The sequence below is a fragment of the Bombus pascuorum genome, chromosome 13 (assembly GCF_905332965.1).
Source record: "Bombus pascuorum chromosome 13, iyBomPasc1.1, whole genome shotgun sequence".
In the NCBI taxonomy this organism is placed as follows: domain Eukaryota; kingdom Metazoa; phylum Arthropoda; class Insecta; order Hymenoptera; family Apidae; genus Bombus; species Bombus pascuorum.
This window is the reverse complement of record NC_083500.1, coordinates 11,399,834-11,836,036: the sequence shown is the minus strand read 5'-3', so window position 1 is coordinate 11,836,036 and position 436,203 is coordinate 11,399,834. Positions and strand designations below refer to the sequence as shown.

The window sequence follows — 436,203 nt, the reverse complement described above, 5'->3', positions numbered from 1 at the left end:
ATAAAATTGTACGCGATTATTAATACATAATATCTAATAACGCAATTTAAAATAATATTAATAACGTTAACGATGTAACGATTTTAAAATCAGCTCTACTTCGAACAATATTGCTGGTATTAATAATACTAGTGAAATAATAATAAAGCAGCGAAATAATAGAAAAAGGATAGAATAACGAAATACATTAACTCAACGTAAGAATATTTATATCATTCCAAGATTATTCTATTATTACATCTCGCAATTTTCTCAAATGTATTTTTAATTCAACTTGCTTCTGGTTTCCACTATATTTGCTGCAGGAAGGAACGATCGACGGGAAGTAAAGGAAATCATTGAACATATCTGTTATATTACCTTTTGGATCTTTTATCTTCCGTTTGCGAACATTTATTTGAAATAATTCCAGCCGAATAAATCTAAACTAACTGCTAGTAGCTTTGCGAATGGCAAAGTGAGCATTGTTGCTTGTGGCATGTCGCGTGCTCTCCATTGTCTTCTCGTCTCTATAATCCGTGTGTCTGCAGCCTTCCGACAGCGTTGCTTTTCATTTCTAGTCTTGCAACAGGAAAATGGAAACGTCATTACAGTTCTATAGATGATAAACGCTTTGCGCAGAGGGAATTTTCAAAAGGAACGTAACTTTAAAATCGGATTACTAGAAATAAAAGTTAATTCGTTTACATGCCTCTACGTAGCTATTTAGGTGCGTTAAAAAAGTTAGGGTATTCCACGGCGAAACAAGTGAGCGAAGATCTTCGGAACGTCGAAGCTGTCGAGCTTCGCGAGAGTTATACATTAAAAAATATTTTAATATATAACAAAGATCGTAAGAAAAAGAAAGCTGTTTGATTTATCCTATTGATTCTGAATGATGCTTGGAGCGCATCGTGATAACTAAAGAATCCGCTATAAAAAAAAAACAATATAAAAAATACGGTATTCTTAAATATTGAAATAAACTGACAATTTTCTTGATTTTCATTTCGATACGAGCAACTCAACGTGAAAAAGGTAATGTTCGCTTTGTTATTCTTAATCCTGAAATTCTGTCGATCGAGCATTTTTGTCTTTCCATTAGCTCGGACATGGGCCGTGCCGTACTTCAAATTTCACGCCAAAAGTTTGGCGGATCAGAGAAAGGAACGAGTTCTAGGAAATTTCTATGGAAATTTTACTGCGATCGACTTCGATGTAACTATCCTATCGTCAGAATGGCGAAACGAGGATGTCTAATACTTTGAGACGGAAAAAAAAAAGGAAAAGAACTAGGGAGCTGTGACGTTACCTCTTCGACGATCGAAAGAATAACGTGGAAAGTCGACTTACGGCGACGAACACCGGCGTTTATCGAGCAAGCAGAAATTTCTTCCAAAGGAACCACTTACCGTGCAACGTGCCACTGTGGAATTCCAGCGCTGTCAAGCTTTCGTCTGTTTGGAAATTCTAAATTACTTTGGAAATTCTTAACCACCTATTTCCGTCCAGTTTGTCGCCAATTTTGAGATACATTATGCACCGGCCTTGCTTCTAAAACCGTTTTGTACAACTAAACTGATATTATTAGACAAGTTTTAGGTACAAGTCGCGAGTTAGAAGCTAGCGTCATCGATAAAGTCAACAAGTAATAAAACAAATGAAGTTTCACGAGAAAATTGTATAAATCGTACGTTATCTGATTATTCTATTCGTGAGCGAAATTTATAATTTGTAATTTGTCGGTTTGTTATTATTAGTCAGCGACCAAATACGACGACTCGAAAGTCGCTCGTATCGCTGGAATCGTCGAACAAGATGGATATCGAGAACATCGCGTTCGTTAAATTGCATATATTCAATATATATATATATATTTTGTCTTTCCATTAGCTCGGACATGGGCCGTGCCGTACTTCAAATTTCACGCCAAAAGTTTGGCGGATCAGAGAAAGGAACGAGTTCTAGGAAATTTCTATGGAAATTTTACTGCGATCGACTTCGATGTAACTATCCTATCGTCAGAATATATATATATATATATATCCAATATATAGTTATCGAAAATTCTACGAAAATAAAATTAGTCTTCTTCGTCGACGACGAAGCGTTCAAGCGTTTCGCGTCTGACTTGAAACGGAACATACTACTTTTACGCATCTAGTCTGCATCGTAGGTGTGCGTGACTCGTTTGTATTCCGCACTCCACTTAGTATATTCTTTTTGCGCTTAGATACCTGTACCGTTTTTCGTCAATTTTTCTTCGTCGCTTACCTTCGCCATACGAGTCTTCCTGTTCATCAGGTTGGTAACACCAATACAGACACGATACGATGTACATAGCAAAAGAGCTTAAGCTCTCGGCGAAGGAAGTCCAACTCGAAGAGGAAACGACCTTTAGAATTTTCCTTTGTTTGCATCTTTACTTTCGCGAAAAAAATCTAATGCATTTCGATTAATTAAATAAAGTTGCTTGCAGAGAGGACACGAGCGAACTACATAACCGAAGAGCCTGAAGCTTTACGTTTTCTTATATTCTCCTTTAATAAATTGCCGGACAATTATCTTGCAGATGTAAATTTAATAAAATTAAAACTTTTCTCTTTCAATTCTACTTTCCACTCGGATTCGATCCAGAGAAGGGCTTTTAATAGTTTAACATAAAGTTGAAACGGGAAATTACCTGTAGTGGTTCATCAAGATATTCCAACACTTACCGTAGAACATTTTTACCTACGCGATAAATATATCGCGTTGCGCTAGGCTTTTTGAAATTGCCTCTGTACGACTATAGCGACTGTATTGGCAAACTTTGAAATAGAATCCATGATGTGCACAGAAACTACAAGGTATTTAGCGCAGGTATACGATATTAGAGATGACAAGAAATTTGACAGCTTACCAAAAACGTTTAGAATAAACGCCAATTGTATGTTTAAGACCATTATTCATACCGTGTACTCATCTTCTATCCGATATACGTCTATAGCAAGAATTTTGTAGCTTCTACACGCGTACGTGTGTACGTTTTTACATCGATTTCACGTTTTACCGATCAAGTGGTGTCTGATCAAAGCGCTGATATCGCAGGACGTTCGAAGTAACACGTATAACAAATAGATCAAAATTCCGTACGGTATGCGTCGCGTGACACTGTTGTCGGTCACTGTGTACGAATAACTGGAAGAATTTTCTTTCACGAGAGAAAGAAAGATATGAAAGAAGAAGAAGAACACACGGTAATTTCACGCAGGTGTCAATAGATAGATAATATTCAGCGGTACGTCTTGCGGTTCTTCGTTTTCGAACATCTCGATAAACGAGAAGGTTAGGAGAAAGTCGGAACGTCGGACGCTGCGAAGAAAAGTTTCTTACCGTAATTACGAGCAGGCTGCCGCATCTGAGAATCGTATCTCAGCCGATGACGTTCCACTGGCGGTAATCGAGAGGTTGCGTCTAAAAGTCGGATTGGCAGACAGCCGAAAGGTATCGCGGCGGTGGTCGGAGAACCGATCGATCCGAGTGCGGTTTTTCAGGAGCACAGGTGCGCGAGTAAGAAGACCGGTCGACATTTTATAATTCAGGATGCTGGGAGAAATGGAAGAAATTATGGAAGACGGCGAACGATCGCGAAGGTTTCGCAAACCTTCGAGAGTACATGGTCGATTCTCGCGGCTGATTCAACCTGGCCTTTGCACCTGCGAAAACGTACCGCGTTGCCGTCTCGTACTTGGCATGGATAAAAAAAGCGACGAGCAGATAAACGACACGCTGAAAGGAATAATTGAGATTTATGTCGTCGCAGGGGAAAGACAGCGTGGAAACGCGGAGGCGCGCCGGAACAAAACGAAAAAGAGAAGAACGGAGTCTGCTCCGGCGAAGAAGTTAATTAAAGGCAAGGCAAGACAGGAGGACCACGAGAGCGGAATATCGATCAACTCGAGATTCAATTTCGATCGAAACGAAGAATCTATCGGGGTGCTCGCGCGAGATTATAATAATTTTAATAAAAGTCTCTGTGTCCAAGAAACGTTGGACGTCGATCGCTGGCTTGCTCGGGTAACTAGCCGCTAACCGTTCTTTCGTGCTCGGTCGAGTACGAGGAATCGTGGAGCCAGTTCGTTTTAAGGTCGGGTCAGTGGAATACTTTAAAAAAGGATCTCGCGGACGACTTAAGAGATCGCGACCCCGTTTCCCGGTCATTGGCCCCAACTACGTAATACCGAGAGATATCGACTTTATTTCTCCTCCTCCCACTCCCTGTTACGCGTCATACGTGTATTTTTGGTGTATCGTGACGAACAAAAAGTCAATGATCCGTCCGAGAGATGTAAATTGAAAGAGCGAGAATGGATATTCGAAGAATGGAACGAGGAAGAGAGAGGAGAGAGAGAGAGAGAGAGAGAGAGAGAGGAGAAAGGAAGGAGAAGGGACAACGACGCGGTTATAATTGCCGCGCATCGATTCCCTGGTCTCCTCGATGCCAAACTCGTCTCCCGTTTCGCCAATTCGACTCGTCGACGAACGTCCAACACACTCGCTCGCTTACAAATCGAGCAAATTCGAGCCGGCGCCGAATGCTAACCGCTCGTAATCGGATTCGATGGCTGGCACTCTCGTCGCCTCCTCGTTTGGACCGTTGCGTCGTCGCGAGAATCGCGAGGTATCGCGAGCGCTCCGATACACGAAGGCGAGTGCACGAAGAAGCCTCCGTCGTCGTTGTTTGCGTCGAAAGGTGAAAATAGAAAGGCGAAACGACGAAAGACGAAGGGAGAGCACGCGTCGATACATATTCAAAGGACGAGGCACAGGCCGTCTGGTCTGGCACGGGCCATTAGCATCGATCGTCTTCCGGGAGACTCGCGTCGGTTCGCGTCGACCAACCGTTTATCCTCTCGAGAATTTCCTTCTGGTATCGAGTTAAGGGGCGCCCCTTGCACGATCCCCGCGCGTCCTCTGCCCCGTATTGTCCCGTGGCACGAACGACCATTAATTCTTTCTCGACCACTGGAACAGCCGGAGATCCTCCACGTCCGACGGCGAAAGCCGATCGAGCCACCGGAACACGCCGAGATCTTCTAATCGCGCTCGTCTGTTTCGCGTACACGTAAATGGGCAGGAGATAATGGGCCGTGGGTACACGCCCGGCCAGAGGCAACCGACACCAACCACCTATCGTATAGTAGCATATACCAGGATCGAGGTTTCCAGTGGATCACGGCTCAGGTGATATTATTATTTAGCCCGAGGAGTACCAACCCACTGTGTATTCGGCGGGACGTGTCGGGTTTGAGAATCGCTTTTGTAATGAAATACGATTTATTTACTAAATATGCGAAATATATATATATGTATGTATATATATATATATATATTATGTATACGTATATACATTAGGCCATACACACAAGTACGTAATCTCTGTCCGATTTTCGATAGTTTCGGGGGAGTTGTTCGACTGCGCATCCCCGATCGTAGCTCGTTTCGAAACGAGCGACGGATCCGTTCTTTTTTTTTTTTTTTTCTTTTGGGAAAACGCCGCGCCACGTTGTCTACGTTTCTACGGAAAGCACGAATAAAGTTCGCGATCCAACGTTTTCTCTTCTCTATCGTAACGTTCGACGAGATGTACCTAGTTTTCGTAGATAACGGCAGATGTACGCGCGTGCAGGCGTCGCAGCTATGTACAAAGTATACAGACACAAAGAGAGAAGTCGCGGGCGCGAAGGGAAGCGCAAGTCCGTCGGCTTCTCGTTCGTTCGTTCGTTCGTTCGTTCTTGGTTGGAGAGCGAGAACCGCGCGACCGATCTCGTCCCGACTTTTCGGAATTACAACGGGAGTTAAAAGCTTCGAAGCCGTATAACGAGTACACGTAGGTATCGTTGCGTGCTACGCGGATGCGCGTCATGCGAGAGAAACACGGATATGCGCGGGGTGGATCGTCGAGACGCCTCGCTCGGCCGCGGCTCTCGCTCGTCGCGGATTTCTATCGGAAACGCCGCGAAAGAATCGCCGACTCGCTTCCCTACGCGCTCCAGACAAATATTTACGCTATCCCGTGCACGTCGAATCGTCCAAATTAATCCGCTTACAGGCTCGTAAATCGTATTTTCGAGTCGCGTGCCGTCCAACGGGATGATAATCCGCGCGCGCGTTCTCCCGGGCCCGTGACTGCCCCGCGACTGCCCCGCGATTGCCTCACGGCGACCCCGGTGCCCCGATCGATCACCCATCGGCCAAGTAGCCAAGCGATACTCGTCCCTCGCCAATTCCCGGAACCAGAATTTTTTCGGCTCCGACCCGCCTTCCAATTCCGCGTTTCTTCCATCGTTGCGGTCTTTTCATTCGACGTCCCAACGATATTTCCCTGTTATTTCGCATTTGATCGCTACGTATGATCGTCCATTTGTCTCTTTCTTCCATCGTTGTGTTTCTCGTCCTCTCTTCCTTCCTACTCGACGGAGTCCAGTCGCGCGTGTGGCAATTGCGTCTCGTGGACGCGAACGCGGCCGGCCGCGCGCGGTTCGCACGCTCTTATTCCTAAACCAAGGTTGGCAGTAGTCGGAGAAGTAGCGCGCTGACCACCGTCAGACACACGGAAGGCGTTGCAAGGCTGCCGTGTCCTTCCACTGAAACATGTAGCAGAAGACGCGTTTCGTTTTCGTCGTCGAAAGTCTCGACGGTCTTTGTAAATACGTATAACATCTTTTAACGTGCTGATCCATTTGCTAATTAATACCGACTGTCCCGCTAAACCCCGATCCCTGAAAGTATCTTCGAATCGTCTACTTTTCGATACACGCGCTATTCGATCCACCTTGGCATCCGCTGTTTAGGCGGAAAAAGTTGCTGGCGGATAATTTGGCTGTTGATTTTTGAGATCTGTCGCGCGATAGCCAAGCAAAGACGCAACTTTTGTATTTAGCGAATTTAACGAGTTCGATCTACGGAACATCGGTATTAAGAAGAAAGTGTCAAAGTGTTTCGCATCACGTGGTAAAGTATGCATGCCAATTAGCCGAAGGAAACCTAGACTCGAAGAAGCAAGCGAGAAGAGAACAACGTTTACGACCGAGGTTCGTCAAAGCGGAAATTTCAAGTTTTTAAGCCGACGCGATTGGAACTTTGTTCTTGGACGTTTAGCCTCGATCTTCTCGAAAAGTTTCGGCCTAGGAGAATTTGGTAGGTAGCGGAGTCGCGAGGATGCAAAGGGTGGAGAGGAACGAGAGCGAGAGCGAGAGCGGCGAATGCGGCAACGCGACGTACGTCGCTTCCAAGAACGACTCGGTCTAACGAGAAAATCGAAGATCGTTAAGAGCAATTTCGTCGAGACGTTCGCCGTTCTCTCTCTTTCTCTTTTCCCTTTGCACGAAGCTCTCTCGCTTGCGCCACCGTCCCCTTTGGCGATTTCGGCCGACGTTTACCCTTCACGGACGTCCCGTCCGAGAGGCGGCGACCAAATTTCCCATTCCCTTTGCGATCGATCGTTCTCTACAAACGCTACTTCCACTCGATTATGTTTTATTTCCACCTCTTTTAATTTTCATTCCGAATCGCGTGGCGACCCACGCGATTTCGTTCGTCAGCGTAGAATTCGTGCGACGTGATCGAGCATAACTAAGGCCACGATTCTGATTACGGTGAATTTTCCGACCGACCAATGTTCCCAGGCACTGCCAAAAATAATCAAGCGCGGCACAACTTCCATTTGAAAGAGGAATATCTGGGATTATTGCTGAAAATATCACTGTACCAAATAACCGTAGCTTTAATATAGATTTTCAAGTTTGTTCGAAACTCTAACGTTGTATCCACGATACTCGCAACTCGTTACAACGGCGATGAAATTTGAAATACTGTGCGTAATACACAACGTATTTGTAAAAGGTTTCCATAAGTTTCTGAAACTTGGAAACGTTTCCTACGATATATACGCCAAAGTTCGCAGAAATATTCGAGTATTTTCGCGAGCCACCGCGTATACGCGTAACGAGTTTCATGGAATTAATCCGCGCGAAGGTAAAATTTCAAATATCGAGGCTTCGTTAACCGAACGAACTTTTTATTCTATTTGCTTGATCCGCCCCGAATCAACTACATCGATCGTAATCGTAACCTAATGTATGGAATTGATCGCCTCCGTTGAACAAGAAAGAAAGGAGAAACCGAGGCGAAAGGTAAACGAGCGTAAATTATTGTTTTAATTTTGGTAGTTGGGGCGAGCGCGCGCCTCTCGAGGGAAGCCCGGGCCGACTTTGCGGCCGGTGCAGGCCCGTTCCACGGACACCGACGATCGTAAAGCATCCTTAATTCGTTAGAGCGCGCGAACGATGCTTAATTTCCTGCGAAAGTGACTCCTCGCGTCCTCCCCTTCCCCTTCTCCTTCTCGCTTTCTACGGGGTTGCGCCTCTTTCGCTCGGAAATAACGAGGTAATCGTTTCTCGCGCCGTCAGGCACGCGTTAATTAACGCGTCCGTCGTTTCGACGGTTCTCGCTTCTCCTTCGTTCGTCCATTTTTCGAAAGAGGACGCGGCCGACGGAGAAGCGAACGAGAGGCGCGTTCTGGGACACGAGAAAGGGAAACCGAAAGGCTAGTTTCGCACGAAGATACGCGCGTACAAGACGTATTCAGCGCTAAAATATACGTAGCAGTCGCCCAAGACTGTGATTTTCGAGCTTCTTCGTCTCGTCGAAAAATATATTTTGAGCACTCGGTTCCGGACTCTTAATTCCGAGACCAAAGGATACGAAGACGGAGGATATCTCGTCCAGATATTTCTACAAAGTCCGACGATTACGAACGTCGGTTTTTACCGTTAGATCGTCCGAGAAGTTTCTTTCGTTTTGTAAGGAAATAATGGATTTGCATTTTCTTCTATCTAAATAAAGATCACGGCGTTCGACAGTTGAGGTTTCGCGTTTGTACAAAGATGCGTCGTTGTAAAAGACACTTTTCGGACAACCTAATGCTACATATTGCCTCTAAATGCCGTCGGAACGTGCTACCATACGTAGCTATAATCGTTATAAACAGGATAAAACGATTACAGTTCGATATACCCGTGATTAAAATATACAAGGTGGAATCGATAATTACGATAGCGCAGTAATGAACTCTGTTTCGATAAAAATAGACGAGTTGCATTAATATCGAGTTTATTTACACCTCCGGTAAAAATCGTTGCCGTTCGAGTAACGAACTACGCACACGCAATTTAGTCATTAAATATGCGTTACCAAATGCGTCTATACGATATGTGTACATGTTGGAAAATAAAATGTACGTGTATAGCCGTTGTACGCGTCGATGCGGTGCTTGTCGCATATATGTGTGCGCGTATCGCGACAGCCGTATTTTCGCGTGCAACTAGCCGAACGGAGAATTCTCGTGGAGATCGTAACGAGGCAGAGCTTACCGAAAACTTCCGTTGTGCGCGTCTCGAAGCGCGGCTTGTCCGACATCGAGTCCAATACCACGGTCGCCTCGCATCTTCGACAAAATTTATAGAGACGTATTAATCGTCGGGTCTGGACGAGTCGGGCTGTTGATGATGATAGCGATGGCAGTGATGGCAGAGTGACGGTGATATGAGTATTGGCGAGTGTTGGTGGTGGTGGTGATGGGTAGGGGAGGAGATTGTCCAGGGCGGAATTACCTGACGTTTATTTTGTCGCCGGCGATGTGATCCGGTTCCAATTGCAGTCGTAAACTGGATATCACCGAATAAAGTCCGTGCTGCTCGAACACCATTTCCGTGTCTGGTTTCACCTGAAACAAACGCGACGGGACGTGTTCCACGAGTTGCAGCGTGTGGGAGATCGTCAGGGCGATCGGCCTCGAGGATCCAGTCGAACTTGCTTTTTATCGTCGTGCGACAGTGTCGAATTCTCGCGACCGAACATCGACGAGTTACGGAAACCGAGCGAAGGGAGCGAAGAACGAAACGTCGCGACGTCTCGCGATTGGCGATCGAGATCAACCGAAGAGTTTTAGGCCCCGAACCATGTTCGAAAGTGATTCGAACGTTTGATCGCGCGTCAGGATACGCGTTCGAGAATCCGATCCGAAATGTTTTAGACGCCGTCGGTACCGGCGATGGAAGGCGAGTAGTGGAAGCGCCGCGTTTCGAATGGAAACGCCGAGTCGAAAGGCCGCGGCGGTACGTCGCGGCGACGAGATTTCCTCCGAGAGCAAACGAGATTCGCAGCCGCGGGCTACCCGAGCAAAGAACTTCGTCTTGCTTTCGCGAAATGAAAGGCCGGCGCGCGGCAGCTACGTTTGCCGAGAAAATCTGCTCGTTGAACGTTCGCGCGCGAATCCTAAGAATTCCGTAGCACGGGACCGACACTGCGCACGCTGTCCTCGTTTCATCGAAACTATATTGCCTCTCCTTTTTCATCCTCATCTTCATTTTCATCCGCTTCTTCCGTGAATCTGTTCGCGAAAGGGGGAGCGGACCGGAGACCGAGAGATAAACGAGCCTCGAAATTAAATCATTTTTAAGCCGTATTCTCCTCAGCTCGCGCTGCTTCCCTCGATCCCTTTGATCGCGCCTCCGTCCTATTTTCGTTCCTCCTTCGCCAAACTTCGTCGAGCCTCCTAATCTCTCGTTTCTTTCGCGCGTACCATCTCGATTCAACGACGTTCCTCCCTCTTTCTTCCCTCTTTGTTTTCCGTTTTCTTGTTTTCTTGTTTCCGATCGAACGCATCGATCGATCCGCCGAACACGTCGGCGCGTTTCCAGTAAATTCCAAAGTCGACGGCGGACGGAGAGAGAGAGAGAGAGAGAGAGAGAGGAAAGCAGGCGCAGCCTTAGAAAGGATTGTTCGCTCGACCGCCCGAAGCCGGGTAATTGAAAGAGAATCGAAGATTAAGTGCAGCCGGAGGCGGAACGCGAGCGATCGAGGGCCGCGGGCCGTGGAAAGTCGAAGGCCTCTTGCGGCCATCCCCGTCGGCTTTGTCGCCGAATCTTTCGAGAGTCGTCACGACGAGAACGTTTTCGAAACGATATTACACTCGCGTTAAGTGGCGCGCTAAACTCGCTCAACTCCTAATGGACATCGTCGAGAAGGTTGGCAAGTTTTCCTCGAGCAACGCGGAGGTGGGAGACGACGAGCGGGATAATAGGAAACTTTTCGAGCCGTCGCGGCGCGCGCGATTCGCTGCGAAGCCCTAAAGGGGCACCGACGTTCATCGACGTAATCTTTAAACGCGCGCAACTTGCGAAGCTCGTGTCTACTCGCTTCAACTGCCTGCGCTTTGCGGATTATATTTTTAAATCCTCGGAGTGACGAGACCTCGCGACCCGGCGATGTAACGCGAGAGGCGGACGATCGAAAACGCGAGATTCGATCGCGGTGTTCCTTTGTTCGACCGGTTCGACTCGGCCGACTTTTCTCGCAGACAAATTAGATTCCCTTCGACTACGTGACGCGGATTAATTAGCAGTTAACCGAGTTGCCCGAATTTCCTTCTTCCGCCGACCGTCTCTCGTCTTTCCCACCTCCTCGCCGTTTCTTTCTTTCCAGCAATCTCTTCTTGCCTCTGTTTCTCGAATTATTCTTCGTTGGCTCTCGTTTCTTTGAAAAGAGAAGAGAGAGAGAGAGAGAGAGAGAGAGAGAGTCGAAAAGTCGTCGAGTTGCAGAGAGTAGCCGAGGCAAAAGAGGACGTTCCCGGAAAGCGGTGGTTGGCGGTGGCACGTTGGTGCAGCGAAGCGGATGTAGAGTCGACTGGCGCCCTACTACGCGCGCGTTCTCCCACAGCTCGTTAATTGGAGCTTTGGCTCATCAAGCATCGTCGTCGTTGCCGGTATCGTTGCCTCTGCCATCGTCATTTCTGAGCGCCTCTCTCCTCGTCTTCCCTCGCTCGCTCATCCGTTTAACGATCTCTAGGTCTTGCTCCGTCGTCACGGTTCGCCTATCCGCACGGTTTCGGACTCTCTCTCTCTCTCTCTCTCTGTCTCTAAAGTCTAAATCTATAACTTTCCTTATAGCCGTGTTAAAATATATAACTCTCGACGTATCGACCATTACACCGGCGAGCACGCAAAAGCCTATTCGACGATTCCGTTTCTCAAAGTTGCGGCGAGGCGAACGGAACGCTCGCGTTTCTCTCACCTGCTCCCTATTGATGAACCATTTGAGCGTCGCGGCGGGATGGGACTTGCCGCTGGTGCAATTCAGCCCGAGGACGTCGCCGGTCGCGTAAACCTTCTCCTCGCCCGTTATCGACGGCCCGTCTTGCGGCAGAACTGCAATCACATCGAGAACATTTACGCGCGGTCGCTCATTCTTCTCGCTGCCATCCACGCTCCGCTCTACTCCCTGTCTCGCTTCGTCTCGTGGTTTTTTTAAATTTAAAGACTCTTTTTGTAACGCGATAAGGACCACCTCGTTAACGACCAAAATTCAACGACGCTTTCCACGCTCATCTCCTACAAAGGAAGAACTCATCTGTTGCGTCTACGTGTAGCATTCGATCGGGAACGAGCCACGATTCTGCTTATTTTTTATTATTGGCTGTCCAATTTAGCCAGTTTTAACCGTCCCATTAATTTCGTCGCGACAAAAAATAATTAACCAGTCCACACGTTTCGTGATCCTTATATTTTCCTTCGACCATGATCAAATCCACTTCTCGTCGTACGTACGTGTATCTTTCATTCGTAGACATATGCGGTTGAAAATTGTTGGAACACAACGATGTTACGCGCACAGACACGATACTCTTACAAAGACACCCGCACAGGCATTTTTTTTTTTTTTATTTTGGTTATTTTACAATTTGTCCTTATGGACATTTGGTAAAGTGTTATATCTTGTTAGTGAAGAAAAAAAAAAAAAATAAAAATAAAAAATAAATATAGCATGTGGGCGGCTACCCCCAGCGGGGTGCCAGCTTCGTTTTTTCTAAGTTATATCTTTTGTCAGGCATTTGAACAGGACACTTACGCAGGTCATACTCGTTACCGTATAGAGAGTGGGGTTCAAAATATTTAAGGGACCATGGGTCACTACCTGCGTCTAGTCCGAGAGTAACTGGCCAACGATCAATTATATCACTCGCTTATATACATTTGGTTCCGTAGTTCTGCTTAACAAATATCACCGAATATCATTTTAACATAAACATTGTGTCTTCCACAGATTATTAATCTTGACTTTAAGATTAAATTCTAACACAAATCGATTACGTTCGACCGCTGCCAGAAGTCGAAACGCTTTATCGTAAAACTTGGATACAGATTTTCATCTGCAAGATCCGTCACGCGTCAAATAAATCACTGGAAACGTCATCTCTCGCGAGAAACAGCGTCGATTAAACGATGTTCCTTAAGACGATTGAGACCGCTTTGTTTGTACTCGCTACGGCATTCCAATATCGAGTCGTTCCAAGATATACACACGCCGTGACGTTTCCAAGATCGAGAAAGAATCATTTGTTATTCCTCCGTGAGGCAGTTGAATGCCGAATTCTCTTAAATGCGGTAATTACGGGAAAAAATCGAGGAATATCGGAGAGGAAAGATGATTCCGAACGACAAAGGGAGAAGCTTGTGTACCGTTGAATATAAATTCAATCGAAGCATTCGATTCCATTGCGCTATAAATAGCGAAACGTTACCGCGAAAGAAGCTTCCGCAAAGACACGTTATCCGTGAATATCTCCTCTTCGTTATGAATTTTCCCAACGACCTAATTTACACGTATTTTGGATTCGATCGTTGCACGTACCGATACCGACGACTTTTTCGTATTTAGACCGTCGTTTCGAAATACTGCGAATCGTCTCCTGTCTCTTTCGCTTGCTCTTAGTTTCCTCGATCGATGCAATTTAACGGAAAATCCGACGTAAGTATCGTACATGGGAGGAATCACTCGCGAATTCGAACGGTCGATGGTGGCGTTTGCATTGCGCGAGCACGCGTACCGTCGCGTAGATCGATCGACAGGCGATCGAAGCTCTTCCTATTTCTCGAATATCTTAGCAAGATTGCCAGCGTTCGCGACTCGAGATTTAATCTGGACCAGTTGGAGGAAACGTTCCGCCGTCGGATCGTTTTCGAGAGCACGATCGCGATAAAAGTTCATCCCCTCGATAAGCCTTCGAAGCTGTCACGACACCCCGCTTAGAATATTCAACGAAGCCATTCGCGACTGCTGCCGGATTGATCCTTTCGCGCGTCGCGTTCAACCTTACGCGCAAAGATACACGATTCGGCTTACAACGGGACCTTGCTTCTCCTCTCTCCTTCTTTTTTCCTTTTTTGCATCTAGTTATCGAGAGACAGAGAGAGACTTTATCCGCTCGCTTGCCCTTCCCTATACCGCGAACAAGTTTGCGTATTCGAAGCGAGGCGTACGCGATATTCCTCGTCGGAGCGAGAATGAGCAACAAATTGAAATTTACGAGGAACGCGAAAATCTTTGGTTACGGGTCTTTAGACCGGGCGGAGTGAACGTTCGCGAAGAGAGGCTCGAAGAACCGTGGCATGCGGTTTCTTGTTAGCTTTTCGTTTGCGTCGACACTTGCGGTTTGAACGAAGGGATGCGTTTAGCCTCGCGGAAGGAGGGAAGAAAGGAAGGAGGGAAAGAGGGAAGGAAGCGGAGGAGGCTGGAAGGAGGAGAGGAAGAGCGAAAGGAAGAAAAGGGCGGAAAAGGAGAAAGATCGGAAGAAGGAGGAATTCGGCGGAGGCACGAACGATGGCCGCGGGTTATTTGCCGTGTACCAAATTTTCCACGAGGTCGGTAAAGGTACGGTAATGGCGGGTACGTGGTGGGTTATCGATCGTGCATGGGTCGGAGAGCGCGGCCGGACTACGAGAAGAGGAACACGACGCAGGAAGGAAATTTCATCGTTTTCGAAGACGCCACGGGAAAGCTTTCGAAGGCGGTGCGCGGCCCTTTAGTCTGCCGCGTCGCGACTCCTTTTCCCGAGAACCGAGCCGACGATGCTTTTACGGTCGAGAAGCCTTTCCTTTTCGTTTATAGTTTCCCGTCTCTTCCTTCTCTGTTCCGCGCCGCTGCCATCCATCCACGCGTCTGCGGCTTCGCGTTACGATCCCCGTAATATTCGTCGGACTTTGCCTCGTCTTTACGCGATCCTAAAATTTAACGCTCCAAAGAAAGATCGAAGTTTTCTGTTGTCGTAGGTCTAGAGCGCAGGTTGATGGAAGCGCGAGCCAGCTAAAGCCGAAGCCACACGACGGCTATTCACGGTAATGGGTCGCCAGGTATCCTCGTTTTGTCCCAGTACACAGGTGTACACCTTGATCGTCCCTGTGATCGATTTTAAACCGGAGCAAAAGCCCACAGTCTGTTTTTGGCTCGATCGATTCCACTTTGGACCGTCGTTGACATCCGTCCGTCCGACTTGCGGAACGACGCTGTGGAAATATTTGACCGATGATTCTCTTCCTTCTATCCGTTTACGTTCCCCTCGAACACCAGAGAAGACCGAAACTCGGAAATGGCGAACGCTCGACGCAAATTATGGCGGTTCGATAGCGGTGATCAAAGGATTATTAACTAGCGGAGCAACCCGGGGACGGATTCAAAGTGAGACGGAAAGAGATCAGAGTAAGAGAGACGGATGACGCAGACTGGTTCGCTCACCTGCGACTTCCATACTGGCTTCTGCGCTGACCGAGTTGAAGCTGGGAGCCTCCGCGCTCACTTCGCACTTGTACCGTCCGCTACTGTGCAGGCTCACGTCCTGCAGTAGCACCTCCTTGTCGTTGGATTTTCGATGCTGTAACAAACAGAGACGTTGTTCGATGAATCTTCCGTGTTAATCGTTGACGCTCGTGGTTACGAAGCATCGATCGGATAGAAACCTTTCTCGAAGAGGGACCAACCTCTCGGCGAGCCACAAGGACTACTTTATCCCGAACTCGATGCATAGACTACGCGTAAACTAACTGTGTGATACGGAGGATGTTTGAAACCTTGAAAACATCGTGCGAGACCTCTTTGCCAACTAAGGGAGGAGCAACCTCTACGAATCGTTGCCGAAGAAGACCCGAATGTTCAGACTCGCTCGTCCCTTGCTCGAATACCGAACGACCGAATATAGGTGTTTACACGATCGGCGAACCCCGATCGAACGCTAATTGTCCGATTCGAGCGTGTTTTCTCTGTGGGCCATCCGCGACAGGAAGCAACCCGGGCCAACGATCGCTTTATCTTTCAAAGGGGATCTCGTGGCCGCGGCAGGCGAGATCGATGCCAGGCTCCGTGTGTCGACGCACTTCTCTGACGACCTGGAAAAAACCCTTTGCCTCTGTCGACCCGCGTTCCATCGACGAGAGCGAGTCTTTCCCTCTCCGTAGCAAAGTTTACCGATACAAATGGAACGAGATGGAGCTTCTCGTTTGATCGAGCGAGCAAACAGCCACCGTTACATTTTCGCACCAATTTTTCCGAAGCTTTGCCACTCTTCGACGCGTCCAAGTCCACCGGCCAGCTCTTCGCGTGGCTCGCTGCTGCGTTTTCCACACGCCGTTTGAAATTATTCTTCATAGACAGAATATTACGCTATTAGGTAGGTAAGAGGCTTACGCGCTTATATCGATTTATTGCCATAGTCGCCGCCGGTACCGGCTCTACGTACTGAAAGTTATTTCGGCGAGATAGATGGGTACAGCGGACTTGTTCCACCGGTAAGTAGAAAAGGTACGTCGCTGAGCCGACGTTGCTCAGAGGTGCGTCTGTCTCCCGTCCCTTGCGTCTCGGCTGCACACGTTCGATGTTTCGCTAACAATTTCGATACCGTTGCCAAGCAATCGCGAAAGCGGCTGAACGCGTTCCGTACGAGTTTTACGCCACGATTTTAGAGATCTTCGTGGCCAACGTCGACCGACATTTTCCATCCTACTCTTTGCGTAACAAATGCGTTTCCATCGTGACTCGTTCGACGCCCGACGAGACCAAGCGAACGTTAGCGAGACATCGTCGCGTCGAAGCGTAACGCAGAGTATAACGGCGTCAAGTATCCGTGTATAGCTAATTATTTCGAGAAGTTCGATCGGAAAAGGTATCTTGTCGCGATGCGATCGAGCAGGCATCCGATCGCGATTCGTCCGATCGTTGGAAGCTCGCACGGAAAGGGAAGACCCGCAATAGATGGAATCGCGACGTCGTTAATCCGTTTACCCTACGCGCGGGTCTTTCCGCTCCAACGTTACGAATATTCCCCTTTCGTCGTTCCCGTTTGCACGCGGTCGGTCCGCGTCGCGACGATCCGATCGTCCGAAGAAATCCAACGGAATCTGGACGAGGCGCGGGCAGATCGAGTTGCCGACAAGTTTTTTAGCGATCGCGGGGAAACGTCGACGTTTATTCCGCCGCGGTGAGACTCGGTCGAACGCAAACTTTCTTCATCGACAAATCGATTTACGTTGGAGAACGGGGAGAAAAGTTGCGGGAAAACAAGGGAGCAGGGTGAAGGAAAGTCGAAACGTTGGAGAGAATCGCATTACCTTCGGGGTTATTTCGTCCGGCGAACGCGACTCTTCGGCCGAACGATTTAGGTCGCTCGGGGAGCAGAGGGAAAAAGAGATAGAGAGACACGCGTGTCTGCGATTCAGCGAGAAACGCGGCACGTCGCTACATCGTCGGATGCGTTCCGATAAAACGTGACTCGTTCTTCTCCGCTGTTTCGCGTGTGCTACATTTCTTGAAAACGCGTCGTGACACGGAACGAGAGGATCGCTGTCTCGGAAGGCCAAACTTTCGCACGAAGCGCACGAAAGAGCAAGACAGAGGGAAAAAGTTTCGCGAAAGCATTGGCGAGAGAGTTCGAGGTTTGAGACTTCGATTCCTAGCCGATGAAAAGTTTCGCTGCGATACGAAACACGATACGATTTTAAAGGGAACCGCGGCACATTCTTCGTCTTTAGCGAACAGGGAATTAACGAACGTGGGGGATTACCGTGGGACGTTTCGAGACGGTTGACGTTGGGAAAACGGCGCGAAAGCGTCGCGTCGACGGGAAAACGATCTCTGGTCGATAAAGCGTTTAATCGCATCCGCTAGTCGTCGATTAGTCTGCCACGATACCCTGCGCTTTCGCGGGGTAATCGCAGCTTGTCCTGCCATTTGGTTTCCTTCTATTCTCTCCAAAGTCGACCTTTAACCGGACGAGCGCGGCAGGAGCGAAGGGAGAGTTAAATAAACGCGGGGAATCGGGGACACGATTTAAAATTTTCAGATAGTGAAATTAAGTGTGGTGTTACGTAACGGAGCAAAAGAGGGAAGGGGGAATGAGAGGGAAAATTAAAAGTCGAGAGCCCGAGCAAAAATATACGAGTCCGCCCGCTAAATCCACTTAATTCCTGCTACTCCAATAAGTGTCACGTGAGCGTATCCAAGTGGAGGAATGGTCCGGATGGGGAGGGGGGGGTGAAAAGACACGCTCGCTTTTGTCCACGGAGAAATTTCTTTGTCGATATCGGAGAGCCATTGGACCGAGTCAGATTAATAGCTGTTCTCTCTTTCTCTTCCTTTTCTCTTCTCGATCTCGAGAACGGAGCAAAAGGATGAGCCGATTCGACTCACGTAATGCTCGTTACGCGTCGGCTGATATTAACGAGCGTCGAGGAAAACGGAACTTTCGTGCCTTCCAAAACGCGAATCGGAAGCGGACGTATCGTACCGAGAATAGACGAGTCTCGTGCGATCCGTTTCTGCCTTCCACGGCCTCCGGGACCACATCGCGCGATCCGAGAAATCGATCGGTTAGCCAACGGTTGCTCCTATCCTTCACCCAGCTCTTTCTTCCTCTTAACCTCCGAGCTTTTCCTTCGCCTTTCCGACTTTAAACCGCGTGGCTCTTCCTTCAGTCACGATAGATGGCGGCGATCTCGCTCCTTCTCTCTCTCTCTCTCTCTCTCTCTTCCGTTCTTCCTAGTCTCGTCCCGATTCGTCAAACATTTATTCGGCACGATAAAGGCGACCTCGTTCCACCTGTACGGGGACAACGCGCATCCACCTCGTCGACGTATATCGAAACGTATCGCGAACTTTATGCTTTTCCACCCCGTCGTTCCTTCGCCCTTTTTACTCCGTCCATTCCAACCGGTTCGATGAAATACTTTTATAGACGACGTGGAATAACATTCGGAAAGGGAAATTGAATAGAGGCTTCTTACCGTCTTGGCCGTGGACGAGCCATCTCTTCAACGAACAAGCGCGCCACTCGCTTTTACATTCCGCATGGTGATCGGCCGCGGTCGAATTCCGGGTCTCTATTCTTGGTCGCGAGTTCTAGAACACGTGCCGGTATCGTACGTAGCCTGACATTTTGTCCGAGGATCGAGTAAGCTTCGGGAGACAACGATTAATCGACTAAAGTTTTATGTTCGCGGAACATCGCTTGGTCGAGCTTGCTCTAAACGCCGTAATTAGAGGTCGCCGTAATTGATATGGATAAAAAAATTTGAACATAAAGCGTACATAAACGGAAGACAGAGAAACCGAAGAAATTTTGCAACTCAGAAGCGAGCGAAAAAAGGCAGGACATCTAAAGAACCGATGGTTACACGAGGAACCGGTAATGGCTGACTTTTACGTTTATCGCGTGACACGAGACGCTTCAATATTCGAACACTCTCCTAGTTTATCGTCACCTGGTCGCATTTGTATGCGTACGTGAATGTTCTACCTTTTCTCCTTTGAATGGGACTCGCAAAAACGCAAATTCTCCGCACTGCCGGTGATATTGGTTTCGTTGTTCGTTCAGTACCAGAGTAAACGAACGTCTTTACGATCAGCCAGCCAATTTCTCGTCAACTTGCAGCCACTTGTTACGACTCTGTATGCACATAAACGACGCTTACGATCTCCCGGTCGTTATCCTCGCGTGACTCGCAGAAGAATCGAGGAATTATTTGGCTGCAACTTTAAATATATTATATGTTGGCTCGCTGTTGCGACAAATCGTTTCAAACGGATTTCACAAACACGTGATACCGATCGAGCAATTTTTCCCTCGCGGATCGATTATTACGCGTTACACGAGACTGGTAGACGTTCCGACACACGGCTCAGCTTCTCGGTAGAAAAATCAGCGAACTCTACTTTTCGTTAATTTCTCGGTTTCGTTACGCGAGCACGACGCTATTGTCACGGATCGAATTTTTGTCTGGCACGTGCTACGCCAGATGCGATGGTCCTTGCGAGGTTCCCCATGGTCCTGGCGCCAAGACCTAAACATCGTTACACCGACCCGCCACAAGGCTAAGGAGATACCCTAAACCGAATCTGTTCGGTTTCGTTTCTCTTCGCATAAACATTTTCGGTTTACGGAGAAAGCGGGTGTCTGGCGAGATAACAGGCTTTTCTCACGAACAACGATGCCCACAAGCCGCGTCGGCTCCTCTTTGTCTTTACAGTTTCATTTATTAACCAACGGGCATTTTCTACCGAAAAGCGTGGACGACGAATCCGCGTTCCAAGTTCAAAAGGGCACATCCACACCGAGCTTTCCTCCTCGATGCTACGAGACGGGTGCGAACAGTTCTTCTTGTGATTTCTTGTAATGAAAAACATAACTATTACCGATAAACCCAATTTTTTACTGAATCTTGGATTATCGTTTGAAATTACGTGACACTATCGTCGACGTTCGCTTTCGAAACACGTCTGTTTTCCACGAGTTGATTCGTTACAAGTGGATGATACGCAAATAACAGCGAGCCTGGAGACAAGTGAAAAAAATAGAGTTTGTAAGGTCGTCGCTTCTTTATGCTTTTCATTACATTTCCGAGTGGTTCGCTCGTAAACGGCAGTGCACGTGACGTAAAAATTTCCAGCTAAAAACATAATCCAAAAGTAAACTTGTTAAATAAAACAATAACATCGTAGCGAGTCGCGTCATTTTCGTATCCAGCAAACCTTCGTTACTTTCCCACCGACTGAACTCAATTTCGCGATACGTCGGCAACCGTGAGAGAAAAAAGAGAAGCATTCGCGAAATGTTTACCTTAGATCGGACCACCGACGCATATTCGCAAAGGTAATTGCGCGCGTTTCAGCGCATTGCGTAATGCAAAAATACGTCTACACGCGTGTAGAGATACGCTGGATATTGAAGTCGGATACGAGATAAAAGAGCCGAGTAACTGCTTGCTCTTTCCTTCTGTACTTTTACCAGTCGCTCGTAAATGGAATTTCCGTCGATGTCGCTCGCTTTGTTAGTTCTCTCGTAACGGGGGCATCGCCATACGCGAATCGCTGCTTCTCTTCCTTCTGGATCTCCCTGATTCGTCTTCGTCCAGTCTTCCAGAGGAGTGAGAATAAAAGAGAGAGAGAGAGAGAGATCACGGGAAGGTTAATCGCGCTCCGATCGAGCATGAGCGTCGAGCGGAATTGCACAGAGAGTCGACGTACAAAGATAATCCCCGTAAAGTAGAAGGCGGAGAAGACGCGGACAGCGGATGTCGCGCGCGCGGTACGTGGCAATACGATGATCAGATACCAAAGTCGGAACAAGAGTGCGCGACGTTGCGGGACACAGGAGAGCTTTCAACTCACGTCAACTTTAACGCCCTCGACGCGATAGCTGTGCTTCGTAGGTTCCCCTCTAGGCACGTATCTGTAGAATTCCTCGTGATCCTTGTACCACGTGATGGAGTAAAGCTTGTCCGCTTCTAGGTCGTATCTGAAACAAGAGAGCAAACGATGCGTGACTTATCGTTAAGAGAAAGCGCCGGTTCGATGGTTTCTCGACGATTTGTTTATCTATTTGCTCGCGCTGGGATGTCGCGCGCGTGGCAGACAATACGAAAGCGTAAAAAATTTCTTTCTGATAGAGAACGGCGCAAACTTATTGCACGAGGTAGAATATTCAGGCTCGTTCGGGACGCTCGATCGCCAAGAATTCACACGTTTAACGCTGTAATAGGAATGCGTTTAATGGAAACGCGTTTCGCGAACGACAGCTTGCATATTACAGATACGTTCGATTCCACGAATCTTTACTCTCTGCAAATGCAAGCTTCCGATCGACTAATCGCTTCCTCGTATCGATTCTCGAATTTTCTGAGAAACGTTCGATACGCCGATGCTTACGAACGGCGCTACACGTACGTGTACATGACACTGTGTGTCTCTGTACATAAAAGAGGTTCTTCTTGCGTGTATAGTTGTGTCATTGCATGCTGTTTCAATTATTTCTATCAAGATCACTGGATATGAAAACAGAATGGCCATTAAACAAATAAATAAATATTTCGTTTTCTCTCTCTCTCTCTCTCTCTCCTTGTCTATCCTCGGCGCGTTTCTCTTGGTTAATATCGATTAGCGGAGACCGAGGACGAAAGCAGATGAAACGGTATAGTCGTGACGCGTACGAACCGCGGAATCGTTTCTCGATTAGTCGCAGAGTAGACCGTTTCGATGGTCGGGCCGTGCGAGTAATGGAAACTGTTACCGGTTTCCGGCAACGTATTTGAAGTATCGAGCTCGCGTTTGATGTATTTTTTGCTTTACATATCGGAGATTTCGTTCGTTTATCCGATATTCCATGGAATCGTCTCATCTGGTCTCGGTGTCTCGTTTTGTTTCGTTATCCCGGCCGTTCGGTCTTTTGCGGTTCGCGAACGTTATATAACCGAACGTTGTTGCGTTTTGGGAAAGGGCGGTGAACGTTTTTCCATCCGCAAAGGGGAAGAAGCAACAGGAAAAGGAAGAGACGGACCGGTAATACGAAGGGTGGGAACGGCCAAGTAAGAACGATTCGGGTTCTCGCGTCGCAGGATAAACGGGACAACGGTTGCCGAGAATCGTGCGAGCTACGTGTTCGTCCGTAGGTATGCGCTTTAACGTGATTACAATGATGCCCGGGCACGAAGGAAGGAACGGGCCACTGTCGCGTGACAAGCTTCCAACCTGGCGAACAACAATTACGGTAATTGATCAACATCCGCGATCCAAGCGTAGCGTCGCGAATCGCATCAATTTGCTAATCGAGTGCTTTCCTCTCGTTCGTCGTTCTCCCGTCGGGGAATTAAAAAAAGGTCCCTCGGAGGATTCTCCGTTAGCGTCCCATCTTCGGAAACCGGAAATCCTTTAGCTCGGATAATTCCACGGAATCGAACGTCCGGAGGATTTTACAAGTAAACGTGGTTTCTCCGTCCCTTCCGCCCTCCTCTCTCTCTCTCTGTCTTTCCTCGGATAGAGTCTCCTTCGGCGTAACGAAATCGAATCGACCTTCCGCTCCGCTGTCCTTCTTCGGCGATCGTCGTTCGTCAACACCAATGCCGTTCGTGTTCCGCTATCGGAATCGCCGATAAAATCGCGAAGCGCAACAGGCTATTCCGCTGGAGCGCGAGAGCTGGAGTGCAACACGATAATTAATATTTGTAAAGTAATTAAACTAGCGCGTTTGTGTTGGAGCGGAGCGGCGATGTCTGGAGTCACCGTGGCGCGATACGTCCTGCTTTTCGGATTCGCTGCCTGTCTCTCGCGTAATAGCATCGACCGTATCCGACGGAACGATCGCGGATAACGCGCGACGGCGAAGCTCGCTCGTTGGAAAACTCGTCGACTAATACGCGGTGCTCTCGTCCTCGAATTGGACCGTATCTATTATACACGCTCTGCTCGCGGCGATCGTCTCGATAACAAAGCAACGAGAAGACCAGCCAGCTTATGTTTACCAGCGATTAAATTTTATCCGCGTCGTATTTTATTCCTGCTCCTCCGCCGTTCCTGGACGGCTGGATGCGTCGTCGTTTCTCTTATTGTCGTCCGCGTCTAGCCTCGCGTCTCGATCGTAATCGTCTTTCGGAATTTACCCCGTCGGCTTCACCCCTTTCCTCTCTGCCATTCTCTCGACTCGTTAAATTGCGTTGCAACGGAGAGTCGCTCGATTACGTTTCAACGTAGACGTTCTATATCGTGGAGGCAACGACGAGAAGAGTACGATAAGGTAGTTGCACGCCGCGTTACCGTTAGATACCGTGCACCGTCGTATGGAATACGTCGATGCTCCGCCGTACGATGTTGTATCGCGACGTCGTTTGTACAGTCTGTCGGCCAACTAGCCGGTTACTCGGTTGCTCGGTTGCTCGGTTGCTCGATCGTTGCACCATTGCGGAGCGGCACGGTCGCACGGTGACATCGTTGCATAGCCGACGTACCCAAGGGGGGCATCCGGTGGTAGGGAGGGGTTGCTCCGCTTCCGCTTGCATTGGCACCGGTGCTGCTGTCGCCATCGCCGTCACCGTCGCCGCCGTGGAGGTAGCTCCCTAGTTGCCAGCTGCAGAGCTACCGGAAAAGGGATTGCCGCATTCGAGCGTAGGTGCACAATTTGGAGGGCTGCGTCGTGGGATTGATTTGCATCCTCCGGCTCATTTGCCGGGTCGTGTCCTGCGGGAACTCCCCCTTCACCTCCCCTCGCAGCTTCCAAGCTCGCGCGCTCTCACGCTCCGCCTTTCCATTTTCTTTTCTCTTTGTGGCGGCTTTCCCGGTTTTCCCTCCTTTCTATATAGATCCTACCAATTTTCTCTTCCGTCGCTTCTTTCCCTTCTTTCCACCCCTCCTGCCCTCCGTCCCTCTATCCTTTGCTTTCCCTTTCTCCGAGACCTTCCGTCGTAGACGGCAAAGCGGAAATCTTTTGTTTCGACTCGATTCCATCCGATTCGATTCGATTCGTCGAGTATGCACGTGCGCTCACGGTATCCGCTCGTCAACGAGCTACAGCGACGGTGTAGAGGACCGCGCGCCAGGCAAATTTCTCTGTTCTTTGATCAAATTATCGCGTGTCGGATTTGCGAGTCGCGGTAGAACGCGCAAGAGGGAAGCTGCTTTATATCCACCGGGCACCCCATTGTTCGCAGCGGAGAGAGTTTCGGTGCAGCGGCGGCGGGTCTGAAGCTTCGACGTATCGCGACTGTACGTCGTATCCGGTATGCGCATAAAAGCGGTCTTGACGTTGGAAAATCGCCCGACTATCTTCGTTCCGACGTCGCTCTATCATCTCGTTCGACGGAGCTCCCAGACGGAGCTCGGAGAAAGCGTTTTTCCGCCTTCGACTACCATTCGCCAGCCATTCGCCGGCCATTCCAACAAGTTGCGCAAACTTGGAAGATTTGTAACGAAGAGAAGTCGATCGTTCTTCTGTTCGAAAAGTTAGGAGAAAGGAGTGCGTCTGGGCGTAGAACGGCGTAGAACGTGGCAGACGATCGTCTATCGCACACTCCGTCTCTGGACTTTGCTTCCGATTCGAAGATTCCGTTGAACGGTTGCGAAGCGTTAGTCGCGCTCGGAAGAATCCGGTCGCGATCTTCGTGGCGGTGAAATTCCCCGGAATTTCGACGGGTGCGAGCAAGAAGGCGAAGAGGGACGGTTGCTCGCGCGCCGAAATCACCAAGGAACTTGGTCGTTGGTCGCCGCGCCCCGTTAAAGCCGCTCGGAATGCCGTTTGGAACGGGACGAAACAGGCGAACCGGAATTGAACAGGACGGAGAACGGAACGGAGAATGAAACGAGGTGAGCTGAAACGGGTTGCCGGAACGAGACAGGACGGAGCGAGGTTAGGAGCGGGATACGGAGAAGAGAAGAGGCGACGCGCCGGATAAACCAACAACCGAGCGCTCGCTGGGGACGGTAAACTAATTTGCAATTTATACCTACGTCGGAAAACGATCCCCGTCTCTTTGCTACGTCATGCTGCCGTCCTGGCGCTCGACTGGCACCCAATATCAAAGAACTCGGTGTACACGCTCGTCGTCCAACTCTTTCCTTTTTCCGCGAGAGAATGTCGCTTCTGTCGAGAAAAACGGTACGTCGACCCGGATAATCGAGGATACCGAGCCAAACAAACGACGCGTTCTACACCCGAACAGCCTTCCCTCACCCTACGCTTTCATCCTCTCGCCCGTTTCCACGCCTATTGCTCGACCAAGCGACGATCGTTTCCATCGAATACGACTCTGCCAATGGACACGACACCGTACCGACTCCTAGCTTCCTTTGAATAAATCACATCGATTTTACGAGTGTACCAGAAGATGCTGAGTACCGCGCGACACTCCCAGCGGAATGTCAATTTAGCTTCGAACCTCGTTAATTACGCAAATCGTCACGTTGCCGTTCTCGCCTCGCCGCTCCACCTTCCTTTTCCTTCGATTTTTCGAACGACTTTCGCTAGGTCCTATCCTCCACGCGCCTCCCAAGACGTCCGAGAATAAACAGGACGTCGACCGTATTTATCGTCGAGAATGTCGCGCCAGCCTCGCTTTGTAAAACTCGACGGCGATCGTCGTACCGTGACTGCGTGAAAATCGAGAAACGACGGACGAGAGGAGAACGATACCGTCGCTGTTTCGTTCGCTCTTCTATGGTTTATGAACCAGCTATCGCGAGCCTTATTCCAGAAGAGTAGGAGAATGAGATTAGAATACGAATGACTTGGTGGTTGTTTTGACAGGAGCACGAGGAACGAGAAAAAGAGCCGGACGAACGTGTCACGTTCCACCGCTTGAAAGAAACCGAGCGGAAGGAGACGACGACTAAACGTAAGAACGAAGAGTCGAGAAGAGTACGTTCGTTTGGCTGGTAAACACCTGGGAAGAACGGAAAGTTGCGAGACTCTGGACTCTCGGTCGCAGAGCGGAAAGACCTACCGCGCCAAGGTTCTTTCACACCTTTTCCTCGTTCCTAATGTCTCGACGTATCGCGGAGCTCGCACTCCGATTACACGGATCTCACGTGCTTTTTGCTATTTCGTCGCCACGTCCGTACGATAACCAAGATAATAACGTTCGATCGTCTATCGGTGTGCCACTTACGTATCGGTGTTGCCCACTTACAAAATTAAAATCTAAAAAAAGCAACGGCGAATCTCGTACAGCGTACAACGCGTTTCTGGCAACTGGGTCGAGTTATAATTTTAAAGCGGTAGAAAATAGATGAATATTTTATATTGGATAAGCTTAAATTGTTTCGAGGGGCGCGTCGCTCGGTATACACGCGTCTTCTTCGCCAGCGAAATCGCTTCGAGATCCCAACGCCCGAGGATAATCCGTACCTCGATGTCAAAAGCAACGAGGCGATATTTTTAATCTCTGGGGGAGGCGGGCTAAATCGATCGATCAAAATACAAGAATAGCGAAAAAGTTTCAATTCAATATCGCAACGTTACGCCGGTTCGCTGTTCTCAAGTTATTGAGTTTCAAAACGTAATAGTTCGATAGAGTCTGTTGGAGGATACGTGCCGGCGGCGCGCAGGATATGCCACTCTAACTGACGAATTTTGCTTCTCAACTTTATAATTCGATAACGCACGACCGATTCGCGAATTCGAGCAACGCCATTCGACAACTCGCGTTACGACTTTTTTCTCCGTTTCTCGTCCTTTTCTTCTTCCTCGCGATTTCGCGACGCTTAAATAGATTTTCTGACGCGTCCGAGATACAATCGATAACGCGTACATATTATACGACGCGAGCATTGGTCCGAAGTAAAATAACGCTTAAGACGCGAGAGAAGCGTGGAAAATTGAAAAAAGCTCTATCTCGCGCACGGCTTCGCGTTCTGTGAATTAATCTTGGGATTTTGCTCGGCAGCTGGCTGGCTACGCGGGTGGGATCAACGCGTTGATTCGATCGATCGGTTTTCCGCCGATCAACGGGTGCAATTTGGTTCGACGCGTCCGTCTCGTTGGATATTATCGAGCGATCTCGCGGTCTAGGTCGACGACACGTTCGCGAAAATCGATTTTCCCCTCGAAATCAAAGTCAACTCGGCAATTGCTCGCTGTTTCTTACATTGCTCGTGAAAACAAGTACCCACTAGAAATGCAGGCGCGCGCGATACCCAACGGTCGACCTTATTTTCTTCGTGAAAAGTCGTTGAGTCCGCGCCACTAATTAGAATGCATATTCCGACTAGCCGTAATTGTAGGACGCGCAACGCTGGCACCATAATTTCATTACGTCTTAATTAACATGGTGGCACGCGCGCGCAGCTTAAGGATCCACGAAATATCATCGAGGACACGTTACACGGTTAATCCACGACCACGGTCGTTGGTTCCATCTTTTTCAAAGTGTATTTCGATGTTCGCTATGACTTTTAACGATTATTTAACTCGCGTTACGACAAAGGGTTCGGCGATACGATCGAGAAGGAGACGGATGTACGCACTTGTCTGTGAGTCACGAGACACTCGCTAGTTTCCACAGCACAAGCCCTAACGAGACAACTTTTGTGCAAAATATGTGTAATAAATCTTGAAAACTTTCAAAATATTCTCAGATAATTGGTACGCGGTTAACGAGCGTTAGCTTCGTTTTGCGACAACGTACATCGAAAGATCGAATCGAAGCTATAGAATTTTTTCTTTTTTTTTTTTTTTCGTACGAAAACTCGTCTCCGAGTAAGTCGATGTTCGAGATTCGTCGGTTACACGCACGCTGCACTCGAGATACAACGTAGACTAATTTTTCTTGCATATTCGATTCAGACCTTCAGCATCTGTCATTTTGTCAATGCGCAGAGCAAAAAAAGTAGGCGGAAAAGTAAATCATTTTCCACGATTTTAAATACTAATAAATAAAATTATCGTGTAATATATACGTTTGTATCTCGTTTCTCGTTACTCGGTATTCGATAAATACAAACGGTATTTCAAGCATGCGTTACATCGACACGCGTCGTTATGTACGCGGGCATAACGCGCCGGATCACGTGTAAATGTACTTGTACTCGACAGATTTTTATTATCGATTTATTCCAAAATAACGCTACGATAAAACGTCACTCCACATTTTCGATTTATTTTTTCATGTAGATTTATACCACTCTTTCGTGTTTTAGTACGGGTCCGAAAACAATCCGTATAAATCAACAGAGAAATTAATACGAATGATCGATATTTCTACCGTATTCTCTATCTATCGTATCGAAAACAAGCCAGGTATCATGCTAATTTACATGTAGCACATTACCGTTCAAGTTAAAAGTATTTACCAGTACTATCGCGCAACATTAATTCGCAAGTAATGGAATAATGTATTTCGTTACGATACGCGTATTTTCAAGCTTGCGGATAACGTATTAAAGTGGCCGAAACTTTGTACGATTATTATTCCAAAGTTCTTCGTATCTTCGCTATGGTAATAAGCTCGCGGGAAACGGGAAACTCTCTTCTTTAAAACGATTTCAGTTTTATACTGTTACGACTTTCCATTCCTGAGATATCATCGTTTAAAGCGGAGCATAATGTTTAACGTTTTAATATCGTCTTCCTATTTCCGCGATCGAATCTCGCACGCGCACCTACAGTTACCGACCTACCTCACAGGCTTCAACGTCTTACGGGATGGTCAGCGGGACCTTGTTTTTACTATTACGATCGGTCGCACGCGTTTTCCGCGATAAAACAGATACCAGATCGCTGTTTCTCGTAATTTAGAGCTTCGAGGTTTCACATCTCGAGAATCGATCGAGCTTTTAATCCAACCCGATTACAAATACGAAATCACACCGCGAAATTTATCTATTCGGCTTCTCTCTCGTCGCATGTTCCTCGATACTCTCGCGTTATACCGTGTGTTCTGCTACTCTGTATGATTTTGTCAAAGCGGCGAAGACAACGCTGTTCGAAACTCTGTCCTATCGACGACCCTATGATGTTTGAAACTCCCGTGGAAAGTTTATGCCTCTTAGGGTCTTAAAGCCTCGTGCCCTGCCTCGCGTCGCTCCTTCAGCGCGTTCTGTCTCTGGAAGGGGAATAGATGTCGTCTGGTATGGGAATGAACGGCAGTTTGGTCAACTCTGCGGAAGTTTCACAGGGTTTAGTTGGCTGTAGTAACCGTTAAGGCGCGTACTCGCCAGTAAACATGTTTGCAAACATTTTACGACCATTCTACGATTTTCTCACAAACGCTTCTCGTATTAACCGACTCTCGACCAGTTCTAAAATCTATAGCCGGCGTTCGGCTAACGATTCGTTAGGCGCTATTTACGCGACTGCTGTTGTCTACCGTTATCCGAATCTCTGATCGATCACGTACTAAAAATACGGTCGTTCGGCAAAGGTCGGAAGACATCGATTATATCCGTTTCGAGTATTCGTTTACGCGTCTGAAGCTTCGAGCTGGATTTTAATAAACGACGAAATAAAGATAAAGAGGAAGAAAGGATGGAGCAACGCCGGTAGCCAAGCACTCGGATGCCTCGCATCGTCTTCGCCTATGAATCGTGGTCAATCGAGATTCGTTAACAGAGATTCGCCGAGACCCGTCGTTTCCTAGAAACGGAAGAAACTTTGATTCCGCGCTAACTACCGGACTCGCGCAATTATCGGCCATACGACAACCCCGACGAAGACGGGGAGAACGGACCGCTACGATGATCGACGCAGTTGACGCTACTACGGGCTGCGCGTTCCAACTCGCGTTCACCGGAGAGCGAAACGATCGTTCGAGTTAGGCGTTCGAATTGGTGTTCCAGGCAATAGACAACGGAACGAAACTTCCCTATAGTTGGAAGCGACTCGGCCCTTATTCAACCAGAAACCCTCGTGGCTGTTCGTGAAATCCGCAAGATCGCAGCGTAACCGGAAGAGGAGAAGGCACAGGGACGCCACGAAGCGGACGCGCAAGGCAGAGGGGCCAGGGTTCCGCGAACGAATTCGAAAGAGATCTCGCGAGAGTCGAAGATTGTACGCGCGCGGATGCCTCGGGAAGCATCTTTTTCAGGCGAGAACCCCAACAGAGAAGGTAAGAGGAAGCTTTCCGGCTCGGATTGCGGTCTACGATATTGCGAGTATAAATAAATAAAGCGCGAGGAGAGAGCGGAAAGATATCGAGATTCCTAGCTCCAAGGGATTACCGATCCATCCTCTTCTTCTCGTCTTATTTTTAATCTTATTTACCGTCTCGCTCGGACGCTAAGCGTAAACTCGATACGTTATTGGCTGGCATCTTATCGATGTCTTTACGAGTTCTTCTCGTCTGGTTTCCCTTGCTGTAAATAAGAGAGAAAAATCGCCCGACCCGTCTTCGCGTTTCTTCGTTGCGGTTCCCACTCGTATCGGACCACTCGATCGCTCGCGTCCGACTCCAACGGCTTTGTCGTTTTCCAGGGATTTATTCGCTGGATGACCGCGAATCGATTTATCTCGCGTGCATTGAAAGCGTCGCCAGCAAAGTAGAATCGTTATGGGAGACTGGCGCGTGACGACGCGACGTCGAGTCGGACGAGAAATGCCAACGGTTCCTACGCCATCGTTCGCAAGCGTTGCGACACCTGTCAGCATCGCGCGGATCGTCGTAGCGAACGCGACGCTACGCGAGAAGCGATATCTTCCAATTAGCAACGTCAATTAATAACTTTCTCGTTGATCGTCTTTGCGTGTCAGCCGTTTTTGTCTCCGCGCGATTGCTTCGGCGGGTACACAGCCGAACGTACGACGTCTGTACGATCGATCGTCGTCGGTCGATCGATCGAAAAAAGAGACGCGGAAGGACCAGCGAGAATCTCTTTGAAAACGACACCGCTCGACGACGACGACGTTGCACCACGTCCGAGTACTCTTACCTGCACTCGAGAAGCGCACTCTGGCCCCTAAAGGAGTACGGCGGGACGCTTATGTAAAGCAGCTTCAGCCCAGTCACTGTAACAGAAAGAGGAAACAAATTTTTTTTTTCTTTTTTTTTTCCAGACACCGGCGGAAGCCATATTTGCCCCTTTGGTCTTCTAACTTTGGAAAGATGGGATTGATGCAAGGACTAGCCGAAAGTTAAAGAAGCGGGAGATCTAGCGCATGCTCGCTAGCCGGCGACGGCATCTTTGCGACCGTTGGTGAGGATCTCTTTCGATTGAAATGCCGGCGAACGCTTGACCTACTGAGAAGCGCACAATGAAAGCATTAAAAAACCGGCACTCTGAACGCCACTCTGTCCCGAATGACATTCCTATGATAAAATCTCGCGGCGACCTTCGAGTCGACCCGTGTTCGACTTGACTCCAGCCACCGACTATTACTTAGTGCAACGAAGAAAAGCTTGGAAAGTTGTGGCTCGATCGAATGACCAAGAGAGGCGGGGCACGGAGGACGCGAGTGGATTGTACTAGATGTTCAAACAATGCTCCGCAAACTCCATTGTACTGTCCTTTGTGGCCGCTTTCCTTTCTTTCTTTCTTCTTCGCTTTCCCATGGTCCTCCCTGCTAGAGAGGTACCCGGAAGAAATTCCATCGGATACGGTTGCCGCGAACAAACTATAAACGACACGTAACGATAAATATAAATAAGTAGGTAAATAGAAAGAAGGAACGTGGTACGTTTGGCGAATCCGATTGGTGGAGTGGCCAGTACGGCGGAGTCGCTGAGCTACCGAGCAGAACCGAGAGAACGAGACTCTGTCTAGCGCTCGGTGCTCGGTTCAAAGGGGTTTGCGTTTAATTAAGCTCGTGCGATATTTTACGACGGTGACGGTACGCGTGGCTATTCCACGGAGGGCCGGCCTTTCTCTGGATCGTAAAATATACCGTCCGTAATGTATCGTTACGCGAGCAGTGCACAGAGACCGGCAGGTGAGTTTGCTTGAATTATTTCCTTCGGAGAGACGCAATTTTTCGTACGTCCTAACGTGATTTCGAGGCGAGCCTCAACCGAGTACGATTCTCTGTTTCGTCCCATCGCGTTTCCTTTTTTTCTTTTCCTTTTCCTTTTTTCTTTTTCTCTTTCTCTCTTTTTTTTTTGCTTCTTTCCTTCTTTTTCTTTTCTTTCGTAAGCGGAATTTCTACACAACGTAACTTCGGCCCGCGAGCCCAGGACGTTTCGCGTACGTGGCTGGCTTATAAGTTACCGTGCTGGAAAGAACCGTTCCCAGTGGTTAATCTCTTCCACGGTTGTACCGCTTAATCCACCACTCACGAACCAAGATACATTGTCCTTCTAATTACCCGGACTATGATCTTAATGGACTTGGAAATGCCAAGCGCGTCAGTTCCGTGTGCAAATTACGTAAACGTGGAAGGACTCTTTAATCGCGATGGTACGCGTTACGACGCGCGACTGGCCAACACGAAAAAGCCGACACACGGCCGTGTTTTAAATGCGAATTGCAAATTATCGCCGTTGGGCTGCACAGGGACTCGACCGCCATTCGGTCCTCGCGCTTCAAAGGTACATAGCAAGCGGCGTACTCGTTTGGGACTGGCAGCGTGGCTGTATCGATTTGCATCTCGCCGTTTGTTTTATCCTTCCAGTTATACTTCGATCAGCAGTTTCGTCGATGAAAACTTCGACTTAAGCTTCTACGCGATACCGTGTCTCGCGTGCTCGTACGTTCCCTTCAAAGCGATACTTTTTAACGCATAGACGGCTTTCGATTACGTATCGTTATCTCGAGTTAACGCGACTACGTTGCTCGTGTATACGCGTTTCCAATGGTTCATCGAGCGTGATTCCATCGATGAAAAATCGATCGACGAGAACCGTGAGAAAGGCAACGATGACGTTTGCCCGAAGAAATTTGATTAGGCGCAAATTTGATATCCGTGCATTAACGAACGTTAAATTAGTTTTCGAATGAATCGCGACTCGCTACGAATCGATAACTCCGCGCACAGAATCGCCAGGTTTGACGTCTCGTTTTGGCTTTGCGGGGTCCGGTTTGGAGAGGTTCGTAGCCACGACAATAACGTCGCTTACGGTGTACGTAACGGAATCGTCCATTGAATTAGAGTGCCCGCGGCGTTTCGAGACAAGCGAGTTCGGGTCCGGACTACTCAGCTTTTGGCCGAACGATCGTGACGCGGGTCACAAGTGCACCCTATCGGCCGCCTCGATTCGCTTTCTCCGCGTTCAGGAATTAATTGCACGCCGGTTCGACTTTGAATAGCCACTCCAAGTCGGCTCTCCACCAAACTCGCCGCTTTCTCTACGCGATCGCGTCCTGTGCCTTCTGTTCCTCTACGTCAGGCACTTCGTCATCAACGATGCTATCCGCACGATGGTATGCACGGCCGAACAGCGTATACGAACGGCCATAAGGCGATTATTTGTGGAAAAAATAAAAACTAAACGTAGAGGATACGTCTTTGTCGTACGAGCGTTTCTCTTGGTTGTCGCGGAAAAAAACGAGGACGATCGACGTTAAAATTCGTTAGGACCGATTCTTCGTTAATTTTGCGCAAATTAATCTAACGAGCTTTCTTCACAGCGTTGATTCGGTATCGGCCAGGATTCCAATTAAAGCCGCAGAGAACCGCCAGTTTCGACGTACCCTTCTCCAATTCTTCGGACCAAATCCGCCAAAGTGAAATTAACGAAGAGCTGTTTAGCTAGCGTTTACCGCGGTACTTCCTAACGTCCGCAAATGCTATCCGCGATGAAACGTCCGAGGCGAAATTCCAGCAACGCGATACGATCGTTGCTACCAGAAGCGATACCATGAAAATATCAGAATTTTCATTATCACCGTCGTGTCCTTTTATTCTCTGTTTGTTTTATCGCTTGCGCGATAGGCGATCGACCTTTCAAAACTTGTCTATCTGACCACCGATAATTCTCTAGCCGTGTAACGAATATAAGACGGATTCTCAGCTAGTCTTAACTCGAATTTCTATGGTCCAGCGTAGTCCAATTTTCAAACAATCACCGACGTTTCATGGCATGTTGAACGTTCCATCAAAGTTCTCTTTGGTAGATTTCCTATAACCCACGTATAGCTGGTTTCGATAGTCGAACCAGAAAAATGTTTCAAACACAAGTCCGCTGGTATCAAACGGAGAATGTACTCGTGTTAAAAAAGCTTTCAACAGTAGTGTTTTCTCACAAAAAAAAAAAACAGTCTTTTGTATTTTTCAAATCATATTCTTAAATTACAAAAAAAGAGCAATCTTTTGACGCGAAATTTATGAAAATTTATCAACTACAAATAAATGAAAAAACGTAGAGAACGATAGAGTCGGAACAGGATTAAATGAAGAATTAGCCTAGTACGGTATACGAGTACTTGCAAAAAATTCCAAAAATAATTTCCTGCGGAACGAAGCGCCACGTGAAAAAGTTTCGTTCTATATTTTCGATTTGTTTTTTCACGTCGTATCGGTCCCTCGTCGATTACTCGAGCGCGCTCTGTGCGCATATATTCGAGTGCAAGAATGCGAATTTCAAATAGCCGGTTTATCCCAAAAGAACAAAAGACTTTGCATTTTATCTATGAACTATACGTTCATCGTCGTCTCGTCAAAACGGGACAACGTCGCCTCGTTTTGACGACGTGCGTCACGATTTCCCGTTGGATGCGCTAAACGCGCACCACTAGCTTCCTTTTCTTCTTTTTCAAACATCGGACCAGCGTGTGCAGCGATACGATCGTATCCCGCGTCTATGTACGAGATGCTTTGTCCGTCTCTAGTGCTCCGGTTAGAGAAGCTCCGTCCTCGAATTCCGCCTCGATTCGTCGAAATCGTAAAAGCCAATTTACCTGTGATTCAAGGCAAGCAAGATTAATTGGCACGGTAACGAGAGAGCGATACTCATTGAGTTCCGTTTTTCGTCCGGAAACGCACCGGGCTCTATTCCGATTTCCGTCGTCGCACAATATCGTCACGAGCTGAAAAATTCGCGGTCGGCGGAGAATGGTGAAACGCAGCAACCGCGATACAAAGATAGTTCTCCCTTAGACGTTTTTTACTCTGCTTCCGAATGCTTCGCCGCGAAAAGGCTTACCGTTTAAAAGCGTTTTATTCGCATAGACGCGCGTAATTCGCTCTCCCCTCTCGGTCAATTCGTAACGAGCGACGATTCACGAGCCATTTTTTATACGTCGAGCGTGTAATTATATGCGCCGGTTGGTGAATCATTTTCTTTTTCTTTTCTTTTCCTTCTTCTTCTTCTTCTTTTCCCTTCTCTGTTGTTTTTTTTCTTTTTCTTTTTTTTTTTAAACAAACGAAGAAACACAAGGAATTCAGAGATAACCTAGGGGTTGAAACCTAGGGGTTGAAAGCTAGAGGTCAGTTTCGTAACATCGTATATATAAACTGTATCGTGGCATCGTCGATGTAGAATCCCGTCGAACAATCTCTCTTTTTCAACTATAACGGCAAATTGTAAATAATAAATTTTCTTTGGTCGGTGGAATTATTATTCGATACATAATCGCTCGTGTATACCGCAATTAATTAATTACCATGGGATATTACATCAGCCAGATTCGTTTCACAGAGTTCATTTCGCCGAAGAACATCCAAACCAGGCAATTCATCCGAAACTTGAATGAAAATGTTTAAAGCTAGCTTAAATCACTTGTGCATTCACTTTTAATCACAGCACGAACCGATTCGAATTTAATCTTTTCAGAAAGCCAAGAAGTGAAATAATGCTCTAGTAAATCGTACAACGTAGATCTAAAATAAACGCTGTGAAAATTGTACGTACGAACTTTAAATAACGAACCGAACGAATTCGTAGCCGCGAAACTGCATGGAAAACGGATAAGAGTTTCGTCGGATAAAATTAAGTGGAAAACACGAATGCCACCGAGTATCGCCACTTTGGATGATTCGATTACCGGGAACTGTAATTACGAAGGTAGCAACAAGCGTGGTATACGATTGTATCCTGTCACACACCTTCGCGCATATTTCTCCCATGGTTGGCTCGCAACGATTCCAGGAATTCTTTGACAGAATCGTTCGATCGGAGGCGATCGGAGCGCGGGAACGCGAGAATAAAAGAATTCCTCGTGTTCCGGATCACAAACGCGCGACCGATTGGCCGAGCGAAATTGTTGCCCGATAGAGAGAACGTTGGCCGGACGGACGTCCGAGAAGTCGTTATCTTATCCTATATAGTGGTTGTTCGGCCAGGTAGGCAGTTAACTCGTATCTGGTCACGCCACCAGTTAAATTCCCCCTTACGTACTTATCGCGAATTAAAGCGCTCCTTCAAAGGGGGCCGGAGACACGGAAAGCTAAAGGCCGTCCTTGTATTATCGCGTTCGGATGAGTTTCACGCGACCGCGCTACCGTCAGTCGACATTAACGTTTTCATTATGCGATTACGATTAACCATCCTGCGAATCTGTTATTTTCTTCTCGCGAGGAACGTAGAGCCTCCTTCTCCGTTTATCCACGTTACGCTATCCGTAACGTACGAACGTGGCTGGTACGTCTGCGACGACCATCGATGATATTTGCCATACCGATTTCGAGTTTGTTCCGCGCGTTTCCTCCTCCGTACGTTCCGCCAACGATCGCGGACTAGGTTAACGATCGCGAGTGTTGTGCCTCGAAAGCACAGGCGATCGTAACAGGTGTAAAACAACGATAAAACAGACTCGATAAAGTCGGACGTCGTGTCGTACGATTGTAATATTGCGACAAAGTGGCGTTGGAATCGGCGGATGTCCATTTGGAAATCGAGCGAATATTCGGCAACGTCATCTCGTCCGTGCATCTTTACCTTTCAAGCGATCGAAGCCGTCGCGTGCTTTATTCGCAAATAAAGCGTCGAACAACTTTCTTTCCAGCTTTTTATCTCTTTACAGTAGTAAGATCAACGCCGGATAATACGTGTTGGCAATTGGCGCAGATCGCTGCTGTACAACGAGTTGCCGTAATTTCAGCGAGCTATTTAATTTTTCTGAAACGGATCGATCGTTTCGTTCGAGGCCCGAGGTCGAACTTCGAGGGACGTCGAAGCGCAGGTGACCGCTTCTATACTCCTATTTTATCATGTATTTGCCGCCAGCGTATATTCGGCTGAACTTTTCCCAAAGAATTAATACGTATTTCGTCGTTCGGCGATTTATTCTCGAGTACACCATCGGACCGCAACGACGGCAATTTACTAAAGCGCGAGCAGCGTATCGTGCGTGCGTGCGTGCGTGCGTGCGTACAGGTAGGGGTGCGTGTAGGTTAGGCGAAGGAGAACCGTCGAGAAATAAGTGGCGAACACGGAATGTGTGCCGTTGCCCGAGGCCGGACAATCCAGGCGGCGATATAGAAGCGCCTTCCCCTCGACTCGTATCTTTGGTTTCGGTGGCTCGTGTTCCCTCCTACCGTGTAGCTAAAGGTTGGCGTAGTCGTGACGATAAATTTATCCAACGATAAGAGAGCCGATTTTTGTCTTTACGAGCCTCGGTGGGCCCTTCTTTCTGCGAGCAAGCAGAAGAGAAACAGAAAGACAAGTAGAAAAAGAGAGAGAGAGCGGCTTCCGGGTTATGGCGTGACCGCGTCACCACGAGCGCGTGTCCCCCGGCACACAGCTATTGTAAGCAAAAGGAAAAAGAGGAGCGAAAAAGGAAGGGAAGGAACGACGCGGGCGAACAAAAGAGACGGTTCGCCTAAACCGTGGCTTGTATGTACGTTCACGGCCCTCGCGTAATGCTATCGAGGCACATTTTCCCCTCGAACGCCTGCTGGGCGGCGAAGGGCGCCGACGATGCCGGTCAGGCGCGTAAAAACCGCGTACAGATCGCACGCCGTCCGTTTCCGTCGTTGTTTTCAAGAGAGAGAGAAGGACGTAGCTTTGCTCGAGGGTAGAGAGAAAAGAAAGAAGACGGTCGTCGTGTCCAATGGACAGTGGAGTAGCTACTGGTTTTTCGCGTGCTTCGCGAGTTCATCGATTCCATTGGCCTCGCGGCAACGCGAAATGGGCGAAGAGGAGAGGAGAGAAAACTAAAAGAGGAGCGCAACGCGCGCGCGATGTACGTGCACGGTTGGCTGACTCGGCTGAAACGCATGCCACATTAATATTAATTATCACGTAGACGGGGCGCGTGTCGTGTCGTGCGCTACTTTTTTCGGCTGAAAACGTTCGGCGTCGACGACGGGCCACTCGAGAGACAGAGAGACAGAGAGAGAGAGAGGACGAGAGCGAGATCGACACGGAGAACGAGGATCGGCTAGACGAGCGTACCATCTCCTTTCGTTCGACCGCGATCTTTTTTCCTTTAATATTCGTTCACGCGACAAGGGGGAACAAAGTGGCCAGCTTTGCGATTAATTATTACCGTGCGCAACCAGAGAACCGCTCGGGGGGAGAAATTTTGCCACGAACACAATTTTTCGAAATGTCTGGCGGGAGGGTCGAGAAGGATCCCGGAGAATGACAAAGGTCGATGGATATCCGGGTTTGCCGGAGTACGCCCATATATCGCGAGAGTCGAAAAGATCCATTAAGGACATTTGTTTGACCTATGAATCCAGTGGAGCTGATGTGACAGAAGGTACGGTTAGTTATTGAGAGTCGACCGTACAATGCGCGGCCGTTTTACCTACGCCACGAACGTTGGTGTACGAAATTAAGGAAACAGCGGAAAAGGCTACCGTCCGACACTTTGCATCTCTACGACAAACTCAAACGATGATTATCCAGCGATCGTGAGATTTCCAACTTAATATCAACGGATTTGAATCGATTCCGATCGCTGGAAAATGCTACAAACCGTATAAACGTACAAGGCGATAAAATCTTTGCTTCCTCTCTCTCTCTCTAGCCGATTACCGATCTCGCGAAAACGAAAAAGTACGCGGAAATTTCGATGGCAACAGCCAACGATCGGGCAATTCTTTCGTGCGTATCAGGGATAAAGATACGAGCGATGTAGAGGATGAACGAACGCGCGGACTCGATAGCGGCGGAGGGAAAGTTTTCTCATTGCGTCGAACGAGATAGGTATCGGAAGTTTAGATACGAGGTTGGAACTCGTTCTCGCGGTGATTTCCAAGATAACGCTCTCTCGCAATCTCGGCGAATGGACGCGAAGAAAGCCACGCGAGGAGAGATAGCTGGACCCAATTAAAATCAATCATTCGATATTTATGGAGAGCTCATAGTGGAGCGGGTCGCTTCGGTCGAGTTCCATGCGGCTCGATGTTCCCCGAGGGGTGCTACGGCTGGTTCGGTACACATAACCCTTCCATCTGCCATGATACGATAATGGCGGAACCTACGTGTAGCCCGATACACGGAGACAAACGACCGTGTGTGTGAATTGGGACACGCGCGCGCCACGGTTTGTCGTCGCCTCGCCAAAAACTCAACTCGTCGACGACTAAAACGAGCCAAGGGAAGAAAAGGGAGCGAGAAACGTAACTGGAGCAAAATACAGCCGGGTAAACATCTGTTTGCACAGTCGGAGAAACCGGTTCGACCGACAGCGATAACGAAATTGCAAGAGAATTTTTCTGTTCGCGATCCTCCTTCGGATGTAACGCTGACAGAGTATAGTCGTCACTTACGAACCGCTTTGTATACTAAGCGAATCTCTACGCGAAAAGGCGAAATGCCCGTGAACGACGATAACAAGAGCAACGATCGCTGTGACGAAAAACCGGGACTGTGCTGCCTTCGGATTTTCCATCCAGGGTAATTGTTCGAAATAGGCCACTTACGTCTTACCGATTTCGATGATCTCGAGGCGTTCCATCGAGCGATTTCTTCCTGTGCTTCGTCGCTCGATTCTACGTTTCAAGATACGGAGGAATTTACGTTTAATGCTATACAAGATACCCGAGGTCATAAAAAATGCTGCATTAAAATAGGCCATTGAAAGGTTTTATTGGGAAGTTATAATAAAAATACACGGAATACAAAGGAAGAATAACGAAGCATATTGACCGAAAGAAAAGCAAAACAAACGGAAAATAAAATGTTTCGTTTTCACTGTTTTTCATCTCAATGTACCAATCTAACATTTGCTTGATATATCTGTATCTTTTGTAAAGTTTCGCACGTATGAATGTACAATAGCGTAAAATCGAAGGCGATACTAGAGACCAACGTATTATTCCCTTTCTCTATGTTGTATTTTTTCCATAACTTTTTAACGAAGCTCCAGCTGACCCATGTGTATAAATCATTCTTCCTCTCATTATACCCATAGAAATTTACCGACAATGTTCGGTTGTCAAAAATCCCGGGATGTATACGCGTACGTGTATTTAGCAGTGGATGCGTATTTTTGTAGCAATTGAATTGGATTTAGGCTTTTCAACGACACAACAACAAAGCTCGTTACGTTTTTCACCGACTAAAGGATCGCGATTTATTGGCATATTCCATACGAAAACCTGACAGCTGTACAACCTGTTCGAAATAATTGGCCGAACGATAATTCGCCCGGGCGGAGAATTCGCGATCAACGTTGCAGGGAATTTCGTTCTTTGTCAGCTTGCCGTGTGCGATTATTCTTGGGACGCGTGGGTCGCGACAAGTGGAGAGAAGGGTCGTAGAAGGTGCGAGCGAACGACCGACTAGCGATGTTCGGCCACCCGACGCATTTGAATGTTTAATGAGAGCCGACGATGGGTAGCCACGCTGCTAGTTGTCGATTTCGTCCGTCGCACAGAAATTTCCATCTAGGATCGTGCACGGCTCGAGCTACGGCGTTTTCCAGTGTACCGTGTGCGAAGCTATTTTCGTCGGTTCCGCGATATTCCAGTGACGCGTCTGAAAATCGTATCGCTTGGATGAATAGTAGAACGCCGGATATCTGCGCCGAGGGTTTAATTGTCGTCGACCCGTGTAAACCGCGGCTACCAGTAGACCGCTACTACCAATGTAGTTTCGCAGTAGTATTTACCCAGTTTCGTGCAGGCATTCGTGCCGCCGCGTCGATCGAATCGAAAGACACGTTTCGGCGGCGCGTCGGCCAACCCAGGCGTGGATCGAATTCGACGTTTCGACCGCTGTGCCGGTGTACAAACTGAAACGAAACCGACCGATTGCGAGCAAACGAGAGAAGAAAACGGTATCGAACGAATTACGACGGAAGCGTGTTCGACGTACGGTTCGATCTCCGATGGACGCGAACTCGGACGAGTTCGACGCGGAATTCGAAATCGCTTTGGACAGCAGCCAGAAACGGCTCTGTCGTTCGATAGGAAGTTCGGAGGAGAGTAGGCGGTCGCCCGCGCGACGCGACGCGACGTCCCATTGTTCCGTCGACGATGCGTCTTTTCAAAGTTTAAAGACGTTCGATGACGAACGAGCCGACGGAAACGATTCGTAACGCGAGTGGAATTTTCGCGAGGCGCGCGATGAAGCAGAGAATAAAAAGAAATAAAAAAAGAAAGAAAGAAAGAAAAGAAAAAGTAGAAACGGGGTCGGTAAAGTCAGAGAGACGTCAAAGTTGCGGGATAATTTGAATTTCGCTGCAACTTTGAATAGGAAAAAATGTAAGGGCGCGATGTTACCGAAGTTTGACGAATGAATTTTTCCTATCCCTTTTGGCCGTAAAATGGAGAGTAATCAAAGTTCGTTGGGCCCCTGCGCTTACGCATTTTGGTAAACGTTCGCGGTGAAATAACCAGCGGACTCGCTCGCGTAACCAACTTTTTACGCGCGTGTGTTAATATAACCGGCGCGAAGGGAAAAAGGGAGAATCACGGTTGCTCTCCGGACACGGAGAAACAAGAGCGAGACAAGTTCGAGTTAATACGGGACCCGGCTTTATGCCCTTTCTCTCGTTACCGTGTCGCGGTTACTTTTGCGCGTGCTTCGTCGCCGCGGTGAGCGATGAAAGTATTATTTCTAATTATCCCGGAATATAGAAATACTAACTCGCCATTTTCAGCTTCGTCTCGCGGTATCGCGCTACGCGTACGAGCGTTACGACTTTGTTTTCTCGCCACGACTACCATCTTCCTACCGTATCATAAGCTTCACCGGCAACGAAAGCCAAATCTTCGTCGGACGAAGATCTGTCTTGATTTCGCGACGACCGAGATGACGGAGAGACCGGGACGAGCTCGCTGGAAATCGCTTAACGAGACGAGAGCGCGTCGACCAGACCAACCAGACCGATGGAAAAAGGGTTCGAAGAGGAATCGATCGGAAGCAGAGCGAGCCGGGGCGAGCGTTAACGATTCGACGCGGCGGCACCAATCGTTTTATCGACGAATTAAGCCGAATTAAGGCTGGCCCTACGGGACGACCACGCGCGATTTCACACGCGAACGTTTTTCCATTGAATTTCGAAAAATTGTTTTATCATCGTTTCACCTCGTCCTCGCGATATCTGTTGCGCCAAAATGCTTCAACAGGGACGACCCATTCGGGAAAATTCGATATTCCTTCGGCTTGGCCGATGCAACACGGCCAACAGCGTTTCGGATACGTATTTTTGCCGGAGCAAGTAGGTTCGCGACATTCGGCGTAAAAGTGGAAGCTTCTCGACCCAAAATGGAAACGGAACGAGAATTCGAAGGTACCGTTGCTCGCGGGGAGATAACATTTTTCCAATTTCCCACCTAATGTAAATGCCTTCGAGGATGGAACGGAAATAATTCGTCCGACTAATTTCTCCTCTTTTAGCTCCTTTTTCTTCAGACGTTTCACGGATGGAAGAAAAAACAGAGAGAAAAGAGAAGAAAAGAAAAAAATAAAAAAAAAAAAAAAAAAATGAGAACGCGCAGCGCACAGAGGCGCGCCGCTACGGAAAATAAAACAGAACGAATTAATTAGAAATGTACAGCGCACCGTGTACACCGTGGAAAATACGAAGCGGTTACGATTTAATGAGTTTGCGTTAGGTTCTAAATTGCGGGACAAAATTACGCTGATCTCTGACGGAAGTCGACGAGGCGCGGTACTCTACACGCTCGCACCTACGTGTATCGAACAACAAAATCGAAGCGGCGGAGAACGCTCGTGTGTCACCTGTCGGAATACGCAGGTGAAGTTGTCGGAGTTGGCGCGCTTTGCGTCGCGTCGAAATTAAAGAAATTAACGGTGTACGACTCTTGGGATAACCTGCGCGTCGGCGTTGCGCGAAATCGGCCGTAGGCGTTCGATTCCTCGTTCGTTTTCTTGCTCCGTCTGCCGAATATATTTCCGCCAGCGCGCACGGAAATGGGTTCGTTACGACGCGCGACGCGTCAACGTCCGTTCGAATTTTATCGACCGGCGGATAAATCGATTTTATCGAAGGACCCGAGAAATTTCAGCGACGCGACGCGACGCGGTTCGGTCGTGGAAAATATCGAGCCGCGCTCTTTTCCTTCTCGCCGCTCCGCGCTGTTTCCCACTTCGCTCTCGCTTCCTTTTTTCCAGAGGTAGCTGTACGCGCGCGGAAAATTAGAGGATCCGAGCAACGGGAGGAACTGGCCGGGGAACTCGATTTACATACCTCGACGGGCCTGGATCGCGTCGGATCAAGTTAGCAGGGGCGACGAGTGAACTTAATTAAGCGCGTGCGCGAATCGTGGTTCGCGGCGTACACGTGCCATACACTTCGTTAAATTTTATTCGCTGTAATTGTGCGACTGCGTCATGTCGAGGCTGGCCCTCGGTTCGACTCGAACCTCGAGTCGAGTCGACGCTGGGCTTCATCCAGCCCTTCTCTCTTTAATTACATCCTCGTCGGAGCTTAAGACCGACTCACCGAACCGACCCTCCTCCTCCTCCTCCACCCTCTCTTCCTACGTTTTTGCTGCCGCGCCGTATACCGGAACTCGACGCGACCGTTTCGAATCGCGACCGTGCGAGACTAAGCCACCGAGAAAGAGACACCCTCTTGTCAACGGATCTTTTACCGCCGTTGCCTCGTTAGTCGAATGTTAATGAGAAAAATCTTCGTTATCCGACATTCGAGCTGAAACGTTTCCTCTGAACGGGCTCTATCGCCCGACTATCGCGCGCGCGTGTCGTTCCAGCTTCCCCTCGCCGGTTCTTCCGCTACGAATAATAATTCGTCGGCGCTGTGCCGCGCGAACAAGACAGTCCCGAACGAAGAGAACGCGCCTTTCGTCTCCGTTCGGACGGAATTCGTCTCATTGGGAGATGGGATTGTTTGCCGATTAGAAAAAGATAGGGCGATTCGTAACGACCGCGATAAAATACGAGGAGATGTTCGTGAAAAGCGCGGTTCGATCTTAAACGAGGCTGCTGTGTACGAAGCGTGGTACGGTGCAGTGACGCGTTCCAACGAATCCCAACGGTTCTCCTAACGACGTCGCATTCCATTACACCGCTTTAAATTCGTCACTTTAACTCGCGTTAACGTCGTTTCGTTACGCGACAACGCTACGATATTTCGTTTAGTCTGGAATTGAAAATTACTACCGCACGAACGCGTCCCAAAACGGCGCGGCGATTGCAACGTGAATATTTAATGCAACGGCAATCATTGGAATTCGGTTGGTAAATTAGCACCATATCGATTTCGCGTGTATGCAAAGGCACGGCCGGCCCATCGTCATACGTATAGCTAATTACGTATTTCCGGGACAATGGACGTAAAAATAATGGAGATAACGCGACGCGCGAAAGCGTAGACACTATCGAGGGACGATGGAAACCGAACGATTCGACAAGTATTCTCCCTACCCCGGTGCTCTTCGAATGGAAGATGGAAAATTTTCCCGTTTTCCGATTTATCCTTTCACCTGGAAACGGTTTATTGGCGAGCGATGCGTTCGAGTGGAAAGGAACGGGCTGAATTACGGAAGCGATAAAAAACTAACGGCGGCTAGGTGTCGGACTAAGTAATCGTGGACATAAAACATGCGACGGATTCCACTAACGAAAACCCGGCTCTTTCTCCGTCGTAATTAACGAGTCGGGCGGTAATCTACGACAACGGTGGAATTAACGGCAACCGTGAACGGACAGTAGGACGCATCGCGCGACCATACAGTTTGCATTCGGTACAGCGGGCCTGCACCTTATCGACCAACCTTCGCGGATGTATCGATGACGCGTGATCGCGAAAATACCAGAAGCAGGGGGTAAAGCTGGAACGTGTGGCGAATCGGTGATTAGTCGTTATCGTAAAGAGGAGAATAAAATCTTGCAGCGACTTTACCGCAACCCACTGCGGATATTTCGTTTCCGGCTCGAGGAGGTCCAAATAGTCGGCGAATCGAAGTTGAAAAGCGCTGAAATCGCACTTTCTCGAGTACCTTTCCAGGAACGCGAGCGAGGAAAACGAGCGAGGCAGGCTACAAAAGCAAAAGGGAGGACAGAATGGGAAGAAGGAGGGAAGGAGGGAGAAAGGCGGTAAAAATGATTAGAGCTTATTGCCGTGCGTGTGGCCAACGAGAGTTGGCGGTTGCCAGTACAGTTACAAAGCTGTAAAACGGTAAACCAGAGATCAACTGGAAATAATTAGACCGTGGCGAACGTTAGACGCGTTCGCGTCTCTTTGGTCGTTGTCCGGTGAACGCGGTAAGCGAGCACAATGCACGGGACGACTCTGTCGGCTGCTCGAACGTCGAACGCAACGACGCGACATTTGGAGGAATTGCGAGAAGCGAGAAGAGACGGAATCGAAGACGGTCAATTACGATACTCTTGGGAAATAACGATCCGTCGATAAGCGTCTTCGTCTCCGATGGAAAATGAGACGAGCACTCGAAGACGATATCGGCGTGCATTTATCAAAGAAGAATACGGTTCGTACGATGCTAGAGGACGAAGAGGCTGTGCGGCTACGGTTGCAGAGAAGGCGAAACAGAAACCGCAAGAGGGCAAGTTACACGGAGTGTGGAGGAAACGAGGAGGAAAAATGATGAGCCAGAAATAATTAGCGAGGTTGCAGAGCGCAGCCGACCGAACGCAGATGTGCCAAGTCTGTATGAAAAATTAATGACATCCCGTTCTCGGCAGTCTCTTTCCCCTCGCCGCCCCTAACCCTTTTTTACTTCCCTAGCGCCAAGTTTATTCCCTCTTCGCTATTTTTTTCTCTCCTTTTTACTTAAGCCCGGTTTCCCTTTATTGCCAACCCTCTTTTGACGATCTCGCGTGTCTCGACGAAATTTAGCCGCGCCACGATCCCCGATAGGCTCTATAATTATCCCGTTTTATCTTCATCAGGTAGGGTGGGTCTGGGGGAACAACTCGCGACCAAGGAAGCGATATAACCTTCGTTCAACCGTTTACTCCCAAGAACGTTTTCCATTCGAGGTCCGGCACACTCGAACCGCGGTTATTTATTCTTTCTATGCTCCAACGCGTGGTGCTACCTTCTTCGTTTTAATCGCCGATTACCCTTTCTACCTGTTCCATTCGCCGCTTTCTACTTACCCAATCTGTCACCTTTTTTTCTTTCTTTTTTTATTTGTCTCCATTACGCGCGTCCATCATTTTTCCGTTTTCCTATTCTACGCCATCGCCTCGTCTCGTCTCGTCTCGTCTCGCCTCGTCTCGTCTCGTCTCGTCTCGTCTCGTCGCGTCTCGTCTCGCCATGTCAAAACTGCGACGTCGTTTTTCACATGTTTGCGCTGCACAACGATCGATAGGTTACATACGCGACGCGACGATGACTCGATCTGCTGCTTCGCAACAACAGAACCAACGATCGACGACCGTAAAGGCAGAATCGCCGACGCGTTTAAAACGATCGCTCGCTCAGTTATCGCTTCTATATATATATATCGGAATGCGTTGCACGTTCTCCCTTCTTTGTCTTTGCCTACGTCGGAACAAACATTCGGGGCGAAACGTTTGCCCCTGCCCTACCCTCGTAAACCGAACTTGTTTGGTAAACTAGAAAGACCCAAGAGGAATCGTGGCGCACCGACACGAAAATCAAAATTGTAGGTTTCCCGCGGACCGGATGCTTCGTTTAACGAGGCATGTATGCGCGATTTCCGAACGCCACCGCAAATGGACCGATGGAGAAATATTTACAGTTAATATTATCCCATTATAAAAGCAGCGACCATCCTGTCGCGTTCGACGGCCGACGTTATAACGTAGATATTGATAAACGAGAGAACTGACGCGTCTGTTCGGCATAATACGGATAATTTATGATCGCGAGAGCGCGACCGAGTTCCTCTTCTACTCGACAATTAACTCGTCGATTTCGATCCCCCGCGGATATCTTCCAAAAGCTCCAAAGGGCTTTTGATATATCTCGGCTAGGTGCATCTTTTATTTATTTATGCTAATCCATTCTCTTCGGCGGATCGTCTTACCGTCGAGTTTACCATCTCTGAAAATTTCATGTGTAATTCTTGCAGTACGCTCCTGTACGTACGTCTTCGTTGGCGAGTATGAGAACGTTCGCGCGGAACGAGGTACGCTTTTGTTATTTTGGAAAAAAGTTGTACGAATCGCCAACGACTGTCGATGAATTAGCTACTGCCAGGAAGCATAATCTTGCGTCGAGGTGGATATCGATCGCCTCGATCAATTCTGACATTCAGAGGTTATAGGTTTACGCTGCCGTGTCGGCGATGAACGCGATATTCCGATCGATCGTTCGTTTCCTTGACAGTTTGGGCCAATTATCGCAGGACGAAGTGGAACAGAGTCGCATACGCGATTTCCTTGACCTCGGTTGCACGAGACCAACCGCCACGCAAATTCCTCTTTTACTTTTACCATCCTCGAATAGCAGCGATTAGCCGATGATGGGACTTAATTCCGGCATCGTCATCAGGATCGTGGCGCTCGGTAAATTTCACGAGTTGACCGGCGATCTCGGAATTCGTCCGTTTAATTATTATCTTTGCACCATTCGTGCTCCTTGACGCGAGATTTTTATTTTTCCGCTTTCTAACGACTTTTCGTCTTTCCCTTCCGTTGTTTCCCTTCCCCCCGCCTCTCTTTTTCCCTCCTTGGTCGCAGACTCGCGTACCGGAACGCCATAAATTCTAGCCATCCTACTCTCTTGCTCACCACCCTTTTCCTCTTCCTCTTCCTCTTCCTTTTCCTCTTCCTTTTCCTTTTCCCCCTCGTTCCCTTCTTTGTACCTTTGCTTCTCCTCTTGCGTACCCCTTTTAGAGTTGTGCTCCTCGTTCTATCGCATTCACGTACGAGAAAAACCGCGACAATGCCGAAGAAACGGCAGAACGTAATTAGAAAAAGTGTCGTTGCTAAACCGTTCCTTTATATTCCTCGCTTCGTCCATCGCAAAGCGAAAGTCAGCGTTCACGCGTTTCCACGTTTCTCTCCCTTTCGCGGGAAGATTATTTTCAGCCGGAGGTGTCGGCAAGGGCGCGAAGGTAGAGAGCAAGAGGATTTGCCGTTATCTGCGTGTGTTCGCGGCGCGGATCGCAGATACTTTGGAAGCTGGAATCGACGCGAGACGAGGGTCGCGTGTCTATAACTGTGGAAGCTAGATAGATATCGAGGATATCGCGGTTCTCAAAGCGGAAAGTAGTCGCAACTCCGTGATTTCGACACACTCTTCTCCGTTTTCTTGCAAGCGAATTTCGGACGAAAGAATTGAGTTAAAATCGTGTGAAGCTACTCACCCTTCTGCCCGAGGAGCACGGCGATTAAGAACAGCGTAAAATCCATCGTCGGATACGTTCCTCGGTCGATCGGATCTCGAGATCGTGGACAACCTTCGCTTTCACCTGTCCAGTGTCAGCGTTCGATTCTTCGATTTTCCTTTATTCCGTGTACTCAGTCCTCGACCCACATTCAATTCCTCCTCCTCCTCAGCGGGCAACGACAATCGCTGACGATCTACCGCAAACACACACGTACGTACGTTCACAACACCGTGCAAACGATATTATCATATTACCGAATAGGAAACGAGTTTTCCAACGAGTCCGTCGCGCTACGATATCGCGAGATTATCACAGCGAGTAAAAGGGGCAGAATCGTCGGCGGCGGCGGCGGCTGTACACCATTCTCGTCTTTGTTTCGGCCTACTTTTATCTGGCGACTTTTTAAACGACGGTTGAAGCCGACCTTACCCAAGAACGGTCGCTAACACCTCTTTTCACGCTGCTAATTCTTGCTTCGACGCCTGGCCGCGAGAAACAGTCTCGACCCCTGTGTCTCGGAATCATCTCTGACATAAAAAGCGTGCCGGGGTAACAGAAAGCAAGGAATTTCGCGTTTTCTTGGTCCGCGGCACGAACGAACGACGCTGTAAATGCGATGAGAGACGCGTCGTCGCGCCCCGACCCTTCGTGCTATTGCACCTCGCACCCTCGTCGAGAGGGTTCCTCCTCGACTTCGTTTAAAAGTCGTCTCGAGCCGTTAAATACTTGTGGCCGGGATTTTGAAGTTTCCGCGATTTCCGAGTAGCGCCGCGTCATCCGATCTCTCGTTCGATAGCATCGCCGACGATAGTTTGGCACCGAGACAGGTCCGTTAAGAGGGTGGGTAATTTCCAGCGGAATCTCGTACGACGATCGCTACGTCGACGAAAAGTAACAACGGTCGAGGATATTTCGGTTCGTTCGGACCCGCTCGCGAGCAACCAAGGAACTTTCTCGACTATCTCGGAGAGAAACGTTCGAGTCTCGAATTTCGCACGGTTATCGTATATCTCGTCGCGACCTTCTCGTTTTTAAACAATCGATCTCAGCGGCCGTGCAGCTGGAAACTAATCGACAGAATTAACGGAACAGTCGCGGGAATAACGCGGGACGTCGGTACGGAAAATCTGGCTAGCTATTTTCGTTTCGAGGAACACCGAACGAGTAAGAGAGAAAGAGGGAGGGAAGGTGCGAGAGACGACTGGTGAAGGAAAGGGGCCGGTGTGGTGGAAAGAGAAAAACGAAAGTATGCCGGCGTACGGAAGGTACGGGTTTTAAATGCAACTTGTTGCAATCTCGCCCAAAGCTTCGAGCTCCTTCGACTAGGAACGCGCACGTGTGTCCTTCCCTCGGCGAGCACGCGTGTTCCAACACGGCGAATCGACTGTTAAGTAACGTCCGAGGATTGATCTCTGGCGAATTCGTCGACGAAATTTACGCGTGCATCGGCGAGTTCTTCTCGCGCACGAATCACACCGCCACGACACGTATAACCGTGTTCGATGTTTGATTTTCGCCGAGATCGTCGGCCAAACTGTCGTGGAAACTGCCACCGAAAGAGAAAACAGATGCAGATTGTCTGCCGCGGACAGAATGAAATCTCGAGGTCGGCCGATACCTCGTGTAGACAAACAACGGCCAAATTATTAACCGAGGTAGGCGGATGTTTGCTCGACGATACCGGATCGCTTGGAATCGCTCGGAATCGCTCGGCCGATCCTATGTTTTTCTCTCGTGACACGTGCACGAGAGCGGCCGTGAGCTGGACACATGCACACGCCGATTCGATTCTCTTTCGCTCTCCTCTCTTTATCTCTCTCTCTCTCTCTCTTCGAACCTCCTCCCGTTTCCGACCGTGTGACGCGAATGCGTATTGATTTGACCGAGACTATTCCCTTTCGGATCCATTGAAAGAAGGGGTGGAGCGTAGTGGGTGTACCTTGGTTCGTTTATTTGTTGACATAATTGCAGCGACACGATCAATTCTTCACAGTCGACTCCCTTTTACGTGACCAACCGCGCGATCGTTAGATCGATAATACACCGTCCACGTCCGCCTCGTCGCGACCGCCCGGTTCCGTATCTACGCGAACCACGTTCGATTTGCTCGCACGTACTCCGTGATCCTTCGATCGCACGAGATTTCCCCCACCGCCGTGCTTAATCGAATTTCAAAGTTCTCACAGGGACTAAACGTTGATCTTCGATTGGGATTAAGAGCGGCTTACCGCAACGCCGTCGATAGCCGCCACTTCTGCCAAGGCTACTTCCGATTCATCGGCTACACACGACCTTGTTGTCCTTTCGTAAGCCAGCGCGATCCGGACAAGACGAGATCGATCGGTGGCAGATCGATGCGCGAAAAAGCAAGAAGGTGGAGAAAGAACAAGTTGCGAACGTAGAATCTGGATCGCAACGACAGACAGACGGACAGACAGACAGACAGAGTATCAGGTACGAGACAATGTCAACGATCGATCGTCAAAGTTTCAGCGACGCGAGCACGATCGAGAGTCCGTTCTAACGGCAGAGATCAGGAACCCGCGAGATTCGAATTTGCAAACGACGGTGCGAGGCGGACGATCGATGTCGTCCGTTCTCTGTATCCGAGTTTCCTGTTCGACGAGAGACAGGGGCGAGTGCGATTCGCATCAGCGAAGACGCGACGTGACGCGGCGCGACGCGGCGCGGCGTGACGGACCGATTCGAGGACCGTCTCGGAGGGAAAGTTCGCGTCGCGGATGGCCGATGCCGACTACGAAAGCTCGACGTCGCGCCAGTTCAGGACTGTGCGCCGGTAGGTCGCATACCTGGGCGCGTGCGCGTTGCGAGCCGAGCAGGTGCGAAATGCACGCGGCTGTCTATACTCGAAAGGTCTGACACGCGCGTGCAACGACACCGATCTGAACTTTGCTTTTCGACGTTCGATCGAATCTTTGTCGGTACGCCGATCGTACGACGAAACCGCCATAACGTAAGCTGCGCGAAACGGATGGTCTCGGAATATTTTCGCAAAGCATCGAAAGACAGCGACGTCGAGTCGATACGAGTTTGAGTATTTTTGCGACATTTTCGCGATATTTTTGCGATATTTTTGTTCGATCGAGTGGCGCGAAACGACGATCAACTTTAACTTCGTTTCTCGTTCGGCCGTTCGCGATATGTTTTTTAAACGATAATAGATATAACAGCGCGTTTCGTAATTATCAATATCCAGTTGCGTTCGCTAACCAGTCCTCGTACAACACCGGTCGATACGAAACAACAATTAATTCCACTCTGATTGTTATTAGTATTCACGGCTTTGGCAACGTGTTCCATTTCCGATCGGGTTGGTCGAGGTTTTTCGCACGGCAAATTGAAAGTAATACGAAACGTTACGGAATTTCGGATCGATGCGACTTACCGAAGGTGCGCTGATAAAAACACGACGATAAGCGTTCCGCGTAAATTTCGACTTTCGACCCCGAAATCCCGGACACGTACGCGTACTTTTGCGTGGCGAGTAATTCTATGCATTCGCTATTCGTGATCCTGTAAATGTAGCAGATCGGAGAGAAGTAACGACCTGAATCGTGCATTCGATTAATTGTTGGCAAGATCGAAGAGAAACGTAGAGGCCGATAGGCGAAACAATTATTCCGTTGTTCCGCTATGCCGGGAAAAGCCGATGCGCACGAATGGATTCGAGGGGTACTTTAAAGGCGATAATAAGCTCGGTCGTTCGTAAACGCGTGCCGCGGGGAAATCTTCGTAAATGGAAAAAAGAGGGGAAATTAACTTTCTACCGTTTTCTTCCCTCGACGATCCGTCCACGGAGCGAGATCTCCGCTTTCTGCTGCTCGGCAAAAGGAGCGCGTTTGCCGGCACCGTTGCGGAATCTCACGGCCCGGCCGTTACAGCTACGAATGCAGTAGATCCAGCCGACATAAAAATTTCTTTCCAACGGGATAATCGTTTCTTTCCCTGCTTCTCTAGGCTTCGCTCTCCTCCACTTTGCTTCGCTTTGTTCCGCAAACTCAAACTGACGCAACACAGCCAATTTCGTTCGTTACGGTAACGATAACGGTAATTGTTAACCGTGCGCGTTCTACATGCGGTGTGAGTAGTGGACGACGAAGGGCAGGGTACTTCCTCGTTCTCGGGATCGAAGTTGCTCTTTCTCTCGATGACTCGCGATCGCTTTGCATCGTTGCTCGCCGGTGTCGTTCTTCCGTCGAACTCGCGGGCCAACATCGAAAAGCCTGAACCCGAACGTCGACGTCCAGAAGAAAACGAAGAGAGCACAAATTTTGTTTATCCCTACGTGTCGGCGATCATAATTTTCTCACAATTTTCTCATAATTTTTTCCCCATCTTCCCCTGGAGGATACAACTTTTACTCGTTAGAAGGGAGGGTTAATATTCTCAGTTTCACAACGATTATCGCAATTCGACGGACGCGCGTTATTTTATCGTTTCTTGCGTGATGCTTGGCTCAAATAACCGACTCGAATAACGCCGGGCGTGTCACTTTCTCTCGATGCGGCTAAAGTACGCGATACTTTTTCGCTCTCGCGTTATTACATCAATGGCCGATGGTGTCGCGTAATTAGACCGCGGATTTTTGTGCAATTGCCTGCCCTTTATAAGGGGAACGGAAGAAAGGACGAACACGCGTAGCGGATATGTACGCGGCGGATGAAAATAATTTGTTTCGCTTAGAAAAGATCGTCACGAGTAGACCGCGCTTTGAAAATACTTGATACATCGTGGCAGGAAAAAAAGGTACACGGCGGCAAGTTTGATGGTTGCGTGCAAAGTTCAAGATCGAGTTTTAAGACGTCGAAGGGTGAAACGGTGACTCGAAGAAGCCGGGTTACTCTATGCGATAATACGTTTGTCGCACAATCAACAGATACCCGGGTAAAATCGTTATATCTAGGCATTGAAGAGGGAAGGTTGGCAGGAACGCGAAGAAACACAGTGAAACACGTCGAAATCCTGTTCCCTTTATGCTCGTTGCGGTGCTCCTTTGAAAACAGTTGCGGTACAAATCCCAGTTCGTAGGTATAGACGATAAATTCCATTGTGGTTTGCAACGGATTGAGAAGACAGCGAAATTGTTTTCGCTGAAAACCGCGCATATGGTCGAGCCAACGATTTGCGGTTACGCCATCAAAGACGTTGTACTTTGGCCAGCAGCTTCTACGAAATTGGCGTAAATCGATTATCCGTTCATTAATCGACCCACGCGCGCACGATAAACGATCGAGTCCGCGAGCCGGGGAAATGGCAGGACGGACGCTCGGAAATTACGTCGAAATACCAGTTCGAGAGAGACGGACGCAAAATCGTATACGTCTTTCTTATTGGCGGTTCGTCCGAATATCGACGCGTTCCACCTCTCCCTCTCGCTCCGTTTTCGTTTTCCTTTTCGTTCTCGTTCTGGTTCTCGGCGGTGCGGCCGTCGTTGCATCTACCGAGATATTGCTCGCCACCGTAGCCTCCTACTCCAACCAGACGTTTGGTTAGCCAACGGCAGACTGTGATCGTTCTTTGTTAAAATCCTGCTTATCTTCGAATGAATAATTCATCGTCCCGTTTATCTTCTCGCGGCGGTGGCGCTCCGCGAAACGGTCAACGTTAAAAATAAAATTAACATAAAACGAGGCCAGAAATGTGATTTAAGATGCGTAAAAAACTCCTTTGCCGGCTAGATCTCAGTTGAGAAACGGGACGCTAAAGTTCACTAGTTCACCGGTTCGCCCGCTCGCTCGCTGTTGCGATCGATCTCCTCCAGAGTCGCTCTCGACTATAATATACGAACGTAAATAAGCCAGTCGAAAGTATAAATAAACAAATGTAACGTAAATAAAGAAATAAAGGAAAATGTAAATAAATAAATAAATCGATATGCCATAACCCATATGCGATATCACGTCGCGTTTTTTTTTTTTTTTTTTTTTTTCAAATTCTCACGATGGATCGCGATCGAACGCGCGTCGATACAAATTCGAATCTCGTGGCACGCGCATATCGATTTCAACGACCATCTGGCGTAATTAGCGAATTACAGCAGCGGCCAGGTGCGCGTTAAATGGCGCGAAACGGTAACACGACATGCTGGCAGTGTAGCAAGAACGAGGCACGGGCCTGGACCCGTGCGTTGCTTTCTCTCAGACAGATTGCAACGCAGCCTGAAAGCGTTCGATCGACGTTTCGAACGAATCGCGAAGCAATTTCTTCTCGCCGACAAACTTCCGTAAGTGTAACGCGCGTTCGTACGTAGCAGCAGCTCGCGCGCTACTTAACCCGAATAAATAGGAATGTTCCGCGTCTGCTGGAAGATAGTATCGACCATCCTTTCCAGCTCGTCGCACTGGCAAACTCCCTCCTCTTACACCTTCCCCGACTTCTGGCCTTCTCTCTCGTTGCTAGGTTTCTCTCGCTTTCTCGTTGGATGCTCGCTCGCGCCCTCCGTCTCAAGCCCTGTTGCACCACCTCGAGCAACCTGACCGTCTGAAACGTAACCTGGCGGGCGGAAGGGGCGCGAAGGGACGGACGACCGGAGACCGAACTCGAGGGTGTAGCTTTCACGACCTTTCCAGGCTACGGAGTTAATATTTATCGAGGCTGCCTGTAATTTTCTTGGGAGCCGGCAGCGTACCCCTCTCGCCGATGTTGCCCGGGATGGAACCAGAGGGAAGAGAAAATAATTAAGGTAACTCCGACCAATCCTCGTGTATTCGGCGCCACGATATTTCTTTTTCCAGCTCTTGGTCGACCGAGAGACGCTTTCCATTCAACGAGCAGGCCCGATGGATCGTTCCGGCGAGATCGTTCAAATTATTGACTTTGCCTCGTACCTTTCTTTTCTACTCGAGCCGAGTAATCGAGAGACTGGTTCGCGAATTTTACGACTTCGCGTACGTTCAGCACGCGCTCGTGCCCCGTCTTCTCTCCCTCGGAATCGATTCCTGTTTGCACAGGTATCGGAACATTGTTTTCTTTTTTCTCGCTCTTTCGCTCTTTCGCTCGTTCATCGACGTACGTTGCCGCGGGATACCAAACGCCGCGGTTCCGTTCCATCCATCGGCGTTCGCTTCGAGCACGAATCTAAGCTCTTCTCCGATAGAAAGATCGACGCGCTGTCGCTCCATCGTAAAACATACCCACGATCGTGATACGCGACCATGCTACCTAACTACGATACACGGGCCGAGTACGAGAACGATCCCTCGCCTTTCATTACACGCACCATGTACTAGCCGGCTGCAACACGGCCAGAAAAGTGAAAACTAGTTACGAGGCACGAGGTGTAGCCCGGCGAGAGGGTATCAACAAGTTCGCTCGTTTCGACGGCGAACAATGACAGGCTGAAGGAAGGCGGGAGGCACGAGGCTCGAGGCACGAGGCACGAGGCACGAGGCACGAGGCACATGGTACGAGGCACGAGGAACGGCATTCGAGACTACTAGAGAGTCAGTCGCTACCTACGGTTCTCGTTGTATTCCTGCTCGCTGCCTGCTGCTTGATTTACAACGTAACGCGACCGCGTTTGCTATCGGCCACGATATTCCCACCTGCCTCTCTCGATTAATCGGTCCACCCTGTCGCGGCGTTAATTTATAGGCGTGCCGATCGGTCGGCGCGAATTGTCAACAAGTGGCCGATCCCCTACGAGCAGAACGCAAGGTGAAAACCGACGGGGCAACGCGAATTTCGATTTCATCTTTTTCTCTCGAATCGGCCGCGCCGTTCAGAAATCCTCGCTCCTGGCTTCGGTTCACCTAGTTACACTGACATCGATCGTGCCACGGGGTCGAAATAAAGCGAACAAGAAAAGAAGAAAGGAAAAAAAGAAAGCCAGAGCGGCAGCAGCGGGAAGGGAAAAAGCGAAAAAGGGAATAAAAATTAACGGTGAAACGAAGGTTCTTGGAATGGAGCGATGTTGGGCTGGCGATCCTCTGGGAGGCCGAAAATGCACTTTTTATCGCGCTACATCTCGTATGCGCCGCAGTATCAGGCCCGCGCATACATATTTCCTAGCACGTTTCCCGCACGTAGCTCGTTCTACGGCCACGTCCCTCGTTCTCGATCGTCTCCTACGGCTAGGTAAACGTGCAAGGTCGACCGTGCTCCCGCCTTCACGAAGTATCGAAGAATCGACGAACCGTTCCACGTGAAGACAGAAGCGACCGACCGGCCCTGTCCTGGTAACCGTTCGAGCCCACGACTCGACACGCTCCCCTAAAATTCTCCGTGGATCTCGCAAGCGACGCTGCCGTTCGCGCAAAAAAGACCTCGAGCGGCGACGTCCGCTTGGGACAAGTTTTTCTTCGGGAAACACGTACACCGGAGTATATTAATCTAGCCAGCGGGCAAGAAAGTACGAGAAGCAAAGTCTTTTTGCGGTGCTCGTTCGGAGGGGAGTAAGCAGTGCCATCGGATCTTCCGGTGGCGCGCCCGGCATTCCCAGCGTACGGCGACAAGAAGATTAAGCGGCCTCTCTTCGCCGAGCCGTCCCTTCCGGCATTTAGTCGCTGTCGAAAGAACACGAGAAACGGAGGGCACCTCGACGCCACACCGGAGACGTACATATTTCCAAGCTGATAGGCTGGATCCATTTATCTTCACCAATTTTTAAGCAACAAGCCCGTTGTCCTACGTCTACGAGATTCTGGCAGGACCAGGCAAACGAACGCGGTTTCGATTGGTTAATTCCGACGGGAGATTTCACGATTCGTACGATCCTAAAAAGATCTACGCATCTCTGTGCCAAAGTCTACTGCGCATTTTCAGATCGCTAGTTCGTGGTGCCGGAGTCTGACAGTGCGAATCGATGGGATCCGAGGAGATTAAAGCGACTCGCGAGGAATTCGGGCTAACGCAACGGAGAAGAAGGGTAGAAACGGGGTAAAAAAATTAGCTCGTAGTCGATAAAGTAAAAAAATAAATCGTTCGACCCGTCCAACGTTCTCTCCGGTTCTCGAAAAAAGATTCATGGAATCCGTTGTAAACTCGATTAAAAATCAAGACGTCGCACCTTTGACTCGGTAACGCATGCTGTTCTTAATGACTTATACGCGACGCAATTTCCAGCTCGAGTCGGTGGAACGCATACCGCACCAGCACCAGTCTTTAATCAATTATGCAAATGATTTGCGGACTGCCGCTGTACTTCCTTCCCCTTGCGTCACGAGGACGCGCAATCCAGAGTTCCCTTTCCCTTTGTAGCCGACATCCCCCGTGAACCATACCTCCTGGCCGAATACTCGTCTCGTTCCCGTCCCATAGCAACATCGCGTGCTTTCCGCCGCTTCTTTCCTTTTACTCCTCGCCAAAACTCGCGACTTGTTTATTAAAACTTTCGAATTAACTCGTTTTAGACACGTTCGTTTTCTACTTTGGTCGGCCGCGATATATTATTTAGCGGTTCTCTCTCTCTCTCTCTCTTCCCCGTGGAATTTCCAGGTAAAATACACGGACCGTTTTCTCCCTTTTCTCTCTCGCCTAGTCAGTGACCGACCGTGACTCTCGTATACAAACCGCCTAACCACCGTCATCATCCGCCGACACTGCCAACGCAGTTTTGCTTTACACGCGTATAACCTTTTCGTATCTCCGGTCCCTCTTCCGCATCGCATCCGTTCTCGTTTCCACCTTTCCTTCTAGTTGCTGGTTGCTTGCTCGCTGAGCCGCCCCAGCCTCGTTCGCCCGCCACGTTCCACTCTCTAACGAGTTATGTTTCGCGCCCTCGTCGCGAAAGTTCGGATACGAGATTACCGTGCTGGTCGGCTCTCGAGCTTCGTTGCCGATATTATGGAAAACGGAGAGAGGCAAAGTCGCGAGAGCTCGATGCCAGAAAACGAAGGAGAGGGAAACGAGTCCGGGAATACCCTCGATTCTCTCTCTCTCTCTCTTTTTCTCTTTGTTTCTCTCTGTTTCTCTGTCGGAGACGAACATCCCCTTTTTCGAAGGAACGAGATTTAATACACGCTCGATGCTGCTGCTGTTGCTGCTATCGTTACGGGGAAGCATCGGTGTTTCGATAAGAAACAAGATGCGCGTATTTATATTGGCAATGCCGGAGAGCTGGCTCGTAGTTTCCGTTAACAATGGCGATATCCTCCGAAAGCAAAAGTGCATAGATATCGAAATATGCGGGCGAACTGGAGTGTATCGATAACAAACTAGCGTCGACGATGCTGCCACGAATATGCTTGCCCGGGAAAGACGTTGCAAAGACGTCGCGGAGAAAATCCTGAAACGGCCTCTCGAGAGTATCGAACGAGAGCGTGGAAAAATGTCATCGCGTTTTGCAGCGTTTCGACGAGACGCGAGTCATCCGATTAATCGCATTCACCGACGAGCATTTTCTCGACGAGTTTCACGCAGCGAAGAACGGCGGATGTTGCTAAGTTTGGAGAAAAAGCGCGGCCGAGATGTCGCGAAAGTACGAAGACGGGTTCGAGGTGTATTTCTCGGGTTAAAACGCGCGGCGTATGCACGTCGCATTTCGTGCTTCTCCGGCTTTACCTCTTGCTACCTTTGGGACTCGGTTGCAGGGATAACTAGACGAGGATCGTCGGCAAAGCAAGGACGAACGCGTTACGTCGACTGCCATCATTTTTTAAACGTTACACGATAAACAGTTACGCCGCCCTTTCGTAAGTTACGGGCGTTATGTGCGCACGTACAATGGCCAGAATATCAAACGAGCAAACGTAACGATTCGAGCTTTTTATAGAACTGGTTGAACGGCGTATTCGTCTAGTATTTTAGTCGACCGCCGAGCCATCGAGAACGCTGCAAATAGATCTTTGTTAGGGCAGAAGACGGTTGATCGGTATGCCACGTAATGTCACGGGTCAATGTTGTATTATTCAAGGCATCCTTTTCTCTCGCACTATCGCTCCTACGTTAGCTTTCCGCTCGAGAAATTTAGGCGTCCAACCGTTCCAGTTTCGCTTATTTCGCAATTACCGGATATTTATGGAAATCGGAAACTCGAGAGACGCGCGTACAATCTGTACACACGCTAGACAGACGGATAGATAGATGGATGGATTCAAGTAGGATGAAGTTTGGAAAGTAGGATCGCGTGGCAAAGTGTGAGCAACGAGGGTGGGCAGAGGGAGACGTTTGCTACGAAAACGAGAGCAGAATAATCGTTATCAAAGTTTCGCGCCGATTCGAGAATGAATCGGGAACTGGCTGACCAAGATCCGACAAACTGCAGCGGAAGTCGAGCCGGTGAGTCGGTCCGAAGGAACTTCCCATCGAATTAGAGAAAAGTGTTCTCGTGGCGTCCTGTGCACACTCGCTACGACAAAGTTCTCCGTTAATCTGCTGGAAACCCCTACGGGTCTCGATTTATCGACGATATCCGATACGCGGAGCTTCTTCCTCCGATTTATTCTACTCCTCCTACTTCTGTATCCACTTCGCTCTCCCTTGTCCGACCAACTACCCTTCCCGCTTTTCCCTATCCTCTCTCCTTCATAATACACCTCGATCAGACGTTTTACAAGGAATTCGTTGTCCGTTTCGGTAAATCGTACCGCTCTCTCGTCTCTGGAATACACGGAATATCAACGTTTTCACCGTGGAACAATGCGACGTTCCGCAAACCGATGCATCGTGTCCGCGTTGGCGGAACGAGAAAAATGAATCGTCGAGGGACGGGCAGAGATTCGATCGAAACGATGAGATCGACGATCGTGCCGCCAACATCCTGCAACGATCGTATCGCTTTAAATCTAGATACGACACACGAGAAACTTGAAGTTTATTAATTCTTCTTGTTACGAGAAAGAAGATTCGGTCGAGTATCGGTGAAGGGAAGACGGGAACGAGCAAAGTCGACAATGTCGGTCGATGTGACGATGAGGAAACGAGGAATTGGAAAAACCGCTCGAATCGGGTCCGCTCTCGACTCATTACTTTGAATTATTCGAATAATATTTTCCTGTCTGGCTGAGAAATCAATGCGTCTACCCAGGCGATGCATAATTCATGGCATAGTATCGGACAGATGGAAGATTAATAGGCCTGATCAGACGCTCTCTAATCGAACGCTTACCGCCTACTTTCTTCCTTTCTCTCTTGCGCCTTGCTTCCGTTTCCTACTTCTCTTTCCCTTTTCGTTTATCTCTTTCGGAAGCTGTCTCGCATCCTGCGATAAAATCGATGGATAGCCTCGGGAGGGGACGAATTCCAATGATCTCGAGATTTTCCCATTCGTTCCTCGCAACTATTACGAACCTCTTAATAATTCGAATCTCCGACGTTATACCTTAGTTTCTTGTACGAAAAGCTTTGTCCCACGGATGAACGAGCAACTTTTCCTCGGCACGAGACCATCGTTTCTCCTCTTCTCGACGCAGCTCGGTTCCTCGGTTTGTCTCGCCGTCGAAATTCGTCCTCGCCCTCGCCAATTAAAGAACGGTACGACGCGCATTAAACGATCAAAAGTCGTGTACAGTGGTTCGTTCGATTTATAGCGCGACCCAGGCAACGCGACGCGTGTTCGTAAATGTCGCTCGACCTCGATATTCGTCTCGCATCGAACATAAAGTTGCGCGAAGACGAACGAAAGCGTAACGCGAAGACCGCCGTACGGATAAAAAGTTAGCAGCGTTTGCTGGAGAAAGTTTGCCACGCGATTGCTGAATAGTCGGAGGGTCGCAAGTCGACCGGCGTTGCTCGATGGACCGTTGTGTTGTTCGGCGCGGATCATCCGATTAAAGGCGAGACGACGATCCTTAAAATCGCTTCGCGGTAATGGTTAACGAGCAAAACTGTTTTTAAGCGGGAACGACGCACCAAAGGGGCCGGCGTCGAGCCTGTCTCGAACGGAAAGCAACAACTTTTCCTCGGATAACTAGGAGCCCGGCCAATAAAAGTTTGTCCTCGCATAATGCGAGAAGAAACAATTTTGGATCGCGTCTCCCGTGCGAAGACCTAATTGAGACGAGCACGTACCACCCAATAACTTTCGAGTTCGACTCCGGAAATTAAATGACGTGACGCAAAAGCCAAACGCGCTCTCGGCGCTCGGGGAAAAAATAGCCGAGGACAGAGTTTAAAAGGAACTGCAGGCCAAGAAGACGGAATGCCGCGCGTTTAGTTCGAGTTAACCGAACTCGGGCTAAGACGAGTCGAGAATACATTTCGACGACACGATGGAAAAACTTTTACATCGACGCGACGCGAGAGAACGTGCGCGTTTTGGCTTTCGTTGCGAGGCCGTTACAACGCGTGGTAATTATTCGGAATAAGTCCATCGAAATCGCCGAGTCGCGCTGCCTGTTCCGAATAATCGATTACGGAGGAAAGTAGCTCGACGACGCGTTCTCCTATTATCGATTTGACGATCTTTTAAAGTTGGATTTTTACGAGGGCAGCGACTCCTGCCTACAGCCGATGGTACGCGATAACGAAGAAAAACGGAAAACGCGATACCTACTACTCGGATCGATCGGCGATGCTGTTCGTCTTGCTTCTTTTCCCTCCAACGAACAACGTATCTGTGTACCTAACAAACGAGAAACTTTCTCGAGACGTTGTCGGTATTTCCGCGAAGATGGAATCGCGCTATTCCGTGGCGCATCGAGACGCGCTGACTCGGACGAAATCGCGAGCAATTCGCCCATTATCGCCAACGAGATGCTCGGAACGCCTTAAAACGCTTAAGAACGTTAAAAGTGCCGTTAACGGGGGAAATCGACGACGATTACGATTCGCGTTTCCCGATTTCGAACGGCACGGTGCAAGAGGCGTTTCAAAGCGGACAGAATTAAAATTCGCTCGTGCGAGGCGGCACATTGTCGATTGGTCAGTGCCTCCAGATGTCGGCTATACGTCATGCCGGTGCATTGTACGAAGAGAGAACGTTACGCGCAGCGGTTATATCAATTTTCAGTCAGCGGATTTCACCGCCCTTCGCAGCCCGACACGGTGCATACAAATTGCCATCGCGGCTGCTAACTAACCGTGCGAGTTTGATGAACGAAAAACGACCGGCCATAAATAATGTCGCGTAACAACGCTACGAAACGATCGATGCGATTGTCCATCGTGGGAAGGACACGACGATCGCGAAGGAGCGACCGCGATCGGACTTGCGCTCTGTTACGGTTACCTTCGAGACGTTGCCCTCGTGCAAGATGCAGCGAGTTCCGTATGGGGATTTGCCGGAGAGAGGAAACGAGAGGGGAAGGACGAGAGAGGCGGGTGGGAAACGTAGAGACGCGTAACGCGGAGAAAAGTGCCGGTAGGAGGCATATAATGGCGAGTATTACGGGCACTTAGTCACTTTTGTGCTTCGGCCGGCATTGTGCTAAGACAAAAGATGGCGAATCCCCGGGAGCGATTCAACTGTCCCACACGAGCCAGTCGGCGGCACTCGAATAACTACGAGGGGCTCAGGGCAAAATTAAGCCGGGCGGTATGGCGCGGCAATTCGCGAGCGTTCACAAACACTCGCTCCTCTTATTCCTTCTCGTTTGTTACGGTCACGATACGCTTGCATATTCGCGGAGCGTACCTACTACTTGCAAATGGAAGCATGCTACTACCTCCTTCGTGTTCGAGTCGGCCGCGTACCCGTGTCCGGGCATCTGCTCGCCTCTGCTCGCCTCTGCTCGCCTCTGCTCGCCTCTGAAAGCTCCGATACGCATTGTACCATTCCCCCTTTGTTATCTTTTTCTGTCGCGAGTTTACGCGGCGCGCCGCCCAGCTCGCTGCTAGTTTCGACTCTGACAATAGCCGGGCTTCTTCCACTCTTTCCTGCCTTTATTTCCTCCTTCGTTTCTCTCTCTCTCTCTCTCGTCCCCGCGGCCAACGCGAATTCGTTACGCTTCGAGCTACAGACTAGTTAGTTACCCTTTCCTGATTATTTTTCAGCTTCGTCGTCGCGCACGCCTGTCCTTTGACGAACGTACCGTCGAGTTCTTTGCCGCCCTCTCCACCGGTCACGATCAATTTCCTCGCGAGGTTCTCAAAGTTGGCTAAATTTCCAGCTAAATTTCCAGCTAAATTTCCAAAAACCGAACAATATCTGCGGGAATGTGGAGAGGCTTGGCCCGTCGCGGTCGTCTCTGACGTCCTGGTTGGCAATTTCAAATCCGAGAACGCCGAAGAATCGAGGGAAAAGGAAGACGAACTAAACTTATAGAGAAATAGGCGGAACGATTCGGAAGACCACTCGGTCGCGGGCTCTTTCATCTCCAACATCAAAAGGCAATTCCTGAAATTATGGAGATTTTTCCGAAGAATTTCGCGAAATCGACGGTATTCTACGTAGGACCGCGCCCTCGTGCTCTTTGTCGGAATAAACGGGTCGGGGGTTGAGAAGAAGGACGACGAGAGCGAAGACGGAAACGAGGCCGACGAAGGGGAAGAAAGACGACGAGAGAAGAGGGAAGAAGTCAGGCTCGGAACAAATGAGAGGTTATTTCAGGCGGCAGACGTATGTACGTATATTCGGTACCAACGTCTCAACCATCGCATCGGCCCGAGTTCCCGACTTTGCATTTTTACCGTGAAACCTGCGGTTTGCCGTTAAACCTCTTGATCGTCTCCCTCTCTCTCTCTCTCTCTTCTCTCTCCTTCGTTGAGTAGCTCCGTTGAGAGAAGCGCCGGAATAAACGATCAACGTGGATAATTCGAAAACATAGCGCAGCGATGACGCGAAATCGGTCGACGAGCGCGTCCGACCAGCGATCGTCCTTATCTACTCGCATCTCTCGTCGACTGTTAACGCGTCCAACTCTCTGCAGAAGCGTGGCAAGATCGTTCGACTTTCACGCTGCTTGCACGATGTATCTCCGTCCAGGTCACGCGTCTCACATTTGAAATTCTTCTCCGACAACCAGATCGAAGTTATCCTCGTCCATTTTGAATTCACATAACATGGTTAATTGATCGCAAACAGACTCTGTACGATCGTGGAAAGGTAGGGTATCGTAATTTTAGACGGCTATAATCTTCGACGAAACGATATCGTACTTTCAAGCGATTTTTTTTCACCGGCACAGAATGTTATCATACCAGCGTCCGATATCTCGTCGCGTATATGTAGTTGATTAGTTTCGTCGTTGCCTCTAGAACAAAGAGCGGAGAGGATCGGGCTCGCGGGAAGATAACGCGGAAATATCCCAGTACGTATCAGGAAAATGGGACAAGCAGCGCGTATAATACGGTTTATTGTGTACGAGATGAAGATCTCGGGTTCGTGTGCGTTTTCAGCTTCTTCGGTGCTTCTCCGTTGCTTCGTCCCGTACGAAAATACGTGGAAACGATACAGGATCGTCAAAGTGCCGGAAAGCGATAAGAAAAGCAAGAACCGAAAGACGTAGACAGAGGAAGACGGCGAAGCGAATAAGCGTCGTTGTTCGTCGTTCGCTATCGAATTTTAATTCCTCGGAAACGAACAATTCTGTTTCGCGAGTGACGCAACGTTGAACGACGCTGCAAACGTTAGATTCGAAACGATCACGCATCGCAGCCATTAACGTTCGACTCGTCGATATACCGAGCGATTCCAAGGTTAAGGAACAGCGAGCACGGGATTGATATTCCTCGATGTCTGTCACGTTGTAGTTTCGGGATCGATCGGATCAGCGCGAGAATTACACGGCAGATCGGAAAACGCCGCCAAGCGTCGATCGGACATCGATCGAGTCGGAAATCGCGAGACACCATCGTATCCCTCGGGGAGAAGGTACGATTAAGGAAGATGCCGAATTGATTCGGCCGTAACGAGGGGAGAATTGTCGGGTGAAGGGTAGGAGAAGTGCCTCCTCGTTTCGGTAAAGCCAGCGATACGACTCGTGGGACGCGATTTGAATAATCACGATGGCTGTTGAATCGGAAAAAGAGTGTCAATCTGCACGCTCGGTGCATGGAACTTTCTCGAACGAACGCGCGTGGAAAGCAGCGGGAATGCAGGAATACAGGAAGAGCGAGAAGCGAAAGAGAAACGCGCGGACCGCTGCCATTAGCGAGCGCGACTGTCGCGTCGTAGCGACAACGAGAACGAGAACGAGGACGAGCACAACCCAACGGCGGCTGCCCAATTAGCGTTAATCCTTGTTAATCCGCGTCTCTCCAATCTGCATTCCTTTGTTCTTCGTTCGGGCCGCTTCGCGGCTCGACTATCGCGACAGTTTACGACGAGAATATTTCGAGTTGGTAGCGAAGGTTTGAGCCGAGGGGATAGAGGAGATGCGGGACAGGAGGATGGAAACTAAACGCGGAAGCGGGGAAAGCGCCGATACCGAGGGAAAAGTAAGCCGGAACGACGACGGGATTCCTAGCTCTCGGTGAGCTTCCACGGCAATTTTATTCACGACCGTCGATCCTTCCGGTGGAACGTCGACGAGAAGGAAAGGGAGCGACGCGTCGACGAACTCGAGAAAATATCGCGTAACGAGCGTGGCTCGAAACGGGCCACCGGCCTCGTCGCCATCAGGCCGCTGAAAACACCTTCTCCCGTCTTGAGAGTCAAAATCACGCGAAAACGTCAACGCGCGTAGTGGACGTAACGACGACGAGAACAACGACGATAACAGCGAAACAACGAGGTTTCGACGAATGGAAGCCGCGATACCGAAAGAAAGCATGCTGCCGATCGAGGAACGGCCCCCGATTGGCACAGGCCGCTAGCCAAAAAGTCGACTGCGATCCTCTCTCCGCTACATCGACCGGTGGAACGTTGGCCGGAGAACGAACGCGCGAGACGAAAAGTCGGAACGCTGTGCACGGTGTGCATGCGAGTTGCAGAGATTCGCGAAATCGGCCGTATCGGGAGAGATTGTTTCCGATATACGGCGCGAACAAAGAGAAACGACGCGCTTAGAAATATTTGTCTCTTCGGAGCGACGAGGCATTGTCCTCCCATCGACGATTCCTCTTCTCTGTGTGGACGCCTGCGACCGAACGACGAGACAAAACTCTGGGACACGCGCACAAAATCAAAAGTACGATGACACGAAGGACGGCGACCAACGGTCGTTCGACCAACGGATACAGAGAGATAGACGGCTGGACAAAGGGGCGGAGAGACAAGGAGAGCGATCAATGAGAGATGACGGACGCGGCCACGAGACCACGGACCACGAGCCACGAGACCGACGAAGAAGGGAACGCGCGTTTGAGCGGCTCGACGTACCGGGTCGAGGAAGAGGGAAGAACGAGGACCGGCGTCAGCGGTCGCTCCACTCACATTGTTACCATAATCGGCCTCGGTTGGGCCCATTGTTTGTCATTCAATTTTCCCGCTGGATTTCCACCGCGGACAATGGCAGGAACGCTTTATAAGTCGCGGGAATTACACGGGCGAACAAAGCTCGTAAATATATCCGTTGAATCGTGAAAAACGTCCTGCTACTACTACTACTACTACTACTACTGCTGCTGCTACTACTCTCCTTCTCTCTCTCTCTCTCTCTCGCTGTTGCACGCAGAATGAAACTCGGCTCTCTGTGCTCCTGCACCGCGACATCACGTTCCACCCTTCCCATTCTAGCTGATCCTCTCACGTCACCCTATTCGTCCCACACATCGTATCGTTCTTTCTGTTTCTAGGTTGCGTGTAAAACGCAGGGCGGCTGTGTTCTTTCGCGCGGACGCGCGCTTATATCGGGCACCCGACTGTCCTCGGCTGGTACGTACCGGAGGCAACGTACCAACCAGCCGACAAACTGGCCAGCGGCTGGAAACGCAACGGATACCGAGGCCGGCGTGGAGTGTACGCGCCAACGGACCAACGGCAACCATTCTCGTAAATCAGTGGAACTCCGGCTCCGTTCCGGGACAATTTTATGATTTAATCCGGTGAATGCGCGAAGGCTGTGGTCGCGGTAGCTTCGAAACCCGAGTTCGCGATATACCGGCTGCACTTGCCGAGATGAATTTCACACGGCGCCAAATGGTGACCGCGTGTAAAAATGGTTTGCGGCGGCCGATGGGTGGGACGGCGGATGGCCGGAGGGTGGTACAGCGGACGTCGCGTCCGAATACATAGGACGGAGAACGGAGGACGGAGGACGGAGGACGGAGGACGAAGGACGGAGTACGGGGTTAGCGGGTTGAACGCGAGGAGACCAGGCGACGCAACACGACGCAACCGTTCGACGCTCAACCAGCGTGAAATTTCAGGACGCTGACCGACGTGCGTCGCAATTTCTCCGAATTTTCGATCGGTTTGAGAGCGTTATTTGGTTAAACCGATAACAAAACGAACCCTCGATTACGAGATTGACAGCGCGCATCCAATCGATTGCCGGCCGAACCTGCACCCTCGTAATTTCCCTCTGACGAGTCTCTCGACTGCCTGCGAATTTTTCCGACGCTAACACGACTCGACGATCCGCCGGTTGCTCGTCGATGCGAGAACACTCTATTACGCGTTACTCCGATCGTCTGGCTCCGTTTCCGAAACGTCGCCTTGATCGGAGATTAAGAATCGTCGCGAAAGGGCATCGCGTCACGAAGGATAGATACCGTGGAGATCGGTTCGCGTGACCGCCTAGACTCAGCCGAACAAAAGGTTTCTCGTATTCGTAAATCGCAAATCGAATTAAACTCTCAAGCGGCACGCCATTCCCGATCGCGATTCGTCGCGCGTATAAAAGGAACGGATGGCGATCAACCGAGTCAAGTGAGTTGCGGGACGTATTCACAACCACCTCTCTGCCGCGTCTCACTTCAAGCCGTGTGCATTACACCTTGTTCCTTTCTCAACGCCGGTTATCACCGCTTTTTATTCTTTCCCGATATTGTCTTTCGTATCCACACACACACACACACATACACACACACACACAGCTTTCGCGTTCAACGATCGATCCAATCGGAGAAGGAGATAATATTCGTCTGTCCGTTCCGTTTGCGATCATCGAGCCATCGCGATCTGTGTCCGTCGCGAAAACGTCGTTAAACGAGTCCCGTGTACCGAGCGTCGAGCTGTGCGAGTCGTGCCGGGATGTTATCGCATAATGAGACTGTCGTTAACGGTCCATTGGCTTTCATCGGCGAAGATACTGGGTGTGTACACGTAATTCATCGACCTTCTAAATCCTTGCGAGACGATCGAAAAATACGCGACTACGTAGTACTTTGTTCCATAAATGAGAAAAGTTTACCGACACGAGTACTCGTGATCGAACAACGATCCTTCGAGACAAAGCGCTACGACGCAGCAGGATATTTACGATCTCTTCGATCGCGCGTCGATTAATATCATCCGTCTCTGCAAGCGATCTTTACGAAAACGTGTACGACGATTAACTATCGTTGGCATTTGTTCGTCATTCAGGTATGTTCCGTCGATGCGAGAAAGATTCCTGGGATGGAACGTACCGCCGGAGCATTCGGATCTCGTGCATCCCCACTGGAGAGGGTTCATAGCACCGGGAAAATATTGGCACATTGGATTCGCGCTCATGTATTCGATGCTGCTCGTAATGTCTCTCGTAGGAAATTGTTGCGTCATATGGATATTTAGCACGTAAGTTTGACGTTACTTCGGAGGGTTGGTGGTGCCATCCCTCGAGAAACGGCGGAATACTCGTCCGCCTGCGGATCGATCGTTCGCCGTTTCTCCAAACTATACACCTTGCCCTATACCGACTACCGTCATACGTCGTCAGAATCTGGCGTCGTACCGATCGAACCGCGGATACTCGAGTTCGGCCTGTGTGTTTGCAGATCGAAACCTCTGAGGACAGCTTCCAACATGTTTATAGTCAGCCTGGCGATATTCGACATAATAATGTCCTTCGAAATGCCGATGTTCGTGATAAGCAGTTTTATGGAACGTATGATCGGCTGGGAAATCGGATGCGACGTTTACGCAGTCTTCGGTTCCATCTCTGGCATGGGACAATCCATTACGAACGCTGCCATTGCCTTTGATCGATACAGGTTACGATTATTCCTTTTGATTACGATCTGGTTACGGTCGACATAAACCCTGCCGAAGATACTAAACGCGCTTCGCTTCTTTCCGCAGAACCATTTCCTGCCCGATCGATGGACGGCTCAACTCGAAACAAGCCGCGATAATCATCGCTTTCACGTGGTTCTGGGTGACACCGTTCACTGTTTTACCGCTACTAAAAATCTGGGGTCGATTCACTACCGGTAACAAATTCACGGAAATTTAACTTCCCCTCGTTCCTTTTCTTTTCTTCTTTCCACCCCACCACCCATCCCTCTCGCGCGTGTTATTTCAATCGAATTATTCCAGAGGGATTGCTCACCACTTGTTCGTTCGATTTCCTCACGGAGGATCAAGACACCAAGGTCTTCGTCATGAGTATCTTCACCTGGTCTTACGTCATCCCTCTAACCTTTATCGTATACTTCTACTCTCAGTTGCTCCAATCTATTCGCAATCACGAGAGAATGTTACGAGAACAGGTAGGTGTCTACAAATTTCTTTTCTCCTTCTTCTCCTTTTTCTTTTTTTCGCCTTTTTTTTTTTTTTTAATATCGTCTCCAACGATCCAGCTCTAACGGACTTTCTTCGTTTCTGCTCCATAGGCAAAGAAGATGAACGTAAAGTCGTTAGTCTCGAATCAGGACAAGGAAAGGAGCGTGGAACTGAGAATCGCCAAAGTGGCATTTACGATATTTTTCCTCTTCCTTTTAGCTTGGACACCGTATGCAACCGTGGCTATGATAGGAGCATTTGGCAATCGGTAATCTCTACGTTTCTTCAAACTTTTCCACATTCTTTTCTTTTTTCTTTTTTTTTTCTTTCTTTTTCCTTTTTTTTTTCTATAAGGTAGTTACGATGACAAATCTAATCGTCTTTGTAGCGAGCTTTTAACGCCTATATCTACGATGTTACCCTCCTTGTTTGCCAAAACGGTATCTTGTATCGACCCGTGGATTTATGCGATCAATCATCCGAGGTAACTAATCACTCGTGATACTCTCCACGATATCGTGGACGTGAATACAAACGAAACGATTATCGCTCTCCATCTCTGCGCAGATACCGACAAGAATTGCAAAAGCGTTGCAAATGGATGGGCGTTCACGAGCCGGAAACAACTCACGACTCCGCGTCTGTCCAGACCGAGAAGATTAAATCGGACGATGCATAAATCGAGGGTCTCGAACTGTCTACATTGACGCGCTTATGGGGCACGATCGGTTTTCCAGTACAAGATCGAGACACGCTAAAAAGAAAACCACCACTAGTGTGATCTCGATCTCCGTACAAATACGTAGAATCTCAGATTCCACGTAATTACGAGAAATTGTAAAATTGTAAGATATTATACGATCGTAGCGATACGTACACCGATATCAACAATCTTACCACTATTGTTAAAGCATTATTAAAGTAAATTCCACGGCAAACCGTTTCATTGAAATTTGCCTTTCGATCCACGTTATGTTTACGTCGATCATACGTCATATTGAAACATCTGTACCGTTTCATCTTTGGTCGAGCTTTGCTCGTGAATGCGTACGAGAGGTTGCGCGCTGTAACATGCGCTGCACCTTGCGCGGTAAGTTGCGCGGGTCGATCGACTCGAATTCAAAGCCATCGAAGTCGATTACGCTTATCGGAATCTTAATGCGAGTAACAAACAGTTTCGCGAGATCTCTTTCGGCGAAGAAAACGGCTAGCCTTTCGTCTAGACGAAATAAACCGTGTTGAAAATTCTCGGAATATAATTAACTCGTTGTTCCGAAATTCTCAACGCACTACTTGTCGAAAAAAATGTGCGCGATGAATTTCCCTTTGATAACGAGCCTCTCGTGACACGTAAGCTTCTTTTTCTCTCATTCGGCGCGCAGAAGAGAGGAAAGAAAAGCGTAGTTTCTGCCTTTTAGCGCTTTTTACGGAAAATTGAGAGGGTCTTGTTACATTCTCGTTATCCCGATCCCCTTAACACTCCTGCAACTTTTCTTCCTAAGATTCGCAGAAAGCGATGATATTTTTACGCGAGGCGCGTCCAGAAAGAAACTATTTCGTTACACAGATTCGCAAATATAACGCTACGCGAGGTATAGCGTTTCTTTGGTAAAGCGAGAGAAGACATTTTAATACGGCGCATATTTTTCAACAGAAACGTAAACCGACCGTATGGTTTGTATAAACCGAAAGTATATTATTGCCACGTCTCTTAACGCGTAATTTCAATTTACGGTAATTCCATGAAAGGCTGCTAACTTCTAATTATCGATTCGTCGTTCGTTTACATATCGCGTATACGTTCGGTTCGATGGTAGTAGAGTGGCGTTGCTAGAAATCCATCGAAATTTCCGGATACTTGCGAACGACAGCGTATAATGAGAAACGCGAGAGGATATCGATGAAGTAACGAACGATAGTTTTTATGGTAGAAAGATTTCGGTTCATCGAGAAAGGCTAAAGACGATTACCGTGGACGTGGGAGACAGAACGGTGAAAGTTTAGTCCCGATGGCTGCAACGTTACGAGTTGGTGGATCGTGTAGTAGGTACGTGTAGATAGTACACTCGCGTGGCTCCCCGGACAGTAGGCGGAGTCAACGGATAGCCCGGCAGTTCAGTTAATATGCAGTTAGTACGTCATTTGTTTCTCGCCGCTGGGAGGGCTTATCGTAATCTCTAACGTCATGGCTCCCCACGATCTCTCGCGTTAGCAACGCTTGCCTCACGGATCAACGAATTCGCGGATTCTGTGCATACAGCGCGTTAAACGCGATCGCGGCCGACTCGGCCGATCGGACGAGAACGCCTCTCCGGTATCGAAAAGCAGCGCAGACGAAGCTGACTTACTTTCTTCCACCCTTCCCCTGTATCCTACGATTTTTATTCCGAATCGATTTACGCGGTAACTCTGCTGATTCGTCTGGTACAGTGTACACGCGACTCTTGCATCGATAGAATTTCCAATCAACCGAAATTCTATCGTATTTGCCGCCGTCGAAGAACCGTTTTCCCCGGTAGTCCGTTTCGCGCACGCGACTCTCGCGCAATCAAAGTTTTCCATGGTTCTCGTCCCGCTATGGATAAGCCGAGAAAGGAACGACAAGGGCTGGAGAAAGGCGCGGAGAACAGAGAAGAGAAAGGGAGAGACAAGTTGGTAAGGCGGGAAGAGGGAGAGAAGGAGAGAAGGAAGAAAGGAAGCGAGTACAGTTTGACAGGGCGAGAGTCCTGGTTTCGAAGAAATCCTTGATTAGATGTTCCCGTCAAAGGAACCCTTCGTTCTCCGAGGATCGAAGAAAAAAAGACGGGTGATGAAAGGGGCCGAGTAACGAAGACAGATAAAACGCAAGCGGGGTAAGAGCGAGCGACAGCGAGCGTGGAAGCATGGAAAGCGAGGAATCGGTTTGGGGAGCGAATTAAAAATTGTTCCAGTCGGCGAACATCGAGGAATCGAGGAAACCAGAAAAAGAAGAAGGGGAGAAATAAAGAGGCGTTTTAATCGAAGAGGTCTTGGAAGGGATTGCGCCGTTCCGAGAGTAAAAAGGAACGATCCCACTCGGTTTAAGATACATCCCATCCTATTTCCTGAGGTCGTACCGGCGACGACCAGTTATGGATGTTGAAAATTCAATTACGCGGGATTTATGGCTGCCGACGCTGGGCATATTTATTGTCGTGGCATCTCGTTCTGAGGTGGCTGGCCCAGTCCTCCATTTTCGCATCGAGGGAACGTCCAGTATCAAAATATTGCCTGCAAATAGGTACGCGTTCCGTCGTATTCGAGGGTTACGTTCGATGGTTTCCTCTCTTTTATTTAAGCTAGCTCGATTTCATTCGAGTAACCACCGACCACGTTTCTTTCCTTTAGCGGTTTTCGCGTCGTGTCGTACGGTTCACGCGAAAAATGGCAAAATGGCAAAATGGCAAAATGGCGAAATGCAGGAAACGCGTCGAACGATCGAATAAACGAGAATCCGTTTTCGAGTCGCCTATGTTGTTACACGCGTCTAACATTAAGATAGCGCAGACAATGTTTTATAGCGTTTAGGTGCCTCGCTTTACGGGGCCGTCCTTTTTAAAGCTGTCTTAATCCCCGTTAAGCGCAGGGTAATAAACTCCACAGTGCTCATTAAGGTAGACTGTACAGTCTTTTTGTTCGTGGCACGAGATGTATATTAACGCGGGCAATAAATATCATCCTTATCGGCGGCGTTTCGCCACCTTGTTATCGCGTATTGATTTTCCACCGCCAAAGTCGCACGGTGAAGTCGCGACCACGGCTTTTCGAATTTTCGAGGACCATCGGACGAGCCGGCAAAGGGAACGACGGAGTCGTTAGGGGGACGATGCGTTGCCACGACCGTGGTTCGTCGAGGCGACGAGCAAGATCGGCTCGTCATGGGCCCGAGATGGCAGAGCAAATCGCAACTTGGCGTTCCTGTTCGATCGCGTATTTCATTCGAAACGTCAGACAGAATTCGGCTGTAAAACTTCCGTTCGAATAGAATTTGCTTACCCCGCGAACTCCATCTTCGACGAACTTATCGGCGCGGCGCAACGATTTATCTCTCGCGCCACAAATCTCTGATACGCTTTATCGATATCGTTGGATTCGAGCAGATGTTTGCGGTGAACGAGAAACACGTGCTCTCCTTAGTAACTGTGCAGTTCGTGCGCCAGTGTATCGCAACGTTACGCGTTTCCCTGCTCGTTCCTGTTAATCAACCGATTCAAGACGCTATTTAGTTAAATTCGCCGTGCGTCAGGACGGAACGAAAGACGCGAAGACGAAGGAGAAGCGCGTACAGGAGGCGGGGAACGTCTGATAGCAGGGAATTACGCGAGAGAGAAGTTCGAGGGTGGAAAGAAAACGGCGAAACTAATTTCAAAGCTGTTAAGAGCATTACGAAAGTATGTCCTCGACGGGCGTAGACGAGCGTAGACGAGCGTAGACGAGCGTAGACGAGCGAGGACGGGCGTAGTTAGGCGTGGACTGGTGTAAAAGTATATCCGGAGACGCGGGTATTTACGGATACGTGGAATATTGGACGCGAGAACAAGTACCGCGTAGTACGGCAGAAGATAAAACGAAGGTGCAGCTTTAGCAACGAAGTCGATGAGAGAGACTGGCGTTTCGCAGCGATTAGAGATGCTCGGGTTAAATCCTTTCGAAACGGGAGGCCAGGGATTTCGAGACGAAACTGCACGCCGAGAAGGTGGAAGAGAGAAGAGTAAAGGGAAAACAGGTGAACGAGTTAAATCAGAAGGACAGAGAAGAGAAGGAGAGACTGATTAAAGTGGAAAGAGCAAGTTGGCCCAGTGTGATGCAACGTGGACAATAGTTGGCCGTCGCGTCGTCGAGGGATTGGCCGGAGGAAAGGTTGGAAGAGGAGTCAGCTGAGAGAGACCGGCATGGGGGAACCTGTGAACCCTCTCCTACGGACCGAAATACTAAAGCGAGCTTAAGTGCGTTGCCATAGGGACCAGCTGGAGTCGAGGGGGCGAGAGAACGGTGGATGGGGTTGCCGCGAGAGAGAAGGTCGTGCCACGTCCCGTCTATGCCGCGTAGTTTCCGAAACGCGCTAAACCGCTCGGAAGTAGCCAACGTCGAGATTTCCTCGCTTTTCTTCGCTTTCTCAATTTCTCGCCGATTCTCAACCTTAGATGCGCATTTACTTCGGATTCTTAGACTCGCGCCAACGAACGCGTTCGACGCAAGGATCAACAGCCTGTTTCCCGCTACTGCTATTGTTCGCCACCTATGTACTCGCTAAACGTTTCCTTCTTCTCCACTTTGACGTTTCTCGCTTTGCTCGGTTTGGCGGAATCACGACTTAACGCCATTTCGAAGAAACATCGCATCTCCGGCTCGATCCTTGTATGTACATCGCTACCAACCAAATAGGGCATAGTATTGCTCGCTTTATTATTTGCAGCGCATGCTGTCGCACGTCCGTAACAATACTTCCGTAAGTCTGTAATTTGCATCTCGTTGCTGATGTATTCCGTGTCGTTGGTGTATCAGCTCGCTGGCACGGTCGTTAAACGAATTTCCTCTTTCCTTGATTCTCCTTTTCTCTTATCCGATGCAGAACGCTGCTACAGCATTCCTTTTCTCGTCCCTGCGAACGATTCAAGAATTCCTCTCGGTAGTTGACACGGCAGTCGCGCGAGAAAAATGAAAACTTGATTATTCGCTTCACGACTTGCTCGATCATAATTGCGACTGGCTACGATCGACGCGAAACTGTTCGTGGCCTGGAATAAGAAAACTTGCTCAACGGGAAAACCGAGCGTCTCAGGCCTCTCGCGGGCCACGTTTTTAAAAGTTGTGTTTAAAATTTCCGATTTTACGTTTACGGCTGTTGAACCCGTGTGAAACGCGTTAATGGCGCACTGTTCCACAGTCGAACGGATGTACGCGCCTCTTACGATTTAACCGCTAGACCGTATTAACATGCCTTCTGCAAGAAACCTATGCCAAACGAAGGTCGACGAATCGGCCGAACAAACAACGAGATTTTTAGCCACGCCGTTTCTCCACCACTTTCGAGGGTCTTTCGGAGAGCACCGCAGGAGGCAGGAAAGATGTGAGACGTTTCCCCCCGAGTCGATACTTAGCCCCCGTCGTCTTCTTTCTTTCGACCGTAATTCCACATTCGTCTTTTCTTCTCGGATGATCGTTCTCTGCGCGCGTACCTTCGCCTTCTCTTCCCGATCGTTCAGCCGTTTCGCAGCTCTTTACTCGGATCGTTGTCCCGTGGAGCTCTATAACGGAGCGGAAGCTTAGACTACGTGGAAAGCGGGAAAATACCAGCGGCGGAAGAGATCATCGGACGGAAACTAGGCGAGCTCGGCCAGCTGCAATACCGCGATACACAAACTTACTGGCGAAGCTCGCGAAACTTCCGCGAGGTTTCGAGAATTTCAAGATGGCGAACATCCGCATTCCGGATTAGAAGAAAGGAAGAACAAAGGTCTCTGGAAGCTGCTTTATCGGTGGAAAATTTCCTCCTTTCTGCGATCAGAAATTCGTTTTGCCTCGCAACAAAGTATCCCGTCTAACCGTTCCATGTTCCATGTTCCATGTTCGAACACGTCGCAACTCGCGTTCAGTTGACTCTATCGAAGTAATCACGACTCGTGCCCATTTCTGATTGGCGCGATAAAATTAACAGGGATTCGTTTGGCGCGCAACTCCAATTGTAAATGGCACTGGTTAATTGGGTCGACCATCTGACGATTCGATGTGAGGAAATTCGAGCTTGGTCACGATAATGAGCCGTATTAATTATAAACACGTTGCACTGCCGTTAATTACTCAAGTTGGAAGTGCGATAGCACGTTTGCATTCCCAGCATCTCTTCGATCTGTACGATTCGCGTTGTCGCCGAGCGAACGAGCAGTTTTTTAACGCGATGGCCTCGTTCGAACGACACGAACATTCGTCGTTTGTTACCTCTTTACCTCTTCGTATCTATCTGTTCCGGATCAACGTGTTCGCAAGGCACGCCTGCTAAAATTTTTATCAACCTTCTCCCCGATTAAATTTCCCCTCTTTCGCCTTGCAGAGGCAGACGAAGGATATTGTAACGCCACACCTTTTCCGTTCATGGCGTGTCGATAGTTCGTTTCTCTTCTGTCGTATTTCCAGATACCAGATTATTATTTCACATTTTCTTATCTGCTTTTCTGCATCGAGTTTAACTCTCCACCGGAAATTCGCTTATTTTTACCCAAAATCGAGTCGTAAGTCGTCGTTCCTCGTTTAACGACGCTTCGCTTCGATTAAAAGCTCTTTATGCTGTTAAACATACCACGGAAAACAATGAAGTTTAAACTGTTCTTTCGAGCGGTAGCGAATTACAGATTTTACGAACGCTCGTAAGATCTGTGGATCAAATTGAAGGAGCGAGCGTACCGTACTACTCGGTCGATGTAAATTGTTCGTAAAAAGGGAAAGCGGAATGTGATAAATAGGATAACGTGGAGCTATCGATCGCTAGAGAACGAGAAGAAGGCGAAAACAAAGAAAACTGTCGATACTCTCATTGGTCCTTGCTAAACCGAAAGTCGCTAGAGAAAAGGTAAAAATAAGAGTGAGCGTGGGATGTAAGCGCAAATCGTCCAGCGAATCGATTCCATTATTCGTAATAACAAGTAAACGACCGCTGTAAGCTACGCGCTTGCTAATATAGAAAAGAACAAGAATAGAAAGAAAGCAAGGCGGAAATACGAATGTCGCAGGCCGAGCAGGTTACAGCTGAATAATGACTGCTGCAAGAGAAAAAGTATTAGTTCGCGAGCACGAAGCTTTCTCTGTAAAGCACGTTCTCTACATCACTCGCCTTTTGTCGATGCCATCCGCTAACGAGAAGTGATAACAAAACCATCTTGCGAAACCTCAACTATTTTTCCCGATGTAGCTCGTTCCAAGAGCAAAAGAAATTCTTCGACGAATTCGCAACGCCGTACGATCGGTACTTTGGACATTTTTTTCATTTTTTCCCACTCGAAACGTGCTACGAGCAAGTTAAAACAGTCGGATCTCTATCTCACTGACAACACTGCGACCAGATACGTATCTTTCGCGTCCGTATATCAGGTTGTCCGAAAAGTGTCTTTCCTTTACGGACGCGTGTTTTACAACGGCGCATCTTTATGGAAACACGAAACCTGATCTCTTGTGATCTTTATTTTGATAGAACAAAATGGATCGTACGTAATTCGATAAAATGATACAAAATGGAAATCCATTGTTTCCTTATAAAACGAAAGAAACTTTTCGGACGACCTAACATATATCACGCATGTTGGCAACGACACATCTTCGAGACTCGTAGCAGGCAATCAGCTTTCGAACGATTCGTGGCAAGCGCTTGGACTACGTGTGAACGATGAAAACGCAGACGAGATCGCGCAACTGTCTATCGATAGCTAACGAATGGAAATCGCGTAGTTAACCGCTGTCAGAGGTTTTGATCGACGCGAGCGAGTTTAAGGTTTCAAGTTGCAGCGTTTTAACGCTGATTACGATACGGATTCGATTCAGACTCGAGTCGGTTTTAGATCATTGTACATTCACGATCTGACCATCTATCACTTGCTCGCGGCTGTTTAAGAAAAGCTGTGCAACGTTGCGCTGCTTCAAGGAATAAGAATATCATTCCTAGAAGAATCAATGGGAGAATGAGAAAACTGGGCTGCCTTCCAGTAAGACGACTACCACGAACAGCGCTGTACTTACGGAGAACATCGAACAGAAATTACGTAGCGAATGATTCGACCATGCGGTGATCTCTCTGATTAATAGAAATTTCTAACAATAGACTCACAAAGTAAGTGATTACCTCGCTGGCTACAACCGAGAATTCGTTTCCTTTGTCTGGATTTCCGCGACTGACGCTCGAATCACGTTATTGAAAATCATTCGATAGCAACCAACGACGCGGAAAGTTTCGCCGTAGAAATTGTTGCGCGTAACTGCTCGATGACGGGGAAGACGAGAAAAATCATGGAAAATGGGCGAGCGTTGTACGATCTTCCAAAAGAAGCGATAAAATCGCGTGAACGCGCGAAAATTAGAAACTGTTTTTTGCAACGCGGTACGTTCGGCAGTTGCACGGTCGAGGCCATAAAAGTTAACGAGCTGTTGGCGAGAAATCGTTAAAAGTTAGCGTTGAAAATTCGTGAAACCGGATGCAGGGTGTCCTGCAACGGGCGTAATTAAATGTACGGACACAATTTGTTCTGATTTTGGTTGCAACGCCTTCCAGTAGGCGCGACTTTTCTCTCCTCTTCTTCGCCGTGCCGACTGTACGTCGAGGAATACGTATAGAGGACGCGCGTATCGTCTGATAAACCTAGCTAAAGTGCACTCGTATTTGAAGTGGTGAATTCGCGCGGCGAGATCACGCGAATCAGCGTCGCGTTATATTTTCCAGGATATTTTCAAGAGACGTCGTGTTTTTCAAGGATCTCGTATTTGAGGACGCGATTCCGCCCGATGATGATGTCGTCGCTCTGATCATATGGCGCATACTTGAAACGCTTTCGTTGAGATTCGCGCGTGAAAATATCGCTCGACGAGATGCTACTAAATAACACGATCTGCCGGCTTATTCGACGCGACGAAATTTAAATACGCGCGACCAACTTTTTTCGTTTCCATTTTTGTCCTCGTTTCTTTGACTCGTTCTCTTAAAAAGAGAAAAAAGGGACAGAAACGAAAAATAGGTTAAAAAAAGAAAAAGAGAAGAAAAATATGAATGGCAGTGTACTGGTCGTGGAAAAACCGATTCGATTATTCCGCGATAGGAAACTGACGCGGATGTATAAAGAGAAATGGAAAACGAGAAGGAAAAATGCAAGTGGCGATATTTACAAAGAGTTAGGAGACAAGCGATACGGTTTTCCACATTTCCATGGTTTGCCCGTTCGAAATCGAGTTAGAGTAGCGAAAGGACTCGGAGGGCCTTCGATGGCCCAACCCCGCTTCTTCGATGGGATTTTGATTCCGCGAGAATTTTCTTGACCACCCTTTATAGGTGCGACACAGGCCAACTATGTGCCGCAGCACCTACACAGACGAGAATAAGCGAGGAAAGCCAGAGCATGCGCTCGGGTATCGCAAATGTACGAGCTTCGGTTCTCGCTTTAGTCGAACCCCGGTAACGGTAGGGGTAGAACGCGCTCGGACGACTATTCGACAACGTGCTCGCCACAGGACAAGGGGTATTTTGTCGATGAAAAAGGAAACCGAGTATCTACCACTTCGACGTGATTCTCAGATTTGAACGTAATGTCGCGGACTCGTAAGAGTTTCCATGCCAATTAGTTTCTAGCTATTGGCGAAGCAGGTCGTCCGCAAGCCCGACGAAACGCGAGGGATATAGCGTGAAGAGAAGGACAAAACGGTTTTCCAAATGCATTCGCGCCGATCGTCTAGAGGCAAGTTTTTCTGGTAATTGCGACATCGGTGGCAGTGGCGATATCTATACTGGTGATAGTGATAGTGGTGAAAGTGGTGTTGGTGCTGGTGGTAGTGATATTAGTGTCAGTGATATCGACGACGGTAGTGGCGGCACGTGAACCTTTGGCGAACACGTTACAAAGATGCGGTAAATTTTTCCACCGTCCTTCGAGCACGCCGAACCTCCCCGAACATCGACTACCCTAAACAGGTGAGAGAACAAATATTCTGCGCGTTAATGCACCAGCCGTGCAAGATATACGTGGTCAAAGCAGGTAACTGGATTTTTAAAACTTTGGAAACTTTGCTGCCAAAGTATTTTTTTAATACAGTAAAAACGCGTGAAACGTAATTCCATCGATTCTCCCTATCTCTTTGTTTCCTGGCGTTGATCGATTTGACGAATAAACGGCCCATAATCTTGCGCGTTATCTTAGGGTTCGTTCAGCGTCGTACGGTAGATTATAGTGGAAAAAACGTACCCTGTATGAAATTTGTCGAACGTCGATGCACGATCAGGGCTGTGAAAGAGAAACGAAGTCGATAAACACGGTAATACGAAGCGACTACACGTTCGTTTAGAGTGCAATGGTACGACCACGCGTACAATCGTTGCAACTCGTTAACGAGTCCAAGAACTCTTAACAACGTTACGTCGTTTCGTCGCAAACTTCACAATATACAGGATGAATTTTCAATTCGCGTTCCCGGCGACTTCGAAATAATCGACTTTCAATGAAAATTTGCAAATCCAACAGGATAGGCGCGTGTAGCTTTAGAACGTTTTTCCATGCTGGAAGAAAACAAGCGTTCGCTGCACAGATTCTAGGTTGCCAATTAACCAGCATGAAACGATAGATATCGCTTGTTTGGACTACACATATTGCCGATAGTTTCCGCTTTCGGGAGAAATTTAATAGAATTTTAAATTGAGAGGATATTCATACGTGATCCATGTTAATAGTTCAAAGAGGAAATCGGATTTACGATTACGATACGCACGAAGATCACAGGGAAGATACACGCGATAAGTACGTCTTTGTTGATTTTTTTTACACAGCTGCCATAATTATATCGGCAAATTCTAGAAGCGATCCGAGGTTACAAGGCATTTACCGCACGCATAAATGTATTCAGTAGGAAATTAGTATACAGCACGAACGGCAATTTTAAGCATATAATAACCTGAGATTACCAAGTAAGAAATGTTTCAATACCTTCGATATTTTGTTGTTGTTGTTGTTGTTGTTGTTGTTATTATTATTATGACAAGCGACGATATTTTGTAATACACATTTTTGGCTACGAAATCAAATAAAAAAAAAAAAATCATTTCGGTGTTTGGTAACGTAAGATCGATCGACAAGGTATTTCATCTTAAAATTACTTTCCTACAAAGTACAGAAAATGTAACATCGTATTCCTCCCCTGTAGTCTGCACATGACAAATATTGATTAAAGGTGATCATTGCGAATGTAGGATTTCCACGTTCGTTCAACGTTTCGGATCGAAAGCTTGTCATCGACGACGCTTCGATCGATCACGTAGGACGAGCTTCTGTGACCTTTCGGTATTCGGTATTCAGTTCCAGCACGAGATAAGTAAAGGGCCGATGTTAATTACCAACGAACGCTTCGATTCCCCCGACGTGCGAGTATCGTTTCGAATGAGATATTCCCCGGTTACCTTCGGCTTATTTAGCTTCTAGGCTTTCAGGCCAGTTCCTGAGAGATTTTCCAAACGTTTGGTTTTTTAACGTCAAAGCGTGGAACCGATTTTAACGCCGACCAAACCGACCAATTCGGAGATGGCAATTTTGGCGATTCGACGATATACTCGTTCGCAAGTAAGCGAACCAACGATTCGACGATTACGTAAGGACGATTTAATGAGATTTCGTAAGGTTCTGGAATTTTCGTGTCTTATTCGTACACCTATTCGACGAAATACATTTGTCAAATCAATCAAACGATATGAAAATCTCCGTCGAAGCATTTTCCTTTTGCAATATATCTTCCACCTTTTTCGGATGCTCTACAAACTTTTTTGACTTTTCAATCTTTCCATCCCTTTCACGTTCATCGCTTTCCTCGATTGTTTGCTTCTCTTGTAATTTTTGTTGTACATTCTCTTTCTTTTTTTTTAAATTTTGTACACGCATTCTGGATATTATTAAATATCGCGAAACCATTCTACGTGCACATCGAACTTAGTAACTCAGTAATTTCTCAATCTAAATAGCTTCTTCGAGCTCTTGTATTTCGAAGATCCGACTGTCTTGCTAGAGTTACGCTTATATAACGCTGTATTATCGATCGTACATCGAAATCGAGATTTTAAGGTATTTTTGAGATAACAAAGCTTTGAAGAGCAGCTACTTAACCTACATTGATGAAAAACTTGGGAAATAATTTTATGTTAAAGCGCGGAACATGGGAGGAGAGATTTTGCTAGAGCTGATTTTAGAAGAAATTAGAACCATCGACGGAATATTTCATCGGAACAGTGCAAATTGGAAAAAGTTCAGTTGGCTCGTTTAAGGGTATTTTTTTCAATTTGTTGAAAGAAAAGATAGAGAAGAGAGAAATAGAGGAAACGAGATTTCAATTATTGAAAAAGAATTAACACGATTAGTTCCCTGAATAATTTTGGTATTGACGTTCCAAGTGAAAAATCCAATAGAAATCCTATCGAGAGAATCGCGAGAACTTGAGACCCTTAGATTAGCAATTGCTAGACACTCTAATCTCTTCTCTAAGACGTCTCTTATACTCTCTTATACGGTCTCGTTCGTGCAGTTACTTAACAACGACGGATGTAAAAACTTTCTATATAAAGCACGTTTTCTCTTTAGGCTAATAAACTTCTGTATTATAGCCGTGTAAGAGTAGTTTTCTCTTTTTCTTTCTTTCGCGAAATTGAAAATAATTAATATCGTACGATGGAGGATTTTAACTTAACATGTATCAATAGTCGTCCCGTATTCGTTATACGAAGTAATAATTCTCTTCCGGATCAATTTATTAACTCGTAACAAAGTATTTTATCAGCGACAGATAATTATACGCGAGATTATCGCTTAAGAATTTCCTCTTAACGATCACGGCTTATTGCAAGGCCATAACTAATTAAATCGATAATTTTCATAATTTTTTAGTAGCGAGAAATTTCCATTAGGTTCGTAGAATATTTACGAAATGTTTCGAGAGCGAGTTTCATCTCAGGTTTCGTTTAATACGTTCTAACGTAATATCCGCGCGTTCGATGTTCCCAACTTTCGACAACATTAATCTCATTGGCGATAACCTACGTAATGATTACGGGAACAACGAGCATATTCGACTATACTAGAAATTGTTCCTCGGTACGTCCACTTCGCTCGATCGGTTGTATAATCGTGCACCGGGTATCCTTTCTTCGGCTTTTTTCACGCCGAAGGAATTCAGCGATAACGAGTTCGATATCAAACAGCTGGATTGGATCAAAAGCGAGAGAAATGAAATTTCATCGAGGCCCGTTCGAACAGCAAGGACGGTAACAAGGGGCTGATATTAATCTCATCGACGAGATGCCGAGGATGATTATGGCAGTGGATCGACTTGGTCGGTGTGTTCCTCGGGCACGGCTGGGCAACGCTGGTTCATGTTGAACCACGATGGACCGTGGAGGGTAACTGCTGGAAACGTTTTGTATCGCCGGAGGGAGAGATCGAGAGAGAGAGAGAGAGAGAGAGAGAGAGAGAGAGAGAGAGAGCGTAGACCGAAGAGCATGCGAACGAAGGGGAGAGACGAGCAAGAGAGCAAGCACACGACTATTCGTATGTCGGGGCGCGTGTGTTAGGCGCGCGAAACCAGGTTGGTCGTTGGTAGTAGGCGACAGCAAACAGTTTCAGGAATGCGTGGCGTGTGTTTCGAGCGCGCTGATATGATTTAGGAATCGCTTCCTACGGTCCCGACTATCCAGCGGTTTGGTCGGTCTAGCTATGGCACCAGCGTTGCGGGATTTGCGTGCATCGCCGCTAAATGTTTCGCTCCTCTGAAACGCTGCTCCGATGCCACTGGCCAAGATTTACCGAGCTTACGTGACCTTTCGGCCGCGAAATTAGGCCGATTCATCATAGGCTAGCTGAATGCTTACGCAGGGATGCCGCCAACCTCTATTCATCGTCCTCTGATCGACGATACACGCCGTTCGCGTCTCACACCGCCAGCATCCGAACCCTCTCCCAAGTACCGATCGATCGATCCTTCCCGCCGAATATCGATTACGCGATTCCTCCTATCCAACATAGGGTTCGACGATGCTCGAAATCGCTTTACCGCTCCGGTTCCTAGGAATTCCTACTTAGCTCGCTCGGATCTTTCCGCGATATATATTAGCTTCGCAGCAATTCCGACGCCGCGGGCGTGTTTAAATTATAAATATGCAAGGGTCGAGAGCTAGCCCCGTCTTTCGTAAATGGCTCACGCTAATTACGTAACATAAACGCAAGTGCACTCGTATAATTGCGCGCTCGGATCTGGCATGCCTTGATAATTCGCCGCCGTTTCCCTATTTTTCGCCTCTCGCCCAACTTTTTACTCCAACGAAAAGATTTTTTTTAAAAGGATAATTACATTACGACAGGTTGTCCGTCGTCGTCCGAATCGTACACGCGCGTCGCTGGTCAGTTTCGTTCGCCGCTGAGAACGCTCGTCGTCGATCGAAGGCGAACGAAGATCATGCTTGAACGCATTCGAATTGAACGTACGAATAGAACGAAAGTTCGGCAATTTGGTTAATTCGTTGCTTTTAATACCGTAGATTGTTGCACTCTACAAGCAGCGAGCGGGGTCGTAATAAGGGTGGTGATCGCACGGAGAACCGTGTCGGCCAGGTCGCTCGATATCGGTGAACACGGGACGATATTCGAGCGAACAAGCCTGGTTTTGCTGCATTAATTTTATTATCAATGTTTCCCGTTAAACTTTTGTAATTCTCCTGTAATCGCTGTACCGCTTGTTGCGTGGCTCGTTTCGCTCCGTGTTTTACGTCGTTTCGATCACGGTAGTCCATCGTAGCCAAACGATGTTACGGAAATTTTCCAAATACGATTCGTTTTATCGCGAGACAGAATTCCCACGTACAGGCGGACATTTATCGCGTTATTCATATCGATAACGAAGTAATCGACGATCGATTCGTTCGAGCGAAGATGATTCCTTATCTTCTTCAAACGTGAAATCAATCGATCGTTCGTTCGTTCGTTCTCGTGCTGGGTGAACTCGGTCCTTTGAGTAGATTCGCGAACGGTACACGCTCTACCGGTGACGAGCGTCGCTTCTTGCTTTCGTTTTCCTTTCGGCAGACGCACCGATACCGTGAAATCTCCTTTACCTGTGCATTTCGCGCTTCCCTCATTTTCTGTCCTGCCCTCACGGATCGGCACGAAACTCGGTCCTCTCTTCCGGTTCCCCTTTGCTCTTTGCTCTTTACTCTTCGACCTTCGCCGCTTTAACGCTCGGTGAATTTTTCACCGTGCAGCTGGTGGCTGGTCGAGTACGAGTTGGTCGGATTCTCTCTCCGGGGATACGCGAACAGCCTGCAGGCTTTGCACAGTCTCGAGTCTCGTTTCTTCGGCTTTCGAGAACGCTCTCTTCTCCGCCACGAAAACTTCTGATCGCTACTCTTTTCTTCCCCGGTCGATCCGATGCCACCGTTTACACCGATATCACGATACACAAACTTTTTCTTTCCATAATTTTATCAAAACCGCGCGGCTCGACGCTTCGATCGTTCGGAGGAAATTCCAGTTTTGCGTTAATCTAGTAGCAGCCAGAGAGTCCTTAAGAGCGTGACAATTTCGACCCCGTTCGTGATTTTATTTCCCTCACGTTCGCCACTAGCACCGCCTTTGCTCCGGATGCGGATTCTCGATGTTTCATCGAGCTCTGACCGTGGATCGACTGGAAATCGAAACCGATGTATCGTGAAAACAGCTTCGACGCTTTCAACGATCGAGCTCCTGCGCGTATACACCGGCGTCGTTTATATCCGAATTCATTCGACGAATTCGCGAATCAACGACGATGGATCGGTAATTCTCGTTGCGAGTAATGACTCAAACTAACGAACGAAGAGTCAATAATTACGAGTAATATCCATCACCCTCGACAATATCGTGTAATCCACTTTTACGAGTATCAACTTTCATGCCGAATAATTAGAGCGGTGTAAAACCAAGTACGAAAGTCATTTTATAGGGCGAGTTCGTCCGTCTTTCCTCGATATTCGATTTCCACGTCTTCGCTATGAGGAACGTTAGTAGAACTAAGTTTGCGTCACGGTAGAATTTATGGAGAATGATGTTTAAACAGTCGTCGTAAGTAGTAAATATTTGAACGATACTCTCCTCAAACTGCTGAATTTCTGCTACCCTTTATGCCTAATTATATCGTTTCTGCCTTCGTGGCAGGTACTCATCTAGCTTCGTTTATTTATCCTGCTATCTCTCACTTTTATTTCCGACCCGAGACATCGATCAGTTTTTCCAAATGAAACTTCGACCTGGCCCTTGTTCGCTCGAGTCGATTTCAAGGTACATGAACATCGTCGTTCGATAAACGTGGGTGTTAGTAAACATGGGAAACCTACAAACTGGTTCTCCGCTAGGAACTCCTACGACGTTAGTGTCCACGTATGAATATGTAATAGCTGGAAACACGGTGTACAGAGGCACGCGAGTCCTCGCCCTTGTACGTCGTTTTCTCTTAAATCGCGCTGCGAGCACGTAAGCCGAAACAAACATGTCGCGCGTTTCGTTGCTAAACGCGAGAGGAAATAACCACCTCCTACCTCTGCCGTTCGCTAGACAGAGAAAAGAATACCGTAAAGTGGGGAAAAAATGGCTCCTTTGTTTCTCTAAAAGCAAATATCTGCGGATTAATATTTCTTTCTCGTTCGTTAGCAACGTCACATACGCTTTCGCGTGTGCGACGCTAGGGGTTTGTTCGGAGCATAGATCGAGACAAAGAACCGTGTAAGCAAAGAACGGAAACGGGTGAGGAGAAAGTGGTTGCCGCGAAGTAGGGTGATAGAGTGTACGCGAGATCGAGTGCAAGGGACACGAGAGCGAAGCAAGAAGCAGAAGGACCCGTACGGATGGACGAATAAATATAGACGGATAGGTAGACGGATGGGGCAAAGGCAGAGAAACGGGAAAGAAAGGGTGTGCGAGGAAGGAGAGTAGGGACGGTGGAAAGACCGACAGAGACTCTCGACCCTCCTTTGCGGTCCTTCGCGTACGATGCACCAGTCAGGCCACTATTGTTTGAGTCGTCACAATGGTGGAACAAAACCTCAACCGGAGGATCGAACTGCACTCCAAAGCCCAACTCCCCGCCGCTGTCGGTCTTTTCCCTCGGCGAATCAGCCCCACTAGCGAACTCGTTCTCCGTACGGTTCACGAACAGCAACGAGGCTACCCCTTCGGAAGCGGCTGTGCGGCGCTGCTCGCCGCGCGTCTCCTACTTTCCCACCGTTTCGTTCGCTGGCACTCGCGCCTATTCGCGACAGAAGCTATCGCTTTTCGAATGACAACAACCAGCCAGAACAAAGGGGAAAGGTTGACGGTGCAAGATGAATCCATTGTACCGCTGCATGCACCGCTACCGTTCCGGTGTGTCGATGGTTTTCGACTCGTCGACCGTGCAACGTCTTCTCTGCTTTTCGCCTCGTCGTCTGGCCGAACGAACGGCTCGCGGCCTACTTTCACCTTCCTTTTTCCGACTAGTCGTCCGTGTTCGTCGATTCTTTTATTCCGAAAGATGCGCTTTTTAACGCACTCGCCAGCAACGACGAATCGTTCCGACGAATGAAACCCGTGCATCGTACAACGTCGCTCAATGCCACAACGTGCGCGACGAACGTAGTTTGATGCCAAGTTGAAACAATTCGAGTTTCCGGAGTCGAACGTCGAACGATTTCGGAGAACCACGGTTTTGCGGTATCTCCTACTGGATTCCTGAAACCGATACGATTCCGAGATTACGCTGCTGTATACTCCGAAAGCCACTTGCACTTGACTGATAGCGAACCGAGTTCTCGCGGTTTTAAGGCTTCGTTCCGAACCAGGCAGAGGGGAAACCCCTCTCCGCTCTGTCAATACTCAGCAGCCATAATCCCTCGAATAAAGTTATCACTCGGAAGGAATTCGGATTTAAGTACGACTCTGCGATTCCATTTATCTCCTTCTCGACAAAGCACTCGTGATCTCGATTCCGTATTTGACCATCTTTCGAAGAAACGGCCGAGAAATTTATTACAGTTGTTGCACGATCCAACAGCGTGTAAGATTCAATGTTATCGTTTGGAAACGTAAGCGAAACGTGGCAGCGAATTCGACGTAGAATTATCGGTGTATTCGTTATTTCCGTCAATTCGGATGGTTCGTCGAGGAACGTTAGTTGGTACACGCGTGCGAATCTCTTCGCAGCCCGAACGATCGGCCAGTGACGATCAATCACTGGCCGTAAGAACGCGAACGTAGAAAATCGTGGTAAAGGGTTGCGCGAAAGAGGCGAAGGGAAGGGAAAGATGATGATAAAATGGAATCGTCGGTCAAGTTTCGGCGAAAACATGTCGGCTCCCGAGTTCGAATCTCCTCGTAAATCTCTAGAGTGGTCCGACGAGAAAGAATATTTTTTCGAGAGTGCCGCTTCCATTGGCACTCGAGAGAACGCTTATCCAGCCGTAGGAAACGCTCGAGCGCTGCTTCGCCCGCTTTCGTGGCAAGGCTCGCAGCAACTGAACGATGATTGGATTAGTCAACGTCGTTTCTCAGAATTTCAACGAAGACGAGTGCAACAACTGTATGGAGTTTCGTGAAAATCTTCCACAGGAGAAAAGAACTCGCCGAATCTCCGGAGAGATCGGTCGATTCGATGATCCGTAAAGATGATTCAGCGCGATGCAGCCACGCGAAACTGTTCGAAAATATTCAACATAATAAATTCTCGAACAGGATAATCAGATAGTTCGCAGTTTCGTAGAATTCGCCTGAAACATATCTGTTGTTTTATTGCCAAACTCGCGGATATGTTACGCGAGGATATTCGCGCGTGTTATGGCGAGGTTAATACCGGTATCTCGCAATTTGTAACTCGAAAAATATTAGTCCGGAGTTAGAAATTCGTGGGGGGAGAAAGATTCGTTTCGTCGAGATTCGATCTTATCGCGATGATAAATTGGCAAGGACGGTAAGTAGGAAGATGAACGAACGGGAATGCTGCGAGGGCATGCAGACGTATACCGCATCGTTGATCGAACTACATGCGCGTAAAAAACCATTTCTATTGTCACGGGAGAGGTTGATTTTACGGGATAACGACCGTAGCTATTGCGGTCCACGATGTTTTACTCGGTCGCCTAAAGTGACTTCGTAAATCACTGGGGAGCGAGTTGTGCTCCTCGGTCATTATACCAAATTTACGCGTTCTATACAAGCTCTGCGGAGTTCGGGTTGCACGAATCGTTGGAAATTCTGCCGGTTCGCCCACCTCCGGTCCTTCTCTTTAATCGAAACAAAAACTCGCTCGCGGCAGATATTGGTTTCGAACGTTGCGCACCGACCGGACTCTCGATGACGCAGAGATATCGCGAAAGTTTCGAGCTAGCCCCGATTAATTCGAGCGATTATACGGCGTTAAATCGCAATGCACCGTATAATACCGACCGCTCGGCTCGCGCTATAATACGTTAAGTCTGGCCAACGAGTTCGACGGTGCGAACGAACACGTTTGCCACGCGTACCAAATGTCACCGAGAACGCCGCTGTTGAAATCCTGCAACATTGTACCGATGATTCTCGTTTTCGCCTCTCTCGTCCTCTCTCGTCCACTCTCGTCCTCTCTCATCTTTTCCTCTGTCGCCGTTTCTCTCTCTGCTCCTCTGTTCTCTGTTGTGCTCCGCGAACAGAGTCCAGTCGAGTGCCGTGTGTGTACAGTTAACGCTATTTTCCAACAGCGTTTCCATTCCTACTCTTTCTCTGTTCATCGGGATACTCGGCCGCGATACGAAACAACGTTTCAGATGCAACGCGAAAAATCGTTTTCGATGGAGATTCGAACAAACAGCCGGCAAAAACACGACAAATTAATGGAGCGCCGATTGGCTCGTGCGAGGGCGCGGGCAAGAGGCAGCCTTAATTATATTATAAATTTAACGAGCAAGTTGCGCGACGTGATACGAGACGAGCCACCGCGACAAGGAATGGCGCATCTTAGGGAAAAACTGCTGGAATATTATTATACTGCATCATAGTCACTCGCAAGGCGCAGAGAAAAATGTTTTGCATCTGCAGCTGACTAGGGTATGATATAAGTAATGGTTGCGCAAATTTCCTTTGGGGCAATGCGTTGCTATCGCGCTTCCCACCGCGCGCCCAGTGACATGCGGCTTTCTTATCAGGTGAAACCGCTGTTTCTCCCTCTGTGCCACAAACCGACGATCATATCGAAAGAGCGTAACGGCCAAAGGCAACGACCGTTAATAGCCGCGAAACGAAATCGCCGTCCTTCCAATTATTTCTCCCCGTCTCTGTCTTTAGCGGCGATATTATTTAATAAAAATGGCAAGCGTAACGGCAAAGCACTGGCAGGTAGCCAAGAAGAATCAGCCCCGTGCATTCTACTGGAAGATAACGCGATCGCAATTAGAGTGAAACGCGATAAACGGAAGCTCGGTGAGAATGTACATTTCGGAGGCGAGTGGCGAGCAAGAGCAGCGAACAGCGCCAATTCCTGGCAATTCTTTGCAGCGCGTGCAAATCGTCCTTGGACCGTGCGAAACACCGGTGTTACGCGTTACTCAAAATCTTGCTCCGTCGTTGCCCGTGGTAGAATGGGCTGCGGGATAACGCGTGCAGGCCCGAACGAAGATTCGCAGAAGCAGCAGCGGCGGCGTTCCACTCGTCGAGGGTAAGGTCCGCTCCATTACCATCCTCTAAATCACGCCGGTAACGTTTTTGGGACGGTCGTAACTTCGGGCTCCGATGTTTTTGGCCTCATTAGTAGCCGTCTCTCGGCTTGATGTGGTACACGGAAAAGGGTCCTGAGAGGGCAAGAGAGAAGCCTCGCAGGGAGGCGGTAAGAGGAGCGAGAAGAGGTCGAGAAGAGAAGTCGTTGCCGCGAGAGACGAAGGGAGACGGGGTGGCGAAACGCCGCCGGAGCAAAGGAGAATGCGGAGGAGGTACGAGGCTTGGCTGTAGCAGAGGATACCGACAGTGGCTGCGATTAATATTCCCCGGTTCTAGCAGGAGTTCCGTCGTATCTACGTCGTACGGCAACCTTCTCTGCCGTACGTTTGCACTTTGAGTCGTAGCCGCAATCCCCTGGCTTTCCAGTCACCGCTGGCCCTTTCGAGATCCGCATTACGCTCGATAGCGTCTCCTGCTCTTCGCTTGGAACAAAGAGAAACGACAAACGATACGTCTCCCGCTGTTCCAACGCTGCCGCTGTGCACTCCTCTCTACCTATTCGCCGTCATCTTTTTCGCGTATACCTTACCGTTCTCGCGCGAAATCTCACAATTACGGTACAACCTCCATCGACCGACTACTCTTAATATCCCAACGTTCCGTTATCCCGGCGGAATATTTACATTTACCGGTAATCGTTGTGCATACGCGTGACGTGCTTCTTGTTAAAATACGATTACAGTGACACGGTAAATTGTAACGGTTACGCGTCTATCTGTCTTATGTCATGTACCAAGTACATACGCGCGACGCGTTTCCACGCTATTGTCTGTTTCGTCATTCGTTGCTGTGGTTTAGATTTCCACGACGAATTATTTACAAAAAGGAGCGGCAGTCTGAGAAATTTACGACCGAGCGACTCTCGAGGTTACACGAACGACGACGTTGCATCGACATGAAAAATGCCGAAAGACCGAAATAAAAGACGCAAACGCTTCATATTCCGTCGCTGTAATAGCAACGATTCAACGCTACTCTCTTCGAGCAAGAGGAAAACGTTGGGTGAAATTTTCTCGAGCAAGTGCTGGGGAAACGTGGGTGTATACGTGTGACGTTAAAGGGGAAGGCCGAGCATGAAGAGCGGGGCGCAAGTGGGACTAGACTTTACGGTGCTAGAATCATCAAAGGGAAAGGACCGATACGGAAGGTGGAAAAAAGATGAGACGCGGTTGGTGGTCGAAATGTCAAAAGGAGCCTAATTCGATCGAGCGAACCGGTTCTCGCGTGTACCGGCATGTCGAGCCTATCGAATCCAACGCCAAAGGGTTACGCGGGTGTAAAAGGGACGTGGGATGAAGTCGGACAAGATCGTGGAGAATGCGCGAGAGTAGCGGGGATCAACCAACGGCGAGAGGGGATAGATATCTAGCGTGTATTCCATAGATTCGAGTGGGCCGTACGGCACGGCGCACCCATTTTCCGATAGCTAATTACCGTGGATATGCAAGCGCATCCGTTGCAAACGCGTGCGCTATCGCGTATACGCGCGATACGCTTATCCACGATGGTTCGATACGCGCCACGAACGACCAACGTTCGGTGAACGCTGCGCCAAAAAGTCTCCAAGGTACACGGTCGAGACGAGTAGGAAGAAAGAAAGGACTTTTGCGCCGCGTCGCGTCAGTCGCTCGACTAAAGCGTCGCGCAGTAGCTTGTTCGCTCGACTCGATGACTACACGTAGTCGCTTAATTTAATGACAACGCGGCGGTAGCGCGGTGGTTCCCCCGATGACGCCGTAAGACGCGAATTAACAGGAATTTGGCGCGATAAAGCGTAGACGCAATTGCAGCGCGACTCGCTTTAACCTCAAAGCGATCGCACCGGTTATAAGTAATTAAAGTCGATAGCGTTATCTATCGCGTTATCCCGAGCGTTCCGAGAGAATTTCCAATACGATCGTTCGGTAGACCGCGGGGTTATTATCAGCGAAATAGTTACGACATTTGACGTCTGAGCTGTGCTATTCGTACGCTCGGTCGTAAAAGAGACGAAACTGCATTTGGTAAGCGTGAGAGTAAGAATTTAATTACGTCTGGTGGTGGATGTTGCATTAAATTCGATTAAAAATCTTACCGTGTTCATCGCGTGAACAGCGCGTTTCGTAACCAGAGGGGCGGCGCACTGCGAATCGATAGACGCGTCAATTTGAAACCAGTTTCCAAAATGATCGACACGCGGAGGGTCGCTGGAGGCATCGAAATGCCACGATTGTGAACGGCGCTTAAGCCGACGCGTTATCGACACGCTTGGGAATTGGAGCTGCTAGGACAGCTGCTGCTAAAGTATGCATGAACAGGGACTGTTTTGTATCCGTATACTCGGTGTGCAACTATTCCTCGTACACGTTGTTGCTCGTTGATCGAACTGCTACATTTGTCGCGCTATAGTTACGACCTGTCCGATCAAGTTAGATAGAGACGCAATTTCGGCTACTGCCTGCCTCCCTCCCCCCTCTCTTTTCCGACTTAATTCGCGGTGAACTGATATCAGGTGGTAAATCGAACGACGAAACAACGCTGCCAACAATCGCTTAACTTTACGTTCGGCGAGTCGATTCAACGGCACGGGAACTTCGTTTTCTGGCATGTATCAACCGAAACAAATCCCCGGCAGCTAAGCCGCGATAATCGGATCGCGTTATTCACCATCGCGTCTCGACCTATTTCAATTACGTACCTGGCCGTTTCATTGCCAGCGGATAAAACACGTTTAAATTCCTGGCATCGAGCTTGCCGCTTCCGAGATACCACCATACGTACAATTTCTCCTATGCGGAAACCGACGGCGGAGGAGGTACCCTTCCGACGGCGTTGTTACTTCGTCGACGGCCGACGCCGTTGTTTCGACGAAATTTCTACAGGCGTGGAAAAGTGTGCGTATCGATCGTCTTGGAAACGAGACAAAGCGAATTGTTCGGGCGAGAGCGTCGTGCTGCGCGAAGAAATTTTCGGCGACGTTCGTTCGTGCTTCGATACGATCGTAAAGCCGTGGTCGTTGGAATAAACAGAACGCGAGCACGAGTATTTTTCTTGGCGAAAATGCGAAGGGACAGAATCGAGGAACGTTCTCAATCGTCTACGCTAGGCAAAGAGGTTTCGACGATTACGTCTATAACCGGTGGTGCGAGAGACCGGATCGATTTCGTCGGTGCGGCTTTCGACTTTTGGCACGAGTAAGTTCCGTTTCGTGGTGGCTACCAGTTCTCTCTCGGTGTTAAAGTCCTCGACTTCCCTCAACTGCCCCCTTCCTTCGAAACCCGTCTTTCCGACAAGGAGCTAACCTTTAATGTACGAGTCGTGTTCAAACCGAAACCTATTTGGTGTAGTTAGGAGTCGTACGAACAGCTCGGTCCGATACCTTCTCTCTAGAGGCGGTTTGCACGTACGCGACTGGAAGAGATCACCGACCTCGTGGTTCGATGCCACGGAGAATTATACGATCCAGCCGTCCAACCAAGGATAGTCCAACTCGGAATACTCGCAAGATACTGGGCGTAAGCGACGTTACGAAGATAATTGTGTTTCGCAACACCGAAGGCGGTACGACCGCATTCGATAAAACTTTTTCGACCATCCGTTCGTACTTTCCTCCCTCTCCGCCCCTTCCACGGCTACCCCTTCTTTCCTTCCCTCTTCTTTCTTTCTCTCTCTCTCTCTCCCTCTCTCTTTCTCTCTCGATTGCCCAGAATTCTCGTTTCGCCTCGTTCTATGCCCGTCGCCCGCAAACACGTTACAAGCGGAACGAACCTGGCATCGGTGCTACCGTGCAACGACGCAACGATGCAACTCCGTGAAAACTCCAAGTGGTTTCGTATCGTGGTGCATTGCAATGCATTGCACATTGCAGACAGCACCCTGCACAACCCCACCTCCGCCAGAGTCGACGCTGTCCGCCACCACCACTATCCCACCACCGCTACCACTCTGCCATTCCGTTCTCTCCCTCCCTCTCTCTCTCTCTCTCCTTCTCTGTTGCAGCGTTCGCGTAAATAACGCACACCTAGATTCGAAGGAGTGGCCCGCCAAATTACCGCGTCAACTTTATTGCCCAGTCCATCGCTCGTTTTTCTTCTCGCTGCGATGCGCTAAGGATGGATTCTCTTCGCTTCGGCCGACTCGTCCCGTGCTTTTCGTTGGAATCGTGTTTTTTTAGGTTGGAGGACGCGCGAGAGATACGCATAGATGGTTGGGGAATTTTTTTTTCACGCAAAGGAGCTCGTTAAAACGATTCGCGCGAAATAATCGCGATAGCTTTGGCATTGTGGCTCATTCCGAGGTTTGCCGCGCGAGTATTCCCAGACATTCGGGAACTCCACGCTCGTTCAGCCTGATAACGCCACGAAATACGCGACACCGGAAGGAAGAGAGGAAACTCGGTTGGGCGTTATTAAGGGAGGAAATTTTATCGGTTATTTCTATGCTTTGCCACCGAGTGAGCAGACGGGCGACGATACATCGCGGTGATAAACAGTGCAATGGTGGTTCGAGCCGCGGTTTACAAGCAAAGTCGGATATGCGAATGTGCGGCTGTATATCGCGGCTGCAACGAGAGATCCCTATAAAGCTTACTTTGCTATTTTACTTTCGCGCGGAGTCAGTTTTATGTACCTATATCCCGGTACTCCAAGTTTGGCTATGAAGCTAGTCCTCCAGAGATTATTTCGCCTGGGCATTGAGAAAGCACACCGGTCGAGCGACCGCACGTTGCATAGAAATAAGGTTCGCGCCAACGACGAACGGAACAAGGTATCGCGTAGTAATCGCATCCGTTTCAGGGCGTTAGTCGTGCAGCTTGCGAGCCACAGTGACGCCCTATCAGACTGCCTCGTTTCTTAGATCGCGTCGTAGATCGTTGCCTCGTCGTCAACGTCTAACGATTATTAACGACCGGCAGTTGCGTTCCTCTGGTTTGACGGGTATCGCGCGCAAAACGAAAACCAAGCGAAACACGAGCGTGAATCGAAGTCGTAAAATGGCGAGAAGCGACGCGTGCACGAGTCGTTAATCGAAACGTTCGCGCGAATCCGCAGAAACAACAAACGAAATTATATTTTCCTGTTGGGAAAAACAAACATATTTAACAACCATTATATTTTAATATCTTTCAAGTCATGGAATAATTTATGTGGCGCAATTTGCGCGGCAATTTCGTCTTCGAAACAGTTCGTGCATTAAATCGTGTACGTATTTGTTTTCTGTGTTCTGTGTATAGGAATGGGGCGAGGGAGGAAGCTGCATTAAAATTTATGCACGCAACAATGCATTCGTTGAACCAGGCATTCGCCTGGTAGAGAGAAGCGGAACGTGATCGATTTCATCATTGAAAATATTCCAGTCGTGGTTTAGCGATTCTCTTAACCTTACGGAGAACGCGGACCTAAAAATTCCATCGGTACAAGTATATCTGAGAAATTCCGAGAATTTAGCCTCTCGATAGTACGATAAAATGACGAAGAATTTGGAATTGGAATTGGAACGATTTAAGAAATAATTATTTCTTCGTCTTCGAGATTTCCTGCATAGCGATGGAAAGAAAGACTCGAATGTATCGTACAATTACGAGAAGCGTATTTGTATCGTGAATGTAGGTATTTGTCAAATGAACCGCTGTCTTCGCGGGATTTAATTAGAATACAAACTTGCTCGAGTGTCCTATTTTTGACGAGAACAGCCGAAATACCAGCGTTTCGTATTTCTCGTATCAAAATATCCCAATTACTCGGATATATGATATTTCTCTTCGTTCTTGTTTCTGTTTGTCCCTTCTTCGTCGGTTTGCTGTGGCGATGCGTCGGTTCATCGAGTCGCGAAGTACGTCGATGCAAATCAAGTTTCTACAACAGTTCGTTCGCTTGCAACGAATCGAAGCCGGGAGATCTCGAGCGTACGGAAAGGCTTTCAACCGAAATGGACTCCCGAACGGACGGTCGCTCTTCTCCAAACAGTATTTCTAAGAAACTTTACCTACACGGTTTATTGTATTTTTCGAGAATATAAGCGAGGAAGAAATAACGATTCGTACGGTACATCGTTCGACGGCCACGCTTAATGTTTATCGTATAAAGTTTCGTGGATTTTTCGGCCAACAATACCGGAAAGCTGTGAAATAAATGCGAAACGAACGAGCTAGCAGAATGAAAGATGAAACAAAAATAAAGCTTGAAAAATCGTTCAATAATGGAATATGTCAAATACGTAGATCCTCGTGCACTCGGAAATTCGTGTTACCTAACGAATGACCATGTCAATTTACGCAAAATGAATGTAACGCGCTCGTAAAATACTTGCCAACCATACTCGTGCGTATACGCGTAATGTCGTTTGTTTGTTCAACAACAGCGTTCATACCAGATAGATATTATTGCGCGCAGACGATATTTTTCTATATGGTAACAAAATTCGGCGTTTGATTTTACTTTGCGCGTGAGAAATATTTTCACACAGATTTTGTGGTAGGAAGCTCCAGATAATCGGAGAAAAATATGTCCCTTTCTGAATCAACCGACAATGATGTTCACAGTCGACACCGATTCGCTAGAAATCTCGGTATCGCGAGGTTAACCTTTCACGATGCATTCGAGACTACTCGAAGCGGTAATTCAAATTTGCTTTGACGTCGTTATCGTCAACAAGAGTACTCGGAGCAGCTGTACCGTTTCATCGACATCTTAGATATTACGAATAGCCGTACGAAATTAGCGAAATCCCCGCGAGATGATACCGATGTTTGTTTCCTCGGAATCTATCGGATCGACGAGGCTTAAATTTAAGATACCGACGATCCGAAGTTTAAAATCGTCAATATTCCATATTGTCGGTTGTAAATAGGTAAATAATAATATTTATGAAACAGCCATGTATATCCCGATGGATTACAACTCTGAATATTCAACGTGCTAACAATTACTCGATAATTGTCGCTTCGTACGATCATCGGTTCACTTGCATTTCTCTTGACGCTAAACGAAACGAAGCTACGACGATAATCCTTACGCTGGAATAAACGAAAAGCGAAGAATAAAGCAAGCTTTTTCGACCGAGGAAAAGGATAAACGGCGAAAGTAACGATGAGTCAGTAGGATCGAGTATCGAGACGAGGCGAAACGAGGATGGGTCATTGCGCGGTCTAAGCCGGAAAACGTCAAGAGGAAAGAAGCTATGGCATTATATCGGGAATATTTCACGGCGACTCCATCGACTACCATAGCCGTCTCCTTCTATTGTTACGCTCCTACGAGTTTCCCGATACTTGACATTATATTAAATTATTATAGCGCACACGGGTCGGCGCTGCTGCTCGAGAATGTAGTCGAGCGGCCGCGTAATACCCTCGCACGATCTACGCAGGAGACTGTGAAACGTTGCTTTAGGAAACTTCGAAATCGATAATTACGAATCGGTTATCGGTGTTTGTCGTAAACCACATCAATCGCGCGCATTAACACGGTCGTTCAAATCGAATGCTATGGATGAACGTTGCTTCTAATTAGCTATGCTACGAAGCATGAAAAGGATCCAAAAATCGATTAGATTCGTTGTTAGGGAAGAGATATAATAAAATGCCAGATACGAACACGACGAAAAATTAAATAGACGCATCTTTCGACGAACAAAGTTGATACGATCAGATGTTCCATTTGTCCGTACATTTATGTTTAACGCGACAGAAAGAAACTACTTAGGCGGCTGTGATATAAATTCAGAGAGAATAATTCAACGACGACCGCGTACCATGTAATATCCAAAATGATTCTTTTATTATTTAACGTCCGAAAGTAAGTTGAAGATCCGTATTGCCTCGGAGAAATCCGCAAAGAAGGTGAAATTTTCTGAATATTTAAATCCTGCCAGGACTTTAAGGGACGGACGTCTGGAGGAGCAGAACTTTCGCGAGTGAGCAATTTCGGCATCCAAACTTCGGCGAAAGTGGGAAAGGTTTCTGTTAAGAAGGTAATTGGGACGTTCTAATCACCGAGAGAGATTGCGTTTACTTGCTTCTCCGTCGACCAAGTAGGTACGTTAATTCGAGCCGATTATCATCCCTATAGCCGGACAATAATTAAGCGGGCCCAGGTTGGTCTGTGAAGTGGTGCGGTTTTGCTCGCATACTAACCTAAATTCATGGGATGTATTTACACCCGCATACTCGCGTGCACGTCTCTAGGTCGTTCTAGCGACCGCCTCGCTGTTTCTCTCCTATTGAACGTACCTCTCGGCTTCGATTCTCCTATTTATCATAGTCGTCCCTGCAGCCTCCGACAACGTTATTTTTGTACCATCGAACGACCTCCTTCGACGAACGAAACCTAACCCAAACTCGATCGATCGTGGATCGTGTTTTCATTTTATACTTTGCGCATCGATCGATCGACATTTTTTTCAACCATGCCGTGCTCATCGTGTAAGCGATAATTCTATGCAACAACAGGTTAGTCGACAACGTCCAGCGTCGTCGAATATTTATATCGAAATCTTGAAAGGACGAGACGCGACATTTATTTTTCACGGTAATCGATCCTCCGCCGAGACGCTCGTCGATATTTCCATATGAAGATTCCGCTACCTTTCGCGAAAGCCTTTGAGCCAAAAGAATCTCCATCCGCGGTGAAAGACGTTTCCTACTTCAACGACATACTCTTATAGAGCAAATTCGAGCAGGCAAACGATCAATGTACGAACATTTTTATACTACGAACATCTTTCGCTTTCCAATCTGTCAACGCTTTGACATTAATAAAACGCTGAAATAGACAGTCGTTTCGTAATTATTACGCTAATACGTTCCAACGTTTGGAACTGTGCATGTTTTGTAAGGCGTTCTTGAACTAATAGTAGAATTCGAATGGAGACGAAGCTACACGAAGAAATACGCGAAAGACGTAGAGCGACACTTTTGCGTGGAAAACATCGTTCGCGAATAAATCGACGATGATTCACCGAGTACACATACACTTCGTTATACCGAAATATAGACGGACTGCTATACAATTCGATTTAAAGAGATAACGAGTAACCTTTGACTTGTTTCGAAATCATTAATTTTTCCTATTTCCAGTACCAAGTATATATATATAGTTAAAAAGCACGTCTCTATTGCAATTATGACGAGCTAACGGTTACTTAGTTGATAGTTGAACATTAGGCATCTGGCTCATTACCAAGAAATCGATTATCCGATGAGATCGGAATATCAAACGGTGGAATGGCATCCGGGACAGAAGAACGACCATCTCGAGGAGCCGGCTTTTAATTTAAAAGATCAAATTAGAAAGGAACGCGACTCTGCAGCGGTATGCTTTTGAAAAGGAGCGCGTAAAGGCTATTTAAAAATGTACATAAAATACACGAAAACGTAGCAAGATACGTAAAGATTCGTAATACGTCGAGTATATTCGTCGAGCATTCGCTAGACGAGAGGAATATCCGTTTAGGAACCAATTTATCATCCATTTGGCAAAGTTAATGGAGATACAAATTTTTTAGGTTGGCAACTAAGCGAATTTTGCCAATAACGACTAATGACGAAAGCCGCGTTCCTTAATCGCGAAACCATTAACCAGAGCAGACAGTTCAGTCGATTCTTAGCGGGATCAGTTAACGGTCTATTCGTAATACGTCACGAATAAGATGCTTCGGGAGAATCGTATCATACAGCTACCATCGAATCGTTACGACATGCGCACGTTGCATATTCATCGAGCAATGGCCGTGTACGTCTTGTAATTAGGCGATATACGCGGATAATGCGATTGGGTAAAAATATTTTACGTACGATCGATGGCCATGGAATCAGGACCACGCAAGGAAACGTCGCTTTTCCAACTACACGCGACGTTACGTTATACATGGATTCGATCAAAATTATCCGTAAACGCGTAAAACTGTTTCTAGTCGTCTGACAAAGCCAAAAAGAAGATAACAAACTGGAAAAGAATTTCGATGAGTACGACGACAGAGACCCCAACGGAGTTGTAAGAAGCGCACTAGAAAATTTTCCTCGATAATCTCGACGAACCGTGAAGCTCGTTCCCAAGCTTCGAAGATCGATAATCGGCGAGAGTATTTTCTCTTTAACAGCAACGAGTGCTACTCGAGGGAGAGAGTTCACTTTTCAGCTTTACCGACCTTCGTACTCCATCGAGAAGAGAGTGCGAAAAATGTTATTGGTTTCGCGTGTGAAAGAGCCTCTTCGTAGATCTTTTCGAATAGAAATAAGGATCGTTTGGAAGGAAAGGTTCTTCGAAAAAGGTCGACTATTCGATTACGTAAAACGAAAGGAAAGCGGACAAACCTCAAGCGCGACGGTTTGATTCTTCAACGTTGAGCGATGTTCTTCGACGTGTCGAGTACGCGAAACGCGTTGAAATTTCCTCGGCAGGTGAAAAAGCTCGATCGACGAGACGTAATTTCTGGAAACGCGTGTTGCGCTAACGAATTTAACGATAAAGTTTTGCGAAAAGTTGCGAACGTTTCGAGTGGTTTAACGCTGGCCGCGATTATCAGAGAAAGTATCGTTAAACATTCATGGAGTAAGAAGAGAAAACAATGAGGAGGCGATAGCGCGGTGTGAAAGACGGCAAAGGGTGGGAAAATCGTGATCGCGTCATGTTCGAAGAACATGTCCAAAGAACGAGTTGGAAAACATGGGCGAAGGATAAAAGAGCGAAGGAAGAAGAGAAGAGGGTATTACCGTAGCTTGCACTACGTTGGAAGTTAGATCGATGGCACGGCCGAGCAGCGAAGACGAGAACTGGATCCAGGTGATCCGTCTTCGGTCTACGGTTTAGTATCGGCCAGTTGCCGTTAATCCGACATTACATCGCTGGCCTAACCCTGCTACTGTCGATCGAGCGAATCCTGGGCGACAACATAGTGCACGCGTATATAGTTCGATATTCCGGAGTATCTGGTGGCCATACGGTGAAACGATACCGTGCCGGAGGACGATAGGAGTTTGCCGGGGCTCGAGCGCTAAGCCGAAGAGCAACGTCTTGGTGAAGGAACGGTGCTGGAGAAGGACAGGTAGCGATGCTGTCGGGAGGCGGTCTAATGTTACCGCATCCAGAAGCGCCGCGATTTCTCACCCTTATCTTATCTGCCAACCGCCGCTTTCCTCTCGGTTCCCTTACTCCTTCTTCCGATGCCGTTTCACGCGGCATCCCCGCGTCCTACTTCTCGCGACCACGCACCCTCTACTCCATCCCCTTCAACTTTTCAACCGTGCAGTCTACGACCGAGTCGAGAACTGGATTTCTTTACCCCCTCTCGATTCCGTTCCAGGCTCCACTTTCTTTTTTCGACTGGATCGGTTCAACCGTTAGCTGGCTCTGTTCGACCAACGTCAACTTAAATTCGTTCGACGAGCTTTTAATTCCACGGGATTGACGCGGAATTTCGCACGAAAGGGTCTTTGCCGTTCGTCCAGCACGGGACAAAGCTCCCAAGCCAAGTCCCTGTCTCCCGTTTCGTGCGAGCGCCCCGAGCAAACGGAGCGAACGGAGCAAACGAAGTAAACGGAGCGAACGGACCGAACGGACCGAGCGAAGCTTGAAAATCTGCCGTATCGATCGGCACCGTTCGCGACTCGTCGGAATTATGGGTATCGATCGAACGGGACGAAAACGACCATCGTGACGATCAGGAAGCTCCGTACGTCCGTACCACGGCTTTCTATCCTCCTTTCCGGCATCTCGCTCTGCCCCCGACGTCCTATCTTCTTTCCCTTCGACCGTTCCGCGGGACGAACGACCGTCTCATTTCCGCTGTCCGCTCAAACGATCCGCGTTCGCCGGCATCGCGCCGCGCGAGCTCGCGTCCTATCTCGTACCGCTTACCGTCATCTTCCGTCTCCTCAGCCAAGTATACGCCGTTAATCCGGCAAGGCCGAACGGTCCGAACATCCGCCGCTCATGCGAATGTTTTCTCTTCTCGGGTTCGGCAATTCTCTATCGACGCTCGTACTCGGAGGAAAAATTACTCTGACGGAAAATCGACTGGCTCTTCGGTTTTCGATCGGTGGTTGCTTAATCCAAGTATCGGACAGATTAGACGGTGTTACGTAACGTTCAAAGAGCATGAACGGGTTTGTAGAACGTCAGCGAGAATTTCGTACGCTTCGAGTCGTCAACACGATCCAAAGAGATCTTTTTGCTCGCCTCATGCGTAAACAAAATTTCCTAGTCTATCGAACTTTTCCGTGGCGAGAATGCTTTAACCTGAATTGTGTCGTACGATGATTTCAGCGCATCGACGCGACTAAAGTTAGAACGGGATTTGATGAAAGCGAATTAAATATTTCTTTTTTTTTTTTTTTTGCTTTTTTTTGGAGACAGGGAAAAACGGCGGAGAGCGATGAACGATGTGTAACCCGTTGAATCAATTGGCTTAAAAACTTTTCGTTTCGATCAATTTACGCGACACGCCAGCTGTTTTGATTCCTTCTTTTCCTCTTTCTATCCGATATCCTGGTACTCGGTATCGTTCGACGCGAACCAGCGATTTATCAATTTCAACCTATCGCCGATAGCGTTCTACGCAACCGGGCAAATGTCGATTAAAAAATACTGTCGTTAGTATCGACGAATCGTTCGTTGTGCGTCATTTCTTCCCGTTGACATTTACACGACCAAGTGGCAACCTGCACCGTGATCGCCTAATTATACGTTCGAACGAACAAACGATGAACACAGTTTACACGAACAAACGCGTTGACACGGCATAGCTAGCCTTGTAAAATTATGCAAAAATTTATAAAAAAAAGATTTTAAAAAAATATGATTCTCTAGCGAGCTCTCTCTCGTTAACTGCAACTTTTAAGAATTGAAAAGAAGCACGATATCGATTTTAGTTTGCAAAAGCGGTAGTTTTATGACAGACAGAATTTGACAGCTTTTTATAGCAAAGTTCGTTCCGCGTTTGACATTATTTTATTCTATACGGACGTACAAGCAATTTTTCCCCAAGTATGTAACACCCCACACGATACGATGGTTATCGTTAAGTTGATGAGAATCGATTCTAAAACAGACAGTTAATTGTTTCATCGTTCGTGCCAAAGTGTTTCGCGCTCGCGTTATAAAGTATTTAAAATAACCTAGTTGCGCGCTGGTCGCCAACCGTCGTGTCGCGATTTCAGCGAGAGATTGTCTTAATCGTGGTAGTGCCCAGCCACAAACGATCTCGCTTCGAACACGAGATTTAAAGGTACGCTACGCGAATCGATCGCATCGCCGATCCGTACTGTGATTCCTCGTTTCGAGGAAAATGGAACGTGCCTTTTCGAACGGGCGATCTCCTCTCTTTTGGTCGATGTCGGCCGAACCGGTGCAAACTGTCTATGCTCTATCCTTTTCTTATTCGGTGACAATGCTGGTTCGCGCATGCACGCGAACCTGCCTCGCGAACAAGGGGGTCTCGTGAAGGAGCAGCTACGGGTGAAGCAGGTAGGAGAAGTAGGTTTTGTAGACATATACAATTTGTCAAACTGCCGCGCCGCACAATGAACCGTGTATTTTCCCAGCAGATTTTCCACGACAGAATTCGGGTCATCGTTCTCGTCTCTTAGCTCGTCTCTCCTTGTTGTTCGTTGTCTTCGCCGGGCGTCTTAGCGGCAGGCTCGTCGTTTTGTTTCACCGTTCTGTATCTGTCGGTGTGCTTGTAGCGTAGCAACGTTGTCGGACGGTTCGTTTGTACAGAGAAGCGCATTCGGAAATCACGATCGAGGGCGAACGTTTCCCTCGTTCGTTGTAGTTTGTTCGCACGCCCGTATATTCTCGTTCGTGGTCGTACGTGAGTCAGAATACGCGTATAGACACTCGAGAACGACCTTCGTTGTGTACAATGCGTTCCACGTTCCCACCCTCGCCTCGTATTTACTTACCCCTCTTACGCCACTGCTTCGTTTACTCTTTCCGTAAATCGTGATTCGTGATTCGTGACTAGCCGATCGCCGCTCGATCTCGATCAATTTTCCCTACGCCGCGTCTCTCGCTCGTCCCTATTCTTCGTTTCAGCCGTTTCTTATTCGCGTCGATAACGAACCACTCGATTCGCAACGAACTGCGAATGGATGAAAGTCGAAATGTTTCACGCGCTTCGCCTCGTATCGACCGAGTAGCGTCCGTGAATAGAGATTGCGAATAACAACGAAGGAGCACGTATGGCGACAAATAACGACGCATGTAGCGACCAACGACAGATAACGACGAAGAAAGGCCGATCGCAATCGATTAGAAGCAATTAGAACGAATTGTCACGAATAAGGCCCGGTGCAAATGAGCGACGCGATACGTTGCCACTATAATACCGTCGTTGTAACGCTGACGTTGTTCGATTCGACGGGATTAGGTTTTAACGACGCGATTCGCACGATCGTAGCAATTGAAAGCGCGCTAATCGCGTAGAATATAAGGAAACCGCGAAGCATCGTCGCAAGTAAATCGCAACGACGCGTCGACGCTAATCTGACACTAGCGATCGCGCCGAATTAACTTGTAATTAAGAGATCGATATAAGAAAATTAACTATCTCGTTGCTGTGCTTCTTGACCTTTATCCAAACTCTCGAGCTTTTCCTTATTCGATACTTTAAAATAGCGAAATAAAGCCGGAATAGCACGAGCTATTTTCTGCCCAGATTCGTACTTTAACGAAATATCGGTCTCCTTCGTGGAACGATTAATACGAACGAGACAAGTTGCATGGAAAATTGTGCAAGGCCGATAATAATTAACAAGAAAATGAAATGGAAGAGCAACTGGCTTTTGCAAAAGCGACGGTATCGGGAAAGGCGTTTGAAAGGGTTGGCGAATGTCGAAAGAATAAAGATACGCAAGAAATTGCGAGCGATGGGAAGCGAGAGGGAGGAAATGAAAAAGAAGGGAAAGAGTCGAAGGAGAGTGATTTCAGCATCCGGTGCTTTCGAAATAGAAGGTAAGAGGAGCGAAGCTTAGCGCAATGGCGTGTACGTGATCTGAAAATGAAGCCTAGGTCGGTGAACGACATCAGGTGGAATCGGTAGCTCTCGTGGCAAGCCGTACTCGGAACTCGAATCCTTGACGTTTCTTGCTCGAGCGCGCGACGTACCCTTCGCCAAGAATGCAAGTGCCTTCGACATTCGACTTTTGATTCGCCGCAGAAAAGACTTTCTCTGTCGGCGGTTCTCCGTCACCTATCTCAAAAGGAAACCGTCCGTCGCTCTTTGCCGAGAGACTATCGAACCACGTTCCGTCCTTTCGATCTTTTCATCCATAACCTGGATCCTTGCCTCCTCTTCTTTTCCCTGTCTTCCCGTGTCTTTGCCTCAGCCAGAGTTGACGTATAGTACGTCTTCCCCTGTCTTTTTCGCTTCACTCGCCGCGTCAAATGACTCGAATCGATCGATTTTCTCGCGGCTACGAGAACGGATATCGCGGAATGCAAAACGAATCGTAGATCTTACGATCGTTCTTACGACACCTCGACCATATTCCCTGCTTGCTTGGAAACCCTTAAGAGGAAAGTCCGCCTTTCGAAGACGAGTTCCGAGCGAAGTTTTACGGGCCAAGTTAGAATCTCGACAGAGAAAGAGAGAAAGGGGGGGTGGTCGAGAGGTGAAGGGGAAAGGGAAAGATTTTGCGGGCGCTGCACATAACTTTGCTCGTAAATTCGATATTCAAAACAGGAAGTGAACAATGCCCTTATATACTTGCTTTAGCGATGGCAGTCCACTTGTACCGGTGCATGAGCTGTAGCTTCGTAAAAAATTTCACGATTAAGCGGTCTACGCCCCTTTTACAACGCTTGACAACCATCTTTACGATTTCTTCACGCTTTTCGATAAAATCCCGCCTATTCTAACGTTTAGCGTAACATGCTTATACGGCGGAAACGTCATAGTCGCGTGAAGCTCGATTTTATCGATCACAGGCGAGCAACAACGATCGCACGAGCTTGCTCGCTCGCTCGCTCGCTCGTTCGTTCGTTCGCCTTGTAGCCGTGGCAGCAAATTTCATTTTTTATTTCAACGAATTAAAATTCAAACGATTGCACGATTGACTTTATTTGCATACTGCTGCTATTTATTAACCGAGGCGCGGACCAACCCAACCTCCGCGCTTCCACCTCGTGCATGCACTTCCTTTTCTATCCGTTTACTCCGACTCTCTTGCCTTCTCTTTCCATTCACCGTTTTATCTCTTGTTTTTATGTTGCCTCGATCGACGAACCGTAGTTGTTCCCAAGTACGGTTACCGATACGAAGACCGAAATACGTTTTGCGCTTAAAATAACAAATAAATTTGAAACGGACAGAGCACAAACATTTTGAGCAAGTATTTTCACTAGCTAGCGTGCTGTAAAAAGATGCGCGCGCGGAGCTTTGTAGATGCAAAAATAAATAGCCGTTTGTTATTTACAACGGCGATCTGGCTCGATTCCAGCGTTCGTCGTTGCACCAATTTTTTGATCGATGAAATCGGCGGCCGCTCGTTCCCGTGCAAACTCGACGAAACCCGTGTCCGTGAGAAATCCAAGCGAGTCCAAGAATTTAGGTTGCCCTGTTTTACTGCTAGTCAAACGTCGTTTTACGATCCTCTCGTAAATAGGAAAACGAAGAACGCGCGAAACTACGGTTCCTTTCGTTCTAAGGATATGAAACCGACGCGAAGCATCGAGTTTGATACGGCCGAAGAATATGCGAGAACGTATCACGCGCTCCTTCTATGCTTCCTCCTATGTTTCCTTCGAAACCAACGCCGACGACGATAGATCATAAATCTGGTGCAGAAACTAACGCAATTAAGATCGAAGTCGTTTCGTTACGGTTCTCGTGGTTTTCCTGTAGCATCGTTCGAGTAGCCTGATTACGTTCTTCGTGAATCGTCTTCTTCGCTGCTCCAACGTCCATGCGATTGTCGTTCGTAGTGTTAATTCGGTCTACGGTTAAGCGCTGATGATAAACGAATTACTGGCTGGCAGAACGTCGGTTAGAGAGAATAAGAGGAGGGGACCGCTTAAACGACGGAGAAGAAAATGAGACGGGAAGACGAGTGGCGTGGAATAGTAGGAAATACTAAAGGAAACGAAGGGAGGGGTGAAGAATTGACAAGCGAAAAGGGACGGAGGAACAAGGGGAAGAGGAGTCGTTCAATTAGAGGACCCGAGCTGGCACGATCGAATGCGAGAATTCAATTTCTTCGGTCTTTCAATCATTTCGAGTGCGCCAGGTCTCTCTCGAGTCTTCTTCTCTTTCCTCCATTCGCTTTTATCTCGTTCCATATTCTCCCCTCGGTTCTAGCCTATGACTCGCTTCGTTATCTTCTCGCGTTTGCTTTTTCTTCCGCTCAGTCCACTCAGAACACGGCGAGCAGCTTAACACGCGAAAGAATAAATTTAAAAAATAATCTCCCGTTCCTTCGTTCACGGTCCACGCTGAATTTGGAATTTTCTAAATCCTCGGCGACTCGTTTGCCAGTTTTTCACGTTTCCCGAGCGCAGATAGTTAAAGGCAGGAATTACGTTTCAAGTTTTTCGCGCTAAATCGTTTCCTCTCTTCGCTGCTGTACAAAATCGGACCATAAATCCGACTTCTCTCGCGCAAAGTCACTGCTCTATCGAAACGCACGGATTATTACGAATTTTCCCAAATCGTCCAAGCTGTAGAGAAATCCTCGACGCGTTACGTAACAACAGAAAACGAATTCGCCGTCGATTAATACGATCATATCCGTTGGTTGATCGCGGTCAGCGGCGAACGATGTCCAACGTCAAGTTGCTCGTCGATGCAACCTTACTTTTGTAATCTTGAAAAGTGCGAGAAGAAGGAAAAATGTCTGTTTCTCCGTTGGCTCTTCCCATCCCTCTGTCGAACCACGCTCTCCGCTTCGTACTTCTTTACGCTCGCTTTGACCGAGACGCTTTGGCAAACGCATTAAAATCCCCTCGTTTCGCGACTGCTTTGATCTCGATGACAACCGTGTGTGCGCTCGTGCACAGACGATCCAACCGCAAGAACATTTTCGAAGGAATCAAAGAGAGAAGCGAAGATACCTGCAAAACTATTGGATGAAACTTGCAAGCGTTTCCACGTCTCTATTTTTCTTTTTTCTCTCTCTCTCTCTCTCTTTTTCTCTTTTTCCTTGCACGGAAACTATTAAAAACTAGCGGAATCTGCAAGAACGACGAGCGATATTGGAAATAAGGCGAGTCCCGTTTATCTGCCATTAACGAACGCAGCGTGTGCGTCAGGCGATCGAACGTGTCGGAATCGTTATGACACTGGTTAATCGAAAAACATTACTAGCGCGCGGTAGAGAGGTTCGTCGTACGCTTACGTATCCGACAGTGACGAAGAGACACGGAAAAGCATCGGAAAGAGGAACGTGCGAGCTTTCAGGGAGGTTTCGAGCAGCAAGGAGCAAATCGTTTCGAGGTAAAGAGAGAAAGTAAGAGATGGAAAGGAAAAGAGGAACGGAAAGAGACACAGAGAGTGCGAGTGCACACTATTTCCACTAGCTACAGCCGGCTCATCAATCATCAGAGTTTAGAGTCGGACACGTAATTTCCGGGACGTGGGATTCGTTCGACGTGCACGTCCGTTCGACCGAGGCTCCGATTGGCTGTTCGTACCTAACAGGGCTATTCGATTGGTTGGTCCCTGCGTTGGCATGATTTATGAGCCCTAGTGCGTTCGTTAATATGCCCGGTGATCGTTTCGAACGAGCCAACCAACCGACCAACCGGTCGACCGGCCAACCAACGAGCTAGCCCAGTGAGACAGTTCGACTGCGACGTGAGTTATATTCGACGATGGCTCCCCTATATTCCCTCAATCACCGGCTATTCTCCTTCGCTCCCTGATCGTTCGCATACCGTCGTTCGACGTTGTTGCTAGATACCACGGACCATTCGACGCAATCCAATCGCAAAATCTATTCCTCCGTCGTTAATCCAACGTGCGAAATTTTACTTCTCGTGATTTCTGTCTTCACCGACATACCCGGAACGTCTCGATCGAATTTGAATAACGATCGCCTCGAGGAAACTGGTTAAGTGGATCGAGCGAGAACGAACTACAAACTTTTCAATCCACCTTTCGAAATTCTTATTCGTCCGGACTCTAGCGAATAATATCAGCGAGTGATTATTAATCGATCAAACAGATGTTACCTCCCAAGAGATTTCAATTTTTCCAGCCACTTATTCAGCCGAATCGGTAAACGTTGGTTACGTTAATTGTAAAACGTTATGATTATTTGAGAACGTTTATCCATACTACCGACAGGTAATGGTCGTTGCGATTTACATTTATCGACCTTTTACCGGGATAGTCGCTGACGCGAAGCTGGAAATTACGTAAACGCCAAGTTTCGTTCGGTCCACTGCATCGTATTCGACCCGTGATTTTCATCGAGAATTTTGGATCACACCCAACTCCGCCGTCCAAATATTATAATTCCAATGTCTCTCCAACTTTTAATCGCATAAAACGAATCCCGTGGTCGTTGCTAAACGATAAGACACGCGGCAAGACGTGTTTCCGTGTATTTCTTTCAAACGATTCGCGATATTTTCCAAATAATTATCGTCAAGCGATTGAACGAACATTTTCCAACTTTTCAACGTTCTCAAGAATAATTTTTAAAACGTGGATAGGCTTCGATTTCGAAGTTACACGGTCCCGAATTCCAATTCCCTTCGTGGTAGACGTTTAATCTAAACGGTATTAGAATCGAGCTCGACAAGAATTAGTCAGCTGTAGGAAACAACGTTCACGTCGTCTAATTGTTCGTAACGAAGCTACGTTATCCGAACGATCTGGATTATTTACGATCACGGAAGTAATTGTGTCCTCTCTTTAGTACAAAATCACGATTAACCAAGCTAATAGCTATGATTTGGCAGGATTTGCGCCAACGATTTTCGAATGGGAAAAAGTGTCGGACTCGAAATAGGGAATGCAAATATGGAGAGTTATATCGTTGGCGAAAAATTCGAAAAGAGGGAAAAAATGAGATATCGATAGAAAAAAAAAAAAAAAAAAAGATAAATGGACGGGTGGTAAAAATTTATAACACGATTTTTATTCCAAGTATGATAAAAAATTTCTTTTGTTCCGAAATGGAATCGCGACTGTACTACGCGTTGATCGAAAGTTAGGGGCATAGAAACGTAGCTGGAGTAAAGCGCGAAGTGGGGTTGGTTACTACTAGATCTCCCTCGTTACGACGGAAAATGATTATTCACCCTCTTACGCTCCGCCCTGACACCGGTGCTCTGGTACGTGCCTCGTCTGACGTTGAACGAACGTTTCCACTTAAAGACGGGACCGGCTTTATCGTGCGTCCCAAGTAGAACGCTCGTCCAGGCCGGATTATCGCTCGATTCCTTAGACCTAATCCTGCCGTCTGCGTCGTTAGCCGGTCGTGAGGAAAATTAAATACGAGTTCAAACTGGAACGATTCTCGGTTGCGAAGAACGCTGAAAATCGTAACGTACCGGCTGAGTTATTTATGGGATACGGTGTAGTAATTTCATTAAAAAGTCTCGCGAACTTTGTTTTCTTGAAAGGAGAGGAAAAAAGAAAGGTGTTACGAAATATCCACGTACGACTCGAGTAAGGTCTCCTAGGCAGTGCAACGGAACTACCCGGAAACTTTACTCCCGGGTTCGTCTACGGCGTAGGTAGATTCCAAGACTCGAGGGATCTTGCCTTTATTATTTATTGCATAGTCTTGCCGGCGTACAATCGTCCGTCTTTCTCGTTCCACTTTCTCGACGTTTACTTATTCTATTTGCTTCTGAAACCATCTCCTTCACTATGATAGTGAGACTTTAGTAATTTCACGAATCAACATTTCCTGTCATTATTCTTATACGGTAGCAGCCTCCGCAATATTGCGAGCTCGTAAAATTAGGTAAAATACAAGGCGTCTCGAGAAATAAATTAACAGGTACGTGAAATGGTGAGAGTCTAAAAGCTCGGTCAGAGCCGCGTAAAATATAGCGTAGCAGTGATTTAATTGCTATGAGAAAAATAGAATGCTGCAGGCGAGGATATATACAATATATATACATATACATATGTACGTTGTTGCGTTAATCGGGATCGTTATTTGATGCTTCGATGTAAAACTTGATTATATCGTATCATAGAAGAGAGTACTACTCGTCTACTCTTACTGCTCGTACCATTTTTACTGCTGCCATATCCACGCATTACACCAATACTATACGAGTTGCAGTATCGCACGACAGATTTAATACTGGACGATTAGACTGCTGAAACGAATAAATATCGTACCAAAGAAGTCGAAACGAATGGTGGCTCATCGTTGCACCCAGCGATCGTACGAAATAATATACAACGCGAGGACAGAAACAAGCTGTATACATTGCCATATATTATCTATGCAATAGCGACGGTAAGTATAGTTCAGCCGTAACGTGTAATCGATGTACACGGCGATAGAAGATAGCTGTTAAGAGATTCAGAGAAACAATGATATTCTGTGTAATTGGCGAACGAAGAAAGTTTCTCGCGTTTGTGACAATAATCCTAACTGCGGAACAAGAGGCTGTTAGCACCCTGCTATAACCCTGTCGTCAATGACGCAACGTGCTTCTCCTTTGTATTATAGCAAAACGAGCATAGTGCATTGTTTTCCTCAAGTGTCTTCTTATCGTCAACCTCCTCCTATTCTCTACGACCATAGTCGTTTATTTTTTGCAGTTTCAACAACAACATTTTATACAGATAAAGAACATTTATCTTCTCAGTTTTCCTCTTATTTTCTCGATTGATAAGAAACGACCAAGTATCTCTAGAGTCTATGAAGTTGAAGGAAAATGGTTGAACCGTTTCTTGTCAAATATGTAACTAACACGAAGTATCTTCGTAATTATGGCTGACAAATGGAAGCATCTCGTGAAGTGGTAACTGGCGTTGTCAGATTGCAAATGCTTGCCTAGATGCTTCACGAGCTTCAAAACAATGCGGTGATAGACTGGCATGCTGGATAACTGACGAGTGGGCATTTAGAGGGAATTTGAACATTCAGAGAGTTGCTTTTCCTAGAAATGGATTCCCTGGCGGATGGGAAGCTCCAAGCGATACGAAAGAAACTAGGGGCAAAAATCCACCATTTTTCACTGCGATTCGCATCAAAATTGAAATTCCACGAACCAGTTGCTTCGTTTAATTTTGAACGATTTAATGGGATTGGATAGGAAGAGGAAATTCGAGATTTTAAGCTAATATATTAATAGATCGTTGAGATATATCCAAATCTATCCTGACAGCAACTACATTAATAGAACTACAGAAATAGAATCTAAGTAAAGATCAATTTCATGTTCCAAGTATTATATAATACAGCGTAGTACGTTTTATGTATTTTTGCCTATTACACAGGCCCTGCGCATTTTTGGTTATCTAAATTTCCTCTAATTGTTTAAATATCCACGGACTATACGTATTCTCGTTGAAGTACTCAGAATACGGAATAGCAAAGTGAAAGAAGACAAAAAGGAAACAAAGAATTAATTGGAAAAAAAAAAAATGCAAAGATCTTCATTTCGCGCTGTTTACTTTCTCGAGAAAATGGCGACGCTGAAGGAAATCCTACTGAATTTTTACAATGGCCGTTTCTGATACTTACCCAGCCACCCCTTTCTCTCTTCCATCTCGAATGTTCAAAATATACGGATGCCGAGCGGTTACCTCTGACGCACCGATAAACCTTCGGAGTGTGCCGCTTTATCGTTTCGTCTCATTACTGGAACAACGAAAGAGATTGCGTTTTGCTAACTAAGCTGGAAGTAAACGTCCGAAGGAGAAGCTGAGGTGGAAAAAGATAGAGATAGATAGATAGATGGATAGATAGATAGAGAGAGAGAGAGAGGGAAATACTTTCGCCTCGGCGTGGCGTCAGAACCTACAGAAGTTCTTTCCACTTTCCCCGCCCGACGACAAGACGGATAGAAGCCATAGTAGCGCTGGAAAACGTATACATTGGTAAAAAGCTCGCCGGCTACTTTTTCCATTTTCAGATTAATCCTTCACACCATTTTCATTTAGAGTTGCGCCAGTTTTCGCGAACTCGAGTTCCATTTAACCGGAGTAGTACTGCGCCGAGTAATCACGTTTCTGAGACAACGTTTCATTTAAGAAAGAGAAACATTCTACGAATCTTATAAATTAATCGCGTCTACGATGAAATCTGACTTATACGGTATAACGGTGACCTAGAAAAGGCTGGATCGAAGCTCTCTGTTGGTAGCAAGTAAGCCAATGTCGGAAGACAAGACCGCGTCTAAGAAAGTCGGAACGTTAGTACGGATTAGCGGTCACGAAGGATCCGGCCCTGTTTGTCGCGGTTGGCCACCGAAAATCCCGTCAACTCTAAAGTCGACCCTCGTTTCGGCGATGACACATTCAATCTTTCATTTCTCTAACAAGGCTTTCAAAGTTTTCCGAGGGGAAAGGGACGCGCGAAACTCGTAACGATCTCGGAAACCATCGCAAATTATATTTACCTTGGAAAATTCGTAACGGTGGCAAAGTCGTAAGAAAAATGCGATTCCACCGGCGACTCCGATTCTTTTACATATATATCAAACTAAAATATCAATATAATTTACTAAAAACCGATTTACCCAAATGATACGTTCAGTGCGCAAAGTGCATGAATGATTGTGTTTTCTATAAAATGAGACGAGTCTTAGTTCGTTAAACCAAGATTCCAGGATTACGCCAGTGTGGCGTGCTGGTAGCAGTTAGCGTGACTTCCGGCAGAGGCGCCGAGCCCCGGAAACCAATCGTACTCTCCGCCAGACCGAATCATCCGCACTTCTATAGTCAAGCGAATCCGTAGTCGTATAGCCTTCGTTGGTATTTGCTAGTAATCCCGTGAGAGAAACACAGCGCTATAATATTTCCCGCTTGAATTTTAATAAAGAAATTCAGCTAGTTAGAGGCTCGCGTATACGAAACACACACGAGACCGAGTACATCTGGCTCGCACAATAGACACAACGTGTCTTTTTATATTTAAATGACATTCTTTATACTTTATACTGAATAACGCGATATCCCTTCTGAAATCGCGTCTTGGAAAAGTGGCGATACGTAAATAAATCTGCGAATATAAATAGTTCTGACGAGAAAGAAAGAAGATAATAGGGTAATATTTTCTAAGGTAGGCGGATAAAGACGAAGCCACGGCAGTGCGAAAGAAACAGAAACAAAGACATCGAAATTCCAAGGGTGGATTATCGGCTTTGTTTGTCCGGAAGGCCGCCATCGAGTATCGATATTTGCAATTTCGCGAACCTAGGCTTCGACCTCATGCAAAAATCAATGAACCAATAACCGAGCTTGGTACTCGTCTAGTTCCTAGTTGTCTATAGATAGTATCACGAGTACATGCGCACGTATTTTCGTTTGTACTGCTCGTTAATCTCTATGCTTGAAAATCTCTTTCCAGACCAACAACTTGGAAAGAGATACGTAGTTACGGAGGGAAACTCGCCATTAAAAATGTGTTATTTCTTTCTTTTTCATATTTTCCTCGACAAATAGAGAACTATCGGTCGAACCTTCAACGAAGAAACGTTATTTCGCGAGTCAGGATTTCGTGGCTCAAAGTTAATACGCGATCGATACGAAGATAATGTTGCGAAGCTTTAGAACATTGCGAGATCAGTCGAGTAGAAATAGTCGAATCGAACCAAGGAATTTACCTTGTAATTCGCCAAATTTGCCTCTCAACAATTTTCGAACGATCCGTATCTCGTAATTCGAACAAACAGAAATTACGTTAAATAATGTGAATATGCGTTTAATCGCGTAAGCGAACTTCTTCTCGAAATGGATTTCACCCAATGGATTATTATCGTGTAAATAAATATTGGACGTTCCGAATGTAAACTTGATTTAATAATTATAGGACGGGTAAAGGCAGCGAGTAAATCTAAACAGAATTGCGGAATAAAAGAGAAATGAAGTAAAACGATGAAAATGGTATTACGGCAGGAGGAGGTGGTTTTCTGGCGCAGCCAGTCGGCGAGAGACACGGCGGACTCGTCATAAAGCGATAAGCATTTTTCCAGCGGACGAAGCACCGATAAAAGCACGGGAATTAAAATTCAAAGGTATCCGGCACTTGAGATCGCTTAAAATTTACCAAGTTTCGCGCTGGCCTCAACTTTTAAGCGATAGATACCTTTTGGCGAAGGCGGTGAAATAGATTCAAGAGAGTGACGTTTGAAGCGATAGCTGGGCTCAAGTCGTCGAAAAGAGTTGGAAGCTTCGCGAAACTCTGTCGAACGAATACGAAAACATTGACGGATAAAATTTTATCAAACACGAAACTTTAATCGATTTTCCCACAGAAATAATTAAAAACCTTGTGTAGAACTTTGTTCAATAGATCTCGAAAAAAAAAAAAAGGAAAAAGGAAAAGGAAAAAAAAGATTGGAATGCAAAAAATAAGTAAAAGCTAACGGAAAATTGTCGCGTGTTCCTTGCATTTCTCGTTTCTCGAGTCTGGAAAACTGGCTGATGAACGTCTGCCTAGAAAAGACGCGTCGGTAAAGTTCTTCTTCGTCCACTGGTAAAAACTACTCGGCTCCACGTTCTCTCTCGATTTGCTTTCGCGTCCGAGAAACCAATTTTCCACGAGCCGTCGTCGTTCTTGTCGTTCTTTTGCGGTGAAAGAAGACAGAGGAGGTACAAAAGGAAGGCAACGAGTGGCAAGCTGGAAAACGAATGCTACGTCGAAAACCAAACGGAAAACTTTACTTTAGAGCGGGCTGAACAAATCTTCGGAAGGCTTATTAATAATAATTATTACACAGCGGTTAAAGTTTTATAAAGTCGCTTAAAAATGATCAAATGAGGTAAGTTAAGTTAGCCGAGAAACTTTCACGAAATAATTGGATAAATTTACAAAGAACATTAGTCTGATAAATTCTTCGTTGAAATTTGAATGATAAAGTAAATCAATTTCGAAGTAAAAGATTCGAGAAAAGTTAAGCATCTATCGAGCCGTTCAAAATGCAATTTTCTGGTAACGCGTGCGTGTATCGCGCTCGCCGAAGCAAGGTTCGGCGAGAAAATAATTTACGCTAGAAAAAAAAAAAAAAAAAAAAAAAAAAGAAAATTTCACTTAGTCAAGATATAACAGCCGATCGATATCAGTATCGCTTCCGACGGATATTCTAACTTCGTTTCAGCAGCAATATTATTTCCGACGAGATAGGATGAGAAGAAAGTTAGCGTGGCGCGGACTCGCTTACAGCGTGTCGAAAGAATTTGATTACCAGACCGTCTTAAACGATGTCCCTTTCGTAAACCCGAAAGGCCGCGAACCTCCGGACTGTGTTCGCGTCTTTTTAAAAGTCGAGGGACGTTGTTACGATTCGATCGATGTAACGCGTGCGTGGCAAAAAGTCCAACATAAAATGATTCCGCATAGTTCGTCGTATTAGCCGTGTAGTTTTTCGATACGAGTTAACGTCAACGTTCCTCGCAACGTCGAGCCAATTGTCAATGGTTTTGTATCAGTTACTCGCACTGTTGCACCGTTCTATTCTTCTACGTAGAACAGACACATCTGTCGTAATCGTTTAACAAGCAGAACATGGATATTTTAGCGTTGGCCCACGAAATCATTCTCGTACCAGGTTTACGTTTTGTCGATACGTTTGCTCGCGGTTCGTGCTACTCTTTTTTTCCGCGCCTCTTTCTCGTCGATGCATCCGCATCCCGTTTTCATTTCGGAATCCGATATCTGGTCGTTGCCCCGTTTTTCCATGGATTTCGGCCGCGCCCAACCTCCTCATTTCTCGTCTCCTTCTTTCCCACTCTTTCCTCTTTCCCGGCCTCGCGAATCCACGCTATCGGTCTTTCCAACCGAACACGGCCAATCTTTTTTCTACTCCTTTCGTTTCAACGAAACCACAGCCAAAGGAGGAGAAGAGGATCGAGGTTAAAGCAAAAAGACCGCGGCAATTAGTTCTTTAATGGTCAGTGTTCACACGCATCGAACACGTGTTGTCCTCGATGAATCGACATTGCCAATTTCGTGCCATTTCCACGTTATTTAGCGATCGATCGAAAGATAGGCAGGTAAAGAATATTATTTCTTCTAAATTTCAATTCGTATGCCGAGTTCCTCGAAATCCCTCTTCTTTCATAACGCTGACACTCGAAATACTCTATCGCGCTCCGACCTATTTTATAACATTTGTTTATTTTTCATCGAAGAATAACTGAAAAATCCAATCGTACGTTATCAATCACGCATTGCTGAAGCCGTCTTTTCTCTTAATTTTGGTTATGACGTTGTCTCTTTCAACGATATTTACGTGAAAAATATTAATTTTAGTCGAGAGTATGATATATACTTCGACGTTAAGTATACCAAAAGGTTTAACCGGCAAATAAATAGATAAATAAATTAAACGGAATCGAGGAAGAAGGTCCGATGGGATAAACGGTATTAACGAGGCGGAAGGAAGTCTGTATCCAATCTTCTAACCTACCGAAATTTTAAAAAAGCACGAAGATACCTCTGGCAGCTACTTTTCACCTAACTCGAGGGATGGGTGGTGGTGGCGGAGAAAGGAAAGCGGCTCCGTTCGCCGCTTGGCACCGGAATTCCGGTGGAATTCGCAAAGAAATTCGCGCTCGCGGCCTCTGCTTGCCCGTTTGTCTCGAAACGGTGCGCTCGGACTAGCCATAAGGAGGGTCGTAATTCAGGCGACATTCCGCGTTAAGGGTGTCTCGCCGAACCGACTCTCTTCCCTCTCTTCTCGTAGCTTGTCCTTCCTTACGAACGCTTCGAAGCTAGTTTTATTCTTTGTCCTTCGATCTTCTTTCCCGTGGTTCAACGGTGAAAGCAAGGACGGAGAGAAAAAGAAAGGAAAGAAGGAACCAAGGATCTTGCAATTATCGACAGCGCGGACTTTCCACTGCTGCAGATTAACGGAAACTTTGGCCTGCCTAAAGTTTAATCGCGCTGAAATGGCTACGCGATAGTTATCAAGATAATTTCATCGAATTACTTCGATAACTGTCCTCGCTCTGTCTTCTTATTCCATACTCGTGTTCGCGGCTTCGAGGAAAACACGGCGAGAAGGTTCTCCTCGCGCGTCGCATTTAATGACTTTAGTTCAATCAATCAGGAGGAAATTTCGAAGCGTTTGGTGCTTTCAAATTTAACCACACCGCGAGTAAGTTTGATTTGCGATACAGCGCCTGCACGGCTCCCGTTAATTACGAAGACAAGATCCTGGTTGTCGGGCGTTTGTACCATCTAGCGAACAGCGCACCGTCGTTGTCATCGATAAGCATGTTCGTGTCTGGTGATTAGAAAAAGATATGCAGGCGAAATTTATTGTCTGGTGGAAAAAGGAGGCTGTTGACTGAAACAGCAAAGATCAGCGTGGAAGTGAAATGCTCCGCCGCAAAATAAAGCGATGCTCGTTAACGAGCCCTTTGAGTCGTTAAACCAAATATGAGCATAGCTACTACCGCTCGTTAATTACCTACGGCACGGTAACGAGATAACTTTTTAATTTGAAGTTTCGCTTCCGGAAACTCGCGATTCTCGACACGGTCTAAAGGATCTACATGCACTTCGATTTAGTTGATTTTCGATCTGCGGAGGAAAAACGCGACGCTCGTAACTGTACGTAGCGACGATATCTCGGCGCGTTAGAACGTTAGCGCGTAGCCGCCGGCAATTTCATCAAACGTTTCATCTCTAAACACTAAACGGCAGAACCTCGGAGCGAGCAGGTTGCAGAAGGTGAAACGGAGAAGAGCCTAAGAGAAGTTGGGTGAAAAAGAAGGAAAGTTACGCGAAGGGTAGGTACATAACGTAAAAATTTAAGACTATTGGGTCAGCCATATCTGCTAGCTTAACAATGCTGACACAGGCATTTAGCCTCAGGCTGGAACGTATCTTTCCTCCAATACGTAGAACTGGTCGAGAGAAAGAAAGGGAAAGCACGGAACGGAGAAGGCGGGCAATCGTGAACGTTCGTGGATGGTGGAGCAGAAGGGTTGGCAGAAACGCCACGAGGAAAAATAAGAATTTCGAATCTAATTTTCCCAGGCATATTTAATAATGTACCGGGCGTACCTCCATCTTCTTTGCCATCATCACCAACGCGATTGCTTCCTCCGCGACCGCCAGTCGTTCCTCTATTATATCATCGATTTTCTTCGCTCCTGAGAACATGAATAATCGAAAAATACGTTCAAATTAAGTCGAAGATTGAAACGTTACCGTGCCGATAAATTTTTATTATAGCTTGAAACGAAGATCCAAAAATAAGAACTAAAAGGAGGTTTTAATTGAAAGTATCAGAGAGAAAATCATTGGATTACATACGGTGACAGTGACAACGACACGAGTCGTAGAGAGCAAGGTTCTGGAAAAATATCGTTCAATTTTGTGATCTTGTACAATCTCCGTGCCAGTTATTTTCTCGCCAAAAGTAGAAACGCCAACGTTCGTTTTTCGCTAATAGTCCAATTAAAATGCATTTCGCCTTATGTATTACGATACTCTAACATCGAGCATCTTTCCTACTGTAACACCGAAAGCTACGTGCATTTATTCGCGTTACCGCTCTCTGCGACAAAGTTTCTCCAACGAGATCGAATTCTTCCGTTTTTACGAATCCGTAGAGAGTTATTGAAACAAGTAAAGGAAAGTAAAGACAAATCGTTTTCATCGATATAGAACGGAAACGGATTCGATGTAATCTAAAACCCGGCAATCAGGAGTAAAGAGTATGCGAACGTCACCTTTGTCGTTCAAGTAGCGCAAGAGAAAAATCATAGCGATTTTCCTCCGGGAGATTCGTTACTCGTTCCAATTAGCCCCGATTCTCCGGCTCGAGACTTGAATCAATTTCGCGGAACAGTAGGTCACAGATGCCACCAATTACGTTCTGCCAATGGACCGCCATCCTTTCCTATCTCTCTCCGTCGTGTTCAGGAAACAGGCTAAATGATTTTTCTCCTCCCAGGAGTCGGAACGGCGAGACCGGTCGAGCGAAGGAAAGCTATTTGACGACTTTACCCCAATAATTATCGCGAGGGTCTGCGAGTATTACGACCAAGTACTCGACCATTTTGCTCCACCTTTTGCCTTTTTTTTTTTTTTTTTTTTTTTTTTATAGTAAACCGTAATAATTTCTCTATCGGATAAATTGGATACGATCCGATATAGCGCGTTGTTCCCTTAACAGTATTAATGAAAACACCGTTTCGCGATATTTTCACAATCAGTGGATTTCTGCCGTTCCACGAACACGCAAACCATACGCTTAAGTTCAAATGTCTCGCGGTTAATCGAGCGTTATTTGCCAAAACACTAGACTTTGTACATCGGCGAGATCGAGACAAAAGTTTCGTCATTAGTCTTCAAAGTCGCCGCACGACTAACGAACTTATACCCTTATTGCTCGAAGCTATTAATATCGGTCGACGTCGTGTGTTAGCTCTTCTTGTCATTAATTATACCACGTTCGACTAGTCTTTCTACTTGTTCTTCTCCTTGTTCCGAACTTACGACGACGTACAAGCAACTCGAACAGATAATGGATGAATTAGGACGATTTTACGAACTTGTAAAGATCATATTTTTCAAAATGATTCGAACGTCGATATCGTGGTTCGGTGAATTATCATGCAGGAGAGATATCCGATAGAAATGCTGTTGGTGGAGGATCGCGATCGTTTTGTCTGGAACTTTTCCAAAACAAGTGGTTGAGAACGCTAAACACGGCAAGCGCGAGAAATACAGAACGAACGATAAATTTTCTTGGCTCGTGCCGATCATTAGCTGAAACTGAAATCGTTGCACCGTCAGCTCAAGTTATATATTAGGAAATTAAAATGCGGTCAGATTAAAATCTCCTCGTTTATTTCCACTCTCTTCCTCTTCCTCGTTCCCGTTTCGCTATCTGAGCCTGTTTAAAGATAGATGCGTGCGTATAACTCATACATTTTAATTTCTTAATCCTGCTGTATTCTTCCAGTCATTTTCAACCTCGATCGTATTTACTTTAACACTTTTTTAACACGTAAAGACTTATTTTAACGCGTAAGACAATTATTTTCGTTTAAATTTCACGCAAAAGATTTTCTTGGGATATTAAAAGGCTCCTTCGTTTGCCAAAACGAGAGCAAGATCGAAATATAAAAATTGGAGGATCGCGGCAGACTAAAACCAAACATCCGCTACGTTGATTAAATTACATTTACTCGCGTTTGAAATATACATTTCTAATTCTTCTCGGCGTTCCGACTTGCAGATGTTTGTCGTAAATTCCATTTCATTCTTTCGAGTTGCGTAAAGTTCGACGCGCTGTTCGTAATTTCCATTATATTTGTTTCGAAGTAACTTTTTCGTTGAAACTTTTAAGCGATAATGTTTCCACCCTCTTTCCTTGCCTTCTTTCCCCCTTGACGTGTCCCGCTCGCATACTATCGGATCTTTCGATCCGTCGTTGTTTCCTTATATCGCGCGCAAGTAGATTCCCGATCCCAAGAGTCGAAATTTTAAGAATACTTGAAAACTCTCGAGACGCATTTTACATCGAGGCTAAAGACACGCCGGATAAAGTTGCCACCCGCAGAACCGTTGCTTTGAATAAAACTCTGCTCTTTTGTGCATGGTGCTCAAACCGAGGGCTCGAGTACGAATCGAAGAGTACTTTGCCCGGCACCTGTGCCCTACGCCTACACAGACAGGGACGTATTTAAAATCGCGATAATCGCAATTGCCCATTGCGACTGGCTTCGCGATGAGTTCAAACGGATTTTGACGAAAAGATCGGTTTTAAAGCCAGGCTCGTTCAAAGGCGGAGCTCTTGAATCCGATGCTCTCTGCGGGCTCTGGCGAAAGAAATATGAAAAGAAAAATAGAAAAGAAAGGTATATCGAGCGTTCCATTTTAAGTAACGAAAGGCCGTGCGAATGTGTGTGATAAATATTCGATAGAGGGGAAAAATAAGTTTCTGCGTGATTGACACGAACGACAATGGGACGCGACGGTGATCTCTGGTCCAAAGTCGGTATAATACAGTTCCGTTTCGGGATGAACAGCTAAGGCTAAAAGACGTCGAACAGAGGTTGTTCCTTTCCCGAAGGAACGAAACAAGCAAAGCGAGACGGAGACGCCCATCTCTTTCTCTATATGGCAAATTCGTGAAGCAATGCCGGTGAGAATTCACGCAACAAAGCTGGCACGACGAGGCGGCTGGATGCAGAGAAACGCGAGACAGGTGGATGTGGAAGGTTACGGCGGAAACGCCACAGGCATCGGAGACAGTATCTGCTGGGCACTTCGAGACGTACCGACTTGAAAGCAATGCAGGAGGATTACGTTTTTCCGAAAAGACTAAGCGAATAGTTCTACTGAATGTACTTGGTTCGCTGCAGCGTTCAATCCAATCTACCACAAAGGTTGATAAGAGTTTCTATTTTATTTAAGCCTCGCATAGGCATTCGCAGCCACAAGTGTGCGTACCTGTAATAAACGGCTGAGAACAAACAGCTTCCGAAAGTAGCTTATCGAATTAGAAATGAATTTTGAATTGGAATTTTGGGATTTGAATGAATATCGAATGAATATTGAATGGGAACTGTGAATTAAACGACGTTACATGTCAAATGCTGTTTCGACCACGAAGAGTTGAAGAGCATCGTATTTTCCTACGAACGATTTAGTCTACGAATTATCTCGTTTAAGATAGAAGTGAGCAAACGCAAAACATCGCTTTTGAATATAAAACATCGTTCAAAACGTGAACAATTTAGGAGTCACGCGCATTTTACGAGCGGAACGGAGTTAAAAGCTACTGACCCGTAAAAATCCAACACGTTTCGGCTGCATACGGAAAGATTCGAAAGCGAAATAAAAACGAAAAACTTGATTTATCGCGACTCTTCCTACGCAAAGATTACACCGTTTTTTCTTTGTGTGCGAATTATACAGGTGGAACGTATTCGCGTTAGTTGACAATCAATTTCTATGTAAATGAATATTTTTTCCCCAGATATAAATGACTATAGTCGGAATAAACATGTTTAAATGGCGGTGAAAGATGCCTAAAGCATCGTTTTATAATTTCTATGCGTAACAGACTTCATTTCCGCCGATAGTCTAAACTACGATTAAACTTTGCTCTTCCAGATGGAATGAAGCAAAGAAAAATCGATCACCTCGACATGGAGAAACTTCGAATAGAAAAGTTTGATCGAGCAAATTACGCCGAGAAACTAATTTGTCGAATATACCAAAAGTTTCGGCGAGTCCCTCGAGGAGGAGACTCGAAAGCGAGGCCAGTGCTGCGAATGTTCGATATTTACCAGGTTAAGATGTTTCGGATAAAAATCCGCAGCTCACCGTGTTAATTCGGTATTGTAAGCAATTTCTCGGAACGCACGACTTCCTAACCGGTATTTCGTTTCCAGTTTTCCGTTTCATCTGTCCAAAATCGTGATAGGTTCTCTCCGTTTCATCCGTCGCTCTTTTTTCCATTCTTTCACTTGCCAATGATTCTCAACGAGAGGAGAACACTCCGTGGCACGCCTCCGGACATACCGCGGGGTTGTTCGTGCAAAGGCTGCAGAAAAGATAAAATCCACCATCTTACCTTTGCCCGCCTCTTCCTGCTTCCGTTTCTCCCTCTTTATTCTTACACCTATGCTCGCGCGTTGCATTTTTCCTCGCCTCTACATCGTTTCGGCAGATGCGCCGCGTTAATATATTCCTTCCGTCTTTGTCAATTAGAAACGTCGAGTCTGAAACAGTCGAGTATCCGATTCGTTGAAACAATTGCCTTTCTAGAAACGTCGAGGACATTAACCCACTTTTCGCGCTTGGAAACCGACTAGCTTACGACCTACTGGCAAACTCTGCTCAAGCGCGAAGACAAAATGCATTTATTGAGGCCAGGAATCGAAAATCTCACGGGAATTGGTTCGGATTTCATATCTTCGCTACTGCTCGATCTGCCGGAACGCTCTCCGTAACCAATCTTCTCGTAAAGAGAACCCTTCGAACCGTTTTCCTCGTAAAGACCGAACCAAGGGTGAAAAATAATAGGACCAGGCTCGATAGAGTCATAACTGCTTTCGACTTACAACAGGGGCAAGTATATAACGCTTCTGAGGCAACATCGCTCATATCTTATTCCCTAAAAGGTATTCTTAATATTTCAAGTCCTACGCTATCGAAATTTTGTAACAAACAATTTTGCGGGAAACGTAATTGAATTTCATCGACCATTCAAACTATCTAATTCCATCGATGAAAACGATAAAATAAAAAATAATAAAAAATAATAAAAGAGATAATAACTAAAGCATCGGCGATCGATTACATTCATGCAGAAAAGTGTGAAAGATAAAACGATCGGAGAAACGAGAGAAATACAGCGAGTGATTCATCATCGAGCACCGGAGCAAAAAAGATAGAGAGCCACGATGGAGAAAGGGCGAGTAAAGAGGTGAGATACTTGAAGAAATCGTGCTAGGAACACAGAGGGTTTTCGTCTTATTTCGGCGCATAGCTAGCACTCGAAGAAGAGATGACACTGGAAGGAAAATAAAAGCCAGCTCCTCCTCGGGCCAGGTCAGCCTTCCTTCTTTCCACTCGCGGCATCTCATTCTACCTGGTTTCACCTTACCTCCATTCCAGCCTACTTACTCCTCGTACTACTCGTTTTCTCGTTACCACCCTTCTAGAAATTATTAAAGGGAAAACACCCTTGAAATCTGCTTTCTCTTCATCGTTGGTAACACTGCCGACAGAAGCGTCCGTTTCTACTTTTCACGTCATCGACTACTAACACGAACAAGTTAAATATGATGACGGGAAAGTGGTAGATAGATAAAAATCTCAAACCTTAACGTTCTCGAATGAAAATTGCCTAGTAACGAAAATATGTAATTTGGATTACACCATCTAGCGATTACGAACGGCATACGCTGTTTAACTACGTGCAACAGAGCCGTAGAAAGTTGTATCGAATTCGACCAAAACTTTCGTCGGATATATTTCATACGCCGTTGCTCGAATTTCAAAGTATATAGCAACCAGGTCATTATTACTGGCAAACGAAAGTTCGGTTCGATCGTGATAAACATGATTTACCACGTTCAACGTTTCATCTAACGAGAATGAAAGACATTTGCTTAAACAAGAGTGGATATCACGAGATGTAAGCGTTCTCTGGGAAAAGTAAGACAAAAATTGCGAAATAAAAATGTTTGAAAGATTTCTAAAGCAATAGAGAGAAGCATAAGTATATTGATCCAAGTTTCGATAAAACTTCAATGAAAGAAGATAGAAAGGGAGAACAGTTGGTCGATGTACATTGGAAGAGCAGTGTTTGAAAGAGTTCCTGACCCTCTTCTTCTTGCCGTATAAATCGATGAACGAGCAAATACTCGTTTGCTACTCAGTTTACATCACTTCGAAATGAAACGCTGCGATGGAATCTAAACGACATTTGGACATTCGACGAACGACGATGCAGCACGCTAATGGTAAAACAATGGAAAATCGGATGGTCACCGGATCTTCGTTGCTCGATGAATAGTTCTGGTTCGAACGTATCGATATATATCGGATAAACCGGAAGAAATATCCGAATAAGAAGGTAAAACAGAAAAAAGGAAAAAGGGACGAAAAACGAGAGCCGAGCGATCAATGAGAATTTGAAAAGTGGTATGGCTACGAATTGCTCTAGATAAAGGTGATCGAGAGAACGTAGAAATAATAGCGGTATAAAATCTTGCTGAGACTCGAACCATATGGTATTCCAAGCTTCCGTAGCTGGTACGTCCATTCCATGTACATATCTCCTTCTACTTCTACACCAATGTACGTGTATACTATCGATTTTCTTTTACCAACGATTCTCAGTGTGAAACCACCAAGCATTATTCTCTCTCTCTCTTTACTATATTTCTTTTCGTAATTCTCCTCTGTGCTCGCTTGATCGCGGATGGAGTGCACCGTGCACTGTTTAGACATGTAGCGTTATTAGAAAGCGAAAATGTATCTACTGGCTATTTTCTCGAGCGAACTCAACTGCAATGTACTCCTCGTAATACATGCTACAAAGATTCCGTCCAAAACCTTGCTTGTTTTTCTTTGCTGCGAGATACAGCGCCTCCTGAATCGATCAGAACAACGGTCTCGAAAATATCTATGGTCTCGGAGCGGTTTCGCACAAAGCGACAGGAATCGTAGGAACGTTCCGTATATCGCGAATGTCATCGAGCAGCAAGAGTTTTACAAGACGTTCGTGCAGCGGATAGAAACGTAAATGGAATGAGATTAGCGATCGTTCTGGGATGCATCGTGTTCGTTCAAAGACTAATCTTTCGCGAAAACGGATACGCGTTGCATCGCCGCATCGCCGATACGACGTTGCGAGTCTACTGCAAGCAACAGTCCTGTTCTCACTGCGTGGAATATCGTGTGTTACATGGAAGAGATACGGCATATAACCAATACGCTGTAGCAAGAATAACCGAGCGAGCGAAATTCCAGGACGGTTGCTGCGTGTGCAGCAGCTGGCCCATTATACCGGCTTTGTTCCGTCAGACTCGAACAGAGGCTTGTATTCCCGGCGATTTCCTATGGGATCCTCGATACCCCTTCGTTTTCTACGTTTGCCTCTTCCATACTTGGCTCCCTCACGAACTCTCGTTGTTCCATCTTTGCCTACATAGGTAGTTACCACTCTCAACTTTTTCTTTACATGGACGGTTGCGTGACTCTGTTGGCTCTACACAGTACACATTCGCCATTTCCAAGCAACACAGAAACTCGTAAGCAAATTAATTTTACTACATAACGGTCTTGAAGATCATCTTGTTTAAGTAACTCGTTTAATGTCTAAATGTTTGCGAACACGTTCCGTGGTCTGTGTCACTCGCGAAGGGTATGTGTAAAAAGTCCGAAAGTCGCACGTACCCTTTCGATTTATCGCGTAATATAAAACCTAACCGCAGCGAGCAATCAAATTCTTTTACCCTTAGTCAGGGACCTAACAAAGGGATCGTAACTCGACGAAACGTGGCTTGACCGCTCGTTCGAGCAACTGATCGAAGACAGAAGAGAACGAGAATCGAACGAGGCACTTTGTCAGGTTTTCTGGCTGTTTGAGAACCGTCCCCTACCTTACGTATATCGAGAATCAAAGGCCACACTTGCGGATTCAAGGGATCGATGCTGAATTTATGAAATGCAGACAACTGCGTTTCTCGATGAAAAATGGACATGGTATGGAAGTGACTACTTTAAACAAATAAGCACGCGGTAAAAGTACGTTGGGTTACTAAACATATTATTATTATTATTATATATTATTGCGAAAGTACAAGGAATAAAGGACGATTTGTAGCGAAAATCCACTGTGGTTTGCCAACAAAATCTCAAATTAGGTCAAAAGGAAGCAAATTAGAAGGGAAAGAAATAAATCATAGACAAAGATGTATGACAAATGAATAGGAAAATCGGAACGTCAAATTGCACCGTACCCTAGAAAATTACCTTTTTGTCGATAATATCGGAGCAAGTTGATAGTGGAGTGGCAGTACGGGGTAAACGACCCCCTCCGCTTCTACGTCCAGGTCCCATGGCAGCGACGGCACGGCTGTCTCGTGTGCACGTGTATGCTGATGTATGCGCTGACGTGCAAGCCTGCTTTGCATTTTTACGGTGCACGTAGAACGAAGCAGTATAAAGCGATCTCTTCGTTCCATGCGCGTATAGGCGTACAAGCGTGATGTGTAGGGTACTCGCACTGTAACGCGGTCGGTCGCGTGTTTCACGGGAATCGAGGAAAATATCTACGCGAGACCAATGGAATTTCCCCTGTACGTAGCTAACCATGTTTCACCGCCAATGCTTCAGGCACATTTATCAGTAGACGATACTTATTTTCGACGGGACACGTGACGACGGGCACTCGCGTTAAACGTGCGAGTATGAGCAGCGCACTCCACCCAGTGAACATCGAATCGATCTATGCGACTCTCCTCGAATCGATTCTCCAATGGAAAATGAGTTATCGGCCTACGACATATATATGTATATTATCCTATACATGTATATACATATGTATCTATACGTGTGTGTATATATATATATAAATATATTTATATGTATCTACGCTATCCTTTGGTGCCTATATCGCTGAATTTCTATGATCGATGCGGATTTCTATGATATACTAGCAAATATCGTCGACGCGTCAATACTGCATTTATACGCGAATTCTCATGCCATCGTTACTGAATGAAATAAAGTAAACGTAGAAAGCGGCTTACTGGAAATAGAAAAAAAAAAATATTTAAGTAAGTATCGTAGCACGTCTCCAGAACGTTATTAAATGCATTAACTTAGATCTGTCAAAGGATCGAAACTTTACTTGCTCCGCGAACAGGAAGAAAACAAAGAAAGATATCCGATATAATGACAAAAGCTTCTTACAATTAAGTTCCTTCAGCAGCCATCTCGTTAAGAATTAAACAACTACTCGGCTACTTTGAAAGAAAGGAGGATAAGAGGCGAGCACGTATTAAACGACAGATCCTTCTTTCCTATCCAAATTTCTTCTAGCGGTGGTAGACCTAGCGTTATTCTCCCTCTTTTCCGCAGATAATTCCTTTAACTGAAAAATTCCAAGGTTAATTTTAAACGGATAATGCACAGAAGCGCGATTTCTATTTCGGAATCTATAACTACAACAACGTCGCACTGATACGATATTCAAATGTGCGTCCTTGTTTAAAAAATTCCATAGTTCCGTGCTATATTCGCAGTGAATTTAAAACGGCAATTTTTATCCGGTTCGATGATATTTAATTTGAAGGAAAAGTTGTAGCAGCGTGCGAAAGAACATTACGATTGAAACCCTCAAGTTTAAGTAATGCGGCCGTAGAATTGTTAGCAAGGAGAAAAACTGAAAATTTCTAATTCGCGGTCGAGCTACATTTTTTACTATTTATCCTTCCAGGCTGTTCGTACTCGCTTTTATGCGCCGATTCTGTGGCTTCTATTTTTTTTTTTCTTCATTTTGTCATTCCCTTTTTCCAACTGCACCTTGTTGCGGTGGATATTCCGGCAACCTCCTCTCGCATCCCTCGAACAAAACCCCAGTTCCGTTGTCGTACCGTACCGAATGCGCTACCCCATTGCAAGACCCCACAATTCCCTGCATCCCCGTCGCGTTTCCGGAACCTCTACCTCTACCACGACGCTTCTGTACGTTCACTCTCGGCTAGACTTCGTTGGACCCTCGCGACGGTCGTGCTTTTGTTTCGAATTAACATTAGGAGGTTTCCGCGTCAGAGAATTTATGCGGACGTACAAATAAGCTGCGTTGCCTGGCTGCGATGTAACATTTAGAAATAGCAAACTCTTTCTGACGCAGGCTGATTTAATTCGAGTACCGACAATAGAACGACGACCAGAAAAGGAAAATAATATTATACACCGTGTAATTATCTCGCGATAAATAATATATTTGCGAGACCGAAAATTACAATTTATCATACGGTACGAGATATAGAAACCTATTTGGCGTTCGAACAAAAAATTCATATTGCCGAAAATGTAGCGCGAATGAATTTACGGCTATCCATAAATCCTAGCTTATTCCAAATTATACTCCATATCTTTCATTACTTTCCGTGCTGGTGATGAATCGTCCAAGAGAATAACATTGATATGCAAAAACGGTGACAAATGACACAACTACTATACGCGTACATACATGTGTAGTTCCCTTTGAAAAAGTTAAGTTTTAATTTATCTTGCGGAACGGTAATCGGCTTACGCGAGACTGTCAGAAACGTTGAGGTAACGTCGTCGAGAGATTTGTCGTCCTACTATAGACGCTCTTACAATAATTGTACGAATGGCTTCTTCTTTTATTCTCTCGTCGCTGTAGGCTACTCGCTTCCCACTCTACGCCATTCTTTTTAGACATCGTGAAGCAGGGACTCGGATATCCTGACCCACATACGCTCGTTTAAATAGGTCGGTTTAACATTCCATCTTACTTGCAAAGCTTTAAACATTATCAAACGCCCCTTCTCATCCTCGCGTCTCGCTTATTTCGATTCTTTTGTGAAAAATGAATCCGATTGAAAGTAATTTCGCAACAATCGACGCTCTGACGAACTGCCCATCGTATATTAATGGCGGATCGTGTATTCAATACGGTTTTGTCAATGCCTTTATCATATTACGTGGTTTGTAATCCGGAAACATTTCACGGAATATCATCGAATCAGGTCAAACTAAGTATGATTGGGAGTGTCAAACTGTTCCGATGAATCGAAGAGCTCTACAAACTGTAAACGTAGTTTAGAACAACCGCGATCGAAGGCTTGATATTTAATAACAAGAATTACAATTAATTTCAGAAACGCGACACTGCTCCAACGATAAATTAATTATCGAGTCTTCTCGAATAACTCGAACCAAATTCGATAAAGACGATCGAATTTAATTTAATTCGTACAAATTAGAATATTGAACGAACATTATCAAATTAAAAACGAATCGCAGATTTATCCGTATCGTTGGTCCAAGTACACAACTATTATATGTTATCGACGCTCATATTTAGATGCTTCCGTTTCCTACGTGACGAGTATGGTAATAGCATATGATAATAGCGATGATAACAAAAAATGAGGATAGTAAATGTACAAATTTAAACGAATTTTACCGCTTGGACCGATTGTAGCGAAATTACAACAAAGACTGTCGTTGACTGTCCTCCCTTGTTCGCCAAACGTCTAAATCGTTTGCAACGTCGATTAACGCATCGCCGGACGTTAATTCGGTATTTCGAAGCGCAATTTTCCAAGCCGTTCTTCGATCGCGCGTTTCCAGCTTTCACAAGCGTAAGCTCGGTTAAGCTCGCGCTTTTAGCCTCTCTAATAAGCAGCCGAATATAGGCGATAACGTTTCCCCGATCGAATCAAAAGTTTCAACAGGCAAGTGGCAAATGTTGTTATCGAGAGCATGGAATAATCTTTGATAATTATTTGCAAATTCATATATCAATTTAAAATACATATTACGAACGATAGAAAACCGAGCGAGGGTTTACGTCAAGACACATCGATAACGCGCGAGAAACGATACCTAAAATGCACGTGAGGATCGGCACGCGTAGAATAGCGTAGAAAATTTTAGGAGAAAAGAACCGCGAATTGTTCTGTGAGTAGAAAAATTTTTCTACGATCCAACATTCTTGCATAATTAATCCGTAAAATGCAAAGAATAGAAAACTGGAGAAGAAGAAGAGAAAGGGTAGGATTTTATGCAAGTTTGTCTAAAGACGGTCCGACGATGACGCTTAGATCACGAATGAAAGGAAAGAAGGAAAATGCAGAAAACCAAGGAAAGGAAGTTGGCAATATCGTCTTCGAGGATCCCGATTTTGTACAGTGACGTGACATCGTAGGCAATCTTGAAAGCTGCTTCGCGTTGACGAGAACTTTGCCGTCCGGTTCATCGGCAACAAAGGATCGAATCTCCCTCATGCGCGAGATCGGAGATTGCAGAGAGAAAGGTTTCAACGAAAGAGGAAGCAAAAACACGAAACTTTCTCGTAGAAAACAGTGACAAAAAATTCCTCGTCGCTGTGATCGTGATTTCCCGATACCTACACCTCTGTCACGTTTAAATGAAAGAGAATCAAATTTTATATCCAGTGCAATTTCGTGTCAAACCAAAAGCTGCGTATATCGAGATTACTATCGTATATTAAAATAACATTCATGGTGATGAAAATCTTGTTACGCGTTTTAACAGGTAGACATTTTAACAAGCATTAAACGTAGAATCTAATTGCTTTTTATATTAACCTTATGATATCCAGAGCTTCGAATCGTTGTATGGAAATAGTAAATTTAATAAGTATACGACTTGTGTACCGTTTTTTAATACATGTTGCGTGCTATCGTTGGTTTTCATTGAAAGAAAAAAGAGTACTACAATGAAAAATGAGATAATTTTCACCGCGGTGTCTTAAATTCGTCAAAGTCCTGTAGAAAGTGAAGCCGATGCGAGTGGAAAAAAGCGTAAATCTTCAAATCATGTAAATAAGGGATAAAGCGAATGCGGAGAAACAGCATTGTAAAAAGTGCTACTTTATATAGTTCAAATTTATGGATAATGAAATGCGAGAAAAGGGTGTAGAGTGGAAGAAGAGGCCGGCAGTGGAGAGCAGGCCAACAGTCATAATCGCAGCTTAGAATGCATGGAATAATTGCGCGCGTGCATTGCGCTGTAGGCGGCTTAAACGCTGCGGCAATCATAAAATATAATTTCTTCGGGTCGGCTTGTTACAGCCACGCTGTCCTTCCCGTCCCACCGTTCCGGCAATTTCGATCTTTTTTTTCTTTTTTTGTTTTTCAAGGCTGTAGTTTGCACTAAAACAAAACGGACGAAGAGTGCTGTGGCGAAGTAGTACGAGAAAAAGACCGAACGCGAAGGTGTGTACGGGAAGCAAAGCACGCGTTATGACGCGTATGTTTGTTTTACAGCAGTACGAAATACCTGCAACGTTCTATAATAAAACAACGGATAAGCAATGACGGCGGAGTTCTTCTTCGCGTAGTTTTTCACTCTTCGCATCCGAACGAACTTTATCGAGCTCGTGGCCGTGAATCGCAAATGTATCATCGTCTTCTTTCGCCAGGTTTTTCCCGACCGAACGAAGAAGGGAAATGGAAGGAACATGCGTTGATGGTCGTCAAGGTAACGGGAACGAGGAGCACGATCTAATGTACAAGGAGTGGAGGAAACTCGCGGCGAAATAATAACGAATGCGAGATATATGTTACGATAGTCGTGACAATTTGCCAATTTTTCCGAGTAGGTTTGTTGACCCAGTAAAACTACCATCTTACCGGAACAAGCTAGGAAAAGGAATGCTGGCTCTACTTGGCAAATTTTATCAATTTCGCGTATTTCCTGGCGCTAGTCCAGCCACAACCTCGAGAAACGAGACAGTACCGCTTATTTTTCTCAACCATCGGAACCAGATATATCGATTTAAGATTTTCCTTCTGCTTTCGCGACAATTCAATTCGTTCGAATTGCGTCAGCTACGTCAAATTACAATTTCCTTCGTAGATAGCTATCTCTCTCTCTCTCTCTCTCGATTGATAAGACGAGCGCTCTTTTAATCTCGCTATCGTCAAATATCATACGCGAAGATAAAATAACATAATATTTCGGAACATAAGGAAGCTCTTTGCTTACACCTACGTAACAGTTCTGGAATATAAAAACTTAATGCGCTCGTCTTATCGCTTTTTGCGACACTATCGCACTGACAGAATTTTATTAGACCGATTTTTCCAGATTCCCTTCGTTCCTTTTCCTTTCAGACGAGACTGCAGAATCTTCGGCGCAGACAGGCTTCGGCAGCCAATATCTCCGAGTGCGACTTAACGTTGATCCTTCTTTTATATCCGTTGAATTTAAATAATGGAGCCTGTGCTAATTCGAGGCCAGCGGTGGTCAACTAAGCGGTAGTTTGCAGAAAATTTATTTCCAGATGAAAATTTAATTCGAGATGAATACAACGTTAATCGTCTTTCAGCAATCGCGAATATTTCGCATAAATGTTGAAAATGTCAGCTATAGCGTAACGTTAGAGAGAGGTGAATTTGAATTTTTCAGATACGACCAGCGATACTCCAATTTCCTGCTCGATTTATAATTTCGCATTTACGTAGCACATCATACCCTAAACCTAGAATAACAGGAAGCTTTGAAAATGGTCGACGAGGCTTGAAACGGATACCGAACAGATGGCGGCTTGATCCAACTGCTGTAACTCGTTATACTCTGCGGTTATACCTCCGTGATTACCTGCACGAGCAAACTCGGACTTCTGCCTGAGTTTCTCATTATCGCGAGTGCGCAATGTAACCCTGAACTTTAATCATGGGCCTATCGTTAAAGGCTTTTTACCGACTTTGGCTTCCCCGAGTCACGTTTTCAACAAACGATATTTTTTTTTTTTTCTTCTTCTTTTTCAAGAATCAGACAAGGCAATGGAATTTTCCCGGTCTAGATGGAACGCTATAAAAGCTTTAGAATTTTACTTGGAGTAAGTAAGAGTATCGTAATCTATCAATTGTGTGTGAATTTGGTAGTGCAGTTGCAAGGTCTGCCTATCTATCAAGCGAGACGGAACGATTTATCGAGGACGCGAGGAAAAGAGAATGGAGATCTATTCGCAGATACTTCGAGAGAGGGAAAGAGAGATGGCGGATGGAAGTGATGGGTAAGCTAACACAGTAACGAAGTCCAAAATGTTTTTCCCCTGCTGGACCGTCGAGTGCTCAATATCTATGCTAATCCGGTCTACCGCTTCTTCGGTGTACGGCACTACACACTCTTCCGCGTCAGTCGTATTCCTTATCTTTCCTTTTCCTTCTGCTTCTCCTTCAACGTTTCGCCCTTTTACCGAGCTTTTGCACCGTGGCTTTTGTCTCTGCATAGTTAAGTAAACAGCGGCTTGCAAGGCGATTTTCTGAACAAGAAATCGATAGGCGAGTCGCCCTAAAGTTCGATAGGCGAGTCGCCCTGAAGTTCGATAGGCGAGACGTCCTACAGTTCGACAGTCTTCGACGGAGTATCTCAAATCTTTATTCGTATAATCCGTTGAAACGTTTCTTCTTCGCAGAGGAGAAAAATTGAAAAATAATCAACGACGAAACTAGCGTAAAAGCGATGCATCGATTTCCACGAATACATTTTTGTTATTGTAATTTCTGGCGTGTTACCGAAAACCAGCAATACGCTATATATTACTGTTTACTATATCGACCAGGTCTTTTCTTCGTAAACGTTTACTTTTCACCAACTTCGCTAAAGGAATCTTATTACTTGCCTTCTACAAACGTTTATGTATCACGGAATTACAAGTAGGGTATCTTCTTGAAACTCGGCTCGGTGAAATCTTTCGCTTTAAGAGAAGCTGTTTCCATCAAACCGCGAGACATACCTCGCCTCTACGCACGAACACCATATATATAACAACTTTATCCGATATTTCAGATTAGATCTCTTCGTTTTAATTACCACCTCTCGATACTTCAGAGCCAACAATTACGTGTTAATTGTACGAATAAGACGAGGAAGACGCATGGCATAGTATCGACTGTTTGTATCCGCATAGGTTTCACCGTTCTCTATTCCATGTGTCCTACAGCCACCTATTGACTGTCTTGGCGAATTGCATTAGTTCTAATCTAATCTTCTCTATTCACCGCTTCCGTTATTACTGTCAGCGATACAATGGAGGGCTAATTAAAGTTCTAGCTCGTGATGCTACTGTATCGAAAGCCAACGTCAATGGTATAATTATGCAACAATTGCTCATCGTCTTTCGAAATTGATGCAAATCGCATACTTTGTATCTCGAAACGCAGACCGCAACGTTCAAAATATTAGGTTGTCCGAAAAGTTTCTTTCGTTTCATACTCCTTTCGATAATTTTATTGAATTAGGCTTCGTTTCTGTTTCTATTATCATGTTTCTGCATAATTCGATAAACTAATGTAAAACGAAAAACATTGTGCGTCTATTGTTTCCTTATCAAACGAAAGAAACTTTTGGGACAACCTAATAACACATCTTCCCCCCTTCGATAATTTCGAGAGAAAAATAGACTGTTCTGCTTCGTAGGTATCAAGATAATTACGGATTTCGTACGAAACATGACGATAAATGTTGTATTTTGCGACTCGATGTATCTATATGTAATAAATATTTGTCGAAATTATTTGCTACGATTGCCATGACATAGTAAATTATAATAATTATACGATGGCATTCACAGTTTACCAACGTGAATTCTATCGAACAAATTTGAGATGAATAGATAGGAAACTCGCGAAATCATTTCTAGCGCGCGTGGAACTGAATAACAACGATTACAATACGGTAAGATGAATATTAAAATTGATCAAAATAACAATCGCGATTAGTAAAACGTAAAATCGATTTTCATCGGCAACTGCTTTCCTAATATGTAATTTGATTCGTAGAATTGTTGTACGTCAATGTGTTGTACAATGCTGTACTTTGGGACGAAAAAGGTAGAATCACGTGCGTTTCGGATTTCGCACGAGCGAATTTCCAGTTTTAATCGTAGAACGCAATTACATTCTCGATCCGTAGCAACCTCTCGCCACTTTCCATCCTCGCCCTTCCGCGCCAGAGAATGTCGGCGATCATTAGCGCGGATGCCCCGCAAATCATTAACGCGATTACGTTGTAACATAACAACGCCTGAAATCTATTGTACGCTTTCGAATGAAAAATGAAAGCACAATGAGAAACGAGCGTAAACACTAACGTAATTTCTAAACCAATCGGTTACCAACGAATGCCGCAACGAGGAAAAATATCAAAAATAAAAAAAAGATCGTAGGGAAGGCTTCTGCTTTCAGGAAGCAAATGGATTTCTCCGGGAAAGGAGGTTAATCGATAACAACGTTTCTGCCGTTTTTTTGATTTACGCTGCGTCGTCCCAGAAGTAGAAGCAGCGCTGCTACGCTGTTCACGGGACGTTTCAAAGCTTTCCAAAATGATTCCAAAATGTTCAAGTACAGATAGGCGCTACATCGAAAGCGAAATGGAGAATTTATGGAGATAAAGGTGTGGTACGAATAACTAAGAGGACCGACTAAGAAGAAGATAATTAAATGTAGGTAATATCGAAATTAATGGACGAATGTTTGATTTTCAATTTTCGCGCAAGTTGTTAACCATCGATTATCGATTATCAGTGATATAATTAGCCGGCGGGCCATGGAGTAGCGAAATTGTTGGTAAACATAATATCCGGTGTTAAATCGCGTTAGAAGCATATAAAATTATGTTAATTATCGGTAAATCGAAGAGAAATTGTATCAAGAAAGGAGGAACGTTGTTTCACGGGAGTTTCTCGCGAAATTTAACGATCCACTTTACGTATAAGCGAGATCTCGTTCCGAAGTAATTCCGGTCGCTGGCAGTCCGATTAACGTTTTAATCCGATTACCAAAGTTTACTCAAACTCGCGTAGGATCGCCGCGAAGAAAACCTAGAGATTCGGTAATACGACAGAAATTTTCCGTTGGGACGTCTGGATTTCCGCCTTTCCGGCGAGTCTTAGTGTCTCGGCTAATTAATCCGCTAAATTAGTAGGTCGGAGAGCGAGTGTTCAGCAGAGCGTAGAGACCACGAGTACCAAAAAGACCGTCTCTGCTTCTCTGTAGCTGATACGCGGCTGGCAAGGCTGCTGTAGTCGGGTTGCTCGCACCGAATACGCCTTCTACGAGAACGCGAGATCATTCGTGCTTGCGACTGCCGTGAAAATGCATAACTAAGTAAACGTGCTCGTGTTTCCGCTGTTGTGTGCGCACAGATGTATTCATGCTTACGCTTGCGATTGCGTTCGCTTTCGCGTTCACATTAGAGTTCGCACTCGCGTTCACGTTCGCGTTAACGCTGGCGTTAACGTTCACGTGCCAGCATCAAACGTAATAATGCCTTGTAATGAAACAACGTGGTTTCTGTCGCTTCTGGACACGTTTCCGGCCAACGCGCCACAGTAGGTGTCGGTAAAACGTGGCTGAAACAACCGGATAGAGAAGAGACGGTGTCTAAGCAGCGTTGTACCGAGCCTAGGCTTGTCTAACCCCGATTTCCTACCACTGTATGTGTTGTGACGTCACCTGCGTTCAACACCCTCGCGTGGTCATCGATCTGCCATCACCCCTTACACCCTCGGACGATGAAGGTGTAACACGACCTACCGAGCATCTATTCCGTACGCCGGAATGGATACGCTACCACTTTCTCTCTCTCTCTCTCTCTCTCTCTCTCTCTTTCGATCCGTTAAAAAATCTCTCTACCTGTTTCTCCGATTTCATATCCGCGCTATCCGAATCCGGATATATACCGCGTTATCCTTTCAAACGATACGCCACAGACATTCCCAAGTTATATAAGCTGTACAAGTGAAATACCATCGCGTCGTTAAGCAGAAGTAGCTGTTCCGACCGATGGTATAGATGGAAGTTGGCTCGATACGACTGACGCGAAAAAAACTTTCAACCTCGCGATCTAGACAATATCTCGATTTTCTTCGATGCTTTTCGAACAGGACTACTCCGACTTTCACGCTCAACTTTCTTCTTTCGTTTCTGTCTCAAAACTTGGCCCAACTCTGTTGGAACAATGCTACTCGAGCATCTTGCAAGAAGTTCTCTTCTTCGTTCACACGTGGCTGCGAATAGCGTGTATGAAAATTCAAATAAACACGTAGTCGTACTATTTACATCGAATCGTTCTACGGATTGCTGTAGTTGTTTCGCTTGATTCTCCGTTATTAATTTCCGAACGTCGCCGTTACATTTGCAATCAATTACAGCGACGAATCTTCCACGCGAGTCTCGTTCCTTTTAAGAAATAGCGGCAACTTTGGTACTACGATTATTTCATCGACGTGTAGAATCGTTGGAAATCCGCAAACAGTTAGCAACTGGTAGTCGAACGATATAACTGTATCGAATCTCACCTCGAATACCAAAGCTTCTCAGAAATTAAATAATTTTCTTTTTTGGAATCAGCGAAATTGCCAGAAAAATTCTTTTACTTTTAGGTTCCGTCATTCGTATCGGACCTTATCGTCTTAGACAGAATCGTCTATAGAATCGATAGAAAGACGGTAATCGCTGATTATCACTTCTAATCAATCCTACGACACCTGATAGCCGCACGACCTCGGGTCACTATCCATCGTTGGATATCTTGATCGCTCATTCACGTAAGCACATTCTCTACCCTTCGCATCGTACGGGTTAAGTTCACGTCATGAATTATATCACGGCAAAGTAACGTCCAACTAATTTCCTTCCGACGAACATCTTAAAAACGCTTCACCGCTGATAAATAACTTAAAAAAGACTTTGAAGAGCGAGCGAGAAAAAAGAGACACTAAAAGGAAGGAAGCGTTTTTAAAGGGGAAATAATAATTACTACGACATAATTTAATAATAGAAGGTAGATTCGTAGTTTATTGATAAAGCTACGAATAATCTCCTTCAACTTCGATAAGAGAATTTGGCATCAAAGTTGCAAAGGTTGAAACCACGATTCCCTCCCAAATAAACATCTTCTAAGCTAAGTACCTGCTAGGAAATTTAGTATCGTTCTTCGAGTTCTTGGCGGTCTATCTGCCGCTCGCGTATGCGACTGCAGAACATAGCCGAGCTTACGTGAACATTTCGCAATACCAGCAGCAACTCTCCAATATCGCAGAAATTGAAATACGTGGTACGAGGAGTTTTTCTTTTTGCTGATTATGCTAATTAGATATCGTAGTTGGCGTTGTTTCCTTCGCGAAGCGATCAATTTTCCCTTGAATATTCGTTCCACTTCTAAATAATTAAACAATTTCCGTGGATATTAGAGTAACCCAGAAATATCGCGCGATTGAATTTAAGAGATGAAAATAACCATATAAATGAATACTCTTGGCGAAAGGGATGTAACGAAGTCATAATAAATTAAAGTATTAAGTGGTTGTTAATTGATTTCTCTGCCAATAGTTAGCCGTATCGCGTGTATCCTGGATGCACGTATACGCACGCGTTTTAATCCGGAAGGCCGATAAAGCGAAGACATTTCATGCTACAGGCATCAGTTGTAAAATTGCTATCGCTGTCTATCTATCGCTTTCTGCGACATAGCAATTATCATATTGGATAAAATTATGCCGCAAAAGAAGAATTATAAAAAGTACAGAACCATTCGACGATCAATCGCCGACTGGTAACTCTATCTTTACGTAGGAAGTGAACGACCGTGTTACTAATGGGTAACATAGGCTTTTCTTTATTTCGCATTTCGTGCAAAGAATCAATGTGACTTCTCGGCATCTAATATATCCTTTGGATCAAAAGCACGTGACTAAACACCTGGAGAGTAGAGGGAAAAATGGAACGGTCGCTTAACCAGATCGAAGATTAGTTTTCAACGAGTGAAACGGCCGTAGGAAATTAGTTCGGAGGCAATTACTCCATGCACGCGTAAATCCCTTCCGATATGATTAGTGGAACGGAATAGCGGCCATTTCAAGATGCAGTTGCCTCGGGCAGCATAGAGATACAAATCTTCCGACAAGCAATGCGACGCGGAATACACACAGCGCATATGACGCACACGTTACACGCGAGACACGCGCGACACAGTTTAGAACGCACTCGTACAGCACGCGTGTCTCGCTGCGTATATCGCGTGTGTCGGAATAACCGAACGAGCAACGTTGCTGGAAAAGAGGAAAGTGTCGCTGCGACGAGAAAGTGGTAGGGAAAACCGGAAAGAAAAAGTAGGAATGGGACAAACGGCTCCAGAGGAGTTTAAAGAACCATTCAAGATTAAGAATCGACGGCAACTCGTTCGTAATCGCATCTGGGCTTTTGCGATCGATTTACGTCGAATTTCCAGCATGGTTATCCCGTGGGAAATCAGTTAGTTTCGTTCGTTTGAACGAAATTCGTGGTGATCGGAGGACGGTAAGGTGGTCTCTCGAATAGCTCGAATAATCGGTCACCGAACCGTTGAGGTCGATAGTCGATAGTCCATAGTCTATAGTCGATAGTCTACTAAACTTACGGGGGAAAGTGCGCATTCCCAAACTTAACTCGAAAAAAATGTACGCAGCTCTCGTTTCCAAGCGCGTTCATTTTTTTTTTTTTTTTTTTTTATACGGTCGAAAGTCGTTAACTCGAACCTCCGTGGTTGGAAAATCTCTAAAAGACTGTAATTTCCTTCTGCCACTGCGTTGTTAACATTTCCACAAGGCGAGATATATATTTATATTGCTGGGAATTATTTGCCACGCGTTTATGTCCGCTCGAATTCACGAAGAGGCCTAACTTTCGCAAGTTAAAGTAAACCGTTGTTAAAATTCCTAAAATTTTAAACACCAGACGTATGTGTCCACTGCCATTCGTAAGTACGCGATTACTGGTCCGTTTCTACTAGCAGTACGTGAATATTCAATTAACGGTAAATTAATAGACATACATATATCGTATGAAATTTTAATTGTTTATTTAAAATCTCATCAATGGTATATAATATTAAAATGTTTAATTATGAATATTAAACGTTAGGATTGATCACGGTAATCCGGCTATTAATTTCAAGTTGCTTGGCAACCAAACGAATTAATAATAACGTGTTAAATAACTAAACAACTTCGTAATGTTTAATACTTGTTATTATTTCCCATTGCGTATTAACCTTTGAAAAATGTAACACATTTTTAATTGCTAATTATTTCTAACTCGAGACTACGTTACACTCTGCGAAAAATAAGAACGGCAGTGTACTTGGCGCCTACGCTATGCGATTCGTTAAATCTCTGTAGCCTGAAGATTTTGACGAGATGAAACCGCCACGAGCCGAAAACTTTCGCTCGGTGAATACACGCAGCAACATCGAGATACGCGCGATCGCGAAATTATAAAAGTACGTGTCGAAGAGCTTTGTCCGAAATAGTCGCGGGCTTATTATAAAATTACACCGTAAAATACGTGATTATGCATTCGTGCGGCTAAGCATGCCGAGCAATTACGATCACGAGCATTACGCGACTTTTTATCAGGGTTCGATCGGCGATCGAAAGAAAGGAAAACAAGCTACGATCTTTGCATAATTACACGTTTTCGAATTACGTTAAGGCAACGTACCGCCATTCAACTATTCTCGCGATTCTCGTGCCTGTGATAAGAAAAAGCAAAACTTCCTATCCAGTTAACACTCGATATAATCTGTGTCGTCTATCGTTTATCATATACGGAAAGGGATAAATGCGGAGAAACGCGGTCGCAATTTATCAATAGACCGCGGATCTCCATGCAAATTTATATCTCTGACAATATAATTAAAGAAAGTAGAACTCGGATAGAAAATCGTTGTATCCACCAGGTATTACAGAAAGCGCCATATTCCGTATATTTTGTACGTTCGAATTTCTTATGAACGCATAAAAATTCGCGGTTTTATCAACGACCACCTATTCTCTTTACAGGTATCAACAAACAACGTGCTTTTTTCCACAAAAATACAAATTTAGTTTTCGCAAACCGCCTGACACGTATTATATCCACATTCTCTCGCGCCAACTCGTAAAGACTGGGCTACCTTCGATTCTCCTCGTACACACACACACACACACACACGGGTGTAGCATGTTACGCGTGGGCCAATAAAATACCGAAATGAAATTTTACAAACGCGTACAATAATTGCACGCGAATCGATACACCGTGCTGCCGCGAATTATATTGTAATTATTTAAATTAGTTAATTATTTAAATCGTACGTAAAAGCCGGCATAAAAGAGTATAGGAATAAATTACGTATGGCGAATTGAAGCGATAGAACGAGTTATACCGTGTGTAGTAAAGTGTTACGTAGAATCGCTAATTGATCCAGCAAAGGGTTCGTATTCCGCACGCACCAAGCAGCTGCTTCGGTTTCTTCAAATCGTTTTGCCTCGCCTTTTCAAGAATTCAACGTCGTAAGATCAGAGATTTCAGAATATGTAACGAATAGCTTTAACAAGCGTTTCAAGCTTTTACACAAGACGAACGAAGCATCTCGCGCAATATGTTTCGAAACGAAATAACGTAAGTGATAATTAGCTACGACCATTTTCCCTCGCAAGGAGACAAATGTCTTTTTAAACATACCGCCAATGAATACACAGTTGTAAATTGTTACGACGAGGCTCTACGTTTTGCTTGCTATACTCGCGCGTATTTCTTCGTAACGCATACGTGAATGTATTCGTAATTTTTTTTTTTTTTTTTTTTATTTTATTTTGGTTATTTTACAATTTGTCCTTGCGGACATTTGGTAAAGTGTTATATCTTGTTGGTGAAGAATAAAAAAAAATATAAATAAAAAAATAATATAGCATGTGGGCGGCTACCCCCAGCGGGGTGCCAGCTTCGTTTTTTTTTTTTTTCTAAGTTATATCTTTTATGTGTATTCGTAATGCGATGAATTCTTGGACGAAACTACGCGTCTATAAAAATACGCTTGCGTATTGTAGGATAATTCGTTTTCGCGATCGAATCGCGTACAAGATTTTCGCAGAGCGGTGCATGAAAGTGCGATTTAATGGATAACGAACAATACGATTCTTTCGAAACATGATTTACGTAGGACACACTAGGAACAAGCATCTAAAAGCTTTCCTTGCATTGCCGGTGCTCGTGCAAAAGTTTGTAAAGTAATCAGAAACATGGAAAGAGACTGCTACACCACCCCCCACACACACACACATTCCTACAAGTTTTAAACTCCACCCCCACCCCCCAACTTCGCTACTCTTTCGTTATGCCGTCGTCTACGAACGACGAGAACGAAAACACATCTTCAGACTAAAGTTTTTCGGATTATATTTGACGTGCGCGCGAATTATTAATGCAAACTGTACAGCCGAAAGATGCTTTCGATTTATTCTACGCTCTGGCGTACGAATAATGTGAATTTTAACACGCACGCTGTCTCGAGAAAAGTGTTTCCATATTTTTCACACAAAGATTTTACAAGTAAATAGAAAAATTGGAAAAATTCGTTCGCATTGTAACGAAAGGCTGTTCATTCGGTTCGCCACTGTGTTTCTCGAGCGATATTTCGCGGTTCGTTCGCGAATAAAGTACAACGATTAATTTTCATTTCAAGTAATTATTCCAATTTTTTACGCGTTATATCGCTCCGAGTATAAAATGGTCAATGGTAATGTTACATCGGCCGACTCTCTACCTGAGCCGGACCTCACATCGCGGACGTATGGCAGCCGGATGTCCGCACATCTTTATTGCGTACCCCTCAAGACGCTCGCGGACTGACCATAAACCTCGGAAAACTCTAGCGAAAGTCCTTCCTATCAAACAAAGGCCTCTTCACGAAAGCGTTCTCTAAGGTTTCTGGTTAGCATCTGGAAAACACGGGAAAGCTAAGTTTGCACACGTGCGATGCTTCCTACTCCCAACTCTCCATCGAGGGCGGCTAAGACCCTTCCTAGTCCATCGATAGTCTTACTAACCAATAGAAACAATTTCTATGACCCTCACTTCTCCAGCCAAAAACTGTCATCAACAAATCAGACGATTCCGTGCGTTAGACACACCCTTCCTCAGCTCATCCCCGACACAGCATCGTCACTATCAAGTTAGTTCGTCTTCGTCGTCAAATTCAGTCAATACGTCTACAACGGTCGCTCAGTCCAACGAACTCACTGAGAAGCATCGTAAAGTCGCAATCTAACGTTATAATCGATCAGTCGCAGTCGAAAACTCTCTGTACACACCGAGGAGTCCTGTTTTGCGGCCAAGTTTCAGGACAAAATACAACACACACAAGAATACACAAAAATCACGCACCAATGCGACTTAAACCCAAAAAAACAAAAAAATAAACGCAAAAACCGAAAATCCACGACACATATTAGACCATGGCTACGTCGTACCGACGCGTATCGGTACTTTTGCCTAAACACACTATACTCAATTCATTGTTTATTGTGAATCTCAAAAATGTACAAAAAATCAAATATTGGCTAAATAAACTATTAAAAAAAAAAAAAAAAAAAAAAAACTCTCTGTACGGTCGCGTCCAAATCAGTCACATTGTACAAGATCTAACTCGAACGTTCTAGTGGTAACTTCCGATACTATTTAAACCAACACCTTATATAGACTGTAAGTGTTACTCTGATACAAATATACATATTTATTCTACAACCGTAGAATAAGTTGCATTCATTGAATCAGCCCGGTTATCCTAAAGGAAACACGGGGAGCGACCATTTCGCGGCGTCGATTAGCCGAATCGTAGCGAGAATTTACGCCTCTCGCTGACGCGTTTCCTCGCGACCGCGTCTCTCCGCGAACGGTCGTAACAGGTAATTTTATGTTGGACGAGTGGTGCAGCTACGCACCGTGAAAATGACAGTGCTGTTTAAATAATCCGGTGTAGAAAAAAATGAAGTTTGTAGCAAGTTGTGGAGTTAGTGTCTGAAAATTGTTGACGCTAATTAAGTGAGCTATGCGAGGCTGAAATCGAAGCAGCAAGTCAGCAAACTTCGTTCGAGAGTTCGTTATACAAGTTATGTGCTTTCGTACAGCAGCGGATAACCAAACTCACGTAACGACTCTTAACGCGATGGTCTCCATACACTGAATGCAAAGTTCTTGCCTTGAGAAATACATATTCCGAGATGCTCACAATTTGTTGCACGAAGCATCAGACACGCGTGACAAACTTAGCCTCGCCGCGGCTTTCGTTCCAATTTCCTGTCCTGCTTTCAGCTTTCTCCAAGCTAGCAAATTATGCTTGGCTACTAGTTAGAAATATAGTCGACGCCCTCGACTTTGCGTGTCGCAAGAAAATCAAATCTTTATTTTATTTTATATTTTATAACGCAAGACACGTACGAGCCTTTGAAAAGTGAAATCGACCAACTTTGGTCTTTTCTTTCTTCGAGTTCTCAATTTACGCAATTAATATTTAAATAATAATTAATAATTAATATCTAACATTTCGAGGAACGAAAGGATTTTATTTTGAATTTAAAGGTCATGAATTTATTTATTACGAAGAAACGGATCAATTAACTGCGAATGACACGATTTTCAAAAATAATCCCGGCTATTGTTAATTTTTTCTGTATTGTTGTTTACCGAGGTGATTAGCATGGCTTCTCAGCGACTCGTATGATGCGGATAAAATAAAATAGATAGGAAAGAAAAGCATGAAAAGCGTAGCAATTTCTAGCGGAGTACGTATCAGCAAGTATCGGGAATAATTTCTCTATATATTTCATGTATGGGGTGTCATTTATTAAAATAAATAAATAAATAAAAAAAGATCTTGGTACTTGGTAATAAATCTACTACGTATAGAATACGTAAAAATTCATGTAATTAAGAAATAAATCATTCCTGTGAATTTCGCAATAAGTATCGACAAAAATTCAGAGAAAAAAGAAAAAAGCGCGACCACAGAAATTCAAAAATTAATTTTACAAATTACGTGGACTTTCCATTTAAAGTAATGACACAGATGCTATAGCCACCTAGCGGTGGTAGGATAGTACTAATCGTCGGATATTAAAGATATGAAGATGACAATTCTCCGAAATTAACACGGCACTTTTTGACTATTAAAGTTTGAAATAAAATATTGAAGAGTAACTTTACGTTTGGTTTCTTGCCGATAGTTTGTTTAACTTAGCCAATTATGTGGCACGGTAAAAAGCGTTGGATTTCGACATGGTGGCGACATCGCACGGTGAATCGTGGAATCGAATCTTGCTGATGAAGCGCGAGATGCCGCCATCGTGTGAAAATCGAACGCTTTTTGACAGGGTAGGTAATTGGCAAAATTAAATATTTCAAAACAGCGTCGATATAACAACGATAATTCGACGATATTTCGACATAATGATCAAACTTTTCCGACTTTTAAATGAAATTCCCAAATCAACCCCTTGTCATACCATTTAAGTCGGAAGGAAACGGAACCGAAGCGGCGGAAACAGAGTGTCGGAACTTGAAACATGAAACCGCGCGCCTGTGTTTAGAAAAAAGACACCATTCGAGACATCCGTACTCGGCTCGAGATTAAGACCACGAGTGAGACTCGAGATATTCAGGTTTGGCTCAAAATTTTCATCGCGACTCGGATTCGTAAAAGTATGGCAACGGGTTAAAAACTAAACAGTTAGAAATAATTTACAATTGGTCTTGTTTCGATATTTTACCTAATCTTTTTACGAATTGTTTGAATTGTTCGATTTTGATATGGTGGCGGCATCTAGCGGCGAGTCAATGCTTGAACGTGAATAAAAGAATCAAGTTTTACTGATTCACCGCGAGATGTCGCCACCATATCGAAATCGAGCAATACAAACAATTCGTAATTAACAAAATTAGGTAAAATATCGAAGGAAGACAATTGTAAACTATTTCTAACTGTTTAGTTCCTAATTTGAGAATTTCATTTAAAAGTCGAAAATGTTTTATCATCCTATTATGACTCTAGATCATTAAATAGCACTCCACTGCTAAGGGGTCTTGTATGTACAACAGAAAAATATGTACCACCTGTTCTTTCTTAAACAGTGATAATTAAGTGAAATTTTGCTAAGAAGAATGGAAATGTAAATATGTCCAAAGAAATCTAGCTACATTGTTGGTATGAGCACGAATGTGACGAAAAAATGGGAATGCAATGATACATTTACATTATGAATTATAATGTGCATAATATTTGCACAGAAAACATAGTTACATTCTTGGTCTTCGAAGCACCACTGGATTCGTTCCAGAGAAGAGGAAAAAGTGGAGGCTGAGAAGAATAGTTAACGAAACATGCGAAATATCGTAATTTGTTTTTAAAAACATGCTGTTGATTGTTTTAAACGTTTAAAATAACGAGTAATAAAATTCTATTCAAATTTGTAATTTTAATATTAATAAGCATTGAAATTCTCATACAATCTAATTATTATAAAAATTGGGAACCCGAAATGAAAATTGTAAATATAGTAATTGAAACTTCGATTTGCGAACCACGTTAAACGTATTCATCGTATTTTAATAGAAAAGAAATTGTTCAATATACAAAAATATTTATATTCTTGAGATCTATCATCTATAATCAAAAGTTATAAATGCTAAAAAATGTTACAAAAGAAGATGTATAAAAAAATAATAACCTAAGATGCTAATAATAATAATAACCTATGATGCTTCGAAGAATATTGAAAATATGTAACGTGCAAACATTGATTTTATCGACCGCACTGCGATTGATCACATAAAAATAAAATACTCTTTTCTATATCTTCCTCCTTTTCTACAGATGGTTTTTTTTTATAAAGATACCCTATTTACAAAACTACGAATTAATTATTATTTATTTCCTATACATAAAGAAATATTATGTTTAGAGTATAAAAAAATACATAGTTAATATATTTGAAATATTATTATGCATTATGGAATATATTTTATTATTGTCAATTATTTCTGTGTATACTACGTAATTAAATTGATGTATAAAAATGATCTTAAACTGAATATCTAGTATCAGGGTTTCAAATATGTTAATACATCATGGCGTGCATTTTTGTCCGTTAGATAAAACTGCGCAACAAATAAAAATCGCAATGCGCAGATATATTCAAACTTGTATATGATTTTTCTTACCCCTTCGCTCCTGTAGCGTTGTTTCTCGAATGTTCTCTGGAATTTTACGGCGTCTTCTTAAATTTCGTGACATCCTTCCAATGCCTCGAACTTTCCCTCGCAATTTAATCTGCACAAGAAACAAGCAGTACATTAAAATAAATGTATAAAAAGAACAAATTGCGATTAATTATAAAAATGAAACAATGATTCAAATCGTATTGCGTTTTGAATGCTCGTTATAAAAGCTACCGGCAAATGTAACAACCAGAAGGATAATCAAGAAGAAAAAGATAATCAAATAATAGATTATAATAAATTACGAATTAAAACGTACGTGAATTAAGCGTAGTGAACAGCAGCAAAAAATAATTATGAAACTGCTACGTATTAGAGAAATAAATACGTATCGCGGAATAACAACAACACAACTAAACGCTTCGAGTTTGACATTACAATGACTCCCCGCGCCGCGATCAGCCAAACGAATTTCGGTTAACGAGGAGTGGGGGGCCCCTCTCGCAAATCGAGCGTGTCACGTGTCCAAATAAGAATCGACAATCGTATCCGGAAACGATATATTTTCAGTAGTGAGCATGTTATGCTTCAAGTAATACGTTAGATCGAAATACGGAAACATGCGTGGAAAGTTACAAGCGTGAACTAATATAATTTTGAATTTATGGAACTGAAACATGAACACCTACGCTAGGTAATTTACTATGCGTTTATATTATTAGAAATACAATTTCTTTTACTACATTTCACAAATTATCTGTCAACTATACATGAAATACTTTTGTGGATATGGAGAAATCTATATTTTCATATAGATGCTTAAAATTCTGGCAAAAAAAAGAAGTAAATTTAGTTAATGAGCTTATATGTATTAGTAAGTAAATATTATTGTAAGAATCAACTTGATATTCATTAAGATTTCCTTTTTGAATTGTACACGTAACGATACATACATATATTACTCTTACAAAGAAAGTAAAAAATTGTCTTATTTCAAATTCATTAACATCAACAAATTGATTAGGAGTATACAAGAATATTGTTTATTATTTATTTTAATATAATTATCAGTATGTATATATATGTATATATATACTGATATTTTCCTTGTCCTTTTTCCTCATTATTCCATGTATGGCTATTGTAAAATCTATGAATTTTAGTCATGAATTAAGACAAACGTATTGAAAGTTTTTTCATAGAATAAGAATAAATGCATATAATAAATAAGAAAAACAAATAAGTATGTGCATATGATATATGTGCATTTGACAGAGAAGGCAATGGAAATTCTTTCTCGATACGTACATATGTAGGTCTATATACCAAATGATTTTTAATAAAACTGTTAAAATAAAAGTAGACAGACATTTATGATTAATGGGCAAAACTATATGTTGTTATACGTAGAAAAGTGCAAATGTATCATCGAATAATGTTTAGAACAATGTTTCTCTGATAGTTTTGTCATTGCATTACAAGACGTTAACAATATATGTTAGGAAGGCAAATTTATGTGATTAGATAGTTCTAAATTAATAGTCCTTCACATACACTTGTGTCTATACTTGTGTCTGTGATTCTAATTCATATCCTGGGTAGCTTCTAGCATTCTAAATAATTTTTCTATCGTCTCGTTCAGATCTTAATACGTTGGCAGGTACATGGTAATTTACACGCAGTGCTTCAGAACAATTATATAAATAATAGTTCAGAGATTATTATAAATATATCACAGTAACATTGTGATGTGTCATTTTAATACAATTTAGAAGATCAATGTAATTTGTATTAAATTGGAGATATCAAAATATAATATTTATAGATATTAACCCTTTTTACACTGAAAATGTTATCTGGTTGTATTAAATACTATACATATTATTATTTCATGACGCCACTCATAATTAATTATTCATTGGATTATATACCTAACTACAAACTAATATCTTTTAAACAGAAATTTTTATTTTCCTATATCTATAATTTTTTCTTTCAATAACTTTAACTTCTTTTTTCGTGACAATTTTCCTAATAATAAATAGAAACTATGGAAGAAAAAGTGATATGTGACTATATTTTTTATTTTGTTTCACGCGAATGGATGGTTAGACGGTTTCATAAAATCCCGCGGAATATAAGCTAGTGGGAAGCAAAGCAATATGGCCGCCCAGTACTAAAGCGCTATGGCGACTTTCTTGCCAGTTTCCTAATTATTGCCTTTTTTATATGTTTTACACGAATTTTTTAAGTCAGTGTGTAGTAAATAGGTACAGTGTACGTTAGTTTACAATGTGAGGGTGGAAATTAGTTGATATCCATTTGGTCAACGTATATTCGAAACCAGTGGTGAGTGTTTTGCTATTCTGTACATAATCGTTGTTCTGCCTTTCCATGGTCGCTCTCTAAACAAGAGGGGTAATCATTTTGTTTACATCGTGTATCGAATTGTTTCCGCGAATCGTTATTAAATTGTGATACTTCACCGCATATGATTATAGTTGAGGTATACTAATACGAATTACATGAAACGTGTGTAAGCAAGCATGCATCGCATGACAGTTAAGCGCGTCAGACATATAACCTCTTGTATCTTACAATGCTTCCATTTGTATCGTCGCAATTATTTGTCGTTTATTTCTGCGTTATCATTTTTCTTAACACGTCTTGTAAGCGTTTTTCTGTATTATATTGCATTTGTTATTTATCATTCAGAAATGATACTTCGTGTCTAGAGAACGTTCTGTTTTTCTTCGTCCTACGAATGCTCTGAAAGAAAAGTATCGATTTTGTAATGTTCCTAAATAGTCGTCTTTAGTACTAAATGTATTAATAATTACGATGTATTTAGATAATGTTATTACAATAATAAGTAGGACTCATATTAGTAGATTTCCATTTCACGTTGTTCATTTTATTATTTCGCGTTACATTCATTTTCCTTTGACAACTATATATTCGAATCGTGAACGCAAAGTTAAATCTTTTTTGCTTTTTATATTTGCTTATATATTCACCTTTAAACATTTTTATATACTATACGTTATATAATATATCGTTTTGCGTCGTGTTTATACGAATAGAAAATGAAAAACATCGGAAATAGAATTGATTTTTCTAGATAGTTTAAGTTTTTCAAATTTTAGTAATTGTTCTTACTAAATTAATTATTTTCGTTTATTTTCAGAATAAGAGGAAATAGGACCAGTATTGAGAAAGTACACAGGTGCGTATCAACAGAGCCATCCCAGGAGAGAATGCTCCAAAACATTCAAACTGCAAATAAATGTATGATTAGTTTCTTTTTTTTCATCATCCATTTATTACTCACATATTCAGTAACATGCACTTTTATGAAACGCGAACGCATTAGTTTTGTAAAAAAATACACGCAAGTATCGCGCGTATTGTTCTAATTTTTCGTCGAGAGATTTCTGATAAATCGACCACATAAATATTCCTATAAATCAAACTATCGGATAAGGATTATTTTGCAAATGAAATATTACGTCATAAGATTTATAAATTTACTTAGATCGAGCAGTGCCATGAATCGTTATTAATTGGCGTTATTGATAAATTTTATTGTTGATATAAAATATTTTAATTGTACGATAAAGTATCAATAGTTTATTCTATTCGTGCAACTGATTAATCTCAATTATACGTTTGTTCGACGTTTCTGTGTACGTTACTGGATAATACGATAATTTTTATTACCACAAAAGTTTCATACGACTAATACCACATCGTAAAATCTCGACAATTAAAAGTTGTTTCTTTCTTATATAAAATAAAATCATTGTGTCATCATCGTAGGATACCTTATCGTAATTTATTAGTACTTTTGGATTCTTAAAGCATCGAGATTTTACAAAACAAATCTTTTATTTCTTCTTACGTGTTAATTCTTATTTCTATTTTACTAACCGTATGTTTGTACTTTCTTTTTTGCGCTTAATTTATACAGAATTAAAAAGGCAGTTTTTAAGTATATTAATTTAATAATTCGATTAGAGCGTGTACAATACTTACTAAAACTATTGGTCTTTTTTTTTGTATCGTCATATAGAAATCGTTAATTTTTCACTTGTTTGAATACATTTTTATACTCGTTTGTTTTTGTATTCAATTTTCTGCATCAATTGCAATTCAGTGTTCAGTTACCAATCATAAACATATTTTAAAGTTATTGATAAGTATTTATTCCTTTCTTCGTACCTCTATTTGTACAAATTGTGATCCCTTCGTTCTCGAGCTATGCGATTTCCTTATACGTATCAATTTAATCGAATACACTTTTGCTTTGGGCTCCCATAACCAAATAACTAATTGTTATTTACAATACAGCAGTCCGATGGTATTTTCTATTAGCCTGGTATAAGGAAAATATTAGAAAACAATATTTTACGAAAGGAACGTAAGTAATGTACTTGGTTCGAGTTTCAGCAGATGAGAGATAAATCTAAAAAAAGTGAAGAAGTAGTATTTTAAGTTTCAGTATATTTAGAAATATGATAAAATATGAAATTGAAATATATTTCTTCGTTTTCTAACGATTGTTTTATTACCGCTTTATTATTATATATGGTAAAATGCAAGAAACGAAGGTAAGTCTGTACCGACGTCTCACCACTTGCGTTACCGGCGAGAGATTCCATTACCGACCGTGTAGTAACCCGTTGCGGATGCTGATCAAATGCTGTTTTATCAACTGCAAATTTACCTTTAATAGAAAATTTGCTGTTTAATCTTCGGTTGAACAATAAGATATGAATATTTTCCAACGCTAGTTATACAGTGTATTTTTATATCTTTTGTTGTACTTAATGTCCCCATTTTTGGATGAGATTAGGGCAAATAACCATAGTATAGAATATTAGTTTAAGAAGGAAGAAATTTAATAATTAGAACCATAAAATATAAGCAAGAAGTATTGTATGGAATGACTGAAAATGGCAACGAATTAAGACCATTATTTTCACAATCGATTATAGCTTTTAGTTGTGTATGGAGTTTGAATAAAGTCAACGCATGTACGGTTTCTAAGTAAAGGAATTGGTATGGTATTTCTCTTCATAGAGGCAGAGTAAAGTGGAACATTTGGAATAAAAATTAAGCATTGTAACTCGAGCTCGAATCACATCGATTTATACAGCATACTTCTGATCGCACATACTCTCAAATTATTTCTAGTAGCTTAATGCCTCGTTTGAGTAATTTTATAAATTTTGAGCGAATTATCCATTATATGATTTTATCGTTTCTTTCCATTTTATATTTCTTACGTGTTATTCTTGAATCGAGGATAATAGTTCTGCCAGTTTGTTCCATTTACGTGTTTGCTTTTACGCGAAAGTTATATAAACCATATGAATTTCATCAACGATGTAAAAAGTTTTGCAAAAATTTGTGGTTTCCAGTGTTATGTTTCATCACACAGATATAAAATCGATACATCGTTTTTATTTAAACGAAGAATATCTTTCGCAAATGTTGTAAATGTTCTTAATAGAAAAGTACTCGTTTTATTCTTACAAGTTTATGTTCTTTTTGCTGTTGGAATTCAACTGTGATGTAGTAACGTTGTACCAGTAGAGTAGAACAAAATAAGAACAGTACAGAATGGAAAGTAACTGACCGCACACAAGCGAGCTTTTTTATTATCTCTTCCTTTTTTGTAGAGACCCCATTCGTTCATTAGACTCGAGCCGCTCCACGTTCACTGACCTAAGCTACACACTTCTAGCTTCCTCCAAGTACCTTCTGTAGTCTTTAGTGTGTCGTTTGTTTCTTGTATAATGATATTTAATATTTCATAATGAATCACGTTGCATTTTATTTCACGAAGTGTTTTCTGTTTTCCGTGTTCTTTCTTCCTTTTCTTTATAAACCGTAAGCGTATTAAAACCATCGTGTAAAGAGAGTTAAACGAAAAACTTTGAAATTTAGGGCAAATTATAAAAGTCAATACACGATTATGAAAATAACGCCGTTTTACGCGACTTTCGGCTTACCGAAAAAAAATTTGTTACTTGCGATAAGGTTCGCTAAGTAAGTAACAACGGAGGGTGGAAAAGCACGAAGGAAAATATGCATAGAATGATTCAAAGATTGGCGAGAGTGTAGAAATAGGAGCGTATAGGTTGTAGTGATTTAATGATTTTAATGACTCTGAGATTACGTCGGCAACAGTCACGGCGGGTTAACAGGCGATAAATAAAATGTAGACACGAGTAGTGGCAACATGCGACGGTATGTTTCCTTCTGCCATAATTTATTTCAATTTTCCTTTTCTTCTTTTTCTATCAACCGTCAGAATGCTGTGTCTTTATGTTCAAACGATTACACAGATATGCTCCTTCTTTTTACGGTATTTAACCGTGTATCTTTTATATCGTAGATAGTATAAGTATAACGCGTAACAGTCAAATAAACGTGCGTAAAAGGTGGCAATTTATAGTAGGAGAATTGGGATAGGCAATGAAAAGAGCGCGTTTATGCTCTTAGATTCTTTAGGAAAACGTTAGAAGATTCGAAGCACATATAGTCGCGAATTGCGGTAAAGCCTGAACCGAGACATCGTGTAACTAGTGCCCGAGGCTGATGCTTCAGTACTGGCTGGGGGTCTCTTGGTTTGTCAAGTAATCCCACTCTTACCTTTTCTAGCCCCATCGTTTTCACCCGCTTTTGCCTCTCATCTTTCTTTCTTTTAAGAGCTTCCCGAGTCTCTGATATTTCTTGTTTTACTCTCATTACCTTTTTCTTCGTCGCCCATCGTAACTCTTTGTTACTGATTTGCGTGCTAATTAATTAAGAACTCTTCCAAGAAAGAGTGATTTCGAGGTGGCAAGAGAAAATATTCCTTCGAAGTTTGTTCATTTTTCACGATTTTCGACAGCGTAGCATGTCCCTAGATCGCGTCTATGTGCTTTTAAATATTAGAACGTTCTTCCTTTTTCTTCGTTTACCTTTCCAATTACTTTTCTTCTTACTTATTTTATCATATTCTTTTCTTACTACGATTAATCATTTAATAGCAAAAAAGGAATATACCGATATGCGGTGACATTGGAATGACTAAAAGTTTTTGAATGTTTTATTATTGCGTAAACTTAACGCGAGTTGGTACGTTCGTATCGGATATCTAATAGAATAATCGATGGAAGAGAAACAGGCGAATTTCATAAAGAGAATTTCGTAAAGAAATATATTGGTAAACGAATGTATGTATAATAGAAGGTTCGACGATCAAGTTGTTGCAACGTAACATTTTTGGAATTATTCCGCGCAAGTAACGGTGTACAAAAATCATGGTCAAAAACAGTGGCGCCAACGTACGTGCTCTATCGTATTGTAGCGTGCGAAATATATCTAGTTTACGTGAAACGTTGTACAGTGATATTCGCGATACAAGGTAAACTACACGTACTACTAATGGCTACTAACATGTCACGCGTTATACTCCCCTTGAATTGTATTTTAATATAGGCTGAAAATCGTCAAATTCGTTGAAAGTATGAATTTAATAATATTCAGATGTATCGTGGCGAGATGCTCGAACGCGATCGTTATTCCGTGTTTTAGATACAGCATAAAATATGAATGAAGCGAAGACGTCTTTAAGCGCGTCGATTTTAGATGATTTTGAATCGTGGAGCGATCGATTACTCCGAACATTGCCAGTACTGTCCAGTGAGTGAACAATGGACATTACCTCTGATTAGGACATGCAACTGACACCGCGTACGTAACCTACTCTGTATTCGTGGAGGGTACAGAAGGTAGTACGTTCATGGTGATCCAAGGACCTGGTTCCATAATAGTATTAGCGGAACGGCAGTGCTCACGGTAGAACGCCTAGGAACCATGCAATCATTGGCACGCGAGAGTGCGTCCTGTTATTGCTAGTGATAAGGACTACAATCGAGGCACCAACCGACTACTGACCGGCTGGTTTTCAACCTTAAATCGGTCGAATAGACCTGCTTTGTGCTCGACGATGGAAGAACGTTTTCTACGAGTATTATGTTTGCGTCGTGATAGGAAACAACAACAAGAATGATTATGTCGAGCGCGTAGTTACACGAGAAACGAACTCGGTTAGACTGACCGGAATTTACTTACCGTGGCAAATTGATAATACTTGAGTGTAGTAGCACGTACGTAGCGGGGCTGGTGAAACACGTACGTGCGAAGTTGATGTGATTTGGTCAGAGGAGCTATGGCCAATGGATTTCATTTTCCCAAGTCGGTAGCTTCTCCTATGTTTCTATGTTTCGAATAATATCATCCCCGTTCTGCTTTTAGTTTGAACGCAATAAAAGCAATTTCTGCGGTGTGAAATAGCGCGGAAGTCAAGGGATTTCTACTCGTTTCTCTCGGACGATTTTTCGTGGTGGTTGGACCGTGGTTGGAATGTTGCTCGATCGATTGATAATCGTCGATAATCGCTGGCTCGTGTCGTTCCGAGTATCATCGGGGTGCACACACGTGTTCACATATATACTTATTTATGATCATGGAGACGTATGTATTCCAGACGGGTAAAAGGCGGGGTGGTAAATTTCAAGGCACACCCCTGAAACGTACCCAGTACACGTATGAAAGTGCAATAAAGAAAAGTGGCGTTCGTGCTCGGCTGAAACGCGCCGCCGTATACTCTTTCTCGACAATTTATTTTCGATCAGGGTGGCCATTGCTGATTAGCGCGACAATGCCAGCTTTGTTCAACGATTAACGACGTTTTATCCAATTCCTCCCATTCCGTGTACCCTCCTTGTTCCGATAATCGTACATTCGAATCCGGATAAGATTTAAAGGGCCATTTCCTCCGACTTACGAGACGGATCAACCGTATGCAACTCTTTTCATTAAATCTTAAGCACGAACTTTGACGGGGAAGAAATTCTGTCCTCTTATTACGCTATTATTTACGATAGCTTTTCATAAGAAAAATGTCGCAGTTCGCTTCTTTCGCTTCTTTCGTCGTAGTATTTTCCTTCAATCAAATATTCCACGTATTTGCGATATAAGAGATAGATAGATCGAGATAGAAAATCTATCGATCCATCCGGAAGCTTTTCTCCTTTTAACGCTCTGATTAAGGCAGGATCGCTGAATATTTTTAGCTTTTATTCTGCTACGATTCTGTTAGTAGGAAACCCTCGATGTTTCGTAGCATAAGATGTTATGCGTGGTTTTTTCGTTCGATAATAAAACCGCCCGTTAGGGATATCTTTATCCCGAGAGGAAGTACATACTTTGTGCTCTTTACTCTAGCTCGGAAGAACGGAATTCTTCGGAGAGGTTTCTTCCTTCTACCGTTCTTAGGAGTATCACGGAAACCTACTACAGACTTGGTTCACGAGGTGTCCTACATTAAAGATGGTGTTGAGTTGTTTGCTCCACTTTTGGCTCTCACGTCCTTTTCCTCCTTTTCTTCGCCAACATTTTTCCTTGTATATCATTGCGCTCTGAAAATATTTTTCTCGGTGCAGCTAAGTACATATTACCGTCTTCTTTATCCTAATGTCAAATATTTCCCAATTATAGCGCTTTAAATATCGTTTCTTTAATGCTTCGTAATTATTTCTTTCACAGTCTATAATTACACACTCGTGAAAGAAGAAAAATGACTAGGTTATTTCTTGGAAATATTAATTAGGCTGGGAAAAAGGAAGAAACGAAAGAGAAATGGAGTAATGTTCGGAAGCGTTGATTGGCGACTAATCGTAAAACAGGTCGGGAAAGCTCGGAGAAGCTCGGAAAATTGTGCTAAACTCATAGTCGGTAGCACGGCCGTTAGAGATGGGGAAGGATTAAAGGCTCTTCTTTCGAATTTCACGTCAGTCAGCTGTACGCCGAGATAATCCGGAGCGGTGTGTATTCGCGAGGCGCGTATAAAATAAAGATCCGTCGCTGTCGAGCTCTTTTCTCGTTTCCCGCTTAATAACGCTTAATAAACGGCAACCGATGTCACGCGAGACGTGCGCGCTTTCCTCTTTTCTCTTTCACCCGCTTCTATTCCTTGCTTCCCCACTTTTATACGAGCAATGAAACGGATTAAGCTCTTTACGCTTGTGCCTGTGGCACGTGCGACAAGGGGAAAGACCGAACAAGGAAAGAAAGAGCGACAGAGTTCGCGAATCGCGAATGTTTCCAATCCTTCTCGTAATTCAAGTTAGATTTTCTACATCGAAGGTTGCAATTTTTACATAGATGTTTCGTGATTTCGAAATAAATAAAGGAGAGAGAGAGAGGGAGAGAGAGAGATTTCATAGGTTAAACATGGCTGGAAAATTGATTCTCTTGTTCGCGCAAACCGTATCGCGTTAATTACTTTAATTAATTGTGATCATACTGCTAGAGTAAGAAGGTAACGAAATTGATTCACGCGCAACTATCTCTCGCAACTTTCGACTTGGTAAGTTCTCGGGCGAGAAGTTCTTCTTTTAGTTCCGTCCGAGAAGCAGCAGCAGCAGCAGAGCCGCCATTTATTCGAGTAGACTTTCTTCGACGATTAATTAACGTCACGAGTAAGAAACAGACCAGGGATGCTAAACAGGGACAGTTTCTTTATTATAAAGGAATTATGCTTTAGCAATTGGGTTTTGGTTCGATAATCGATTTTCTGAATGCGAACCACGCGTTTGGAAGGATATTGGGAGTAAATTCTGGAAACTACATGAAACTTTTGTTTCGCCTTTTTAATCTGAAGTCTCTACTTTGCGCAGTCGCTTCTGTTATCGGTTCGTTGTTGGAATGAATGGTTTATCGATTAATTTGCTCTTCTCGCACGTTGTACGTGAAAGCAAGTAATTTGCTTCTACGGCGATGTAATTATCGTTTATTTTGAGAGGCTTACTTCAATACTCCGGGGAAATATTCCTCGTTAAATTTATTTGGTGTATAACCTTTCAAGGTAGGAAGATATTTGACAACAAACCAAAGTACCAGGTGTTTCGCGTACGACTAAACCACAAGCCGTCAGTACGACCAATTAAACGAGGCTCTAATAATTTAACCACATGTCGTTGCCCTGCCCAGATTTAGCCGTGATAACGCTATAGCATTCGACCTCTTCTATGCAACCAACTCGGTGGCCACAGCGAGGGTGTCCGGTTGGTTGCCATTGGCCACCGATCCCAAGGGACATTTTATGCTAACGTTATGGCTTACTAATAATAACCTGCTGTCACATTTTAGGAATCTTAATAGTCATACGTGTGCTGGCTGACTCACACGAAATTAACGAACACGTAACACATTTTCGGACGCATAAAGTCGTGTCAAGATAAAAATATAATTATTTGATAGAAGCGAAAGTATAATTACTTCGTAATATAGTTACCGTTGTGTAATACTTGCTTTCACCCTAATAGTCTATATAGTTTTCGTGCTCTTTCTTGTCTTTGGATCTTGGTTTAGAATATTTTGTTTGCTGGCTTTAGCCAGGACAACGAATTTGTATAGAAAATATACGAGCAATAAAATTGACGATCTTCTTTAAACGCATCGAAGGATTAATCAATTTGGTTTGCTTGACGAACAGTAAGACCTATGAATACTCTGTCGACATTGCCAAGCTTAGCGATAGTCCTTCAATAAGCGTCCATTCGATTAATCAGTGTCTCCTCGGGTCGATAGTACAGAATTGAGGAGATTAAAGTGATCCTCAAAATCGATGGTATTCTGCATAATACCGTAGACAAGATATAGCGTAGATCTAATTGCATTTTTGTGTCACAGGATTTTGAGATTTTCAAGGCCATTTATTGGCTTCGCATCGCCTCGTACTTTTCATCGTTAACATATTTCGAAATAATTTGAAAATAAATCGTCCGTTAACATTCTTTTACATTACAGCGTTGCGTATTATTTTCATCGCGTTCTAAAGTATCTTCAGAAATACGCGATAATTTTCACGTGTACAATGCACGAAGTTACTTAAAATTATGACCAAATAAATCAATGTTTTATTATAAATGCACATTCATGTAAATATTACCGAAGCTTTTATAGATTTCCAGTGTAAAAGTAAATTCGGCTACTTGAAACACGCATTAGAAAAGTTTGATTTAGTACGTAGTTCTTAGCTTGGTATTACTTTCCAAAGAGTAATTTTTAGAAAATAATACCAATTTCCAAGACCCACCACGAGGAGGTGACTACGTTCGGGTCTCGTTTATACTTCAAATTTTCTCTATAAATAGAACGCAATAAAATAAAATAAATCACCTACTTAACATTTAATGACTATTAGATTCCTTATTTACGCCTCTAAATAGGTACGATTAAATTCGCGGTAAATGCGGAAGAATCGATGTACAATTTCAGTGAATAATAATTGGCAAGTTTATCACGGGTGTCCAATCCTGTTTGTTATAATGTTTTGCTGGGTTAATCGTAAGGAAAATACATGTAGCGTAATACGGTCGAAATGTTAGTTAATTCGTGATTTTCACTCGCATTCGTGGCTACTTTTTCGCTTATTTCTTTTGTGTTTCTATGAATATCCTATTTCAGACACACGTTTCATCGGTGTGCGCATTCAAAGAGCAGAGTGTTATTCTAGTAACGAGTACATACATTCTTTTCTCTTGGTTTATACGATAGCGACGCGTACGAAAACTATTTTATGGCATCCTAGCTGGATTCTTGTAGAATTCTGTAACTGTACATTTTCATACAGCACCTGTCTCTTTTCCTCCTTTTTTTCCCCCATCTTTTTCCCTTTGCTCAAACGAATACCTACATCTGGTTGGAGTTTGGTAGGGTCCTGGTGCGGCTTTATATTTTGCTCTCTTCACGCGTGACGTCATCACCGGAATACGTGAGTCGCTTTACGAATGGCAGGACAACACGTAAAACCGTGGAAGCCGTGGAAACCGTGGCATCAACGAGCGTAACGAGAACTACCCTACTAAGCCACGAAGGGATTTCATTCCGAAAGGAAACGTCTAAGGGGAGATTTACCCAGTTACGAATAAATTTTTCGAGCCGACGGAAACCGGCATTTACTCTTTGCATTGACTTTGGGCAAATTCAATCTGGTATCGGTGAATTAATGTTATAAAAAAAGAAAAAAAAAAAATGACAAGAGGAAGATACTATCCTAAAGAATGCTGTGTTCGCGACGATGGTTAAAGAACGATGATGAAACTTGCACAAGAGCTCGTTGAGAAATAAGGTAGATCGTATCTCTTTCCCCTGCTACAGGATCAATCGAAGGTACGTGCTTAAAGCCGTGGTTTAGCTTGTATGGAAGTTGACGAACGAAGATAGAGGCGGGAAAACTTAAGAAAATGAATGGGTTTTAATATCGCGAGCTTTGCGAAACTAGGAAGTTGTAGTTGGACAGAAAATGCAGACTCGCTAAGCTTTACAGATTGTGGGTTCAAGACTCGGTCGAGTAAATCATGGCATCCTATGTCCGTCAGTTCGTACTTTAAGACACGCTAGGACGCAGCTGCCTCGTTACTCTGCCGGATCGTCCCGAGGGATTAGCGATACTTCAATAAACTCCGCTACGTTCACCGCCATCGCTCCGACGAGTAGTCTATGGCATGTGTGCATAAGCAGAGAAGAGATGGTGTTTTTTTTCTATTCCCTTTCACGGCGGTCATACGATCTCGTCGGATGTAGAGTATTGTAAATAGAATGAGTTTTAGAACAAAGAATACTTTTCAGCGTTAACCGGGCTCTCGTTCGCTTGTTTACCTGTTTGCGATTGAACCAAACTTACGTTTTTCCTTGGAAATATTCGACGAAATATTCGAAGGACTTGAGAATTGTAAAATCGAACATTCGTGCTCTATTCCTGCCCTTTGCCTCTAGACAAGAAAAACCGTCGAAAGAAGAAGAGTCGAGTCTCGTGCTAAGTAGCGAAGATCGTGCATTCTACAAACGAAACTAATATTCAACGTGCTAGGTTGATAAAAAAGGATGTATCGGAGAGAAAGAGAAAGAAGAAAGAGAGAGAATGCAATTGGAAGACAATACCGAGCAGTTTCTGGAAAATCTTGAATAACTGCAGTTTCCTGTGCTGTGGGTTTATTGCATTGTTTTATTACTCAAACTCGGTATAGGTAAAAAGAGTCAGAATATTTGAAACATCTTCGATCCTTGCTTTTTTTCTTCGTTACTCGACTAGTCTACCGTAGTCCCACCTAATCTATGGTTTTAAAGTTAACTCGCTCTAAACTTAGATACTCTGGTTAATGGTTTGTCTTTTCTGCTCGATCCTTTCGTCCAACTGGCTCGAATATCTAGCAATTTTTCTTCCATATTTCGTTATAAGAGTAGCAAAGGAAATAAAACTAGTTTCGTTGTTATCATATTCTCTTACATAGTTCCTGTGTGTAATATCGTAAATTTATGTATTATGTACATGTGGACGCACTTAGAGAATGAAATTTTGACTATTATTTCGTCGAAATTCAAAGACCTCTGTTTCTTTTTAATCAAGGTTCGCTTGTTTGTAAGAATCGAAGCTTTCTATACATCTGTCTCTATTTGTTCACCTTGCACGATGTTTCCCGCTTTTCTTGTCTCTGGGGATCTACGTGGATTTAGTATGATTGACGGCGAGGATTAACCAAATTAACGTACACCACAGATTATTAAATTCGCCGAAGGTTTGGGAAATGTAGGAAAAAGCAAGATGGGATCTCACAGTTGGATGAAGTTTTTGGAAGTGTAAGAGTACAATGGAGGACCGTGTGTGTAACGATCGACGGAGTCGATTGTTTCTTTCACAAAACTAGCACGAACGTTAATCGCGTGTTTTTCGTGAAAAGTTGTATCGATATTTCCTGTTATTTTGCACAGAATAACTTAATAGCAACGTGTTCAGTACTCCTTTTTTAACCGCGAAATGAGGATTCTGGGAATTTGGAAACAGAGAGCAGATAGTTGCTCAAAGCCAGGTAGATGTTTGACCTGCAGGCAGGTACGATCAACAGAACCCGCAGTTTACATAGGTGTGTAACATTAGCCGACTCTGAGTAAATATGCATGCTTGCAGCACACCTGATTGAGTTACTCTATAAAGTCTAGATACTCGCATGACGTGTGTCAGTGTAGACGAAACTCTAAAGACTAAACATGATTGTTCTCTGTCTCGAAATTAAATCATGGTTACTGACGTACGTATCGATTTCTTACTAACATTCGTCGTCGTTAATACTAACGATCTATCGATGGAACGATCGATGCATGTATATCGCCGTTGATTCATTTTCCTCTCGCAAAATGTCAAACCACCTTTGAATTTAGACGTTTCGTTCGTTTCGTATTCCTCTTGTACGTTTCAACTCAACGAAAGCAACGGCATTTGACGTTGAATTGTTACGTACGCTTGGTAAACACAAGGTCGTTATCAACACTGAGAGCTAAGTCTCGTTAACCATTCCTAACAGGCGAATACGAAGCATCCTAGCATTGGATTTGATGCCTTGTTCGAGAATCTCTATTACCTACGTGATGTCTGGAGACATTTGCTAACCCGTGCGATACACAGTCAGATAACACGCGAACGAGAGGTTCGCTGGAAGGACTGGCGGAAGGACGTCGGGGGCAATGCTACCAAATGTTTCACAATGTACGCCGACCCATGTATGTACCAATTTAGTACGCACATACACGTTTATCTGCTTCTCTCGTTCGCGTCTTCTACTGCTACATTATTTATGATTAGACGTTTCTCATTATCGTCGTACTATTTCGTTGAATATCTCTCTCTCTCTCTCTCTCTCTTTCTCTCTCTCTTTCTCTCTCTTTCTTCCCTGTTTTATCTGCTAAAGAACTCAATATCCGAATGCGAGATCGAATAACTCTATTAAAAATCGTTAATAGCTTAACGAAAATTTCTACTGCGAGGCGATATATATATATATATATATATATATATGTGTAGTTATCTACATAAATGTTCGTTAATGAATCGACGAATTCCATTTTTAACACAGAGGAATTTTATAAAAGATTCAAATCCATTTAAATTTCGTTTTACACGTTTCAGTAGTCTTGTGCTATAATTTTACAACGCAATACTTTATAACGTAATATTTTACAACGTTTGATTCTTTTTTCCACTCTGTCCAATACGAATTATTTCTTGTTAATTTCTTTGTACATTATCTAGTAAAATATTTTATTATATATTGAAACTAGAATGCGATATCTTGCAATGATTGAAACGTAAGTTGCAAATACAAGGATAACGTAGGATTACAGGATCACATAATAAACGAAGAGTTTATTAGGCGCCCTGCTGCGATCTTTATTAGTCTTCTCTATTTCCTTCATAAACGGAGCTGTGCGTGCACCGATATTTGAATTTGTGCGCTATACGTATAGCTCGACAGGAACCCGCAGCGTACATCAAAGTTCAGACACCTAAAGCGTGTTCATTTCTCACTATGGAAGTTTGCGTCCGTGACAAGAAGAGCCATGGGTTCATTGTTAATCGCACGAATATGAGCCGAAGGATTTTGTTTCGAGCGTTCAAATATGTAGAACGCTTTTATTTAATAAAAATATCCTCTTGTTAAAAATCTCGTAATTTTACTTGATTAACGAACGTGATCGTATAAAAAAGAGACAAACGTGTTATTATCGCGATACATTAACGTGATATTTCGTACTCGGATTATACCGAGACTGTCTCGTGAGATCCGAAAGTTTTGATGTTATGCCTTATGGTACAATAAGGGAAACTGTAAGACACGAACCTACTATTTTGGTTTATAAGTAGACTATGAGTGCACAGAGAATAGGTAAAAGCGAGGCCATTACTAAATCATGATGCTTTTATCCAACATCTTCGTCACTTGCGCGTTTCGCTTCTATTTTCCTTCTATTCGCTTGCTTCGCGCGTTCTTAGAGCCTCGCGTCTGTTATCCAGTAGCGAAGAAGCGAAAAAAGAGAAGGTGATAGTCGTACTCGTAGTCCTTCGAGGCAGCTTCTTTCTCGTAGCATTCTTCTTTGCGTTTTCCTTTTCTCGTGTATCGAGTTTCGTAGTATGTGCCACGCCGTAGACACGTTTACGTTCAACGTATCGATATCAGTTGCTCGTAGAATGAGGCGAGAAGGCAAAGAGGCCACCTCTATCTTTAGAATCGGGTCAGAGTGGATTGCAAAATTGAAATTGTTTGGCGTCGCGACGTTCTCCATTAGCTTCCAGTTAATCTAACTTTTATGCTTTCACGATCGATAATAATTTCCCGAACATCGGCATAATTCTTAATTTCGTTGATATATAAAATTTAGCGCCAACTTCGTTAACGGGCAAATGAAACTGTCATCTTAATGGAAATATCTTTTTTATTTCGAAATATCAATGGTGTAATAAATAGAAAATATAGCGAGTGCTCTATCGAAAGTACACACTTTGAAATGCGAATGATTCGGTAGCCTGGTTCAATTATTTGGTTTAAAGCACGAAAAGTAAGTTAGACACGGAGTAAAATCCTGTGGGAGCGTAGCTCGGATAATGGCTCCGTGGTAGTTTAGAGAAAAGCGATGGAAACTGCGAAAGTATGTTTTTCTTTTATTTCCGTTACGACGCGGTGACAGTGCAGCGGCAAAATAGCCGCCTTCGGCAATCGCACGATAAACACTAGCCCATTCTTCCTTCTCTTATCTCTTTCTTTTCTTCTGTTTCTTGCTTTCGTTTTCCCTTGTTCATTTGGCTTCTCCGCGAACGGAAGACCGGACAGAGTTGCAGCTTTTTTGCCTGAAAGTACAGGATTCGAACAGTAATGATTGAAATATTTGTTATTCCGTTTCGAATATACATTTCATCGATGGTAAATTAGAATTGCAAGGAAATTGGCTGGTATAATCAACAGCGGGGAAGAATTTGATGCATATTTCTAATTGATCGTGGAAATTTTTATTAAGGCTTCCCTGTAAAGAAATTAAAAAAGTTCCCATTTATGAAAGTCCCCGTTTCGGTTTCATTATTGCGTTGGTCTTCCGCGATATTTGTTGTCAGAGGTATTCCCACCGACACAGAATTTTCAATGTGCCCGCCCTTTAGAAATTTTTATTAAACACGTAGGTCTCTCCATAGCAGAATCACTCAGACATTCCTCTCTTCTTGAAGTTCTCAAGTTTCGAGCTGTTCCTTATAGTCCTTTTATCAGAAAGCGCCCTCGCTGTCCTTACTCCGTAACTATCTCTTCCAGGAACAATATTCCTATTCTTTAAAGCAATGCGATGTCGGGTTGCTTGCTATCTCTAAACTCTCTCGCGTCAAACAATCAAACCAATAACCGATGGCTACGTGCTTTGATCGCTAGCAATCGTTGGGCATCTGCAGAATCTCAGCCGCGCTTTCACCGACTATACGTGGCCAAAATTTCTACCACAAACTGTCTTGAAAGTAGAATAATAAAACTCAGCTGCAGCTTCGCGATCCTGAAAAATGTATAGTCGCTAACAAACCCGTTTGTCTTTCAAATTCTTGCTTTATTCTTAGAAGATCTTGGTAATGTGTTAAATCTTGGTAAAAAAGATCTCGGTAATCTGTTTCCATTCTCTTCTTTTCGTCATATCAAGATCGATTTGATTCGATTTAATTGAAAGTTGTATCGAGTGGCAAAGTATGTGTCGAATACTGTGATAGGGAAACTCGAGAAGCCACTATATATCTGTTAGCGGTAAATCTAAATATTTCAAAATAGCAAGCTCGAATCTACATGGAGAAGATCGAACAAAGGAGCTATCGTTTAAATTTAGTTGTAAAAAATGTAAAAAATCATAGGGATCGAGAGGAAGCTTCGAGTAGCTTTTGTGCACTTATATTTTCTAGGTGGTAAGGCTTTATGGCAACAGCCATCATAAAATGGATACAAAGAGACTATATTGCCTCTGGTATGAGACTAGGGAAGCCAGGGCGGAGACGTGAATCTGCATATGGAACGCGCATTAAGTAGTTTCTTCAGCGTTTAATTTAATACCGTGGCCACAATGGGAGAGACTGCAACGACGAAACGTCCGACGTCTCCCTTGTATGAACGTAGGTTTATATGTCTTGCAGTTTCGGCATCTCAATGTTCCTTATACTGTGAACTAGCACGATATACCATATCCCACTATCTTTAAGATTTTGATTGTTCCGAAACAACGTTAGCTTTCACGTTGATACGACACGATAAAGAAGGTATTATTGTCCGCAGTTTGTTGCAGGACTTGTGTGTCTTTCGTTGCCATTGGATTCTTTGACCGCACACTTGTTCATAAAAAGTCTTAAAAACTTACGCAGAAGCATAAAATGGTCGAGGAGGCAAAAAGAGGCTCGACGAGTTCCTTTTTATTATTTCTTTACCTTCGTTTCTTCTTGTCGTTTTTTCCTTATTTTTATCTTCTCTTCGTTACGTAATTCTTATACGTATAATCACTACATTTATTTGTCGCTGAAGTTTCCAGACTTGTGTTTCTGTACAATCACGTCGATCTTTGAAAGATCGAGGCTGACTAGCAGATTCAGGATGATCGAACTTAACCCTTTCGCTTGGAATAGAGCAATACGTTAGAAACACTGCTCTGAGTAATAATTATCGAAATATTGTAGCCTAATTTCTTTAAATTTCTATGATATCACTGAGTTCTATTCTGTTAACGCATAGGGAAAATGGAATTTAAAAGATTTCGTAATTATGCTTAATTAACTGTGCTTCTAGCCTAGGGCGTAGTTATTTTTTTCATTGTTGATAGAAAAAGCCATTTTGAAAGGGTTAAATCGTCGTGCAACAATTACGTTGCAGGCGTTTTTCGTTCATAGGTACCGGTGCTTCGATGTTTTCGTACTTTGTTAAGGCGTAAAATTCGCTTGGAAAATCGACGAGAAATGGCCAGAGAAATAAGCAAAGACAGATGTGAAAAGACATTCGTAACGGGAACGATGGGTTAGTCGGTCGTCGAAACAAGGGACTGTCTCGCGCAAACGATTGTGACGCAAAAGGAAAACTCATTTCGAAGAAAAGAGAAGCGAAGAACTGAAGAAAAGAGGGAACTCAAGGACAAAGGAGAAAAAGAAGACACAGGCTGGCAGACAGAAGGTAGCAGAGAGCAGGCTAGCTTCATTTCTTCGTAACTCGGCGCGACAGTTGAGAGAAAAATTGGTTCTACCCTTGGTCGGGTCAGGAAGGTGCGAAGGATTCGAGCAAGGGGCCGCTGTCCGGAATGGGAAGGGTTGGGTACATCCTCTAATATCTTATGATTTAGTGTTGGATGCAACGACGCAGCTTAAACGCCAGCGTTATACGATGCTACAAGCCGATACTGTTGCGAAATTAAAGCTGCGTGGGTGGCTGGTTGACTCGTTTTTTAAGGAGTTTGTGTCTTTTTTTCTTCTCCGTGTGTTTCTCGTTTCTCTCTCTGTCTCTCTCTCTCTGTCTCTGAAAATACTTTCCTTGAATTACTCGTGTCCTATCGTAAGAAATTTCCTAGTTTTCGTCGAATTTACGTCTAAACGTGTACGCGTTTTCTTCTGCAAGAAGATGTTCTCTCTCGTTGTTCGTCGTAAGTAGATGCATCGAACTCCCTATAAATTACGGCCGGTGTATTTCGTTGAAAATTCGTTAGGTCGGACGTTAACTAAGCGAGTAGGATAAGCTGACGGCATTGGTTCTCTTAGTTGGAAGGGGAGGACGGACTATCTAAAAAAAAGGACGGGTGGGGCCGTTTGTCAGTTGGCGCGCGTCCATTAGGGGTGAAAAATCGAGTAGCAGCACGGCCATAAACAAACAAAATTATACGAGCCGACGGTTTCTCGACTAGTTCAGAGTTCATACGTGTCGCGTCATGTTTTTCGCAGCATGAATTTTTCTCCGTGCCGTACGATACGTTCGATTCTTGTAGATCCGCTTGAAATATTAATAACGAAAGTACAACAAACCGGTACATCCAATTAGCTGAGATTCAAAATGTAAGTCGATATACATACTTCTAAAAGAAGGTATAACGAAGTGACGCAAGGGAAAGCAGGCTTTGATCTTCGACGTTTGTTCTTTTCTTTACATACAAGAAATCTTTTGAAACGTTTCTTGTCGACATTCCAAAGAACTAATTGGAACTGAAACAGCGTTAGTAATGATAATCTGCAGAAACAGATAGCAAGGAATTCCAGCCAGAATATGAACATTACTAATTAATTTTGCTTTGTATTTTAGATAATTGTAATTTGTTGTTGGGCGAGTAACACGAATTTTCCTAATTTCACAACTTTCAGCAATATGAAATTCAATCTAAAATTCCACAATTCCACGTAGCTTTTATTCGAAAATATCACCGTTATTTTTCTTCTGTCTGCGATATTCGATGGTTTGATTCGAAAACAGTCGTTTCAACATTTTCTTTGTCCACGGATTTGCTGGTTACGAAAAGTGAACCTTAGGATCAGACTGGTAGGAACGTTGTTGCAAAAAGTAGCATGTTTAGATACCTATCAACGCGGAGTAGCAGCGCGGTAGTCGGTGCTGTTGAATTGATATTCGTATCTTGATCTATTTCGACATCGAAATACACGCACATACGTGTGCAACGATTGGAAAATGTAGAGAGACCGAAACACGTAGCTAAACTTTGACCCGATCTTATTTACTAATTACATTATCTTGGTGAAATTATAAACGATAATAGAATCGTGTTAAAATTGGATGTAACCGAAAACAACGGTTGTTTTGCCGCTTACGTTTCATTTTGATTTGCCCGTTCGATCGATCAGTTTGTAGGGAAATTTATGGCGCAGTAAACGCAAACGAGAATAGATGAGGCCGCAAAGCCCGCGTTTCAGTTTTCATCTGCGGGAAACGTTGGTGTATAGGTAGCTACATTATCAGGATATATCTTGAACGACGGAATGTAAACGAACATATGGCGAGAAAATAATAAAATGGAAAGGGAGACGAAGACGATTGACAAGTACTGAAAGTTATCGGAGATAATCCTGCGAGAAGATGGAAATTTCGAAGACAGAATCTTTGATTCGTCCAATATAAGCGACGGTCTACCGTCGGCAATCAAAAAAGGATCGTATAACCTTGGAAGATCGAGGTTCTGAAGAATCATGTTCCTCCATCCAGACTTTAAGTTACGGCTTAGATACGAAAGGCGGTCCGTGCTAGGCGCTGGGATTGATTGTGGCTATGAGCGCGTGATTTATCTTTCTCGCTTCTCTTTTAGAACCGTCCCCGTCTTCTTTCCTATCTCGATTTTTCTCCTTTCCTTTTTTCCATTTTGTATTGTGCAAATCGTTCAAAATTCTTCTCAACGACAGATATGGTTTCAATGTTTTACCCTGTGCAAAGAAACGGAGGTATCCCGAACGCTAGTAAAAACGAACGTTTCGTTAAGAAAGTTATAAAATTTAAGTTACTGCTGCGCGAACGACTTCTCTTCTTTTATGCAGACACTTTGCTTCCATTTAATTAACCGCAGATCTTAAATCACGTTCAGATATTAAGAGCTCAGCACCCCTAACGTTCGAGGAGCCAAGTAATTTTCTTCGTTCTTTCACGCCGATTCTCAGCTTCTGTAAAACACAGCAGTTTCCAGGAAAAGCAGCGATCGTTACATCGCATCGCCTCGAAAGAAGTCGCTTTTAGCTCGGCCAAATTTATAGCCGCCGGTAGAATGGATCGGCATTTGTCAGACACCGAGCGTGGAACGAAGTTGCCATCGAAACAGAAAGCCAAGATATTAAAATGTCTCCGAAGGTGATGAAAATCAATGTTTCCGATTACCTGTAGTCAGGCCGAGGCTAACACGTATAAGTTAGCTACCGTGCAACAGGCAGTCATGACACACATAAATCCCAACTAGACGGCAAGTAGCACACCTGATTTCCGGCGCGACGTGTCAGCTTTTCGAAAGACTCTAACACGTATAGAGCAGGTTAAGATGCAACGAAAGTTTTTCGTTGCAAACTCGACTCCTTTTCCAAGAATATCCCGACCAAAAGAAAATATACAACGTTGGACATTTTCCTGATCAATCGGATATCTTTGATAAGAATCAACTTATAAGCACACTCGCTAAATATCGTTCTTTGTCGTGTAAGGTTGTGTCGAGGCAATCAGGTGGCAGTAGAGAAGAGTACGAAGTTAGAGGGAAGAGAAAGAAAGGTAGTCGGAGAACATTTTTGTAGATTCTCTTAGTTCCGAAAGTATTGGCCGACAATGACGGTCGGTCTCGTTCACGATACCGTCAAAACTTTCTATCTTGAAGCTCGACAAAGTGTTGACCGATCCGCTCTCCCTTTTCCCAACATTCCCTTTACTTTTCAATGGACTATACTTCACCAGCAGCCTCTGTCTCGATGTAACTTATATTTAATTACTGTCGGTAATATATTAGATTTAAAGAGTTTTCTCGTAAAATATCGCAACATTAAGAAAACCTCGACGCTTCCACCGAGACCAGGCGGCCGAAGAAAATGATTTAGCTTTCATGAATTCTTTAAGGCTACCGGGCACGACTAGAAAGTCTCCAACTACAGTCACTGTATTCCGCACCCTTCTCTCTTTTCTTCTCACCTCTCGTTCTCGTTTTTTCCATCTTTGTCATTGCCTCGACAGAGGCTTACAGCTATAGTCTCTTAAATTCACGCGATCATTTCCACCCTCGACGGGTATGTTTTTCCGCTGCCTTCATCGAGTAATTAATAAAGCTTCTAAAATATATTGCAATTTTCCCGTGAAATTTTGTAATCTCTTCTTTCTTCGTAAATTATCGAGGGGCACATTTTCGTTAATACGTTTAGTTAAATAGTTATTCCGACTTACGATCAAAGTGGCGTAAACTCGAGACGTTATCGTTTCTTCGCCACCACGGATCTGATATAACGAACTAGGGAGAAAATACAATTTGCCTGATTTCCGTTTTATCGTCGGATTGTTCACATTTTGAATAGATGGAGATCGGGGATATCGGAAACGCGCTTGGTTTCTTTTGTAAAAACAGTCTGAATGGGATGAGACGTTTAGTCGAATGCGCCAGGGGAAACTGTCATTGTTTCCCAGACTCGTTTGCTTCATTAAAACGCAGTCAACGATCGAAGTAATCAGCTTTTTCGGTGTACGCAAGTGGAGGTGATCCGAACAGAAAAGTACCTTAGTGGTTGGTGGCTTTTCATCGTAACGTATGTAAATCGATGTACGTATTTATCGTTGCCATGCAGCTATAAATGATTTAAATGAGACGAAGCGACGAAAGCATGGAAACGCTGGTCTTGGACGAACGAACGGTTAATATCTATTGTGCCGATTGAAATCGCGGAGAATACGCGCGTGTCTTTTTATTCCCTCGTTGTTCACGGAAAATTACCATTCACCTTTAATTATTCGTTTTATGGGGAACGTCAAGCGTGAAAATAAAACAAGGGGATAAGCAAAGACGTAGAAGACGGAGGAAGAGCGTGTGACACCTCGTACGATATCTTCCGTGATGTACACGAAACGGCACTTAAATCCCGGATCAATGGTCATGTGGGTTAAGCGAAACCACACAGGGATGTGCGGTTCGACGATGAAACGAAAAAAAGGGAAGAAAAGAAAAAGAGAAACTTGACAAAGGCCTTCGACTTGCATACGTAGGAAAGATCTGTGAAACGTTATCTGTGTCGATCGTGTTCTCGTCCTACGGTTTCTTCGATAATTACTTTTCGCCATTTCATCTGTAAATTCATCGACAAAAACCGAGTTAGATTCCGAAGAAGAGAAAACGGGAAAGCGGAGAATTATTTGGTCGACCAACGGGCTTTGACGAAAAGTGTAGTAGATTTCAGAACTGCGATACTCGCTTTTCTAATAACAATAGGTACGTTCGACGGTGCCTCACCCGTGTAAGATTTTAATTGCGAAGACTATTCTTCGTTGTTATTCCTGTTTAACGACCAACGCTGATGTCGCATAATGAGATTCTCCGTTATTCTTTCATGCAGGAGTAAAGCTTCTTCCCTGCTTTACGGTCATTATTATCTTGTCAGTTTCTTTGGCATTTTACTTTTCAAATCTTTTCTTTGTCTAATGCACACACCTACTTCTTGTCCATATATACAAATAATTGTTTCACGGCGAATTACCTAAATGCTTCGAGATTAAATTATTTTAGCCGAACGGTTAATGTTAACCAAACTCAATGACAAACTCGATCGTATTGTTCTTTCGCTTGTCAGTCTGTGACGGATTTTACGGAGGTGAATTTCATGGTAATCGAAATGGTCAATGTTCGATGAAAAATGCAGAATCGCTGGTGGTTAACGTTCGATGGTACAATTCCATTAGAGTTTCCGCTTGGGATCGGCTGACAATGTCAGCCCGACGTAGGATGCGGGCTGGGACGGAAAACGAACGGGAGAAATAAAAAGCGCGAAGAAAGAAGTATACGAGAAGAGAAGATGAAGAGGGTGGAGGAATAAACTGGAAAGAAGAAAGGAATGGAAAAAGAAAGATGTTTCAACTTTCGTTGAAAAGCGTTGAGAAACATCTGGTTCGATCGAATTACGTACAATGATGTCTCGTACGATTGCGAAACGATTTTTCTCGTTATAGTAGAACGAAACTGCGGATAATAACTTTTAAATCACTGTCCGCAATTTAAAATTTGTCTTCCCGTTACGTATAGTATACTACGGCTATATTGCACGTATAATAGGTTAATGATCGCTTGGCGCATATATACGCTTACTTATTGTTTATGCTATGAATAGTTTATTCGCTATCGTTGTTCGTTACCGACCACCAGCTATAACGGGTTTTTGGCGAGGGCCAACAGGATGATTTTATATTTGAAGAGCCGCGATCGTATATCGAACAGAGAAAGCCACCTAAGTATACGAAAAACATTTTAACTCGATACAACGAGAACAATTAAAAATATTTGGAATTGTACGAAACGTTTCGATTTTCACGATATAATACACGGATAGGAGGGAGGGGGGGGGATGATGATCGTTTTTGGAAAAAGGCTTTCATCGATCTTGCGGAAAGAGCGAACGGTAGCAAAATGCATAAATAAAGTGACCTGAAAGCACGGAGTCTGATAGAAATTTTTTTACTCGTATCCGAGTAATGGAAACATATGAAAAAAATGATTTCTCAAAAATTCTCGGAAAACGGTTTGATTGGTATACACAATTACATACTTTTTTGATAAACGGACGTTCAATAACGTTTAACTGGTTTATTTAGTTTACAATATCAGCAGGAAATGGTAGTTTTGAAAACAAACGGATGAAAACGAGCAACGGTAACGTTGAAATGCATAGTTTCAAAGTGAGATACCAGATAAAACGAATTACAATTGTACGTATCTGTTTGGTTCCGACTTTCCCGGTACTTTTCTCACTGAGTTGGGATCGTTTTTGTACAAATATCCACATTGTCGATCGTCATTGACGTAAATTTTCTCTAGTACCTTGATTTTCCTCCGTTCCCTCGATTCTCTTTCAAAGTCGACAAGACGCATCGAGTTTCTTTCAACATTTCCGACTTGGTTCAGCCAGGCTACGAGAAGAATAGCTACGCGAAGCATAAGATTCAGATACTACGTCGACGTTCTCGAGATGACTCGAAAGGAAGTATCAAGATTGTAACGAAAGAAGGAAGAAGGAAGTAGGAAGAAGGGAGGAAGAAGTCTGGTAGAAATGATTGCGCGTTGTGTAGCAAGGAGAAGAAGAAGGCGGCTGAGTTGCGTCGCGATTCGTTGCAGTCGTTGTTGTCTGTATTTTCGAGGCACTAACGGTGGATACGAGGGGCCTTCAAAAACTTTTAATTAATACGGATGACGAGTACACAAAGCCTCAACCGAGCAAAGAATTTCAGAACAAAGAAAAGGGAAGAGTATTGTTGTCGGGTCTTGTTACGAGTGACACGTCGAGACGAGAGAACGAGACGAAGGCGAGATAGGAAGGGTGGCGCGAGAAAGGGGAGCAAAGATAAAAAGCGTAAGTGGAAAGGAAACGAGGAATAACGCGTAAAAACGGGAAAAGAGCTTGCATTTCAGTATCATCCACTTCCCTTTACTTCCACTTCTGTATTTCGTCCTTTCACAGCCGAAGGAAACGCGTAAACAAGAGAAATGCACGCGCGCTTGCCATTTTACGCGCTTTTATACACTACGGTTCATAGACCTGCGGACTTTTTCGCCAACGATACGCGATCGTCACGATTAATCGAATGCGCTTTCCTTGAATCAACCAGGCCGAACGAAACTTTCCATCTGTTGATTTATCGCCGCAATTCTGTAATCGTGGCGTCCATTGGAAACAACGTGCAAGTTAAATACATTCTAGCGCAAGTTATCGAAACACTAGCTCCGCTCTGTTTAAATGTTGCAGTATTGTTTTAATCGAATAAAGCGATACGGAGATACAAAAAAAGAGATCGCCAAATCCATTAGCGAGTATGAAAACGTAATACATATAGTAAAAATACCAGCGTCTGTACGTTTTGTTATTTTTTTTTTTTTTATTTCGGCACATTCTGAATTTTAATGAAATGTCCAATTTAACGGTTGTTTTTTGCGAAGCGAATTAAGGATTTCAAACGTTTGATACGAAAGAGACTTGATTACACGAGCCACGTGCGAACGTGCACACGGATCAAAGTCATTAAATCTTCGCATTACTCAAATATATACCTACGTATAAAAATCGTTTCGTCTCGTTTGCTAAACGTGTTTGGCTTGGGTCTTTGCCAAAACAGCGAAACTTTTATACGGTCGATCTTTGAAACTGACGCCAGTTTTTAATTAGTCTTTTCCGTAGCCACGGGAAACCGTCACGGTGAGCTGAAATTTTCATTCCTTTGCGAACTTACTCGTTCCTCGAAACGGTAATGACCGACATAATTGTACTTAATTGTGCAGGAAAGAAATTTAATAAAACGACCCTATCGTCTATCGTCCTATCGTTAGCTCGTTCAACGTTTCAACGTTCAGGAAAATTGCGAAATTAACAACGCTTTCATCGCGTCTGTTACTGCTCGATACGTAGTCACGCGGACCAATGGTACACCGTGGTCATACGAGACTTTCTAATCCAACTCGAATTTTTCGAATCTCTCGCTCGCTACTGGAGGAAAGAGACTGATTACGTGGAGGATAAAAGACTGGCAGAAGTTCGGCACCGATCTGATTAATGTTGCATCGTACGAACGTTTGCCCCTGTATCGATCTCCATCCAGCGGTAAACGGAAAGCCAAATGAACGAGGAGCCGACGAAAGGGTAGGACTGAGGGATGATTCGAGTTCGTTTGTTTGTGGATGAAATCGTTTACATGTGTATGTTTGTGCGTATCATGCAACGCGCGTTGTAGCGCATTGTAGTTGCTGTATTCGAGCATAGACAGCGTTATAGGAACGTTGAAACGAATTAAATGCTTTCGCCGATGCCTCGTGAAATAAAGGAGATAGGAGAAACAACAGCGTGGATCTAAAGAAGGTTCGGAATAAACGACAACGTCAACGTTCTCTTTCGTAGCGTTCGTGTAAAACCTGGTATTTCTCGGTCATTTCGTAATTTTTAGAAAATAGGTTAACGACATAATCGTAATGTAACGGTTAACGGGTCTCGAAGGTATATCCGACAGACGCTTGATTCGTCTGATCCTCTGCTGCGTGGACCGAGGACCGAGAAAGAGTAGGAGAAACGTCTTTCTTTCGTCCGTTCGAAACCATGAAAACTTGAGACTACTTCGGTTCGTTTCGATCTGCCTCGATCCGCATCGCAACGATGGTACGGCGTGGTCCCTTTGCCACTGACAATTGGATTCTCTGCACTACTCTCGTCGAGTTACAGATTTTTCCTTTCCGCGAAAATTTCCTTACAGTCGCCTTTGACAGGAGATATTTCCTCCTTCTACGTCCCGTTCCTTCTCTGTCTTTGCCTTCCTTCCTTCGTTTTCTCGCCCTCGGTCTCGGTCTCGAGGTGCGGCGTTTCTAAGTACCGAGCATGGAAGAAGGAAGATTCGTTACCGACTATCCACCGTTCCTTGGTTTCAAGCACTTCGCCAAATCAGCTTTTCTTTGAATCACCGTCGATGGAAGAACTTGGCTCAGAGTGGATATTCATTTGCCGTTTACAAAAGTAGTAGCAGGATCGGCGAATCATTTAGGACACGTTCACGACTATCTCGTGTTTCAACTCTTGTCGTTACGTTGTTTTTCTCGTCGTAGGTGGTCGACGATGATCGTCGTACCGCGGTGTTGTAGTTTAGATTTCAAAGGTAATTGGCGTCGATCGGAAAGGCGACGCACCTCTTCGATTACTTCGATTACCGATTCAATTAAAGGGCATTCCGCCAATTAAAGCAACTCCATCGCGATATAACGACACGGTCACTTTTGAAATCTTTCCCTTGGCCGGGTTCCGTGAATTTCCTTGTAGAAGAAACGATTCCGTGCTCGAGCGAGTGTAGATTTTTAACTCGTTTCGTGATCAAGGCCATTAAAGGGGGAAAGAGCGAGGGTCGGAGGGAAAAGAACGGTTGGTTCTCTCGGCGGCAGTCGAATTTTCACCGTTTTCATATTAGTTCTCGCGGCTACGTGCTTCATTACTGTAAATTTACCGCGTGATAACACTCGAGTGCTCGAAACGTTATCAAGAGCGTAGCGATCTTCGGTGGTGTAACGGCACTTTCGATCGGCAACCGACAAGTCACAAAGCTCTCTCCTACTCGAAATCTAAACACAAACGGATCGATCGATCCGCTTGCTTATTACGTATTCGTGTTATATTAGTTGCGAATTACGCACTAGAATTACATACAAATAGAGCGTGCCTTTGTCGAGAACGAAACTTCTCGTTACATTGGCAAATAAACTGGGCAGAAAATAAATTATCGTTACGCTAAACCAAAGGTAGAAGGTTAACGAATTGTTGAAAGGTAAATTATATTTAACCGGAGAAATCGCTAATTGAACACGTTTAATTTACTTTGAAAGAGTGGAACATACGGATTCGACGGTGTGATTTTTTAATTTTCGCACGGAGCCACGGTTTATTGCGTCGCTCGAATCGCATTTCAATTTAACCGCTAGACATTTGTGAAACAGAAATTTGTAGCGAATGCTACGTTATTATTATATCGGATTCAGTTCAAAATACCTAGCCAAGTTTGTTTAATAAATCAACATCGAAGTACATCGATAGCACACGAGACAAATTCACTTTTACCACGGCCAGAGGATGCACCAAGCGCTATATGTATTATATATCAACGTGACGATCAACTAATTATCAAACGCGACCCAAATCGTGTCAACATTAATCGCGGAAGCGGTCCCCGATGCCAAACTAACAGTCTACATAAAACGAACTTGATTTGCAATTTATAAACAACAAAGCTTACATACACACACACACACGTGTATGTGTGTGTGGAACACAATTGAATTTACACAAATTACTTTGTCGCGGACCGCGAATTCGATTTCGTCGGTTTTCCTTTTCGCGACGAACGACGACGATGAAAAATCGGATCGACCGTCTTTCCAATGTTTCGGACGACAGAGGGGAATTTCGCTTTTCGAGAGCGCGGCGAGAAGAAAGCAGCGAGAAAAAAAGGTAGAAATACCAGAAGAAAGAATAGGCGGAAGGATAGGGACATTTCCGAGAGTAATTTTCCACTGGATGGCGTCAAGAAATGTTTATTCATAAGTTACTAGAACGTGCACGATGTACGATTGTCCCGCGACGTTTTACATGGCCGCCGTTGCCGGCACCACCAGCATCCAGTTTGCCTGTTCGCTCTCTCTCTCTCGCTCGTTCTCTCGCCTTCTTTTTTCCTTTTCTCTTTGTACACAGACGCGCAAATGTGCCAACACGTACACGTACGGAAGTTCGAAAAATTCCAGCGACGATGCACGGCATCGTTCTGAAAGTGGATCGAAACCGAAAGATGAAACCTTTGGAAAAGGAATAATAAACGAGAAAGGAAAGACACCTTTTCGTATTACCGCGGTATTATTACTGCCGGCCCGTAGTTCAGGAGTCGTAGTTGAGTTGCAGTTGCAACGAAATAATATGATCCGTTCGATCCAGTGGCCGATCCTTTGTAGGGGCAGAGAATTACGTTAATCTGGATTATAAATTCGTAATTCCAGATAATCGCATCAGAACGTTGTGACCCGCAACGCAAAAAATAAACATGGAAAATCTCTCGTAAACGTTATCGGATGACGCGCGTAAATATCAGTCGATGCCTTTCGGCAACGTTTTTCACCGTCGAAGAGCATTCCCAACTGAGAACAAAGCTTCGCCCTCTTTATACAGTATTTCTGTGACGACCAGCTCGTAAAAACAGCGCAGTCGACGAGTTTAGTTACACAGGATATAAGCGAAGAACGACGTTACGCAGTCGACTCGATACCGGATGATATCCCGCTTCGATCGTTTGCCAGCCGTTTCTTATTTCCTGCAGTACTCGGCCGATCTTTTCGCTTTAATTTAAGTCCTCGACTTGCCTAGTGGCGCGCCACGCTACTTCCTGGTTATTCTTATTCCGACCATCATCTTTTGTTCGAGTAAGAGGAAAGAGTAGGCAGATTTTTAGAATGGAAGAATAGAAACGGCGCGGTCAGAGATACCGAGGGATTTATCATCGGGTCACGGTGCACTGGCCACGATATTAAATTAAGTTACGCGTACCTTGGAATTTTTTATTATCACCAGGAGCAAAGGAACACGCTTTTCCCTCCGGAGATACGCTACGGTGCTCGTCTTTCTCCATCTTTTCTCCTCGTCCTTTCCCGTTCTTCTCAACGATTCCGTTGCCAAGTTACGTTGACCTGTTTATATCTCTGACTCAAAGTCCGCTGGTTTCTTCCTTCCTATTTTATTTCCACGTGCAATATGGAAAAAATCGAGATTGAGACGAAAAAAAGCGAAGAGAGAAGCGAAAGCGCGTCCGTTTTACGATTTTTCAAGTCTAAAACACTGTGTTATCGAACTTTCGAATTCTCGTATGTACTCGTATATCGTATGTATTCTCGATATATACAAATATCGTCGGCCGTTTCATCGTCGAGACAGAAGCCTGAATCATTGAAATAACGCATTATTGTTTCACGATCGCTAATGGATAAATTATTATTAAGTCATAAACGTCTAATCGTCCAACTGCGGTGGTCTTATCGCCGGCGCGCTCGGCGATTTAATTAGCTTTGTCGGTTCGACCCTCCATTGCGATACTTTTCTCCTCGTCCCGTTGTTTACCATGTCGTAAACGATGGTTAAGAGACGATAAAAAAAAAACGAAGGCAGCACTTTTACTCGCGGAACAAATTCGCGGGCTCGCCGATTAGAAGCAAAAGTGATTTCGTCTCGTCTTTGCTTGGAAATTAGTTACGCGGTTCGTTCGGCATGCTCTCGAGTGCGCATCCAATATTCCAGCAGCGAATCGGCGTATGTACTCGGTTAGACGAAGGTGCCTAGTGTGACGAAAGCGACGACAGCTGACGTTAAAGGAGTGAATTTGTGGAGGTAGCCGAACGAGTACGAGACTACACACTCGTAAATTAAGTCGATTACTTTCGCCTTAATATCGTAAATATCGATCGTTTATCCCGAACGATCGGTTGATAGCATCGGATTATTGTCGTGTCATCGATTTCGTTGTTTCAGCTTCGCGTCGTTTAAAACCTCGTATCAAAATCCTGCCATTTGGTTTTATTTCAGTTGCAAATTGACGGAACAAATTCGCGTTTCTCGGCTCGAGGATGGTCCTTTTTCGGTAGAAACGATAAAAAAAAAAAGCTTGATCGACACAATTCCTAGCAGCGCGTTAATAATGAACGACAAGAGAAAAGGCGGAGGAGAAAAAAGTGTTCGAAAGTACACACGATTGGCCACTTACCCGGTCGAAAAGAGTATCACGGTGACGGCGAAGGTTTCCTTGTCGAACTGTTTACTTCGGGTAGAAGCTTGCCGTACTCCCAGGGGCCTTGCGAGTTCCTTAGTTGAACGACGAAGGGTCCGAGCTTGGCGCCGAAGTAGGAAAAAGAATAAAACCGGTGGCAAGTTTTGGTCGGTTGGGCCAGGAGCGCAAGCGTCGAAGATCTCGTTGCCAGATGTATCGATATAAGTACTTTCTTCTCGACTCGTAAGCTGTCGGTGTGCCGCGCGTATTTTCTCGTTTCCTCGTCGAGCTCAAAGCGGTCCGAATTGCGTAGTCTCTCGGGGTGTTTTGTATTCCGACACCCTCGTGGTTGGGACGAGCAGCACCGTCCCTGGGAGTACCACGCGGACAAACATCGAGCTAGAAACTGCGATACGTCGGCCAGAGTACGGCGACGGCTCACCCCGGACATCCTCTCGCGTGGGGAACGCATGCGTCGCGTTTAAACCAGCGCCGAAACCACCCTCTCTACGCCACTCTTCTCCTTTTCTTCTTTTCTAGTATCCACTCTGTCGTTTATTCACTTTCACCCGTTTTCTCAGAATATCTTTCAGAACATGGAGAAACGAGAAACGACGAGTATTCGTTGCGATCGTTGGTCGTTCCAAGCTGCCAAAAGAAATTCATTCGGAATTTCTTACGCGTCGTTGAACGACTCTTACGGTCGTAGTAGCAAGCGCGTAATTCGTTTCCGTGAATATCGTTGGTTCGCACCCGAATTAAAATCGAATTAAAGTTGAATTTCTGAAAAGCGTCGGATTTCTGTCAACGTTTTTCTAAAGAGACAGAATATTCAAAGCGATTGAAAATTTGGTCGGCGCGAATTCATAGGCGTTTCGTACTGAGAAGTCGGCGTCAGAGGGGGTATGGCGCTTGCGCATCGTTCGACGGCAGGTCGCGAGGGGGTATCGTCGGGGGGTATGGGGATGAGTCAGTCAAGCCGCAGCGCGCGTTCAGAAAACTACCCTCAACGCGATCTTATAATATCGCAGGCTATTTTGCAATTTAACCTTGAGTTTGCGGCAAGATTCGCACGTGTTCTTCTTCCCCTCCTGCTGCCCTTCTCTCGTATCGTGGAAACGTCCAAAGTGTTCCTGTGACGAATATCGTGTTGGAATTTGTGACTGACGTTTGGGACGCGCGAATTTCTTCTCGGCATTGAAATTCTACAGAAACGGGTGTAAACAGTTCGTACGAGAATCCAAGAAACGCAGAAGCAAGCCGTTAGTCGTGAGAATGGTTCACGTTGTGCGCACAATCGCTTTAACTCCAGCCATTTTAAATCGTAAAAATTCTTAGAGGCATAGTTCTTAGAGGCTCGGGACCGACGAAAGAAGCGAAAAGGAAACAGGGTTGCCGAGGATATGACGCGAATCGAGGGAAAAAGGACACGCGCAAAGGCAGTACCGTTTCCGTAAAGTTACCCATCGCGTTTCGAGTAGCCGATGATTCCTTGAAATTTGATTCGTCGAAGGTTACGCATTGACCGTACGATTCGCCGTTTCGTCGAACGATACTCGAGGGGTTGAATTTCTTTAACAAGTAGCCGGATTAATAAATTTGCCAAATTTGAAGTGTGAAAATGGCACCTTCCGTTACCTTGGACAAATTGGTACGAGCAAATACAGAGAGCTAGAAGTAAAGGTAGCTAAAATTGGGAAATTATCCGTTGGATAAGATGAAGATGAGCGTGATGAATGGTAAATCGAGCGAAAAGGCAGAGGAGAGATTAGAATCGAACAGCCGAGAGATGTAACACCGAGGAGATAGGACTGGAGCAGACGTTTACAGATTTAATAAAGTTTAAAGAAAAACTGCTGGAAGGATCACCTTTCGAGTGGAAAGTGGTGCAAAATATGGAATGGTCGTGGAATCATCGAAAGAAAGAGTACAGGTAATCGTTTGGAGGTAGTTGAAATTAGAGGAAAAAGGAAAAGGGAATGTTGAAAGGTTGCGGAAAGAAGCGGAAGGGTAATACGGGAAGAAGACGAATGTTTTCAATCTTCTTGCTCGCCTATCACGGTATATACCTTATTAGTGTCGGTCGTTGGAATCACTGTGAAAATAACGAGAGGCAGGAGTAGAATTCGTCGTAAAGCGGAGAAGCCGAGAAACGGAATGGCAGGAAAGAGAAAAGAAGTGCGTTGATCCCCGGGGAAATACATCGACAGGCTACTTTTTGGAAACGAGTTCGGCATCGTCGTCTTTGAAATCGATGTTTCTAGGATCGCGAGAGGAAACAGGAGGAAAATCCATCGTGCGAATGGGAGAATGTGAATAGACGAACGATTCGATGCGATCTCGTCACCAGTCGACGAACAAGTGTACGATCGTTAACGATGCTGGTGAAAAACTCGTCGCTTTTTTCTTTGGCCGTGTGTGAGCGTGCTCGCGAGATTCGCATTTCTACGTAGGATACAGAACGCCGTGCCGGTAGTAAATGGCGCGTGTCGATAGTTACGTTCGATTTTCGCTGAATAAGCGTTTCCGTTTCCCTTGTCCGTACTTGTCTGTCACCTACGAACGAAGCACCAATAAATAGTATTTTTTTACGCGTTACGCCAGCAAGCTGAAACGCTCACGAGTGATTCGTGAGCAACGGAATACCCATCCATCGCGAATTCTTAGGCGATCGTACAAACGTGCAGCTCGAGAACGAATATTTCCCGTTCCTGTTTCGTTGTTGTTCCAATCAACAGCTTATCGTGAAGCACAACACGCTCGGAAGAGCCGTGGATCCAAATCGTCGTCTTCGGCCTACCGAAGATATATCCAGCGCAGCGGTGTGAAGGTGGTATGTTATGACGAGCGTGATTTGTTTTTTCATAGGTGGAACGCTGCAACGGTGGTATTAAGTGTGCAGTGATCACGGGAGACCGAGGGAAGACGGGAAAGAGGGTGGTCAATATGACTCCTATCTTCCTCGTCCTGTTGGTGGCTATCGACCCGATTATTGCGCAGAATGGTGGTGAGTAATCGACCAGAGAAATCCACTTCTTTTCAGAGACTTTCGTGGACATTGCCGAACATTGTTTCCAATTATCCACCGAGTGTTTGATTCTTCGTGTAATCATATTGTGTCTGATGTTTGTGAAGAACTCTGAACAAGAATCGTGCACGCGTTGCACGTGCCAACCCGTGCAAAATCGTGCAAAATCGTGCAAAATCGTGCAAAATCGTGCGAAACCGTGCAAAACCGTGCGTCCGTTAGATCAATGGCAGCGATCTAAATGCCTTTCGACGCGTACAATCGACGTTCGTATGACCCGCGTTCTTTAAGCTTCGATGTTTTAAACTCTGAACGATAAACGACTTGACTCGGTGCGTTTGATCGCGTTAATTGATATTAAAAACGTTGTAACGCGATACGCGTTCTGTCGTTGCACGTAAAACGAGAGTGATGAATTTTTCGTCGCGCGTTCGTGAAAAGGGACAAGAAAAAAGTAAAAGTGTGCGCGTTAGTGCGACGTGCCTTTGTTCGAGGTTCGCGAGCTCGAACATCAACGACTGTTTGGTTGGGCCAGATTTGTAAATTAACCCGGTATGAATGACGACGGTATACGTACGTAAAGCAAGAAGAGGATCACGTAATGGTTAAACGGCTACAACTCCCTGGTCGCGTTTAAAAAACTCGAGCGTCCCTCGAAACAGCGAGTAATTATGCGCGCTCTGAGCTTCGCCGCGGTCAAACAACGAGCGTGTTCGTACGACGCGACGAAACGCAGGTCGCAGTGGTGTATGTGTACGCGGGCTGGCAAACATAAACGTTTCCGATGCGTTTAGTTTTAGTGCGCGACGAATTGGCGTATGGTCGACCATATGCCGTTAAGTTCCGAATTTGCTAACGGTTGCGTTTCAAGCGGCTCGTAAAAGCCGCGCGTATATATCGCGTCTCGCATCGTCAAATTCGGCTATCGGTCGTCGAAAACGCACGATCCTAGTCGGGAAACAATGTCAGGTAGCGCGTGATCGCGTTGGACCAAAAGGAGCGTCGAAGAGACCGATATGCAGCGACGTAAAATCGTTGCATCGAACGCAAGGGAAGCAACCAAACGTTTTATGGACTTTAAGACTGCTGCTTACTACTAAATTCGACGTGTACAGACCAGGATGAACGCCTCGTGGGCCCACCTGTTCTGTCACATCGCGCACACTTTGTTCGAGTACTGCGATCGTTCTCTTTCTAGCAACGAGTTGCCGACGAGTCGAATTTCGATTCCATGATAAATCGCGTGCGACCATTGACTCGAGTTGCATGGTAATCGCGCTCATTACACGGTAATCCGTCGCCTCGATACCCGCTAATTCAGCCGCGCTTTATGCTGACTCCAAAATGACGATGACATATCCCTTGTATTTCAGGCAATTAATTACGTCGTAATCTCTGATTTTGACTCGGATCGGGCAATGCGAATTTCGTTCGCCAGAAGTTCAACCGTCGATGATGTCTATGCGACTCAAAGCGAGATACTGTGTGACACGATGTGAGTATTTCGGGACGAGAGGTAAAAATTGCACGAACGGCCATGAACTTTAGGTACGTTATACGCGAGATCCCAAACTCCATTCATTATCTCCAACGGGCATCTTTTATCTTCGAATCGATGCGTTTCATGGGTTTGCACGAAAGGAAAACGATCCGTTGTTGGCAATGTATCAATTCCTCGTTTTAATTCGTTGGCGTTGCTGTACTCGATAATCCGCCGCTATCTATCGGCCCGCAAACGAAAAGTCGCCACATTTTTAGACGACGGTCGAAAGAGGCGCTCGATAGGGACGGCGACCGCAGAAAGAACTTGCGAAAAGGGATGCGGAGGACGAGCGAAATCCATAGTTAATGCAGATTCGTCCTGTCTGTCCTGTCTGCATCGTGGAAAGGGAAATAGCCCAGGTCGCGCACGAAGATTTCCTAGGAGGTTCGTTTGCTGTCGTGCGTTCGCGAAAAATCATCCTCGAGAATAGAGGGAGCGAAAACTCTGCCACTGGATGCGAATCCATGTTTATCCATCTATTTATCCTTTTTCCACGTCACTCGGACCTTTTTACCTCGTCCTGTTTCACTGCGTTCGTTCAGCTTGGCTCGTACCCTTGCTCCTGTCGCTTTCCAAAAGAATCAACGGTCATCTCGGCTACCGTCTAAATTCGAACGTCGTCGATCACGCGGTAACGCGGATGGAATCGAAGGACGATACGCGTTTCGTTTCCGTTACGCACCGCCGTTCTCTGGCCAACGTAACGACGAGTCGCCGTTAGCTTCGCGTCTATTAACTATGTATATACGCTCTTTTTTCCCTTTTACATGAAGCCAAGCAACACGCTCTCTTTCTCTCTCTCTCTCTCTTTCTGGGCAACTTTTACCCAAGAAATACGAGCGGGTTAAGGAAATGCAAATTTTCCATCAGGCGTTCCTTACGAAGGTTAGTTACGACTAAAATCGTTGCTCCGGCTTTCCAAGTAAGGGAATTGCAACGTATTTCCCACGTGGTTCGGTTCGGAACCGTAGAATAAGAAGATACGGGAAATATTTTGTATCGAATCGCAACGATGAAGAGAAACGGGAAAAATTTGCGGCCCGTTTTGCAAGGACGAGGAACGCTTCGAATACGTTTGCGCGTGAAATTCTTTCAACTACCACGTTTCGGTAGTACGATCCGTTTAGAATCATTGATCTTTTTTCTCAACGTGGCATTCGGGGTGCGGCGACGCTGCTTTCCTTTTTGGATTCGGCGCGTTATTTATCGTTGCAGTGGATGCGATAATTTACATTCCGTCCGGCTGCGTTACGGTTCTGAACCATCGTCCGTACGATTCCACGTTGTTTTATCGGTAATTGACAGAGTAGACGTACCGACGAAATGGCTGGAAGGTTCCAAAAGAGAGAGAAATGGTCGAAGCTCGGCGTACGCGGAATGGTCAGAAAGTGACATGCCCACCGATAAGCAAAAAAATGATCCACCCGACAGCCACCTAAAAATTTTCTAATTCTATTTCGCGTTTCGTTTCGCCTGATTCCTGTTAAATTTCACCGAATCGTTAATCGATTCTTTCGTTCTGTGATCCTTCTGCGGTCGAAGATCAAACGGGGCAAACACGGCGAATTTGTTCCTTCCGTGTTCCCCGTGTAATAGCCAGTGATAGTCGTAGTGTCGCGCGTGCTCGTGGCTTTGATCCAGCGGAAAAGGCTTCCAGCCGCTTGAGTTACGAAAACATGCAAAATCGATATTAACGACGAAATAAAATAATGGACGTAAAAAGAGGAACAAACGTAGAAGCAGTTGGAGGTTGAGGGTTAAAGTTGTGTAACGCGCGGTAAGATGCGATAGCTGGTTGTCGTAGAGAGTATCGCAGCGTATATAGTAAGTGTATTCGCAGCTTTGGACTAGCTCGGCGAGAAAGCTCGCATACACCGTCGTGTTGTAGTACGTAGAGGTGTATGAGCTCAGGTATATCGACAGGGTTGGCGGGAAGACCGGTGGATGATAAAGTAAAAAAGTTACTCGAGCTATTTTATGGGATCCCTTGACGGGGGGTCTCTCGCGATCCTCGGCTAGCAGGCGGTTGGCAGGGCGGTAGGATAGCTTGCAACCACCAACATCCCCCATCTCCCAGCGCATCCTCCTCCGTTTCGTTCTTGCTTCCTGTCCACCCCCCTCGCGCAGGCTTTTACGGTATCGAACGAGTGTCGTCGGGATAAGCCGGAGGTTGGCCTAGACTCGCAGCAGGTATCGTACCGAACGCTACCAACCGATGGTGACTAAGAGGTGGAAAGAGAACGGAGGGAGGTTAGCTTAGCCGCAACATTCTCGGGTTTACACCCCCGTCGTGAACTTCCCTGCGGATCTGGGATTAGCCATGGTAGGCGGCAAAGGTTCGTTCAGCAGTTAAACTGATTTTCTCGTAGCATCGAACGCGAAACGCGTCCACGCAGTGTCGCACGACTTCCAACGCTTGTCCGGCTTCGGCGAATACCTCGAAGCTCGACCTGTTTTTCTCTTACTTCGATCACGCATCGTCCCTCGCAAATCGATTTTCAAGCGTTTTTCAATCTATTGGCGAAACGGGACTGGGGAAAGAAGGATCCACTGTTATGAATTATTATTGTACAAACGATGTTCAACGATAACAAAATTGTTAAAAAGGTGGTAACCATCTGTCGAACGAAGACGCCTAACATCGCGAACGAGTATCAGCGAGTTTCGCTGTGTTTTTTATTCGGCGTTTCTCCCTCTTCGACCGAGGTGGAATTTATGGGGAACCGAAGTGCAATTCGATGTTCCCATCTAGTTCGAAGTGTCATCAGACATGGGCTCGCACATGCGAAATCGGTGTAATTGACGTATATATTCGAGGGGAAAAAAGGGCTTGTTTGGAACGAACGGAGGAAATGGTTCGCGGTTTTCTCGATCGCCGATGTTTTGCGTTCGTACTCGTCGTGGCCCGAATCTTTCGACGATTTTGAAAATAGCGGGAATTTACGGTCGTCTATGCTCGCTAAATCCGCTCCACGGTAAATAAAATACGCGAAAACGTCGGTGTACTTTGAAAAGGAGTTGTTATAACGTAGCAGCTATTATATGCGAAGGCGTAAATGCATTACATCGCATATGCATGACCCTACTCCCCGTTTTATAAGCACGAAAGGGGAATAGTAGATATCGGGTATATGTACTTTTCTTCTTTCCGTTGTCGGCGAATGGTAACGTTGAAAAGCCAGAGATAATCTTTCCGATTATTCCTGCCCGATTTCGAAATTACGATTCGCGAAATTACGAAAGCTGCACCGTGGGTGTCGCAAGAACCTACGCACACTCTTTCAGCAAACATTTCTTCAAAGACCGGACGGTTGTACGAAGTCGAGACTCGAAAAGTCTTTTGATCAACCATTTGTAATGTGCAAATATATAGGGAGATATAAACCTTTTACCGTCTAGAGGTAGTTCCGCCTCTCTGTGTCATTTTCCTTTTGAATTGCTAAATTAGCGTGCGGCGTGTCGCGAGAGAGGTGCGCTAATCAAAAGATAATAGTATTGACGGAACAAATTTACAATCCACTTATGCAGTTCTCCCAGGTGGAAAATGCACAGTCCCGCTCTCGAAAATTACAACTAATCCACGAACAGAAATTCGTGTATACCCCTCGTGACAGTTTGATTTATTAAACGTAGGATATAACGCTTCGTTTGAATTATTTTAGTACTTCTCCTTCGCTGCGGAAGCTTTATAATGAGTGAAAAAGATTAAAGAAAAGGAAGCAAACGGTGCAGGAAATATTTTGGTTGCACAATTCTCCGGCAAAATAAATTTATCCTAAATAATTAAATTTCGCGGATGTTGCTAAATATAATACGGCTGCGTTCTGGCATTCTTGATACTCTGAATTTGCCGCGCGCACGCTGCACAATTTCCTTTCTCCATACCGTCAAAGATGAAACGCGACTTTCGTCTTTCAACGCGACTAACTGTACTTGCTAGTATATTATCGGGCGAATTTATATCGTCGGTCGAAACGGATGGCCCCCAAAGCGTGTGGAACATTCTTGAAATTTCGAATATTAAATTTATGATGGATCGCTGCCTTCTGCAAGGGTCTACTACCATTTTCCGAGGGTGAAACCGAGGGGAGTCGGTCCCGCGGGAGATGCGGCAAAGACGAAAGTTGGAAAATAAAGAGGCCGAAGTAACGTTGTCGCCGAGTAAGATTAACGTTACGTCGCTACGCCGCGTCTTTTTCTAAATGCGACTCCAAAGAGACGCGATCAATCCGTCGTTTCCGACTCCATTTGCCTATGGTAGCGCACAGCAGCTTGCTTCGTCAACTTTTATCCCGTTAGATACGGCCAACTGCGATCCGATTACCCAGCAATTTTTGTTTATTTATCTATTTACGGAGTATAGCGTTCAACGCGCAAAAGATAACACGCGGAGGAAAGAGACACATCGTCGTCTATGGACAAACGGAGACTAGTATGATACAACGATTGTCATATTAGAGTCAAAACTTTGAAAAACTCTAAGAAGAAAATTGTGTGATCTGCAATTTGTAACTCGGTCAATTCGCTAATGTCACGATGAATAGAGTTTTTAAACGAGTATTTGGAGAGTACTGGTATTATTAAAAGATCGACTGGAGGCTGTATGAACGCGAGTCGAGAACCTTCTCCTCGTTCGGAGTCTCTGTTCAGAGTGGGAAATAAAAATTCTCGTCAAGTTCACCGATGCTCGATGTCACGTAACAAATTCGATTGTCGACGAACACGATGCTGTTTCAAAAGCTTCTGTCGAGTTCTCATCGCTATTCGTCCACGTGTCGATGGCTGCTTTACTTCGACTTGGCTTCATATCGCGTCCTACACTTTAAATCGGTCCATTAGCCGCACGTAGGATCACGCTGAGTTACTTATCGATTACTATTATAACGAGCCTCGAGAAGTATAGGCAAGAAAGGCGGCACACTCTCTTGGCCCCTTTACTCCGCTCTCGTACCTGCATTTGTATGGACGGCGCGAGAGTGTCGCTGTTCCACATAGTAGCACCATAATTCGCAATAACTGCCGTAATAACCGTCGTACCTCCTTACACAGTACCTCGAATAATATCGTGGTAATTCCCGCGATAAAAAAATCCCACTATTTTCTTTCCCTTTTCGAAAGATGTTGGCGCGTCGATGTAGGGAATCTCGCGTCGATTTTTGCAACGTGTGTCAGTCGTACGAGATTTTGGTTGTCGGAAGGAACGGCAATTCAAAGTACGATAAAAGGGATTTCCATTTCTTTCGCCGGTAATAAAACGATTGCAAGGACGAAGGAATCGTCGAAAAATAGTCGTCGATGATTGCGTGTTCTCGCGCTTGCGATACGCCTATGCAGGTGTAACGAGCTATTCGAGATAACTAGCGAAGAGTGCACGACTTTCAGGTTGCAAGATATCGGCTACGTTTGCATAAAATGAGAATCTCGATCGTCTTACCAGCAGGTACTAGCTTTCGTTTCTTGCTTTCGCTGCCTTTCCGTCGGCTTTTCCACTCGAGACGTTGCAGGTGTAGCAACGAGGTCAACGCTTTCCTCGGCAATGGATTTTCGAAGCCCCGAGGCGGTCTTGGTGCGTGTCCCGGGTACATTTTCAATTTTACGTCACGTCTATTTTTCACGCTACTTTTCCTTCCTTCGTGCGACGCATCTTTTCTCTCTGGTCCTGTCTTTCGTCCTCGAGCTTGCCATCTCGCGTGCCAGGTCTCTCAAAAGTTGTCTACTGTCCTGTCACCGGTAACATTGCAACTGTTTCAAAAGTTTCGCTCTCAAGGCTAATACAAGATCACGTTACCAAGAAGAGTTTACCAAGCCCGGTGGACGACCTTTCGCAACTTATACGTTCAGAGCGGTAAAACCAAGAAATAAAATCGACGATGTTTGCTGAGGGCGTGTATGAAACGCACGGACGATGTCTTGGAATTTCATAGTTGAGGTTTCCTAGCGAGCGCCGCTCCGTTGCTTCTTTTTTACTCGAGGAAACCTCCTCGCTGCCCGACGGATCAATAAACTCGTACCCTTTCTCATTTTTAAGATTAATAAATCCATTTCCGGCACGCTTTTGTATCGTTAGTTGTAAAAGCCGCGGTGGATACTTTCTCAGAGGGTAACGGAGTTGAAATTCCGATGGAAAGTTTGCCAGAGTTTCGATCCTTTGCGCTGCCTGTGTACCTTTTTCCGTAGCTTTTGCCGTTCGAAAACGCGGAACGAATCGATCGTACGTACAATCCCTTAGAAGAAAACCGAATGCAAAAGATTTTGGCCAGGGTTTGCATTAGCTAAGCCAGGCGTAGGAACTGATTTGCACCTGATGCATCTTGGCCGGGGCGAACCTCGCGCTTCTTGCTGCGCGCTATATTTTTACGATCGATCGTTCAAGATTGTTCAGCAGTTCTACGCATAGGTAGCGGCGAATATCCTCCACGAGATTTATAACCCGATCCTTTTTATAGTCTGTCCGCCCGTTCCACGAGAGGCAAGTGAATGTAATGACCCTACGGGCAAGATGTATGCGTCTGGAATTTCATTTCTTTTACTGTAATCTGGCTGTATTGTAACGTTGTAAAGCGAACGATAGCGACTCAGACTTAAGGAAGAAACAACCAGTCAAACAGACGAGTAAATCTCTCAATCCGTTGAAGTAGCGAAGAAGATTTTATTTGAAATTTCATACTTTAAATAGACTTTTCCACGATTCAGATATCTCAAGAGGATTTTAGTCTTCAACGAGCTTTCCCCTATCTCCCTCCCTCTCTCTCTCCCTCTCTCTCTCTCTCTCGCTCTCTCGCTCGCTTGTTCCGCGTTAAACTAATTGCGTAAAACGTAAAGCGACAAACTTCCGCTTCAATTAAATGTCACGTCTCACACGCTGGAAACGAATTTCACGTACGATAGAAGAGAAAAGGGAGCAAAGATTCTTCTTTCTTCGATCCTGTTATATTTGGTCTCAACCTGACGTTGATGTTGTAAAAGATTTTTCCTGTTTGCTCGGTGAAAAGCAGGCCGGAGAAAAATTGTAAGCCGTAAAGAATCGACAGAGGGTTGCGCGTTGAATACTTTTAGCAAACCCTTGCCTAGCAGGGCACCGAGGTTGAATTACTCTTTCCTCCGTTTTCCTTTTCTCTTATTTTTGAGTATCCCGTTACCTAACCGGAAGAATATCGCGGAAATCTTCCTTTTTAGCGTTTTCCTATTCTCCGAGACTCACCGCGCGTTGCATCGATGTTTAATTTTAGTTTCCGAGCTTGTTTCGACTTTGCCGCACAGTGTCTCGTTCCGCGAATACTTGAAAGGGACTGGACCGACTTCGAATTTCGGGAACGATCGAAAGATCTACTCGTTCGCCATTGAACAGATGCAACGCGTTCGCCTTCTACGCTTCGCAAGACTTTGGTATTCGTGAATTCTCGCGGAAGTTACCTGTAAAATCGGCTTATCCGCGAGTTGGCCGCAAAGAATCTTACCAGGAGGGAAAATTACGCTCCGACTTGCACGCGGTTGACCCTTACGGTCCGTTCCCTCTTTCCTTTCCGACTCCACTTTCCTTCGAGGAATCTTCGCGTTCTTATCTTAACAGCCCATCTACGTTGTCTCGGGTACGTTTTGCGCTTTTCTCCTTCTTTCTTGCCGTTTTGGATTCCGCCCTTTTCCCTCTCTCTCTCTCTCTCTCTCTCTCTCTCGATCGCCAAGGCAAGTTTATCGTAGACTTAAACCGCGTTCTTCCCTTCCGACTACGAGCAACTGCAAATCGTGAGATGCTATTTCCACTTTGTCGACGATAAAAGAACTCCCCTTCGGTGTTTATCCCGCTATTTTCTCTATGTCTACCTCCGTCATTGATTAGATCCTCTTAATCGTCCTTCGAAGTTGTTATACGGTAACGTCTGTTCCACTAACAGTCGTTATCGTACTTCCACGAGAATCGTCGAATTTCTGTTTCAATTATCGAAATGGACTCGCTAAAGCGCTAATGACACTTCAAAACGTTTCGCACGACGCACGCAATAATATTGACAAAAACGTTTTTCCTGATAATCGCTCAAATATTTTCGAGAGCCACTGTTCCTATCGCGCGTTTCTTCCGCGATATCCGGACCGTGGATCCAAATTCGTTAGATATACTTGAAAAAGTAAAAGATCTCTGCAGAAGATTGCTCCACCCACCAAATATCGTGGAAAGTACTAAATAATTTGCGTATTTTATGCATTTATCCTGTTATTTAGGTGTATTCCGTGCAATCTTATACTCTGAAATTTTCTATTAATTCGTAATTGGCATGGCGAACGAACAGCTTGGACGCTGCGGAAGGTTGGGTTCGTTTGCCACACGGTCATATTCCTCCCCGTTTCGATTCGCACCGTCTCCGAACCAATCTTTCTCGCTTTTCCGAAGCCGCGTTTTCAGCCTCGGTTGTTGGGAGTTTCGCAAACTGGAAACTCGGCGAATTAAGTGCCAACTTCGCTCCACGGGGCGAGACTCGGGCACAGCGTTTCCGTGTACGGCGGGGAACTAGAACGTCAACGGCAACGTTGACGACGACGAGTCACGTACTCGAACTAATTGCAGTTTTGTAAGGAAGAGCGAAATTTCGTCGTACTCCGCGGGAAAGGCCGCTCTCGCGCCATATCCAAATCGAATTTCCTGTTTCCAAGATCACGAGCTTTGCCAAGAGGAAATTCGAACAAGTCGAAAAATTGGTCGCGAATCAGAAGTTTGACGCTCGAATAGAACGTCACAGAGACGTTGGAAACGTTCCTTCCGTTATTTGACATGCCGTGCATTGTCCAGGTCAGCTCGAAAATTCAATCGGATAAGGATCCCCACCCTATTTTCCTAACTAAATTTTCGGGAAAACGATCTTTCATGCTCGAGTACGTGTAACTCCTTTCTAGGGACGATCTCGTTGGCATCCCGGCGAAAACCATCGTAACTTTAATTACTTCGCTTAGCAGAAACGTTATCCAATTTGAAGATCAACTTGAGAAATTGCGGGAAAAAGTCTTTCAAGCCGTTTCCCCTTCAACTTTTATGGAAAATCTAATTTGACCGGAACGAACCTTCTGTTCGCCCAAAATATCCGAATATCGTCTTGTTGACGCAGCTAGAAGAATCGATTTGTCGTCGATGAAATTTGCCGGATGCTCCGTACGCGAATAATTTCGCTAAACGATAGTCGCGATAGTATGACGCAGAACCGTGTTAACGCGATTAATTTGCAATCGGTTAATGACCGACTCTTTTCTCTTCGTTTCACATCTTCGTGTCAAACGTACGGATAATTCTGTCAAAGATCGGGAATTATGGAATACTATAAATGGTGGATGGCGCGGCATAGACTCGTTCCGTTGGGACGAATTCTTGTGAGCGGGGTTGGCGGGTTGTTCGTCGAGTACCGTCAGAATCGAACTCTTTAAGTCGTCGAAGAACAAAATCTTTGGTAGTCACTCGAGAGTTGCGTCGTTTCTTCGAACGAAGACGTAAAACTCTCTCGCTTAATTGGGAAAACGTGACGGTGGATAATGAGGAACCGGTCGATGGCCGGTAAACGAAGAGAAAGATTAGATCGTTGCCTCTTTTCGGAGCTTCTGCAAGTTGCTGGATAGTCGTAGTTCTGTTGGAACGAGGCGCGATTCTGTTTCTTTCAAACGGCGATCGGTTTTTCATTATACGAAAGCAACGTTGGCCGTATAATTTCTTAATCGATGTTAGGATAGGTTGGGAAACACGGGGGCCGGCAGAGAAGCAGAAAGGGGTAGAAAGAGTAGCTTTTACGCGTTTCATCCCACATGGCGTGCGTTGCGAAACCCTCCGGCTATGATAAACGATCGGCCCGAATCCAGCCTCTCGCTTCTCTTCCCTCGTGGACCAATCTCGCGGAGGGATTCTCCTGATGGGGGACGCTCGCGAGGACGCTCAGGCGCAGATTAAAATATAGATTTTATTGTTTTCCGGATGTGTCGCACGCGCTCACCTACGATTTATACGGTCGTTACTCACGCGAGTCGTTCGCCCGAATCACATATGTATAATAATTCATCCTCGATGCGCGTTTTATGAGATTTTCTATTAGATGCGCCAGCCCGACATCGATAGCAAATTGCGCGCTGACGGTCGGTCCGTCGATTTGCTTCGTCTGCACGGTGTCGAACTAAAGCACGAGTTCCGAACACCAGTAATGACAGGAGGACCGTAAATTTTTAAAGATAACAGGTCGCTAAAAACGACCACGTTCTCTATCGATAGCTACTTATTTAAATTATAGGAAAACTCGAGCGGATAATGTCCGTTTCGTTATTCGCGCGTGTCCCTTCGAACAGCTTCTCTGTGATTCGAGCGCAATAAAGGCGATGCTGGTTTCTCCGTTGATCCTATCAAGTACGCAAACGGTGTCGAGGAGAAATCGGAGCCTAGCCCCGCGTCCACTTGTGGTTAGCTAAACCCAATTAACAAGTTCCGCGAGAAGTAGGTTAGTTTGTATCGACTGGATCCCTAGTCTCGACGTTCTACCCCGGCAACATGCGTTCAACGCGAACGTGTGTTGTTGCACCGATTCTCACGGAATTACTCCTGCCCTACCTCTTATACGTCCCCGTTGATAAAACGGAACGAAACGTAATCGGAATGCGGGTCGAAAAGCGAGCGCTTGTCGCAACTCTGTGGTCGATCATATTTAAAAAAAAAAAACAAAAAAAAAAAACAAAAAAGAAAAAAAATGAAAAAAATAAAAAATGGGTGGAGGAGATTCGAAAATCGATTCGCATCGAGATAAAATGATTGAATTTCGAGTCTGGTGGCTTCGAGTTTCGTCGTGTGGAATCGCGCGAACTATTGTGACGGTTCGTATCAGCAACCGACGGCTTAGTATGCAGGCTAACGCAAGGCCGGCAAAAGTTTCTGCTCGGCACGCTAGCAAACCACGTACGGAGGATCGCGTGCCGAAGGTTACACCGACCACGCGCTCTCGGAACAACCACCTCGCTTTTCTTTCCTCGGTGCTTCTACACCCTCGTTTCGTCTGTTCACTGGCTCGTTGGTTTTCTCGATCCCTCTCCGTACAACGCCGTATCCTTTCTTTCTTTTCTTCTTATCTACTTTCGTTCTTCCTTTCCTCTTTTCTCTCCACTTTCTACGGTCGTTTTACCAGTTTAACCGTCGTTTCCTTCTTCCATCGGCTGGCTCCGGTGCGGGCAATTCAACCGACGCTTTATGAGAAAACGTTGAAGAGCTTCTTCGCTACGGGACGTGCCTCGTGGCTATTATTACAACAGAAACCGCAGTAACCGTGGCCTCAGACGCGATTAGAAAGGTTGGAAGATCGCTTAAAAGCAACGCGAGGAATTACGCCAATTTATGCGTTCGTAGCGTGTGTCAAGGAAAAGTGGAATGAGAATGGATTCAATTGCCGATACTTGTTTACCGGCCATTACTTGCCCCGGCAATCTACCGAAGACGTCCTTTGTACGTTTCGCATTCGCTTTGTCCTTTATTTCCCCCTAGTCGCATCGATATTCGCTTTCTAATCTCGTTTCAACTTGTCTCGGGTAAATTCTCGATGTTCTCGCCGTCGTCGATCGACGCGGCTAAACCGAACCAGCCACGCTATGCAAGACAAAAAGGTAGGAAAGATACGCCATCTGTTTGAACAACAAAGTGGATTAGTTACTCAACGGGAAAGTCGAAACGATCGCGATGCTATTTCCACCGATGAAGTTGGAAAAAGTTTTTGGTTGTTCGGAGCAAAGGTCCGACAGAGCGCTGTAACGAGGATCGAGAAACGGCGAACGGATCGGTCTTCCTGACAATTACCTTAAGAGGATTACGCGCGTATTACCGTGGTCGAGCGTGTACACGCGTGCATTTGAGCGAACTGACGTACATACGTCGTCGTACGCGCAACGTAATTCGTAACGCGGAGGAAGCACGGGAACGGCGAGGTGGCTTTTCGTTCGTTCCGAATTCTGTCACTTTTAAGCGGATTTTCATGTACAGCCCGCTTCCCGTCCACGTTCGCTCCCTTCTTTCTCTTATTCGATTCGTTCGACGTTTCACAGCAACGTTCACACGAACGAGAAAGGGAAAACGCGCCTTTTGCCCGTTGCGAAATATTATTTCTTGTCGCTGTATTTTCTGTCTTCGCTCGCTTCGCCACAGCGAAAATTATTAACCTCGGCTGCGAAACTTGTGCCAGAATCCAAACGGACCGGCATTGTCCGTAGCCCAAAGTGGTGTACAGAACGGTAACGGGTACGTTCCAGATCTAGTCGGTGAACCAACAACGACCCCGAAAACCCAACAACTCTCTTAACCACCGGCGGAGCTGTTATTAATTATTGTCTACTTTAGGGGATTGGAGTCTGCCTCGGTTTCCCCGCGGCGTCTGATAAATGTCAGAACAGACGGATACGGCTTCTCAGTTTCTCGTTCGCTCAAAGAGTGTTTGCAGCAGCCCTCGCTTACCGACCGACCAACGATTCGATTCGATCGTCGAAGAACGATCGCATCGAAGAAACCTTTTCAATTTCTGCTTTTCCGCTTTCCGTCCCCACTTTCTCGCCACTTATCGACCAACAACCCGCTCAACGAATTTCCGCGGTGCCAGCTAATGAAACGAGCGCAGCAAACGTTTTCCTATTCCTATTCTTTCTGCTCGGTACAACGCGCCGAATCGAGAGAAATTCGTGAAAATGATTATTACTCCAAAATGGCGCGATTCCACGGAAAACGAGCCGTATGGTTTAAGTAAACGGAGAGAGAACAAGAAGTTACTGGTTTCTCCGACATCGGCAACGATTACGACCGCCAATCGCCAATTTTTGCTCGTTGAGAGAGAAACACCGAGTACTTAAAAATCTTGTACCGTCGTTGTGTGTGTTAAAGCGTTCGATAACGCTGCCCTTTCCATAACCGTGCACCAATTGGAACGTATAGACGTTCAATGCGTCTGCTCCCTAAGTTGGACGAACGTGTCTCTCGTAGAGAGCTGCCTGTAGGCTTGCGGAGCATCGTTGGCAGAGACTCGTGACGAGAGTAGAAGAACGAGGTTGGGATATCGTCGTTGGTGCCAGTAACATTTCTAAACTAGCTTTTGATAGCGCTAGGAAATAGCCGTGCGGAGCGGTTGAAAGTTTCGCACGCGGTACCCTTCCCCCTTCTTTTTCGTTTCCTGCTTTTTCTCTTCCACCGCGTTCTTTATCTTCGTTATCTTGGCGCACGAATTCAGCGAAATTTACCCTTGAGCCTGACCAACGAGAAAATAACCGACGCTCCATAAGTCTGTTCCGAAATATCCAACGCTACCCGCGTTTGTTATTTCATCTTTATCCCTCATCTTCTACTTGCCGGAACGCAATCGCGTATTTTTCTTTTTTTTCTTTTTCCTTTTCTTCGTTAACAGCGTCGCTATTTCTTTGTTTTCGACCGAGTCGCGGGATAAAAGTTTGCTCGTTCGTGTCCGTGATTTCACCATTTTTCTCGTCCTACGAGAATCCCAGAAACGATGGAACTTTGCCGAAAGTTCTTGGCAAGGGAGCGGACGGTACCTCTAATAAAAATAAGATCGATGTCGATGCGTGCCAGTCGAGTATCCTTGGACAGTTGAGTATTTCTCTTGCATTCTTCTCGTCGAGAACGTGCGTCGATCTCTCCTCCACAGACTGATCGAGGCGAATTCTTCCTCGAGAAGAAAGCGTACGCGGTCGAGCCAACGGCTAGCATTAAAACTTGTACGTCGAGCGCAGCCGAATAACTGGAAAATATCCCAAAATCTAACAGGCTTTCGGCGTATGTAAAGCCGTACGTTCTATCCCTCGACGTTCTCGATCTGGCCTGGCTCTCTGTTAACCTCTATTCTCTTCCTCTTCCTCTTACTCTTACTCTTACTCTTGTCGTTCTTTCTCAGCTTACGTCCCCAGCCAGATGAACTACGCGCAGCACGCTCGCCCCTTTCTCCGTATCCGACAAAACGAGCAAGAGGCGACCGCGCACATGCTATTTGGCGGACATCCAATCGGATAAAGCCACGGTTACCGTACGCGAGCTAGTGTTGAACGACCATCTGTGTCGTGTCCGCGCGCGTGAAGCGCTTATTAACGTCACGAGAGTCGCGTGACATCGTTGCAAACTTGAAGTCTACCGGAGCAGATCCTTCCGGATGCTTCGAGATCCTTTGCTGGGGTTTTACCATCGGTCTAACGGTTACGCTCCAATCCAATCATCTAAAACGAATCTCTTTGCAAATGGTTCGCGATAAATCGACCGCGGTTCGTAAAAACGGAGCCGCATTCGTTGGTCTGTCTCGGTTGTTTCGTCGAATCGCTGGTTGAGTGGAAACGCGTCTAGCTTCGTGGTAGAGAACTTGTTTGCCGAAATCCGACTACGTGAGATTCGCTGCGACGTCGAAGTCGCAAGAGAGTCTTGCGCTCTGTTTGCAAAGGCAAAGGTTGATGCGCAAGAGTGGTTGGAATTTACTGGAGGTTCCAGAGCGAGGGGACGTTGCCGTTCCTTAACCACGGCTGACACTCGAGAATGCCTTGAAATACTAGTCTTCTTGTTTCTTGTCACTTCCTCTCTCTCTCTCTCTCTCTCTCTCTCTCTCTCTCTGTCTCGCTACTTGCTTCTCGTTCCATTCCCCCATCCTCTGTCGCTTATCACTGCTCTCGTACGCCTTGAGAAACCACGTACTCCACGATATCATATATTTTTTATCGATGTAGCAATTGGAGAGCAAGGACGTTCGATTTCGAGGAATGGGAACGGCGGTTCTCGATTGTACGTCAGACGGTTAGCAAGCTGTTCGGCGAAATCTTAACGGGGCGGACGACCGGCGTAAGAAGCTATTTCGAATCTAAACGAAACCCCAGACGAATGCTACGGAAGAGAAAAAGGAGAGCGTTTTGCTGACAGATACGCTAATATCCGGTTGCTTTATTCGACTGCTAGTCTTCTCCATCGTTAGAGGTACACAGAGCAGATGGGGTGAGAGACGCGAGATTGAGTCGAGGCAACTTATTCGGTTATGTGTAATAGAGCTCGGCTGCTTCCTTTCATGGAACGTATTCGCAGGATGGTTATGTCGAAATGGCAACGTATGCATCGAAAGAAAAGGAACGGGCGAGAGGGGTAGACGGGGTGGGAGGTACATCCTATAGATTCAAAGGACGCAACGAAGGGAGTGATGAGCGAGCGAGCTCTGAAATGACTTTCCGTCGTTTCCCTTTATCCTCGTCTTCTTCATCGACGCGTTTCTCGATCGAGCCGTGGCCGTAAATTTCCTCGTAAATACACGCATTATGGTGATCCTCCGTAGGCAGGAAAGGATGAAGAGGATAACAGAAACAGAGCCACTCCGTCATCTTCGCGCTGGCATCTCGCAGAGAAAACGTACTTACTCGTTGATAGGGAAGTGGGATAGAGGACGAGAGAAACGTTTGGTTTAGTACTAAGCACCAAGACCGGGACGAGCTCTCTGTATCGCTCTTCTTCCGCAGACCGACAGATTGCTTTTTCGCTACGAAACTTGCAAGCAGTTCCAACTATTCTTCCCCGAAGTAACTCCGGGATAATCTGGAAACCGCGACGTGGTCTTGGAAACTCGTATAATCGGATAAAAACGAAAACCCGAATTAATCCGGTAGCTTCGGGGAGGTAGCCGTACATCTACCTGCTGCACGACCGGTTCGTGGCCGAGTTCAACTTGCGAGCGGAAGTGGCGTCACATATCCGGCTTCCACGAACTAAGTTCGTCTTCCATCTAGTCTGTGTCTCGTATACTCGACGCCCATCGTCCCTCCTCGACCCATCTACCTCCCGCGTCGATGTGTGCACCACGGTACTTTAACCCTTATCCGTCTATCCAGCTTCGTCGCCGTACTACAGTGAAATCTCACGGACGCAATTATCAACCGCGGAAACGACCGCCTCGGAGAACGTAGGGTAATCGAGATTCCTTCCGTCGGGTTGTTCGATACGCTCGGCTCAACCGACCACCTTGACAAATAACCGCGAGGCTGTGTTTCTTCCATCCTGATTTTAAAGCGTATATCGAGCATCGTTTCGTACGATTTCTCCTCGTCTCGTTGAATTTCGTTCGATCAGAAGACGAGGGAGAATCAGCGGTGCTAACCTGTCCTGTTAAATTCACGCAACGAATTGCACGATCGATTTTTGTTAGACCGTCCGCGCTTAAATTCTCACTCGTCACATCGATGCCCCCTTCCATCCACGAAGCTCGACACGACGTCACCGGAGCTTGAATTTCGATAATTGGTCGCAGACGAAAGCTGCGGGCTTTCGTTCGCCGATTGTCTTCCGTTGTTCTCGTTCGCCTAGCACAGAAGGGGACGACGCGGGGTCATCGAGTCGAGGCACCTTTAGCGACGCCGCCGAGTTTTGGTCCATCCATGTCGGGGTGTGCCAAGATGCGACATGGACGCGAACAACGACATTTTTGCCAAGTTGGCCGATGATTCGAATCGAGACATTATCGTCTAACGCCCTATAGAGTTTAGCTTCGAACACGTTCGTTCTAACATCGACTGGACAATTCACGAGCCTCGAGGGTATCTCGGGCTTATACGGTGGCCATTAACGCGAAATCAATGCTTACTTCCGTACGAGTGGACGAATCCAAAGGTAGAGTTAAAAGCACGGTGCAGACGACCAAACAGAGAGTCCTGTCCAATAAACGCTGCCGGCGGGATAACGAACAATAGGCCTGCTGGCGGTGAAACTGCAGATTGCTTCGACGATGCGAACTCTGGCCAAACCGCATTGCAATAATGCAACGCGTTTCACCGTAACAATTATATGCCTACTGATTTCGCATGTAGAATCTGCCGCCACACGCATAAATGTACCGTCGAAAATTGCCGGACCGTTTCGTAACGTAATTAGCACGCGTTGTGTCGCGTCGCGTCGCTTCCCTTCTAGTCGGCGATTCGAAACGAAAGCAAAAATTGTAGACCGAGTCGGTCGGTCCGCTACGAGAAACAGAGATTCGTAGACGAGAGTCGAATAGGAGGTGATTAGCCACGACCTGGTGATGCGGTTTCGAAACGAGACAGGCGTACAACTAAACGACCCTGCTAAACGGTGAACGCGTGTACGCGTTTACTCGCCACCGAAGAGAAAGCCAACTGCTTTTGTGGCGTAGAATATTAGTCCATTAATGCCGGGCATTGTGTTCGCCGACCGAGTTGCGGCCGACAATACGTCAACGCTTTGACCCCGCTACAATACGGCAATAATCGAGCTTCCTCCTGCTCTCCGTCTTTGCGAGCACTCCGAACCCCGGCTACATAGACAAATACACGCACGCACGCGTGCGAACGGAGAACGAGAGAAGCCATGATAGACGAACTGAACCGCAAACACGGTTCGATGCGACTCCGAGCTCCGCTCGATAGCTTTCTCCGGTTTGTAGCACTTGCGACTAAACTTATCCATGTTGGTCTTGGCCGTCTTCGGTCGTCTTCGTCGTATTCCCCGTCTTCGCCGTCATACAACGAGCAAGCCGGGTTCGGTGTGGCGCGGCATGGCATAGCGTGGCGTGACGCGCGATCCTGCCCTTTCCACCGACTGCTACAGTCGTTTCTCTATACTGCTGGAAATATCTTGTCCGCGTTCTTGGCCTAGCTTAAACTCCGATTATGCATTGCGGACAGTATCTCCACCGCCTAATTTGCATTCGCCAGTCATTCGTGGTTTGCTTAGCATCGTCGCTGTTACGACCGGGCTTCAGCCGAGTGGCAAGAAGAGGCACGTACAAGAGCAATGTCGCGAAAAGACTGGCGAAGGGGATGAACGGCGAGAAGAACGATAAGGGGAAAGAAAAACAACAGACGAATTGCGTTTTGTTCGAGACGGTTATTTTCTTCCCTTCCAGATTCAAGAATCTTTTCTTCATTTTTGCTTCACGCGAGCAACGCTCGCTTCGTCCGCCTGACGTTTCACTTTCCAATCAATTCCTTCTCGTACTTATTACTCTTCGAGAACACTCTGATGAATCGTCGTAAGAGGCGAGAGAACAAGGCGTACAGGGTAGAATAGATTGGCAACGGCGGCGAAGATGTTAGTCGATAGTAAGATCGTTGGTAGCGGCAATGGTGGTAGTAGCGACGGGGACGACGACGGTGGAAGGGAAGACGAGGGTGCGAGAAACCAAGAGAACCACCCTCATAAATATTCACGATGAAATCTACCCCTCGATAATAACGGGCCCCGAAATATACGCGCGAACCACGGTATCTGATAGGAGAACTCTGGAGGCTGTCGAATCGGCGCCCAAAACCTGCGAGGTATATTAGGTAGCAACTAGGAGCTTTTCGTCCCTCGCTTCGTCCGTCAGTTTTAAGTTTCCTGCAATTACCAGCATCCGCCCAGAAATATATTCGGATTGTCCTCTGATCGGGGGCGTGATCATTCGAAATAATACAACGCCTGCCAAGCAAATTAGTATCACGCGCAGAAATTTTATACACCGAGCACCACCGTGTATACGTGTATTTCCGTATTCCGTTGATCGAGCGAGTGGAGTATCGTTTCCTCTTATCTTAAACTGTCCGAGAATATTTGCGTTTCACCTGCTTATCGATGGTTGGCTCATGCATCGTTCCGATCGGATTCGTTCCTTTGTTTCGTCTCTTCCTTTTCCGACAAACTGCGTCTCTCGTACGTTTGGCAGCGACTAGAATGGAAAATTGCCGGCGTATCCAGCCGGGAAATCGGCTGGGTTTCGTCAAAGTTAAGTCTATTGGAGAAAATCGAAGTTCCACTTATAAAAAAAAGGAAAAAACTTAAGAACAGAGAAGACGGCCGGAGAAGCCTCGATTCTAGGGGGTTCGCTTTCCTGCTGTCGCCTTTGTGCTCGTCATCCTGATTCGATTCCTTCCTTCTTCTCGTAGGAAACGGACTGCGGATAAAAATCGCCTTTGAAGGGATATATCGGAGAAAACGTTACCGCTGCTCTGGCTACGCTGACGTTGAGCCGATCCCTCATGGTACTCGAACGTATATCCGAGGTTACGTTTCAAGATGAAATTCTTCTGGGCAGACCTTGTAGCTCAAAAACAACGACGGCTCTCTCTCTCTCTCTCTCTCTCTCTCTCTCTGGTAGCTCGGTGTAATAGAGGGAGAGAGAAGAGGGACGATAAACACGAGCGCAAGTACAGGTCGAAAATTCTATTTAACTGCCAAACGATCAAAGTGACGAGGCAACGAACTATCGTTTTAACCTACTCACTGCCAGGCAAATTTACAGCGTCTCGCCCTGGGCGCCAAGATTTTATTTTCGAGGAAACATGGAATTTCCCTAATAATATTTAGTCGCGGATATAGTACTAAAGTGGCATTTACGGTAATTTGAAAATGAAAACAGGACAATGAAAAGATGGTGCGATGTTATCTGTCTCTACTCTAATCCCATTTGTTATTCCTTCTTGAACGAAGAACATTGCAACACTGCGTGACGGTGGCCGTCCGACTGAAATAATTTTCTACTACTCGATTCTTCGCTTGCTTATGCTTTTACACCTTTAAGAATTCTTCGTTAGAACGTTATCTACCAATGAAAATCAATTAAGCACGGAAATAGATACTCGAAAGTCGGTCGTTTTTTACTCAACTCTAAAAGTTTGACTTTTCGTAGCATTTCCTCGTGGTCAGTAGTTTCGAAACACACAGTTTTAAAACATCGTCGGCTTTATCGCCGTGTCGCCCGTGTTTGGGAGTAATCGCTTAACCAGGATCCGAAGAATTCGTTGCTGGAAAGCTGGAGAAGCTTCCCTTGCGCGATATCGCGACCCTCTCTTCCTCTTTCCGTGTTTCGATACGGACTGGCATTTTTCCACCCACGCGATCACCACGTCCATCCCAAGATTCAACCTCGCTCGCTCCACTTCCGTCTGGTCACCGCGTCCAAATGAGATTTTCCACTTTTCGAGCAGCTCTACTCGGAGCGCCGGCTCTTCGACAGACCCCCAAGAAATCTCGACCTTCTTGCCTCGAAAATGACTCCGAAAACCGTTCGATATTCTATAAATTTTTACGGACTTTCGCTGCGATCCCATTCGGATACTAGGAAGAGACCTTTTACCTTACGTAAAACTCGCATTCGTTACCGGAAATTGATCGCAGGGGTTACGCTATCATCTAAAAGCGGTAAAAATAAGAGAACGATATAACGGGAAAAATGATTAAATATGATAAATATCCGTGATATTTGATTAAATATTATAATAATAAATAACGGTGAACACTGTTCGATCATACAATTTGCTGCTATTATTTGTGAAATAATAGCTATCCGATCGATCGCCTTTTTAAAATTCGCGGTGGTGTTCAATTTTTCCTGTATCAGAAACCGATTTGCGAGTGTGAGTGTTGCCGTTCGGTGAGAGCCTGATTGAAGATAAAAAGTTTTTCGATGTAAAATTCCTTATCTACGAAGCGGAGAATATAAATTAGTCTAGTTAGAATATGGTCTATATGATTTACCATGCGCAGGGCCCTTCATTTTTGCCAAAGTCCTGCGAGATAAAGAGGAAAAAGACATTTTTAATTCCTCGCGTAAGAGTTTGCTAAAAATTGCTAGAAAAATTTCAACTCCTTCGATGTTGCTGTTACGACCGTGTACACGTAAAATTGGTGTATCTAAGGATGCGGGAGCGCAAGAGCAGGAATATTTCACTTTAATTTTACCTTCCACATTCGCTAAAAATTACGATACCGCGCGGTATTTCCCAGAGATTAGGCTCGCCGCTCTTGATTCCTCGCGGATACGCTGTTGGGATTTTCCGTTACGCAACTTGCACAAATATTTTTTAACGGTTGCGCAAATAACGAAGGAAGAAAATGGGCGAATCTGCGCACGTGATGGCGGAAGAGTTTGCGAGATGCGGAAAGAAAAAAAAAAAAGTACCGTAGCCCGCGTAGTACAAAGATAGCGAAGGTAAAAAGGAACAGAACTGCGAGCGAAGTTGAATGAAAATGAACGAGATGTGCGCGATAAGCGAAAGCCGCCTACAACGGACCGGATGATTATATAGAAAATGTTCCGAGGTTCGAGGCGTTTCAGCCTGGGGGCTTTCGTCATTCCGTTTGTTTCACCTCGATGTATGCTGCGACTCTCTCTCTCTCTCTCTCTCTTCTCTATCTGTCTATCTATCTATCTATCTATCTATCTCTCTGTGTCTCTCACTGTCTCTCCTGTCTCTAGATTTTTCTGTGCCGAGGAGTTTTGTCCTTAAACCAGACTCGGTGCCGAAGTTTTCGCAACTTCGTCGGCTGTTCTTTCCCTTTCTTTTTTTTTTTTCTCCGAGTAACTTGTTCCATCCTCGAGATGTTTTTCTAACGACGACTCATCGACGATTCCAGCTTCGCAAACTGTCGTCGACAAAAACGAAAACGCGTAGCAAACGACAAAGCGTGCGAATCTGTTCGCGCACCGCGCGCAGGCTAAGTTACTTTACCGAACTTTTAGATTTACACGACTTTGTCGAAGTTTCAAACCTGTCCTGGAACTCGACGAATACCTCGAACGCGTGGGAAAAAAGAAAGAAAGAGAGGAAGAATGAAAAAAGAGAACCGACTGAAATTTCTCAATCGAGAGGATATTTTGAAAGTTGGAAAACCCTTGAGGGAATATCATCGTCGTCGAGTGGCGTACATCGTAACGCGGAGTCTCGCGACGTTTTCTCGCGACAGAAGATCGAGCCGAGACTCGCGTGATTTCCATTTAATTTGAACCCGGTGGAAAAACGGCTGGGTTCCGGCGAAACGAGAAGAGAATGACTGTCGCAACGAGCAGCCACGAGTTATCTCGAAACCGGAGTTACCTCGGCAATCTACGTATACACGGTAATTCGAACGAAAAACGTTGCTTCTCGTCTCGTCCCGTCTCGTCTCGTTCCACGTTCTGTTCCCGCCACCGGGAGAATCGACAAAACGTGAAACAGACGCCGAGTACGACGCGGGATTCGTTTTCTTGTCGTCACACGTTTGCCAACTTGGTCGCATTACTAGGTTGCCGATGAAACCGCCGACTGTCGCCATAAATACTGCCAGTATGCATAGTTATCGTTCCTCCGTTTGTTCTCCAGATCGGTATCCAGCAACCAGTAATTTAAACCAACTTTTTAACGCTTCACTAAACGCTAGCTTGGCCGACAAAAACCGTTCGTCGACGTAAAAACGAAATTGAAAGGGAACGAAGGATTTTGTCGAAATCTCGAGAATGATTTGCACGTCAAGTTGGTTTTGCGGTTCCTGGAAATTTCCCTTTTTTAACTTTCATTATGTCGCGCGTATCGTATTAGATAAATGGCCAAATGTCCCTGTTGGGTCAAATTGTACTTCGTACTATTACATTAAATGGCTCGAAGGCAAAAGTTTGCAATGTTTATGAAAATAATAAGGACATCGTATATATAACGTGATAATGCGCACGGGGCATGCTGGGAAGGATTTAAACTGCAACGAAGGCAAAAGAAGAAAGCACGAATTATTAACATGCACGCTGCGGCTCGAAAGTATCCCGATGGTTTCAACCATCTTTGACAAAAATTTAATTACAGAATGACAAGCAAAGTTACACGTTGGTAGATAACAACTACGTTCTGCGTTATTATTTTATTATTACGACGCGATGAGATTGATTTCAAAGAGACTAATAGATATATACATTGAAATATGAGCGCTTGTAAGAAAGAAATAAGGCGATTGAAGGGAGTTCTTTATCCTCGGACTGCCTGATTCCTCTCGATTTTACTGAAACAATGAAAAATACGAAAAGTTTCGAATGGCTCTAATTCGGCTATCTTTATCCTGATCTTCGTGCAACCGTAAGCACCATCTGCGACGAAAACTTGGAATGCCTGATAGACTCGACTCAGAAACTGAAATGAAAAACGGAATATAACTTGTAGAGTCGAAAGTTACGTGTCGCTTGTTTCGTCAATTCTCTCTCGCTCGCTCTCTCTCTCTCGAAAAAAGAGAAAGAAAAGAAAAGAGAAGAGTGCATTTTACATCGAAACGAAGGAAACTGGATACCGAGTAGAAACAATGCCATGGACACGTAGAGCGCGTATGAAATATATTTTTTAACGTATTCGTTAGCGAGAACGTACTCTCTAGTGCAGCGGCTAACGATTTCAAGGCGTAACGCTGCAATGGGTGGTTCAATGTAAAAAAGCGAATAACTGGAATTCGTGGCAGGGGAAACGGCACCGGTGTTTCAGAAACGCATCGTACGGGAACTTGGAATCGTTTGGTCGCGGTTAAAGAAACTATACGGCGAGTAAAAAAAGAGCAGATCCGAAAAGTTCGATTCGCGTTTGCTCGCACGTCGGGATCCTTTGAAACGATACGCCGGCTTGATTACTACAGTATGACGCGTCCTAGCTTCTTGAAGCTTTGGTCCAATTTTATTCTCGAGTTTCGAACTTTGGATAAACAGTTTACCAGATTGCTTGGTCTACGTTCTCCGAGGCGCAACGACGTTGAGTCAATACGATGTCAAATAATACGAAAGCAAGACCAAAGTTCGAGTACACTCTGGTGCGCGTGCTACGTCGAGATATCGGTTTACCGAGTGCCGAGTCTTCGAATGCTTCGGTGTAGTCGCAATATCGAGAAGAGAGTTAATGGCCACGATGTCGAATAACAAAGTGTCCGAGGGCTCTGATGGAAGAGAGAAAAGAGAATTTCAGTGGACGTGTACCCTGGAATAATCCGAGACCTGCGTGTGTCCGTTCCCTTTATCTTTTTATCTTTCTTTTGTTTGCGTTTGATTTCAAGGTACGTGCGCGATGGTCTAAGGTGCTCGGCGTTTGGAAAGGAGAGCCAGCAGTCTGCTTAGTGGCGCGCTTCTCATTGGCCCGCGGAACTTTATCGTGCCGTAAGACGAAATTGCTTGTCGGCGAACGTTATAAAATTGCGATGGGTTTTCCCTTCGAAATGCGACAGAAAGTTGCGAAGAAAAATCGATGTCGCGCGTTTGCAGATCGTCCGACGATGGTCGGAACGTGCAACGGCGGTGGCGGGCTTTATCGTCGTAATTAGAATCGTGGCCGCAGCCGAGATCCGATTAAACCGTTGGCAGAAAGAATACGGCGGATAAATTCAGTTTTTTCGATTTATCATCGGCCGGGCAATTCGTTCTCGGGCACGTTACCTTCGCGGAGCCGTTCGAAACGTTTGATCGGTCCGCGACACCTCTCTTCCCATTCCAGATATCGCGTTTAGGTGTCCGTCCTGAATGAATGGCGCGTGTATGTTTCCTCACGGAGATAGGTTCGTTGCTCAAGGGATGTTTCACACGAATAGGGGTACGAGAGCGCGGGGACCGATGTTCATTTCATGGGCCGTCAGGTCGTATCAGTTCAATGGCGCAGGGTGTGATTTTTCCCAGGGAATTTCGGTCTGTTTAATAGAGATCCTATATCCGATACAGCTCGGTAGTTTCGTTGCTTCACCTCCATCTCCTTCTTTTAGTTTCGTCGTTGCCATGCTCGTTTGCCCTTTGAATTTCTCTCTCTCTCTCTCTCTCTCTCTCTCTCTCTCTCTCTCTCTCTTCTCCTCTTGTCTCTTCCCTTTTTCCTTTTTCCTCTAAATATCCGTACACACACACACACACACACACACACACACACACACACACACACACACACGCACGCACGCACACGATCTTCTCTCGCTCTTTCTTTTATCCACTGCTCACGAGGTGAAGGGTGAATGAGGAGAAAGGAGGGGAAGAGTGGCAGCAGAGAGAACAGAATTGTTTTTCGACTTGATTGGCTTCGACGCTAATAGATATTGCGTATCGTCCATCACGATCCGGCGGCGGCATCGTGAAGCTTCCGCAGTACACGCGCAGCGAGGAGCTTGACCGGTTAAGGTACGATGATTCTTAGAAAACTATCGATCGGTTTCGTTTCGCTTGGAGAAAAATTGGCTTCCATCGACCTCGCTGAAAATTTCAATGGTCGAAAAACAGTGGCCTCTTGACTCTGCTGGTAGCTTTGCCGGATCTCGAGATCTTTTTCAGACGCAGAGCCCGCTTTCCAAGACTGGCCTGGCCCCGCCTCGACTCTAGACGTTAAGACGAAGGAGGAGTTTCCTACCATTCGGATAATCTAGGTTCCTTGTTCGCCGTTGCTTGCAGAGAACGGAGCGGTTCGTGAAAATCGTGGAGCTGTAACGTTCGAAAAAAGCTGGCTTTCCCGAGGAAACGTCTCTCGTCCATCGTGGCGCATCGATTCGTGGCGGTATCTTTAGCGGGACTCGATCCGTGACGAGTCGAACGATCGATCGTCGACTCGAGGTAGACCCATGGTGTCCGATGAACTTGTGACGCTTGACCCGGCTGACCGAACCCTCGTCCCTCCGGGATTGCATCTCAATTATTTCGTGTTCAGCGTTTTGCGGATATTCGAGGCTATTATGGTGAAACGCCTGATACAGAGCTATTGTTTTCATAACGGACCCGTGATATCGCCATAATTAACTGGTTCGTCGTTGATCGTATAACAAGTGCCGTAGATCGAGTACGCTCGACGTCGCTATTTAACTATTTTGCACGGTGATCGTCCCTTCCAACTATCGCTTGTCGCGCTCGAAAACGTTTAGCGAAGATGCGCGAGAAAACGAACTACCAAGTGGATGGTTTTCGCGCCAGGCTGTCAACTTGGAGGAGAAAAATTGGAGGACGTGCAATAAAGTTGCCGTTCCGATTCTTCCTCGTTATAAACTCTTACCCAAGTACGAACGAATGATGCAGATGGATGCGGAGCCGGAAACGGAGGGTAGAAACGACGTTGAAGAAGTTGTCGTTACGCGGAAGCACCCTTAGCGAGATCGAACGCCGGTCGCTGCGATGGTTACAGCACGAAATTCAAAGCGGATCCGAGCAACCGTGGGTGCCAGTTCGTTCCATCGAATATTAAAACTTCTTAAATCTTAGGTAGTAATAAACGAAGGGGAAGAAGAATCGTCGACACCTGCGAGATTCTGTGCCATTGCACACCGCGTCCTTCCAATTCCATTTCGTGCCCGCGACACCCTTCTCCGTTCTCTCTGTGTTCGTTTCTGTTCAATATCGTGTTCCACACCACGAGTCTCTCGTACCTATCCGCCCTCCACGACGGGGGCAGTCCGGATCGCGTACTTTGCTCGTATTGCGCGATCAAATTTAGAAGCCGTTTTCACAGCAATCACGAGTTTCATTCGTGGAAACGGCGTGTGGTTCGGCTGCGTGCTATTTCTTACCGTGACGTTCGCTATTTAAGTGGAATGCACGCAGTTTTTTCGTAGCCGCTTTCGAGAGCTTCGTTTCACGGAAGAACGCCTGGCGACGTTTCGTGCCTCGATTTAAGACGCGATCGATAACATTCATTACCCTACGAACTTGAATACGAACGTCGATATAATTGTTTCGTAATTGTCATGAAATTACCGATTGAAATTTATTGGATCGTTCTTAATTCCTCCGTGGCTTTTAAATATTTATTGCCTCTGGAAAAAGTAGAAGCTCGTATTTCTTTTCCTTTTTTTTCCACCCCTTTCTTCTTTCTTCTTGTATCACGTGTCAGAAATGCAAAAAATACCGCTTAATCCGTAGGTTTCTAATTATATTCGTGAAAGTATAAATTGGCATAAAAATCCGCGGTCTAACGCGATAAAACGCGATGTAAAAAGTACGGAGCTGTTAGCGACAGGAAAACGTGCATTTCAAGTTTTCGAAGATGATGAATTTTCTAAGAAGGAAAGTCGGCGGAATGAAAATAAACGAACGCGTAAAAATGAGGAAACGGGCCGTAAAACGGTTTATACGCAACGGAGGGTTGTACACTTGCGCGGACTTCTTGCTCGCGCTTTAATACCAACATCTACGCTACGTAGAAACGCGGAAATATTAGCGTGCGGTATTTTTCTGCGATAGATGCGCAATGGGATTATGCACAGAACGATACGGTAGTAGGATGTTTCGAATAGCCGTCGCGATTCCCTCGATCTGCTTTTCCACTGGCCCGGAGCCTCTCGCGGTCGTTTCTTTTCCGGTGCTTTGAGAGCCGCAAACGAAAAAGGACAGGGGAAGAAGAAGGAAGTTTTCATAGCCACGAGGCACTCGGTGTCGTCTGGCAGAGTCGCATTACAATAATTGAATTGCATAGGACACGCGGGTCTTCTTGTCTTCAAAGAACGCAAGAAAATAGGCGGGGAGGGGAGAGGGCTGTGTTGCGGGGAACGAGATGGCTTCCGGAAAAGGGGCGGGTCTCCGTCACGCGGTTCGGTCGGGTGTAGGTGGTTAAAAGAGGCGAAAGGGGGAGGAAAGGGTGCAGCGAGAGAGAGGTTTGGAGCGGAAGGTTGTTCAAGGAGGGGTGTCTGAGAAAATCAATAGACACGTTCGTACGTCGCGTGCAGTTAAGTGACTAAGAAATTAATATCTCGATGAGGTCGAGCCACGACTGCTCGTCGACCCCGAGCCACGGGCGGTTGAAAAAAAAAACCGGGGTAAAACGCGGTCGTAACGACAATGCCGAAGCTTCGCCCTACCGTGCGCCACCGCCACCACCACCGCCACCACCACCACCACCATCACCGTCGCCACCACCGCCACCTTTTTTACTCGGCTCGTCAAGGTTAATAGATGCGTCCTGGTGGCGGGGGTGGCCGCACGAAAAGACCATCGGCGAGAAACGATGCGCCGCATACCGGTAAACCGACGACAAGGGCGAGACCAAAGGCGAGCGAGCAGCAGGAAAGGAGAACAGGAAGGAGATACGACAAAGTGGTGGTCGGTCTCCTTCTCCGTCGAATCGGATGCACGACGGTTTCGTGGGAAGCCGAGAACGCGATAGGATCTCTTGGTTCTCGTGGCTCTTCGGGCTCTCTGGACTCTCGCGGCATTCGAGTCTCGAGCGAGACGCGTCGCACCGGCAATTCACTGGCAATCAACCGCGCGTGTTTTGTGGCCGTCGGGGGAGAGCCAGCGGACGCGCGCCCGTTTATTCGTCGTTGTCATAGAAGAATTATAAGTCCTGCGGCGCGTTGCGTCGGACTCGCGACGTAACCGAACATCGGTCGTCAGGCCGAAACGAATACGTGGCTCGCCTGCGTGATAAACACGCCGCGAAACGATTTCGAAAAAATCGAAGCATCGGCCGCTGCTGGCGCGGCTGGGTCCCGTGCGCGCACGATTTATGGTCGACGTCGGAATTTAAAGAACGACCGGTCGGTCGCGCGACAGGTTCGATAGTTGTATGAAAATGACAATTAAAAAGGGTTGCCCAGCCTGGATCCACCTATCCGGCGGTCCCCGCTGTTGGCTGAAACGAGCCAGGCTCGACCATCCGAGCGTTTCACCATTGGACAGAGGGGCTCGGATGGACGATTTAATTAATGCGCGTCGTTGATTTTCAGGTGAAACTCGATCGCTTAAACGAGATCATTGCGTAGCTGTCGCGAAGCCGCGATGCCCACCACTGCCCTCGGCACCCGCCGCCCTCCGATCCACGCGATAATCGACCAAGCATTCTCTGATCTATAACGCACACACCGAGTAAACGATAAACGCACGGGCGAACGATATGCCCGCCCTCGAGCTATTCAAAGCAAGATGATCGCCGATAATTGCGTGATCGGGCTTGGACGCTCGTCCGCCAATTATTATGCGTAAAAACGAACGGCCGACAAAAGGATACGCTGGAAACCGATGCTGTTCGTTAGATGGCCGCGTTTCAATTAATAACCACGAGCATACGCAGCGGCCACCACAGCCTTTTGTCTCTCGTGCCGACCGATCGATATATCCACGAACCGATATCCCTTTTGCCTTTCCTTTCGATACGATCTTTGCGTTCGTTTTTCGGTTTCCGGTAAAAAACACGGCTTTCCACCAGCTTGCCCCGTTATTCTTGTACATATTCGGCCCCGGTTTCCCGCTCGCTTTCCCAGGTGTGCGGAAATTCCGTGCTCTCGGTAAGAGAGTCGAGAGGGAAGGCCGACGACGCTCGATCTAAAATCGGCGTTCAGCGATATAAAACGCGAACCGATCGGAGAAGCGGTGAGCCACCGGGCGTGTCGTGTGTCGCCTCTTGGTGTGTGGCACGTCGCGTGCGAAGTTACGACGTTGGAGCAAAAAATGGAGATGGAATAAAAGGACGAGATGAAATGAACCCATGAGAGGTGACTGGCATATTGTCGAGGAACTTTTAATATCTTCCACGGCATTTCCGATACGGTACGTCCGTCGAGAACGACCGACCCGTACGTACCACGTCGCACCTTTCTTCTTCCTTCGTTCTCTCTTTCCCTCTTGCCCCCTTTTTTGAACGTCTCTGCCTCGCCCTGGGGACGCAAGTGTCTCTTATTTCCATTCGCCCAGTGAATTCCATTTTTCGAGCCACCTCCGAGCTACGATGAAACGGCCGATAGATTTTTCTCGATCAAGAACCCGTACTACGCTAGGAGAAAATTATTCGCGGTCTGCAAGCGACGCTACCTACTCGACCGCTGAACGCGTTTCACGTTCGACGATCGAACGGTACGGCTAATTAATTGATTCATCGATATACCTGCCGCGAAGCTTCTACCGTCGAGTGATTAATTGGACTGCTTCGTTGTACGAATTTCGTTACGCGACGGAGATCGACTTCCCTCGATGATTGATCGTTGGAGATCCGCGACAGATATACGGACAGAATGTCGTTCGTAGCACGGAACGCGCGTATCGAAGGCAAGCAGATGGAACGCAAACCGAAGGAGGCACGCGTTCCACATGCGACACCGTGCCACGTTCCTCTTTCATTCTTGACCAGTGTCCAGTGGTGCGAGCGACGAGACGCCAAAGTATCAATCGTGGTACGAGATTGGAAAGAATGGACGCGCCTATCAACCAGCGCGTTTCCTTTCGGTCGGTGTAACGTTCGGGTCGACACGACGGCTCTCTCGCAGTTTTATTCGCCAAGCGTAGCATCCAGCCAGCCAGCCAGCCAGCCACCGTATAAATGGCAGCATTATGCCCCGTCCGACGCACTCTCCGCCTCCGCTCTGCTATTGGCGACCTGCTAGAGGGACGAGTAGTTGCGCTTCAGCTTTCAATATTTCAAACACTTATCGTCTACGGGTCCACGGTACGAGCGTTTCGGCAGAGAGGCGAAAGAGGTTACCGTCGGTTTCGTGGCAGTCTCGCAGAAGCTAACGGGGGGAATCGACCGTGTCCCCATCCCATCGTCGCTCGGTATAATAGTCGCATTTATATCATCTCCACCCGCCACGGTTTTGACTTTATAATTTAATGTGGAAACTCTCGGCCGCACCCCTGCTTTGCTAACCCTTCGCGTTCCAAAGGGTTGCCGGTGCGCGGCACCCACCTGCGCACCAGCTAATGCAAACGAATTATGCGAAAAGTGTCCGATTTTTCCACCTCGACTTCGCAAATGATCGAACGATCGCGATCGTGGAAAATCGGGCGGACGAAACTACGAAATGTCCGTGGAATTCATTGGACGGGAGAACCGAGTCCGGATCTCGGCATCGACCGGACTTTCCCCCTAGATTTTCCACCTAGATTTTCCACCTAGATTTTCCACCTAGGTTCAGAGACACCGAGATGAGTAATTTCTCGGGTAGAGCGACTCGCGCGTGTCCACCGCTTAGTCGCTTCGTCGTCCAATGCGCTCGGTTCAATCCGAAAGATACGTAACCAGTGGTGTTCTTCGGGAATACGTGCGCGGCAGTTTTTTTAGAAGGCAACTGTAGTTTATTTCAGCCAACTTGAGCCGTAAGAGATCATAGAAAATCTCAAAGTTGCGTATTTCGTTATTACGATCGGCCGTAACGTTGCTCCGTCTTTACCAGTTTGTGTCCTTAAACTTCTTTCCGGCTTGGATACGTCGTATCGTGTCGGATATTTCGCGCTTTTAATAAATAGCCAATAGCGGACGTAATATCAGCACCGGTAAATCGTAAAACGTAACGAAGCCGTATAACTCGGAGGAGCATGGTATTGCGCTTTAAATTGTTTTCCCCGGTGTTGTACGCGATTCAGCCAAGAGAGCATCCTGTCCCCGTTGAAACTTTGCTGCTGTTAAAAGGAGTTTCCTGCATCCGACCGACGAACGGTGGGATCTTGCCGAAGAATTGTGTGCGTTTTTGGTCACGAGAAAATAGTCACCAGTGAAACGGACGTTGTACCGGTGTACACACACCAGCCAGCAACATCGAAAACATTTACCCTGGTTGCGCGAGCTCGTTGTTGCCGTTTCAAACGATTCGGTCGCGAGCCGAACGAGTCAGCAAAGCGGAGCGAGATGAGAAATGGGTCAGTCCCGATTAGCGGTGGTGTACGTTCGTTCGTACGTCGTTTCGTTCTATCATCTTCTCGATGGAGCGAATATCGGCGAGATATGGAAGCGCGGTAATGGGAGACGGCTGAACCGCCGCTCGTCGTTCCAACGCCTCGTCTTACGTCAGTGTCTGTTTTCAAAACGGTCGAGCCAGCAGCTTGGTGACAGCCGACGTGGGGGAAGAAGCGAGTGCAGTTTATGACAACGAATACTTTGGTGGCTGGATCATCGGAGCCGGGAATGCGATCGGAATGCGATCAGAATTCACCTTAAGATCGAAGCGATTTCCTTCGGTCGTCGTGATCGTCGATAACGTTTCGCCACTTTCCCTGGGATTTTCTCCTGCTCGTCTTGCGCACCTTCGCTGATGCACACCGCCGTCGCGAAGGTATTTGCGCGCGGAAATGCACGCACGAACTCACGGCAAACAGACGCAGTAGCTTGTATGGGATGTTTGGGTCCATTATAGAAGGCGGGGAGAGGAGAACGCGTGAATCCATTTCGCGCGGAGTAAAGCCGCGTACGTAGCAGCGTGCATCCGTAGATAAGGTGCTCGGTTAGAATAGAGCGGGGCCTTGGCGGTCCCAGCAGACCGCATCACAGTACATTACCGAACAAGATGCGAAGCTAGTTTGGTTTACGTATATTCCGCGATGCGTCCTACCCTCTCTTCAACAACATTGCCAAGTGCCGGCGGCGTCGTTCTAACGATCTACATCGTCGATGCCGTTGCTGTTACCGTTACTGTTGCCATCGCCGATGCTGTCGTCGATTCCTTTCCACAGACTATAACGCCACGTTCCGAACGTTCGATCGTTCGCCATCGATTCGCGAACGACGCGAACTTTTTCACCGGCTGATGATTCTCGGGCGTTCTTCGTTGTTCCACGATGTTCTAAATATCTATCGTCATTCTCAACAACCTAAGATCGACTTGCCGAATCTCGAGATTTTCCCTCGATCGTTTGTCGAGAAAAACTGTGTGTCGTAAGCCTGATTTAACGCGACGACTACTCTCAACATCGCGTGTAAGACGAATCGAATCGCACTGTATTCGTTGATCGATTCTCATAGGGCAGCGTTAGATACCGTTCCATATCGCCATATCTGGCAGGGTCTTGCGACGTAAGCTCGGCTAAGTATGCCGACATTAAGTATAGTTTGAAAGGGAGCGCAGAGTCCCCGAAAGCATTCGTATCACTTAGCGAACGGCTATAGAGATCGGCGTTCTCGAACCGCGACCAGTCGGTCTCCGGCAAACCGGCTCTCCGTCGGTTCTCCGGAGTCTCGTGGGGAAAATCTCGGTCGTTCCCTTGGCGCCAGTCTCCTCTTGCCAAAGGGTTAATTCACATTTATATCCCCGACACTGGCCGGGGGATATTATCGGGGAGGGAAAGCGATATTTTTCCAGTGTCTCTTAAATCCTACCAGGGAATCCTTCGTCCATTAGCCATTGCGGTTTCCCCGCGAAACACCTGCAGACTGGCGAAACGTATAGTTCCGGATCAATCGCAGCGACGGCTCGTTCGTCTTCCGAATCTCTGCGACTCGGAATCAAAGATCGTCGTTTCGTCTGGTTTTTGAAACGCGTTTTGAAAACGATGGTTGAACAATACTTCGATGAACAATAATTCGGAATTCCGCTAGTGTTCCTCCAAAGGAGAACACGTAGGGTCTTGGCTATCTTTCTCTCTTCTTCTTTTTCTCCTTCGTCCTTTGCTACTGCTTTCGGAGGGTGAGTTTGGCTCGAAGCCAAAGTCGCCGCACCCTCCGGGACTGCCTCGCGTTTCCCTCTGCTGCTTCGCTCGAGAGAGTGGAACACCGACTACGCTATTTATGGTCATCTTCGCCGATAGCTTTGCGTCACCATATAATTGCAATGGTTCGGGGCTGCTCTTAAGAGGTCACGTTTTCGTTCGTGAGGGAGACGCCGAGTTTCGATAGATTTTTGTAAGGGAAATACCGTTAGATAATCGCCTTACCGAGACTAAGTCGACAAAGTTCTTTCGCACGACAGTAACAGATATTTCGATAATTCCGCTCAACGGGAATGTACACTCGTATATACATATACACCTTTAGGAAAATCTTTTGCATTTCGAGTAGAAAGTTTCTTTCATCTCGACGCGATGTATGAAAATCCACGGAGGTCTGCGGACTTCGAGGTACGAGGACGTTCGGTTTTCGTATGGTAAATCGCGTGGTCGAGCAACGTTTTCGTTAGCCCCTTGGAGCAACGAAAATCTTGCGCGTGGCGTTTTCCTAGCCACGAAACACAACCTTCTGGAGGGCAACCGTGGCTTTTAAGCCCGGTGAATGCACCGACCGACGAGGTCAATAGAGACTGCCTCCTACCATTGGTCGCTTCCACCTTCGCGTTTGCGTTGGCATGCAACTGGAATTCACGGAAACGTTTGCGCCGTTCCGCGAGAAACTGGCCTCGTTTCTTTTCTCGCGATAAGCGTATCGTACGCGCCGACTTTCGGTCCGCGACCTAGCTGCGCGTCACCATCCTTCGATCGCGTGGAACTCTCGTGAAAAAATATTGCCCTCGTTCCTGCTTAACGCCCAACTTATCGTCTCACGCAAACTACGCTACGACATCGAACGATGGATTTCAGTTTTCTGATACGAAGTTTATCGCGATGCGAACCTTTCCACGTTTCGTCACACGCTTACCGAAATTTAATAATATCACCGCAATATTTCACTCGTTGTAACGTTTCGATACGTTGGCGAGTCGAAAGATCCCGCGGCATAGTTTGCTGTTGGTTTAACAACTCCTGCGTGGATAACCGGCTACGCGGCCGAGTAAACTTTCTTAACAATTTTTTTGTTCATGTGGTAATATCGCAAGGCCGCTCCAATGGTTCGTGGTTTCCAAAGGCCACGCTTCGCCAACTTTTACGTCAATTCGCGTCCGCGCAATAAAAATTTATGCGCAGAATTTCAACTATTAAACCTTCGAACTCGCTCGCACGTTTACCGCACTGGGTAGCCGGGTATATACGGTCGCACTTTTCCCTGCATTTTTGTATCTTTCTCTTTTTTTTCGGTAAATCGCGAGATAACGAAATAAGGCGTCCGTTCATCGTTACGCCAAAAACAAAGATCTCCGTGAATAGGATCTACCCATATACGAAGAAGCAGGGCAATCGACTTTGACAGAAAACCGTGTCGTTGTTTCGTCGGACGTACAGTTGCGAGTTTCTAAAGGAGGAATCTATCTTACAACTTGTCGGTGCGCTAATATTATTAGTTAGTGAGTTATCGTAGCAGAGGGTCCCGATGTATCGGAATAGGGTGCGTGGGATACTGGAGAATAGCTGAGTTATTCAGTAGCGAAATACATTTTCGTTACTTACACACGGGTTAACAAGACTTTACGACGTCATTTCCTTGGAGAAAACTGGCAATTCCCCTCGACACTAGCCATTACCATGGATTCGTAGGCGATCTATGCGTATTTAAGGTCGCCTTTATTCGCAAAAACCTCGGTGTTGCCGCATGTATCGTAAAAGCGAAGTTTTTCGTCGCGCAAATTCGTCCCTGGGTGGTCCTGTTTTCTAAGCAATTTCATTAAGCTCGATCGAAGGGCTACCTCTATTATATAACGTAGTCTCATCGGAAGGGGTAGCAATCTTGCTAATGGGTACTGGTCGCGCACACAGGCGAACGCAAACACACGCGTGTACGCGTGCACAGAAATGGGACGTAAAACCGAGAGGGAGTGGTGAGGGAGGAACACAGAGGGCTGTCACTCGACGCGTTTCCGGCCGATATTCGCGTGCGGTATAATACGTCGCCTAACGAAACTGTCAAAAATAGGGAGTAACCGGGCTGCATGTGAACCATCGTTGGCTAACGTTTCCTTTGCCTTTGTTCCCTCGTTGCAAACGGCAATGGAACGACGCGTTGCTAAGCGGAACCTTTACTTTCGATTAATACAGTCCATTAGGGATATCGTAGAAACGGTGTCAAAGACAAGGGTGCGAAACGAGGCCGTGTTTGCTCGTTCTACGTATCGCGTAACCGATAATATCGCGGGTCCTGCGCTGCACAGAGAAACGTCTACGTTTTCACGTTGGATTCCACGAACGTAACGCCAAAGCTCTGTGTCCTGTACCGCGTTCTTCAACGCCATCGGTAAGATATCGCGTACGTGCTCGCGGCTCGAACTAATTTCGTACGTACCTATGTGGAGTCTGGACGAGTTGCACGATTTTTCCGTGTCAAACGTACACGTTCTGTTTGCCGGATACGCGAAACGAAGCGGGAGGAGTTTAAAAATGAACGATGCGGTTGACTGGCTAGAAAGCACTCGTCAAAGTATTTCGCGTCATGGACTCGTCGTGGTGTGCCATTCGACTGTTGGACTTTTGCGCGAAGGGTAAGATAGTATCGATCGTATCGCGACGGTAGACTCGTTATCGGTCTTCCGATTTTCGATTCGATGTTAAAAAGGTCCGTAAGAGATCGCGATCGATCCGACAGGGTTACGCATCGATTACGCGACTCGTTTGCTCGTCCCTTTTTGCCGTTTTAGAACGTTCTCTTTTAAGACGCAAAAATATCTAACCGCAAAAGATCGTAAAGTATCGTTAAGAGTCTCGAGACCGCGTTGGCTTGGAATTACGGTATACAATCGGAATGGTTCTTTCCTTTGATGGTCGAGAGTAGCCGCACAACCGGAAAGAGTTAAACAGTCGCGTTTTAAAGCTTGTCGAGAGAAGTTAGCTTTTATATGGCACATTATATATGTATATGTTCATAAACGTATATCATAAAGGAAATTTGTATATGAAAAATTTCTATATCACGAACGTACGTAGTAATGTTATTCGTAATGGATGTTATAGGTGTTTTATACATCCATCAACGGAGGATTCTGCTTAGTTTATTCGATTGCTCCGTTGTTATAGTTTATTTCATTGTTATTTGTTATATTCTTTTCGCGATGAACGTATATCCGAGTCTGCGAAAGGAAGGGACTATTTATGTCTCGTTGAACATTTGTAAATTACATCTACTTTATTAGAATGAAACGTTTTTCACGGATAAATCGGTGCCGCGTCGTACGCGTAAATTAAATCTGTCAGGTACGACGCGATCTACGATTGAATTTTTAAGACTGCGAACGTGTACGGTCGTGTCGGACGTTCGGGTCGGTGAATTTACTCTTCGGTCGGACTATGGATTGTTTGCGACTCGTATCGATGCAGACACGGCCTGTTGCTAGTACGGTTCCGTGAAGCCTCGATGTCGACGCGAGCGTGACAAAATGTTTCGCTGTGTACTTGTAGGCCAGAGGATCGCGTGAGAAAAATAAGGAGTGAAACTGGGCTCTGCAATGTAGGTTGTTCCTAAAGAGAGATTCCAAGAAGCTCGTGCTCGGGTCGTCTCTCGGCCCGCCACCGTACGAGCACGTCGCAGCGGTTCGCGCGTGCAGACTCGCCGGAGTACGGGGCTGCGAGGACAGGGTAACATTAATACGGAATTTAATAGTTTTCGGTAGAAGCGCGGAACGTAGCAGTGCTACACGGATGAGTACGGTACGCCAAAGGTAGAAACAATCGTCGTATTGTAAGCGTCGCAATCCGGAGTTTCTCGGGACAATGGCACACCCTAACACGTATCCAGCGTTGCTCGACTACCCCCGTGCGCCCCTATTTCCTTCCAGAGTTCCAGCGTGTCTCGCTATCAACCGGATGAACAATGAGAACCGAAAGAGAAACGCCTATAGCCTATCCTGCTCGCACGACCGAGCTAGGATTCCACCGGTGACTTCCTCCCTGTGCGCTGTAAGCAACTTTTTGACGCCCGGGGAGGCTGGGGATCAAAGGGAGACGTTCGCGCCGCGCTTTTGCCTCCGGTGGATTTCTTGGATAGCTCTTGGCGATGTCTTTCAAGATCGAAAACAATTAGAATCGGAATGAGGGAGCGGCAGCGACGGCGGTGGCGGCGGCGGCGGCTCGTGCCGACGCTCGATGTTCCGGCGAAACGACGAGAGGCATAAATCATTCTGGCAATCTGGTTTAAATGGCGGAGAGACGAGGAAGCGACGCGAGAGAGACGTCGGAGGCGGAAGGAAAATGGGTATGATAGAGCAGTCGGGTCGGAATAAGAGCAGCTCGGTATCCAATATCGGGGCGGATGTTCGGCGAGGCGATTTTTCAAAAAGTTTTCGTCGGACGCGCACCGTGGCGCCGTGTTTCGAGCCGAAAGTTAGAACCGAGCCTCGAGGAGACGATCGTGGAGGCCGCAGTCTCTGGCGGGACGCGCGGAGCCCGAAAGAAGGCTGGACTCGCCGCGCCGGAACGAGGTAGGCCGAAACCGAGTGGCGGCAATACGGCAGAACGTAAATCTTGGCCGTCGATTCGATTAGACAGACGTAATTTACACGAGGCCGGGTAAGGTGCACGGTCCGTGCATTCGCAGCAACGTGTGCGTTCAAGTGTCCAGGTATGGATGTGTGCGGGCTGGCTGCGAGTCGGCCGACGAGGACACCAACCTTTTTTCTCTCGAATTTACCGCGTTCCGAGAAAACAATTGCCTATCGGATATAAATCTAGACTACCGTCTGCTCGTCTGCACCGTGTCCCGTAGATGTAGGCGGATATACCGACTCCTACAGCCTCGGATACAACGCCGGCAGACTCTTAAATTCTCACGGCGCCCGGCGCGACGATACCGTCAAGGAACCCTTTATTTCGTTGATCACGTGCCAATCCGACGTCCGCGTCTTCTATTTTCCTTGGCTTCGCCAGCATCGTTTATCGATTCTTGATTCGTTTTACGGAATTCTCGGTTCGCTCGTTCCGCTCGTTCCATTCATTCCGCTGCTCATTCCGATTATTAAGTATCGGCGCGGAAGAAAAATGTCGTCGAGGCTTTATTGCTCCGAAATCCAGACGAGAGCGAGAGAGAAAGGGGAGAGGAAACTTGGGAAGGAAAAGGTGTGTGCGAGTTCGGCGCGAATCCACCGGCGAAAATTCGAGTGGAAAGTTTGGCGCGATGTGTCAGTGGCGACGCCCGACACAATAGCTTGTTACGGGACAATGGTCGGAGTGGGGTAAATTCGGCCGAATTTAATTATGAGACGCCTTGGGGTCTGTAGTAGTCTAGGGTGCCGTGCAAAGAGACGGAGGGGGTGGCTGGTACGCGTACCCTCGAGAGAAATTGAATACGAGCTAATTTCGCTCGCGATACAGCTACCGATTCTCTCTTTTTTTTCTCCTCTCTCTCTCCTTTACTTCTCTTCGGCTCTGCCTCTGCCTCTGCCTCTTCCCATTTCGTTCGTATTCTCGTTTTCCTACTCGTTTGCGCAAACGAATCTCTTTCTTCTACCTTTTTCGTTAATCTGCGCTTCGAAAAACCGCTCGACGATTATATTCCATCGCGTCTTTCCTTCCCTCTTGCCGCGTTTTATCCGACTCGCTGCTCCTCCTCGTCCTCTTCTCTCTGCCGCGTTTCTACTCTCTCTCTCTGTCTCTCTCTTATCGAACCGCTTTCATAAATATTCGATGCTCGGCACCGGCCCTCCCACGACTGCGAAACTTCCGGACGATTTCCCTTCTATCGAGGACTTTGCGCCCTTTAAACCGGGATAAGGCTAACGGGCGAGCCTCACGATTCTCTTCGGGATATTCGCGAACGAAATGGCGCAACGAGATCGCCCCGGGTATCGTACGGGTTCACGATTCGGACGAGATTCGTCGCTCGTGTCCGACGGATCCTGCGGGCTAGTTTATCGTCCCGTCTGCAAACGGGATCTTTCGCCGGCTTATCCACGTCCCTGGTAAACGATGAACTGCGCGAAGCAAGAGGTGACGCGCGCCTGAGAGAGAGAGAGAGAGAGAGAGGAGCGAAAGGGAGAAAAGGAGACAGCTGGAGGAGGGTCGGAGGGAGAAGGAAAGAAAAGGAAAGGAAGGTAAAGGACGACCGAGGGTTTTGTAGCAGCGACGGCAGATGCCGAGGCGAACCGGGGCTTCGCAAACTCGACTTCGAGTTGCTCTATTATAGTTGCCAAGTCTGCAGTAATCATGTTGGATATTTTAATAAGAGGGAACAGCAAGGAGAAACTGGATCCCTCCGTCCTGCGTCTTCTTCTCCCGCGTCCCTTTCGCTACCCTCTTCTCTCCTCGACCAACCAACACACCGAATCTTCTCCACGGCTTCCGTCCACCATTTACGTTTATATCGCGACGCCGATGATCCTGTTACAGTGCCGCCTCCGCGTGTAGCTTCGCAACGTCGCTGGAGATCCTTCGGCTACCGGCTAGAAATGGAAATTGCCATTCTTTCGAAATCCCGTTTACTCGACGATCCCGACGCTCGCTCTCTGATCTTTCTTTCGTCACATTCACCGTTTCGCTGTTTTCCGTCGTGCGCCCCGCTGCTTTAACTCGCCCTTTGATCCCTAACGTCCGAGGGTAACACGTGGAAGGTATATATCGTGGTCGGCGACCGAGCTGGCCATCTTTTTACTCGTCGTCGCGAGACGAGACGTTGCTCTCGCCCGGTCTAATCCTCGTCTCCTTCGATGTCTCTGCGACGATTTTTCCGTGGAAGCTCGGAGTTTCTTTTTCGTCGGGACACGACGCAGGAAGATTCGCCGGGGATTCGCAAGGGATCTCGGTGGATCGCGAAGCGATCGTTCGAAAGGAACAAGGCCGATGGTTGCGTGTACACACACACGAGCGCGCGCGCTCTCGCGATGGCAAAAAAGAATCGTTCGTCCCGCATCCCGGACGGGATTAAAGGCGCGCGAGCAGTTTTCCATTTGTAAGAAAGTGCGCTTCCGGAATTCCCAGCGGAGACGAGCGTCGTCGTTCTTCTCGAGTTCCTCCTCATTGTCTGGAAAAACGAGGACGCGGGTGTTAAAGCGCGCGTTCGATGCTAACGCGAATTTATCATCGTGAATTATGACGTCGATGTTGAGAATACAGAATGAGTAACGTTAATGCTGGGCCGTTTCGCTTCCGCTCGTAAATTAAAGTGGATCGCGCGGGGAAAAAGAAGAAGGGAAAGAAAAGTCCTAAAGGGGAGGGAAAAAGATTTTAATAATTCCGATATTCACAGACTATGATAACGAAGTCGATTTTTTTAGGTTCCTCTTACTCCACCAATTTCCATTCCACCCTCGCCGGAATTTCGCCGACAAGGTGGTAATTCTTGTCAAGATTTTTCCACGTAATTATCCCCTGGCTGTTGGCTTCGTTACGATTTACGGCTTCGGCGGCAGAGAAAACTCGTGGACGCGGTTCCATTTAATGAATTTTAAAGCAAACTTTCTTCGAACTCGAGCCCGAGTTATCGTTATCGTTATCGTTTGATTAGCGGCGATCGTTTCCTGTCGCCAGCTGGTAGTCAAGGAAAAAGTCACACGACCGCGATTCCTATCCTATCTCTCTCTCTCTCTCTCTCTCTCTCTCTCTCTCTCTCTCTCTCTCTCTTTCTCTCTGCCGATGAGCCAAAGAATATCGGTCGACGGCAATCTCCACCTAGTTTCTCCGGTGGAAGACCCGAGAAAAGAATCGAAGGGTCGAACTTGGACACGGATTAACGTAACGTACGTTCTCGAACGTTGTACCCGGTAGCACGTATCGAAACGTCGTTTCCTACTTTATTTCAAAGGATTAGCCGATGCTGCTTGACGCGTCACGTATATCTCTGACAACCGTAATTTAAAGTTCACAGTGCCGCGTCGTTTCGCATTACGCGTTGCTGGCGCGCGTTCCCACGCGTTGCATCGCGTAATAAACAAATACGACACCGAGATATATGATAACGAGAAGCGCCTCCGGTAATCACCGGTCAAAGCGCGTACGAGCACGAAGAGATTAAATATGAATATAGGAATCCGTGGGACGCGAGTCACGCTACTGCTATAACAGCCGGAAGGGAATCCATTCGGTTGACGTCCAACCGACTAATATCGACTATGGCCGGACGATCGCCCCGTCGTGTCGCCGCGTCCCGTCGCGTCGCGTTCGCTCGTCCCGTCGGAGGAAGGAAAGGAAAATTTCCGTCTGTCCGTCGAGACGCCTACGACTCTGCCAGCGACACCTCGATCGATGTCGGATCCAACGATTTACAAGCTAATTAATGACTTTTCCCGCTACCAATGGATTAGAAGTCTCGTCCCGTTAGTCCGCTACGGAATCCTTTCTATCTCTCCTCTGCTCCGTTCTTTTCTTGATTAATGAAACGATAGGAGGAACGTCGAGCGCAGAATATCGCATCGCAAGCCACACACAGATTCCACGTTGTTTCGTCGTTCCGTGTGTCGTCGCGCTTGTCTCGAGCTGGCCCGAGAACCGGTCGATACGACTTTTCGGACCTGCGTCGGAAATTCCCCGAGTGTCGGAAAGTTGCCGGTGTTTTCGAACCGCGAACAATCGATGGCGATCGGTAAACGGCAGGCGGTGAATTAATTGGCTAGCTCGGTGGCGCGCGAGCTTAACCAGAAGATGGAGCGAACGATCGCGCGTATCGTAAGCGTGCCAGAGCCAAAGGGCCGCGATACTTGAACGGTAAAAAGCTTATCTCTGGCTGGCGCAACTTGCCGTTGGCTGCACGGTGATTAATAGCTGCTCTCCATCGTGAATCGCAGGAAGAAGAGGTGGCTCGCAAGGGGAAGTCAAAGAGGCGGTAGCGCGGTAGCGCGGTGGAGAATTAGAAGGGCAAGGAGAGGGAAGGTTTACACGGATTAGTATATACGTAGACGGGGCGAAGTTAGTTGGCGAATCGGGGTATTAATCGAGAGTTGGCGGTCGTTAAATGCAACCGCGTCACTCGCGTTTTTGATCAACGCGTACCGTCGCTCTCGCACTCGCCAACCTGTTATTTCCAACGTTCGAAACATTCTGTGATTTACTGATTTACAAACGGACAGTTGAAAAAGAACGAACGCGTGCGCAAACACCAATATCGCTTGTTTCCGACGTCAATTCTCTCTGCTTCTACGCACCAAACCATACGTTACCGAACGCTCGCTAATTTTAAATATATCGGTAGAAACTTGAACGAAATCGTCGCGTCGTAACAACGCGTTACAATCTAGTTTTCGCAACGTGCGCTTTCGCGTCAACCCGAACGACGTTGTTGACGGAGCCGCTTAGAATCTTTAAGCTACAGCGACTACATACGCTGCACGCGAGTTGCAAATTTTCCATCGATTAGTCGTCGAGAACTCGGTTCGTCTTCTTCGGTCAAAATCTCTGTTACGCGCGAGATCGTCTTAAACGACATCGAGAGCAAAGTGGAAGAAACATCCGTTAACCGCGAGCCAAGATCAATCGTAAGAGACGAATCTCCTCGCGTTGAACAATTCGTTTGAATCGCGTCACTCGCGCCGATGAGTACCGCAACACAGCCGGTGTCGGCCGATATATAATAACTTGGATCAGCGACATCCGCGTCAGTACCGCTGCCATCTCGCTAAGAGCAGGAAAGTCGGAATCGAGTCGAATCGATAGAGCGAGCGAAAGCTGTAGCTGGTTGGAAAATCGTCTCAGATATCAGAGGGAGATAGAAGGAAGAGGGGAGATATGGTGGGGAGAGAGCATGGAACTGGAAGGGTAACTAATGGACGTTTTACGGCGTCAATTATACACCGTCGTAAAATATGAATAATTGCGCGAGATTATGGACGTGCAGAATTTCTGTGGGCCTTGCGCGAATACGTGCGAGTCGTAAAATATATGGAACGGAGGAGGCAAAACGCGAAATGCATAGTTTTCGACGTGTATCCCGCAGTGACAATTGGATGGGAAAGAGAATCGATTTTCTATCGGTATCGTACGGACGATACGAGCACTCTTTTGGAGTGTTTGCGGTAACGCCTGACCATCGCGGATAACGCGATGATTACCATCGGAAATTCTATGGATGCGTCGCGCGCCAAGAAATTACGTCGGATCGCGCGGTATAGAATGCCTATCCGATCCTGAAACGCGTCTACGAATATTTCGGATTCTGGAATACGTGCATCGATGGTATACTACGCTATAGCGGTGGACCGCACCCTTGCTTGCTAGACGTTTATAAAACAGGCAGCGTGGCGCGTCATACGACACGAAATAACGCTTTCTAATAATCGAATCTGCGTTCCAACGCAGAACTGCTTCGCGTTCCCAATCCGAACCTAAACCGCCACGAAAGAATCTTTTCAACGTTTTTATATACGTACGCGTGATCGATCGTTCGCGCGTTTTTTTTTTCTTTTTTTCTTTTTTTTGAAAATTGGTATAACCACGTTCCGTGTTCCACAACCACGTACAATTTGCCATTTCTGTTACGTAATACGTACGTATACACGATGTTGTAGCTGGAAAAATGAAATTTCACGTGTAGCGCCGATTCCGGCGGGCAGGTGCCGTAGCGAGGCAAAACGCGATCAAACTTGGACGAGAGAAAGCCTGTCCATCGAAGTACAAAGCTGCGAGCGTTGGTATGTACTTTGTTTTGTGACGACACGTCCAACATCGTTTCTACGTTTTACGAGAGTTTTACAGATCGTTGTTCGCGCACGATTCACTCGCCGACTCGTGAAACGACAACGAAACGCTGGACGCGTCATTTACGTCGCGTAACGTCGGATCTGTATGCGATCGTGAATCAACCGGAACACCGAATGACCGAATCGAGTTTAGACCGGCAGTCGATTGCCACGATTACCGGGAACAAAAAGTTTGGCGAGAGAGCGGAGAAGTCGATGAGAACGCGATGAAACGCTTGGCTACGTTCGGCGTGCAAGAACCCGGGCAAACGAGGCAAACCAAGGACGGTCGATTGATAAAGTCGGTGCGTGGGTTTAAGCATCGGTGGCCAACTTACGCTATCGTTGACGAGCATCGAGATACATCGATCGGCTCGTAACAACGTTACGTGTTTGTGGTAACGTTATTGCAACAGCGTTGTGCGTGAATTAGTAATTAGAAGCAACGTTTACCATCTTTCTACTACCTTTATACCTGATACAACGCCTTAATACTTTGTAAACTTTTTTATTAGAATTCGCGCTTGTCCCTAACTTGTACTAAAAATGAAAGAACGTTAAAACTTTGGAATAGCCGCGTACCCGTATAATATACGATGACCAGGGACTACAGGGAAACTGGTTGGGTTCTGTACTATAGAAACTCGTTACCCCTGCAACGAAACGGATATATCCGCGATTTCGTGCGAACACCGTTCTCCAGACCACGCGATCGGTTATGAGAAACTGAGGGGGGGGGGGGAATCGTAAATCCACGAGGTAATTAGCAGCGGCGTTCGATATCGCGTACACAAGACGCCGGAGTACGTTCCTCGCGATGTGTCGTCGGGGAAGAAGACCCGATGCGTAATTTAATCGTGTTATACGGTTCGGTGTTGTACGTTTGCCACACCGAAATGTGTTCGATGTCGTTAAATATCGACCTCTGGCTTTTCCGCTCCTGTTACGTTCTTCTTGCCACTGCGAGCGTTGCTCGTTACCTGATGAGGTCGTAGATCCCCGGCCACGAGCACAACGACCGGGTCGCTCGTCTCGCATCGATTTCAAACGCGATGCATCTCGAAAATGTAAACTTTCAAACTGCATGTATCGCGGGATTGTGGAACGGAAAGGTGCAAGGCTGGACGGTGGAATTGACTCGGGCGGAAATTCGAGGCAAAACCTGCGAGCCTGGCGTGTCTCTAATTTCGGGTCGTTAAATTAAAGGATTTCCAGGACAGCGTGGATTTCGAAAGGGTAGACGCTATGGCACGGACTCTCGTACGTGTCCCTGTCGTGTATCGAACTGGCGTGTTTTGCATTTTAGCCGCAAGAAACGCGATCCATTGGCCCGAACAGCGACAAAACATTTGTAGCCGGCCCTCGCTGGGTTTTAATCGCGTCAGACTCGACAGATGCGGCGTCGGTCTGCCAACGCAAAAATACAAAGTATCGCTACGATCTGCAATAAGGATACAGGTGCAAGAAGAACGTGGATAATGTTGAAAAACGGCATCGACGAAAAAAAAAAAAAAAATAAAAAAAGGAAAAAGAAAAGATAGAAGAGAAAAAATAAGAAAAAGAGGAGAAGTTTGCGCCGTTATAGTTCGGATGTCGTTAATCAGGGAAACGAGTGGCCCACTTGCACGCCAGCCAAAACGAGTTATCATCGACCATGGTCGTTAGACTGTGATCGGGGGTGGCGTGGCGGCCTAGCGAAGAAACGAAAGCCAACTAACTGTCTTTCGACATTTATCTCGTTCTCCTTTGTTGTGTATGTTTGCTAGTTGCGACGAGAGAGAAAAAAAAAACGAACGAACGAACAAAGACGCGAGAGCAAGAAAGAAGTAACGCTGTATTCATCAGAGAGAGCGACGGCGCGATCTTTCGCTGCTTTTTATTTGCCCGTTGTATCGCGAGACTTCTTTGCTCCTTTTTCAGTTCCACCTCCGGGGTTTTACGATCTTTTAATGGAGACCGGATTTAACGGTGACCATAATCACCGTGCACCGAGTGAGATGGTTGCGCTCGGCTTTCGGCTTTCGGCTTTCGCACGTTCATCGCGGAAACCTCTTAAACGAGCTTCGTTTCCAAGTTATTCCGTCTGTCTCCGCATTTTCCTTTGACCTGGTCGCGTTCAGAAATCCGAACCACAGCCTCTATACCTACTCTGGCCCGATCTTCTTCTTTATTTTTCTCCGCTCACGAACGATTAAGAATGGATAAGGCCGCACGGAGCTTGCTCCGCGACAGCGTTTCGTTGCGGCGAAAACCGGATCAATCGCGCAGCGGCTCGACAAACCGTGGTTTTATTTTAACGAGCAACCGCAGCCCGCAACAGAGCGATCGGCGGTTTCGACGTTATACGGTGCTCCGTTGGTGCGTCATTGAAGCGGGATTACGTCAATCTACGCTCACAAAGTTCGCCGGGAGGGTGGATGGAAGCGAAAGCGATCGCTCGTGGTGCTGGCAGCTCGCACAAATTGGGGATTAAATGACGACGGTGAGGCGCGAAAGGCAAATTTTCGATACCATCGAATTTCGGTTTTCGTCGGCATCAGCCAGATAAATACAATGCAACGAGTCTACCGGCCAACGGCCGGTAGGATCCGCCGAAACTTGAGAGGCGCTACTCCACGGTTGCACGATAGTCGTCACGCGTGTCCGTGAATCGTAGGGAAGTGTACGAAGGTATAGGAGAATTTCTTCCGCCTGCGTGATCTATCTCTGTCAGTATGCAATAACTCGATCTCCACCTCTGCTTCTACTCCTGCATCCACCTTACATCCTTGATACAGTCCTCGTCTACATCCAGGTTCGCGCGTTAACGACGAAAAGGAGGAGTAGGAGCGCGGGAGGGGCGTGTAAGGGTAAAGGTAAGGGCGAGGGTGAGGCTCGAGGGTGAGGGTGAGGACGACACGGGAAACATTTTGGTTTCTCGGGAGGATGGTTATTCACCGCGACAATTTATCCGGTAAATTGCATCGGGCTGGCTTGCGACTCGACGGATTCGTGACCCGTTTCTGGAATCCTGGAGATCGTCGAATCGCCTCGTTCGTCGTGGCTCGTCTTGGTGGTTCGATTCGATTAGAGTCGATCTCGCGGTGTAAACACGCCGAGAGGGTACACAGAGACGTATTTGCGATTAAATTCGATCACGATTCCGCTATCTCGTCGGCGGAGGCAGACGGCACCACGGTCGATTAATGATCCGGAAAAACGATAATTCGTCTCGAAGGTATCGGAAGACCGATTCGAAGGACCGTCTCCTCCGCCTCGTTCCACCTACACGCCGAGTACTTTACGCATGCGCGCGCGCGCGTAAATCTCTTTCCACGGATTTCGATGCGGAACGAAACTCCAGATTAATTCACCGACGAGAGCGAAGCGGATAGCGAGCCGGGCGTAAACGCGACCATAAAATTTAGGTGTTCGACGAACGGATGCGGAGGGATCGGTTTAAAGTACGACTTCATTGGCACGAGCTCTCCAGACCGAACAGTATCCTTCTCCTCTCCTCTTGCTTCCTACCGCCTTCGCTCGCTTTGGTTTCCGGGAATCGTGATATTCGTTCGTTAAACGTCTTCGACGTGAACTCTTGCCCTTCTTCTCGATCGAATCGTCGTTTAACGAGAGAGAGAGAGAGAGAGAGAAAGGGAGATCACCAGTCCGGCAACGTTCTTTCACCAGCCGATGATCAGACGCCAATCGACGACCGCGTTACTATTCGTAGAAAGATATCTGCAGAACGGCGCAGGGTATACGTATACGCGATAACTCGACGAGCAGCGGACATTAGGTACTTGGGTGTAACGCGTTGATAGCGCAAAATTACAGTCGGCTGCGTTTACGTGACTCCGATGCGCCCGCGCACCGCATACACGTCGGCTAAGGCATTCCCCGTGGCGATTATCGTTTGCCCCTAATTGATCGTAATACGTAGATAAACGTTCGGACGACTCAATTCTCAAAGCGAGCCGCACTCCACTGATATCCGCGATAATGGTAGCAGGCGTGCTTCCATATACTCTGCAACAGCCTCTCTCTCTCTCTCTCTCTCTATCGATAACGACGTTCGTTCTTCCAAGTGACACGCGTTCTTTCTCCTTCTGAGAATTCGCGGTGCAACAGGAATTGGGTACGAAGCGCGCAAATGGCTGCCACAGAAAGGTTCAATTAGTCCGAGGCTTTTTAGAGAGCGAAGAGAAAGAGAACGGGGACGAGGGGGTAGGAGGTCGTATCCGAATCCGGATAGGACCATAAGGGATGCAGGTTGGTGGACTCGAAAGGGGTCGAAACGGTGCGGCGGGCGACGTACGCTCGAATGGAACGGGCAGCAGATATAGTTGTCGGTGGGTGGGATGCAGGAGCATATGGTTAAACCGTAATGGTAGAGGTGATATATTTAAACCCGGCAAAGTTTGGTGCTTGGCTGTACGCGTGGGTTGGTACCGGGGTGTCGGGCGTGCCTCGCATAAGTTTACATTATCTTACCATCAGATGGCAACTATACCGGTTCAAGCTCTCGCGGACCGAGCCAAGAGGTCGAGAGATTTCCTCGTTCTGGAAAAGCGTCCGTTTCTCCTGCACACGTACACATACACACACACACATACACACCATACAGGCGCGCGCGCGCACTCACACACCTGCTATTTCGTTCGACTCGTTTGGAGCTTCACGTCGAATCGTCGATAATGCGAAACAACGGAAACAGGTGTAATAGCCTGCACGTATATCGTTACTTAAGGTTGCTGCTCCTTTTTCGTATAGTACCCTCGGCGGTGTAGCACGGTCGTAAATTAAAGCATCAAGTAGCGGATTGAGATAATAGCGTTACTGGTATCAGTGTTCTACTTGTTTCGATGAACCAAGAATTCCGAATGCTTCGAGAACTCCTATCGAATTTCATACGTTGTGTTTTTTACCGTTTCACTCGCCTTAGAAATTCCAGTATTTATATTCTTGATATCGCACGTGCGTGAACAGCATTGGCGGAGACTCGAGCTTAGGAAAATTGACGGAAAAGCACACCGTCGATGTATCGTGAACGACGTCCTGATCGAGAGCCTCTCGCGAGACTCGAAATATGATAGCATCGGTGTTACGAAAGATTGTCCGTGTCCTGATTTATTTTTCCGAATAAAAATTGCGGCTTTCTGCGGAAGTAAACCTTCGTCGCAATTTCGCGATTCGATTCGACACGGTTCTCGACGATATAATTACAGGATATGGCGAGTATTTTCTTAGAAAGAATCGAATATATCGAACAGAATTCAAGACGTTAAAAAGACAAACACGACTTCTTTCGATTGGACGACGATTGGATATTCCGAAGCGGTTAGAAAATACGCTGAAAGTTCTCGACTTATGGTCGATTAAGTCTGTGGAAACGCAACAACTTCTCGTATTTATTTTTAATTTGTCGATTGCCCGTCCGTGCAACGTCCGGAAGATCGAGCAACGCGACATTTACAAACGAATGGCATATACAGGTAATGCGCGCACGAGACAAAAGTGAGATTAATAAAGACTTTGTCGCTAAACCCACTTATGCACGCCGAATGAAAGAACATCTGACTCGCGAGCGCGAAGATACCGCGGAGTACTTGGCGATCAAGTGCCATTAAAGCATCGTTTGCACCGATTCAAGGGGCATGCGTGCTCATCCGGATTGGCGAAAATAGCAGTGGCGAATAATCCATCGTTGCTGGGATTTCCCTCCGACAATATTGCGATGAAATTCAGAAGTACTTTGTTCGACAGGCGAATCTCGTTCTCTGCGAAATTTCGACCATAAAGATTAACGTAAAATTATCGAATGTAAGTCGTTGCGACGATAATACGTAAAAAATATATTTTTACAGATTGGCATCGTCCTTTGAATTTTAAATATTGCAACAAGTATTTCTCGTCGAACAATTTGTAAGCGTTTCGTACATCCCATGAATGCATAGACACGCCAGATCTAATTATCACGAAATCTTTGACAATTCCTAGTAATACAGGAAACGAACACGATCTCTGAAGCTTGTTCTCGGTTGTTTCGTGACCCTTCGGCTAATGGTAACGTGCGAGCAGGAAAGGTAAAAGTCGATTTGTTCGTTTTCTCGGGAGGATTATCGGTGGGTATACTCCACCTGCGGAAAAAGGCGCGCGTTATTCGCACGGTGATCATGACTTTCTCGGGGAAAAGTGGTTTCCGTTTGGCGCACGCACGCGAATCATTACCCACGAATTCGTCGGCGTGATGTAGTTGGTGCAGTATCGTGCGCAGTCCGATAGAGTGTAACGCGTATCGTTCGTTCCGCGTTCGATAAACGATGTTGGCTATTGCCTCTTGATTGTACGACCGTTCGACCATACGAACGTTTATCTGCGAGGAACAGTTGGGAAAAATTTGAGAACGCTCGAGATCCACTCGAGGCCTGGTTTCATTAAACCGAGGAGAGAGATTACCCGGGGAATCGACTCGAGAGTCCCCTCGGCTAAGGACCGTCGTGAAAGTTGGTGGTAAGCCAAACAGTTTCGCGTTCTTCCCCCTCCCCCTCCTCACTCTCTCTCTCTCTCTCTCTCTCTCCCTCCGCTCGCTTTTCATATCCTTTGTTCTCTCAACCGTCTCTTCTCTTCTTCGTTCGCGTTCTCTCTCATTATAAAATACCCAATTAATTCGAACTTCGTAAGAGGATCACGGGATAATTAATACAATAAAAATAGACGTCGCAATAACAATAGCGAACTTGGACGAAATATGCTAAGAGGCTTAGCCGAAACCTCGCCCGGTTCCTCTTCTTTCGTTGCGAGGAGCGCGCCTCTCGTTTTCGTTCAGCTCGTCGGGTGGCGACCGCGTTCGACGATAGGAGAATCGACGCGGAGCGAAAGAAACCGTCACGTAAGGAACGAACGCGACCGAATGACCGCGCCGAAGGCTATACTTTCCTAACACGCCATTGCGTAATTACGTGCTTCGCCTCGTTAGGTGTATTACTTTCTCCGTAAACCCGTAATCAGATCCGAACGAACGTCGGGCTTGTTTACCGACCAGATCCCTGCCTTTGGATTCCCCCGATAAGGCTTGTCAGTCCGGTCGATCTGGCCACGTAGGAGCTCCGAGAAATTTCGAAATTTCCTTCATGGAAACCCCCTAAACTCGTCGACCCTTGGCTGTCGCGTCCGAGCGCAATATCGTGACACTGGACGAAGGACAAGAAATTGTGCTGGTTAGGCGAGCGAACGCGCAATAGGTAGAAGACCGGCGAGGCGGATTGAAAGATCGAGGTGCGGGCTGCGAGCATCGCTAACGAGACCGATCCGAATTCTCAGCGCGAATACCTGCATTCGCGACGAGTAAATCTCCCACGCGTGCCTCTCGACGAGAAGATTTGACGGGAAGTGCGTCCGACAAGTTCGTACGATTCCGTGACCTCGTATCGTCGAGAATTTTAATGGCTCGTAGTGTGGTTTATTTAGAGGAGGCAAGAAGGGTTGTTTTCTTCTCGCGACGTCGGTGGAGCTACAGTTCGATAGGTCCAAATCTCCTAAATCGTCGCGCACGACCTCCGGAGATATTACCCTGCTACACGGTGGAAGGGATTGCTCGGTATAAATTGCATCGTGTGGTCGACGAAGCGCGGTCGAAATTGGGGAAATTAAGTTCGCCGAGTATAGAGCGTGCCGGGCTATACTACTACCGCCACTAGTACACACAAAGAGAGACCGCACTGGCATGTGGTTCCGTGTAACCTCGATGTCGATACACTCGGGTCAGCGCGTCGAGGAACGAGCAGACGTAGCAGCCGAGGGATCCCACGCATCGGCTGTTTGCATTCGCCGCTAAACGGCCGCTCATGCCTCGACGAATTCGCCGAATGTGAGAAGACCTGCTTGCAGTTTCCGAGAACCAGACGAATATCGATGCAGGTCGTTTCCAGGAAGATTACGGAGAAGGACTTGGGGCGATCGTTGCAGGACTTTTGACCCTTTCGTCGCGATCTCCGCGTTAACAGACTGGCGTTTGACGGACTGCAACCTACGCGTTTACCGAACCATTCATATTCCGTATTTGATTCTGAAAGCAACGATTCCGATTACGAATTTTTCGACGAATTTTTTCGCGCACTTCGACGACGACTCGTTCCGAAATACGACGAACCGGGTACCTGGTACTTTGCCAATTTACCGTATACACTCTTCTCGAAGTTGCCGGACGGTGCATGCAACGGAAACTCTAACTCGGGCCCATTACTTGGCCTTGTTTCCGAATCTGTTCTCGTTGTTCTCGTAGGATTAGCCGGCAGAAGTCGGTTCGTGATCCGGATTGGGAAGAAAGTTAACCGGCCCTAAAATGGCTCGAATCGACCGGTGAATGGCGTTGCAACTACCGAAACTGTTAGCGGCACGCGTGCACGTGGCAACGTGTTACGAATCGTTTGATTTCGTTCCGTTCTTGACGCGAATGTTGACCCTCTCGATTTTCATACGAATTCCGATTCGACGAGGCCTGCGAAATACCCTGGCGTGTGGTCGGGCGGCCAGCACAAACCACTGTCATTCTAAATTCCTCGCAGCGAGTCGCGTTGAATTTTGTTTTGTCAACGCGCGGCCACGCTTCCGATAAACTTGCGACGAAATTTTTATGACAGCCTGGCTGTTCGGGACACGACGTTAAACCGTAAAACCGTCGAAGGTCGGACGAGGAAATTATTCCGCGTGACAATGCCAAATTCGACCCTCTGGGAGGGTTCGAACCTCGAACGTGCTGTTTCGAATTGCACGAAGGAGAAAGCAGAGCAGGGCCCCGCGAAACGTACGAGGGACAAAAGGAGAGATTAGCCGGGCTGAAGATGAAACGAGCTTGAGAAACGGCAAACGAAAGGGTGTGGTTGGTTGCTCGGCTGCGAACCTTCCGTATGTATGTCCGTCAACCTGAACCTGGAAAGAACCAGCTCTCGTCTGATTGCCAACGGTTAATCGAGTTATCAAGTTGAAACAAAGTGCATTGTAAACGACCTATTATCTTTTATCCGCAGAAGGCATTTTAATTTGAGGAAGTTTCACAATGGTAATCGCGTAAAACCGCTCTCGCAGCGATAATGAAAGGAACTCGGGGCAAAGGGAAATTATAGGAAAGAAGATATGGTCGCGTCGTAGCCTAGTCCGTGAGGTTCGACGAAGAAGCCGCGATAACTGGAATAAACCGGTCGGAAGCAAAAGGGAGAGACGGTGGAAGAAAGCGAAGGAGAAATCGCCGCATCCTGAGGTGGAGCGTGTCGACGCATTCTGACAGGGATAGAAAACGGCAGCGGCTTCGGGCAAGGCTAGTTGGAAGAATCGGGTATAATTTCTTGGTGACAGGGTGGCGTCGGCTTTTCAACCCTTATAATATCTCCAACACCCTGGTCGCAGTTTCTGTCATCCCTCCTTTTTTCATCGCCATCGTCTTCCTCCTTCTTCGTGTTCCTCGTTGGCCTGCCTCGGTCCTCCCATCTCGCCTCTCGCTCTCTGCTTCTCGGTTCCCCTGTCGGCCTCTCCTCGTCTCTTGGTTTCACCCTCGGCGCGCTTTTGCTCCCGGGAATACATTTCCATGCATTTTCCTGGGCGGGTTCTCCTGGTCTTTCGCTCGCCCATGCCCGGTTTTCACCCTTTCTCCGTTCCTCTCGCTGGCCCCCACCGTCTCTCCCTTCCCCTCGACCTTCCACGCGCTTTAATTACCAACTTTTCCGTGTTTCCCAGGAATTCGCGCTCGCTCCACCACCTCTTCCGCGTCGACAGTGGTTTCTTTCGTACGCTTCTTTATACTCTGTTTTTCTTCTCCGGCCGCTCCCTCGCGGTCCCATGGGCCACATCCGTGCTCGCTTTCGACGAGTGTACATAAAGTTTGCGCGCGCGCGCGCGCGCGTACAAATATACACGGTCGCGCAGAGGGTCGGGAAATCTTGTAATGCTTCGCTCTCTGGCTCCTTTCCTAGACTCTCTCTCTCCTCTCCTCTTTCACCGGGTATTTGCTTCTTTTCGCCTCCCACGCGGATACGAAATATGCCATAGCGATGACGCGGCATCGTACAGGGATCGACGCGTGCTGGTTTCTCCGTTCCAACCGCCAGTCATCCATAGACGAACGTTAATCCTTTCAGCGTCGGTTCGTTCGTAACGCCGATTCAAAACGGAGAACGATACAACTCGGACTGTGAGACAGGATGCACGAGATAATATCGTTGGTCGTTCCCCGGAGTTTCTTTTTCAACGGGTCTCTGAGGAATCGCGAGGTAGCTTGGGTACAACGCAAATATAAGGAAAAGCGAGCCGAGTCGTTGTCGAAACGATTAAAAGTTTTTCTGGTTTAACGATCCGCTGGAATATGCAAGCCAGCGCGAACCTTCCCCTTGCCGCGTCGATCCCGTCGGCCTTCCTTTCTTTCCCACGATCGTTTGAATCTTTCTTCCGTCGTTTCCACGTCGCTGCTCCGGCTATTTCCGCTTTCCGGCTGGCTCAACGATTCGCTTTTCAACGCGCATCCTTCTTCGCTGTCGATGGTCATGAACACGTAGAAAGCCAGACGGAGACGATGGCGTTTCCTAACGAGACTCGTGTTTCCTGCAAGAGGAAACTGGTCTTATCAAGAATCTACGAACGAGTCGAGAAAGCGATAGCATCGTCTACGGTTGCTCGCGCGCGTTCAACGGCCGCTTCGCTTACGCAGCAACGTCCGATGGAGAAAGGGAGAGGAATAGAAAAAGTCGTTCGAGATGGTTGAAGCTTCGTCTATCCGTTCGTTGCGTATCCCTGTATCGCCGAAGTAAACGAACGTCGAAGCGTATCGAATTTCCTGCTGCTCGAATATCACCAGAACCCGAATATTCGCGTTAATTCGACTAATTCGAATTAATCGGCAAAACGAACGAATAGCTCGAGTCAGAGATAAATCGCAAAAAAAAAAAAAAATGATCGTTTGTTCTTTCAAACTATTTATTAAACGCTGTTTAACATTCCCATAAAATATTCATAAAAATGTCGCGTATTGAATTTATTTAGCGCTATTTAGTGGACCACTCGGTGAAAATTGAATTGAAATTGCTTCGGCAGTTTAAGAGAAAATTGGTTTTGAAGTTCGGCAATTTTATACGCGTGCGGATGGAATTCGGTTGTGGGTTTCCTTAATACAAAGTAATTTCAATCGCTTTTAGCAGCATTAAAAGCCTTCAGATTCGTCGGAAACGGACGTCAACTCCGTTGAAAGTCGCGCACGTAGGTAGATAGGTCGACGCACGTCGCAGCGTTTCCCTCGATCGCCGTTATCGTCACATCGGACGCAAGCAGCAGCTCGTGCGGCTTTGCACGCGTTCGAACGTTACCTTACGACGTCGACGGCAACGTCCTTTGAAAAAACGCTTCCACGACAATGTTGTGCAGACTCTTCGAGTTTAAGCAAAAGAGCGTCGTCTCTGGCGCATCGTCCGGTACGTTTATCGAACCGCGCGCAGCCGGTGGATATTCCTCGAGTAGCCGCTGGCTAATTCCCAAAGAGATTATCGAAGACGCATCACCGCGATTCCACGTCCGAATACAAATTGGTCCCTTGCAACCGCGGTGTGGCCCGGTTCGAATGGAAGGCGGAGGAGAGGGAGGGTGTGCATGCATAGAGCGTCGGTGTATAGCGAGAGCGGTACAGGTGCGACGGGTGGAGGCAGCGAGGAAATTGCAGGGTTCTCGGTCCCCCAGGTGCTCTTCGTCATCATAAAGCCTACGCCACTGGCATTGTACCTGTATTAAAGCCAGCCTCGAACACGACCCTGCGACTCGTCCCCATCCTCTCCTCTGGCCGTGTGCTAGCTCTTCGCGTTTCCCGTGTTCTGTTCGCTCTGCTCGTTCTGTCCACCCTCGCTGCCAGCCGACTATGTATCGTCGACTGGTCGACCATTTCTCGAGACCACAGCCAGCAAGCCTTGCTTCGCGTTCCCTGGTCACCGCACCGCGACCAGTCGCCACATTTAATAATCGGTATTTATGGGAAAAACTTGCCAGACGCCCTCCTCGCCACGTCCACGATGGCCCATCGTTGCCGCATCGAAATCTACGACCTCTCCGCTCTTCCGCCCTCCTTCGTCCTTCGTCGTCTGCCTTTCGCCAGCGCAAATACCGTAACTTGGAGTCGCCGTGCTTTCGATTCCCTCGATCGGTCCAAGACTCGCGAACGCTGTACGAACGATTATTGGCAGACGATAAATGAGAATTTGGACACGACGCGCTGCGTGGATGGGTAACCAAAAATTGTTCCGTGGTTGATCGACCCGGCGTGCGTAAAGGAGCGGATTCGACGGAATGGGAAGAAGCGGGAAGAATCCGAAGCGATTTTGGGACATTTCCATTAGAAGGTGGAAAAGTTGTAACTCCAGGTTGACGTTAACTTCAGTCTTATCCCGGATTCGTTAAATTTTCCACAGAAAGTTGCGCCTGACCGATTCCGACAAAGGCGCCCCGAGTACACTCACCGTGGTGTCAAGTAGAACAGCCTACTCGCTGGTCGGGCGCGACGCGACGCGCTGCGAGTTGGAAAATTCCTTGACCAGGAGGATCGTTGTTCGCGAGGGCGATGTCGCGAGCGATATGAAATACGCACGAGCATCGACGGTTTCGGACGATATCGCGGTGGAACGATGGGCGATCGTGCGGGCATGCCGGCCGAGTGAAACTCCAGAGGGAAAATCGTAGAGGAAAGCGGTTCTTGGCGTAATTATTTTCAAAGGATTAGTCGTTAATGCGGCGAAACACTTGGGAACGAGATAAGCTTCGCCGAGTTCCCAAAGAAAATAAAGGCTGATCCTGTCGGACGGTGGCTTACTTTTGGCAAAAACAACGCCGCAGCGGCGCACCGGAACGCCAAGAGTCGTGGATTTCTCAGCTAGACTGAAATAACCGACGGCACAGGAAGCCGTTTTAAGAACAAACTGTTGGTTGGTCGCAATTAAAGCTGACCCGCTTTCCGCTCGAACGCCGCACTTTCTTCCGACCATCGTTTTTCAAACGGAATTAATTCAGACGTGCAGCGCGCGGGCTTTCGCGCCCATGATTCTTTTTCGTCAAGTTCGCCGGAAACCGGGGTCGATGTGAAACGCGTACAACGAGTAGTACGAACGAGAAATACGAAACATAATAATAGAGCGAACGCGTCTCCCGCTAGTCTACCAATATAAACTTCTCGTTGCTATCCGTCCGTTCAGACTGAATTACCTGACCCTGTCCCGGAGGAGTCTACGCCCCGGCGTCCAACAACAAAGTTTGCACGGGCAAGTGAAGCTTAATTAAAAGCTACGATGACACTCGAGGGCCACTCTGCTCCGAGGGGCCAACGATTCGTTTCCCTTGGTATCGAGAACGAGAGGGAAACTCCTAATCGTCTATCGTTTACCTTCGCGGAAGAGTTAGCCCGGCCGCGCTCGGCTTCTCGAGATAACGCGCCGCCGCGTCTAATTTCCCACCAACCGTCTTGCTTCGAGATATTCGGTGCCAGGAATAAGACAAGAACATCCGGCGGGCTACTTACTCCCCTTCGACGCGTTTCATTTCCTAATCCTCCTCGCGCCGCAATATCGCTACAAGAGCGTCGTTCTTCGTGCAAATCGCAGCCGAGGAACAAACGCAAATAAAACTTGTCTCTCTCTCTCTTTCTCTTCTTACCTCGGTATAAACCCTGACAAGTCACTGTGAAAAATCCGCCTTCCGCGTTATTACCCGCGTTTCGCGGGCATTAAGGTCGAGCTTTGCGCGCAGGAGCCTCTTCGATTCCAACTACTTTTACCTTTCTCGCCGCTCGAATTTATGACCCGCGACCAAGAATATTTCGCTGGCGAGGCTGCGCCGAACAACGGCCCGCGATCCTCCTCCAAGCCCGTAGAAGCTTTCGCGTCTTGCGGTATGTACACCTAGCAGCAATCTAGGATGCTAATGCGCGTGATCGATAGGAGGATAGAAGTTGAAACAGCCCCTGCGTTTTTCGAACGTTCGCCACGCATACTTGCTGCGCGATTTAAAATCATACAGCCTGTATATCCTTGGCGACTGCGTGTTCGGTTCACCGGGAAAGAAGGAGAGTGGCACGGTAAAATTTTTTCGACGCCGAGGGCTCGTTTGAAAAATGCGAGGCTTGCGTGGTCTGTGCGTGTTCGAGGAACACCTGCCTTTCTTCCTAACCTCTGCCCTGCTTAGGCTCTACGACCACCTTTTCTTCGAGATTGCCACGGCTTGATTCCAGGTGTACCCTCGTCGGTAGACCGCCGTCCAGAGCCCAAAGAACGACGGGCACGCGAATTATTAAGCTAATAGCTCCGTGAGTATAGCCGGGCGTCTTCCTCCCTGTACGCTTGGAAAACAGCGGCACTGCCGTGTATTTTCCTCCCTGGTAGAAGGTATTGAGTCGTTTCAGCCAAGTTTCTACGGTTTTCGATGGTAGACAGTTGGCCCCGTTGTCCGACGTTTTTCGACTTTGCACGAAGATTCCTATCTACCGGTTTGTTTGCGCACAGTGCTCGGGCCACGTTTTATCTCGCTGCATCGCAACGTTCCACTTCGCGTACTTTGGCCATCCCCGTCGGTTCTGATATTTCGGTTGTCGCGTTCTAGCTTGTCTCCGGAACACGGAATCTTTGCGATCCGTTGCGAAAAGCGTGTCGTGTCGTATGCGATCGGCAGCACCGCCGGCCGCCACGTCTCGTGAATCAAGCCGGGAGATGGCATCGCGCGGCCTCGCGAGCTCCAAGCAAATTGTTCGGAAAGCCGGGTCGCGTTTGAATTTCCAGCGAAAGGTTTATGACTATTCCTCCGTTGGGGCTCATTCGTACCGAATTGAGCGTATAACTACCGGCGGCCGTTCTTGAAGCGCGGTATATATATATATAAATAGGACGTGGAAGAGTCGTCGCCGGCAGCTGCAAAACCGTCGCGTATTTCTGAATTTCGAGGAAAATTGCTGTCGTTCCGCCGCCGGTGCATCGATCGCATCGATTCGAAAATCTCGCTCTTTTGTCGGCGATAATTTTCAACGATCGCGTTAGGCGCGTGCGCTTCTCCTTCGCCCAGGATCGCCGATTTATGCACAGTTTCTGCAATCTCTGTAGAATCGATCGTCGAACACCGTGGTTACCGTGCATCGGTATCGACTCCCGTTCCACGCTGCTAAGAGTCTCTAGGGCAAATCTAGACACGGCAAAACGCCGGCTAATAATTTCTCGCGTCCGCTGCAACGACCGGGAATTTCGGAAGTGCGGCGGATGGAGACGCTGGAGCAAGAGAGACGAAGAGGAAGGCAACGGGCTAGAGGGAAGGGGCGGGGGAAGGGTAGTACTTGACTCGGTAGGGAGTACCAATTATTTCGTTTGACCTGGCTGGTAGCCGGGCGAACCAATACTCCGAGACAAATTGTCAATTTATGCTTTCTCGTTATTACGCCGTCCTGATCATAGCACGCGGTTCACCGCGAGCCAACCGAAATGCACACGTATCGTCATCGAGCGCATTTTGCGAGATAGCAGGAGAAATGGTTCGAACGTTGTCGCGCGCAGTCGCCGTCGTCACAAGCGAGTATCGCGCGGCGAGAGACGAGAGGATCGACGGCTGTGGGCCTGACTGTTTCGTTTCGTTGGAATCGCTGACGATCGGTTGACGATAACGTGGCGGATCCGGCCACGGGTGAATGCCACCTAGCGACGATAAGATCCGGCGAAATAAAGGCGACAAGCGTACGGAGACGGAAACTACCGTGGAAGATCGCGGCACGGTGTACACCGCGCGTAGAACCGTAAAAATAAAGCGTAAAATCAACTGCTGACTCGATTGTGACTCTTTTACCTGGTACGTTCGGGGCTGTATTCGCCAGAGGGGCAAGCGGAATCGCTGAATATCGCGGAGTGTGCGATTTAAATCATAAAACTGGAGTAAAAATTCCGAACAGTTTTTGCAGCTGCATTTGCAGCCGCGGGATGCCTATCCGTGACTGTTTCCTCGGCTTGCTCGCGAATTTCTTTTCCTCCGATTCAGCTCGTTCGGTGGCCCTCTTTTCTTACCGCTTATGTTTCTCTTTCGTCGTGCACCTCGAACATTACCCAGCCATGGAATGGGCCGATAGAACCGTAAAAGGGAATTACTCGAACGATTCCACCTATTGCAGCGCGTTCTGCTTTCCGAATCCGTATACCTGTCCGTGTGATCGATATTTCGTCGAAATCGTTTACGCCGCCGCTGCTCGTCCCCGCTGCTCGTCCCCGCGATTCTCCGATAATCTCTTCTTCCACGGGAGAACTTCTTACCGACTTTGACGCGAGGCAGTCTTCGCGATTCGCCTCCAAATACCAATCTCGCCATCGTACCCGTGGGAAACCACGAAAATTGTATCCGACGACGCACGCGCTTATCAATTATTATTATCCTTTTCATTCTCCCTCTTTTCCCCTCCGTTTACCCTTCTTTCTCTCTTTCTTTTTCCTGTCGGTTTGGCAACCGAGTAAAAAGCACGCTCGACCGAGCGATATTTTACTGCTTTTTCCTCGGACCAGAGAAAGGATCGTGATTTCGGTCTGTTTCAAATCTCGATCCTCTGTCCATGCGGTCCACCTTTCGCAGACTGATCGCGGTTGGTTCGACGAGATCACAGAGATCTCGCCGAGAGGGGAAAAAAGAATAAGTGCGATGGCGCGCTCGCGCGCGCACCCCGTGTCATTAATTGTCTTTGACTTTGGAGAGAGACGAATTCCAGTCGATCGGTCACGAACGATTCGAGTATCCTCGTAGACGGCGAACGAACGGGCTATTCACGGGAAGATCGCGCGACGGAATAGGAAGCGATAATATTTCATTCGCGGGACTAGAATATCATTTTTCAATAGCGCGCAGCTTAGCCAGGAGTTATATCGACCGGCTATATCTTCTGAACGTTGCCCTTCGTTTTTCCTCCATTTCTCATTCCGTCTGCTTTTTTCTCTTTCCCTCTCTTGCTCTCCTTCCTTTTGTTACCGAGTTTGACTAGGCAGCCCTGCCGCGATCACCGGCATCCGCGTGTGCTCTCTCACGTACGTGCAAGCGGTCCGAAAACGTTGGCAAGGGTGCGTCGCGCACAGTAAATTCTCCATGCAAATGAGATGGCTGATACGCGCGAAATATAAATCCGAAAAACCCGGCGAATATTTATGTCTATTATCTGAAGACCCTCCGAAACCGCTTTGCCTCGCCTCGTCCCCCACCTTCCCTCCTCCCGCCGCCCTTAGCTGCTTCCTCGTGATCGGCATCGAAATGGTCCTAGTTCTAGAAGCCTCGTTCCACTAGCTAGCTACCCCCCTTATCGCGCGTCCAGGTACGCGGCATCGTCTATCGAATCGATTAACTCCTCCTCGAAATACCCTACACGGTGTCGATAATGGTAATTGCGCCGACAGGTTGTTCCAGGGGAAAGAGGGAAATCGGTGGATCGTGATTTATCGAAAAGGATGCGGTATTATCGTATCGTAGCGGTGTTTGGTCATAAAATGAGGTAAAAATCCGTAGATCAGGGAGAACGTACTTGTCGTGTTCTTCAATGACGGTCGGTTCGATCGTCAGGTTGTTGGACAAAAGGTGAAAAGGGAGCGCGAATCTGTGTGGATGGGAGACGGATGAAAAATCTCGTAGAAGGGCGATTTAGCAAAGTCGATCGACGACTTGGTCTCGCGAACGTAACTCGTTGGATGGTTTGGCGAATCCGATTCAAGTTGTTCGTACATCGGCATCGAACTCGAGCGGTGCAACGCGTCATGGAAACCAGACTCTAATTAGTACAGCAACACGGCCAACAGTCGCTTTAATCGCATGCTTCCTATCACCTGAAACGAGTTTCTCGAAGGGCTATCACGCGAAGTCTCGAGGTCTTTAACGCGTCGTGAGTGTTAACGGCTGGCTGACCGAATCGCCGCGCCAACTGCAATAAAATTACCGACTCTTGTTTTACTGGGTCGCATTTTCGCTATCCGTTTTTCCCATCGAGATTCTGATTCGCGTGTAAAAAGGAGAAGAAGAAGAAGAAAGAAAAAAAAAGAACGAACAAAGGAGCGAGGGGGAAAGCACGACGATGTATAAAATGCGAGTGCAAGTAGCTTACGTAAGCGGTGAGTGGTAGATCGGCTGTTGTTTGAAAAACTTACGTATACGCTGTCGTTCATAAATATTAGGACACCTGGCGGACTCGCAGGAAACGTAATAATTGACGCGGATTATCAGAGAAGCGATTAATCAACGGCGATTACGTATTCGTGCGATACGACGATCCAGAATACAGAGAAAAAGCTGTGGAAAGTTGCAAGAATTATGCAGGATAGCAGCGAACGAACGATTGTACGTGTATAGACGTGGAAACCAATTTGGTTTAAACATCGTGACTAAATTTTAAATCGATCGGTTAGAAAATTCAACGAGTTTTGCAAATGTTTGAATTTCAATCGTGAAATCATTTATAAAATACGTGGAACCGGAGCAGCCGAAATAAGCGCGCCGGGAAATCTAACGATACAAACGATCGAGAGGAAAAGGCGTAGGGTAAGAGAAACACGTGGTTTAATTAATTATGAGATTCTATTCGGATTTACGCTTAAAAACAGGATAATAATTACGAAGGCTTTTGATCGATCCCCAATGACTTTTCGGGTTCATCTCAATTTAATTAATTATTATATTAATCGTTACGAGCGTCCTTAATATTCATGAAGGCAGTGGCGTACGTATCGCGTATAACACGGCTGCGTGAAGTTTGATCGAAATATAAATCGCGTATCTCGTCTCGTTACGATGCAAACGGCTCGAACGTCGTTGTCGATTATACCAGCCGTTGTCCACGCCATTCCTGAAACTAATCGACTTTTGCATTCTTATCGAATAATCGATTACGATGGAGAGTAAAATTATCGTCGTAGATCGTAGATCGTAGAGCGAGAAGAGGTCGAGGATCAACGACGATCAACGCGGTCGCAGCCAAGTAAACGCGTACAAACGAACGCGACTGTAAAAGATATTCCGCCTATCGTAGCGTGCCAGAGGCGCTCGATGCCCTGGAGCACACAGCTAGACAGGAAGACTCGTCGTCTCCTTTTCGTCGTCTACCTATTACCCCTTTTCACCGATCCCTTTCAAGGTACTCTCTTTGTCTTTATCGAGCCACGTAGTAGCGGTGTTCCCATGATGGTCGCGCGGGGTACTTGGTGCGAAGGAGTGGTTTTCAACCCCTTGCGGCCGTCTTCCACCTCTGCCGATCGTCGACAGCTGGAACGAGCCTTGGCCAAGAGCCAGCGTATTCATTCCAGAAACTAGCCCCCGATCTAAGAGGCCAATTATTTAATCAATTCCACCCTCTTAGCGGCCGGTATAGACACCACATAGGCCATTGGAGGTACGGAACTGCCGACGACGACAGTGGCGGGCGTGGACAATTGAAATCTCGGCCCCCTCTCTCCTCCCGCCGATCGTGCACTTGGTTTTCGAGACGACTCGATTCCAATCGGTCGGTCACACTCGGAAGGTATGCCCATTATATTCACAATGGGACGATTTCGGAGCAATCGTGAAAACTTTGGTTGGAAGGGTGCGAGGGCCGAGGATCGAGGCATCTCGCGCGACCCTTTCTCGCCAAATCTGCGCGAAAGTAGTCGTTATTTCTTGGAGATATACCTCAGAGACGCGTTTATCGTAACGTCGTTTGAAATAAAGAGAGCGGTGCGGCTGGCCAGCCGGCCAGCCGGCCGGGCCATCTCCAAACGCTTAAAGGTTTTCGCTTCGAATTAGTGCCGCAAAGTCACGAATTCGTGCTGGTGTAGCTAGCTAGCTCGTGTCTCTACCCGACCACGCCAACGTCGTACATCACGAATCCCCTGAGAGACCCATCCTCTTGACCGCGTCCATCCGCAATCCTACGTCCGAACGCTCGAACGTTAAACGTGATTTCGGGCTCACGCTCGCGATTCCACAAAATTAATCCGGGTCGGGGCCATCGATTCGCCTCTTTTCCTGCTGTCCTGTCGTTTATTTTCCACCTACGGCACGTCGAAATTTAATCGAACTCGTTTCTTTCCGTGAAACAGCGTGCCCGCGCCACAGCTTTTTAATTTTTCCCACGATATTTATCCCTCGGTATCCCGACCCCTTACGTACGAACATCGTTTCGTTTGTACGGCCAATTTCCACGGAATCGGAATATGCTGGATATATCTATAGCAGCCGCTGTTGGATAGATGGACGCATCGATAAAGAAGGAATATAACGCGAAATGGACGGTAATAAAAATTACATCAGACTTTCCCTCAACCCCATTGCCGCGCGTCGATCGATCCCTCGCGTTTCCCAAACTTTTATTTACGCTCTGCTCGAGAGCGCCGTTAATTATTGCCACGAATGCCCCGACGAATCGTAACGTAGCTGCGTTACCAGTTTCTCGTGAATTATTCCGTATCGGTGGAAACGAGCGTGCTTGCCCGAGCCGGCCACCCAGCCGGATCCTTTTTCAGTGCCTCGATTAAATACGTATGCGTTTATTTCCAGAGTATTCATATCGATCGCAGCATCATTTAATCAACCTTTGACCCCGTTCGATCCGTCTCTCCGGTTCGCGACAGGTCGCGAACGTCGCGCCAAATTTCCACCAGAATTTCATATTCGCTTGACTCGGGCTATCTAGGCGAACGTGCGCGATGGATCGAGGGGAAAACGCTGAAAAATGAAAAAATTCGAGGGCAACCGTTTTGGCGGTGTCAAATTCGATACAGGCGCGCGTCGCGCCGTGTCGTGTCGTGCGGCGTCGCGCGTCGCGTCGCGTCGCGTCGCTAGGTTTCGATGAAAAATAAATACGGGCGAGCGTACGTACGTACGTATACACACGTTGGTCGCTGGCAAACCAAGCGAATTGTTGTTCGCGTAACAGAGGCGCCCCGGTGTACGATCGTTTGCTCTCGTGAAAGTAACCCGCGTCCGCGCGCGCAATCGTGACCGCGATACGAATCTCTCTCTTTGGCACGCTCGTCCCGCCTCCGGTATATAGGTCAGCTATGTGCGGATCGCTAGCTACGATGCCGACGTGCTTTCGCGGTAATGACGCCGATACACCACGCCGGACCCATTTAAATATCCACGGCCGATCGTTTGACTTTTTCTTTCGGCCACTCGCGTCACGGATCTAATTTTCTATGGCAGCGAGAAACCTTTCCTTTCCATTCAACCCTGGAATGGTGTACTCGCGCACCAGTATCCATCGCGTGTATTACGGAAATCATTTCGAAATTTCGTCAGGCCTGTAACTAGACGCGCGACTATCGCCGCGATGTTGGGAAAATTTGGAAGCAATCAGAAAATGTGTACGACTGTTCCCGGCACACGCGTGGTATCCCGAATCTCTGTCACGCGAGATACAAAAATGAGGATCAGATTCCAATAATCGACGAAACGTACTACGAATAGTATAATACCGTTCTTTCGTAATTAATATGTCGAACAAAGCAGTCGGTAATTAGCTGAAACTATGTATCACGTACTGATGTTGTTCGCGTTTGTCGGCAAAAATGCCATTGACTTTTTACCAGAGAAGCTTCCGATTGCTGCTTTCTTGTAGCGAGAATATTCGAATATTCCTCGAACCAACGTTCACGATTTTAAAAACGAGAGCTCGCGATGGACGTGGTATTCGGCAAACGAGGATTGAATCAAGGGACGGGCTGGTGCGTGGAACATCATCGAGATCGCGGAATATTTCAAAGACGGGAAGACGCATGGGTGGCGGCTCCGGATGAAAAATGTCAAAAGTACGGCGGCCTCGATCTAAGAATTATCGAGGAGCTGCCCTATCTCGAGCGGGGGAAAAAAATCGGTGAAACATTTAACTAATAGCTCGACGTCAGGAGAGAAAGATCGGGACGGTTAAGGGCGTCGCGCGTACTCCGCGAAGGAAAAAGAACGCTCGCGTCGTGCGAGAGATAGAGCAGGTAGAACGGTATCGCTTCTGCGTTATTACGCGACGAGTCATCGGAGAGGTTGTTTCTCAAAGTTAATTTACACTTTCTGCGACGCGTCGACACGCGTCGTGATAACGTTTCACACAAACGGCGCTGTACGCATGGGATTTTCCCTGCAAACGTATATGGACGCGCGCGTTTGATTAAAACAGTATCAGTATTCAAGGGTTTCTATCTCTTATTTCAACAAACAGCGCTTCCGAAGTTGTTGTTTCGCGGCAGAATTATGCAAACGATATACGTAGGATGGGTTGTTGGTTAAAGAGCATCGTATACAAAAATGATGACCGTAGTTTCTCTAATAAGAGAGCTTCGGTAGGTCATGGTGTTCGTACGCGGAGATTCCAGGCGATCGTTTCAAATGTCGATAAACGTAACCGTGATCTAAGCTGTTGATATCAGGTTGTCCGAAAATTTTCTTTCGTTTTGCGAGGAATACGATAGACGCACAACGTTTTTCGTTTTATATTATTTCGTCGAATTACGTAGCATCCATTTTGTTCCGTCGAGGCGTAAACACCTCGACGTTTCACAGACTTGTTTTCACGTTTCTACGAAGGTACGCTGTTGTAAAAAAACGCGTCTGCGAAAGAAAGACACTTTCCGGACAACTAGTAGATACAGAAACAGAAAAACCCATTTAAGATTTATAGAAACGTCGTGTGACGTTCGACAACGCCGAGCGTAAAGATTTTCCATCTCTTGTTCCTAGCTTGCGTCGAATTTTTCTCGAAACCATCGCTTATCAGGGATAACTAAAAACCTAGCCTATGAGAAGGAATGTATAAAATAACGGAGATCACGATAATTGTAACAACCCCGTTAGACTTGCCGGTTACCTGATTTTTATAAGAAGTCTGGCCTTTAACCTCGCGTGGTATTCCAACGAAAGGCAGTCGTTGAAACACACATTTAACGTCCGAAGGAAAATTTTCGAACCGCTGGAGTCGGCGTTATGTCGCGAGCGGCGGGACAAAGAAATCGCTTTGCACGAGGACCGTGCAATTAGCGATTCGTACGTTTCAACGCGATAAAGAATAGAAAGCGAGACGCGAGGAGAGTAAGGGAAGAATAGCGAAGCGAATAATAATATATAGCAAAGCGAATAATAAATATTTAACGTGAAAACATCGAGGCGGCGGACAATCTTTCAAACGTTTTACGAGCCAGCGAATACGAGGGGCGTCCGCGCACGCGATTTCCTCGCGGTTTCGCGCTCCTGCAAGAGCTTCCGCGATACTCGACTCGCTCGAGGAACCGGGTCCGCGCGTCGTCTCTTTTACAGACGCGCGGAAATATCTCTGCCTTGCGGAACGTAACGCGAACAGATGGTAGGATAGCGCGAGACCGGAGAATCGATTGCGGGTAGCGTTTCGTCGGACGAATCTCGAATAATACCGCTGTACGCGTAACGATATCGTAACTCGTTGAGAATCGAAAGATCGCAGCAGTACTCGCGCAGAGACGCGATTGTAAGGAACGGAACGTTTCGAGGTGCACGAAGCGTTCTCCGTAACGATGGACGACTCGACTCAACGAGCTTCTTTCAGGAAACATCAGCGACTCGCAGTACATCACATACATGACAAGTAAGTACGAGCGGCGTGCAAACTACGCGCGCTGCAAAGTTTCCCCCGTGACCGAGGACGCGAATTGCACGAGCGTAACTCCGCGGCGAAATTTATCGAAGGTTCGAAGAAGGAAAAGAGCAGGAACGGAGCGTGCAAAGTGGAACAAAAGAAAGGAGAAGAAAGGGGGGAAAGAGAAGAACGTCTAGGCGACGTCTGAAGAAGTTTGGTTCGCACGGCCACGCCGGTCTATGTTTCCTTGCGTTTCAAGGGCCTCGTTAGAACCGCGGCAAACCGCCGTAAATCGGCCTGTTTTCGAGGGCCGGTACTCAATTTCGCTTGGATGACCGGCACCGATCTAAATTTCAAATCCGCTAATGTGTATTTTTGCAGCGGGTCCGAGGCTCTTATCGGCCAGGTCTGCTACACGCTTTGCATTTCAAATTCCGCGCGCACAACCCGTGTCGAGCGTGGTGGCACGGACCAACTTTCGAATGTTTCTGCCCGCTTATGCGCTGTCATTTGTTTCCCCCGCTCCTCTTTCAGATACCAGCCGCCGATCTACGATATCTAACGGATTTTATTTATGGCGGCACCGACTACGTATCGGAATTGATTCCGTGATTTATTCGCGAACCGTCCTTCGACCGGCCGGTCGATATCGTCGAAGAGAGGCTGCCCCGAAATCGAATTTCGAGAGACAGGTTTTTCCTTTCGAATCGCGTTCTCGTTTCCGTCTCTTTCCCTCGGCGCGACCTGCTCCAGCCTCTTAACGAGGCTCAGGCGATAAATTTTCTTCTCTCTTTCTTTCTCTCTCTCTCTCTCTGTCTCTCTGTCTCTGTCTGTTTGTGTCCTACGTATATTATATGTATAGACGTATCGATTCGGTACAGTTCGGTACGCCTCGCGACGTTACTCTCCGCGCGAAAATACCGCGCGCGACGAACGCATTAAGGTCACGAAAACTGTCTCGTCGTATAATTTGTACAACGAGAAGGTATTGGAGAAAGTAGGCGGAGATCTAAGAATCGACCACGCCGTTGCTTCAGTGCCGTCACTCTTTAACGACGGTATAACTTGGACTTTATCTTCGCGTAATTTTCCTCGGTACATCTTCGCGCGGTTTTTACGGCTCTTCTTAATGCACGGGACGACTCGCTGGCTAATTGCACCGCGCGAACCGACGATTGCGAAACTTCTGGCCGCGCGAACCGCCAGCAAGAAAGTCGCGCTGCCACGGCCGGCTAATTGAAGCGCAATTAACCGCGTTAAAACGTTGCCTACCGATTAGAGCGGTGGTGTGTCACCTGCTGCCGGCTGCCAGCACACCACCCCGACACTTTCTAATATATGCTGGTACGTGCCGTCGGTGTGTGTGTGTGAACTGGCTGCGCTGAAAAACCTACAGACAGTTTCCTGTTGGATCCGACGAACGAGACGACGGGATCGAATCGACCGTTTCCACTTCGGCCGCTCTTTTCTTCTTTCCAGATTTTAAACTTTCACGATCATCCGGTGACACAGCAGCGACCGTCGTTCCGCGTCAGACCAACATCAACCGCGTACTAGCAACGCGCGAATCGAAAGCCGAAGAATCTTTTCGTTCTTAGGTTCGCGCGACCGCCCGGATTCCGCGGCAGCTGGGATTAAAAACTCTAGACGGTGGCTAAAAGTAAACTCTGCCTGTGGAGGATTTAATTTTTCAAGTATCGCGAGCAGACCAAAAAGGTCGCGAGCCTGCAACGTACTAAACTCGCGCGTTCTTCTCCGTTTCGTAAATGCTCTTTTAAATGGGTCTGAAAGCACTATTAGCGTTAAAAGCCAGTTACGGGGTACAGCGCCGGCAGCGTTCGGCCAGACTAAGCCGACTCGACTGAAAACGAGATACGAAAGTGCTCTTCGGATATGTCTCCTGCCGCGCGGTGCGCGCTTCCGCCGTTCAAACGCTGTTTCGTTTCTCGAAATAAAAATTTCAAAGGCAGGCAAATCTGGCTAGCCAAGGGGGCATTCTCCTTTTCGTTCGGTATTTCAGACTTTGCTGGATGTCGCCGTGCCGCGGTTACCCCATCCTTTTGGACCGTTGCCACGGGGAATACAACGTCGCGTTGTCGTTTCGTACACCGACGACGACGTTCTTCCGTGATTAGTCGTTGGTTCGTACGTTCGGCCAAATTTACAAGCGACACAGGGCACCGAGATATCTCGAAGACGACGCTACTTATTTAGAATATTGCCGGCATGCATTTGCATAAATTTAGCGCAGGCCCTACGGCGTTTCTCGTCGCGCTGCGCCCACCGTTATAGATCCGTGGAGACTCTCTTAAGTGCCAGCCAGATAGATCCGAAGCCAGTCGCATGGACTCCGCCTCCGACCCCCCCCAGTTACAGGGCATCGTATCGACTAGCGCTCGTAAAGAAAACGCTCGTGAGTTTGCTCTGGATCGATGCAAATTCCAGGCTGAAACGTAACGACGTTCGCGAGATCTTCGCCTCGTGTTACACGGTACCAACGGTAGCCGAACGCCGCGCGTAAATCATCAGCGGAACGACTGAGAACATTGCATCCCGTGGATTTTCGAGGTCGGTGCCACGGTACGCATGCATATTCAAATTGAATTATCCGCCCTACCAGACGCGTTGATTCGAAATCGTTCGGCGAGCCGATCTCGTCGAAACAACCAGCCATACCGCTCGGTTCACCGAAATCCGCCGCGCATCCTCGCCATTGTCCCTGAGCCGCTTGGACTTCCTAGACTAATGGAAATTCCTGGCGAGAAGTTGGTTAAAACGCGATCGCTTTGCATACGTATCGACGCCGGATCTCGTGCTATTCTCTCGGATGCATCTACGCGCCGCTGCTCCTCGCTTCCTTTCGCTCCTCCGGGACGCTTTTGGATACAGCGGGCGCGGTTGACGTGTCGTTGCGGTCACCTAAGCTCGTCCCTCGACGTCCACGCTTTCCGCTACGACGGAGGAGGGAGACGATTGGCGTCGCGCGGCGATTTTACTAGTTCGCGTCGGCGGAAAACGGAATCGAGAGCGAACGATCGATTCGAACGTTGTTTTCGTGAAAGTAAAAAGAGAGGAGGATGGAGGGAGAGGCGAAGAAGGAAAATGGAAGAGAGGTAACGAGTTCTCTTTCGTATCGCGTCCCGACGACGGGAGAATTGTTTTTTCGCTCTTTGTTCGCGACGCTCGTCGGTTTTGCGTTACTTATCTCGTTAAAGAAACGCGAGAAACGGATAATCCGCAACCGACAAATCGCGACTGCCCGGAGAGGCGCCGGTCGCTCTTTTCACAGCCGTAACTTTATCGCGAGAGAAAGAGCAACGACGCGACGAGCACGAGAGGAGAATGGAACGTGCAGACGCGTTTGTGTCGGTGGCTAACTGCCGGCAGCTCGCGCTCGAAACAGTAGAATAGGTCCGTAAGGGTCAGACGCGGCGAACGAACGACGAGGACAGCGGCAAACGACGAGACGAAGTTACGAAGTAATGGACGCTTTAATTCCAAAGGAATAAATTGCAATTTTTCCAGCGGCGTAAAGTCGCGGTCGCGCGACCCCTCTATCCAACGTTCCCGTTAAAAATCCCGGAATTCAATTAAACGCGGCCGCTAGCCGCAATCCCGAATTGAAATCTTGCAATTTCATATTCGGCCGTGCCCGACCAGCCGCGGCAAGATCGAGCCTATCCGTTTGAATTTCGTGCAAAAACGATGTTCGCTTTCGAGTTTCAAGGATTCTCGTCAAGCACGGCGGTTTAGCTGTTTTCGGCCGAAAAAATCATTATGGTCCGGTTTTGTCGTGCCACGAATAGACACGTCGACTCGGAAAGCGGTATTAAAGTTTCATCGAACGAGTTACGATGCTCTCGTTTGGCGTTGACCCGTGTCTCGAAAACGAAAACGGACGGGGTCAACTATTCGGAGGTGTATCCGCTTTGGGTTAAAAACACCGCAAGTATGTCGCGTTTTCCTTTTTCGTCCGCCAATTGGCACCGCATTTTGACAAGACAAATTCATTTATTTCTATAATCGAGTTCGTTCTTCTCGGTTGTCAGAATCTGGCCGATTATTTTTCCATTTGTCCTCCGTCCGGTTGCACCGTGTCGCGTGTCACGGCGATTTCGATGGAAAAGAAATTATAGAGGCGACGCGCGAAACCTATTGCGTTGGAAAAGATCGAGAAGGAAGGTAACGGCGTTAGCGGGCAATAATACTTAAACGCCAATGACGGTCCTCCGGCATATAAATTCAATTTCACGGTTGGCCGGAGAACGGCGGAAAATTTTCATTATTTAATCCACGCGGGATTCTATTCTCCATTGTTGGCGCATTGTGCTCGTACAAACGAGTAGAAAACGCGGAGAAGATTTCCGGAAACCGAAGCTGGACTGTTCCCTCGTTGATACGCGAACACCGTGCCGCGGATAGAGGGGTTGAAAACCCATTTAAATTAATATTTGCCCTGCACCCGGCCCAGAGGTCTCGATCGCCTGCAACACCGACCGACCCGCGATTTCGATACGCTAAAATGCGAATAAGGTCCGCGCAATTATTTGCGATAAACCCGTGCTCGGGTAATGTACACTCGACGTTGATGCAGCCTCGCCCCTCTCGCGTTACCGCCGCCACCGACGTCATCGCCACCGTCGTTCCGCCGCTACGACCGCAACCACCATCGGCTTCCATTCTCTCTCCTTCTCCGTCTCGTCGTTCCTTTTCCCTGCCAACGAGCGTCATCGTTCAACGATGGGAATCCACCATCGTTGGCGCATAAACTCGCCTGTTTACAATCGATGCCCGAGCAAAATGGCACCGTGCGACTATGCTGCGTGCAGCGAACAGAGTCCGCGCGTACGCCTACATCGGCCCGGCTCGCACCTGCTGCATCCACTCGGATCCGCTTGTCACTCGAGGCTCAACGAGATCATCGACGAATCACGTCAGCGACACGGACGCGTTTCCACGCGTTTTCCAGCTTTCGCCTCGTTCCAGCTTCAACTCGATCGCAGACCGCTCGAAACGATGACCGATCCGCGTAATCTCGATGGTCCTTCGCCTTTCTTTTCCGCGAGACAGACTCGATCCCCGGTACCTACCTACCAGCGTTTTACAGATTTTCGCCAATCAATGGCCAATTAATCGCCAATTAATCGCGAATCGACGAATCGATCCGTCGCCGGCGAATTTTCGTCGCGCGGCCGAAAATCTGCGCGAGGAAGCTCGATGGCGCAAAGACCGATGCACCACCGATCGATTCCGTAATACGTTCGGCAGTAGGTAACGCGTAATTTTATTCAAATCTCATGCAGATTGCTCCGTTATCGGCTACTTTTTCAATTACGTCGCGGCAGGCTATAAAGCGTAATAGAGGCGAGCGAAACTTTTTCTCCAGCCTCCGCCTTCCCTCGCCTCGTCTCGCCTCGTCGCTCCTCGTTTCTCCGCTCCGAGATCCTCCTGCCAAACCGGTATAAACTTTAAGCATGAGATACGACTTGGACCGTTTTTACACGGGCCACGATCGCGTCCCGCGATCCTTCGTTATTACCAACTTTTGGCAGAAATAACCGTCCGATCTTTATCCTGATTTTCGGCCGTGGCGAACGCTCGATTCGCGCCAACCGCGCGCTTTCCACCGTGACTAACGAATTCGCGAGAGAAGCTCGAATTCTTCGTCGCCTTCGTACGATCGCCCAACGTCGACCGCTCCTCCGTTACTTTCTCTCGGAGAGAGAAGTCGACGACCGCCGTTCTTCTCGCGAGACGCGGCGCGTTTCGCGTTTCGCGATGTCCAATTTCCACCGGCGTTTCTTCGCCGGCAGATCAGTTTCTCCGGCTTTTTCTTAGACACACGCGTCCGAAATTTTTGCCAGATTTTCCTCTACCCTTGGCCGTTTGAAGTACGCCGCTGGTCCGTCCCTGGGCGAGACGTTAACGCCATCAACGACGTTACTCGCACAAAGCTCACGATGTAATTTCTTGCATGTCGGTCGCGCGAGAATTAACGAAACGCAATTACCAAAACCCTCCTATCGCGTTCCTTTCTCCGAGCGATCTGTACACGACCATCCTCTGTGGCTTTCCGAATTCCCCTGTGTTTTCCACTTTTCGACCGCGTTTCTCAACTCTTCCCTCTCGCCAACTCGCCGGGATTTAATGAAAACGAGCGAACGATCGCTTTTGATGGCGGAAAGTCGGAAACTTGTTTCTCTCGTTCGGGTCTTGTTATCCGTAATGCAGCCGAGGCTTTAACGAACGCTCTCGTCGTTGATCCTTCGGACGAAACGCAATTCAGCATCGTTGTAATTTGTAAACTACGCGTTCCCCGAGTTGGATTCAATTGCTCGCGAAGTAGTCGGCTCCGTGTTCTCTCGTCGTGCATCGAAAGCGCGTCCACTCGATCCCTTCGATATTCAACGAGATCTAATCTCTCGGTCTACGTACGTCGGTTTCGAAGAAAGATCGAAAGCGGCTCGGCATTTTGGCGCAGAATTCCGGGTTTGCGGTTGTTTATCGCGCGACTCTTTCATGGTCGATCATAAATTATCATTGGGAAACCGTGGCGCGGCAGGTGCTTTTGATGCGCTCTGCGACCCGTTCTAAATAAATATACATCTAGCTATCTGAATTTTACTCGAGAGAAGTTGCATCTATGGAAAAGCTGGAAAACATCATCTCGGTCGGTCGACCGGTTGAAATCATTTTTCAAAATCACTCTGTTCTTTGGAATTCTCTTTCTCTCCTTCGCAGAGAAATCTCTCGTGAAATCTCTCGTGGTACGCGTGAAATGGGCTTTCCTCGAATTCGAGGTGGAGATTTTTTTTCGAGAATTTTGTACAACGTTGTTCTCGGCGAAATTTTATGAAACTCGTTTGAAATCGTAGCCAAAAGCGGTGGGAATATTTAAAAATCGATCGATCGTGGCGCACGGCCGGGATTGCGCTCGATTAATGCACCAGCTTCCAACTATTTCGTTATGATAATCGTCACGTGTTCGGCCACAATGCGACCCGAGTGGATAGCAATAATCTGGAACGAGCGATTCGATCAAAAATTATCGACGGTTCGCCGATGGAATAATATTTACCTTAAATTGCATCGCGCATATCCCTGCCTCGCAGTTTTCATCGCAGAGCCGATAGATTAACGCGTTCGTGTTCTCGTTCGTCGACGGTACGAATTTTCGAGCCATCCGAAGCTTTTGCCTTCTCTGTTCAACCAGCCGGCCATGCCCTCTCGACATCGTTTCCCCTTTTCCACCATAATCTTTCATTTTGCGATCGCGCGAGGACATTTTTTTCGCCGCATGCGGCAAGCTCGTCGCGTTTCAATTCGATTGGACTCGATTCGATGCGATGCGATTCGATGCGATTCGATTCGATCCGATCCGATTCGATTCGATTCGACTCGACTCGATTCCATTCGATTCGTTTCGATCCGATTCGATTCGGTCGTGGATACGTAGCCGGTTACGAGACCATCAACGATAGATCGCGAATCGCGCCGCACAGACTGTACGTGTCAACGCGTTCGCTACGCGCAGAAATCACCGCTTTCTCGTCAGATCATCGAGTCAGTTAAATCGCTGTGCGCGTATTTACCGTTTCGTCGAATGTGCCTGCAGGTGCGTCGTGCGTTCGATGGCAATCGCAAAAACCGTTCGTCGATACAAACAGTCGCATCGTGGCGAAGAATCGTCCGGCGACCAAGAACATCCCCTCGAAGATCCAGACAGACTTTCGTCCGTTCCGTCTCGTTCGTTTGCTGCAATTTGTTTCGAGAGCGAAGATTCAGGGGCAATCGGGAGATCGAAAAAGTCGAAACGTTTCCGTTAGGGACCGGCGCGGCGATCCATGGAAGAGTGGCCATAAACGATCCGTGCGATCGCAAAGTTTCGAGACCAATTTAATACTTGGCCGGTAGTCTCGCTCCAGATAGCACGCCCCTTGGTCTGGTCCTTCTGTTTGCAGCGGGGCGGCGCGTCGTTGTTACAGCGAAGGCTGCGCCGGGTGAAACTGCCGGCAACGAACAAAGAAGAGGCACACAACCGTATCCATCCATCTTGAAACGGCCGTCTCTTTATCGCCGGGTAAAAGCGTGTCGAGCCAGCTCGAAATTTCCATTCACGTGTTAAACCCGCTAATTCTGAGCCGCGTGTTTCGGGACGACACGCGACGCGTTCACGCTATTTGTCCGCTCGATTCGGGCGCCGCTCGATTTCCTGCGATAGCAAATTTCGTTTATCGAGTTTACACGAGTTTTCATCCTATCGATTCTACGAATGCCCGGAATAACGTTCTTTTTTTCTCTCCTTTTTTTCATTTCTCTCTCTCTCTCTCTCTCTATTTTGTTTTTTTTCCTTTTCGCTTTTCATACGTATGTTTCTCGTCGAACGGCGCGTTCGAACGAAAAGTTTGCTCTGTCACGAACCGACGCGATCTGGTGATCGTAAATGCGATCTAATCCGATCCGGTATCATCCTCTCTTTTCCTTCGATCGGTCGAAAACTACGTATAATCTTTGACCCTTCGATAATTCGCCCAGTCGTGCCCGACGACCGGCGAATTCTTTCAGAGAGACGTTCCACGACACGGCGGAACCTCTCTATCTTCGTTTGGCTTGTTAACTCGGGGAGCAACGGTGGGCATCGAAACAGCCCGAAGGGACTACTCGACTCTAATCAAAGGCTCGCCTTGATCTTGTGCTCGCAGGTCCGCCGACGATCCTGGTGAGGCCACAATCGCAGCAGGTGAAGGCAGGAGGGATAGCGAGCTTCTACTGCACGGCGGAAGGTGCGCCGCCACCCCAGATCCACTGGCGGAAAAACGGAAAGAGAGTTTCCCGTAAGTTTTCACGTTTTCACGTTTTCGTTCCATCGTCCGCTAGTTTTTCAAAGTTTCGAGAAACCGTTTCTCGTCTACCGTCCGCGTCGCTGTTCCTCGGTCGATGTAAACGCCAGAGATGGAAATCGCATCGACGATATCGTGTCTATCGTCGCTGGTCTATCGCCTCCTGGCTCCTTTTACCGTCCGGTTCCTAACAACCTCGCGATTATCGTAGCGTATGTTTCGTTTCTGCTTTTCTTTTCTTCTCCGTTCGTATCGTCTTGCCAGCCACGTTGTCCTCTTGCGATACGTCGCGTCACGTAGACTCGACGATATCGGCCCTTTTCTTTTTAACTAAATTTCGCGCTCGCTCGGTTTCCGGAAACACCGGCTGTTGGCGACCGGTGCGCGACTGCAGCCGGACTCTTCGTTACATCCAGAGTTTCCAGAGACCGACCGGATTGCCAAATCTTCCAGTGTACAACTCGAAGTACCAACTGAAATAGACGTCGCCTCTTTCAAGCAGAAAGCCTCGCGCGTCCTTTGGATTTGCCAAACTGATTTCCGGTTCGAGCAACCTTGTCGCGTATGACTGTTGTGACTATATAGAATATATCCCATAGATATATAAATTGAAGCAATCTTAAACGACAATTTGCCAACTAACAGCAGACTTCTCTCTGACAATTTCGTAATCTTTGCCAAATAGGATGACCAGGTAACTTGCGATTGGTCGCGTGTCTTCTATTTATCGTCGCTACTTGTCACTCTCGCCGAGGAATGTTTATCGGTAACGACGGTAGCTTACGAATTGTAAGATTTTGCTGGTAATATCAGCTCGATCGTTTGTGCGCAACGACACGTTTGTCCGAAGAGCGAGTTTGGCTTGGCGCGTCGCTCGTTACCGCCAGTCGGGCGAATGGAAATCGGAATAGGAATCGGAACCGGATCCTGTTGAGGAAGAGTGCGCGGTCCAACTAACCGTTGGAAATTTGCAACGCCGCGAAAAATCGCGCCGGTTAACGGAGAATAGACGCTTTTATCCTCGGCTCGTCGATTGTTCTCGATTTCGAGCTGGTTCGCGGCTCCGAAATTCGCTAATCCAGCGAAACGGAGATAACGACGCGTAACAAAGTTGGTGGTGATCGCGTGAAACGCGCGCGAGGAACCAGCACGAATCCAACCGATCGACCGCCTACGGATACCTTTCTGTCTCATTTGCTTCGCCTCGTTTCGATCCTCGTGATCGACTCTTCTAACAACCTTGGTCCTTCGTGTTCTTCTTATCCTTTTTATTTCCCCTCGTTGTTAGCGATCAGCTGCCCGCCTGCTCGCAACATTCGCGTCACGGCCGTGGTATTCGACTCGCTGTACGACGTAAAGAAAGAAACTTGAAATTGATACGATTTGATCGCGGATTTGATCGATCGGTAGAACGAACGACGAGTACAGTTTTACCGACCGCGCGCGCAAAGTTATTAAATTTACTCGACCTGTGAGTGTCTCGCGTAAATCGTAGACACGCTGAACGTGTCTGCGCGAGCCTTGAGATTCAGAAAAGTCGCTTCTTTCGTTGTACAAACACGGCCGTGTCATGAGCGAGACGGAGAAGACTCGGCTGGAAATGGGTCGAGCCGATCAACCGATCGTGGCCAATGCTAACTATCGTTCACAACGATGTTTCGCGTTATTCCGTAGAATCTCAGTCACGGTACCTGGTGCACAACTATGAAAACGGAGCTTTATTGCGGATCGAACCTGTCAGGCCGGTTCGCGACAACACCCTGTACGAGTGTCTAGCGGAGAACGGAGTTGGGGACGCCGTGTCAGCCGAGGCGCAGCTTAGAGTCTACGAAGGTATGTAAAGTTGCTTTTAAATTTACATGGACGATTGTTGGACGCTCTCGTCGATCGTCTATGGCGTGCGTGAACCAGCAAGCTTCGCGGTCCAGCGGAGGAGAAGTTTCGGTTCAGCGTTACCGTGCGCGACGACATCGTCGTACGGCTATTAACGTTAGCCCGAAGGCAAACGGCGTAGTTGAAATTTAATATTTAACGAAAGGCAGCTAAGAACAGCTGGCGCCGCCGTGGCGCAAGCTCGATCGCTGCAAAGTTTTCAGCGACGTGGATAGATTTCGCGCAGCCAACGGAAGCTGCTGCTACAGAGACTGGGGATTTTTCGAAAGGTGGGAAAACAGATGCCGGACGCGAAGAAGAGCAGGAAAAAGGACGATCGAAATTCTCGGAGTCTGGAGGAAACAACACGGTTATATAACGAGCCAAATTCCGTTGAAATTAAGCGAAGCCTTTCTTCTTCCACGGTTGGGTCCAACCACGCGATCTCTCTTTCTCTTTCTATTTATACGGAAGAGCGAACAGCTTAATGGCGCCCAGTTCGGCGACCAGGCGGAAGGCGACGTAATAGAAAAAAAAGCGACTGCCGCGCACCTGCAAAGCTTACCCTTTTCCGGGAAGAATCTCTTAAACTTTCGCGAAACGCCTTAATTGGCTTGGCCAGCTTTTTAATTCGATTCCAACTTCACCTCGCGGATATTTTTGCTGGCAGTTTCTCTCGTATTCTTCCTTTGGGGGAGAGGGAAGAAAAAAGGGGGAAAAAAGAGGGGGTAAAGAAAAAGTACCGTCCGTTGTGAGAAACCGTTCCGAAGCTTCTCTCCTTCCTCGATTCGCGTTTCATTTCTAACCTTCCACCGCAATCATCCTCCTTTCGCCGTCTCTCCGCATTTGCGTTACCCACCGCGATTCGACGCTCGAAATTCATTGGAATTTTTTTGTTTCTCTCCTTCCTTTTCCTCTTTTGTTTTTTTCCTTTTTTTTTTTTTTTTTTTTGTCTCTCTTTCAACCGTCGATTTCCAACTATTTCGTGTCAATGCCGTTGCCATCGGGCACCATGCAAGCCGTCGTCAATCGCTGGATATTCGCCCGGATCTCTCAAATTCGACCGTGATTTCGATTTGTTACGTAGTTGATTCGACCGGATGATCGCTTTCCCAGTGGTGCGATAATACGTGTCTGTTCCTTTATTTGTCACTGGCTGCGGTCATTAGGCGAGAGAAGTGCATCGTCGAACGAACCGTCTGCAGCGTGAAATAGATATCGATTCTAAGGTCGAATAAAAAGCGCATATTAATCGCGTTAAGTTTCTTCGATCGTTCTCGGTCAATCGTCGTAATTTTCCAACGTTAAAAGATGCTTTAAACTGCACGAAAAATGTGATTTCTCGTTCCAAGGTCACTTTCGCTCTCTTCTCGAAACGTAAACCGTTTCTGTTTGCTAAAATACGAAGAAAGTTTGGTTACTCGGCCATCTACGTTTGTCTCGTATGTATGAAAATGGATTAAAAGCTGAGATGGAACACGAGACATTTCAAGTTTCCGAAATTGCGAAAAGTTCGCCGCAACGTTCGATCGTTCCCTGTCGGTGGAGATTTCGCTTAACCGACGCGAATTTTTCCAGCGGCCGGAGGTTCTCTAATTAAAGAGCGCGCAACTTTCGAACAGAGAAACGCGAAAGCCGCTATAAGTCGCGCTCGCAAACGTTAAACGGATATCAGCGCAAAGGCGTAGTTGCTAATTGTAAAGCGACAAAGTACATGACGGAGGTGGCTGCGGACTAAGCATCTTTTTCCCGCTGGAGGAGTCGCACGCGATCAATCACCGTGGTGCGCGGAGCCCACGCGAAGAACTCTCCCTTTTTTCCCAGTTTTTCTTGCCGGCTCGCTTACGCGAGATCCATGGCCGTGTTTTTGTTTTTGTTGCCGGCGTTCGCTCCCACTTTCGTGGACGGGAGAGTTTAAAAGTTGCGCGAATTTTTCTCCACCCGCCCGAATAAACGGGGTATTTAATTCGGCCGGGCGGCTGAAAAATACGCGCCGACGTTTACGCGGTTCCGGCGCGTGCTCGCAACGCGATCCTTGGCCAAAGTTGGTTTTGGTAAATGGAGTCTCAGCCGCATAATGAGCCCGTTCGAATATTTAGGCATCCGGCGGTACCGCTGGCCATACGCGCTTCGTTATCGAACGCATCACCGCGATAAATACCTGCGAACTCGTATTAAAGCCGCATTCGGCTAATGCGATTACTCGAAGCATGTTATGTTGCAATAATGTAACAACGTAACATCGGTAAATGCGGTTAAAATTACATGGCGAGCTGGCGGAACAATCGATAATCGTTGTACCTGCAGCGCAGACTTTGTCGAGTCCAAGTAATTATCTCTTTTGTCTAAGTCCACGCTACTGCCACCTAATTTTTCTAATCGAGCGTATCGAATTTTTGTACCGCGGTCTCCAGGAAAACGCGTCGTTTGCGTTTCGTTCAACGCTGCCGTGTCCTCGTGGCGTCGCGACGGACGACGACGCCCGCTCACGAAAATATTCGAATACTCGTGAAAACGTTTTCCGAATATATCGCATGCGTGTGTCGAGGGTAACAGAAACGGGTAACGTCAATTTTTTTTCACTTATTTTTAATACAGTAACGCGTTCTAACGGTTAGAAGCTAGAACAGTTCACGCGATTCAAGACGATATTATCAAAGGTTGAATAAAAATAAGCCAGTCGTGTAGAAACTTTTGTCACAAGGTCTGCTACGGTTTTGCGGTTAAAATAGATATTGAACAAACTTGGAAGCAATCTGAAGATGTATAAAAGGATTGAAAGTTATCGAGAACGTTCGCTGAATATAGAAATCAGCGGCGATAGTCTCTTTTCTGATCCCTTGCTATAAATATATCGCAACTTTCGGATTCGTTTCGAGTTTCGTCAAGACTATCGAATCGAAGCGACGGGATCAAACGGACATTGGCACGATCTTACGAATTTAGACGATGAAACGAGAAAAGGATGCGCTCTCGCGCAATAAGGAATCGCGCGGAATCTGTCTTCTTTCGTGGACGACGCCAAGTGTTCCGGCGAACAGGGAAATTACATCGCAACGAGGCCGCCGTTGTTATCCGATCTCGCCGGTTCTCATTGTCAGCACGGCGAACTGCCAAGGCGTCGATGCTATCTTCTCCGTTCGAGCAAACCTTTACCGCCAACGGCATTCTACCTTGTTTTCTAGCGCAAAGTTTTACGACGCGACTCGCAAGCTCGCTACATTCCCGCGGATAGTTGGACGAACGTGCAGCGACGACTGGGTTCGCGAATGCTCGATGAGTGAAACGCCGCGTTGTCGCGTAGGAGAGACGAGTGTTACGTCGGCCGACTCTTTACCTAAACCAGGCCACTCACCGCGGGCAAAATGGCATTCAGATGTCTACACATCCTTATTGCTGACGCTCAGTAGTCTTAAGGACCGACCATAGATCTCAGGAATTTTCTAGCTAAAGTCCTTCGTACCGAACAAACATCTTTTTACTAAAGCGTTTTCCAAAGTTTATCGTTTGCTACGAGAAGACACGGAAAAGTTAGCTTTTCTCGCGTACGATGCTTCCCACTGGCAACTTTCTATCGAGGGCGGCTAAGATCCTTCCTAGTCCAGCAAGCTTCTTATTGTCCAATGGGAAACAATGTCTACTGCCCTGGCTTTCCTAAACAAAATTATCATCGACGAATCCGATGGATATTTATTTCACAAATAAGGTGAAGAGTCGAACTTTGGCTGCAGTAGTGAAATTTATCGTACGAATCCAACGGAGTGACGGTTCAGAATGTTAGAGATCTGTTGAGAATTGTGGATCTTTGGAGCCGAAATAATGTTACAGGAACACCGAATATGCACTGAGGATTAATATTAAAATAATAATATATCTGTTTCGTGGACGATTCCTCGTATATTCATCGATACGCACTTGCACGCGTCTCAGCACTTTCTTCTACGCTCGACTGTTAACCGACTCTTTGAGATGCTTCTAAACCACTGCCAATCGTTTTTTGTCCTAACTAAGGCCTGGACGCCCTCTGACACATGTATCCACACACTGATACTCACATACAAGTTTTTTTTTTATTTTATTTTGTTTTTTACAATTTGTCCTGAAGGACATTTGGTAAAGTGTTATATCTCATTGGTAAATAAAAAAGATAAAATAAAATAAATATAGCATGTGGGTGGCTACCCCCAGCGGGGTGCCAGCTTCGTTTTTTCCAAGGTATATCTTTTACGTCATACAAGTAACTCTAATACGCATTTAACCCAGTCCAGCACAGAAAATTATACATATCTCAACAATATCAGGTTTGATGTCTTTCTTTCGCAAACGTGTTTTTCACGACAGCGAACCTTCGTAAAAAGGCGAGACCAAGTCTGTGAAACGTCGCGGTGTTTATCTCGACGGAGCAAAATGGGTCGTACGTAATTCGACGAGATAATATAAAACGAAAAAACTATTATTTCCTCGAAAACGAAAGAAACTTTTCCGACGACCTAATACCATGGGTTTGGCTCCTATGGAGAGGGAGGGTGTTGCTCGGGCTCAGGTCAGAGATGGCCATGTTTTCCGACACTGGAACACCCTCCACGTTGTCGTTTCGATGGCCTGCGGGATGTTCGTTAGACGCTGTTGGTTTTTCTATCGCTCATTTATCGCTCGGAGACAACGTGTACCTGCGAGACACGTAACGCGCGTTAAGAAAAGCTGCTGGCGATTCGTCCAACTTTTGACGCGTCTCTCGATTGCTTGACAGCTGAATACGATGCTTATCAGAGTCCGGAGATTTGAAGATTTCAGGTTAAAAGTAGCCTCCATCGCGATCGTGCCATACGATTTAGCGACGCGTGACGTTTGCGTACTCCGGGCGAAACGGGATTAAAAGTTTGGAAGCCGCGATACGTAACACGTAGGAACCGGAGGTAAAATTTCGCGACTCGTGCGGAGTTATTACTTACATACGTGTTTCAATTATTCGGAATAATTGACAGTTTCCAACTGTCCGACGGAGAGGAAAGTGGCTTGGCGTTATCGGAAATCTCGTTTGTCTCTCGATTTTACAAAACGTTCGTCTCTGACGAGGGACCGTCATAACGCGACGGTTGGAAGTTTCGCTCAACGTTTCGAATAAATTTTCCATCGGAAGTTTCTCGGTTGCGAGAGCGACGCGATGCGACGCGGCTCGGTGCATCGTTTTGTCGGATGCCGAAGCACGATAGCGGTCTCCATAAAGGGCATACAGTCCCCGTCCTAGCATTAGCCTAATTTCGAGTTCCGCGGCAGGTGGAAATTAAATTTGCACAAGGGCTAAGTGGCATCTTCGGTTCCCGTTGGCTTGCACCGTGAACTATCTACTTCGAGTTACGCCCGGCATCGAGCTACGCTACAAGTTTGTTGCCGTGTCTCTCGTTCGTGAAATTCCCACGAAATAATTCTTTCAACCGAGTCTCGAGCGATGCCAAAAAGGGCGTCGCTGTCGCGAGCCGAACTATACCGTTCGAGATCGCGACGTAATCGGTTCGCGGCGATCAACGATGAAAATACTTTTTTATCCCTTTTCTTTTAATCGTTGTATTTGCGATACAACGACGTAGAAAATTTCCACTCAAGCCGATCCATTTACGATTACGCGCTAAAAGTTTACAGACACGTCTTTCACAACGACGCATCATTATACAAACGTTAAACCTAATCTATCAACCGCTGCGATCTTTATCTCGATAGAAGAAAATGGATCGTACGTAATTCGATAAAATAATACAAAATGGAAATCCATTATTTCCTTATAAAACGGAAAGAAACTTTTCGGACGACCTAATATACATATCGCGTGCGTCGTACGAAACATCTTGAAATCCCGTTAGAGCTGTTACGACGCTGCGCTATTACTGTTCTATCGCCAGAGTTTGATATCTCTTCGAACGATGGAAAAGCTCTATTCGCTTGCCTTTCCCGTCTTTCGGTTTATTATCGAAATACGCGACTGCGAGACGTCCTCGACGGTCGACGATTCGGTCGACGATTCGGTCGACTAGGCTCGAAAAGACGAGACCTTTAGAAACCGTGCCTTCGGGACCTCGTCTTTATTTCGATTGCCCAAACCCGGGGAATCGCGTCTCGTCCAAAGGTAAACGCGACAACCAAAGATTCCAGCCGATACTGAGAACCGAATGCTTAATTAACGAGTCTGGAAACAACGTGGTTTTCCCTCCACCTTACCCTCACCCTTACTTTCTTACTCTTTTGCCTTATCTGGCTTTCCTCGAGCACGAGAAAACAGTTTGAAAGGCAGCAACTGGTATGCGCTTGTTTCCTCGAATTCCAGTATCGAAGCTCTTTAATAGCGGATTCGATAGAGAGTCGACTTCGTAGAAAAGTGGATCTTTGAAAGTCGCGGATTTTCCAACGATCGGATCGAAACGGAAGAAACGCGTTTCGTAGATATTGCCAGATTTTCTACATTTCGGATCCGAACGTAGCGACGGTGTGAGAAAAGAAGCACGTATTTAGGTTGTCCGGAAAGTGTCTTTCTTTCTCAGACGTGTTTTTTACGACAGTGTACCTTCGTAGAAACGTGGAACCACAGGTTTGTGAAACGTCGCGGTGTTTATCTCGACGGAACAGAAAAATGGATCGTACGTAATTCGACGAAATAATATAAAACAAAAGAAGCGTCTCGCGTCTATTATCTCCTCGTAAAAGGAATGAAACTTGTGCAACAACCTAATATAAGCCGCTTGAAAATTGGTTTTCTTACTAACGAGTCAAAACGAACGCCAGTTAGACGTTTCGAGCCGCTATAATACCGCGATTATACCGCGATCATACCGCGATCCTAATTAGCGTATAACGTTTCGAACGTGTATTCCCTGGCCAGTCACGGCTGACAATGGAAAGAAATTCTTGTACGACTAACGAACCAGCCGGGGAAGGCGCGGAACGGTCAATATTGACTCTCTCGGAAGTAAAAGAACCGACCAACGGAATATCCGCTTCGAACGAGAGACTCCTTTTGTTGTCTCGGGAGACGTTTTATTTCCCGTCTCTTCCACCGGTTGCTTCGTTCCTACCGTTTCTGGATTCGATTTCGTATTTTTAAGCGGCGCAACAACGCGAAGCTCGTTGGCGAAACCCGAACCAAAGCGAGAATCTTACGTATATATTTCTGCTCGTCCGTACCATCTTTCGAGAAATTCAAGTTCGTTAACACAACACCATCTAACAGCCGGTGGATTCCCCGGGAAAATGGTTGCCCCGGTGAAATACCATCCGTCGTGTCTTTCTGAAAATGGATATCGCAGGAATTCAGCAGACGAGGAGCGAGAGAGAAAGAGACGAAAGAGCTCCTTCTTGCTGCGTTCGAGTCTCCGGTACGGTTGCCGATCGATATTAATTCCTCTTGCGTCTTTCGATAGTTTTTCGTAGCCGGACAAACCGATGGTCCGCTGCCATTCACGCGACCCGGCCATCTTTCGAAATTTCCACGACTGGTCGTGCTGGAGAGCTTAATTTGGTCGAAAGTCGTTGCGCGGTGGAATCGAAATAACGAGAAGAGCGGAGATCGTGCCGGGTAGACGCTGCCAATCCCGAAGGAGAAGATAATGAATAAAAAAGAGGGGTAAAAACGAAGGATGGAGAAGATTAACGAAACGCCAAGGGGATGAAACAGGGACGAACCGCGAACCTTGGAGCTGGATATACAGGGATATACAGCGTATATGTGTAGGTGTAGGTACATGCGTAACTCGGCCAGGAGGAACGAACGATTAAAAGCTGATCCGGGATGAAGAAGCGGAGTTGAAAGTTTCGTAGCGCGAAGGAAACCGCTGTTACCCCTTACCCTTCTCGTCCGCCAACGTTGCGAAGCGAAAGAGGAGGTTTTAAACGCGCTAGAGTAGAGTCAACTTCCGTTCGCTTCTTCGTCCGCTTACCCGTTCACCGGGTTCGTCCGTCTCCGTGAACCGTATCGAGGCGGAGTATTTGATTCGTCCGAAAAACCGGTCCCTTAATTAGCAATTAATTGGCACATAAATTAGCTGCGAGTTTTCGCTCACCGTACCGTACAACCTCGTAACTCCGTCGTACGTCCTTCCTCCCAACCCACGTCGTTCGCCCCCTTTTTTCTATTCTCAGCCGTCGCTACGACACACCGATAAGACCACCGACGCCAACTATTTCAGCAATCAAACTTTCCCACGGCCGTTGGAAGTTTCCCGGACCGTGGCTCCCCTCGCTGCACGCGTCCATCGGATCTCCGTGTCCCTTTGCCGATTACGAAAGCCCACGTCGAAACTACCGCGTCTTCTTCCAATCCGTGGAAAGTGGTCGAGGTTGGCGACGAAACCGAAGGAACATCGCTGCTGGCGTTGACGCGTCGTTCGATTCCGGGCAACCTGTAGCTCGTGGATTCGTCCACGGAAAGAATTCGCCGTATCTCCTTCGACGACCAGTCCGAACGAACGAACGAACGACGACGACTAACAGACCGCGAGGAAAACTCGATAAACGACGCTTACACGCGATACGACCATCCACGATATCGCGAGCTATCGCGGCTCAAGCTGCAGCCTGTCTCTGGCTGCGAGGAATCGAGGTCCGACGAGAAATGGACGACGAGCCGTTTCAATGGCAATCGAGACTCGACCGATAATAGAAAACGATAAAGGAGAGAAAAATCCGGCTCGCACGGCTCGCAGAAAGGCAAGGTGGAAGAAAGAAGGTGGAGAAGACGTCTTGAATCGGACAAATCGAACCGTTTCAGGGTTATCGCGGAATAATGTGGCATTTAACAATGGGTGTTTGGTCCCCTCGGGTGAACGCGAGGATCGCCTCGATATATGAACCAAGAGGACTGAGATGGGTAAGGCGGGAGAAAGGAGAAGGAAGGTGGAAACATGGCCGAGCCCGCGGGTGGAAGGGCGGTCTCGAGGTTCTCTGGCCTTTCAGAAACTACCGTGAGCCACAGCACGCGCGCGTCCCTTATCGAAGTCGATGATATTCGGCCCGTGTGCCGCGATTTTCTCCATTCAACGTACTAACCAAACTCCCTAACCCGTCTCTCTTCTCCCGTTCCTCTCCACGAAGAACCATTTTCCGCAACCTCCGCGGAGTGGTTTTACGATTTCATGCTCCATTTCGCCCGATTCGTCGATCTCTTCGGTTTTCCTTCCAACCGACACAACCGAGAGCAACGTCTTGAATTTTTCCGACCGTTCGCTCGATCTCGGTCGCGCCGTTACGTAGCGATTTTTATGTCTTTCCTCGGCGTCCGGCCAACCAAACACCGTCTTACGAATTTTCTTGTTCCTCCGCTCGATCGAATCAACCGCCGCCTTTTTAATCTCTTGTCAGTTTGGTAGCATTAGAACGGGACGCGATCCTAACGTAATTACATCGACGAAATTTCATACGAATTCGAAAACGTATGAAAGAGAAAAGTAGGAAAACGTAGCGACAAAAGTGCGAAAGAAAACTTTCAGAAACACTTTTGTATAAAACGAGCCAGAATTAACCATCGCTTTTTAACATATTGACAATTTAGTAGCATTAGAACGGGACGCGATCGTAACGTAATTACTTCGAAGAAATTTCAAACGAATTCGAAAACGTATGAAAGAAAAAAGTAGGAAAACGTAGCGACAAAAGTGCGAAAGAAAACTTTCAGAAACACCTTTGTATGAAACGAGCCAGAATTAACCATCGCCTTTTAATATCTTGGCAGTTTAGTAGCATTAGAACGGGACTCGATCGTAACGTAATTACATCGAAGAAATTTCAAACGAATTCGAAAACGTATGAAAGAGAAAAGTAGGAAAACGTAGCGACAAAAGTGCGAAAGAAAACTTTCAGAAACACTTTTGTATAAAACGAGCCAGAATTAACCATCGCTTTTTAACATATTGACAATTTAGTAGCATTAGAACGGGACGCGATCGTAACGTAATTACATCGACGAAATTTCAAACGAATTCGAAAACGTATGAAAAAAGTAGAAAAACGTAGCGACAAAAGTGCGAAAGAAAACTTTCAGAAACACTTTTGTATAATACGAGCCAGAACTAACCATCGCCTCTTAACATTTTGGCAGTTTAGTAGCATTAGAACGGGACTCGATCGTAACGTAATTACATCGAAGAAATTTCAAACGAATTCGAAAAGGTATGAAAGAAAAAAGTAGGAAAACGTAGCGACAAAAGTGCGAAAGAAAACTTTTAGAAACACCTTTGTATAAAACGAGCCAGAATTAACCATCGCTTTTTAACATATTGACAGTTTAGTAGCATTAGAACGGGACGCGATCGTAACGTAATTACATCGACGAAATTTCAAACGAATTCGAAAACGTATGAAAAAAGTAGGAAAACGTAGCGACAAAAGTTCGAAAGAAAACTTTCAGAAACACTTTTGTATAAAACGAGGCAGACTCCTCCGTCCTCGGATAGTTGAATTGAATTCGCTTCGCGTCGAAGGATCGTCGAATCTGCATCGTCGGAGCGCGTACTATAGCGTAATTAATAAGACGGTAGGAATGTACCGTCTTCGTTTCTACTCTTGCCGTGTCGTTTTTACAAACAGTCTTTATAAACGCAAAGTTAAGTCGTTGAGAGTCGAAGATTAAACCGCCTTCGAACCGTGATTCGACTAAGAGCCTCCGCCGCGCGTCGTGCGGAATTCTAACTGCTCCCTCTCGATCACCTTTCTTTTTCTTCTCCTATTTCTCTCCCTTTCTAGACGTATTTTTTCCTCTCTCTTCCTCTCTCTTTCGTCGATGCCGGCCGCCTCCTCGTTATGAAAAGCAAGCAAGCAGAGACCGCCCCATCCGAACCAATAGTTGCAGCCAAGGGATCATCGACAACTCGGCTGGACTTTTCAACTCTCCGACTAAGATTCTAGTTACGTTGGTTGGTAATCGACGCGGAGTCGCGCGAACGACGAAACGAATGAATTCTTACGGCCGGAATTATACGAAAAGCTACCGCAGGCGGACCGATTATAATAAAAAATTCATTACTATAATTTTCGTCGATGTTAATTTTATCGTGAAATGGAGCATTCTTCGATCGTGATTAAAATTTCAAAAGTTTACTCTGGAAATTTATAATGTTGATAAAATCGACCGGCATAAATGAAATATGCCATTTAAATTTCTTTCCATAAATACACCTATTCAATTTGCCAGAGGAGTATCAAAAAGACACGGATACGCGTATCCATGTGAGTGGAAACCTCGACTCGTGCAATTTTAAGTGCACGTGTAACCGTGTGTCGTTCCCCGTGTATCATCGACGCGTCCTTATTTCGATTAACGTGATATTTTTTGAATATCGACATCGATTCCAGGGCCACGGAGACAAATTTCGAGATCGTAGGTGAGAGAACGAATTTAAACGAAATGAAAGATTCGGAAATAGCAGCGAGATCATACGCGCTTAAAATCAGCTATCGCTGACGTCTCAACATTTATACGTCCATGGCGTATTTGTCCAAGTATCGAGGGCTAATATTCGCTGCTTAAAAAACAAACAAGTGTAAAAATTATTTTACTCAACGATTTCACATATTGTTTGTAGAAAACATCAAATTAAAAGTATAGAAAAGATATAAGTAACATTAAAAACATTAAGGATGACTAAAGACAAATAACACGACGTGAACGTGAAATTAAAAATTCATGGTGCGTTTTAATATTTTTTCACGGTGTATATAATCGTTGGATTATAACTCTATTTAGTCATAACTGACAGTGTAACTTTTTAACTAATTTTAACACCACTAAATTGGTGTATTTTGTCATACGCTTTATACAAGCAGAAAAAGTGGCAATTAATTGGCAACAATTCCAGGTAAGGAATAACTAGTAACAACAACAACAACGAAAAGAAGAAAAGGCGTTGCTAAAGTCAAAAATGGAGATGTGCCCGTTCGGTTGGCCAAGTGTTAACAGGCGTGTGTTGGCGCGAGTAGGGATCCGCCGTAACCGCAGGCTGAGATGATCGTACGATCGTACGATGAAAATAAACGAAAACGATGGAATATAGGAAAAACGTAATGGGTATTACGGCGAGCGGAGAAGAATACCGGTGGAAAAGGAGGGAAGAGAAATCGGCAAAGGGGAAACTTTGTTTCCGGAAGAGGCAATTCGTCTCCCCGGCATCCGTCGCTTGGCAGACGGAAGCGTATCTGCCGGTTCTTGCCGTTCTAATCTCTCGCGGTGAAGATTGACGGGTTCGTGTCCCGCGAATCTTCGAGAAAGGAAATCCCAAGACAAAGGCAAACGTCTCTCCGTTTTCCCGTCTTCCCTCGCTTCGTTTCATCCGACGCGGTCTCCTTTCGTCCTCGCAGGCATCGAGCATCCGTTCCGAGTCCGAACACGCGCGCACTATCGACAGACCGAAATAAATATGAAATTCCATCGACAAAACATCAACGAAAAGATCGAGCCTCGGCGAACAGAGGACCGTGACGCGTTCGCCTCGTTGAAAGAGGAACCACGCCGGGGTGGCTGTGCATTCTCGTACGTGAAAAGCGACCTCGATCGGGCGGAAAATCCGGTTTTCTCGGGAATTAAACGCAGAAGGAAGTCACGATCGATCTGAAAGGACCCCAACTTCTGCGAACTTTGCTATTCCCAGACCTCGCGGATAATCATTTGGCGTAGAAATCGCAATTTTTTGTTGACTCGTTGCTTTCTTTTATCGGATCGGATCAGGGAAATTCTTAACGTTTCCGAGATTTGGCGTTGATCGTTCGACGAACGTCGACGTGTATCCAAGTTCGTATTTTTATGAATGATAAGTATCTGTTAGAAAAAAAAAGAAAAGAAAAACAGAACTCGAGGAAATATTTGTTCTCGTTCGATTCCACCTACTCCGGATACATCGGATACATCGTTTGTTCCAATCTTGGAGAAACTTGCTTTCGTTCGACGAGAAGGAAAACACTTAAATATTCCGGTAAAACCCACGTAAAAGCGATTAGTTGCGGAAGAAGGTGCGATAAATCATGAAAAGTCAACGTGAAATTAAGCTGGGGAAGCTGGATGCGGATAATGAAAAAGTGGAGAAAAAATTGGAAAACACGGTTCGTCGGAGTTAGCGGGAAGAACATAAGGTAACTGTGTCGCATAAACACGGGGAAATTACAAGCTGAGAGTGGCGGCGCAGGATCGATAATTGATATTTTGATTCGAGACGTATCGTTTAATCCGCGGCCATTTTTGGCTCGGTTCCTCTGGCAGCGATCGGCTGTGAATATAATTCGCGGCATCGATGTAAATTAATGATGGCGAGCTCTCGCGCGTATCGGGCTTTCGCAATTGCAGACGCAACTGCACGCGTCCAATGCCGTTTCTAATTTCGAGGCTATATATTTCGCGGAATACCTCCGCCGCATACAGAGTCGGGAACGCAAACAAATCCAAATTCAGCAAGCCGAGGTTAGTGGAAACGGCCTGGTCGGCTGGAATCGCCGAGGCCTAGACGAACGAGTGTCGCAATGGCTGGGCTGACGAGTCTCGCCGGCATCGGGCCACGGTGATTCCGAAATTAATTAAATCGGATCGTTCTCTGTGTACAAATGGACTTTTTCGTGGAACGTTTGCCGTCCGGTTATAGCGGGTATCGCGGGCCAGCGGCGCGCGCCGCAGTCGACGGAATTTCGGGGGAAACGTTCCAATCGGTCAAAAGTATCGGACGAGGCTTCGGTAGCGGCTGAAATCGCGACGAGTAAATAATGGAATTCGTTGGAAGCGAACGCGATGCGGCGTGAACGTTGAACGTTGCGCGGAGGTCTCGTCGCAACTTTAGTACGCGATATCTCGCGAGCACGACGGTAACGCGAACGATAATAAGCGATTTAAAAGCATCGAGGGTCGCGTGGGCCGAACGAGCCCGAGACAATTCCATTAAAAACGACGACTGAAACGAAGAGGGAGGCAACCGGAATAGAAGATAGAGTGCGAGAGCGCCGCGAGATTGCGGCAGACGGGGCAAAAAGAAGAGGCAACTTCGAGCTGGACTAATTCGCCGGGCGCGTGTTTCGTCATGCTCGCCAACTCGATTTAGCTCGTAGATTGAATCACGCGGACCGAAAAGAACGAATACTAATTTCTTTAGAGACGAGTCGAGAGATTCTTTTCGTCAAGGAACACGGCCCGTTTTTTCTTCTTTTCCCTTGCCCGTCGCGTCTGCTACCAGCTTCTCCGACTTTTCGTACTTTTTCCCTACTTTTGCTTTCCCCGTACTCTTCTCTCTTTCACGTTTCTCCGTCTTTTCGCTCTCCTGCGAATCGTCCGTTCGACCCTACGGAAGTACCTATCGAGCGATTTCTTTCTCTCTCCGACGTCGAAGCCAGAGGCTAAGGGTCGAAATTGTTTCTTCTCTCCTACAATTACGAGCAGCGGAACGCTCGACTTTTTCTTTCTCCTTTCTTTCTTCGGGCAAAAAAAGAGAGAAGTTGCAACGAAGCAGGCTACCTTCGTAGATGACTCGTTAAGGAACTTTCCCCTTGCGAGAGGGATAAACCCGGTCTGCCAGCTCGCAAATAACCATCAGCCCGCATACTAATTATTATTTATTAATTACGAGCGTGCGCGACTCGCTTCGCTTCGCGAGCCTGTACGCGCGCGTACCTCTCAAAGGGAATCGGTCGGCGATGGATCGAAACGGGAAACGATATACCGAATGAAGTTAATGGTTTGCCTATATCTCGGATTATTGTGCAAATAGCAGCAGAGAGAGGAAATAATTTTACTTTAATAACACCAGGTAAAGAGAATCCCATTCGACGAAGGAACGTATCGCGAATCCTCCGATGGTATTTCCCATCGTGAAAGACGAAAAAAGCCGAGCCTTTGAGCCAGATATTGCCGTGTAATCGACGACTTGGAAATCGAGTATTTTTATAAGTAGCGTGTGCTCTAGCGTTTCGATCTCGAGATGGTTTCCACGGAAATTTCGAATATCGTCTAGTCGCATGCGCGTAATTTTTACATCGTCTCGTACGTCGTTGCACGTGCGTCGCAGGACAATTTTTTCTCCTATAAATATCTCGGATGCTAAAAATAAAAAACATGCGATTCTCTGGTTCGCTCGATTTGACTTATCGCTTGGAACAAAGTGACGATTACGTCGTTAGTTGGAGATTTTTATTGGCTACGCTATCGCATACATGTATATCGCCGGCTATAAATATCAAGACATCTATCATCATTTTACAGTTACGTTTATTGGAGAACTTTCATTTTACTTTATTTACCATTTTTACTAGGAATTTCTTGAAATCAGTTTTATCGCTATGCCACGGTATCGAAATAACCACGCGAAATGCGACGATCGTTGCTCGTCCGTACAACTTTGATTTCTAATTCTGTAATTAAAAAATACGCGTTTGTCCGAGCGGCGATGAAAAGACAAGCGCAATAAATATTTTTATCCGGACACGTTCGCTTCTTAACATCGTCCAAGTACGGAACCGCGTTTGCACGATCGCCAGCGAAGCCAATACGTCTCGGACAAAGCGACACACCGCATTAAATAGACGAACAGTTTCTACAGATGGTGGCCCTCTCTCTCGTTTTACCTTGTTCTTTTACGAGAAACCAGACAGGCGCCTTTTCCCTCTCTGGGGACTCGTCGAAGAATATGGAATTGTTCGTCCGACCTTTTCGAGTTACGACGACGCGCGGTAGAAAATGGAAAATTTTCCAAAAGTCGCTGCTAGACGACTCTCTTCCTCTCACTTTCCTTTTTCTTTTCACGCTCGTTTAAAGGTCGCGTCCAGAATCCCCTTTTTTCGTAACGCTTGAAAAAAAAAAAAAAAAAAGAATAAACGATGCGCTAAACATCGAGAAGTGGACGAAAGAGGAGGAGGGAAATCGTTTAGAGGAAAATACGTTGGTCGGGGTGGGTGCGCGTTGTTCGACGTGGCTTGGAGAGACAAACGTGTCGGAAATTCGAGGCAATTCGGCCGAATGCAACGAAATTTGCCGGCGTGTTAGCAGGATAAAAATGTCCTCGTTGTTCCCTTTCCCTCGTAGACCTGTTCCTTCTTCCTTTACCTACGACGTTGCATCGCCTTGCGTCGCGTTGCGTTTCGTTTCGTTTCGTTTCGTTTCTCGGAACATCGAGGTAAATCCTAAGTGCTGGCGGATACACGTAGCTCTGCAAACGTGATTACGCTGCGACGACTGAAAATCGCAGGAAATGAAAAGGAGGGGAGGACCGAGGACGAGGGGACAGAGGAAAACTCTGGCAGATACGGCGGCCACGGAAAACGTTCGCAATTTAAATCAAAGGTAGAGCGCTGCGTCGGAAACGGCTGCACAGCCGGCGGACGTTACGCGGTAATAACGGCTATCAGTCAGTGAAATGACGCTCATCATATTTTCATTAGAATAATGGTCGAACGATGAAAGAGGCAGAAGCCGTGTGCCCGTGGAAAACGAGAACGCTGCGCGGTTTCACGGCGTTCCGTGACGCCGAGGATCGAAGCCGAAAGACGAGTCACGAAAGCGGAAGGTGAAACGGTAAAACTCGCGGAGCGGAATTCCACGATGTCCAAAAAAATACGCGGAAGCTGGACCGTGTTTTTCCGAATTTCGATAAACTTTCAGCGGAAAGGTTGGGACTGAAGTGGCTCGTTACGATTCTCAGACCCGCCGGATTACTCGTCCAACAGCGAGCTTTGATTCCGCGTAACGATATCCCCTGCCCTTGCTCTCGCGCTTTCTCGGAATTATCGAAAAATCCAACGACATCGTCGCGATGCCGCAAGGATCGCAGAAGAGAATTATTCCTGTTGCTTGACTCGCGCGATTCGCTTTGTTCTTCTCTCGCTGTCTGTGCTGCTCTCCGTTTCGATCGCAGGTCAAAAGTCGATAGCGGTAGCGAGTTAAAAGATGCTTAACTCTATTTTCGCCTTTGCCGTATAAAAGGGAAGAAAAGCAAACACGCGACTAATTGCTTTACGCCTCTCCTCGTCTTTCATACGCTAAGCTTTTACGATGTAGCGACGTAGCGATGCAGCGACGACAAATTCAAAAGCTCTCGTCCGTTATTCCCCTCGTGCGAATCGTGAAATAAAAGCCTTACACTCGTCGAGTTTCTACTCCATGGATCAGAACGACGATGGAAGAGAACTCGCCCCTCTATCGAAGATTTAAGGGTGGATCCGTGGCACCGGCTGGCTGCGAATATAAGTCGTCCGCCTAAAGGATGAGCTCGATCTCGGGAGTAGGGTCGAGGTACGAGAGGCGGTCTCGATGGTATGGCGGTCAGGCTACTTAATATGACCGATAGAAGCCTCGGTAAGCTATCAAAGTGTACCGTCCGAGGCTAGCCACCGCGTCGCTTGCCTCGGATGCTGGCTCAGCCGTATTAGTTATCGTTTCGAAGCGACACAGCGGTTCACGAGCGGCTATTGGCCGGTTCCCTGGTCTCGGTTATCGCAGAAAATCAAAGTCAAGCCGAGACTCGTGGAAATCGGGCGGCTACGAAGGTCCATTGAATTTTTACGACCTCGTTCTCGCGTCGCGTATCTGCAATGCCATCTAGGGTGAAGAAGGATCCAGGCCGAGAACCCTTCGGCCCGCTTCGAAATACATACATCGGTGATCGAACAGGCTACCGGTGGTTTGGTAGCGTCGCTCGAGAATTATTCGAAATGCGCCGCGGTACATGGTGTAGCGTGGAGAGCGTTTTATTCGCCCTGCAAATCCAATGTAGTCGGCCCAAGATCCCGGATTGCTAGGGAAATCCGGGGAATGCTTAGAGCCGCGTCAGTTGCGGTGCATACGCGCGCCTCGCATCGGCCTTTCTTCATGTTTATATGCAGCGGCAAGAGTGGACCGGATTCCCGACGAGAGCGGAGTAATAAATAGTCGTTGCCCGACACGGGTTTTCGCCCTAGTGCAGCAATCCACGACAAAATCGTCGTTGAACGCGTTTCGCCTGCTATTTGCATGATCGTTTACAACCGTCCGGTAGACGAGCAGCTTCTACGGGACCACGATTCTCCTTTTGCTTCGGGCCACGCTTCTTCCCTCGGCTTTGTCCAACCGATACTTTTAATCGTACTTTTCATTTATTCGTCTACAGTCGCGACTACGCTGTCTACGGAATTATAGAGATCCTATACTCGGGTATCGCGAAAAACGTTACGTCCACCATGGAGAATCCTGTAAAGAGAAAGAGGTCCGTCCGTTACAACTTTCCTCGCTTCAAAGGTGCGTGCGTGCGTGTGTCGAACTTTTTCGATTAGTCGTTTATGTCGATCGATACGCAATAACTTTATTACGGACGCATATCAAAGCAGAAGATGAACAAGGCAGCTAGTAAAAGGGGATACTTTCGGAGTTTTCCCGATATCGATCAGGCTCCAGCTTTCTGGCTGCCCTTTCGAGGAACAAGCTCCTTTCCAAACGTCCGTTTCTCTGATTCCTCTTGTTTATCCGTTTCTCGTAAGTTGCCAGCATTTTTCCACGAACGCGCGGGTACGCTTTTACGTGTGCGAAGAAACCGCGGATACGCGAGGGTGCGAGAGAGAGAGAGAGATATCGATACGAAGATATTGCCACTTGGAAATGTAATGCGGCCCGAGCAAATGCGCTTGACCCGAAAAAAAACTCGCCAGCACATCGGGCGGTTGAAGAGCCTCGACAAAATCGAAAAGATGGAAAGTAGGGTTAAGACGAGGAGGAGGGGATTAGTTTCGGATATAACGGAGAATATAACGCCCAAGTGCCTCTTGCTTCTCTCTCGCGAAAACTTGCCAACCTCGCCTCCCTGCTCGAGGCATGGATTTTCCAGACAAAAAATAACTTCTGCTCGGTCTCGTTAACCGCCGACCCGTGACGCTTGCGATTTCGCGATCCTTCCCGGGCATGGCGGTTCCTTCTCGTCATCGAATCGAACAAAAATCTCATCTTCTCTGACCCCGATCTCGTTTCCATGCGCTTGCACGACCACGACTCTTGGAAATTCCCTCCACTCGATGAAAAGCGAAAAACGCCGAGACAACTGGAACACAGAAAGGAGGTAGAAACGTCGATCTATCAACGAAAACGAGGATAATAGCGTTTCGTTAAAATCGCTACTGTCTAAAGGTACGAGGAGGGGGGAAAAAAAGAGAACCGAGCAAAAGATAGGGAACATTTTGTATTGATACGTGCAGGGAGAGAGAGATTTTTGCACGTTTACGCGTATGGAATATCTACATTTTTGTCGACATTTTTATTTTAACGCCGCTTTACGACTAAAAGCTTCAATAGAAAGTAGCTAAGAATGGAACGATCTATTAGATTCGAGTTTCTAAAAGGCAAGTTTCTTCGGGCGGCGTTGTGACGTAGTTGAAGCAGTTTTATTTCTCGTTTAGCTCGCGAATAATTTATGAAATTGTAATTTTACACGTGTGCAACGTCGCGCACGAGAAAATCAAGAATCACTGACAAAAAAAATTCGAAAGGTCAGATAACGATAAATCCGTATATTCGATATTAGAATGAAAATTTTCCTAATTATCCGTATTAAGACGAAATGTCTTCTGCGCGTGTAGCTCGATTGCTGTTTCGATCAATTTTGACATTTGTATTATTAAATTCTCCATTGTATTTCTTGTTATTCGCTTCTATGTATATCGCTTCTGTGCATAGTATACCTGACACCATGGATCGCGTTCAAATCTCGGACAGGATTTTCCAAGCTTGATGTGCATTATTCGTCGTACATTTTTTTCGTACAAAGGGATTCACGAGGAAATTACGCGAGCCAGCGCTAATTAGCGATTCGTTATTTTGCTGTACTGCTTACAAAAGATTTTACAAATACCACCCACCATGTGTGTCTTTCCCCTTTCACGCAAATATATATTATCGTTCAAAAATATCCGAATACTTGCTTAGTTTTAACAAGATACGTTTTAATTATTACACAATATTAAAATCGAGCGTTAAATCCAATAATAAATATAAATCGAACTGCGATGATATTATCCTTTGTACCTACTTAGCTGCTCGTAATGGAATATTAAAAGCCGACTAGAATGGTTTTTGGAAAGCAACGTACGATGATAAAACTGGCGCTTGTAATTGCAAAATTTTATAGGAACCTTTGTTTCTTCATCAGTTTTCTATCCTCGGATTCTTTTATTTTTTGCTCGGAATAGGTACGAGATAATCCATTCGATCTTCTAAAATTGTACTAATAGCACTTGTATAAGTAAATAGCAAAGTGTGTTATCTTTAGTATCCTCGGTAAATAATTACAATGTACAGTCAGTTCTATAAAAGGTTTTCAAATATCGATTATGTTCAATAATTTAAATAAATTATCCTCGTACTAAATCGCGTGTAATCGTGAGCGTGCTATTCTCGAATCCGGTATTCGAGAATTTTCCTAATCCTTGATCTAAATCACGACCACTCATATTCTTATCCATACTCGTATCCTTGCCTCTCTGTCTGTTCCCTGCCACTGTCGCTGGTGCCTGCGAGAACCGCGTAAAATCTCAGCCGTTATAAATTGGCTAATTATAATCCAAAAGGAAAGGAGGAAGGGGAAAACGGCGGTAAGAGAGAAACAGAAGGGATCCGAGTTTGGACGGTCGCTTCTCGTGACGTTAATTGGAGAAGTCTATGACCTCTAATTGGCTCTTCTCCCCCACGCCTTTCCTTTCTTCCTTTTCGCGTCGTCTTTCAACCATCCTTTTACGCTCTTCGCTTCCCTCGCGCCAAGTGGAGGGAGAAAATCTCTCTCTCTCTCTCCCTCTCTCTCGTTATATGTTTCTCTTCCCTTCTGTGACCGAAGCAAGAGAGGAAACAGAGACGCGAGTCGATCGTGTCGCGAACGTCGCTTCTAGCGGGGTGAAACGTTACAGAAGAAGCCGATTCTCGGGAGCGTCGACGAAAGGGTGAAACGGGTGCTCTGGTCGGTTGAGAGGAAACGTAGGCGGACACGCGAGCAACGGATACAGTGGCTTCGTAGGACGTTGGAAAACATAGACGAGTTGACGAGTTGAATGGGGCATTCGTAGAAGTGGTAGTTGGGTCGCCAGTCCGCCGCGCTACTGAATGCTATACACGATGGCGGTACAATGGCCGAAGCCGTGGCTTTCTACAATACCGTTGGAAATGGCCACGCGATAAATTCCTGCAACTTTTATCGAATAGGAGGGCTAACAGGCCGAGGGAATATTGTGAAAGTTCTGTCTGTACTCGTAGTTGCGGCCGACTGGTCAGTCTGCAACCCGTGCTCCTCCTCCGTACCAAAAACCCTCCACCGTCTCCACGCGTCCACCTCGTTCGCCCTTTCATTCCGTCCACTTCTTTCCGCCGACTGACTTTCTTTTCAGAAGCATCGGACGCTGGCGCTTATCCTCGTCGGGATCATTCACCGGACGGATCAAAAAATTGTATGCCGTTGCCGAAAAAACCAGCCTGCAAGAATTTATTCTCCCGTAGCTGGTCTACTTGCACTCCTCTGCTACCTTGATAATTCGCGCGTATCGCTCTTCTCGCTCGCAATTGCTAGATGCGCGCATCGGGTATGGCGGCGTTTTAAGAATTTTCCGCTGTTATCCGCCTTTGGTTCGCTTGCTTCTCGACGCTCGACGCAGGTGAATCGAATTCCCAGTCACGCGGCTCATTCTACCTTTGTTTCTTTGCGTCGCCTACTTTACATATTACCATCTTATCGAATTATATTTACGACGCTTCGCGGTCTCGATCGCGCCTCGTTCCGCAACCGTGCAACGCGATGATGTACGCGCACCGTGCTTCTTACCAGTTAGAGTAGACCGTAAGATCGAGAGCATGGAATCTCGTCGCGGAACAAGCAACGACTGATTGCTCGAAGGTTTTACCCGACAAAGGGAAATGACGGAGGAGGAAAAGTAGAAGGCGAAGGAGAGAGACGAGGAGGAAAGAATACAGTCGCAAATAAATGCGAGATCGTTGGAGGTCGCTGGAGATCGAGGCATCTAAATAAGTAGCTCCGGTACGGAAGTAACGGAGGCGGAAACATCCTCGAAAACCGTTCGTAGCCCGCATCCGAAAGATGCGGGTAGTTCTCTGGCAATTATACTAATGGAGATTGGGCGGCTGTCGGAGGAGGATTGCCAACGTGGAGGAACCGAATCGCGTGGATCGAAGACGAGGCAGAAGGTAGAGACAGAAGCAGAAACAGAGAAGCGGAAGGTGGAACGTAAAGAAGAAGGAGCCCGGAAACGGGAAGATCTGGAAGAAACTAAGTAGACGGCTACGCGAAGAAGGAGAAAGTAGTAGGTAAGAAGGGGGCAGTGGTAACAGCGAAAATGGACGGAACAGTTGAAAGAGCAAAGAAGGAAGGGGTTTGTACGTCGAGTGAAAAGTGAGCAGCATTTGAAGAGGAAACCTTCTGGTTATCCAGAGAGAAAGGAAGGGATAGCCCGACGGACGCAGACGGTAGTGGGTTCCACTGCCGAAAATAAGAAGAGTCGTAATGAATGAGCCTGGCTGAAGAGCGAGGGACGACTAGCGAGCAAGGGACTAGGTACCAAGAGAGACGCAGACAGAGAGAGTGAGCGAGAGAGAGAGAGAAAGGCTGGAGTATATAAGAAGAACGGAACGGAGTTCTAAGAGTCGTACGGAACACTGTGAGCCAATGAAAGCTGCCGAAAAGTGCTTTATACGAGAAGTGCATTCAAACGAAAAAGTATATACGTTATTCGGCGATGTAGCACGGCGGAAGTTGCTAGCTCGTTGTCGCTGCTTTGATCTGGCTTTCACGCTCGCCAAGAAGAAGAAGAAGAAGAAGAAGAGGAGGCACGTTGCCCTTCTCGACGCGTTGTCACCGAAACAATATCGTAGACACTCGAAGGCCGTGATCGTTTAAAACTACCCGAGAAGCTGCGGATCCATCGACTCCATTTCGAAATCGAATCTCGAAACGCTATCCGGCTGGCATCGGTCGACGAATTAATTTATCGCCGCGTTCCCAGTGTCTGTTGGACGAAACAACGAGCAGGAGGAGCAGCTCGGGCTTTCGATGGGTAACACGGTCACGGTACGTTGAACTATTAAGCGAGGTTACCATCGATCGCATAATACGAGACGTCTGCGAATTTGATCGGTCGTATCCGAGCCAAATTTCTGTAATCGGCGCAAATGATTGCAGTCTGCTTTATACGCGGTGCTCGAAGCTGAGCCCTCGTTGTAGTATAACGTCACGATGCTGGCCACAATTGGAGTAAATATTTGAACGCTAATTGAACTATTCTGCGCTACGTATAACGTAGGCCGCCTGCTAAACAGCTACACTCGATTGTGGCAAATCATAATGGAAACGTCATTACGACACGCGCTATTGGATCCCGTATTCACATAATCTCCATTCCTCGTAAATATCCGTACTGCTCCGATTCGCGAGCCAACGTCTTCTTCCCTTCGCCGTGTCCACGACGGCGTCGTCGAGTATTTTAAGCACAAACGTGTAATAATATTCACGGCTGTGGAAAAGTGCAAACGCGTCCGACGCTGATAAGACGCTCCATCTTCGGTCGTCTCTAACGAAGGCTCGTTTACGCGGCTTTGTCTTCAAAGGTATTCGCTCGCGACTCGTAGCGTACAGCGTCGCGAAAGGTAACCATCGTCTCGAGAGGATATCGTCATCGGCATCGGAAACGACGCCCTGTTGACGTTCGTCCGAAATGGAGATGGAACGTTGGTTCCACTGCCGTTCACGTTAAAGGCAGACGACGCGTTGCGTGTAAATCCTTTACGCGTGTATGCGTACGCGCTAATGAGCTGGAACAAGCTACATGGCGTAGCTTCGACGTTGAAGGGAACGTGTTTGCGCGCGGAACTCGCTCCATTGGGACAAGCCTGCACCACACCGTTCTATCCATCGCGTATACGTCAATCGAACGTGCAAACTGTCCGACAGACCGCGTCGCGATCATGTTGCGCCGATTAAAACCAATCCCTCCAAGGATTCGATTACTTCTTGCCGCGAAACGGCCGAGTCGTTTATCCGAATCTCGGCTCGCCCAGACACTTGGTCGCTCTTCTAGTCGGTCAGCTTTATTCGATCAAGATCGGACGATCCTACGTCGATCTCACCGTCCTACGACCATCAAACTCACCGAATCGTACGCCCTGACGTTACGATCAAAATCCTCCCCTTTGCGTTTGGAACTGATTAACAACAATTTCGGTAGCTTGGACGAGAACTCGCGGGAACAGGAAGTTAAAAGTCGTCCCGTCGTCTTGGCGAAGCTCGCGCTAGATTAACACTTAATCGGTGAAATGGCTGAAGGAGGAGCATCCTCGAGGAATCGCGTTTGATTTGCCGCGGAACCGGGACGCTTCGCGTCCGTACGGATATTGTAACGACGACGACGACGACGACGGAAGAACTCGGATCGTCGCTAGCTGCGAGCTTGCGCTTCCTGTATTCTCGCACCCGCCACCGCTGTCGTCGGTAGCACCGCTCTTTACGTGGCGCAATTACGCGGAACGTAATTAAAATTAGTAGAGTTTTAATAGGAGCGTACGCGACCGACATCGATAACGCGATCGAGTTCTGTGCTACACGGCGAGCAGAAAATCGGAAACAATCGAGAGCCGAGTGGGAACTCACTAACGATTCTATATGGCACTTCTCACTCGCAAGCTCATTCTGGCCCCGATGATTTATAACGTAAGATTTCCACGAAACTCGGGCACGGTCTGTCCTCCTTTGTGCACCGGTAATAATATCCGTCGCAATTAAATTCGTCCGTGCGATATGATACAGACACCGGTGGAATCGGCGATAAAGCGCACTCGCCTTTCCCCTTCTCTCCGCTCGCTCTTCTATTCTTTGTACCGTTACCAGCAGGATTACACATCGGTACAAACTTCGCGCCGTTCCATCGAAAGAGCAGGATTCATTAATAACGTTCTCTCGCGAATGAAAAAAAGAAAAAAAAAAAAGAAAAGGGGGAAAAAGGGTAGAAAAGGGAAAGGATGGCAGAACTCGGAATAATTCCGAGTCAATGGCCGCTGCAAAGCAACCGATATCTCGCGTACCGACCGTCGCGAACCGCTACAACCTTCCTGCTCGATATATCGTGGAAATCGTTCAACGGCAGAGCCGACCATTCTCGAAAGTGGAAAAAAATTGGCGATACTCCGAGAGTACCTACGGACAGCGAGGAAATAGGAGGAGAGAGTATCGGTATTCCGTGGTAAGAAGAGGATAACGTGGACTCGAGGGCAGCTGACTCGTAAATAATAGAGAGGTTGGAGGAACAAATCCACGCGTAAGCCGCGTCATAAGATGCTCTTTGGTCGACTCTTGAACGCGGGGAGAGAGTGGAGAGAGTGGAGAGAGTTGAGAGACCCTCGAGAGTAATCGGTTAGTCGCGAAGATGTGCCATCGAAACAGTGAGAGCTTCTCTCTCTCTCTCTGCTTTTCTCTCGACGTGTAGAGAGAACACACCATCTTCCGATGGAGTTTGCTCCATAAGTCGACGGTTACAGGTAACGCGCGCACCCGTGCATGGACAGTGAAGCACGCTCTTATATTTTATGCAGCAGTTTATAGAGATATATCGGCCGTCTAGCGCGACGGCATAAGTCAAAACCTACTTTACCTAATGGCCTCCTGGCGACCTCCCCTCCTTCGCCTATCTGCCGCTCTACGACCACGGCAAGTAAAGCTCGTTCGTGAAAGCTCGCAACACAGCGAGAAGCTGTCCCTTCCGACGTCGACACCGATGTCTGCTCTCTCGTTGCTTCTTCGCCTTACGACCAGTTCGCCCCGTGCGTGTATTCCATCAAAATTGCATTTGCAATTGCGAGCTTCGGCGCTGCGCCACTCGGGATATCTACTTTCTTTTCTCCTTTCTTCCCGCTCTTATTTTCTTCGCTGACTCGCAATTTTCTTTATTTTCCCGCGTGCAACTTACCGCTAAAAGGAAGACGCGAGACTCTCGCGTGTAAACTCTCGAACCTTTATTCTTACACCCTGTACGAATATTATCGCCGAGTTTCAGCCATCTGATCGTTCGTTTCTGAAATCCCAGGGTCGAAATTTACCTCTTTCTGTAACCGCTCTATTATCGCCACCGCAATTTGTTCTTCACGCCGAGTGTTGACCTTTACGATGGCAAATGCACGAAATTATGCAACCACGTTCCGCCAACAGCTCAAACGAACGACCGTGGAAGCAGTTAAAGCGCCGGCCAAAGCTCCTAAACCCACGCTCAGCACCGAAATTCTCTTGTTTAATAATCGACACCCGCTCGATCCCTTGCATCCTCGAATAACTGGGTCTGTACCCTTTTTCAGGATACGCCACCGTGTTTCTATCGTACGCTCTGCATTCACGTTTTTACGAATATCGTATAAAACCGCTGCAGCTGATAGCAAGTTCCAGATACACAATTGTATCTCGGTGCGCTTTTATCGATGGACACGAATGTCGAACACGAGACAAATTTGACCGTAGCGTTTCGCGTGTCGCACCTTTACCGAAAGGGCAGAACGGATCTTCCGTTTAATCGAATTTCGTTTTCTTACGGACGTCTGCCGATCCACAATGGTGTAGAATTTTTATACGCCCTGTACGCTATCGAAACTTTATGTATGCTGTATGCGAAACGAATAGTAATAACAACGATACTTGAGCGAACATCGTAGAGCTGGTGGAGGCATGGATCAACGATAGCTCGAACACACTTGGAAGCAAAGGTTCGCGTAGGAAACACGATCTACCACGTGCTATTAAGGTTTCGAATGACTGCCGTCAGCAGCAGTTCGAATTCCTAGTAATAGGTCTCGATTCGTTCTCGCCGGTGCCCTCGATACCTTGTTTGCCAAAGCGATTGCTTTGTAAAAGTTTGCGAAAGGATGCTCGATTGTTCGAGCCGCGTAGCGATTTCGAGATTTCGCGTTCCTTTTGCGGTGAATCCCTTTGGAAACGGGACTATGACCAAGCAAACCGGGACTCTTTCCCGAGATTGCTTGTGTTGGCGCTCGCTCTCGTATCGCGAACGCAAACAGAGTCTTCCGGCGGAGGTGGGGCGTTCTCGTGGTGCGGTTCCATTGGCGCACAAACGTGACTACGTGCATTCGCGTACACGCACTTAAATATATATCTACACGGTCGACAAACGTGCGTATATTTACTGCGGTACATAGACGGAAAGAGACACGCGTGGACGCGGAGGGCTGGTGCAAGGAAGATGGAACACGCGGTGACACGGAGCTAACTTCGCGAAACAACGTGCCGTGGAACCAAACAGAGTTCCCACGTACACCAATCCACGTCTGTCTGTGCGGATCACGCGCGTACACTCGACATAATTGCACTGCCGCGATTAATAATTAGACGCGCAATTGGGCGTCAACTGAAATCCGTACGCGTACCGGTGATTCGATTTATCGAGCCAACGTACCGAGCCTCGTCGCGTCGCGCCACGCCGCGTCGAGTATCGATTTCTCGTCAGGTAACGCGGAAACGCGCGTAGAAAGTTTGCGTCTTCGAAGGAGACGTTCCATCGCCGCTGGAATTTCGTGGATCGCGTCGAAAAACACACGGTGCAACCACGAACGATCGATCGGCGGATCGGTGGTAGAAGTCGGAAACGGATGAAAGTTTTTAACGATCGATCGATCGTTACGGAGCGACACGGTTGGTAGACTCGTTATTGCTGCAGATAAATGACGTAGATAGGGTCCAGGGACCCATAGGCAAAGCACGAGATCGGCTCTATCGTCAGATTTACCTCCATCTTGCGCCTCCGCAGAGTTAACCGATTTAGTCTTGAATAATTCGCTAATCTGATTAGTAGTGTTGGATGAAAATTACAGATAGCTCCGGAGTTTCGCGTCGGTTCATCTAATTACCCCTACGATCGTGGCGTCTGCCTGGTTGCCTGCGCTTTCCACACCCGCTTCCTCGCTCCTTCGCTCCAAGAGATCGGTTAAATTCATCGTTAATGAAGCGATCTTATATCGCTCGATATACGGCTCGAGTATCCTGCGCGACAAACTACGTCGAGGTCGATTCTTTCTGGTCACAGACAACAAAATCGTCGGTTTCGCCTGTCGTTCTCGGCAGTGACGAATAAAATCTAAAATCTCCGACTATTCGGTCGTTCGAAAAGCGTCTTTCCCTTTGCAGACACGTCTTTCGCAACGACGCATCTTTACGCGAAACCTAATCTGTCGAACCTTGTGATCTTTATTTTGATAAAACGAAACGGACCACGCGTAATTCGATAAAATAATACAAAACGGAAAATATCGCGCGTCCATCGTTTTCTTATAAAACGAAAGAAACTTTTCGGACGACCTAACGCATCGGGCGATGTAATTTGCACGCTCGCGTACAAACTAAAATCTTCCTACGATCATGCAATGGACAATGCACTAAAACAGATACTTCTACGCCATTATACACACCGATCAATTAGGTTCAAGTGTATTAAATTTCGTAGCGTATAATACTCGCGTATGGCTACAGGAGTTTCGTACTATGAAAGTAAACCTTACGAAAACCTTGAACAGTTAATTGGAAAATTAAACGCTTAACTAGCCACTGTACGTAGAAACGACAGGAGAGCGATCCGTAAGCGTATCGCAGATTCATCTAACGTGAAATTCCAAGGAAACGTCTGGCGGTGCTGAACGTTTGAAAGATTAAAGACTGGTATTTTCATTGAGTCTTGAAACTAAAAATGAGAAACGAAGAAGAGTGGAGCGTGGAGCGAGAAGAACGGTCGGACGACGACGGAAGAGAAACTCGAGCGTATCGCTTCTCGTGTTCGCCGCTGGCTTCCGACGGATAGGAAGTTTCCAACAAAGGTGTCGCGTTTCAATTTTGATAAAGTCCTCGCTACCTGTCCCCGGGGGTTCCGCGGGGCTCTCTCGAAATTTCACGAAACGCGCGCACGTGCGCTCTTCCCGTTCCTGCTCCAACATCCACAACGGGCGTCTCGTCGCCCGGCGACTGCGATATTTGGCCGATGATGGAGCATCTGCTCGTTTACTGCGCCTGCCGTTCCAGTCTCGACTTCGTAAGGGAGAGAAACCTCCGGAGCGTTGTTGTATCGCGCACGGCTACACCGCCTCCCTCATTTCGTGTTTCTCGTTTCGCCATTTGTCCTCCCTCGCGTGTTATTTTTCCTGCCGGTGTAGGAAACTCGTTCCCCTATCTCTGGACAATGCCTATGTCGTGTCCTATTTTCGGAGTAGCTCGCCACCGAGCGTACATCGTCGTCGCTCTTTTCTCTCGAATTTTCCACCAGTCGAACTTTCTGTCTTGCGCCTAACGTACCTGCAACATCGTATACGGCTCTGCGAAATTAGCACCGCGATTACACATTCCCGACTAGTTACCGGCAATCAGCCCGTCAGCTATCGCTAGATTCAACGTCTCGTGCGTGTTATCACTTTGCCTTACGTCGATATTATCTCTAGCGATAGATATCGCAGATGAAAGTTTGAATTTTGATTGCTGTCGAAGTGGTCACCGCTTCTAAGAGAACTCTACATCCGGTCTTTTAGTTTTCTCAAACACCGAAGCCATCGACAGCGCATAGACGAAGAAGCTGGGTCGAAGGCAGACCACAAACGGTAGACAGGCGACGTTGACTTCAGGGTTTTCGGTCGTAGGGTAACACTGCTAGCGCGCGGATCTGGATCAGCTCGATTATATCCCGAACTTGTATTTACACTTTAGTTTTAAAATATATATTTTCTGCCTTGCAATTTATCCACGCGTTCCTTTGCCTTAAGGTTATTCGATGTATGTGGAATCAAAGAAACGCGTGGATAAATTGTAAGGTATTGTGAGTATATATATATATATATATTGTGAGTATTAAAGTACAAAGTGTGGGATACAATGTGAGCTGGCCCAGATCCGCACGCTAGCAATGTTACCCTGAGACTAAAAGAACCCTGAAGCCAACGTCGCACATGTACCGCTCATGGTCTGTCCTCGACGCATTCTTCTGTCTATGCGCCGTCGATGGCTTCGATGCTTGAGAAAACCAAAGACCAGATGTAGAGTTTTCTTAGAAGTGGCGATCACTTCAACACTTTATACTCGCATACATCTAATAACATCAACGATTGCGAGGAGGACGCGCTCTGCCGCTATCTTTTTATAGGAAACGAAAAGTTTGCGTGCCTTTTCGTCCAATAAAACGCTTCTGAAATTCAAAAATCGCAAGTGACGGACGTCGTGGCGATCACTTCAACCCTTTGTATTCGCATACATCTAATAACATCAACGATTGCGAGGAGGACACGCTCTGCCGCTATCTTTTTATAGGGAACGAAAAGTTTGCGTGCCTTTTCGTCCAATAAAACGCTTCTGGAATTCAAAAATCGCAAGTGACGGATGTCGTGGCGATCACTTCAACACTTTGTACTCGCATACATCTAATAACATCAACGATTGCGAAGAGGACACGCTCTGCCGCTATCTTTTTATAGGAAACGAAAAGTTTGCGTGCCTTTTCGTCCAATAAAACGCTTCTGGAATTCAAAAATCGCAAGTGACGGACGTCGTGGCGATCACTTCAACACTTTGTACTCGCATACATCTAATAAAATCAACGATTGCGAGGAGGACACGCTCTGCCGCTATCTTTTTATAGGAAACGAAAAGTTTGCGTGCCTTTTCGTCCAATAAAACGCTTCTGGAATTCAAAAATCGGAAATGACGGATGTCGTGGCGATCGGTAGCGAGTAAAAACGAATGGAAACGTTGCGAAAGAAATGGTGGAAGGAAACGCCATTTCCGTATGCGGTGCAGAGAGGTGCGCAGGAAAAGAAGCGACGTAACAAGTTGCGCGACTACGGAAGTGCGTCTTCTCGCGCTTTCCGTGCGAAACTACGTGCGAGAACTTTGGAATTTTATGTATGGCGTTTCGCTGTCGAAGTATGCCAACTCCATCCGTCCCTTCCACGGTAAGAAATAGTTCCATCTTCCTGTAAACTTTCCCCTCGGTCCAATGGACTTCGGTTCTCTCCCGGTGTACTCTCTCTCTCCCTCTGCCTCTCTTCCTCTCTCTCTCTCAACGCGTCTATTCTCGCGAGAAAGCAGCAGTCGAGCGTATCCACCCCTCGACCCCACCTACCCGCGTTTCACGAAAGAAACTTTGTCATCGAGAAACTCCACCGAATATTTTCCTTGCTTACACGCGATCATCGACTGGCATTTTCCACCTTATGGCACACTAATACGACGTCGATAGAAAACTTTCACGGCGTACCAAGCTCTCCTTCCCTGCCTCGTCTACTCCTCGAGCTACTATCACCATCGGGCAACTGGCGATGTATTAGGTCGCGTGCAAAGTCTCGCGGTTTGCAACCGCTCTTTTTAAGAAAACCCAGGTTCCGCTGGAATTTTGTATTTTTGTGGGAAAACGGGCAACGTTGTGTCACGCACATGTTGGCAAACGTAATACGGTGGTATTTATTCTATGCGGTCCAGCGTTCGCGTACTACTCCCGTAGGGAGTTTCCTGGAAATGGGAACAGTTTGATGTTAAACGATATCGCAGGAATATCGTAACGCTGTGTAACATAGTGAGACTATCGTACGAGTAGAATTGCGGCGAATCACCGAATTTATTTAACGCCATTATTGACATTTGAACCGTTTCGTCGAGAGTTGCGCGTAACACGTAAAGAACCCAAAGTGTACGGGAATTTGTTACAAATTTATAAAAGATAAAACGTAAAATATTTCAAAGTAACGATACAGACGTATCGCGAAAATGAAAACAAGATGAAAGAACGTACAAGTAATCGTCCAGCCTTGGATGGAGTATTTTGTAAAATTGGTGGTCGAGTAAAGTGCTCCATTTCCAATTCTTATTTATGCGATATTAGTGCGGCGTTTTAAGTATAGCTTTATCCTCTACCGCTCTATACAGCGTCGACACGAAGGGATAGTAGAGGTATTTAATCGATAATACGCAACACGAACTGTAAGTCATCCGCTATTTCCGCTCGGAATAGTAACAAACCGGGTAAAAAAGCAACGGCCGATCAGCGATCGCGCGCCTAGAAACATGCCTTCGAGCGGTTTTCGTCGCCGGCCTTTTACCAGCGCGGATTAACGCGCGGTGACACGAATTTCTCAGGAATCGAGCGGCCGCCTAGCTAAATTACAAACTCGCGGAAACTTTTACGAGGCGCGTTAAAAGCGCGTCGTTTGGCCCAAGCTGGCGCGCAAAACCGCCAGCTAGCTGCGCACGAACGCGAGGCCGAAGCCGAGGCAGTTACCGCTTTATAAAATTTAATCCTTAGCGCCTCTTTCGCGTTGGCTGAAGGCAAACTCGACCGGTGCATCGCGGCACCGACGTAATTATTCTAAAACGACGAAAGAAGTCGATGATCGCAATGGGGAAATTGTTCGTTTCGTCGGTCCCTGGCCATTTTCTCGGGTGTTTTATAGACGAGCGACGCGGCATGGACGACTGGATGGGCTGTGAAAAGATTGGCAGCGCGCGCGTAATGTCTTTCGCCGGCGTCGTTCGAAGGGAACGGAATTACAAAATACGGTCGCGTCCTGGAACAACCCTTCGTCGAATCACCGTGATCATCGAACAGAGTAAAACGTACGTTTACACGTTCGTATCGGATTATTCTATTATCGACGACATTGCGCTTCGTACGACGTGTTTTCGAGCGCGTTCGACTATACGGCGTGAAGGAAAGATTTAATTGCGATGCAGAAAGAAAATAGAAAAGGGAAAATGGCGGCATCGCGTGGAGAATCGGCAACTTTTGGTTTAGTCGGGGACGCGACGACAAAAGTGTTCCCGTGGGGAGATACGAGGTTCGGAACGGCAATGGAAATTCAATTGCTCGTCGCGATGAAGCGAGGGGCAGCGATACAAGGACGAGCCGGCGACCGACCGAAAGAAAATCACGACAAACCGATTTTATTCTTCGTTCCTTTTTCCTCGTTCCTGCCCGTCCATCGGCCTATCCTACTACTTTCACCCCTCCGATTTCTCTTCCTCTTTATTTTCGAACAACCGGTCGTAGAAATGGTGGTATTATTGGCTTATCCGTTCCGCCTGAAAGTTAGAGAAGGGTCGGGCACGTGAAAAAGAAGACGAGAGCACGAGAGGAGGAAGCGTAACCGAAGGGAGGAGACGAACGAAGTACGATCCTCGTGATCGTTTCTGCTCAATCGTATCTCGTTCGTGTCGAGCTTACATCGTAATTCAGTTTCCCAGCGAGAAACCCCGATATTATTTTCGATATCTCGGAGACGCGGAGAAGGCGTGTCGGCGTGTCGGTATAAGTGGAAAGGACGCTGGACATCGACGAGCTTTCGTCCTAATCTTTTCTCCTGGAGCAATTCCAGACTTCTTCCCTGTACGTCCCGGCGGCACTTTCGTCTCGCATCGCCGACTTTGCCGGGCTAACCTTTCTTACTCTGGCGCGCTAGCCTGATTTTCTTTTCTCTTTTTCTACGCGGTCTCCTCGAAGAACTCTCAACGTCCACCGTTGGACCGGCAGCAATAGCCAGAAAGTTTCATCCCCCTGGTCATCTTTTCTTTCGGTTTCGCGACTCGTACGACCAAAGTAGCAGAAGGAGAAAAGGAAAAGTAGAAGGAAAAGCACGCGAAACGAGAGGGAGCATGATTTATCGTGGCTCTGAGAGAACCAAGACGTATCGGTTAAAGCGGTATTCGGTGAAGATCGAACCGATCGAGAATCGTCTGCATGCCTGGGAATCGGGGAAAGAAAAAAAAAAAGAAAAAAAGAAAAAACGAAGCGTCGGATCGACACTGGCGATAAGAGGAAACCGAGGGGAGGATTTAGCGACTAGGATCACGACCTTTTGATAGCCAGTAGCACGGTATCGATGTACAGAATAGAAAGGTAACCGATCTAGTACGCGTTTGCACAACGAAACGGAAAATTGGAAACGGTATCCGGACGGAATATCCCGTGGCCTCGATTTTCATTGATCGAAATTATACAAAACAGTGGTGTAATTTAATTATCCGGTGAGCAGCGATGCGTTATAATGGAATCAAAGGATGAAGAGTTTCGATCGTAACAATTTTCGACACACTCGTAAATCTTTCATCGCGTCTATCTCGATATTATGGCGTGGCATTAATATAGTATAATTCGGAAAGTGTAACGTAACTCTATTCTCGTGAAATTTGCATAATTTTTCCCCTACTTTGCGTGCTGGCTAGCTTACCGAATAATTAACGGGGAAATATACTAGCGAGCCGAAACAAATCGTTGAAAATAATCCTCCTGACCATGCGCGAGAACGAAGCCAAGGGGTCTGTCAGGCGAAATGTTCCGGATAAATCGCGGACTCGCTCGGCGTACATCGTGGCGGAGATTCGTGTACTTCGATGCAAAACACCGCGTACGGAAAGAACACGGTTCGGTGGGACGTGGCTCGATGCACGCGAGAACGTTCGATCAGGGCCACACTGCGATTTCCATTAGAAATTGCTGGAAAAATTGTAAAGAGCCCGCGAGGTGAAAAGCGACGAGCCACCGCTAACCGTGCTGCGCGTCTTTGTAACGTTTGTAGCCATGTTTCGCACAATTTTCGAATCGACGAGCGAGAGGCAACGGGGGATGGCGAAAAGATATTTGCATCATCCCAGCCAAACATTGTTACGTAGGAAACGAACGTCGATCTCGTGGCGCAGCGTCGATATCCATGCTGTATTTAATCTCTTGGTAATTTCGTTAAACAAACACGCCGCGGTGGCGGCACGGATTCGCTCAAATTATTTTGTACGCACTCGCTCGCGATTAAAAATTGCATTTCTCTCCGGCCGGGGTATAACCTCGACCAAGCCGACCCCATTATTGTAATGGAAAAATCATTCCCGACAGAGATGTGTGCCCTGGGCGAAATTCTCGTTGCGTCCTTTTGTTCGCAAACAATCCGATTTAATGCAATCTTCGCGAGGCAAGCCCCACAGTTAACACAGTATAATTATTTCGTCGTTCGTAAAAGTATTATCACAACGTGTACCTACACCACGAGGCGGGATTTGTTCGATCCGCCGCATCGACGCGTGTCTTGCGACTGCTTTTTACAACGTCGTTTCGATACCATTCCGATCGATGGAAATTAAAGCGCCAGCGTGTCCCGATAAAGGCAAAGGAAATAAAACGAGACCAAGAGCCGAAGGAAAAGCTATCGCCGTAGATGTCGTACTTCCTTTTCCATCCAACTTTTCCCGCTCGCCCTTACCTCTTGACACTCGGCCTCCGTTTCGTTTCACTCGCTATTACGAACCGCGGTAATAGCCTTTGTAATCGGGAATTTCTCCGGCCAATACACAAGACTAGGTTGGTGTGCGCGTGTTAGGCACACGGGCGAGAGAGAGACAGAGAGAATTCGAAGCGGAATCGAGGCCGTCTCGCGGGATTACTTCGGTCGCCGTTCGCCTCGAAGAGACGTCCAGCCATTAAATGGTTCGATATCGATGCAACAACATCGTTGGAACAATGTGACCAGCGAGCGTAACGTCTCTGTCTCTCCGCCGTTGCCACCGTTGCGTCGCGTCGGTGAAACATCTCGGGGATACCTGCGAACACCGCGCGGCAACGGGAATGCCGAAAGCAAACCGAACGAAAAGAAAGTCGAGTAAATCGGATTGTGAATCGGAAAATCTCGACGAACGACGAGTCAAGCGAATCTGGCGAACGTGAAATTGCCGGGGATAGGTAAAACGCGAGAGATAAGGGAGAAACGGGTGCCTGAGTGCCGGTAACCGGAGGAATCGATTGTTCGACGAACGGCACGCGCTTCCTCGCAGCGACGATATATTGAAAAGCATGGCGCGAAGTAGAAACGGGCTATCGGAGTGGCAGACACTCGTCGTTAACGACATCGCGTTAGAATCGCGTTGGCACGTACAGGGTGTTGGAAAGAGTATCGTCCAATGGCTGTAGCTTCGAAAGCGCGTAGATTAACCAACAACGAAAGAGTTTGCGCTCGTGAAAATAAGCAGAACGTTCTTGATAAACGCGAGTCTCGTAAATTGTTCAGGTTATTCGGTGTATGTGGAATCAAAGAAACGCGTGGGTAAATTGTAAGATATTGTAAGTATATATATATTGCGAATATTAAAGAACAAAGTTTTTTTTTTTTTTTTTTATTTTGGTTATTTTACAATTTGTCCTTGTGGACATTTGGTAAAGTGTTATATCTTGTCGGTGAAGAAAAAAAATAAAATAAAAAATAAATATAGCATGTGGGTGGCTACCCCCAGCGGGGTGCCAGCTTCGTTTTTTCCAAGTTATATCTTTTATGAAAAAGTACAAAGTGTGGAATACAATGTAAGCTGGTCCAGATCCTCGCGCTAGCAATGTTACCCTGAGACTAAGGGAATCGCCGAAACCAACGTCGCACGTGTACCGTTTATGGTCCGTCATCGACGCATTCTTTTGTCTATGCGCTATCGATGACCTCAGCGCCTGAGAAAACCGAAGACCAGATGTAGAGTTTTCTTAGAAGTGGCGATCACTTCAACATAAATATCTCGTTACCTCGCGACCTTACCTCGCGCAGCTTACGAATCTTTATATTGCGAAGGTCTTTGTACCGCGCGCTCTTCGACTTTGAACGAAACGTTTCGAGACACCTTGTAGTGGCGAGATGCGCTGCTGCGCGAGCATTAGCTCCGCGTTGGACAAAGAAGAAAAAAGAAAACAACGGTTGTCCGTAGGTCCAATTAACTACGGTCAGATTTATCTTGACTAATGCGCGACACCGCCTCGGTGGTTTGGCGCTGGTTATATTCTGGCTAGTTTTATGACGCGACTCTCCGCGACCAGACCGCTTGTACGCATTATTTATGATTACAAGTTCGCCATCTCTCTCGCTCTGCGACTGACCTCTGGAAAACGGTAACCAGCCCTCGGCCGTTAGTAGCGCTTGCCCCCAGATTCATTCGCAAGCAGGAAAAAAGCGGATAAAACAATTTTCTTCGTGGCCAGACCGGCTGAATAGTAGGTGGTTTTAATTAAATTCCAATACAATTATTAATTATAAAGCAACTGAAGCGAGAAACCGCGGCAAGTACGCCGGAATCAAAGTTGCTGCTTTCGTACGACCGAGGAAAGAAGAACTAATAATTAGTCCGATAATTAGGCGGGGCTGATCTGCAGCTCGCATCGTTAAACGATCCGGGGTATCGCGGCAACAGCCTTATACACTTATCGCGTATTTCGTTGCTCGTTTTTCCGGACAATCCGATGGCGGCGTATCGAGCTAATTTCGTTCTCGTTACGCGCGTCCTCGATCGCGAATGCTATCTCAGAACGACAGGCAGGACGAGCAGAGGGTGTGAAAGCGACGTCGTTATTTTACGATCGTGTAACGTTCGTCAAAGGCAACGACAGATCGTTCGTATTATTACGCGATCGCTTCTTTTTTATTTGCAATTCCATTACGCGAGTCGTCGTTCAGAAGCCACACCGATTAACTCCGTGAATTACTACTTTTCCAATTGTATAATAAAGCTACCTTTTAAACGCGCCAGGCAATTTTCTATCGTTCGTGGCATCTTCTCGCTCCGAACGATCTCGCGAATTAACGTAATTTGTCCCTTGAGAATGGAACGTTGATTCCGCGGTTGTCCGATAGACCGAAAACCGACGACAAAGATCGAAGAGAACGACAGGAAAGTTGGGCGCGAAGAGAACGCGACAGGCAACTTTCGCAATCGGCGTCGCTGCCTCTCGAAACGCGTAACAATTACCCACTCGCGGCAGGGATCGAAGAAAAATTGAAAAGAGTTTCGTGGAAAGTTTTGTATCTCTGATGGCTGATGATTGGCGGGGTATGAGAAAGAACAAAAACGAGCGAGCACCGCGGAAATATGGAACGGAGGAAAACTTTGATCCAACGTTATTACCTTCTCGAGGCAGAGTCTCGTTTTTAACGTAATATCAAGCTCGAGAGGAGAGACGACAAAGAAGCCAGGCTCGCCCTCGAGATTTCCCGAAACCCACAACTTTTCGTACTGTATCCTCCGTCAGACGAACGATACGTAAACGCGGGGATCTCGTCTCGAGACGATCGCTTAATATCTGCCGCTCCGCGAACGTTCGATGCGCCGCGCCGCATAGATTTTAAGAAGACTTTTCCGTTTTACGTCGCCCGCGGCTACGCGTACGACGACGTACAATTTTCCGATCGAACCGCGTCCAAGAAATTTGATCGCGATTAAGCACGCGTCCGAAGCGAAACGGAAAGAACCATCGAAACCTCTTTCCGCTGTCGTAATCGATCGGTTAACCGATAATCTTTGCTCCAGCTGTATCGCCGCTACTCGAGTCTGTAAACCGTAGACAAACAGCAACGAAGTACAATGGCTTGCGAAAGTATTTAAACGCCTACCGTGCAAAACTTTTACGTGTACATTGTATAAAACATTTTGAAATTTCCATATCGAGGTATGTGTTGCGACCGTTCGCGGAGAGACGCGGTCGCGAGGAAACGCGTCAGCGAGAGTCGTAAATTCTCGCTACGATTCGGCTAATCGACGCCGCGAAATGGTCGCTCCCCGCGTTTCGTTTAGGATAACCGGGGTGATTTACTGAATGCAACTTATTCTACGGTTGTAGAATAAATATATATTTGTATCACAATAACACTTACAGCTTATATAAGGTGTCGGTTTAAATAGTATCGGAAGTTACCACTAGAATGTTCGAGTTATATGTTATACAATGTGACTGATTTGGACGCGACCGTACAAAGAGTTTTCGACTGCGACTGATCGGTTAGAATGTTAGATTGCGACTTTACGATGCTTCTCAGTGAGTTCGTTGGACTGAGCGATCGTGGTAGACGTGTTGATTGAATTGACGACGAAGACGAACTGACTTGATCGTGACGATGCTGTGTCGGAGGTGAGCTAAGGAAGGGTGTGTCTAACGCACGGAATCATCTGATTTGTTGATGACAGTTTTTGGTTGGAGAAGTGAGGGTAATAGAAATTGTTTCTATTGGTTAGTAAGACTATCGATGGACTAGGAAGGGTATTAGCCACCCTCGATGGAAAGTTGGGAGTAGGAGGCATCGCACGTGTGAACACTTAGCGTTCACGTGTTTTCCAGACGTTGACCAGAAACCTTAGAAAACGCTTTCGTGGAAAAGTCCTTGTTTGCGATGAAAGACTTTCGCCAGAGTTTTCTGAGATTTATAGTCAGGCTGCGAGTGTTTTCAAGAGTATGCGATAAGGATGTGCGGGCATCTGGCTGCCATCCGTCCGCGATGTGAGGTCCGGCTCAGGTAGAGAGTCGGCCGACGTAACAGTATGTTAAAACCCCGCGAAATGTACGCTTGCGTTAAATATTTTACAGTTTCCATATACGACTTTCGACGTACGATTCGCAAAATTTCGCCGAAATAATCGACGGAAGTCGATTTTTCTTATAGGTGAGCTGCATTAGGGTGTCCGAAAAGTTTCTTTCGTTTTACGAGGAAATAACAGACGCGCGACGTTTCTTGTTTCACGTCATTTCGTCGAATTACGTACGATCCATTTTTCTGTTCCGTCGAGATAAACACAAACCTGTGGTTCCACGTTTCTACGAAGATGCACTGTTGTAAAAGAGCAGGTTTGCGAAAGAGAGACACTTTTCGGACAACCTAATAATTTCAAAATATTCCGTACGACACACGCGATATACTCGTCGGAAGATTTCAACAAGTATTCGGATACTTTCGCGAGTTATCTCGATGAAAGTTGGGAAAGGGATTTCCCTGCGTACCAGATATCCGATCAGGCTCGATTCTCGGTAAATACGCGAGCAACCGAAAGAATCGACGAATCGGTTCTTTTTCGTCTCGTTTGCCTCAATTTGCCTCCGTCTTCGACCCGAATAAACCAACCTGGAAAATCTTCCGTAATGGAACACCGCTACAAAGGGAACCGTCCGCGATACGTAATCCAGGTGTTTACTTGATTAAAAGTAACGCGTTACAGGCGTGTCGGTTGACAGGGTGGCAGGATGCTGGGTATTTCGCAAACGTTGCGATAAAAGTTCAGAGGTTCGACGTGAAATTATACGGAAGCCTGCGGCGGTTCTCCGTTCTCGGTGGCTCGTCAGTTTGATTCCGTGGCGCGTTCACTTTCGTCTAATCGAAGCGACAACGAAATTGTATAAACGATTTACACACTCGATAATAACGCTAAACAGATTAACGCGCCCAGCCAAATAACGAATTAACGTATTATAGTATAACGAAAACGATTTCGACGCGTTTTAATCCGATTGCACCAATACGATTACGATTTTAATCGAATTAACTGGCTACGTAATAAAGCCATTCGCGTAGCGAGAAATATCGAGGAAGATGGGGCAAAAAAAAAGTGGAAGGATCAAGAGACCAGGGGATGGGAGGGGCGTGTGTACGTGTGTACGTGCGTGTGCGTGTGTGTGTGAGAGAGATGCGGTTTTCGCGTTACATAGCCGCCGAGCGAAACCGTTACGAGATTACAGGCTGCCCCGAGTTCTCGCGATTTCGAGACGGTTATTTGGCCACGTAATCTGCGAAAGTGCCGACGTTGGTTGGAATTTTCCGGCGAGAGGGACAGACCACGTCGGAACAGAGAGGAACGGGCAAAGGAAAGAGAGGAAGGTAGAATTAGAGAAAGGGGGGAGAAGATTCGCGGGGGTACAACGCAACGTAGAATGTGGAGGGAGGCAGGAAACGATGGTAACGGTAATTATTTTCCTTTCTCGGGCCGTAACTGCTCAACCCACGAGGTAACGGCGTTCGAGCAGTGCGCTTTTCGCGGATTAATTAAATCGTTCGCGGAACGTTCTCCGAACAAATACCTGGCCCGCTTCTCCCAGAGTCCAAGCCATGGGAACGGAAACGGCAAAATAGAAAACAAATTCGACCACCGACTAAGAACTTTCGAGGCGAGCGTTTCCCTTTTCCTCCTCTTCGCTCTTCGTCGCCGTTTAACTTTCCAAGAGGATAGATTTTCAAGTCTTTCGCCGACAAATTTACATTCTATCCGTGTTCCACCGCCACGCGTCTTTCCAACCTCGCGTAACTTCGCGTTCTCGCGTGATTTGCCGCGTTCGCGCGTTATCACCGCAAAGGGAGGACGAAAGCGAAAAAATAAAAAAAAAAGAAAAGAAAAGAAAAAGAAGGATAAAGCGGGAACTTTATCTGGAAACCTAAATCTTTTACCCTAAATCGTGGATTTCATGGAATCGGTCCGCCTCCCTTCTCGCATCGACCACCCACCCACCCGTCTTACTTTTTTCCTCCGTATCGAACCTCCGCCTCGAAAATTCGTCTTCTTATCCGAAGAATCGTGATCCGGTGGATATCGTGGTTTCGTCCGGCGAGCATCTTCGAGAGACGTCGTTGAAAATATGACGAGCGAATAACGCGATACGTAACGAGCGACGAAAGGACGGAAATAGAAGAGAAGCGGCGAAGACGATAGGAGGCGGAGGATGGATCGGAGCGAGCCTAAATCTCAAAAGTAATTAAACCGAGAGCGAGGATATGGAAAGGCACGCGAAACGTGGCTGAAATGGCGCGCACTGTAGATTTTTGTACCGCTGAGGCATTACCTAATTGGCGTTGTGGGTGTAAAAGATCGCGTGGCAGACTGGAACTTTGGCTGGAAGCAAAGCTACACCTCTGATTCTCTTCCGTCGAAGCATGTCGTTGGCGGTGAAGTTGCGGGTTACATCACGGTCAAATTACATTAGCGTTCGCGAAACGACAAACTTGCCCGTACTCCGACCGGTGTTGGAATAGCAATCGGAGATCCTTGGGATAACGACGGCAACGAGGCGAGCGTCTGGAGCTGCAGCCAGCAGAGCCAGCACGACGGAATGCGCATAGCCGCGAACGACGGAGGACACGTACGGGAAATGACTATGCGCCGCGTTTCTGAGAAATCGCTAATGGAGATTGTACCTCTATCCAGTAACTCCTCGGTGAAATCCCCTGGGACGTAACTGCTCGCAAGATTCCTATTTCCGGGAACAACCGAGGCATCCTCCACCGTCACAGTAATTCGAAAACGGGCTCTAAATAAAACCGGTCGCGTAACCTGAGCAGTAATTCCGAAGCCCCGGGTCAGCCCAGATAACGAAAAATCGATAAAGTATTCCGACCTGGCGCCCCCGCATCCTCGATTATTACCTTGTTATCCGTGCGTCTATCTACGCTCCTATCTATGCGAGCCTGCGTCGCTGTAAACTAATTAGAAATTTTCGGAACCTCGTTGCGCTAGAACGTCGTGTGTGTCGCGTGTTACGGTGTGCGCGGTTCGTCTTCTTTCGCGCGAACCTACGATCTCCTACGAGCAATTCGGTCGATTCTCTGAAAATGCCAACTTTCCACCGTGTTACGAAGCGTGCGATCACAGCTCTTAACGCAACGTGTTCCGAAATTTCCGACTTTGGCGGAACCGAACGTCGCGGTTTTTCTCCTCGATAGCCTCGCGTCTGTCGGCGTGTTTCGATCGCGACAAGGAGAACATCCTCCGGGACCTCTCTTGGCTTTCGCGTGCCGAATGCAACGTCCCAAATGCTCGTTCAACCCGCGAGAGAGATATTTCGTGCATCCGCATCCCTTACGTGCACTTTCCTCTCTCATATACAGAGCCGCGTCACGGTAAAGACTATGCGCTTACGAACGCCGACGTCCTTACGGGATATATCAAACTCTTCGAGTAGCTTCTCCTCCAAGGTGGAACGCCGCCTAATGCACTTCCTGTAGCGCGTTGCTCTTTCGCGGTTACAACCTGCTAAATCCACTGGATCAACTATTCCGTGCACACACCCGACCGGGCCAACCGCTTCCCAAGCAAGTTCGCTTACACGCCGCGTCTTATCGCTTCGACGTTTTTCAAAAACGCGTGATATATTAGGCTACTGAAAGGTTTCTTAACTAAGTCAAATTTCCATCTAAAATTCTCCAAGATTTTCTTTTCGCATCGACAAGTTCGATAACCAAACTTGTTCCAATTGTCATCTAGTATATACCATCGATCGATGATTCTTATTAATAGTTACTTATTACGAAGCTAAAACCACTGGAGTGTCCATTCCTGGAAGGCAATGGAAATGCAGGACGTTTATAGAGACGGACAGGTTCGTCGAACGAACATCGTCTTACGCTCAGCTCGTTTGTCACGAATTCACAGACTCGTAACGTTCGGAATATAGTTCGACCAGCGTAATATCTGGCTGGTGAATCCCGTTGATCCGGCGGGACGAGTCGGAATCTGACGGAGAGTAGCAATAATAATGATTAACGAGCAGAACGGCGAAGGCACGGAGGGAGAATGGAAAAGCGGTAGGGTTAGTATTCGTCGTTGGAGTAACAAGAGTAGAGTTGACCGCAATGACTCGACCGGTTCGCGCGGACCTCGCGCGTGGCGAGGTCCGCCTCCTGTTCGGCGTAGCCCGAGTCGGTGATCCGGTCGTTTGGCTTCGAACGTGTTGGTAGAAACGTAGGGAACGCGAGCGTGCAAGTGTGGCGGAGCAACGACGGTACGCGTACACACATTGCCGCTCGCAGCTATGGCAAACTCGTGCACTCGAGTATCGCACGAATTGCGTAAGAATGCGAGACGCGTTACCGGAGACGACGTCCACATTCCGAATAATTGCCAAGTTTCTAACGATTGATCGGGTTTATTCCGTTTAATAAACTTACAAGTGGCGACGGTACGTGGACAGAGGAGAGGAGGCGCGCGGACGCGACGAGACGCGACGCGGTGTGCTTGCGCGCTCGCGTGTACGTGTGTCTGCGTGTGCCCTGAAACGACGAAGGCACGTGTATGGGCGAGCCTGGCCACGGGTTGGGTAGGTAGTCGAGGTCTTGGATCGATCGGCCATTCGTATGGTAATGTAAGCAACTACCGGACCGAGCTGCTTGCCAGACCCGAAGACCCTGTCCGCTAACCAGCGTTGGTGCTGCAATGTCGAAGAGGGAAAGGGAGGCAATCCGGGACTCCTGTGCTCGTTGTCCGCGCGGTGGGGAGAAGCGGAGCAGGGCGTAACGCGCGATCGGAGGAGAGAAGAGAAGAGAGAAGAAGAGAAGAGAAGAGAAGAGAAGAGAAGAGGAGGGAGGTGATGCGAGGTTGGACGATATCTACGGTTCGTCGATTGCCAGCAACAGGGATACCAATGAGAGGAAGTCGGGAAACGAAACGATATGATCTATAGCGGTAGCATGTCGGGACGATTTTGGCTCGGGAGCGGGATAAATCGGATCCGGCGACACGCGTTCCGCTTAAACGTTCCCTACGAGAGATCGCCAAGAGCGTAGAACCGCCGTGTTACGTCCTTCGTTGCCATGCTTGCCACGCTTGCCACGCTTGCCACGCTTGCCTCGCTTACGTTTTCCGCGCAATAACGTTCATCGATCCAACGCGTATCGTAACTCGAGATTCTCGCGTTTACGACTGCCAAGTTTTGCTTATGACGTGCAAGACGTTGCGAGCGATTCGGCGCGGCGCCGAGGACGCGCTCGCTGGTCGGTGGAAAGCCTCGTAGCAATATCTCGTAGTACGTCGCAAAGTAGGCGAGCGAGCTGTATGGAGTCTTGAAACGCGATCATTGGAAGCGAACTGTGTGGGAAAGCAACCGACACTGGAACGAAGTTATCGCGGCAAAGTGCACGGTAACGCAGTTATCCTTTACAAAGCGCCCCATCTCCTGTCCCCGTTCTCGATCGACCGTTGTTCTCTCTTTCGGAAGCTGGCCTGTAACGACCACGCTTCCCTCCGATCCGATAGTTCTCGCGGATAGCGACGATTGATCGGACATCCAACAATGGATCCCCCTTTCTTCCAGGCCATCCTGCCTCGCAAAATATTTACAAACTCTTCTCTTCTGTCCCTTGTGGCCCATACACCTCCTTCTTTCTTCTTTCGTTTCTTTTCTTTCTCTCTCTCTCTCTCTCTTTCTCTCTCAATGCCTGCCTGCCTGCCTGCCAGCTTCTTCTAGCTGCTTTCGATCGAAGGTACGTGGACGAATCAGCGCGCACAAAGCGAGACAAGCGCGAAAGTGAAACTCGAAAAGTATCGAAAAGTGGAACGGACGACTCGTATATGGAAGCTCGTGCGCGACCAACGCGCTCGCTCGCTGTTTCGCTCGACCGTTCGACCTCTCAACCTTTCAACCTTCCTAGCTTTCGGTCTTCGCGGTTAATGAAAGATTCATGATCGCGGCGGCCTCTTAATTTAACTTTCCGATTCGTGGCCCTAAAACATTCTCGCGTGCCGAAAAACCACCATCGACCCGCTCGCTTCCTGCCCCACTAAATCACTATTATTTTTCGAGTAGGTTAAAAATTCGCCCGATGAACGGCCGAGATTAGAAAATCTGGTAATTAACCTCCCGCCGGGGATGGACGAGGACGCGAAAAGTAACTCGCGTATTTCTCTGACCTCCGACTAACCGAAAACTTTGTCACTTGGAAAGTTTGCCTCGCTATCAAGATCCGCGAGCCGGTTACCGGTACATTAATTACGTTCGTTCGTACAGAACCGGTCATTCTTAATCGCCGCGACTGCTACAAGATCTCTACGAGTAGTTTAGAATTTCCGCCGTTCTTGCTAAATCATCGGACGTCGGATTTCACGCGATCCTCCGGACGAAACCGAAAGATCGGCGATGGAGCGGCGAAAGAGGACGAACTCGAGGTCGAGAATTTTGAGGAACAATCTCTACCAATTTCGCGGGCAAATCTGATTACACGCCGCTTCGCCCGCTTGTAAACTGGATACGTAAAATTAATTATCGCGCCGTTGCGAAGGCGTTACCCTCCATAGGTAGAGCGAAGAGGGTCGCTACCGCGAGAACAAGGACAGCCACGTCGCAGATAGGGAGGATTCCGCCAAGGACGGTGGCAAGGGTGGCACTACGACGAGCGACGAGTCGGCTAAAATGCCTGGAAATTATACTTGCTGGCTTTGCAACCGAACCACAAACTGACTGATTGACTGACTGACTCACTGACTCACTGACTAACTCACTGACTGACTGACTGACTGGTTGGTTGGTTGGTTGGTTGGTTGGTTAGTCGCGAGAGATCTCCCTACGTCGGCATGTCAATTACGATGCCAGGGGCGAACGAATTTTACCGTTGGTTTTAGACTAACTAACTTATGGCATATAGAACGCAAACGCGTAGGACAGGCGTACGGCGGAAAATTGCTAGTGTAAGCAGTTGCCGAGTCGTACACGGTCGTCGGTCTGTAGTCTCTTTTCTTCCGGCAAGAATCGGAGAATCGTTTCAGATTCGCGTCGTTCTTCGTTTCCTCGTTTAACAATTTATCCATCCGTACGCCCTTCGTTCTCGTTTCGTTGGAAAAGATAAAATCGTTTCGCAGCACGATACATCCAATTATCGCCATCTCAGCAGCGAATAATCCGTGGAAATTCTGAAAATTCAGAAGACACACTGTCAGTCCGTATTAAACTCGTAGATTGATTTCACTTGGTTGCCTGAAAGTATTTGAACTGCGGATAATACTACGAAAAAGCAACTCGATTTACCGAAGCAATTTGCAAATCTGAACGCTGTTTAATAGACCGCGAAACACACATACGAGAATAAAAAAAAATAATCGTTTTATTTTCCCTTATTTTTATCATTCTCAATCTCTTTCCTATCAAGTTTCCTGCTTGCAATTTTATAAATCTCCGATTGTAACGCTTCCGTTGCTTTAAACCATCTAGTCAGAAAAACCGTGTCGCTCGCGAGGCAACCGGATACGTCGTTTATACGTTTGTTCTTTATCCATCTAACGTATATTAGGTTGTTCGAAAAGTGTCTTTTCTTTTGCAGACACGTCTTTTGCAACGACGCATCTTTATACAAACACGGAATCAAATCTACCGAACGTTGTGATCTTTATTTTGATAGAACAAAAAGGATCGTACGTAATTCGATAGAATAATGTAAAACGAAAAAACGGTGTGCGTCTGTTATTTCCTCTTGAAACGAAAGAAAGTTTTCGAACGACCTAATACTATACTAACTGATGTGCGGTCATTGATAGAGCGAGAAAACGAACGAAAACTATCAGAAATTTCATTTACGATACTACGTACGCCGGCGGTCATGTTTACTCGGCTATTTGAAACTAGTAGATCGACGTCCCTTTCGAATTTCGATCGTGCAACCAGCCTGATTCTCTCCACGCTACTCTGTGCGATAACCCCTTTGTAAAGCGTGGTTCGTTCGTACACAGAAAAACCGATATGCATCTTGTTCCCTGGCAGATAGCTGTATTTATCGTGATGTTACCGGCTGGTTGTTGGATGAAACGCGGGCGCGTCCGTCGACGAACGAGGTAAATCGTGTTTGCCGGAACAATCCGAAGGAAGGCGCGAGAACGAATGATTTTCGTTGGTGATTTTCCACGCGGCGTGATACGGGACGATGATCGGAAAAAGTCGAAGGTGAGGTCGCGCAAATAGAGAGAAAGAGAGAGGGAGAGAGAGAGAAAGAGGAAGTGGAAGTGGAAGGGGAAGAAATCAGGTGTTGGAAGCATAAATTGCTGGATTTTCAGATTCATCGAACCGATCGAAGTAGTAAACACAGTTTATGGACAGCCGTTATTCAAGCGGCCAATATAACGCGCCGTAGCTCGTCTCTGGGATATAATCTAAAATTCGTTCGTGGCACAATTTCAACATCGGACCGCGATCGATATTAAAGTCCATTAAACCGGTAACCCGCGCTAACGGGTTTCAGTCGCCGTGTCTGACCCGTACGCGGGTTGTTCCACTCGACGGCCCCCGCTCGAGCGCAGGTATTAAGTAGTAATCTCCAGGCATGATCGGACTGCGTTCTGCCGTCCGATAAAACCGACTGGAAAAAACGATCTAACGGTGGAGAGTTCCCGCTACTTTCCTCTATTACCGTTTCCCTATCGACGAAATTTAATACATTTATAGGAACGAACGCCGTGGATATTGCGCGTATTTTCATTGAGTCGGCGGCACGGCGCCGGCAAATTAGCCGAGACAATTTCGATGCTCCTTCGATCGGCAGGAAAAAAGGCGAAAAAGGAAGAAAGTGGGTGGGAAACGGGAACGAGTTCCGGTAGAATCGCCGCGAATCGACGCAATGCCCGTTGGTCTTTGGGCGTGTTCTAGAATCGAAGCTGCAACGAGCAACCGGAAAAGCGAAAGAAAGCTTTTTGCTTTTTATCGAAAACGAGACGGCAGCGACATAAATTTTGAAACGTTCGTGGCACGGCCGGAAAGAAGAGGATCGGTAACGCTTTTCGATCTTCGCATCTGGACAAGGTTGGCGCAGTTTTACCGGATTGTCGGGCAAGCAAAAGCATCGGGTAGTAATTTCCAGGCATGAACGAAGGCAAGTTGGAGCACTCGGTGCGGGTTAGAGGAAAGCGCAAAAAGCGAATTAAAAGAGAGGGGTTGCCGTGGCCAGTGGTTCCGCCAATCACTTTAAAAGGATCGCCGTTTCACACGGCCACGTAACGATCGTTACGGCCGTTAAAACGGAATCGACGGCGATTCGCTTTTAGCCCCGTTACTCGTCCAACTTGCTCGCCAAACGGTGACAGTGAATAATTCGCCGTTTCCTATCGACTCGTTTCGCGTTTCGAAGACGCGACCGATAATAAAGCGCGCGGCTCGGGTCGCGATTCATTCTCAGATAGATCGAAAGAAGGTGGAAAAGGCGATAAAGAACACGAGAAAGCAGAGGCACGCGAGAAGAAAGAAAGAATTATCGATCGTCGCGAACGCTGCGCGCCGCGGTGCGAATCGATCTCGAATCATCGGCTGCTTTGCTTCTAACGAAGAAACAAATCATTCTACGAGCCTGAATTTTTCCATTGTCGGCGTTGTCGGGATGAGACCGCGCGCGATGCCCTTTTCACGGTCTTTCGGTTCGCTCCACTTTTTCTACTACCTTTTTTCCCCCGCTCTGTCCCTCTCTCTCTCTCACCCCCCCTCTCTCTCTCTCTCTCTCTCCCTCTTCTTCTCTCTATCGTGGCTTCTCCTCCTCCTCCTGCTCCTCCTCCTCCTGCCACCATCGTCCTTACAGCGGCACAAAAGCCTTCGAAAAATATGTCAGGTCGAACAAAACGAGGCAGTAGCGGCGAGAGGAGCCAGACTCCGCGGCAGCAACGAGAACGACCAGCAGCCGTAAAGGGCCAGAGAAAGAGAGGAACGATGGCTGGAGGTCGCAGGACGATGAAAAGAAAGATGGAACCCTCCACCGGCCATTTTCTACGACCCGTGAGGACGGACGTCCGGGTGTAGGAAGTACAAATAAACATCCTTTTCCCTTCGTACAGACTACAACCGCCGTGAAGTAGTTTCGGCGTTACTCGTTTTCTTCCAGCTTTCACGACTGGTTGCCCACAACCTGCAGGCTTATGTTCTTTCCTTTCAACCTCTTTGCCCCTTTCACGGCTCCTTCTTCTATCTCGTAAATCGTTTGCTTTCTTTCTCTCCAGCCGTGTCTTTTATAGCGTCTTCGTTCTCCTCTTCGTTCGTCTCGATACGTCGAATCCACCTCACCGGCTCGTTAACGATACGCGCGTTCCAGGGGATCCGCCGATTCTTCCATCGGATCGAGAACGAAATTACCGGGTACGTCGTCGTCGCGCTCCTTCTCCCTCTGTCGTTGTCCGTCACTGTCAACGAGAACACGGTGGACGATCCTTGGTGAATTTCAACCGCCCGATGTGTTTCCTCTGGCGAGCTATGTTTTTTTTTTTTCCTTTTTCCTTTTTGTCCCCCTGTTTTCGCTTTTTTTTCCTGCCTTTTTTACGAAAACTGAACGCGCCGCGCTGGAAAACAGAATCGATACAGCGTGTAAAAACAACGCAAAAATGTCAGGTGACGCGAGTCCCGGCAAACAAGGTCGCCCTCGTCCCTGTAAAATAGCCTGCTCGATACACGGCCGTGCTTTAATTCGCGGAGAGTTTTCTCTAAGCTTTACAGCCGCGAGAAAGCAGCGACAGCACGATTTTCATGAATAATAAAAAGGACCGAGTGCTGGAGAGCTGGCTCTCGTCGCTGGCCTCCGTCCCCGCCTCCTCGCCACGATCTATCTATCGTTTCTCTCAGAGGGAACAATGTTTTTTCATTCTCCTCAAAATATGCTAGCCTCAGGCTTTCCACGTAGCTCCGTCTCCCCGCCAGGATTCTTGGTAACCGAGAGACATCGATGCGATCCCGCCAAGCACCGGGCGACCGAGCGACTTTTCAACGCGGCAACTTGCTGCCTGCTGCCCCCCCCCCCCGCCACCCCGCTTTACCCTGCAGGTATGCGTGACGAGGGAAGTAACGTTAATTTCTCTTTCTCGAGATCGCGGCCAACGCGAGAAAGACGAAGAATGTTGCCCGTCGACCAGCAGCAGCCCCTCGTCGCAAGTTCCCGACTTCGTTAATAGTTTTTCGATCATCGATTCGAGGATTAAGGGTTCGTTAAAGCGCCTTGGAAACGCGTTCCCCGTGGTTACCAGGACTCGTCCCACTTTCTCCGATCCCACGAAAGCCACCGCAACGTCCACCATCGTCGTTCAACTATCGCTTCATAACCTTCGAAAGTCTCGAACGAACGAGCTTATTACGCTCGGAGCTTAACGAGCTCTGATTGACCGTAGCACGAAAGACGTCTCGTTCTTTCCGCGCGTAATACCCTGCCTCGGCCTCGGCCTTTCGCGAACCGTTTAACGTCCCGGCAGACTGACTACCCCGTTTTTCCATTTTCCCCCAGCGATTTCTCTGCCTCCGTCTTCCGACTAGTTTCTTTCGTCTGGTAATTCGAAATCGTTGGTCGATTCGGGCCAGCGGCTATAGATTCGAGAGGGACGATCGAGCAACGGAAACGAAAGAGATTCGATCGAGTTTCGGACTTAACGAAGTCTGTTTAGTCGGTTCCTTCCTTCCCTTTGCCGTTCATCCCCATCCACCACGCGCGCACTCGCGCACACACACACACACACACACAATGTTTTCCGGTTTAATGCAATAAAGCTGGCTCGCGAATGTTTTAAGGTATTCAGCGCGTCCATTTTCTCCGCGCGCTTGCCACGTTTTCTCCAGCCGGATACTTTTTTTCCGCCGACTGCCTTTTTCCGCGCTTTCTCCCGCTCTCGCGCCGCTCCCTTGGCCTCCCATTCACTGACGCGTCTCAGACATTAGCTGGCATTCTCTGGCACATCCCCTTCTTTCGCCTTCTCATCCCTCTTTTCCTTTCCTCGCCGGCAAGCCGAAGCCCTGAGCAAGCTTTTGTTGAGCTTTTGATGGAGAGATTCCGCGCTTTGCCACGCTTGTCTGGAGCTTCCTTCTTCCTATACCTTTTTCCCTTCCTCATCGCGGCACCACCGGCGACGCTCTGGCCCCAATTTCTCTCGATCGAAAGCCTCGCTACCTACGAGCCATTCGACAACTTCTGCCGTATTAAAAGCAAAGAAATACGTTTGCCAACGGCTATTACCCGCGGAACGTGGAATAACGAAACGCCGAGTACACCGTACGCGTGTTTCTTTCTGTTTCGTTCGACGAAATAACCCGGAGAAACGGGCTTTTGCGAAAGTCGTTTCGTTCGACGATGCTTTCGATTTAAGACGTTTTCACGAGAAGCAATACGAGAGCAAACTTATCTCCGTGTCCATCGTGCGTTGATCGATCGCAGTCAAACTCTTTCGTTCTCGTCGATACTCGTCAACGACGGAACAAAGACGCGGAATCCATGCGGAGAACCGTTTCACCCTCTAAATACCGCAACGTCTACTTTGAATAATTTCGAGTATCGTCCGTAGATTTTTGCGTATTTAAATTTCTGCCTCGCCTTCGCCGTCTCGCGAAACGAAGGAAATAGAAAATACGAAGCGAGGAACTTTCGGTCTTCGTTGGAAGCTGCGCGAAATGTCTTCGACGCCGGGGCCGTTATTCGGCAGCAATTTCAACCGTACGGTATTCACGCGGTAAAATTTTTGTTTCCGCTAAATGAAACGCTAAAAACCGTCGAATGTCCGGGTCGTTGGCGAAAAGAGAAGGGAAAGAAAAATAAAACCATTGCTGGAAGCTGGCTTCTTATGAATTACTTAAGAATACGAGCACGCCGCTGAATCGACGTATTTACGGCCGCTGCCTCCTTCCGGCGAGCCCTTCTTCTCAAAGCCCCGAGGAAAATGCTTTCGCGTGGTTTCCCAAACCGGCTACGTTCTTTTTTTCGACGCGCCGCACGAAAACTTTCAGCAGGGCGAATCGCGGCCGGCATAGTAACGACTGCGGAAGCTTTCTCTGCCCGGTATTTATTAAATTTCGCCCGATCGTAGGATCAAAAGCCGCGAACAATGCTGCGAGAACTCGAAGGCCGATCTCGGATCGAAGAACCACTCCTCTTCCGCTTTGCTCCCCGAAACTGCAACGATTCTTCGTGGCCACTAGCAGGCAGATCAACCGGCGAATCATCGCTGTTCGTAAACCATCGAGTCGTATGCTGCAACGTTACGTCGTTGAAGAGACGGTTCAACCCTTTCGCTTCGAGCGCCGCATACAGGCGGCTACCACGCGAAGTCTCCTGAGTCCGACACCCCATACATCCGTCATCCGAATGATGCACATCTTTTCCTTATCGATAGAACATCTTCTGTTGGTTTTACTGACATATTGGATTAATCTTCTTCTTCTTAAAGTTACTCATTGTTGAATCAACATCGAAACGTTTCACGCAATATATTTCCGAACGATCGTATACTGCTTCGTGCTAAAAAATCTATTAAATTTGTCGAAGTGGTCAGCGCTTCTAAGAAAACTCTACATCCGGTCTTTTTAGTTTTCTCAACAGCGTATGGACGAAATACTGGGACGAAGGCAGACCATAAACGGTAGACAGGCGGCGAAGGCTTTCAGTCGTAGGGTAACACCGCTAGCGTGCGGATCTGGATCAGCTCAAATTATATTCCGACTTGTATTTACGCTTCTGTATTGAAATATATTTTCCACGCGTTCCCTTGTTCGTACATCTAAAAACCACGACAAAATCCATTAGCAGCGAAACGATATTTCGTACACGGTTCTTACAAGAATTATTGTTATTTAAGACTTGGGAAAACAGTATATACAGCAACCACGCACACCGTGCGTATTTCTGGCGTTTTTGTTCAGTGACAGTACGTTGATGGACTGGACCGCCGAAGCGAGACTCGCTGGTCGTTTCTTCGCCGTTGTTTGCTTTACGACCGGCAATAAGGGAAAATTTCGTCTCGCGCTTGATCCTTTGACGCGTAATTTTCTTCGACTCCGAGGGTCAACGATCGTCTGTTTTCTCTTTTATTAAAATTCGTTCTCGGTTATGCGATAGATCTTTCTGCAATTCGAAAGACCTGATCTGAAGATTAAACTGGCGTCGTGGCAGTTTCTCCGGTTTTTACATAAAACGAGAGATTATACTGTGGGAAGATTCTCGCGGCTGCAGCGGAAACGAAAAAAGAAAGGAAGAGAGAGAGAGAGAGAGAGAGAGACGACCGACAGGAACGAAATCGCAGGGGGAAAATCCAAAGAATCGACCGACGATGGTGACGACGTGCACGCGAACCTGGCAACCCGTTCTCTCTTGCTCTCGTTTCGACCCTCTTCGCCTATTCCTCGTGTTCCACTCTCCTGGCTATTCGAGGTTAATCCAACGAGAAATACCGGATGTCCATTAGCCAGCGAGTCCGTTTCACGATCGCCGAAACCGGTCTGCCGCGCCGGTTGTCTACGCGCTCATCGGCACGCACGATCCCGCTTGCTTGGCTGTTTCAACGAGCCGCAATTTTCCCGTAAACCTCGATGCGAGTAACCCGCTTGGCATTTTCTCTAATGCACCGGATTAATTAGCTAATGGGCCGTCGAATATTTGGAATCGAACCCTCGATATTTACACTTATTTCGCAAACATGTAGCATTCGTGCGCTGATTTTCGATAGCGTTGCACACTTTCCATTATAATCGCGATACGATTTTTGGGTAAAAGTGGAATATGCCCGTGGCGCATCGTTGTCCGTCGTCGAAACGCGAGCCGAAATGCGATATCGATTTGGCAAAGTAGGATGATTTCGCGATTAAGCCAGGTCGGTCGATCCTCGGTCGTATCGGTATCGGGCGAACGAGCTAAGTATCGTTCGATCGGCAACCTGTCCGCAATAGCGGCGTGTGACCGTCGCTATCGGTTATCTGGTAATTGATTCGGACGGTGCATCGAGCGTATATCAACCGCATGTAGCGATGATTTAGCGGCTTCTCCGAGTCGCTAGATTTCCTATTCACCGACCGAAAATTGGACGCTCGGCTACGACAGTCGGAACGTTATCTGCTTTCTACTGCTACTCCGCTCCTGCCTACTCCTGTTGTTTTAAACGCTCGACCCACTCGATGAAATTATTGCGAGCAAATGCACGATCGCGTTCTCTTGGCGTTTCGGCGAAACCGGCACGCCCGGAGCTACGCGATGGAAATTTAGTTGCAGCAGTGCGCTCGTTGCAAACAATCGAGAGATCGATCGAAGGAAAACAAGCGATCCTATGAAAACATGGAGCTATCGTGGAATTCCCTAATTGCCAGATCGCGAGAGGGAGATGGTCCACACCGTTTTTTCCCTCGCGCATAATCGAACTTTTTATTCGCGTCTCTTCCATTAAATTGCCGAATATCAACGTACGAGGTTTTGCACTTTAATCACCGATGTTCCCTTCTCTGTCCCTCCATTTACCTTGCCATCGATAACGCGAATTCACCGTCACTTTCCCTTTTCGCACGGAAAATGTACTTCCGAAATCCACCCTATCTTCGCAACCGACGCAACTGCCGCGTTCCCAATTGGCTGCGCGAACCATCCGTGCGCGAATCTGCGTCCTCTGGCCGGCTCTCTGTCTCTCCGGCAGACGCATTTGTACACGACTCGGGGTCCTGGATCACGAACCATGGATCATGAGCCATAGATCATGGCTCGTGGAGCGTGGATCGCGTGAATCCTATGAAACCTGTACCGTATATCCGGCCGGCGATATGTTTGACGAACGATGCTCCTCGATGCAACGACCGATTCTCTTTGAGAAAATCATGGAAATTTAATCGTCAGCCGGCCGAACGTTCTCCGTGTCCGATTTCCTGCGGTTTCGAGTGGCTGCGCGTAAAAAAGTCGAAGCAACCCCGGGGCCTGGATGTATACACGCGCGAAAAGGAAACGTGGAAACGCAAATACGAGCGTTACCAACTTCTCGTTTGTTTGCAAATCGTTATACGGCCACCTTTCGGCGCCATGTTCGTGGTATTTTCGCCGGATTTTCGCGTAGCCTGAGAAATCCAGCGAGCACAGCTTTTTGCATGGAAAAGAAGGGCTTTGAAAGGCAGTTTTCCGGCCACCGGAAACGTGAAATACAACGGTGAGTTATAAAATGACCGATACAACGCGATCACTTCCGCGAAGAATCATTGTACCGTGTATTCGTTGGATGAACACGCGGCGGAAATCCGGCTACGTCGGTACGCGTTTTCGCCAGAGGTTGTACGTCACGTGGGAAACCGTGGAAGCGGGACAGGCAGGCGGGGAAAAATCTCGAGATTCCCCTTGTCGTTTTCTTTTTCCACTCATCCGCTGTTGCGGATTAAACGCACGAGGCATTTATCGGTGACCCTCCGTCCGTCGGTTTTCCTCTGACGTATTTCGATTCCTTTGAAACTCGTCTGACGATCCATCTCTGAAAGCAAGCCGCCGGTAAACTCGTGTGTCGTTTACTCGCTTCGAGGAATAGAAAGGCGACCGACGTCGCCTTATCCCGATCGTCGCAGCTTTTATTTTTGTTTCGCGAAAGTATGCCGATGGGTAGGAATGCAACGTAACGCGAGCTATAGCCGTTTCATTTAAACCGATTGCTCTTTGGCATAATACACCCTCGTCCTACTCCGATGAAACTACTGCAACTCTCTGAGAGGATGTGTGTGTGTGTGTGTGATGTGTAGGGACCTCCTCGAAGCCTCGGCGAAATAATTGATCGATGGAAATGCTTCGTACGGAAATACCCGCGTCCCTGAAAAGCGGCCACGATTGAAATGGAAAAACATTGGTAAACTTTGAGTTTCCGATCAGTCAGCGTTCGTTCTCTTTTATCCGCCCCTTCCCTTCCTCTTCTTCCTTCTGCATACTCTCGCCCTTTCTCTCTCACTCTCTCACTCTCTCTCCTTTTTCGCTTCAATAGCAATTCTCCGCCGATAAATTTCCCCGCGCGCACTTTATATTCACGATATTGTAATCGGCTGAATAAATTCAAGCTCTGCCATAAATCGTTCCATCAAACATGCATAAAGGTGTACCGCTTTCGATTAATTGATAAGAACGAGGTAAGAGCGCTATCGACGGTCGCTGGAACGAAACGAAATGCTTCGGATAGGCTCGTGGCCCTTTCTTTTCTCCTTGTTACCGTTCAGACGTTCCACTTCTGGTTTCTTCGTCTGCCGCAACGCCACCCACCACCCTCTACGCCTACCGCGTTTCTCTCTCTCTCTCATCCTTTTTTCTCTTTGGTTAATGACCCACCTGCCCCGACGAATACCAGAGCCTCGGTTTCGTTTCTTCCGGACGAGCGTAATGCGAGCAGAATTAATTACAAGATCAAAAGACGATTTAGGCTGGCTTTCTCCCAACGTCGCTGCTCTCCGCCTTCCGTCTCGTCTCGAACGCGAGACGAGTTTGGTCTTTAGAGCCTAATCCCCTAGAGCCGCTACTCGAAACCAAGCCACTTGATGCAAGGCCTCGTTAAGACGAGGTGGCACGAATCGTTCTTGAGGGGATAGCTTGAATATTACGAGACCCTCCCCATACGGTATCGCACCACCTGCTGCTGCTGCTGCTGCTGCTGCTGGCATAGTGACGTTATTCTAACTCCTAGCGTCTCGCATTAACCTCGTTTCGCGGCTTGCGAGAACGCGCTGTCGATCGCATCCGATCGCGCGACCCTTTCCCGCGACGTTTCCAAACGCGGGCAGGTGACAGACGATACGACTGATGACTACGCGTAGTCTGCATTCGAATTTTCACTTACTCGCTTTCTCTTCATATCCGTTCCCGTTTTCCGGCCACTCGAGCGAGATTCGCGGAAAAAATTCCATCGGTCTGTACTCGTTAATTAAAACTCGGATGAAGTTAGAACATTCTAGTAAGCTTTAACGAGGGATCGAAGTCGCGAGTTTAATCATTTTCTACGGCTACAACAAAAATTGAACTCGCTGCTTGATGTAGGTTCCATCGTACGTAAACTCGAGCAAAGTAGTAAAAGAAGAAGAAGAAGAAGAAGAAGAAATTTGTACGGCGCGCGAAACGAAGCAATTTTTCTTCCGATCTTCTGTAATATAACTTTAATTTCTCGATTTCCCGATTCTGTTTCTCTCATTTTTCCCCTTTGAACGCTAGGAATTCGAAGAAAAACTTATCCCGCGGGAGTTAGCCCGGCCAAGTTCACAAAGTCCGCCAAAGGGAAACAGTTCTTACGCGCATAGCATCATCGACCGGTAGTAGTACATGGTCTAGAGCTTTCTGCTTGTCCTCCTATCGAATTTAATTTTCCAATTTCACCAAACGTATTCTCGTCCACTTCCGTTTTCCAGCGATTTACGTGTTCGTCGCTGGGTCGAGGTACCTCTCTTTCCGCAAACGCAGCCAATTTCCCATAGATCGATTTCTCTCGAAATGACGTAAGGCGGTCCTCTGTACACGTACACGTGCTATTCGTCTTCCACCAAACGTACGTACACACACATGCGCGTACATTTACATATGCATATACAGGGTGATCCGTATAACCTAGCGTATAATACTAAGAGCGGTCAGAGAGCGATCGCGCGTGCGAAGATAAACGCAAAGCGTAGAATAAAATTTTCCCGTCCGAGAATCAAGTTTTCCAATTTCTTCACTCAGCCGATTACCGATTAATAAGCGGATCGTTCCACGTATGCGAAAGTATGCGAAGAATATAGAATACAATTTTTCCGTTTCAGATCTGGCTCTCGTGAAAATATAGCTTAAGCGCGTTCGGATAAAGCTACAAGTTTATAATTTCATCGGGAACGAAGGGTTCCGCGAGAAAACGTTATTCCACGTTTCTCGCTTAATTTCCCACGTAGAATCGCTTCTCGATTGATAGCACGCTACGTTATACGGGACACCTTGTACATGGAGGACGGAAGCGTGGCTGTGCAGCTGCGTCACCGCGTGCGATTGAATTATGAAAGCTCGCTTGCACGGGACTTTTACGGCGGATTTTGACCAGTGTAGTTTATTGGCCCGTTCCTTATTGAGCTTCCGTTTCGCGCTGCCCCGACAGCAACGTATTAATTCCTGTTTCCGCCTCGTCAGCCGATCGCAAATTTTCCATCGACCGATGACACGATCGTCGTGCAAATGCTTTTAAAGCCGGATCCAGGCCGGAACGACCGCGACGGAAATCTCGTAACCGAGGGAACGTTCCCCTCTGAAAAATGCCAGTTTAATTCCTTTCCGCCAGCGTTACGTACGTAGCCGTCTCTGGTAAAGAAGAACCAATGGGCAAAAAAGCAAGGCTCGCGTACCACGATGCGCCACTCTTTCGTCCAGCGTAATTACCATTACCACCGTGTGCCATCCATTCTGTTTGCCCTCGTACAAAGAAACGTCCGTTTTACAGTCTGCAAACTGTTCTTTCGAGCATATTCGTTACACTTATAGCTTCTGACCAGTGAATTAGGATCAGGTGGAAAAATTTCATTTCCGCGACTGCAATACGACGGTTGTCTTTGAACATCTTACGAATTACGTACGAGTTACGCGAGCGTTGCAAAATGAGAAAAATTACGAAACACCAGTCTATGCGTAATACGTACGTAGCCCGTCGATCACTATAACTCGTTCGTTGTTAGATCATAGATTCGTGGTTAGATGGAAATGAAAGGCCGCGTTCCTTTCGTTCCATATCGTTGGCGATTCGTAGCGATAATTCCCGAGAGATTCGTACACGTTTCATCTTTGCAAGCTGAAAATTCTACGATTGGACGCGTAGTTTGTACATTTTCCAGACGTTCTCTCGACGAACGCGGTTGTCCTCGTCGTCGCTGGTGCTCGCTCTTGCCAATATAGAATCGCAGCGTTGTTTCCGATTGAAAGTTTTCAAGTGTTTCGGAACAGTCGAGTGGTCCGGGGCGGCCGTTCGCGTCTCCATAGGGAACGAAAGTTGAAATCCCGGTCGGTCGTCGCGTCGGTGGGTAGAAGAGAAAGCAAAAAGAAGAAGAAGGAGAAGAAGGAAAGGGAACGAAAAGAAAAGGAGTTCTACGGAAAGGAAATTGGCAGAATGACCCGGACCTTCCCCTGCTTCTTTTTCGGCCGGTAGCGAACGCTAACACAGCCTTTGCTTCCTTTCTCTCTCTGTCTCTCTGTCTCTCTCCTTCCAGCTTTTGACAGAGAAGATTGCGATTTAGGAAAGTGCGTGGTTGTCACCGAATGGCGTGTTCCCCCGAAAAGCTGGCGGAAAGATTTTCATCGCGCGGAAACATGCTCGAGAACGTCGCGAAAGCAACGAACGGTACACGCCAGGTTGTCGACTTTCGCCTCGATAAGCTGCTCGGGGATAAGCTCCCAAGATACCGCATAAACCTATCTTGTTTCCCGGCAAAGTTATCCTGAATATTTTACTCGTGAAATATCTGCGCTCCGAACGAGCCAACTTTCAAATATAGGAAACCCGACTCTTAATCGATTTCGACGCGGGCAAATTTTCTGATCGGCCTGCCCGCTACATTCATTCTCGCCGTACCATCGCATCGTCTCGAATTTTTCCTCTCCAGTCTCGGTCCTGCCAGTCACGTTCCCCCATCAAAATGTAGATGCGGCGAACTGGACCACCGAGTGGGTATTATTTTTTCGCTCGATCCTAAGCGTTATTTATGCGCGCTGCTCTTCGACCGATTTTTAAATTCCCTGGGGAGCCTGTAGCACGCGCGGCCGCTCGTTATTATTTCCGTACCACGTCGGAAGGGATTTGCACAGGGAACCGAAGGTTCGTCTCTCATCGCGATACGTGATTCGTTCACGACCAGACGCAACCACACGCTGTCAGAACGACCGTCTGATCGACCAAGTTTATCGATTCCTGTATTATTAGAATTTAGTTAGCAATTTAGAAGGTCGGAACAGGCCGCAACAGCTGGCCGTTCTTCCAATGGTAAAACAACTTTTCGTTCTCTTGGAGTCTCCGAAATTTCCAACAAATATGTTACGCTTGCTGAAAACGGCTAAATCGACGCTCACCTGTTGCTGATTAATCTGTTATAACACCAATAAGATAACGATTCGTTTCGATATAATCGACGAGAACGATAAAACAAAGTGCGCTCTAAATTGATTCTCCCATTTCCCCGCACTTGTCTCTTTTCCGCCAGCTTCTTTCGCCCGGTGCTTTATTCTTCCTCCATATCCTAGGAAATCCATCGCTTTGTCGTTATCTAAAGCGACTTCGCGTAAACGGATGAAGCCGGCAGATCGGTCTTCCGACGATCCCTCGGACGTCGTGGAAACTTGTTCCTCTTCTTTTCGCTTCGATGCGAGAATTTCCATACTCTGCAATTTCTTCGCTATAGACGCAGCGAGGCAAAGAAGAATCTAGGAGAAGAGGAGGAAGGGCAGGAGGGAAGAAGCGGTGCGAGTTTTTCTTGTCGGGTTTTGATCGAAAACTCGGTAAACCGAGCGACGACGCGGCTGTATTATTTTTGCGTTGAGACGGCAAGGGGACGAAGAACTCGGCAAAAACGGGCAATCCGAGAATCGACGGAGACAACGGCGAGAAGGTTCTCGTTACGAGGATAACGTGGAACGACGGACGTCGACGATCGTCGACGTTGTTGTTGGCAACAGATGGTTTTTTTAAAAAAAAAAAAAAGACGAAACGATTATCTTCGAAAAGAAGGATCGCGAGTCAGGAATTTTGAAAAAGGTATTTTCGTTTAGGTGAAAGACACGCGATAGTGATCGCTGAATATCACGGAAATTTGTCGACAAATAAAGTAGCTGAAAGATACAAAGTTTTAACGTTACCGCAACGTCGGTTTTAGTATTCTCGTTACGAATAACGATTATAAACGATCAAAATTGTTTTTGATTACTTGTAACCAGTATGGATGCCGGAATTTTGTTTTTTTTTTTTTCAGGTACCAATAATCGTTATCGATGACGGGACGTTTGTTTTTGATTACCGACAACCGTTGTACATCGTGGAATTCTTTTTTATTATTAGTAACCATTATCGATGACATTTTTTTTTCTGCTTATCAAATAACTATCTGATTGGCAACTAAGTGATTGCTGATTTTGTCAATACCAGCAAATGACAAATTCGGCGATCAGTTAGTCGCCAGCGCGATATCGTCGACGATGAAATTTATTTTCGGTTACCGGTAGAAATGATGGACGAAGGAATTCTTTTCTCTTCTCTTCTCGCTTTTCGCTCGATTCTCACGGAGATTACCGATCGCGAGCCAGAGGATAGTACAGTGCCGCGTAAAAGCGTATTTCGACATCGTCGTTAGCACTGTAACGAGGTGGGACTATGATGACTCTGCGCGAGATAAGGAAGAAACAGACGCAAGAAGAGAAAGGAAGGGAGGAAAGAAAGCAACGAGTCCCTTTCGTCGAGTGACGCGGTTGTATTTTTTTGCCACGGGATCGGAAGCAGCTGGTTACGGAGGACTCGGCAAGAAGGGGCAATCCACGAATCGACAGAGGCAATGGCGTTGGCAAGAAGGTTCTCGTTGTCGCGCGGTCCACGGTGACGGTCGTATTGTCGATGGTAATCGGTGAAAGCGATGGCGAAGAGGGAGAAATTGTTTGTCGCGGACTGGAACGCGAAGGAAAGGGTAACGGAAGAGAATGAGAGGTCGAGTCGTGGCGGCACAGGGACGATTCGAGGGGCGGGAAGGTCTGTGGGCGATTTCTATTGTCGGCCGTGAACACCGCTCACGGTCGCCGATATAATTGGCGCCGCCCTGCCGGATAACTCGAACGATAACGAGGACAAAAGAAACGACGCCGGCGAAGGAAACAATGGAAGAAGATCCGCTGAAAGTACCCGAAGAACGAGGAGCGCGCTCTTCGCCGCTGGTTGACACGACAGTCGGCTGAATCTGACAGAATTCAACCGACTTTCCGGCTTGCTCGCGTCTAAGGTTCGAGTGCACCAACCGAGCAGCGAGCAACCTTTCCCGTCCGAAGTGCCAACGATTCTCGCACCTTAATCGCGCTCGTTAACGGAGCCGCGCTACCGAGCGAACCAAGCGAAATTTGTGCTAGCTTTTCTCGGCTCTCGGCGTGTTGTTGCGTCGCGTCGTACCGACCCGCCTTCGTGATCTTTCAACCACGTTCGCGGAAGAAGCAAAGCGGACACCGGCTTTTCGTTCGACCGAGTCTGCGAGAGATTCGCGCGAACGTAACGAGGTGTCAGAGGCGACAACCGTAGGGCGGAATCGCCTTTTCGCGCCACGTTTCTTTAAAATTATGCAGACATTTGTCGCGAACGCTGCCACTCCCTTGTCCTATCGACTTTCTCCGCGTTGCGTGCATCGAGGTTTTAAGAATTTGAATATGGGTCAGCTTCTTTCTCCGCTCGACAGGGCTCCAACGCGATTCCGACTCGTCCTTTCTTCGATCTGTACGCGTCGGTACTGTCGTCGAATCCGAAGCATCTCTCGTTTTTCTCCGTCTGTTTTTTTTTTTCTCCCTCGTGAACAACGTCGACGAGAATCACGAGAAAGTAAGACGTTACGAAGGCGTGTACGGCGGAGAATCTCGCGGTCTTCGTTTCGCCGACACGCGAACGGTCGTACGCGATCCAACAGGTTCCGCCGACTTATTACGTATTTACGATAAGAGCAGGCGACTAGATCAAAGTTGGCGAAAGTCGTACCGACGACCGACTGCTGGCTCGAGTTCCGATTGCTCTTTTAATTGACGAGATTATAAAAGAACGATTTACAAAGTACCGTCCCGGGGGGGCCCGGTCATGGTAATTACAGTTTGATCGCGCCGCTCTTTCCTAACTTTCACCCAGTTCGCGGCAATTGTGCCAATAATTCTCGAATCTGAAAACATCCATTTCTTCGAAGTAGGATTTCTCTCGTACAAAGATGAGGCACGCGTTCGAAATTAAAATAACAGCCGCGTCACTTTTACGATAAAATATAGTAAAATATTGTCAGTTGCAATAATGTGTAGTTTATTCCCAGGCATGAAATCTATAATACGATGTTATCCGATCCGAGCGGTTTCTTTCGCGAAACGTTTGCATATTAATAGCCTGCGGGTATACATACTACATTTATGGGAGATGTAAAATTGCAGAAACGCGCAGAACGTTACGTACGTTGTTAAAATAGGCGAGAAAAATCTCGTGTTCTCGCGATCCTACGAGACGAGTGTGACGAGGGAGGAAGAAAAATTACGAATCCGTGCGTCCGTACGAGGACAAGACGCGTCGGCTCGTAATCGTTGAGGAGATCTTCTCGCCTAATGGACGGGCGGCGACAAATCTCGTCGCTGTATCGTCGGTCGTCGAAGCGAGATCCACAGAAACGCGGTAAGAACGACGAGGGTGCTTTGCGAGTAACGCGGTCCGTATAATTACCAGTGAAACGTCGAAGATTGTTGGACTTAATGACGATGTTATCAGAGCGTCGTTCGAAAGTAGAACGGATTTTTAATTAATCCCACGCGACCCAATTATCGACGGATGTCTAATTTAAAAAATGGAACGAAAAAGAAGATACAGGAAACGAGAAGGGAAGAGAGTATAAAGGGGAAGAAAAATTTGTCGAGGAGGTTCGAGACGCGTAAGCCCCATTGAGATGGAACCAGGCCTACGCGAAGTAGTTGGAAACTTTGAGTGCAACATCCTCCAACTTACCTTTAACTACGAGTTCGCTCTAAGGATGAACGCGGTATCGTCGTAATTACGTGAAGAACGAGGCAAATGTGGCTTCTATCGCGTTCACCGCGAAACAAGTCGAATTAATCTCATCTCCGGCTAACGACACATCAGCCTTCGGCTTCGTTGCTCCTGATTTTCTGGCTCGTCGGCAGAAGAAATTAGAAAACTTGCAACTTCGCCGCCAAATATTGACTTTGCAGCGAATTAACTTCTGCGAATGTTTCCAGTTTGTTCGACGGGTCCGACAACGCCGTGGCCGCGGCGTTACCGCTGTTACGATGTGAGAAGCAACAACGGCCAGAGCCATGCTTTTCAAAATTTTCTTCTTTACGATCGTTCAAGTATCTGTTATCACTATTATCGTTATTATCGAAAGAGAGATCGTTATAAATTATCGAAGATGGAAGAACGCGATATGCAGAAACAATTCATAAAATATCGCGTAGAACGTTCAGAGTACAGTAGCTGGTAGTGGTTTACAATATCCGATAGGTGAAACAACAGATCTCCACCGTTTTAGTTGTACCAGTAACAAATTTTTATTTTCCCGTGTCGTAAAGTACCGCAAGATACTAACAAAATATCAACAAAATCATCGCAGATTTCGAGTTATTGTTGCAGTGAACGAACGACATATCGTAAACAATATTCGATGCCATAACAATTTATCATCCGTGGTATTCATGTATTTCTATAACGATAAAAACATAGAAAATAATTAGCGGAATTAAAATGCGGTGAAATATTAAACTACGATTTTATAGTGACACAGTCTACCATGCTCTTTCTCACATTTTAAGCGTGGAATACGAATACAGAGGATGGAACAACACAGTTGGGCAACGACGCCTCGCGTTCGTTCATCTTTATTTCTGCATATTTCGAGCAGCCTCCAATTTCGCGTCGCCGTTCTTCTTGTCTCGAGAAACGCGAATAAATCGATCGGCTTTCGCGCTACGTCCAAGAATAGAAATTTCGAGGTATCGACCGACCTGTCCGTTTCTCCTCCTTCTCCTCCTCCCTCCCTTTCCTCCTTCCTCTTCTTCTCCTTCCTCTTCCCTGTAAATCGTTTTACGAACTTTTTCCGGTATATTGAATTCTGATTCTATTCTCGAACACTCGGACACTGGTATATCCGGTCGCATCTACCGGTATCGTTGCACAGTCTTCGAGAAGACGAAACCTCTGTTTCCTGTACTGGGAAATAGAAATGGAAACTGGAATGGGATATCCTCGCAGTTCCAATAGCTTTCCCTAACTTTCGATCCCGCGGGACTGACCGCGGCATACCGGTCGCCAGAGATTCTCTTAGAGTCTAGGAAACTGCGTGCACCCACGTCTGTTCTCGATCGTGTTGGATAAATGGAGCACTGCGATCGCTGATTTACAATAACGCTAGACCGTTCGTTTGTTACAGCCGAGAAATTGCCGAACGGTTTCCCGTTAATATCTCAAGCACCGACGACGAAGGTGGTCGAAATGGGTCATAACGCGGTGCTTCTCTGCACCGCTGTTGGGTCACCGCCTCCGATCATTTCCTGGGTACGGGACATGCTGCCCATCGACACGACCAATCCACGCTACACGGTTTTGGATACCGGTAAGTGAAAATTCCTTCTTCTTTACGATGTTTGAGTTTGCGCGTTCTCAAGAAAAACCAGGAGCCATTTATCAGCGTATCTCGAAGTAAGTAGATTCGAAATGCTTGGAATCGCTTCGAATCTGAATTATATACGCGTTGGCGTAATTCGAAGCTCCAAACTTCTGAAAGTCTTGATCAGTCCGGAACGTTCGATTTATCTTAACTCGATTCGCTACCTTCTCCGATACCGTCGAAAGTAAGGTACTCCTGAGTAAGGCCGAAGTACACCGCGTATCTCAACGCTGACATTTCTTTCGATTTTAGCATCGAGCGTATTAATCGTACGAAGATTCTATCGTCGAGTCAGTATTTCGAGGGAATTTCAATTTCTCAATTTCTCGTTAGCGAACGAGAACCGTGTAGACGTAGATCTCGCGACGATCAGACTATCGAGGAAGTCAGACTATCGATGCTAGCACGAGATCTAAAGGGGAGCTAAAACTAACGAACAAAGCGAAAGATCGAGGAGAAGAGAAATCTGGATAGCGGATGAATCGAAGATGTTGGGCCGCGATCTACAGGTAACAATAGGGTGAAGCTCGATGGCGCGTGTCATATCTCGTCGAGTGCCAGAGTGCGTAAGTCACTGTCAACTCGCGGTAGCGTTGATCGAGTGGTCACGCGATATGGGAACATCCAGCACATCCATCTCGTTTGCCGAGAGTGCACACCTGCTCTGCACGGCTCTCCTCGCGAAGTACACTTCGTGTCTGTTCGTGCGCCGATCTACATATATCGTTGACGTTTTCGATCAAACTGCCAAAGATCCGACACTTTTTCCTCGATCGAACCGATCGTTCGGTCCGATCGGTCGGCTTTCAGACGAAACAAACAGGCTTTGGTGAAACGCTGTGCCATAAGCGTTAAGCGCGACGTTTTTTTTTTTTTTTTTTATTAATATTTTATTATTCCTGGAAACGAACGCAGTCGTTGATGCGTGGACACAGACTGGCGATTCTCTATCACAGCCAGTTAAACAGATTCCCATCTTTCAGTCACGCATATACATAGCTACTCGGCGCGATAAAAAAATCTTGAAAAAATCGAGGAGAACGCGACCGTGATTCGGTCAGCTGCTCGTTACCTACTCGTGACGCGTTCCGCGTATAGTCGCGCCTGGCAAGTCGATAACTAATGTCGGTGCATAAACCGACCCATACTACTACCAACGTTCGCCACGCTCTCAACGCGATTACTCGTTGAAGCGATCGATCTCTCCTGCGATCATCCACTAATTTTAAGCGTGGATAGGTGGCCCGTAAAAACTTTTAAACGACGATCGAGACGAGTGGTTTCGGAAATCCTGCGGTTCTCTCGTCCCTTCCCGTTGGCCATAAAAAACGGAAGCGTAATCGAGTGGCGACTAAAAAATGAAACGTTACGCGCGTGAGTGTTGACGAGAAGCGACGATTGGCGAATATAATTCGCGATAACGGCGCAAATGAACGAGCGGACGAGTGGACGAGCAACTTGTATATACGAAAGTTGTTTAGCTAACGCACGACGTAACCTATTATCATTATTTTTGCATCGCCGGTAGCTATGCGAACCTTGCACACTCGTATACGCACGTGTATACGTATAGATCGGCGTATATATAAAACGTTCACTTTGTTTTTATCGCAATGGCGGTATCATTATCGAACGGCACGTCACGTAATACCGGTGTGCACTTGCCCGACTATCTTTACGACGGCCGGCGCAGTTTGCCGCGACGTGAAAAGTATACATTAGATGCAGGAAAGCTGGCTGCATACACGCTAGTATCGTTCGGCTGTATCGCAAGCCCGGATACGTGTACGTGCACGCGTTATGCATATATCTGGCTCTGGTCGCTGCCTACATCGCTGCCTGCGTTCCGAGAGTACAGGCGCTTGCATAAAATTCCCAACGACCCGGCCACTCGACGATTTTCCATCGCGTCGAATCGGCCAACCCGTCTTCCCGCGATTAACGCGAAATTTATTCGTCCTCGTCCTTTCGAATATCTTCCAAATTCACCTCTTTTGTTCTCCTTTGTCGTTATTTCTACGGGTTAGCGGAGCTGTATCGCAGCGCGCCGTGTCGGTCGCACGTGCGTCGATCTTACGATTCTGGCAATCCGTGACTCGTATGCGTGGCACGTATAAACGGGAATATCGCGTGCGTGCGTGCTCGTCGCGATGCCCTCCGCCACGGTATCCGTCTGCACCTATGTGGAAACACGTGCTTACAACCCGCACACGGACATCTTAGAATCCTCGCGAGGCAACTCCGCCACGACGGAATTTCTTCGAACGGAAATTCGATCGGATACGACTGGCCGACTATCTTCTACCGATCCCGATAGGTTACGGACAAGACAGCTAGAGAGTCTGGAATAGGAAGAGGAAAATTCTGTCTCGAAGGGTAATTCGTTTTCCAAATTGTCGAACAACTGTACACGCGTAAGCACGTGCTAACTATACTCGTTGTAACCGTTGAAGTGGTCACCGGTTCTAAGAAAACTCTACATCCGGTCTTTCGGTATTCTCGAGCACTGGAGCTTGGCTGCAGGGTTTTCAGTCACAGGGTAACACCGCTGGCGCGCGGATCTGGATCAGCTCAATTATATTCCGATTTGTATTTACACTTCGATATTTAAAATATATATTTTCTACAATTACAATTTATCCACGCGTTCCTTCGTACTCGCGTACATCTAACAACCTCGACAGTAAGAAATGCAAGAACTCTAACTGTACCGAAAATCGAAAGAAAGAATCGTGCGTATCATATCGTTGCGAGAAAATTCGTTGGAGATGGAAAATCATGCAACGAACGTAGCAAGGTTAACGCGGAGTACGAGAATACAGAGAGAGAGAGAGAGAGAGAGATAGAGACAAAGTTCTCAGAGTTGCTCCTCCGAGTTATCGTTATCGTCGTTCCATTTCTATTTTATCCGAACTTTCTCACAGTTTTATCTACTTCGTTTTACGTTTAATGAAAGAAGACCTGCTTACGGAGCCGAGCATCGGTACAAAGAGCAAGGGAAGGAAGAAACGACAAGCTCGAAGCGAAAAGCATTCCCCTCTAGTCGCATCAGTCACTCGCTGGCTCGCCCAGTAGCTCCCTTAACGTCATTCGCGTGTCTTCCATCCGCGGCAGCTCCACCCCCGTCAATACCGTTAGAAGCCATCGCCATACGGCACCGTCTCCACCGCGTATATCCCATAAGATATATGGCTTAATGTATTACAAAAAGTACACGACAAGGGCAATGTACTTACTGTCGCGCGTATCCGTGTATATGTGGCAAGTTGCGCGAAAAGAAAATGGATGGAAGAGGAAGAACACGGACGCGTGTGGTAGAGCCGGGGAGAAGAATCATGGAAAAGACGGATAGAAGGAGCAAAAGAGGAGACAAAGCGTTAGTCGTGCGTCATGTATGGTAACGTGTTTAACGGTCGTACGTTAGCAGCTACGTAACTCCGTCGAAGGTTTCGTGACATTCAAAAAGTCGGCCATAGAAAAAGCAGCAGCGCGGCCGCCAACACGTCTGGCACCAGACGTTATTCAAATTTCCTAGAAATTTAATTTTCGTCGGCTACCATTGTCAGCGTGTATATTAGGTTAACGTTGAAATTTTAACAGAACGTTTCTAACATCGCCATTGTTGCATGTCCGCCGTGCCATTGTTTGCATTCATTTACGAGCGTAGCCACATTCGCAATTTGCGTTAACAATATTAAAGCATCCTCGGTTATTATGGAGTAACGGTAGCACTCGAAACTTCGAAGCGTTCGACGTTGCAAGCGATATAGTTAAATTTCGCAAAGTGCCGTGCGATGGTCGAGAAGAGAAAAATGTTTTTTGACACCGACGATCGTGTGCCGCGTTCCGTTATACTTTTCTCGTACGAAGCCAGGCGAACTTAACGCGTGAGATAAGCGCGATAAATAAGGGAGAGACCGTCTTACGTTTCGAAAAGTTAGGTATCGCGTATGAATTTTCTAATGGACAATTATTTCCGGTAATACTCTGTGCTATTATTTTCAGCAAAACGAACGAGAGTGTTCACTTTCAAAAAACTGCAATTAAAATGTGTGTTTGTCGGAGTGGTAAAAAATTTTTAATATTCGGTTTAATCTTGCTAATTTAAACTTTTTTACTCGGAGAATTATCAAAGTCGAAGCAAAAAGCAAATTATCTAATTCTTTTTTTAAGCGAAAGTACGAGACCAATACGAACAAACATCGATACGATGTAAATAATACAGAAAAATAAATACTCGTACAATACGATATAACCAGATTGCTACTGTTTGACCGATCGACGTTCCGAAGCGATCGAGCTGTTATCTTGTTCCTTTTATTATCGGGATACCGACAATATGGTATCTGTGGCGAACCTAATTCAACTTTCAGGGCCCCGTACCAGCAGAATCTGTCGATTCACTCGGCCGAAGTGCTTGAAACGCGTAAAGTTCGTGGCACGAGGGATTTTACGATTTCAGGATTTCGATGTAAACGCCGTAAAGGCTACTACTTGGTGTACCGACCGCTTCGAATAGTTTGCCGTGTGAAGTCTGTGACAACAGCGCGATGAAGTGGTGGTAAAAAGGCGTGCTTTGGCGAACGGCCGCAGGTGGAACGTAATTCGGAAATTCTTGGTCGACAAAGCAAACAAAAGACGAGGGAACGAAGGGCGGAAAGGACGCGAAACGGAGAAGGTCAGGTATGGGATAGGATAGAACACGAAAGCAGAGAAAACCCGTTACATTCGGACAATGCGGTCGCGAATCTCTATTTCCGTTTATCGCGCAAACGAGACAAATTAATTAAAGTTATACACAGCATGGTAGCAACGCGACGGCGGTGTATTAAAATAACGGTCGCTTTGGTGAACGGCGAGCACTTTACGATAATTGAGGAGAATTAAACCGACGCAGATTCTCCGGTATGTGAGGTAAACCAATTTAATATCTCATTCAAGCTTTGTCACCGTTTATGGAAAGACTCGCGACTGGATTTGTTATACGACATCGAATGTTGGCGTGTCACGGTTCAAGAACGGCTGAAACCACCGCGAAAGACAGCGAAGTGGGCAAAATAATCGTGTGTACGGAGGAAGAGAGGTAGAACGAGCTGAGTTAACGCATCGAGAATCGTTAAATTATATTTTCCAGTGCTCGGCCGTAAAGCCGTGAGGGCAACAGCGGAGCGAAGCAAAAGCGCGAGAGGGCAGCAGTTAACGCTTCGTCAACACTCGTAAAATTTCCGGCATTAAAGCTGCGAGGCTTGATGAGCAGGGCTCGAACTTCGAAACAAGCCCGGAGCTGCTATCGTCGCGCCACGCCGCTTCTTAACACCTGCCTTGGGATTCTCGCTCTTCCTCCGCTCGCTCTCTCGCTTCCCTTCTTTCTTCCGCCTCTTGCGCCTCTTACACCCGGCATCTCGCCTATTTCCATCTTAATTCCGGCGTAATATCCCGATCGTTTCGAAACTTCCGTAATTGTCCGTAACGATAACGTAAGAATGCGAAAAGGCAAGCACGCGCCCCGCTCCCTGGTACCATGAAAATCGTCCTAACGGTCGTCGTAGCCAACATGCACGCGGACCAGCCAACGCACAACGAACCGCGTCGTTTATACATTCGTCGGATTGTTCCTAACGAGCGGAGGTAAAAACGTCAGCGAACGACGCGATAGTTTTTAAGTAGGTGCAAAGAGAAAGATGTAAAGTATCGTTGGACGAAAGTTTGCCGAGCTGGAAGAGTTAGAAGGGCAAAGATGGAAACACAAGACGGGTTCATCGCCGAAACGGCTCTCTTCTTAACACCTGCGCTATGGAACACACCGAGCGTGTTCGTCCACTCGGTGTCACTTCTCCTTCTATTCCTCGGCCTTTTGTCGACGCGTTACGCGGTTATAAAGAGCCACGATCTCCTTTCCTGCCGGCAGGAAAACACGACAGACCCTGCTCGGTAACCTCCCCCAGAGCCATTAGACCAGCCTTTCCCCACGGGAGTTGACTTATGACGCCGTCGGCTACGCCGAGGGGGATCGTCTAACTTACCTTATTTCCGCTTACATACTTACCTTCTCTCCGGATCCGTGACCAAAGGTAGAGACGCTTTCGAAAATTCACCGCCTGGATGATCGCCAACTGCGAAGATTTTTCACGACAATTGCTTCCACCGCTTTAGCAAATTTTAATCACGCGAGGATCCTATTGATTCTTTCGTTATCGGTCAATCCTCGCAATCCACTGACATAAGTGTATACGGCGAAAGGTAAAGAGCATTTGCGTGAATTTCGCGCAATTTTTCGTTCAAAATCGATCGTGCAAATTAAACGTTATTGTTAACGAGCAATCGTTCACGTATTTCCAAGCTACGACAAATGATCCGTATCGTCGCGGAATAAGCAACGCTTACGAAGCAACAAATGCAGAGACTGTGTCCTGATATTAACGCAATCTGTACATAACCGTAATTGTGTATACGTATGCTTGTACCAAATGCCTGGGAATTTCCAGAGTCGCGATGCATGCGTATTTGGGTTTCGTTACGCTGCTAGAAAAATACCAAAACGTTTCGTACAACGTGCACGAGGTATTCCGCAAAAGGAGGGAAAAGCGAATGGGTTAAAAATATTAATTTCGAGAGAGACAAGCCCAGAGTCGGCGGTATGTTTGGCCTCGATTAAATTCCCCCTTGAACGCGCGGTAAATATAGTGAGAAAAAAGAGGAGGCGGAAACGTCAACGGGTAATTCGATTTCCTTTCCGGCGCGACGCATTCACCAGACGACGCAACTCCTCGAATCTTCGCGAAAGACGTTTCATGCCCGCATAATCTTCTCGTCTGCCGTCATTCTCTCTTATATATTTGCGAAGCGAGATTCCAACGTTAATGCGTTGCGCTAGCAAACCTTCGGTGAAACTCGAAATGGAGAAACGTTCGCAGAAAGAGAGGAGAAATAAGGAGAAGGAGACGAATAAGGGGAAGAAACAGGGAACGGTTTGTTTCCGGCGACGTTTCGAGTTTCCCTCTCGTCAGCCATTAAAAATGAAGAGGCCGTAAAAGTTTCGAGAACAAGGTTCGTGACGCTGCCGCGAGGGAAATGGAACGTTAATAAAATCGATGATACTTGACGATTAATATGATAATTAATACGCAACAGCGTATATTTCTATCGGTGGAGAAGGTTCTCCGTATCGGAGAAACGGGGGCAAACGAGCGTGCGACTCGCCAATGCAACCGTGGCTCTAGCGTAAACATATTTTCTGTTTGTATTTTGACCGAATCGAACGTGCACCGTTGGAAAAGCATCGACTACGAGCCATTACCTCGCTTCCCCTTTATTCGTTTCGTTCCACTTCGACCGACCTCTCTCGCCTCTGAATATTTTCCGATAATTATAATTGACTTTTTTACGCGGTCGATGTGCTACCCCCGCGACTAAGCATAATTATGAAAGCAATTAAAACGTTCGCGAATTACAGCGGCCAGAGACCACCTTCTCTTCTCCTTCGTCTCTTCCTCGACGCGCGGAAAGAGGAGAGAGCGAAGGGAAAACAGAGCGCAGCTCCTATACCTTCGAGGTAAACATATTTTCTGTTTGCTTTCTGTCCCGGTCGAATCGAACGCGTTCGTCTTTCCAAGTCATCGCCCGTATCAAGTACCATCTGTATTCGTTCTCTGCCCTGTCGTATCTTCGCCCAGAGCGGTCATTGCTATGGAAGTTTGTATCGAACGCGGACCAGATAAAATAGGCGACGCCGAATAAACTACGAGTTACTGCGTACTACCCTGCGCATATTTTCCGTTCGTCGCGCTGATGTTAAATATAAGGAAAGATATTTCAATATTGGTGAGTAAACACACGCAAATAGTTTCGACGTTTCCGGCCGCGTTGCTCTTCCGCTCTCGTTGTACGTTTCGCGACGCGACATCGCGATATCTTTTGTACATATTTATGCGGAGACGTATTCCCAGCCTGCGAAACCGGGCTTCCGGGAACCAACGTCGAGAAAATGTTCCTTCCTTGCTCGTACCGATAGACGAAACGCGTGTCATTGTTTCGTCAAAAAAGTTTCCACGTTTTTGGACGGAAGAATTCTTTTTTTTTCTTTCTTCTTCTTCTTTTACCAGCCGTCTTGTCGATTCGTCGAGAATCTAAGATGGAATTTATCGTTGCGTTATCATATACTTTATTTGTTCAGCTTAGTGTAAATTTCGCAGCAAGCTGCGAAACGTACGAACGTGTACACACGCGCACGGCGCGTGTAACCGATGTCTAATGAACTTTTTCGCGATCAAACAGTCGTTTGAGAACGACGTAAGCGACAGGCGCGAGTAAAAAAGGGCTGACTTGAAACGTTTCCGACGGGGGTTGGCACAAAGAGTCGCGTAGAAATCTCGTAAAACGGCACACGAATATGCGTGAAGAGACGAGAGTGTATAGATAGATTTTCATCTTTATTCAATTTCATCTTCTTTACACGGTGAAAGCCCTTTCGTGCGCGTCGACGTTATCGCGACGCAAACCTAGATAGATCGTGTACACTGCCTGAACGTCATCGAGTTTTATCGCGAGCCAAGAAGATGCTAACGTTATGTCCGTAGCTGCGTTAACGCCCAATGCCTTTCCAGCTTGTTCTCCGTCGTCGTCGTCGTCGTCGTCGTCGTCGTCGTCGTTGTCGTCGTATCTACGTTATTCCTTCTAACTGTTATCACGCTTAAAACTACCGACCGTTGGGTGGTGTCATCATGGGAGTCACGATCTGTTCTTTGCGTGCTCCGTCTGTTCTTCAAAAACAAGCGGTCTCGATGTCTCGAAAAGTTCTCGTCAAAATGTAGATACCGGACACGATTTCTCGCTTAATTCGCTTAAACGTTGTTCTAGAATCGGCGAAGGAAATACGAATAAAATTAAAAATATAAATTCATGTATTTTACAGAATTCTTCGAACTGACGAACTCGATCGGTAAACCCGGTGATGGTTCGAATACTTTCTTCCAATAAAATTTCAAAGTTTCGAACGGAGGAGAGACGAACGCACGAGGAAAACGCATTCAGCTAGCGAAGAATTTCGTGAAGTGAAAATGATCGGAACTGTCGGCGATAACGCGTGGGAAAGCAGCAAAGACGAAGGATGAGCCACGGCATTCGGCCGTTGGCAGCGATCTAAGTTTTTCGCGAGTACGCTAACAACCTGCACGTGACTGGATGGGATAACAATATGACCACGCGTTCCTTCCTGGTCAACTTGCTGGAAATTGTAGATGAGGCTCGATTACGTATTCCGATCGTACGCGATATCAAACTGCCTGGCTTCTCGCTCGTGATGGAGTGTTTTCTACCCTCGACCCCTCCTCTCGCTGTCTTACTCTCTCTCTCTCTCTCACACACACACGTTCGTTCGCTCGTGTACTCGCTTTCTCTGGTCACCGAAGTCACGTTTGCAACGAAACCTTACAAATCCATAGGGCTGTCGGCCTGGCTAGGAAAATATTTAAACCTGCACTCGGCTACCATTCTATTTCGTCGGAAGATAGGCCGATTCGAAGAAGCCAGGTTTCTCGTATCCTCTTCTTTCCACTCGAATCACGGACAGGAACATCAATATTTGGATACGATGGAAACTCGTCTTTTCAAACACGTTAAAGCCGAACCTCCATTGCCTAAACTCTGATCGACCGTAATTTCGTAATACGTGTAAAACGCTTGTTCCTTGTTGTTCTTGCAACAAGGTGTATCAACACGTGAAAAATGTGCAGATCCTAACACTTACCTTATATGACGATATCTGTTTGTGCAAGTCGCTCGTCCGCTCGGTTCTTCTTTCTAGGAGCAGAGCCATTAATTACTACCGATAATTATGATCATCTAACGGGAAAACATGAGCGTCGAAAGGATGGAAAACAAGCCCGTTGATCCGTCGTGTTTACTTTGCGAGTACGGGGGTTGGCGTGGCGAAAGAAGGAAATCGAGAGTAGGGAGGAAGGTAGGGAAGCGCGGCAAGGGAGAAAGCGGAGAGATTGAAGGAGGAGGGGGCTGAATTATACCGAAGGAGTGACGTCTACGGAGATAATCACACGCCTCGTAACAGCCAGTTCATCATCGTGGTATCGTGCTAAGGGGCTTGATGCATCATGGAAATCGCGCACGAATCGGCCAGGCCAAACATAAAGTGGAATAGACGGTCTTTGTAACGAACCTCGGAAACGAATTCTTTCTCTGTCTGCTTCCTCGTGTTGCGTAGGAGCTACGTAGGGCTGTTACCGACTCAATTAGCGTTAGAAAAAACGAAACTAAAGAGCCACGAAGGTGGAGGTAAAGCGTGTCGCGAATCAAACTTGCTCGCGCTCTTCGTCGACGCGTTCTCCGCGCGTTTTCTTCGAATCTCACCATCCTTGAACTTCGGCCGAGCCGCCAAGCGGCAGTTAGTTGAAAAACTTGGCGATGTATCGAGGAAAAGTTTCGAAGAGCGGATAAGCGGATTAATAATCGATAGAAGTGGAAGAGCGCGAACGCGGCGCGCGATGAAAACGTCGATCGCGGGAAACGAAGGTCTCTTTGACGCCGCCCCGTGTTCTCGCGCCCCCACTCCATTCTTTTCCGTTTCGAGTGGAGCCCCTTTGATGTCGCCTTTAAAAAAATTGTTAACGAACGTAGTTGAAGTTGGTCGGTGACGTTCGAAAAAATAACCGCCGCTTTGTGTTTTACAGGAGCGCTGCAAATCACCGCATCCGACGTGAACGACCAAGGGAAGTACGAGTGCGTGGCGAATAATTCCGTCGGCACGGAGTACTCCAAGTCGGCTATGCTCTACGTAAAAGGTACGTCCGGCGGCGGCGGCGGCAACGGCGGCGGCGGCGGCCAAGTCGTGGGGAACGCACGAGAAGCCCGTAGAGGCGTGCCGCGGGCCGCCCTCTTTCGCCGAGGAAATCTCAAGGAACGAGTTCTTATCGTTACTACCGTTTTAACGTAAATTCATTACAAAAACGTAGCACCGAGCCTCTGGTGCCGTTAAACCCAGTCGTTTTCCTGTTTGCAATTAAAATTAATGCTACGTAATTAAAGCGTAATTAAACTAAGCTGGCGGCACAAAGGATTCGCGCGCTTGGAATCGCGTCGCAAATATTATGATGCGGCATTTCTTGCGGTGCTACGCGCCTCTGTCCCTCGACATTCAAGTATAGCGTAATCAAATACTCGGCTGCCGGTTTCGGCTGGTACGCGCGTTAATTGCCACTCGAATCGTACGTATTAAGAACTCGTTGTCAGCAGATGATCGTTGTTCGACGTCGCATCGATTCGGTTGCTCCATCGGCGTTCCACGTGTTTTAAGAAGAAAAGGTTTTCGGTCACGTCGAGTGGCTACGGGACTTTGACTCGGCGATTAACGTGTTGCATCGTATATAACTAAATTCTATTTGCACGCAGTTCGACGTGTTGCACCAACTTTTTCGATTCCTCCGCCGGCCGTCAGCGAAGTAAGATCCGGTGGATCTTTGAATTTGACCTGCGTCGCTGTGGGTTCTCCGATGCCGTACGTCAAATGGAAGAAAGGTCCATCCACGGATCTCACTCCGGATGACAATCTGCCAGTCGGTAGAAACGTGCTGATACTCACAAACGTGAAGGAGTCTGCTAACTACACCTGCACAGCTGCCAGCGATCTCGGAATCATCGAAGTCACGACGATGGTGAAAGTTCAAGGTTCGTATCGTGCCCCCGCATCGTATAATAGCAAACACTGTCGTTTCGTATCCGTATCGTTTATTGTATCGCGGTGTGCGTCGCACCGTACCCTATCGTACCGTATCGTATTGTATCGTGTCGTATTGTATCGTATCGCACCGAGATGGATCGAAATCGCGCGTAAATCCTCGGAGATCGCGCTAGCGACCTATCGAGCCACGTTACGTAAAACGATCAATCACTCGATCACTGTGTGCGACTGTGTTCCAGCGAGGTACACAACGAACCGTGATGCTACAGTTTCCATGACTAATCAATCGGCTTATGCGTTACGTTCAAAGACCGAGGACAATGTACTTTGTGAAAATAGGCGAAACGCGAGAAGAAGCGGTTGCTACAGGCTGTTGCAAAAAGTCGGCATTAAGCCTCAGAAGCGCGTAGTGATATTCGTGAAAAGAAAAAAAAAAAAAAAAGAAAAAAAGAAAATAATCGTAAGAAACAGCAGGTCAAATATCGGTAGCCTCCCAGTTATATGGAAAAGTATCGTCTACCTATTTATAACGATAAAGTACATTCTTCTATCGTCGTCGCTGAGAATGACTTCGATGAAACTACGTGGTACCTTACCCTGTAAGTTGTACGCGATAAAGTTTGGTCTCAATTTCTTGAAACGTCCTATACACGTGTTTATATTATATACGAGACGCGTAACACGTATGGAATAGCAATTAAACGACAAATTCACGTGACGAATTGCAGCCTTGCCGAGTGCTCCGGAGAACGTTCAAGTGTCCGACATCACCGCCACTTCGGTGAAGCTCACATGGTACTACAAAAATCCGGAGGAAGTGCAATACTACGTGATTCAACATAAGCCGAAGCACGTGCAACAAGCCGAAGCCGAAATATCGGGCATCACGACCATGTACTATCATGTTCGGAGTCTGAGCCCTTACACCGAGTACGAGCTTACCGTGACGGCCGTGAACGCCATTGGGCGTGGTCCCGCGAGTGCCCCTGTGACAGTCACCACTGGAGAAACCAGTCAGTATTCCTTTCGCCTTCTAACGCTTTTCTCATTACCATCGGTGTTTGTACATTTGCAAAAATCGACCTCGCCTCTCGTCGACGCGGCTACGTTCCCAACGTTTCAGGGTCATCGTTGTCGCATCGTCGAGATACACAAGCGTTATCACTCGTTTCAAAACGAATCACCAATACCGTGTATGCGGAGCTCTGAAGAATTCAACTCCATTCGACTCGACTCGACTCGACTCGACTCCACTCCACTCGACTCCACTCCATTCGACTTCACTCGACCTCGACTAATTCGACTAACGCGTATTTTTCGATGACGCGTCTCGCAAAAAGACGAGCACAGTCGACCGACGACAAGCAAAGACATGGAAGGAATGGACAAGCTTTTTTCGCGTACCAACGCGGGAAAAAGTAGCTTATTAACCCGGCGAGCGAATTACAAATTTTTGCACGTAGATAATGTTTTTGCACTACGAAGAAGGCACAAGTTTTGACACGGTTTTTGAGGGAAATTGTACTTTTTTTCCATGCTGTCCGCCGTGGACGCACGATTTGATTCATGTAAGTGACAAGACATTTTTTTTCACCTATCACCAATCCCCTTTCTCTGTGTCGCACCATGTGTTAGTGTTTTTGTCGGATCGTGTTCGGCGCGTCGCGCTTCGACGTCTCGTTTCGCTCTGCATTTTTCCGTCTCTACCTCTCTCCCTATATAGCCCTCTCTGTACCACGTCTCCCCCTACGTCTCTCCGTCTCTTTTCTGTGGGAAAAGAGTAAAACCAATACGCGGAGAGACAGCACGCGAAATTGCACCTTTCCTCGATAAAGTAGCGCACTCTTCGCACCTTGTGAAAATACGAACGAAGCCGCAAAACCCGATTCGTATTTTCACCGTGCATTATATACCACTTAATCGAGTATCATCGAAGAATAATCATTCGTCCTTTTTTTCAATAGCGGAATCGACAAATGGAGGTACCAGTAAGTTCAATCATATACTAAGAGTGCTGTAGCAAACATATTTGTCTTTTGTATTTTCTGTTTATTTTTGCATATTTTTCTTTCTTTCTACAATTCTTTTTTTTTTTTTTATCGTTTGTTTGTCTTTCGTTTCATTTTCTCTCGTTTTATTCTGTTTTGATTTTTCGTTTTCTCTCTTATTTTTTGTTTTTATTTTCTTGTTTTATTTCGTGTTTTTCTTTTTTTTTTTTTCTTTTTTTCCTCTATTCGATCCTTTGTATTTTTATTCATTCGAAGCACACGCACATGTTCATCGTTCGTTCGCACCCGCACACTTATCGAGATAAAGATGTATCATACTTGTAGCTAATCAACACTACAACACGACACACGCGGTCCTTTCCTCGATTCTTTTCCATTCATTGGTAAATCGTATTTCAATCGCAATGCCACGAACATCACAGAGTGCATCATGATTATGTATGCCCTGTCCTTCATTTGTTTTTTTTTTTTTTTTTTCTACTTGGAATACCTGTTATTTTAAATTTTGGTTCTTATGGTGGTGCTCCCGGGAATTTATTTGTACTCTCCAGTGACTAACTAGATTGGCTTGCCCACGATGGAAACGCGATTCGAAGAAAATCCAAAATAATTTCTTTCTTCTAGAACCCGGTACTGCACCACGGAAGGTGGTCGCCCGCCCATTGAGCTCCAGCACAATGGTCATACAATGGGACGAGCCAGAAACGCCAAACGGACAAGTGACGGTTAGCTTTATCGCCAGTTACACACTATCGCTCATAAGTATACGGATACTGTATCTTTTCTTTTTTTTTTTTTTTTTCTTGACTCTCTATATAAAAGTATTTGGATATTTGTATCTGAAAATCATCATTTCCATAATGATCATGTACACCATATTACGTATCGTTCGAATCTATTCGATCTAATCCGATGCGGTCCGATTGAATTTTTTAAAGCTGTAGCTTGTCCTAGTTACGCGGGACAACCCTGTCCACATATCGATGAGCGTACATACATACGAGAATCACGTATACGAACAGTTTGTCAGGCTTTCTGACGCGATTTAATCTTTCTCGCCCGCAGGGATACAAAGTATATTATACGACGGATCCGAATCAACAAATGGCCTCTTGGCAGTACCAGCTGGTGGACAATAGCCAGCTAACCACGATCTCGGATTTAACGCCGCACACGATATACACGATTCGAGTGCAGGCGCTGACAAGCGTTGGTCCCGGTCCACTGAGTACACCTGTTCAGATAAAGACGCAACAAGGGGTACCGAGTCAACCGGAAATGTTGACCGCGGTAGATATCGGAGAGACGAAAGTAACACTCCAGTGGAACAAACCTACTCATAGCGCGGAGAATATCCTCAGCTATGAGTTGTACTGGAACGATACTTACGCGCAGGTGGGTAATTCGTTTCGACTTATCGCGCATCTTCCAATCGATTATAAACTTTCTATAAACATGTTTCCAATATATCCGTCGTTCACGCGTCAAGTACGAAGCATACGTTCGTGTCTGGCGTTTATAGGAAATATAAATTTTAATCTTTCTTGCGAATCGTCGGAATCGCGATGAATTTCAGGAGAAGCATCATCGAAGGATACCAGTCACCGAGAACTACACGCTGACAGGCCTGTATCCGAACACGCTGTATTACGTTTGGTTGGCTGCGCGGAGTCAAAGGGGCGAAGGAGCCACAACGATACCATATCCGGTTCGCACGAAACAGTACGGTAAGCAAATAGTGAAAGAAGCGGAAAAGAAGGCGAAAAAGATAGGAGTGAATTCATGCAGCGAGGAGTGCCGAAGAAAGATCGATTCGCGATTGTTCGATGGTAATAGGGGATAAACTTTGATAGAATCTGTTGGGAACGCGTGATGCACGTCGATGCAATCGCGGATCATCGTGGCACGGCAGGTAGGAGGTGCTGTAGCGCTAGACGCTCCTGCAAAGTAGCGTAAGCTATCGTAATTAATTCGCGACACCTTGAGTTCAGATATGGTAAATATATTCTTCGTAACCGTGGATTTCATTGAACAAAGGGGGGGAAAAGAAAAAAAGTATCCATAAGAAAAGAAAGACGGAAGATAGAGAGTATCGTTGAACCGTGAAGTGTGGGAGAGTGAGAATGATTGCATGCGTTGCAAATAAGACAGCCGTTTTTGGATGCCACTTTATATATATCTATCTATATATATATATATACGTACATATCATACATATAAATTGCACTAAGCACTGCATTGATATATGTGTGCATTTTGGGCACCTCTTTTCATTCTTGATAACGTATGGTTTACGTCCGTTCTTCAGTTTTTTATTGTCTCTCGTTTCCTTGCTAATCGAGGCACGGCGTTTTAACTCCACGCGGCGTAACACGCGCGAGTTAATCGCCCGTACCATATGAAATTTTTTCTCTAATCACGTACTTTTTCGACTGTTCAAGGATCGACTCATGAGTTTTTCCTTGAGTGATTCGCCTCTCTGAACCTTGACCAATCGTCACGTAAAGTTTTTCGTTTAGATCCCTTCGTCGCGTCGGTCAGGTCCGAACGTGGTTCGATTTCGAAGTTGTTCGAGTCCAACGAATCGAAATACCCGCAAACATTCGTTTTTTTTTCTTCTTCCTCTTTTCTTTTTTTTTTTTTTTTTTCTCTATAATTAACCATCGGCCGATCGTATACGCGTGCACCTTGCCAAAAACCAGTAACGTGGAAATCGAATTAAGCCGTAGCTCGAATTTCGACGAGTTTCCAACAAATTTCCAACGAATTTTGCACGAATTTTTCGCGATTCTTTCGATTCGGGACTCGAGCCCTCGCAGTTGACCGCGATCGTTCAATGACCGACGATCGACGATATTTTCCTACCACGTTTTCGTTTTTTCCCCTCTTCCCCCCCTATAACTGAGTGTTATACAGTCCCCGGGGCTCCGCCTCGCAATGTAAGCGGACAAGCGATCAGCCCGACCTCCATATTGGTAACATGGGAACCACCGCCTGCCGATCGATCGAACGGGAGGATCGCGTACTACAAGCTGCAAGTCGTCGAGAGCGGACGCTCCGACTCGGAGGCGAAAGTTATCAAACTGAATGACACGCGATTCGTGTTGGACGAACTGAAAAAATGGACCGAGTACCGGATTTGGGTATTGGCCGGGACCAGCGTAGGTGATGGACCTCCGAGTTATCCTATCTCGGTCAGAACTCACGAGGACGGTATGTATCATTAACGCTAGTCGTCTTCTTACCTTTAATCGAACATACAGAGGAATGGCGCTACGAGACTCGAGCGAGGAATCGTTTCTCTTCGATATATATTTTATAGTTTCTGTATCAGATATATATATATATGTATATATAGTTGTTTATTTATTGATATTTTATTGCATAAAAGAAACATCTCGCTAAGGTTCCGGGCGCCACGCTTCACGTCTATAGAGATACTTTTGCGAAGGCTATATATCGCGACAAAGTTCATCGCGCAAGAGCCAAAAATATAAAAGCCCGCCAAAAATCAGTCCGAAGATCAGTACCCGTGTATTCCAGTGCCGGTTGCGATGACACGCCCTGATTCTCGACCCGGTGACGTTCGGTCTATCCTACGGCTGTCTACATAAATGTATATCTCTGTATTAAACGTATTTTCGATTTCAGATTCCGCTAACGTCTCTTCGAACCTATCTCTCTTCCCAACCGTGTCACTTACAACCGATCCTTCTTCTCTTAACGATTCTCTATTCTTCTTCACTCTGTTTTCAGTTCTGTTTCCTTGTTCGACAACGTTTTACCTGCGTTTCCGTTTCTAGATTACATTATCGTTGTGTTTTCGTTTCGTTCGATCTCATCGAATTACGTTACCATACATTACATTACGTTACGTTATATTACAATATATTATATTATATTATATTATATTATATTATATTATATTATATCATATCATATCATATTATATTATCATACTATATTATACTTTTACATTATATCGTTATATTATATCATATTGTATTATATAATACGTAAAGCTTCTCCTCTCAGGCCACTTTTGCGTTTCAGTTACGCTTTCGAGAAACGAACTGTCAACTCAGCCTTGTCGCGGCAACAGAGAAGATACCAGGACGAATGCGCGGCCCTTTTTTTCCATTTCGAAACACTGAAATCCGATAATTCAATTTTTGTTGCGCGAACGTAAGTTTTTTGAACGCGCACATCGATTTTTTCGCGTTTCTCCTTCAAAAGCTAAACGCTCCACCAAACCTTCCTATCGCTTCTCTGGCATACCTTCGATCTCTCCCAAAAAAAACAAAAGAAAATGTGTGTGTGTGTATCTTTTTTCCTTTGGTTTTTGCTTCTCCTTTTTGGACGGGACGCGGCAATTACATAGCGAAACGCGGAACCATGATGGCCCTAATTTTTTGGCTGGCGAGATTTTATATTTTTGGAATTTTTGCGACAACAAAACGATCTTCCATGAAATGAATTCTGTGCTCCCAGAGAAAAGCCCCGAACTTTTCCCCAGAGTGCCCCAGACATTTTTTCCAGGTGGTGCACGCAGCCGCGGATTTTTCAGAAGCTGATAACCAATTTTTGAGCTCAGCTATTACCAAAAAAAAAAAAAAAAAAAAAGAAAAAATGAGAAAAAAGATATACGACCAAAAAAAAAAAAAAAAAGAAAAGAAAAGAAAAAAGAGAAAAAGGAACGTATTTTCTTACTATTTTTACAGGGCCTAATCGCAACTCTCCCTTTGTACGTTGCCGTTGGTTTTTGTTCCCCTGAGCCCCCTCTTTTAAAACTTGGAGACCCATTTTAACACGCTAACTAATACTTAATTATATACTCATTCACGTGTTTTTGTCTTTCCTTAAAGCATTTGCAGGAGGATGATCCAGGTTTTGAACAGCTAGTTTTTAAGATTTACTCGCACTAACGTAACATTACCGATTGTCTAATGATATGTACTCATAACACTCAATGTTCTTTCTGGTGGTAACCGTGATCATTACGTCACGTAAAGATGTTTCGTTTCTCTCTTTAGTTCGTTGACTCACTCTTGCCACGTGTTACGACGATAGATGCCAAACTGACCGTCCCCAAGCGTGCGCAACATTATTTTTACCGTTCCGAGGAAAAATTCTATATTATCGCTTGAATCGATTCTACGAGACATTTATCGGACGGAAATAATGTCTGTGAACGAGGGCGGCAGCTTGTCTGGTGAAACGCTTATGTGTGTGTGTGTGTATATATATACATATACATATATATATATATATATATACATATATATGTATATATATACACACACGTAAACCATAGCGTATGTATTACACACAGCAAAAATATATATACATATTATTATTCCACTACATACCTACATATATGCATTTATATGTATATATATATATATATATAAATATGAGTATTTGAGAAAAATCATATATATCTATATATACATATATAATATATTTCTATATCTCTGATATATAAGGCTCTTCTGTCTTTAGTTAAAATTTAGTTCTACCTATCGTTTGCACATGTTTAGAGCATGCCTTCGTTTGTTTATCGATCCCTCGGTCTCACCAAAAATTCAATCCCGTCGATCATATACTTCTCCTCGACTACGAGCGATCCTTCGAATCCCCAACTCGAAACAGATTCTCCCATCACCGTCCAAAGAAACCGTCGAGCTGCTGTCGAGTCTGCGAGATCTCGGTCTCGAACCACTGTAAAATGGTTCCACAACCGAATCAACGAAATTCCTATGAATGGCATGCCGATGCATGAAGAAGTTTTGCTTTTCGTTTCGAATCTTTCCTTTCCGTCTCCTACTCGGTACTTGACTGATCATCGGTTCGGTACCGTCCCACCCTGCATGGTACAACGAGTTTTTCAACCCCTTCCAGACACCGTTTGCCCGTTTCCCGTCCGATTAATCCTCCGAATCGGCGAGCAGAGAAGCTAACGAAAGGTAGAGGGAACGATACAGCGGCTACGACGATAGGACGTTATTAATCGCATCGATGAGAAAAGTAATCGAGCCGCGATATCCTTTTCTCTTTCTTTTCTTCGTCGGTGACGTTCGGAACACGTCGCACGACAGACAGTCGACCGCGTTTCGTCAACGAAAGAATGAAAGAACACACGTAGGATCGCAGCCAGGAGAACGGCAAGCTCTTTTGTCTTGGAAAATAATCGAAGACCTTGGTTGGTCGCGAAATCGGAATCATTTGTTGCGAGAGAGGCATTGTGAAGGCGCGTCATTGTCGCGGAAAAAGTCGTACGAACGCATCTCTAACGACGTTCCCTCGAACCTTTTGCACTCGGCACTACGGAACGCCCAGGATCCTCTTTCGTTTCACCGGCCCCCTACTCCCGGTTCCTCCCACGCATTGTCCCGTTTACGGACCGACCGATCCAACCGTCCACCCTCTAACAGCAGACTCGGCAAAGCGAGGCGGAACGATAAAAAGCACTGCTGAAAGCACCCTGCCGTGTAAGCTCGCACATTATCAAGCACAAAAGTTCACCGTCGTATATACGTATACTCGTTCGTTATTGTTATTGTCGCCGCTAGTATCGCCATCACTACCAATATTCTATGATTATATTATTCTAAACGTATTATCGATATATACATATTACATGTATCTTATATATATGCCTATATATATATATATTACATATACATATATATTACATATATATAATATATACCTATGTATATATGTATGTATCATTACCGCCGTTATGAGTGTGTGCACGGGCACCGATAAAAGTATTATTTTTCATGCGGGCACGGTTTTATCTCGCACCCACCACGCACGCATGTAAAGTCGCACACGCGTTTCACGCACGACGAAAGGTAGAGAGAAAAACAAGAAGGAAGAAGGCGGAGCGCGCAACGATGAACGCGTATCTACGCACCTACGCACAAAAGCCACACGCAGACGCACGCCTTTGCCGTGTCCTACTAACTGGGTATATATGTGTATATATGTATACACATACACACACACGTATATCACCATGCACCACTTGAAAGAGCACCCTTCGCTTCGAGTAACTGCCGACAGCCTAAAAATCACACGCGTGCACGCATGCACGCATGTACGTAGGACGTGTGCGTGGGTGAGTGTGTGTACGCGCGTATCTACGTACATTCCGATGTACTTACCTTGTACGTAAAGTACGTACGTAGGAGACGAGTAAGACTCGTGCGTGAACGTGCGCGAGCGACTATAATGCGCTCCCGATATACGTATAGTATTCGTTGGACCTTCGACGTATTAAGAACAGCACCGTATTTCGCAGCGCACCGTATGATCACCTATATATATTCACGTGTCTAAATATCAATTGTCACACTCGATTGCGATATATATCGTGCCGAGCACCAGCACTGAGAGCACCCTTGAATAACGAGCACCCCCCACCGTCGATTGTCGTTGCAGTTTGATCAGCGCGTCTTCTCCACGTGAACCTCGATTCGGTCTCGATCTGTCTCTTCTCTTGCCTCAGCATCCGACTATGTCCGAGTATGTAGTTTTATACGCATCGATGATAATCGTTGAATCCATCGAGAACAGCGGTATCGAGTTCACGTCGGGTGCGGCGTGCACGCGTGAATGCGTGAACGAGTGCGTAAAAGAGTACAGGATGCAAGAGTAAACCGTAACGCGTCGAAAGTCGCGCCAGTGGCAGCACGAGGAGAATGATAATGATCGTCGTGCTAGGAAAGAAATTAGCGAAAATCGGAGGGCGACGTTCGCGAATTCTTCGGTTCGCAAGCGCGATATTCACCGGGCGATATTAGCAACACGAGCGAAATATCCGTGACGCGAAGGAGGAGAATTGCCGCGAGAAGACGTTCAATTTGAAAAACATTTGAATACCAATATTCATGCAATTTTTTTTCATTATCTTGGTCCATTTAGTCGACGGCCACGAGCCTGTCGGCAACAAGCACTGAGATGCATCGATATCGACGGAGAGAGAGCGTTCGCCGACACCCTATTCCGCTGCTATCGAAAGAACGGAATCCCTTGGACGAAAGGGGTGAAAGGTCGGTAAACCGCCAAAGACTCTCTGTCCGTTCGAGACGAACATCGATGGATCGTTGATACGCGCGAATATCGCGGAAATTTCTTACACTCACCGATGTCGTTGGAATGATATACATAATCATATTACACCAGACCTTCTCTACTCTATTGTCTATACGTGCACCTTCGTTCTTTGCATGCTCTCACCGACCTACTTTTTTCCATCTTCTGCCTCTCTGTAAGTTATAACTATCGTATCTTTAATATTGAATTACGTATTTTATTCGTACGTATAACATGTTCTTTATATATATATATACATTACATATATTACGTATTACTACATCTTTATATCGTGTCTCGATATATACCTTTACGTCTTCTCCTCTAGGTATATACAGGGTGCGCCGTTAGAATTCGGACAGAATTCAATTTGTAGTTCCCACCATATTAGAATTCAGATGTTTGTGCTGATTGACTCTGAAGTTAGTTAAATATGTCAATAAGTCTTCTATAACCTCAAAATGACAGAACTCGTTAAGCAAAACCCGGAATACGATAGAAGAGCGGCGATTATAGAAAGTCTTCGCGCCGGGAGAACGCCGGTCGAAATTATAAAATTCTTTAGCTACCCAAGATCGACGGTATACGACATTGCTAAGAGATACGCAGCCTCAGAGTGGTTCGAGAAGGGTTCTCCTTCTCCGGCGAGAAAAGTTCAGGTTAGGGAAAAATCAACAAGGACGCCAGAAATTATTCAAAGGGCCCAAGACATGATTTTGGAAGATCCGGGAACTTCTCTCCGAAAATTAGCCTCCGTCTTGGGGGTGAGTGAAACGATTGTCCGTCGAATAGCTCAAGAGGATCTTAGATATGCCTCCTACGTTCTCAAAGTCCGTCAGATGCTCTCCGAGGCCGCCAAGCTTAAAAGATTTGCCCGTTGTCATTTGATTCTGTGTTCGTTAAAACACGAAGCTGCTCCTAACAGTCCCGACCTAAACCCATTGGACTATTACGTGTGGGGCGTTATCGAGAGACAAACTAATAAATGCAGGCACCCCAACGTCAACTCCCTACGAGCTGCTATCGAGTCAGAATTCGCGACAATTAAACGCGACCAGTTGAAGTCAGCGTGCTCGCGCTTTAGAGCAAGAATAGAGCAGGTCATAGAGGCAGAGGGTGGTTACATAGAATAAAAGTTCTCAGCAAGGACCCTTTAAATGAGATATAACAACATTTTCATGTGTTTTTGTGTATTGACTTAAATAAACAACTTTCTGCACAAAACTTCTTTTGTCCGGATTCTAACGGCGCACCCTGTAGAAAGAGTATACTTTACTCCGTTTTATGTGTGTTTTTCACGTTTCCATTTCTGAATCAACAACGTACTCGCGGTTCGAGTTCGGTTGTCTCTTTTACTCTGGTAGCTGTGTCGTCGGAATATTAAGAAATCGACCGATCAAGCAACCACCACCCGTTCGTCGTTCCAACAAGAACCGTACGATCGGTTCTCCATTTTCCTCCGACAAAACGCATGCTTCTTCCTTCTCTGCTTTCCCTTCGATTCGATCTCTACCATCTACTTGTGCGCCGATAACACCAACAAACTGAGAAACCGATCGGCAATCCGATCGGTCGGCGTGCCGTAAGAACGACGCGCGCCATTTCACGACCATTGTTAATTACGTGCATATTTTGCGGAGAATTTTGCGATTTTTGCGTGGGTGAATGCGCGGGTGTATGCTACCGATGAAACGTAAGAGCGAACAGAAAGGGGGACGGAAATGATTTTTTACCGTTCTTCGAGACAAACCACAACAGAACGACGTCGTTTGTTTCGCCTTTCGCTCGAAAAGAAATTTACCCCTTCCATGTACAGCGATACAGATTTTTTATCGAGCTGACGTTTTTTGCGGGTGACTTTTTGGAGTTGCAAAAAGAAAAAGAAAAAAGGAAAGAAAAAGAACAAAAGAAAATTTTCCTCGAAAACATATTCCACCTCACCGACTCTCGTATCCTTATCTATTCTATGTACGTGAATTTTTTCCGTCGAGACGAGTCGCGCCTTTTTTCACGACTTTAGATTACACACGGGTAGCGGTTTATACGTTCCCGAACCATAACACGATACCAACCACTTCTTCTTACTTATGGTTTCTCCTTCCTAGCTTTCTTTTTAGTAGACATTTTATCATAGGTCTTCCCTCTCTCGATGCCTCGTGCCGCGAGGGAAAGGACGGAACGCGCGGACTCGTGTCGTCTATCTTGTCCTTGCGTTTTTCCCCTTCCATTATCATCTTTTCTGTTTTCCTCCTTCCTCGCGATTTTCCTTGGCCGATGCTGTTGGATCGACTTCACTCTGATAAGAGAGGCCGCGGTTATGTATCGCTTCGAATTTGCGAAAAAGAAGAAGAAAAATCGGCGAGTCTTTCTCTCGGCGGCAGGAGGCAGGTGGACATGAGCCTTTAGTTATTTCATATTTGGAGTAGTGATTGCGCATGCCAAAAAGACAAGAAAAGAAAGATATTCTCACATCTCCCGCCTCTCTGCGACCAACTGCAACCGAGGACCAAGCGATATTTTTCTATTTAACGATCGATTCGAAAGAGAATTTTGTCCACCGACGTTGCTCGGCAGAGCGATAAAAAATATTACGAATAGAGCAGAGGGTGCGATTGGAATCGAGCGCGTGGGAGGGAGGGAACGAACGAACGAACGAGCGAGTGCGCGTGTGCGTGTTTCACCAGAGAAACAGACAAAAATTTCATACCTTTTTTTCTCTCTCTTTCTCTCTCTCCCCCTAATCAGAGCAAAAAAAAAAAAAAAAAAAAAAATACAATAGCTGTAAAAGAGGCCATGTTGACGTTGATAATAATCAGTAGTATGCTACCCACTGATATGCCTAAATATATTAAATATTTAATAATTCTACTCAATATACGTGAGAAGTTGACACGAATTTTTACGAGATTTTTTTCCCACTTTTTTGGCGACTTTTGGGGCGCAGATCCAAAAAGTGAGTATCCCTTAGCTCGTCTCGAATTGTGCCATGAATTTTCTTCCTGTATTTAATCATTTTTTTCTTTGTCTCTCTCTTTACATATATATATATACACATAATATATATATGTATATATATAATATTTTTGTTCCTTTTTTCCGGCTCTTTCGCATATATCGTTTTGTTTTTTCTCCGTGGGAGACTATTTTGGAGTTTTTTCCTTTTTTTTTTTTTTTTTTTTTTTTTACTGTGTTTTCGTTGCTGCAGTCGGTAAGCAAATACAATTAAAGCGAAAACTATTTACGTCTGCGTAAATAGTTGCGGCTGCGACTGCGACTGCGCGCTCGCCAATTTTGTTTTTTGCGTTGCGTAGCGATTTTATGGACGTAATTGATACATTAATTACGCGAGAACAGTAAAACGTAAACCGATATAGAAGCAAGAGACGTATCTCGTTCACCGAGGGAAACTTTCTTCTTCTGTATACAGGCCATCTTCTGTATGCAGCAGTCGTCGTGTTTGGCTTTTCTTTGTCGTATTCTTTCTTGCAACGCAGTTTTTATTTTGCGACACTTTGTAGAGGCTGCAGTTATCGTTCTCGTACAAACCTAGAGGTACATTAGGCTTTCCTTTTCTTTTTCTCCTACAATTCTTGTGTTTTTTTTTTTTTTTTTCTTTTTTTTCCGTTCGTTGTTTTTCTGTGTAACGCCGATATAACGTTTCCGATGCCGGATACTGGACCGTCCATGACCGTCGTCTTTGTCCACGTCGTTCTCGTCGTTGTCCATTGAAAATATAGAATGGAGAAGTTTCGAGAGAAATATAACGAACCGGGTCTCGAGATCCGTGACAATCAAAAAGTCAAGACTCGAAGAAGCGAAAAAAAAGAAAGAAAAAAAAAAAGCGAAATCGCAACAAAGGAAATGAAAAGGGGCGGCGACGTAGCGACGTTGGCGACAAATTATCGAAACGGCTTATCGTTGTGGATATCTGTAAATTCGCGTGATACATTTCGTTATCCTTGCACGTTTATCGAAAAACACGATTGCACGTTTCCTCTGGCACAGTTTTCATCCACGTCGCACAACCAACGATAGCGCATCGCATATATACGTGTATACTATATGTATGCACGCGTATAACGGAACTACTTCGTTTTCGTTCGTCATGGACTCTCCAATATTGCCGTAGCATTATCGACCAACGTAACCGCGCTCTTGCATCTCGATGACGTATTTATACGCGCATTCGTACATTCGCGTTCTGAAATCGAATGCAGAATAAAAACATACATTATTGGTATTCAAATGGAGGATTATCGTGTCGTAGGGACGTAGAGCATGAGGTACCGGCGTACCTCGTAATATTGTTTGTACATCGTTTTGTCCGTGTGCGATTGGTGGCATGTACATATTTTCCATTAATTTTTCTTTACTCTCTCTCTCTCTCTCTCTCTCTCTCTCTCTCTCTCTCTCTCTCTCTCTCTCTCTCTCTTTATCATATTCTCTTTCTCGTTTCATCCTTGCGATTTGTTTTCGTTCGTTTACGTTACGTTCTGTCTTTCACCTGTTCCCTTTCGTTGCAACGCTGCTGCGTTATTTTGTTTCTCGCACGAGTTTTCAATTTGCTGTATACAACGCTTTGATTTGCCATACTGTTTTCGCTACGCGCTCCTTCACTTCGTTTATATACCAACGACGAACGACCCGTTACAGATCGTTACCGATTAAACGGACACAAAGATCGACGTTACGTTATGTTTCCGCATAGAGAGAAAAGAGTACTTTTAGTTTTTTAGTTGCTTCTTCGATCCATCGGACGGACACGATTCATTGGACAAGCCCCTACCGTTTTCTTTCGTTCGATCCAACCCTACGTATTTATTTATTTTACAGATCTTTCTTCCTGGTTATGATTATCGTTTTATCCCCCCTTTCAAGTGCGACTGCGACAGTGTGAGAGCGTGTGATTGCGAGTATGCAGCAGAATCGGCCGTCAAGTGCACGAATTAACCGATCGTTGCGTTCCAGTGCCGGGTCATCCTCAAAACGTGACGGTAACACCGATCAATTCGACCACGATACACGTGAAATGGAGACCGCCCACGTCGAAAGAACAGAACGGTGTGATAAGAGGTTATCACATACACGTGCAGGAAATGAGAGAAGAGGTGTGTCGTCGGAGCTTTAAATTTCACGCTGCGATTAAAATAGACGCGTATTCTCAGCCACTGATATCTTCGGCTATTTGCCCTTGTAGGGAAAGGATCTGTTGAACGAGCCGATACGACGCGATGTGCAAGAAGACGGCGTGCTGGAAGTGAACATTACCGGGTTGCAACCCGACACCACATACTCTGTACAAGTAGCCGCTCTAACGAGAAAAGGAGACGGTGATCGTTCGCCGCCAGAAACTGTCAGAACTCCCGGAGGTGTACCCAATAGACCTCACGTTAACGTGAAGTATGTTCCTTAAATTCCTTTGTATTTCATGCCAAACGAATTTTCAACATTTTCTCGCTTGACATAAAATTCGCTAGCACAAAAAAAAAAAAATATATATATATATCGACAAACGAACGAATGATTGCCTGCCTAGTCGGCTCGCTCTCCAAAGCCGAATTCTCTTAATTATTACATATGGAAATATTTAAAACGCGTAGCTTATTAAAGCCGTGTGGATATTTATACAACTTTATATTTTTATGAATACGATTGGAAAAATGAAGCTGACGCGGACCATTGTTTCGCCTACTACGTATTATAACGAGTATTATATTTTAAATATTTTATATATTTCATATATTTTTCCATATTATGTCCATTCTGTGTATTTTTGGATTTTCCGCGAATGCATAAAAATCCGCAGTCTATTTATAAAACGCCAATTGATAATGTTTAAACACTTCGTTAACGTGTCAATCAAAGTTGTTCAAAAATCCGAGCAATGCCCGGCCTGTGTCGAACGAGTTCGACATAAACGAGCTATAACTCGAAAACGAGATTATATCGGACGTATGAATCATCCGGAAGCCGTGATGCATAAAATTAATAAAGTTCAAATTTTCTTGTCAATGTCCTGTCTTCTTTCGTTTTTTATTTTTTTTTTTTTCTTTTTTTTTCTGACAATGTCTCGTTTCCAGACTTTTGTCCAAAGATCCCGACGTGGTTGAACTCGAGTGGTCGCAGCCTACGCAAACGTACGGCGACGTGTTGGGCTATAGAATAAGATACGGAATTAAGAACCAAACGCTCAAGGAAGAGTACATTCCAGGAAACCGTCAACATACTTACAAGATCACCGATCTTGGTAAGCTCGAACCCTCTATATGCGATATTCCTCTCTCTTAGTGGTGTGATTTTATCATTTTTTTTTTTTTTTTTTTTTTTTTTTCGAATGAAAATTACCGTCTTTCACACTTTGGTCGGATTTAATTCGCAGAGGAACGAGGGGTGGATTACGAGTTTAGGGTCGCTGGTCAAAACGCGATCGGATTCGGTCAGGAGACGGTGCGATTCTGGTACAGTCCCGAAGGCGAACCAACTGGCCCGCCGACGAATTTATCCTACTTTTTCCAAACTCCGGACACGGTGTGTGTGACGTGGGATCCGCCTCTGCGACAGCACAGAAACGGTCAGATCACCGGTTACGATGTTCAGTTCAACAAGAAGAACGATCACTCTACAACCATCAACAGGAACACGACCAAGACGAGAGCAGTTTTCACGAATTTGGAGGAAAACACGGAGTACGTGTTTCACGTGAGAGCGCACACGTCTAGGGGGAGCGGGCCATATTCGGAAAAGATCACGATCATAACGGAGAAAGATATTGGCCGGGCACCGATGTCGGTAAAAGCGGTGGCCACGTCGGACACGAGCGTGGAAGTTTGGTGGGAACCGGTACCTAACCGTGGAAAGATACTCGGATATCAAATATTTTACACGACAACCGCTGTCGAGGACCTGGACGAGTGGAAGCAAAAGACCGTTGGTCTCACCGAGTCGGCGGAACTTGTCAACCTGGAGAAATTTACTCAGTACGCGATCACGGTGGCAGCGAAGTACAAGACTGGCCTCGGAAGACTCAGCGAGAAGGTAACCGTCAAGGTAAAGCCGGAGGACGTGCCCTTGGATCTAAGGGGGCCGGACTCGTCCACGCACTCCATGACGCTTACCTGGAAACCGCCTATCAAACTGAACCCCATGAACTACAAGGTCTCCTTCGATGCTGTGAAAGAGTTCGTAGATTCACAAGGTATCACGCAAACGCAGATCGTGCCACGCAGACAGATACTCTTGGATCCTAGCGTGACGAAGACCACGATCAACGAGCTGCAACCGTTCACCACGTACAACGTGAATGTGAGCGCGGTGCCAAGAGACGGTCAGTACAGGCCACCTGCCAAGATCACCATTACTACGCAAATGGCAGCTCCGAAGCCTATGGTCAAGCCTGATTTCTATGGTGTGGTTAATGGAGAGGAGATTCAAGTGATCCTGCCTCAAGCCTCCGAAGAATATGGATCAATTTCGCATTACTATTTGATCGTCGTGCCCGAGGACCCGTCAACGGCGAATAAGCAACCCGACGAATTGACCGAGGACATGATCGCGGGAAAGGGGGCCAAGGAAAGGGAGAATGCTCCTTATATCGCCGCCAAGTTTCCACATAGAGATATCCCGTATACGTTCCACCTTGGCAGCGGAGATATATACGAGGGTTATGAAAATCGTAAACTAGAGAAGAGTAAACGATACAGGATCTTTGTGCGTGCTGTTGTCGACACACCGAGGAAGGTTGGAATGAAATTGCAATTAGTAGAGAGAGAGAGAGAGAGAGAGAGAGTGTGAGAGAGTGAGAGAGCGTGTGTGTGTGAAGGAGAGAGAGATATTAAACGAATAAATATGTTAACATAACTTTCAATTTTACTTCGTATTCTAGCATTTGTACACTTCGTCACCCTTCTCCGAGTACCTGTCTCTCGATATGAGGGAAGTACCTCCTGGCGAGCCACCGCGACGTCCCAATCCGAATACCCCGGTGGATGGAAATCCAGAGGTATCGGTGAAAACCAGCGGCGAAGAACCAGGGTTGCTGAAGGTGGTCTGTCCGATAATAGCTGCATTGATAGTCTGCGTACTTCTCATCCTTGTCTTCGTTATTAGAAAGTAAGTATCGAATACGATGACAATGGAACTTTGATCAGTGACAAATCCATCGACATCGATAATACCGCAACGACATAGCTCGATGTACGTTTCTTAGAGGCGAGAAGGATCTCACGATATTTTTTCATTTATCACCTTAGACGAAGACAACCCTGCAAAGCACCCGATCAAGCAGCAGTCACCCGACCATTAATGGCCGCTGACATCAGTCTGAATCACGCTCCATCCGATCCAGTCGAGATGCGCCGTTTAAATTTCCAAACGCCTGGCATGGCCTCTCATCCTCCAATTCCGATCAGCGAACTAGGAAACCACATCGAGCGCCTAAAAGCGAACGACAATCTAAAGTTCAGTCAGGAGTACGAGTCGATCGAGCCTGGACAACAATTCACTTGGGACCATTCCAACATGGAAATAAACGCTTCGAAGAATCGTTACGCGAACGTGATCGCCTACGATCATTCGAGGGTGATTCTGCAGACTATAGATGGCATGTCGGGCACAGACTACATAAACGCCAATTACTGCGACGGATACAGAAAACAAAATGCGTACGTAGCTACGCAAGGGCCTCTTCAAGAGACATTTGGAGATTTCTGGCGAATGTGTTGGGAATTAAGATCGAGCACGATCGTGATGATGACAAAGCTGGAGGAGCGAACGAGGATTAAGTGCGATCAGTACTGGCCTGGTAGAGGTTCTGAAACCTACGGTTTGATGACCGTGACGATCACCGACGTTCAAGAGCTGGCCACCTACTGCATTCGAACATTCCAAATATCCAGAGCAGGTTATTCCGAGAGACGCGAAATAAAGCAATTGCAATTTACGGCCTGGCCCGATCACGGTGTACCCGAGCATCCTGCGCCGTTCTTGCAGTTCTTACGCAGGGTCAGATCCCTAAATCCACCGGAAAGCGGACCGCTGATCGTGCATTGTAGCGCCGGTGTTGGAAGAACGGGTTGCTTCATCGTCATCGATTCGATGCTCGAAAGGATCAAGCACGAGAAGATGATCGACATCTACGGCCACGTGACTTGTCTACGAGCTCAGAGAAACTACATGGTCCAAACCGAGGATCAATACATTTTCATCCACGACGCGCTTTACGAGGCGGTGATCTGTGGCAACACAGAGGTGCCTGCCAGAAACTTACATTCCCACATCCAGAAGCTGATGCAGCCAGAGATCGACAATATCACTGGTATGGAACTGGAATTCAAGAAACTGTCCAACATCAAAGTAGATTCGTCGCGATTCATCTCGGCGAACCTTCCCTGCAACAAGCATAAAAATCGCTTGGTGCACATATTGCCCTACGAGTGTACCAGAGTATGCCTGCAGCCGCAACGCAACATCGAAGGATCGGATTACATTAACGCCAGTCTCATCGATGGATACCGATACCGAGGTGCTTATATCGCCACTCAAGGACCCCTCTGCGACACCACGGACGACTTCTGGCGTATGCTGTGGGAGCATAATTCCACAATCGTGGTCATGTTAACGAAATTAAAGGAGATGGGCAGAGAGAAATGCCATCAGTACTGGCCGTCCGATAGGTCAATTCGTTATCAATGCTTCGTGGTTGATCCCATCGCGGAGTACAACATGCCTCAGTACATTCTGCGAGAATTCAAAGTGACGGATGCGAGAGACGGAGCGAGTCGTACAGTCAGACAGTTCCAGTTCATCGACTGGCCCGAACAGGGTGTTCCAAAGTCCGGTGACGGGTTCATCGACTTTATTGGACAGGTGCACAAAACGAAAGAACAGTTTGGTCAAGATGGACCGATAACCGTACACTGTAGCGCCGGAGTTGGGAGAACAGGCGTTTTCATCACTCTGAGCATTGTATTGGAACGTATGCAGTACGAGGGAGTCGTTGACATCTTCCAAACGGTCAGAATATTGCGCACGCAACGACCTGCTATGGTTCAAACCGAGGTTTGTAGACGTTTCACAATAAAATATTTTAATCTTAATATGACGGGGGGACAGAAATCGATTCTCATTTTCTTCTCAGATATTTCTCCATATTTTTGCAGCACTTAAACTTCTCGCATAACGCACGAACATTCGCAGTTTCCTTTTTATATATTTTCATAGCTGTTTTAACACGTACGTAAAATGTAATATATGTTGTTTACGCAGGACCAATACCAGTTTTGCTATCGCGCCAGTTTGGAATATTTGGGTTCTTTCGATCATTACGCCAACTGACAAGCCGACACTCGCGAGGAAAGAGAATCGACGAGAGAAAGAAGAGACCGACAGAGAAACGAAAGAGAGGTCGGTGAACGAGCAAAAGTGCGACGCGTCTAGTACGATGAAGTACACGAAAAATATGTAAGTTTGTAAGTATGTAGCCTGTATCATGTTCCCGGGCAAAGCGTACCATACTTGTACCTTCCAATGACAAATACAGTAGAAAGGCGATAAATTATTAACCTCTCGATCAACTAACTACGGTAGTAACCAAGTATCTTACAGTCAATGGTGTCGCAACAGTCTCAAGATAAGCGGAAAAGTTCCACTTCTTATGGGCACCGCACGTGCTGAAACAATTTTCAAATTTCCCGACGACAAGAACGGGACGATACTGCCGTTTAGAATGTACGGCTCAAAAGCTCGCAGTAAAACAATCATATCTGTAGAAATATTCTTTACCATCATATCAAAATTTCCTTTTATAATTCGAGAAAAAGAGGACACACACACACACAGACACACAAACACACAGGATGACATGCAGACGAACAAGAATACGCGAGAGACGAGAAAACTTGGATGTTTTCGAGCTAGAAATCGAAGAAATCAAGCGGGAAGCGATTGACGAGCGAGAGGAAACAGTACGAGGAAATCGTAATCGAAAATTGAAACGATCACTGAAACATATCCAACTCGAGGCGAATTTGAGAGACACGTTACGATTACGCGTCTCCCGAATCGCTCGAAAATGACGGCTGCTTTACATAATGTAAGAATAACGAAGAAACTGACGGGAATTATTATTTTACGATCATGTAACTCGCGATCAAAACGTCAGCGTACATGATATTTCGTTCTGTATCGGAACTTGCCTATTCGTTGGAGAAGAACAGTGCTTCCATATTAGTGGGGAACGTAATGAAACCTCCGAGGCGAGCCACTACGAGTGCGAAACATGCCGCGTCAGAAAGGAAAAAAAGAAAAAAAAGCTAAGAAGAAAGCGCGCGTTTCATAAAGTACTTATCGATGCGACACGGAAGATATCGAGAAATCGGAGAGAGAGAGAGAGAGAGAGAGGGAGAAATTGCAAGTATCTCGATCATAAGAGGAGGAGAAATCACAGAGAGAGACGTAAATTTCCGCTCAGCAAAGAGAAAATTACCATACTGCCAAATCGACAATTATTCATGCTGAACCCATTACGCACGATAGGGATCTTCTCATTACCTACTGTAATTTTAAGTAGATCGTAAGGCGATTATTCTAAGATTAGTCTGTAAGCGATGCCATTAGAAAAGGAAGAAGAAGAAAAAAAAAAACAAAAAGAAAATAATGCGACTGTGTCGAGTGAAGGAAGTATGAAAGGAAACGGTGCCTATATTCAATTAATTAAAATGCACAAAGTGTTGTGCAGGTTTCTACGCGAACTAATTTAACTAACTAGAAGCACTGTATGTCGGATTTGCGTACTATTCCACCGAGCCCTCGATGCCCTTGTGTACAGAGTACCATTGTAGGCTTCTACCTCGACTACTTTTACAGTTTTCCCCAGTTGCAAGGCTATCAACCGCAGTACACTCGTTCCGCTCTGGAGATTCGCTCGTTTCTAGTACAATTCATCGAAAAACGTAGCTCATCGAACGCTAAGAGAAGAGTCAACGAAACTTTGTAACTCGTCGTCCTTGTCGCGGATATCGCGTCAGATCAATGCCAAAAACAATCGGTCTCATGATGATGCGTCGTTCTGTCCTGCGTATACTTCGCAACAACGGCAGAGGTGTATACTACTCGCGATTTAAACGTTTACAGAAATTCTAAGTAGTCTATGAGGACAATAAGCTTGTGCTCGTTTGTGTATCTTCTATATTTCGAAATTTTCATCGTGCCGTTCGATATAGAATCGTTTTATCGCTGTTCGACGATAATGGTAAAGCAAAAGGTTCTAGCTATAAAAATATACAGTGCAGTATGCGAGTATGTGCGTGGGTGGTATGATTGACGAATATACTCAGCCGAGCGAGTCGGATCTCTTTCAGTTTTTGGCATTCTTTTGACTGCGAGCGATTCCGTGCAGTAACCTAAGCAAGACAAGCAGAAGAGAAAAGTACGAAAGGAGATGAATCGATGTTACATTCTTAGATCCAACTTTTCAATTCAATGATGTTCGATCAAGCATCCAACGTATATACATATTTTCAGTTAAAAGTGGTTCGAGGGTCAGGAATTGTGACTAAGTGTACATAAATGCACCGTTTGTCATTAACAACATTATATAAATATAAATATAACTATAAATATGGATATAAATATAAATATACATAAGTAATAAAATGATAAATAATATATATATATATGTATGTATGTATGTATGTATGTATGTGTATATATATATATATATATATATATACATATATATTATAAATATCATAATTGAAGAGAGTACGCATTTAAAAAAAAAAAAAAAAGCTGTGGATATTTTCTAGACTGTCAAGATAAGCACGTTTCTTTTATTTTTTCCATCCGTTTTGTCGCTTTTCGGTTTTCAACGCACCTTTTGATACTGTTTTTTAACATAAGTTCGTTATCATGCAACTTTACTTGCGTACCTATTTTTTTACACGAGATTTACATTGAAGACTAATTAATGACCTACTGTATTATTTCCGAGCGTGCATTTATTCGCATCTCATATCATTTTATTTGATGTTGTAAGACTGAAGGCCATTGCGTGTCTAATGTATTATCGTGTACGTATATTTTCGGTACTTCTAAAAGTACTTAAACCGCCTCGGTCGTCCTTATAAAAGATTATACTATACTTAATCTTTGTATCTCTCTCATTGTCCGTTCGAATTCCGAGATTTTACGAAGTGTGTTCGGTTCTTCTGTACATAATCACTTTCTAAATCCATCCACTATGACTTATTTGGGATTGAGTTTTTCCGCTTGCAGATACGTTGTCAACATTCGTTCCTTGATTATCGTTGTATAATACTGGCCTTTGGTACGAGCACGAAAGTTAGTCTTGAAGTAATTATAATTCTTGTAATTATTCTTTTTTATACTGTTGACTTGATTTATTACATTAATGTACATTTACTTTCTTCAATCTCATTATTGTTTACCTTTTTGTTCGTGTATAATTAGCGATATCGTGCTTCTGCCTCGGAATATAAATTCGTTGTTACCGGCAATGAAGAGACACGACGAAACGACTGTTTTTCGGTAAATCAAATCAGCAGTGATTAAGTAATCCTTGAAACAACTTCTCTCTTCGATAAAAAAAAAAAAAAATGTGCCATTGTTAAGAACTACAATTGGTGTAAAAAAACTTATTGCAGAAAAATCGACTTGTTATTATACAAATGCATCACACTGAAAAAGGAAAAAAAAAAAAAGAAAAGGCTGAAAAACCAACGTACATAGAAAACAAAGAGATACATTCCCATGAACGAACAAACGATGATAACATGGTAACAAAACGATTTGAATTTCAAGAATCTCTTCGTAACATCTACAATAATATTCGTGGAAGAAGCGAACTAAAGTTTAAAGTCTTTGGTACGATGATTTTAAGGATGTCGCGTTGTTATCCTTCGATTCAACTTTTTAACTACATACACACGTATTATATAGATATATTAAAAGATTTAACAAAAGAGAGAAGGAATATAATCCTGCACAAAGTGCAGCTTCGCCAAGACGGTCGACAACTTCGCGTTCAAAGTTCCAGACTAAAAATACAATATGTTACGGAAAACGAAAAGTTAAATGATTGTATAAACATATTACTAGTTATAAGTTAGTAGCATTAAATTGTATCCGATGAATTTACCAATTCAAAAAAGTCCACGATATTCATATATTTATAAGATACCGAACCGTAATGTTATTACGTTCTTTTGTATCATTCCAAAAGTTTTGTGTATGTTGTACGTTAGCTGCGTGTCTATTGTTAGTGTTTATAATTTTTTTATATCCCAGAGTGTATAGCAATATGTGGTTTGTTGTATTCTTCTTCTTAAAAAAGCATACAACTCGCGTTTTCGGAGCAATCTTTCCTAATACAACAAAATACAATCGGCCATATTATCGCTCCGTGCAATACCACGACGAGTTTGTTACACTGTGTGTGAGATCATCTCGAGTTCATCCATTTTGGATAAGATTGTAGTCATACGATTGCAGTCATTAATTCCGAGGAAAATGTGAATTAAAGAAACAAAGAATAAGTCAAATATTAAATATCGTTGAAAGAATGGGAAATTATTTTGTGATACTTTCTTGCCAGAAAGAATACAACAGGCTGAAATGAATATAATAAATAAATGCAATGTTACTAATTAACACCTATACAAATTAAATATTGTGTAATAGAAAGTCTGTTGACAAGGAGAAATAAGGTGTACATTATGTATTGCCCTGTGGCATCAATAAACTAATAATTAACGTAACAACCGCATTTCTCTTCAAAACGTGAAAACACCAGGAAATAAACGAACGACTATATTCTCAATAGCAATTTTATTTTATATTATTTCATTAAGATATACAATTATTCGCATCATTATATACAAGTTTTCGACAGTTTTCATGATGATACCTATTACGGCAATGTTTTCCTTAAATAATATCATGGCTGAAAATTTCTAATCTTATATCACATTGGTTGGTGCACTAGGATTACCTGCGGGTGGACTCCTGATCATCATGGACGCAACCTGCGACAATAACGGTAGATCTATGTACTGTAACTGGTTTATATATCCTTCGAACTACACAGAACATTTATTTACTAACATTTTGTATGACTTGTTTTCTTAAAAAGTCGCTGGTGGCAGTAGAGATATTTTTGTCATTTCCCATTTTGCATTTCACGTATCCGTATAAATTTGCACTATTCAAAACGATAGCAATGCAAACGAGCAACAGCCACTTGAATTTCAAACTAAACAAGGCTGCCACAAAAAACACCGACCACAAAAGTGGACAGAGAATTAAGGCTAACCAAAAGATACGGGATTCTGTAGTATTAATGCGGTTCTGTTGAACACCCTGAAACACAGGGTATACATAGTAGACCTTGTATTTTATAGTAAACAATTACAGTTCTTTCCACTACTCTTTTTTCAATGTTGTTTACCAAGAATAGTGAAACGTCAAATGCCTGCATAATTATAAGCCTTTCTCTTTTTACGTTTTCTTTTTTACCAGAACGTGTCAAGGGCGTCAAATGTGAAAACTGGTAAACCTTGAACTATTTATTCGTTCAAGTAGATACAATGTCTACCAAAATATGTACAGAATCAAGAGGATATACGCAATAGCTATAAAATGCAGACCTTTAATTAACAAACCTTTTTGGATTCAAATACCCAGTGACTTTTTCCATTGTCATCCACGTAATTCCACCATCTAAGACCAACCATTAGCCTTCCGGTGATATTTTTAACGGTCCAAAAGTCCATTGACAAAAGCAATACAACGACTACAAAACTAGTTATAAAACTATTTGAAAACCATCCGCATAACATATAGGCTACTATCGCTGCTATTCTGAAGGCTAAATGAAACATGGTAACATATGGATGTCTATAAAGATATAACGTTGTCAATCTCAAATCTTAGTTGCTTTTATTAGATGTTTATATAATTATAATATTTATATACTTAAGCTTATTGTTGCTTTGACCCGTTTCATCCTCTTCGCCAAAAGCGATTGTATCATCATCCATTAGCAAAGGTACCTAAGAAATCACATAATAAAAGTTCAACTATTGACAAACAACAACGTTACACGTCAAACCGTGATTACAACGTTAATGAAAATGAGAAACGAAAATTCCATTTCCCTCCCCAGAAGGAGGTTAACAGATAAAAATGATACAGCAGCACTTCGTACACTTCAAAACATATCGATTTACACCTGTTTTAACTAATATACGTACGGAGATTCACGAATAAATGTCAATAGCAATTCTTCCGACACGACAACAAAACGGTGATGATGTTTACGCGATGAAAGTGATCTTTTTGTTATACTTTTAAGCAACCTGGCAGTTTAAAGGTGGAAGCAAAAAAAAAATACTTGGCGTCGATATACGAAAATCGAATGGGTTAAAATGTTCCGTGCACTTACCGACGCAGACGCCATGTTAGCATGTTTTACTAAAAGCTTCCAGCGATACTAACGCCTCATTAAGATGAGAATAGCGCGAAACATACGCAGTAGCGTATTGAAATGAAATCCTAGCAAAGAATTCAAATATGTCTTTGATTAACGACAGACGATTCAAATTCTTGGACACGTCCCGGTGAACGAAACAAGTGCCTGTCAAAGGTCGTAGAATCTAGATACAGGTTCAACGCAGTTTAAATATCGTGCACGTCGCCGTAGATCGTTATCGGATTGGTGGATTGGAATTGGTGAATTCTATTGGTCAATGGAGATAGTGTTTAGCGTCACATGTATATACAAGCAACCCCATTTGTACGTAAGGGCGAATAATGACAAACGCGTGTTCGCCATACAGTGAAGTTACATATGTTCGTCCGGTTTCATGTCAATGTGTTCTGTGTATCCTACTCGGAAATCATAATTGATAAGTGCAGGAACGAACTCGTCGTACAACAAGTAGACGCGAATACGCGTTGGTAGTAGTGGACTAGCAATAGCAGCGCCGATATTCAGTAGTGATAGTAACTGTAATGAAGTATCAGTGGCAGCCACTGTGATAGTGGTAGTGGTGATGGTGGTGGCTGAGATAAGTGCGGGGGACTGAATGCATATCAACGGAATTTGTGTCCCACGAAACAGTTTCTCGTGGTTCACATTGCAGAGGATGTGCTGTGCGATCTAAGGTGTCGAGGATTAGACGATTGGTACAATGTTAAAGGATTATTCGCCAATCGTACAGGCGCTCCTAGGAACGTTATTTACGTGGGCTCTCACCGCAGCGGGTGCCGCACTTGTTATCGTAATTCGAGGAAAGCAAGTAAGCTTTATTCCTTTCTTTTCTTCTCCAATCGAATAACTTTGAGTTTACCTGCGTTCCGTTAAATATTTATCACTGCATTAATCAAAATATTATATACGTTCGACTCTAACCTAAGTTGCAAAGTATACACTAACCTTTATCGTACATTCTTCGCGGGAATTGGTCCGTTTTGAAAACGTAAGAATTACACTTACCAACTTGAAATTGTTCAACATCCTAGTTTAAAGAAGCATGATATTTACGATACTCTAAGCTTCGTTATCGTCTTACAAGTTTCTTATTGTAATTTAGCGCATTGCATTAGCGGAATAAAATAAATTTTGTTATCGGAAATGGTTAACGTAAAATCGATTAGCTTCTCTTGCGAACCAATCAGGAAGAAAATGTACTACGCAAAAGGTGCAATTAATTTCGACGTTACCATCAGTTAACGTTTTTTTAATTTTTCTTCCCAATCAAACTTTGTTTCGGGGCATTCTAAGTCTCTTATATGTTTCTGTGTCCGTTCAATGGTACTCGACTAGTAGATATCCGAAAATGTCAGTTTCGAGTTTAGAAAATCATGGAATCAAAAGTTATACGTCTGTAAAAGTACGTGTTTTATAACTCATTTCGTTACAGATGTTCGACAAATTCGTGTGAACCTGGTAGATAGCAGTGTTACCGACCGCTTTTCGCCTGGATTTATCTGATCCAACTCAATACCGATATGAATTGCCAAACCTGAAATTTGGCCATCATGCGCATCTATTTACAGATAGCGATTTGATTCGTTAAGCAGAAACGCATGGTCTGCGAATAAAGCTAACATGGCGTAGAAATAAGCTGCAAAATATCGGTGCATATTTGCAGACGCGTAACTTTTAATCCCATGATTTCCTAAATTTAGAACTGGCGTTCTTGGACCTTACCAGTCGAATATTATCGAAGGACGCAGAAATAAACCAAAAATTTAGATCAAAAACGAAGTTTAGTCTGATTCTTAGCGGTCGCTATATTACCTATATTAGCTTCTACTAATTGGAAAATTTGTGAAGTAAATTTTTTGTATGGAAATAGCGTAAGATCGACTAATTTCGTTTATGAACTAGTGAAAAAGAAAAAAGAACAAGAAAAAGAAAAGCGAAGAAAATATATTGCGCAATTAAAAATTTCAACGTTATCTAGTTAACGTTTACATGTTTTTTTCATTTCTTTTTAAGAAATTGCTACTAATTTAAAACTTTATCTGATAAGATTAGATGTATACTAACTGAACAACGTATGAACAAAATTTCTATTTACGAAAGAGAAGGTATCGCTCGGTTCTACGACATAAAGAAACATCGAATGATATTTTAAAAGTGTGACAAACAAGCAACATTTTACGATAATAAGTTTGTTACTGTACAATTATTTTAACAGTATCGCTGTATGTTCAATTGTCGACGCCTATTTGAAATTGTACATACACGTAAATTAAGAGATAAGAAGGCAGAACGATACTAAATGATGGAACGCGTTTAATTACAGCGTAAATTATTGGACATCAGCCTGGGATTCGCAGGCGGCGTGATGATAGCGGCAAGTTACTGGTCGCTACTGGCACCTGCTATTGAAATGGCGACAAAGAGCAAATTGTACGGAGCGGAAGGCGAATACGCGTTCGTACCAATAGGAGTTGGATTTCTCATAGGCGCGGCTTTCGTTTATGGGACGGACGCGTTGATATCTTCCCTTGGCATTCAGTCCCCCAATGTGCTTTTAGCTATGCAGTCAGTCGGTACGAAACAAAGACGCAAGATCCTTGCAAAACTAAAGAGTGACGAGGATTTAGACGATTATGATCCGTATAACAACGTACAGATATCTGGTGGAAAAATGTATACTCAAATTGAGTCAACCACCATCGATGGTATCACATTTTTTTCTTGTAATATGTATCCAATTCTTTCTGTAGGCTTGGAAAATGGGATCAGTTCACCATACACGTGTATATTATTATTATGTTTGTGTGTCAAAATGTAAATGTTCACTCGCCCCTCTTTGCTTCATCGTACAATAAGCGATTAACTCGTTCAGAAACAAACAATTTTTCAATATATATATATATATGAAAAGCTTATGACGTTACTTACTTGTCTTTCGTTTAATTAACGTACTGCTGTTTCTTTCTGAACGGTGCACAATTTTTTGTTGTACTTATCGTACGTCGTATCTTGTATTGCGTAGTTAGTCGTTAGTTAGAATGTTCGTCAGTGTCAATGCTTCTTGCATTTAAACAAGATGTGCAAAGTAACGTGTGCATGAAAGCATTTTCAATGCAATAAGCGAAACTTGCAAAAACACGACCGATAGAACATGAATAGAACGTTGGATTATCGAAACGTGGATTATTCTGGCATACCATTGACGCTTTGAAAGTATAAAATGCTTTTTGCTAGAGAGGTAAGAATAGCGAAATATGCATATGAATTTTCGTCGTTCGTGTTGAAGAAAGTTCCGCTACTTGTAAAACTGATCTTATTAATCCTGCCTGCGGATGTAAACTATAATACACAAGAGGAGCAAAAAATGGAATAGAACATACCGGGTATTAATGATAAGCTTTATTGTGCTTTAATTCAAAAAAAAAAAAAAAAAAAAAAAAGAAACGAGAAAAGAAGACAAAAGATTATGTTCACACAGGGGCTCATATACACATATATAAACAATTTAAACCACCTCCAACGAACGTTATAGTGTATCATTAATCGTCGCATTTTCCAGGTTTCTACGAGCAAAACACCCGAAGACGACAAATTGCAAATGTAAATAGGCCGGCGGAACAAGAAGAAACGGGCACAATTTACGAGGATCCTAACAACGAATGTAAAAACAACCAATGGAGAAGAGTGTTGCTGTTGGTCGTTGCCATTACGGTACGCAAAGTCGTCGAGTGTATCTTTAAATGCACCTGTGACGTAAAATTACAATAAAATGTAACAAATTTATGCTCGACATTAATTTTTGCAATGTATTAGGTGCACAATATTCCAGAAGGTCTTGCAGTCGGAGTTGGATTCGCTGCTGTTGGTAATAGTGCATCAGCAACTTTTGAAAATGCAAGGTAAGCAACATTTCTGCACCTCTGTATGTAAGAACTATCAATACGAGAGTCTAGGAGTCTTGTAACAATATACACGACGCTTCAAAATTCCCAACATCACGAAGCGAGCGTTATTTCAATCAGTGCAAATTTTAAACGCGATGGAAAACTATTTTCATAAACGATAGCGATGGATTCTCGGAATCTAATCTAGTGTAAACTATGTAGGCAGTGGCCATGTAATCCAGAAGCCTGTCTTGAAGAAGAGGGGATTTGTAAAAGGACATTAAGTACACTTTTTAACCTTCTTTTCCAAGATTTAAGATTTACTCGTAATTTATATTGTAATACGTTTATCTGATATTCTGGCCTAAATAATTTAACTCGCAACAGTAATCGTATACCTAGAGCAAGTTTTTCACAATATGACCGAATGATTATTATTCTTGGAGATTCGCCATTGTATGTAGAGCGATATTTCAAATAGATTCTAATGCGTCTAAAGTAAAGTTCACTTAAACCAATCGCGCCTATCAGATTCATTACGGGTCATCATCGTTAAATAGTTAAGGGAATTGTTCAGAGGGGAAAAGTCTTCGGTTACGTTAAAAATCAGTATGTACGTTTATTTGAAAAATCTACCATAGTTGTCTGAATAGATCTAATTCAACGTTCCGTACGGTAAAAGAGGAAAATTTTATCGAACGATATTTTCCTTTCCTGTTCGCACGTTTAAAAATAATCCGGTTTGTTTGACACATCGATAAAGGCGGAAAGCACAAATGCTCGGGCAAGTGTCGCTACTGTAGAATGTCATAGCTCGAGTGGAAACGACTCGGTCGATTCTACATGGCTACGATTGAGAATGAAGTTGAGGAATTCGCCTGTAGATGGTAACACCATTGACGTCGAGCGGATGGAAGTTACGAGCGCGTGCTAGGAGGTCCCCATGAATGAGTTCTATGGTGGTCGGTCGCGAGTGCCAGCCGCAGGCAAAGTTTATTGGCAGCAGTGGGTGCCTGTTGCGCGGGGGAAGGGCACGTGTGGCCCTGGAATTCAACGAGCCCTAGGCGCCGCGCATTCCATTCCATACCCCGTTCCCCGCTTCCTCGTCCCTCCACCGCGACTTGTCCCGAACTCGCTCTCCTTACCGCCTTACGCCTTTGACTTTGGAAACAACTCAGCCTACTGCGATGACGTGTACAACTACATCGACTGGTATGACGTTGATTTCATTTCTGCAAAAGCCGCCCGAGTAACGTAAACTTTATTTATAGAAAATGTTAACGATATCGCATGCTCCCATATCGCCGACCTTCCTCTTATTCTCTTATTTCTTTCGTCCTCCTTTTCCAAAGATAGCCCGTTAATTCGCCCAATCTTGTTACAGATTCGTTCTTTCCAATTCTTTCCAATCTCGAATCCGTTCGACGAGCTTTAAGGCGATTCACAGTAGCGAACTTTGTAATCGAATACGAGGATCAATAGGGGAGAAGCAACGTTTATAGCTTGTCACTGTAAGAACGTACACGTGAATCGACACGTGCACGCAAATGACTACTTGCGATTTCGCTGCTCAAGGATCCAACGCTCGACGATCGTCCGCCTGTTTTCAGTCGCGAGCTTGCAGTTTTTTACACGTAGTCAGCCTGGAAATGGATGGAAAACGTTTCGTATTGGCAACCAAAATTTTCACGCTTATTTCACCCAGGGCACCCGGGTAACCTGAGCGTGTTCTTTCCCTACGCTAAATATATATATAGACAGCTTTATTTCCATACCTTGACGAAACTTTTAATTTTTTATTTCTGTAACTAAAAAACAAGTACGTTTGTACGCGCTCCTCTTCGAAGGCAACTTTTCGCTGATACAATTACAATGGCGAAACTTGTTCTCCGGATACGTAGTTATTACGTAATTTAGTTGATACATAAATGTTTTCACGAGGGATCCAGCTATTGCGCTTCTTATACAGGTATCCTTTTATTATATACGTACTCTGATCAAAGAGTATAATTTGAGACTTCAAGATTAAGAATTTTGTCGTGAAAACGTAAATGGACGCAACGATGTATAAGGAACGGGCGTTTAGAGTAGTTGTGCAATATGCGAAAAGCATAAAAGATCGATAAAGAAAGACAGCCGTCAACGTAAGTGTTCAAACGTATTTAAGATGTTAACAGAATTTCATTACAGTACTACCAAACTCGAAATCGCGTCATAGACGAATCTCGCTGCGTTCGAACGCCATTGGATATCTGAGCGAAGATTACAAGCGTCCGTAGGTCATTAAGTATCCGTAGAATGAATGGACCGGATCGATGTTTTCCTGCCTGTCGCGCGATAATTGAGAAATACAGAGAGAAAGAGAGAGTTCTCTTTTTTCTTCTCTGATACAGCGCGAACGCTTTGCCAAAAGGCTAATGGAATGGCGACTTTCGTCAAGAAATTTCCGAAGAGACTTTGGCTTTCAAAGCTCGCTGGAAGATATTACCGCCAAAGCTGATTTCTTTCATCTTGTAACGAAACCGGTAAGAGAGAGGTGGAGAGAAACGAGAAGGTAAGCGAACCAGAGAGAAAGCGCACGATAAGCGGTGCGACATAAACGCGGTATCGCGCTAGTTTCCCGGTTATGAATGAATCGTCGTCTCGGTTCGAAAGATGACCCCGGCCGATATATCGGCGTCGTGCGTATCGCCACGTACTGGTTCGTGCCGTGCGTATACTCCTATCGGTACTGCGGGTCTTCGTCGTCTGACGACTATCTTCTTTCAGGGAATGTTCACCGGGAAAAATATTTTTCCATTAAAAATAGATACGCACGTCGATGGAATCGGGGTAAAGAAGGGAACGACGAGGAACGAGCAAGGATCGTCGCGCGTTGGGAAAATCGCTCAGCCTTGAGCGGTTATCGAGCCAGCATGCCCTTTTGTAGCCGAACTCGTCGGTTACGAGCAACATTCCATTCTCACGACGATCGCGAACCTGCAGGCTACTGGTGTCGAGCGTATTTTCGAGAGGTTAATCGGTACAAATGTCGTCTCGTATTCGGTACATAGAAACGTTGCACCGCTTTGCATTCGAGTAGGCGACATGGAAGAAATTTGTCGAGGCAAGAGATCGTTGGCAGATCGTGTCCCGGTCAAGGAAAACATCGTCATCCGTAAGTGGCGATAGAAACGAGGCTTTACGCAACAGATCCGTTTACGTTATCGATCGATCGGTCGCGACATGTCCTTCCCAAGGAAAGGTAATTCATTCGCGGGACCGAGGCGAAACGTTGCCGGAGAGTTGCGTTCGAGGCGGCGAAAGAATCATGAATGAAAGGTTCGGCGGTGGTTGATTGGTAGCGCGTGGCCGTTCACGTCGGTATCCGCAGTGCGTTGGAATAGTCAAGAGTCAAGAGCAAGCAGACAGGACAAATAGAGCGAGAAAAAGAGAAAAGGACGCTGGAAGAGTGGGCAGCCGATAGGAGCGACGATATTTGCACTCGTAAAACGCTCAAGGAGATCCGGTACTGAGTCACCTTCTGTACCGAGATACCTTCGCGGTATGCGAATTTTTCGCGGAATCTCGCTTCTCCTTATCTCGTTTCGCCTTTGAAATTCGTCACTGAATCGTCGTTAGCGTCTATTCTCGTGACTCGTTTCCTCGTGACGCGATCTGCCCTGTTGCGTACCACAAAAATATCCAGAAATAGACGAATATCGAACGTCTTCCGATTCGTGAAAAGAGGCGTTCGCTATCCGATCTTCGTCTCGTTCTCGAACGAGAAGAACGCCGTTTCAGATCGGAAAGGCCAAATCGAAATTCTCGTCAGTGCGGAAGATTTGGTCACGTGATCGCGTATCTCGTTCAATGTATCTTCTCCGTTTCCGTTTACCTTCGATCGTAGAAGAAAACGGGAAAGAGGGAAACGGAGCGGGCGAATGAAAAAGAGAGAAATAGCACGCATAAAAACGAAGGAACTACGGAGTGGCGGGTTGGCATGGTACGTAGATGAGGTGTTGCTATGTTAAACACGGCGCCAGACAAAGCTGCCGACGAAACCACCTCATTTCAGTGCTATCCTCCTGTCTGTCTTATTATATACCGACCGACCGACCGACCGACCGACCAGTGCTCACCGCACTGCGGCCCCTCTCTGTCCTCGTGTCTCTACTCTTCTCTTTTTACTTGCCCGCTCTCTTCTCTCTACCATTTTACCCTTTCTCTCCGTGGCTCTAGCTTCGCTGTCCTCTTTCGGCTCCAACATCCTCTCTGGCTATCTATGCCTTCTTTTCTCTTCCTTCGTATCCAAGTTGTAGTATCGTATACCATAACTATAAACGTGATGGTCCGCAACTCGTTTCGTCGTTGCTGAAACTGTATTGTCGTAGAGGAAAAAAAAAAAAAAAAAAAGCGAGGGATGTCGATCGTCCACAAAGAGTAGATGCCAAATTGGTGAACGAACAATGTCCGACTTAACGAAGTTTTCTCAATTTCTTGGTCGATTTTTTTTTAAAGATGCGATTATTAGATTGAGCAACACGACACAGCCTCGACAGTTTTCTTCGATCGTTGTACTTTGTACGTGGTGCTTATCACACGCGGAAAACTCGTTCTGACGTGTGCTAATATCAAAGGAAGTCGGTTACGATATAGTACTTCCCGTTTAGCTTCGGTGCATGGTGCATAGTATTACGAATGCACGTGCGCGGCGATAGACACGCCAACCGTATCTCGGCACCTTCTCCGCGACGAGAACCGCCTTCCGTTATCAACGGAAGACGAGCATTCCTTCGCATTGATTTCGATCGCGTCGTTAGACGGCCGGACACCGTTTCTCCTTTTTGTCTGTTCCTCGCCTACATTTTCTACGCGCGAGATGCTTCGAGTACAGCCGTTCACGGCCAAAACCTTCCGAGAATTCGACTCGCGAGACATTCTCTAAGCCAGCGAGACGCAACACCGATACTTTTCTCCTTTCTTCTTCTTATTCAGCTCGAAAAGTCTCGTACGACGGGACGTATGGCAAATAGAAGCTTTCGATATCGGAAGATATTATCAAAAATGAAAAGAAATGAGGAAAGAAAGAAAGAGACAGACAAAGAAGAAAACGGGCGATCAAACAAGCTATCGGAAAGCGCATTTGTCATTGCGACTTCCTCCTGCTCTTTCTTCTTTCGGTGGACACGTCTATCTCTCGCTTCTGCTCGGTGTCTCGGTTAATTCGTTTCTCTTTCTCTGGCATCGGGCGATGCACCGGCGCGCACGGTGCAGCGACTTTGCAATGCTTGGAATGCAGCGGCATTACGCATGCGCACCGCGTACCTTACTCGGAACAGACGAACAGCCGGATCCGTTATGTCCCTCGACGACGACCTCGGGACGATCGTCTGTCCGGACTATTCGACGAACTAGCGTCTTCTTGCCGATCGAACTACCGCCATCGAGACGGTTACTCGCCGTTGCGTCCATGGTCAACTGTACACGCAATGGAGGCTATTTCTTCCTTGTGCGTTGCGTGGCTCGCAAGGAACATCTGCTGTCGGAATCTCGCGATCGAGCGACCGTTCCCAATTCGGCAAAAGCCACCTTACCCCTTGGAATGCGCGCCAATTATTTCACGGCGAATTCGTTCTAAACTTTTACGACGCGGTCGTCATAGTCGTAAGAAAGAGCTTCCTTCCCTCGTATCATCTTAACGCGCGGGTAACTACGACCGGTTACCGTTTCGGCTAGAAAAGGCTGTGTCGCAAGCAAGGGTGACGAGGGTTGAGAATGGGAGAAAAAGAGACGGAAACGGAGGAACAGGTTCGCGAGAATCGGCAAACGCGTTTCTGTTTGACATTAAGAGGCGCGCAACGATGCCGGAGGTAGCAGAGAAGAGCGGGGTTGATCTTGGTCTTATGATTTTATGGTGTTAAGCCGTGGCCGGTGGCCTCGGGACTCGCAGCCGAGAAGAGCCGGAGAACTCGCCTTGGCGTTGGTGGAATGCGGGACGGGCAAATCGCGGTCGGCCCGCTTGCGCCTCGTTCCCATGCATTCCTTACTCCCTCTCTCGTTCCTCCTTCGTCTCTGCTTCTCTTTCTTTCTCTTCCCTTACCCCTCCCCCACCTCTGCTCCTCCTCTCTCGCCCCTTTTTGTTGTCTTGCTCGCTCCTTAGTTTTCTCGTACAAGCGCGTTTATACGTCTACGCTCGTCTCTCGCGCTGCTCCTCTCCACTCGTCTCTCTTCTTAACGCGCGTCGTACGGTGTATGAACATAAGCGCACACCTAAGGACTCGCGCATAACACGTAACACCGGCTTCTCCCCCTTTTCCTATCTTACGACGTTTCAAGACCCTCTCCGGGTCTCTAGTCCTATGCTCCTTCTATCTCTATTCACATCTTGTAGGTTCACCAATCGCGCGGTCAATCCCTCCAACGGAGAGATTCCTCGTGATTCCTTCGGGATCGTTCCTTCTCCTTCGATTTCCTCCTTCTGCCGGTCGCTCGTTTGTTCCACGCTTCCTTTTTGGAAGCCTCAGCCTCAGCCAGCGAAAAACGGCTCGTTATCGTATCGGCGACGATGAAATTTTGCTGCCAGCGACGCTACTTTCCACCGTGAGATCGATAAAATGCAACCGATCGTTGTTTACGAGGCACGAGCACGCTGTTCGCTGAGCGCTCCTCAGCTTTGATTTCTCGTTTCGCGGTGAGAAAGAATGTCAGACGAAAGAATAATTTGCGAGTGTTTCGGTCGTTTAAGCCGAGGACGAGCGTTGCCGCCTAAAGACAGTCACGGTTGCTTATGGAATGCAAAATGGCGACCGGCGATGCGTCCAACGAAACTACTCCGGTCGCCATTTTGGTACACATTGACAAAGCTACACCGCCTCGGTAATCGTCCGTTAAGTTCTTCCATATCTATCTACCACGTCACCGGTTCGACGTATTTATTTTCCATCCGTCTCGAAGCTAATTTTTATGTAGATCCGCCGCTCGATCGAATACGCACGTCTAACGGTAACTCCGCTACGAGTTTGACCATGACAATCAAAACACCGGTGTGCTACCTTTTTTCTTTGCCTTTTAATAGATACCAGTTTGGCGAGATCTGTACCGTTTCTGCTCGGAGAAATCTCCGATTCGCGGCTCGAGACAGCGCGACGCCCTCGCGCGTAATTCCCCGGGCGATGGATACCACCGTTTCTAATTTGAAAGGCGAACCTTAGCCGCGTGATCTCTCTAGCGCGCGACAGCGCGAACAAATTTATGAATGGACCTATCTCTCTATCTCTCTCTCTCCTATCTCATTCTACGTCTATTTCACGAATCGCGCAAAAGCAGACGACCAGTTACATACCAACGCCAACGATAGACACATTCCGATTTAGAAGGTAGCGACAGTTGAGAACGAGGGAGAAGACGAGCCGTAGTAAACGACGCTGGAATGTTATTTTTTTTAACAAATTTGATTACCACGTAGGGTGAAGTCTCTCGATCGGGCGTTCGTCCTATCGTAATAAAACAGGACAACGAGGACAAAATGAACGTGAAAAACGAAAGGATACGAACTCCTTTGGAATAGGCAGCGAGAAACGCCAGAATGACGTTGGCCGGTCTAGCTGTCTGGCGATAGGGTAGACGAATCGGGAAATCACGGCGCTGACCGTGGAAATGAGAAAGAAGAAGTCAGGAAGGAAAAGAAACCTGGCTGCAGGAGGGCGCGGTTGGAAGGAGCGAGAGAAAAGAGGCGAAGGAGCATAGGAACGATGGAAAGGGACAGAGATGGAGGAACGAGAGAAAGAGAGAAACGTAAGAAGGTGAAGCCAAGAGTGGTGTGGTAGGGGACGATCATTCTTGGAACTCGGGTGACCTCCCCTGATGCAACTGGCGAACAGCCGGACCCGACGGGTTAACTGTACAACCACTTATGTACGTCGATGCTGTAGGAACGCGACGGCGATGCCGTCCTATGAAATAACGTGCTACACGCCGCGGCATGACATACCATACCATGTGCTCGGCATGTACGAGAGAGCACGGTGATCATGCATCGGAAGGAGGAGCTTGGTTCGCGTCATTCATTCACCTGCGCCACCATCTCTGCTATTCTCTATCGATCGACCGCTTATCTATTGTTGCTTGAAAATTCTAATCGTCGACCTATCGGTAATCCATCCGCCCACCCGTAGTCTTTCTCGACTGGTCAAGAACCGAACATGGAAACTTTTTCCATCGTCTCCGATTTCTTCCTACCAACGCGATAATCACTTTGGCTTCCTGTTGTCTGTTCGTCTTTTGGATCCTTCGTTTTATTCAATTTCGTGAACTGTTCTTTCGTATTCGAATATTCCAGCTAATATCTGGTGATATCTTCGCGCCGTTCTCTCCCTTACTTATCGTTCTATCGAATTCCCTTGATACGTGCGATCGTCGACATCGATCGACTTGGAGATTTCCAAACAGTACGCGATCTTAATTGATTCGTACACTCAGCGCGTAACTCGTTCTCTTACCTTCGTTCTTCCATGCTCGCTCTTCGGTACGCGTTAAGATCTACTCGTAATGTAACGGCAATCTACAAATTTACGAGAAGGAAAAAGCATGCCCTATCTATACTACGTAACGTGTATGTCGAGATTCGAGAGTAAACGATTAGTTTGTTACGTATAGGACGAGAGAGTGAAACGTTCATCGGAGAAGCAGCTCGCATCACTCGAACCGAGCAAATGGAAAAATCTAGAGAATGTCGAAGTCGTCGACCAGTTTCAAGAACTCACCGGGATCGGATGAGACGGTGCAAGTTGACTCGCGACAAAGTCACCTTGTCTCCTCACCTTTATCCTTATCGTTCGATCGCGATACGCGCTTCTCGCTAAACCAGACACGCTTATTTTTCCTGTCACATCGACGTTGCTTAGGAGAACGCGTTCAACCTACTACCGCTCAATCGCGTCGTACGTTTTTATTACAGAAACCTTGCAATCGGAATCGGTATCCAGAATTTTCCCGAGGGACTGGCGGTGGCTCTGCCCCTTCAAGCGGCTGGAATTAGTACGTTGAAGAGTTTCTGGTACGGACAACTCTCAGGGATGGTAGAACCTCTCGCCGGCGTCCTTGGCGCAGCCGGAGTGACGTTCGCTGAACCCGCGCTACCTTATGCGCTTGCCTTCGCAGCCGGTGCAATGATCTATGTCGTGATCGACGATATCGTTCCGGAAGCGCATCAGAGGTTGGTACAATTTTTATTACATTTGCATAGAAATTGGGAATAAGAGCGTAGAAATCTCTCTTTCTCTCTTCCGAAGCTACTATTGTTGTTGTGGTCGTTGTACGAAGAAAAAGTAAAGAGGATACGGTCGTACAGGTCTAGAAAGATAGAGGCGCATGTACGGCGCATGTTCGAGAACGATTACGGTACAATGGCGCGTGACGGCAGTAGCGTAGTTAGCGCAGCGTCGGCAAAACGGACGTGGCGAATTTCTTTCCCAGGCTCGACTGCCTAGCTGAAGACGCATTGTCATTATAATTGGCTCCTTTTGTATTTCGCGTGCGATCTAACCGCTCTGGCCGACGAGACGGTACCGTACCGTACAGACGCGCTTTCCTCCTGAGATAGTGGGGCCAAGTTCGCTCCCTCGGGAACCCTCCGGGGTCCGACAAACACAAAAGTGACAAACCCCTCTGTAAACCGTTGTTTGACCTCCGACAGGCGAGAAGCTGTTTCTCGTATGCGTTGCACCGCGTGTGATCGTTTCCAAAAGGCCGAAGGAAGTAACAGAGGGGAGAAAGAGAGAAAGAGAGAGAGAGAGAGAGAGATTACAATGCTCGCTTTGCTTTCTGGTTTAGCAGGACAGCAGAGTTTCTCGCGAAAGGTAAACGCGCTCCCCGTAAGATCGAACGATATCGAAAAAAGAAGCGCGAAAGAATAAGGACGAGGAGAAAGTTTGCGAGATCCGAGAATCGATTAGTTTTCGTAGCGACGCACACGCGTGCGCAAGAACCAGCACTAAAAACGAAACGACAAGAAACAAGGCTCTGCTATGTAAAAGCTATCGAAAGAATTCGGACTTGTCACGTATCTCGGGAATTAATTTTTCTTCGACTCACGGGTTTCTCAACTGATACAGAGCTAGCCGGATTCTTGGAACGGTCGGTCCTCGGTGATCGTTTGCATGATTGTCTGTTCGGTGAAAAGGAATGCCTCGTTTCGGACCCGTAGCCTCGCAGCTAACGGCAATCGTCTACTTTTTTTTTAAAGCAGCCTGTGGTTCGAAAGATACGCGCCACGTTGTCGACGATACTCGGCGAGAGAGATCTCGATCGATATTTGTCGCGTCGAATCGCGTCGAATCGCGTCGTTTGTCCACCGACCGCGAACCCTAATGGCTAATAAAAATACAAATTTCTGAGGCACACCGAAAGGAGGTATTTACCGCGCGGATATGATTGATATGGTAGAACGCCCACCGAAACACAACGGCACATTTCACCGGCCGTTAAAATTGATGGCCGTGTATAATTTACGAAATCAACAAGCCGTGACGTGCAATACCGGGGCTACGAGCGTGTGTGTTTTGTGCGTACTTAATCCCTACTTATATCGCGAAAACCCTTTTATTTCTCGCTATCCTGCTATTTTTTCTTCCCGTTGTTCGTTTCTCCATCTCTGCACCTCGATCATCTTTGAACGTCCACTCGGATTCCCATTTTTCCTACCACTCTCCTCTTTCTACCGCCATTTTTCGTCATCCGCGTCGAACAGATCGTCCGAGCATCCAAGTCCTCCACCAGTTCCTTTCCATCCATCCTCGTTCGTTGAAATATCCAGTTTTACGTTCACGTATCCATCCTCTGGATCCATCCTCTGGATATGAAAGAGAGAGAGAGAGCGTATTGGTGTGTCTTAATCAGTTTTCATCTTTAAGAAGAAAACGTATTTCTTGCTTTCTGATTACAGTGGAAACGGTAAACTCGCCAGCTGGGCTGCGATCGTTGGCTTTTTGGTAATGATGTCTCTGGACGTTGGATTAGGCTAGGATCGTGCGATAAAAGATAGAAATGCAGAAATCGATGCGTGTCTAGGTTTATAGATTCGTTCGATAGAGTCGTTATTCCTTTGGGAAGCTCGTTCCGATTTTTAAAGCGAATTTTCTTTAAAAATCCGAACGAACTTTCCGAGTAACTCAACATTAAACGCGAGAAATTCCTAATAATTTCTGTCTCGCGGCATTCCGTCGGATTTCACGGTCGAATTTCACGGTTGAATTTCACGGTCGAGTGTGGAGATCGAAGTGGAGTTAACGTGGCGCGTTAACCGCTAACGATCTCGAAGTTCCGACAATTCGATCGGGCTTTCTTCTCGTAGAACGAGATGCCGAGTTCGATCGTATACCGCCTCAAAATTATCCGAGTGTGTCTTCCATGAATCTAGTCTTTGTTGATCCGATATAGAAGTCAATTAGATCAATCAGGCGACGACCTCCGGTTACGCTTTACAACATTCTACGCCGTGTTCGTCGCGACCAAAGGAAACGAGTAGAAGATCGTTTGCCCTTGTTCGCGATTTAAAAACCGGCTCTGTCTACATCTCACCCTCTTATTCTCTTATCCTTAATCTATATATTTATCGTCTCGGTTAATGGGAAATTTCGATTCAGTATTGCGAAGATACTGCAACGACCAATCGAAAAAATAAGAAAATAGGCTTCGAATGCCGAACTCCGGACGAGATAGGCAAATCTTGTGATAGCCAATTTCGTTCAGAGACATAGTCGCAAAGGATCGGTGCAGCTCCTTTGCCTTCTTACGCAACATTTCACGTAGCTTTCTTTCGAATGGATTCTCTCACGAATAATACGAATGTGGCAATTTCAAAGTGTCTTTCGCACGACACCGTACGCAATCGTTCGCCGCATGCTAGAGACAAATGCACGCACGTTTGTTACGCTGTATCCAGGACGTATCTTGTCCAATCAATTCGTCGTTCGTGATCGATCCGAAAACTTAAACGGTTAAACGTGCGATAAACTCGCACGTGCTGCAGTATCTTGTTTATTTAGATAAGTAAGTTTACAACTGCCATCTTGCCATTGTAAAATATTTTCTATTTTCCCATCCCAAACAAACCAATATTTATCGTAATGTATTTTACGATGCTTCGAACAGTACGTATTTAATTTTATCGATTCACTATGATAATGTATAGTACCTACCGTTAACGGAACGAGAACGTTCCGTTTCACGCTCGGCGCTGGATCACTACTTATAAGACAAAAATACTATTTTTTCGTATATAATAAATCGATATACATAGACGTAAGAAATTCGCGCGTTACTTGTACACGGAGAAGCTCGAGGCACGTGTGATCGATCGAATCGTCATGCACGCTGCACGAATCGATACTTTTCACATGCATATTGTGGCAGTGCGGTTTCTCAGGTTCCTACGTCCACGTACGATTCTCGTAGTTGCAGTTTCGTCGACGATCTCGAGCCAGACGTTGTTCGTAAGAGACAGAAAGAGAGAGAGAGAGAGAGAGAAAAGAAAAGAAATCGATCGTCGCATACTTTGTATCGAACCAGTGCATGTAAAAGTGCGATGTCAGTCGTCTTTACGACGAAAGTGGTGCTTTGGAAACTTTCAGCAAATTATAAACCGACTAAGTAGCTATATCGGTATTAGATATCCTAGGTTTTATATCCAGTGGGAAGGCTTTCGGGACAGAAGCGTCGTTCGATCGTAAAATAAAAATGTGCGACTGAAATCTTTCTCTATACTGGTACGAGTAAATTGTTTGTATCAAGAGCAATAAAACAGAGTACGAATTACGACCGTTAGACGGAATATCAGCGGGATATTTTTACTGTTCCTCGTCCTGGTCCGCAACGTAAAGGCGCAACGTGTGTTGGCGTTTCGCTGCTCGTCCAAGAAGATATCGCGTTGTTTCGTCGTTCGATCCTTAACGCGTTAACCCTTTAGAGGCGAAATTTTCTTTCTACGGTATCGGCTAACGTGATCTCGTTTCACACGGAGTCGTGTATCCCAATAGATCTCGCAATCAGCGAGATTGGAACAATTCTAACGATGTTGCAGCGTCTCTGACAGACGGGAGGAGGACAGACGTGTGTCCCATTAGCCTCGAAAGGGTTAATCGTCAGAAAGGGAAACGAAATTGGATCGTTGCGCAGTTGTAGCCGGCGCGTTCGCGATAGAGGAAGAGCTGCGTGACGTGCACGGAGCCGTGCATCGACGGAAGGTTAGTCCGGCGTGTTAGCCAAGCTGTTCGTGAGGTAAGATTCGGTGAAACGAGCGTGCAGTATCGGCGCAGTCGACGCAATCCTCGTCTCGCGTCTCCCGTCTCACCGAAGAGTTGCATAACCCAAAGAGAGTCGAGGCATGAATGGAGCCGAGCGACGAGGACGGCTGCACCACTCGGTTGCCCGGTGCAACGAGTCGACCCGCGGCTGGTGGGGATGCCAGCCGAGAGGGACGCATCGGTATTCAAGAAAGAGCACGACGGAAAAGAGCGAATCGGAGCGAGAGAACGAATCATACGGCGTACAGAAATGACGCAGTGCTCGACAGAATTCTACCTACGAGGAAGACAAAGCCCGACACGCGATCCGCGCCAGGAGCGACAAAGAAAGCACGAGAAAGCGTTTGCCTGACTTGCAAGCGTTTCCCCGCGTAACAGAGACGCGCCAGAGTTTACTTCCTCGACGTCCGACGAAGATGAACGCGACTCGCATCCAGCGTGTGCATGAAACAAGGACGAGACGCGTCGGGACAAAGGGAGGATGCTGTTAGAGAAAAATATAGACGTATTCCACCGGTAAAGAAGAATGAGAGAGGAAAAATCGTTGGAAGGTCAAAGAGCTCTGGGAAGGGGTAAGTTAAGCAAGAGAGAGAGAGAGAGAGACGCGTCGTGGTAGATGCAGATGCGAGCCGACGCGAGCGGATACAGAGGGAAAGAATGGAAGGTAGGAAAAAATGTCTCGTGGGGACCGCGAGACGAGGAAGATGAGAGAAGAAGACACCTTTTAGATGGAGAGGGGAGTGCGAGAGGAGTGGAAAGAGGGAAGAGATTAAGAAGGAAGAGGAAACGTCGGTGGTCGTGCAGAGTGGTGCGTTAATCGGTTTGCTAAAGTTAAAGGGATGGTCACGTGGTGCGTTAAGTCGTCGTTGTGCGCACGTTCGGTCGAGCGAAAGAGGGAGGGGAGTACAATGAGGACGAGGGGCTAAGGGGTAATGCGTTGCATCGGAAAGCCGGAGCACCGGTGCTGCACCCGTCAGCAGTCTTACGATGCACTTTGCCCTGCGCGTCGCCGATGCGGTGGCGCACGTGCGGCGTGACGCGATGCGACGCGCAGCGACGTTCCACGATGACGAGGTGCCTCGTCGTGACGCATCACCAAAATCGCATCGAATTAACACGTCCGCGCGTCGACAAGTGTTGCTAACACCGGTGACATCGGAGAGATCGATCTCTCTGTTTAGCGAGGCTTTCGCCGCGCATACCGATTTCCAATTCCTTGCGCCTAGTACCGCGCGACTCGTCCGCTATCTCTCACCTCGTTCCCATTCTATTGCAACGTTTTCACAGATACCGCCCGAGTCGGGTGGAAACATTGCCGCGACGTTCGGCCCGAGCTGCTCGTCCTCACAAAATGAAATTCGTTCGTTCCACGATCCCGTGGATATTCTCCGTGGATATCCTCCGTGGACGTTGCCCCTTTCAGTCTCGTCTACCGATGCCTCCACCGTCCTTCTCCATCGCATCGACTGTCCTCCTCTCTCGCCACCCTTGTCGTATGTAACGTGTGCTTCTTATTACGTAACATTGCCACATTGCATCTTCTGGGACAGAGAGTTCTTCCTTCTCTTTACCACGTTTCTTCCCCCTTTTCTTCCGGCATTTCGTTCTCGCCGCATCGTTGCCCGCTTCGAGCCCCGCTATCCAATTTTAAAAGCCGCCTCTTTCTCGTCGACGATCGCTCGAGAACTCGTTTAGCGTGCGAGCCGCTTTTTTTTAAATTTCAAATCGAAACACCAGACGACGAGCCGCTGTTTAATCGATACTTTGTCCGAATATTTGGTTCGTTATCCTGTTTTTTTCATTCTCCGACATCACACTGATACGATTTACTCGTGACGACAATGCAGCCGACCTTTTGACTCCGCCGCTGCCCGCCCCCTCCCCCTCCCCCTCCATACACCCTCCCGCCGTTCCCACGTGGCAACGAACTTTCGACAAAAAGTAATCATCGACCTCCAGCTAGCGCCGGAAGTCGTAGGAGGATGCCAATTGTACGACACTATCTTTCAGCGGCGCTATCTTTGCCAAAATAAACGTACGAACCAAGAGAACGGTAATCGGTGTTACGTGAAACAGGAATATTTCAATGTTGCTCGTGATAGCTACTAGACAACTTGAAAGACGACTTGGACCAGTGATTCGGAACGGAAATACGGACGAACCTGTGACCATCTTCGCCGGAGACGTGTTCGTGTGAGTACACTTGTTATAATAAATAGCCCGTTTATGTAGTTGAAAGGCGCATCTATTTCACTGCCTCGAGTATACATAGATGTACAGCTTTAAAATTTTTAATCGCTGCAGTATCGCGCGACACGCTCGTAATCTTGACGCGTAGGCGTCCAGGAGGAAATAGTGAGGTTTAAGCTTCTTCCTGGCGTCTACGAATCGTAGCTCGGAATCTTACATCTCGCGGATGATTTCGCACGAGTCTGTTCGAGATAATTTTTGCATCCTTGACCGTCGTCAACTCGTTAAAATCAAGTCGTAAAAGTATTACACGATCGAACGTATATTCGTTCGTCGGAATATTCGTTGGTGGCACGTAGAAGCGTTTGGCCCGTACATTGTACGCCAACAAAAGCGTGTACGCGCTTATATATAGAAATAGCAGTGACGGAACAACACCGGAAGCGAAGGAGTTCCGCCCAAGCCTGAAGGGTCAGTGCACTTTGAAAGGCGAGATCCAAGACCGCGCGTACGCTTGCCGAAATCCTATCTGCTTCCTCCGCCAAACTAGTTAAAGTTCTTACGTTATTATCGCGAAACGGGGGAAAATCGATGTTGCGGTAGAAACGAAACGAAGCGACGAGTTGCTCGAAAGGGAATCGCGCTCGAAGAAACGTCCCCCTCGGCGATGCATCCTCGACGGAAGTAAGATAGGCGTTCCGGTGCGTGCGGGTTTTAAGGTCTTTACGGCCGCGCCAAGCGTTTCTCTCGTTAACGCGTGCGAGCGTTTCCTCGCGAAACGCGTGACTTTATGAATGAAACCACTACCGAGCGGAGTTTCTACGCGATGCCGGTAGTATTCGCGTTTACTCGCTCGTTCTATGTAGGAAGGAAGTCGCGAAGCGAGCTGGAATTGTCTCTTCCATCAACGTTGCGCACCGTACGCGCTCGGTCAATTACCCGGTCAATAGTTTCCCGGCAGGATGCTGCATTCAAGGAAGTGTAACTTCGTCCGCAGGCCATCTACAGGGTGCTTTGAATCGCGCCGATCTGCCAAATATATCGTTCGTCGTTTGATCAGCTAGATCGGTTTATCCTTAGCGGCGCCAGCCGAGGGTATCCGTCTCTGTGCTTTTGTATTTTCGAACGTTGGATATGGCGAAAGAATTCGCGTAACCTTTGACAAAAATTCGTACGATTTGCGTGCGTTCCGTCGAGTCCCGGATCTTCCCTTCGTCTGCTCGCAAGAAGAATCTAGCTGTATCGCTGCACGGCGAAACGTACGGACGATTTCGATAACGCAAGACTGATCGACAACGTATCGAATGTTGAAAACGCTTCCGTCCGAAGAGGATCGTGTTTGGTTCCGTCGTGTTCTCTCCGGTGCAGATTCGAAGCTTTCCTTCGGATATTCGTCTAGTTGCGACGAGACGAGGCGACACAGTACGAAACGAGACGAGACGAGACGAGACGCGTTCCAAGTAAGCCGAAACAGTGTCGCAGTGGGCTACGACCGATCGAATTCTAGGCCGACGACAGGCGATGCTATTTCTAAACTCATTTCTATTTTCTATTTGCATGCGCCGGCATCGCCACGACAATTTTATACGTCTGCGATATTTCGAGGAGTCGGCGTTAGCCTGTCCCGTGTCTTCTGCCGAAACCACGTAAGCGTAGATCTATTTGCTGATCGAGAAGAAAGAAAGTTCATCGACAGGTCGAACAGAGAGAGAGAGAGAGAGAGAGAGAGCAGCCGATAACCACAAAGCCGGAGCCCTTCGATTCTCGTTGAGATTTTATGGGCTCGTGGCCGATAATGCGAACGTAACGGACGGTCTGGCTCGCGTTTCCGCCAGAGTGTAATCGTATTCGATCGAGCAATTAGTAGCATGGAGCGGCCATTAAGCACTGCTATTCTCCACGTGAACGTCACGCGGCCACTTTACACGGCTGTGTTCGTAACCATTACAGTTGTAATCGCATTTACCTGGCGCTCGCGCGCGAGCCATCGTACGCGTATAAACGCGATAAGAATCGCGCGTCGTATCGCCCTTATGGAATTCTTCTTGCGCAATTACTCGTGAGACGCCAACTCGAACTCCTTCAAACCCGACGTTATGTAAAAGAATACATTGATCTTTTCGTTTCGAAATTAACCAAGCAACTTCCTTTCTCCGTACGTGACGTTTCTCACTTCCGACGCTCCGATAAAAGTATCGAATAGTTCGCTCGACTATAGCGAAATAATTTCGAAAGTTGTCCGAGCTAATAAAATAATCTCGCAAGCGAGTTTCTTACGTCCCTTCTGCGATCGAAGCGTAAACGAAAATTCGCTTCGACGTAGACGTTTCGCGAATCGACGTTGCGTTTCGTCTAACGACGACGTCGTGTAGCTTTTCAACGGTACAAAAATTCGCAGCGTTCGGCTTAAAGAGAGAACGACGAACGACGAGGAAAAGACGGAGCGATCGATCGGCTGTGTCGGAGCGGTGGAGAGATAAAGAGCGTAGATGCGGATCCGTCGAGCGGATTTTTATCGTGCACGCGTCACGCGTAATATTCGCTGGCTAGAACAAGGAAATAGAGGTAAAGTCTAAGACAAGGAACAAGAGAGTCAGCCATTTTATGAAACGGCAGAGCTGCCTCGTCTCGTTGCCATGAGAGCGCGCCACGTTCAGATCTTTTGGCGAAAAAACTGCAAGACGTTTTTATAAAGCGAGACGTCAGTTTCGAGTATTCTCGTTGAAATTTCCAAATGATTTTCCAATTTCCACATCGATCGACGAGCAGCTCGAAAAACCGAATTACGATCGTTCCCTCTGCTCTGCCTCAAATCGCAGCCAACTTGCGCGCTTTCGTTGATTCTACGAAATCGTCTTTGCTTGCCATTCCTCCAGTATATTTTAGTTACTTTTCCATCGTGCCACGTTATTCCGTGCTAGCTACGACGATAACACGATATCCTTTTTCCCGCGTTTCCGTTTGTTTTTGTTTCCGTTTTTGTAGTCATTTCCGCTTCCGGTTTCGTTTTCATTCGGCCGTCTGCGTCGTGGCTCGTTTCTTTTTTCTCCACGAGGAGACAACGTGGCGAGCGTAGTCGCGGAAACGGGATAATCTTCGTCTCATGTTCGTTCTTCCGAGTAAAGTTTTAGTCGCACGTTCGATCCACTTGCGCTCGATAACGTTTCATCTTTTCAATCCGTAATTTCCGTGTTTTCCGACCTCGTGGCTTCCCCTTCCATTCTTTCCCCTTCCCCTCCCTTTCCTCCGCCGTCTTTTCGCGCACGCTTCACTGTGTCGCGAAGGTGGCAGATGGACGAAAAGAGAAACCAATAGCAGGAGAAGGTCGAACAGAGAGAGAGAGAGATGCCGCCGCGTTGCGGGAAGAAGGAAGGAAAAGCGAGCGAACTGGGACCCGAGCGAGAAAGAGCAGAAGGAACGAAGCGGGAGACTGGTGGGAGCGAGCGAGCATCGACAGGGGGAAGGGGAGAAAGAGAGAGATAGAACAGGGAATCCACGAGCGATCGACTGCCCTAGTCAGTCCTCGTCCGTCTGCCGGTCGGTCGTTTACGTCTATGTTTGACAGCTTGTGAATTCGCGTCACTCGAGCTTCGACCAGCCAGTGCTTCGTCTGTGTGTGAGTGGATGTGTATGTGTGCCGTCTCATCTACCTACACGCTCGATTAAAAAAATGAATTCCTTCTCGACCGACTTGCCGATATCAATCGGGACTTTTCTCTTTTTCCTGGATCGTTCGATCTTTCGAATCGATGCCGCGCATCGATATTTTCCGATCATTCTAAAAGACACTTTTATCCGTTCACGCTAGTTACCGGACTTGGACGATTCTACGATTTTCAAAGGAAAAGAAGGTACGTGCAGCAATGAGAACAGTTACTTTTCCTTTTCTCTTTTTTTTTTTCTTTTTTTTTTTTTTTTAAGGGTCGAATCGTTAAAAATTAACGAATCGGAGAAAGTTGGAGAAAATGAAGGCGATTAAAGGCGTACACTGTCGTCGCAACGTTTCGTACAGTTCGCGCCGCATAAATAGAGCGATGCGAAATAGAACGCCGTTACCGATGCCACCGTCGATATCGCTGGAATGTACTTGCATATTTCCTCCGATTTCGTACGTGCGATTCGCGCGCAAGTCGCGACAACGCGTTGAATTTACGTCGCGGCGCGTGTCTCGTCGCATCCCCTAGCCACGTGTCGGACCACACGTTTCATCCCCGTTTTCCTTCGGCAGCGGATTCCGCCCTCGCTACCCCCGTTAGCCGATCGTTAGCTCGTCGCTTGTCTTCTTCGTTTCTCGTCAAGTTGGTAAACCGTAAACGGCGAACTCTTCGACAAAAAGACGGTATATGATTGTTCGAGCGAAGAATCCTCGATCAAGTCGTAATATTCGGTCGGCGATTCGCTCGACCGAGAAGAATTAACAGCTCGGCACTCGAGTCCGTAAAGAAAGAGCGATGGAATCGAGAAGGTGAACGCACTCACGCGAAATTTACGCTGGCCGCGTATGTGCGCACGTGCGCAGCCGTGCACGCGTGTACGTAGGATCGTTTGATGTTGGCAAATGGCGCAAGTAAATCCGCGTATTATTAAATAGATAACGATCATAAATTTGGCCAAGTTACATAAAGACGCAAAAGTGCGCGTTAAGGTCCACCGTTCTATTTATGTACCGACACGGCCGACGTTCTAAGACCGCGGTTCTCAACCCCGTTCCTGCGCCTCTAATCGCAGAACGAACGCCAACCGCCTCGAAACCTGAATTCGAAGGTTTGCACCGATAACTACCGTTCGATACTCGATCTGTATTTATTAATAAGAGAGGGAAGAAGAGCGGAGGTTTCGTGTTGAACAGCGCGGAAGTTTGTTGCCGCGACTATCGATTCGCAATGAATTTATAACGCGTTCGAAAAGGTACCTGTCAAATTCTTGAAAAATAGAACCGCTTTATGGTAGCAGTGCCGTCGAGTCTCGTCTTCCTTTACTCTGGCGATCGTTCATCCATCGATGAATCCAATTATTGTTCCGACTTTCAACAAAACTCCTTCCATTTCCGTGTGTATTAAAAGCAACGAGGGAACGTGATAAAAAGAGAGCCGCCAGTAGGAAGGAAGTCATCGAGAACGTTGTCCCTGTTTATCGTTGCCCGTATGTCTATTTGCCTTTTATCAATTCTAGAAGCGATAATTTCTTTTCTAAATTGCGAGACCGCGGTGCCACGAACGTGACCACGTTCGTATATCCGTTTTACCTGCAAAGACGAGTGCGATCGGGTTTTTTCCATCCTATTCGGGCAACAGAACGATCCCGATACCGCTAATGGCCCGAAATAATTCGGGGACGATAATGGATCGCCGGCCCGAACGCACAATCTCGCAGTAGAATGATCCGTTTGCGGTCAGACGCGTGCTTCGGTCACGAAGCAGCGGCTACGTGCAAGTACCATCCTGCCGTGAAAGGATCGGACAAACTTCTACGAGCTGCCCTGTACAAGTTTTTCTGCGGCGCCTCGTCGCATCATTGGCACGCTTCCAAACAAGCCAGCTCCGAGCTTCGTCTATTTTCGTTGATTCCGATCTTTACAGGAAGACAGTGACCGCATTCGCCACTGCCGCTTCTTCCGCCATTCGCGATAGACGCTCGAGCTGTTCTCGCCCGTTCTTTCCTTCCTTCGCGAGCTTTTACACGCTCGAGAACTCTCGCCGAGTTCCTATCACGCCTCTCTTTCTCCGTACGGAAATTGGACGATTCGATTTTATCACTGTACCAGGCTCGCAAAGATCTTTCAAAATTCTTTAATTAAATCCTTCGAGGCGAAACGTTTAAAGTTGTTCAGAAAGAGTAAAAATTCGCGAGCGAAATTTTACGCAAGGTTTGTTGGCTTTTGTTGGGTTACTCATTGATGAATATTGAGCTGTTTCTCAATAGCCGATGAAAATAAAAAATTACCGTTTAATAATCGATCAGTGATCAATCGTCCCTTGTGATCCTTTCTCTTTCTCTACCAGATCGTCTATTTCGATTTTACAGAATTCCTATAGATTAACTCGAATCGTTCCGACTCTTATCGGATAAGCTAATACAGTTTCGGCTCTAAATAGAAACCTAAATCCCCGATCGCACACGTCACTCGAGAAGAAGTCTTAGAATTTTCGACCGTCGACGAATCTCGTTCGATCGCTTCTCGTCTTCGTCCACTTCCATTCGATCGCACCATCGTTGAACGTGCCAACGCTTCTCGCTCTGTGCCTAACGCATCGCATGCAACAGGTATCTGGCCTGACGTCACGATTTCAGCACGAAGAAAGAACAAACGATGCGAGAAGTCGCGAGATACAGTGGAGAGAAAAAGAGAGGGACAAGGAGGCCGAAGCGGGGGTGGGAGCAACGATGACTGGATGGTGGTGGTGGAAGTTCGTGCCGGTCGCCGGCGGTGACGACGGTGACGGCGGTAACAGCGGTAACGGCGGCGGAAGGGCCGCGGAATCGTGCATACATACTTACACACACAGGCAGGTCGCGCATGACTTTGGTCGTACGCGTTTCTCGTTCTGTCTCTTTCACCCTTACCGTCCTATCTGCTCGGTGCGCTTTTGTTCTTTCATTCTCGTCGCGGTGTCTCTGTTGCTCGCGGCGCATTGTCACTCGAGAGGAACAAAATCAGCCGAGCGGAGTTGTGTCACCGCGACACCCTGTTACGCGAGTATTATTCAAGACGCGTGTGCGTGTTCGGCACGAGCATACACGCCTTTGAAGCGTCGAAAGAGCGTAAATACGCCGAAACGAGGAAGCTCATCGATCAACGGTAGTTGGGTGGACGTGTCGCGACACCCGTGTTTCTTTTTAACCGAACGCGACGAAGAAATTAATCGCGGATCTTCGTGCTCGATCTCCGTCGAACGCACCGTCACGCCCCGTTGAAAGACGTAGTCGCGAACGATTCGACGTGCCTCGAGCTGCATGCAAAAGTTCGTACGATAACGCGAAATCGCGAATTGTACGTCGCGTCTGAAGGGGGAATTTGAAGTCGCCGCACCGTACCGGCGGAGAAGAAAAATCCGGGCATAGTCGTGTCGCGAGAGACGGAGGCGATCGTCTTCCGCGTTTTTCAACGGGTATCTGCTTCTTCTTCTCGGCACGTAGGACGGCCGACGAGGGGGAACAGTAGCTGCAGTAGGTGTAACGGGGTGCCGGTAGAGACGGCCGCTGCTGCCACTATGGGAATTCTAATTAGAGATAATGACGTCATTAAGGTCTGAGCCACGACGAGACGAGACGGTCTGCTGCGCTTGCTGTACATATGTACTCTGTGCCGAGTATACGTATGTATCGGTGCCGCCACGTATATGCAAAACGAGCTTTGTTCGCTTCTGCGTGTTCTATCATGGCAACGTACGCTCCTCCCGTGCGAATGCACTTGTAACCCTGGACGAGAAAAGGAACGTTCGCTATCGGCCGACGAAAAAGACGGTTTTCGCGCGAGTGGGAATACACGAGCCGGATGGGCCGCGGGGAGCGTCGCTTTATCGAACGAACGGCGTCGCGATATCGAGTCGGTGGCAGTAACGTTAGCGTTATTGAAATGCACCGACGTATCGTCTTCCTTCATTCCGGCCAAGCGTTATCGCGTAATCGTAAATTCGACTTTATCCGCTCGAGCTGCCTGCGCGCCGTTTATTCCGCAACTGAATGAATAAGAATGTAAATGAGAAATATTAAGAACGATAGCGCACCATGATTTACACTTATTTGTTTCTTTTTTCTTTTTTTCCATTTTTTCTTTTTTTTTCTTTTCCGTTCCTTCCCGCTCACCGTTAAGTAACCGAGTAGTTTCGGTTCAGAGTCCAGCGCGATAGCGTTTCACCAGCGAACAAGGAGAGATCCAGCTGCATGACCAATCTTTGGAACTGTGTCTCGGATTACGGCGTACCCTACGCCTCTCGCGACGTCAACCATTTCGAGAAAATCCAGCTTCTCATTGATTAATCTATCCACGATTGACGATTACGTCAAGGATGTACTTATTCAGATTGTCGGCTTTCTCGATCGAACTAGTTGCAAAATGGATTCCAGCGACATAGGTTATCGCGAAAGCAGCGCACCGACGTCGCCGTTATCTCGATGTCGCCGTGTCTATCGAGTGAAACTCTCGCTACTGTTAGTGCCTCTGTGTCGTTGTTTCTCTGCTAACGCGATTATCACGCGACAACTATGTGCAATGTATATACAACATATATCCTACGTTTCGCGTCAGAAAATTCTCAAAACCGTCGTCCTTGGTTCGTTTCTCTGCGCAAACAGGGAAATGTTCGCTTAACGTCGCGTTATATTCGACATTGCGGCGTCTAACAGCGTTCGAGGCTTCCTGGGGCGAGAGCCACGTCGCGACACGTCGTGACACCGACTCTCGTCCGAAAGCCACAAACGGTGTTAGACACGGCGGTGTTAAGTATAACGCCGTAACGCGATACAACGTTAAACGTGGCAATTCAGGCCGTGAAAACAGCATCAAGACCCTGTGTTCAATCGCTCGGACGGAAGTCGTAGATTTCTCGAGCTGCGTGAACGCGCGTTACTCGTACGGGACTTGGGAGGCAAGCCACCGCACCGGTAAGCAGGACCTTATATGGCGTAGATATTCTCGTTGCTCCTTTTCCCGTAGCATTCCTTAAGCTCATCGTGGACGGCAAGTCGTCTCGTCCCTCGACACGCACGTTTCTCTCTCTCTCTCTCTCTCTCTCTCTCTTTCCCTCTCGCGCGCGCGCGTTCGAAGCTCGCAAACTCTATAAGGCGTTTAAAAGTCCGTTTGGCCGTGCCGTGAACCTCGCGATCGTAACGAGCCTTTCGTTTGAGAACCCCTGACATGCCTAAACGCTGCTACTTTACTACTCCGCTACTCCCTGTATCGCCAGCGCCATCAACAGCACCGTCCTCGCGATTGGCTCTTTAAACTTTAAAAGCCAACGCGCTGGCCGCGAAACTATCGACGACCGGACAGGGCCGTCGCAGATCTAGAGGATCCCCACCACGCGGATCTACGACGATGAGGCCCCTTTCAAAATTCCTCCCTTCCAAGCGTTCTTCTCGTCACGCGTTCCCCGTCACGTATTCGCGAAATCGTTGCTCCGACCATCCTCCGTGTTTTCTTGTTTCTCTCTCTCTTTTTCTACCAGAGAGAGCGAATCGTCGAATGGACTGGTGAAAAGTGCTTGTTGCCCTCTTTCGCGAGGAATTGACGCCTCGGTAGCACGCGGTTATGCAAAACAATTATCGTGGAATGCGGTCAGCTGTTCCGAGACGCGCGTTGACGTCATGCGATTAACGCGTGCGCGAATTCTTGCGGGCTCCTACGCACGTGCGTTGCGATTACGTGACTCTACGAAACTGCACGCCCTTCTCTCCCATCCAATGAACCTCTTTTTTTTCTTTCTCTCCTTCATTTTCTCGCTGTTCGTCTTTTCGTCTCGTCCCGTTTCGTCTGATCTCATCTCGCCTACCCTATCGCTGAAACACTACCGGCCAGCTAATTAGAGAAACGCGAGGCGTTCCTCGCATCGCTTCGGTTTTTCGCTTGCGTAACGCGTCCCGAGACACGCCTCGTCCTTGAGAGTTTTACACGTGCCGGAATTACACCGGCTGTGAACTCGTTCGGTGTAAACAGACTACTAGCGTTCGTTTATCGCGTCAACCTCGTCGGCACCGATCTTTTTCGGCTACTATCCACGTCGATACGACACCAACGATACATTTTTCGCGAAAGTTTAGCGCTACCGTTTCAGCGTTTCTCACGGTACGTGCCACACCAAGTATTTGATATTCTCCCTGCTTCGACCTTTCAAGTAATATACTATACAGTCTGTCGTCAAATAACGATTGAACATTTCAACTCTGAACGAAGAAGAATGGGCGCTAAAAACTAAGTCTTCGGTTTCCTCGGTTGTTTCGAAATGGTAAACGGATAGAACATCTCCACCGTGCATGTAAAAAGGTTCTGTCATCCATCGTACTCTGAATTCTCTCTCTCTCTCTACGAAATTTTATCTTCGATCGATATGGTCCTGCTAAAGTCGTACGAAAGAAATCGCATCGATCGCGTACGATCGTGGGAACGCGTTGGCCAAAAGAATTGAATTTCTTTCGCTGGTTCGCGGCGATTCTTTGAAGCGGAACAACGAAGAGAGGGGAAGGCAGAGAAAAGGAACGACCACGTCGGAGGTGTAAGAGACAACGAATAGCAAGTAGGTCGTCGGTCGTTCGCCGATCGTCGTCGATAGCGGTAGGTAGCACCAATCGGCGTTGGGTCTTTAAAAAATTAGCAAGCTTCGGGTCGCGCGTGGGTTCGTTCAACTTTGGCTGTCCGTGCCGCTCTCGCGCGCACACACGGCGTCGAGAATATTTCTCCCTCTTCGTCGCCTTCCATCCCTCTCCCTTTCTTCTAGCTCCTCTGCTTCCGTCTCCTTCCATTCGCACGTATATAGAATGTTCCGCCCAAGTGACTCACTAGTCCTCGCTAGTACCTTCCTTTTTTCCTTTACGATTCTTCCCGCTGCTCGTTATCCACCAGATATCGAAGATTCTCATCTAAGAATCTGCGACTTGGAGCAACTCCGAAACACGCGACAGCGTGTGTCGAGTCACGCGATTTTCCCGACTCGTCACCGACACGTGAACTAAATTTTAGTCGGCATAAAGCGGCGATTATCGTTAACAGCGACGATGAGATGCGTGCGAATGAAGAATTCATTCGTTCCGTGGATGACGTTACATTGAGACGGACGTCACGATGAATATATTCCAGAGAGTTGGATCTAGTTCGAAGTATCGTTACCATTCGTATCCTTATTGCTGGATATCGCGGATATCGATGATGAAATCATATTTTTATGAAAATAATTGAAAGAGTAGGACCCAGACGGAGATTTGTCTCGCCTATTAAATATCGTAACGAGAACTGTATTTTCGATATCGCACGCGTTTTTCCGTGTTTTGCGCGTTCCATGCATCACTGTACCTTCGAATTTTCCATAAATGCACAAAAATCCGCAGTCTTTTATACCCTAGTTATTAGGAATCTAGGAGACGATGGCACTTCGAGTCGAACAAAACAACACCCAAGTGTTATTTCTTTTCCTCGCGATGGACAAAATTTGCCGTAACGAGAACTATGATCCAGACGTAATCGATATCGACGGATTATAGAATCACCGAACTCGATGATATCGCGATCGGCCGAACGCAAGGACGCTCGAGATAGGTCTGTACTCGAGCAAGCTTGCTTGTTCTCTCGTAATCGGCTCACGGATCGGCCAATCAACCAAGTTCTATCGGTTGGTCCGGCCACTGAACGTCGGGTCCGTATCTACTTAGACGTGACATAGCTGTGTGCGACTCGAAGCGCAGCGTGGGAACTTCTTCGAAGTGCAGAGGTTCTCAATTTCGGAATTTCAAGCCAAAAGCTTTTATCAGCCGAGTGGAAAAGTTCTATCGATTTGACATAGTCAAGATACGGTGTAGCCTCTTACATCCGAACTTCCATTTCCCGAATATCCTAATATCTGAACGTATTACAATCCGTCGATCTACAAAGTGACATACTCTGCTCATACGTCAGTAGTAATGTCAAGAATAAATTATTTAAAAAAACAACGCTATCGATAGATAATATGAAACCGAGAAAGCTTTCGCGCATCATCTCGCGTCTCTAGCGTTCTTCGATAATTTTCTTAGAAAATGAATGAAGCGTCGGTATATGGCAACGACGATAATGATTAAGGAGATATTCGTGTACATGGAAGCTGCCAAAGACGGAGAAACGGTAGTCGACGTATCTACGTACATACTTACACGCGTCTTCGGTTCGTGCTTTATTTAGCAAGTTCTTGCTGCGTTTTACGACCGCCTTAGCTATGTGTTTTACAACCCGCTCGCTTTACAATGCGCCATCGCTAGAGGTTTTTACAAGCATCATTTATCTAAACGCTAGTATCGGATGTGTGGGTAGTTTACATATGGGTTCTTTCATAACGCACGTTCATATCTGCTGGAATGGGAAGAGACACAATACGCGGTCGAATATATGTATTATTTTCGTTCTTTCCTACGTATTTTTATACGTACGTTCTTTATGCGTATTTTCTTATAACAATACCGTATGGATATTCGAAATTGAATAGAGAACGACAAAGGTAGCACAAAGAATATGATAAAACATCATTTTTCTCGGATGGTAGATACGACACTCTAAGAAAAGGGGACGTAATAGTCTAACAAATTTCCAATTACTACGTTTAAGTAGTGCAACTTCAAAAACTTTTAGGTAGATCGTCGAATCTTACAGATTTTAGATTTTTCTCCGTTTAGAATTCGTGGTACCAATGTCATAACGTGATGAGTCGCGAATGTATTATTATTATTAATCCGTTAACCGAGTCCTTTATGAAACTCGATTCGAAATAATATCTGGTATATTTTAGGAGAGCGGAATAGCGCGACCTTATAAACAGCACAGGAATTTAATTCGGTAATTTCGGTATTCGCGGTAATCTCGTCGGTGGTGGAAATATTTCGAGAAAACCGAAAGGACGAGAACGGGATACGTGCGCGATCGAAGGATGCTCACGTATGAATCAGTCCATTTATTTAAGCCGTTGCAGCACACGCGTACATCCACGGCGGTGTGCGTGTCCCTTGCGCACCACGTCTTGTGCATAGATCGTCGTTCCCTCTTTCTCCCGTCATTCAGATACTCGCCATGAATGAACCGCAAACTCTTCGTTCACCTCGTAGTAAATACTTTTTCCCACACGTTTCCCGCAACAATTCAGTTCACCGTTCAAGGTTCGAGGGTAAACTCGCCTATCAACTAATCGTTGCCTCTTTATCTTTCTACACGATCCGTTAAATTTTCCACGGGGTAAGAGAAACGAATAGGATAGTTACAACACCAATGGCCAAGTAACTGTTCAAAGAACTTCGCTTATACCACGAATTTCGACTCACGATGTATACTTTTTCCTAGACAAGGTTTGGCGAACACGATTTAAGAAAGGTTAACGAACCCCAGTTTCCTCGATAGCCACGATAGTAACATTCGTGGGTAAATGTTTTACGAGTGCTCGCTGAAACGTTAACAAGCCGCTTAGTCCTCCTGTTTATTACCAGCGGAGGATAGCTGCCCCGTTATTTGAGCGTGTGAAAATCAGCCGACGCGATATTCGTTATTGATTCCACAATATCCCGCGATTATTATCCGCGCGTAATTAAACGCGAATTAATTGGAGGGCGATCGAGACCTCCTCGATTCATACAGTCATTCGTGCGAGTCGAAGGAACAAAGAGTTCAGACCATCGGAAGAGGAAGGGACAGGGGAAGAAAAAAAATGTGGAATTCATTGCCCAGTTGGTTAATCCAGAAGTGTATCTTTCGCTCGTTCTATAACTGGGTCAACGCACTCGAATCTTCCGTGCGAATCTTCTACGCTCGTACATATACGTTTCGATTTCTCTCCTTGACGTCACTGCTACTCTATTGCTGCGTTGTTCCAAGCATTAGCGCGGAGACCGCTCACAAATCGAAGCTAATCGCATATACAGCACTTTTTAAAAGTCTTTGGATTATCTACGATAATGATTTCATAATGGTAAGTAATAATCAGACTGTGAACGTTAATGTATTTATGAGAAATTTAGATGCAAACATTTTTAATATAATGTAAAAAAAAAAAAAATACATAAATGTATAAAATATTCAAGGCAACGTACTCGCGATAATACGTGATAGGTGAACACAAACCATTATTTCGACTCCATTTCTTATATTCACAAAAACGTGAATTTGCTTAAACGTTTCCGGTCTATCGATCGGAAAACGTTAAAATATTAAAATCTTAAAATATTGAAACTAGAGTAAAATTACGATGTAAAAGTTCAAAGGCTACAGCAAACTGAAAATAACATCAGGTATTTGCATATTTATTTATAACGACAAAACGTACGCGTATTATTACTTTCGCCGCAGTCCATACATACATCGCTTTAAATTTCACAACGATAACGAAAGTTCGACCGCGATTAGGCGCGTTCGCTTGCAAAATTGATAGACGAAATTAAACAACGAAGGCTCGTTACTTTTTGTATTAAAGACGACTTCGGCTTCGATATCAGGCAGACGGCGAATAAGCAATAAATCGTTTGCGTCATAGCGCCACCTGCGCCAAGCTCGAACGCTTAGTTGCGTAAATACCTGTGGCGTACGTGTACATATATGTGCATTCGCAGGAAATCGTCGTGAGCTCGCGTGTCCACATCCACGCATCGTCATGAAAGGAAACGACGAAAAGCAGCACGCGCAACAGGTCTTTTCAGATTCTACCGACACGAGTAAAATGAAAGGAATCCGTGCAAACTTTAACATACTCTTTTTACCCTTCTTCACCTTCTGTCTCGCGCTCCTTTAAATTACTATTCGCTTAAACGCGTTACCGTGTCCTACACGTGACGCGCGATTAGCGTCAAGCGGCTACACATCGTCGCGACTGAATGAGATCGTCCGAATCCACTTCGTATCGAAACGCGCCATTATATACCACGTGTTACAGCCGTGTAAAATCGCTTAAAAATTTTAGCAGCTTGCCGATTATTTTTCCTACGTTCTCTAGATTAAACGTTTCTAACGAATTGTTGCTTCCTTTAAATTGTAATTTTCTATCCCTTGGCCTATTTTTACAAAATTTACCAATACCAAAGACCCTCGACTACTTCAACTATTTAAAGTCTCGCTCGTCGAATTTCGAGACCAGCCCAATACGCACAGGTACCATTCCTCCAGTTACATAAATTGTTAAAATATAAATTTGCATAAACATCGAATTTAGTCGTTACGAAGGAAAAACATGACGTAGGTATGTAATTTAGTTTATCTCGTAGTCGATGATTATTGCATGGACGATTTGCTATTAGCGTAGTTCAGTTTCGTAATCTTTACTGCTCGTATCGATATCCGATTCCGTTGGTCGGCTCCTTTCCCCTTCGCGCTAGGCTTCCCCTTTCCCTCGTCCGTGGCTCTGAATGCGCGGCGTCAGAATTCTTATCGAGTGGCAGAGAGCACGTTTACGTCAGAGGTGACCACACCGGAATAAGTTTTGTCCGGAGAGGCCACACGGTTGCACGGAAAACGATCGTTATTCCGCCAACGTTCCGCTTCTACTTCTCTCGTTATCATTCGGAGCGGTGTGCGTGCAACCGCGACTCTTTAAGTCTATTCACTGGCCTCGTGTTCCTCTTCGCGAGCGTCGATCGAGGAAAACCCTCGTTCGACCGTTCCGGAATACCGGACGTTGCGAAACTCGAGAAACCTCGATTCTGATACTCCTCGTCACGTTTAAAACAATGTCAAGATGGAAACGTTCACTTGGTTTATATTTGACATCTTTGTGATTCTAATAAAGTGGAACTTTTGTGCCAAGCTACGGCGGAAGTTGCGTTAAACGCAGTTCTCTATCGACCGACGAGATTCAGTTAGCGAAAATTCGAATCGTTCTATCGGTATCGGATACGTGTCCGCCCACTCGTCGTTACCACACAACGCACACGCTTCCTCCCATCTCAATTGATTTTTCTGTAGGCCAAGATAGAATTCGTTACAGTATAATTTACGTGTGCATTATCACATACATTTGGACACTTTCGAATTACTACGAGTCTAGAGGTTCGCGAAGGTATTTCGACACCTACCGTAGAAAAGTTTCACGGGTGTGTGTTATATAGAACTGTGAAATTTCTCCAGCATTGTAACGTGATACGACTGTCGTGATTAGGCAATCGACAACTGAGAAACGTTCTTTTATCAGAACGTTTAAAATATGATAACAATATCAGGTTTTTAATCGAATTACGCCATACATATGTTCGTATACTCGCGTAGCAGGGTACACGTGGAAATATATTTCGCAAATTTTCTGACGAATCATTCCATATCGGATGCGTTCTTTGTCGTTTCTCCCTCCGCTCTGATACATGCTGCTACATAGCGCAGAAAAAGAGAGAGAAAGAGAGAGAGAGAGAGCGCGCAATGATCCAGTAATGAATGGATTAAACAGCCTGACGTCACAGGATGGATTATATAAACGGTGGTGCGCGTGACATCGAACGTAGGAAGGAAGTTGGCTTCCTTTCGTACCTAGAAGGTATTCGTCCGTATGCACGTTCGTGCGATACATGCATACGCATAAGCGCGTACGCAAACGATTTCGTTGTCGAGGGGTCGTTCATTTAAAAGCGGACGAGCTTGGTTAGAATGCCGATGACGACAGTGCCGCCCCTTTCGAACCTTCCCTTCGGTGAAACTCTCTCGACCTCACTCTTCTTTCCGATACACGACGATCGATTTTGACCTGCTTTTTTACCTTCGATTGGCCGTACACCTACACCTACAGAGATTGTTTTCCTTTCTGTTGCAGATCTCGGATAGAAAGTCGTAGGAAACGTTTGGCTGAGACATTCTGTTAGCCGTTTAAACCCACGTTCCACGCAGTTGATAGAGAGTCGCGCGAGTATACGCGTGCCAGAAGCAAGGTATGCCTTCTAAGAACCGATCCTGCGATCCGTCGCGTCTAACTGTCGACTCCGGTCGGTATATTTTTGAATCCGCTCCGTCGAGGATTTAGTCGAATAGCGGCGCGCCGTACAGTAGAAACGATGTTTCGTAGTCAGACCGAGTGGACGACCCAGTTATCGCGAAGCTCGTAATACGCGGAAAGATCTAGGCACGTGTTTATGGATCGAGACAGACGCGGCTCGTTTCTCTCCGAGGTCCATCGTGGTGGTTATTAACGCGTGTAGTCTGGGAGCCGTCTGCAGGTCGACGTCCGACGCGCAGAAATAGAAGCACCGCGACGCTCGTTACATTCCGTCACCTACAATCGCTGACCATTCTCGAAAGCCGCTGGCCAATTCGCCGCTGCCGATTCCACCAGTCTCGTGCACGCCTACTGCATTTAAAACGGTCGCGCGTGCTGTTTTAGCTCGACAAGACTACCGGGCACCGATCATCCGCGGCTCCTTCCGGTAGGCGCCGTTATATCGAGTCGTCTGGAACGCTCTTCCGCTCTCGTCCATCCGTTCGTCTATTCCGACCTTCTTCGCCGCGCAGATTTCTTTTTCTTTCTTTCTTTCTTTCTTCCTTCCTTTCTTCTTTCTCTCGTAAACGATCCGGGTATCTGCGAAGATTTCACACTAACGGTTTTTCACTTTCGTATGGTGAAACGACGATTACCTCGGAGTTGGTTAACGGTCACCCTCCTAACACTGGAAGAAGGGCAGGTGTGTAGTCCGGTTTACGAGGGAAAAGGGCAGCTGCTCGTCTTAGACGCGCTCTCTCGGAGCAAGGGAAAGGAAGACGAAGAACGCGAAAGGAAGGGATGGGACGCGGTTCGCTGCTAAGGTAAACGATATAATAGGGACGTAACAGTGGGTCCTTTTTAGAGGCAGATGTCCTGTTCGAGACACGTGCCCATCCCGAGCTCTCTTTTTCGGACCCACGGCCCCCAACTACCTTCTTTCTTCATCGCGATTAGACCGAACGCGAGTGGGAATGCGAGCGGAAAAGCCTGAGAAGCGCTCTCTCAGAGTTCGCTGTTTTCGCTCCTCTCCTCTGCCGCGTCCGCTTCCGTCTTTTCTTTCATTCTTCCGTCTCTCTTTCCCCCTCCCTTTTTTCTTTCTTTTCTTCCACTCGCTCCTTTTTCTTCACCTGGACAGGAACACCAGCTGCTGCTCTCGTTACGACGAATTATACCGTTGCGTAGACAACCGCATCGGTTATAATCACGACGACGAGCATGACTACAACGATTCAAACCAGCATCCATTGTGTCCCTCTGAAACTCATCCAGCGGGATCGCGACGATGTTTTCAACATCCAGAAACCAGACCCTCTCTCCCGAAGTTACGAATCGAAAGGGAAGAAGATGGAGCGTTTAGAAGTTAGTTTCGCAGGGTCAAAACGGTTTTTACCGGTGGACAATCGCGAGAAGTTCGAAACGTAGTTGACCAAAGAGGACCGAAAATTTGCGTAGCCGGTTTCTCTCGTCGCAGGCTGCGAGTTCGTCGATGGATCGAAGATGGAAGACGTGGGGAGGCAAACTCTTTCAAACGGTCGAGCCCACGGTTGAAAGGTGCATTGAAGATTTCGTGGAAGCCGCGGTTCGTCTCTCCATTCGCGAGCCGCATTCAAGTTCGCCGCGTTCGTTGCCTGAGAGCCTCTGCACGGCGTGCGACTTTTTGAGTCGCTTTGGTCCCACGCTGAGACTATGGCCGTTCTACGTATACGCGTGCACGTTTCTATGCACATGGACGTATACGCGTATAGATATAGAAAAGCGTGTGGAACTCGCGAGGACTGCGTTGCACCTGCAATTGACCATCCGTTGGTCTGCTTTTCGTTCGCCAATACTTATCGTCGAATTCATTCTCGTTCCTTCGCTTCTCCCTGAAATTTATCTGAAATTCATTTACATTCACCGTTCGATTATACACATTTTTGGTTAAAGAACCACACGACGTCTACGTCTTCTTGTACAAAATTTATCAATACAATATTAGTACAATATTTGTAAGTCTCGTTATTTGTCATTGTCGGTTGATTTCCAAACTTGTCACTATCGCGCATAGGTATTTGACGACAATCGTGCGAGAAGATTCCGATCGACAACCTCGAAAATACCTAAAGGTCTGCCATGACCGTTCCAATTCCTCCGCATTCATCCTCGATCCAAATTCAATGGTCCGTATGAACTATCGAGAATTCCTGCTGGAAATTCGTGTTTGCAGGGAACAAGCTTCGTTGAACACGGTCGACCACGAGAACTATTTCGCGAGAAAATATTTGCCTTTCAACAAGAACCGCAAAGAAACGCGCGCAAAAATCGGAGGAACGCTATCCAGCTCGATCGCAATTGACTCGCAAAACCGCGAGATTCTAAATCACGCGCAGAATCCGTTGAAAACAAAGCAACGATCTTCTTTCTTTCCGATAGAACGCGAAAAACAATCCAGGACAGCGATTTGGGATTCAAGGTAACGGCGATAAATCGGACGCGAAAACGAAACGAGGAAACGTCGGGAAACGCGAATCGTGGCTGATCTATTATGAAGCGGTTCCTGTGTATCGTAACGCGCCGAGATTGACAATGACATAACGCACACGACGCCACTAGTCCTCCATTATTCATCGAAGAATCATCGATGCGAATTATCATATTATAATGGCGACGGACATCGGTATTCGTAACCTTGAAACGATGACCGCTCGTCTTGCCACCTTGAACGGCGGAAGCATCGGTATTTCTCGATATTCGATCGAGATCGAGATCCTTTACGTTCCTCGCCTATTCGCGTAGATTCTATAGACCGAGACAAAGTCCAGCAGAGCGAATAGTAACAAGAGAATAGCAAAGTCGAGCAACCGTGCTAACCGCGGCCAACCCAAGTTTCCTATCGTTTCTCCGCCGCGTTCGTTCGGTATTCCGTGCGTCGTTCGCACGATGATACCCGTGGCGTACTTCCACTACACTCGACGATATCGACGACGAATCCATCTTCGAACGAATCATACCGGAATGCCTTCTCGTAATTCGACACGAGCCTCGTGAAGGTAGAATCGAAGAGGACAAGGGAACGAGGATGTTAACAGCGGACTCGTTTACAAGCCTTTCAAATTTACTTTGGAATTTACAAATAATAATTTGTGTCATCTTCTCGCGATAAACGAACTTGCACGAGCAAGCCGTACATTACTCTCTTGAGAATTGAATATTAATCGTGTTTACGCGATGAAACGAAGAAATTAAGAAGGAACGGAGTTGGTTAGCTGAGAATAGAAGACTCATCTAGGTTGATAAATCAACGAATCGCATGGTCAACAACGAATCCGGATGTATGTACTAGTAAGTCAGTGTAGTCGTTCGGCTGTCTCCCACGGCAGGGCCTCGCGTCGACCGCATTCCACTTGCAGACCCTTTCCACCGCCACCGCTGCTGGGTGATCGACCCTAATCGCCAAATTCGATCTCGAATTATCGTCGTCCCGCTTTCACGCGTCAGTTTCACGCTTTCCTTGTAAAAAAGAAAAAAGAAAAACTCCGTCGTTTTCTATTCCCACATTCCGTCTATATATTTCCTTTTACCACCAGCTTCGCAAATTCTGCCAAACACCCAATGAATTTTTCGAAAATTGACGCGACAATCGGCAACGAATGTATCACGAGTTTCGTACGTAACGTTAAAAAGTATCGTTAGCTCTGTAACGAGACCCGACTATCGCGATTACATATAGTGGTCGTACATTATATTTACGTATATATAGTACGATATAATAACGATAGAAAAACTACGATACTTGGTCGGCAAACGATCGCGATCCAAAATGATTATAACACGAGAATTAATAACTAGTTTGTGAGTAGATGCAAAAGACCGCATCGGGGCAGATGACAGTGACAATAGCGGCGGTGATATCATTATTAGTAGTAGCGGTATAGAATGGTAGAAGTGGTACGAGCTGCAGAGTAGTAGTAGGTGGTGAAGCCGGTAGGTGGAACACGACGGTGATTCGGTGAGCAGCGGGTCTGCTCCCTAGTAGAGGCATCGAGAAGAGAGGAGAAAAGAGAAGAAAGAAGAGAAGAGGAGGAAGAAGAAAAGAACGAAAAGGTGAAGGAGGCTGATCAGGAGGTGAGGAGGCAAGAGTAAAGTCGCCGACTGGACTCGTACCTGCATTCCATTCCCACTGGCCGCGTAGGTCCTTGTATAGGTGGTCGTTCTCCTTCTCCTTCTACTCTTCCTCCTACTTCTTCGCCAGAGGAGTCTTCGTCAGTCGTTCGCTCTTCATCTTCATTTTCCTTTTCATCTTCGTCCTCGTCTTTCTCTCCGTTTTCGTCTCCGTTCGCCTTAGTTTCTTTGCCCGCTCTTTCATTCGTTGCTCTTGCTCCGTCTGCCTCGTCTGTACACGCATCTCGCCTATCTGTTCGATAAAAATTGCATCCACCGTTACCTACCTGCCGCTATCTATCGCTTCTTCTCACTTTCTTATTTACTGCCCGATACCGATTTTGTTATTTCAGAATTTCGGTAGTCGTTGAATGGACTGTCCCATAGGACATTTATTGGAACGAAATTGATTTTTAACTTTAACTTTTGCCGATTCAATTCGCTTATCCGAACACGAACTTTTGTTATACGAACAAAGTAACAGCGCACAGTGGAGGAAATTGGCGAGTTTCCGTTATATCTGCCGTCCACCGTACACCGTACTGTGCAGGACTACTGTGTTCGAAAAATTATGCTTGTGTCCTATATTTTCGTAAATGCGTACTTCGTTGACTCGCTTCTCCCCTTGGTCTCCTACCTCTTCGATTCGACTTGGTCTTCTCGACTTTATCGTTTCATCCTCTTTCTTCGCTGCTCTTCCTCCTCTTCCCTCTTTTTCGCTCTTCCTCCCTCGTTTTCTCTCCAGTTGCCAACCGGATCAGAGTCCCGAGAGCACTCGAGAAAGATCTCCGGTCTAAACGTAGTCCACGGCTTTTCAACCAACTTCGCAAAAGGAGGTCGGTGCCGGGAGATGTAAAGCGTAGACGATCAAAGGTAGAACATCGCGTCGTCCATCTTCGTCTCGGCAACGGTTTCATTTCGATGGTCTCAGCCGTTGCTACTCCTCGTTCTTCAACCCGTTAACACGTTTCGCTCGCATCTGCGTCCATGGACAAATATAAACTCGTCGAGTTATTCCAGAGCTGCAATCCTCTTAATTAGAACAATTAGACGATCCGAGAATAGAAGGATGACGCGATCCACGTACCCGAGTGTCGCGGAATCGCACGGCCCACGCGGTCCTCTATCTGCTACGACATTGCCCATCTTTTTCCACGATGCTTTCCTATCCATCAGCGTTTCGTCTTTCATCGGCTACAATCGGTCCGATGAGAAGCGAAGAGAAAGCAAAAGGGAAAGGAGTCGATGGTCCATAGGATGGCACTCTGAAGTCCTCAACGACAAGGAACCTTTTGTCCATGTCCTGTGTTTTCTGAAAAAATTATTGTTTATCGCACGGTGGTGTCTCTTCGTATCTTTTCAAGCTGTTTGCTCGCCGAAGCAACGACGAAAATCTTTTCGTCCGTGTGCCACACTCGTTGAAAAAGTTGCCGATCGTTGGCCGATCTTCTTTGTTTCTTCGCGTTTCCGTACTCCATAACAAAAGGGGTTACTACCTGTTGCCTGTTTCGACAAAGATCAAAGGAAAATAAAGAAACGTTCCTCCGGTACGTATAGTTTCTCCGCTGTTTCACAACGCATTCGCGCGTAGACAACTTGCTACGATACCAAGAACAAATATCGCTTTGACATGTTCCTTTGATTATACCGTTTCGACGGTGAACAATATATTTCTACAAATTGGTATTTGAGCGGCTCGCAAGCTACATCGATTAACTCCATAATTTAAATGAAAAGAAAGCGTGTACTGAACTGGAATTTATCCTTATCTGTGTTATTTTTCCTTTTTTTTTTCTTTTGCGATAAATACGTTTATAAAGATAGTTTGTAAATAATTTGTTTCTTTGAGAAGTTTAATACCATATAATCACGTTTGCAGATGATGAAACTGAGAAAGTTAGAAAATGACGGAGTTGATCGCAGGCTTCTGAGAGTTGGCTACCTACCGTTTGCAACATGCAGCAACAGCAGGCGAGAAAAAGTTGTTGGTCGTTGGTTGGCTCGGTGAGGACGCAGCTTAATAGACGCAGGATCACGCGTCGAAAGTTTCGGGCGATCAGTGAACTTGAAAGCGGTACGATGATGAATCCGCGAAAGTAGGAGCAACGACCACGCGAAGGGAATGCTGTTCGACTTCCACGCGCGCGCGTTACGTGACAATATGCCCTGGAAGCTCCGTTTTCTGGCTAAACTACCGATGCGAACGATGCCATCGTGCGCGCGCGCTAATCGTTCGTAGAAAGTTCAGCAACCTCTGCCGACGTTTCGTCTCGTGGCCCTCTTTCTCCTTCCTTGCCTCTCTCGATAGCCAACTACTTCGATCGGCGTACCGAGCGTATTTAACGCTCGATTCCATGACGAGCTTCCTGTGCCACGGAACGAGCTGCCATTCCTCACCGATACCGTCGCTACGTTAGAACGTGTCGCGAATTTCGTGGAACGGTGAACGGTCGACCTTGTAAGCCCGACTAGAAAGCTATACACAGGGTGTTCCAGTATTGATGGTAGAATCGAGCAGGGGCTGGTTCCATATTTCAAAAATGGATCGAAAATATGGAATACATTTTTTTTTTTCTTTTTCTTTTCTATTTCAGGCTTGCAAATCATTTCGGACTTGATTTTCGAGAAAACTGTCTTTGAAAGCCTTGGTTTAAAGAAAGTGGAATTTTCTCCGCGTTCCATTAAGAATTGGGTTGCTTCGCGCGTGCTCGATCATCGAGTTTCGTGTTTCGTTTGCGAGAAAACGAAACATCCTACGAAAAATATTGTTTATTATCTACTTTGTTTTCATTTTAGGCTTGATTTTCGAGAAAACTGACTTTGAAAACCTGGTGGAATTTTCTCCGCGTTCGATTAAGAATTGGGTTGGTTCGCGCGTGCTCGATCATCGAGTTTCGTGTTTCGTTTGCGAGAAAACGAAACATCCTACGAAAACTATTGTTTATTATCTACATTTTTTTTCATTTCAGGCTTAATTTTCGAGAAAACTGACTTTGAAAGCCTAGTTTTAAAGAAAGTGGAATTTTCTCCGCGTTCCATTAAGAATTGGGTTGGTTCGCGCGTGCTCGATCATCAAGTTTTCTCGCAAACGAAACATTCTACAAAAAGTATTGTTTATTATCTACATTTTTTTTCATTTCAGGCTTTATTTTCGAGAAAACTGACTTTGAAAACCTGGTGGAATTTTCTCCGCGTTCGATTAAGAATTGGGTTGGTTCGCGCGTGCTCGATCGTCAAGTTTTCTCGCAAACGAAACATTCTACGAAAAGTATTGTTTATTATCTACTTTGTTTTCATTTCAGGCTTGATTTTCGAGAAAACTGACTGTGAAAGCCTGGTTTTAAAGAAAGTGGAATTTTCTCCGCGTTCCATTAAGAATTGGGTTGGTTCGCGCGTGCTCGATCATCGAGTTTCGCGTTTCGTTTGCGAGAAAACGAAACATCCTACGAAAACTATTGTTTATTATCTACTTTTTGTTTTCATTTCAGGCTTAATTTTCGAGAAAACTGACTTTGAAAACCTGATGGAATTTTCTCCGCGTTCGATTAAGAATTGGGTTGATTCGCGCGTGCTCGATCATCAAGTTTTCTCGCAAACGAAACATTCTACAAAAAGTATTGTTTATTATCTACATTTTTTTTCATTTCAGGCTTTATTTTCGAGAAAACTGACTTTGAAAACCTGGTGGAATTTTCTCCGCGTTCGATTAAGAATTGGGTTGGTTCGCGCGTGCTCGATCGTCAAGTTTTCTCGCAAACGAAACATTCTACGAAAAGTATTGTTTATTATCTACTTTGTTTTCATTTCAGGCTTGATTTTCGAGAAAACTGACTTTGAAAGCCTAGTTTTAAAGAAAGTGGAATTTTCTCCGCGTTCGATTAAGAATTGGGTTGGTTCGAGTTTCATTTTCTCGCAAGCGAAACATCCTACGAAAAGTATTGTTTATTATCTACATTTTGTACTTATTTCCACGCGTAGAACAAATTCTTATCGATTCTTCGCTTCCATCCAGGCCGTTATTAGCCAAGTTCCAATGTTTTTGACAAATTTTCAAATACGATGCAAAGTCTCGATAGCGTGGTCCCGCGAACAAAATCTTATTCTATATTTTTGATTTGTTCTTTTTTTTTTCCACCTTCTTGGATCACCTTCTTGCCGATTGTACCGTCAATACCGGAACATCCTGTATGCCGTGCTAAAGCGATCCTCGTTCGCGATGCTTCGAATTTGCCCTCCTTTCGTATCGCACACATAATCGTTCCTGCTTTTCTCGACACTCCTTTTCACTCGTTTCATCCCGCGTAATATTCCTCTCGACTAGTTGCTCTTCGGTTCTCCGTCTCGCTCATTGTCCACGCTTATTCACCGCGATGCGCTGTTTCGCTCGTTCAATTACGCACTTCGTCGGAATGCCGAGGGAGAAACGAATTCCAAGAGTGGCAGCCTTGTCAAGGTGTTACCCGCGCCACTCCTGCATGGAAAAAGTTTTCTACTACGTAAGTACGTGATTTCGATGATGCGTTGATAATGATCGAACAAAAGAGCTGCGTGCCGATTCCTTCGTTGCGCGTATACGTGCATAACCGATCTTGTAATATTTTTCGACTATAACGCGTAGTTACGTAAGAGCGTTTGCACGGCGTCATTTTGATTGTTGCTCGATGGAATGGAAAAGTCAGCCATTTGCCGTAAATCGAATGGCTTTTTCGCAGAAGGAACGGACATAAAGGCAGACAAATATATTATTGCGAATTATAAAAGAGATTGTAGAAAGGATTATGTAATATGTGTTTCCTGGGATTTTTTAATCCGAGGATTCGCGTCGGTGTAATATATCGTAATTTTGAAAAGAATTTTCACAGCCTGGATAAAACGCATGCTGATCGACGATGCGTGTGATGTACGCGTGCGTACATGCGTACATGCATACTCGTGTACCTCGATCCACGTCTGCACGCGAGATTCTCTGGAGGGGTCTGTCACGCGTACAAATAGCTGACCTCGCTTCGTCGCCTCTATCAATGGTTGGACAGTGGACTGAATGACTTTTATGCCTCTCTTCCTCTTACTACGCCCTGTCGCGTGATAGCCTTCGCTCCGTTTCTTCGAATCCTTTTTCCCACCACCGCTCTTTACAGTGGAAAAAACCTACCGCGAAGTAGTAATCGATGAAATTTCAAAAATTGCTTTCGTTCGCTAAACTTTCAACAGGGAGATATCGCGATATTTTCAAGGGAAATTGTATCTCCTTCTTGTCGCTATGTCGGGAATGACGTATACGGTAGGCGGAAAACTGTAGCAGCACGTTTCGTTCTATACGGGAACGCGTGTGCATTCGAACGGTGTGTTTCCCAACGGTAGATAAGGTAGAACACTGTTGGTAACGAAGATCGCGTCACTGGCGAAGCAACAGTGAGTACGAACGACTACCACCTATACCTTCGTTTAGTAAAACAACTTGGAAACCACTGGTCGGTAACGTGATTGTCTACCGTGTCGGTACTTTATATTTTTTACGAAGGTTGATGGAAAACAACACACTCAGGTATAAAAAAAATAGCTCTGATACACTTTTCCTTCGATCTAGAGGGAATTTCGATGCGACCAATGATAATCGAAAGATAGAACGAAATTCTGCTTATTCGTTTAATAAGCCGTTACTCAAACTTCTGCGCAAAGACCTTCAGCAATCGGTTGTGTTGCGATATTGTGGCGAACCTTGCTCGTTAACTTTTACGACCGGCTGAACGAGAAGGAGCGTGTCTCGTGATCGCATCGCGTTAATTAGATAAAAGAAAAACGACAAAACGGTTCTCGGAAGGATTCGATAGGATACGCATAACCAGCAACGAATCTATACAGTGTTACGAATCGTTACGATATCGTACGTCGTATATCTTCGTCAATTTCGTATCTGTTAAACTCGTGACTTTATGCAAACAGAAGAGCGGAGAAATATCATCGGTCGTTAAGATCCTACAACACGAATTTCTCAGGGTCAGCCTCGTCGTTGTTTGCCGTCTATACTTTCGCGATCGTCCAGGGCTCTTTTCCTTCGTCTTGTCCGGTTCCACGGAATCGTCATGGGGTCGCAGGGTCACGTCGTATCTTTATCAGGGCCTGGTGTAACCGTCGACGCGTTATCGACTTGCCGATAACGCACGTGCAAAATAGTATACGTCGATCGATCCTCACGTTCGGTTATTAGCGTGAGCTTGCAAAAAGGAAAGAAAGAGAAAACGAAAAAGGAAAAGAACTCGGCCGACTCTAGCTCCTGTATGAATTTACGATTTCTCCGTCATCGCGGCCTCGTTATTAATGAGCCGCGCTATCGCATTCCACGATAATGGAAATGTTGTGCGGTCTGAAAAATACAAGGCTTCTTTAATCAATGATGCTTAGCCTGGCTAAGAATCGGACAATTTTTTGAAAGAACGTAGAAAGAAAACGTATTTGCTACAACGCGCACAATCTACTAATTCAGTTTCAGACAAAAATTTCAAAGTATAACGTACAAATTTAAGATATCGTACCAGTGTTAAAATTTAATTAACTTAACGAAGAAATTGCCAACCATAGATCGCACCACTAATCTTCGGCGTGGAACAAAGATTGTCAGAAGATAGTAACATTAATCCTATTTGTTTTAGACGTAACATAAGCGAGTCAACAGCTCTATTCCGTTGTATTAATTCGTAATACCGCTGGAAACTGAAAGATGAAACAGAAAAGCTAGATTGTCAGCTGTTCTTCGAATATCCACGTATTTCATAGAAAGTTTGTTCGTTATTAGCACGTAGCTATGATTATTAGACTGCGAATTTTCAAGTAACATAGACAAATGTATAAAATATTCCAACTATGATACTTACCTACTCGTTTGATCGTAGAAATTCGTAGAAATATTAATTTGCATGAATATCCCCGAGGTCTCGTGACGATCTTTTCGACGATAGCCTCGTTGAAAATTACGTTTCACTCGCTGCGAACAACTCGCTGTAGGACAAAGCACAGGGAAATCGTCGTTCGTTAAAACCGTCGATTTTGTTTCCTTGCAGACAGGTCGTCGACAACAGCGATCATCGTTCGACGCGCATAAAGCTACTGTAAAAGACGAAACTGGTTTTCACAATGATTTGACAGATAGATTTGATTCTGAGATCATTGTGAAAGCTGATTTTGTTTGGAAGTCGCTGAAATACATCGCAGGAGAGACGCAACGAGGATGGGACAGGAAACGCGCGTTCCTCTCAGATCTTGGAAACGATCGAATCACGGAGATCGCGTGCCTTCTTCATTCACCGTCTCAGGGTGTAATTGTTGACGGATAAATAAATTGTACGCACAAAGGAGCCTCTGTCTCGCGAGCATTGCACGTCGCAGCACGCGCTTCACGGCGCGCGCCTCGAAATTTATGATTCATCGAGGAGAAAACGACTACAAGAGGAGAGGAAAAGATGGAAGACTATGAAGGAAAGAATTGCTCGATCTTTCCAATCGATATTGCCATGTTCATGGAAACTGCGATGATCATACAACGATATCTGGTACGGTCGTTGGAAAAACGAGGAGAAAACGAGGACTGAAAATGATTGGTTTAAACCAGATGAATTCCTACGATGCCACAAGATCGACCCAAATTCGTCGAGCATCCGTGATATAACCACGAAATATCCAATTAAATGGCACGAACAAAGCAAGTTAAATACCTAGGACTCTACTTAGACGCGCAACTTACGTGGAAACAACATACTGAGTGAATTATAGACAAAATACGGACAAGAAGAAGACTGATGTACTGGCTAAGTAGTCGAAACTCTAAACTCAGTATAGAAAATAAACTAAAACTCTACAAAACGATGATAAAACCAATTTGGACGTACGGAATACCGCTATGGGAGACAGCGGCAATGAGCCACATAAATAAACTTAGAGTCGCTACAATCGAAGATACCGAGAACAATAGTCAACGTCCAATGGTATGTCAGAAACGAGGATTAAAAATACCAACGGTCAAAGAAGCAATCGGCAGGTACGCAGAAAAGTACAAGGAAGGAACGACGATCCAAACCAGGTGGCCACTGAAGCGATCAAACCTCTGATAGAAAGAAGACTAAAAAGAAAACACCCCGGTGACCTCGTCAAAGAAAATCCGTGATACGTACATAAAGATTTACGTAAAGATATCTTCAACGTATACGTTGTATCTATTTTTAGAAGATTTTCGTGACTAACTGTATATCCTTGAATCGGCGAGTTAATATTTCGGATCAGCTGTATCTTGCCACCGAGGCAAATTTCATCTGGTAAGAGCATCGATGTTTTGTCCGAAAGAATCTCGAAGACGAAGAAAAATCGGACGAGCGTGGTCTGTTTTCGTGGTTTTCTCGAGGAAACAAGCGGATGCAGGCTGCTGGGCCGTCGATCGAGTATCTAGAGCACGAACAAGCAACGTGGTTTTTTGTCGGAATTTCCGGTAGTGATTTATCAAACGGGAAGATGGTATCGAACGAAGAAGCAACGGCAAGAAACGACTTCTCGCGGAGAGGCCGAAGAAACTAGAGAAGCGGAAGCGAAGAAAGAAGAGAAGGCAGAAGAAACGAAAGAAGATGGCTCGCGAGTGCTGCAGCAGCAGGCTATCCCGCGCGAACTCGCAACGCATCGTGCTATGCGGCCGGCTATGTATGCATGCTCGAGCGCTATCAAGTGTCAAACGAACCGAACTTAAGAAAAACCAAACGTTCGAGCTGCAGCCGTGGAATTTTGAGAGAACGCAGCCAGACGAGAGCGAGAAAGAGAGAAAAGAAACTCTAGATTCTAGAGATGGTATCCGTCCTAACAGTCATCTACACCGTCATGACTCTTAGACGATGGGTTGCTTTCGACCCTCTTAGCGCGTCATATTCCTGACAGCTCGGGGAAAGGACGACGAGAGTGTTCTCCAGCTCGATCACCGGAATTTAACCCCTTTTCTTCTCCACTTTGTTCCTAGAGATCGAGTTTACCACCAGGTGACCACGTGATACACGGTGGCTACGAAAATTATTTGCACGTACCTTGGTCTTTCGACGAAGCGTTTTCTCATCAGGTTTCGTCTTTCATTTTCATAGTATTAGCATTCTTCTAGTCGTATGAAGATACTAGCAAATCGCACGAAACTCGATACGCTAGCTCTTAAGTGGTACCTGTACAAATACCGTTTTCATACCGCAGAACGTGGGCCTGAATTCGCGATACAAGCAAAGTAGACTGCCGTCTAGTTGGAACTTGACCTATCATACTTATACTACGAATTTTCAAATCCAGCAGCTTCTCAAAGCTAAAGCTTCTAAAGTATCTTGTTATTCTTAACTTTTGTTTTATTCGGAGCCGAAGAATCTCCTCGTTAGACTTGGTTCATATCTCGAATTTAGGCCCACGGTGTAGCGAGCATAGCTCGTTGAAACTTGTGTATCAAAGCCAATAGAGAAATCGTTCTCTCACCGTCTGGCGTTTCTTTCAGGTTCGTCATGATCATCGGTGCGATAGAACAACCGTGCACACGCATCCACGTGTCCTTGGACGTAGAACGATATTCGATGCAGTCATAGACTGGCCAACCTAAGTCCATTTTGTTACGGATCTACGAGAAGGAGCGAGTTTCACTACTTTTTCTTTATTTCTTCTCAGCGACTCGAGCGGTGGCTCGTAAAAGAAATCCTTGGCAAATTGGGCCACGAGACGGGACATGGTCGTTCTCGTGTTTCGAGTCGATAAACTTGTGGCCGGCGTGCTTCGACGGCCACGAAATCACGCGAGATTTATTCTCCTTCCTCCTTTCTCTCTTGGTCCGGTCTGACGTTATTTTGACAGGACCGCGAGAAAATTTATCGAGGAGAGCGTAAAGGCGGTGGCAGCTACGCGGGGCCGACAATGTTTTGAGCTATTAGACGAAACAAGTCACTGGTCTTTTACGAGCAGTTGCGGTGACCCACAGCGCCACGTTCGACCACCATCTTCGATCGTAAATCCAATTGGTGAGTAATTCGATATTAAACGATAAATATCAACGAAGCTTTGTAGATCTCCCATACTCGAAATTGGCGATCTACTGCTCGGTAGAATTTAAACATTCGAAACTATCGTTTGCTTCTATTCAATCGAATCGCTTTATTAAATAAGTTATAAGGAACTCGAACAGAAATAAATCGTCTACGTAATAGTTTTATTTTACGTTTTATTTTAACAGAACGATAGAACTTGGTAGGAAATATAGCTGGAGAATTTCACTCGCAAGGATGTATTTCCTTGAGAAACAAACGCGAAGAAAAGAAAACTGAGAAAAAAAGAAAAAAATAAATGAAGAGAGAGAAAGAACGGAAATAACTATTTAAAATCGACCACTCGTTTAATCGAGGTCTGGTTGTTATCGGCTTCAAACGTATCGACGCAACCAAGAGCTAGAATTTTACGAGCGAGAACGTTGAACGATGTCGTAAAAACGTCGACCCGCGATTTTCTGGAAATCTCGTAAATCCTTGCACCCACTTGTAACATTCTCCAGAGATTTCCACAATCTCGAGGGTTGATATTCCGAAATCAGATTTCATTTTCTTTCGCGTCGAAATGAAAGGAGTTTCGGGTCTTTTAATTCTTCAGAAACAAACTCGCGATTTGAAATTGACGATGTCACGGCCTACGTAAAACTTCGCGTCACGTGGTACACGTTTTACTTATAATTCTCAATGAGAATTGATTGTGAAAAGTCTGCCAAATAAAAAAAAAAAAAAAAAAAAAAAAAAGGGTACACATCTTACTTGACACGACGGATCAGATCCGCAGGCTAAAAAGACATTACCATTTAGATTTAAACATTAGATTCGACTAGAATCAAACATATACAATGAACACTTATTGTCCAAGTTATAGTATCACGCCAAAATAATTTACTTATAATTCTAAATGGGAATTGATTGTGAAAAGTCTGCCAAATAAAAAAAAAAAAAAAAAAAAAAAAAAAGGGTACACATCTTACTTGACACGACAGATCAGATCCGCAGGCTAAAAAGACATTACCATTTAGATTTAAACATTAGATTCAACCAGAATCAAACATATACTGTAAACACTTATTGTCCAAGTTATAATACCGCGTCAGAATAATTTTCTTATAATTCTAAATGAGAATTGATTGTAAAATTCTCCCAAAAAAAAAACATGGTATACATCTTACTTGACACGACGGATCAGATCCGCAGGCTAAAAAGACATTACCATTTAGATTTAAACATTAGATTCAACTAAAATCAAACATATACGATGGACACTTATTGTCCAAGTTATAGTATCACGCCAAAATAATTTACTTATAATTCTAAATGGGAATTGATTGTGAAAAGTCTGCCAAATAAAAAAAAAAAAAAAAAAAAAAAACAGGGTACACATCTTACTTGACACGACAGATCAGATCCGCAGGCTAAAAAGACATTACCATTTAGATTTAAACATTAGATTCAACCAGAATCAAACATATACTGTAAACACTTATTGTCCAAGTTATAATACCGCGTCAGAATAATTTTCTTATAATTCTAAATGAGAATTGATTGTAAAATTCTCTCAAAAAAAAAACATGGTATACATCTTACTTGACACGACGGATCAGATCCGCAGGCTAAAAAGACATTACCATTTAGATTTAAACATCAGATTCGACTAGTTTCAAACATATACGATGAACACTTATTATCCAAGTTATAATACCGCGCCAAAATAATTTACTTACAATTCTCAATGAGAATTGATTGTGAAATTCTCCCAAATAAAAAAAAAAAAAAAACATAGTACATATAGTCAAACTATGGTACAATTCGTACAATGTATTCGATAAAATAAAATTTCATAATAACTAATACAAAAAAAGGGCCGTAATAATTCACTTTGTTATCAGATCTCGCTTTGGACAGAATGGAAGAGGATGGAAAGTTTCCAATGGTTCTAATTCGATGACCAGCGACCAGGGACTGTAAAGGGCGCTGAGTGAAGGCAACGAGAGAAAGAAGGATCGAAGGGTAGCGCACGTGCGTAACGCGCGACACATCTCGATCCTCGGCTCTATCTCGTTCTTTCGTGGCGCGGATGTGCGCACCATCGCACACGCGATTCGCTCAACTTGCCGAAGAAGGCCTTTTCTCGTCCGGCCGCTGTTCCAGTATGTATGTTGGCTGGCGTCGTTGGTCTCGCGAGGCCGCGAGGCACGAGCAACGGGCCGAGCTTTTATCACAGCCGAATCGCCGCTAGCCACATGTGTACCGAGCAAAAACTTCCTCCTACGGTTCTTCTTCTTCTGCGTCTTCTTCTTCTTCAACGTCCCTTCCTTTTCGTCTTTCTTTCCGCTGGTCCACTCGTGGTCGATTCCTCTTCGATCCAGTCGCGCGCGGGTGGTCAGTTCAATACACGTACATCCCTATTTACAAGTATTAGGCTACTTAAAGGAAATAAGGAAATTTTGTATCGAGGTTATAAAATCTTAGGTAAATGAAGGACCCATATATTCCATGTTGCAAGAATTTTGTTTAACGTAATATCGTGACAAAGAAATTTAATTTTTTTGATATACCGCTCAATTTCCAATCGCATTTATTTAAAACGTATTAGACGTGGTTTCACCAAGTATCTCTTGTAACTTCTTTTTTTTATTATTATTTAATTTGTACTTTACAATTTGTCCAGCTGGACATTCGGTAAATTTTTCTAGCTTAATTGCTAAATAACGTGTGGATGCTACCCCCAGCGGGATACTATCTCTTGTAGCTTCTGTATATACTTTCATAACAGTCGTCGAGTCTGGAAATAGCGTTAATGAAATTTTAAGATGTTTTCTATGACACGTATAATACAACACATCTTAGATAAAACCAAACAACTCGGAGCAAAATTTCAAAAATTCTACTGGCTCATCCGCCGACGTTCCAACTTAAACACGCAAAGTAAAATTACATTATACAAAGCCATATTAAAACCTGTTTGGACCTATGCAATCCAACTATGGGAAATAGCAAGTAATTCCAACATAGAAATTTTTCAACGATTCCAATCGAAAATCTTAAGATCCCCAATATATGCACCTTGGTACGTCAGCAACGAAACGATACATCACGACCTCAAGATACCCACAGTCAAAGAAGAATTATCCAAATTCAGCAATAAACATAGCACAAGAGTTAACAACCACCAAAACCCTCTAATTACTCAACTATTCGACACGTCGGAACAGATCCGCAGGCTAAAAAGACATTACCATTTAGATTTAAGCATTAGATTCAAGTAGAATCAAACATATACTGTAAACACTTATTGTCCAAGTTATAGTACCACGCCAGATAAATTTACTTAAAATTCTCTAACGAGAATTGATTGTAAAATAAACGCAAATAAAAAAATATATATATAATACGTTCGTAATGTACTGGTCCATCAAAACCCATTAGTTACCCAACTACTCGACACGACGGATCAGATCCGCAGGCTAAAAAGACATTACCATTTAGATTTAAGCATTAGATTCGACTAGTTTCAAACATATACGATGAACACTTATTGTCCAAGTTATAATCCACGCCAGAATAATTTGCTTATAATTCTCAATGAGAATTGATTGTAAAATTCTCCCAAATAAAAAAAAAAAAGAAGAAAACACGGTACACATCTTACTTGACACGACGAATCAGATCAGCAGGCTAAAAAGACATTATCATTTAGATTTAAGCATTAGATTCGACTAGTTTCAAACATATACGATGAACACTTATTGTCCAAGTTATAATCCACGCCAGAATAATTTGCTTATAATTCTCAATGAGAATTGATTGTAAAATTCTCCCAAATAAAAAAAAAAAGAAGAAAACACGGTACACATCTTACTTGACACGACGAATCAGATCAGCAGGCTAAAAAGACATTACCATTTAGATTTAAGCATTAGATTCGACTAGTTTCAAACATATACGATGAACACTTATTGTCCAAGTTATAGTACCACGCCAGAATAATTTGCTTATAATTCTCAATGAGAATTGATTGTAAAATTCTACCAAATAAAATAAAATAAAAAAAAATATGTATTGGAATACTTTCATGAGTCTATGTATAGCAAAAATCATGCTGTAACAGTAATCGTAACCAAGCATGTCGATTTCTCAGTTGGAACGATGAGAAAGCAATTGAACGACGGAAAAACAGCGCGTGGCCTAATTTTTCACTTTCATTCTTCCGATATCTTGGTCGATGGTGCACGTACCTTCGGATGTTGCAACCGATGTTGCATCGAACGATGGATCGCGCGAACGAATGATCCCAAGTTATAAATTACAATAATAGCCGAGGACATTGCAATCGGAGTAGCAATTAGTCTCAGTCGGCACTGGGTTTATCGCGTTCCACGGCTATCGTGGCGAACTTTTTATTGTAATTTGCAATAGAAAACTCAACGGAGCCCTACTCATCGTTTCTATCGTACGATACTCCAAATACGTAGCTTCTTGCTTTTTCTAAAAAATTTGTCTGCGATCTAACAGTTGGTATAGAATTTATGTTCGGTTCGATAAACGAACACGACGCTCGTGTCGAATTGCGAGTCATAAAGTTTTTAAAATGATAAATATCGAGATCATTCTGTGCATGTAACAACAGATTGTTTCGAGTTTGTCGAGCACGTACCATTCTCGAGTGGATCTCGTACTTGAGATGCCTCGGAAACCATCGAAACCCTCGTCGACGATCGCTTTCTCTCTTCTCCTCTTTGGACGTTTAGGCGTCGGTCCTTCGTTACCATATATGTACGTACTAGAAAGAGTTTAAGGGGGAAAAAAACAAAATTCGAGCGTGAACTCGAAAAAGGAAAAAAACGAGTAAATTGTAGAGGATGGAAAAGAAATTGCTGTCGTGACGACGTTACCCTCGTGTCGATTGACCCTTTACAGTTTCACATCGACCTACTTTTACCTTTAAGCGCGTAATTCAGATGAGAAAAAATGGAATCCCAGAGAAATATACGAACGTAGACGTACGAGACGCAGTAACGATAATCGTATTGTCGGTTATGAGAATTTCTAGTCTTTTTATTCAACAGATATTTTTCTCCTTCGATCTTTATACGAAAAATAGAAGCGTTCCGTCTTACGTAACTATAATACGATTACCAACGTGCCATACGCCTGTCGCGGACAGCGCACGAGGAAAAAATCTCTCGTCTCGCACAGAGCCTAAGCATTCAGCGGTTAGCGAATCGACGTGCACGCAGAAACAAGTGCACAGATAAAAGCAAAAGCGAAAAGGAAATACGAAAGGAGGTTGGTTAAAGAAAATGAATGCCTTGGAAACGAAGAAACGTACCGACGACGTATAATAAGGAGGACGTGGTGGAGGAGGAGGAGGAGGAGGACGAAGGGTCTCTGAACGGTATCTACGATCGGCGTTGGACGAGAGGACTAACGTCGGCGCGTAAATTCAACGCGAAAAACGTACAAACAGACAAGGATTCTTTCCAAGAAGCTAGCGGCTGTCTCGTATCTCGAATCACTCTCTGCCAAATGCCAATTATCACGAGCCGCCGCTAGCAATTAACAGGCAAAGGCAAGCGAGGAAGAGCATCGGCAAACTGTTTATTCCGTCTCGGTTTCGTCGGAAAGGGAAGCAGTCGCGACGTGGATTGGAACCGTTTCATCGTATTTTTCTTAACGCCTAACGTACGTATCTCGGACACGCAACTTGGATCGTGGCGATCTTTCGAATGCTTGCACTGCCGTACCGATCTGTCGATACGATCGTGTATTCAGGGTGAATCGGTAACGATGCTACGATAAGTAACTAGGCGATTCTGTACATCGTGTGCACCAAGTGCATCGTTGTTCAAGAGTACATATGCGGATTGCTGCTAGATACTTTGATAGAACGTCATTTCGTTAGAGAAATAAAAATAGAAAAACCCAGGACGATCTTTTTTATCGCCAATTGCAAGCGCCATTGTACAACGGTATATCGGTCGATAAAATAGATCTTTAGAGACTAATATGCTATCATCGGAGAATTCACTCGCAAACGGCGTTCAAGATTTTGATGAGAATCGAGTTAGAAATTAGTTGGAACAGGACGTAGTTAAGAGTACACGAGGGACAACTCTCACGCTCTTACGAATCGACGAACCTCTGAATCAGACTGGATAAATTGCAATATTTTCACAGTAGTCTCCACAACAGAGATTTAATTATTTCAATTAATTATTCGTTATTCTTCTCACGTTACCTAATAATTTTAACGTATTTTTTATATTATTCCTCATATAATTTTCTTTCTGTTAACAGGTAAAATAAGGAAAATACAGTTCGTACATGTATGGGGAGAAATGCCAAAAGACAATTGGATGATAGAAGTAGCTTCGAGTATTTGAAACGCAATTTTTATTTTCGATGTTACTTATTTTGTATTCGTATGTAATTATGATTTTATATAAGGTATTCAATTAAGTAATTGTATGATAAGAGGCATACGTTATATCGTATCACATTACGTTATAAAGTTGAAATCAACCATTGTATACTCCATTGTACGTTACATTATCTTATATAAATAAAAAAAAAAGTTTTGAAAAATTCATCTTCTTTCTTTTACCCTCGACTCTATAACCACCGCCATCCCTCTTCCTCGTCATTTTCACCAACAAAAGAAAAACAAAATTTCGAGAAATCGGGCAACGCTTCGCCGACAAGTTTATTTACATTCTGGATGTAAACAAACATTGAAAATGTAAATAAACAAACCAATGTATGTAAACAAAGCGAAATTTCTGTATATAAACATTGAAAACGTAAATAAACAAGCCATTGTATGTAAACAAAGCGAAATTTCGGTATATAAACATTGAAAATGTAAATAAACAAACCAATGTTTGTAAACAAAGCGATGTAAACACTGAAAACGTAAATAAACAAACCATTGTATGTAAACAAAGCGAAATTTCTGTATATAAACATTGAAAACGTAAATAAACAAGCCATTGTATGTAAACAAAGCGAAATTTCGGTATATAAACATTGAAAATGTAAATAAACAAACCAATGTTTGTAAACAAAGCGATGTAAACACTGAAAACGTAAATAAACAAACCATTGTATGTAAACAAAGCGAAATTTCGGTATATAAACATTGAAAACGTAAATAAACAAACCAATGTTTGTAAACAAAGCGATGTAAACACTGAAAACGTAAATAAACAAACCAATGTTTGTAAACAAAGCGATGTAAACACTGAAAACGTAAATAAACAAGCCAATGTTTGTAAACAAAGCGATGTAAACACTGAAAACGTAAATAAACAAGCCAATGTTTGTAAACAAAGCGATGTAAACACTGAAAACGTAAATAAACAAACCATTGTATGTAAACAAAGCGAAATTTCGGTATATAAACATTGAAAACGTAAATAAACAAACCAATGTTTGTAAACAAAGCGATATAAACACTGAAAACGTAAATAAACAAACCGTTGTATGTAAACAAAGCGAAATTTCGGTATATAAACATTGAAAACGTAAATAAACAAACCAAAGTTTGTAAACAAAGCGATGTAAACACTGAAAACGTAAATAAACAAACCATTGTATGTAAACAAAGCGATGTAAACATTGAAAACGTAAATAAACAAACCGTTGTATGTAAACAAAGCGAAATTTCGGTATATAAACATTGAAAACGTAAATAAACAAACCAATGTTTGTAAACAAAGCGATGTAAACATTGAAAACGTAAATAAACAAACCAATGTTTGTAAACAAAGCGAAATTTCGGTATATAAACATTGAAAACGTAAATAAACAAACCAATGTTTGTAAACAAAGCGATGTAAACATTGAAAACGTAAATAAACAAACCAATGTTTGTAAACAAAGCGATGTAAACACTGAAAACGTAAATAAACAAACCATTGTATGTAAACAAAGTGAAATTTCGGTAAACAAACATTGAAAACGTAAATAAACAAACCAATGTTTGTAAACAAAGCGATGTAAACACTGAAAACGTAAATAAACAAACCATTGTATGTAAACAAAGCGATGTAAACATTGAAAACGTAAATAAACAAACCGTTGTATGTAAACAAAGCGAAATTTCGGTATATAAACATTGAAAACGTAAATAAACAAACCAATGTTTGTAAACAAAGCGATGTAAACATTGAAAACGTAAATAAACAAACCAATGTTTGTAAACAAAGCGAAATTTCGGTATATAAACATTGAAAACGTAAATAAACAAACCAATGTTTGTAAACAAAGCGATGTAAACATTGAAAACGTAAATAAACAAACCAATGTTTGTAAACAAAGCGATGTAAACACTGAAAACGTAAATAAACAAACCATTGTATGTAAACAAAGTGAAATTTCGGTAAACAAACATTGAAAACGTAAATAAACAAACCAATGTTTGTAAACAAAGCGATGTAAACACTGAAAACGTAAATAAACAAACCATTGTATGTAAACAAAGCGATGTAAACATTGAAAATGTAAATAAACAAACCGTTGTATGTAAACAAAGCGAAATTTCGGTATATAAACATTGAAAACGTAAATAAACAAGCCAATGTTTGTAAACAAAGCGATGTAAACACTGAAAACGTAAATAAACAAACCATTGTATGTAAACAAAGCGAAATTTCGGTATATAAACACTGAAAACGTAAATAAACAAGCCAATGTTTGTAAACAAAGCGATGTAAACATTGAAAATGTAAATAAACAAACCATTGTATGTAAACAAAGCGAAATTTCGGTATATAAACATTGAAAACGTAAATAAACAAGCCAATGTTTGTAAACAAAGCGATGTAAACATTGAAAACGTAAATAAACAAACCATTGTATGTAAACAAAGCGATGTAAACACTGAAAACGTAAATAAACAAACCATTGTATGTAAACAAAGCGATGTAAACATTGAAAACGTAAATAAACAAACCGTTGTATGTAAACAAAGCGAAATTTCGGTATATAAACACTGAAAACGTAAATAAACAAGCCAATGTTTGTAAACAAAGCGATGTAAACACTGAAAACGTAAATAAACAAACCATTGTATGTAAACAAAGCGAAATTTCGGTATATAAACACTGAAAACGTAAATAAACAAGCCAATGTTTGTAAACAAAGCGATGTAAACATTGAAAATGTAAATAAACAAACCGTTGTATGTAAACAAAGCGAAATTTCGGTATATAAACACTGAAAACGTAAATAAACAAGCCAATGTTTGTAAACAAAGCGATGTAAACACTGAAAACGTAAATAAACAAACCATTGTATGTAAACAAAGCGAAATTTCGGTATATAAACACTGAAAACGTAAATAAACAAGCCAATGTTTGTAAACAAAGCGATGTAAACATTGAAAACGTAAATAAACAAACCATTGTATGTAAACAAAGCGAAATTTCGGTATATAAACATTGAAAACGTAAATAAACAAACCAATGTTTGTAAACAAAGCGATGTAAACATTGAAAACGTAAATAAACAAACCATTGTATGTAAACAAAGCGAAATTTCGGTATATAAACACTGAAAACGTAAATAAACAAACCAATGTTTGTAAACAAAGCGATGTAAACACTGAAAACGTAAATAAACAAACCATTGTATGTAAACAAAGCGAAATTTCGGTATATAAACACTGAAAACGTAAATAAACAAACCAATGTTTGTAAACAAAGCGATGTAAACACTGAAAACGTAAATAAACAAACCATTGTATGTAAACAAAGCGAAATTTCGGTATATAAACATTGAAAACGTAAATAAACAAGCCAATGTTTGTAAACAAAGCGATGTAAACATTGAAAACGTAAATAAACAAACCATTTTATGTAAACAAAGCGAAATTTCGGTATATAAACATTGAAAATGTAAATAAACAAACCAATGTATGTAAACAAAGCAATATTTGTGTACAAAGCTATATAAATATTGAAAATGTAAATAAACCACCCGGTATGTAAATGAACAATACGGAAGCAAATCAAGCATAGGTAAATAAAACGTGTAAGCGTCCGAAAATTCTCAGAATTTGACGTCATTTCTTGGAGTTTTGGGGTTTCCTGGAAAATGACGTCATTTCCAAGAATCGTAAAAGTTCTGTTTCACGTCGATTGATTTTCGATCCGTTTTTCGGACTCGAGCATGTTCAATCACGAACGGGGACATTTTTCGAGCATCTGGTTTCGAAACTTTTTACTTCAGCTTCTCCGCAGTATTTCTCGTCCAAGGATTTTGATTGGTCGTTCTAGGAGCGCTACTGGTGGCTAAATAATCAAACAGTCGATTCACTTTAACTTCGATCTGCTATTTTTTTCTTTTTCTTTTAATGTTTCCATAATATACGATACAACATTTACGTCATCTCGTTTCATCGTCTTACAATTGAATGGACAAATCGGCAACGCAATATTTTTTACATATTTACAATATTCTCACAGACTGTTTGCTTCCCATTACGTTTACTCGTGTATGAACTCTGATTTATCTTAATTCGATGTTACGATGCCAGCGATATACCTTATAACTCGCATCCGTACAGTACTTACTTAAAAATCTGTAATACGCGTGAATTATTTCCTGGAAGTCTTTTATCCCCTTCTTATCGTATATAGGCAGCTGCTAATTAACGCTACGACGATCCTCAGCTTCTTATTCGGTTCGATTTTTTCGAATTATTAATCGGACCTTATATCCAATAACCGCGGTAATTCCGGGAAACGATGCTATCCACTTTCGACAAATCCACCCAGACGCGCAACGTACTTAATCGCGACGATGATTATTCGTCTTCTCGTATTTTTTTAATATAACGAACTGTTGTACCGAAGTTGCTGCGTCTTGCTTTCGCTCGATCATCTAGGATCGCCTGTTCCGCAATGCCTATACAGATCGTTAAATCGTACGTTAATTTTGGCCGAACGTGTACTTTCGTATTTTAATAACGCACGCAACACATACGCATCGCTCGTCTGAACGAAAAGGTCGAGAAACCAACGAACGCATCTTTGCTCGTGCATTTAAAAGATTAAGAAGAAATTAAGAAGATGCAACAGCTCGCAAATTAATCCCCTCGATTCGTTCGTTATAAATAAAAGATCGGTCGATTCGTCGACCTCGAAACGCTATCGTCGCCTAGCGGTGAAAAGGTGGCGACTAATCGTTGCTGCTGTCTCTGTCGTACGCTGTCGCGTTCCTCGTCTAACACGAACACGTACATCTGATCTTGTCGCGCAATATCGCGTTCCTTGTCTGCGATGATGAAGGTGCTGCCATCTATCGGATTCGGTTAAAATCGCCGAAATGTAACAGGAACATAGAACGCACGAGGAGGTATCTCAACTCCTGTTAGACAAGGAAAGCTATATCGTGCGACAAGGACGGACACTGGTGACGTCACAGACAAAGACAGCCATATCGTGCGACAAGGACGGACGAAAGTGACGTCACAGACAAAGACAGCCATATTGTGCGACAAGGACAGACGTACTTCTCTCTCTAATTTCAGGATTATCCGTTAATTACGCTTTTCCCTGGTAAAATTCATGAACATTCAAGATCGTACGACAAAGGTAGAACCTCTGGCAAGATTCACACACCAATTTCGACCGGAATTTTCCTTCAATTAATTACTTATGGACAATTATCGTAGCAGGTGTCGCGGCTACCGCGGTACGGGCATGCGATTTTTCATAAATATCAGCTTTTTGCGTGATTATTTCGCTCTCTAAGGAATTGTAGAAGCTTCCTTAGATCCTGTACTAAATTCCTGGTGCATAAAAGTTCGTAAATTAATTACGCGTAGCATAAATTGCGCGAAAATTCGTGGCGTCGCTCTCGCGCAACGACGCAACGACGTGCGATAATCGTTAATAATTAATTAATTAAGCAAAAATTCTGCTCCAAAACTGTGTGCGAATGTTCCACGAGGTCTGTACTTTGTTCTACGATCCCAAACGTGCGCGAATTTGTCCCAGAAATAGAGTAATTAACGAATACTCGATAGATCGGAGAGAGAAATATATCTGTCCTTGTCGCGCAGTATAGCGCTCCTTGTCTAGCAGAAACGAAAACCTCCTCGCGCGTTCTACGTTCCTGTTACTTTTTCGTGATTCTAACCAAATCCAATAGATGGCAGCATCTTCGTCATCGCAGACAAGGAACGCAAGAGTGTGCGACAAGAACAGACATATGTACTCGTCGTAGACAAAGAGGGCGATAGTGTGCGACGAAGACAGACAGAGAAATTAGTTCCACCTTTTCACCGCTATGTGGTGATAGTGTTCCAATGTCCATAAATCGGACAAACTGTTACTCGGTAAACAGAATGGTAAAATTAAGAGTATCGAGTTACGAACTTTTGCCATTACGTCGTCCTGATTAGACCCCCAATATCAGATTATTATATCCCCGAAATTAGACCTATACACGCACGAATAACAACGTGCAAACTGATTTACTGATAGATCACGTGTAAGTAAAGTAAAACTCGTTAGAGAGTTACTTTTACGCGAACTCCTATAAAAATCATTGACGATTCATTTAAATTGCTAATCGTTGATAGAGAATCTTACATCTTGCCTTACACTTTTCTAATCTAATTTCTATCTCGTTATTTTATTACTTTATTACCGACGTTTTAAGATGCTACGCTAAGAGAATAGAAAGATTAAGACGCAAGCTACGATGCAAAGACGTTTAGGAATTTCAGATTGAGGTTAGACGAAGATTCAGGTGGCGGTAGAACGCGATCCATTTGAATTCCATCGGTCAAAGATCACAGTATCGAATCTACCGTAAGTAGCTGGATATCCTGTTCGAAGATACGATCGACGTAAAAACTGTCAGTACGGAGGAAGATTTATCGATATCTGTCGCATAATTACCATGGTAACGCGACGATAAACCGATCGTACTCTGTTTGACTTGCTATTGAGAAAGAGCGTCGATCATGTAGTTCCCGACCCAACACCAACGTGTATGGGTATTCGATCTCGGTGAAATTCACACGTGGCTGTTCCCCTTCCGACACCTATCTTGCATATCTATCAAATTCGATTAGATTTCACGCGAGTCTCCAGCGGTGACAGGCGACGGTCCTCGAAGCGAAATCGCAGACAAAGCGAGCGAAAGGAAAGGCTGATGCAAGAAAACCAGTATAAGTATAAGAGTTTGAGAACGTCGAAGACTAGCTGCCACGAATTACCAGCGCAACAAGAATCTCGCTATACAATGAGGAAAAGAGCTTTTAATTTATTTGATTGTAAAACGTCGAGGTTATTGGCGCCTTTAGAACGATATCTATAAATCTCTTTAAAATTCACTAAAATTTTCTATTTGCCTCTGTATGTATTAGATCGTCCGGAAAGTTCCTTTCGTTTTATAAGGAAATAATGGATTTTCGTTTTATATCATTATTATTATTTTGTTCTATCGAAACAAAGATTCATCGTTGTAAAAATCGAATCTCTAAAAGAAAGACGCTTTTCGCACAACTTAATAGAATTTATATTCTTCGTTGCTTGTACGAGTCTCGTCTAATACTAAATTATTTATAACAGAAAAGAACAGCCGATGTAACCAGCACGCAACACCGATCAAATCCACCGCAGACATTAATCAACTTTACAAAAGAGCGATATAAACGTAGTACGAAACGGGGAACACAATACGCTCGTAATTCGCTAAGGAGAGAAAAAAAAAAGAAAGAGAAGAAAAAGAAATAGGAAAGAGAAACGAGTCTTCGACCGTTTTCCAAATTACGTTAATTATTCCGCTAATTAGGGATACGATTGCACGAGAGCGATAAGAAGCTCGATGCCTTCGTTGTCTGTCAGCGAGCTGGTTCGAGCTGGGACGAACAATTTTATTCTCGGGCTTTCGAAGAAGAGCGGAGAGACGAGGCAAAGGGTTGCGCGCATTATCGAGATTAGGCCGAACGCGTATCTCTGCTGTATCGCGTGTATCGCGGTCTCGCGTGGCTCGCGTCGAGATTCCGATGAATGGATAGCAAGGAAAATATAACCGAGCGATAATAGGAGAATCGGGGGACAGCTGCAACAAGGATTTACGACTCTTTGTGCGCGCACCGAATAATGCTCGAACTGTCCAAAAATTTATCGATCCTATCTGCCCTTGCCGGCAAATATTTACATCGTACACTGAATCTAGGAGGATGTCAACGTACTCCGATTTCCGAACACGAGTCCTCCGCTTTCCCGACACCATCTATGCGAAAAAATAGCGTCGTCTTAAGCTCAAAGTGGTAACCGTACCAATGATACACGTATTTTACGTTATACGCGTTGTAATTTATAATACGTTTTAAAATTTCGTTGACAATGCACCGACCGATTGCATTGAACAAACTTGAACAAACGTACTGTAGCGAGACACGACTGTCCGATCGTGTCGGTGGAGCTTGAAACGAATCCGAAGATGCAGCTGTATATCTGCACTGCAGAGTCGGAGTCTGTTAAATCCCACGCTCTTCAAACTTTAGAGAAAAGCGAATCGAAGCTGCGAAAACCTTGCAACGGAGCGTCTCGATTCGATATCATTTTTATATTGTTATAACTAAACGACTTGGAACGAACAAATTTTTTTTCCCATCGGGAAAGGTGAAAAATGTATCGTTTTCTTCCTTTTTTCAAGAATCGACTCGACACACTCTGGGTCGTTCCAGGTGTAAAAGGTCAATTATATAGATAAGCTCAGTGTTTATGGTGACTATGCATTCTTTATGCTAATTCTTCTCTAGACATCACGTTTGCCGTAGAGATGTTCCAACTTCTATGTACGCTCTCGGAGCGGCTACAGATTTTACTAATACGGTCGCGACGATCGTGTCTCACGCTGTTAACGAAACTTTAGAGCGTTTTATATAGCACGTACAATATGGACGTAAAAGTCTCGAAATACTTTCGTGAGTCATTCTATGTGACGAAAAATTCGAATCGCTTTGGACACACGATTCGGAGCTTGAAACTCTTGAAAATCTTCGTATGTCATGGATCGAGACTTTCAAGAATTCCAGGCTCCGAATCGCCTTCGAAACTTTCACACATCCGAGGCTAACGATATGAAAATCCGTCGTTGCTATCGAGACGAGTACGTCTGCCTCGGGTCTCAACGCCAACCTTCCAAAATGCAACGGTACCTCGCGTATTTGTGCTCCGAATCGTGGGTGTATCTCGACGGTCACAGAAGCAACGAAGAAACGTCCGAAGAAAAACGAGTCGAAGGCGCGATCGCTTCCTGCTTTCGCGAGAATTCCCTCCTCCGTCTTTCAGCATCGTGATATTTATGGATTCCGAGATTAAAAGCGCGCCGGTGATTAGCGCGCGGAGACCGAGCCCGGAGTAAATTAATTATATCGACCGAGCGTCCCGATAACTTATAACTGAATGCCTCTTTGTCCATCGGTTAGTTCGTATCCGGACCGAGATTTCGACATTTTTTCTCCCATTCGCGGAAGAATCTTGGAAATCTTCGGTCCACGATAAAAGGTGTGCTCCGAAACGAACCGACAGATAAACTCGACCGTCTCTCGCTCAATGGAATCTATTGTGGCAGATGGATCGAGGCGCGTTCCATTTCCGGGGTCAAGAATCCTCGTGGTAACGTAACTTTACCGAACTCCAGGAAGATCGACAGGGCAAATCTTTAGACGAAGAGAGAACGCTGCGAATTAGCTGATCCATTCCTATGTACGAACATATCTCGACACGAACAACCGCGAAAAAACCAAACAGCTGCGCGGAACGCTGACTCTCGTCAACTTTTTCATCCTCTCGTTTTTCTCTCGACGGTGAAAAAAATTCACCGTCACCCAACGCGATATCTCTACGTCGACGATCGATGTCGAACACGATGCAAATGTAAATACGGCATAGGATGGAGGCGTAGTTCTTTCTAGAACGTAGATTGTTATACATTTACGGTAGATTTAAAGGCGTAGGATGCAAAGATGCATAAGTGGCGAATGAGGATGACTAGGACGTATCATCTCGCGTCGAAAATTTACATAGTTTAGCGGCCAAAGAATACAGTGTCCTTGGATGTCAGAGGCAGCTGAATATCTCCTTCGTCTCTGTTTGCTCGAAT

At 45.9% G+C, this 436,203-nt stretch overlaps 5 protein-coding genes and 1 long non-coding RNA gene across 26 annotated transcripts; 4 read left to right on the top strand and 2 right to left on the bottom strand.

The window, feature by feature from the left end:
* Positions 1 to 5,279: 5,279 nt before the first annotated feature.
* Positions 5,280 to 51,598, bottom strand: LOC132913185 (uncharacterized). 2 transcript variants are annotated; one of them, XM_060971251.1, is made up of 9 exons: positions 51,123 to 51,598; positions 49,160 to 49,376; positions 31,531 to 31,606; positions 21,514 to 21,640; positions 15,595 to 15,730; positions 12,097 to 12,230; positions 9,636 to 9,748; positions 9,396 to 9,469; positions 5,280 to 6,608 (listed from the first exon to the last, which is right to left on the bottom strand). In XM_060971251.1, exons 2-9 carry the CDS (start codon positions 49,203 to 49,205, stop codon positions 6,520 to 6,522), a joined length of 795 nt encoding a protein of 264 aa, XP_060827234.1. In that variant the 5' UTR covers positions 49,206 to 49,376; positions 51,123 to 51,598; the 3' UTR covers positions 5,280 to 6,519. The 2 variants fall into 2 exon arrangements, with proteins under 2 accessions (XP_060827234.1, XP_060827233.1); XM_060971250.1 differs by lacking the exon at positions 51,123 to 51,598 and having other exon boundaries at positions 49,160 to 49,510.
* A 17,243-nt stretch (positions 51,599 to 68,841) lies between these two features.
* LOC132913767 (opsin, blue-sensitive) lies at positions 68,842 to 71,536 on the top strand. Its single transcript, XM_060972299.1, has 8 exons — positions 68,842 to 69,220; positions 69,492 to 69,683; positions 69,884 to 70,099; positions 70,188 to 70,318; positions 70,425 to 70,597; positions 70,721 to 70,878; positions 70,999 to 71,094; positions 71,178 to 71,536. The coding sequence occupies exons 1-8, from the start codon at positions 69,159 to 69,161 to the stop codon at positions 71,287 to 71,289; spliced, it is 1,140 nt and encodes a 379-aa protein (XP_060828282.1). The 5' UTR covers positions 68,842 to 69,158; the 3' UTR covers positions 71,290 to 71,536.
* A 9,236-nt stretch (positions 71,537 to 80,772) lies between these two features.
* On the top strand, positions 80,773 to 368,189 carry LOC132913167 (tyrosine-protein phosphatase Lar). 14 transcript variants are annotated; one of them, XM_060971199.1, is made up of 23 exons: positions 80,773 to 81,291; positions 153,630 to 153,668; positions 165,865 to 166,060; positions 186,181 to 186,319; positions 255,257 to 255,295; positions 263,989 to 264,120; positions 265,801 to 265,959; positions 331,375 to 331,557; positions 342,294 to 342,404; positions 343,012 to 343,287; positions 344,029 to 344,313; positions 345,265 to 345,288; positions 345,934 to 346,034; positions 346,375 to 346,704; positions 346,886 to 347,036; positions 348,226 to 348,522; positions 358,381 to 358,520; positions 358,610 to 358,812; positions 359,493 to 359,659; positions 359,792 to 361,149; positions 361,295 to 361,521; positions 361,662 to 363,468; positions 363,676 to 368,189. In XM_060971199.1, the coding sequence occupies exons 3-23, from the start codon at positions 166,025 to 166,027 to the stop codon at positions 363,742 to 363,744; spliced, it is 6,234 nt and encodes a 2,077-aa protein (XP_060827182.1). In that variant the 5' UTR covers positions 80,773 to 81,291; positions 153,630 to 153,668; positions 165,865 to 166,024; the 3' UTR covers positions 363,745 to 368,189. The 14 variants fall into 14 exon arrangements, with proteins under 14 accessions (XP_060827182.1, XP_060827190.1, XP_060827183.1 ...); XM_060971200.1 differs by lacking the exon at positions 80,773 to 81,291 and adding an exon at positions 150,936 to 151,136; XM_060971198.1 differs by lacking the exon at positions 80,773 to 81,291 and adding an exon at positions 152,569 to 152,791.
* A 50-nt stretch (positions 368,190 to 368,239) lies between these two features.
* LOC132913187 (uncharacterized Golgi apparatus membrane protein-like protein CG5021) lies at positions 368,240 to 370,017 on the bottom strand. Of its 3 annotated transcripts, none has more exons than XM_060971264.1 (5): positions 369,872 to 370,017; positions 369,403 to 369,479; positions 369,090 to 369,324; positions 368,533 to 368,787; positions 368,240 to 368,453 (listed from the first exon to the last, which is right to left on the bottom strand). In XM_060971264.1, the coding sequence occupies exons 1-5, from the start codon at positions 369,884 to 369,886 to the stop codon at positions 368,388 to 368,390; spliced, it is 648 nt and encodes a 215-aa protein (XP_060827247.1). In that variant the 5' UTR covers positions 369,887 to 370,017; the 3' UTR covers positions 368,240 to 368,387. The 3 variants fall into 3 exon arrangements, with proteins under 3 accessions (XP_060827247.1, XP_060827248.1, XP_060827249.1); XM_060971265.1 differs by having other exon boundaries at positions 368,533 to 368,775; XM_060971266.1 differs by lacking the exon at positions 369,872 to 370,017 and adding an exon at positions 369,681 to 369,865.
* Positions 370,018 to 370,219: 202 nt separating this feature from the next.
* LOC132913180 (zinc transporter ZIP11) lies at positions 370,220 to 386,085 on the top strand. 2 transcript variants are annotated; one of them, XM_060971243.1, is made up of 6 exons: positions 370,220 to 370,727; positions 372,243 to 372,624; positions 373,479 to 373,630; positions 373,733 to 373,818; positions 382,742 to 382,999; positions 384,728 to 386,085. In XM_060971243.1, exons 1-6 carry the CDS (start codon positions 370,620 to 370,622, stop codon positions 384,804 to 384,806), a joined length of 1,065 nt encoding a protein of 354 aa, XP_060827226.1. In that variant the 5' UTR covers positions 370,220 to 370,619; the 3' UTR covers positions 384,807 to 386,085. The 2 variants fall into 2 exon arrangements, with proteins under 2 accessions (XP_060827226.1, XP_060827227.1); XM_060971244.1 differs by having other exon boundaries at positions 370,224 to 370,727; positions 372,243 to 372,492.
* Positions 386,086 to 392,078: 5,993 nt separating this feature from the next.
* Positions 392,079 to 426,642, top strand: LOC132913190 (uncharacterized). 4 transcript variants are annotated; one of them, XR_009659340.1, is made up of 4 exons: positions 392,079 to 393,127; positions 405,728 to 405,842; positions 411,909 to 414,525; positions 426,370 to 426,642. It is a non-coding gene; the product is annotated as an uncharacterized LOC132913190 (long non-coding RNA). The 4 variants fall into 4 exon arrangements; XR_009659342.1 differs by lacking the exon at positions 411,909 to 414,525 and having other exon boundaries at positions 392,728 to 393,127; positions 426,370 to 426,636; XR_009659339.1 differs by lacking the exon at positions 426,370 to 426,642 and having other exon boundaries at positions 392,728 to 393,127; positions 411,909 to 414,805.
* Positions 426,643 to 436,203: the final 9,561 nt, after the last annotated feature.

Bases quoted from the DNA above. Each gene is read 5' to 3' on its own strand.
- LOC132913185 (XM_060971251.1), bottom strand. From the start codon at position 49,205: ATGGATTTTACGCTGTTCTTAATCGCCGTGCTCCTCGGGCAGAAGG. The intron at 21,641-31,530 runs GTAAGAGTACTC...CTCTTGTTTCAG, and splicing joins AGTGCGCTTCTCGAGTGCAG to ATACGACCTAGAAGCGGACA. The intron at 12,231-15,594 runs GTGAGCGAACCA...ATGTGATTGCAG, and splicing joins AGCCAGTATGGAAGTCGCAG to TTCTGCCGCAAGACGGGCCG.
- LOC132913767 (XM_060972299.1), top strand. From the start codon at position 69,159: ATGTTATCGCATAATGAGACTGTCGTTAACGGTCCATTGGCTTTCATC. The intron at 70,319-70,424 runs GTAACAAATTCA...GAATTATTCCAG, and splicing joins CTGGGGTCGATTCACTACCG to AGGGATTGCTCACCACTTGT. The intron at 71,095-71,177 runs GTAACTAATCAC...ATCTCTGCGCAG, and splicing joins TATGCGATCAATCATCCGAG to ATACCGACAAGAATTGCAAA.
- LOC132913167 (XM_060971199.1), top strand. From the start codon at position 166,025: ATGCTACCAAATGTTTCACAATGTACGCCGACCCAT. The intron at 342,405-343,011 runs GTACGTCCGGCG...ATTTGCACGCAG, and splicing joins GGCTATGCTCTACGTAAAAG to TTCGACGTGTTGCACCAACT. The intron at 346,035-346,374 runs GTTAGCTTTATC...TCTCGCCCGCAG, and splicing joins CGCCAAACGGACAAGTGACG to GGATACAAAGTATATTATAC.
- LOC132913187 (XM_060971264.1), bottom strand. The intron at 368,788-369,089 runs GTTTGTTAATTA...CCTGTGTTTCAG, and splicing joins GGGTATTTGAATCCAAAAAG to GGTGTTCAACAGAACCGCAT. The intron at 368,454-368,532 runs GTTAGTAAATAA...TTATTGTCGCAG, and splicing joins GAAAACAAGTCATACAAAAT to GTTGCGTCCATGATGATCAG.
- LOC132913180 (XM_060971243.1), top strand. From the start codon at position 370,620: ATGTTAAAGGATTATTCGCCAATCGTACAGGCGCTCCTAGGAACGTTA. The intron at 373,631-373,732 runs GTACGCAAAGTC...GCAATGTATTAG, and splicing joins TGTTGGTCGTTGCCATTACG to GTGCACAATATTCCAGAAGG. The intron at 373,819-382,741 runs GTAAGCAACATT...TTTTTATTACAG, and splicing joins GCAACTTTTGAAAATGCAAG to AAACCTTGCAATCGGAATCG.